A 531810-nucleotide genomic window follows, 5' to 3' on the forward strand; every position below is an offset into this window, starting at 1 on the left:
TTCTTTAAAATAAATAAACTAACAAGACATTGTTTGATATAAATGTTGTTTCCATATAGGCTACACCGATATTGATAGCATATCTCAGGTAAACAGATAAGCTGGTTTGGTACAGTCAATTCAGAAGGTAGGGCTGTTTTTAAGCTGCAAGAGAGCCCAGCAAGTGGTGATGTAATGTGTTCTCAGACAGTGATGTCATTGACTGAGACACAGACAAAATTTAAAGTGACAAGGGCGTTTTAAAAAATAACAGTGCAATTCTGCATTAGGCCTGGTCAGAGAAGAGTTAACCAGAGGGAGTAGGAATCTAGAAGACCAGTGTTGAAGGAAAGAAATCACTATTGACGAAACAAGAGCAAAAACATGCATTACTCCCACGTATGTCATTAATGTTCCTAATTTTATAATAATAGTTTCAGTGCAACCCATGGTAATGGCAAATATATGTTTATTAATTAAGACATTTGAGATACAAATCACAAGCACAATTAATGTTAAACAGTAAGAATAATAATACGTGATTTGTGAATAATAAACCCCCATCCATGATACGTGTGTATTTGCTCAGTGTTAGATATGTAAACTGGGTGGAATGACTCTGTAACCTCAGACATTTAACATGTAGATTAGTTCATAGCTCGTACTGTAGCTTAAATTATATTCATACTACAAACGATCAAAATGTATACACATAGTATATACAGATTTTAGGGTGAATTCCATGTTTTCTTTTGGTAGTAGTATATCCTGATCATAGATTTATTTTCTGATCAATTCTTCCAGGATATAACATAAAAAATAACTTGAGATGTTTAACTGTTTTTATTGGTAACCATCAATAGCTCTCCCTGAAACGTGATCCTGTTGCATCATTCTCCCATTCTGACAACAGTCCCATTCCCCCAATTTCTCTCTTCTCTTCTCCTCAATACACAATTTCCCGCTATCACTTTTATACTCCCCCCCATCTTGCTCACGACTCTAGTCTCTCTTGTACTACATCTGTTTTGTCATCCTCAATTTTTGTGGTCTCTCTATAAACTTGTCCGCCGTACTGTTACTCTCCCTCTTCCAAACGAGGCTCTTCGACCCACGCTTTCACCCTCATATAGGCCTAAAGATTTGATTTTGGATAGGCTACCTCTTTTTTTGGACCACCTCTCCACCTAAACTGATATTACCCACATTCAACTCTGAAGATCCCTCCTGTTCTACCTCCATATCTACTGTCTCAACTCTTCCACAATTTCCTTCTCCTGTTTTTGCCCTTCAACATGTATCCATAGAGGGAGCCTGTTCTGATTCACGATTATCCGACGATTCGGGATTAGGTTTCCTTGATTCCTTACTTTTCTTGATTTTCCCTTGACTCTCTTGATTGGGTTCCTCAGTTGCTTTGGACAAGGCGTCATTGTCCGGTATCTCTTCATAGATGCATAGGTCATGTACTGGTTTGGTTGATGCACATGATGTTTGATTACCAGATAGTGTTAGTTGTGCGTTCAGGTCCATAGATGTTGAGTCTTGCTGCTCATTGGTTGTAGCGATGTCTCCACTATCGTCTGTGGCTGTACCATGACTTGTGGAGGATTCTGAATGGTGGCAACCTTCAATTTGTTGATATGTTGGTCTTACCACACTATAGGTCACTTCATCTGCTCTTGAAATCACACTGGTTGCCCATCCATCTTCTCTCCCTGATTGGATACTGATTGCCCATCAGTCATTGTAATGTCTGTGTCTGATAGATTGATGTCACTTGTGATTCTATAGAAGAGGGCATGATTTTCCAACATTTTCTCTGAACTTTCACTGACAGAAAATGTGTCGCCATTGGAATCAGTTCCTGCATCATGAGCTATTGGATCATTGTCCACATTCACGGTTTCCTCATGGCACAACGACTCTATTCCGTGGTCTCGTAAAGGTATGAACACTCGCCACTGATTGGTTAAGAGGACCCATTCTGCTCTCCGATTGGTGGACAGAGAACTGCTTTCCCCATGATTGGTTGAGAGTTCTTCTTGGTCCTCCTCGTGTTCTTCCTCCCTGCACCTACTCCTGAATCGCTGGCCTCCATCGGTCTGGTATACAGTCATCGAGGATTGGAAGAAGTAGACAGTTTCTTTTCTTTTTTATGTTCCATGATACCCTTTTTCTTTCACTCTGACCTTCGTGTTGTGTTTTGTTCCTAATATGACCTTCATGGCCTTTCATATGTCCCTGTCCCTCATCTGCATAAAGTAGTGTCTCTCCAGGGGTGGGAGGTTCTCCTGTACCTACGTAGAACTACTATGGCACCAGCCTCCGCATACATCCTCATAAGGTCCAGAAACTGAAAAGTACAGAAAGTTCTGGAATTGGTGTGATTTTTTTGAATGTAGTAAAGTGTAGACTGTATATTAACGAGATTAATGTAGCAGAAAGGACAAACTTTCAGCATACATTTAAAAAAATAACTAATTGAGTGTTTGTACCTAAGCATTATGGCTAAATGAGTCCTTGACATCTCCCTGCTTTTTCTGGCTTTGACATAGGTTTGTGTAGAAGGGGTGTTGTGGAGCTCCTGTTTCTCCCTCCTGGTCAGTGGATGGCCGGTCGCCATGGTACTCTCTCTGACTGCACTGAGAAAGAGCGCGAGCGAGAGCACGAGACATAGGGAGGAAGAGCAGAAAGAGGAGGTGGAAGAAAAGCCCTGAGATTAAAGCTAGATTTGTAGATTCATGCAAACGCATAGGAAAAACACATGACAAGAACATATAGCAACACAGAGACAGGTTTATGGACATGGGAGTAAGAGTAATTGATTTCCCTTCTAAGTGTCTCTCTACATAGTGAAACATATTGAGCTGTCACAGGAGAGATTTATCATGACCCAACTTTCTGAATGAAACACACACACACACACACACAGGATGACTCTCTCCCTGATCCTCTCCACACATCTCAGTTTAGCCTCTCTGCTCAGGGGTGATGCAAAGGTCAGGGTCCGGGGCAGAGGTTAAGAGGGTCGCATGTCCCTCAACCTGTAACATTGTCTGTGTTTTCTGAGGCATTCATAAGTTGTATTATTTTGGAATCAATGGATGTATATCACTAATTGAAAGTCAGTTCAATAGAAGGACATCTACCAGATTGTGACTTTGAGATATGTGGCATGCTTAATTGTACTAGAGTAAAAAGCCAGGTAAAACTGTGATAAGACCTAACGTGTAACAGTTGATTGGCAATCAGTAGCTAATTAGCTTGTAAAAGCCTTTAATAGAATATGACACGTTTTATAACTGATTTAAGAGATGAGACGAAATGACCTGTACTGAACAACAAGTCCACATCAACATCTCATCTTCTGTTCCTCCTTATGACCTCCTCCCAACACTCTTCTTGTAGAGTCATGACTCCCATCCTCCTGTCTTACCCTGGGAACAGAGGCCACACACCCATTTTCCACCCCGGCCCAGTCACACGCCTGATGGGGCTTCAGGGCCTCCGCAGCAGTCTCTGCCTTTGTCCAGGGGTTGTCTCTGGAGGACTTGGTGGTGACATTGTGGCTCTGCTGCGCCCTAGTTGCATTGAGCCCAATGGACTTTTGTTCCTGCCTCTCTGAAGCTATCTCCTGTAGAGCCTTAGCCAACCGTTGGGCTGGTGGCTGCTCCTGGCTCATCTCCCTTATCTCTGCCTGGGACCAGTTGGAATTTTGATCAGGCGTCTCGAATAAATGCCTGGTCTCGAATAACAAAGCACCCACCCCCTGGTGGTTTCTGGAGTATTTTCTTGCTCTTCTCTGTCAATCTGTGTTTCATCCCTGAAAGAATCTGCTCAGGCAGCGGAGTGGCCAGCTCATGAAGAGGCTCCTCCACAGAAACGGGTCGGGCAATCAGAAAGGGGGCCTGAAGAAAAAAGTGAGATTTCCCCTGAATGACTCATTCACGTGAAAAGGCTTGCAAATACAGGTAACTGTCAAAATAAAGGAAACAAATGAGTAAATGATGGCTAAAAAGTATAATGAAAGCATGCGCTTCACACAGGTGTGGTTACTGAGTTAATTAAGCAATTAACATCCCATCATGCTGAGGGTCATGAATAAAAATGCCCATTTGTCCATTATTGTGGCTACCTTGGCTCAGTGACTTTGAAAGAGAGGCCTCAAAAGAGGATAGGGGGGTTAAAGTTGTATGTATGTACAGTTGAAGTCAGAAGTTTACATACACCTTAGCCAGTTTTTCAAAATCCTGACATTTAATCCTAGTAACAATTCCCTGTTTTAGGTCAGTTAGGATCACCACTTTATTTTAAGAATGTGACATGTCTGACTAATAATAGAGAATGATTTATTTCGCTTTTATTTCTTTCATCACATTCCCAGTGGATCAGAAGTGTACACACACTCAATTAGTATTTGGTAGCATTGCCTTTAAATTGTTTAACTTGGGTCGAACATTTCGGGTAGCCTTGCACAAGCTTCCCACAATAAGTTGAGTGAATTTTGGCCCATTCCCACTGACAGAGCTGGTGTAACTGAGTCAGGTTTGTAGGCCTCCTTGCTCACACACGCTTTTTCAGTTCTGCCCACAAATTTTCCATAGGATTGAGGTCAGTGCTTTGTGATGGCCACTCCAATACCTTGACTTTGTTGTTCTTAAGCCATTTTGCCACAACTTTGGAAGCATGCTTGGGGTCATTGTCTGTTTTTTAAGACCCATTTGCGACACCAAGGAACGTGAAGCTCTCAACCTGTTCCACTACAGACCCATCAATGAGAATGGGGGAGTGCTCGGTCCTGCTTTTCCTTTGTCTTGACCACGTTAAGGGAGAGGTTGTTGTCCTGGCACCACACGGCCAGGACTCTGACCTCCTCCCTAAAGGCTGTCTCATCGTTGTCGAGGATCAGGCCTATCACTGTTGTGTCATCTGCAAACTTGATGATGTTGTTGGAGTCGTGCCTGGTCATGCAGTCATGAGTGAGCATAGTGGGTTTAGAGGGGAAGTACAGGAAGGGACTGAGCACGCACCCCTGAGGGGCTTTCGTGTTGAGGATCATCGGGGCGGATGTGTTGTTCCCTACCCATTACTACCTGGGGGCAGCCCATTAAGAAGTCAGGGATCCAGTTGCACTTCATGGCTACATACGTGAGTGGTACGGGTCGGTAGTCATTTAGGCAGGTTACCTTAGTGTTCTTCCGCACAGGGACTATGGTGGTCTGCTTGAAACATGTTGGTATTACAGACACAGACAGGGAGAGGTTGAAACTATACTTGTACAACTAACTTTTTTAGACTTTTAGACTCAGACTCTGTTTGAAAATGTCAGTGAAGACACTTGCCAGTTGGTCAGCGCATGCTTGGAGTACAAGTCATGGTAATCCATCTGGCCCTGCGGCCTTATGAATGTTGACCTGTTTAAAGGTCTTACTCACATTGGCTACGGAGAGCGTGATCATAGAGTCATCCGAAACAGCTGGTGCTCTCATGCGTGTTTCAGTGTTACTTGCATCAAAGCGAGCATAGAAGTACTTTATCTCGTCTGATAGTTTCGTGTCATTGGGCAGCTCGTGGTTGAGCTTTCCTTTGTAGTCTGTAATAGTTTGCAAGCCCTTCCACATCCGACTAAGATCGGAGCTGGTGTAGTACGATTCAATCTTAGTCCTGTATTGACGCTTTGCCTGTTTGATGAATCGTCGGATGGTATTTTTTTCTAAGCATCCGGGTTAGAGTCCCGCTTCTTGAAAGCGGCAGCTCTACTCTTTAGATCAGTGTGGATGTTGCCTGTAATCTGTGGCTTCTGGTTGGTGTATGTACGTGCGGTCATTGTGGGGACGACGTCATCGATGCACTCATTGATGAAGCCAGTGATTGATGTGGTGTACTCCTCAATGCCATCGGAAGAATCCCGAACATATTCCAGTCTGTGCTGCAAAACAGTAGCTTAGCATCTGCTTCACTTATGGGAGATTCTGGAGTGGCACCTGAGAGACCGTGTTTTCCACCACCATCAGCAACACAACAACATGGAATTTCTCATGGAAGAATGATGTCACATCCCTCCAATAGAGTTCCAGACACTTGTAGAACCTATGCCAAGGTGCATTGAAGCTGTTCTGGCGGCTCGTGGTGGCCCAACACCCTATCAAGACCCTTTATGTTGGTGTTTCCTTTATTTTGGCTCTTACCTGTACGTAGTTTGCATATGCAGTATGTGTATACCAATACAATGTTGGATCATATATTAATATATACATGCATCGTATTGGAAATCCATTACACACTCATTCTCCCGAGTGGCGCAGCGGGCTAAGGCACTGCATCTCAGTGCAAGAGGCACCACTACAGTCCCTGGTTTGAATCTAGGCTTAATCACATCCGGCCGTGATTGGGAGTCCCATAGGGCGGCGCACAATTGGCCCCTGCGTCTTCCAGGTTTGGCTGGGGTAGGCCGTCATTGTAAATAAGAATTTGTTCTTAACTGACTTGCCTAGTTAAATTAAAAAAATGTAACCAACCTCTTCTTTGGGATCTGATCTTTGACCCTGGGTTTGGGTCGTGAGACCCAGGAATGGGCGGTTTCCTCCGGCTGGCTAGTTTTTCACTCTACTCCTCTTCACTCATCCTCTCCTCTTCACTCATCCTCTCCTCTTCACTCATCCTCTCCTCTTCACTCATCCTCTCCTTGAGGAAAGTTGATGCTTTAGTACAACGTGTATGACTCCAAAGCACAGAATGAATGGAAGTCATGGATGTTGTGTGTGAAAAAAGGGAATGGTAGCAGGAAAGCTTGAGAATGCCAAAGTAGTAATAGTGACAATAGAAAATCTATGATATTGTGTGTGTGTGTGTGTGTGTGTGTGTGTGTGTGTGTTTGGTTTTACTATCCTTGTGGGGACCATAAGTCCTCACAATGATGGTAAAACCAGGAACATTCGGATAAGTGGGGACATTTCGCTCGTCCCCACAAGGAAAAAGGCTATTTTAGGCTTAGGGGTTAGGTTACACTTAGAGATACATACAGTATTTCCCCAGGATTATTCAGACCCACAAAGAATTAAAAAACAAATCCAATTTTGATAAACTACCACATCTATTAGGTGACATACCACACACAGTGTGCCATCACAGCAGCAAGATTTGTGACTGGTTCTCACAAGAAAAGGGCAACCAGTGAAGAACAAACACCATTGTAAGTACAACCCATATTTATGTTTATTTATTTTTCCTTTTGCAATTTAACTATTTGCAAATTGTTACAACACTGTACATAGCCATGGTATGACATTTGAAATGTCTATTCCTTTGAAACTTTTGTTGTAGTTTGTTGTGAACATTAAAGTTTACTGTTCATATTTTATTGCGTATTTCACTTTAATTTATTGCCTATTTCACTTGATTTGGCGATGTAAACATATGTTTCCAATGCCAGTAAAGCCCTTTGAATTGAATTGAATTGAGAGAAAGAGAGAGAGGGGTTTGGGTGTAACTACACCGAGAATCATAGAGCCATGTGTCTCTGTTTCCCTCTGTTGACTGTCAGAGATATTGCAACTTGACCTAATTGCAAGGAATCAGATGAGAATCAAAACATTTGAATTTGGCTTTGATTGAAAGAAAACATAATTTTAAAAAATCTGTCAGTTATTTTTATTCCATCTAGTGATTTACATTTTAACAAGGTGCAGATTGTGGAGACTGTACCTTTTTTGTGGGATCTGATGTGGACCATCTAGAACTAGACTGAGATTCTGAGGATGACAGAGATAGAGGGAAAATAAGTGTATAAGAAAGAGCAATTGATAACATGAACACCTGACAAGGACAATATGGTACAGTGTAACACCATCAGAAGAGACGTTTGCTATAGTTATACCATACCGGTATTTGCTCAACTCTGGAAATCGATGATGCCAGTGACACTGTCAGTGATTTATTTAGAATTCAAGGCACAATTAATCAGCATGTCTACCACAGTTTTCTGCAGTGATACACCATGCCATCTGGTTTGCATGTTATCATGGAGAAATTACAAGATTATGTTAATAATACTGTTATTGCATCAAATGGTTGTTTTATGCAACACAATAAAATGGGTTATTCGAACTCCTCTGTGTCTGTGTGAACTGAGAGGAGCTTCTGAGATTTAACTCTAGCAACGGATTTATGATGGTCTTGTCTTCTCTCGCATCCATAGAATGAGTTGGTGTTTGTAGCAGGTAGCAGGGTGGAGATCGCTGGGTGGGTGGAGATCGCTCTGGTATGGATAATGATGAGAGGAATTTTGTGTTGGGGGCCTTACCCTGGTTTCTATACAATGAGAACAGCCTTTACAGCAGATACTGTCTGCTGTGAATTATTAGTATATTTTTACAAATCCTAACCTTGTGACCCATTCCATACATCTGTTTGTCGTGAACATTCAGGAGAATGTACTTTGCTATTCAATGCTGTGGCTCAAATCCGTTCGTTGGGCTCTCAATTAATCATCTAGGTGTGGTTCGTCGACCAGCTTCATTATTGCAATAATTAATCGATGTTATTAATACATTTTGAATAATTGATTGATTGGAGATTGGATTGACCTTGTCTCTCCTCATTATTGATTAGAATTTCCACAACAGCTTAGTGGGAGTATAATTTATTTTTCAACAGTACAATGAGCCAACACACCTGCAGGCTGTTTAAGGGCTATTTGACCAATAAGGAAAGTGATGGTGCTTCACCAGATGACCTTGCCTCCGCAATCACCTGACCTCAACTCAATTGAGATGGTTTGGGATGAGTTAGACAGCAGACTGAAGGAAAAGCAGCCAGGAAGTGCACAGCATATGTGGAAACTGCTTCAAGACTGTTGGAAAAGCATTCCAGGTGAAGCTGGTTGAGATAATGCCACGAGTGTGCAAAGCTGTCATCATGGCAAAGGGTAGCTACTTTGAAGAATCTAAAATCTAAAATATATTTTGATTTGTTTATCACTTTTTTGGTTACTCCATGATTCCATGATATGTGTTATTTCATAGTTTTGATGTCCTCACTATTATTCTACAATGTAGAAAATAGTAAAAATAAAGAAAAGTCCTTGAATGAGTACCTGTGACCAATCTTTTGACTGGTAATGTACGTTTCTGAAATTCTTACCTTTCAGGAAAGGGGTCATAATTGCTCCTGTTCCACCCCTGCTAGGAACACATCTTACGTGAAACTGACCATTATCGGTATTGGAAACATTTTATGAGTTGCAGTTACCTAAATTCAATTCAAGAACATTGTTTAAAATAAATGTTGTGAGGGCACAAGATAATCTGTGAAGTGTGATAAAACTGAGGAGTCTATACTTGTGGAATCCCGAAATTACAGACGTGCTTGAGGTGTGAGCGAAACACAGATAGCTCACTCTCCATTCTCTCTCATACTGGCTCCACAATCTCTCCATTTCCTGTACCGAAAAGTAAACAAACATGTTTCAATAGGGGTTAAGAATTTAAGTTTAGGTTCATAATATGGTCTTCCTGATATGGATCTCAAAGTGATTTTTAATTTATCATACAATCATAAACAATTTGTAAAAAAAAAAGTAGCAGAGCCCTTAGCATTGTTACAACGTTCCTTCTATTACACTACAGAATGTATCCTTCTTGACAGAGCAAAATGATCCTATGTTATGCACCAATGAGACGTCACAAATCCTTGCTCGGATAGTGACCAGTTCTTCCTGGAGCAAAGCCTTCTGGGTGAGTGCTTCTTCCTGTCCATTGATTCCTTGTCTCCTCCATTCATCCAATTGCAGCCTGGTCATCTTTAAGGCACACTGTACACTGTCCTATAAGACAGGGAGAGATGGGAAGGGTGAAACAGTTTTAACAATACACTGTATACCATTGTAAGATGGAAAAGGATTGGAAAAAATGTTTTAATTATAGAAGATTCCAAAGGCAGACGTTTGCAGTGCTACAAAGGGAACATTTCACCAGATTAAGCCATTGACTGTACAGTAAATAAAGTGAAGGAAAAGTTTGTGTGAGGTGTTGAGTGAATAACACTATACACGATTGTTGTCTAGTAGAAAAATGACAACAATGTGAAGGCTATTGAAAGGAAACTGTAAGCTGAAGGTACTGACCTTATCCACCTGCAGCTGGGCCAGCTCGAGAGAAAGAGACTGGAGAAGTTTGTCACAGCTACACAGTCTAGTCAGCACAGCCTAACAGAATACAACAACTCAGTTACACAATCAAAAACAGTTAAATTAATGAAACAAATCAAATATAAAACAGTGAAACAAGAAGAAGGATATATTGGATAAGAAGGATAATAAGAAGACACAAATACAATATCTTATATCTCCGTCACTCTCAAGAGGTGAAGTCTCTCTCAAGAGGTAAAGTCTCTCTCAAGAGGTAAAGTCTCTCTCTTTGAACAGCTCAGACGTGGCAGGCTGTAAGCAGAGAGTTCATGACAAACTCATGATCTCACCACTCTGATTTCCATACTGATTTTGATCAACTTCCTTCTATAACTCCAATTAAATTCCAAATCGCACATGATATCACGCATGAGTTATCACATATCATTACGCGCACCTGGCATTCATCATTACGCAAACCTGTGCTTCATCATTAAGCACACCTGGACTCCATTACCTGGACTCACTAATTTCCTTCGTCTTTATCTGGCACTCCCTTCGGTTCTTTCTCCAGGTAGTATTGTTATTCTTGTCTTGGTGCTACTCCTACGTTGCATCATTCTGTCATTTGTTATATTAAACTTACCACCTGCACCTGCTTCTTGACACCCTGCATCTACGTTACAGAATACTGTCTCACGAAATGGAAGCAGCAGGAAGTCAACGAGCAGGGATAACTACTTCATCAACACCACAACCAGCTGGCACAACTGGGGACGGCTATAGAAGAGGTTCTTCACGCAGTGTTCAACGTCTCAAACATACCCGAGAGGCGTTGCCTTCAACTAGCGGAGGATCCTCTACCACCAGTCGACCCAGCCCATTCAGCAACCTGCCCAGGTCAGCGATGACCAAACAAGTTGTAATGTTTCCAACCTAAGTGTATGTAAACTTCAACTGTGTATGTGTGTGTATATATATATATATATATATATTACTGTGCAAAGGTTTTAGGCATTTGTGAAAAATGCTGTAAAGTAAAAATGCTTTCAAAATAGATATGTTAATAGATTATATTTATCAATTTATTCAATGCAGTGAGTGAACAGAAGAAATCTAAATCAAATCCATATTTGGTGTGACCACCCTTTGCCTTCAAAATAGCATCAATTCTTCTAGCTACACTTGCACAAAGTCAGGCATTTACTGTAGTCGGGTGTATGATTAACAGGTGCTAATGATCCTCAATTCCATATGTAAGTTGAAACACAATCATTAACTGAAACAGATATGTAGGAGGAATAAAACTGCGTGAGGAACAGCCAAACTCATTTAACAAGGTGAGATTGCTGAAGACAGTTTACTGTCAAAAGTTATACACCCTGGCAATACTGAGCACAGCAACGAGACACAAGGTACCTCAGGTCTCTCTCGGGCAGAAATGTCAAGGCAGACGGGTTTCCAGATGTGCTGTCAAAGCTTTTTTGAAGAAACACAAAAAAGCAGGCAACATTGAGGACCGTAGACGCAGTGGTCGGCCAAGGAAACTTACTTCAGCAGATGAGACACATCATGCTTACTTCCCTTTGCAATCGGAAGATGTCCAGCAGTGCCATCAGCTCCGAATTGGCAGAAAACAGTGGGACCCTGGTACACCCATCTACTGTCCAAAGAAGATTGGTCAGAAGTGGCCTTCATGGAAGACTTGCGGCCAAAAAGCCATACCTCCGACGTGGAAACAAGGCCAAGCAACTCAACTCTGCACAAAAACACAGGAACTGGGGTGCAGAAAAATGACAGCAGGTGCTCTGGACTGAGGAGTCCAATATTTGGCTGTAGCTGAAGGCAGTTTGTTCGCCGAAGGGCTGGAGAGCAGTACACGAATGATTGTGTGCAGGCAACAGTGAAGCATGGTGGAGGTTCCTTGCAAGTTTGGAGCTGCATTTCTGCAAATGGAGTTGGGTATTTGGTCAGAATTAATGGTCTCCTCAATGATGAGAAGTACAGGCAGATACTTATCCATCACGCAATACCATCAGGGGGGCATCTGATTGGCCCCAAATGTATGCCTCAGCATGACAACAACCCCAAACATACAGCGAAAATCTTCAGCGTAAAAGAAGAACAAGGAGTCCTGAAAGTGATGGTATGGCCCCCACAGTGCCCTGATCACAACATCATCAAGTCTGTCTGGGATGAAGAGAGAGAAGCACCTGAGGCTGCATAAATCCACAGAAGAACTGTGGTTAGTTCTCCAAGATGTTTGGGCCAACTTACCTGCCGAGTTCCTTTAAACTGTGTGCAGGTGTACCTATAATAATTTATGCTGTTTTGAAGGCAAAGGGTGGTCACAACAAATAAAGATTTTTTTGTAGATTTTTCTTCTCACTTTGCATTTTGTTAATTGATAAATATGTTAACATGTCTATTTTTGAAAGTGTTCTTACTTCACAGCATTTTTTACACCTGCCTAAAATTTTTGCGTGTGTGTGTATATTATATTTAGTAACTTTTTCCACATTGTTGTTGCAGCTTGAATTCTAAATGCATAAAACATATTTTTTTATCTTATCAATCTACACACAATACCCCCTAATGACATAATGAAAGACATTTAGACATTTTTACAAATTTATTGAAAATGAAAAGCATATCTAATTATACATTCAGTAAATTTTCACATCCCTGAGTCAATCCATGTTAGAATCACCTTTGGCAGCAATTACAGCTGTGAGTCTTTCTGGGTACGTCTGTAAGAGCTTTACACACCTGGATTGTACAATATTTGCATTATTCTTAAAAAAATTATTTAAGCTCTGTCAAGTTGGTTGTTGATCATTGCTAGACAGCAATAGATTTTCAATCCGATTTAAGTCAAAACTGTAACTAGACCACTCAGCAACATTCAATGTCATCTTGGTAAGAAACTGAAGTGTATCTTTGGCCTTGTGTTTTAGGTTGTTGTCCAGCTTAAACGTGAATTTGTTTCCCAGTGTCTGTTGGAATGCAGACTGAACCATGTTTTCTTGGATTTTGCCTGTTCTCCGTCTTGCGCTCCCGAGGGATTATGATGGAGCGGCGGCTGGGTGTTAGGGGTTCTAGCTCCAACTTGAACTGTACCTGGCGACTGTGAGGCCCAATCCCTCGGGAGCGGAGAGGGTGAGTGTCCTCGTTTCCTGCCCGACGGGTCGTGCACTTGAGTGGGCAAACGCGGTCTGGAATGGCCGGCGAAGAAGCACTACCCAGAATTCATCCGCCGCTCTCGTGCCGTGTTTGATCCCCCTCCAGAGAGCCAAGCGGCGGGTGAGCGACTGTTCCATCTTAGGCAGGAGAAGAGTGCACAGGATTACGCGTTGGCGTTCCGGATCTTGGCCGTTGGGGCTGGGTGGAACGACAGGGCCCTGATAGACCACTACCGGTGTAGTCTCCGGGAGGACGTCCGCAGGAAGCTAGCGTGTCGGGACTCCGCTCTCTCCCTTTGTGAACTCATAGACATATCTATCCAGCTGGACAATCTAGTGGCTGCTCGGGGGCGTTCGGAGAGGGTCCTGTTCGTTCCACCACCTAGCACTCCCGCTCCCATTCCTATGGAGTTAGGGGGTGCTGTGCCGAGGGGTACCGGAGGAGGAGGCTTCCCCTGCACCAGTTGTGTTCGGAAAGAACACACGGCCGATCGGGGGGTGGGGGGGGGGCGTCCGGGAGTCAAGAGGGCAGGCGGAACACTTCTCGGTCACCCCAGGTGAGTCAGCACCAAACTCACCCAGAACCCCCTGTTGGTCACAAGTTTGTCTTGATTTTGTTTCTTGATTTTTTTCCCTCTTTCCAGCATCGCGGGCTCGCCATCAAACTGGGTGTTTCGCTAGTGCCGACAGATTCTCCCTTCCCCGTGCACTCTCTAGATAGCCGGCCATTAGGGTCAGGGTTGGTCAGTGAGGCCACGGTTCCACTGGACATGGTACTGTCAGTAATCTGTGAGCTGCTCTGACAGCTGGTGCTTAAAGCTAGTGAGGGAGATAAGTGTTTCCAGTTTCAGAGATTTTTGTAGTTCGTTCCAGTCATTGGCAGCAGAGAACTGGAAGGAAAGGCGGCCAATGGAAGAATTGATTTGTGGTGGTGACCAAAGAGATATACCTGCTGGAGCGCGTGCTACAGGTGGGTGCTGCTATGGTGACCAGCGAGCTGAGATAAGGGGGGACTTTACCTAGCAGGGTCTTGTAGATGACCTGGGGCCAGTGGGTTTAACGACGAGTATGAGGCGAGGGCCAGCCAACGAGAGAGTACAGGTCGCAGTGGTGGGTAGTATATGGGGCTTTGGTGACATAACGGATGGCACTGTGATAGACTGCATCCAATTTATTGAGCAGGGTATTGGAGGCTATTTTGTAAATGACATCGCCAAAGTCGAGGATTGGTAGGATGTTCAGTTTTACAAGGGTATGTTTGGCAGCATGAGTGAAGGATGATTTGTTGCAAAATAGAAAGCCAATTCTAGATTTAACTTTGGATTGGAGATGTTTGATGTGCATCTGGAAGGAGAGTTTACAGTCTAACCAGACACCTAGGTATTTGTAGTTGTCCACATATTCTAAGTCAGAGCCATCCAGAGTAGTGATGTTGGACAGTGCAGGCAGCGATCGGTTGAAGCATGTTTTACTTGTATTCAAGAGCAATTGGAGGCCATGGAAGGAGAGTTGTATGGCATTGAAGCTCGCCTGGAGTGTTGTTAACACAGTGTCCAAAGAAGGGCTAGAAGTATGCAGAATGGTGTCATCTGCGTAGAGTTGGATTAGAGACTCACCAGCAGCAAGAGCGACATCATTGATGTATACAGAGAAGAGAGTCGGTCCAAGAATTGAACCCTGTGGCACCCGCTAAGAGACTGCCTGAGGCCCGGACAACAGACCCTCCGATTTGACACACTGAACTCCATTAGAGACATAGTTGGTGAAATAGGCGAGGCAATCATTTGAGAAAACAAGGCTATCAAGTATACCGATGAGGATGTGGTGATTGACAGAGTCGAAAGCCTCAGGTCAATGAATACAGCTGCACAGTATTGTTTCTTATCGATGGCGGTTAAGATATCGTTTAGGACCTTGAGCGTGGCTGAGGTGCACCCATGACCAGCTCTGAAACCAGATCGCATAGCGGAGAAGGTATGGTGCGATTCAAAATGGTCGGTAATCTGTTTGTTGACTTGGCTTTCGAAGACCTTAGAAAGGCAGGGTAGGATAGATATACAGTGGGGAGAACAAGTATTTGATACACTGACAATTTTGCAGGTTTTCTTACTTACAAAGCATGTAGAGGTCTGTCATTTTTATCATAGGTACATTTCAACTGTGAGAGACGGAATCTAAAACAAAATCCAGAAAATCACATTAAGTAATTAATTTGCATTTTATTGCATGACATAAGTATTTGATCACCTACGAACCAGTAAGAATTCCGGCTCTAACAGACCTGTTCGTCAAGACTGAGAAATGTCTGTTCTGCCTTCTTTTCAGCCTGGTGAAGCAAAACTATGATGTGCGGGACCGGGAGCTGTTGGCTGTCGTCAAGGCTCTGAAGGAGTGGAGACATTGGCTTGAGGGGGCAAGACACCCTTTTTTCATCTGGACTGACCACCGCAATCTGGAGTACATCCGTGCGGTGAGGAGTGTCGTGGGAATTTCCTGTACTACAAAGTGAAAGGAGAGTTTGCAAACCACACACAAGTCAGAGTTATACTTTAAACTTCATCTTTTTAAATATGAGCTTCACCATAGCCCTGTGACTCTCGGATCAATTCAGTGTCTATAAATGAATTCTCAGAGTGTCAACATAATGGCAACTGAGATCTTTTATAGCAAAGATCCACCCCTCCCAACTCACAATGATGAACCACAGGTCTTAGGAAAACTGCACAAATGAAGACTTTTACTTGAGAGAGGAGTATCCCATAGCCAGATGGCATTAGCTATAAATTGATCATGAGGAAGGTGAGGGATCAGCCCAGAACTACACGGCAGGACTTGGTCAATGACCTGAAGAGAGCCTGGACCACAGTCTCAAAGAAAACCATTAGTAATACACTACGCCGTCATGGATTAAAATCCTGCAGCGCACGCAAGGTCCCCCTGCTCAAGCCAGCGCGTGTCCAGGCCCGTCTGAAGTTTGCCAATGACAATCTGGATGATCCAGAGGAGGAATGGGAGAAGGTCATGTGGTCTGATGGGACAAAAATATAGCTTTTTGGTCTAAACTCCACTCGCCATGTTTGGTGGAAGAACAAGGATGAGTACAACCCCAAGAACACCATCCCAACCGTGAAGCATGGAGGTGGAAACATCATTTTTTGGGGATGCTTTTCTGCAAAGGGGACAGGACGACTGCACCGTATTGAGGGGAGAATGGATGGGGCCATCTATCGTGAGATCTTGGCCAACAACCTCCTTCCCTCAGTAAGAGCATTGAAGATGGGTCGTGGCTGCGTCTTCTAGCATGACAACGACCCGAAACACACAGCCAGGGCAACTAAGGAGTGGCTCTGTAAGAAGCATCTCAAGGTCCTGGAGTGGCCTAGCCAGTCTCCAGACCTGAACCCAATAGAAAATCTTTGGAGGGAGCTGAAAGTCCGTATTGCCCAGCAACAGCCCCGAAACCTGAATGATCTGGAGAAGGTCTGTATGGAGGAGTGGGCCAAAATCCCTGCTGCAGTGTGTGCAAACCTGGTCAAGAACTACAGGAAACGTATGATCTCTGTAATTGCAAAAAAAGGTTTCTGTACCAAATATTAAGTTCTGCTTTTCTGATGTCTTGCAATAAAATGCAAATTAATTACTTAAAAATCATACAATGTGATTTTTCTGGATTTTTGTTTTAGATTCCGTCTCTCACAGTTGAAGTGTACCAATGATAAAAAAATTACATACCTCTACATGCTTTGCAAGTAGGAAAACCTGCAAAATCGTCAGTGTATCAAATACTTGTTCTCCCCACTGTATCTAAACATATTTCAAAGAGAATAACAACACATTCTATTGAAACTATTCTTTCAAATTGGCTTATACTCCCCATCACACTGTAAACTCCATCGTAGAGCCAAGGATCAAGAAGTTAGACATATACCCCTCGGGAATAGAACTGAACAAACAACAGTACAATACACTCCTTCACATATCACTCAGGGTGTATGAACTTCAATTCAAAACCTCAAATAACTGAATCCCCCCCCATCCTCCTGAATCCTCCCCCATCCTCCCGAATCCTCCCGAATCCTCCCCCATCCTCCTGAATCCTCCCCCATCCTCCTGAATCCTCCCCCATCCTCCCCCGTCCTCCCCCGTCCTCCCGAATCCTCCCCCATCCTCCCCCGTCCTCCCGAATCCTCCCCCATCCTCCCGAATCCTCCCCAATCCTCCCGAATCCTCCCCCATCCTCCCGAATCCTCCCCCATCCTCCTGAATCCTCCCCCATCCTCCTGAATCCTCCCCCATCCTCCCGAATCCTCCCGAATCCTCCCCCATCCTCCTGCATCCTCCCGAATCCTCCCCCATCCTCCTGAATCCTCCCCCATCCTCCCGAATCCTCCCCCATCCTCCTGAATCCTCCCCCATCCTCCTGAATCCTCCCCCATCCTCCTGAATCCTCCCCCATCCTCCCGAATCCTCCCCCATCCTCCTGAATCCTCCCCCATCCTCCTGAATCCTCCCCCTTCCTCCCCCATCCTCCTGAATCCTCCCCCATCCTCCCCCATCCTCCTGAATCCTCCCCCATCCTCCCCCATCCTCCTGAATCCTCCCCCATCCTCCGCCATCTCTCAGTATGAGAGGAATGTATAAAACAAAACTACTACTGGTACAAAAGATAAAACAACATTTCAAATAACCTAATCAAATAAAAATCACAACTCTGAAAAATTATTTTACCCATATGGTCATAGGAAAATAGAATTAAAGCAGCATACCCTTAGTTAAATGCAATGCCCTCTCCTTCTTCACATTGGTCCAAATTACAAATATGGCTAAGAACTATAAACTCAAACTTATTTATCAATTACACAAATTATCTTGAAATCAGTATTACAAATGACCATAAATTCATTATCCAAATGGCTTTCCAATGAGGGTGATCAAGCCACAATGGAAAGTCATGATATAGGTCATACAAAACCCTTCAAATAAGTATTTTTTTACTATGTTAGACACATTTTTTAAACTCCAACAAATAGTCGCAACAAATGTTTTGTGTGATGGGTGGAAACCTTAATGGAAAAACTCACAACTTACATACTTTAGATAACTTCCATCTGTCCCGGAAGAAAGAATCAAACACATCAGATAATACAATGTTGAATTAAATCAAATCAACACCTAAAATAAACAGTAAACAAATAAACAAACCCATAACCTCTAATCAGCTACCTGTTTTTTTTAACAAATCTAAAATCTTTCAAAAGTTGGCGCTGTCTCATCAGCGTAAAAATCAAAGCTAACTTTTTTCCACTCATATCCACAATGTTTTCATTCCCCAAAGGTCAAAACTGTTCAGCTCGTACATTAATGATGTTCCTGTCTTTACAGGGTCTGAAGTTCCAATGTATGCAGATGATAGTGATAAATGTATGCAAATAACAAACAGCAAACTTCACAAGAACACACTACTATCATGGTTCAGATGACAAACTTGCTCAGAGACTCATGTTTGCATCTCAATAAAAAAAGTCTGAATGTTTCTCACAAAGAAAACAACTGATGCACCTGAGACAGATGTCTATGTATCAAGTGAAAAGCTCCAGGTGGTATCTGATTTTAAGTACCACGGCATCATACTTGATTCCAACCTCTCTTTTAAAAAGCAAATAAAAAAGGTAACTCAAATAACCAAATTCAACCTAGCTAATTTCCCAAAACATATGCAATTGTTTTGACTATAGAGGTAACCTAACTATAATCCAAATCTATGATACTCCCCCACTTAACATACTACCTTACTAGTTTGGCCCAAGCTTGCTCTTCAACATGAATACCCATTCAGTCTTATGCAAACCGGCTCTCAAAGTACTTGTTAGGAAACCCAATAGCTATAGAAAGCATAAGCTCCTGAGTTGGAAAAAAACGTATGCAATACACTGACGCCTATCTTGTATTCATTGATTCTAAATGTCCAGGCTTCCCCCTCTATTCAGTACTTTTATTGAACAGAAAACCCAAACCTTATTGCAACAGATCCACAAGCTCTGCCATAAGAACTGACTGTATAGTTCCATTAAGGAAAAGTACCTTTAGTCAATCTGCTTTCAGTGTGAGAGTTAACCATGTCTGGAATACCCTGCCATTAGACACACACAACTGTGATTAATGATGCACTGTCCCTGTAAAAATAAAAACTACTATCAACTAGACTCCGTAACATCATCCTTTTCAATAGAAAGTGCAAACATAAAGGCACAACATTAAGTTATTAACAGTCAGGTCATAACAATAGAAAAAGCATGACATTTTATTTTTAATTCAGTTGTCATCTTCCTTTTCTAATTACATTTTATTATTTAAGAAAATATATATATTTTAATTAACAGAGGGCAAGATAACAGTCCCTTGCTTACAGAGAAAGCCTGTCCGGTGGCTTGCACAGCCGACCCACCCGTGAGTAAGTATTGGCTCTGACAGGGGTAGGATTAGGGGCACGAGCTGGAGAGCTTGGTGGGGTAGAAGCCTCACCTTCAGTTGGCCCATGTCTCAATTCTGCGCCCCTTACCCTTAGGCCTGGACTGTGATCCAGCTCATGTAGGTGAGTGTATGGCGTGTTCTGGTTTGTCTGCACTGCTACGCGCAGATCCACCCGATTGCGACGATAGAGGGAGCCACCAACATCCACCAGGTAAGAACGTGGTGTAACTCTCTGCAGGCATGTGCCCAATCTCCAAAGTTCTGTGTGGTCTCCCGGCAGCGGTTTCATCCTTATCGTTTCACCCACCTCCAGCTCTGGTAGGTCTCGAGCAGTCCGGTCATAGAAGCACTTAGCGAGCTGCTTTCTGTGATGCAGTTTGTCCGTGACGCCAACCATGACGCAGGGCTCAAGTAGCTTGTTAGCTACGGGGATGGTAGTCTTGAGACGTCTGGACAGAAGGCGTTGTGCTGGGCTGCTGTCCATGTTTTCGGTGGGTGTGTTCCTCCACCGTAAGATCGCTTTCCATGGGTCATTGCTGTCGCGCATGGCCCTGCTTAACAGGTTTTTTGCAATCTTGACAGCTGATTCTGCCTTGCCATTTGCTTTTGGGTGTCTTGGAGAGGAGGTCACGTGGTCAAACTCCCATTCTGAGGCGAAACGCTTGAACTGGGCAGTGAATTGTGGGCCATTGTCCGTGATTACCTTGTCAGGCTGACCTTGCCTTGCAAACTGCGCCTTGCAGCGCTTTATGACCGTCTCTGCAGACAAGTCAGGGAGCAGTTCAATTTCCCAAAAGTCAGAGTAGTGATCAACGATGAGAAGATGGACTTATTCAGCCACAGACAAAAGGTCTATGCTGACGATTTGCCAGGCCCTTGTGGGCAGTTCGTGTGACATCATGGTTTCCTTTTGCTGTTCATGAGCGTACTCGTTGCATGTGGTACAGTTGCTGACAAAGTCTTTAATTTCTGCTTGCATGTTTGGCCAGTATAATGTTTCACGAGCCTGGCGGTAGCATCCGTCACCTCCAACGTGAGTGTGTGCGGGTAAGTATCTCTGGACGTAGTGATTTGGGAATAATGACCTTCTGACCTCTGAACAAGACGCCATTTTGCACGCTGATCTCATCTCGAAAGGTCCAGTATTCTCTCACTCTTTCAGGTATGGACAACCTGCGAGAGCCATGGACTTCAGTGACTGTAGGTGTTCGTCCTTGTCAGTGTGTTGCCTTATCTGGGCTAGGCGGTGATCTGTGACGTTTAAGTAGTCTGCCTGATTGATCTGTTGAACATCTTGTTGTTCCTGCTGTAGCGAACAGATGGCCTGCCGCTGATAGACAGTGCCTCTGCCTGTACATTGTGTTGTTGCCCTGCTCAGTGTGTCGCTGATGTACATCTCTGGTCCTGGCTTGTAAATGACCTTCAGGCTGTAGTTTTGCAGAGTCAGGAGCATGCTTTGAAGCCTCTTGGGCGTGTTGAGAGGTTTACTGAATATGGCAATGAGTGGTTTGTGGTCAGTTTCAGCGGTGACCAGCTCTCGCCCATATAAGTAGTGTTGGAATCGCTGGCAGGAGAAGACGATGCTGAGGCACTCTTTCTCAATTTGTGCATAGTTTTGTTTGGTGGGGGTGAGCGCTCTCGAGGCAAACGCAACGGGCTGGCCTTCCTACATAAGGCAGCATCCAAGTCCCCTTTGGCTGGAGTCGCTCTGGATTGTGACAGGCTTCATGACATCGTAGTAGCGCAACACTGGCATGGATGAAGCCAGAGTTTATCTCCTGCACTGCGGCCTCGTGCTTGGGTAGCCAGTGCCATGGTGTGTCTTTGTCCAGCAACCGGCGCAGAGGCTCACAGACTGCAGATAGGTGTGGTATGAACTTTGCAAGATAGTTTGCAAAGCCGATGAGACGTTGTACTCCTTTTGCATCAGACGGGTTTGGCATGTTGAGGATCGCTCTGACCTTGTCTGGGTCCGGCTTCAGGCCTTTTGCATCAGACGGGTTTGGCATGTCGAGGATCACTAGGACCTTGTCTGGGTCCGGCTTCAGGCCTTTTGCCGAGAGAATGTGGCCATGGAAATGGATGTCTTTCACCTTGAACTGCAGCTTCTTCAGGCCAAGGCGAAGCTTAACTGATCGGCAGCGCTCCATCAGTGCCAGGAGCTTCACATCGAGGCCGAATTCTGCTTCTTCGTCTGTGTCACCACAGCCTACGATCAAGACATCATCGGCGATGGGTTCAATGCCCTTGAGCCCAGCCAGTAACTCTGCTTGCGTTGGTATATATTGCATCGTCATATCTGCTGAGTAGTTGTTCTTTGGACAGGGGTCCATGCTGGACATGATCCACAATGTGCAGGTCATTTGGTACAGTGAACTGCATCAGTCCCAGGCGTTCACATGTAGAGCCTGAGAGGAGAGGATTTTGACTGGTTTTTACAATCTCAAACTCCAGCTTGTGTTTGCGTCTCCAAATAACACATTCGGTCTCAAAGGTGCCCATAGAGCTCATTAGCTCTCCTGAGTACAGCTTGAGTCTAGAATCGCTGGGCAATAGATGTGTGTCAGGTGCCAGATTGATTTTGTCTTTGTAGTTCATTACGTTGCATGTAGCACCGGAATCCAGTTGACATTGTTGTTACTTGTTGTGTAATCGTAGTGTCACAAACCATTTCTTCCGTCTTGAGTGTACAGCCCCAATGGATTCATGCATGTAAATGTCACTTTCACTGTTCAGCTCTGAACATTGCGTGACATCATCAACACAGTGAATCTTGTGAAACAAAACATTTTCAGATCTTAAGGGCAGTTTTATTTCAAATGTTGTACCCAGACGGAGATAATCCAATAAGCGTTTTATAGTTCCATCGTTAGGGTATAACCAAAAGTGGACACACTAATCAGTTTCTAGAGCTCAATTTTCCAGATTATGTAGACTAGTTTAATAGTGCGTAAAACCTCATCTTTATCAAATTATACATTAAAGATACCAACTCAAAACCTACGTACGTCTACGAATGGGTGGTTTAAATTGTATCTAATTATATTCTCAGCATTACTTTATCAAATTTCTAGTAATTGATTATACACACATAATATTATTATTATATATATTATAATAATATCAAATATTCACAGAATCCACATAAAACGTAAGAAATCTTAGGTACTCACACAGAACTTTAAGGATCCCCACACAGGATTGGTCAGATGTTCACACAGAACATCAGATCATAATTAAAATGTTACCCACACAGTCAACCTACCCCGCTCACACAGAACGCTCCTACAAATATTACCTTGTGATCCCATAACAAAATACTAACACAGAGTAACCCAGGGCATACCTGGCTAGCACATTTAAAATAATTGGAATTCACCACCTCTGAGAGTCACTTAGACAGTCACACAGACACTTTCAGAATGAGGTCCTTCTTCCAATTGTTTCACACAGAACACAGTCACCGTGAAAAAAAACATAATTTCATATACTGTATGGTAAATTCATACATAAACATTTGTGGTCATTCATAAAGGGATTTATATACTCATTTCTAAACATTTACAAGCATTTCCATGGGCTTATTCACAAAAAATGTAATAACATTTTACTCTGAATATCCGCAAGCCCAGCCAGTATGACAGGGGCAAGTTCACCTGCACGGCCATCAACACTCTACTCGTACAAGGTATGGGGGGAGGACATTGTGGAGTGCACTCTGCTCGAACAAGGTATGGATGGAGAGGCACGGAGGGGAAGGGAGGTGGAGAGAGAGGGGGTGGATGGAGGAAAGGACTGAGGGAGAGAAGAGATGGAGATATGAGGTATGAAAAGAGGGGGAGGGTGAGGGGGTGGAGAGATATAAGGTGTAGTGCAAGCTAGAGGTAGGAAGTATGGAAATGGGAGGGTGGAGGTAAGGATAGGGGTGGTGTGTGTAGGGCATGAGAAAGGGATGGAGAGAGAAGAGATGGAATGAAAACTGGAGAGAACAGGGAGGGAGGGGGTGGAGGGAAGGATGGAGAGAAGGATGGATGAAAGAAGAGCGGTGGAGTGCAAGCTGGAGATGAAGTCTGGAGAGAGGGAGGGATGGAGATGTGTTAGGATGCAAGGATGGAGAGAGTGAAACAGGGAGAGGAGAAATTGTAGCAACACAAGGTAAAAATACGCATATATTGCATTTGTACAATCGTATAATGATTGTCATTGTAATGGAAAAAACAGCTTGGGTTTAAAAATAATACTTTCATTATGATTGATTAAATTTATTAGTTTTAATAAAGCATTATGTTGTACACTATCTCAAGTATACTGACCATGCAGTATGAACAGCACCTGAATGTTCCATGTTCTTCTCTTCCCTAAGCTCTAAAGGAGGAAAAGGAGGACAAGGAGGAAGGAGATCAGAATTGAGATGCAGAGTTTTTTTTCCTTTTAACCATGTTTTCTATTTTGTGGAATCAGAGTAGTACATTGCAAATTGCCAAAATTATGTGGACAACTGCTCATCGAACGTTCCAAAATCGTTCCAAAATCACATATGGAGTTGGTCCCCCCTTTGCTGCTATAGCAGCCTCCACTTTTCTGGGAAGGCTTTCCACTAAATGCTGCGGGGACTTGATTCAATTCAGCCACAAGAGCATTAGTGAGGTCAGGCACTGATGTTGGGCGATTAAGACTGGCTCACAGACAGCAGTCCAATTCATCACAAAGGTGTTCGATGGGGTTGAGGTCAGGGCTCTGTGCAGGCCAGTCATGTTCTTCCACACCGATCTTGACAAACCATTTCTGTATGGACCTCATGGCATTGTCATGCTGAAACAGCATAGGGCCTTCCCCAGACTCTTGCCACAAAGTAGGAAGCACAGAAATATCTAGAATGTCATTGAATGCTGTAGCGTTAAGATTTCCTTTCACTAGAACCAAGGAAAAAACAGCCCCAGACCATTATTCCTCCTCCACCAAACGTTACAGTTGGCACTATGCATTGGGGCAGGTAGCATTTTCCCAGCATCCACCAAACCCAGATTCGTCCATTGGACTGCCAGAGTGATTCATCACTCCAGAGAACGCATTTCCACTGCTCCAGAGTCCAATGGCGGTGAGCTTTCCACCACTCCAGCCGACGCTTGGCATTACGCATGGTGATCTTAGGCTTGTGTGCGGCTGCTCGGCCATGGAAAACCCATTTCATGAAGCTGCAGACGTACAGTTCTTGTGCTGACGTTGCTTCCAGAGGCAGTTTGGAACTCGCTAGTGAGTGTAATTGTAATTCATAACACATCATCTTTGCCGCAATATAATAGAATTACCTGTAGGCCTACTATGCTACTCGTACTTAAACCATGAACAGGAAAAACCAAAGAGTGCAAGATGCTAAACTTAATTTCATGCCACAATATAATAATATAATAACCTGTTTCCCTATAAACAATGACTTTACTTACTTTTGATATTAGCCTAATACAGTTAAAAACGTATTTTGTGAAGGTTTGGTGTGGTATGGCTATTATTAGTTTAAGCTACTGCAGGCCTATGAAGAGAGTGTGCTCCAGTGGGCTCTGACAGTTGCAGTTAAGGTGAGGAATAATGTTTTAGACCTACTAGAGTTACTGCTTCAATCTAGCAATATAATGCTTATCTTTATAAAAAAATATATTCTGATAGAAAATTATGAATTAGCCTCCTTCTGTACGCTTATATCTGTATAGCAGTAGTAGCCTATCTGACAAGTATAAACAAATTCATGTCAATGTCGGGACTGTTTGGGTCTGTTTTCGGGCCCAACTTTTTGGAACCGTGAAGAACTCGTGCCTGTGTGAACATGTTATGTGTGTATGTGTTGGAATGTCAGTGTAAGTATGTGTGAGTGTGTGGGCAGAGTCCAGTGTGTGTGGATAGTCAAAAATAGTTGGTAAAAAAAGGGTCAATGCAGATAGTCTGGTTAGCAGCAGGGGTTCAAACTGTAAAACCTAGTTCCTACATTTGAATAGAAAATATATTTTATCAAACAAAACTATGCTAAAGTGTATTTATGGGACCCTCAGGATGACAAATCAGAGCAAGATTGGCTTGTGCCATCAAACCCCTGCAACTTATCCAGAATGCCGCAGCCCCCCTGGTGTTCAACCTTCCTAAATTCTCCAATGTCACCCCACTCCTCGGCACACTCCACTGGCTTCCAGTAGAAGCTTGCATCACCTTCAAGACCCTGGTGCTTACCCACAGACCAGCAAGGGGAACTGCACCTCCTTACCTTCAGGCCATGCTGAAACCCTACATCTCAACCCGAGAACTCCGTTCCGCCACCTCTGGTCTTACGGGAGGGCAACTCCCGCTCAGCCCAGTCAAAGCTCTCCCTCTGTCCTGGAACCCAAATGGTGGAAGTCAGGACAGTGGAGTACCTGCAATCTTCTGAAAACGATATAAAAACTTGTGCGTGATCTGTGTCTCAATCCACCACATCCGCCTATTTCGGCCTTCCGCATCTGTGGTGGAAGGTGGCTGAGCAGCAGCTGTGTTTGTCAGACCATAAAACATCCCGGAAATTGGTCTTCTCGCCAAAACGTTTGTAGCGCTCGAACCGTTTGAGCTGCAAACTATTATGACCACTCAATGGAAAGGGGACTCTCATGAACACGATAATGTTCCCTGTGTTTCACCACCACAAGTGTCACGGGACTTGTCTGAAGGTAACTCATACTGTAACTGTTTTCTTCCTGGGAAGGAGAGGAGGACCAAAATGCAGCGTGGTTATTGTTAAGCATCTTTAATAAAGACGAAAACGTAAACACTATACAAATACAAAATAAGAAAACGTGGCAAAACCTAAACAGTCCTAACTGGTGCAGAGAACACAGAGACAGGAAACAATCACCCACAAGATACCTAAAGAATATGGCTGCCTAAATATGGTTCCCGATCAGAGACAACGATAAACACCTGCCTCTGATTGAGAACCACTCCAGGCAACCATAGACTTATCTAGAACACTCAACTGAACACAACCCCATAGACTACAAAACCCCTAGACAAAACAAGACACATAAATCACCCATGTCACACCCTGGCCTAACCAACATAATAAAGAAAACACAGAATACTAAGGCCGGGGCGTGACACATACAAAGAAATGGGTATGGAGGTAATTTTGTGTCCCCCAAAATATTGTGTTAAATATGTGTCACAAATATATATACAGTGCCTTGCGAAAGTATTCGGCCCCCTTGAACTTTGCGACCTTTTGCCACATTTCAGGCTTCAAACATAAAGATATAAAACTGTATTTTTTTGTGAAGAATCAACAACAAGTGGGACACAATCATGAAGTGGAACGACATTTATTGGATAGGAAAACTTATTCAACACTCGGAGAGCCCTCCCATCCCTGGAGTACAGGTTTCTTCCCTGGTGGATCAGCACCGCTATGCTGGTCAACAGTGCCACCAATAGGAAAGCCACTGCCACTACAAGCGCCACAATGACACGTTGCAAAAGTCACGAGAGATGCGATGAAGTTTAGTAATCAGATTTAAGATTTCAGTCTTAAAGAGAGTCCTGTTTCAATGAGTAGTGGTAGTTTCAGAGTAAACATTGTGATAACTTTAACTTATCTGTGGTAATATTTTGGATTATTCTGTTGTAAAGAATGACAGAACAATGAGCTCCTCCGCCAAAGTAACAAAGCAAAACCTTTGAACCGTGAGGAAGATATGGACTACCTCGCTTACCTGTGTTGGACCGTGACGGTGTGAGCCCACACTCAGTCCGTTGAGATTAAATCTTTAAGTCTAAAAATGTGCCAGTTTCAAGGACAAACTTATTATTGTATTCAATGCTTTTTGTTATGTGTTTACAGAACATACTATATGTGATTAGGATATAAGGGTCTATTGTGAAAAGGTGAGGGAGACATTTTTCGGGTAACACTTTACTCCACAGATTCAGCATCATGACACATTATGGAACGGTCATAACCATGTCATAACACTGTCATGACACAAATATTTAGAGTGTTGTGACATTTTTCTCTTATTTTATGTCTGGTTATGACATCTACAGTTGAAGTCGGAAGTTTACATGCACTTAGGTTTGGGTCATTAAAAGTTGTTTTTCAACCACTCCACAAATTTCTTCTTCACAAACTATAGTTTTGGCAAGTTGGTTAGGACATCTACTTTGTACATGACAAGTAATATTTCCAACAATTGTTTACAGACAGATTATTTCACTTATAATTCACTGTATCACAATTCCAGTGGGTCAGTAGTTTACATACACTAAGTTGACTGTTCCTTTAAACAGATTGGAGAATTCCAGAAAATGGCTTTAGAAGCTACTGATAGGCTAATTGACATCATTTGAGTCAATTGGAGGTGTACCTGTGGATGTATTTCAAGGCCTACCTTCAAACTCAGTGCCCCTTTGCTTGACATCATGGGAACATCAAAGGAAATCAGCCAAGACCTCAGAAAAAAGATTGTAGACCTCCATAAGTCTGGTTCATCCTTGGGAGCAATTTCCAAATGCCTGAAGATACCACGTTCATCTGTACAAACTATAGTACGCAAGTATAAACACCATGGGACCACGCAGCCGTCATACTGCTCAGGAAGGAGACGCGTTCTGTCTCCTAGAGATGAACGTACTTTGGTGAAAAAAGTTCATATCAATCCCAGAACAACAGAAAAGGACAGTGTGAAGCTGATGTAGGAAACAGGTACAAAAGTATCTATGGCCACAGTAAAACGAGTCCTATATCGACATAAGCTGAAGGGCCGCTCAGCAAGGAAGAAGCCACTGCTCTAAAACAGACATAAAAAAAGCCAGATTACGGTTTGCAACTGCACATGGGGACAAAGATCGTACTTTTTGGAGAAATATCCTCTGGTCTGATGAAACAAAATAAAACTGTTCGGCCATAATGACCATCGTTATGTTTGGAGGAAAAAGGGGGATGCTTGCAAGCCAAAGAACACCATCTCAACCGTGAAGCACGGGGGTGGCAGCATCATGTTGTGGGGGTGCTTTTCAGCAGGAGGGACTGGTGCTCTTCACAGAATAGATGGTATCACGAGGGAAGAAAATGATGTGGATATATTGAAGCAGTCAGGAAGTTAAAGCTTGGTCGCAAATGTTCTCCAAATGGACAATGACCCCAAGCATACTTCCAAAGTTTAAAGACAACAAAGTCAAGGTATTGGAGTGGCCATCACAAAGCCCTGACCTCAATCCTATAGAAATCAAAAAAGTGTGTGCGAGCAAGGAGGCCTACAAACCTGACTCAGTTACACCAGCTCTGTCAGGAGGAATCGGACAAAATTCACCCAACTTATTGTGGGAAGCTTGTGGAAGGCTACCCAAAACATTTGACCCAAGTGAAACAATTTAAAGGCAATGCTACCAAACATTAATTGAGTGTATATAAACTTCTGACCTACTGGGAATGTGATGAAAGAAATAAAAGCTGAAATAAATCATTCTCTCTACTATTATTCTGACATTTCACATTCTTAAAATAAAGTGGTGATCCTAACTGACCTAAGACAGGGAATTCTTACTAGGATTAAATGTCAGGAATTGTGAAAAACTGAGTTTAAATGTATTTGGCTAAGGTGTATGTAAACTTCCGACTTCAACTGTACATAAGAGTGTAAGAACCCACAAAATCTACCACACAAGGCAAAACATTACATTACACCATAGCCTTTTTGTAAACAGTTTGTTTAAGTTGTTTTCTTGTTTTACCATAATGAATTATCATTGTAATTGCACACAAATTGATGGCAGATATGCACCTATCCCAATGCTCTGTTGCTGGTGACTGGGATGAATGCAGGAGCAGATTTCAAGAGCAGGACAAGACACCCTTGACTGATATAAGTGCATGTATGTGATAGGCCTATCTGGCTTATATCATTATGGTCATAATGATTCTTCAGGATCATAAAGTGTATTCTCTACAAGTTATTTGAAATATGATGAAAAAAAACATGACTGTAAAGAATTCATAACAACAAAGGATTTAAGAAACACATTTTCAAACAAAAGGGAACTTCTTGGCAGGAAAAAAACAAATTAGAATAAATGTGGGGTTTGACACTCTTATGTAGGTGTCGTAACCAGCCATAAAATAACTAAATATATATATCATTGCAGGTATATATGGGTCATGACAGTGTTATGACAGTGTTATGACCATATTATGACAGGTTATGACAAGTTATGTCAGCTGTTATGACATTATGACAGTTGTGACTAGGGTTACGGTGACCATATTACTGCCACACCGGCGGTCACCAGTCATGATGGCAGTCAAATTGTGACCGTTTTAGTCATGGTAATTAGGCTTCTCCATTCTCTGATGTTGCTGATGGTCATTAGTAGCCTACCAAACTTGCTAACTGCCTGGTACTCCGCACTCTGTTGTCCCTCTAATCACTCTGACATCAATGTAAATGTAATCAAAAATCTAATCAAACACTTAATGAGAGCGCGAATGGACAACGCTCTTTTTGTGGTTACTTGTCATGCCAGCCAGGTAGGCTATACTCCCGTCTTAAAGAGAAGCAATGCGCTTAATATTAGGAAGGTTGAGAAATAAATATAGTAGGCCTAGCCTATAGAAAGCTGATAGATGCCATCAATTGCATAGCCTGTAGAAATGTTGCGCAACATGAGCTCATGCTATTTAAAAAATAAAACAACTTGGTGGCCCAGTTTCGAGACTGTTGCATGATAATGGTCCATTTCTCTCATTAATTATTTACTATATGTAAAGACATGATTAAATCAAGAATAGTGTGATGGTGACAATATTAGCCTATCACTTGTGAATTATATATTATCACTTGTGAATGATTCATGCAAAAAGCGCATGAATTTTTTGGGGTACTTTTTCTAATCATAGTCCCACACAATATATAGCCTAGCCCATAGGTCTAGTATTACAACTAAAGTGGCCAAGTAACTTCTTAAAATTAAGCACATTAAAATCGCTTTACAACGTGTGTACAGACTAACTGGGATACATTCGCAGCACGTGAGTTTCAAGTTTGGGAAAGATCATTTTTACCATAAAAATGCACCTTTATAATAAATGCATTACATGCACAAAATCACATTAATTTGTCGTCACTTTTGAGAATATCCCACAGCCATATGGCATAACCAGATCACATAATAATAATGCAGAGTATGCTATTCTGTTTTTCTGAAATAGACCATATTTTCTTCATATCTTGTTTCTTTAGACCTGTCTAAAATATATACTGGATTTATTGTGATGGTGTAGGCTATATTACATGCATTTATTATACTTTTTAAAATGTAGATGTTCCAAAAGGTCTGCATCAGTGGCTTTTAGGCTGTGCGTGGAACTAGGAGATGCTAAATGTGTTTACGTTAATTAAAAAGGTCAATTACCGTGAGACCGGCAGTTATTTGACAATCACTAACTGACAAAATGTCATGACTGCCACAGCCCTAGTTATGACCATGTCGTAACATTTTATTACAGTGGGTGTCAAGTAAATTGATACCCATTTTTCTATGCTCCCATGCTGGAGGTTGTCTCCCTGTTGGTACTAAACCAGGCTTTTTATTTTCTTTGTCAACGACTGCTCTCCTTTTTGTTCACCTGGAATTTCCCTTTACAGATACAGGCATGTGTTATGCAGATTTCTGTAATACTTGTTTCACATATCACCTACCATTTAGTTGTAATTTAAATCAAGAAGAAAATCTAAAATAACCTGTCCAGTTTATCGCACTAAAACATTAGCCTTGTACATACTGTATAATTTCTAGAGGTATTGCAACTAATACTACATTACCCACCATCCTCTTGGTAGAACTCAAAGAGCTGACAGACAGTGTAAGGAGGAAGGAGACTGTTGTACATGTCTAGGGCAGCCTGGAGCGTGATGAGGTTGGATTCATACTAGAGAGAGAGACATACACATCAGGTCACATAGAATTAATTGGTGTCGTATAAATTGCATAATCACATCGCATAACCACTGTGTGTGGTGTGCTTGTGAATGTGTAAATATGAATACGGAGACATGCCAGTAGAGGTCTGATTGCATAATATGAAGTGTGTGCATTTTGTGCGCACGTGCGTGTGCGTTCACAAACCGCTGAATACATGAACTTGCGCCTGCTCCATTGCCTTGGAGAAATTCCTCAGGATGGCATTCAAACAGAACCCCTAAATATTAAACAAACATTGGATCAACATTATAAAAACAATCACGGTGACACACAAGCAAACAGTTGGCATAATCCAACCTAACATTCAGACCAACTCACAATGCCCAGCATATTCCACTACTCAACTCCTCAGCCCACAGCCACAACCTTAAAGCAACATTACTTCAACTCTTTTACAGCCCATAGCACCTCTGGCAACATTTGAACTACAACCTCTCACCTCCCGAGGGTCTTGTCCTTTCTCTTGTGTGTGACAACACTCAACACGACCTCAAATGAGGCTATTTCCTGTATGGTGTTGAGTACTTCCTGTGTGGCACAGCCCGGAGTGGTTAGGTTGTGATTTCTCTAACGGGTACAATGACCATTAGCATCATTCTGTTTGAAGCGTAATCTTCCATAACACGAGTCACAACCAAGCCAATACCCATGTAATTACTGTGACTGCGTCACAAATAGCACCATATTCCCTTTGTGGTACGCAAATTTTGCCCGGGGCCCATAGGAGTCATGGTCAAAAGTAGTATACTATATAAAAGGTAATAGGGTGCTACTTGGGATGCATCATGTATTTCATGGTTTGTGTAAGTCTTTCCATTTATAGCCATCTCTAAAAATAAGAGATGTTGGAAGTACACTTTGTACTATTGCGAACGCGTATTACTGTAATTATGGCCAAGTCTACCTCTTATATAATCATGAATATTTCTCAATTCAATGTGCTATTGTGGTATTAAGCCCAAAGACGCAGATGATCACATGGCAGTGTTTCACCTAGATTGCCTATTCCCAGATGGGGAACACAGGTCCAAAAAGCAATATCCAGACTTTCTGGAACCAAAGTTGTCAAGAAACACCAATAAAATACGAACTATTTTAGACACAGGGCAAAAGAGGAGGGGAGGGACACCAGTGTTATGAAGTAACACAGACAACATGCAGGAAATCTGAGTTTACCGGGTAATAACCAAGTATATGTATGTAATGTATGCATTCGTCTCAAATGACACCCTATTCCCTATTTAGTGCACTACTTTTGACCAGACCACATTCTTGTAAGATTTTTTTATTTAAATCTAGTCAGTCAAATGTATTACTGTGACTGACGGATTCTTAAAAGCAATTAATATATTCTGTCACATTAGCGTTTTGCCTCCATAAACAGTTAATTATTAAAATCATATGTCTTGTCAAATAAGTGCACTGTACCAAGGTGTCTTTTACCCAGTGCTTAGTCAAGAGCAAAAATTACTGAGTGGAAGGATTTCATTGCTCTTCCTTTCATCTACACTGATGCAGAATACTTGACAAGTGTTGATTACTGTCAGTATGTAGCGATAGATTCAAGGTCCAATATGTAGCTTTGTGTGTGACCTGACCAAATTCACACAGAAATATGAGTTGTAGATATGTCATTATCATTGAAAGCAAGTCTGATTAGCAGTAGATCCGCTCTGTGTGTGCTAATTCTATGCTTCCAGTCCTGAAGTTTTGCTTTTGCTCTTTTTACTTTCAGTTTTGCACACCAGCTTAAAACAGCTGACAATGCAATATTTTTGGTTATTGAAAACATATTTCACAGCAGTTTAGATTGTACAATGATTCTCTATTTACTATATATTGCTTGATGTCACGTCAACTGAAATCAGGCGAACATGATCGAATTTTAGCAATCAGGTAATGGCGGAGCTATTCCGACATATTACACCTTTACACCCTATTAGGCTTTCAGCTGCTCAATTCCTTCAGATCCCATCGAATGACACAAGGAGAGGAAACCACTTATGAATATTGAGATGTACCAAGGGGTGACACAATTTTTCATTTACTCCATGTTCCCACCAGAGGGTAGTAAAACGTATCAATGGATGCCTTGCCAGATTACTCCTTAATAGGAATCATGATGGGACTCAGTTTAATTAAAACCTTTTCATTTGAATTCAATCCTGTGGTTAATTAACAGCTCTGAGAAGGTGAGAGAAAGCGTTGAGCAGCTTTTTGGAAGACAGAGAAAACTGACTGAGAATATCGCTGAGGACTTGATGTCACACCAAAATAACTAACAAGGTCTTTGTGACAATGAAACATTAATTCAGTCTTTGGATAACAAACACGAGTAGCAAGTGAGTCAAACTGTATTTATGGGACAAGATGAGTAGGGAGAGACAGGGTTGGGAGGAAAAGGGTTTCATGGCATATTGCTCAAAGCATTTCTATCACATGATATGACTTGAAATGACGGGACAACAAAAACAAACATTAAAACAATGACAAAAACAGCAAGTTGTCAACAAACTCATAAAAGTCTTTGAGGTGTGCTTGGTATATCTTGGAGTTTTCCATTTTGGGACTATTCTATTTGATTCAATTGGATCGGGCAACTCAATCAAGCTCAAGCTGTATTTGAAATGTGTTGACATACTGCTATGAATTTGACCCAAGTCTGAACATGCTATGTCATGTCTACTATGAAGCAGCTTGTCAAATCCAAGACACAAATACAAGTCTGAACATGCTATGTCATGTCTACTATGAAGCAGCTTGTCAAATCCAAGACACAAATACAAGTCTGAACATGCTATGTCATGTCTACTATGAAGCAGCTTGTCAAATCCAAGACACAAATACAAGTCTGAACATGCTATGTCATGTCTACTATGAAGCAGCTTGTCAAATCCAAGACACAAATACAAGTCTGAACATGCTATGTCATGTCTACTATGAAGCAGCTTGTCAAATCCAAGACACAAATACAAGTCTGAACATGCTATGTCATGTCTACTATGAAGCAGCTTGTCAAATCCAAGACACAAATACAAGTCTGAACATGCTATGTCATGTCTATGTCCTATGTCAAACGTGTCTAGTAAAATTAATGTAAACTCAGTTTACAGCTTTGCTTTATTAGCGGCCCTTTGTTTTGTTTTTATCGCCGTTTCCATCCCACTGCCAAATGGTAAGGGAAATGGATGTGGAAGACCCCTGCTCACAGTCACATCTCAAATGGCCTATTGGTAAGGGAAATGGATGTGGAAGATCCCTGCTCACAGTCACATCTCTAATGGCCTATTGGTAAGGGAAATGGATGTGGAAGATCCCTGCTCACAGTCACATCTCAAATGGCCTATTGGTAAGGGAAATGGATGTGAAAGATCCCTGCTCACAGTCACATCTCAAATGGCCTATTGGTAAGGGAAATGGATGTGGAAGATCCCTGCTCACAGTCACATCTCAAATGGCCTATTGGTAAGGGAAATGGATGTGAAAGATCCCTGCTCACAGTCACATCTCAAATGGCCTATTGGTAAGGGAAATGGATGTGAAAGATCCCTGCTCACAGTCACATCTCAAATGGCCTATTGGTAAGGGAAATGGATGTGGAAGATCCCTGCTCACAGTCACATCTCAAATGGCCTATTGGTAAGGGAAATGGATGTGAAAGATCCCTGCTCACAGTCACATCTCAAATGGCCTATTGGTAAGGGAAATGGATGTGAAAGATCCCTGCTCACAGTCACATCTCAAATGGAAGTAATGATATTGAGTCCCACATCAAGCGCCACACAAAACCAATATAACTAGTGTTTTCCTTCAAATATGTTTGATTGATCTTACCTGGAGTGCCAGGCCAGATGGGCTGGGTTTGCACTTTTGGGACTCTTTCATTGGTTACAATGCAACCAGGCTAGTTCAAACGCAGTTGACTGAGTAGACATGTTTTTTTATGCCAGCCAGCTGCCTGCCCGCCTCCTGCCTACCTTATCCTTGGCTCTGGTGACAGTTGAACTGGAATGGGCTGCCATGGTAACTAGGGCATGAGGGGAGGGGGGTGTCTTTTTGGGGGGGAACAGCTCAGCCAGGTTAGCCTGGGCATTCATCAGGGTGGAGTAGTAGTCTGTGCTCCGCATGTACAACTGTGTGGAGGGGATGAAGTGAGGCTTGGTTACGTCCCACTGTCCATACTAGCATACCACAGAGAATGCATGTCCAAAAAATGTATTCACTGTAAGTGGCATGCCAGTGTGCATAATGGAACAAAGCTTCTCTCTATTAAGAATTCATATGCTCTACTTAAAAGCCAGTATAGGAATATGCTAACAACATAGGCTTAACAAGTATCAAACTGTTTGAAGCATTTTAACAGTTGAATAGGGCAAACAATTAAATTTAAGGTTATACTGTGGTGTATGCCTGAAAACATGTGATGATATCAAGAGAGAGATATAATATTTTTGGTAAAGGGGAAAGAAAGAGAGAGAATAGAGAGAGAGCAATGTCTCTCGTGACATCTGTATTTGCTTTTTCCTTTTCTATGTGAAGTGATAGGACACTATAAATCACTTTGACAACATTGGCTTTTCCTGTGATGCCGATAAAGCTTGTTAGAATTCGAATGTAACATGACAGGGGAGAGGAAAGGTACAGCATGAACTGAAACTTGAGCGCGACAAACATTATTAGCGACAGCCAATTACGAAAGTTGTTATTTTGGTGATAATTGCATGTTACTTAATGGATGGCGGGATGGATGGAAAGAGATGGGGAAGAGAGAGGGAGACAGTGACGAGAGAGAGAGCGAGAGAGAGAAAGAGATAAAGGGAAATAATGGAGTAAAGAGAAAGTGGGGGAGAGAGAAAGCAACAAGAAGAGGGAAATCAGATCTTTGTTGTAATGCCAATATGATGCACACAGAGCCAAACAACATGTATGCAGTCTAATGCACAGTGGGCCCTCAGGCATAAAGCCCAGATGCAACATCATATTATGAGGTTGGGGTGATGACATCATCAAAATTAGTCACTCTTATTAGCCTAGACCATAATCAAGTGATAATGCCCTAGAAGCTGGTGTTTAGAGAATACAGTGCCTTCAGAAAATATTCATACCCCTTGACTTATTACACATTTTGTTGTGTTACAGCCTGAATAACAAAATGGATGACAGATTTTTATTCTAACCTACAGGTAGCCTAGTGGTTAGCGCGTTGGGCCAGTAACCGAAACTTCGCTGGGTCGATTCGCTGAGCTGACAAAGTAAAAATCTATTGTTCTGCCCCTGAACAAGGCAGTTAACCCACTTGAAAATGAAATACAGAAATAGCTTATTTACATAAGTCAATACATTTTAGAATCACCTTTGGCAGCGATTACAGCTGTGAGTCTTTCTCGGTAAGTCTCTACAACATATAGTCCCAACACAAATCTAGGCTTGCTACCCAAGCCAGCTGGTCGTTCCTTCCATCGGTTCGCTTGCCAGAGACACAACCCAGTCCCTTTGTTCTAAATCTATGGATGCGACCCAGTCGTTAATTTCAGATGTTCCATTAACATGACGGCTGGCAACGTTCTTATCGAGCCAACTTCCGCTAAGACATTAAACAGTGCAGACAGAATAATGGCAAAGTAGCTGCATTTGTTTAAGCTGTTTTCTAGTGATTTTTTAGGGCTACATCCATAACAATGAGGTAATGATGCATGATTTAGACTGGCATAGAACATTTGCTCCCTAGCCAGGACACTGTTCAGAGGAGCTAGCCAACTACACAGCTAACACAGTCACTTAAAACTGAAGCTGGAATGACAGAAAACTAGCTGCATTTTATATGTTTTTCTATTTATTTCTATACAGTGCCTTCAGAAAGTATTCCCTTGACCTATTCCACTTTGTTGTGTTACAGCCTGAATTCAAAATGGATTAAATATTTTAAAAGATATTCACCCATCTACACACAATACACCTGATGACAAAGTGAAAATATGTTTCTTGAAATTTTAGCTAATTTAAGTGTAATGCAGGAAGAAAAAAAAAATATATATATATATACACACCATTATCTAACTATCAAGTCAGTTATGAACCTATTTTTATTTTCAATGACAGCCTAGGAACAGTGGGTGCCTTGTTCAGAAATACATATTTTTACCTTGTCAGCTCAGGGATTCGATCTTGCAACCTCTCGGATACTAGTCCAATGCTCTAACCACTAGGATACTTGAATATCTCATTTACATAGGTATTCACACACCTGAGTAAATACCTTTGGCGGCGATTACAGCTGTAAGTATTTTTGGGTAGGTCTAAGAGCTTTGCGTGCCTGGATTGTAGAACATTTACCCATTATTCTTTATAAAATTCTTCAAGCTCTGTCAAGTTGATTGTTTATCATTGCTAGACAGACATTTCATTTCTTGTCATAGATTTTCAAGCCGTTTAAAGTCAAAACTGTAACTAGGCAACTCAAGAACATTCAATGTTGTCTTGGTAAGCATCTCCAGTGTAGATTTGGCATTGTGTTTTAGGTTACTGTCCTGCTGAAAGGCAAATTTGTCTCCCGGTGACTGTTGGAAAGCAGACTGGTTCCCGGTTTTCCTGTCGAAAAAACTGTTTTGCCTGTGCTTATTGCTGCATTCAGTTAATTTTGTATCCCGACTCCCTAGTCCTTGCCGATGACAAGCATACCCATAACATGTTGCAGCCCCACCATGCTTGAAAATATGAAGAGTGGTACTCAGTGATGTGTTGTGTTGTGTTGGACTTGCCCGAAACATAACGCTTTGTATTCAGGACATAAAGTACATTTCTTTGCCACATTTTTTGAAGTCTTACTTTAGTGCCTGATCTGTACAGGCTTCCTTTTTTTCACTCTGTCATTTAGGATAGTATTTTGGATTAACTACATTGTTTTTGACCTATCCTCAGTTTCCTCATATCACAACCATTAACCTAGCCTAGAAGTGTCTCTTATGACTGAAAAGAGCTTCTGGACATCAGAACAGCGATTACTCACCTTGAACTGGATGAAGAATTTCTCTTTAATGAGTCGGACGAGAGGGATTTACTCCAGACACCCGACAAGGCCCTCATCCCCGTCATTCGCAGGAGAAAGAGCCGGGGATATCGTGGAAGGAGATCGGGATGCCTTGCAAGAATCCGGCGACAAGTGGCTAATCTGCCTTTGCCATCGATAATATTGGCCAATACACAATCGCTGGATAAAAAAAGTGGACGAACTACAAGCATGTATATCCTACCAACGGCAAATTAAAAACTGTAATATCTTATGTTTCACAGAGTCGTGGCTGAATGACTACATAAATAACATAAAGCTGGTGGGTTATACACTGTATAGGCAGAATAAAACAGCAGCCTCTGGTAAGACAAGGGGTGGCGGTCTATGTATATTTGTAAACAACAGCTGGTGCACAATATCTAAGGAAGTCTCGAGGTTTTGATCGCCTGATGTTGGGTATCTCATTATAAGCTGAACACCACACTACCTACCAAGAGAGTTTTCATCTATATTCTTCGGGGCTGTCTATTTACCACCACAAACCAATGCTGGCACTAAGACCGCACTCAATGAACTGTATACGGCCATAAGCAAGCAGGAAAACACTCATTCAGAGGCTGCGCTCCTTGTGGCCGGGGACTTTAATGCGGGGAAACTTAAATCCATTTGACCTAATTTCTACCAGCATGTTACATGTGCACCCAGAGGGGAAAAACACTCTAGACCACCTTTACTCCACACACAGAGACGCATACAAAGCTCTCCCTCACCCTCCCTTTGGCAAATCAGACCATAATTCTAACCTCCTGATTCCTGCTTACAAGCAAAAACTAAAGCAGGAAGCACAAATGATAGGTCTATAAAAAAGTGGTCAGATGAAGCTGATGCTAAGCTACAGGACTTTTTTGTGAGCACAGACTGGAATATGTTTTGGGATTCTTCCGATTGCATTGAGGATTGCACATCAGTCCCTGGCTTCATCAATAAGTGCATTGATGATGTCGTCCCCACAGTGACTGTGCGTACATATCCCAACCAGAAGCCATGGATTACAGGCAACATCCGCACTGAGCTAAAGGGTAGAGCTGCCGTTTTCAAGCAGCGGGACTAACCAGGAAGCATATAACAAATCCTGCTATGCCGTCCAATGAACAATCATACAGGCAAAGCATCAATACTGGACTAAGATTGAATCATACTACACCAGCTCCGACGCTTGTCCAATGTGGCAGGGCTTGCAAACTACTGCAGACCTAAAAGGGAAGCACAGCCACAAGCTTCCCAGTGACACGAGCATACCAGACGAGCTAAACTACTTCTATGCAAGTAACACTGAAACATGCAGGAGAGCATCAGCTGTTCCGGAAGACTGTGTGATCATGCTCTCTGTAGCCGATGTCACTCAGACCTTTAAACAGGTCAACATTCACAAGGCAACAGGGCCAGATGAATTACCAGGACGTGTACTCTGAGCATGCGCTGACCAACTGGCAAGTGTCTTCACTGACATTTTCAATTAACCTCTCCCTGTCTAAGTCTGTAATAACAACATGTTTCAATCAGACCACCATAGACCCTGTGCCCAAGAACACTATGGTAACCTGCCTAAATTACTACCGACCCGTAGCACTCACGTCTGTAGCCATGAAGTGCTTTGAAAGGATGGTCATGGCTCACATCAACACCATTATCCCAGAAACCCTAGACCCACTCCAATTTGCATACCGCCCCAATAGATCCACAGATGATGCAGTCTCTATTGCACTCCACACTGCCCTTTCACACCTGGACAAAAGGAACACCTATGTGAGAATGCTATTCATTGACTCCAGCTCAGCGTTCAACACCAAGCTCCAATAATATGCCCTCCAAGCTCATCAATAAGCTAAGGACCCTTGGACAAAACACCTCCCTCTGCAACTGGATAGTGGACTTCCTGACGGGCCACGCCCAGGTGGTAAGGGAAGGCAATAACACATCCATCATGCAAATCTTCAACACGGGGGCATGCTCAGTCACCTCCTATACCCCCTGTTCACTTATGACTGCACAGCCAGGCACGACTCCAACACCATTATTAAGTTTACTGATGACACAACAGTGGTAGGACAGATCACCGACAAGACAGCCTATACGAAGGTGGTCAGAAAACTGGCCATATGGTGCCAGGACAACATCCTCTCTCTCAACATGATCAAGACAAAGGAGATGATTGTGGACTACAGGAAAATGAGGACCGAGCACGCCCCCATTTTCATTCTTAACCTATTCCCCCTCTGGAGACTGAAAAGATTTGGCATGGGTCCTCAGATCCTCAAAAGTTTCTACAGTTGCACCATCGAGAGCATCCTGACTGGTTGCATCACTGCCTGGTATGGCAACTGCTCGGCCTCTGACCGCAAGGCACTACAGAGGGTAGTGCGTACGGCCCAGGACATCACTGGGACCAAGCTTCCTGCCATCCGGGACCTCTATACCAGGCGGTGTCAGAGGAAGGCCCTAAAAAGTGTCAAAGACTCCAGCCACCCTAGTCACAGACTGGTCTCTCTGCTTCCCCATGGTAAGCGGTACCGAAGCGCCAAATCTAGGTCTAAGAGGTTTCTAAACAGCTTCTACCCCAAGCCATAAGACTCCTGAACATCTAATCAAATGGCGACACAGACTATTGCATTGCCCCCTCCCCCCTTTTTATGCTGGTGCTACTCTCTGTTAATTATCTATGCACAGTCACTTTGATAACTCTACCTATATGTACATATTACCTCAATTTCCTTGACTAATCTGTGCCCCAGGTCATTGACACTGTACCAGTGCACCCTGTATATAGCCTCGCTATTGTTATTTTACTGCTGCTCTTTAATGATTTGTTACTTTTATTTATTTATTTTTGCATTTCTTTCTTAAAACTGTATTGTTGGTTAAGGGCTTGTAAGTAAGCATTTCACTGTAAGGTTACTACCTTCATACCTGTTGTATTCGGCGCATGTGACAAATAAAACATTTGATTTGATTTTCATGACAATGCTTGCAGCCACTTGTGTGCCTGGGTGCTAGCTAGCTACCAACCAGAACTTTAAGCTAGGCAAGATAAACAACCCCAAAAAAACAGACTATATACAGCTTCAAGTTGGGAGTGGAGTTACAAACAGACTGTACTAAACAAGTAAAATGTCTTACCTGTGATGAAATGACACTGCGTCCCCATATTTCCCACTCTCCCACACGAATAGACTGAAGCCACAAGGCTCTTCTCACAGGCTCTATTTCCCTACTTGGGAGCATTGCAACCCGTAGGTCGGGATTTTGGACCTGGCTACATGTACATTGAACAACACAGCAGATTTTTGGCATGTTTTGTTATTTCTTTATAACAAAAAAATCAACAATGAATTGCCTTTTTTTTCAATGTGGGTCAATAGGAAGGAATGTAGATTTTTTTTCAATTTGTGGGAGAATTATTTCATGAACACCGACTGGGACTATCGACACCGGCTGGAGCACATTTTTTTTTTGAATAACGAAGCATTAAGGCACGTGAGGCTGTGCTGTATCATGAATAGTCACAGGTCAATGGCGAGTCAACTGATTTACCTGTGACTGTATTCATGATACAGCACTGCCTCGCGTGCCTTACGGCTTTTATAAAACTGTTACCAACATATTAAAATAACAATGAATTACATATTTTCATTAAAACGTTTTAATTTATAGTCAATTTATAGAATTTTATTCTACCACTGGAAGATACAGTCCGAGAAAAATCTGGTTGTTAGTTATTTTGGGTTATGTTGCTACAGACACGACCCAGTCATTAATTATTTTTGCATAGTTGCTATGTGGTCAGTAGTTGTCTGGTCAGCAGTTGTGTGGTTGTGGTCAGTAATTGTGGTCAGTAGTTGTGGTCAGTAGTTGGGTTGTTGTAAGTGGTTGTGGTCAGTAGTTGTCTGGTCAGTAGTTGTGGTCAGTAGTTATGTGCTTGTGGTCAGTAATTGTGGTCAGTAGTTGTGTGGTTGTGATCAGTAGGTGTGTTGTCATAAGTGCTTGTGGTCAGTTGTGTGGTTGTGGTCAGGAGTTATGTGGCTGTGGTCAGTGGTTGTGGTCACTCTCTACACCCTCGTCATAATTATTGCCTATGCTGCTGTAACAGTTTAACAATAGTCCGTCCCCTCGCCGGGCTCGAACCAGGTACCCTCTGCACACATCAACAACTGACACCCACGAAGCATCGTTACCCATCGCTCCACAAAAGCCACGGCCCTTGCAGAGCAAGGGGAACCACTACTTCAAGGTCTCAGAGCAAGTGACGTCACCGATTGAACCGCTATTAGCGCACACCCCGCTAACTAGCTAGCCATTTCACATCGGTTACACTGCCAATGCGCTCCTCTGCATCTGTGAGTAGCCATAGCAACCACTCTGTTTGAGCTGTTCAATGATGAAACAAAGTGCTGTTAGCTGACTTCAGCTAGCTACTTTTTGTAACTCTAAACTCTGATAAACAGCTGTAACTTTTTATTGGCAGGAGGTATTCCTAATCCGCTCTATCCAATCAGAGGGCTACAACCTGCACTTCTCTTTAGAGACAGGCAAATTGGCGAGTTGAGTTATTTAGAGCACAGACCATGAGCCTGAGAAAGAAGACAAAGCTGGTGAACATTAGTAATCTTCTCTGTATCATTCCAAGTCATCCAGATTGGGAAGCATTCAAAATCTTATAGTTAGCTGTTCAGTCTCAAACAGCTGGACAAACCATGAAAATTTGTTGAGATATGAAGATGTTGACTCCTGCCGATGCTGCCACCCCCGGGATGTATTCTTCGGCTTGCAAGCCCCCCCCATTTTTCCTCCAAATATAACGATGGTCAATATGGACAAACAGTTCTATTTTTTCTGTCATCAGACCAGAGGACATTTCTCCATAAAGTACAATCTTTGTCCTCATGTGCAGCTGCAAACCGTAGTCTGGCTTTTTGTATGCTGGTTTTGGAGCCGTGGCTTCCTCCTTGCTGAGCGGCCTTTTAGGTTATGTCGATATAGGACTTGTTTTACTGTTGATAAAGTTACGTTTGTACCTGTTTCCTCCAGCATCTTCACAAGGTCCTTTGCTGTTGTTCTGGTATTGATTTGCACTTTTTGCACCAAAGTACGTTCATCTCCAGGAGACAGAACGCGTCTCCTTCCTGAGCGGTATGACAGCTGCGTGGTCCCATGGTGTTTATACTTGCTTACTATGGTTTGTACAGATGAAGGTGGTACCTTCAGGCATTTGGAAATTGCTCCCAAGGATGAACCAGACTTGTGGAGGTCTACAACTTTGGCTGATTTCTTGGTCTTGGCTGATTTCTTATGATTTTCCCCATAATGTCAAACGAAGAGGCAGAGTTTGATGGGAGGCCTTGAAATACATCCACAGGTACACCTCCAATTGACTCAAATGATGTCAATTAGCCTATCAGAAGCTTCTAAAGCCATGACATAATTGTCTGGAATTTTCCAAGCTGTTTAAAGGCACAGTCAACAAGCACCACATGGTAAAAAAAGTACTTTCTCTCCTATGTAATACGTACACGTTTAGGCTGCAGTAACACACCCCTTCGCTGTTGTAGTCTTCACTGTGGATGTCAGTTGTGCTTCTTTAGAAACCTGCCCAAGTCAAACTGCTATGTCAGTTTACATCAGCTAGGTCAAGTAAGAAGTTATACAAAGAAGATTTTTTGGATATTTCTGTGATAATATTGCTTGTTTTTGTTGTGGTACAGGTAACATTTCATGACAGACTCCTTCAAATGGGTCAACAATATTCTGGGTCTACAGTGTAACTGAAGAAAATGTGTGTGCATGCTTAATTAAGTTTATAGTTGTTACAGGAACATTCATAATAAAAAGATATGCACTGGGATATGTTTTTGGAAATATCATTGTCATTGCATACTCAGAGGATTCTATACATCAGTTAACTGCCCAAAGACTTGCATCCACATTTCCTCTACGTGAGGGTCAATGGGAAACGACTTGATGGGGGAATCGATCGCCTTGGCAAATTACACAAGTCATATGTCTTATGCAATTAATCAACAAAAGCCTAGTTTTTACCTGGTGCTAACCAGTGGTGGGAAAAAAATTGTCATACTTCAGTAAAAGATAGAAAATGACTCAAGTAAAGGTGAAAGTAACCCAGTAAAATACTACCCGAGTAAAAGTCAAAAAGTTTTTAATTTTAAATATACTTAAGTATCAAAAGTAAAAGTATAAATCATTTCAAATTCCTCATATTAAGCAGACCAGACGGCAGAATTTTCTTTTTTAAATTTATTGACGGATAGCCAGAGGCACACATTCCAAAAATCAGATATCACATAAAACCCGTTAATAATGTGTTCAGTGAGTCTGCCAGATCAGAGGCAGTAGGGATGACCAGGGATGTTCTCTTGATAAGTATGTGAATTTGACAATTTTCCTGTCATGCTAAGCATTCAAAATGTAATGAGTACTTTTGGGTGTCAGAGAAATGTATGGAGTAAAAAGTACATTATTTTCTTTAGGAATGTAATGAAGTAAACGTAAAAAGTTGTAAAAATACAGTATAAATAGTAAAGTAAAGTACAGACACCCAAAATCTTTACCCCACTGGTTCCGACATGCATTCTTTGTCCTAAACTTATACACATTCTGATTTTGTGCACAATGTAGCCGTTGCATCAACACATGGTATTAAAATGTGTCTCTTATCCATCCACTGTGTCCTCATTCTGACCACATATCCTGGCCCCTCCACAGGTGGTCAGGAAGATCTAATCACAATCAGAAAACAATGTGGGCACAATCAGAATGTGGAAAAGATCAGGACAAAGGGCACATGTTAGAACCCAGTATAAACAGGCTACAATGGGGTTAATTTAAGCTTAATTAATTGGGTTAATACATGGCTCCTACATCAAGCAAAAAATACAAAATGATTATGGGTTATCAACATTATCTTATTTACTTATTTTCCCCTCAAGCATAAATCAAGTCGTAAATCTATCAGATTTCAAAATTAACCCAAAAGAGTAAAGCAGAACTGAAAATAATTGCGGTGACAATACATTTCAGAATGTGGGATTCAGTCGATGAGAAACAAGAAGAAATGTAAAGGTATCCCAAAGTTCAGGGATCCCCACATATTTTCTGTCCTTTCTTTCACTTCTGCAACAGTGGGGTTGCCTTTTAGAGGTTAACTGGAAATATTGATAGAGACAATGAAAAAATACTGCCAAATTCAGTCTACTTTCTCACACAGTATTATCAGACCTCAGGATAAGACCCAGATGCAGACAGTTCGAAGTAACAAAATGTATTATAATAGCAGAGTGCAGGAAAACGACAGGGCAGGCAGAGGTCAGTAATCCAGAGCAGAGTCCGAACGGTACAGGACGGCAGGCAGGCTTAGGGTCAGCAGAGGTCAGTCATCCAGGGCAGTGTCACAAGGTACAGCAGCCAGGCTCAGGGTCAGGGCAGGCAAAATGGTCAAAAGCAGGAAAACTAGAAAACAGGAACTAGAAAGAAAAACGCTGTACGGGAAAAACGCTGGTAGGCATGACGAGACAAGACGAACTGGCAACAGACAAACATAAAACACAGGTATAAATACACAGGGGATAATGGGGCAGATGGGGTTTTACCTGGAAGGGGGTGGAGACAAGCACAAAGACAGGTGAAACCGATTAGGGTGTGACAAAAATGCTATTTGGCAATTCCAAATATAGCAAAAATGTAATGGTGATTCTAATTCTACAAGTTTAATAGTTGTTAATGAACTAATAATAGTTCATTTGTTTTGAACCCTTATGTCATTAAATGATGACCTGTCATGTAACAAATTATAATATGTATAAAACATACAGTATGTAGTGTAAATGTTCCTTTCCCTGTTTATGTAATAAGACTCAGACTTATTGCTTACAGCTGGTTTAAGACATCTATGAGAAAAGGGCCCATTGCAGTACATCTCATCTGTGAAGCTATACACAGATATGACTTGACATTTAGTGCATGTTGCACTAAAGGATGTGCTGCTTTCATAACCCACCTACCTGACCCCCTCTCTTCCGCCTCTCTTCCCCTCTCCCGTGTGATGCCTACTCCCAATTCACACTGGCCGCTCAAAATCCCAATCACTGTCAATCTCTCGCTCTCCCTTGACATACATGGACCAATAAATCAAATCAAATTGTATTGGTCACATACACATGGTCAGCAGATGTTAATGCAAGTGTAGCGAAATGCTTGTGCTTCTAGTTCCGACAATGCAGTAATATCTAACAGTAATCTAACAAATTCACAATGACTACCTTATACACACACAATGTACGGGGATGGAATAAGAATATGTACATATAAATATATGGATGTGCAATGGCCATGCGGCATAGGCTAGATGCAATAGAAGGTATAAAATACAGTATATACATATGAGATGAGTAATGTAGGATATGTAAACATTATTAAAGTGCCATTATTTAAAGTGACTAGTGATACCTTTATTAAGTGGCCAGAGATGTGAGTCTATATGTTGGCAGCAGCCACTCAATGTTAGTGGTGGCTGTTTAACAGTCTGATGACCTTGAGATAGAAGCTGTTTATCAGTCTCTTGGTCCCAGCTTTGATGCACCTGTACTGACCTCGCCTTCTGGATGACAGCGGGGTGAACAGGCAGTGGTTTGGGTGGTTGTTGTCCTTGATGATCTTTATGGCCTTCCTGTGACATCGGGTGGTGTAGGTGTCCTGGAGGGCAGGTAGTTTGCCACCGGTGATCCGTTGTGCAGACCTCACTACCCTCTGGAGAGCCTTGCGATTGAGGGAGGTGCAGTTGCTCCCAAGAGAATTGTCTTCGATTATAGTCACAGCCCCCCCCCCCCCCCCCCCCCCCCGCCACACACACACGTAAACTGGAAACCATATATCCTCAGGCTACATTTATTGTACCCCCACCCCCCCACCCAATATACCCAGGCAGTTCTCGTTAGTTCAGTATTTGATCTGTAAACATGTATGTGCACCAAAGAAAGGATAGCTCCCTTTATGTAGCAGCCATACCGCGCAGTGAGAATCATTACTCACGTAGCTAATTTCTGGGGCTAGCAAGCTAGCTAGGCTTGATACGGGGGTAAAAGCTCACTGGTAGCCTATCACTTCTCATCTGGTGCCTCACTTAGCTGCCCCCCCCCCCCCCCCACCACCACACACACACACACACACACACACACACACACGTAGCTAATTTGTCCAGCAGCCAGTGGGTCTGTCTAGCAAGCTGTCGATAGCATGAATCTGTAACAACAAATCTGTATAAACAGGGGCTAATACGACCATTACATCTCAAGCATGCTAACTAACTCACTTGCACAGCCATCATACATATCAAAAGCACATCACAGGAAGCCCCCGATATCTAACAGCTACCGTAAACATATACCATATGCATCAGGAAATGTACATAGTCAACTCGTACACATTGTAAATATGAAAAAAAGATGACAGTATTTCAAAACGTGACTTACCTCTTGCATAGAGTTATCAGACTAGGGGGAATGTACATTCCCGATCTCCCTGTAATAGAGTGCTGTGTTGAAGCCACCGCTCCTCCATCTTGGCACTCCCCCACTATTGTCAAAAATATTTTGGAACATATAGAAATTCATTTATTAATGTCTACTTTTGTTTTTGCCACATGTATTATATTACAGACACCTTAATGCATTATTTTATATTCTATTATGTGAGCTAATCAAAAAATCTAAATGAAAAAATATGTTTAAAAAATCCTTAAAGTATACATTTTTGAGATGAGTAAAGTTACTGTCCCCACTACAACTTTAAAATACTTAAATACACGTACTTTTGCCCTTGAAACATTAAATTGAAACACTATAGAATTGCATTCATTCCTCTGCCGGACTACTCCTACTGGGGAGATATGTGACATCCTATTTTCTCTCTTCATGTTGGCAAGTATTGAGTGTATAAATCTGCACATTCAAGATATGAAGCTATACTGATTACAGATTTGCTTCTTTTGGCTGAGGTCCATATCTGGATCTTCATATGCTTTTTGATACGCTGACAACAAGGATGATTTCTGATGCATTTCTGAGTTTTCAGCATATGAAATCCATATTTTTCTTTCATGCACAAATCATTTTTGGTTTCCCTATATGTTACATGGTATGGCCGGATAATGACTCATTAGATATCCTGAGATAGGCCTATGTGGACATCTTATTTTCTCTATATAATGACAAATACTGACAGTAGGCCTACCTAGTATATTTTCTCAGCACGTACAATGCATATGCTCTTGACTGATGTCCATATTAGGATCTTGATATGCGTTTTGGACAATTTCTGATGCTCATTTGAGTTTTGAGAACATGCTCAATAATTAGGCAAATATTAAATCCATATAATTATTTCAGAGTTAGTTCTCATTTTTGTATGAAGGTGTGTGCAAACCGCAAGCTGAAAGCACTGTAACCAGTAGCCAGTAGCGTTACATTACTGTAACCTGCTGTGTTCTGCTGTGTTCCAACAGTTCTCTTTTTATTTGGGAGACACAAATTAATGTTTAAAAGGTGTGTGCTCAAACTGACAACTGGAGAAACAAAGAAGTGAGAAGCTGTTCAGAAAATACCTCAAAGAAGTTAGTAGCAAATTTGAGATGTTTTATTTATCTTAGTAACTTTATTTATTAATTATTTTACCAGGTAAGTTGACTGAGAACATGTTCTCATTTACAGCAACAACCTGGGGAATAGTTACAGGGGAGAGGAGGGGGATGAATGAGCCAATTGTTAATTGGGGATTATTAGGTGACCGTGATGGTTTGAGGGCCAGATTGGGAATTTAGCCAGGACACCAGGGTTAACACCCCTACTCTTATGATAAGTGCCATGGGATCTTTAATCACCTCAGAGAGTCAGGACACCAGTTTAACATCCCATCTGAAAGACAGCACCCTACACAGGGCAGTGTCCCCAGTCACTGCCCTGTGGAATTGGGATATTTAGACCAGAGGAAAGAGTACCTCCTACTGGCCCTCCAACACCACTTCCAGCAGCATCTGGTCTCCCATCCAGGAACTGACCAGGACCTACCTTGCTTAGCTTCAGAAGCAAGCCAGCAGCGGTATGCAGGGTGGTATGCTGCTGGCCTAGTAACTAGAATCAAGAATGTTAGCTAATTTGTCCAGCAGACAGTAGGGTTAGCTAGCTTGGGTAAAAGTTAACTGGTTGCATACAGTAGCTAGCTAATAAATAATGAAATTGCTTTCCCTTAAGGGAAACATTTTTTCCCCTCTATCAAGCCTCAAGGTGAAAGCTAACGTTTTTAAACATTTAGCCATATTTTGTATGACTGGTAAGATAAGATAGCTAGCTTGATTGTTCCAGTTAGTTTCCTCATCATAAATATAGGTAGATTATAATTATGTGATTTTACAATGTTTTCTTGCAAAATCAACACAATTTAGATTCATGATTTTTGCAGTGACGGTTTGGAGTGGATCACAGACCAACACTACCACCACGTTGGGTCTGGACTGTGAGGGACCTCCGGTGACATTCCAATCTGCACCCATCGCATATTACAAACAGGGCAGGCAGGTTTTTATTTGATTATTATTATTTTATTTAACTAGGCCAGTCAGTTAAAAACAAATTGTTATTTACAATGATGGCCTACCCCGGCCAAACCCTCCCCTAAACCGGACGATGTTGGGCCAATTGTGCGCCCCTCTATGGGACTCCAGATCACGGCTGGTTGTGATACAGCCCGGGATCTAACCCGGGTCTGTAGTGATGCGATACCGTGCCTTAGACCTCTGCGCCTCTCGGTCCTGGGCTGAGGGTGAGGGTGTGCAACATTTATTTTCCGTTGACCTACGTTTGCAACTGTACAGAAAACATGTGATTGGAGCTCTGGATTTGCAATGCTGCATTTTTTTTTACAGAAATAGCAGAGATGTGCTTTGGAAATAGCAATTTGTTTGCCTTTCAGTGCCTTGTATAGCATACTACTGCATATGGTGCAAATGTATGATCAGATACAGTGCCTTCAGAAAGTATTCATACCACTTGACTTATTTCACATTTTGTTGGGTTACTGCCTGAATTCAACATGGATTCAATCAACAAAAAAATTCACCTTTCTACAATACTCCATAATGACAAAGTGAAAACATGTTTTTAGAAATGTTTCTGCACATTTTTAAAAATGAAATTCAGCAACATCTCATTCACGAAAGTATTCACTCCCCTGAGTCAATACTTTGTAGAAGCACTTTTAGCAGCGAGTCTTTCTGGTTAAGTCTATAAGTGCTAAAAGTCAAGGGGTGTGAATACTTTCTGAAGGCTCTGTATGTCACCTTCATGTGAAGAAACACGATGATTTTCGGCACTTGAACAGGTAAAATACATATCATGTAAGGATATCTATTGAAATGATGCATCTGTATATTTACAGATACTAAAATGATCATGTAATGACTACAGATGTGATACTTAGATAGCTCAGCATGTTGACACATACCCCTTATGGAGCATCAGGTGTGTGTCTGGACCGTATCTTACCCCAGATATCTCCCTGGACTCACACGGTAGCGCAGAGATTTCTGAGGTCCAGATTGGATGCATGTAGAAACTGTCCCATTACAGAGAATATCCTAGCCCCAAAATTACATGGCCTGCAGTGTTTTCCCTGGCTTAGCAAAGTGGTAGTATATGTTAGCATCAAAGTGCCCTTGTGGGTCAGTAAAAATAGGGTAATAATAAGTGAGCTGACTTTTAGTGTAATAATAATAATTCCATTATATTTATACAGAATAGGAGTGTGTATAGGAGTACACACACACACACACACACACACACACACACACACACACACACACACACACACACACACACACACACACACACAACTACTTGTTAGCTGGTACATCGGTAAACTGTTAAAAAGTTAATCAATCTGTGGAAATGGGTCAGAGAATCCACTTGATACAAGTGCATTCACACACACAGGAGAACAGGGGATAATGTGCCCCTTATACAAGTTGACTGGGATTTGAGTTCCACCACCTACAAATGGGAGCATATAGGCCACAGGGAGCTAAAAAAACAAACATTTATCATGTATTCAAATGTTAAACAAGTCTGGGTCAGTTCGTCCATCTATAAACTCTTCTACACGCACACACAAAACTGGCCCGTGAGCGATATTTTTTATGATTATTTTTTTAAGTTTTGGGGGATTTGAGTTTTGATCACAAAATATTAAATCACCAGGAATTCACCAAAAATAATTACACTGGAAATCTGTTCACAAGTATTCCCCCCCCCCCCCCCAAATATGATCGTGTCTCAATGTAATCAAGGTATAAAATTGTTATTTTCAAATAAGTTGTGTTCAATTTGCAGTGTACAAATTATTATAATTATGATCTGCCCCGGCCATCTTCTCCGGAACAAATTGGCCCGCCGCTGAATCTAGTGGCCTACCCCTGCTGTGCACACAATAATACACTGACTAACACGTCTGAACTGCATTTAAGTGGTGGTAAAAAAAATGTTTTTTTTAGCAACGTGTCTGTTGTGTCTGTTGAAATAATTGCCATGATTTCACAATGGTTGTCATGGGAACTGAGAAGTTGGTGCATTTTGACAATCTGTGCAGGGAGACTGAGACACTAAAAAGGGGAGATGAGAGTTGGAGGAATACACAAATCCATCCGACGAGTGAATGTTACCAAATAGTGCAGGGTATTTCAACACAATAAGGCTCCGATGGGAATGAACGGTTGTGAGAAAGAGTGTAAGAGAAAATGCTGAGGATAAAAGAGAGAGAGAGACCACTAAAAAAGACAGAGCGAGAGAGAAAGAGCAAGCTATTTTAGGCCGCGGTTGTCATGGAAACAGCAATCTCAGGACTGCAAATGGAGACATCTAGAACACATGGATCGACAAACAAATGGAGACATCTAGAACACATGGATCGACAAACAAATGGAGACATCTAGAACACATGGATCGACAAACAAATGGAGACATCTAGAACACATGGATCGACAAACAAATGGAGACATCTAGAACACATGGATCGACAAACAAATGGAGACATCTAGAACACATGGATCGACAAACAAATGGCATGCGTAAAAGCGCATGCAAATTCCCTGGCGTGTGTGACTACTCTCCATCTTGGTCGGGTTAATCCTCATAACACAGTCTCTTTCAGTCAGAGTGAATATGAAAGGGGGACAAACGCTGTGAGTCAGGGGCTAAGTAACAGCCAGTAGTGTCCATTCAGTCAGTCAGTGAGTCAGCCACTCAGTCTGTCTTTTAATTAACCAGTCCCTTTAGCCACTTCCTTCCCCCTCTTTTTCTCTCTTTCCCTCTATCTTTCTTTACCCCTTTCTTTCCTCTCCCCCTTGCTCAATCTCTCTCTCTCTTGCTCTCTCTCACTCCCCCCTCTATCGCTCTTGCTCTCTCTCCCTTTCTCTGAAGGACAGAGGTATTCCCACATTTCTCAGTTGCTATAGCAACACTGCAGTGAGAAAAAGAAAGGGAGGACAGAGCAGGGAGAAGGAGAGAGGGGGAGGAGGAAGGGGGAGGGGTAGACAGAAACAGGGCCTAAGATGAGGGGATGTGTGAACAATGTTAATGATAGCCGCTCCCGACCGGGGCGATGGCAAATCTCCCTTCGTCGAGCCGCCCAGAGCCCAGACTTATGTCACTCCCATTAACATAATTGTCGCTGGGTATCTTAGCTTGCTTGGTGTCGATATCTCTCTGTCTCTACAGGACACAGTCAAGGACTATAGCCTTCTGCTCATTCTTTTGACTGTCTTCTTATGATCACCTTCCATTAATGTAATAACAACGGCACTTAATCTCAGACATGTACAAGTAGTTTAACTACCAAAATAAAGGAAACACCAACATAAAGTTTTTCAAATAGGACGTTTGGCCACCATCAGCCAGAACAGCTTCAATGCAACTTGGTATAGATTCTACAAGTGTCTGGAACTCTATTGGAGGGATGCAACACCATTCTTCCACAAGGATTTCAATCATTTGGGGTTTTGTTGATGGTAATAGAAAACTCTGTCTTGGGAGCTGCTCCAGAATCCATAAGTGTTCAATTTGGTTGAGATCTGGTGAATGAGACAGCCATGGCATATGGTTTACATCGTTTTCATGCTCATCAAACCATTCAGTGACCGCTCACACCCTGTGGATGGGGGGCATAGCCATGGTAGCCAAAATAATGTCCAAAATAATTGCCTGCCCAGCATTTGTATACATAACCCTAAGCATGATGGGATGCTAATTGCTTAATTAACTCAGGAACCACACCTGTGTGGAAGAACCTGCTTGCAATATACACTGAACAAAAATATAAAAGAAACATGCAAGAATTTCAAAGATTTTACTGAGTTGCAGTTCATATAAGGAAATCAGTCAATTGAAATAAAGTTGTTAGGCCCTAATCGATGGATTTCACATGACTGGGAATACAGATATGCATCAGTTGGTCACATATACCTTAAAGAAAAGGTAGGGGCGTGGATCAGAAAAACAGTCAGCATTTGGGTGACCACCATTTGCCTCATGCAGCGTGACACATCTCCTTCACATAATGTTGATCAGGCTGTTGATTGTGTCCTGTGGAATGGCTGTGCAAAATTGCTGGATACTGGCGAGAACTGGAACACGCTGTCATACACGTTGATCCAGAGCATCCCAAACATGCTCAGTGAGTGACATGTCTGGTGAGTATGCAGGCCATGGAAGAACTGGGACATTTTCAACTTCCAGGAATTGTGTACAGATCCTTGCGACATGAAGTCTTGCATTATCATGCTGAAACATAAGGTGATGACGGTGGATGAATGGCACGACAATGGGCCTTAGGATCTCGTCACAGTATCTCTTTGCTTTTAAATTGCCATCGATAAAATGCAATTGTGTTTGTTGTCTGTAACTTATGCCTGCCCGTACCATAACCCTATCATCACCATGGGGCACTCCTTTCACAACGTTGACATCAGCAAACCGCTCACCCACACGATGCCACGTACACTGTTTTCCATCTGCACAGTACAGTTAAAACCAGGATTCATCCGTGAAGAGCACACTTCTCGAGCGGGCCAGTGGCCATGAAAGGTGTTCATATTCCCACTGAAGTCGGTTACGACGCCAAACTGCAGTCAAGTCAAGACCCTGGTGAGGACGATGAGCACGCAGATTAGCTTCCATGAAACGGTTTCTGACCATTTTTGCAGAAATTCTTCAGTTGTACAACACCACAGTTTCATCAGCTGTCCAGGTGGCTGGTCTCAGACGATCCCGGAGGTGAAGAAGCCGGATGCGGAGGTCTTGGGCTGGCGTGGTTAGTCGTCGGGCCGGTTGGATGTACTGGTAGAGATATTAACATACTATTCTCTGGCAACATCTCTGGTGGACATTCCTGCAGTTAGCATGCCAATTGCACACTCCCCTATATCTGTGGCATTATGTTGTGTGACAAAACAGCACATTTTAGAGTGGCCTTTTATTGTCCCCAGCACAAGGTGAACCTGTGTAATGGTCATGCTGTTTAATCACTTCTTGACATGCCACACCTGTCAGGTGGATGGATTATCTTGTCAAATTTGAAATTTTACATTAACAATGATCTAAACAAATTTGAGAGGAATAAGCTTTTTGTGCATCTGAAACATTTCTGGTATCTTTTATTTCAGCTCATGAAACATGGAACCAACGCTTTACATTGCGTTCATATTTTTTTCAGTATACTTTGTATACCTCATTTACCAAGTGTTTCCATTATTTTGGAAGTTACCTGTATATACAGTATGTGTATACAGTGCCTTCGGAAAGTATTCAGACCCCTTGACTTACAGCCTTATTCTAAAATGTATTGAATTAATTGTATTTCCTCAATCTACACACAATCCCCCATAATGACAAAGCAAAAACAGGTTTTTATACATTTTTGCTATTTTATTTTAAAAATCCACTGACATATCACTTTTACATACAGTACCCGTCAAAAGTTTGGACACACCTACGCATTCAAGGGTTTTTCTTAATTTTTTACTATTTCTATATTGTAGAATAATAGTAATAATATATATATATAATAATCAAAACCATGAAATAACACACATGGAATCATGTGGTAACCAGAAAATTGTTAAATCAAAATATATTTGAGATTTTAGATTCTTCGAAGTTGCCACGCTTTGCCTTGATGACAGCTTTGCACACTCTTGGCATTCTCTCAACCAGCTTCATGAGGTAGTCACCTGGAATGCATTTCAATTAACAGGTGTGCCTTGTTAAAAGTTCATTTGTGGAATTTCTTTCCTTCTTAATGCGTTTGAGCTAATCATTTGTGTTGTGACAAGGTAGAGGTGGTATACAGACGATAGCATTTGTGGTCGAATTGCTGCAAACAAACCACTACTAAACGACACTAACAATAAGAAGATACTTGCTTGGGCCAAGATACACGAGCAATGGACATTAGACCGGTGGAAATCTGTCCTTTGTTCTGATCCAAAGTCCAAATTTGCGATTTTTGGTTCCAACCGTCTTGTCTTTGTGAGACGCAGAGTAGGTGAACGGATGATCTCCGCATGTGTGGTTCCCAAGCATGGAGGAGGAGGTGTGCTGGTGTGGGGATGCTTTGTTGGTGACACTGTCTGTGATTTATTTAGAATTTATTAAGGCACACTTAGCTAGCATGGCTACCAAAGCATTCTGCAGCGATACGCCATCCCTTCTGGTTTGGGCTTAGTGGAACTATCATTTGTTTTTCAACAGGACAATGACCCAACACACCTCCAGGCTGTGTAAGGGCTATTTTACCAAGAAGGGGAGTGATGGTGTGGTACATCAGATGACCTGGTCTCCACATTCACCTGGCTTCAACCCAGTTGAGATGGTTTGGGATGAGTTGGACCGCAGAGTGAAGGAATAGCAGCCAACAAGTGCTCAGCATATATGGGAACTCTTTCAAGACTGTTGGAAAAGCATTCCAGTTGAAGCTCGTTGAGAGAATGCCAAGATTGTGCAAAGCTGTCATCAAGGCAAAGGGTGGCTACTTTGAAGAATCTAAAAATCTATTTTGATTTGTTTAACACTTTTTTGGTTTCTACATGATTCCATATGTGTTATTTCATAGTTATGATGAATTCACTATTATTCTACAATGTAGAAAATAGTCAAAATAAAGAAAAACCCTTGAATCAGTATTTGTATCCAAATATTTGACTGGCACTGTAGGTGTATGTAATACCAATTTGTTTTATCATGTCAACTCATTAAGAAAACCAGACATGTGCCACTAAAGGCCATGAGGAATATAAAGGGAAAATAATCTGGATGTCCTTGTTGCCAATATTAATCTGATAGACAAGTGCACAAAATCCAATTAGATATGTGTCACTATTGACATCAATGCATGTCCCATGCATACCACAAAGATGAGGACTGTTCTATTGTTGGTGACTGTGTCTCATATACATTCTGCATGTCAACTGTATCTTTGTCCTCTCTTCTCAATCAATAACTCATCTCTTGACGTCAATACTGTTATCCCCATGGGACAAAAAATGTCCTTCTTTAGGACAAATGGAGTATAAGGAAGCAGGTAGAGAGAAAGAAAGATAGATAAAGGGGTGAGAGAGCGAGAGAGGTGGAGAGGGAGAGAAACTTGTTCTACCTTCATATCTCATCATGTTGCGCATAATATATCTGACATAGCAAGAATTGCTACATCTCTGTTTTGCTTTCTTTTCTTTTTTCTTTTTCTTTTTTGCTTCTTCAAACTTCAACAAAATCTTTTCTCTTTCTTATCATAGTCAAAGAAGAGGACCTGTCCAAAAACAAATGTAATAAAAATTGCAACAGTAATACAAAGGAATCAAAATATTAAGCTACACACCACAGAGAGGCAGCAGACACAGAAACAATGATGTGCATTATGACCGCCCCATATTCCCATATTCTTATATCAAATAAGTCAAATACAAAAACCTTTTGGTCCCAGACTTGGCACTCTGGTACCACTTGCTGTTTTGTAGCAAAGAGAACAGTCTATGACTTGGGTGGCTGGAGTCATTGACAAGTTGTAGAGCTTTCCTCTGACACCGCCTGGTATAGAGGTCCTGGTTGCTAGGGAGCTTAGTCCCAGTGATCTACTGGGCCTTATGTACAACCCTCTAGCGCCTTGCGGTCGGATACCAAGCAGTTGCCATACCAAATGGTGAGGCAGCCAGGCAAGATACCCTCAATGTTGCAGCTGTAGAACTTTCTGAGGATCTGAGGGCCCATGCCAAATCTTCTCAGCCTCCTGAGGGGGAAGAGGTGTTGTTGTGCCTTCTTCACAACTGTGTTGTTGTGTTTGGACAATGATAGGTCCAAACAGTACGATCCCCGTACTGGCCATGAGATACATTTTTGAGATACATTTTTTGGGCTCTCAAGTGGCGCAGTGGTCTAAGGCATTGCATCTTAGCGTCACTCAGGTGTCACTACAGACACTCTGGTTCGAATCAAGGCTTTATCACACTTGCCGTTATTGGGAGTCCCATTGGGCGGCGCACAATTGGCCCATCGTCTCCCGGGTTTGGACAGTGTAGTTTGTCCTTAACTTACTTGCCTACTAGTTAAATAAAGGTTAAATAATGATGTGGAAACCGAGGTACTTGAAGCTCTTGACCCGCTACAGCCCCATCAATTTGGAATGGGGAGTGCTCGGCCCTCCATGGGGAGTGCTCGGCCCTCCTTTGTCTTGTTGAGGGAGAAAGTGTTGTCCTGGCACCACACTGCCAGGGCTCTGATCTCCTCCCTATCGGCTGCCTCATCGTCGTCGGTGATCAGGCCTACCACAGCCATGTCGTCAGCAAATGTAATGTTGGAGTTGTGAGCAGCCAGACTGTCGTAGATGAACAGGGAGTGCAGGAGGGGACTAAGCTCACACCCCAGAGGGGCCCCCATGTTGAGGGTCAGTGTGGCAGATGTGTTGTTGGTTACCCTCATCACCTGGGGGATGCCCATCAGGAAGTCAAGGATCCAGTTGCAGATGGAGGTGTTTAATCCCAGGATCCTTAGTTTAGTTATGAGCTTGGAGGACAATGAGAGGAGTGGGACAAAATCCCTCCTGAGATGTGTGCAAACCTAGTGGCCAACTACAAGAAACGTCTGACCTCTGTGATTGCCAACAAGGGTTTTGCCACCAAGTACTAAGTCATGTTTTGCAGTGGGGTCAAATACTTATTTCCCTCATTAAAATGCAAATAAATGTATAACATTTTTGACATGCGTTTTTCTGGATTTTTTTGTTGTTATTCTGTCTCTCACTGTTCAAATAAACCTACCATTAAAATAATAGACTGATAATTTCTTTGTCAGTGTGCAAACACAGTGCCTGACCAGTACGTCGCTTGCCATGTTAAGCACGGGGAGTTGGCTCAGGTCTATAACACGACTCCGCCAATCTCCCCGTGTGCCCCCCCCACAAACCATTTTTGGTGGCTCCCTCTCGGGCTTCCTTGCTAGCCGTGTTCACTCGTAACGATGGGCCCCTTTACCAGCTGCCTGAAGCCTCTAACAAAGTTAACTACCCTCACTGAAAGGAGGGAAAAAGGGCTACCTAAGTATGATTCCCAATCAGAGACAACGATAGAGAGCTGTCCCTGATTGAGAACCATACCCTGCCAAATACCCGGCCGAAACATAGAAAACAAAAGATAGAATGCCCTGACCAAACCAAATAAGGAAATAAAATGGCTCTCTAAGGTCAGGGCGTGACACGGGTTCTGGCACGTGTCACTTCGCATTGATACCATGTGCAGTAAACAGTAGCTATCGCTGTGTAGGCTAGCCTACACTGTGTAGGCTACTCACCACTAGCTAAAACTCTCTAGCCAACTTGGCTAGCAAAAACAAGTAAAATGAGACAGTGTAAAGAAGAGGATGTTGGAGAATTTACGAAGTTATTTGATATCATTGATTTCACTATGAAGGGCCCCCAGTCCCCCTCTATATCAATCACTGATTGCATTGATCCGTTTCAATACATTCAGAGACAATGATCAGCACTACAACACTGTTGGTATTCAACACTTTCAGAAATCACAAAACATGCTTCTCCACTTCAACTCCCATTCTCTCCCATCATCCCCTGATACATCATCAGTCCAGTAAAAAATAAATAATGTTCTTTCAATGAATGCTTATATGTGCCTCGCAAGTAATAGGCTACAACAACTGACCTATTGCCAGTGTTATCAGATGTGACCTACCGGCTCGATTCGGTCTTATGTAGCAAAATTTGAAATTGTGTTTTTTTTTACATTGGATAAAAGTAGAGTTGATCCTCAAATGTTTTGATAAACCTACTGGAGACCTCTTCTTTGTCTACACCCATTCAGCATCGTTCACACCCTCTTAAGCCTTGGCACCACCCATCTCTTTAAGGATTCACATCTGAGACCACGTACTAAACAACCAAAGATTTCAAGACTAAAGGCTGGTTTATACTATGGGTGTGTTCGGAAATTCAATCTGGAATGCCAGAGTGCGCTCTGGGTGTTCGTAAACACTCAGAGTGTTGTCAGATTGTCCGTTAGTAAATTCAGAGTGTTTTTCTCTCTGAGCATTCAGAGTGCACACTGGACGCTCTGGCCGAGGAGTAAGGTTGATTCGAGCGTTCTGACCTAACAACAGCAGTCAAGCATCCAAGCTAACTGGCTAACTTGCTAGCTACTTCCAGGCACAAATGAGAGAACAGCTCAATCTGACCTTTTTACTCATCCTAGCAGAGCTGGTTAGGCTGTTTTTATGTTATCCAGAATGTTGGTGACTGTAACTGTGCTGCTGGCAAAAATGTAATTCTGCTTTTTTGCCAACATTTATTGACACCGGCCATATTCAAAGGGCATTGAGCGTTTGTAAATTCATCAGTTATTCTGCGCTCTGGCACACTCAGACTAGAGTGCTCTGAAATCGGAGTTCATAGCCAGAGTGAATTTACCAGCTAGGTCTATTGACAGTTGTCGCAGTGACATCATAAGCATTCTATTGAAATAGTTACTTGCATAGTGGAGTCTTTATGTTAGACATGTAGCTAGCTAGCTAGCTAAACAATGAACCATAATCCCAACTAACATTACTACCCTGCATGAATCTGCATGTAACTAACCAACCAAGTTCAATGTTAGCTAACTAGCTAACATTAGGCTATAACTAGCAATGCCAATGGTTCTGAGAAAAAAATGATATTACTACACAGATCATACACGTAACATTAGCTAGCGAGCCAGCCAGCTAACATTAGCTAGCTAGCTAACAGTACGTTTTAACTTGAAATTAAAACAACTTTCTGACAAAATTAGAAAGCATAATATCCGAAAACGATGGCCATCCGTCTGGATAACCTACTTTGGGAGCGTCGGTACCCTCATCGCTTCTCTCCCTCAGTGACCACTCTGTATCAGAGCCTGAACCCATGGAGGTAGGGGTCACATGACTCCTGGCGGCGGAGCAACGCAGACGGAAAAAGCAGGAGGGCACCAGCTTCAACAGTGTCCGGTTCGTCCTAACTCAGGATCCATGAGAAAAGAGGGACAGTCACGTAATCTTCCACCACCTGGGGCAGGTGTGAGTATCACTTTCTTCCAACCCCTTTTTAGTGTCAATCACACAAGCTGACTGTCCATTATTTACTGTTTCTACAGCGCTAGTGGATTCCGGTGCCGCAGAGAACTTTATTGACAAGACCTTTGCCTCCTCTCTGAACATCACCTCATTTCTCGGTTCAAGCCCTTGATAATCGGCTACTAGGACCCGGGACCATCACACACATCACCGCACAACTCACCCTCACCGTGGAGTCCATCCATCAGGAGAACATTCCATTCTTCATCCTTTAAATCAAATCAAATTTCAAATCAAACCGAATTGTATTAGTCACATGCACCGAATACAACAGGTGTAGTAGACCTTACAGTGAAATGGTTACTTACGAGCCCTGAACAAACAATGCTGGCAAGCTCCAGCAGGGAAACTCCTTCCCCTTTCTGTGCCTCAGCGTCCCTGGTCTCATCTATACATTGACTTTGTCACTGATCTCCGCTCTGACATTTTCACCACCATTTGTGGTTGTGGATAAATTCTCCAAATCCTGTTGTTTTATCCCTCTCTGTCACGTATACTCCCTCTCTGGTGCTCAAGGTCACCAGGCTGCTCATTATTACGCACACCTGTCACCATCATTACACGCACCAGCGACTCATCCGATTCACCTGGACTTCATCTCCTGCCTGAATACCTTCCCTATATATGTCACTCCCATTGGTTCTTTCCCTAGGCATTATTGTTTATGTTCCAGTGTTCATGTCTGTACGCTACCCGTGATTTGTCTTTTGATCTATGTTTATTTATTTATTAAATACACTCCCTGCACTTGCTTCCCGATTCCCAGCTTTCACATTACAGAATAACGCCTCACCAAAGGGAAGCATCATGGAGTGTTATTTTTTTTTTGCTTGTGTAGGTGACGATGGTTCCGGTTGTCGCTACCGGAGCAACTGGGGATGCCTCAGCTGGTTCGTCAGGCTTCCATGCCTCAGCCAGGTTTACAAGCAAGTCAGGTTTACAAGACCCAGTTGGCCCGTCAAGCATCTGCAACCGAATCTACCGAGGATACCTCAGCTAGCTCGACAGGCTACCATGTCTCAGCTGGCTCGACAGGTTTACAAGACTCGGTAGGCTCGGCAGGCTCCCATGCCTCAGCCAGTTTATTAGGCTCCCAATGCTTTAGCCGGCTTGTCAGGTTCCTATGCTTCAGCTGGCTCGTCAGGTTCCCGCGCTTCAGCCGGCTCGTCAGGTTCCCGCGCCACAGCCGGTTCGTCAGGGTCCCGTGCCTCGTGGCTGGAGCCATGCGTCAGGGAGGGTGTACTGTCACGTATACTCCCTCCCCCGCGCTCGAGGTCACCACACCTGTCACCATCGTTATGCGCACCAACGCCTCATCAGACTCATGTGGACTCCATCACCTGCCTATTACTTTCCCTATATACAGTGAGGGAAAAATGTATTTGATCCCCTGCAGATTTTGTACGTTTGCCTACTGACATAGAAGTAATCATTCTATAATTTTAATGTTAGGTTTATTTGAACAGTGAGAGACAGAATAACAACAAAAAATCCAGAAAAAATAATGTAAAAAATGTTATAAATTGATTTGCATTTTAATGAGGGAAATAAGTATTTGACCCCTCTGCAAAACATGACTTAGTACTTGGTGGCAAAACCCTTGTTGGCAATCACAGAGGTCAGACGTTTCTTGTAGTTGGCCACCAGGTTTGCACACATCTCAGGAGGGATTTTGTCCCACTCCTCTTTGCAGATCATCTTCAAGTCATTAAGGTTTCGAGGCTGACGTTTGGCAACTCGAACCTTCATCTCCCTCCACAGATGTTCTACGGGATTGAGGTCTGGAGACTGGCTAGGCCACTCCAGGACCTTAATGTGCTTCTTCTTGGGTCATTCCTTTGTTGCCTTGGCAGTGTGTTTTGGGTCATTGTCATGCTGGAATACCCATCTACGACCCATTTTCAATGCACTGGCTGAGGGAAGGAGGTTCTCACCCAAGATTTGACGGTACATGGCCCCCGTCCATCGTCGCTTTGAAGTTGTCCTGTCCCCTTGGCAGAAAAACACCCCCAAAGCATAATGTTTCCACCTCCATGTTTGACGGTGAGGATGGTGTTCTTGGGGTCATAGGCAGCATTCCTCCTCCTCCAAACACGGCGAGTTAAGTTGATGCCAAAGAGCTCCATTTTGGTCTCATCTTACCACAACACTTTCACGCAGTTGTCCTCTGAATCATTCAGATGTTCATTGGCAAACTTCAGACGGGCATGTACAGTGGGGAGAACAAGTATTTGATACACTGCCGATTTTGCAGGTTTTCCTACTTACAAAGCATGTAGAGGTCTATAATTTTTATCATAGGTACACTTCAACTGTGAGAGACTGTAGACAAAAATCCAGAAAATCACATTGTATGATTTTTAAGTAATTAATTTGCATTTTATTGCATGACATAAGTATTTGATACATCAGAAAAGCAGATCTTAATATTTGGTACAGAAAACTTTGTTTGCAATTACAGAGATTCCTGTAGTTCTTGACCAGGTTTGCACTGCAGCAGGGATTTTGGCCCACTCCTCCATACAGACCTTCTCCAGATCCTTCAGGTTTCGGGGCTGTCGCTGGACAATACGGACTTTCAGCTCCCTCCAAAGATTTTCTATTGGGTTCAGGTCTGGAGACTGGCTAGGCCACTCCAGGACCTTGAGATGCTTCTTACGGAGCCACTCCTTAGTTGCCCTGGCTGTGTGTTTCGGGTCGTTATCATGCTGGAAGACCCAGCCACGACCCATCTTCAATGCTCCTACTGAGGGAAGGAGGTTGTTGGCCAAGATCTAGCGATACATGGCACCATCCATCCTCCCCTCAATACAGTGCAGTCGCCCTGTCCCCTTTGCAGAAAAGCATCCCCAAAGAATGATGTTTCCACCTCCATGCTTCACGGTTGGGATGGTGTTCTTGGGGTTGTACTCATCCTTCTTCTTCCTCCAAACACGGCGAGTGGTGTTTAGACCAAAAAGCTCTATTTTTGTCTCATCAGACCTAATGACCTTCTCCCATTCCTCCTCTGGATCATCCAGATGGTCATTGGTAAACTTCAGACAGGCCTGGACATGCGCTGGCTTGAGCAAGGGGACCTTGCGTGCGCAGCAAGATTTTAATCCATGACGGCGTAGTGTGTTACTAATGGTTTCCTGTGAGACTGTGGTCCCAGCTCTCTTCAGATCATTGACCAGGTCGTGCCGTGTAGTTCTGGGCTGATCCCTCACCTTCCTCATGATCATTGACGCCCCACGAGGTGAGATCATGCATGGAGCCCCAGACCGAGGATGATTGACCGTCATCTTGAACTTCTTCCATTTTCTAATAATTGCACCACCAGTTGTTGCCTTCTCACCAATCTGCTTGCATATTGTCCATCCCAGCCTTGTGCAGGTCTACAATTTTATCCCTGATGTCCTTACACAGCTCTCTGGTCTTGGCCATTGTGGAGAGGTTGGATTCTGTTTAATTGAGTGTGTGGACAGGTGCCTTTTATATGGGTAACGAGTTCAAACAGGTGCAGTTAATACAGGTAATGAGTGGAGAACAGGAGGGCTGTTGTAGGTGTTCAAATACTTATGTCATGCAATAACATGCAAATGATTTACTTAAAAATCATACAATGTGATTTTCTGGATTTTTGTTTTAGATTCCGTCTCTCACAGTTGAAGTGTACCTATGATAAAAAACTACAGACCTCTACATGCTTTGTAAGGAGGAAAACCTGCAAAATCGGCAGTGTATCAAATACTTGTTCTCCCTACTGTATATGTGTATTTTTGACCAGGGGGACCTTGCGGGCGCTGCAGGATTTCAGTCCTTCACGGTGTAGTGCGTTACCAATTGTTTTCTTGGTGACTATGGTCCCAGCTGCATTGAGATCATTGACAAGATCCTCCCGTGTAGTTCTGGGCTGATTCCTCACCGTTCTCATGATCATTGCAACTCCACGAGGTGAGATCTTGCATGGAGCCCCAGGTCGAGGGAGATTGACAGTTATTTTGTGTTTCTTCCATGGTCTTGTAGCCCATTCCAGCCTTGTGTAGGTCTACAATCTTGTCCCTGACAACCTTGGAGACCTCTTTGGTCTTGGCCATGGTGAAAAGTTTGGAATCTGATTGATTGCTTCTATGGACAGGTGTCTTTTATACAGGTAACTAACTGAGATAAGGAGCACTCCCTTTAAGACTGTGCTCCTAATCTCAGCTCTTTACCTGTATAAAATAAATCTGGGAGCCAGAAATCTTTCTAATTGAGAGGGGGTCAAGTACATATTTCCCCAATTAAAATGCAAATCAATTTATAACATTGTTGACATGCGTTTTTCTGGATTTTTGTTGTTGTTATTCTGTCTCTCACTGTTCAAATAAACATACCACTAAAATTATAGACGGATCATTTCTTTGTCAGTGGGCAAAGGTACAAAATCAGCAGGGGATCAAATACTTTATTACCCCACTGTATGTCACTCCCTTTGGTTCTTTTCCCAGCGGTGGGGAGGGGCACCTGCGCCTCATTATGGGTTAGGGTTAGGGTCACCTGGACTCCAACACTTCACTGGTTCCATCCCTTAGGTTCATTCCCCTGTCTGTATTGGTCATGTTTCATGTCCAGACGCTACTCTTGTTTTGTATCATTCCATGTTCATTCCATTATTAAACTCACCACTTACACCTGCTTCTTGACTCCCAGTGTCTCCGTTACAGATACCATGTGCAGTAAACAGCAGCTATCGCTGTGTAGGTTAGGCTACACTGTGTAGGCTACTCACCGTTAGCTAGCTAAAACTCAATAGTCAACTTGGCTAGCAAAAACAAGTAAAATGGCCAAACAAAGCTCACTTTTTTTTTAAATTCAAGAGACCATGTATAGAAGAGGATGTTGGAGAATTTACCCAGTTATTTGATATCAGTTATTTCACCATGAAGGGCCTCCAGTCCCCCTTTATAGCAATCACTGATTGCATTGATCTAATGGTGTGCCTTAAATACAGTTTCAGCACATTCAGAGACACTGATCAGCACTACAACACTGTTTTTACTAAACACTTTCAGAAATCATGAAACCCGCTTCTCCGCTTTAACTCTCATTCTCTCCCTCCGTCCCTTGAGACATCATCAGTCAAGTGAAAAAATAAATAATTTATTTCAATTTGTTACGATGTGCCTCGCTAATAATAGACTGCAACAACTGACCTATTGCCAGTGTTATCATGTAGCCGAGCTTGAGACTCAAGCTTTTAAATATAAGGGACTCAAAGTTATTTGTAAGGGGTAGGCCTACATGGAGAAAATCTATCTTATTATTTTGGAAACTGGGCAAGTGCATGACAAAATATTTATTACCATTCAATATTTATATCCTATAATTTTGGGATTTACAATTGTTTTGAAATAGAACTTTGCCCTGTGCTTCTCCACCCATGCACTTTAGATTGTCTTTATAAGTTATTGATCATTTAATTGATATCACACAAAACATTGATCTACCGTGTCCCAGGAGATAATTTCACTTGGCATTTTGATTCATAAAGTGATCCTGACTAAGAAACGATAGGGGATCACTGTTCTAGTCTATATAGGCTATGGCTGCCTATTGTGATTATTTGTCACGCAAACTCCCGTTCCCTCTCTCTGGCAGTATTGGTTTTGTTCACATTCAGTAGCTTCTCCTGTTTTGTTTATCTGCTTATTCTCATTATTAAACTCACCTTCTGCACCTGCTTCCTGACTCCTAGCGTATACGTAAAATTATTACTGTTATATCAGGGCATTATGTTGTAGTCTTAGTCTATTCATTATAGATTTATGGTTTATTATGTGTAGGTCTATGTGAGTTGTATGTTCAATGCAAGTCATGGATTTGCACAGAACCACAAGACTATTTGTTCTGTACTGCAAAAGCACATGTTAAATGGTTTGTTGTGTGTGATTGATTACAGTAGGGTACAGGGTCGGCTATGATTGTATGATAATGATTTGAGTGACCACATTTTGTCCCACCTACATTTTTTCTGGCCCTACCATCAACGGATTTCTGCCTACGACACTGGTTCGCACAAACTTGTCACTTAGGCCTACTTCTACATTACCAAGATTGTGAAACTGATGTTTACTTGCAAAAGCATTCAAATGAAATATAGCTTGTGTTACCAGGTTCAAAAGTGAACACTCCACTCAATGAGTAAGCTCCAAACATGGACCTTTAGACCACTTTTCATTTTACAATCCTTCACCATTTCCCCTTAATCCTCATCCACGATCTTGCTACTATCCTACCGTGGCCCTAAGTAGTCACTGTATCATCCAGCAACCAGAGGTCCTACTGTAGTGTACCATATGCTGTAGTGGTGCATTCTGTAGTATATTCCAAGATGAATCCAACCACACATATCAACATTGTGCATTAACTTACCTTAGCATACCAACATACATTATCTACTACTTAAACCATGTTCATCTGCTAGACTAGGATATTGGAGACGATGGAGGAATCGCTAAAGGGCAAGGGATCCCTTTTTAACCTCAAACATCTTTTAACGGGCTGGTGAGGTATTTATGGAGGCCCTTTGCTTGTTAGAGGTTCTGTATTGGTAACAACTTACACAGTCAGAATGCATTATGAATGAGACCCGAATGCACTGATGCATTCTGAATGTGTGAGCTATTTTAGTGTGTTCATGATGCATCGCAAGGAAAATATATTTTGGTTGACCCATTGCTGGAAAGACAAACAGAGTTAAACCAAAAAGCATTTTTTAGTTGTTTTACATTTTCTGTTACGGTAAGATGAGAGTAAAATAACATTAGAAATGGAGAGACTGGAGACATAAACATTTGTTTTACAGCTTTATAATGTAACGGTTATAGCCTTGTCTATGTCCTCAAAGAATAGAGATCACAATTTTCAAATAATGTATGCATGGCATATACACTGATGGCACATACACTTTTTCCCTCAAGGTGTCGAAAGTTCTCACAGGGATGCTGGCTCATGTTGACTCCAATTCTTCCCACAGTTCTGTCAAGTTGGCTAGATGTCCTTTGGGTGGTGGGTGGACCATTCACATGGGAAACTGTTGATCATGAAAAACCCAGCAGCATTGCAGTTATTGACACACTCAAACCGGTGCGCCTGGCACCTAAAACCATATCCAGTTCAAAGGCACTTACATCTTTTGTCTTGCCCGTTCACCCTCTGAATGGCACACATACACAATCCATGCCTCAATTGTCTCACGGCTTCAAAATAATTATTTAACCTGTCTCCTCCTCTTCATCAACACTGTTTGAAGTGGATTCAACAAATGACATAAGTATACGATCATAGCTTCCACCTGGATTCACCTGGTCAGTCTGTCATGGAAAGAGCAGGTGTTCCTAATGTTTTGTACACCCAATGTACAGTTGAAGATGGAAGATTACATACATCACCACTTTATTTTAAGAATGTGAAATGTCAGAATAATAGCAGAGAGAATAATTTATTTCAGCTTTTATTTATTTCATCACATTCCCAGTGGGTCAGAAGTTTACATACACTCAATTAGTATTTGGTAGCATTGCCTTTAAATTGTTTAACTTGGGTCAAACATTTTGGGTAGCCTTCCACAAGCATCCCAATATAAGTTGGGTGAATTTAACAGAGCTGGTGTAACTGAGTCAGGTTTGTAGGCCTCCTTGCTCGCACATCAAATCAAATCAAATTTATTTATATAGCCCTTCGTACATCAGCTGATATCTCAAAGTGCTGTACAGAAACCCAGCCTAAAACCCCAAACAGCAAGCAATGCAGGTGTAGAAGCACGGTGGCTAGGAAAAACTCCCTAGAAAGGCCAAAACCTAGGAAGAAACCTAGAGAGGAACCAGGCTATGTGGGGTGGCCAGTCCTCTTCTGGCTGTGCCGGGTGGAGATTATAACAAAACATGGTCAAGATGTTCAAATGTTCATAAATGACCAGCATGGTCGAATAATAATAAGGCAGAATAGTTGAAACTGGAGCAGCAGCACAGTCAGGTGGACTGGGGACAGCAAGGAGTCATCATGTCAGGTATTCCTGGGGCATGGTCCTATGGCTCAGGTCCTCCGAGAGAGAGAAAGAAAGAGAGAATTAGAGAGAGCATATGTGGGATGGCCAGTCCTCTTCTGGCTGTGCCAGGTGGAGATTATAACAGAACATGGCCAAGATGTTCAAATGTTCATAAATGACCAGCATGGTCGAATAATAATAAGGCAGAACAGTTGAAACTGGAGCAGCAGCACAGCCAGGTGGACTGGGGACAGCAAGGAGTCATCATGTCAGGTAGTCCTGGGGCATGGTCCTAGGGCTCAGGTCCTCCGAGAGAGAGAAAGAGAGAAGGAGAGAATTAGAGAACGCACACTTAGATTCACACAGGACACCGAATAGGACAGGAGAAGTACTCCAGATATAACAAACTGACCCTAGCCCCCCGACACATAAACTACTGCAGCATAAATACTGGAGGCTGAGACAGGAGGGGTCAGGAGACACTGTGGCCCCATCCGAGGACACCCCCGGACAGGGCCAAACAGGAAGGATATAACCCCACCCACTTTGCCAAAGCACAGCCCCCACAACACTAGAGGGATATCTTCAACCACCAACTTACCATCCTGAGACAAGGCTGAGTATAGCCCACAAAGACCTCCGCCACGGCACAACCCATGGGGGGGGGGGGGGGCGCCAACCCAGACAGGATGACCACATCATGACCACATCACATCACAATTATTTTTCTGAGATCTTGGCTGATTTCTTATGATTTTCCCATGATGTCAAGCAAAGAGGCACTGAGTTTGAAGGTAGGCCTTGAAATACATCCACAGGTACACCTCCAATTGACTCAAAAGAAGTCAATTAGCCTATTAGAAGCTTCTAAAGCAATGACATAATTGTCTGGAATTTCCAAGCCTTTTAAAGGCACAGTCAACTTAGTGTATGTAAACTTCTGACCCACTGGAATTGTGATACAATGAATTAATTGTAAGTGAAATAATCTGTCTGTAAACAATTGTTGGAAAAATGACTTGTGTCATGCACAAAGTAGATGTCCTGACCGACTTGTCAAAACTATAGTTTGTTAACAAGACATTTGTGGAGTGGTTGAAAAACTAGTTTTAATTACTCCAGCCTAAGTGTATGTAAACTTCGGACTTCGGAATATGTTATTGGAATATGCACACATGTTATTGGAATATGCACACATGTTACTGGAATATGCACACATGTTATTGGAATATGCACACACGTTATTGGAATATGCACACATGTTATTGGAATATGCACACATGTTATTGGAATATGCAAACATGTTATTGGAATATGCACACATGTTATTGGGATATGCACACGTTATTGCGATATGCACACTTTATTGGAATATGCACACATGTTATTGGAATATGCACACATGTTATTGGGATATGCACACGTTATTGCGATATGCACACGTTATTGGAATATGCACACATGTTATTGGAATATGCACACGTTATTGGAATATGCACAAAATTCCTCCTGGTAACAAAACAGGCAAAGGTTTCCATTTGAATTCAAACACATGCATTTCTTAACAATAATTGTCCATATTTTATTCCACAACATTTGTTTCAGGTTGGTACATGAACAGACTGAATCATCATAAAAAGAGTTGGCACAGGCTCCAGATAAATTGTACCAACCTACTCCCTCATCTCGAACCCACTACCCCATTTCTGCATTAAACGATACAAAACATCCATCAAAATTAAAACAATAGGCATTTTCCTCCGTGTTTTATTTTTTGGGCAAGTCTAAAGCCAAATATGCAGTTATTCGAGGTGACATAGCTTGCTAGGTTGAGTGCTGTCTCCTCCTGAGTGAGACATCAGATGAGGTGAGGAAACGGTCCTCAGGGAGGAGTGTTAGTGAAGTGGAAGTGAGGATATGGCTTAAGAGTATGACTAAAAGAGAAACAGGATAACAGCTTCCATAGTACCTTGAGCTAGAATACACTGTCAAGAATATTAATCGAGATCAAAATCACATTTTGTTGTAAATGGATTATTTACATCTGTAGATTATATAATGTATGTACATTTCCACATACCATACATTGTGTTAGAGACAGAGACTGCATTCGGTCCTCATCTCAGAGTTGAATGTTTCTGGCACTTTGTAGAATGGTGCGAAGAAGAATTCAGGCTGTTCTGGAGGCAAAGGGGGGTCCGATCCGATACTAGATGAGTGTACCTAGTAAACTGTCCAGTGAGTGTAAAAAAATCACTATCTCAAAATAATTGTATTTAATACAATATAACCCTAATACGCACACTAACTCTCACACACAGATCATGTCACTCAATTCCCTAACAGGCCACATAATTCACAGCCAGGATCTAGCCGTTGATGCTACATCCACACTTGAATATAGCTACCATAAACTGCTCTTGTATGCATGTACTGTAGGCATGTGCTACCTCCCTACAGCAAAAAAACAACATTTCCATGGTTTCAGAGCAGAGGCGCTACTGTATCTGCTTACACACTGTGACACCGCGTCTCCACAGCACCATGGTGGAGTTCATTTAATGTCAGTCTCCCAACAGATGCTGCAGTATATGTATAGTCTTTTTGTGGGCCATGGTAGTGAGAAGGACATCCCTTGAGAATCAGTGCTGTGAGGCTATTGAATTTGAAGGGAACAATAGCATGGAAAAATAAAAAGAGGGCAAGAGAGCAGGCTCAGGAAGAGGATAGATCCATGTTTTGGATCCAGATGAAGGGGACAGCGATGGGGAGGGTAGTTGCACCCATCCACAAAAACAATTTGTCCCCCTTTCAGTTCAATTAGTCACGTCACAATTAGAGGATGAGAAAATTAGTCTCCAGTACATATGGTTGTGCCTTGCTGTGAGCGATGAGAATGGTGTTTTCTCAAGACCACCTTGTGCTGCAGAGAGAAAATGTTGCAGTTTTATTGTACGATTGCTACAAATCTACACATTTAGTCTGTGTTATAAGATCACACTCTAATCACATTTGCGTTCCATTTCACTTGAACCTTTAGTCTGGATGCGTGTTGAATGTGTTCTCCTCCGCCGCATACGACACATTACGCTGCTCTCTTCACGGCCTCTTAAGAATATTACAATTTGTGCTACTTCAAATCTGCCTGTTCTTAGAAGCAGATATACGGCATGAGAGATGTTATGTATGTGGTTTTTCTTTCGCTAACTCACATTTCTTACGCTAATGCTAAGAATTATAGATCATAAAGTGTGTTCGAAAATTGGCAACACACTCACAGGTTATGAATTACCCTACTTGAATTTTCACCTCAAGGTGTTTTGGGTGCAATTGCTTTCAAGACTCGTATTAGCTCGAGGTTATCTACCTCAACTTATTAATAAACACCATCCTTACTGGCAGCTCACCGCTAACTACCAATCTCTCTCTTCAGATCCCCTGTCTGTACTGCATTTTTGATGCTTGTTCCAACAGGAATTTATTTAAACAGGAATGTAAAGGAAGTGTCCAGGGACCAATAGGGATCTCAGGATGCAGGGTGACAACCACATACAAACATGCCCCAGAGAATCGAATAGGGTCCCAAATGTACAGTAGTCTTTGTTAAGTCTTTGTTAAGCATCACAAATCATAAAATGATCAAAATGGAAAATGGATCACCAATGTATTCATTATTTGGCTATAAACATATCTTTATATTGGTTGGAATCCATTTGCAATAAACATTATGAAACTGGGACAAATAAGTGGATCATACATTACAGTGCAGTAGGCGTATACCAGCGGTTATGGGAAGTTAGATTTACCTTTGTATGACGAACCAGATGCAGATAATTGTTCTCAACCATGACTCTGTGGCCAATTGGGTGCAAAACATAGACAGTTACTCCATTCTGACCATACTGAGACCATACAATAAACCATGTGGTGTGTTCTAAAGATTGCCGTTGTAAATATTATGAAGACAGTATGTCAGGCCACCTCAAGTATTATTAACGTGGTGCTTACTGTACACGTCAGCATGCTAGTAACATCACAAAAACAAAGAGTACTTACTCACAGCGGTGTAAGTAGTTTTATAACATCTGATATAATCACGGGGGGCTGCAGTGGCCCGCAGGTCTCCCCTGTTTTAATGTATGATTAATGCAATTCTTCACATTTAGCCATGGGGCAGAGAGAAAATGTTGCAGTTTTAATGTACGATTGCTACAAATCTACACATTTAGCCATGGGGCAGAGAGAAAATGTTGCAGTTTTAATGTACGATTGCTGTAATTCTTCAAATTTTTTCATGGGGCAGAGAGAAAATGTTGCAGTTTTAATGTACGATTGCTACAAATCTTCACATTCAGCCATGGTGCAGATAGAAAATGTTGCAGTTTTAATGTACGATTGCTGTAATTCTTCAAATTTTTTCATAGGGCAGAGAGAACATTTTGTAGTTTTAATCTACGATTGCTACAAATCTACACATTTTGCCACGGGGCAGAGAGAAAATGTTGCAGTTTTAATGTACGATTGCTACAAATCTTCACATTCAGCCATGGTGCAGATAGAAAATGTTGCAGTTTTAATGTACGATTGCTGTAATTCTTCAAATTTTTTCATGGGGCAGAGAGAAAATGTTGCAGTTTTAATGTACGATTGCTACAAATCTACACATTTTGCCATAGGGCAGAGAGGAAATGTTGCAGTTTTAATGTACGATTGCTACAAATCTACACATTTTGCCATAGGGCAGAGAGAACATTTAGTAGTTTTAATCTACGATTGCTACAAATCTACACATTTTGCCATAGGGCAGAGAGGAAATGTTGCAGATTTAATGTACGATTGCTACAAATCTACACATTTTGCCACAGGGCAGAGAGAACATTTTGTAGTTTTAATCTACGATTGCTACAAATCTTCACATTTTGCCATAGGGCAGAGAGGAAATGTTGCAGTTTTAATGTACGATTGCTACAAATCTTCACATTTTGCCACAGGGCAGAGAGAACATTTTGCAGTTTTAATGTATGATTGAGACAAATCTACACATTTAGCCATGGTGCAGAGAGAAAATGTTGCAGATTTAATGTACGTTTGCTACAAATCTACACATTTTGCCATGGGGCAGAGAGAAACTGTTGCGGTTTTAATGTACGATTGCTACAAATCTACACATTTTGCCATGGGGCAGAGAGAAAATGTTGTAGTTTTAATCTACGATTGCTACAAATCTACACATTTTGCCATAGGGCAGAGAGAACATTTTGTAGTTTTAATCTACGATTGCTACAAATCTACACATTTTGCCATAGGGCAGAGAGGAAATGTTGCAGTTTTAATCTACGATTGCTACAAATCTACACATTTTGCCATAGGGCAGAGAGGAAATGTTGCAGTTTTAATGTACGATTGCTACAAATCTTCACATTTTGCCACGGGGCAGAGAGAAAATGTTGCAGTTTTAATGTACGATTGCTGTAATTCTTCAAATTTTTTCATGGGGCAGCGAGAAAATGTTGCAGTTTTAATGTACGATTGCTACAAATATACACATTTAGCCATGGGGCAGAGAGAACATTTTGCAGTTTTAATGTACGATTGCTACAAATCTACACATTTTGCCACGGGGCAGAGAGAACATTTTGCAGTTTTAATGTATGATTGATACAAATCTACACATTTTGCCATGGTGCAGAGAGAAAATGTTGCAGATTTAATGTACGTTTGCTACAAATCTACACATTTCTGCCATGGGGCAGAGAGAAAATGTTGCAGTTTTAATGTACGATTGCTACAAATCTACACATTTTGCCATGGGGCAGAGAGAAAATGTTGTAGTTTTAATCTACGATTGCTACAAATCTACACATTTTGCCATAGGGCAGAGAGGAAATGTTGCAGATTTAATGTACGATTGCTACAAATCTACACATTTTGCCACGGGGCAGAGAGAAAATGTTGCAGTTTTAATGTACGATTGCTACAAATCTACACATTTTGCCACAGGGCAGAGAGAACATTTTGCAGTTTTAATGTATGATTGAGACAAATCTACACATTTAGCCATGGTGCAGAGAGAACATGTTGCGGTTTTAATGTACGATTGCTGCATTTCTTCACATTTAGCCATGGGGCAGAGAGAAAATGTTGCAGTTTTAATGTACGATTGCTACAAATCTACACATTTTGCCACGGGGCAGAGAGAAAATGTTGCAGTTTTAATGTACGATTGCTACAAATCTACACATTTTGTCATAGGGCAGAGAGAACATTTTGTAGTTTTAATCTACGATTGCTACAAATCTACACATTTTGCCATTGGGCAGAGAGGAAATGTTGCAGTTTTAATGTACGATTGCTACAAATCTACACATTTTGCCACAGGGCAGAGAGAACATTTTGCAGTTTTAATGTATGATTGATACAAATCTACACATTTAGCCATGGTGCAGAGAGAAAATGTTGCAGATTTAATGTACGATTGCTGCAATTCTTCACATTTTGCCATTGGGCAGAGAGAAAATGTTGCAGATTTAATGTACGATTGCTACAAATCTAAACATTTAGCCATGGGGCAGAGAGAAAATGTTGCAGATTTAATGTACGATTGCTACAAATCTACACATTTAGCCATGGGGCAGAGAGAAAATGTTGTAGTTTTAATGTACGATTGCTACAAATCTACACATTTTGCCACAGGGCAGAGAGAACATTTAGTAGTTTTAATCTACGATTGCTACATATCTACACATTTTGCCATAGGGCAGAGAGGAAATGTTGCAGTTTTAATGTACGATTGCTACAAATCTACACATTTTGCCACAGGGCAGAGAGAACATTTAGTAGTTTTAATCTACGATTGCTACAAATCTACACATTTTGCCATAGGGCAGAGAGGAAATGTTGCAGTTTTAATGTACGATTGCTACAAATCTACACATTTTGCCACAGGGCAGAGAGAACATTTAGTAGTTTTAATCTACGATTGCTACAAATCTACACATTTTGCCATAGGGCAGAGAGGAAATGTTGCAGTTTTAATGTACGATTGCTACAAATCTACACATTCAGCCATGGTGCAGATAGAAAATGTTGCAGTTTTAATGTACGATTGCTGTAATTCTTCAAATTTTTTCATGGGGCAGTGAGAAAATGTTGCAGTTTTAATGTACGATTGCTACAAATCTACACATTTTGCCACGGGGCAGAGAGAAAATGTTGCAGTTTTAATGTACGATTGCTACAAATCTACACATTTTGCCACAGGGCAGAGAGAACATTTTGCAGTTTTAATGTATGATTGAGACAAATCTACACATTTAGCCATGGTGCAGAGAGAAAATGTTGCAGATTTAATGTACGTTTGCTACAAATCTACACATTTTGCCATGGGGCAGAGAGAAAATGTTGCGGTTTTAATGTACGATTGCTACAAATCTACACATTTTGCCATGGGGCAGAGAGAAAATGTTGTAGTTTTAATCTACGATTGCTACAAATCTACACATTTTGCCATAGGGCAGAGAGGAAATGTTGCAGTTTTAATGTACGATTGCTACAAATCTACACATTTTGCCATAGGGCAGAGAGAACATTTTGTAGTTTTAATCTACGATTGCTACAAATCTACACATTTTGCCATAGGGCAGAGAGAACATTTTGTAGTTTTAATCTACGATTGCTACAAATCTACACATTTTGCCATAGGGCAGAGAGGAAATGTTGCAGTTTTAATGTACGATTGCTACAAATCTACACATTTTGCCATAGGGCAGAGAGAACATTTTGTAGTTTTAATCTACGATTGCTACAAATCTTCACATTTTGCCATAGGGCAGAGAGAACATTTAGTAGTTTTAATCTACGATTGCTACAAATCTACACATTCAGCCATGGTGCAGATAGAAAATGTTGCAGTTTTAATGTACGATTGCTGTAATTCTTCAAATTTTTTCATGGGGCAGCGAGAAAATGTTGCAGTTTTAATGTACGATTGCTACAAATCTACACATTTTGCCACAGGGCAGAGAGAACATTTTGCAGTTTTAATGTATGATTGAGACAAATCTACACATTTAGCCATGGTGCAGAGAGAAAATGTTGCAGATTTAATGTACGTTTGCTACAAATCTACACATTTTGCCATGGGGCAGAGAGAAAATGTTGCGGTTTTAATGTACGATTGCTACAAATCTACACATTTTGCCATGGGGCAGAGAGAAAATGTTGCAGTTTTAATGTACGATTGCTACAAATCTACACATTTTGCCATAGGGCAGAGAGGAAATGTTGCAGTTTTAATGTACGATTGCTACAAATCTACACATTTTGCCATAGGGCAGAGAGAACATTTTGTAGTTTTAATCTACGATTGCTACAAATCTACACATTTTGCCATAGGGCAGAGAGGAAATGTTGCAGTTTTAATCTACGATTGCTACAAATCTACACATTTTGCCACAGGGCAGAGAGGAAATGTTGCAGTTTTAATCTACGATTGCTACAAATCTACACATTCAGCCATGGTGCAGATAGAAAATGTTGCAGTTTTAATGTACGATTGCTGTAATTCTTCAAATTTTTTCATGGGGCAGCTTGAAAATGTTGCAGTTTTAATGTACGATTGCTACAAATCTACACATTTTGCCATGGGGCAGAGAGAAAATGTTGCAGTTTTAATGTACGATTGCTACAAATCTACACATTTAGCCATGGGGCAGAGAGAAAATGTTGCAGATTTAATGTACGATTGCTACAAATCTACACATTCAGCCATGGTGCAGATAGAAAATGTTGCAGTTTTAATGTACGATTGCTGTAATTCTTCAAATTTTTTCATGGGGCAGCGAGAAAATGTTGCAGTTTTAATGTACGATTGCTACAAATCTACACATTTTGCCACGGGGCAGAGAGAAAATGTTGTAGTTTTAATGTACGATTGCTACAAATCTACACATTTTGCCATGGGGCAGAGAGAACATTTTGCAGTTTTAATGTATGATTGATACAAATATACACATTTAGCCATGTTGCAGAGAGAAAATGTTGCAGATTTAATGTATGATTGCTGCAATTCTTCAAATTTTGCCATTGGGCAGAGAGAAAATGTTGCAGATTTAATGTACGATTGCTACAAATCTACACATTTTGCCATGGGGCAGAGAGAAAATGTTGCAGTTTTAATGTACGATTGCTACAAATCTACACATTTTGTCATAGGGCAGAGAGAACATTTTGTAGTTTTAATCTACGATTGCTACAAATCTACACATTTTGCCATTGGGCAGAGAGGAAATGTTGCAGTTTTAATCTACGATTGCTACAAATCTACACATTTTGCCATGGGGCAGAGAGGAAATGTTGCAGTTTTAATGTACGATTGCTACAAATCTACACATTTTGCCACAGGGCAGAGAGAACATTTTGCAGTTTTAATGTATGATTGATACAAATCTACACATTTAGCCATGGTGCAGAGAGAAAATGTTGCAGATTTAATGTACGATTGCTGCAATTCTTCACATTTTGCCATTGGGCAGAGAGAAAATGTTGCAGATTTAATGTACGATTGCTACAAATCTAAACATTTAGCCATGGGGCAGAGAGAAAATGTTGCAGATTTAATGTACGATTGCTACAAATCTACACATTTAGCCATAGGGCAGAGAGAAAATGTTGCAGATTTAATGTACGATTGCTACAAATCTACACATTTAGCCATGGGGCAGAGAGAAAATGTTGCAGATTTAATGTACGATTGCTACAAATCTACACATTTTGCCACAGGGCAGAGAGAACATTTAGTAGTTTTAATCTACGATTGCTACAAATCTACACATTTTGCCATAGGGCAGAGAGGAAATGTTGCAGTTTTAATCTACGATTGCTACAAATCTACACATTTTGCCATAGGGCAGAGAGGAAATGTTGCAGTTTTAATGTACGATTGCTACAAATCTTCACATTTTGCCATGGGACAGAGAGAAAATGTTGCAGATTTAATGTACGATTGCTACAAATCTACACATTCAGCCATGGTGCAGATAGAAAATGTTGCAGTTTTAATGTACGATTGCTGTAATTCTTCAAATTTTTTCATGGGGCAGCGAGAAAATGTTGCAGTTTTAATGTACGATTGCTACAAATCTACACATTTTGCCATGGGGCAGAGAGAACATTTTGCAGTTTTAATGTATGATTGAGACAAATCTACACATTTAGCCATGGTGCAGAGAGAAAATGTTGCAGATTTAATGTACGTTTGCTACAAATCTACACATTTTGCCATGGGGCAGAGAGAAAATGTTGTAGTTTTAATCTACGATTGCTACAAATCTACACATTTTGCCATAGGGCAGAGAGGAAATGTTGCAGTTTTAATCTACGATTGCTACAAATCTACACATTTTGCCACAGGGCAGAGAGGAAATGTTGCAGTTTTAACCTTTCTGATCTCCCCATCCCGGATCCGGGTTCGTGAATACAGACTCAAGCTCATTACCATAACGCAACGTTAACTATTCATGAAAATCGCAAATGAAATGAAATAAATATGCTAGCTCTCAAGCTTAGCCTTTTGTTAACAACACTGTCATCTCAGATTTTCAAAATATGCTTCTCAACCATTGCAAAACAAGCATTTGTGTAACAGTATTGATGGCTAACGTAGCATTTAGCATTAACATTCAGCTGGCAACATTTACACAAAAAAACAGAAAAGCATTCAAAAAAATCATTTACCTTTGAAGAACTTCAGATGTTTTCAATGAGGAGACTCTCAGATAGCAAATGTTCAGTTTTTCCTGAAAGATTATTTGTTTAGGACAAATCGCTCCGTTTTCTGCGTCACGTTTAGCTATGAAAAAAACCCTGTATCCAGGATTGTGTAAATCTATCAGCAAGCTCATTAGCATAACACAACGTTAACTATTTATGAAAATCGCAAATGAAATGAAATAAATATGCCATCTCTCAAGCTTAGCCTTTTGTAAACAACACTGTCATCTCAGATTTTCAAAATATGCTTCTCAACCATAGGAAAACAATAATTTGTGTAAAAGTAGCTAGCTAGAGTTAGCATTTCGCGTTAGCATTTAGCGTTAGCATTAGCGTTAGCATCCAGCACGCAACATTAACAAAAACATAAAAGCCTTCAAATAAAATCATTTACCTTTGAAGAACTTCTGATGTTTTCAATGAGGATACTCTCAGTTAGATAGCAGATGCTCAGTTTTTCCAAAAAGATTCCTTGTGTATTAGAAATAGCTCCGTTTTATACATCACATTTGGCCACCAAAAAAAATCCATAAATTCAGTCCTCAAAACGCAAACTTTTTTCCAAATTAACTCCATAATATCGACTGAAAACATGGCAAACGTTGTTTAGAATCAATCATCAAGGTGTTTTTCACATATCTCTTCATTGATACATCGTTCTTGGACACATGCTTTCTCCCCTGAATCAAATGGTAAAGTGGAAGCAGCTGGCAATTGCGCACCGAATTCGACGCAGGACACCAGGCGGACACTTGGGAAATGTAGTCTCTTATGGTCAATCTTCCAATGATATGCCTACAAATACGTCACAATGCTGCTAAGACCTTGGGCGAACGACAGAAAGTGTAGGCTCATTCGTTGCGCAATCACAGCCATATAAGGAGAGAATGGAAAACAGAGCTTCAGAAATTCTGCTAATTCCTGGGTGATGCATCATCTTGGTTTCGCCTGTAGAATGAGTTCTGGGGCACTTACAGACAAAATCTTTGCAGATTCTGAAACTTCAGAGTGTTTTCTTTCCAAAACTGTCAAGAATATGCATAGTCGAGCATCTTTTCGTGACAAAATATCGCGCTTAAAACGGGAACGTTTTTTATCCAAAAATGAAATAGCGCCCCTAGAGCTCTAACAGGTTAATCTACGATTGCTACAAATCTACACATTCAGCCATGGTGCAGATAGAAAATGTTGCAGTTTTAATGTACGATTGCTGTAATTCTTCAAATTTTTTCATGGGGCAGCTTGAAAATGTTGCAGTTTTAATGTACGATTGCTACAAATCTACACATTTTGCCATGGGGCAGAGAGAAAATGTTGCAGTTTTAATGTACGATTGCTGTAATTCTTCAAATTTTTTCATGGGGCAGAGAGAAAATGTTGCAGTTTTAATGTACGATTGCTACAAATCTACACATTTTGCCATAGGGCAGAGAGGAAATGTTGCAGTTTTAATGTACGATTGCTACAAATCTACACATTTTGCCATAGGGCAGAGAGAACATTTTGTAGTTTTAATCTACGATTGCTACAAATCTACACATTTTGCCATAGGGCAGAGAGGAAATGTTGCAGTTTTAATCTACGATTGCTACAAATCTACACATTTTGCCATAGGGCAGAGAGGAAATGTTGCAGTTTTAATGTACGATTGCTACAAATCTTCACATTTTGCCACGGGGCAGAGAGAAAATGTTGCAGTTTTAATGTACGATTGCTGTAATTCTTCAAATTTTTTCATGGGGCAGCGAGAAAATGTTGCAGTTTTAATGTACGATTGCTACAAATCTACACATTTTGCCACAGGGCAGAGAGAACATTTTGCAGTTTTAATGTATGATTGAGACAAATCTACACATTTAGCCATGGTGCAGAGAGAAAATGTTGCAGATTTAATGTACGTTTGCTACAAATCTACACATTTCTGCCATGGGGCAGAGAGAAAATGTTGCAGTTTTAATGTACGATTGCTACAAATCTACACATTTTGCCATGGGGCAGAGAGAAAATGTTGTAGTTTTAATCTACGATTGCTACAAATCTACACATTTTGCCATAGGGCAGAGAGGAAATGTTGCAGATTTAATGTACGATTGCTACAAATCTACACATTTTGCCACGGGGCAGAGAGAAAATGTTGCAGTTTTAATGTACGATTGCTACAAATCTACACATTTTGCCACAGGGCAGAGAGAACATTTTGCAGTTTTAATGTATGATTGAGACAAATCTACACATTTAGCCATGGTGCAGAGAGAACATGTTGCGGTTTTAATGTACGATTGCTGCATTTCTTCACATTTAGCCATGGGGCAGAGAGAAAATGTTGCAGTTTTAATGTACGATTGCTACAAATCTACACATTTTGCCACGGGGCAGAGAGAAAATGTTGCAGTTTTAATGTACGATTGCTACAAATCTTCACATTCAGCCATGGTGCAGATAGAAAATGTTGCAGTTTTAATGTACGATTGCTGTAATTCTTCAAATTTTTTCATGGGGCAGAGAGAAAATGTTGCAGTTTTAATGTACGATTGCTACAAATCTACACATTTTGCCATAGGGCAGAGAGGAAATGTTGCAGTTTTAATGTACGATTGCTACAAATCTACACATTTTGCCATAGGGCAGAGAGAACATTTTGTAGTTTTAATCTACGATTGCTACAAATCTACACATTTTGCCATAGGGCAGAGAGGAAATGTTGCAGATTTAATGTACGATTGCTACAAATCTACACATTTTGCCATAGGGCAGAGAGAACATTTTGTAGTTTTAATCTACGATTGCTACAAATCTTCACATTTTGCCATAGGGCAGAGAGAAAATGTTGCAGTTTTAATGTACGATTGCTACAAATCTTCACATTTTGCCATAGGGCAGAGAGAAAATGTTGCAGATTTAATGTACGATTGCTACAAATCTACACATTCAGCCATGGTGCAGATAGAAAATGTTGCAGTTTTAATGTACGATTGCTGTAATTCTTCAAATTTTTTCATGGGGCAGCGAGAAAATGTTGCAGTTTTAATGTACGATTGCTACAAATCTACACATTTTGCCATAGGGCAGAGAGAACATTTTGTAGTTTTAATCTACGATTGCTACAAATCTACACATTTTGCCATAGGGCAGAGAGGAAATGTTGCAGATTTAATGTACGATTGCTACAAATCTACACATTTTGCCATAGGGCAGAGAGAACATTTTGTAGTTTTAATCTACGATTGCTACAAATCTTCACATTTTGCCATAGGGCAGAGAGAAAATGTTGCAGTTTTAATGTACGATTGCTACAAATCTTCACATTTTGCCATAGGGCAGAGAGAAAATGTTGCAGATTTAATGTACGATTGCTACAAATCTACACATTCAGCCATGGTGCAGATAGAAAATGTTGCAGTTTTAATGTACGATTGCTGTAATTCTTCAAATTTTTTCATGGGGCAGCGAGAAAATGTTGCAGTTTTAATGTACGATTGCTACAAATCTACACATTTTGCCACAGGGCAGAGAGAACATTTTGCAGTTTTAATGTATGATTGAGACAAATCTACACATTTAGCCATGGTGCAGAGAGAAAATGTTGCAGATTTAATGTACGTTTGCTACAAATCTACACATTTTGCCATGGGGCAGAGAGAAAATGTTGCGGTTTTAATGTACGATTGCTACAAATCTACACATTTTGCCATGGGGCAGAGAGAAAATGTTGTAGTTTTAATCTACGATTGCTACAAATCTACACATTTTGCCATAGGGCAGAGAGAACATTTTGTAGTTTTAATCTACGATTGCTACAAATCTACACATTTTGCCATAGGGCAGAGAGGAAATGTTGCAGTTTTAATCTACGATTGCTACAAATCTACACATTTTGCCATAGGGCAGAGAGGAAATGTTGCAGTTTTAATGTACGATTGCTACAAATCTTCACATTTTGCCATGGGGCAGAGAGAAAATGTTGCAGTTTTAATGTACGATTGCTGTAATTCTTCAAATTTTTTCATGGGGCAGCGAGAAAATGTTGCAGTTTTAATGTACGATTGCTACAAATCTACACATTTTGCCACGGGGCAGAGAGAACATTTTGCAGTTTTAATGTATGATTGATACAAATCTACACATTTTGCCATGGGGCAGAGAGAAAATGTTGCAGTTTTAATGTACGATTGCTACAAATCTACACATTTTGCCACAGGGCAGAGAGAACATTTTGCAGTTTTAATGTATGATTGAGACAAATCTACACATTTAGCCATGGTGCAGAGAGAAAATGTTGCAGATTTAATGTACGTTTGCTACAAATCTACACATTTCTGCCATGGGGCAGAGAGAAAATGTTGCAGTTTTAATGTACGATTGCTACAAATCTACACATTTTGCCATGGGGCAGAGAGAAAATGTTGTAGTTTTAATCTACGATTGCTACAAATCTACACATTTTGCCATAGGGCAGAGAGGAAATGTTGCAGATTTAATGTACGATTGCTACAAATCTACACATTTTGCCACGGGGCAGAGAGAAAATGTTGCAGTTTTAATGTACGATTGCTACAAATCTACACATTTTGCCACAGGGCAGAGAGAACATTTTGCAGTTTTAATGTATGATTGAGACAAATCTACACATTTAGCCATGGTGCAGAGAGAACATGTTGCGGTTTTAATGTACGATTGCTGCATTTCTTCACATTTAGCCATGGGGCAGAGAGAAAATGTTGCAGTTTTAATGTACGATTGCTACAAATCTACACATTTTGCCACGGGGCAGAGAGAACATTTTGTAGTTTTAATCTACGATTGCTACAAATCTACACATTTTGCCATTGGGCAGAGAGGAAATGTTGCAGTTTTAATGTACGATTGCTACAAATCTACACATTTTGCCACAGGGCAGAGAGAACATTTTGCAGTTTTAATGTATGATTGATACAAATCTACACATTTAGCCATGGTGCAGAGAGAAAATGTTGCAGATTTAATGTACGATTGCTGCAATTCTTCACATTTTGCCATTGGGCAGAGAGAAAATGTTGCAGATTTAATGTACGATTGCTACAAATCTAAACATTTAGCCATGGGGCAGAGAGAAAATGTTGCAGATTTAATGTACGATTGCTACAAATCTACACATTTAGCCATGGGGCAGAGAGAAAATGTTGTAGTTTTAATGTACGATTGCTACAAATCTACACATTTTGCCACAGGGCAGAGAGAACATTTAGTAGTTTTAATCTACGATTGCTACATATCTACACATTTTGCCATAGGGCAGAGAGGAAATGTTGCAGTTTTAATGTACGATTGCTACAAATCTACACATTTTGCCACAGGGCAGAGAGAACATTTAGTAGTTTTAATCTACGATTGCTACAAATCTACACATTTTGCCATAGGGCAGAGAGGAAATGTTGCAGTTTTAATGTACGATTGCTACAAATCTTCACATTTTGCCATGGGACAGAGAGAAAATGTTGCAGATTTAATGTACGATTGCTACAAATCTACACATTCAGCCATGGTGCAGATAGAAAATGTTGCAGTTTTAATGTACGATTGCTGTAATTCTTCAAATTTTTTCATGGGGCAGCGAGAAAATGTTGCAGTTAAAATGTACGATTGCTACAAATCTACACATTTTGCCACGGGGCAGAGAGAAAATGTTGCAGTTTTAATGTACGATTGCTACAAATCTACACATTTTGCCACAGGGCAGAGAGAACATTTTGCAGTTTTAATGTATGATTGAGACAAATCTACACATTTAGCCATGGTGCAGAGAGAAAATGTTGCAGATTTAATGTACGTTTGCTACAAATCTACACATTTTGCCATGGGGCAGAGAGAAAATGTTGCGGTTTTAATGTACGATTGCTACAAATCTACACATTTTGCCATGGGGCAGAGAGAAAATGTTGTAGTTTTAATCTACGATTGCTACAAATCTACACATTTTGCCATAGGGCAGAGAGGAAATGTTGCAGTTTTAATGTACGATTGCTACAAATCTACACATTTTGCCATAGGGCAGAGAGAACATTTTGTAGTTTTAATCTACGATTGCTACAAATCTACACATTTTGCCATAGGGCAGAGAGAACATTTTGTAGTTTTAATCTACGATTGCTACAAATCTACACATTTTGCCATAGGGCAGAGAGGAAATGTTGCAGTTTTAATGTACGATTGCTACAAATCTACACATTTTGCCATAGGGCAGAGAGAACATTTTGTAGTTTTAATCTACGATTGCTACAAATCTTCACATTTTGCCATAGGGCAGAGAGAACATTTAGTAGTTTTAATCTACGATTGCTACAAATCTACACATTCAGCCATGGTGCAGATAGAAAATGTTGCAGTTTTAATGTACGATTGCTGTAATTCTTCAAATTTTTTCATGGGGCAGCGAGAAAATGTTGCAGTTTTAATGTACGATTGCTACAAATCTACACATTTTGCCACAGGGCAGAGAGAACATTTTGCAGTTTTAATGTATGATTGAGACAAATCTACACATTTAGCCATGGTGCAGAGAGAAAATGTTGCAGATTTAATGTACGTTTGCTACAAATCTACACATTTTGCCATGGGGCAGAGAGAAAATGTTGCGGTTTTAATGTACGATTGCTACAAATCTACACATTTTGCCATAGGGCAGAGAGGAAATGTTGCAGTTTTAATGTACGATTGCTACAAATCTACACATTTTGCCATAGGGCAGAGAGGAAATGTTGCAGTTTTAATGTACGATTGCTACAAATCTACACATTTTGCCATAGGGCAGAGAGAACATTTTGTAGTTTTAATCTACGATTGCTACAAATCTACACATTTTGCCATAGGGCAGAGAGGAAATGTTGCAGTTTTAATCTACGATTGCTACAAATCTACACATTTTGCCACAGGGCAGAGAGGAAATGTTGCAGATTTAATGTACGATTGCTACAAATCTACACATTCAGCCATGGTGCAGATAGAAAATGTTGCAGTTTTAATGTACGATTGCTGTAATTCTTCAAATTTTTTCATGGGGCAGAGAGAAAATGTTGCAGTTTTAATGTACGATTGCTACAAATCTACACATTTTGCCACGGGGCAGAGAGAAAATGTTGCAGATTTAATGTACGATTGCTACAAATCTACACATTCAGCCATGGTGCAGATAGAAAATGTTGCAGTTTTAATGTACGATTGCTGTAATTCTTCAAATTTTTTCATGGGGCAGATAGAAAATGTTGCAGTTTTAATGTACGATTGCTACAAATCTACACATTTTGCCACGGGGCAGAGAGAAAATGTTGCAGTTTTAATGTACGATTGCTACAAATCTACACATTTTGCCATGGGGCAGAGAGAACATTTTGCAGTTTTAATGTATGATTGATACAAATATACACATTTAGCCATGTTGCAGAGAGAAAATGTTGCAGATTTAATGTATGATTGCTGCAATTCTTCAAATTTTGCCATTGGGCAGAGAGAAAATGTTGCAGTTTTAATGTACGATTGCTACAAATCTACACATTTTGTCATAGGGCAGAGAGAACATTTTGTAGTTTTAATCTACGATTGCTACAAATCTACACATTTTGCCATTGGGCAGAGAGGAAATGTTGCAGTTTTAATGTACGATTGCTACAAATCTACACATTTTGCCACAGGGCAGAGAGAACATTTTGCAGTTTTAATGTATGATTGATACAAATCTACACATTTAGCCATGGTGCAGAGAGAAAATGTTGCAGATTTAATGTACGATTGCTGCAATTCTTCACATTTTGCCATTGGGCAGAGAGAAAATGTTGCAGATTTAATGTACGATTGCTACAAATCTAAACATTTAGCCATGGGGCAGAGAGAAAATGTTGCAGATTTAATGTACGATTGCTACAAATCTACACATTTAGCCATAGGGCAGAGAGAAAATGTTGCAGATTTAATGTACGATTGCTACAAATCTACACATTTAGCCATGGGGCAGAGAGAAAATGTTGCAGATTTAATGTACGATTGCTACAAATCTACACATTTAGCCATGGGGCAGAGAGAACATTTAGTAGTTTTAATCTACGATTGCTACAAATCTACACATTTTGCCATAGGGCAGAGAGGAAATGTTGCAGTTTTAATCTACGATTGCTACAAATCTACACATTTTGCCATAGGGCAGAGAGGAAATGTTGCAGTTTTAATGTACGATTGCTACAAATCTTCACATTTTGCCATGGGACAGAGAGAAAATGTTGCAGATTTAATGTACGATTGCTACAAATCTACACATTCAGCCATGGTGCAGATAGAAAATGTTGCAGTTTTAATGTACGATTGCTGTAATTCTTCAAATTTTTTCATGGGGCAGCGAGAAAATGTTGCAGTTTTAATGTACGATTGCTACAAATCTACACATTTTGCCACGGGGCAGAGAGAAAATGTTGCAGTTTTAATGTACGATTGCTACAAATCTACACATTTTGCCACAGGGCAGAGAGAACATTTTGCAGTTTTAATGTATGATTGAGACAAATCTACACATTTAGCCATGGTGCAGAGAGAAAATGTTGCAGATTTAATGTACGTTTGCTACAAATCTACACATTTTGCCATGGGGCAGAGAGAAAATGTTGCGGTTTTAATGTACGATTGCTACAAATCTACACATTTTGCCATGGGGCAGAGAGGAAATGTTGCAGTTTTAATGTACGATTGCTACAAATCTACACATTTTGCCATAGGGCAGAGAGAACATTTTGTAGTTTTAATCTACGATTGCTACAAATCTACACATTTTGCCATAGGGCAGATAGAAAATGTTGCAGTTTTAATGTACGATTGCTGTAATTCTTCAAATTTTTTCATGGGGCAGCTTGAAAATGTTGCAGTTTTAATGTACGATTGCTACAAATCTACACATTTTGCCATGGGGCAGAGAGGAAATGTTGCAGTTTTAATGTACGATTGCTACAAATCTACACATTTTGCCATGGGGCAGAGAGAAAATGTTGCAGATTTAATGTACGATTGCTACAAATCTACACATTCAGCCATGGTGCAGATAGAAAATGTTGCAGTTTTAATGTACGATTGCTGTAATTCTTCAAATTTTTTCATGGGGCAGCGAGAAAATGTTGCAGTTTTAATGTACGATTGCTACAAATCTTCACATTTTGCCATAGGGCAGAGAGAAAATGTTGCAGATTTAATGTACGTTTGCTACAAATCTACACATTTCTGCCATGGGGCAGAGAGAAAATGTTGCAGTTTTAATGTACGATTGCTACAAATCTACACATTTTGCCATAGGGCAGAGAGAAAATGTTGTAGTTTTAATCTACGATTGCTACAAATCTACACATTTTGCCATAGGGCAGAGAGGAAATGTTGCAGATTTAATGTACGATTGCTACAAATCTACACATTTTGCCATGGGACAGAGAGAAAATGTTGCGGTTTTAATGTACGATTGCTGCATTTCTTCACATTTAGCCATGGGGCAGAGAGAAAATGTTGCGGTTTTAATGTACGATTGCTGCATTTCTTTACATTTTGCCATGGGGCATAGAGAAAATGTTGCAGTTTTAATGTACGATTGCTGCAATTCTACACATTTTTCCATGGGGCAGAGAGAAGATTTAGTAATTTTATAACACATTTAATGCAATTCTACACAGATTATCTTAATATGATATCTGATTGAGAGTGACTAACAAAACCAATGGGGTAAATCAACTATTAATACTACAAGCTGTTCGCTAGACTAACTTACCAATATCTTTTTTTTCCTGACATGGCTAATTGAGTGACAGCCAGTGACTGACATAACAAGTGAATAACTGCTGATGCACAACCAAATTGCGAAATTGCTAAATGATATTATACTATTCTAACTCGCAACAGTAAATGGAGACATCGACTAACATTTTTTTTTTTATTGATCCGTGGGCCTACATAAGGGACCTTCAGTTGCCCATCCTTGCATTAGGCCGCACACTAGTAGTCCAAATGGCATAAAGCAGGGATCATTCAGCCATGGGACAATTTTTTTCTTAAGCGGATGGGGCCGGAACATAATTATAAATAATTGTTAAACTGCAAATTGACCGCAAGAAGCCCAAACAGATATAACATTTGACTAAAACATACTCATTTCAAACCTTGCGTGGAAATACTTTGTAACAGATTTCCAACAAAAAAAATGTAATGAATTGACTCTGACACAACTTCCATTGATGTGACTCTAACCTAACATGGGCACCGTGCGAGTGGTCAATGAAGTACTAACTCCCTTCTCTTCATAAGAGGTCGGAAAACTAAAAATGACAAAACACACAGAAGAAGTGATATTGTTCAGAATTCATTTCATTTTTGTGTTATAAAATCCACGCCGTAACTTAATGTATTATCATGTCATTAGAATATTACCTGGCTTAACTGATAAACTCAAGTGTTTTGGAGTATGTGGTTCTCAAGATGGGAAAACAACAAAACTAAATTGGAACTGTGTGTGTTGAACAGTTCTTAATGAGAAATATTCTTCACAGCTGGCAGAAAGTTAAGCCAAACTGGCATAGACAGCAACGTATAGTACCTCTCAGTCATTGTAAGACAATCATAGAAGTGTAAATACCATATGTATTGATGTGGCCAAAGTTGAATAGAAAAGTAGTACAATGTTTCAAACCTCCTACTACACCATTTTGTATCCCTGGGTTTATGATTTATAAGTGACATCAGATGACAGTACATTGATAATGACCATATCAATAATATTACACTTTAGATACAACCAACACTTGCGGAATTCTTTTAAACAAATGAACCCAAAAATGATGCTTTTATTATTTTGCATTTAAAGAAATCTATATGTTTGCTATAGCTTAACTTCATTTCTTTCACTTCATTAAAAAGCTTTCCAAACAACAACATAGTTCAGTTTCTCGTTCTGTTTATCAAATGGAATCTTGTACCAAAAGGTCAGTTTGTGGTTTACAATACAGTATTCCATCACTGTGGGGGTTTGACAATGACAGACTCAGTATTCCATCTGTTGCAAGAGGCCATCATCATCTTCTTTTGTAAAGCAGAGTAAAGATGACATAGTTGTTAAAGTTCACGTGTTCTTTACTGGTGTTGTTACTCGGGCATGGTTTAGTAGTTCCTGTTGTGCATTTCTTCCGTCATATTCCATTTGGGTAGACATTTACTACACCATTCATTTCAGGGTGTAACAGGGTCCTTATAATAATAATGATAATAACAACAACAACAATACAACATGTATAAATAATAATCTAGCTTAATAATAGACACAGTTTCTCCAATGGTATGAAAGTGACATGTCTACAATAGCGACGTTGATCATCAAACATTGGGCCAAATATTATAATAATTCCAAGATCTTGTTCTGTGGTTTACTCTCATGTAGCACACTCAGAGGTATTTAATATGCTCTCTGAAACCTGACAGGGCAGTTACCAAATGCACATCACCAGTGCAGCCATATGTTGGAGTTTTTTTAGACTTCATTTATATTCTAGTAGCGTCTCAGTAGGGAAACAGTTGAACCCTACTCGCAAAAAGTGTCTGCCGGACCACATTAGTAAAATACTATATCATTATTCTACTTTACGCTTTTTCAGGAGAAGTACCATAATTACTGAAACTGGGTGTAAAACGTAAAGGAAAAACTCCCTCATAGTTCCTTGGTTGGGCAACCTATAAACTGACCCGTTGTTGACTACAGTTTTGCATGTTGTTTTCATATACTAATCCTGATCAAACTAAATGAAAGCCCTATGTAAATGTCTAATTCAACAGATATAATCATATGTTCTACCAGAATTGACCATATTTTTGACCACCATTCAATTGACCACCATTCATGTTATCATTATTTCCCCAAAAACATGCACCTTTGTTTCTCATTACGGGAGTAACCAGAAGAACCAACCATCCCCACTCACTCAAGGCACCAGCTCTGAAAATGTATGCAGCTCTGCGAGGAGAGAGGGGTGCAGCAAAAGGAAATGTTGAGTGGATAACAAATCACACAGAGCAGCATGTTGGTGCAAGATCACCTCCATATACAAAAATACTACTTGCTGTGTGTAGTATTACAGTTACACATACATCTAATCTCAACAATCGCTCTTCCACTTGAATATGGTCGGCGTGTTCAGTTTGCTCTCAATTGCAACAACCATTTTCAGATTTTCTTGAGATTAAGAAGTGAAGCGGAAGCTTTTTCAGGAGACAAACTGGATTCTGTGCCACTTTAAGCGTCCTTTTAATGCCAATGTAACTCTCTCATTAGAATGACTAAAAGCCTGTCACAAGATATTTCAGAACAGACATCATACTAGGATTACCAAGATGACTAATGGGTGAATCGTATACCATATAGGTTCAACCTATATTTAAAAAATGTAGCCTACTGTATCACTCTTTATAACTATTGTTTGTTTTCAATTGGTTTCCACTGACCTCCATGACCTCGATATATGATTTCTTTATTTATGTGAATGATACATGGCTAGACAATTGTTCAACATTATATCAAACTAGGCAAAAAATAATTGAAGACAGTTTAAATGCACAAAGCTTTAAACGGTATCAACACATGAAAGGTACACTGTAAAAAGGTGGTTTGTTCAACTGTTTGTCCAACAACCAAATACTATTATCATTCATTCCTGTTACACTAAACCAAATATGGTGGTTGAACCCACCGACTGAATGCAATGGCAAAGACAGGCATTTTAATCACCCTGTTGACGGCATTATGTAGCATCAAAATGGTCACCATGAGAAAGGAGTTCATTACAAATTCCCCACTTCTAGCAAATATCTTGCCACTGATCTGTTGTTTTACACTTTGTCAACATTTCCATTGCCCATACAATTCTTTGCATGATATTAGCTCACTGTTTAGTTATTTCACCTGCATTTGCTGATGGCACATGCAGGCACCTGAAGCTCTCATTTGAGTAATCAAGTAGCCTGCTGGAATATATGGAATATACTCTCAAGACAAACCAGAACAGAAGTGTCCAGTTATCACAGACAAAAGCTTGTCTAACAGAACACTGGGGGACCTCTCCTACGATTTTACAATATTCATGGAAGCCAAATTCATAGCATCACAATGAGTGTTGCAATTGAGCCCTTCTGTTTTGGATGAGTAGCCAAACTCAAAACATATGTAGTGTATAAGTCAACCTTCACAATCACCACCCCTGATAATACACATTACAGCTCATACATCCTCCAAAATATCTCTGCATTGGAATCTGCAATGTTACATACTCAAATGAAAATATACTTATAGAATTTGTGAATTTTCACAGTAATTTGTACTGTACTGTACCCTTTGTCTTACCATTTATGCCTACCTACGGCCTCAAGGGAGACTATTGAGTTCATACCAGAGTGTCTTTCACAAGTGTTTTCTGTAAAAGAGAAATGACTAGAAATGTCTAGTCCTGTTATGTCTCATAACTCAAACTTCAATGTGGTACGTGCTGTGCATGTCTTGACAGACTGGCCAACAATGACTTAGGGAATTGAGCCACAGTACTTTCTTCTATGTGAATACAACTCATAGAAACTGCAAGAAACATTTGCTTTGGCACAGATTTACATTGTAGCGATGTTCGATATTTAACTCCATTGCCGTGACCGTTACTACAAACACAAGTGGCCCATTGTGGTAATCCTTGGCTCAGTACACTTTAGCTGACCAGCCTATGCGTTTGTGTATTGCGGTGTCAGTCTATCCTCTCTCTTGGTGTAATGTCAATGCACTGTAGTGTCTAATCATTCAGTGCGTAAACCAGCCATCAATCCCCTCTCTGTCGTTCCCTTGCACTCTCTCTCTTTCCTCACTCTTTCTTCTCAAATTTGAGTCTCTTGAACGTTTTCCTTTGAGTTTCCCTTGAACAGAAGAGGTTCCATTTGTGGGTTCTGGTTCTGGCCCATGAAACCCTTGATCGATCCATGTAATCCCATGGGGGGCATGGGGAGGGACATTGGCAGAGGTGGGGAAACAGAAAGAGGGTTGGTGTTGGTGCCATTTCCAGACATGGTCTGGAAAGTGGCGGAGGGGATTGGAACCTGTGTACAGGAGATTGGGATATCCTGGCCTTGCTGGTTAAGTGGAGACATATTGTTCTTGTTGCTTAGAGTACCGACTCCTGCCCCTGTCCCAATGCTCAGACCCATCACATTGTTGTTGAAATGATTGGCCTTGTAGTAATGGTTAAGATGCTCTGATCGCCCAATGTTGGGAAGGTTGACTATTTCCGGGTGATGCATCCTCAATGTTCCGTCTCCTCCGCACCCAGATTGCATGGTCGATCCCCCTGAGATGCCGCTCCCGGCCCCGGCACCAATCTCGTCTTCCACGTTGATGATCTCAATAGCGCGGGTGGGGCCATGGTGCTTGTGCAGCTGGTGCTGCTTCCTCAGCTTGTAGAAGACCACAAGCATCACGGCTGCCATGAAGGTGATGGCCACAAAGCAGCCAATAATGATCTTGGTGGTCTTCATCACGTCGTCCAGGCCAGTAATGTTTGTGACATCCATTATCGACACTGTGACTGTATTTTCAGTGTTTCTGGTGGCACGCGGGGAGAAAGAGTGGAGAGAAGAGCGAGATGGAGATATGGTGAATCCAGCCCTGCCTTTACCCAGTACCCCTCCTGAAAAAGTGGGACCCAGGTAATCTGGTGGTACGTAGGTTTCGTTGATGTACTGCCTCCCAGCATCCTCACCATTGTTTGTTTCCACGGTTTCAACAGTGACGGTGGTGAAGAAGCTGTAGGGGTTGCTGGAGTCGGATGAGGACACGTTGAGCACTGCAGTCGCCGTGGTGTTGCCTGCGGAGTTGGTCACCATGCACGTGTATTGGCCCGTGTCCTGCACAGTAACGTTGGTGAAATTCAGGGTTCCGTCGTGAAGGACTGAGATCCTGACGCGATACGATCCATGGGTCATGAGGGTGCCATTTGGGGTGAGCCAGTTGACAGATGTCATGGAGGTGCCAGTGCGACACTTCAGCTCCGCGGCCATACCCTCTGTGACATTGAGGTCGGTGGGTGGCTCTACGATGACGGGAGCGTAGCATGTGAAGTGGCTCTGGTCCAGCTCACCGATGTAGCGGCCCTTCAGGACTGGGGGCGCGTGGCAACGGGCACAGCATGTGGTGTTACTGGGCACTGTCTCCTTGAGCCACCAACTGAGCCACAGGACATCGCAGTTGCACACCCAGGGGTTGTGGTTGAGGTGCACCCGCTCCAACTGGTGCAGCGGGGTGAAGAGGTCGTGGGGCAGTGAATGCAGAGAGTTGTGGGACAGATTGAGCTCCTCCAGGTTCTTCAGGTCGTCGAAGGCATTGCGCTCAATGACCGTCACCTTGGAGTGCATGAGCCACAGCTTGCGCAGTGACACCAGGCCCTGGAAGGAGCCCGGCCTGACGATCCCCAGCTGGTTTCCTGACAGCTCCAGCTCCTCAAGTCTGACCAAGGGTGTGAGGTTGGGGATGTCCTTCAGGCCGCACATGCCCAGGTTCAGGAAGCGCAAGTTGACCAGGCCCTCAAAGGCGGCCTCAGAGATGTAGTCCAGCTTTCTGAGTTCGCCCAGGTCGAGCCGGCGCAGGGAGGGAACGCGGTGAAAGGCGTACGCTGGCAGTGTCTCGATAGGGTTGTTCCGTAGCCAGAGCTCCCGCAGCTTGCTGAGGTACTCAAAGGCCTGCGATGGTACCAGCGTGAGGCGATTGTCAAAGAGCTCAAGGGTGTTGAGGTTTGGCAGGCCATTGAACGCGCCCACCTCAATCTGTCGGATGTGATTCTTGGAGAGCTGCAGTATTTCCAAATGCCGCAGGTGCTTGAACGTGTCTGACTTTATCACCTGTTGAGAGATATAAAAACATGCTGGTACATTGTAGCCATATGAAACCTCTCTGCAGTAAAGCACACTCTGTTCATATGCGTACATGTATGAATTGTGGGTAAATGTAATGAGAGAAAGGTATATTTACCTGAATCGTGTTCTCTTGTAAGTTGAGGTATCTTGTGTTCACAGATATACTGTCCGGTACGTCCTCTAAACTCTTCCTTGTACAGATGACACGGCTTGCCTGATTGGAACAGCTACAGGGGTTGGGACATGGGGGTACTGCCTCTGTTAGCTGAGGTCCATGGTGGTGAAGCCACAGCAAAAGCTGGACGAACCAGAGGAGGGGGGAGGGGGTGGAGGGGCTGGTCATCATGACAACATGCATGGCAAATTGGTCATGACCCACCCTGAGTTCTAATATGTTGATAAATCACCTCTGATACAAGACAATTAAGCGGTTCTCTTGATGTTCATTTTACCAGTACATTCTATTCTTCTCTTTCAAGTCGTTTTAAAAACCATGAAGAACTGTTAGATATTAAATGGTCTCTTGATTTACGTTTTATATTTCCTCACTTGACTTTGTTCATGTCAGTTTAAATATAGAATGCCGTCTATTTTTCAGCATATTTTTTTTAAAGAATTAATAATTGTCCCCTGACAATTATTCCAATAAAAAAGGAGATGTTTGGTGAATCGGCTCTTGAAAGGGGTGTCTCTAGATGCTCCTAACTGTAGGAGGGAGAGAGAGCGAGAAAGAAAGAAAGAAAGAAAGAAAGAAAGAAAGAAAGGGGATCAGACAACTGAACAAGGCACAAGTACTGACACATTAGTTCTGTAACTGTAGAAGCACTGTGAAATATTTAATTATGTGGAATGCAATTACAAGATTGATGGTCAATAGATAAAATGCATGGAAAGTATGTAAACTTTCAGGTTTACACTAGAGCATTGGTTCTCCCAAATTAGGCTCTAGAGCCTACTAGTGTGTCACCTACTATTTAATTCATAGGTTGAGGTAAAAATGTTGGTCGATGCTTGATACTTGTTCAAAAGGTGGATCACAAAATTCTAAAAAGCTCACTTGAAAGCTAAGGTGTGTCACAATTCAAAGCACCACAGGCCTAGAGCAAAATAAATATTGGTCATGAAATAAATGTAGCATATGATTCATTACTCAATGACGAGAGTAAAAGAAACATCTTTGGTATTTATGAGCACAATCATACACACGGTAATGTGCGTGGAGAAAAGGTATTTGCAGAGATAAATAGACTTGATCACATACCAACATCACTTTAAAAGACAATAACAAGCAAGTACTGTACTGTCAGTTTGAAATTATATTTAATGAAGTATAACCCGTTTTTAAAATCAATGTTACATAACTACTGCTACATGAGGGAACCAGCTAAAAGTTTCCCCACATCCAATACATGGTGACCTAGCCCTATTGTTCTGAAAGACAGATATTAATTGAATCACAATTGGTTGTACTGATTACTAAGAACTGGGGGGTCTGCTTTGTGATACTGAGGGGCAGGGGCGCAACTACGGTTTTAGATGTGGGGGGGACATAATATACTGTGCATCCTGTTTCCATTGATCATCTTTGAGATGTTTCTACAATTTGTTTGGAGTCCACCTGTGGAAAATTCAACTGATTGGACATGACTTGGAAATGGAACGCACTTGTCTATATAAGGTCCCACAGTTGGTAGTGCATGCCAGAGCAAAAACCAAGCCATGGGGTCAAAGGAATTGTCCGTAGAGCTCAGATACAGGATTGTGCCGAAGCACAGATCTGGGGAAGGGCACCAAAACATTTCATCAGCATTGAAGGTCCCCAAGAACACTGTGTCCTCCTTGAATAAGTTTATATAAGTTTATATTCAGAAAGTATTCAGACCCCTTGATTTTTTCCACATTTTGTTACATTTTGTCATTATTCCTATTGAAAGTGTGTGTTTGTAAATCCAAACTGAATGGTTATTGTTAAATACTTGGGTAGTCTCAACCGATGTTGCACAATTAATGAGGGCTTCCTGTAACTGACTGAGGGGAAGGTGTAAGCTAACTTTTATGCAAAATGTTACTACTACTTTGAGTGAGATGTATTCATTTTTGTCGTTACAGCCTTATTCTAAAATTGATTAAATTGTTTTCCCCCCCCCATCAATCCCACACAATACCTCATAATGACAAATCGAAAAAAAAAAATTTAAACAGTTTTTGCAAATTTATTAAAATAAAGAAATGAAATATCACATTTACATAAGTATTCAGACCCTTTACTCAGTACTTTGTTTAAGCACATTTGGCAGTGATTACAGCCTCGAGTCTTAATGTGTATGACGTTACATGCTTGGCACACCTGTACTTGGTCTCTCCAGGGTTCAAGTCCGGGCTCTAGCTGGGCAACTCAAGGACATTCAGAGACTTGTCCCGAAGCCACTCCTGCATTGTCTTGGCTATGTACTTAGGGTCATTGTCCTGTTGGAAGGTGAACCTTCACCCCAGTATGAGGTTCTGAGAACTCTATAGCAAGTTTTCATCAAGGATCTCTCTGTACTTTTCTCCGTTCATCTTTCCCTCAATCTTGACCAGTCTCCCAGTCCCTGTCACTGAAAAACATCCCAACAGGATGCTAACACCATCATGCTTCACCGTAGGGATGTTGCAAGGTTTCCTCCAGACGTGACCCTTGGCATTCAGGCCAAATAATTCAATCTTTCATCAGGTTTCATCAGACCAGAGAATTTTGTTTCACATGGTCTGAGAGTCTTTAGGTGCCTTTTTGGCAAACTCCAAGCGGGCTTTGATGTGCCTTTTACTGAGGAGTAGCTTCCGTCTGGCCATGCTACTGTAAAGGCCTGATTGGTGGAGTGCTGCAGAGATGGTTGTCCTTCTGGAAGTTTCTCCCATCTCCACATAGGAACTCTAGAGCTCTGTCTGAGTGACCATCGGATTCTTGGTCACCTCCCTGACCAACTTCTTCCATTTAAGAATGATGGAGGCCACTCTGTTTTTGAGATGTTTCTACAATTTGTTTAGAGTCCACCTGTGGTAAATTCAACTGATTGGACATGATTTGGAAAGGCACGCACCTGTCTATATAAGGTCCCAGAGTTGACAGTGCATGCCAGAGCAGAAACCAAGCCATGAGGTCGAAGGAATTGTCAGTAGAGCTCAGATGCAGGATTGTGTCGAGGCACAGATTTGGGGAAGGGCACCAAATGTTGCAGAAATGTTTTGGTACCCTTCCCCAGATCTGTGCCATCGACACAATCCTGTCTCGGACTTCTACAGACAATTCCTTCGACCTCATGGCTTGGTTTTTATTCTGACATGCACTATCAATTGTGGGACCTTATATAGACAGGTGTGTGCCTTTCCAAATCACGTCCAATCAAGTGAATGTACCACAGGTGGACTCCATTGAAAACATCTCAAGGATGAATGGAAACAGGATGCATCTGAGCTCAATTTCAAGTCTCACAGCAAAGGGTCTGAATATTTATGTAAATAAGGTATTTCTGTTTGAAACATTTCTAAAAACCTGTTTTCGCTTTTCATTATGGGGTATTGTGTCTCGATTGATGAGGAATTTATTTGATTTGATCCATTTTAGAATAAGGCTGTAACGTAACAAAATTTGGAAAAAGTCAAAGGGTCTGAAAACGTTCCTGTACTGTACATAAATCTATATTTGTTTATCCAGTAGAATAAACACTCCTCACAGCCTACCTGACCGCTCGGAGGCATCCATCCGCATGGTCCAAAACCACAACGTTGCCTCGTTTTGTATCACATTCCAACTATAAAACTCGGGGGGGGGGCATGTCCCCTTTGTCCCCAGTGAACGTTGCTGAGGTGTACTGCCACACCAAAGTGAACCCAGTTATCTGCACCTCTCCTGACTGGTCTGCATCTACACCTCTCCTGACTGGTCTGCATCTACACCTCTCCTGACTGGTCTGCATCTACACCTCTCCTGACTGGTCTGCATCTACACCTCTCCTGACTGGTCTGCATCTACACCTCTCCTGACTGGTCTGCATCTACACCTCTCCTGACTGGTCTGCATCTACACCTCTCCTGACTGGTCTGCATCTACACCTCTCCTGACTGGTCTGCATCTGCACCTCTCCTGACTGGTCTGCATCTACACCTCTCCTGACTGGTCTGCATCTACACCTCTCCTGACTGGTCTGCATCTACACCTCTCCTGACTGGTCTGCATCTACACCTCTCCTGACTGGTCTGCATCTACACCTCTCCTGACTGGTCTGCATCTACACCTCTCCTGACTGGTCTGCATCTGCACCTCTCCTGACTGGTCTGCATCTACACCTCTCCTGACTGGTCTGCATCTACACCTCTCCTGACTGGTCTGCATCTACACCTCTCCTGACTGGTCTGCATCTACACCTCTCCTGACTGGTCTGCATCTACACCTCTCCTGACTGGTCTGCATCTACACCTCTCCTGACTGGTCTGCATCTACACCTCTCCTGACTGGTCTGCATCTACACCTCTCCTGACTGGTCTGCATCTACCCCTCTCCTGACTGGTCTGCATCTACACCTCTACTGACTGGTCTGCATCTGCACCTCTCCTGACTGGTCTGCATCTACACCTCTCCTGACTGGTCTGCATCTACACCTCTCCTGACTGGTCTGCATCTACACCTCTCCTGACTGGTCTGCATCTACACCTCTCCTGACTGGTCTGCATCTGCACCTCTCCTGACTGGTCTGCATCCTCCAATAGGCCTATAGGGTTGGACTGGGGTGCAAGATCCTGAATTAAACTTGAGGGACCCCCTAGTATTGCTTCTACACTCCCCTCATATGTATTTAGGAATTTGTAATTTGGCTCTATACTCTAGCATTTTGGATTTGAGATCAAATGTTTAATATGAGGCAACAATAAGGAATGCCACCCTTTATTTGAGGGTATTCTCATGCACATGATCTGTTTTACCATTTAGAAAGGAAAGCACTTCATGTAACTAGTCTAGTATTTGGTCCATATTCCTTGCACACAATGTAACTACATCAAGCTTGTGACTCTAAAAACTGGTTGGGAGCATTTGAAATTTGATTAGGTTGTGTTTTGCCCGATAGTAACTGAACGGTGAGTGATGACTGGAGTAATGTTATTTCTAAGTGAGTAGATTAGATGTTTCTGAACACTTCTAGATTAATCCTGATAATGCCATGATTAAGAAAAATCATGAATGAATCATGAATAATGATAAGCGAGATGCTGTTCAGAGGCTACAACAAAAGACGCTTATCTCTCACCATTACCAATAACAGGGAGTTTAACATTTTTGGGGGGAGGTATGATCTTTGTGCCTCATTCGTGATTATCCATAATAATATAAAATGGCACATTATTAACCATTCAGTTCCTATTAGGCAAAACATAATTCAAAACAGAAATAAACAGCAAATGCATCCAACAAGTTTGTAGAGTCACAAGCTTAATGTAGTCATTGCGTGCAAGGAATTTTGGACCAAATACTAAACAGTTGACTACTAATACACTATAAGTCAATGTCCAAATACTTATAACTTCTTCAAATGGGGGGACTAGATACATAAATCGCTTTCATTTCGAAACAGCAAAACAGATATGTATTAAAATACCCTAAGATTATAAAGGTGACATTCTGTACCGTCGGCTAATATGAAACATTCTATCTCAAATCTAAAATGCTGGAGTAAAGAGCCAAATGAAACATTTACCCTCATTATCCAAATACATATGGAGGGGAGTGTAATATCATTTCAATAGTCCATTACACAGTGAACAGGTTTTTCTGTTAAGCAACTCAGCCCTGCACCTCTAGTGTGATACCATCAGGCTACTCAGGATGTACACATACTGCATTTTTTTTAATGTAGACACAAACAAGTAATTTATAGGTTATTGATGTGTACCATTTAACTATATGATTTCTACCTGGTCATTTCTGCCACATAGAATACAGTGCTTCCACAATTTTTATTTAACCTTTACTTTCTAACGTAGGAAAGTCAGTTAATTAAGAACAAATTCTTATTTATAATGATGGCCTTCCCCGGCCAAACCCTAACCCGGACGACGCTGGGACAATTGTGCGCCGGAATTTGGGTAGTAAAATAGCTAACATGGTCATCTTAGCATATATACAAACATGGGAACCCCATTCCATCCTCCTCCACACAAACTACCCTGTCCCTTTAAGACCGACAAAGATGGAGACCTTCAATAAAATAATGTATGTAGGTCAAGGCCCTGCTGTTCAAACAAAAGTTACTTTAGCTCAACTTATTGATATATCCATTCATATCATACTTCTCTGGTGAATAGTCAGATTTGAACCCAGGTTTATAGTTAGCCCAAAACATCCTCTCTCCTACGCAATGCCATGAATTCATGTGGTCCTAGAAACCTGGTTGCTATGGCACCGGACTCACACACCATCTTGTGTTTTACTGCCCAGTGCACTATCCTATTCCACTCTAGCACTGTGCAGTTAGCAGTTTGCTAGCAGATGTACTTCAGTCGTTTTCAACAAATCAGTGTCTCTCTTTTTGCTCAATTAACACGTAAGCCACAAGCTTTTAGGGTTCCGTAGGCTACTACATGGTCGAGTGACTGCATGTCAACAGTCCACACACTTGCTCAGTAGTCATAGTATATTTCCTACTCTGACAAAGGGGTCATTAAGAAAGTGCTTTACAAGTGTTCAAAGAATTCACCCAAAACAATCTGAAGTACTGGGCTGGTGGATTACAGCTCAGTAATAGTAATAATTATTGAGTAGCCTCAGTGAGTCCAATATATCTTTAGACCAAACGTAACATATATACAGAGGAAAGAAAGAAACCGTCAATTGCACATACACCAACATGTCACAGTATCTGGTTCAGTGATGATCCCTCAAAACATATGCATTGCACACGAAGGCCGAACCTTGCCTTTCACAATAACAGGAAACAAACTCTTCATGAATCATAATCTGCATACAGTATAGGCAGCAGATTAGGTAAACATCAATCGCTTTTCAAATATTTCTTGTCTTAGCAGCCATTAAGAATATGCTAATTACAGAAATGTTCTTTATCCACCCTCACACCAGCCAGTGGCGACCTGTCATTCAGGGCAGGTGGGGCAGAGGCCCACCTGTTTTGAGCACTACATTTCTAGAAAATAAAAAATAAAACGTTCTGGGGGCTTGCCTGTTTTGCATGTTATTTAGGCATTAATACATGTCACATATCAGTTTGCAAACAATGTAAAACAAATAAAATACCAGTCAAAAGTTTGGACACACCTACTCATTCCAGGATTTCTTTAGTTTGACTATTTTGTACATTGTAGAATAATAGTGAAGACATCACAACTATGAAATAACACATATGGAATCATGTAGTAAGCAAAAAAAGTGTTAAACAAATCAAAATATATTTTATATTTGAGATTATTCAAAGTAGCCAACCTTTGCCTTGATGACAGCTTTGCAACTTCTGGCATGCTCTCAACCAGCTTCATGAGGTAGTCACCGGGAATGCATTTCAATTAACAGGTGTGCCTTGTTAAAAGTTAATTTGTGGAATTTCTTTCCTTCTTAATGTGTATGAGCCAGGAAGGAGTGGTAAACAGAAGATAGCCCTATTTGGTAAAAGACCAAGTCCATATTATGGCATGAACAGCTCAAATAAGCAAAGAGACACAACTGTCCATATTTACTTTAAGACATGAAGGTCAGTCAACGTGGAAAATGTCAAGAACTTTGAAGGTTTCTTCAAGTGCAGTCACAAAAACCATAAAGCGCTATAATGAAACTGGCTCTGATGAGGATCGCCACAGGAAAGGAAGACCCAGAGTTACCTCTGTTGCAGATGATAAGTTCATTAGAGTTACCAGCCTCAGAAATTGCAGGCCAAATAAATCCGTTACAGAGTTCAAGTAACAGACACATCTCAACATCAACTGTCCAGAGGAGACTCCGTAAATCAGGCCTTTGTGGATGATTTGCTTCAAAGAAGCCACTTCTAAAGGACACCAATAATAAGAAGAGACTTGCTTGGGCCAAGAAACACGAGCAATGGACATTAGACTGGGGAATTCTGTCCTTTAGTCTGTTTTGAATTTTTTGTCCAAATTCCAAATTTGTGTCCAAATTTGAGATTTTTGCTTCCAACTGCAGTGTCCTAGTGAGACGCAGAGTAGGGGAACGGATGATCTCCGCATGTGTGGTACCCACTGTGACGCATAGAGGAGGAGATGTGATGGTGTGGGGGGTGCTTTGCTCGTGAAACTGTCTGTGATTTATTTAGAATTCAAGGCACACAGCATTCTGCAGCGATTCGCCATCCCATCTGGTTTGCACTTAGTTGGACTATCATTTGCTTTTCAACAATACAATGACCTAACACACCTCCAGGCTGTTTAAGGGCTATTTGACTAAGAAGGAGAGTTATTGAAAGATGCATCAGATGAACTGGCCTCCACAATCACTCAACCTCAACCCAATTGAGATGGTTTGGATGATTTGGACTGCAGAGTGAAGGAATAGCAGCCAACAAGTGCTCAGCATATGTTGGAATTCCTTCCAAGACTGTTGGAAAAGCATTCCAGGTGAAGCTGGTTGAGAGAATGCCAAGAGTATGCAATGCTGTCATCAAGGCAAAGGGTGGCTGCAAAGGGTGGCTGCTATGAAGAATCTAAAATATATTTTGATTTGTTTAACACTTTTTTGGTTACTACATAATTCCATGTGTTATTTCATAGTTATGACGTCTTCACTATTATTCTACAATGTAGGAAATAGTAAAAATAAAGAAAAACTCTTGAATGAGTAGGTGTGCCCAAACGTCTGACTGGTACTGTATATCAATGAGTTAATAAAGCTGCATACAAGCATGGTCTCTTTTTTTGTTTTCTTGGGTAATGCAGCTCCAAAATGCAGGTGTTTCAGCCTAGCTCAGTGCTTTCTATGGTGATGGGGCAAGCCAGCAGAAAATACGGAGCGTGGCGCCGTGATTGGCTCAGTGTTCCGTCACTCATAGGGACACTACGTCACCGCCAAGTTTAAGGGTGGACCTTGAAAATTATAGCCCCTAGAGTGCTGCCATAGAGTTACATTAGAAGTGCCCATCCAAGAAGGCTCAAGGTCATTGGCCACAGATAAAATGACGTCAAATCACGTTATATCTACAGTAGCTTTGATTGGACTGATCATGTCAACATTATACTTAAAAAATCTTACCTAGCGGTCATCATCATGAATCAAGTCAACAATCTACTGGCAAATCCTTTTTAATCCTTGTCATATGAAGAGAAATAATGATTATAAATTATAGATACAACGAATTGATGCTCGTTGCCCTTTGGACATAAACATTACTCAACAAGTTGGAAATCGCAAATTCAACAATAAGTGGTTTGGAAGGAATCAGTGGCTAACTGCAAGCATTGCAAAGCAATCATTAGCCTGCTATTCAGTGGAGTGGCTGTGTGGTCCCAAGTCTAAGATTAAGGGTCTCTTTTCCTAGTTGAAAATAATAAACATTCAACATCGACCATGCTGTCAATGAAGCATGATATGTGCTGCACTCAAAACAACTGTTATCTCGGAAGTGCAAAATCTGACTTTAGTGAGTTCAAGACAATTGGGAAGTTGGGAAAAATGAGCTACGACTGGGAAAATACGTTTTGAACTTTCATTGAACTCAGAACTTGGGACTCTTTCTAGAGCTACGACCTGAAGAGCACTGACATCATCATGATTCAACCTTTTTTTCCCAAGTTTCCAGTTGTCTTGAAAGCACCATAAATCCAGAGAATGACAGACTTTGATGACAAAGTTTTATGACAACATTTACCCACGAAGGACCGCCGCACATCCTTCCTGTTCAAGTGAGCACAGCACTACAAGGTGAGTCCAAAAATGTATTGTATGCTGCTTCATAAATTATGTAATATGCCAGGGAGATATGTATACTGTAGCTAATAAAGTAATACTAAGTGTATGTTGTGTACTAAGCTGTTAGTAGCCCATGTGTCTCCCCCTCATAATTTGGTCTATTTTCAGCCCCTTAATTTCGTCTACTGTTCTGACTTGGTGGTGCACATGTAGCCTATAACCTGTTTTTGAGAAATGTAATCATCAAATATTGCAAGAGCTTTCATTATCTGCTTATATGCCCACTTTATTTATCCTACAGTTCTGACTTGGTGTACAGGGAGAACACTGTAAAAACAGCCCATTTTCTGAATTCTGTCACCGTACATTTCAAAAGTGCTGATCAAATCAGACTATGTCGGTCTCGCTCATTAATGTCTTAATTCAAATTGCCTCTTATCCGCTTGTCGTCACCCTTATGCCATAGTTTGTACATCTCAATTGTCAGTAGAAAATATCAGCTATGTTTTTTTAAAGGTAGTAAATGAGGCTGAATAAACTGTTTCGCTGCCAGACAAGGCTCCGCTGATAGCCAGGTGTAGCAGTGGTATAGTGTAATTAATGTATTGTTAATGTATTGTTTAGTGTTGTGTTGTGTAGTGGCTTAGGTGGCATGCATCCCACATGTTTTTTTCCCCCTACCAAGATTTACATGCGAAAATCGCCACTGAAACCAGCACACACACACACACACCAAAGTACAGTTTCAATCCATGATCCTCCACTATAATTGCAACATTGAGACAAATTATTATTGTGTCAAGGTGCATAACATAGCCTCCAGGTCTTTGCAACAGACAGTAGAATTGGAGAAGGGGAATATATTCAATGTGTGTGGTGTTCGCTCACAATCTAAGTGGGGCCTACACTACAGGATGATACCTCTGAGACAATGGGCTCGTCCATAATTGTGAAAATGTCCCATTTTATCGTGCCGATCTTGTTCAGGAAATTTCCATTTTCATTATATAAGAACTGTATGTTGGGCTTTACAAGACGACAGAGAGACAAACCACTGTAAAACAAGTTAATTAGCCAGACCCATGGCTTGATAGGGGAAAGATTGCTCTTCACTAAGGGCTCGATTCAATCCGTATTGCGGAAAAGCCGTGGTATAGAGTGATTTAAATGTAAAGGTATTTTCTGATTGAGCCGATATATGCAGTGTTTACCATGAATGCAGTCTCTGTGACAAAGGGGGAACATTGCCTTAAATGTTTACTGCTCTATCTTCAGCGGTATGGACTGAATCGAGCCCTAAGACTCATTCCAAGGCCATCAAAACATCTAACAGAACACACATTGTTGTCCATAGATGTATCCCTTTTTTTGAGGACACTTTCATACACTCTGTGCATTGTCGATGGTACAATGGTGCAATTCTATAGTGCATATTCTCTTATTAGGGTCACTTGGTTACATATCAGTGGAGGCTCCTCCTCAGAGGAAGGGGATGACCATCCTCCTCAGTGAATTTCATAACAATACACATTTTAAGCATTTTAAAAGTTATCCTTTTTAGATAAAACTATACTAAATACAATCATGTCACCAAATAATTGATCAAAACACACGATTTTGTAAAGAAGGTCTACAGTAGCCTCAACAGCACACTGTTGGGTAGCACCATGGTGTAGCTGGAGGACAGCTCAGGGTACATTGACTTCAATACACAAACTAGGAGGCTCATGGTTCTCAACCCCTTCCATAGACTTACACAGTAATTATGGCAACTTCCAGAGGATGTACTCCAACCTTTCAGAGCTCTCACAGTATGAACTGACATGTTGTCCACCCAATCAAACACCCAATCAAATGATAGCTAGCACTGCAGTGCATAACATGTGGTGAGTAGTTGACTCAAAGAGAGAGAAAGACAGTAGTTGAATAGTTTTGAACAAATTAATTTCTTCCAAACTTAAGGAGAAAGAGTGTCATTTTTTTCCACTTTCAGTTTCACTTACTTAGCTAGCAAATGCAGCTATCTAGTTTAGCCTACTGAAACACCCTGCTCAAACAAAGGGATGCTATGTTAGCTAGCTAGCTATGACTTTCCAACAAAACACATGGAACTCTTCCAAGTTAAGGTATACTTTTGGTTTGACTAATGTATTGCCACCGGGGCCCACCAGTGTAACTGCTTACTGTCTGTACACTGTAACATTACTGCATGATTGTAGCGTGTTTACTAACACATTAGTTATATTAGCTATGATGACTATGACGTCACTTTAGCTAATATGGTGACAACGATGTAGGCTGTATGTAGCGGTTTGGCTTGGAAGGGTTTTTTCACCGGGTCACATACAGCTGATGTGTTGTGCATTGAACTCCACATGGGGGTGAGGAGGAGATCGCATAGATGCGAGAAGGAATACAACGTGGCTGCAATGAAAGTGAACTGTGTTTACTCGTGATCAGAGGTGTATTCATTCCGCCGATTCTGCTGAAAAAACATTCTCTACATGTTGGCACCCATGTACTACTACACACAATCAGTCGTGGGAGAAGAAAGCATTCAATCGTGAAGAAACAAATGATCCGCAACCTGTTGACCAAATGTACAATACAAACACATGATTATTGTGTAATCACTATATTCTACCAATGCTTTATTCTTTGGATCTGGTCACATGTTGAGGTGATTATTGTGGGGTGACACTTTACACAAATAGCCTTTGGTTATAATTTACTTCAAAAGCCTGCAACTATTATGTGAAATATTATGCAGTTATAATGCATTGTATAATGTAGACTTTTATAATAGTCTTATATTAATCATGACTAAATAACAGCCATTTTGAGTCAGTTGAAATGTTGATACATAACAGAGACATAGGCCTAATATAGCCTGTTATACAGCTTATTATGAGACAGTTTAAAGGTTAATAGCCTATATGGGTATAACAAGTTATAAAGCATTACACAAGCAGTCTTTAAGTGTTAGCATTTGTGGCTTTGAATATTCTTAGGCTAAAGGCTACCTGAGCATTAAGAGAGATCCTGTATACCAGGCTCAATTAGGCCTAATATTTACAGCTGGTCTGAGATTAACACAAAGGCACACAGGTGCAGCAGGCTAACATCATCTCCTGTAACTATGACAACACTAAATGGATTCGGAGTTGTTGAAGGTGGGAATCCGGTCAGGATGAGACTATTTAAACAATAGTTGAAATCAGTGTTTTATGGGGGAAATTATGTTACGGTTAAAATGGTGGTTTATACTTCATTTGCAGGGGATTTTTTTTAATCTTAATTTGATCATTTTACAGCATCAAATGGAGAGTCTAAATCATTGGAATAAAAGTCGAATTAGATCATTCCCATATCATTCAAATGAAAAATGGTTGTAATCTATCCTCAGTGTATGACCAAAGCACAATAAACCCTGGTGACTATAAATGATCATATAATTCCAATAATGCAGCTAGCCTCGCGCTGGAACGCAATTGAAATTAGAATAGGCCTAATTCTGCATTACAAAATGGCTTGCATCGACTCTCCTTGACTAAACTAAACAAATGCAACAAAAATAATGTTATTTAACATTAGGCAGGTATGTTACAAAATAATCTGATGTATGATTCCAGCACCTTTTCTATTTGAAATTATCTTAAGAATGGCTTACAACACATTAGCTTTGATTTCCAACATTTTCAATTGTAACCCGATGGTTTCCCCCGATATTCATTTATACTAAGCAATTTGAGCAAATAAAAAGGTAATGTCTCCACCTGATATACGCAGAATCATACCAAAATAACAAATAGGTTGACTACGACGGCCATTTCACCTTCGTCCAATAGACTCATACCTTTCTGTTTCAATTTCTGGGGTGTGAGGTCGACGTTCTCTCTCCTTTCGTTCCCTCTCTTCTCGTCAGTTCCCCAACCCCTTAACTATCCCTCTTTTTCTCTTCTCTAAATTGATTAGCTCTCTTCCACGGATGTTAGCTCGGCTCTCTTGTATTCCGCAGCACCAACGCAACGAAGGGACTTCATACACCGATAGCACGTTCAACAGAAGCAGAACCCACAAACTACACGAACAGGGTGCAGAAACGTATACATTAACATAGTTAAATCGTTAGTCAGTTCAAATAAGAACGAAATCCGTAATGGATGCATCCAATCATCTTCTCATCCTTGGAGACGCGCGCAGGCAGCAAACGAGACGGCGCCCGTTTGGCATAGTATTTTCGCACTCCAGCATAAGCGACAGTTTACGCACATTCCGTTGGTCTGCAGCTGAATGCCACGAAGTCAGCGTAGACCTCAACATGGACCACAGAAGACCATCCAACCATTGATTATGAACGGCCATGATCAAGAAACTCATTGTAAATAACAATTTGTTCTTAACTGACTTGCTTAGTTAAATGAAGGTTAATATATATATATATTCCAAGACAAATGGCTGTGATGCACTAATGTCATTATGGTCTGCAATGCCGGGTGAGTAGGCTATACTCAGGTCCAGTGGATTTGAGGGAACCTAGATACATCTATGGCCGGCCACGAACTGTAGTCACAGAGTGTAAAGTGTTTGATGTGACTAAGCACTCTATTGATCGATTCACTGATTGATTCTGCACATTTCAGGAAAAGTTGCACCGGATTTCTCTGCAGTGTGGTGGTCTTCAGATCAGGATATTGCTGGTTCACAATTGCATCTCACAGTTAGTGAGCATATTGCCACTGGGCCTTTTGGCAAAGAATGCTATTTCACTACCCCCTGGACATTTTCAGTTGTACTATTGTGGCATAAACCTTACATATCAGACCAATCAACATTGGTTTAATGCAGTATGAAAGTTTCCTAGACATACAACACTTTGTCTTTTCAATTAGGGTTTTAAAGTTTGGTACTTTATCTAAGGTTGTGGCATCATGGCATACGGCTTATTATGACAGATGGACAACAAATCGATAAAAAAAACATGGACCATCTGAAAAGACATAACAGCAAATGGTTTTATGGGGACATAGCAGCCTTGGACAGCAATTATGTATATCGGGATGCCATGTGTGGCATGTGGTCCCATTAGTCTGTTCTTTGTCCTGTCTTTCTCATACTTTGGCTCCTAATCTAAAAGTAATGGAGTTACTTAGTGACACTACTCCACCTTGTGTATACTTTGCTCCTTGACTGTTGTTATGGCCCTTCACATCACTCAACTTTAGCGACCCGTTGTAAAATGCACTGGATCCTGTCACTCTGTTTCCATGCATACCATTAAGATTTGTGTTGAATTATAAAACACAATACTATAGCTATTCTCAGCAATAAACTGCATGTGGAATTTGCTCTCAATCAATGTTCAAGCTGCACCCACATTAACCCATGTTAAGTTCAAATGTCGTAGCTTATACAACCACACCCCCAGCACCACTTCCCCTCACCTCAATCCCCCATCTATCTCCACAGTACAGGCTGTGGAGGTGAATATTCAAATGAAGAACCCCTCAGATATGTACCTCTCTCTCTCTCATTCGTTCACCCTCTCCCTCACTTTTCGACTCCTCCCCTTCCTCTCCCTGAATGCCGTAGTGAGCATAGTTCACAATTGATAGCTTTCGCTAAGAGCCGCACAGCAATGCGGTCTCTGTGCCTTTTGCCTCTCTCGTCCTCTCTCCCACCCCCTCTCTCCATCTCTCTCTCTCCCCCTCTACCTCTCTCTCTCTATTAAATTTCCAGTCACACAGTGGTGCAGAGGATATTCCTCCTTTTCATTCTTTCTCCCTCTTCCCGTGCTCCCTTGCATTCCCCCAAGCTCCCTTGCATTCCCCCATGCTTCTTTTGAAATCTTAGTCCTCTCCCTCTCTGGCTCTCTTTCAATCCCTTCTCGCTCTCCTCTTCCTCCGTACATCTTTTTCCCCTTACAATCCTAGCGCCATTTAAAATGATTCAACACACACCACCAAAGCCCAGCCCACCCCACTCCCTGCCTACCCTCTTGCCCCCCTCTCGCTACACTCTATCCTCACTGTGTCATTGCTTGTGTGGCAGTGTGTGTGTCTGAGTTTGTTTGTTTGCGCATTTGCGCGTGTGTGAGTGTGTGTGCATGTTGAATGAACAAACACTCATCGCTGTATTGCTTGTGTCATCAGTGCAGAGAGGCTCTCTGACAGAAATACAGTTGAGGAGACTAATTCTGCTATTGAGAGAGAGGTGTGTATGAGCGCCATCTCCAATACAGCCAAACACATGAACTCTTAATGGTGTGTTAGGATCCACATGGTAGAGAGATAGAAAGATAGAGGGGGATGGAGATTTGGCAGTGACATGCCATTGCAAGACACATGTAGCATGCTGATAGCTCTGGAAAGGTGCAGCTAGGACTGTGGAGACGCACAGGAAGGTGCTGGAACATAATCATCATTTCCATGACACTTTGGATCAAGGATGTTGGATAGCTGTCTATGCCCTGTCTTTTCAGATATAGCCACACTAGTTGCATGCAATCCTATTGTAGTGAACATTAGTTTACATGCATTGTTTGACAATGTGAGTAATTTAATATACTTTGAGATTCTACTAAACAAAATAGCAGTCTGCTTGATAAGCATCTGATGTGAGCTTGCTAATGAAATGACATTTTGGTACTTTAGACTTCTGTATCTGTTCTATTTATAGAACTGTGACTGAAAAGACAGAACACTGTTCAACGTCATCTGTAATAGAGAAAGAAAGATACTGAGATAATTTAGTGCTATTCATGGTGACAACACTGTGTGCTGTGTAAGGGAGGGAGAGAGAGAGAGCAAGAGGAGAGATCCTAGTGTCACAGTATCTTAGCAACTGCCTCCATCTCCTTGGAGACAAGACCTGACATTATTTCCCGTTTGTGAAAAATCACTTTGGTTTGTACACTATGTGTTTTTGTTTGTGTGTGTGTGTGTGTGTGTGTGTGTGTGTGTGTGTGTGTGTGTGTGTGTCTGTGTGTGTGTGTGTGTGTGTGTGTGTGTGTGTGTGTGCGTGTGTGTGTGTGTGTGTGTACGCAAACACTCATGTTTTTGTGCAGATATGGGCATGTTGTGATTGCGAGCAGTATGTGCAGTGATGGGGTGGTGATGCATTCCAATGCAATATGGGTATATTAAAGAATTACTTTCAGAAAAGAGTTTAAAAAGAGTCTGTTAAAACAATATATTATGACAAATGTTACCAAAAATGCCTAACCTGAAAGTAATATTATGAATTATTTCTATCTAGTTAATTAACATAAAAAAACATATTTATTACAGGGAAAAATAAACAGAAAATGTTTCTGTACAGTTTATTATTTTTCCCAATCAACAAAAAATACTAAGAGATAAAATATTATTTTCTAATTTGGGTTCAACTTTATAAAAGCTGTCAATAATAAACATTATTAAAACTTGTATAAAATATCAATAAATATGTATTTCATAACTTTATAAAAAATTATTAGCGTTTATAAGCAATTACAAGTTTTCAAGTTTTTTTGTCACATGTACAATGGAATGCCTTTCTTGCTCTTTCCCAACAGTGCAGTATAAGTAGAACAAAAACATGAGAAATAGAAGCAACAGCCCCTTCAGAAAATATTCACACCCCTGAATTTAAAATGGATTACATTGAGATTTTGTGTCACTGGCCTACACACAATACCCCATAATGTCAAAGTGGAATTGTTTTTTTCAACATTTTTACAAATGAATAAAATGTTATTTAAAAAAAATTTAACCTTTATTTAACTAGGCAAGTCCGTTAAGAACAAATTCTTATTTACAATGACGACCTACACCAGCCTAACATGGACGACGCTGGTCCAATTGTGCACCACCCTATGGGACTCCCAATCACGGCCAGTTGTGATACAGCCTGGATTCGAACTAGGGTGTCTGTAGTGACCGAATGCTGAAATGTCTTGAGTCAATAATTCTTAAGCCTAGTCATCCCGCTAGCTATGACAACTTCCTGTGAAACTGGAGGGCGCGCAATTCAAATAAATAATCATAAAGATGATTCATTTTAAACATTTAGGTACATACAAGTGTCTTATATCGGTTGAAAGCTTAAATTCTTGTTCATCTAACTGCACTGTCCAATGTACAGTAGCTATTACAGCGAAAGTATTCCATGCGATTGTTTGAGGACGGTGCCCCACATCAAAATATTTTTCCACAGGCACAGGTTTCATAAATTCACAAATAGCAATTAAATATTCACTTACATTTTGAAAATCTTCCTCTGATATGTCATCTAAAGGGTCCCAGCTACAACATGTAGTGTCGTTTTGTTAGATAAAATCCTTCTTTATATCCCAAAAGGTCAGTTTAGTTGGCGCCATCGATTTGAATAATCCACTCATTCAACATGCAGAGAAAGTCAAAATACGTTTCTATTTACTCCTCAGATACCCTAAAATGTAGTCAAACTATAATATTTATTACGGAAAGAAGTATGTTCAATAGGAAACACGGACTAGTAGGTGCATTCTGTCTTCATTGCGTGAGCAAACACGAATTTCCAAGACTGTGTCCCTGTACTAAAACGGATATTTCTTCTTCGTTTTGAAGTTATGAGCCTGAAACCTTGAACATAGACTACTGACACCCCGTGTAAGCCATAGGAATGGCATTCAGGGAGCTAAGTTTCAGTATGCCCTAATACATTCTATTGTAAGAGCATGGTCTCTCTCCAAAAAAAACTCTGGTTGGTTTTTCTTTGCATTTTCTCCTACCATATCTATTGTGTTATATTCTCCTACATGATTTTAACATTTCTACAAACTTCAAAGTGTTTTCTTTCCAATGGTACCCATTATATGCATTTCCTGGCTTCAGGGCCTGAGCAACAGGCAGATTACTTTGGGCACGTCATTAAGGTAGAAATTTAGAAAAAAGGGACCTAGCCCTAAGAAGTCAATAAGTATTCAACCTCTTTGTTATGGCAAGCCTAAATACGTTTAACGTAACGTAATACTACCAAAATGTGGCAAAGCAATTCACTTTTTGTCCTGAATACAAAGTGTTGTATTGGATTTGCAATAAAAACATAACACATTACCGTGTACCACTCTCCATATTTCCAAGCACAGGGTTTATGGATATGCTTGTAACTGTTAATTAAGGACTGGGGAGTTTTTCAGGGAAAAAAAAGAAACAGAATGGAGCTAAAGTCACAGACAAAAACCTGGTTCAGTCTGCTTTCCACCAGACACTGGGAGATTAATTCACCTTTCATCAGGACAATAACATAAAACACAAGGCCAAATCGACACTGGATATGCTTACCAAGAAGACAGTGAATGTTCCTGAGTGGCCAAGCTACAGGTTTGACTTAAATCTGCTTGATATATATGGCACCAGCAGCAAATGATTGTCTAGCAGTGATTAACAACCAATTTGACAGAACTTGAAGAATTTTGAAGACAATAATGGTGCACACTCCATGTGTGGAAAGCTCTTAGAGACTTACCCAGAAAGACTCACAGCTGCAATCGTTGCTAAAGGAGCTTCTACAAAGTATTGACTTAGGGGTGTGAATACTTACATAAATTAGATATTTCTGTACTTAGTTTTCAATACATTTGCAAACATTTCTAAAAACATGTTTTCACTTTGTCATTATGTATACCAGGTATTGTGTGTAGTTGGATGAGAAAATAAATAAATACAATCCATTTTGAATTCAGGATGTAACACAAACAAATGTGTAATAAGTCTATGGATATGAACACATTCTGAAGGCACTGTATATACAGGGTCAGTTTCAGGGTCAGTTCCATTACCATATTTACAATGTGCAGGGATACTGGAGTGGTAGGGTTAGATACCGTATAGGGGTATATGATAAAAAAGAGTATATGATGATTGTATGTGAGTGTCTGTATGTGTGTGTGTGTAGAGTCAGTATGGATGTGTGTGAGTGTTATGGGTGTATGAGAAAATGTTAGTGTGTGTGTTGTGTGTGTCTTGGAGTATCAGTGTGAGTGTGTGTGTAGAATGGGCATAGTGTGTGTGGGTGTGTGTGTGGGTGTGTGTGTGCATAAAGACAGTGCAACAAAAATAGAAGGGTCAATGCAGATAGTCCATGTAGCCATTTTGTTTTGAGCTATTTAGCAGTCTTATGGCTTGGGGATAGAAGCTGTTCAGGAGCCTGTTGGTGACAGACTTGATGCTCTGGTACCTATTTTTTCATGACTGTTTGTGTGTTGACCATCTGAAGTCCTTAGTGATTTGGATATCGAGGAACTTAAAGCTCTGGACCCGCTCCAATGCAGCCCCATCGACGTGTAGTCCAGGATCAGCTCCTTGGTTTTACTGATATTGAGGGAAAGGTTGGTCACTGACCGCCAGGTCACTGACTGTCATCGTCACCGGCGATCAGGCCTACCACCGTCATGTTGTCAGCAAAATTGATGATGGTGTTGGTGTCATGCGTGGATACGCTGTCATGGGTGAACAGGTAGTACAGGAAGGGACTAAGCACAAATCCCTGTGGGGCCCCCGTGGTGAAGGTCAGCCTGGCAGAAGTAATGTTTCCTACGCTCACCGGCGGTCAGCCCGTCAGGAAATCGAGGATCCAGTTGCAGAGGAAGGTGTTCAGTCCCAGGATCCCAAGCTTGGTGATGAGATTGGACAGGACTATGCTGTTGAACACTGAACTGTAGTCAATGAACAGCATTCTCACATGCTGTAGGTATTCCTCTTATCTAGGTGGGTGAGGTCAGTCTGGAGTGCAATTGAGATTGCATCGTCTATGGATCTGTTGGGGTGATATGCAAATTAGAATTGGTCTAGGGTGTCTGGGATGATGGAGTTAATGCGTGCCATAACCTGCCTCACTTCATGATTACAGAAATGAGTGCTACAGGGCGATAGACATTGTGGCATGAAGCCTTAGAGTTATTGGGAACAGGAATGATGGTGGTCAGCTTGAAACATGTGGGGATTACGTGACCTGGAATACCGTCCGGCCCGTGGCCTTAAGAGTGTTGACCTGATTAAAAACCTTACTCACGACGGCCTTGGAGAGCGAAATCACCCAGTCCCCTGGTTTGGTGGGGGCCTCGTGCACGCTCTGTGTTATTTTTGTCGAAGCGTGCATAAAATGCATTGAGTTCGTATGGTAGAGAGGCATCGTAGGGTAGATCACGGCTGGGTCTTCCTTTAGTTTACCTTTATTTTACTAGGCAAGTCAGTTAAGAACCAATTCTTATTTTCAATGACGGCCTAGGAACAGTGGGTTAACTGCCTGTTCAGGGGCAGATTTGTACCTTGTCAGCTTGGGGATTCAAACTTGCAACCTTTCGATTACTAGTCCAACACTCTAACCACTAGGCTACCCTGCCGCCCCTGCCACGTATATCGGGCATCGGAGCCTGTGTTATAGGATTCCACCTTATTCCTATATTGTCGTAGTTGTCCCGACTTCCGCCAATGTTGGTCCCTCTCCTTGTTCAGGCGACATTCGGCGGTCGACGTCACAGGCTTTCTAGTCGTTACCGATCCATGTTTAATTTTCGTTTGGTTTTGTCTTCATTATACACACCTGATTTCGATTACATTCATTATGTTCCTTATTTAACCCCCTGGCTTCCCTCTCTGTTTTGTGCGTTATTGTTTGTCATGTGGGTTCGTGTTCTTGTGCTTTGGATTTTTGTGTTTTCCGTGTTGGAATATTACTCTTCATTTCAGAGTAAACTGTCGGACTATACTCATCTCTGTGTCCTGCGCCTGACTCTACCTTTCTCCATTCACCAACACCCTCACAGTAGCGGGATTTCTTGTACATGTTTGCGTACTTCTGATAATTTAAAATGCACATTAAAAGTATTCAGACCCCTTGACTTTTCCACATTTTGTTAGGTCTTATTCTAAAATTCAATAATATTACGAATAAAAAACATAAATAACTTATTTACATAAGTTTTCCGATCATTTGCTATGAGACTCGAAATTGAGCTGACGTGCATCCTGTTTCCATTGATCATCCTTGAGATGTTTCTACTACTTGATTGGAGTCCACCTGTGGTAAATCCAATTTATTGGACATGATTTGGAAAGGCACACACCTGTCTATATAAGGTCCCACAGTTCACAGCGCATGTTAGAGCAAAAACCAAGCCATGAGGTCGAAGGAATTGTCCGTAGAGCTCCGAGACAGGATTGTGTTGTGGTACAGATCTGGGGAAGGGTACCAAAACATTTATGTAGCATTGAAGGTCCCCAAGAACACATGGAAGAAGTTTGCATTCACCAATTCTCTTCCTAGAGCTGGCCGCCAGGCCAAACTGAGCAATCAGGGGAGAAGTGCCTTGGTCAGGGAGGTGACCCAGAACGCGATGGTGACAGAGCTCCATAGTTCCTCTGGGGAGATGGGAGAACTTTCCAGAAGGACAACCATCTCTGCAGCACTCCACCAATCAGGCCTTTATGGTAGTGTGTCCAGACGGAAGCCACTCTTCAGTAAAAGGCACGTGACAGCCCAGTTTGGCAAAAGGCACCTAAAGACTCTCAGATCATGAGAAACAAGATTCTCTGGTCTGATGAATCAGACTGGTGCAAAGGTTCACCTTCCAGCAAGACAACGACCCTAAGCACACTGCCAAGACAACGCAGGAGTGTCTTAGGGACAAGTCTCTGAATGTCCTTCAGTAGCCCAGACAGAGATGTGTAGCGACACTCCCCATCCAACCTGACAGAGCTTGAGTGGATTTGCAGAGAAGAATGGGAGAAACTTCCCAAATACAGGTGTGCCAAGCTTGTAGCATCATACCCAAGAAGACGCAAGGCTGTAATCGCTGCCAAAGGTGCTTCAACAAAGTACTGAGTAAAGGGTACTGAGTAAAGGGTCTGAATACTTATGTAAATGTGATATTCCAGTTTTTTATTTTTAATACATTTGCAAAAAATTCTAAAATTAGCTCTGTCATTATGGGGTATTGTTCGTAGATTGATAAGAGGGGAAAAAACAATTTCATCCATTTTAGAATAAGGCTGTAAAGTTAACAAAATGTGGAAACAGTCAAGGGGTCTGGGAACTTTCAGAATGCACCGCACGTATTTTTGACATGGAATTAAGCATAATGATTCTGGCTCTAGATTGCAGGAAAAGCCATTTCAGGTGTTTGAAAAATACAAAATTCTGTCCTAGCCCCCGTCTGGACCGTCCCCCCGGCCATGTTCACGTACTTTGTGCCCCCTCAGATTTTGGGGGTGCATGACGCCCCTGCAGTCTTGTATTTTTATGCCTTATTTCCAAATAGGATGCATATTTCTATTCCGCACATGCTTCCTTCTTTTCACTCTCATGTTTGTTAGTTTTGTGGAGTAAGTACAATGTTGTGTATCTATCTATGTTCAGTTCTCTCTTATCACAGCAATTCAACTCTGTAACTGTTTTAATTGGCCTCGTGGCCTCATGGTGAAATGCCTGAACGGTTTCCATTCTGAGGGGTTTCTTGTATCTTTGTAGTGACTAATAACTTTAACTGAAAAGATATTCAGTGTCTGCTTTTTCGAGGCATTGGAAAACCTTGAAATGTACTACTCAACTGAGGGACCTTACAGATAATTGTATGTGTAGGGTACAGAGATGTGGTAGTCATTAAAAAAACCATGCAACTTATTATGTGACTTGTTAAGCAATATTGTACTCCTAAATGTGTTTAGCGTTTGCCAAAACAAACCGTTGAATACTTATTGATTCAAGACATTTCAGCTTTTCATTTGTTATTCATTTCTATGAAGATCAGTGACATCTCAATAGAATCCATTTAAATTCAGGTGGTAACACAACAAAATGTGGAAAAAGTGACAGGGGTTGAATATATTCTGAAGGCACTGTGTGTAAGAGTTACATGTATTAGTTCAGAGTCACTCTATTGTAGAGATTTTTATTCTTTTTTCTTCTTTTTGTTTCACTATGCCCGTCAACTTAGTTTTGTTCGATAGTACTTCATCCCATTGATCAAAGAGCACATCATGGATTAACGATAACCAAAGAAGCTCTCCTCTCCTGTCTCTCGATCTTTAACGGCTTTTAGTAACAGACAGGTGAATAATATACAGTAAATATATGTATTTTTTTGTATATCTCTGTCATCCATAAAATGCATAGTGTAGCTTTTTATTTGATTTTAAACAAGCACACAGTGATTGTCATCTTCTTGTTGACTGGAAGCGGGCAGAGTAGTCTAACCATATTTCTCCTGACCAGGAGCATTGCAGTACCTAAGTGCTGTTGGACACTCCTATACTGGCGATTTACTGCACTTTTAGAAGGTCACTCATTCAAAACATCTAAATGTTCCCAGACAGATATTCGTTTTATAAGATTCATTTAAGTGTAAGTGAAGCTCAGTATTGTTGTAGTTTTCTCCTTTGTTCACTAGATGACAGCAAAGAACACTGGTTGTTCAGGGGAGTAAAAGTAGCAGACACTCTTAATGTGTAAACCATCAACTGTATACAGTACATTAACTGTTAAGAGTGAAAAAAATATATACTAAATTAGCACAAGATCATTATAAATAATATGAACAAAGTCAAAAGTGTCATGTTTTTTTTTTCAAATAAATGGTATTTATGGTCCCAGATTTTTGGTATCTGAGAAGCATAGATATCTGTGGTAGCAAACTTGGTAAACTTCATTATAAATGTAATGAATAAGCCATGTCAAATCCTTAGTAAAATACAGTGCATCCGGAAAGCATTCAGACCCCTTGACCTTTTCCACATTTTGTTACTTCACAGCCTAATTCTAAAATAGATCAATTGTTTTTCACTGATCAATCTACACACAATTTTTTTTTATTTTTTTATTTAACCTTTATTTAACTAGACAAGTCAGTTAAGTGCAAATTCTTATTTACAATGACGGCCTACAATACCTCATAATGACAAAGCGAAAACACTACATGCTTGGCACACCTGTATTTGGGGAGTTTCTCCCATTCTTCTCTGCAGATCCTCTCAAGCTCTGTCAGGTTGGATGGGGAGTGTAACTGAACAGCTATTTTCAGGTCTCTCCAGAGATGTTCGATCGGGTTCAGGTCCTAGCTCTAGCTGTGCCACTCAAGGACATTCAGAGACTTTTCCTGAAGCCTGCGTTGTCTTGGCTGTGTGCATAGGATTGTCGCCCCAGTCTGAGGTCCTGAGCGCTCTGGAACAGGTTTTCATCAAGGATCGCCCTGTACTTTTATCCATCCATCTTTCCCCTCAATCCTGGCTAGTCTCCCAGTCCCTGCCACTGAAAAACATCCTGACATTATGATGCTGCCACCACCATGCTTCACCGTGGGGATGGTGCCAGGTTTCCTCCAGATGTGACGCTTGGCATTCAGGCCAAAGACGTCAATCTTGGTTTCATCAGACCAGAGAATCTTGTTTCTCATGGTCAGAGTCCTTTAGGTGCCTTTAGGCAAACTCCAAGTAGGCTGTCATGTGCCTTTTACTAAGGAGTGGCTTCTGTCTGGCCATAAAGGAGTGGCTTCTGTCTGGCCATACTCTACCATAAAGGCCTGATTGGTGGTGTGCTGCAGAGATGGTTGTCCTTCTGGAAGGTTCTCCCATCTCCACAGAGGAACTATGGAGCTCTGTCAGAGCGACCATCGGGTTCTTGGTCACTTCCCTGACCAAGGCCCTTCTCCCCTGATTGCTCAGTTTGGCCGGTAGGCTAGCTCTAGGAAGAGTCTTGGTGGTTCCAAAACTTCTTCCATTTAAGAATGATGGAGGCCACTGTGTTCTTGGGGACCTTCAATGCTGCAGAAAGGTTTTTGTGCCCGTCCCCAAATCTGTGCCTCGACACAATCCTGTCTCTGTGCTCTATGGACAATTCCTTCGACCTCATGGCTTGTTTTTTGTTCTGACATACACTGTCAACTGTGGGACCTTATATAGACAGGTGTGTGCCTTTCAAAATCATGTACAATCAATTGAATTTACCACAGATGGACTCCAAGTTGTAGATACATCAAGGATGATCAACGGAAACAGGACGCACGTCAGCTCAATTTCAAGTCTCATAGCAAAGGGTCTGAATACTTATGTGAATAAGATATTTATTTTACATATTTTTTGCAAACATTTCTAAAAACCTGTTTTCGCTTTATTATGGTGTATTGTGTGTAGACTGATGAGGGGAAAAAATAATTTCATCCATTTTATAAACAGGCTTTAATGTAACAAAATTGAAAAAAGTCCTAGGGGGTCTGAATACTTTCCGAATGCACTGTATGTCGCTTTGGATAAAAGTGTCTACTAAATGTCATATTATTGTTATTTGTATTACATTATTAATAAAGTAATTCTGCAAAAAAAGTGGCAAAAAACTAACTTTTTGTCCTGAATACAAAGTCTTTATGTTTGGGGCAAATCCAACACAACACACCACTGAGTACCACTCCTCCTATTTCCAAGCATGGTGGCGGCTGCATCATGTTATACAGTACAGTGGTTCCTCAAGTAAAAGTTTTGAGATTATGCCGCGGGACTTAGAGGTATTTGTGGTTTGGTACGTTATCCTGCGTCACTGCTTCATTGCTCCAGACCACCGATAGGCGGAGTTAGAGAACTGATTATGCTTTTGGAAGCTGTAAAAAGAAATCATTTATATTCCATGATATTCTTAAGATATCTGTGTTGACTGAATATAAGCAGCAAGTGATGTTTGCTAAATAATCAAGTTGATGGCGCAGTCATACAGCCTCGGCACCTACATAGAGCTGAGTGACTCAGTCATATAGCCTCAGCACCTACATAAAGCTGAGTGACTCAGTCATATAGCAGCACCTACATTAAGCTGAGTGACTCAGTCATATAGCCTCAGCACCTACATAAAGCTGAGTGACTCAGTCATATAGCAGCACCTACATTAAGCTGAGTGACTCAGTCATACAGCCTCGGCACCTACATAAAGCTGAGTGACTCAGTCATATAGCCTCAGCACCTACATAAAGCTGAGTGACTCAGTCATATAGCAGCACCTACATTAAGCTGAGTGACTCAGTCATATAGCCTCGGCACCTACATAGAGCTGAGTGACTCAGTCATATAGCCTCAGCACCTACATAAAGCTGAGTGACTCAGTCATATAGCAGCACCTACATAAAGCTGAGTGACTCAGTCGTATAGCCTCGGCATCTACATAAAGCTGAGTGACTCAGTCATATAGCCCCGGCACCTACATAAAGCTGAGTGACTCAGTCATATAGCGTCGGCACCTACATAAAGCTGAGTGACTCAGTCATATAGCCTCAGCACCTACATAAAGCTGAGTGACTCAGTCATATAGCCTCGGCACCTACATACATAAAGCTGAGTGACTCAGTCATATAGCCCCGGCACCTACATAAAGCTGAGTGACTCAGTCATATAGCGTCGGCACCTACATAAAGCTGAGTGACTCAGTCATATAGCCTCGGCACCTACATAAAGCTGAGTGACTCAGTACCTACATTAAGCTGAGTGACTCAGTCTTATAGCCTCGGCACCTACATAAACCTGAGTATATAGCCTCAGTACCTACATTAAGCTGAGTGACTCAGTCATATAGCATCGGCACCTACATAAAGCTGAGTGACTCAGTCATATAGCCTCGGCACCTACATAAAGCTGAGTGACTCAGTCATACAGCCTCGGCACCTACATAAAGCTGAGTGACTCAGTCGTATAGCCTCGGCATCTACATAAAGCTGAGTGACTCAGTCATATAGCCTCCACACCTACATAAAGCTGAGTGACTCAGTCATATAGCCTCAGCACCTACATAAAGCTGAGTGACTCAGTCATATAGCCTCAGCACCTACATAAAGCTGAGTGACTCAGTCACATAGCCTCGGCACCTACATAAAGCTGAGTGACTCAGTCGTATAGCCTCGGCACCTACATAAAGCTGAGTGACTCAGTCATTCATGGCTTTGGATCTAAATAAATAAGTACCAACATTCTTTCTGATAGTCTAGAAGTGAAAAATAGAAAACAGAAGTGATTATAAAAAGTCACGACTCTACAACTGATCGCTAGTTTTGGTCTCAAATAAGCAGTCTGTGAAGAGCGTTTAACTAAAATAAGCAAAAAATAAATTTAAACACCAGGAATATATAAACCTAGACCTATGAACACTTAAAAACGAGAGTCAGGGTTATTGCTTTGTGTATATTATGGGTTATCCTGACCTGGATGCCATGTATTATAGTCCCGAAGAGGAAAACTATTACCGTCTCTTGCCCGTGTCATTTTCATAATGCATCCCTTTAGAGAGATCATTTAATAAACAGCGACCTGTTTTATTAATTATATGAACAAAAAATATTATGTTTTATTTGGAACAGCAAGCCAGACAACATCAAAATGACCTATTGTCTCACCCCATGTTCAAGAATTGCCTTTCACCCCGTTATTCAGATGACAACCACTCACTTTCAGTTATTTGAAAAATATATCATCTCCAAAATATCGTTTTTGAACATGAGATTGTGAACTCTGCAAACAGTGTTTCCAATCCAAGAATGAGAATGGTAAATGACTATAATTAATACATTCATTCAATACACTGGAATAGAAAATAATCCATCCATCCACCCATTAAGGTCTATTAGCAGGACAATAGACTCTTGCCAAGAAGGAGGGTAGGGGGAGAATCGTATCGTCAGTTTCTCAAGACAAAATGTATCGATGGCCTTCACCAGTTCATATTTGCTTGTACTGTAGACTTGGCAGAGTTACAGATTACTGTTTTCAGTTGGTGCCAAACAAGTTTGATCATGTTTAAATCAGGAGACCTACATGTAGATATACTGTAGGCCTACCGTAGGTGTTGTAGGTCTTTTCTTTATTTATTTTATTTAACCTTTATTTTACTACATAAAGGTCTACTTACTCTGCTGGCATTCTGACCCAGTTTATGCCCTCATTTGCAATGCAAACCCAGGCGGCAAATTTGGCTTCTTCATCAGCATCTTTATGCTTTCATTAATAAAATAATGATAAAAAATACTCTTTCAAATTGCAGATGATTATTTCGTTAAGGATCCATAACGAATTACTATGGGAGTAAATATCACTAAATGACAGAAATATTGGAACAAAGTAGGCTTTGATCCATGCCTGGGCCTGCAGGACGCAAGGTTCTTTGTTTGTCAGACGAATCATTGGGTCGAAACTACAGAACACTACAAAACAAGTGAACACACGGTTAATGTTCTGAAAAATAATATATATATTGGTCATATTGGTCATGGCTCCCAAGTAGCGCAGCGGTCTAAAGCACTGCATCTCAGTGCAAGAGGCAACACTGTACAGTCCCTGGTTCAAATCCAAGCTGTATCACATACGGCTGTGATTGGGAGTCCCATAGGGTGGTGCACAATTGGCACAGCATCATCTGGATTTTTCCAGGGTTGGCCATCATTGTAAATAGGAATTTCTTCTTAACTGACTTGAGTAGTTAAATAGAAGTAAAATGAAATTCAAATATATATATATATAAATAATGTGTCCACTCATGTTTCTTCAACTATCTTCTGACTGTGATTAGAGCGATGTTGTGCTGTGATGCCAGCAGATTTGCCAGGCTGCATTTGCCGATTGCCCATCATCTTCAACAATCAGTGAGTTGATGGCTTGAAAAGTCTAGCTGGAAATTGAATACAATGTAGAAAGGATGACCAGCATGGTCAAATAATAAACTCTGCGTTTATTTTCAGCAAACTTAACGTGTAAATATTTGTATGAACATGACAAGATTCAACAGATATAAACTGAACAAGTTCCACAGACATGTGACTAACAGAAATGGAAAAATGTGTCCCTGTACAAAGGGGGGGTCAAAATCAAAAGTAACCACCAGCTGCATTAAGTACTGCAGTGCATCTCCTCCTCATGGACTGCACCAGATTTGCCAGTTCTTGCTGTGAGATGTTACCCCACTCTTCCACCAAGGCACCTGCAACTTCCTGGACATTTCTGGGGGGAGTGGCCCAAGCCCTCACCTTCCGATCTAACAGGTCCCAGACGTGCTCAATGGGATTGAGATCCGGCCTCTTCGCTGGCCATGGCAGAACACTGTACATTCCTGTCTTGCAGGAAATCACGCACAGAATGAGCAGTATGGCTGGCGACATTGTCATGCTGGAGGGTCATGTCAGGATCAGCCTGCAGGAAGGGTACCACATGAGGGAGGAGGATGTCTTCCCTGCACAGCGTTGAGATTGCCTGCAATGACAACAAGCTCAGTCCGATGATGCTGTGACACACTGCCCCAGACCATGATGGACCCTCCACCTCCAAATCGATCCCGCTCCAAAGTACAGGCCTCGGTGTAAAGCTCATTCCTTCAACGATAAATGCGAATCCGACCATCACCCCTGGTGAGACAAAACCGCAACTCATCAGTGAAGAGCACTTTTTGCCAGTCCTGTCTGTTCCAGTGACGGTGGGTTTGTGCTGGTGAACCGGGTCTTCCAACTTCCGTCTCCAATATCAAGGTGCACATGTTGGAGATTACATGGCCATGAAGGCTAGATCATTTTTCAAGCTGTTCAAAAATTTGTAGATGACCGACAGAGTCAAATAATATAAACAGTGGTTATAGAGGGTGCAACAGGTCAGCACCTTAGGAGTAAATGCCAGTTGGCTTTTCATAGCATTCAGAGGTCAAGACAGCAAGTGTGCGTGCGTGTGCAAGAGAGCGAGAGAGAAAGGATCGAAGCACACACAGTAAGAATGTCAGTTTAATATGCAGTGCATATCACCTACTATTTCCCTTCTCAGAGTTTTAAGAATTGTGTGTATTCAATTATTTGTGACATTGTGGCATTTAAAGCATTTTGAAGATAGAAGCAATAGGATTTGAAGCAATAGCCTATCCGTGTGTGGTCAACTATTTCAGCACCGTTTTGCACTGCTCTGAGACAAGCATGGGGACGGGACTGGTCTTGATAAATCAATGAGATGTTTATTTTCACTGAATCTCCTTTTGGGTATTGGTTATGCTACAATTAGGGTGTGAAAATGTTAGGATTATTTTGTTCTTAGTACTGTAACCTACTCCCGACTGGTCATGTTGTATCATATTGTGTCATATTTTCCTAACGGAAACCCTGAGGGTTTAATTTTTAAATTTTTCTTGGAATAGAAACACCATAATATTAATCAAATTAATTAAGCTTAATTTCTTAAAATCAATCCCATATATGTTCTCGCTTAAATTCTCTTGTACAGCCAATATTTAAAAAAGTAAAATGCTTCTCAAAGGTGCCCTCTGGTGGTCAAACTAGCACTAACTAGCATTAATAGCAACAAGGGCTGACACTTAAATAACGTGTCATAGAACTCTGCGGCAGCCCACAAGGTGTGCAGCAGTATGGTGCAGCTTTTACAGGAAGAACCACGGTAGGTATACTTCTCATCGATAAGGACTGGCAAGTATTTCAAGGTAAAATAAATGGAATAGAGCTAAGCACATGCAAAATCCTAGAGGACAACCTGGTTCAGTCTGCTTTCCAACAGACAGTTGATGACAAATTCACCTTTCAACAGGACAATAACCTAAAGCACAAGGACAAATATACACTGGAGTTGCTTATCAAGACGACATGAAATGTTCCTGGATAGGTACAGTTTAGAGATAAATTGGCTCGAAACTCTATGGCAAGACTTGAAAATGGCTGTCTATGATCAACAACCAACTTGACAGAGTTTTAAAAAGAATAATGGGAAAACATTGTACAATCCAGGTGTGCAAAGCTCTTAGAGACTTACCCAAAAAGACTCACAGCTGTAATCGCTGCCAAAGGTGATTCTAAGATTCTTCTAAGTATTGACCCAGGGTGTTGAATACAGATCTAAATCAAGATAATTAGTGAAACATTTTTCATATACCTCTGTAAAATGTTAGAATTTTTCTTCCACTTTTTGTACACAAAATTCTGACAATTAATACATTTTAATCCCACTTTGCAGTAGTACTATGAAATTCTCTAGTTGACGGTTCAGGTAATTTCCAAAATGTCTCCAGTTGAGTGTCTTTTTTCTTCAGTTGCTTCTCTCACTCTTGTCGGTGTTGGTCCCTCTCTTCTAGTTTTTGGTCTTTCTCTTCTAGTTGTTTTTTCTTCACTCCTACACTCTTCGAAAAAAGGGTACCAAACGGGTTCTTTGCGTAAGGATAGAGTTCTACCAATAACCTTTTTTATCTGAAGAACCTTTTTTGGAAGACAAGGGTTCTTTGTAGAGCAAAGGGTTCGCCTAGAACCTTTAAAATCCTAAGAATGATTTTTACAAGAAAGGGTACTTTGATGATTATTTGGGAGTCAAGAATGATTCTTTGGAAGGCAAGAAGGGTCCTACCTGGAATCCTTTTGAATCTGAAAAAGTTTTTATTTATTTTTTAAAGCTGCAATATATATTTTTTGGGGCGACCTGACCAAATTCACATAAAAATGTCTGTTAATTAAATATATGTTATTCTCATTGAAAGCATGTCTAAGAAAAGGTAGATTTGTTCTATGTGCACTATTTCTATGCTTTCCGTTGTTAAGTTTCGTTTTTGCGTCTTCAAACAGCTGAAAATACAATATTTTTGGTTATGGAAAATATATTTCACAGCGGTTTAGATGGTACAATGATTCTCTACAATATACTTGCTTGTTTTGTCACATAAACAGAAATTAAGCAAACTATTAGATTTTTAGCAACCAGGAAATGGCAGAGAGATTTCTGCATAGTGCATCTTTAATTAGCACCTGAGCATTGGCGTTACTGCAGCGCCAGCTGCACCACAAGAGACTCTGGGTTTGCGCCCAGGCTCTGTCGTAACCGGCCGCGACCGTGAGGTCCGTGGGGCGACGCACAATTGGCCTAGCGTCGTCTGGGTTAGGGAGGGTTTGGCCGGTAGGGATATCCTTGTCTCATCGCACACAAGCGACTCATGTGGCGGGCCGGGCACAGTGCGTGCTAACCAAGGTTGCCAGGTGCACGGTGTTTCCTCCGACACATTGGTGCGGCTGGCTTCCAGGTTGGATGCGCATTGTGTTAAGAAGCAGTGCAGCTTGGTTGGGTTGTGTATCGGAGGACGCATGACTTTCAACTTTCGTCTCTCCCGAGCCCGTACGGGAGTTGTAGCGATGAGACAAGATAGTAGCTACTTAAAAAAAACAATTGGATACCACGAAATTGGGGAGAAAAAGTTTTTTTTTTTTTTTTAAAAGAACAACTTTAATATCAGGAGTTTGAATAATTTGATACATTTAAAAAGATAGATGAGATGAGAATGAGAATGTTATAAACGGTACCTATTTAGGAATATTTGTGCATGTGTATATTGTATTCACTTCATGTCACGGGTCACTACTTTACAAGAGAGCCATTTGAACGTAAACTTTTTATTTTTTATCGAAATGCATTTTTGGGCAGAAATACCTTCTTAATATGTGAACTTTCATGTGCCTTAATAACAAAAAGTTGTGTGCCATCTTTAAATACAAAATAAAATTGTTAAAATTACGAGCAACCTTCCCGCTTGCCATCATTGGCTGAGATAATGAGTGGGCTGGACATGCCGAGAGATGAGTTTGGATTGGTCTGCCATATAGCACGCTCCTGTCTATTTGATCAGGACATTATGTGTAGGTAATCCTGTCTAACGCAGCTTTTTTATTTAAGTGTTGCTCTCCACTTTCTGGAGGACCGAGTTTTGAAATCAGTGGAATTTGAGTATGTTAGCTGAGGAGATGGGAGAAAACACCTGTCTCCAGATTACATCTTCAAACAAAGGGCAACCGTGGCATCCGGGACAGGAGATGCATCCATTGATGATGTACACGGGTAAGGTAGCTTAGCTAGCTACATTTTCATATATTATACATTTCTACTTGTGCTTTCTAGCTAACATTACATGTATGATCTTATTATTAGTATCTCAAAAGCATTTGCTTGGCTAGTTATAGCCTAATGTTAGCTAGCTAACATTGAACCTGGTTGGTTAGCTACTTGCAGATTCATGCAGGGTAGTAGCATCATGAGTTGGGATTATGGTTCATTGTTTATCTAGCTAGCTACATGTCTTAACAAAATAATCCACTATGGAAATATCCATTTCAAAAGATTGTCACTGCAACAACTGTTGATGGACATAACATTAGCTGGTAAATTCGATCTGGCTATCTACTCCGATTTCAGACCACAGGTAAGATAGTTTAGCTCGCTACATTTTGATATATTACATGTTTGTAATTTAATTTAAAGTTAAAGTGTACTGTTAGATAGCTAACATTAGCTGGCTGGCTCGCTAGCTAACGTTACGTGTATGATCTTCATGTCTTAACAAAAGAAGACTATGCAAATAACTATTGTGGGTGCATCTGAGTGTGCCAGAGCGCAGAATAACTGATCAATTTACGAACGCGTCGGCAAAAAAGTGTAATTAAATTGTTGCCAGCAGCAGTTACAGTCACCAACATTCTGGATAACATGACAGAAGCCTAACCAGCTCTGTTATTAAGGTACTCTGCAAGTAATCGAGACAAGAATGGGCAAAGCAGACCAGAAAACGTCCTGTAAAATTCAATTGGAAAACCGTCCGGACCCGGTGATTTATCACTTTTCATTGCGGACAATGCTGTTGCAATCTCCTCAGGTGTAAATCCTTCTTGTCAACAGTCATGGGAGTCTGATTCAATTGAAGGCATATTTAAACCATTAAAGAATGAATCAATCAGCAAAGGGTCTTGAGGAGAATCAGAGGTAGAGTAAAATTGTATGAATTGATCATTGATCTCTTTACGTATAACTGTGGTGGCACCAGACAGGGTCCTTATTTGTGGGATTAAACGTGAGGCCTCAGATTTACGGATCTGATGTGCAAGGAGTTTACTGGCCTTGTCGCCTTGTTCATACACTCTGTATCGAACTCATAAGAGTAACTGTTCAGCTTGCCTGGTAGAAAGCTCATCAAATTCAGATTGGAGTAGTTGGTCCTCTTTATGTAGATCAGAGGAAGGATCTGTAGCATACTTCTCATCCAATGTGGCTATGGCTTCGCTGAGGTCCCAAAGTCGCTGAGAGCGAGCTTTGTTTTGGTTGGCTGTATAAGAAATAATTTGGCCACGTAGGTATGCTTTGAGAGACTCCCATATGGTAGAGCAGGACATACCTGGCGTTGAATTCATTTCTGGGAATAAGGTGATTTCAGAAGAAATGAAATTGACAAACTCCTTATCTGAGAGTAAAATGGGGTTAAGACGCCATTCATAACACTTTGGAGGTCGCTGGGGAAACTCTAGTTCAAGCACTAATGGTGTATGGTCAGAAATAACAATACTCTCATAAGTACACCGCCGAAGGTTAGGCAGAAGTTTTTTGTCCAAAAAGAAGTAATCAATGCGGGAGTATGTTTGATGAACGTGAGAATAAAAGGAATAATGTCTATCTGTAGGGTGTAGGAAACGCCAGGCCTCAAACATAGCATATTTCAGAAGAAAATATGAAATAAGTAGGGCAGATATAGATGTGCCTGTAGTTCTTTGTGAGGACTTGTCGAGAACTGGTGACATTGAACAGTTGAAATCCCCCCTTAAAATGAACAAATGGGAATTTAAATTGGGTATAGCAGATAAAAAGGAATAAATTAATCTTGTGTCATCCCAATTGGGAGCATAAACACAGAGAGGTGGAAAACAGTTTACTGGTTACTATGACGTATCGTCCCTTAGGATCAGCAATAACCTCAGAAGCTACAAAGGGAGTAGATTTATCAACCAAAATGGCAGCACCTCTTGATTTACTATGAAAGTTAAACTGGAACACTTGACCAACCCAGTCCTTACGCATCCTAAAATGCTGACCAGTCCTCAAGTGAGTGTCCTGTAGAAATGCTAACCCCCTTGATGTTCCATGAAATGTACTTGATCGGAATTATTTCAGCCACCCTGAGCACTCCTGTTATAAAACCCTGTCATTAGAGCATAGAGTGGAAAAGCAATGAATTCCCAAAAACCCCAGAATAACTTGTCTCAGAGTAATAATGTACAGTGTAAGATACTTGGAAAAAGTACAGGAAGAAAACAGAAAAGACAGAATAACATTAGAACTGAACAATTTAACCTCCTTCCTCCCCCCAACCACCTCTCCCCACCCCAGACAGTACCTCCCAAACGAGTTACAAGCATAAATAGAACATGTTCTCTTCGCACAGTATGTCTGTGAGAGTGCTGTGTTAAACCCAAATCCACAGTCCCTCTCTTTAAAGTCGCGTTTTATGTTAGTGGATCAAGCAGCAAAAAGAGAGAGAAAAAATAAAAGTGAATCCTTGTGCAATCGAAATTACAAGAGCACCACATGTAGATGTATATAATTATATTCCCAGTCTTATAACAGGCATTGAGAGAGAAAATAAATCAAATGTATCAAGGCTCTCAACCAAAAACCTAATTTGAAGTAAGCAAATCGTAGTAAGACAATCAAAAAATACAAAATAAAAAATATTTTATTTTATAATTGTCTAGTTTGACGATAAGACAACTTACAGCCAAGACCAAAAAACTGTGTGTGTGCAACGTTGAAAGTTTGCTGGGCATAAATGACATTCTAAACCTTTCAAATTGAAGTGAAGACCCCCCAAAACGTGTAGCCTCGGAAACATTTACTGTTTACTGGGTCAATGCAAACGGATGCAGTAAACAAATAACCAAAAATATTTTGAGTCACTGAGACACTATGTAAACAAACTGAATAGGTGAATGAGACAGCCTGGAAACAAAGGAGTAAAACCTTAATACAATGACATTAAAATGACTGAATGCTTGTAAGGCAAGCACACTAGATGATCAAAACAGTAGATCACATCATCAAATAAGCCTGAATGGGTTCGCCAACTCCCCAACTATACAAGAATAGTATGTTATAACTAAACATAATTGTACGACAGGTGGGCTATTTACTTACTATCCACAGTTCTCAAGCAACAGTTGCTGATCTATGGGCAAGTTCAAGACGTCTTGATGTGACATTGAATGTGAGCCATAGCCTCAGCTGAAGAATCAAATGTGTAGTCTTTACCATCATGAGAAAGCCATAAATGGGCCGGGGAATCGCAGTCAGTACTTCACATCTGGATGGTCCCTTAGTAGTCTTTTGGCCTGCCCGAAAGCAGTGCGCTGCCTGGAAACAGTGGGGGAGTAGTCCTGTTAGACAGAGAAGCTCTGTCCTTGTAAGCTCAGAGTGGTATTGCGGGCTCTTCTCATGGAAAAAGTGCACTTGAAGAATTATGTCACGTGGCCTCTCACCATCCCAGGGCTCTCCTGCACCTTTTTCAGATCCGCAGCCAGGCGTTTCAAGTCAGCCTCCAGGGAGGTAGTTAAGTCGGAGGCATTGGTAGCAGAGGTCTCCAGTGCTGCAATCGTTGTAGTGTGCAACTCTGTTGTTGTTTTGAGTGATGTGATTGATGGCACTGCAGGATGGTTAGATCTGCTTTTAAGGTATCAGAAACCTCCTGTATTTGGGCCTCAATCATAGCAACTACCTCCATGAGCGTAATAGTTTGATGGCCTCGAGAATGTTAATTTCAGCGCCGCCAGGCCAAGCTATACCCCCGGGTAAAGTGTGAGTCCCCGGGCCCTCAGACTCAGGAGAGGACGGTGATAAAACTGGGTCTTGTAGGCCGACATGCTGACATTCGAAAGCAAAGTAGTCTTGGTTTTAATGGAAAGGGATCACCAAACTAATATTTGAAAATAAATACGGTTCTGCTGCAAAACTCACATAAACTTTAAGAATACTGCTGGAGCAAACGGAAAATACGTCAGTCGCTCATAGGGCGCCTCCAACCCCCCCTTGGGATTTGTTGTCACAGTTTTATCCAGTGTTACAGCACTGTGGCTTCCCCCGTCTGCACTCACCTCTCCCAAGGTTCTGTTCACATGGTCCCCATCTGCTGTCCAGGCATTTCGAGACCTCAAGCACCACTTCACCTAAGCTCCCATATTGGTTCATCCTGACCAGTCCCGTCAGTTCATGGTGGAGGTCGATGCTTCGGATGTCAGAGTGGGATCTGGCTGTCCTGTCCCAGAATTCTGCCCTGGACCTCAAGCTACATCCCTGTGCCTTCTCTCAACGCCACAGAGAGGAATTACCATGTGGGAAATCGTTGTGAAGTTGGCGTCGGAGGAGTGGAGACACTGGTTGGAGGGGGTGGAAAATCAGTTAATTGTGTGGATGGATCACAAGAACCTGGAATATCTCCACACCGCCAAGCGTCTCAATTCCAGGCAAGCTACGTGGGCCCTGCTTCTCAGCCTGTTTAACTTCTCCCTCTCCTACCAGCTGGGATCCAAAAATATGAACCCAGATGCACTGTCACACCGCTATAACACCACGGCTACACCCTCGGACCCCGAGACCACTTCTTGCTTGGCGACGGCACGGGGAATAGTGAAGCAGGTCCGTGAGGCGCAACGTTCCCAGCCGAACCCCGGGTGGGCCCCAGATAACCGGATGTTTGTTCCTGATGGCCTGGAGGAGAGGTGCTGTGTCCCTGCTATGGACATCCTGAATCCAGGCCTCATTGCTGACTAACGAAGCCAGCACCCAGGTCAACCAGCGGTTTTTCCCATGCTCCTGTCGGTCTCTAGTTCCTGTTTTTCTAGCTTTCCCAGTTTTCTAAGTCCTGCGGGGTACGCTCGCAACTTTTAAAGGAGGAACCACGGTAGCTGGCAATTAGCTTAGCATTAGCTCATCATAATCATGACAGCCTTCAAAAAAAAGTATTTTACACACATCATATGTGTTCATTACAATCTATGCAAGAATCGGAATGCATGATTTTTTGTCACCAGTTCTAAAACGTGAATAAAACAGTAAATACATTATGCTCCATACATACATACATACGGTATGCTACAGTAGAAACAACAACACGATATACAGAAACTATAATGATAACGTAATAAGGCATTTACTTTGATAGGAATGCACACGTCCAAAGTTATTATTAGTAAGGAAAACAACAATGAAGGCAATGTGGGCGCAAGCCGTAAAATGTGCCAGGGGGGGAAAAGTTTGTGCAAGTTCTGAAGTTCTGCTTTTATGGGCTACTTCTATGGGAATTAATGAGGAGATGGAGCACACCTCAATTGAAATTGTTGTTCAAAATAACATTTGTTAGAAAATAAAACTTGTTAGAAAATAATTTGAAATTGATAAGTTGAAACATAGTCTATAGATAATTAGCAGGCAGTGTGCCTTGATTTGAGGACAGCATAGATGAACTGTCCTGTTTCTTAACAACCACATCTGGGAACAGTGAATGCATTTTGACATCACGTGCATAAAAAACTCACGCTGGGGTTAGATATATTTGGAACTCACATGTGAAAAGGTTAAAATTGTCTCTGAACAGTTGTTATGTTTTGTATCTTCTCTCTTTATCTGTCTCTATCTAATACTTGTCATTCACTGAATTGTCAAAGCAGGTTACTATTTCTACATTTTGTGTCAGGCCGCTACTAAATCTTATTGAAAAAGGTTATCTACATTTTGAAGTAGTCTCTGAATAGTTGTTTGCATTTTTACATTGTTACAAAAGTAAGAATCGTTGTCAATCAAATAGCCTACTAGGTGTGGGTTTTGAAATAATTTCAGAATACAGTCCTCTGGTCACATTTTGGAAATGTTTTAAACTTGGTACATTTTGAGCGAGTAATTTAGTCAAATGTGCTACAATTTAAATACTCCAGGGTTTTTGTTATGTTGAGTGTTAATCGTTTTTTTTTTTAGTGAGTGTCTTTACACAATGGATGACAAGATGAGTGTTATTCCTATTGACATGAATGTGGTGTCATTAAAGAAGAGGTTGTGCTCTTCGAAACTAAGTTTAAAAATTCCCAGTAATCTACAGCAGCATTCTAGAATTAGAGAGTCTAAAAGGGTTAACACACCATGACTTATGACCATCATGACTCGATTACCCAAATTGCCATTCCAAACCAGACAGTCTTTGTTAGTGTGCCAGAAGGAGCAATTGTCCACATAGATGATCTAGCTTTGTACCACCTCTCCGAGGACAGACTAGACACTGAGATCAAAATTCCTGATTCCTTCGCAAAATGCACTCATGTATTTTAACAACAAACTTGTATGCCATCTGTAAATATGAATACAATTGTTAAATAATGAGCCTAGTTGGTTTAGCCACAGAAAAATACAGGTACCTTCCCGCTAGCAATGATTGGCTGAGATTATGAATGGGCTGGACAGGCCGATAGTGGAGTTCAGATTGGTCTGCCATGTAGCATTTGACTGTCTATAACATGAGCTGCTAAGTATGTGTGGATAATCCTGTCTACCACAACTTTTTTTGAAAGATATCATGAAGAACTGAAAAAGTTTTGCAATTGCTCTCAACATTGCTGCCCGGAGGTGAATAGCACTATCAACAAAGCTCAGTGGGAAAACATTGTGATGGTCTACTTTCTGGAGGGTGATTGTGCCATGCTGACTCTGAAAATGAATCAGACAATGAGGAAATCCCTGCTTTAAATAAAACATTTTAATTGAACCAGACAATGTGGAGTCTTCTGATAGCAATGATGTGGAAGAAACTATGTTGTTGTCACGGAAGAAGTTTACCGAGTTTTGAAATCAGTGTAATGCCCGATGGAAGCAGAGAGATGACTGCCAAATGTGGAGAGAGTCCAAAAAGAGAACACATAAATAAGGCTGTTGTATAAAACACCTGTCTCTGTATTACATCTTCCAACTAAGGGCATCCATGACAGAGGAAGAAGCCTTCATACATGTACACAGGTAACATTTCCAGATATTACACGTTACACATTTTTTTTAATTGCAAAACGTACTGTTAGCTAGCTAACGTTAAGTGTATGATCTGTGTAGGGATTCTAGAAAGAGGCCCGAGATCCTGAGTTGGAATTCCTCAATTTTTTTTCTTTGAGTTCCCAGTTGTTTTGAACGCGGCATTAGTGTTGGGATTAGGGTTTATTGTTTAGCTAGCTAGCTAGCTACATGTCTAAACAAAAGACTCCACTATGTAAGTTACCATTTAACTGTACTGTTTACACCTTCTGTATCCTGTGCATTTGACCAATAAGCATAGATTTTATTTGATACAGTGTGTGTTTACCAGCAATGGTAAAGTGAAGCAAAACATGACCTGCACCAAAGTCAGATTAGGATATGAGCCAAGGACTAGATAGTTTATTTTTACTATAATTATTTGCTACTACTTTCCCCACTTTTACTCTTGAAATCTTTGGTTGTTCACACTGTGAATCCTTGAAGAGATGGGTGGGGCTAAGGCTTAAGAGGTTGTGAACAATGCTGAATGGGTGTAGACTAAGAAGAGCTCTCCAGTAGGTGTACCAAAACATTCACATGCCATTTTCTCAAATGTGGGGTTGCAAGTTTATCAACTTTCAAAGCAGAATTACTTTCTCATTGTTCCTAAACTGCAGTGTATGTTATACCATTTTACAACCCATACTCTCTACTTATATCCAATGTAAAGTCCCAATGTCAAATTTTGCGTCATAAAACCGAATCCAGATGATGTGTCACAAATAAATAAATAAATGAATAAAATAATATTACTGGTGCAATGTTTTGAAAAATACACATTAAAGCAGTGTCCTGAGGGCATATTAAGTTCAAGTATAAGTAGAGAAATGTGTTGAACAAAACACAAAAAAAACAGTGTCCTGGGGACATGACTTCAAGTATCAGTAGTGCAGAGAATCTTTTTTTGCACCATGTTTTACATATGATAATATTTTTTAAATGTATTACAAGAACATGGTGTCTCAGACACACAGCACCATATTCAGGGACATTCAGCCTGTTTCACTCCACAAAACAGTTCCTCTCCGCATTCCCGCAGAAAGGGAGCTGGCAGGACAGTAGAGCAACATCTTCATACAGTTGAAGTCGGTAGTTTACATACACTTAGGTTGGAGTCATTAAAACTCATTTTTCAACCACTCCACAAACACTCTTGTTAACAAACTATAGTTTTGGCAATTCGATTAGGATAACTACTTTGTGCATGACACAAGTCATTTTTCCAATAATTGTTTACAGGCAGATTATTTCACTTATAATTCACTGTATCGCAATTCCAGTGGGTCAGAAGTTTACATACACTAAGTTGACTGTGCCTTTAAACAGCTTGGAGAATTCCAGAAAATGATGTCATGGCTTTAGAAGTTTCTGATAGGCCAATTGACATAATTTGAGTCAATTGGAGGTGTACCTGTGGATGTATTTCAAGGCCTACCTTCAAACTCAGTGCCTCTTTGCTTGACATCATGGGAAAATCAAAAGAAATCAGCCAAGACCTCAGAAACAAAAAAATGGTAGACCTCCACAAGTCTGGTTCTTCCTTGGGAGCAATTTGCAAATGCCTGAAGGTACCACGTTCATCTGTACAAACAATAGTACACAAGTATAAACACCATGGGACCACGCAGCTGTCAAACCGCTCAGGAAGGAGACGCATTCTGTCTCCTAGAGATGAACGTACTTTGGTGCGAAAAGTGCAAATCAATCCCAGAACAACAGCAAATGACCCTGTGAAGATGCTGGAGGAAACAGGTACAAACGTATCTATATCAACAGTTAAACAAGTCCTATATCAACATAACCTGAATGGCCACTCAGCAAGGAAGAAGTCACTGCTCCAAAACCACCATAAAAAAGCCAGACTACGGTTTGCAATTGCACATGGGGACAAAGATCGTACTTTTTGGAGAAATATCCTCTGGTCTGATGAAACACAAATAGGACTGTTTGGCCATAATGACCATCGTTATGTTTGGAGGAAAAAGGGGGCGGCTTGAAGCCGAAGAACACCATCCCAACCGTGAAGCACGGGGGTGGCAGCATCATGTTGTGGGGGTGCTTTGCTGCAGGAGGGACTGGTGCACTTCACAAAATAGATGGCATCACGAGGGGAAAAAATTATGTGGATATATTGAAGAAAAATCTCAAGACATCAGTCAGGAAGTTAAAGCTTGGTCGCAAAAGGGTCTTCCAAATGGACAATGACCCCAAGCATACTTCCAAAATTGGTGCAAAATGGCTTAAGAACAACAAGGTCAAGAGATCGGAGTGGCCATCACAAGCCCTGACCTCAATTCCATAGAAAATATTTGGGCAGAACTGAAAAAGTGTGTGCGAGCAAGGAGGCCTACAAACCTGACTCAGTTACACCAGCTCTGTCAGGAGGAATGGGCCAAAATTCACCCAACTTACTCTGGGAAGCTTGTGGAAGGCTACCCGAAACGTTTGACCCAAGTTAAACAATTTGAAGGCAATGCTACCAAGTACTAATAGAATGTATATACATTTCTGACCCTCGGGGAATGTGATGAAAGAAATAAAAGCTGAAATAAATAATTATTTCTACTATTATTCTGACATTTCACATTCTTAAAATAAAGTGGTGATCATAACTGACCTAGGACAGGGAACTTTTACTAGGATTAAATGTCAGGAATTGTGAAAAACTGAGTTTAAATGTAATTTGCCTAAGGCATATGTAAACCTCTAACTTCAACTGTACGTGGTGTCCCAACTTTCAGCCGTCGGATGCCTTCTTCCCCTTTGAGACATCCATACTGGCAAAGTAGTATTAGAAATTATGGCAACCTCCACCAAAGCAGGGGTGGATGAAGTGGGCCTGGTGGTTGAGGGCCGAAGGAGGGGACTGGGGTTGATGATGAGGACTTAGAGGTCAAGAGCCGAGGGATGAAGGAGAAGGAAGTGGACCTGGTCGAGATTTGAGGGGTGAAGACATCAAGACCAGAGGGACGAGGACTGGAGGGTCCTGAAGTGGCTTCTGCCCCCAAGTCAGCCTCAACGAGCCTCTCCCTGAATTTGAACTGGGTGAAGGTTATTAGCCCTTTTGCTCTGTCTTTTTATTATTATAATATTTATTTTCCCCCCAATTTCATGGTATCAAATTGGTAGGTACAGGCTTGTCTCGTCGTGGCAACTCCTATACGGACTCGGGAGAGGCGAAGGTCGAGGGCCATGAATCCTCCGAAACACCACCCAACCAAGCCGCACTGCTTCTTGACACAATGCCCGCTTAACCCAGAAGCCAGCCAAATCAATGTGTCAGGTGAAACACAGTACACCTGGCGCCCGTGTCAGCATGAATGCTCCCGCCACAGGAGTCGCTAGAGTGCGATGGGACAAGGACATCCCTGCCAACCAAACCCTCCCATTGTGCGTCACCCCATGGGTCTCCCGGTTGCATCCGGCTGCGACAGAGCCTGGACCTCTAGTGGCACAGCTAGCACTGCGTTGTAGTGCTTTAGATCACTGTGCCACTCGGGAGCTTTTGTTCTATCTTGATGCTAGTTCAGGATGAAGGTATTGACGACCGCGATGTTTACTAAGTGGTAAAAGTGGGAGCATGTTGTAGTACCCAATGAGCAGCTCTTCTTCTGGACCCATGCTCCGAACCCATGTCCTTGACCCTCCGTTGGACGTGGTCCTCAGCGAAGGCCTGGTTGGTGATGTCCAGCATCACCACCTGCCTGGTGATCATCCAATTGATGAAGAGACGGTCCCCTGGCCGGATCTAGCGAATAGTGCCCCTTGCCGTCCTACTAGGCAGGTTGTTTGCTGTGAGCCTTACAGCCTTACAGTGCTGCAGTCCCAGATCGTATTCGCCAGCAAGGTCCTGAACAGAGTGACTAGTGTAGAAGCTGTACACATGCAACTTAAACCCAGTGCATCACCAAAAACAAAGCTGAGGCCATTGCCCGATAGTGTGGAGGCCTTCCCCTCATACACAAAGAATTCCAGGTATATGCACTGCAGGAATCAGCCAGGAGAAACAGCTTGTAGCGCCACTGGGTCAGGTTGTCTTTGATATACTGTTTCAAGCTGGTCCTGGCCTTGGATGCCACCATCAATGCAGATCTTCTGTGATGGCTGATAGTAAGCAGTGATTTTTATTTATTTTTTTACCTTAAAGAAGAAATTCTTATTTTCAATGACAGCCTAGGAGCAGTGGGTTAACTGCCTTGTTCAGGGGCAGAACGACAGATTTGTACCTTGTCAGCTCGGGGATTCAAACTTGCAACCTTTCGGTTACTAGCCCAACGCTCTAACCACTAGGCTACCCTGCCAACCCAAATGAGCTGGTGAAGGAGGGTTTTGATCTTGAAGATCCAGTCGTAGTCAGGGGTACCTTTCTTCTGATCCTTCTCTACGTCTTGCTGTGGCTTACTCATGTGTAGGCTCCACAGGATGTTTAGGAACCTGTATGAGGGCAAGATGGAGGGAGGGAACTGGAGGCAGTGAAACCGAGAGTGTTCTAAAACAGTCAGTATCTGGATAATATGTGTGAAATGATTGATAATGTATATGATAGAAAAGTATATTTTATGGGTGATTTAAATATTGACTGGCTATCATTAAGCTGCCCACTCAAGAAAAAACTTCAAACTGTAACCAGTGCCTGCAACCTGGTTCAGGATGTCAGTCAAACTACCATTACAAACAGCACAGGAATTAAATCATCAACATGTATTGATCACAACTTTACTAACGCTGCAGAAATGTGCTTTAAAGCAGTATCCACATCCGTGTAGTGATCACAAAATAACAGCCATATCTATTGGTCGGCAGGTAGCCTAGTGGTTAGAGCGTTGGCCTAGAAACCGAAAGGTTTTAAGATTGAATCCCCAAGCCAACAAGGTTCAAATCTGTCATTCTGCCCCTGGCAGTTAACCCACTGTTCCTAGGCCGTCATTGAAAATAAGAATTTGTTCTTAACTGACTTGCCTAGTTAAATAAAGGTACAAAAATCTAAGAATATGTGCAAAGAATATGTGCTGATCTGTCGTGAGGAGCAACCAAATGCTGCACTTCACACATTTAGGAAATTGCTTTTTCCCGTTACTAATAAATACGCACCCATTAAGAAAATGACTGTAAAAACTGTTAAATCCCCTTGGATTGATGAGGAATTGAACAATTGTATGGTTGAGAGGGATGAGGCAGCCCAATTGATTGGTAAACGTACTGCAAATTTGATATTATGTGACTAAACTAAATAAAAATAACCTATACTATTGTCGGGGTAGGTTCCTTGTCATTCATTGGCTTATTGGTGAAATCAGCAATCAGACAATAACTTCTTTAACTTCTTGGTGACAGTATTGAGTAGCTTGGATGAATAAGGTGCCCAGAGTAAACTGCCTGCTACTCAGCCATAAAAGCTAGAATATGCATACAGTAGATTAGTAGATAGTATAGTAGATTTGGATAGAAAACACTGAAGTTTCTAAAAAAAACTGTTTGAATGATGTCTGAGTATAACAGAACTCATATGGCAAGCAAAAACCTGAGAAAAAAATCCAACCAGGAAGTGGGAAATCGGAGGTTGGTATTTTTTAAAACTCATTTCCTATTGAAGATACAGTGGGATATTGGTCATGTTGCACTTCCTAAGGCTTCCACTAGATGTCAACAGTCTTTAAAACATGTTTGAGGCTTCTACTGTAAAGGAGAGGCTCATACGGGCTCTTTGAGTCAGTGGTCTGGCAGAGTGCCACGGGCTCTTGACGCACGGTCATGAGAAAGTTAGCTCGCGTTCCATTGCTTTTCTACAGACAAAATAATTATCCGGTTGGGACATTATTGAAGATTTATGTTAAAAACATCCTAAAGATTGATTCTATACATTGTTTGACAAGTTTCTACGGACTGTAATGGAACTTTTTGACATTTCGTCTGATCCTAGTGAACGCGCTTCGTGACTTTGGATTTGTTTACAAAAAGCGCTAACAAAAGTAGCTATTTGACATATATGATGGACATTATTGAACAAATCAAACATTTATTGTGGAACTGGGATTCCTGGCAGTGCATTCTGATGATCATCATCAAAGGTAAGTGAATATTTATAATGCTATTTCTGACTAATGTTGACTGCACAACATGGCAGATATTTATTTGGCTGGTTTGGGCTCTGAGCGCCGTACTCAGATTATTGCATGGGGTGCTTTTTCCGTAAAGTTTTTAAAAAATCTGACACAGCGGTTGCATTAAGGAGACGTTTATCTAAAGTTCCATGTGTAATAGTTGTATATTTTATCAATGTTTATTATGAGAATTTCTATGAATTGATGTGGCTCTCTGCAATATCACTGCATGTTTTGGAACTACTGAACATAACACGCCAATGTAAAATTAGATTTTTGGATATAAATATGCACTTTATTGAACAAAACATACATGTATTGTGTAACATGAAGTCCTATGAGTGTCATCTGATGAAGATCATCAAAGGTTAGTGATTCATTTTATCTATATTTCTGCTTTTTGTGACTCCTCTCTTTTGCTGGAAAAATGGCTGTGTTTTTCTGTGACTTGGTGGTGACCTAACAATCGTTTGTGGTGTTTTCGCTGTAAAGCCTTTTTGAAATCAGACACTGTGGCTGGATTAATGAGACTTTTATCTTTAGAATGGTGTAAAATACTTGTATGCTTGAGGAATTTCAATTATGAGATTTATGTTTTGAATTTGGCGCCCTGCATTTTCATTGGCTGTTGACGGGGTGGGACGCTACCGTCCCGAATATCCCAGAGGGGTTTTAAGTAAAATCAATCAAACCTTTACTAATGCAATTGCAGGCAGAAGTTGACAACGGAAACAGCTCATATGTTTCAGAGTAAGTTCTGCAAAATAAAACAGGTCAAGGTTGCTTTAATATACTTGCAGTCGACCCCTAGTGCTGTAACTGCCTACGTCAAAACCTTCTACTCATGAATCGAAGCCAATGAATATACAGTTATAGAAACTTGCAGTAATTTTCCATTCAGGTGTGCCTTACAGTGGTGTGTCTGACTTGTCTCTCATCTATTTACTCCCCTGCAGGGGTCTGTATCTATTTTAGTCTTGAGGCGCTTTCTCACAGACACCCTGTTTTGACTGCAATGGTTCACACATCTGCTCAGACCGTTTCTTATAAGAGGAAGAGACTAGAAAAGAACTGTGGAACAGTATTAAAACTGATAATGCATATATTGCTAATCTATGGTCCTGGACCCTATACATGTAGTGGGGGAGGGTCTTATAGCCCCTCCCCTTCTATTAATACAACATAAACATAATCAATTATTGTAATACATCAATCATTTGGTGCAGCCCCTATCATGACCCCCATCATTCCCCTCTTTGAGACTATTTAGTCTCACAGTTTAAATCATAATATTCTCCTCTGAAATCAAACAGATTTGGCAAATTCCCAGAATCCACTTGATCAAAGGGATGGCCTGTGAAGGGGGAGAAACAACTTCTGAGGTTCCTGGAATGCTGGTGGGGTGAGTCTGTCCATATTCCCATTCCTCCCGAGTCCTGGGAAGAACCTTACGAGTTGGATAGACAATGGGATTAAGAGAAACCTGATACAAATCAGCATGATTTGTATCAGCTTCTACCAACACCATCACTCCAGCATGTTCAAGAGCAGTTCATAATTTTCTTACAAATAAACAGTAGCCAAAATCACAAAACCTCCTACAAGTATAGGAGTAAACAACGAAAACAAAATTAAAATAACTTTCCCCATTATATTTCCAAATTTAGCATTAAACCAGTTATCAATTGTGTCAAATACAGATTTTGAGAGAGTTTTACTAAGATCAGCAATCTTATCAATTATCACAGTTATATTCTCAGAGGAGTCAGGGAGGAGCATAATACAATTGTCAGGATCAACAATACCTAGTACGTTACAGTGTCCTCCTTCCTTCGCCAAAAGATAATCTAAAGCCAACTCATGGCGGCCGACGACTGCTTTCAGATTTTGGACATCTAATGAGAGTTGGCTAAATCTTCGGATCGTTAAATTCATATGGGCTTGTAAAGAGTAGGTTAAATTGTTTACCCACTTTCCCAGGACAGCCACACCCCAGGAGGGTATGACTGACATACCAAAAATCTCACCTGGGTGTAGGACATGACCATAGGCTTCCTGATTGTCTGGGATGAGTCGTTTGGCGAGCCAGTTCCCCAAAGTTGGTTTGACCGGTCTCATTGAAAAGATCGGTGACCGGAATTCTTAACATGTACATTTCTGTTCTCCCCAAATAACAACCCCCTGGGTCGAAGACGCATAATCAACCTCTTTGTCAATCACTTCTCAAACAACCTATAGACTAGAAGTGTCAGTGGGAGTAGGATAGACACGTGTTGGCTGTATCTTGGACAGAAACACTTCACTGCCTTCTCACTTCATCACATCACACGGAGTTGCTTATTGACAAGGAAATGTAATTCAGTGAGTGGGTTGGGATTCATTGGACACTGCACAACAAAACAGAGGTCTTGTGCATTATGTAGGTTAAGCGTGGCTACCCATCCTGTGTATAAGTTAGCAACGTTTTTTAACATGCTCCACCATTTGTGGTTGGGGGTTGCAGCAGAGCTATGAGTAATCCATATGATAGGGTTCAAACAGGTAGTGACACAGTAGACAACATTGATGTACTCAAGATGTAGAAAGATGACAACTTGGTGTACAGTAAGTGGGAAAACCAGACTGTCCTGGCTGGTACTCTAAATACCTAAATTGACACATGGTAACAATCCCAGACGGCTCCAGATACAGTATCAGCAAACCTAATACTACGCATTTAACAAACTCCCGCAAGTCACGGGTTAGTCAGAAATTAGAATAGATGGGCCATGCCAGGCCAGTTGACTTGTCACTAAGGCCTATATGGGATGAAAGAAAAAAGAGACGTTGCATGTGCTGAACCTAACTGGGAATGCACTGAACATTGTTAGGAGCTATCCTTGGTCCTAATCCTGATATACTACTGCAGCTTCTTCAGGTGCTGAAGTTGTTTTCCGTCATTCATATTGCGTCAGCTAAAAAGCCACTCGAGCAGGTCTGCACTCGGGAAGAGGGATAAAGAAAAGAACAATGAAGAAGGACAAAGAAAAAGGAAGCATTTACAGAAAATGATTTGTAGTCCAAAGCTTCCATTTCCATTTTATAAAAAGGTCCTATTGTACCTGATGCAAGGCTTCTTCAGCATGTTGACGTGAGCTGCCGTGGCCCACGTCCCGGTGGTATAAGGATTGACCCTAGCACAGAACTGCAGATGTACGGAAACAAAATACTCTGATAAGACTTTCATTTTCTCAAAAGATCATTTGATCTTAGTTTCCCTCTGTCACTTCATTAAGAGTAACATTTGATATATAGTATGTGTGTGCTGCATCATATACTGCTACACGGTTATGCACAATATCCTGTTGGCAGCAGATGTACATTTTAAGCTTGATCAATGACCTAGACTAGAGGAAGAGGCCTGAGGAGAAATAGGAAGATAGAAGGCTTCCGGGATACATAGGACCAAATAAACCTTCACCCAAACTACAAATTCACCAGCATCCAAGCAGCCTCCTTCCAATCTCATGCCTTTCTCACCAGTGTGTGAAACGCATCTTGGTACAAGTGCGTAGGCGCTAATCAAGAGCCTCTCCCAGCACTAGCATTCTTTATTCCCCACCACATTAACGTTTCAGGAGTTATGTTCATCGAGTGTCTTAAAATGGCGGAAATAGCAGCAGTATCAAGGACTAAAGTCGGCCCTAGGAGACACCTGCAGAAGATTGATCAATACAATTAGATTGCCTGCCTAGAATTGACGGGACAATAACCCAGGAAAAGCAAAGCCCTACAGTAGACCTTAGACACACTAAACATATGTTCCGAAGAGAGCATGTGGTTGTTCAGGTGTTACATCAAGAAAAGAGTTGACAACTCTTCCTCTTAAGTACCGTTATTAGGGTTCACTTAGATCTGACAACTGGCAACAGATTATGGATTCAGCATTAGAGGAACTTGGCTACTGTTGGGCACTGATCATTGACTTGGCAACAGTACCGTGGCTACTTTGAAGAATATTAAAATGTAAAACGTATTTTCATTTGTGTAACACTTTCTTTGTCACTTCATGATTACATGCGTGTTATTTCATAGCTTTGACGTCTTAACTATTCTAAAATGTAGAAAATAGTGAAAATAAAGAAAAACCCTTGAATGAGTAGGTGTGTCCAAACTTTTGACTGGTACTGTATATCAGGTCACACAACTGACAGCGCATGTGAGAGCAAAAAACAAGCCCTGAGGTTGAAGGAATTTTCCGTAGTGCTCCGAGACAGGATTGTGTCAAGGCACAGATCTGGAGAAGGGTACCAATCAATGTCTGCAGCATTGAAGGTCCCCAAGAAAACATTCTTAAATGGAAGAAGTTTGGAACCACCAAGACACTTCCTAGAGCTGGCTGCCCGGCCAAACTGAGCAATCGGGGGAAAAGAGCGTCTGTCAGGGAGGTGACCAAGAACCCGATGGTCACTCTGATTAAGCTCCAGAGGAAGGACAACCATCTCTGCAGCACTCCATCAATCAGGCCTTTATGGTAGAGTGGCCAGACGGAATCCACTCCTCTGTAGAAGGCACATGACAGCCCACTTGGAGTTTGCCAAAAGCCACCTAGATGAGTCTCAGACCATGAGAAACAATATTCTTTGGTCTCATGAAACCAAGATTGAACTCTTTGGCCTGAATGCCAAGCATCACGTCTGGAGGAAACCTTGCACCATCCCTACAGTGAAGCATGGGTGGAGGCAGCATCATGCTGTGGGATGTTTTTCAGCGATGAAGATGGAGAGCAAAGTACAGCGAGATCCTTGATGAAAACCTGCTCCAGAGTGCTCAGGACCTCAGACTGGGGTGAAGGTTCCCCTTTCAACAGCACGCAGCCAAGACAACGCAGGAGTGTCTTCGGGACAAGTCTCTGAATGTCCTTGAGTGGCCCAGCCAAAGCCCGGACTTGAACCCGATTGAACATTTCTGGAGAGACATAAAAATAGCTGTGCAGCAACGCTCCCAATCCAACTTGACAAGTGTTTGAGACGATCTGCAGAAAATGGGAGAAACCCCCCAAAAACAGGTGTGCCAAGCTTGTAGCATCATACCCAAGAAGACTTGAGGCTGTAATCACTGCCAAATGTGCTTTAACAAAGTACTGAGTAAAGGGTCTGAATACTTATGTCAATGTTATGTTTCTGTTTTTGCTTCGTCATTATGGGGTATTGTGTGTAGATTGATGAGTGGAAAAAACAATCCCTTTTTATAATAAGGCTGTAACGTAACAAAATGTGGAAAGAATTCAAGGGGTCTGAATACTTTCCAAATGCACTGTATTATTATTAGTGTATTGACATATACAATTCATCAACGTGTACCCATGAATATTCAATATTACAGAGCCATATTAACAAACTAGCCACGTCAATATATATTTTACATGGGGACCAACATCTTGGACTATATCAATAATGCCTTTGCGTCTCAGGTCTCTTTGAAATCGCAATACAACAACTATGAACCCCCTCCATAATGTTAAAATGTGTGCTATGACTCATTGGGTTTTCATTCACTAATGTGCTTTCACGTTGAAGTGGGTATTCTATTTGTAACATACTGTAATGGGAAAAAGATACATCTTCCAATAGTTGAAATCAGAGATTCAATTTAATATAATCTATCACATGACATATCATATATTTTAACAGTTATTCCTTGGAAAGGGAGATTTTGAACAAGGCAACAGAAGGCAGTGTGGTTGCAGAAGTGCTGATTGAAAGGTAAGGATCGATAAAGGGCATCCCTGTATCATCCCTAAAAAGATCACCATTTACTGTATCATGTCACAAAAACATCTGGGAGATTATAGCTAGACCCAGTATTTAGATAACAGGCTAATAAAGTATTCCACTGACACAAATATTGAATATCGTCTTTGGACCAGTAAGAAATAGTATTTTTCAATGAATTCATCAAATAAACAAATTGGGGATACAGTCACTAAAACCATCTGTACCTACTCTCATATTGTGAAAAGAATCTACAATGGAATGGTTCAAAAATAAACATATCCAGGTGTTAGAATGGCCAAGTCAAAGTCCAGACCTGAATCCAATCGACAATCTGTGGAAAGAACTGAACTGCTGTTCACAAATCCTCTCCATCCAACCTCACTGAGCTCGAGCTGTTTTGCAAGGAGGAATAGGAAAAAGGAGGAATGGGAAAAAAAGTATCTCGATGTGCAAAACTGATAGAGACATACCCCAAGCGACTTACAGCTGTAATCGCAGCAAAAGGTGGCGCTAATTGGGGATACAGTCACTAAAACCATCTGTACCTACTCTCAACCGATGACAAAGTAATATTCACAATAATACCAATTGATTTCTTAGATGTAGTTATTAGACGTTTGGCTGCAGAGGTCTATGGGGTAGATTGTCCCCTAAAAATAGTTTTGAATCAAACATGAGACAAATGAATACAATACAGAAATCATTCATGTGCAAGTGAGTTGATTTACTTTAAGAAGGTGAATGAGCAATAATTAACATTCATTAAAAAAAACTATTCTTATACTCTGAAGAAAATGTGAAAACAAAGCATTAAAGGAAGCTTAATCATGCTCTCTGATGCTGGGAAAATATACAGTTAGAAATATATACACAGCTAAAAGTAGCAGTATTACTTACTCAGTGTGGACATTAGCAAGAGTTGCTTGCATAATTTAGTGCACGCATAAGCAATTGCATGCAAAGACTACTGCTATACATGTCATCATGGTGATACATTTTCTGAATCTACATCAGTGGGTTCAACGAAGAAACCTGCTTGGTAGAGCATAAGCCAAAATATGCACAGGGACAAGCTGTGATGTCACAGAGAAAAACAGAAGAGGATAGGATAGATCCAAACACACCATTTTTGGTGCTCCTATAAAGACGTCCCCATGTATTGTCTTTATTCATGTCTTTGATGTGTAGCTTTTCACATCAAAGACACACAGGAATGTTTAGAGATGTTTGGCAGTCTGAATGTGGTCCCCCGTAAGGCCTTGACCACCCACAGTGACAGTGGTCACCAGTCGGAGATGAGGTGAGAGGGGTTGTTAGGACAATCTGGGGGCTATGTCGTCACGCTATGCTGTCACTACTCTTCCAAAATCAGTACAACCAGAGGGAGAGCGGAGAATCACACAGTCCCAACCTTCCAAAATCACTGGGCGATGTCACTTAATTTATTGTATACAGTGCCTTGCGAAAGTATTCGGCCCCCTTGAACTTTGCGACCTTTTGCCACATTTCAGTGTGGAACGGAACGACATTTATTGGACATTTCAAACTTTTTTAACAAATCAAAAACTGAAAAATTGGGCATGCAAAATTATTCAGCCCCTTTACTTTCAGTGGAGCAAACTCTATCCAGAAGTTCAGTGAGGATCTCTGAATGATCCAATGTTGACCTAAATGACTAATGATGATAAATACAATCCACCTGTGTGTAATTAAGTCTCCATATAAATGCACCTGCACTGTGATAGTCTCAGAGGTCCGTTAAAAGCGCAGAGAGCATCATGAAGAACAAGGAACACACCAGGCAGGTCCGAGATACTGTTGTGAAGAAGTTTAAAGCCGGATTTGGATACAAAAAGATTTCCCAAGCTTTAAACATCCCAAGGAGCACTGTGCAAGCGATAATATTGAAATGGAAGGAGTATCACACCACTGCAAATCTACCAAGACCTGGCCGTCCCTCTAAACTTTCAGCTCATACAAGGAGAAGACTGATCAGAGATGCAGCCAAGAGGCCCATGATCACTCTGGATGAACTGCAGAGATCTACAGCTGAGGTGGGAGACTCTGTCCATAGGACAACAATCAGTCGTATATTGCACAAATCTGGCCTTTATGGAAGAGTGGCAAGAAGAAAGCCATTTCTTAAAGATATCCATAAAAAGTGTCGTTTAAAGTTTGCCACAAGCCACCTGGGAGACACACCAAACATGTGGAAGAAGGTGCTCTGGTCAGATTAAACCAAAATTGAACTTTTTGGCAACAATGCAAAACGTTATGTTTGGCGTAAAAGCAACACAGCTGAATACACCATCCCCACTGTCAAACATGGTGGTGGCAGCATCATGGTTTGGGCCTGCTTTTCTTCAGCAGGGACAGGGAAGATGGTTAAAATTGATGGAGCCAAATACAGGACCATTCTGGAAGAAAACCTGATGGAGTCTGCAAAAGACCTGAGACTGGGACGGAGATTTGTCTTCCAACAAGACAATGATCCAAAACATAAAGCAAAATCTACAATGGAATGGTTCAAAAATAAACATATCCAGGTGTTAGAATGGCCAAGTCAAAGTCCAGACCTGAATCCAATCGAGAATCTGTGGAAAGAACTGAAAACTGCTGTTCAAATGCTCTCCATCCAACCTCACTGAGCTCGAGCTGTTTTGCAAGGAGGAATGGGAAAAAAATTTCAGTCTCTCGATGTGCAAAACTGATAGACATACCCCAAGCGACTTACAGCTGTAATTGCAGCAAAAGGTGGCGCTACAAAGTATTAACTTAAGGGGGCTGAATAATTTTGCACGCCCAATTTCAGTTTTTGATTTGTTAAAAAAAGTTTGGAATATCCAATAAATGTCTTTCCACTTCATGATTGTCCCACTTGTTGTTGATTCTTCACAAAAAATAGTTTTATATTTTTTATTAATTTATTTTACCTTTATTTAACCAGGTAGGCAATTTGAGAACAAGTTCTCATTTACAATTGCAACCTGGCCAAGATAAAGCAAAGCAGTTCGACACATACAACAACACAGAGTTACACATGGAGTAAAACAAACATACAGTCAATAATACAGTATAAACAAGTCTATATACAATGTGAGCAAATGAGGTGAGAAGGGAGGTAAAGGCAAAAAAGGCCATGGTGGCAAGGTAAATACAATATAGCAAGTAAAACACTGGAATGGTAGTTTTGCAATGGAAGAATGTGCAAAGTAGAAATACAAATAATGGGGTGCAAAGGAGCAAAATAATTAAATAAATTAAATACAGTTGGGAAAGAGGTAGTTGTTTGGGCTAAATTATAGGTGGGCTATGTACAGGTGCAGTAATCTGTGAGCTGCTCTGACAGTTGGTGCTTAAAGCTAGTGAGGGAGTGTGTGTTTCCAGTTTCAGAGATTTTTGTAGTTCGTTCCAGTCATTGGCAGCAGAGAACTGGAAAGAGGCGGCCAAAGAAAGAATTGGTTTTGGGGGTGACTAGAGAGATATACCTGCTGGAGCGTGTGCTACAGGTGGGAGATGCTATGGTGACCAGCGAGCTGAGATTAGGGGGGACTTTACCTAGCAGGGTCTTGTATAGGTAATGACATCCGGATTAGACATGATTTCCAATGAAATCCTATGTTAATCTATTTGTAATCTAATACACACAGCTAAACTGATTTACGTGGAATCAAAACCTGAAGTCATACCTCGCTTTGGGCGGATCTGCTCTGGTCTAAAGAGCTCAGGTGTTTCAAAGGCAAATATGGAGTCACTCTCGAATGACCTCAAGGTCGTCATCGTCATCACAAAAGGAGCGGTGAAAGCCATCTGAGTACATTTCAGTAAGGACAATCTGCACACACATGGATCATTAACAGGGATCTTATTCAATTCTACAAATACGTGGGCCTCTCGTAACTATGTGAATAAATGTTGTTTGTTTTCTTTATTTTGCACACATGGCAGCTAAAACTGAATTGTGTATACAAAAGCACATCAAACTACAACATATACAAAACAGCAACATTTTAACACAGTACGGAAGTTAGGGAATGGAAAAATGCATGATGGATCAAGGATAGAAGCAGTTATGATGGCACTGAAAGTTACGGAATGGAAAGATGCACGATGGATCAAGGATAGAAGCAGTTATGATGGCACTGAAAGGAACTTCAGGCATAGATGGTCACAGAGAAGGGAGCCGGTCAGAGTCAGACAGTCAGGTCAGAGGCCTCAGCAGCGCACCTCGCTGTCCCCAACGTCTGTGCTCCGAACTTTAACATGAGGTGTGTGTGGATGACGCATATTAAATTCATACACATTGAAAAGTAAAAGGTTATTTATTACACAGTAACTCAGGATCTGTACACAGTAGTGGACCATATAAAATAGGATGAGCAAACAATATCACATGATCTGAGCCTCCCATGACACTGGAGGACACCTCAAACACAAACAGGGAATTGTTTAAAACTGAGACAATCGATTTCTCTGTAATGACAAGGGCCTTTAGTCCCATTATTGGCTGAACTTGCTTCAAAAACAAACACACATCCTACTTCAATAATGCATGAACATGACTACAACTTCAATTGCTCAAGTTTGGAATTGAATAGTTTTGACATTTTATGTTTCAGTCTGAATAGGGGTGAAGGTTGCTTTTTTAGAAGGGTAGGCATTTTCATTCATTGCAGACTTGTTTCCGATCAGTTCATCTGTATACAAAACGTATAAACAGTTCGAGGATATTGGACTTGGTACCTGTTCAGAGGGTATGTTGGTCTCCTGGGCCACAGCATTTCTCAGTCTGGACACAGTGCTGGAGAGAGGCACCGCCACACCCACTGTCATACAGTGGGAACACTTCCCCTGGTACACTACCGTCACATACAGGGGCCTGGGAGGGACACACAGAACAATTGAGTGGTCTTCCTCAGGCTTTGAGGAACAACCATCTCATCCTGCATCTACATTTTTTTTGCGGTTTGTCTGTGGCATCCTTCTGTCTATCACTGCCATGTTTGACACTCTTGTAAGTTGAGGTGAAATACAGCAGAACAAGATCTGGTCTTTCTCCAATTTGTATTGGGGTATACCGCTCTCTGTGTATAAGACATGGCCTTACCAAGATATTAGATATCTTCTTACCGAGTGTGTGGTACAGGGATGGGCAGTGAGATGCAGAGGAAAGGGTCAAAGGTGTTGCTCCGTTTCTGGCAGTGAGGGCAAGTCAGCGAGGATCTGTTTGTGTGGAGACAAGTCACTTTTAACTTCAAACCGCATTTGACAACCGCATTGTCTCAGTGGAAAAGCTATATCAACAACAAGTCCAAGGTTAGTTGTCAAATTAGCATTAGAAAATTGTCTAGCTCACATGCAGTGTACTGTACGGGTCTATCTATAGTAACTGTATTCAGTAAGAGTGCAGTGGGGTGTCAATCAGAAGATCATTTTGGAGAGTCACCTGTATTGAGCCTGAAATAGCTCTTGTACGAAGGAGCCAGCAACTGGTAATCTCTATCTCTCTGGTAGAGATAAATACCTAAGAGGCCACATTAATGCCCAAACAGAGCAACTGGGGTGTAAACAATACAACAAAGTAAACACAATCAGGTAATTGACAGTTAAGGGAGATACAACAACATAAATGCAGTAAAGGGCGATACAGCCCAGACAACACAGCTGTCTGTCCAGAACAGACAGGTACCAATTCACAGTCCACACTCTTGGTAAAAAAAAAAAGTGGTCATCTAAAACCTAAAATGGGTCTTTGGCTGTCCCCATAGGAGAACCCTTGAAGAATCCTTTTTGGTTCCAGGTAGAACCCTTTTGGTTCCAAGTATAAGCCTTTTGGGTTCCACGAAGGACCCTTTTCACAGAGGGTTCTACCTGGAACAAAAATAGTTATCCTATGGTGACAGACGAAGAATCCTTTTGGAACCCTTTTTTCGAAGAGTAGAAGTTTCATAACCAAAACAGTCAGGACATGAAGTGCAATTGGCAGCAATGCTACCAGACATGGCAATAGGCTATATCTAATATCATTCAACTGTCTGAGATCAAATCCCCAGCTTGTAACTGATGGAATGAACAAAAGCGTACCCCAAAAAAGTTTAGTTACCTTCCTGGGTGGTCTGCTGCTGGGCAGGACCATGTTGTTGAGGTCCTCGTGAACTCTGTCCAGCAGCCATAGGAGGAACTCCTGTGCATTGTGCTGGGCGTTGCCCCGGAACTGCAGGGCCCTCTTCGACACGACATTCTGGAGCACAGATATTATATGGTAAGAGTTAGGGTTATAAGTTAATATCAGACATAAAAAAAAATAGTCTTCAAATGGATACATTTATTTAATTTTTTGATTTAACTAGGCAAGTCAGTTAAGAACAAATTCTTATTTACAATGGCGGCCTACCAAAAGGCCTCCTGCGGGGACGTGGGCTGGTATTAAAAATAAAAAGCACAATATAAATCTAGGACAAAACACATCACAACAAGAGAAACACCACAACACTACATAAAGAGAGACCTAAGACATCAACATAGCAAGGCAGCAACACAACATGGTAGAAGCACAAAACAAGATAAAAACATTATTGGGCACAGATAACAGCACAAAGGGCAAGAAGGTAGAGACAACAATACATCACACAAAGCAGCCACAACTCTCAGTAAGAGTGTCCATGATTGAATCTTTGAATGAAGAGATTGAAATAAGACTGTCCAGTTTGAGTGTTTGTTGTAGCTCGTTCCAGTCGCTGGCTGCAGTGAACTGAAAAGACGAGCGACCCAGGGGTGTGTGCTTTGGGGCCTTTAACAGAATGTGACTGGCAGAACGGGTGTTGTATGTGGAGGATGAGGGCTGCAGTAGATATCTCAGATGGGGAGGAGTGAGCATCAACCAGTGAGTCTTGCGATGGGTATACAGAGATGACCAGTTCAGAGAGGAGTATAGAGTGCAGTGATGTGTCCTATAAGTAGCATTGGTGGCAAATCTGATGGCCGAATGGTAAAGAACATCTAGCCGCTCGAGAGCACCCTTACCTGTTGATCTATAAATGATGTCTCCGTAATCTAGCATGGGTAGGATGGTCATCTGAATCAGGGTTAGTTTGGCAGCTGGGGTGAAAGAGGAGCGATTACAATAGAGGAAACCACTAGATTTAACTTTAGCCTGCAGCTTTGATATGTGCTGAGAGAAGTACAGTGCACTGTCGAGTCATACTCCCAAGTACTTGTATGAGGTGACTACCTCAAGCACTAAACCCTCAGAGGTAGTAATAAACACATGTGGGGGGGGAGGGGCATTCTTCTTACCAAACTACATTACCTTTGTTTTGGAGGTGTTCAGAACAAGGTTATGGGTAGAGAAAGCTTGTTGGACAGTAAGAAATCTTTGTTGTAGAGCATTTAACACAAAATCAGGGGAGGGGCCAGCTTAGTATAAAACTATCATCTGCATATAAATCAATGAGATAGCTTCCTATTGCCTGAGCTATGTTGTTGATATAAATTGAGAAGAGCGTGGGGCCTAGGATCGAGCTTTGGTGTACTCCCTTGGTGGCAGGCAGTGGCGGAGATAGCAGATGTTCAGATACACTGCACTCTTTGATATAAATAGTTAGCAAACCAGGCCAAAGACCCCTCAGACACCAATACTCCTTATCCGGCCCACAAGAATGGAATGATCTACCGTATCAAAAGCTTTGGCCATGTCAATAAAAATAGCTGTACAATATTGCTTAAAATCTAAAGGCAATGGTGACATCATTGAGGACCTTTAAGGTTGCAGTGACATCCATAACCTGAGAGGAAACCATATAGCATACCCGAGAGAATACTTTAGACATTAAGAAAGCCAGTCAGTTGATTATTGACAAGTTATTCCAACACTTTTGATAAACTGGGCAAAATATAAATAGGCCAATAACAGTTAAGATCAGCTTGATCTCCCCTTTAAATAAATGATGCACCGTGGCTGACTTCCAAGGAATGGGAACCTCCCCAGAGAGGATAGACAGGTTAAAAAGGTCAGAGATAGGCTTGGTGATGATAGGGGCAGCAACCTTAAGGAAGAAAGGATCTGAACCAACTGACCCAGAAGTATCTTTAAGAAATGGCTTTCTTGCCACTCTTCCATAAAGGCCAGATTTGTGCAATATACGACTGATTGTTGTCCTATGGACAGAGTCTCCCACCTCAGCTGTAGATCTCTGCAGTTCATCCAGAGTGATCATGGGCCTCTTGGCTGCATCTCTGATCAGTCTTCTCCTTGTATGAGCTGAAAGTTTAGAGGGACGGCCAGGTCTTGGTAGATTTGCAGTGGTCTGAAACTCCTTCCATTTCAATATTATCGCTTGCACAGTGCTCCTTGGGATGTTTAAAGCTTGGGAAATCTTTTTGTATCCAAATCCGGCTTTAAACTTCTTCACAACAGTATCTCGGACCTGCCTGGTGTGTTCCTTGTTCTTCATGATGCTCTCTGCGCTTTTAACGGACCTCTGAGACTATCACAGTGCAGGTGCATTTATACGGAGACTTGATTACACACAGGTGGATTGTATTTATCATCATTAGTCATTTAGGTCAACATTGGATCATTCAGAGATCCTCACTGAACTTCTGGAGAGAGTTTGCTGTGTGCACTTAAAGGCTTAAAAGGTACACTGGGAATAAAACTGCATATAGTACTTGATTTATTGTGCAAAATAAGTAAGACACTGTGAGTGAAATTGTTTTATCTCCCAAAAAACGTAATTAAGTACAGCACCAGTCAAAAGGTTTGGACACACTTACTCACTCCAGGGTTTTTCTTTATTTGTACTATTTTCTACATTGTAGAATAATAGTGAAGACAAACTATGAAATAACAAATACAGAATTATGTAGTAACCAGAACATTGTAAACAAATCAAAATATATTTTATATTTGATTCTTCAAAGTAGCCACCCTATGCCTTGATGACAGCTTTGCACACTCTTGGAATTCTCTCAACCAGCTTCATGAGGGAGTCACCTGGAATGCATTTCAGTTAACAGGCGTGCCTTGTTAAAAGTTCATTTGTGATTTTCTTTCCTTCTTAATGAGTTTGAGCTAATCAGTTGTGTTGTGACAAGGTAGGGGTGGTATACAGAAGATAGCCCTATTTGGTAAATGACCGAGCCCATATTACGGCAAGAACAGCTCAAATAAGCAAAGAGAAATGACAGACCATCATTACTTTAAGACATGAAGGTCAGTCAATGCGAAACATTTCATGAACTTTGAAAGTTTCTTCAAGTGCAGTCACAAAAACAATCAAACGCTATGATGAAATTGGCTCTCATGTGGACCGCCAAAGGAAAGGAAGACGCAGAGTTACCTCTGCTGCAGAGGATAAGTTCATTAGAGTTACCAGCCTCAGATTGCAGCCCAAATATATTCTTCACAGAGTTCAAGTAACAGACATCTCAACATCCACTGTTCAGAGGAGACTGCGTGAATCAGGCCTTCATGCTTGGGCCAAGAAACACGAGCAAATGGACATTAGACCGGTGGAATTCTGTCCTTTGGTCTGATGAATCCAAATTTGAGATTTTTACTTCCCAACGCTGTGTCTTTGTGAGACGCCGAGTAGGTGAACGGATGTTCTCTGCATGTGTGGTTCCCACAGTAAAGCATGAAGGAGGAGGCGTGATGGTGTGGAGTTGCTTTGCTGGTGACACTGTTGATGATTTGTTTCGAATTCAAGGCACACTTAACCAGCATGGCTACCACAGCATTTTGCAGTGATAGGCCATCCCATCTGGTTTGCGCTTAGTGGGACTATCAATTATTTTTCAACAGGACAACGAGCCAACACAGCTCCAAGCTGTGTAACGGCTATTTGACCATGAAGGGGAGTGATGGAATGCTGCATCAGATGACCTGGCCTCCACAATCACCCGGCCTTAACCCAATTGAGATGGTTTGGGATGAGTTGGACTGCAGAGTGAAGGAAAAGCAGCCAACAAGTGCTCAACATATATGGGAACACCTTCAAGACGGTTGGAAAAGCATTCCAGTTTAAGCTGGTTGAGAGAATGCCAAGAGGATGCCAAGAGTGTGCAAATGTCCTTGAATGAGTAGGTGTGTCCAAACACTGGGCAAAACTCAATGAGCCTCAGAGTCAGATTGCACTGCTTAGCCCAATGTGCCATGGCAGTTCACAACGCAAACAGGCAGAGGACTTGATGATACTTGATACAGTTCAATTTGTATTATTATTTTGTTTTAGGCCTTCCCCAACCCATAGCCCTAAACTTAACCCCTCGGAATGAATACCTAACCTTAACCTTTTGAATTGTTTCTGTTTTCACCCTGTAACCACACGGAATTAACACCTCTAACCATGCAGAATGACTGTGTCAAAAATCTACGTTCATCCATAATAAGGCAAATTCTGAAGTGAACCTGAGATCAGGTTGGTAGGTGTACCCCAACAACAGTTTTTTTTTAAGTGTTTTTTCTCCAATTTATGCTTTGGCAACAAATATAAGTATAGGATGATTCAACAACGTGATTTGGGTACATAGTATGTGAGCGGAGATGAAGCGGAGAATGCCGAATTTGACTGGAGCGTGGAGCGAGATTCCCAAAGGCTGGAGTGTCGGCCTTCTTGTCCGCTCCAATATAACTCCAGTAGTGTTCCAGTAGAGCTCACTTCACGAGCTCAGGGCATGCTCGGGCCAGCATGCATTCATAGTCCACTTGTGTGCTGCTATAGCCCCTTGCTCTAGCTACTGTGAGGGAGTTTGCAAAATATCTTCACAGGTGCTAAATCAAGGTGACTTACAAAGATGAGGCACAAGAGAGGGAGTGTGGTGAATCAAGTGTGGAGAGGATGTCCTCCGCTGCTGGATGGCTCACCATCGCTGGAGTCTGAAGCAAGAAGAGCCCAACTCATGTTCCTAAAAATGTCATTTTTCCTTTAATTTGGATTTAATTCTAAGTAAGTCACAGTCTATATGCGCAATTTATAGACTATAATGATTTCATACAACAAAATGTTGTTTAAATGCTGAGAGCTTTATGTCCCCTACCAGCCTATTGTGTTGTACTCACAAATGCTTCACAATGTATTTCTTTGTAGGCTATAGCCTTGAAATAATTTAAATACTATAGCCTAAAAAAATCATTTTCGTTAGGCTCCCTTGTCTGTCTGTTTTTTATGCTGTTTAATTTGACATAGCCTATTTGAAACAATGTTTGCTTCTTACATTCGCCTTTTCATGTTTATTCAAATACTTTTCATTAAAATCTTCCACATGGTTTGGTTTTAATACTTAAAAAACAATTGGTAGGTCCAGGTAGTCACAACAATAGATGTTAATTGTGATTTTAATGAATGGAGCGAACAAGGAGCGCCGGAGAGGTGCGCAAGCACTGCTCCGTGAGCGATGAACAGCTCACATGCTCTGTTTGGGTACGAGTTAACATAATGAACTTTTAAAAGTGACATTTTCACTGAACAATTCATTTAAAACTGCAACATTTTCTCTTAGACTCATTGCAAAATGTGTAGAGTAACAGGCCATTTCATTTAAAACTGCACAATTTCCTCATCTTCATGGCAAAACATGAAAAATAACATGAGATGAGCTATAAAACAGCACATTTTTCTCTCTGCCCCGTAGCAAAATATGTAGAATTGCAGGAAATGTGCTTTAAAAACTGCAACAACAAAAAAATCTGACTCATATCAAAATGTATAGAACAGTATTTTAAACGGCACATCTTTCTCTGTCCCATGGCAAAATGTGTTGAAATGCAGGAAGTTAGCCATTTCCACCGAACACACAAAAAATTCTCATCCCTCATCCTTCCACTTATTTCTATTTTGCACTGTTTATCAAAAGTGTTGGAAACATTTGTCAATAATCAACTGACTGGCTTTCTCGATGTCTATAGTATTCTCTCAGGTATGCAATCTGGTTTCTGCTCAGGTTATGGATATGTCACTGCAACCTTAAAGGTCCTCAATGATGTCACCATTGCCCTTGATTCTAAGCAATATTGTGCAGCTATTTTTATTGACTTGGCCAAAGCTTTTGATACAGTAGACCATTCCATTCTTGTGGGCCGGATAAGGAGTATTGGTGTTTCTGAGGGGTTTTTGGCCTGGTTTGCTAACTATTTATATCAAAGAGTGCAGTGTATCAGAACATCTGCTATCTCCGCCACTGCCTGTCACCAAGGGTGTACCCCAAGGCTCGATCCCAGGCCCCACGCTGTTCCCAATTTACATCAACAACATAGCTCAGGCAGTAGGAAACCCTCTCATCGATTTATATGCAGATGATACAGTCTTATACTCAGCTGGCCCCTCCCCGGATTTTGTGTTAAACACTCTACAACAAAGCTTTCTCTACCCTAATCTTGTTCTGAACACCTCCAAAACAAAGGTCATGTGGTTTGGTAAGAAGAATGCCCCTCTCCCCACCAGTGTGATTACTACCTCTGAGGTTGAGAGCTTGAGGTAGTCACCTCATACCAGTACTTGGGAGTATGCCTTGACGGTACACTGTCCTTCTCTCAGCACATATCAAAGCTGCAGGCTAAAGTTAAATCTACACTTGATTCCCTCTATCATAATCACTCCTCTTTCACCCCAGCTGCCAAACTAACCTTGATTCAGATGACCATCCTACCCATGCTAGATTCCGGAGACATAATTTATAGATCGGCAGGTAAGGGTGCTCTCGAGCGGCTAGATGTTCTTTACCATTCGGCCATCAGATTTGCCACCAATGCTCCTTATAGGACACATCACTGCACTCTATACTCTTCTGTAAACTGGTCATCTCTGTATACCCGTCGCAAGACCCACTGGTTGATGTTTATTTATAAAACTCTCTTAGGCCTCACTCCACCCCATCTGAGATATCTATTGCAGCCCTCATCTTCTACATACAACACCCGTTCTGCCAGTCACATTCTGTAAAAGGTCCCAAACATCCCTGGGTCGCTCGTCTTTTCAGTTAGCTGCAGCTAGTGACTGGAACGAGCTACAACAAAACACTCAAACTGGACAGTTTTATCTCAATCTTTTTATTCAAAGATTCAAATCATGGACAATCTTACTGACAGTTGTGGCTGCTTTGTGTGATGTATTGTTGTCTCTACCTTCTTGCCCTTTGTGCAGTTGTCTGTGCCCAATGTTTTTACCATGTTTTGTGCTGCTACCATGTTGTGCTGCTGCCATGTTGTGTTGCTACCACGTTGTTGTCATGTTGTTGTCTTAGGTCGTTCTGTTGTTGTGTTGTGTTGTCTCTCGTCGTGATGTGTTTTGTCCTGTATTTTTGAAAATGTATTTTCAATTTTAATCCCAGCCCCCGTCCCCGCAGGAGGCCTTTTGCCTTTTGGTAGTTTGTCATTGTAAATCATTCTTAATTGACTTGCCTAGTTAAATAAAATAAAATCAATAACATTTTCAAAATACCCTGTGGAACCACGTCTATTGTCTACATCACAAGTTCGCCCTTGCTTCAAATACTGCCTGAGACACCTTTGCTATGTACCTCCGTACTCAATAAAAGGTGTATACTCAAATGTATACTGAACAAAAATATAAACGCAACATGTAAAGTGTTGGTCCCATGTTTCATGAGCTGAAATAAAAGATCCCATACATTTTCCATACGCACAAAAAGCTTATTTCTATAAAAATGTTGTGCACAAATTTGTTTACATCCCGGGTTAGTGAGCATTTACTCATTTGCCAAGATAATCCATCCACCTGACAGGTGTGACATATCAAGAAGCTGATAAAACAGCATTAACACAAGTGCACCTTGTCCTGGGGATAATAAAAGGCCACTCTAAATGTGCAGTTTTGTCACACAATGCCAAAGTTTTGAGGGAGCGTACAATTGCCATGCTGACTGCAGCAATGTCCACTGGAGCTGTTGCCAGACAATTTAATTTTAATTTCTCTACCATAAACTGCCTCCAAAGTAATTTTTGAGAATTTGGTGGAACATCCAACCAGCCTCACAACCGCAGACCACGTGTAAGCCCAGGACCTCCACATCCGGCTTCTTTCACCTGCGGGATCGTGTGAGACCAGCCCCCTGGACAGCTGATAAAACTGTGGGTTTGCACAACCTAAGAATTTCTGCATAAACTGTCAGGAAACCATCTTAGGGAAGCTCATCTACGTTCTCGTCGTCCTCACCAGGGTCTTGACCTGTCTGCAGTTTGACGTCGTACCCGACTTCAGTGGGAAAATGCTCACCTTCGATAGCCACTGGCACACTGGAGAAGTGTGCTCTTCACGAATGAATCCCGGATTCAACTGTACGGTACAGTTGAATGACGTTGTGTGGGCGAGCGGTTTGCTGATGTCAATGTTGTGAACAAAGTGCCCCATGGTGGCAGTGGGGTTATGGTCTGGGCAGACATAAGCTATGGACAAAGGACACAATTGCATTTTATCGATGGCAATTTGAATGCACAGAGATACCGTGACGAGATCCTGAGGCCCATTGTCATGCCATTCATCTGCAACCATCACCTTATGTTTCCGCATGATAATGCATGGCCCCGTCTCGCATGGATCTGTAAACAATTCCTGGAAGCTGAAAATGTCCCTGTTATTCCATGGCCTGCATACTCACTAGACTTGTCACACATTGAGCATGTTTGGGATGCTCTGGATTGACGTGTACTATAGCGTGTTCCAGTTTCCATCAATATCCATCAACTTCACACAGCCATTGTAGAGGAGTGAGACAACATTCCACAGTCTAATATCAACAGTCTGATAAACTCTATGCAAAGGAGATGTGTTGCGCTGCATGAGGCAAACGGTGGTCAGACCATATACGGTTTTCTGATCCATGCCCCTACCTTTTTTTTAAGGTCTCTGTGACCAGCTTATGCATATCTGTACTCCCAGTCATGTGAAATCCATAGATGAGGGCCTAATTGATTTATTTAAATTGATTGATTTCCTTAGATGAACTGTAACTTAGATGAACTGTAACTTAGATGAACTGTAACTTAGATGAACTGTAACTTAGACGATTCGTATTGCATGATATTTCAAGTCCCCTCAAAAAGATATTTAGTCAGTCTTTGGAAGCGAATATTAGTTCCTCTTAAAACCCTCTAGAGTCTAAGTCTAAGGGGAAGTAGGGAGGGGTTCTAAGCTAACATGTGGAATTATTTTAAGATGGTCATGCCAAGGATAACTGAGATATTTCATTTAGAATTTTTGGACCACTTTAGGTATAAAAAAAAATATATATATATATATATATATATATATATATATATATATATATATATATATATATATATATATATATATATATATATATATATATATATATATGACATTGAATTTGGTCTTACTGCTATTAGCCCATAGAAATGCACTGAATAACAGATTCATACATGGTAAAACTGATGAAAAAAATAAAACAACCTTTGTTTTGAAGTTTCTGTCCAATATCAGAGATATAAGAATGATCAGGAAAAAACATTTACCCATATTGGACCCCTTTTTTTGGCACTAAACTACTTCACCTCAATAACTGGTTTTAACTGGTACCGGCTGTCATGTTCACTCCCTCTCCAATGCTCGACGTCGCCAGTTGTCTCATCATTATGCACACATGCCACCCTCGTTACGCGCACCTGCGCCTCATGACACTCACCTGGACTCCATCACCTTCCTGATTACCTCCTGAAATCTGTCACTCCCCTTGGTTCTTTCCTCAGACGTTATTGACTCGGTTTCTGTTTCATGTCTGTACGCTTTGTGTTTCTTGTGTTGTACTATGTTCTAGTTAATATTAAATTTGCACTCCCTGTACTTGCTTCCCGAATCCCAGCATATACATAATACGGGCTTATTCAGGCGAGGCTTGTGAGCAAAACAACCAACATGTATATGTTTGTGAGAGATTCACCTTTCCATAGTAGTTTGTAGGCCAAACCCTTCGGACGCTACAGCTATTTTTGTGAGAAGACCGATTTTTGTGATGTCTCATTGTCTGACAAACACCGCTGTAGCTCTGCCACTTTTCACCCCAGATGCGGAAGGGCGATATCGGCGGATGCGGTGGATTGAAACGCAACCCATACAAAACCAGATACACTAACAGTGCATTAAGAAAGTATTTAGAACCCTTGGCTTTTTCCAGATTTTGTTACATTTTACAGCCTTATTCTAAAATTGATCAAATTATTTTTATCCTCAATCTGCACACAATTCCCCATAATGACAAAGCGAAACAGGTTTATAAATATTTGCAAATGCATTAAAACATTTTTTTTTAAACTTTATTTACATAAGTATTCAGACCCTTTGCTATGAGACTCTAAATTGAACTCATGTATATCCTGTTTCCATTGATAATCCTTTAGATTTTCTTTGGACAAAGTTGAAAAATGGCACACACTGGTCTATATAAAGGTCCCACAGTTGACAGTGCATATCAGAGCAAAAACCAAGCCATGAGGTCGAAGGAATTGTCCGTAAAGCTCCGAGACAGCATTGTGTCGAGACACAGATCTGGGGAAGGGTACCAAAACATTTATGCAGCATTGAAGGTCCCCGAGAACAGTGGCCTCAATCATTCTTAAATGAAAGAATTTTGGAACCACCAAGACTCTTCCTAGAGCTGGCCGCCCAGACAAACCGAGCAAAAAAGCTGGCACCATCCCAAGTTGAAGCATGTTGGTAGCAGCATCATGCTGTGGGGAGGTTTTTCAGTGGCAGGGACCGAGAGACTAGTCAGGATCGGCGGAAAGATGAACAGAGCAAAGTACAAAGATCTTTAATGAAAACCTGCTCCAGAGTGCTCAGGACCTCAGACTGGGACAAAGGTTCACCTTCCAACAGAACAACAACCCTAAGCACACAGCCAAGACAACGCAGGAGTGGCTTTGGGACAAGTCTCTGGATGTCCCTGAGTGGCCCAGCCAGAGCTGAACCTGATCAAACATCTCTGGAGAGACCTGAAAATATCTGTGCAGCAACGCTCCCCATCCAACCTGACAGAGTTTGAGAGGATCTGCAGAGAAGAATGGGAGAAACTCCTCAATTACAGATGTTCCAAGTGTAGCGTGGTTCGTTCTGCATTGTGTAATTTAATGAGGACACTGGCACAACTGGAGGTCTCCTTGTTGGATTTTTACTTTCCCTGCACACGAAGAGACAACACACAATATGTTAGCCATTGGTGCAGTCACAGCTCTCAGGCACCTCGCTAGCTGAAGGTCAGGCAAGAGAGAACAATAGGAGGGTACAGAAATACACACAACCCACGATGGACCAGACCAAAATATACACAACTTTTACAATCTTGTATTTACAATATAGATATGACAAAGTGTTTGTACACCAAAATAACATTAGCTAAGCAGCTGTAAACAAAAAATAACATTAGCTATGCAGCTGTAATTAAATTTAAAAAACACACTGAATTATTATTAACATCCCCTCTTGACCTGGCCTATTTGAACTGGTCCTTGTGTGCAACTTGGTGCATAATCTAGGGGAACAACATCACACTGTTACACAAGCTGGTAGCGTCGAGACTCGAGGCCGTTATCGCTGCCAAAGGTGATTCAACAAAGTCCTGAGTAAAGGGTCTTGTCAATATAAAAGACCATCTTTGATGGAAATACCCATTGGCAGTTCAAAGGTGCTAAAAACAACTTCTCACATGACATGTCTCTCAAACATTCTGAACACCTGTTTTATACTGTGGCTTAAGCAATTAACTGATCAGGTAGACCTGTGAAGTGACCTGCGATGCAAAACTGGCAAAAAATTGGCAAGATAAAATATTATGGAGTTATGGAGATAAAATGTCAATCAATCAATCAATACAAAACATATAAAAATGCTTGCTTTTCATAAATAGCTTGCATATTTTAAAAGAGTCCAATGTCTCTAGTGAAGGAGCCTCTCCTTCACAGATATGACCATGCCCCCACACTCCAGAGTAAATCAAGATTGAATTAGACAGTTTATTCTCTGGCTGGCAACCAAGGGAGAAAAATTGACAGAAATAGAAACAGTGTCAGGAATAAGCGATGTGCTGCTGGATGGGCCTGTTCAATTCAATTCCTCTCCAAATGTTTACTTTGAACCAGTAAAGCAGGACATGTAGTTAGTTATAAGACTGAAACATTTATTTGATGAATCAAGAGAATGCTACATTAGGCTTTAATTAAACATTGACATGACACAATTACACTTTTTAAAATGTTTTAATTAATGGAGTTATATAGATATCTGCAAACATAATCATAACTTTGATACAGGCTTACATGTATCTATTGATCACTCATGTATTAACAATTAATCATATTTTGGGTGGATTTTTCCTCTTTCATTCATCTTGTTGGTTAGGCCCTGTGGCTCTGATGGGACATGCATCTACTTGACTCCTGAGCGGTTGGATACACTATGTCAGGACTGCCCTGAATGTGTGCTCTCAATTAGAGCATTCAGATAGCCAGTAGAAGGAAATAGTGTGTATATCTCTTGAACTGCACAGCACTCAAGGCCAAGCAGTAAATCAGGATTGGCCAACCATGTGCAACCATTTTTTCACCCGCCCTGCTCTAACACCTAGCCTACCTGCTCTAACACACCTACTTGCAGCTGCCATTATGTTTCTAATGTCACTTCGAATGCATCAATAGTAGACCTACAGTAGTTTTGTTGGCACATTCAATCCCCACAGACACCCAATAGGGCTGGCGCGAGTTTCTGCAACAAAGTAAGACCATGAAACAGACACATCAGTTGCTGTTTTGCGGTTATATTGTAATGGTTGGCAGGTGCATATTAGTCACGTGGCTGCATTGCAACAACCCATGCATGACAACTCTTTGATTGACTTTCCAGTGTGAGCTCTTTGCAGAGTTTATAATCCTGTCGGAGTTCATAATCCTGTCGGAGTTCATTCTTAATCCCATTTCTATCAACAGGAAACGACCAAAAACAAATGCAAACGATTCATAGTTGGCCGCGCATTTATCCACATACCTTGAATTCTTGACTGTGTTGTGGGGTGTACTCGAACGTCCACAGAGCACGGACGAGACCAGACAGTTGCTCTGTGACTTCAGACTCCTGCTGGTGTCCCTTTCTTTGTATACAAACTCCGTTTGCTGAATTCGGTTTATTCGATTCAGTCGATTTGTCATTGGTGCTATGACAGCCGTCCTCTCCACGGTATTGTTCCAATGCAAGATATTCAGCAAAGAGTTCCGTGTTGCTCAGACATTGCAAGATAGCGTTCATGAAACAGGTGTTGCCATGGTTCTTGAGTCCGGAAACTCCGGGGACCTTGTCCCCAAATAGGAACCCGCTACATTCACTGCCGTCGGAGGGAACAGAGCCGCATGTAGTAGCCTGGATGAAACTTGCATCGTTCTTCTCTTCATCTCCATGCTCCTCGTTGCTGAAATGGGACAGAGTAGACAGAGTCCTGAGAACTATGTTCATAAAGCTCCCCACAGAGCCCCTTCGGAAGAGCTTCTTGCTGAAGGATTTCTTCTCTTTAGTGTTAGCTTTCGACATGGTTGAATGGCTGGTGTTTCTCAATATTTAAATCATATTAGAAAGAGAGAGCATCTGGACAACAATTGGATCAATCTGTCGATTCCATTGACAAAAGCCAAACAGTGATAATTTGTGTTCCTCACTGATGATGACAGGCTATAAAACATTATTTGAGGAAAAAGTGGCGCATTTGGGGGTCTTATCACCAGTAGCCTATAGCCAAAAACAAAAAGACCCGTGACATCTCACTTAAAACACTGCGTCGGTTTGCATACATATTATCCATGGGAAGATGCTATCATGCCTAATGCCACTTTAAATAAAGGTAGCCTAGAGAAGGTCTCCATGCACGAGTTAATTTTCATAATCTCGTAGGCTATCAATTTTGTGTCATGTCATGCAGGTGTAACATTTTGGATGCCCAGAATGATGCGCGTCATTAGAGCATCAGCGGGTCATGATCCTCGACATCAACAGCAATAAATCAACCCATAATTTGGGACCACAGTGTACCGAGCGGTGCTCCTCGTGTTTGATTAAATAAACCGCAGCTCCACCCATATAGCCTTGTCCTATTCTCGCATCTTCAGATAAAAAAATTGCTGATGTTTGCAGACCCCTAGATGTCCAATAAATCGCCCGTACCATGGAAGCGTTTACAGAAGCGCTCTCAAACTGAGAAGCCCCCAGAAAGAAGCCCGAAGGGAAGTATAGTCCGCTGCTCCCTCCAGTCAGGTTAATACTATCCATCGTATATACGCCGTAAAATTAACACATCCTGTGATGTCTTATTTTTCTCCTAATTCATCGCAAGGCCGCTTCTCCTGTCTTCATCATGTGGAGTCATCGATAATGCAGGCAGAGCGGTGGCGACCAATGTCACTGCCAAACACTGATCCATGTTGGAGGAGAGGAGAGCATGTGACGCTGGCGAATTCTACTCACTGGGTGAGACACCCGGCTCTCCTGCTGTAGGCCAGAATGTTCCGCTAAAAATCAGACAGGAGAAAGGGGATATCTAGTGAGTTGTGCACAAAAATGAACAAAAATCTTATTTCGCTCAAATTTTGTGCACAAATGTGTTTACATCCCCGTTAGTGAGCATTTCTCCTTTGCCAAGATAACCTATCCACCTGACAGGTGTGGCATATCAAGAAGCTGACTAAACAGCATGATCATCACACAGGTGCACCTTGTGCTGGGTAAAATAAAAGGCCACTCTAAAATGTGCAGTTCTGTCACACAACACAATGCCACAGATGTCTCACGTGTTGAGGGAGAGTGCAATTGGCATGCTGACTGCAGGAATGTTCACCAGAGCTGTTGCCAGAGAATTGTATGTTTATTTCTTGACCACAAGCCGAGGCTTAGAGAATTTGGCAGTACATCCAACGGGCCTCACAACCACAGACCACGTAACCATGCCAGCCCAGGACCTCCACATCTGGATTTTTCACCTGCAGGATCATCCGAAAATAGCCACCCGGATAGCTGATGAAACTGGGTTTGCACAACTGAAGAATTTCTGCTGTCAGAAGCTCATCTGTGTGCACGTCATCCTCACCAGGGTCTTGACTGCATTTTGGCGTCGTAACTGACTTCTGTGGGCAAATGCTCACCTTCGATGGCCGCTGGCACCCTGGAGAAGTGTGCTCTTCACAGACAAATCCCAGTTTCAACTGTACCGGGCAGATGGCGTCGTGTGGGCGAGCGGTTTTCTATTGTCAGCGTTGTGAACAGAGTGTCCCATGGTAGCGGTGGGGTTATGGTACGGGCAGCCATAAGCTACAGACAATGAGCACGATTGCGTTTTGATGGCAATTTTAACGCACAAAGATACCGTGATGAGATCCTGAGGCCCATTGTCGTGCCATTCATACACCGCCATCACCTCATGTTTCAGCATGATAATGCACGGCCCCATGTCACAAGGACTGCACACACTTCCTGGAAGCTGAAAATGTCCCAGTTCTTCCATGGCCTGCATATTCACCAGCAATGTCACCCAATGAGCCAGTTTGGGATGCTCTGTATCAAGATGTACAACAGTGTGTTCCAGTTCCCGCCAATATTCAGCAACTTCGCACAGCCATTGAGGAGGAGTGGGACAACATTCCACAGGCCACAATCAACAGCCTGACCAACTCTATGCGAAGGAGATGTCGGCTGCATGAGGCAAATGGTGGTCACACCAGATACTATTAGTAGCTGCATTTCAACGGCAACCAGTAGCTTCAAGTCAGGACGACCAACTTTAGCAGTTTGCATGAAAAGAGCAGAAACATGAAAACCGAATTCAAATGAGTTTATCAAGAGAAGAAGCCCTGGTAAATTCATTCATCCAGTTTGGCATGTCCACGAGACTGCGCTGAGCCAGTCTTCAGAAAATTCAACCAAACTCTTGATCCCAAATGTAAAACTCCTGGCTATGCTAGAGTACAATAGTTGACTGCTTTGCAAATGGATAAAGCAACCCAGAAAGTTAAGGAGATTCTGAGAGGCATGGAAAATAACCCTGTTTGTTTACGGATGGATTGACTGCTTCATTTATGGAGATATCCGCTTGGTTCTATCACCCCCTCCATGCGTTGCTCAAACTCCATCCGATTAAGCGTCCACACACCATAGAGGTAATTGACCACACATTGGACGCATGGGATATACCATGGAAACAATCCTACTCTTCGTAACTGGCAACAGGGCGAACATTGTCAAGACTATCAACCTATTACAGAACAGGGATGAGAATACCTATGTGATCAACAACTACGAGAACTGGCCATTGCTTTGATCTGCGTGGAAGAAATGTCTGAATCTGAGTCGAACACCGACAATGAACTTTTCAGATTCATGTCACATTAAGATGAATTTATAACTTAAACCGAACCAAATCTATTACCTGACCCATCACCTTATGTATTACTCCCGTGCATAAGACTACTTTCTGTCCCTAACACAAACGAAAACAGAAACTAAATAATATAAAAACGAAATAGAAATGATTTTACAAAACTCAAACTTGAAAACTAGCTGAAAATAAATGTCAAAATAAAATCTAAAAACAAATAGAAATAAAAACGAGTAGAAAAATCACAAAACTATAATAACCTTGCATAGGCCTAATTTAAACGTTTCTTACAGAAGAAACATGAAAAGCATATGCTTAACCATGGTAGCAATTGAAAGGGAACAGTTTGTAGAGAATGGAAACAGTATTAGTCAAAGTTTACCTGACAAGACTGAAACCAAACATTACACTTGATGTTATGTGCATTTTACATTTACTGTACTTTCCGCCACATTAGTTGATAATTAGTTGATAACGAAATCTGAAAATAGTCTGGATGCATTCTGTAACGTAATACTATTCCTGGAAAATTTGGTGTAGGTACAACTTAAGACAACAACAACAAAAAAATAGACAACAATTGCAAGGGATTGAGTGAGAGGACTAAGCAATTTCAATACACTTTTATGAAGAAAAAAAAATGTTCATTATAAATCACAATCTGGGTCAGCTGGTTATGATTTGAAAGCTTGTTCTATTGCCAACATGACTAGCAGTTATAAAATACGACATTACAGTGTTAGGCTTTCACAAGGCAATTCAGTGAAACAGATCGTAATTTTGGTGCACGTAGAAAGGAGTCATGAGTGCATTCAGGTGCCTGTGCCACGGCAGACTTTCTCACAACCTAGGGTATGACACCACATAATCTTGTAACTGTACATCAAACATAGTGATCATAAACGTTGACACTGTATATGACCTGAGTTTTATGAATTGGAAATGTGAAGTAGAGGTTTGTACTCATGGTTGTTTGGCTTGCTTTTAAGACTTTAGCACCGCGCGCAACAAGAGGTTTTGCACATTTGTTGTTGCCTGAGTGAGGGAAATGCTGTAAATTAATAAGACTCGGTGTATTTTGAAAGATGATTGTGGAGCGATTTCAGTGTCAACATCAATTGTATTGACCCTGGGTTTATAAGTGCGGATATCGACTCTCTCGCTTGAGCACGCTTTTGCGGCACAGTCGATAGTGCGCTGGACTTCGGGCTAGAAGGTGGGATCGGACCTTGCATCCACGACAGTGCGTGTGGTTGGCCGGTGAGCGCGTTCCTATAAGAGTCGCAAGCTATCGCGAGGACGCGCTCTTTGAATGGAGGGATAGTGTAACGACCATTGATTTATAACCGCGGATATCAACACCTCCGCTTTGAGCATGCTTTTGCGGCACAGTCGATAGCGCCCTAGACATCGGAATGGAAGGTCGAGGGTTCGTGACTGTTTCATTACAGTATTTTATCATTTTGAATGTAATATTTTTCAAAAATTGAACTGAATGAATGTTGCATTCACTTTTAATAAAACAATTTCAATTTACTTGAATATTCAAATTCAATATTTATATATTCCGTTTCAATAGTCATAGGTATTGCATTTATCCTGTGGGATCAAAGTTAACATCACTTCAAGTTAATCAAAGTTTCATATATTAATTTCTCAGATGTATTCAGATTCAGTTCTCTAAATTCCAGATTAAAAACCAGAGACAACATCCTGGTACTGTTAGCTTTCAGGAATGGCCAAAACGATTCAACTGCTAGAGCCAAATGCATGGGAAGAAAATATATTCAACATGCACATTGGTTTGAGAAACCGGCAGAAGTTTCAGTTTACCACAGTGAGCATTCTCTTCTATCTGTTCTCTTCAACCTTTCCTGGCTGGCAAAGAACCAGGATGTTATCTCTGGTTTTGAATCTGAATTTAGAGAATTGAATTTGAAAACTGAATCTGTCTGAGAAGTTTAATATATTAAACTTTGATTAACTTGAAGTGATAGTTTGTAAACGTTGATACATAGACAGATGCAATATCTACTATATTGAAACTGAATATATAAAATCAAAAAATCACCTTACAGTGAAATGCTTACTTACAAGCCCTTAACCAAAAATGTAGTTTTAAGAAAATACCCCCCGAAAAAAAGTAAGAGATAAGAATAACAAACAATTAAAGAGCAGCAGTAAATAACAATGTGGAGGCTATATGCAGGGGGTACCGGTACAGAGTCAATATGCAGGGGGTACCGGTACAGAGTCAATGTCAATGTGGAGGCTATATACAGGGGGTACCGGTACAGAGTCAATGTCAATGTGGAGGCTATATGCAGGGGGTACCGGTACAGAGTCAATATGCAGGGGGTACCGGTACAGAGTCAATGTCAATGTGGAGGCTATATACAGGGGGTACCGGTACAGAGTCAATATGCAGGGGGTACCGGTACAGAGTCAATGTCAATGTGGAGGCTATATACAGGGGGTACCGGTACAGAGTCAATGTCAATGTGGAGGCTATATGCAGGGGGTACCGGTACAGAGTCAATGTCAATGTGGAGGCTATATACAGGGGGTACCGGTACAGAGTCAATATGCAGGGGGTACCAGTACAGAGTCAATATCAATGTGGAGGCTATATACAGGGGGTACCGGTACAGAGTCAATATGCAGGGGGTACCGGTACAGAGTCAATGTCAATGTGGAGGCTATATGCAGGGGGTACCGGTACAGAGTCAATGTCAATGTGGAGGCTATATGCAGGGGGTACCGGTACAGAGTCAATGTCAATGTGGAGGCTATATGCAGGGGGTACCGGTACAGAGTCAATGTCAATGTGGAGGCTATATGCAGGGGGTACCGGTACAGAGTAAATGTCAATGTGGAGGCTATATGCAGGGGGTACCGGTACAGAGTCAATGTCAATGTGGAGGCTATATGCAGGGGGTACCGGTACAGAGTCAATGTCAATGTGGAGGCTATATGCAGGGGGTACCGGTACAGAGTCAATGTCAATGTGGAGGCTATATGCAGGGGGTACCGGTACAGAGTCAATGTCAATGTGGAGGCTATATGCAGGGGGTACCGGTACAGAGTCAATGTCAATGTGGAGGCTATATGCAGGGGGTACCGGTACAGAGTCAATGTCAATGTGGAGGCTATATGCAGGGGGTACCGGTACAGAGTCAATGTAAATGTGGAGGCTATATGCAGGGGGTACCGGTACAGAGTCAATGTCAATGTGGAGGCTATATGCAGGGGGTACCGGTACAGAGTCAATGTCAATGTGGAGGCTATATGCAGGGGGTACCGGTACAGAGTCAATGTCAATGTGGAGGCTATATGCAGGGGGTACCGGTACAGAGTCAATGTCAATGTGGAGGCTATATGCAGGGGGTACCGGTACAGAGTCAATGTCAATGTGGAGGCTATATACAGGGGGTACCGGTACAGAGTCAATGTCATTGTGGAGGCTATATGCAGGTGGTACCGGTACAGAGTCAATGTCAATGTGGAGGCTATATGCAGGGGGTACCGGTACAGAGTCAATGTAAATGTGGAGGCTATGTGCAGGGGGTACCGGTACAGAGTCAATGTCAATGTGGAGGCTATATGCAGGGGGTACCGGTACAGAGTCAATGTCAATGTGGAGGCTATATGCAGGGGGTACCGGTACAGAGTCAATGTCAATGTGGAGGCTATATGCAGGGGGTACCGGTACAGAGTCAATGTCAATGTGGAGGCTATATGCAGGGGGTACCGGTACAGAGTCAATGTCAATGTGGAGGCTATATACAGGGGGTACCGGTACAGAGTCAATGTCAATGTGGAGGCTATATGCAGGGGGTACCGGTACAGAGTCAATGTAAATGTGGAGGCTATATGCAGGGGGTACCGGTACAGAGTCAATGTCAATGTGGAGGCTATGTGCAGGGGGTACCGGTACAGAGTCAATGTCAATGTGGAGGCTATATGCAGGGGGTACCGGTACAGAGTCAATGTCAATGTGGAGGCTATATGCAGGGGGTACCGGTACAGAGTCAATGTCAATGTGGAGGCTATATGCAGGGGGTACCGGTACAGAGTCAATGTCAATGTGTGGGGACACCAGTGTCAAGGTAATTGAGGTAATATGTACTTGTAGGTAGAGTTAAAGTGAATACACATAGATAATAACAGAGAGTAGCAGCAGCATTCCGGAGGGGGGGGGGGGGGGCAATGCAAATAGTCTGGGTAGCCGTTTGATTAGCTGTTCAGGAGTCTTATGGCTTGGGGGTAGAAGCTATTTAGGAGCCTTTTGGACCTAGACTTGGTGCTCCGGTACCACTTGCCATGCAGTAGCAGAGAGAATAGTCTATGACTAGAGTGGCTGGAGTCTTTGACAATGTTTAGGGCCTTCCTCTGACACCGCCTGGTAGAGAGGTCCTGGATGGCTGGAAGCTTGCCCCCGGTGATGTACTGGGCCGTACGCGCTACCCTCTGTAGTGCCTTGCGGTCGGAGGACGAGTAGTTGCCATACCAGGCAGTGATGCAACCCGTCAAGATGCTCTCGATGGTGCAGCTGTAAAACCTTTTGAGGATGTGAGGACCCATGCCAAATATTTTCAGTCTCCTGAGGGGGAGTAGGTTTTGTCGTGCCCTCTTCACGGCTGCCATGGTGTGCTTAGACCATGTTAGTTTGTTGGTGATGTGGACACCAAGGGACTTGAAGCTCTCAACCTGATCCACTACAGCCCCGTCGATGAGAATGGGGGCGTGCTCAGCCCTCCTGTTCCTGTAGTCCACAATCATATCCTTTGTCTTGATCACATTGAGGGAGAGGTTGTTGTCCTTGCACCACACGGTCAGGTCTCTGACCTCCTCCCTAGAGGCCGTCTCATCGTTGTTGTTGATCAGGCCTACCACCGTTGTCGTCAGCAAACTTAATGATGGTGTTGGGAGTCGTGCTTGGCCATGCAGTCGTGGATGAACAGGGAGTACAGGAGGTGACTAAGCACGCACCCGAGGGATCAGCGTGGCAGATGGAGGTGTTTAGTCCCAGGGTCCTTAGCTTAGTGATGAGCTTTGTGGGCACTATGGTGTTGAATGCTGAGCTTCAGTCAAAGAACAGCATTCTCGCATAGGTGTTCCTTTTGTCTATGTGGGAAAGGGCAGTGTGGAGTGAGATTGAGATCTTCGGATCTGTTGGGGTGGTATGCGAATTGGAGCGAGTATAGCGTTTCCGGGATGATGTTATTGCTGTGAGCCATGACCATCCTTTCAAAGCACTTCGTAGCTACCGACGTAAGTGCTATGGGGCGGTAGTCATTTAAGCAGGTTATCTTCGCTTTCTTGAGCACAGGGACTATGGTTGTCTCCTTGAAACATGTTGGTATTACAGACTCGGTCAGGGAGAAGTTGAAAATGTCAGTGAATACACTTGCCAGTTGGTCTGCGCATGCTCCGAGTCCACGTCCCGGTAATCCGTCTGGCCCCGCGGCCTTGTGAATGTCACATTGGCTACGCAGTGCGAGATCACACAGTCGTCCAGAACAGCTGGTGCTCTCATCCATGTTTCAGTGTTGATTGCCTCAAAGCGACATATGATGACTGGTGACTGTCACTCAGTAAAATCTTTGAAATTGTTGCATGTTGCATTTATATTTTTGTTCAGTACACTTTGTACCTCTTATTATTTGCTCAAGTGTTTCCTTCACATTGGAATGGACAGAGGTATTGCTCGAGTCGAAAAAAAATTGAATATAATGTTGCGGATAAAGTTCGGAATAACAGTTTCATGTGTACAACATCTACCAACCTGCATCACTAAACAGCTTTGCCGTTTCGAAAAGGATATTTTGGGGTATTTTTTGTTGTTGTTGCCTTTGTTCATGTTTTTTCAGGGCTACACAAGTTAAATCACAAAAGAGGTGTTTGAACCTTTCTACAACATTACATTTACATCACACAGAGATTTGGTTCTAAAAATAAAATGTCTCCTTTAAAATCAGACATTTCATTTGAATCTTCAATTAACTTCATTATCAAAGAGTTGAAGACAGAGGCCAGATGTTTATTCAATTAGTGGACAGATTCCAGTACATTACAAATAAGCAAAACCATTTCTACCCTGATTTCCAGAAATGAGCCATAATAAATATAAAAAAAGACGACATAAAGAGTACGATGCCAAAGCAGTTTAAATATTTGATAACCAGACGTTGCTTATAGCCATTTCATGATGGGAATATCCCTAAATGGAGACTTCAGGTTTCTGCCACACCAGGGGTCAAGACTCCAGTTATCATATCTACAGAAAGGGAAACAGATTGTTTATGTGATTGTTACATTACATAAATCCATATTTATACATCATATGTTTGTCATTTGATTGTTTTTCATCTACAATTCTTTGACACAAGTTTTTTTAGTCAGGTGTAAACACAAGATACGTCTGAAACAATGTATTTGTGTTAGGGTGAGAGAACTCTGGGCCCGATATTTCTAATGTTTGACTTATGGGACAAGGACAGTGCACATTAAATCAACATTTCAGTGTTCATATAAATGTCAATGTGCCAGAGTTAGCAAAAGAGCTCATTTTTATCCATAGTCCATTACCTGTTTAGAGTGCGACCGTGGTCAGTGGTCCAGCCCCCTCAGGGCAGCGATGGTGGACACCAGTCTACGGGGTAGCAGTTTGGCTGTCAGTCTGTACTCCTCTGGCTTGGCCCTCAGCAGGGTCACTATCTGCTGCAGGGTCCTGGAGGGCTGTAAGCCCAAAGCATCCATCACGTTGCTCAGATAGTCTGTGGGGAGTTAGAAGACCAACACTTTTACAGACACACTGAAAACACAGTATGGACATACTAGTGCCTTCAGAAAGTATTAATAGAAACTCTAGTGTAGATTTGGCCTTGTGTTTTAGGTGTCCTGTTGAAAGGTGCATTCATCACCGAGTGTCTGGTGGAAAACAAACTGAACCAGGTTCTCTTCTAGGATTTTGCCTGTGCTTAGTGCCATTCCCTATCTTTTTTATACTGAAAAACTCCAGAGTCCTTAACGATTACAAGCCATACCCATAACATGATGCAACCACCACTATGCTTGAAAATATGTTGAGTGGTACACAGTAATGTGTTTTATTGGGTTTGCCCCAAACACTTTGTATTCAGGACAAAAAGTTAGATTTTCCAAAAATGTTTAAGTTTCACTTTAATGTCTTGTTGCAAACAGGATGCATGTTTTTGAATATTTGTATTATGTACAGGCTTATTTTCACTCTGTCAATTAGATTAGTATTTTGGAGTAACTACAAAGTTGTTGATCCATCCTCAGTTTCCTCTCATCACAGCCATTAAACTAACTATTCTAAAGTCAGCATTGGCCTCATGGTGAAATCCCTGAGCGGTTTTCTTCCTCACCAGCAACTGAGTTAGGAAGCATGCCTGTATCTTTGTAGTGACTGAGTGTATTGCTACACACTCCAAAGTGTAATTAATAACTTCACCATGCTCAAAGGGATATTCAATGTCTGTTTTTTGTTGTTGTTGTACCCATCTACCATTAGGGGCCCTTCTTTGTGAAGCATTGGAAAACCTCCCTGGTCTTTGGGGTTGAATCTGTGTTTGAAATTCTCTGCATGACTGAGGAACCTTACATACCTTGTGTGGGGTACAGAAAAAATTATGTTAATCTTTACGATCGCACAAAAATGAGTCCATGCAACTTACCTGACTTGTTAAAAAGATCGGACCCTTTTTTTCAATTTTCACCTAAAATGACATGCCCAAATCTAACTGCCTGTAGCTCAGGACCTGAGGCAAAGGATATGCATATTCTTGATACAATTTGAAAGAAAACACTTTCAAATTTGTGGATATGTGAAATTAATGTACATTAAGTAAAAGATAGTAATCTAGTTGCAATTTATATTTTGGCCACCAGATGTCAGCAGTGTATGTGCAAAGTTTTAGACTGCATTTATGTTCAAAATGTATAAAAACTGCCCAAATGTGTCTAATTGGTTTATTAATACATTTTAAAATTCATAACTGTGCACTTTCCTCAAACAACAGCATGGTATTCCTTCACTGCAATAGCTATTGTAAATTGGACAGCGCAGTTAGATTAACAATAATTTAAACTTTCTGAGAATATCAGATATGTCTATGTCCTGGGAAATGTTCTTGTTACTTACAACCTCACACACCGATCTTAAGCACATTTTTAGTCTTGAACTTATTTAGGGCACATTTTTACTCCTGAATTTATTTAGGTTTGCCATAAAAGGGGTTGAATTCTTATTGATTCAAGACATTTCAGATTGTAATTTAATTAATTAATTTGTAAAATAGTCCCAAAACATAATTCCACTGACATTACGGGGCATTGTGTGTAGGCCAGTGACAAACACAATCTCAATTTAATCTATTTTAAAATTCAGGCTGTAACAACAAACTGTGGAAAAAATAAAGGTGTGACCACTTTGAAGGCACTATATTATTACCTATTAATTACTACTATATATATATTTACCAATTCATCTCTTGTGGAGACGTAACATAAATGGTATTGTAGCATCTGTCAACAGATGATTGTGGGATGTGATGACAACGAGGAACGGTTTGCAGATTTTTTTTCCCGGCGCTCGCATCTTTCGAATTTCTGAAAGGGAGGGGGAACATCCTATAGACTTGAAGGGGGGTGGAGACTTCACAAGTCACATTTGTACCTTTCTCTAACATCTCCCCCTGAACTTAATCGAGCATATGATGCAATTACGCAACATTTTAGTTGTGAGTTTCCGAGATTACAAATAGATGTAGAGTGTACCAGCAAAGCTTAATGACGCTTTGGCAAGTAGGACTTTGGAATACTTGACGATGCTCTATTACTAGCAACATCAATGTAGTTACAAATAACTACACACTTACAACCAATGTGTGTATAAGTATGTATTGCTTCTTGGTTTACGTTAAATCGTCTGCAAATGTTATGAGTCTGTAGATAAAAACCCATAGTAGATTTAGATTTGTTCTAAACAACCAACTCCAGATGATCAAACGGCACACAAGAAGCAATGACTTATAAACATGTTTCATGTCCAACATAGTTCCCTAGGTCTAGATCTATCAAGCACATTTTGTAGGTAAGTGATGGTGGTCAGGTACCAATGTCAGTGGCCAGCTGTTTGGTAGAGTGGGCCGTGAGCTCTGGGATGAGCAGGATAGCATCACAGTACGTCTGCATCGTCGCCCTGGCGATAGAGCCCAGCCAGTAGTCTGCCGTGTTGTCCAGCTCCGGAAGGTCATCACCTCAAATAAAATGTTATTTGTCACGAGTCGAATACAACAGGTTTACAGTGAAATGCTTACTGGAGGATCAAGTTTTGAAATCAGTGGAATTTGAGTATGATAGCTAAAGAGATTGAGAAAACACCAGTCTCCGGATTACATATTCAAACTAAGGGCAACCGTGGTATGGCATTCCTGACAGGGAGACACATCCATCATGATTGATGATGTATACAGGTAAGATAGAAACGTATAGCTGTAGCTAGCTATTTTGACAGAAAGTGGTTTTTATTTCAAGCTAAAATGTACTGTTAGCTAGCTAGTGTTGGCTGGCTGGCTCCCTAGCTGACGTTATTATTCGTATCCCAGAGCCATTTACTTTTCTAGTTAGAGCCTAATGTTAGCTTGCTAACATTGAACATGGTTGGTTAGCTTCCAGCAGTGTGGCATCGTTGGCACTGTGTTCATTGTTGTTTCAATAGCTAACGTTAGCTGGCTGGCTCATTATGTGATGTGTACAGCACCCGTTGAATATGGCCGGTGTCAGTAAACGTCTGCAAAAAAGCAGAATTAAATTGTTGCCAGCGGAGCTGGTTAGGCTCTTTTCATATGTTATCCATAGGTAAACAAATAATCGTCCAGAGCGTCAAGTGTGCGCTCTGAACGCTCCGAGAGTGAAACGAGATGGGTGGTGCTAAAGCTTAAGAGTGTGTGAACGATGCTGAATGGGTGTAGACAAAGAAGAGCTCTTCACTAGATACCAAAACATTCAAAAAGGCCATTTTCTCAAAAGTGAGTTTACAAGTTGATCAACTTTCAAAGAAGAGTTACTTTCCTGATTTCAAGGTTTTACTGCTAACCTACAAAGCATTACATGGGCTTGCTCCTACCTATCTCTCTGATTTGGTCCTGCCGTACATACCTACACCTATGCTACGGTCACAAGACGCAGGCCTCCTAATTGTCCCTAGAATTTCTAAGCAAACAGCTGGAGGCAGGGCTTTCTCCTATAGAGCTCAATTTTTATGGAATGGTCTGCTACCCATGTGAGAGGCGCAAACTCGGTCTCAACCTTTAAGTCTTTACTGTAGACTCATCTCTTCAGTGGGTCATATGATTGAGTGTAGTCTGGCCCAGGACTGGGAAGGTGAACGGAAAGGCTCTGGAGCAACGAACCGCCCTTGCTGTCTCTGCCTGGCCGGTTCCCCTCTTTCCACTGGGATTCTCTGCCTCTAACCCTATTACAGGGGCTGAGTCACTGGCTTACTGGTGCTCTTTCATGCCGTCCCTAGGAGGGGTGCGTCACTTGAGTGGGTTGAGTCACTGATGTGATCTTCCTGTCTGGCTTGGTGCCCCCCCTTGGGTTGTGCCGTGGAAGAGATCTTCGTGGGCTATACTTGGCCTTGTCTCGGGATGGTAAGTTGGTGGTTGAAGATATCTCTCTAGTGGTGTGGGGGCTTTGCTTTGGCAAAGTGGGTGGGGTTATATCCTTCCTGTTTGGCCCTGTCTGGGGGTATCATCGGATGGGGCCACAGTCTCCTGACCCCTCCTGTCTCAGCCTCCAGTATTTATGCTGCAGTAGTTTATGTGTCGGGGGGCTAGGGTCAGTTTGTTATATCTGGAGTATTTCTCCGGTCCTGTCCGGTGTCCTGTGTGAATTTAAATATGCTCTCTCTAATTCTCTCTTTCTTTCTCTCTCTCGGAAGACCTGAGCACTAGGACCATGCCTCAGGACTACCTGGCATGATGACTCCTTGCTGTCCCCAGTCCACCTGGCCGTGCTGCTGCTCCAGTTTCAACTGTTCTGCCTGTGATTATTATTATATGAACATTTGAACATCTTGGCCATGTTCTGTTATAATCTCCACCCAGCACAGCCAGAAGAGGATAGGCCACCCCACATAGCCTGGTTCCTCTCTAGGTTTCTTCCTAGGTTTCGTCCTTTCTAGGGAGTTTTCCCTAGCCACCGTGCTTCTACACCTGCATTGCTTACTGTTTGGGGTTTTAGGCTGGGTTTCTGTACAGCACTTTGAGATATCAGCTGATGTACGAAGGGCTATATAAATACATTTGATTTGACTTTCCTATTGTTCCTCAAATGCAGTGTATGATATGCCATTTTGTAGCTCTGAGTTTCTACTTTTATCCAATGTAAAAAAACATTTCAAAGACAGATGAGGGAGAGACAGAAAGAGCGGGGGAGAGAAGAGGAGAGACAGTCACCTTGCTCAGGAGGGAAGGGCAGTTTGCCTGCATGCAGAGCCAATTCCAGTGCCGGGTCCTCTTGCGTCACAAAGGGCTCCAAGTGGAGCGGCAGAGACATGATGTACTGTCCTATCTGTCAGGGAGAAACACAGGCAGTTAGCCACCTTAACACACTCATGTCTGCTAGCCTGAACATTCATGGTACTATAGTAACACTAACTGAACATTTCCAATAGAAAACCCCACTATTGTTTTCTAAAGACAGGCTATGTATTACATAATATTGTCGTGGCATGACGATCATTAATCTAATTACTTATTTATTGTATCAACTAACTATGTTTAATTGTTACTCGATTAAATTAATCATGTGACAATTAACTCATGAGGAATTTGGGGCACTACGGGAAAAGTTGTTTAATGAGTTACTATCTCCCGACTTAAACTAAAAATGTATAGATATCTTTTACATCAATAACAGGTCACTTATTAATCATTATTACATCAGTCTCATTCTGAACAGCGCATAATCCTTGGATCCGCAAGAACCCTAGCCCTTCTGAATATCCAGTACTACACATTAATTTAATCATTTATTTACTAACTAAACAAATAACAACAGAATACACATACACACTAACATGAGATAAAAGTCGCTAGTGGACTGACAAGATACGACGGCTTGTTACACATATGGAGAGGGAGGGGTACAACACTTGGATACATTTGGAAGCTACACTCACGGAAATATTAATACTTAGCACCCTAACCACCGCTCCTTCGGATTAGAAATGCAATATATATTTACACATAGCTGTCCCTGATCGTCATCTACCCACTGAAACCAATCGATCCGTCAATGGGTAGTGGCTATATGTAAGTCTACGGTGGTCCACCAGAGGTCACAATGTCCATCTTTGTAGAGCTTCTCTGGTAGTGGAGTGGATGTTAGACAGACACTAAAGATGTACCAATGGTCTGTGGGGATTCTCCTTCCCAACGTATGTCTTTAGTCAAAGTTCTTGGAGCCCTTTTACACAGCTGCAGACTGTGAATGTTTATAGTCTCCTAGGTGATCTTCTCTTCTAGTGTTGAAGTTGAGAGCTCCAGATTCTCACCATTTCATCTTGTAGACTAACGTCTCACGTCTTTTGGTATCAATGGTTGATTATTCAGGGTAGAGCGCCCAACCACTTTACACGCCAGTAGTAACCCTACAATGTACGGGTTCTCACCATTTTCAGCCGTGTAGCCACCGCTCCACACGGTCTGGTCTTGTAGTTTTAACCATTAGTAACGTTCAGCTCACGCTGTCTGTCAGGCTGGTCTCCTAGTGGTCTCAAGGTTGATTATTCAGGTTCAGGCTCCTGACCACTTTACACATCAGCAGCAACCCGGCATGTTTTGGTCTGATATGTTCATTCTTAGTGAGTCCTTTTAAATCACTCTGGTCGGAAAGGCGGTTCCATCACACTGACATGCTCTTCTGACCTCATTAGGGGCGTGGCTTAGTGTGCAACAGACATGAAAACCATTATCTCACTAGAAGTTTAAAATCACATGTCTATCTTTTCAAAAAATAGTTTTATCGTTCTTCATTTTGTATTAACATCCTATTGGATGGAAACTTTACAGCTAGAATGTGTTTACTTCCCAATTACAGTATTTCCGTTATATAGTTTTTAATGACATCATAAAAGGAGAAGCAACATGACAGGACTATTCTTTAAATCCCCACAGAACATTCTTAATATTCATATCTTATGAATATTGTTCCAAAGTACATTCTCTTGGAGAAAAAAGGTTTTGGTGGCAAAAGTCTCTGGAACAAAGATTTTTGCCTTCCCATACTAGAGAGCCAGAGGGCGAGTTTGTGCCAACTATTTATGACTGGCTATTAAGTCATAAAACTGGCCCAACTCCCCCCTCTACTATCCTGTGGGAGAGGGAGGGGGTCTAGCTATCTGTCAGCCATGTGCAAGGCTGATCTGGCACCTGTGATCCTCATCAAGGCTAGAGAGTCATGACAATACATATAAAACATACTATTTTACTCTTTGATTTGAATTAGCCTGTAGATGTTGAGCTCATAGCAGGAAAGACTTACATTGGTGATGTACTCCTGTGGGGACAAGCTGAAGGTAGGCAGGTCTTCAGCATAGCTCTCTCCAAAACCTCCTGCATCTCGGCTCTGATAACAGCCATGGTACAATATGGAACATACAGTGGCAAGAAAAAGTATGTGAACCCTGGATTTCTGCACAAATTTTATCTGATCTTCATCTAAGTCACGACAATAGACAAACAGTGTGCTTAAACTAATAACACACAAATGATTGTATTTTTGTCTATATTGAATACATCATTTAAACATTCACAGTTTAGGTTGGGAAATTGGGAAAATTATGGGCATTAGTATGTTGTGCTTATGTTAGGTCCTGATGTGGCTATGCCAAATGGCTGTCGGATATACTAGTTTATTTAGCAGACAAGATTTGCTTATAATTCCGTGGCATTATGTTATAGTATGAAGAATACAAATGAACAAAGCTGAGTAAAATATTTTTTTAAATTCTTCAAACGATTGGAGGGAGTACATATGTCTCTACTCGGTGTTGAGCGGTTAAAAAGAAACGGGTACATGCTTATTTAGAGTTAATGTAACTAGTTGTTCTACAAACATTGGACTATATGTTTTTGAGATTTAATACATTGTAAGGCTGCATGATGAGACTAATGAGGATTTGAAAAAAATTGCATGAAAAGGCATGAGCTCTGCTTAGTTTTTTTTTCGCAGGCTGTACACACTTTATCAGTCTCTCATTCACAATTTGACAAGCACTTGATAAAGCCTCGAATTTCACTGCGGCATCACCTTTGTGGCTATAATGCACCCTAAAAAAATCCATGCCTTTTGTGGCCCGGAGTTCTGCGTTGTGCCCTTCTCTCTGAGTGTGCTGCGCAATCTGAATCGTCTCAGCTCTCTGTCACTGATCGGGTCTTTCTCGCAAGTGAAGACAGACACATCCGTGATGCAACTGCGCGTGTCCATATCCAATTCCGAGGTGCATATTGAAGATATTCATCTACAAGTCTTTGCTAGGTAATGCTCCGCCTTATCTCAGCTCACTGGTCACCATGACAACACCCACCCGTAGCACGCGCTCCAGCAGGTATATCTCACTGGTCATCCCCAAAGCCAACACCTCATTTGGCCGCCTTCCCTTCCAGTTCTCTACTGCCAATGACTGGAACGAATTGCAAAAATCACTGAAGTTGGAGACTTCTAACTCCCTCACTAACTTTAAGCATCAGCTATCTGAGCAGCTTACCAATCGCTGCAGCTGTACATAGCCCATCTGTAAATAGCCCATCCAAGTACCTACTTATCCCCATATTGTTTTTAATTTACTTTTTTTGCTATTTTGCACACCCGTATTTCTTCTTTCACATCATCATCTGCACATCTGTCACTTCAGTGTTAATTTGCTAAATTGTAATTACTTCACTACTATGGCCTATTTATTGCCTTAACTCCTTAATCCATTTGCACACACTGTATATAGATTTTCTATTATGTTATTGACTGTACTTTTGTTCATCCCATGTGTAACTCTGTGTTGATTTTTGTTGCACTGCTTTATCTTGGCCAGGTCGCAGTTGTAAATGAGAACTTGTTCTCAACTGGCCTACCTGGTTAAATAAAAGGTGAAATAATAAATATTGGAAGAACTGCCCACATTTACTTCATCAGCCAACAAGATGAGTAGGCCTAACGAACAGCAAAAGCACTGGCCTATGGCAATCCACTATCCTCCATAGTACAAAAGTCGACCTATTCTATTCTGTGCAAGAATTAAATATTCCATCCAAACAGTCTGAGACAGTTTAGGGATGCGATAGATCCCAAATTAATACAACCACTAGCATAAAAAAAAAACGTTTTATGCAATGTGGCTGACACAACAGATCAGAATGTTTATCTTAAAATGTTGATTAGGCTATTTCTTCACATTAAAAGTGCATCAGTGCACACATGGTAGTTAGTAGGTTATAAGCGCCAATGTTCCATTAGTGGAAAACACCATTATCAAAAGTGACCGCAAATGCAATTATGTTATGCATGTAATGCTTTTATTATAAAACATGCATTTATATGGTGAAAGTTATCTTCCCCAAACTGGTAATTTCACGTGCTGCTTATATATGCCAGTTACATGCAGACCAGACCGCTCATGCGCACGTTGATTTTGTCCACCCATACCAGACGTGATCAGGACACGCAGGTTGAAATATCAAAACGAACTCTGAACCAACTATATCACAGGTCGAAAAGCATTAAACATGTATGGCAATTTAGCTAGCTAGCTTTCTGTTGCGAGCTAATTTGTCCTGGGATACAAACATTGGGTTGTTATTTTACCTGAAATGCACAAGGTCCTCTCTGTGTACATTTACTTTGCAACGCACGCGTCGTGAGAAGTGTGGTCAGCATGTTCGGCTCTACACCCCTTGTAAAGCGGATTAATGTGCTTCATTTTAAGAAGTTATTTGGCCACTTTAGTTGTGATACAAACCTTATTAAAACATATAGGCCTATGGGCTAGGCAACACCAGGTGTGCGACTATGATTCGAACAAGTTGCAAAAAAAAGGCATTGTTTATTATGCATCATTCACAAGTGATAGGCTAATATTGTCACCCATTAGACTTTACATATACTACTAAATAATATATGTGTGAAATTCGTTTTGATTTAGAATGGACCATTATCATGCACCTGTATCGAAACAGAGGCAACAGGAAACAAATACATGTCATCTATGCACTTGAATAGTGAATGGAGAACACTTTTTCCCGTGGTTTATTTTCATGCCAGCCAGATAGGCTATTCTCCTGTTGTAAACATATATTTTTTGCCATCCCTCTCTCTCCTTGTTAGATATTAACCAGTTAGAGCTCTAGGGGCGCTATTTCATTTTTGGATAAAAAACGTTCCCGTTTTAAGCGCGATATTTTGTCACGAAAAGATGCTCGACTATGCATATTCTTGACAGTTTTGGAAAGAAAACACTCTGAAGTTTCAGAATCTGCAAAGATTTTGTCTGTAAGTGCCCCAGAACTCATTCTACAGGCGAAACCAAGATGATGCATCACCCAGGAATTAGCAGAATTTCTGAAGCTCTGTTTTCCATTCTCTCCTTATATGGCTGTGATTGCGCAACGAATGAGCCTACACTTTCTGTCGTTCGCCCAAGGTCTTAGCAGCATTGTGACGTATTTGTAGGCATATCATTGGAAGATTGGCCATAAGAGACTACATTTTCCAGAGGTCCGCCCGGTGTCCTTTGTCTAAATTTGTGCGTAATCTTCAGGTGCAGGCATTTTCTCCTGGGATTCAGGAGAGAAACCATGTTTCCAAGAACGATGTATCAATGAAGAGATATGTGAAAAACACCTTGAGGATTGATTCTAAACAACGTCTGCCATGTTTTCAGTCGATATTATGGAGTTAATTTGGAAAAAAGTTTGCGTTTTGAGGACTGAATTTATGGATTTTTTTTGGTAGCCAAATGTGATGTATAAAACGGAGCTATTTCTAATACACAAGGAATCTTTTTGGAAAAACTGAGCATCTGCTATCTAACTGAGAGTATCCTCATTGAAAACATCAGAAGTTCTTCAAAGGTAAATGATTTTATTTGAAGGCTTTTATGTTTTTGTTAATGTTGCGTGCTGGATGCTAACGCTAATGCTAACGCTAAATGCTAACGCGAAATGCTAACTCTAGCTAGCTACTTTTACACAAATGATTGTATTCCTATGGTTGAGAAGCATATTTTGAAAATCTGAGATGACAGTGTTGTTTACAAAAGGCTAAGCTTGAGAGATGGCATATTTATTTCATTTCATTTGCGATTTTCATAAATAGTTAACGTTGTGTTATGCTAATGAGCTTGCTGATAGATTTACACAATCCTGGATACAGGGGTTTTTTCATAGCTAAATGTGACGCAGAAAACGGAGCGATTTGTCCTAAACAAATAATCTTTCAGGAAAAACTGAACATTTGCTATCTGAGAGTCTCCTCAATGAAAACATCTGAAGTTCTTCAAAGGTAAATGATTTTTTTGAATGCTTTTCTGTTTTTTTGTGTAAATGTTGCCAGCTGAATGCTAATGCTAAATGCTACGTTAGCCATCAATACTGTTACACAAATGATTGTTTTGCAATGGTTGAGAAGCATATTTTGAAAATCTGAGATGACAGTGTTGTTAACAAAAGGCTAAGCTTGAGAGCTAGCATATTTATTTCATTTGATTTGCGATTTTCATGAATAGTTAACGTTGCGTTATGGTAATGAGCTTGAGTCTGTATTCACGAACCCGGATCCGGGATGGGGAGATCAGAAAGGTTAAAACACATTTATGGCTTGGTAGCAAATGTCATGGCCATTGAGCTAGTTCTCATAGTAGCAGTAAACAGGACAAAGTGATTTGAGCGATGGAGAGATGTGAAAGGAAGTTAAGGCCTCGCACCATCCAATCGTAGCAGTAGAAACAAGTTACAACCCGCCATTTGTTGACATAGTTGAACTAGCCAATTGAGTTGTTTAAAACGTAGTCCCGGCAGCGGAGTTGTTTAGACAGCTGAAAAAAATATATTTTCCAGATCACGGAAAATAAATACTAGTTTCATAAGCATCTGTGATCACAAATCATGCCGTTACGTTGGGCCCATTTGCATTGGATAGATGTTATTATATATCGTCAAACTAACAGCAGTGCATATATCATGTCCTTCCCTACAGGCGTGACATGCTGGAGTGATCAGTAGGCCAATATAAGCCCCAAGTGGAAGGCAAACACATCGTCTGTCATCTGTAGCACCATAGACTTCACTGATCAGCCAAAACAAGCTCAATAACTCAATGCATGCACACACTCCTATTGAATATGCATTCACCTGTATTGTGAATAGTCCTATGCAATCTTAATTTACCTAGTTGATAAAGAGATGTACCATTCAAATACAATTACTACCATTATATTGTTATGTAGTTAGATTGGTAAAAACAGTCACATTTATAGTTTGATAAAAAAATATATATCTCATGGAAATTTGTCCAACATTTTTTCAAATGTAATGATATTGAATATCAGCCATCGGCCTCCTTGACCCCAAAAGATTGGCATCGGCCCTAAAGAAATTCCACTGGTCATTCTTTAATAAACACACACTACAACACACACACACACACACTCTCACCTCCATTGTGGAGACCAGGCAGAGTTGATGTTTGATCTGCAGGAAGACCGAGTCGAAAGCCAGCTGATTGGCCTGCTGGTTGAGACGGGTCAGAGCCACTCGGGGCTCAGCCAGAAGACTGGAGTTACCTGACCCCTTCTCCTACAACGCAATGGCAACTTGAACATGCCAGACCTCACAACAGACCTAACTCCCTAAAAATATACTCACACTTAATTGCATTACAAGGCTTTAATGAAGCAAAAATGACAATGACAAAATGACAAGTCATTAATCTCAATACTATATTTTCTCCCTGATTGTACCCATTCTAAAAAACTAAACGCAGACACAAATTAAAGTTAACAGTGCCAAGTCATCTCCATTTTCCGTCAGCATCACCATCCATACCTTGAGGGAGTAGAGGACCTCCATCAGGCTGTTGTATTCTGCCATGTTGCCCCGCTGCAGGTAGTTGTACTCCTGCCAGGGGTTCCTGCCACTGGTCTTCCTCTCCGTGGAGCTGGCCTCCTGGATGCCCGCCAGGCTCAGAGGGCTGTATGACTCAGACAGGTACTTCCCTGCCGTGGCCAGGATCCTATAGGATCATAATGTAAGGTGTGTTGAGACCCATCTACTATATAATGCACTTTAGTAAACCTATAAGGATGGATATCAGTCAGGGAGTCAGGTAGCTACGGAGTGGGGCTGGGGGTTGACTTGGAATTCAGCTATTGTGATCTTGTTATGTTGGTCTTACTTGTTTGACAGCTGCTGCTCATAGGCACCACATTGTCTCAGCAACTCCCCACAGGTGGCAATGATTCTGCAATGCAGAGGAAACAGGAGGAATCAAAAAAAGTTCAATACAGTTCATGCACAACTATATCCTTTTCATACTACTGAGCCAAGCCCAGCCGAGCTGTACTGCACTGGCCTGGTTACGCATTAACCATGGTTGTTGGAACCGTTCTGAAATTATAAATATCAGAGCCAGCAGAGCTTGGTTTCGGTTTGCACAAAACCCACCTGACAGAGTTCTGGAAGGCGGTCCAATCCTCTTGGAACACAGCAGCACTGGGCGTATCCTCCAACCTGCACTTCTTTCTGATTGACTGCAGAGTGGTGGAGAAGTCTGACACATACCTGTGGAAAATATGGCCAAGACACATACGTGAGGGCAATGGGCAAAAGTTAACAGGAATATTAACATTTACGGTATAGTATATACAGTGGGGTCCGAAAATATTAACACCGTTGATAAAGACGAGCAATAATGACTGAATAAAACTAATAATATAAATTAGTTATTCTATGCAAAAAAAAATTGGGGGAAAATTATATTATTTTATACCAATACAACTGATCACCTTTACTCCACACACAGAAATGCATACAATACGCTCCCTCACCCTCCCTTTGACCATAACTCTACCCTCCTGATTCCTGCTGACAAGCAACAACTCAAAACAGGAAGTACCAGTGTAAGGGAAATGTGTGCTTTTCTTAAACTAATTTCTGTGTTCTAGTCATGTGCTGTCCTATAAAACAATTGCTGTGTTCATGCAAGTGGTTGACTGAACAAATCCTCTTATCAGTAGCTGCAATTTGGCAGTATGCCCAGACCTTGCTTTGAGAACAAACTAAATATATCTCAGTTGCAAGGTCTCAGCTTAGAGAGAAGCCTTGTGAGGTGTTGGTCTGTCACGTTATGAAACAGTATTGGTCGGTCACATGAATGAAACAAAAACAGTAATGATGAATGAATCATGCTAAATCTCGCAAATATAACCTGTCTGTGTATAGTTGTATATAAGACAACTGCTGGGTCTGCCCAGGGTGAGCTCCTGATTAACATGTGTACTATGGTGCATTGAGTTGGTTGGAACCTCTCCAGCTCGCTGACAATAAACAATGATTCATTTAAGATTGACCGAGTGTCCCTGTGTAAGAATTTCCACGACAATTTGGCATCAACGAACAGCATGATTGATTCTGCCTGGGGGAGCTTTCCAGTGGGGGTCTGCGAGGAAAACCGGTGGTGCATTTTCTGAAGTGTGAGGGAAATTCCTGTCTGACCAAAACCTTGACGAGGACCTGCCCCGACCAGACCCTTACAGTGAGCTACCCAGGAGGAGACACATCATCCATGAACAATTGAGTGACATCAACTGATTTCAGTAAGTCAATTTAAATGAATCTGTATAAAAATATATATTTTTAATAAAAACACCAGCGCGCTGACAATAAACAATGATTCATTAAGATTGACTTTGAGTGTCCGTGTGTAAAAATGTCCACGACACGCTCAATAAGGAAGTGGTCTAATGAAGCGGATGCTAAACTACCGGACTGTTTCGTTAGCACATACTGGAACATGTTCCGGGATTAACCCGATAACATACACTACATGGCCATGCAATCTCCATAGTCAAACAATTTCAGTAGAATATTCTTACTGAAGAGTTCCGTGACTTTCAACGTGGCACCGCCATAGGATGCCACCTTTCCAACAAGTCAGTTTGTCAAATGTTTGCCCTGCTAGAGCTGCCACGCTCAACTGTAAGTGTTGTTATTGAGAAGTGGCAACAACGGCTCAGCCACAAAAGCTAACAGAACGTGAACGCCGAGTGCTGAAGCGCGTAACTCATAAAAAAAATGGTCTGTCCTCAGTTGTAACACTCACTGCCGAGTTCCAAACTGCCTCTGAAAGCAATGTCCGCACAATAACTGTTTGTCGGTAGCTTCATGAAATGGGTTTCCAGGGCCAAGCCTAAGACCACCATGCGCTAGGAGTGGTGTAAAGCTCACCGCCATTGGACTCTGACAATCCAACGGACAAATCTGGGCTTGGCGAATGCCAAGAGAACACTACTTGCCCAAATGCATAGTGCCAACTGCAAAGTTTGGTGGAAGAGGAATAATGGTCTGGGGTTGTTTTTCATGGTTAGAGCTAGGCCCCTTAGTTCCAAGGAAGGGAAATCTTAATGCTACAGCATACAATGACATACTAGACAATTATGTGCTTCCAACTTCGTGGCAACGGTTTGGGGAATGCCATTTCCTGTTTCAGCATGACAATACCCCTGTGCACAAAGCGAGGTCCATTCAGAAAGGGTTTGTCGAGATCGGTGTGGAAGAACTTGACTGGCCTGCACAGAGCCCTGACCTCAACCCCATCGAACGCCAACTGCGAGCCAGGCCTAATCGCCCAACATCAGTGCCCGACCTCGCTAATGCTCGTGGTTGAATGGAAGAAAGCCCTTGCAGCAATGTTCCTTCATCTGGCGGAAAGCTGCCCAGTGATGTGAGCCTACCACACGAGCCAAATTACTTCTATGCATGCTTCAAGGCAAGTAACACTGAAGCATGTGTGAGAGCACCAGCTATTATGGATGACTATGATAACTCTCTCCGTTACCAATCTAAGTAAGACCTTTAATCAGGTTAACATTCTAAAGGCTGCAGACAAGACAGATTACCAGGACACGTACTCAGAGCATACGCTGACCAGCTGGCAAGTATCTTCACTGACATTTTCATAGTTTAGTTTGTTAGTGATGTGGACACCAAGGAACTTGAATCTCTCGACCTGTTCCACTACAGCCCCGTTGATGTTAATGGGGGCCCGTTCGGTCCTCCTTTTCCTGTAGTCCACAATCATCTCCTTTGTCTTGCTCATGTTGAGAGAGAGGATGTTGTCCTGACACCACACTGCCAGGTCTCTGACCTCCTCCCTGTAGGCTGTCTTATCATTGTCAGTTTTCAGGCCTACCACTGCTGTGTCATCAGCAAACAATGATGTGTTGGAGTCGTGCTTGGCCACGCAGTCGTGGGTGAACAGGGAGTACAGGAAGGGACAAAGCACACACCCGAGGGGCCCCGGTGTTGAGGATCAGCGTGGCAGATGTGTTGTTGCCTACCCTTACCACCTGGGGGCAGCCCATCAGGAAGTCCAGGATCCAGTTGCAGGGGAAGTTGTTTAGTCCCTGGGTCCTTAGCTTAGTGATGAGCTTTGTGAGGACTATGGTGTTGAACACTGAGCTGTAGTCAATAACCAGCATTCTCACATAGGTGTTCCTTTTGTCCAGGTGGGAAAGGGCAGTGTGGAGTGTGATTGCGTCATCTGTGGATCTATTGGGGCGTTATGCAACTTGGAGTGGGTCTAGGGTTTCCGAGATAATGGTGTTGATGTGAGCCATGGCCTGCCTTCCAAAGAACTTCATGGCTACCGACGTGAGTGCTACGGGGCGGTAATAATTCTAGGCAGGTTACCTTTGCATTCTTGGGCACAGGGACTAAGGTGGTCTGCTTGAAACATGTTGGGTATTACAGATTTGATCAAGGAGAGGTGCTTTTTTTTTTTTAGCTCTCCTACCTGTGCCATTGAGGAACTATAGCAAGCACACTTGTAGGTATTTTGTTTTAACACAACCCTGCATCCCTGCCATCACACACTTACTGTTGTTCTTTACGCAATCCAGAAACGGTCCATTATAAATCACAATCTGGGTCAGGTGGGCATGATTTGAAAGCTTATTATACTGCCAACATAACTAGCTAAGTTATAAAATACAATCTTACAGTGTTAGGCTTTGACAAGGCAATTCATACAGCGCTGTGCTGTGCAGAGCATGTCTGTCGTCATGTGTAGCATGCAACTGTACAGCCACTGCTTTATAATTTAGACATTTATCAGTGCCCAAATCTGCCATTTTCAACTCATGTGCATGAGTGTAAAGGGTAAAACAAAATATATTTCACTGAGCAATTGTATTAGTATGAAATCATTTCTGAATTTGTTAAAGCATACAACAAAAGCTCAGTAATTAAATTATGTTGGTTATACAGTCATTATTACTCATCTTTATCAAGGTGTCAATAACTCGGACTGTAAGTGTTTGTACTTTGTAGCTGTGTAATTACTTGGTGAAGAGGGCTTTGAGGAGGCCACACACGGCCAGGCCGTCGGTCAGTTTGACACAGCGGTCCACAGCAACACTGGCCAGGCCAAACAGCTTCCCCACTGAGTGACTCAGCTCCTCCACACAGTCTATCACTTCCCCATGCTCCTGATAGAGGGAGGGTGATAAGGAGAGGGAGGAGAGAAAGTGTAATGAAGAGAGAAGGAAAGAGGTACACAGTCAAACGGTCACATGGTCCTTTCCACCTGCCTACCCAGGTATGACACTAAAATATGAAATTACCTTTGTATCAGGGTTGGGGTGTGTGTGTGTGTGTTTGTGTGTATAGGTTTGGGCGGTATCCAGATTTTCATACCACCCTTGTGCCATACCGGCGTATATGGTATTACCAGCACTATACACAAAAAAATCCTAATGAACATTATCAGAATGCAAACAAAATACTAACAAGTACATGCATCACCGCCTGGTATGGCAACTGCTCTGCATCCGACAGTAAGGCGCTACAGAGGGAATGGTCCATCACTGGACTGAGCCTCCTGCCATCCAGGACCTCTATACACTAGGTGGTGTCAGAGGAAGGCCCCAACTCATACACTGTTGTCTCTGCTGCACGGTAAGCTGTACTGGAGCACCAAGTCGAGGACCAAAAGGCTCCTTAACAGCTTCTACCCCCATATATATATATATATATATAATAATAATTACTTTTGTTTATTTTGTAAATATTTTCTTCACTCTATTTTCTTAAAAAAACTGCGTTGTTGGTTAAGGGCTTGAAAGTAAGCATTTCACGGTAAGGTCTATACCGGTTGTGACAAATAATATTTGATTTGAAATTCCCATTGCGGTTGCTAGCTAAATGCTAACGAGCGAAAGTGAACTAATTCGTTGCAAGGACAGACAACCCAGCTCATAAAGTAATACCTCAAAAGTCTAAAAACCTATTAAACACCAGGGCTCTTGATCCAGGAGGGGATTCTCTGCTGAGATAACTAGCAAGTTAGCAAAGAATACACAACTGGAGAGTATTAAGCACATCTAACTTATTAATATAAGATACTGTATCTAGCTGGGAAACATTTAGTAGTGTGTAAACTTGATCACCTCCACCATGCTGCACAGTAACTCTCGTTGTGCACTAGCTGTAAAAAACACATTTGTTTTGGGAAATTACCAGCAAAATTATGTTACAGGTGAAATGAAGAACACAATCTTCTTTATCTTGTAACCTAATGCACAAGTTGACTGCAGGTATTTACTTAGTCTAAATAAAACATTTAATGTAATAAAAAAAACAGTTGGGGGCGGCAGGGTAGCCTAGTGGTTAGAGTGTTGGACTAGTAACCGGAAGGTTGCGAGTTCAAACCCCCGAGCTGACAAGGTACAAATCTGTCGTTCTGCCCCTGAACAGGCAGTTAACCCACTGTTCCCAGGCCGTCATTGAAAATAAGAATTTGTTCTTAACTGACTTGCCTGGTTAAATAAAGGTAAAATAAAAATAAATAAAAAGTTAAGAAAATACGTTTCTGGGTATTTCAAAACACCACGGCATACGGTAGATACAGTGTACCGCCCAACCCTATGTTCCTATGTACAGTAAGGTCCCAACTTATTGGCACCCTTGATAAATACTGCATAAAACCTAGGTGGGACCAAGTCACCATTTTTTTGAGTCACAAGCATGTTTCTGGAAATCAGCTCTCCCTGTTCGCTAGCTCACCCGACCTGTGCTGATTGGCAGCTTGCTCGTCCAATCAGAGGGCCGAGTGTGCGTTTCACTGTCCACTGTTTATTTTTTTGCAAGTGCGATGCCTAAAATACGGTAGTGGATCTTTGATGTTGCGGGGCTATTATGCATCCACTGGACCTGGGGCCCTTATTAAGGTCAACGGCATCATGAACTTGACCCAGTACCAGGACATTTTAGATAAAAACCTGGTTGCCTCTGCCAGGAGGCTGAAACTTGGCCGCAAGATAATAACCTCAAGCACAAAATACACGAAGAAATGTTTAATTAACCACAAAATAAACAGTTCGCAATGGCCATCTCAATCTCCGGACTTGAACCCTATTAAAAAAAACCTGTGGTTTGAATTGAAGAGGGCAGTCCATAAGCGCAGACGAAGGATATCAAGGATCTGGATAGATTCTGTATGGGGGAAATGGTCAAGGTTCCCTCCCAATGTGTTCTCCAATCTCATAAAACATTTTACAAAAAGGCTCAGGGCCAAGGTGAGGTATTGAAAACAAGGGGGCCAATAATTTGATCCCCATCTTTGAGGGGAAAAAAATATTACTTGTTAAACAAAATATATTTTTTCAATTGTATCAGTATAAAATACAAAATGTTCAAATTGTTTTAAGCATAAAATAAATCTCATTAATTGTATTATTTATTTTATAGGTCTTTTTTGCTCATCTTTATCAAGGGTGCCAATCATTTTGGACCTGACTGTACGTGTGTCTCTCACCAGGGGCATGGCGCTGATCTGGATGAGGAGGTGGGACTTCTCCAGGTCTCCATACTGCAGCTGGTAGGGTTTGTAGGGGTCATACAGGGAACTGACCAGCTCATTCACCTTCAGCAAGTTGTTCTCACCTGAGAGGTACAACCACAACGTAAGTCTACAGTACCTTGAGGTCTGAACAGTGAGCACTGAACTTTACCCCCCCAAATCGCTCCTTTAACATCAATCCTAAGGAAAAGTTAGAATTTCGTGGATGGAGCTAAAGTCAGGATTTATCCTTATACATCACTACAATTCATTAGTCATTATACACATGTAATGAGCAGATCTTGCAAATACTTGAGCTGCATTTACTTTAGTTTCCCTACTATAATTATCTTACCTATGAAATAGTCCCAAAAGTGCAAATGTCAAGCCAAATCAAGGGCACCTTAAATACTTTCAGGTATTTGACATGTATTTAACCCAGGTCTTATATCAATAAAATATTAACATCTATATCATCACTCTCACTGTTGACAACTGATTAAGGATGAAAATAAGCTGACTAGCTAAATCCAGCACTATTTCACACCTCAGCATTGACTACACAGGAGTGGTAGCAGGTGAACAGACCCAGGTGTGGCAGCATAGCCTGCTCCAGGCTCCTGCCGAAGGTGGCAGCGGTGTGGTGGAGCTCCAGCAAGGTGTCCATCCTCTGCTCCTGCGGGGTGAGCTCCATGGCCGTGCTCAGACACACAGGGATGGAGGGCACCAGGGCCCCCAGGGTCTGGATCAGCAGCACCGTCACCACCTCGTACGGGTTCTGAAATACCTGGTGGGGGAGAGGGCAGATGATGGTCAGGGACATGGGGTTAGGCTGTAGAATGCAAAATATACATGGAAGATAGTGTATCCTTGAAGCTCTGCAGACATGTTCTTTAAAGCAAAAGGCAAATGTGTGTTATTGTACAGCCTACCAGCGGAAATTATGCTATGAAAATAGTGTGTAATTTATGGTATGAGTGTGTGAGGATACCTAGGGTGTATGTTGCTGTACTTAGGGCGAGGATACTTAGCTGTGTTTTACAGTGAGATGAAGTGTGTGAAAGAGGCCTAGTTGTGCACGTTACGGTATGAGCCAGCGTGTGTGTGAAAGATGCCTAGTTGTGCGCGTTACGGTATGTGTGAGCATGTGTGTGTGAGTATACCTGGCTGCTCCACTGTAGCTGTGAGTGCCAGGTGGAGAGCAGGGTGTCGTAGAGTTCAGCCAGCTGCTGGTTCAGACTCCGCTCACTCTGAGACAGATCCTGCCACACACTCACCAGCTGACCCTGGAAACAAACACACACTCCTACAGATAAACCCTGTAAGACCCTAGCAATTACAGTCCCTCCAGGATTACGCAATCGTATAATTCATGCAAAAACCAACCAAACCATGCAAAATATGAAAGAGCTCGTAGTTTTGACCAATCACGCACTTTTACTGCATAAAAAGGGCCAATCAAAAGAGATGGCAATTTCGACCACTGTTAGCGCAGAAAACAGCCCAATCAAAACCCCTCCTCACACTTTTTTCCCTGCCAGTGTGTGAATCTGATAGCTGATAACTGACAGATTATGACTGACAGGCAGAACAATGAACAGGATTCCATTTAATTTATCAACAAAAGTCACAGCTAAAGTGGGGGCAAATTGTTTTGCACTCCACGCAACGTTGTGTTGGAACACAAGAGAAAGTCATGCAAAGTGAAAACTACGTCCGAACGGCCACCACAGCAGCGGCAGATCACCATGACTGAAGCCAAAACAAGAGACATTTCTGACAGTGATGTGCAGCTTGCGATTTATTCATTATTTTTGAATGACCCGTTTTACTGACTGGAGAATAATTATTGGTTTTGTTTGTACTGCTGGCCGCAGCGAAGGATGGATTGATGGATACGCTCCTCCGGCTCAGCGGCTCCAGAACTGTCTATCATGTGTTCACGCAAGAAAATAGACCATGCTGCAGGCAGAGACTATTCAGTTTAAAATACTAGAACTGAGCACATACGACTTATTCATTGATTTATATGAAATGAACATGATCAAAACAAAAATCTGTCAAGCCGCCGTAAAAGTAAGCATTTTTGGCCGCAGATATCACAACAACAACATTGAGAAGTCTTGGAGGGACTGATTAAATGAATCAGTGATAAATGCAATACATACCTTATGACACTTGTAGTAGTAGGCAAGGAGCTGTGGCATTCTGTCTATCTCTGTGAAGACATTCACAAACAGCTTGGCTTGGTCTACAGGAAAGAAAAGCATGAAGAGGAGAAATAGGAGTTTAGAAATAATATAAATACTGGATTCAAGTTAAGGCAAACACTTAATTTCAACAGTATTCAGTCAACAGTTTAATCAGCAATTACTTAGGAGACCAATGTACAGTGCCTTGCGAAAGTATTCGGCCCCCTTGAATTTTGCGACCTTTTGCCACATTTCAGGCTTCAAACATAAAGATATACAACTGTATTTTTTTGTGAAGAATCAACAACAAGTGGGACATAATCATGAAGTGGAACAACATTTATTGGATATTTCAAACTTTTTTAACAAATCAAAAACTGAAAAATTGGGCGTGCAAAATTATTCAGCCCCTTTACTTTCAGTGCAGCAAACTCTCTCGAGAAGTTCAGTGAGGATCTCTGAAAGATCCAATGTTGACCTAAATGACTAATGATGATAAATACAATCCACCTGTGTGTAATCAAGTCTCCGTATAAATGCACCTGCACTGTGATAGTCTCAGAGGTCCGTTAAAAACGCAGAGAGCATCATGAAGAACAAAGAACACACCAGGCAGGTCCGAGATACTGTTGTGAAGAAGTTTAAAGCCGGATTTGGATACAAAACGATTTCCCAAGCTTTAAACATCCCAAGGAGCACTGTGCAAGCGATAATATTGAAATGGAAGGAGTATCAGACCACTGCAAATCTACCAAGACCTGGCAGTCCCTCTAAACTTTCAGCTCATACAAGGAGAAGACTGATCAGAGATGCAGCCAAGAGGCCCATGATCACTCTGGATGAACTGCAGAGATCTACAGCTGAGGTGGGAGACTGTCCATAGGACAACAATCAGTCGTATATTGCACAAATCTGGCCTTTATGGAAGAGGGGCAAGAAGAAAGCCATTTCTTAAAGATATCCATAAAAAGTGTTGTTTAAAGTTTGCCACAAGCCACCTGGGATACACACCAAACATGTGGAAGAAGGTGCTCTGGTCAGATGAAACCAAAATTGAACTTTTTGGCAACAATGCAAAACATTATGTTTGGCGTAAAAGCAACACAGCTCATCACACTGAACACACCATCCCCACTGTCAAACATGGTGGTGGCAGCATCATGGTTTGGGCCTGCTTTTCTTCAGCAGGGACAGGGAAGATGGTTAAAATTGATGGGAAGATGGATGGAGCCAAATACAGGACCATTCTGGAAGAAAACCTGATGGAGTCTGCAAAAGACCTGAGACTGGGACTGAGATTTGTCTTCCAACAAGACAATGATCCAAAACATAAAGCAAAATCTACAATGGAATGGTTAAAACATAAACATATCCAGGTGTTAGAATGGCCAAGTCAAAGTCCAGACCTGAATCCAATCGAGACTCTGTGGAAAGAACTGAAAACTGCTGTTCACAAATGCTCTCCATCCAACCTCACTGAGCTCGAGCTGTTTTGCAAGGAGGAATGGGAAAAAAATCAGTCTCTCGATGTGCAAAACTGATAGAGACATACCCCAAGCGACTTACAGCTGTAATCGCAGCAAAAGGTGGCGCTACAAAGTATTAACTTAAGGGGGCTGAATAATTTTGCACACCCAATTTTTCAGTTTTGGATTTGTTAAAAAAGTTTTAAATATCCAATAAATGTTGTTCCACTTCATGATTGTGTCCCACATGTTGTTGATTCTTCACAAAAAAATACAGTTTTATATCTTTATGTTTGAAGCCTGAAATGTGGCAAAAGGTCGCAAAGTTCAAGAGGGCCGAATACTTTCGCAAGGCACTGTATATGAAAACCACCATAGACCTTGGCATGGTCTGAACCGGATGTCTAAACTAATGTGGATTCAATATTCAAACTCTCAATCCCATCCTTTAGAAACAGTATCTTACCTACAGACATGGAATTGAAGGTGGCTACTATCTGGGGGCTGGCCAGGGCCTCCAGCCTGTTCTTCAGAGCCTCCAGGTAGACACATTTCTCAGAGTAGTCTGGCGTATCCACCAGCATGGCTAGGCTGTTCTGCATGGCGGTGAGCTTAGAGGAGATCACTGTCAAATCCTGGAGAACGAGGGAGCGCTGGAGGTTTAGGTTCAAACAAAATGGAGGTTTGGTTGAATCAAAATGACTAAGCACACGTACAAGACCACACAAAGTCTACAAAACATTAAGAACACCTTCCTAATAGTGTCGTTCCCCCCTCCCTCCGATTCAGAACAGCCTCAATTCGTCGGGGCATGTACTCTACAAGGTGTGGAAAGCGTTCCATAGGGATGCTGGCCCATGTTGACTCCAATGCTTCACACAGTTGTGTCAAGTTGGCTGGATGTACTTTGGGTGGTGGACCATTCTTGATACACACGGGAAACTGTTGAGCGTGAAGAACCCAGCAGCATTGCAGTTCGAGACACAAACCGGTGCGTCTGGCACTACTTCCCCCGTTCAAAGGCACTTACATATTTTGTCTTGCTCATTCACCATGTGACAGCTCACATACACAAGCCACGTCTCAATTGCCTCAAGGCTTAAAAATCCTTATTTAACCCATATCCTCTGCTTCATCTACACAGATTGAAGTGGATTTAATGAGTGACATCAATAAGGGATCATAGCTTTTACCTGGATTCACCTGGTCAGTCTATGTCATGGAAAGAGCAGATGTCCCTCACACACACACTACACTGACACAAAACCCAGTTCCATTCACATACGCACGCACATAACACACACAACAACACAAACACACATGCATACCGACACAATTCCACACCCACTATTCGGTGCATTGCGACAAATACCATTTGATTTGATTTGAAATTAAAATCAGTAGACCCTATGGCTTCCCATAAATGTGGGCTCTCTACCCTGACTCTATACCTCAAACATAAATATGTAGTTCTGCCTTTTGAGGAGTTGGAATTTTGGGATCTCTCAATACTATTAAAGAACACCAAAAAGGCAGGATGTGTAGTGCTCTTTGTAGAACAAGAATAATATTGTCATAAATAAAATGTGCCCAATAAAATAATTTGGAATCCTAAATGTATAAAATCTGTACAAAGAGTGAATCGCCAGCATTCTATATCACAGGATAGGAGCGCAAACGTTTTAGAGGTAGATTAACGCCACCTGTGTCTTGAAGGTCTCCTCAATGTCTGCACTGAGCGTGCTCCATTTGTCTGCTTCCTGTAGTGCATCGGCAGCCAGGTGCATGCGAGACTTGACCTGATCAAGCTCCACCAAGACCTGCAGCACCGAATCAAGAACAGGTAAACATACAATTCATATTTGGCACATTGTGAGCTTGTTATACTATTTGGATAGTATGATATCCTGTCCAGGTGCTAGATCGTAGAGTAGTATGCGCCTGTGTATGTGGCCATGAGCGGACTGTGCTGCATCTGTGTTATGGGTCTTTGCTTAGTACAAGTCACTTCACTCAGTCTGTCTGTCTATGTGTAATATACAGTGGGAAGAAAAAGTATGTGAACCCTTTAGAATTACTTGGATTTCTGCATAAATTGGTCGTAACATTTTCTCTGGTCACGACAATAGACAAACACAGTCTGCTTAAACTAATAACATAAACAATTATAATTTTGCATGTCTTTATTGAACACACCGTGTAAACATTCACAGTGCAGGGTGGGAAAAAGTATGTGAACCCTTGGATTTAATAACTGGTTGACCCTCCTTTGGCAGCAATAAACTCAACCAAATGTTTTCTGTAGTTGCAGATCAGACCTGCACAACGGTCAGGAGGAATTTTGGACCATTCCTCTTTACAAAACTGTTTCAGTTCCACAATATTCTAGGATGTCTGGTGTGAACTGCTCTTGAGGTCATGCCACATCATCTCAAACCGGGATGAGGTCAGGACTGACTGGGCCACTCCAGAAGGCGTATTTTCTTCTGTTGAAGCCATTCTGTTGTTGAGTTACTTCTGTCATTTGGGTCATTGTCCTGTTGCATCAGCCAAATGATGTTGTAATTCAATTGGCAGACAGCCTTACATTCTCCCGCAAAATATCTTGATAAACTTGGGAATGAATTTTCCCGTCGACGATAGCAAGCTGTCCAGGCCCTGAGGCAGCAAAGCATCCCTAAACCATGATGCTCCCTCCACCATAGTTTACAGTGGGATTTTATTTTATACCTTTATTTAACTAGGCAATTCACTTAAGAACAAATTCTTATTTTCAATGACGGCCTGGGAACAGTGGGTTAACTGCCTTGTTCAGGGGCAGAACGACAGATTGTCAGCTCGAGGATTCGATCTTGCAACCATCCGGTTACTAGTCCAACACTCTAACCACTAGGCTACCGGGATGAAGTTGATGTTGGTGTGCTGTGCCTTTTTTTCCCTCCACACAGAGTTGCGTTGTGTGTTCCTTCCAAACTCCACAACTTTAGGTTCATCTGTCCACAGAATATTTTGCCAGTAGCGCTGTGGAACCTCCAGGTGCTCCTTTGTTTGGACAACAGTGGCTTCTTCCATGGTGTCCTCCCATGAACACCATTCTTGTTCAGTGTTTTAAGTATTGCAGATTCGAGATGTTAGCATCTTCCAGAGATTTCTGTAAGTCTTTAGCTGACATTCTAGGATTCTTCTTAACGAGCCCGTACGGGAGTTGTAGCAATGAGACAAGATAGTAGCTACTACAACAATTGGATACCACGAAATTGGGGAGAAAAAGGGGTAAAATTCAAAAAATAAAAATAAAAAAATTTAAAAAAAATGAAGATCAGATCAAATTTCACTCCAGGCAATTCCAAAGGGTTCACATATTTTTTCTTGCCACTGTAAATAACCTCTGTACCTGCATGGACTGTACAGTGTCCTGCTCAAACTTCCTAATGTCCTCCTTGACCAGGACCATCTGCTCCTTCAGGAACGACGCCTCCTGCTTCAGAGCCTCCACATCCCGCAGCACTCTGGGCATGTTCTGCAGGGCCTGGTTACTGCTATCTGAAATAGAATTCAAAAACTGAATTAATATGGTGCCACGGACTGGGCCCTTGTCAACTGTTTCTGTTGTGTCCGTAAATAGTCAGAGAAGCTGGCGACATGGCATTGGTACCACAACACAACTGCCAGTGCCAACTCAGATGGAAGAGGTAGATCTGCTCTGACTGAGATACAGGAATTACATTTAATTCATTAGGAATATGTATCCTAGGACTCTTGGTTCTTCCAGTTCAGTTAATTGAACCTGGACTACTTTACTTCCTTTGTGGAAAAGGCAGTAATATTATAACACGAAACACAAGAAATAGAGTATGTCTAGGCAGGGCCAACACGTTTTGGTTATATCTAGTATGTCATCAAAATAAATCAATCAGTTTTTACCTGATGAAGTACAATACCATTGGAAATGAATGTTGAAAGTTCCATTTCAATTCCTACAGCTTAAGTTGAAAATGATGTCGCTGCTTCCTGTTGACAAGACACCGTCATAGTTTTAAAATGTCCAAATCAATATGTAAAAACAGTTTGTGATATTGAAAACCTAAAAATAAAATGTACTATCTAGACATACACAACCGGTCAAAAGTCCTGTTCAAAAGAAGGCATCCCGGAGTCGCCTCTTCACTGTTGACGTTGAGACTGGTGTTTTGCAGGTATTTAATGAAGCTTGAAAATAAAATGAGAGCCGCACACTCTAGGAGCTCAGATGCAAACATTTAATTACCAACGTTTCGACAGGCAAGCTGTCTTCATCAGGGTATAATCACAAACACTGTGGGATGACTCGTTTATATAGTGTCAAAAGACACAGGTGTCTGTAATCATGGCCAAGAGTGGCCTGATATCATTGGTTAATTATCAAATATTAAAATGTCATACAAAGTACAGCATACAAACAACACATGGATAGCATACGATCATATATTAATTTGACTACACAAGCTTACAAACAATTACAATGGCAAAGTCACAATAATCACAAGAATGGCTTCAGATCAAAGTCTACGTTGAGACCGAAGGGAGCAAGGGTCTTTAAGTTAAAGATCCAGGCAGCCTCATTTTAAAAATAAATTATCAAGGTCACCCCCTCTCCTAGGGAGGGTGACATGTTCGATGCCAATATAACGCAGAGACGAAATCGAGTGACCTCCAAGAAGTGGGCCGCAACTGGATAAGTAAAGTTTTTACACCTAATGGTGCTACGGTGCTCTGAGATACGTACTTTTAATTCACGCTTTGTTTTACCTACATCATTTTTACCACAAGGACAAGTTATAAGATAAATAACTGCCTTAGTGGAGCACGTAATAACACCTTTTATTGGGATCGATTTCCCTGTTTGTGGGTGTTTGAAGGATCTACATTTATAAGTGCCATTGCATTGAGCACAGCCATTACACTTCCATCCACTAGGGGCGCAAATAGACGTTGTGCAGGGATATCTTGGGGTGGTAAATCAGTGTACCAATTGGTCTCTGAGATTTCTGCCCCGCGAGAATACGACCAAGGGAAGGTCCGAAAACACATTACCGAGACGATCATCGGATTTTAGGATGTGCCAATGTTTGTGAACAATTCCCTTAATTTGTTCAGAGCACTTTAAATAGCGGGTAGTTAGAACACAAGAATGCGTCTTTTTACGAGACTGACCTTGAAAAAGGTCATGTCTCGTTTTGTTTTGAATTTTCTCAATGGCAATATTAATCTGATCACTCTTGTAGCCCCTCTCCTTGAACTTTCTTTGCGTCTCAGCCATATTTCTGTTGAAATCTGACTGTTTTTTGCAAATTCTTTTGATTCGACAGAATTGGCTGTAGGGCAAACTATTTTTCAAGGGAAGCGGGTGACAACTATCAGCCCTCAACAAACTGTTACGATCAGTAGGCTTCCTGTAAAGATCAGTGTATAGAACATTATCTTCACACAAGATCAGAAGATCAAGAAAACTGATTTGACGTGTATCAGATTGCATACTAAATCTCAGATGCTCAGAACAGGAGTTAAGAAAAGCATGGAACGCCTGGAGCTGTTTTGCATCACCCCTCCATAGAACACAAATATCATCAATATACCGTTTCCACATAATGATGTGAGGCAAGAAAACATTTTTGAGAGGTTTGAAAATAGACTGTTTCTCCATGTAACCCACATACAAATTAGCATAGTTAGGAGCCATGGGGGATCCCATAGCAGTACCCTTCGTCTGAATAAAGAAATCATTTAGAAACATGAAGTAGTTCTGTGTGAGTACTATTTCAGCCAATGTTATAATGCAGCACTGGATGGTAGTTCATTAGGGTCACGTTGCAGAAGAAAATGTTCCACAGCTTCAATACCGCCCTCGTGTGGAATATTAGTGTATAACGACTCAACATCAAAAGTAACTAACAAGGTATTCTCAGGGAGAGGATCAAGAGATTCAATGATAGAGATCATACTGCTGGTGTCCTTTACAAAGGAGGGGAGCTGTTCTGGGATCATACTGCTGGTGTCCTTTACAAAGGAGGGGAGCTGTTCTGCGAGTGGTCTAATAAAAAAGTCAACAAAAGTAGATAGAGGGGCTGTTACTGCATCAAAGCCCGCTACAATAGGGTTGTGTAATTTCGGCAAAGTGTAGAAAGTGGCAATTTTAAGGTGTTGACTAGCCAAAAAATGATGTTCTTTTTGGTTATCTGACCAGAACTTAAATACCCATCTAGGAAAGATAGTAGCTTCAATGCCATACAACCCTCCTTCCGTGGCCTCCAACTGCTCTTAAACGCTAGTAAAACCAAATGCATGCTTTTCAACCGTTCGCTGCCTGCACCCGCACGCCCGACTAGCATCACCACCCTGGATGGTTCCGACCTAGAATATGTGGACATCTAGAAGTACCTAGGTGTCTGGCTAGACTGTAAACTCTCCTTCCAGACTCATATCAAACATCTCCAATCTAAAATCAAATCTAGAGTCGGCTTTCTATTCCGCAACAAAGCCTCCTTCACCCACGCCGCCAAACTTACCCTAGTAAAACTGACTATCCTACCGATCCTCGACTTCGGCGATGTCATCTACAAAATAGTGGATGCAGTTTATCACAGTGCCATCCGTTTTGTTACTAAAGCACCTTATACCACCCACCACTGCGACCTGTATGCTCTAGTCGGCTGGCCCTCGCTACATATTCGTCGCCAGACCCACTGGCTCCAGGTCATCTACAAGTCCATGCTAGGTAAAGCTCTGCCTTATGTCAGTTCACTGGTCACGATGGCAACACCCACCCGTAGCACGCGCTCCAGCAGGTGTCTCACACTGATCATCCCTAAAGCAAACACCTCATTTGGCCACCTTTCGTTCCAGTTCTCTGCTGCCTGTGACTGGAACGAATTGCAAAAATCGCTGAAGTTGGAGACTTATCTCCCTCACCAATTTCAAACATCTGCTATCTGAGCAGCTAACCGATCGCTGCAGCTGTACATAGTCTATCGGTAAATAGCCCACCCAATTTTACCTACCTCATCCCCATACTGTTTTTATTTATTTACTTTACTTTTGCACACCAATATCTCTACATGTACATGACCATCTGATCATTAATCACTCCAGTGTTAATCTGCAAAATTGTAATTATTCGCCTACCTCCTCATGCCTTTTGCACACAATGTATATAGACTTTTTTTTCTACTGTGTTATTGACTTGTTAATTGTTTACTCCATGTGTAACTCTGTTGTCTGTTCACACTGCTATGCTTTATCTTGGCCAGGTCGCAGTTGCAAATGAGAACTTGTTCTCAACTAGCCTACCTGGTTAAATAAAGGTGAAATAAATTTTAAAAATCTGAAATTGGGAAGCGGGGTTACTTCTGACTATTGAATGAAGCTGCCAGTTGAGGACTTGTTGTGAGGCGTCGGTTTCTCAAACTAGACATTAATGTACTTGTCCTCTTGTTCAGCTGTGCACCGGGGCCTCCCACTCCTCTTTCTATTCTGGTTAGGGCCAGTTTGCGCTGTTCTCTCAAGGGAGTAGTACACAGCGTTGTACGAGATCTTCAGTTTCCTGACCATTTCTCACATGGAATAGCCTTCATTTCTCAGAACAAGAACAGACCGACGAGGTTCAGAAGGAAGTTCTTTGTGTCTGGCCATTTTGAGACAGTAATCGGACCCACAAATGCTGATGCTCCAGATACTCAACTAGTCTAAAGGCGGCCAGTTTTATTGCTTCTTTAATCAGAACAAGTTTTCAGCTGTGCTAACATAATTGCAAATGGGTTTTCTAATGATCAATTAGCCTTTTAAAATTATAAACTTGAATTAGCTAACACAACGTGCCATTGGAATACAGGAGTGATGGTTGCTGATAATTGGTCTCTGTAGATATTCCATTTTTAAAAATCTGCTGTTTCCAACTACAATAGTTATTTACAACATTAACAATGTCTACACTGTATTTATGATCAATTGATGTTATTTTAAATGGACAAACATTTCTAAGCGACCCCAAACTTTTGAACGGTAGTGTACATGCGCAACAACAATTCATATTACTTTAATGGCAGCGCCTTTAACTGATCATGCACAAATGGCAATAAATCACACAATCGGTTGGGGGGACTGTTGAAACTACCACAACTCAAAAAACACATAGCAAGTGGAGATATTTTTACATCACTTGTTAGAGGACAACCTGCAGGACAGTCAGCTCCATTTTGGAATGTGAGAAAAACAAACCAGTCATTGATTGTCACATTGAAATCAATTGTGCGAGAGGGGGAGATCAGAGTGCACGTCCTGTTAAAACGAACACAGCTCAAAAACCACATGGAATCTGGGAGCAATGTAATGTAATGTAATGTAATGTAATGTAATGCACCACTGATTAGAGAACAATTTGTAGAAGACATGTTGAAGTGTTGCATTTTGATTTAAGTGGGTTGCTAACATAACGTAAGTGTAACGCAACACTTTTAGTGTTATATCACGCTGAAATCAATAGAACAGGGAGGTAAACGATTGAACAGTGCTACACCCAAAAGGCCACATGGAAGAACCTCTACATGGTTGGTTAGATGAATGGCAGATGTTGATTTCAGAAGGCTGCCACCATGGAAAAGGTAAGAAACCACTTTCAGTAAGTTATCCTCAACGAATCACGACCCGCCATAAGATATCAACAGTGACAACAGCTGGCTGCTATTTAAGTCATAGTTGACTGTCAAATCAGTTTATTGGTGTGGCCAGTGACTTTTTACAGAGAGACCATCCTGAATTATCCATGCCATTTCAGAAAGAAAATTATACCTGCGTTCTAAGTCCTGCGACCCGAGCGCGTATGACAAAAATCAAGAGTACAAAAGATATTGATCGGTTTTAAGCAACCGATTGTGTAATTTTGTTGACTTTTAAAACATCACCAATTTGAGGTAAAAACTACGTACAATTCTCCCCAATTTGATGTGGTGAAAACATCTGCTTGTGATGTTACCGAGTTACAGTTCATATAAGGAAATCAGTCAATTGAAATAAAATGAATTAGGCCCTAATCTATGGATGACTGGGAATACAGATACCTTAAAAAAAGGTAGGGGCGTGGATCAGAAAACCAGTCAGTATCAGGTGTGACCACCATTTGCCTCATGCAGCGCTACATATCTCCGTTGCATAGAGTTGATCAGGCTGTTGATTGTGGCCTGTGGAATGTTGTCCCACTCCTCTTCATTGGCTGTGTGAAGTTGCTGGATATTGGCGGGAACTGGAACACGCTGTTGTACACGTTGATCCAGTTCATCCCAAACAGGCTCAATGGGTGACAAGTCTGGTGAGTATGCAGGCCATGGAAGAACTGGGACATTATCAGCTTCCAGGAATTGTGTACAGATCCTTGTGACATGGGGCCGTGCATTATCATGCTGAAACATGAGGTGATGGCAGCAGATGAATGGCACAACAACGGGCCTCAGGATCGCGTCACGGTATCTCTGTGCATTCAAATTGCCATTGATAAAATGCAATCGTGCTCGTTGTTTGTAGCTTATGCCTGCCCATACCATAACCCAGGGATGTAAACAAATGTGTGCACAACATTTGAGAGAAATAAGATTTACATGTAGCTTTATTAATTTTGTTCAGTATACACAGGGCCGGTCCTGGCCGACATAGGAGAGACAAAAATTGCCGCCCCGGGCAAATTTAGAATGTCAGACCAAAAACGAATGTCCATGGATGTGGAAATTAAGACTGGTCCGGACTACATCAAACAACCAAAAAGGTGTCAGTACGTGCTTACTAAGATACAGCCTACAGTGTCAGACAAAATTACATTTTAGGAATGCCCATCTATGTGGTAGGCCTACCGTTTGTAAAACACCCCAAAAAAGGCAGGTCCAGACAGGACCAAAAAAAACACGTCAGCCCGTGCTTACTGAGATGTAGCCTACCATGTCTGCCTGCAATATAATTTTTTGAATGCCCATCCATGTGGTAGGCTCACTGTTTGTAAAGCAGGCCGTTGCATTGGCTTTATTAGTCCTGATTCCTGTGACTAATCAATGTGGCTTTTTAAGATCTGAATATCTGCTACCCAACTTTATCAGGAGTTATCCTGAGCCTATTTGCAATGTGTTTACACAGTGTGAAATGCAGAAGTATTCTCTTATTCGCTATGATCAGCTGGTAAAAAAAAATGATTGATACAAACTTGAAACTACTGATCATGACAATTAACCCACGGGATGAATCTCCTGGACAGCAGTTGTGAGTAGCCTGATTGTACATATTGTCCATTTTACTTGTTTATTAACATGTCAGCACATTTTTGATTTGACTGGACACCATTTAGGTTAGGCTATTCAATCTGATTAACCAACATGATGTAAAAAGTTTCCATCTCATTACATTCTATACAGTAAAGGCCACATACTCTTTCTACCACATGCTATATCAGCTACATGATTTATGTTAGATGTCTGTTTCCCTGCCTTTGGGCTCTAGTTATCACATGGCGGTATCAGCACTCACCAAAAATGTGCAAATGCCACTGGTTGAGAGAAATTGTCCTTGTTTTTGGGCACAATTTTGAGAGGTTGCATGTGTTGTTGGAGGTTCGCCTTGTTCAGTTTCTCTGCAGCCCTCATCAATCTGCTGCCATAGATGGCCGCCTAATCCTGCCTAATGAGCGGTCCAACCCAGAGTATATGTCCCGTCACGGTGTGAAACACTCTTTAACGAAAATGCATCGTTAACCTGCTACGAAAATCACTTCCGGTCGTAGCTGTATCGAAGTGGCATGAAAGGAGTATGTCCCATGTCACAGTTAACCCATAGGTTAAAGTTAGTTAAACAAATCTTTGGTTACCCTCGATTGCATTGTTGACTTCCTGGATGAACACCTGCAGTTTCATGACCAGCGTTGCCGCGTGCGCATCTGCCTTCCCAGGCGCATCCTTCTGCATCTTGAAGGCCCCGTTCACCCAGTCCTTCACATCGAAATCATCGTCCAGAAATTTGGAGAAGTCCATTTTGCTGTCCGAAAAACTTCAGATAGCTGGTGAATGCAGGTCAAGAGAACCCAACGCTCTGTGTGTGGATTAAAACAAATTGGACACTGACAGCTTCGATAACTACCAATAACATTAACTATATGGCTCATATATTTATCAAATACTAGCTACATGTATATTACAAGTAACACTCACCCTTTCACTTCTGAATCTGACATGCACATAGACTTCAAATGCAGGTTAACTTTAGCCAAGTCCGGGTGATGAAGATCTGCTTATTTTCATTTGAAACAATCTAATATCTCCCCATTACAGGTTTAGAAACGAATAGAAAATAAACAGCCCATGAGAATGAAATGACCATAATAACTAAATAGAGTTCGAGCAAAGCAACTGCCTCCTCCAGAGTTAATTTGAATGGACTAAAACATCCCAAAAAATAAATCCGAGTTTCAGTTTCGAACAGTAAATTCCGGTTTGAGCTCACTCGATGACCTTCCCCTAGAAGCAAATTAGGATAAATGGTTCCTATATCGCGTCCCCATTGCAATTATCTCTGCTCGACAATGTATCAAGATTATTTAAAATATTTTATTAAATATTAATTCAAAGCATCCATGAGGTTAACCTTCACCATCAATTATAACATGCGTAGATAAACAAAAAAAATAATGAGGATCGAATTTATTTGTGTTACACTCGAAGTCCCGTAAAAACCTTCGTGGTGGCCTTTTTTGAAGAGGTTAAAAAAGGCAGCCGCCATCCAACTAGACTGGAGTATAATTCCCTTATACTTTGCTCGATAAAAGGAAAATAAATGAACAAATACCCTACCATTTTACCCTAAATTCGTTAAAAACACACCACCCTACTCTAATATTTAAACCTGTCTTGTCCTACTTCAGGCCAAAAGCCTGAAAGGACGGGACACCATCACTCAAGACACCCTGTAACTCTTCTGATGTCAAATCTTGTACACCCAAATACTTATCTGCAGCTGCCACCACAACCTCTATTTTCTGCAACTTACGTTCCATCCTTGCAGATAACCATTGCAATGAATGGTAAAAGTCCAATATGACTGAAGCACATATCACTCGTTGGCCTATCCCTCTGTGCTGATACAGATCTACCACTCACACAAATCCTCTCAGGATCCCTCCACCGTGGCTGCCGTTTTTCGGGCTCTTAACCAATTGTGCTATTTAGTGTGTTTTTTCGCATTGTTTGTAATACATTTTTTACATAATGTTGATTCTACCGTCTCTTATGACCGAAAAGAGCTTCCCCGTCATTCACATTAAGAAAATAAGGAAATACAGGGGGCGGAGATCAGGGTGCCTTGTGAGAATTTGTTGGCGATTGGGTAACCTGCCTCTACCATCCGTTTTATTAGCCAACGTGCAATCACTGGACAATAAACTGGATGAGCTTTGTTCGAGACTATCCTGCAAACGGGACATAAAAAACAGTATTATTATGTTTCACCGAGTCTTGGCTGAACGACGACACTGATAATCTACAGTTAGCTGGGTTTACTGTGCATCGGCAGGATAGATCAGCTAAATCTGGTAAAACGAGGATTGGGGGTGTGTGTCTGTTTGCCAATAACAGCTGTTGCGCGATGTCTAAAATTAAGGTAGTCACGAGGTATTGCTCGTCCGAAGTAGAGTTCCTCATGATACGCTGTGGACCACACTATCTACCAAGTCCAAATATATCTATATTTTTTTGTGGAAGTCTATTTACTATCACAAACCGACACTGGCACCAAGACTGCGCTCAACCATAAGCAAACAAGAAAATGCTCATCCAGAAGTGGCGCTCCTAGAGGTCGGGGACTTTAATGCAGGCAAACTTAAATCCGTTTTACGTCATTTCTACCAGCATGTTAAATGTGCAACTTGAGACCACCTTTAATCCACACACAGAGATGCATACAAAGCTCTCCCTCACCATCCATTTGGCAAATCTGACAATAATTCTGTCCTCCTGATTTCTGCTTACAAGCAAAAATTAAAGCAGGAAGTACCAGTTACTCACTCAATACGGAAGTGGACAGACGGCACGGATCCCACGCTACAGGACTGTTTTGCTAGAACAGACTGGAATATGTTCCGGGATTAATCCAATGGCATTGAGGAGTATACCACCTCAGTCACCGGCTTCATCAATAAGTGCATCGGCGACGTTGTCTCCACAGAGACCATACGTACATATCCCAACCAGAAGCCAAGGATTACAGGCAACATCCGCATCGAGCTAAAGGCTGGAGCTGCAGCTTTCACGGAGCAGGACACTAATCAGTACTCATAAGAAATCTATGCCCTCAGATGAACCATCAAACAGGCAAAGCGTCAATACAGGAAGTTCTAAGGTTGAATCCTACTACACCGGGTCTGATGCTTGTCGGATGTGGCAGGGCTTGCAAACTATTATGGACTACAAAGGGAATCCCAGCCGCGAGCTGCTCGGTGACGTGAGCCTACCAGACGGGCTAAATGCCTTTTATGCTTGTTTCAAGACAAGCAGCACTGAAACATGAATGAGAGCTCCAGCTGTTCTGGACGACTGTGTGATCATGCGCTCCGTAGCCGATGGGAGCAAGACCATTAAACAGGTAAATAATCTCAAGGCTGCGGGGCCAGACGGATGACCAGGACGTAACTGGCTGAGGTAGGCTATGTGGCTTAACAGCATCTTTCACAAGAAAAACACATTGGTCTAATAGAAGAGTCTCGGGACAACCTGCTCCTGTAACGATGAAACAAACAGAAAATACTGTCAACATGAGACCTAAAATAGCCATGGATACGCACTTATAATAATAATCATCACAATAATGTTATTAGCCTATATGACTATTTCTTAAATACTAAGTTACTTACTTAATGGGAAAAGTTGTATTCCCCCTGGACACGATCTTGTGGATGGGTGAGCACGGTGGCGGTTCTAGCTTGTATGGCTCCCTGGGCGAACCCCACCTTCAGCGACCAGCCACCCCAAAAAAAGCACCATTCTGACATTTGGAACAACACAAATAAATAATCAATCATAACATTTAAAACTATATAAACATATACAAAAATAAGACTCATAAATATCAAAAAGAAGTAACAAAGACAAAGAAACAAATTGTAGTATACAAATAAAAAAGAGAATTTAATTATTACACTATTACCCGATTGCAAACAAAAAACACAAATAAATTGTATAAATCCTATACCACACAAATAGAATAACACACTTATAAAGAGGAGAACCTGATTATTACACTATTGCACTTCAAACAAGAAACACACAAACTAAAGTGCACAACCGCTCTGCCTACCTCAGACATCTGAGTGGGAGACCATCCCAAACAGTAGCCTGCCTAGCTCAAACTAGAATCAGGGTGCCCACTCCGACAAGGTTAATTGACCCACAGTCCCACGCGGTGACATGATAACATTGACGCAACGTGTAAATGAGCGATAGAAAACCGATCGTGCAAATGTCACCATTTGGAATATTTTTTAGATTTTTTTTTAATGGTTTGTCAGTTTTTTTGATTTTGTATGTTTATGTAAATATATATATTTTTTTATGTTTATGTAAATAATTTATTTATTTTATGTAATTTAAAAAAAAAATTGTTTGTTAAAAAATATATATGTTTATGTAAAATTTTGTATTTTTTATGTTCATGTAAATATTATTTTTTGTTTAAGTAAAAAAATATATATGTTTATGTAAATATTATAATTGTTTATGTTTATGTAATTATTTATATTTTTTCATGTTTATGTAAAAAAAAAAAACGTAAATTTTTTTTTGTAATTATATATTTTTTTTATGTAATTATCTTATTTTTTTATGTTTATGATGTTATTATTTTTATGTTTGCAAAAAAAATAAAAAAAATAATGTTTATGTAATTACTATTATTTTTTGTGTGGGCGCCTCATGTCGCCCCCGGCAAGATGCCGCACTGGTCGGCTGCCCATGCCCATATGCCTAAATCCGCCACTGGGTGAGAGGGATGGGATTTTGATGCACAGGCAGTCCTCGACTGACTTATGTGGAAGCCGGTTCCTGTTGTGAGTCTTCATTGCGTTCACAGAGGAGGACTCGCAGGTGTAAGTCGATCCAAACACTGTTAGCACATTGATTTTGCTCTGGAATTCATTCAGCTCAGTTTGAATTGCTGCCTCATCCAGCGAGGGTATCGTTTTCTTAGCAAGGGAGGAGAATTCCTCACCTGGGCGGACTGTGAAAGGATCACATACAAACACAATTATATCCTTGGGCATGCTGTAGTCTTCAAATCTGGTGTCCCTCAGCTGCTTGATGAAATCTTCAATCACCTCGGTGACAATGCTGCGGCCTGGTACCTCAGCCTGTCATTTTTTCAGTGTGCTGAAGTGCAGTAGCCTTCCAGAGGACAAGTACAAATCGAACAACTCAAGCTTCCTAGTAAAGCTTTTTCCACCATGTCCAAGACTGTTTTCCCTCTTCCTTGTAACTGCAGATTTAACTGCAGATTTGAGCCCTTCCAGAACAACCCTATGCACTCTTTAAATACCTCCGCGTCTGTGAAGGGCATGCTGTGTTTGGTTAGAACCCAGGACGCTTTTAGGGAGGTGACTTTCTGTTGTTGGGTCAGGCCTCGAAGGAGGATTCTGCTGCTGTGTTTGTAGCTTGTAGATAATGCTTCAATTTTCCCTGCGTCGGGCCTCGGAGGCCAGCATCCCGGAGTCGCCTCTTCACTGTTGACGTTGAGACTGGTGTTTTGCGGGTACTATTTAATGAATCTGCCAGTTGAGGACTTGTGAGGCGTCTGTTTCTCAAACTAGACACACTAATGTACTTGTCCTCTTGCTCAGTTGTGCACCGGGGCCTCCCACTCCTCTTTCTATTCTGGTTAGAGCCAGTTTGCGCTGTTCTCTGAAGGGAGTAGTACACAGCGTTGTACAAGATCTTCAGTTTCTTGGTAATTTCTGGTAATTTTAGAAGAAAGTTATTTGTGTCTGGCCATTTTGAGCCTGCAATCGAACCCACAAATGCTGATGCTCCAGATACTCAACTAGTCTGAGATTGCTTCTTTAATCAGGACAACAGTTTTAATCTGTGCTAACATAATTGCAAAAGGGTTTTCTAATGATAAATTAGCCTTTTAAAAATCTGCAGTTTCCAGCTACAATAGTCATTTAAAACATTAACAGTGTCTACACTGTATTTCTGATTAATTTTATGTTTTAATGTACAAAAAAATTGCTTTTCTTTCCAAAACAAGAACATTTCTAAGTGACACAAACTTTGAACGGTAGTGTATATTAAATTTTTTTAAATTCAATTTATTTAGTAAATATTTTTGTTACTCTATTTTCTTAACTGCATTGTTGTTTAAGGGCTTGTAGTAAGCATTTCATTGAAAGGTTGTATTTGGCGCATGTGACAAATACAATTTGATTTGTCCCGTCTTCCTCAACTTTCTTCACTGCCTCCGCATAGAACACCCTCTGCTCTACTCTAACCCTGGTAACCTCAACCTGCTTCTCTCATACTGGACATTTCTGACCCCTAAATGCTACATGTTCCTTTGTCTCATACCCTTCTGCACACTTCTGCACACCTAGGAACCTCCCTCCTACACACTGCTGCCACAAGCCCATAAGCTTTACACCTGTAACAACGCAATGTATTCGGCACATAAGCTCGTGTAGGATAACTGAAATATCCTAACATCACTTTATTGGGCAGAGACTCAACATCAAAACTCAAGTGAACAGACTGACCACCTCGGGTAACCTTCAGCGATTCCACAGCACTTAACTTCTTTTTCACCCACCCCAAAACCACAAATGGAACAGCCAAAAAGCACGTGTCCAATTTCACCAAAAATGTCACTCCTACCGTCACAGACTCATCTTTATCCTGACCATTGGTGCAAGCATCGGGCTCCGAGGACTTCACCACACCTGCCATCTCCGATAATTCGTCCTCACTCGCTTCCATTTCTCCTCCAGATCTCGATCCGAGGTACTCTGCTTACACTTTTTACTATTCTTCTTTAGTTTTTTCCACCCTTTTTACCCGACTCAAGCTTACCCTCGTCCTCCTCCGCCCTCTTCGACCTCTCTTTTCCCCTCCATTCCTCCTCCATATTCCATGTATATGTCTCCTTCTGAGAATGTTTTACTTCTCCTAACAATGTACATCTCGTTCTTGTCCTCTCAAGGGCCACCATTTTACGTCCTCCCGTTCTCCTCATGGGATGGTCATCCTCAACAATGTGGGACTGTCTCCACTGGGTGGCACTATATAGGTCCTTCATGGTGGCCAACTTGCAAAACATCTCAAGTATGGGTTGCCCAATATGGCGACCGCAGTATGGGTGAGTGGGTTTGTCAAATGAAGCAAATCAGCTAATTAGGATTTGAGGATTTTGCGTGGCTGATTGGGCTGCACCATGACGAGTAGATAAACCGACGACCAGTGCACCCTACTGGGTATCATGGTTGTGTCGCCGGCGGTAGCTACGTGGCAATTATTTTCTCTCACATGATTTTATTTCATGTAGAATAGCAGCCTACACAAGAAATAACTAATATTGATAACCATCTAGATGTCACCTTGACACATACATGTTGTCTACTGCTCAATGGGGAGGGCATTTCTACACGCCCACTCCTTTCCACTTGCCTACTACTTTCCTTTCTACACACCCACTCCTTTCCTTTTGACACACCTACTACTATCCTTTTGACACACCCACTTGCCCTTAGTCTGGTCGCCATAGTGGGATGCAGCTAACCCCTATTTCACAAATAGCGATATAGAATTCTACAAACAAGGTGACAGTAAACATGTGGTCCCCAACGAATGATGCAATTGGGCCAATTATTCAAATGTATGTTGCGTGGATTAATGAGAGAGAGAAAAACAACCAAGTATTTTTTCCCCTCACTGGAAATCTAAACTTAATAGCTCACAATGGACAGGAAGTCAGAACGGACTCCACTGCTTCATAGGGAGATGCAGTTACGTTTTACTATAGCACCCCCTTTGGGCCAATCAGTATAATTTTGTAAATATCTCATCTCCATGGCAAGATGTATCATTGACCCAAGTTTCATAAAAAATAGGGCAAGTGGTGTCTGAGATATTGCGCGCGACACACATACTTACGGAAACACAATCATAGTCCCCCTCCCCCCATTTCATCTTGGGAGAAAATAAATGTGATTATTCCTCTTTTTTTTATATAAAGAAAAATAAACGCATGCCAACGTTATTAATTGTCAACTGTATCAGTATGGAATGTATGGAGGATGAAAAAAAGGGAAAAGAGGAATCGCATGTTGATGGCTCCGACGCAAGACGCGTTTGGACTACAAATCATTCGATTACAAGTAGAAAACTAGCGGCGCAACAAACAGAGAAGCCTCTCTCCCAGACAAGCTAAAAAATCAACGCTGATCCCCCTACGAAGGCCCTCGCTGCTGTAGAGGACTCTGAGCTCTCATTCTCTGTGGCCGACGGGAGTAGGACCTTCAAGGGTGTGAACACTCGCTTGAAGGGGACTCGGTCCAGACTGCATCCCCGGCCGCATCCTCAGAGCAGACCAGCTGGCTGCAGTGTTCACAAATATATTCAACCTCTCCCTGTTCTAGTCTTTGGTCCCCACATGCTTCAAGTTGTCCACCATTGTCCTTGTACCCAAGTAAACTAAGGTAACCTGCCTATCGTCCTATAGCACTCAAATCTGGTATCATTCAGTGTTTAATAGTCACATGTACAGGGTTGCATGTGTGATTGCAGGGTATAGTGAAAAGTGTAGGCTTCGCGCTCCAACATGCAGGACTAAGTGAAATACAAAAATTAAAATGGTGTAGCTCTGGGTCCCTGATGATCTTCTTGGCCTTCCTGCGACACCTGGTGTCCTGTAGGGCAGGCAGTGTGCACCCAATGGTGCGTTCGGCTGCACATATCACCATCTGAAGAGCCTTGCGGTCAGCGGTGGTGGAGTTGCCATACCAGGCTGTGATGCAGTATCCTCTCGATGGTGCTCCTGTAGAACATTGCGAGGGCCCTTGGGGACGGGCCAAATTTCTCCAGGATCCTGAGGTTGAAGAGTCGCTGTTGTGCATTCTTCACTACGGTGTCTGTGTAGTTAGACCATTTCAGCTTCTCTGAGATGTGTAAGCCGAGGAATTTGAAGTTATTGACCATCTCCACGGCGGCCCCATTGATGAGGATGAGGGCGTGTCCAGCCTGGTTCCTCCTGAAGTCCACAATCGGCTCCTTTGTTTTGATAACGTTGAGGGAGAGGTTGTTTACCTGGCACCATGCCGTCAGAGTGCCAACCTCCTCCCTGTAGGCTGTCTCGTCATTGTTGGTGATCAGGCCTACTACTGTTGTGTCGTCAGCGAAATTGATGGAGTTGGAACTGTGAGAGGCCACGCAGTCGTAGGTATACAGGGACTACAGGAGGGGACTGAGGACGCACCCTTGTGGGGCCCCCGTGTTGAAGATCAGTTTCGAGGAGGTAATGTTGCCTACCTTCACCACATGGGGGCAGCCCATCAGGAAGTCCAGGACCCAGGGAGGAGTTTAGACCCAGGGCTGTGAGCATTATAATGAGCTTATAGGGCACTATGGTATTGAAGTCCGAGCTGTAGTCGATGAACAACTTCCTCACACATGCATTCCTTTTGTCCAGGTGGGTAAGGCCAGTGTGCAGTGCAATGGTGATTGCGTCATCCATGGATCTGTCAGGGCGGTAGGCGAATTGGAGAGGGTCAAGTGTGTCATGGAGGGAGGAGGTGATATGGTCTTTGACTAACCTCTTGAAGCACTTCATGATGATGGAAGTGAGTGCTATTGGTCAGTATTCAGTTCAGTTACTCTCCCTTTCATGTGCACAGGGATGATAGTAGACATCTTGAAGCTGGTGGGTTTAGAGGGCTGAGCTAGGGAGAGATTGAAAATGTCAGAGAACACAACAGCCAGCTGGTCTGCACATGCTCTGAGGGCACGGCTAGAGATGCCGTCTTAACACGTTTGAATGACTTACATACGTCCTCAGTGGAGACTGAGTGTGTAGCCCATGTTGTCATCGGGGGCTCTAATCGGCAGCTCAGGGTCATTGTGTTGTCTCCTCAGCAGCTCAGGGTCATTGTGCTCGAATCGTGAGAAAAAGGTGTTTAGCTAGTCCAGTAAGGTGACGTTGGTGACCGTGAGTTGGCTGGCTTTCTTTTTGTAATTTGTGATTGTTAGGCGCCACTGCCACATACGCCTTGTGTCCGACCCGCTGAATTGCTCTTCCACTGTGTCTCTATACTTGTGTTTCGCCATCTCGATCGATCTGCGTAAGTCATATTTCTTTTTAAAGTCAAATGCCTCTCAAAGATGCCCTCTGGTGGTCAAACTAGCATTAATAGCAACAATGGCTGACACTTAAATAACGTGCCATAGAATTCTGTGCCAGCCTGCAAGGTGTGCTGCAGTATGACAAAACTTTTACAGGAAGAACCACTGTAGGTTTGTGAACCTTTGAGAACAGGCAGACCCCAGTGTAGGCAACAATAACTCTGCCACGCTGGCCATCAACACGAGGGCCCCCCCCCCCGGAGTGCGTGCTCAGCCCCTCCGCTACTCCCTGTATACCCACAACTGCGTGGCCACACATGACTACAACTCCATAATTAAGTTTGCAGGCGGCACTACAGTGGTGGGCCTGATCATTGACGGCGACGAGACACCCAGAACATACGTTGCCCTTTGTGGTGGAGGTGGACGCCCCAGAAGTGGCCGTGGGGGCTGTCTTGTCATAACATCAAGGTAATCCACAAAAAGTACTACTCTACTCTAATAAACTGTCTCCTGTATGAAGGAACTATGACTTCGGCGACCGGGAGCTCCTGGCGTTGAAGTTGGCATAAGAGGAGTGGAGAGACTGGCCACGGATCTGTTTCTCATCCTCACCGACCATCAGAAACTTGAATACATTCGGACAGCTACGCGGCTGAACCAGAGCCAAGCAAGGTGGGCCCTTTTCTTTACAAGATTCAACTTCACCCTGTCTTTACCACCCAGGTTCAAAGAACATCATAACCAATCCTGTGTCCACAATTCGGGAGAGGTTCCTGTCCTGAGTGCGCCCATCATACTGCCCTCCCGAATCGTTGTTCCCAGGCTTTGGGAGATAAGATTTGGACATCCGGCAGGCTCTGGCGACCCACGCCTGCTACCTGTCCTCCGGAGTGCACCTATGTTCCCAAAGAGGTAAGGGATCGGCTATTGACATATCCCCTTGCTGCTGGACACACAGGTATCACCTGCACCACTCAATCCATCTCTGTTAAGTACTGGTGGCCCACTTTGGTGCAGGACATCGCCCGCTACATCAATTCCTGCTCTGTTTGTGCACAAATCAAATCTCCCCGGCATGCTCCAGCAGGTAAACACCTTCCCTTCCCAGTGCCTCAGAGGACTTGGTCCTATCTGCCCATAGATTTTGTTACTATTACCTGTGCTAATTTTGTTAGCATTCTGGTACTAGACATCCAATAGGCTTTTTTGTAATACAGTATACAATATAAATCTGGATAAACCCCAATCCTACCATCTATTTTTTACTTGACTCTCTTCATTGTTATTATTGATTATTGTACTGCATTGGTGAGGGAGCTAGGACATACGGGTAAGAATTTTGTTATTATTGATTATTGTACTGCATTGGTGAGGGAGCTAGCACATACAGGTAAGAATTTTGCTGGATCTTTTATACCTGCTGTAAACTGTGAATGTGACGAATACATTTCATGTTATTTATTTTTAATGTGCCGATAGTCTACACACCATTTCAAAATATTCACCTTTGTGAATGGGCCGGAGCTTATAGGTCCTTATAGGAAACTTGTTTCTCATGAGATGTCATGACTGTCGCTCAAACGGGACCGGATATGCTTGTTCAATGTTTGATGAGGGACTAAAAGTCTAATTTTCGGAAAATGTAATGGTCTGAGCGTATTGGTCCATTTGGGAAACTTGTTGCTCGTGAGGAGAAGCATACAGTTGAAGTTTACATTCACATTAGCCAAATACATTTAAACTCAGTTAACAATTCCTGACATTTAATTGTAGTAAAAATTCCTTGTCTTAGGTCAGTTAGGATCAAAACTTTATTTTAAGAATGTGCAATGTCAGAATAATAGTAGAGAGAATGATTTATTTCAGCTTATATTTATTTAATCACATTCCCAGTGAGTCAGAAGTTCACATGCACTCAATTAGTATTTGGTAGCATTGCCTTTAAATTGTTTAACTTGGGTCAAACATTTTGGGTAGCCTTCCACAAGCTTCCCACAATAAGTTGGGGGAATTTTGGCCCATTCCTCCTGACAGAGCTGGTGTAACTGAGTTAGGTTTGTGGGCCTCCTTGCTCACACACGCTTTTTCAGTTCTGCCCACAAAGTTTCTATGAGGTTGAGGTCAGGGCTTTGTGATGGCCACTCCAATACCTTGACTTTGTTGTCCGTAAGCCATTTTGTCACAACTTAGGAAGTATAATTGGGGTCATTGTCCATTTGGAAGACCGTTTTGCGACCAAGCTTTAACTTCCTGACTGAAGTCTTGAGATGTTGCTTCAATATATCCACATAATTTTCCTTGCCTCATGATGCCATCTATTTTGTGAAGTGCACCAGTCCGTCCTGCAGCAAAGCACACCCACAACATGATGCTGCCACCCCCGTGCTTCACGGTTGGGATGGTGTTCTTCAGCTTGCAAGCCTCCCCCTTTTTCCTCCAAACATAACACTGGTCATTATGGCCAAACAGTTATATTTTTGTATTATCAGACCAGAGGACATTACTCCAAAAAGTACAATCTTTGTACCCATGTGCAATTGCAAACCGTGGTCTGACTTTTTTATGGCGTTGTTTGAGCAGTGGCTTCTTCTTTGCTGAGCGACCTTTCAGGTTACTGTGGATATAGTTAATTTTGTACCTGTTTCCTCCAGCATCTTGATTTGTATGTTCATCTCTAAAAATCAGAACGCGTCTCCTTTCTATGCGGTATGATTGATTTTGTATATGTACAAAATGGCATCAAATAAAATTATATTTTTCACATGCTGTTACGGCTTCTATGAATGGTGGGTGGAGTCAAGCGCAGAGCGTACGTGGATCTTTATTCCAATGACAGCGAAAAACGGACATGCAAAACACAAGAGCGCATGAAACAACCCGTCCAAACAAACAGGACTAAACTGTACCTCATCTTCTTGTAGGGGACCAGCTACCACCGGCCTGAGGAGAGACACATTTTTTTTATTTTTTATTTATTTTACCTTTATTTAACTAGGCAAGTCAGTTAAGAACAAATTCTTATTTACAATGACGGCCTAGGAACAGTGGGTTAACTGCCTGTTCAGGGGCAGAACGACAGATTTGTACCTTGTCAGCTCGGGGGTTTGAACTTGCAACCTTCCGGTTACTAGTCCAACGCTCTAACCACTAGGCTACCCTGCCGCCCCACATGAAACGAGGGGTTAATGCAATAGTAAGAGGGAAGTTGCAATCTATAACACACCTCGTTTATCCTCCTCAGGACTTTGAATGGCCCCACACACTGCGGCCCCAGCTTCCGGCAGGGCAGGCGGAGGGGCAGGTTTCGGGTCTTGAGCCAGACCCTGTCCCCTGGTGTGAACACAGGGGCCTCACTGCAGTGGTGGTCAGCGCTCTTTTTCTGCCGTTCACTGGCCTGTCTGAGAGAATCCTGGACTGCCCGCCAGGTCTCTCTAGAGCGCTGTACCCACTCCTCCACTGCAGGAGCTTCGGCCTGAATCTGATGCCACGGAGCCAGGACCGGCTGGTAGCCCAGTACGCATTTGAATGGCGACATGTTCGTGGATGAGTGACGAAGGGAGTTCTGGGCCAACTCTGCCCACGGGACGTACCTCGCCCATTCTCCTGGCCGGACCTGGCAATACGACCTCAGAAACCTACCCACTTCCTGGTTTACTCTCTCCACCTGCCCATTACTCTCGGGGTGATAACCAGAGGTAAGGCTGACCGAGACCCCCAGACGCTCCATAAACGCCCTCCAAACCCGGGACGTGAACTGGGGACCTCGATCAGATACGATATCCTCTGGAACCCCATAGTGCCGGAAGACGTGGGTAAATAGAGCCTCTGCAGTCTGTAGAAACCAGGCAATGGGAGGAGACGGCAAGACTTAGAGAACCGATCCACAACAACCAGAGCGGTAGTGTTCCCCTGAGAAGGGGGGAGATCAGTAAGAAAATCTACCGAGAGATGAGACCATGGCCGTTGTGGAACCGGGAAGGGTTGTAACTTCCCTCTAGGCAGATGCCTAGGAGCCTTACTCTGAGCGCATACCGAACAGGAAGAAACATAGAGCTTCACATCCTTAGCTAAGGTGGGCCACCAGTATTTCCCCCTAAGACCCCGCACTGTCCTATCAATCCCCGGATGACCCAAAGAAGGTAGTGTGTGAGCCCACCGAATCAATTGATCACGGACACCAAGCGGCACGTACCTAAGACCGGTCAGACACTGTGAAGGTGCAGGTTCAACCCTCAACGCCCGCTCGATGTCCGCATCCACCTCCCATACCACCGGGGCCACCAGCCGGGAGGCTGGAAGGATGGGAGTAGGATTGATGGACCGGTCCTCGGTGTCATAGAGACGGGACAGCGCGTCGGCCTTAGTGTTAAGGGAACTTGGTCTATAAGAGATCGTAAATCTAAATCGTGTAATGAACATGGCCCACCTAGCCTGACGCGGATTCAGTTGCCTCGCTGCTCGAATATACTCCAGATTGCGGTGGTCAGTCCAGATGAGGAAAGGGTGTTTAGCCTCCTCTAGCCAGTGTCTCCACACCTTCAGGGCTTTTACCATAGCTAGTAACTCCTGGTCCCCCACATCATAGTTCCGCTCCGCCGGACGCAGCTTCTTTGAAAAGAAAGTGCAGGAACGGAGCTTCGGTGGCGTGCCCGAGCGCTGTGACATCACGGCTCCAACCCCAGCCTCGGACGCATCCACCTCCACTATGAACGCTAACGAAGGGTCCGGATGCGCCAACACGGGAGCCTCAGTAAACAGCGCCTTCACCGTAGACGCACTGGCCCCACCTTCAGCAGTGAGGTAATGGGCACCGCCACTTGGCCAAAACCCCGGATAAACCTCCGGTAGTAATTGGCAAACCCTAAAAACCGCTGCACCTCCTTTCCCGTGGTCGGAGTCGGCCAATTACGCACGGCGTTAACGCGGTCACACTCCATCACCACCCCGAGGTGGAAATGCGATAACCCAGGAAGGAAACGGCTTGTTTGGAGAACGCATTCTTCAACCCATACGGCATGACGACGTACTCATAGTGGCCTGATGTGGTACTAAACGCTGTTTTCCACTCGTCTCCTCCCCGAATACGCACCAGATTATACACGCTCCTGAGATCCAGTTTTGTGAAGAAACGCGCTCCGTGGAATGATTCCACCGCTGTAGCGATGAGAGGTAGCGGATAACTAAATCCCACTGTGATCGAATTGAGACCTCAATAATCAATGCACGGACACAGTCCTCCCTCATTTTTCCTCACAAAAAAGAAACTCGAGGAGATGGGTGACATGGAGGGCCGAATGTACCCCTGTCTCAGAGCTTCCGTGACATATGTCCACGTCTCCTCCTGTGACAATGGGTACAGGTGACTCCAGGGAAGTGCAGCGTTCTCCTGGAGGTTTATCACACAATCCCACCGTCGATGGGGTGGTAATGTGGTCGCCTTTTTCTTCCTAAAAGTGATAGCCAAATCGGCATATTCTGGGGGAATGCGCACGGTGGAAACCTGGTCTGGACTCTCCACCGTCGTGGCACCGATGGAAACTCCTATACAGCTACCTGAACACTCGTCCTGAACACCACCCCTGAAGAGCCCCCTGTCTGTGGGGGAGCTGGGGTAGACGTCGGTAGACCACTCCTCTCCCATCGCTCCATCATCTGGTCCATCGCTGAACCGATCCGATGGAGGACAGCTGTATGATGATGGACACGCTCCTCCATAGTTGGGAGAGGGGTAGTCGCTGCTTCTGCTGACTCCATTCTTTATTGTTGCGGGCTTCTGTTACGGCTTCTATTTTTTTTTTTACCTTTATTTCACTAGGCAAGTCAGCCTAGTGCCCTTAAATAGCCTACAAACAAAACTAAACTCAAAACAGGTGCAACCAATAAGACCAAACTAACAGAAACAAAAGGAAAGGGAATCGATGGCAGCTAGTAGGCCGGCGACCGCCGAGCGCCGCCCGAACAGGAAGAGGCACCATCTTCAGCGGGATTCGTGAGAAAGGCTTTGTAAACAACAGGTGTAGACTAACAGTGACATGCTTACTGACAGGCCAAATAATGCAGAGAGAATAATAGGAAAGTAATAACAAGTAATAAATACACAAGTAACGATAACTTGGCTATGTACACTGGGCACTAGTGGGCAATAGTACTGAGTCGATGTGCAGGGTTATGAGGTAATTGAGGTAGGTATGTAAATATAGGTTTGGATAAAGTGACTAGGCAACAGGATAGATAATAAGCAGTAGCAGCAGTGTATGCGATGAGTCAGGAGTTAGTGCAAAAGGGGGTCAATGCAGACAGTCTGAGTAGCTATTTGGCTATTTGGTCAACTATTTTGCAGTCTTATGGCTTAGGGGAAGAAGCTGTTCTGTGACCTGTTGGTTTCAGACTTACATCGGTACTGCTTGCTGTGCGGTAGCAGGGAGAACAGTCTATGACGTGGGTGGCTGGAGTCTTCAACTATTTAGGGCCATCCTCTGACACCGCCTGGTATAGAGATCCTGGATGGCAGGGAGCTCGGTTCCAGAGATGTACTGGGCTGTACGCACTACCCTTCGTAGCGCCATGCGGTTGGATGCCAAGCAGTTGCCATACCAAGCAGTGATGCATCCAGTCAAGATGATCTCAATCAGTGATGTAAAGTACTTAAGTAGTACTTTAAAGTATTTTTACTTAAGTAGTTTTTTACTTCACTACATTCCTAAAGAAAATTATGTACTTTTTATATATATATTATATATTTATATATTTTCCCTGACACCCAAATGTACTTGTTACATTTTGAATGTTTAGCAAGACAGGAAAATGGTCAATTTCACACACTTATAAAGAGAACACGTATCATATCTCTGGCTAGTCAATTTTTCAAACAAGAAAAGTCTGCTTTGCTTATTAAAAGGAATTAGATTTTTTTTTAACATTTACTTTCATTGGTGAAACAGTATCCAATTCTTATACATGAGTAAAAGATACCTTGATAGAAAATGACAGGCACCTCACTGCGGTGGCGGTCGTCGTGTTCCTTGTGCCGGCGCGCTGGAGACAAGTGTGTGCAGCATTCCAGGTCTCCTGCCAAAACCACTCGTCCACGGGACCTCTGTCTGGCTCGGATACCAAGGTGCCAGGGCCGGCTGAAAAAAAAAACCCTGCTGGAGGCTTTCCTGTACGTAGTTCTCCATGGCCTCTGTCTCCGCATAGGAGAGGGGATAGACGTGTCTTCTGGGGAGAGTTGCGTCAGACATCAGGTCAACGGGGTGCGTGGCGGGTGTCTATAATCAAAAAGGTGATCAGTTCTAAATGAGTGTCATGGGTCAGCAGAGAAACGGGAAAAGTGATGTACGAGCCATGTCCCTATTGGACGATTATCCAGGGCTCGAACCGGAATGGGTGACTGCAGGGGAACCAAAGGAATGTGTAATGCAGTGCACTAGTGTCACGTTCTGACCTCTATTTCCTTTGTGTTGTATTTATTTAGTATGGTCAGGGCGTGAGTTGGGTGGGCAGTCTATGTTTGTTTTTCTATGTTGTGGGGCAGTTCTATGTTTTCGGCCTAGTATGGTTCTCAATCAGAGGCAGGTGTCATTAGTTGTCTCTGATTGAGAATCATACTTAGGTAGCCTGGGTTTCACTGTGTGTTTGTGGGTGATTGTTCCTGTCTTTGTGTTTGCACCAGATCGGGCTGTTTTGAGTTCTCACGTTTCTTGTTTTTGTTAGTTTGTTCATGTATAGTGTCTTCATTAAAATACAATGAACAACCACCACGCTGCGTTTTGGTCCGCCTCTACTTCACAACAAGAGAACCGTTACAACTAGCCACTATCTAAAAGATTCCCGGCAGCTCCGGAATCAATCGGGGGTGAGGGGATCTAGGGTATTCAGGGAATTGAATGGTTAAACACACTGGTTGAATTGACAGAAAAGGAGGGGATATCTTGCATCCTGCCTGGGTTGGAGCAGGGGAAATCCCTAGCTTGTTACCTCCTCGCCTATTAGTGGATAGAGGGTCATTTCTCCCCGACCTGCCCTTTTCTCCACAATAGGAGTTAAGGCCCAGATTCCTCCTTATCCTACGCTCTGCCTCGGGCAAACGTGCAGAGGCCACCTCCATCGGCTCTAGCCACAGAGCAGATGTAGCCATGGGCTCCGGATTCCGTGCAGGTCTTCATCGGGACAGCAGGAGGTTGTCCAACCGGATCGCCATGCTGATGAGCTGGTCGAGTGACAGGTTGTCATCACAGCAGGCTAACTCCATCTGTACCTCCTCCCGCAGTCCACTACGGAACACGGTGACCAGCCGACTCGTTCCATCCGTTGGAGGCTGCAATGGTCCGGAACTCCAGGGTGAACTCCAAAGCGGTCTTAGATCCCTGGCGTAGTCAGAGTAGGCGCTCACCCCCCTCTCGACCCTCCACAGGATGATCAAACACAGAGCGGAAGAAGGTGAAGCCCTCGTAGGAATCAACCTTGGGTCCACCCGTTTCCCAGACCACGGCCCAGTCCAGGGCCCATTCGTTCAGTGCAGAGATGACGGTGGCAACCCTGTCTCTCCAAAAGACAGCCTCGGCGTAGCGAGCGAGGTACAGGTCGCATTGCAGAAGGAATCCCTTGCATCTTGCTGGAGTACCGTCAAAGCGCTCTGGGAGAGACATGGGCGTTCCGCGGAAACTGGAGGAGAATGTGCAGTCCCTCAAAACGCAGGATGGTTGCCAGCACGCTGTCCACAGTGCTGCCAAGTCTGGGAAGACAATCCTCTTGATGATGGACTGTCTCTACGATGGTTACCAGCTCGGCCTTTTCTGCTGTCGCCATTAGATGGGTTGATTATTCTGTCACGCTGTATAATGATAGGAGACAGGCATACGTAATAAAACCCACTATGTCATGAAAATGACTGGGATGAAGCCCCCCAAAAACCTGTCTATACACTACCATTCAAAAGTTTGGGGTCACTTAGAAATGTCCTTGTTTTTTGTCCATTAAAATTACATACATTTGATCAGAAATGCAGTATAGACATTGTTAATGATTATCGTAGCTGGAAACGGCTGATTTTCTATGGAATATCTACATAAGCATACAGAGGCCCATTATCAGCAACCATCACTCCTGTGTTCCAATGGCACATTGCATTAGCTAATCCAAGTTTATCATTTTAAAAAGGCAAATTAATCATTGTGAAATCATTTTGCAATTATGTTAGCACAGATGAAAACTGTTGTTCTGATTAAAGAAGCAATAAAATGCCTTCTGTAGACTAGTTGAGTATCTGGAGCATCAGCATTTGTGGTTTCGATTGCAGGCTCAAAATGGCCAGAAACAAAGCACTTTCTACTGAAATTCGTCAGTCTATTCTTGTTCTTAGAAATGAAGGCTATTCCATGCGAGAAATTGCCAAGAAACTGAAGATCTCGTACAACGCTGTGTACTACTCCCTTCAGAGAACAGCGCAAACTGGCCCTAACCAGAATAGAAAGAGGCGTGGGAGGCCCCTGTGCACAACTGAGCAAGAGAACAAGTACATTAGAGTGTCTAGTTTGAGAAACAGACGCCTCACAAGTCCTTCATTAAATAGTACCAGCAAAACACCAGTCTCAATGTCAACAGTGAAGAGGTGACTCCGGGATGCTGGCCTTTTAGGCAGAGTTCCTCTGTCCAATGTCTGTTATTTTGCCCAGCTTAAGCTTTTCTTTTTATTGGCCTGTCTGAGAGACGGCTTTTCATTTTAACTCTGCCTAGAAAGCCAGCATCCCGCAGTCGCCTCTTCAGTGTATTCATATTCCCATGAGCATAGCTTCTCTCCCTCTCCTTACATGCCCCTCCCTTTTCATTGTGTACCAAGCCATCCACTAGGGACTTTTCATTGCATTATGTTAGTAATAAACGTATAATCTATCCTGTGTGTGTTTGTAATTGTGTGATTATTTAGTTGGTAAATAAATAATTAAGCCAATATGTGTATAGCTGAATCATTTAGACTAGTGTTCATGCAGATTTGAAGTCAACAACGTTCAGAATGAGACTGAGGTGGTAATAATAATAATAGTTAATGGATGACTAATATGATAACGATATATTCTGTTATATTCTTCAATTAATTTGGGAAACTAACTCACTGAACAAACTTTTTCCGGGGTGCCCCAAGACTGCTAATGAGTTACTTGTTACATGATTAATTTAATCCCGTAATAATTTAACAGTTAATTGATATGATAAAATAAGTCCTCACATTAATGGTAGTCACGTCACGACACCCTCACACAAGAAAGAAAGAAAACCCACTTCTCCATGCACCACTGCATAGGGCCGATGGAAAGACGGCAGTCCATTCACTCGGACATAATAAGCCAGTAGGTCCCAATCATAATACAAAAACAACCATTAGGCTAAGCACTTCCCAATCTAAATGTACAACCATTACTTTTTAATGCAAAAAACGTTTCACGTTTAGCACAAATATAACCGGTGATCGAAAGTTTAAATGCAAAACTGTTTCACACACACATTATTTTGAAAGAGATGGCTAATAGCATGCGAGCTGCAATAAAAAAAAAAAACACTGTTCCACTCACCAGATGATGATCATTTGATATCTAACTTCTTCTTGAAAGTTATTCTTGAAAAGGGCGAAGCTAACAAATTAGCAACAACATCCTCTTCGATAACACCCGCTGAAAACTAGCCTACAACAAAAGCTAGTTAGCTAGCTAGACTGTGGGATATCTAGTGCTTGCTATTGCATAGTGACGTGTTGGACTTCAACCTGTTGACCCTTTACAAGTCATTGTGATTGATTAATGCCACGGTCACTCCAAAATGTTGCCCTAATAAGGTTGAATGGCAGATGCCTTCTATCAAGCTTCTGATGGCCTGGCCAATGGCTGATTTAGCTAGCTACATTTATCTCCCCAAAGACCACCAAAGAAAATATTTCTCTTCTCTTATTGCTTTTATAAAATGTTTACCAACATGTTTAAAAAAATATTGACGACATGTTTTCATTCACTTTATTTTAATGAGTAAATTTGTTTTATTTCATCCTTCCACTAGACGGTATAGTCCGGACAAAAGCCAGCTGTTTGCGCTAAGATTCTGAAGTTGCTAACCAAACAGGCTGGTCATTAATTATATTCTTATGTTTTGACCCAGTCGTTCATTCTATTCATGCAATGTTGCTATGCTTAAACAAATCATTAGCATGTAGCTAGCTAGCAGAGGTTCAGTGACGATGAGAGACAAGAACTTCAATAAATAATGATTTAATAGAGATAGCCCCCTTTTTTTCAATTTTCGCCTAATATGACATACACAACTCTAACTGCCTGTAGCTCAGGCCCTGAAGCAAGGATATGCATGTTATTGGTACCATTTAAAAGGAAACACTTTGAAGCTTGTGGACATGTGAATTGGCTGTAGGAGAATATAACAATAGATCTGGTAGAAGAAAATACAAAGAAACAAAACTACCTCCCCGCACCACCATCTTTGAAATGCAACAGAAAGGTCCTAAATCTAAATCTAGCCATCACTCTGTTTGTAATTCCGATGGTGTCCACAAGATGACAGCAGTGTATTTGAAAAGTTACAGACGGATAACCTTAACTACGAGCAAACTACATGGTATTTAGTGTGAAGTCACCCAGGTACATTTGGGCAAATCGTGAAGGAGACATTAACATTACATTTTTCTGCAAGAATATCATCAAATCTGTATACTTGGACTTTGATTTAGCTTTTATAGTATTAGTAGCCATATTATAAGTTCAACATTTGCAAAACACCCAGTTTTCATATCTCTCCTTATGCTTATAATATTTGTCCAAAAGGAAAAGGCATGCTGCCGCACAAGGTTAGTAGCTACATTTTGCAACGGATACGGGGTTTCCCGATTCTCCCGTAAAGCCCAGCTCATTGGCTATCTAGCTAGCTTTGTTCGACCCCGATTGTAACTTTGTCAAATAAGCACCAGTCAATCAAGTGAAGACCCCCCGCGTCATCGGTGTGCCATGAAGGCGTCGCTCTTTGACCAAATTTGGCATCCTATAGGATATACTACACTCCTAATGATATAGTGACATCTGGTTACGTTCTAGGATCTCTGAGGAATACATACGGACGTAATTTGACTGGTTGAAACAACGTTTAGGGTTAGATTTTCACAGATTCCCTTCTTTGCAAATTGAACGAGTGGAAATAGAAAATTGATTGTGCATGCTATATAGACCTTTTTAGGATACGAAAAATTATTTTATCTAACAAAAACGACATTTCATGTAATTTCTGGGACTCTTTGTATGATAAATCAGAGCAAGATTTCAGAATGTAAGTACAACCCTTGCCGGATGACGGAACCAATGTAACAGTATAGCTTCCGTCCCTCTCCTTGTCCCAACCTGGGCTTGAACCAGGGACCCTCTGCACACATCAACAGTCAGCCTCGGCCCTTGCAGAGCAAGGGGAAGCACTACTTCAAGCTCTCAAAGCGAGTGACGTCACCAATTGAAACGCTATTAGCGCGCACCACCGCTAACTAGCAAGCCATTTCACATCGGTTACACTAGCTCTTAAAAAATAGCATGCCATTTTTTTGCAGTAATAGCTTCTGTAAATTGGACAGTGCAGTTATATTAACAATAATTTAAGCTTTCAGCCAATATAACACACTTACAGATGAAGTGAGAAGTTTACATACACCTTAGCCAAATAGATTTAAACTCAGTTTCACAATTCCTGACATTCAATCTTAGTAAAAATGCAATGTCTTAAGTCAGGCAGGGTCACCACTTTATTTTAAGAATGTAACATGTCAAAATAATAGTGAGAAATGATTTATTTCAGATTTTATTTCCTTCATCACATTCCCAGTGGGTCAAACGTTTTGGGTAACCTTCCACAAGCTTCCCACAATAAGTTGGGTGAATTTTGGCCCATTCCTCCTGACAGAGCTGGTGTAACTGAGTCAGGTTTGTAGGCCTCTTTGCTCACACACACTGTTTCAGTTCTGCCCACAAATGTTCTATAAGATTGAGGTCAGGGCTTTGTGATGGCTATTTCAATACCATTAAGGACCTGTTGTCCTTAAGCCAGTTTGCCACAACTTTGGAAGTATGCTTGGGGTCATTGTCCATTTGGAAGACCCATTTGCGACCAAGCTTTAACTTTAACTTTTGATGTCTTGAGATGTTGCTTCAATACATCCACATAATTTTCCTGCCTCATGATGCCATCTATTTTGTGAAGTGCACCAGTCCCTCCTGCAGCAAAGCACCCCCACAACATGATGCAGCAACCCCGTGCTTCGCGGTTGGGATGGTGTCCTTCGGCTTGCAAGCCTCCCCCTTTTTCTCCAAATATAAATGACATCATTATGGCCATACAGTTCTATTTTTGTATCATCAGACCAGAGGACATAAATCCAAAAAGTACGATCTTTGTCCCCATGTGCAGTTGCAAACCGTAGTCTGGCTTTTTTCTATGGCGTTTTTGAGCAGTGGCTTCTTCCTTGCTGAGTGACCTTTAAGGTTAGGTCGATATAGGACTCGTTTTACTGTGGATATAGATACTTTTGTACCCGTTTCCTCCAGCATCTTCACAAGGTCCTTTGCTGTTGTTCTGGGATTGATTTGCACTTCTGGCACCAAAGTACGTTAATCTCTAGGAGACAGAACACGTCTCCTTCCTGAGTGGTATGACGGCTGCATGGTCCTATGGTGTTTATACTTGCGTACTATTGTTTGTACAGATGAACGTGGTACCGTCAGCCATTTGAAAATTGCTTGTGTCATGCACAAAGTAGATGTCCTAACCGACTTGCCAAAACTATAGTTTGTTAACAAAGAGTTTGTGGAGTGGTTGAAAAACGAGTTTTAATGACTCCAACCTAAGTGCATGTAAACTTCTGTATATTCTGTATTCCACTCTATTTTAGTCAATGCCACTCCGACATTGCTCATCCTAGCATTTATATATTTCTTCATTCTATTATTTTAGATTTGTGTGTATTGTTGTGAATTGTTAGATACTACTACACTGTTGGAGTGAGGAACACAAGCATTTCGCTACACTCGCAATTACATCTGCTAAATATGTGTATGTGACCAATAAAATTTGATTTGGTACAGTTCTACTACTCACACCACTCCTCTCAGGATCCCTCCCCCTTGACCCATCTACTTTCTTCACTGCCTCAGCATACAACACCCTCTGCTCTACTCTAACCCTGGTAACCTCAAACTGCCTCTCTCTCACTGGACATTTCTGATCCCCAGCCCCATGGGCACTTTTACAATTAACACATACCGCTTCTTTCCCCAATACTAAACATAACTTTGTCTCATGCCCTCCTGTATACTTCTCACACCTAGGAATATCCCTCCTACACACTGCTGATACATGCCCATAAGCTTGACATCTGTAACAACGTAATGTATTTGGTACAAAAGCTTGTCCCGAAAAATAGATATATCTTAACATCACTTTTTTTAGGCATGGACTCAACATCAAATCTCAAATGAACTCACAACGACTCTGCTGTTTCTCCACTCACATCACCCTGTCTGTGTCGCACCAAACGACAAGCATCACAAACACAGGGAATCTTCCCCTTCATTTTATCCACTTTCACATGTACCGCTAACCCAGTAATCACTCCTTTCAATTGCGCCCTTTTCTTGAGAGCAAAACAATTCACATCTCGTTCTCAGTCGTTTGACGCAGAGCGCCTGCTCCTTCTGACCAACAGAAACACAAACCATTATCACAAGACCACTTCCTTCAACGTTTCCACAGCACTTAACTCTGTTTTTACCCACCCTGAAATCACAAATGGATCAGCGGAAAGTCCAAGGGTCTTCTACTGTCACAGACTCATCTTTGTCCTAACCCTCTGTGCAAGCCTCGGGCTCTGAGAATTTCACACCTACCACCTCCGATACATCGCCCTCATTCACATTGATTTCTCCTCCTGTCTTTAATCTGGTGTAGAGCTCACTCTGCTTAAACTTTCTACCATTCTTCTTCATCAAACCATCTCCCTTTTTTCCTCCATTTTGAACCAATTCAAGCTCACCCTCTTCCAACCTCTTTCTCTTAGACCTCCTCTCCCTCTCTTTTCCCTCCGTTCCTCCTCCGTAATCCAAGTATACGTCTGCTTACGATAATACTGCACTTCTTCTTACATACATCTCATCCTTGCCCTGTCAAGGTACACCATTCCCTGCTCGCTCCCACCCAAACACTGTTTGCCTCCAGCTGCTGTCGCAGTTGGCTACAAAAAACAAAGATATAAAATAATCACAAATGTTTTAGGTGAAAAAGTACACATTTCCTGACTCATAGCCGATTAGTACTTTTGACAAAAGCCCATTCGGCCGTACACTTTCAATAAAACAACGAATTTGTCCACACTTTGCGGATTTCTGAATCCTGAATCATCAAAGGAGCAGCACGAGGCCTGCATCTAGCAACTTCACATGACCCATTTTTGCAGGTGTTTCAACACACCACTACAGGGAGAGAGAGGGAGAAAGGGCAAACTCCACTGAACTTGTTTTATTGTATGGAACCACTTGGAAGTTTATGGATTTTGGGTAAACTTCTCCTTTAATAGATCCTAGGCAAATCTTAGAGCTCTAGAGGGTTACAGTCATGAAATTGCCTCTTTCTTTAAGTATCAAATATCTAAATACGCACATCCTCTGTGCAAGTTAATTAGCAACAAACCCTATGATTGCATCATGAGAGATCCGCACGGCTCAGAAACAATCGCTAGCCCCTAACCACACAATTGTATAGAGCTGAAGGGATAAGATAAATAAACGATTATGGCTGTAGCTCCTCCTTGCCATGTATTTAATTATCATTGTGAGTGTCAAATTTGGCAGGTAGAAGGGCCTATGGAACGCTAGCTAAGGAAAAGGTAGACTACTAAATTACCTGTGATTACATCACGGATGAAGGGGCTTTGCCGTGGCGTGGTTGGGGTTCGCTCTCACGGCCTGCCTGCCTGCTTATAAAAAGATGTAGAGGGGGTGGGTGGAGAAAGGAGGGGTGGGAGTACTCTGCACGATCTCTCTCTGGCTCACACACTCATAGTTACTCCCATGCTGGCCCTGGCTCTTTGAGCCAGCGCTTGCTGGGAGCGAGAGTGGGGATTCTCGGCTCCTCGACCACACAATCACTCACGCTCCACTGTTGCATTTCACATCTTACTGTAAATGACCCTTGGCATGGTATCCCAGTGCCAAATGCAGAAATCAATTTGAATGATTTCATAACGGCATTGTACAGTTCAGCCACTCAATGGGGAATTTAGTCACTGAATGCCTAGAGAGATTTCAAAGGGAAACCCTGCAGCGGAGCACACCAAAATAGACTACAATAGGGGATTACCTTAAAAAAGAATGGACATAATCTAAAGATAAAGCATTTACTTTGGATGGGTTAAATCAGAAATATATCGAATTGTTTATTTGTAATTTAAATCCAATTTGATGTGCTGCAGTAAATCATTATTAGAGGTACTTGTGAGCGCCTCCCCTACATATAGTAGTTGATGGGGTTTGGCCAGTCAGGTGATATTTTCCGCTTCACCATTTTGTGCTGCTGCTCCGCGGTGTATTTAACAGAAGATTCGTGACTTGTCCAAATACATCTCTAGTTAGCTACATAGGTTTCCCAGTTTACATTTAAAGAGCGTGTGGCCGTCGATAGGTGTAGTCGGTAAGCCATTAAGGGGAACCGCAATATCCGTTTGGTATTCTTTTAAACCGAGAATGTCGTCCGAAAGCCCCGAATACTCTCCGTTCTTCGCAGTGATGGGAGCCTCTGCAGCTATGGTTTTCAGCGGTAATTATCACACAACTCAATTACTATCTTTACCATGGCTACATTTAAATTGGTATGTGTCCATTCAAACCGCATCTCTAATGCCTGAAACCAGCACAGAAACGGCTAGCGTGACAGCGAACGAGCTAGCTAACCCAGCTAATTAGCTACGTAGCAAGCTAACCCAGTTGACTAGCTGCATAGCTAACTTAGCGTATACGCACTTGAGTCATGTATCTGCGTAGTGAATGTAAGTTAGCTTTTATCGAAACTCGTTCTCATAACTACCCAGTTCAGTAACAATACTTCCTTGCTATCTAATACATATCCTAGTTAGCCAGGTAAAGCTAACGTTAGTCGGACAGGTAACCAAGGGATGGAGTTGGACGAGAGTCCATGAATTGTCATTGGCGTATGTCACGTTAGTAGGCTGGACAATAGGAGTCTAAATTCACCCAAGGCTGGAAATGTCAGAAGGTTGTCTGAGCTGGAACACTAGCCCAATCCCATAGCAAGTTACCTCCGCAGAGCATGTTAACTGGAGTGAGTTCAATTTAGCCTTAATGGCACCCAAAGATGTATCCCTTTATTTTACCACTACAATCTGTTCTTAGGAGGAAAAATAACAACTCGTGTAGAAAGTTAACATCCCCACATCAATGGTGCCAAGTGTGCTTATGTCTGCATAAAGAGGAAACATTTGCTGTTTCTGATCTAGCGATCGACAAAAGCAGAGTACGCTGCCCAACCTTATGTAATTAGAAAGCGAGGATATTATCCTGATTAAAATGGTGTCCGACTTGACAAAATCTAAATATACACATTGCGAGATATTTGGCGAAATGTACCAGCATGCCTCTCCATAGGAAAACAGTGGGTGGGGGGTGAGGGGGGCTCAGCGTTACAAGGGCAAAAGGTATTTTGGGGCTAGCAATTGATGAGAGTATGCTGCCCAGCCATACATAAATTAGAAAGAGAAGATTGAAATTGATTCAAAGATATACAAATTGCGAGATATTTGGCTAAATAGATATACCTATATTTCCCTATAGTAAACCTCATGATAGATCTCACCCCTATAGATGACCTCAGTTCCAGAAGTCGTTTTTTGTTATAATTTTACCTACCAGCAACGTGGGCAGGTGTCATTTCCAACAATAACAAAGCAGGCATTGTAAGGTAGAACAAACTGGGACTAGGTGAAAAATGCCATAAGACAACAATAACTAGCTAATCAAGTTGCCCAGTATTTTGTTAAACTGTGTCTTTACCAGTAACCACACCTCCAAAATAATGTTTGATAAATATGTGCGTTGAGAAGTCATTTCTCAATTATTTGTGTCGGTTTATGGTTTGCGACATACCACAATTCAATCAGCTTGTTTAAAGCTGCACTAGGGTCAAACAACATTCCTTTGACACCCAAGGAGCTGGCAAGAGATATGGCCCTGAAACTACTTCAGCATAAGCCACAGCAGCCATTTTGGGTTGGCAGTGTCAGCCAATCAGCTATTTTGTTGCTCAACGCAACGTGGGCTGTTGCTACTGCTAGCTAGCATGAAGACAAACTGCAGTTTACTTTTTCAATGTCTTTCAATGTTCTTGGTGTATCAGTTTGGGATACACGCCTTAATTGAGGTATGTTTTCTGAGCCATATCCACGGTGTCTTAATATACACAGGAATGCTGTCTGACTTTAGTGCAGCTGTTAGCAAGCGGGTTGGATCTGCTGGCTACACCAGCTTTGTGCATAGTGCTACTAGTTGTACAACTGAATGCCTTCAACTGGAATGTCTTCCGCATTTAACCCAGAGAGGTGCGGGGGCTGCGTTAATAGACATGCACGGCGCCCGGGGAACAGTGGGTTAACTGCCTTGCTCAGGGGCAGTACGACAGATTTTTACCTTGTCAGCTCGGCGATTCGATCTCATTTGGGTCCCAGGCTGAAAAAGTTTAATAACCCCTGTTCTAGACGATTCTGTGCTTCCGACTTTGTGGCAACAGTTTGGAGAACTGTTTCCGCATGATAATGCCCCTGTGCACGAGGTGTGAGACAAACCATTTCGGTGTGGAAGAACTTGACTGGCCTGTACAGAGCCCTGACCTCAACCCCATCAAACACCTTTGGGATGAATTAGAACGCAGACAGCGAGCCAGGCCTAATCACCCAACATCAGTGGCTGACCTGACTAATGCTCTTGTGGCTGAATCGAAGCAAGTCTCTGCAGCAATGTTTCAGCATCTAGTGGAAAGCCTTCCCAGAAGAGTGGCGGCTGTTATAGCAGCAATGGGGGGGGACCAACTCCATTTTAATACTCATGACTTTGAAATGAGATGTTCCACAGGCAGGTGTCTACCTGCTTTTGGATATGTAGTGTAAATCAGATTGAGCCCAAACTGTACCATGTAGTAGGGAGTTGTAGTTTCCAACAACCAATATTCTACATAATTATGTTTTCTGAGCTAAACTAACTACAATGACCAGCATCCATTGCGCACCTACTTGTCCAGACTGAGACGAGAGACAGTAGAACGTGATCGGGAGAGAGCGAGCAGTTTCTTTGATTTATTTTCAGGTAGCGATACCTCAAAGATTGATAGTTGGTGTTCAGCAGTCATAAAAGTATACCTTACTTTGAAGAACTACTAAAATAGTGTTTGTCAGACCGCATAGGCAGCAGCTCTGCGATGAGCTGATGACTTGGACTGAAATAATAGTTGTCAAATAAGCCTAAAACAAATGTAATATACACAACTGAAATGTTTTATCGAGGTAATGTGGTGGTTAAGTGATGAGCAGTCGCTAACAACCGTAGGACTTGGAATTGTTTTCTGTGTTACAGCATTCAAACAACATTATTTAAAAAATAAATTTAAGATTGCAATAATGTATTTAAATAATCAAACCCGAAACAACCTCAAAAAGCACCAATCGCTCAGCACTAGGATTAAATGTCAGGAATGAAAAACTGAGTTTAAATGTATTTGACTAAGGTGTATGTAAACTTCCGACTTCAACTGTGTAAGTGATTGGTCTTTCCCAGGTTCTACAATTTAAAAGCCAGCGATCTCAGCACCAGCGCTACACAGCTGATTAAATTTATCAAAGCTTCATGATGAGTTGGTTAACTGATCATGAAGCTTTGATTAATTGAATCTGCAGTGTAGGCCTAGGGCAAAAACCAAAACATACACCCATGGAGTTCGGAAACCCTAATATAGAGGGCTTGACCTACTGGGGATATTGAATCGTGCAGCTACTGCTAGGAGCAGGAGGGTGTGTGACACTATTTTCTCCTTTTCTGTGCTGTGTGGTGGCGGCATGCCGCCTGTCTATTGTAGTTAATTCAACTCTGTAATGACTTGTGGTGGAAGGGTGTTTGTTCCCAGTTGTCCGTTTGCGTTAAGTATTCCCAATTTTACTCCTCTTCAAAACTGTTGCTGGGGTTGTGATCCTCTCACCTAGAGGTTCCTGTCAGGTGAAATTATTGCAAGTAATATGAGAACTATTGATTGCACTAAAATGCATTCATCATTTATACCCAATGTGTAGTTACTGTATGTAGGAAACACACTAGCAAGAGGCTAACCTAGCATGAGCCCTATATGTGTTTAGTGCTGACCCAGAGCTCCTATGGGTAGCGATAGCACAGGCCAGCGTGGGTAGCCCCTGTGGTTGGCAGTGGGAGTGATCTGGAGGGGGGCCACCAGGGACACCGGTGATTTCAGGCCCAGCAGCATTAAGTTTCCTTACAGGAAACGTGAGCCTGCCATCATGCGACGTCACTACAACACCACCACTACCATGATTGAGAAACAAACTGGTAATTTACACATTATCTACTGATTTGTGTATGCATTTGTAAACCATTGCCTATATTGTGCTTCATGATAATTTAAAAGGTAATAATTGTAGACTGGAGTTGATTTCTTTGAGAATGTGGTTAAGCACACCCACTGAAACGTATGTGAACTGTGCATTATACAGCAGCCTGTGAAGACAGTCTCACACTAATTTCATATTACTGCAGTTCCTAGTTAATTATAGTCTTTCATGTCTTGACTCGAAGTGGGAGGTATCAACTCTTGCAAGGTGGAGGCACCGTAATGGAATCACAAATGTTGGTTAGTCTCACTTGTAGTAGAGGCATCATGAATAGCCTTGGAACTAGGGCAGTCCCCGACAACAAATAAAATACACATCTTGGTCGACCGGGAGTAGTCTCTTCTTTCGACCAATCGTCTACATTTTACAATGTGTTTAAATAAAATAAACGATATGTAGGCTACTTAGCTTGTCTGATGCTTTAAGCACTGATTAAATAATTAATACTCACATTTTTGACCGATATCGTCCTTGCCAAAATAATACAGATAAACATTTTTTACTGCCCTTTTTAAGCGTTCTAGTACAGTTAAATAGTTAGACCGCTGCGTCCATGTGTGTTAAGGCACTGCATCTCAGTGCAAGAGGCGTCACCACAGTCCAGGCTGTGTCACGTCCGGCCGTGATTGGGAGTCCCATAGGGCGGTGCACAATTGGGCCAGCGTCGTCCGGGCCATCATTGTAAATAAGAATTTGTTCTTAACTGACTTGCCTAGTTAAATAAAGGTTACACACACCACACTGACAGTTTTGTTGACGTTTACGTATGTCCCCATTACCAGTAAAACAATCTTTTTTTTTTCACGTACTTGCTGTTTTGTTCAGTCGTTTCATTCTCAACCAGGATTTATATGGTTTGGTTCTTTTTGTCAAAAAAGATACACGTCAAATAACACAACAATGTTTCAGTAGTTAACTATATAGCTAGCTAGGTGTCATCTAAAATAACCCTACTTTATAAAACAGTTCTTATTTGATTAATGGTTGGACCCATCTATGTGAAGCAAGCCACAATAGTTAGCTTTCAAAATAAAAGTAATTATATTTGTATTCATTTGCATCACTGTCAATGACATACTTTTATTTTGAAGGCAAACCGCAAATTCTACTTGTGCCTAATCCTAACCCGGTCGGGTCGAGCATCACTAGCCAGATGAAGCTAGCTGAAGTTCAATTTCAATAGGTGAACAACAAGTGGCAACCTAGCTAATACCTACTCACAAGGTTTCTTAAATCATTGCTAAGAATAATGAAAATTACTGCAGTTTCAACTGGTCATTGTTTTCAGGCTGGTTGTGTTGGTGCTAGCTACCCCAGTTGTTGCGGTCGAACAAATGAGTGCTTTATTACCAATGCTGTATTGTAAACGCATCGTTCGTGGCCAGCGTTTGCTTGTTTGCAGATTTTTTTTGTACAGCTTTGACAGTGCTACTGCATCTGACCCAAACGGCGTTCCATAGTATGTATGTGGTGAAGCTAATAGCAGTGACGCTATTACTGTGTGACTGAAATCTGAAAAATAGCTCACTTGGTAGTGTGTACCAGTGCTCAACCAGTTGGCGAAAGCCAACATTACCCACGACAGAGACCGGTTGATTGTCAAGGGCAAAGAATTCCATTAGCTTGGCTTTAATGGATTTCGCCTTTGATTTGTCTCACTGAAAATGTCTTGTCTGTAGCAACTGTATTGTCATTCTCAATGGATGTAAAAACAGACTTTGTTTACTTGCTGTTTTGAGGTGAAGAAAATGTTTATTTGAGAAGCTCAACAATGGTGAAGACAATCAGAAATATTATCAGATCCCCCAAATGTATAGGCCTACATTTGCAAGCAGGCCAGGTGGCCTTGATCTACTTCTATGCATAATCAGGTGCGTGTCCTTACTCAACATTGATTGACATGAGCGCCCCAAACAATAGACTTGTAAATGGAATGAAATAAGTTAAAATGTGTTCCTCACAAGCGTAGCCTAGGTTGTGCGGCCAGCAAACAACTTGTCTACTCCGACAATGAGAACAGTAAAAGACTGAAATAATATATTGAATGCATTAACAAATGACCCTAACCAAACTAACGTTGTAGATTAGAATAGTAAATGTACTATTGGTGATACTTGTGTGCCATCCCTGCGGCTTACGCAATGGATTAGTCCACTGAGACAGGTGTGAGTCAGACGGGTGTCTCGTGTGCCAAGCAATATATGTATGAGACCAAACAGTCGACTAAATGGGGTCAGCCCTACTTGGAATACTACCATGGGTTTTAATTTAGCTTTAAAGCACAATCGATGACCTAATCATTTGATAACAGGTTAGATTTCATTGGGCGCGGTGGCGATGGCTGCTCCGAGTTGGTGGTCATCAGTTGAGCCTGCGTCGTATCGACAGGGTAGTGGCCTGTTATGTCTGCAGCCTCATCTGCGTCAGGCCCCTGCTCTTAATTGGTAGTCGGTCCAGGCGCTGACTGGCAACAACGCAGAGGAGGAATAAATACACTGAGTAATGATAGACAACTATTTCTATTGAGCGGTAATTCCCCATTGACCTCTTATCTGTTGTGTATTATCTTAACCAAGCTACTGTAAGAATACTTTATGTTCCAGTGTGGAGTTCAATAGAGATTGCATCATCTCTGGATCTGTTGGGGCAGTATGTGAATTGGAATGGGTTTCTGGGATGATGGTGGTGTGAGCCAAGACTACCCTTTTCAAAGCATTTCATGGCTACAGATGTGAGTGCTATGGGGCAATAGTCATTTAGACGGGTTACGTTGGCGTTCTTGGTCACAGGGACTATGCTCAACATTAGTCAAAAATAGCATTCTAAATATTCACTTTGCTCTTCATCAGAATGCACTCCCAGGAATCGCAGTTCCACAATAAATGCTTGTTTTGTTCGATAATGTTCATTTCTGTCCAATAGCTTCTTTTGTTAGGGCGTTTGGTAAACACATCCAAAAGCGCCATCTGGTCCAGTCGGACGAAACATTCAAAAAGTTATATTACAGGTCGCAGAAACTTGTCAAACTAAGTATAGAATCAATCTTTAGGATGTTTTTATCATAAATGTTCAATAATGTTCCAACTGGAGAATTCCATTGGAGAATTCCATTGCCTGTAGAAAAGTATATGGAACGAGAGTTACCTCATGTGAAAGCGCGTGACTGAGAACGAGGCTGCAGGCAGACCCCTTAGTTAAACCGCTCCTATCCGGCCCCCTTTCACTCGAAGCCTGAAACGATGTTCTAAAGACGGTTGACATCTAGTGGAAGCCTTAGGAAGTGCAGCAACCCATATCCCACTGTGTATTCAATAGGGGTGAGTTCAAAAACTACAAACCTCAGATGTCCCACTTCGTGTTTGGATTTTTTTTCTACGGTTTTTGCCTGCCATATGAGTTCTGTTATACTCACATACATCATTCAAACAGTTTTAGAAACTTCAGTGTTTTCTATCCAATTTCTATCTAATAATAATATGCATATATTAGTATCTGGGACTGAGTAGGAGGCAGTTCACTCTGGGCACGCTAGTCATCCAAAAGTGAAAATGCTGCCCCCTATCCCAAAGAAGTTAAGAATAAATTCTTATTTACAATGACTGCCTACACCGGCCAAACACGGACGGCGCTGGGCCAATTGTGCGCCGTCCTATGGGACTCAATCACGGCCGGTTGTGATACCAGGGTGTCTGTAGTGATTCCTCAAGCACTGAGATGCAGTGCCTTAGACCGCTGCGCAAATCGGGCCATATACTGTGTATATACAGTGGATTTGGAAAGTATTCAGACCCCACTCCTGCGTTGTCTTGGCTGTGTGCTTAGGGTTGTTGTCCTGTTGGAAGGTGAACCTTCACCCCAGTCTTCACCTGCTCCCAGAGCGCTCAGGATCTTTCATCAAGGATCTCTCTGTACTTTGCGCTGTTCATCTTTCCCTTGATCCTGACTAGTCTCCCAGCATCGCTGCTGCTGAAAAATATCCGCACAGCATGATGCTGCCACCCATGCTTCACCGTAGGGATGGCGCTAGGTTTCATCCAAACGTGACGCTTGGCATTCAGGCCAAAGAGTTCAATCTTGGTTTCATCAGATCAATCTTGTTTCTCATGGTCAGTCCTTTTAGGTGCCTTTTGGCAAACTCCAAGCGGGCTGTCGTGCCTTTTTTTATTTTTACTGAGTTGCCTCCGTCTGGCCACTCTACAATAAATGCCTGATTTGGTGGAGTGGAAGGTTCTCCCATCTCCACAGAGCAACTTTGGCGCTCTGTCAGTGACCATCGAGTTCTTGGTCACCTCTCTGACCAAGTCTTCTCTTCCCCGATTGCTTAGTTTGGCCAGGCGGACAGCTCTAGGAAGAGTGTTGGTGGTTCCAAACTTCTTCCATTTTAAGATTGATGGAAGAAACTGTTCTTGGGGACCTTCAATGCTGCAGAAATGTTTTGTTACCCTTCCCCATATCTGTGCCTCCACACAATCCTGTCTCGGAGCTCTACTGACAATTTGAGTTCATGGCTTGGTTTTTGCTCTGACTTGAACTGTCAACAGTGAGATCTGTAATATAGACAGGTGTGTGTACCTTTCCAGATCATGTCCAATCAATTGAATTTACCACAGGTGGACTCCAAGTTGTAGAAACATCTCATGAATGATCAACGGAAACAGGATGCACCTGAACTCCATTTCGAGTCTCATAGCAAAGGGTCTGAATACTTATGTAAGTAAGGTGTGTTTTTTTTGTTTGTTTTTTTTTTTCTCCCATTTTCAGAAATGTCAACCTGTGTTCACTTTGTCATTATGGGGTATTGTGTGTTGATTGAGGAAAGCGATTCATTCAGACTTAGAATATTGTTGTAACATAACAAAATGTGGAAAAAGTCCAGGGGTCTGAATACTTTCTGACTATTTCCTAATACACTATATGGTTGGTCTTGGTTTATGAATGAGAGTGCATGAGGGCAGCTTTTTGGTGAGGGTCATTCATTGTTTCAACATGGAAGTAATTGCATGAACAAAATACTACCTTGGGTCAGAGTGGAAGCTGCAAGCTATCACTTTAGGGGTTGTGGCATGATAATAGCTGTTCACAATACTTATCTGGAGATTTAAAAAAAAAAAATGTATACGAAGTAGTGTTAGGCTCCTGAGGTGCTGCTGTAGCTAGGGCTGTTGCGGTCATGAAATTTCATTAGCTGGTGATGGTCAAGCAAATAACTGCCGGTCTCACGGTAGTTGAAAGTTACTTAATATACACATTTAGCATCTCCTGGCTTTCACGCATAGCCTACAAGCCACAGATGCAGACATTTTGAAACATATTTGTAAAAGTCTAGTAAATGCATGTAATATAGCCTACATGTCACAATAAATCCATTATTTTAAATGGGTCTAAAGAAACATGATATGAATAAAATGTAGAATGCTGCTATTTTCTTCTAAGACAGTCGCAGTTGCCCTGAAATGGCTGTGGCTACACTAGTAGACAAGATTTGCTTAGAATTCTGTGGCAATATTTTATAGTATGAAGAATACAATTAAACATAGCTGAGTAAAATGGAAAGGATATGTTCTCCGAATTATTTGAGGGAGTGCGTCTTTTCTGTGGTGAGCGGTTAACAAAGAAATAGGTACTCCTATATGCTTCTTTATTTGTAACTTTAGTTGTGATACAAACATTGGGCTGTGTTTTTGGTTTTTAATTCATTCTAAGTCTGCATGAAAGGCATGAGCTCTGCTTTGTTTCTTGTGCAGGCTGTACACACTTCATCAGTCTCTCATTCACAATTTTACAAGCACTTGATAATGTGTTGAGTTTCCCAGTGGCATTCCCTTTGTTTGGCCATAATGCCCCCTAAAAACATCCATGCCTTTTTTGGGGGGTGGTGTCCATTGTGCCGTTGGGCTGAATATAACAATTAAAATTCCTTTCTCCCAACTGCAACCTCGCACTCAAAAGGTTCCCGAGAAGGCATGCGTTTCTTGCCTTACTGCACACATGCTGGGCATCATTCACAAGTGATAGGCTAATATTGTCACCATCACACTCTTGATTAAATCTTGTCTTTACATATACTAAATAATATGTGTGAAATTTGTTTTGATTTAGAATGAACTATCATGCACCTGTCGGGGCAGGGGAAGAACATGTATTTTCTATGCACTTTTTTATGCCAGCGAGGTAGGGGAAATGTGTTTTAATATTAGGAAAGTTGAGAGAAATATAGTACGCCTAGCCTATAGGAGCTGATGCGCTCCTATTTTTAATAGAGGCCATCACTCTGTTTTTTTCACAATTGCATAGCCTATAGAAATGTTGCTCAACATGAGCTCATGGGCTCTCATGTAGTGTTTGATTTAGATTTTGGATTACGTTGACGTCAGAGCGATTGGAGGGACAGTGCTGAGTACCAGTTAGCAAGTTTGTTGGCTTCTAATGACCATCCGCAGCATCAGAGCCTGGAGAAGCCTAATTACCGTGACTAAACGGTCACGTGGAATTTGACTGCCATCATGACTTGTGACCGCTGGTGTTGCGGTAGTACGGTCACAGTAACGGCCCTAGCTGTAACATCAACCCTTCTGTGGATAGACTTCCCTACCATGAGGGATTGAGAAAGTGCTAGGCTATTACACAAGTCTTCAGTAAATGCATCAGGTCTAAATAGGGATATATTCCAACTTCATATTCATCTCCTCACCAATCAACATATGTGAACATAGAAACGTGCTATGTTTTGTAGTAAAAAAGAGGAATTTAAGTGTTTACAATGACATTAGTAGACTGTTAGGCAATGCCTACTCATAATTGGTTAAAATTGCACTCTGATGTCATTGGAAACACCTATTTCACATGTGTTGAATATGAAGTAAAGTTTTTTTTAATGCCTCTAATTTGATATTACTTTGTCTTAAAAATAGACTAATACGTGACACTGCCTCACTTAAAATGTGTGAATCTGTTCAATGGCCTGACAAGGTTGGAGCAGAATAACTTAACCTTGCATAGATGGCATCAGTCTTGTGACAAGTCTGTGTAGGGGTCTGGCGGGTGGCTGACTGCAATGTGCATATTTTAAGGATTTGCCAGTCACTTCCTCTAGTCTAGAGCCACCATTACACAAAGCTCCAGAGACACTGCCTTGTTTCAGGCTGCCTTGACAGTACATGGAGCTCTCTGGATACCTGTATGAAATTTCTTGAGGCTACATGCCACGGGATTTGTCCTGAAGCATGTTCAAGGGCTGACATAACTAAAATGTTCTTCTTGACTTTACTGTTACCAAGTAGTCAGTTGGACTGCTTTTGTTGTTTGGTTGGATGCAACATAGCTAGATTGGTAGGAATCCCTACTTTAAGAGATGGATGGTTTTATTGATTCAAATTGTATTAGCCACCCACTGAAAGAACATATTTGCATTCTTCCATGTGAAGTATCTGTAAACTCTTGAAGAACCATGTTGAAATATGCTATTCTTTCACTCTGTAGCTGCTGTGCCAATGCTAGGGCCCTATAAAATCTGCGTTGCAGACGGAATCCAGACAAAATGCAATTCTGTGATTCCATCTATATTAAAAAAACGTATTGAACTTAGTAGGAAATTCACTAAATGTATTGAATTTACAACATTCTTTAATTTGCCCAAAGAACGTGAACAAAAAGCATCAGTGATTCGTATTTTCCTTAAACTTTCTGAATAGGCAACAACAAAGGAATGCCCCTGTGTGCGTGATTGTCTACCTCTTTGTGTAGCCATTATCGATGATGCTAATGTAATGACAACCATATTCTGGTAAATGGAAAGCCTTTCCCAAAAACCACCTCAATTATATGTTAGCCACCTACAAAGTTGCCTATGCTAGAGGTCTTCACGGATCCACCTGTACCCGAGCCCCGATCAAGGACCCTAGCGGGGTCTGGAACCAGAATTCTAAATGTCATGGGTCTGGGTCAGATCTGATATGATTGTCTCGGGTATGTGTACTTTTAACTGACTTCATCAAAGCTGCAATAAGCTACACTCATTGAGCCTCTGTGTGTGGCATGTTGGGACATCTAATAAATTGATGGAATTGACAGTTAAAGGAGAAGGATAGGCTACAACTACCAAGAGCCAACAGGTAGGCTGATACATAATATTCTGAATGGAGTTATTTGTAACTGTAGGATGAGTGCATGCACTGCAACCTCAACTAACATTTGCTAGCTTAACTAGTGTCTCCTGGTTTGATGCAGTCAAGACTTACAATGTAATCATATTAGATAAATAACCTAGAAATGGCAGCTATTAGTTTACTATAGTGTGAGTCTGCTTAGTTAGTTGCTGTCTCTACCTCCCTCGTCACTTACCCACAAGCACGGCCCCTACCCCGTCTGCTAGAGCGACACCTTTCTCTCCCTCCTTTCGCGCCTTATCTGCTCCGGTTAATAAAGTAGCTTAAATGACATTTCTGCTGCTTCATCACTGTACGGACAGGGTCTAGATTCGATCATGTCGGTACGGGTCTGGTTTCCTCTGGTCCGTTCAGAATGGGTCTCTATATTTAAATGTATTTATGTCCATTTCGGATGGGGGTCCAACTTTTTGGACCTGTGAAGACTTCTAGTCTTTGCCTAACTTGCAAATAATCATGATATCAATCCAGTGGCCATTTTGTTTAGCTAAATCTGCAACCAGATGAGTGCTACTGAAATATCGCTATCCAGGCAACCATCTCTGGCTGGTGCACAATTTAATTAAAGGGCAACTACACCTGAAATTCTACATTTTGTAGATTTTCCACAGACCTCAAGTGGTCTCCTGGTGTGGTTTAAGCATTGTGGACATTTCTTTTTTCAATTTTCTTTTTTTCTTTTTTTAAGAGTAAGAACCTAGAAAAACAAAAGGGGGGAAAATGGGATCAAGCAAAAAAATAATCACAGACCCTGTCCTATTCATTCTGCACACACAAGGACTCACTCATAGAGAGAGCATAGTCTAAGATGAATCCAATGTTCCCTTTAGTACTCATGGAGGCTGAACATCGACATTCACAAAGGAGCATCATTGATCCACCACCCATTCCATATTCCCTGGGTGTTGTGGTCAGTCTGCAGTGCAAGAGACCTGTTTAGAGATTTAAAGGTCTAGGGAGTCAAACTCTAGTGTGTTGTAATATTTACACAGTAAATGCAAATCTCCACATGTAACACATCGAACTGGATAATTCACTCTTTTTGGGCATAATTTCTCCCAAAGTTCTCCTTGAAGTCATATTCACATACTATTGCTATATCCTGGAGCTTCTTAGCACTCCTTGCTGGGTAGAGGCAAACATAATATGTATCTTGTCCAGTAGCATTGTGCAAGAAGGACAAGGGAAGAGTGGCTCAGGCAGTAGCTGCAACTTAGGTTGCATATTAGACGCTCTGGTCAGTCGTAGCCACCTCAGGGCTTTCAGTTTAGTGTGATCTCACTGCGGGTGATGCATGGCTGACGTGGGAGAAATCTCGTCAGCCCATTCTGCCTGATTCACGACCACGGCGGCCTGTCACCCCCCCCCCCCCCCCGACCGAGCACATCCATTTCTAGAGGCCCATGAGAGTATTGATTTTTATCACAACACTGGTCTGCCTCTCCTGCAGACGTTGGCACTCTGACTACTCTGGCTGTCTGCATCCTGGTCTCTGTCGTTTTGAGCCTCCTGTCGGCGTGCTGACTGCATTCTGCTGGGCCTCTATTACATTAGTGCCCTGCTGCCGCTTGTTATGTAAAAATGTTCCCAGCTAATTTTCACGTTCTGATTGTTCTCGGTTCTGACTTCAGATGACGCTTGTGGGCATAGAGCAAAATGGACAATGCTTTTGTGAGTCAGCTTTTTAGACCTGGCTCCAAATAGTTTCTAATGTTTCAGGTGTTAGACCTTTTCGTGAGTAAAAAATATTATTGGCAATGTTATTGGGTCCGACTTCGGACTAGTCCACTGAATTTTGTGGGTGTTGTAGTGCAAAAAGGGAAACCCGTTCATGTTTGAGTCGCAGCTTTTTAGAACTGGGTCCAATACTTTCTAGCTCAAACGGTTTAGATGTCACATACGTTTTCAAACATAACGTCACAATTGATCAGAACGTGAAATTTTTTAAGCGGGGAATGTTTTTACATGACACTGGTTTAACGCTGTCATAGAAATGTAATCTATTTTATTGAGTGCTGCCAATGTGACATCAGATTGTTTCTGTGGCGACTGGTGCTGGTTTGTATCCTTTCTGAGCTGCTGCTTTGTTGTCTGCAGGGATGTGACATTCTGCTGGTCTGAAGTCAGCAGCTTCCTGTATGGAGAACCTAATGAGTCTATTCTTCAGGCAGTCAGGGAGGTGGAGTGATTTAGATTTCTGCAGCTCTTGCACAGGATGAAAGCCTTTTAAAAAAATACATTTTTAAAGCCATTGAATGGACAGGGTTAACCTCAGCTCTCTGTTCCCCGATGGTATCTATGGGTTGAGGTGGAGAGAATTTGCCCTGAACCGTAACTGTTAAATGGAGCGACTGGTTTGAGATCCGCAGTCAAGCTCATTTTCAGTGTGGGAGCACATGATGCTGGACATTTCCTCATACACAAGAATTTCCCAGCTGTAGCTACGTTGCCCTTGTACAGGGAACATAAACTATGGAGTTTTGTTACCTAATCGATTTCAGTTCCTCCATATTGCTCAACTCTGTATTCTACTCTATTTGTACATTTCTCTAATCACAGAATTAAATGGTACATAATTATATCATGGTATTGTTGCGTACTCCCGATTTGGCTTGAAGGGCATTCTAGAGCGTGCATTATTTCCCTGTAACTTACGGTATATTTGCACGGTAGAATTCAATGGCTATAGTACATTTTTTGTTTTGTTTGAGCTGCTTTTTAAAGCAAAAGTCTAATTGAAAACAGTGTTGGTATTGTTGAATTCGATTTTCATAATTGCAAGTTGGACTGATGGTTTGGTTAACTAAACTAGCAAGTCTGTTTTATGTTACCACGGTAACTACTGTAGCTATCTAGTAAACTTACTTTTGGACTTGTAGTGAAGCTAGTATGTGGACACCTGCTTTTTGAACATCTCGTTACAAAATCATGGGCATTAATATGGAGATGGTCCCCCTGCTGCTATAACAGCCTTCACTCTTCTGGGAAGGCTTCCTACTAGATGTTTGAACATTTCTGCGGGGACTTGTTTGCGTTCAGCTACAAGCATTAGTGAGGTTGGACACTCGGCGTTCCAATTCATCCCAAAGGTGTTCGATGGGGTTGAGGTCAGGGCTCTGTGCATGCCAGTCAAGTTCTTCCACACAGATCTCGACAAACCATTTTTTTAATGTATGCACGCATATTTTTAGCAGATGTTATTGTGGGTGTAGCGAAATGCTTGTGCTTCTAGTTCTGACAGTGCAGCAATATCTAACAATTTCTCACAACATATACTCTACACACAAATCCAAGTAAAGCAATGGAATTAAGAATATATAAATATGGATGAGTAGTATAGAATACAGTATAAACATGAGTTGAGTAATGCAAGATATGTAAACATTATTAAAATGTCCAATGACTTCAAGTCTGTGTATATAGGCTGCTTACTATCTGTGCTATAGATGGCTATTTAAGCCTGATGTACTTGAGATGGAAGCTATTTTTCAGTCTCTCGGTCCCAGCTTTGATGCACCTGTACTGACCTCGCCTTCTGGATAATAGCGGGGTGACCAGGCAGTAGCTTGGGTGGTTGTTGTCCTTGATGGTCTTTCTGACCTTCCTGTGACATTGGGTGCTGTAGGTGTCCTGGAGGGCATGTAGTTTTCCCCCAGTGATGCCTTGTGCCGACAGCATCACCCTCTGGAGAGCCCTGAGGTTGTGGGCCATGCAGTTGCCGTACCAGGTGGTGATACAGCCAGCCCGACAGGATGCTCTCAATTGTGCATCTGTAAAAGTTTTAGGTGACGACATTTCTTCAGCCACGTGACGTTGAAGAGGTGCTATTGCGCCTTCACCACACTGCCTGTGTGGGTGGACCGTTTCAGTGACGTGTACGCAGAGGAACTTAACTTTCTACCTTCTCCACTGCTGTCCCGTCAATGTGGATAGGGGGGTACTCCCTCTGCTGTTTCCCGAAGTCCACGATCACCGTTTTGTTGAGTGAGACTGACACCACACTCCGAGGGCCCTCACCACCTCCCTATAGGCTGTCTCATCGTTGTTGGTAAGCAAGCCTACTACTGTTGTCTGCAAACTTGATTGAGTTGGAGGCATGCTTGGCCACGCAGTCATGGGTGTACAAGGAGGGGGCGGAGCACTCGGAGCAAGGGCCTTGAGCTTAATGATGAGCTTGGAGGGTACTATGGTGTTGAATGCTGAGCTATAGTCAATGAACAGGATTCTTACATGGGTATTCCTCTTGTCCAGATGGGATGGTGAAGGTGATTGCATTGAATGTGAACCTATTGGGATGGTAAGCAAATTTAAGTTGGTCTAGGGTGACGGGTAAGGTGGAGGTGATTATGATCCTTGACTAGTCTCTCAAAGCACTTCGTTACAGAAGTGAGTACTATGGAGCAATAGTCATTTAGTTCAGTTACCTTTGCATTCTTGGGTAAAGGAACAATGGTGGCCATCTTCAAGCATGTGGGGACAGCAGACTGGGATAGGGAAAGATTGAATATGTCAGTAAACACACCAGCCAACTGGTCTGCGCATGCTCTGATGACGCGGCTAGGGATGTTGTCTGGGCCGGCAGCCTTGCGAGGGTTAACACGTTTTAAATGTTACTCACGTCGGCTATGGATAAGGAGAGCCCACAGTCCTTGGTAGCGGGCAGCGTCGGTGAAACTGTTATCCTCAAAGCAGAAGGTGTTTAGTTTGTCCGGAAGCAAGACGTCAGTGTCCGCAACATGGCTGGTTTTCCTGTAGTCTGATTGTCTGTAGACCCTGCCACACACGTCTCTTGTCTGAGCCGTTCAATTGCGACTCCACTTTCTCTATACTGATTTGATTGCCTTGCGGAGGGATTGGGTACACTGTTCGTATTCTGCCATATTCCCAGTTGCCTTGCCATTGTTAAATGGGGTGGTTCACGCTTTCAGTTTTGCGCGAATGCTGCCATCTATACACAGTTTCTGGTTAGGATAGGTTTTAATTGTCGCAGTGGGTACACCATCTCCTATACACGTTCTGAAAAAACTCAGTCACCGTCTATGTATTCGTCAATATTTATTTCGGAAGCTACCCAGAACATATCCCAGTTCGTGTGATCAAAACAATCTTGACGTGTGGATTCCGATTGGTCAGACCAGCATTGAATAGTCCTTAGCAAGGATACTCCCTGTTTGAGTTTCTGCCTATAGGAAGGGAGGAGCAAAATTGAGTCATGGTTTCATTTGCCTAAAGGATGGCGAGGGGGGGCCTTGTATGCATCCCGGAAGTTTGAGTAACAGTGATCAACTGTTTTTCCATCGCGAGCACTAGATTCAATATGCTGATAGAATTTAGGCAGCTTTTTCCTCAAATTTGCTTTGTTAACTTCTTATGAATCAGTGGGATGCGAGCGTCCGGTGAACAATTTTGCACGGACAATTTTTCAGTTTTTGATTTGTTAAAGTTTGAAATATCCAATAAATGTCATTCCACTTCATGATTGTGTCCCACTTGTTGTTGATTCTTCACAAAAAAATAGTTTTTATATCTTTATGTTTGAAGCCTGAAATGTGGCAAAAGGTCGCAAAGTTCAAGGGGGCCGAATACTTTCGCAAGGCACTGTATGTGTACTTCAGTGGATGTTGAAAACATTTGTTAATTTAACACATTTTTAGTGGCAAATGTGTTAAATTATAGCCATTGTATGAAGGGGATAATCAACTGTGGGCTCTGCGTTCTCTGGTAAATGTAACTCCTTGGAAGGTCAGTTCCACTCAGTTAGCATGTCGTGGAACACGCCTTCCACATCGCTCATTGTTTTCCATAGAACGCATAGCCCCTTGTTGATTATTCTGTGTTTAAATATTTACTATATCTCAATGGATCTAATTTTCTTCTCCCCCCCCCCCCCAGCCTTGGGAGCAGCCTATGGCACGGCTAAGAGTGGAACAGGAATTGCTGCCATGTCAGTGATGAGGCCAGAGCTCATCATGAAGTCCATCATTCCAGTGGTCATGGCGGGTATTATAGCCATCTACGGCCTGGTGGTAGCGGTGCTCATCGCCAACAACATCTCCGAGAAGGTCACCCTCTACAAGTCAGTCTGACATCTCCCTTTATTTCTACACATTGTCTCCATTTGCATTTCCCCTCGATTCCTAATACTTCTAACAGGCTCTGAGGCAACTGGTCCATCAATCCATTACGCCTGACATTAATATTAGATGAAATCTATATACCATAAAAATAAAAATTGTTGCCCAGTATTTTGTTAGTCGTTAATTGAAAACATGTCATCTTACTATTGTCATGTGTTCGTTCGGTAACATAGTAACCCTATCCACTGTATTGGTACTATGGTAATCCCCTGTCCCTCTGTCTCTGTTGTAGGAGTTTCCTTCATCTTGGTGCTGGGCTGAGTGTGGGCTTGAGCGGGTTGGCAGCTGGCTTTGCAATTGGTATTGTAGGTGATGCGGGGGTTCGGGGCACGGCGCAGCAGCCCCGGCTCTTCGTGGGCATGATCCTCATCTTAATCTTTGCCGAGGTCCTCGGGCTCTACGGTCTCATCGTGGCCCTCATCCTGTCCACGAAATAAACCAACAACCTCTCCACCAATCTGTCTTATGTTGCTGAAGGAGGAAAAAAATTAATGAATGACAAAATAAAAATAAATTATTGTATAATAAAAAATGGCTCCATAAATATGGTCTTCTCTCTACAATGTGTACAGTCGTCCCAATTTGATAGTCATATGCAATGTAGTGATTTGTCTGTCCTGTGTGTTGCAAAATGTATGAAGATTCCCCCCCCACTGGTTTACAGCCTCCATGCTTGCCAGGTTTCTTGCTGATTTCTGCCTCTGGTCTTAGAGCAGACCAAAGGGCCCCACTGGCTTACAGCCTCCTGCATTGATCTGGCTGTTTACATGATTTCTGCATTTAATGTCTGAGGATCTATTTGTAAAGGAACATATGTATGGACTTAACGTTGTTTTTTTTTTGTTTTATTTATAAATGTTTAAATGGGGCAAACCTCTTTAATTCCCCATGAATTCTATAGATTTAATGCACTGTGGGTTAACTGTGATGTGGTTGGAGTTCCTCTGGATGTATTATATGGGTTAAGATTGCCTTTAGTGTGTGGCTGGTGGAGTGGGCGTTGTGTAACTATTTTAATCGGGATGAAAACATTGCAGTGTTTCGAATGTGTTCATGTAGTACCGCTGTTTGATTGCATTAAAGGTTGTTGCCCAGTGTTGGGTCTCACAAGTGTAATTTTCAAAACATCTTCTCTCCAGCTTCTTCATCCCTGCTCGTCTGATTGTTCACCACACATCGCTTCCAGTAAACATGCCTGGAGTTAGATTTTGGTTGAAAATTCCTTGTACTTTGCCATACTTACTGTAATTCAAATGGGTAGCCAGGTGATGTTTTGGTGTAGGAATGTTTCACAGGTAGTATGCTTAAGATATGGGTTATTTTCAAGGTGATGTTGGTAGAAAAAAAAGGGTACCATTTAGCTCAATTCATTGTTTTAGAAATCTTCAATTTTTATTAAAAATAAACTTCATTTGAATTAATTACATCTCACATCGTGGTCACTTGCGTAAAACAATCCATTAAAGGATGTGGCGGTTTTATTGTACTTTAGTTATAAATCCTGCTTTAACGTTCAGCATCCAGAGAGTCATTCTTCATACAATGGCTAATGCCTCTGCCATCAAATATTCACCTCTAGAGAGGACACCAGAGCAACTGACAGCTGAGAACTTTAAAACAGCGGGTGGCCGTCCTCTTGCCTCTGACCAAGTTAGGTGGTCATTTTCAAATCATTTCCCAACGATTCTACATGTTGAAACACCACCGATCGACATAAATATTGGGTGTGAGTAACAAGGCTGCTGCAGAAGATATGGCTTACCGCTCAGGGAATTAGGTAAATTAGCAGCTTTTTTACTCAGTGATAGCTTTCAACTCGTATATGAAGCAGGTGATCATTGAGTGTTAATGATGAAATGGTCAATAATCTGCTTACTTTGACCTCTATCGCTTTGACTGAAATGTATCATCTCTTCCCCTGGGGCGGCAGGTAGCCTAGTGGTTAGAGTGTTGGACGAGTAACTGAAAGGTTGCAAGATTGAATTCCCGAGCTGACGAGGTAAAAATCCTTTGTTCTGAACAAGGCAGTTAACCCACTGTTCCTAGGCTGTCATTGAAAATAATAATTTATTCTTAACTGACTTGCCTAGTAAAATAAGATCTTACACTGCACTCCACTGCAATGAAGACCAACAATTTTATCAGTGCAGCTCTACTGTAAAATGCCTGCTAAATGATGACAAGGGCTGAAGTCGGTTGGATTAGAGCAAGGTTCTCAAACTGGTCACATGCAGGATGAATTTGGCCCACGGGTGATTTTCTAACCAAGGCCCTTCTCCCCCAGTTGCTCAGTTTGGCCGGGTGGCCAGCTCTAGGAAGAGTCTTGGTGGTTCCAAACTTCTTCCATTTAAGAATGATAGAAGCCACTGTGCTCTTGGGGACCTTCAATGATGCAGACATTTTTTTGTACCCATCCCCAGATCTGTGCCTTGCCACAATCCTGTCTCGGAGCTCTACGGACAATTCCTTCGACCTCATGGCTTGGTTTGTGTGGGACCTTATATAGACAGGTGTGTGCCTTTCCAAATCATGTCCAATCAATTGAGTTTACCACAGGTAGACTCCAATCTAGTGTAGAAATATCTCAAGGATGATCATTGGAAACAGGACGCACCTGAGCTCAATTTAGAGTCTTATAGCAAAGGGTCTGAATACTTATGTAAATAAGCAATAAAAAAAAAATACATTTTCAAAGATTTCTTAACACCTGTTTCCATTGATCATCCTTGAGATGTTTCTAGATGAGTCCACATGTGGTAAATTCAATTGATTGGACATGATTTGGAAAGGTGCATTGTATTATAACAAGTCAAATAAAGATTTGTGTAAACTGGAACTGTGACTTCTTTCCCCAATGATTTCTTTAGGCTGAAGTATGTTTTCAGTTATCATTTATTCTATACCAAGGCTAGATGAGGCCGAATGACAACACCACCACACACAACTGCAACACAAGTAATTCATATCATTAGTACATGACTGCTATCAATTCAAATATGGATTTCTTGGCTGAAAGAAGGTTTTATTAAACCTTCAAAAAGGGACACACCTTCACAATAAAGGAAGTTTATCAAATAAATTAAATGACGTTAAAAGCAGTAACAGCCTCCCCTTCATTTGCTTAACTCGGGGAATGGGATGGAGAAATGGTTTACAATAGGCAGGGTGGGGCTCAACAGGCAGTGTGCATCCATGAGGGCACCCTATTACCTAGAACTTTTCCCTAAATAATGTACTACTTTTGACCAGAGCTCTATGAGCCCTGGGTAAAATTAGTGCACTATGTATGGGGAATAGGGTGCAATTTGGGACACATTCCATCTGTTGATGAAGCCACCTGAACTCAATGGCTGCATACCAATTGTCAATCCCTCTCCTCATGGATATCCCTCTCCCCATGGATATATCCCTCTCCTCAAGAATATCCCTCTCCTCATGGATATCCCTCTCTTCGTGGATATCCCTCTCCTCATGGTTATCCCTCTCCTCGTGGATATCCCTCTCCTCATGGATATCCCTCTCTTCATGGATATCCCTCTCTTCATGGATATCCCTCTCCTCAAGAATATCCCTCTCCTCATGGATATCCCTCTCTTCATGGATATCCCTCTCCTCATGGATATCCCTCTCCTCATGGATATCCCTCTCTTCATGGATATCCCTCTCTTCATGGATATCCCTCTCCTCATGGATATCCCTCTCTTCATGGATATCCCTCTCTTCATGGATATCCCCCTCCTCATGGATATCCCTCTCTTCATGGATATCCCTCTCCTCATGGATATCCCTCTCCTCATGGATATCCAAGTATTGAATAGGTGTAAGAATTGGCTTGAGGTAAATCCCTAAGATGAGAAAAAAATGTGCAAGTCCACACTTTGGGAGAAGGACAATGTATATGCAGCCGATGTTAATAGTTACACACGATTGAGGGGCAAATAATTGACAAGTTGTTGCAGTAGTAGGTAAGACAATGGAGCCAGAGTACAGGTTTATTATGGATATTTCCAGAAAATTGCAGTAAACAGCGACACACTCAGGCAGGAAGCCAGGCACATCTTTTCAAAGAAAACACCATTTAATTATACCTCTATTTATATTTCTAATGTATTCCATACACAGGTGGTAACCAGATGGTCCCAATAATATAGGTAGGCTAGTAAACGATGTCCCCCTCTGCTATGTTCTATTGTGAACGGTCTGGGACTCATCGTTTGGGCCTACTACTCACAGATCTGAAGTAAAAGACGAAATTAGCTGCAATAGACTGGTCTCAAATAAACTTAAATCAAATTTTATTTGTCACATACACATGGTTAGCAGATGTTAATGCGAGTGTAGCGAAATGCTTGTGATTCTAGGTCCGACAATGCAGTAATTACCAATGAGTAATCTAACCTAACAATTCCACAACTGCTACCTTATACACACGTGTAAAGGGATAAAGAATATATACATAAAGATATATGAATGAGTGATGGTACAGAGCGGCATAGGCAAGATGCAGTGGATGGTATCGAGTACAGTATGTACATATGAGATGAGTAATGTAGGGTATGTAAACATAAAAGAGGCATAGTTTAAAGTGGCTAGTGACACATGTATTACATAAAGATGGCAAGATGCAGTAGATGGTATAGAGTACAGTATATACATATGAGATGAGTAATGTAGGGTATGTATACATTATATTAAGTGGAATTGTTTAAAGTTGCTAGTGATACATTTTTTACATCAATTTCCATCAATTTCCATTATTAAAGTGAGCTGGAGTTGAGTCAGTGTGCAGCAGCCACTCAATGTTGTCAGCAGCCACTCAATGTTAGTGATGGCTGTTTAACAGTCTGATGGCCTTGAAAGAGAAGCTGTTTTTCAGTCTCTCGGTCCCTGCTTTGATGCACCTGTACTGACCTTGCCTTCTGGATGATAGCGGGGTGAACAGGCAGTGGCTCGGGTGGTTGTTGTCCTTGATGATCTTTATGGTCTTTCTGTGACATCGGGTGGTGTAAGTGTCCTGGAGGGCAGGTAGTTTGCCCCCGGTGATGCGTTGTGCAGACCTCACTACCCTCTGGAGAGCCTTACGGTTGTGGGTGGAGCAGTTGCCGAACCAGGCGGTGATACAGCCCGACAGGATGCTCTCGATTGTGCATCTGTAGAAGTTTGTGAGTGCTTTTGGTGACAAGCCAAATTTCTTCAGCCTCCTGAGTTTGAAGAGGCGCTGCTGCGCCTTCTTCACAACGCTGTCTGTGTGGGTGGACCAATTCAGTTTGTCCGTGATGTGTACGCCGAGGAACTTAAAACTTACTACCCTCTCCACTATTGTCCCGTCGATGTGGATAGGGGGTTGCTCCCTCTGCTGTTTCCCGAAGTCCACGATCATCTCCTTTGTTTTGTTGACGTTGAGTGTGAGGTTATTTTCCTGACACCACACTCCGAGGGCCCTCACCTCCTTCCTGTAGGCCGTCTCGTTGTTGTTGGTAATCAAGCCTACCACTGTAGTGTCGTCCGCAAACTTGATGATTGAGTTGGAGGCGTGTATGGCCACGCAGCCGTGGGTGAACAGAGAGTACAGGAGAGGGCTCAGAATTCACCCTTGTGGGGCCCCAGTGTTGAGGATCAGCGGGGTGGAGATGTTGTTACCTACCCTCACCACCTGGGGGCGGCCCGTCAGGAAGTCCAGTACCCAGTTGCACAGGGCAGGGTCGAGCCTCAGGGTCTCGAGCTTGATGACGAGTTTGGAGGGTACTATGGTGTTAAATGCTGAGCTGTAGTCAATGAACAGCATTCTCACATAGGTATTCCTCTTGTCCAGATGGGTTAGGGCAGTGTGCAGTGTGGTTGTGATTGTGTCGTCTGTGGACCTATTGGGGCGGAAGCAAATTGGAGTGGGTCTAGGGTGTCAGGTAGGGTGGAGGTGATATGGTCCTAGACTAGTCTCTCAAAGCATTTCATGATGACGGAAGTGAGTGCTACGGGGTGGTAGTCGTTTAGCTCAGTTACCTTAGCTTTCTCGGGAACAGGAACAATGGTGGCCCTCTTGAAGCATATGGGAACAGCAGACTGGGATAAGGATTGATTGAATATGTCCATAAACACACCAGCCAGCTGGTCAGCGCATGCTCTGCGCAGCAAAAAAGAATCGTCCCTTTTTCAGGACCCTGTCTTTCAAATATAATTTGTAAAAATCCAAATAACTTCATAGATCTTCATAGTAAAGGGTTTAAACACTGTTCCCCATGCTTGTGCAATGACCCATAAACAATTAATGAACATGCACCTGTGAAACGGTCGTTAAGACACTAACAGCTTACAGACGGTAGGCAATTAAGGTCACAGTTATGAACACCTAGGACACTAAAGAGGCCTTTCTACTGACTCTGTAAAACACCAAAAGAAAGATTCCCAGGGTCCCTGCTCATCTGCGTGAACTTGACGTAGGCAGGACTGCAGATGTGGCCAGGGCAATAAATTGTAATGTCCGTACTGTGAGACGCCTAAGACAGCGCTACAGGGAGACAGGACGGACAGCTGATCGTCCTCGCAGTGGCAGACCACGTGTAACAACATCGGTACATCCGAACATCACACCTGCGGGACAGGTACGGGATGGCAACAACCACTGCCCGAGTTACACCAGGAACGCACAATCTCTCCATCAGTGCTCAGACTGTCCGCAATAGGCTGAGAGAGGCTGGACTGAGGGCTTGTAGGATCTCAATCCCATTGAGCACTTCTGGGACCTGTTGGATCGGAGGGTGAGGGCTAGGGCCATTCCCCCAGAAATGTCCGGAACTTGCAGGTGCCTTGGTGGAAGAGTGAGATTACATCTCACAGCAAGAACTAGCAAATCTGCTACAGTCCATGAGGAGGAGATGCACTGCAGTACTTAATGCAGCTGGTGGCCACACCAGATACTGACTGTTACTTTTGATTTTGACACCCCCTTGTTCAGGGACACATTATTCCACTTATGTTAGTCACATGTCTGTGGAACTAGTTCATGTTAATGTCTCAGTTGTTGAATCTTGTTATGTTCATACAAATATTTACACATGTTAAGTTTGCTGAAAATAAACCTATGTCACGCCCTGACCGTAGAGAGCCTTTTTTATGTCTCTTTTTGGTTTGGTCAGGGTGTGATTTGGGTGGGCATTCTATGTCCTTTATTTCTATGATTTGTGTTTCTATGTGTGGCCGGGTGTGGTTCTCAATCAGGGACAGCTGTCTATCGTTGTCTCTGATTGGGAATCATACTTAGGTAGCCCTTCTTCCCCTCCTTTCAGTGTGGGTAGTTAACTTTGTTTGTGGCACTTAGCCCTGTTAAGCTTCACGGTTGGTTTGTTATTTCTTGTTTTCTTGGCAACATTTTATTTAAATAAAAGAAAATGTACGCTTACCACGCTGCACCTTGGTCTACTTCCAACGACACCTGTGACAACGCAGTTGACAGTGAGAGGACGTTTCTTTTTATATTGAGTTCATGTTGTGTCAGAACAGTGACTGTTTTAGCAATGGAACCAAAATAATCTCTTTGCTCTCTCTCTCTTCACTTGTGTCAAACTCATTAAAACTGCAGACCTGGTAGCATAACAGTTCATGGTATATTAACAGCATACAACATATTCAATTAACTGACATTACACTTTTACCCACGGTTTGTCCAAACAGAATTACCCCAAGGTCACGCATCCAACAAGCCACACCTAGATCTTCTAATAGGCTGCCGCCACTACATTACCCCCTCCAAAGGGGTCAGTCGTCCCCAACAACCCCGAAATCCAACATAAAGTCCTGAAATATGCTAGGGGTCTTCGGTGATGAAATATCATTAAGTCTGGTTAAGAAGAATGTAACAATAGATGTGGAAATTGGCTTTTAAATTGTAGAACCTGGGAAAGACCAATCACTTATACAGTTGAAGTCGGAAGTTTACATACACCTTAGTCAAATACATTTAAACTCAGTTTTTCATTCCTGACATTTAATCCTAGTAAAAATCCCCTGTTTTAGGTCAGTTCGGATCACCACTTTATTTTAGGAATGTGACATTTTAGATTAATACTAGAGAGAATGATTTATTTCAGCTTTTATTTATTTCATCACATTCCCAGTGGGTCAGGAGTTTACATACACTCAATTAGTATTTGGTAGCATTGCCTTTAAATTGTTTATCTTGGGTCAAACGTTCCGGGTAGCCTTTCACAACCTTCCCACAATAAGTTGGGTGAATTTTGGCGCATTCCTCTTGACAGAGCTGGTGTAACTGAGTCAGGTTTCTAGGCCTCCTTGCTCGCACACGCTTTTTCAGTTCTGCCCACACATTTTCTATGGGATTGAGGTCAGGGCTTTGTGATGGCCACTTCAATACATTGCCATTTTGCCACAACTTTAGAAGTATGCTTAGTGTCATTGTCCATTTGGAAGACCCATTTGCGACCAAGCCTTAACTTTCTGACTGATGTCTTGAGATGTTGCTTCAATATATCCATATAATTTCCCTCCTCACGAAGCCATCTATTTTGTGAAGTGAACCAGTCCCTCCTGCAGCAAAGCACCCCCTCAACATGATGCTCATTCCCACCAGTCTGAGGTCCTGAGCACTCTGGAGCAGGTTTTCATCAAGGATCTCTCTCTACTTTGCGCCGTTCATCTTTCCCCCGATCCTGACTAGTCTCCCAGTCCCTGCCGCTGTAAAACTTCCCCACAGCATGATGTTGCCACCACTATGCTTCACCGTAGGGATGGTGCCAGGTTTCCTCCAGACGTGATGTTTGGCATTCTGGCCAAAGCGATCAATCTTGGTTTCATCAGACCAGAGAATCTTGTTTCTCATGGTCTTGAGTCCTTTAGGTGCCTTTTGGCAAACTCCAAGCGGGCTGTCATGTGCCTTTTACTGAGGAGTGGCTTCCGTCTGGCCACTTTACCACAGAGGCCTGATTGGTGGAGTGCTGCAGAGATGGTTGTCCTTCTGGGAGGAACTCTAGAGCTCTGTCGTGTTCTTGGTCACCTCCCTGACCAAGGCCCTTCTCCCCCAATTGCTCAGTTTGGCCAGGCGGCCAGCTGTAAGAAGAGTCTTGGTGATTCTTAACTTCTTCCATTTAAGAATGATGGAGGCCACTGTGTTCTTGGGGACCTTCAATGCTACAGACATTTCTTGATACCTTCTTCCCCAGATCTGTGCTTCGACAGTCCTGTCTCTGAGCTCTACGGACAATTCCTTCAACCTCATGGCTTTTTGCTCTGACATGCACTGTCAACTGTGGGACATTATATAGACAGGTGTGTGGCTTTCCAAATTTGTCATTATGGGGTATTGTGTGTAGATTGATGAGGACATTTTTTTATTTAATCCATTTTAGAATAAAGCTGTAACGTAACAAAATGTGGAAAAAGTAAAGGGGTCTGAATACTTTCCGAAGGCTCTGTATACAGCTAAAAACAACAATGCCATGTAAAAACAAGTTGACATTGAGGTTAAAGAAAGTGTGTTTTCTTAATTTACAAAATGTTTCTAACCGTTACTTTAGACAAAATCCATACGTAAATATTATTGTCATGTTTTTTGTAAGACAAATCTTAAAATTACAGAAAATCCTACAATTAACTCAATAAATTTAGTTTTATGTCATTTGCATGGTTGATCTCTTTTGTCAGGTCTCCATGAGGTGTGAGAGTTACCAGAGGACCCTGTGTATCCCCACTGTGCACATCCAATAATAAGCACCGAGCTCAGGTTTCTAGTAACAACATTTGAGGATTTAATATTTTGTGGTCGTCATCTTCAAAGTTGTTTCTGGGGGTCTCAAAAAAGCAAAATGAGCATGACACGAGCTGAATGAAATATAAAAGTCTTTAAAAATGAAACGCTTGGCTTACGCTCGGTGCTCCATTGACATTTCACAGAAATACGCTTGTTTTTGCGAGAAATCTTCATAAAAGAACAGGAATTTCGAATACATATGAAAAGTGTATCCTAAAATATAACAATACTCTATATTGTTCATGTCCTGCGGATTCAAGAAGAAAGATGTCGAGTTCAATGGGAAAATGAGTCTGCCAGTAGCCTTAATTCTTGCACAGAACCCAGCCTAGCTGGCGGGATGCAATTTTCCAGATTTTTGATCACTTTTTGTCTCTGGCCTCCTTTGATTTAGTCACCATAATTCTGGCCATCCTACGAGGGTAAAAACTCCAATAACTTTTTGTCTCTGGCCTCCTTTGATTTAGTCACCATAATTCTGGCCATCCTACGAGGGTAAAAACTCCAATAACTTTTTGTCTCTGGCCTCCTTTGATTTAGTCACCATAATTCTGGCCATCCTACGAGGGTAAAAACTCCAATAACTTTTTGTCTCTGGCCTCCTTTGATTTAGTCACCATAATTCTGGCCATCCTACGAGGGTAAAAACTCCAATAACTTTTTGTCTCTGGCCTCCTTTGATTTAGTCACCATAATTCTGGCCATCCTACGAGGGTAAAAACTCCAATAACTTTTTGTCTCTGGCCTCCTTTGATTTAGTCACCATAATTCTGGCCATCCTACGAGGGTAAAAACTCCAATAACTTTTTGTCTCTGGCCTTCTTTGATTTAGTCACCATAATTCTGGCCATCCTACGAGGGTAAAAACTCCAATAACTTTTTGTCTCTGGCCTTCTTTGATTTAGTCACCATAATTCTGGCCATCCTACGAGGGTAAAAACTCCAATAACTTTTTGTCTCTGGCCTCCTTTGATTTAGTCACCATAATTCTGGCCATCCTACGAGGGTAAAAACTCCAATAACTTTTTGTCTCTGGCCTCCTTTGATTTAGTCACCATAATTCTGGCCATCCTACGAGGGTAAAAACTCCAATAACTTTTTGTCTCTGGCCTTCTTTGATTTAGTCACCATAATTCTGGCCATCCTACGAGGGTAAAAACTCCAATAACTTTTTGTCTCTGGCCTCCTTTGATTTAGTCACCATAATTCTGGCCATCCTACGAGGGTAAAAACTCCAATAACTTTTTGTCTCTGGCCTCCTTTGATTTAGTCACCATAATTCTGGCCATCCTACGAGGGTAAAAACTCCAATAACTTTTTGTCTCTGGCCTCCTTTGATTTAGTCACCATAATTCTGGCCATCCTACGAGGGTAAAAACTCCAACAACTTTTTGTCTCTGGCCTCCTTTGATTTAGTCACCATAATTCTGGCCATCCTACGAGGGTAAAAACTCCAATAACTTTTTGTCTCTGGCCTCCTTTGATTTAGTCACCATAATTCTGGCCATCCTACGAGGGTAAAAACTCCAATAACTTTTTGTCTCTGGCCTTCTTTGATTTAGTCACCATAATTCTGGCCATCCTACGAGGGTAAAAACTCCAATAACTTTTTGTCTCTGGCCTCCTTTGATTTAGTCACCATAATTCTGGCCATCCTACGAGGGTAAAAACTCCAATTACTTTTTGTCTCTGGCCTTCTTTGATTTAGTCACCATAATTCTGGCCATCCTACGAGGGTAAAAACTCCAATAACTTTTTGTCTCTGGCCTCCTTTGATTTAGTCACCATAATTCTGGCCATCCTACGAGGGTAAAAACTCCAATCACTTTTGAACAGATTATGATAGACATGAGGTATATCATTGGTCAACATTTTGGGGGGGATTGGACACCTTATATACTATATCAACCTTACTACTTTTGGTGTGTAGGGCAGTTAGGTCACATATTTGTAATAATAGAGCACAGAAGACGAGGCATTGGTGAAGTTTTAAATCAAATCAAATAGATGATTTTATCACAAGAGTCTGGCTGACTCCGAGATGTTCATGAATTCCTCTCTGGGCTGGAGGAGGATAACTGGGAAGAGGGAACCACTGGCCTGAGTAAGGCACCCCTTCCCTTGGAGCACCTCTGCCACCAGAGGGACAAAGTCAACAGAGCATAACATACATCTGTGTTTCTTCATTTCATATGCAAATTGTAGATTTTTTTTAATTTTTTTATACCATGAACATGTGTAAACCGTCCCAATGTAATTCTGCTTTCACAACACCGGATCATCTTCCTGGTACTCTGCTACCGTTTTCTCAACTACCCCAAAAAACTCCAAAGCAGCTGCCGTTAAACCTTCATTTATAAACACACACAACAACTGTAGTTTAGACATTTCCGGTCGCATAGGCTACCATGATCTGATTCCAGATTTGAATAGCAGAGAAGTAGAGTAAGATTTCACATGTTCTAAGCTTCTGTCTAACTGGCTGGGAAAGTGGTCAAAGTAGCTAGCTGATTTGTATCAAAAGTTACACTGTTTACAGCGAATAGGATGTTGGAAGTCATGTCTCAATGGGCCCTTTAGAATGTTGAGGAAATGCCTCAAAATGGATGGAGGACAAAAAGTGTAATAGTTTAAAAAGTACAAATAGTACATTTAAAATGTGGATTGACCAGATTGTTGACTTTCTCCCTCTTGAAAAGCTCACTGATGACCTCTACAAGAGACAGCCCAAGTTTGATAGACTCTGGTCTCCACTATTCAACTATATTTCAAACTGGACAGAGTGAACGGGGTGACTAGGGAAATGTGCAGATACATGTTGTGTAAGGTACTGTAAAACCTGAAAACTAATTATTGGCTCGTCGTCTCAGCGAAGGCTAGAAATAGCTGATAAGAACCTTGATAGTGCTGCTGCAAGTTTTATATATGTTTTTTGTGTGTTTAAAAAAATATATTTGTGAGTATGTGTAGGATGTGTGTGTGTGTGTATGGGTGTGAATGTATGTATATGTGTACGTATGTATGTATGTATGTATGTATGTACATAAAACATATTTTGACTTGTTTTAACAAAGTTTAGCGGTAGCTTTTTGGATTCCTTTCTCTGCATATTGAATGAGTGGATTGCTCAAATCGATGGTGCCAACTAAACTGACTTTTTGGGATATAAAGGATTTTATCTCACGAAATGACACTACATGTCGTAGCTGGGACCCTTTGGATGACAAATCAGAGGAAGAGTTTCAAAAAGTAAGTGAATATTTAATCGCTATTTGTGAATTTATGAAACCTGTGCTGGTGGAAAAATATTTTGATGTGGGGCGCCAAACAATTGCATGCTTTTGCTGTAAAGCCTACTGTAAATCGGACAGTGCAGTTAGATTAACAAGAATTTAAGCTTTCAACCGATATAAGACACTTGTATGTACCTAAATGTTTAATATCCATAATTTGTATGATTATTTATTTGAATTGTATGCCCTCCAGTTTCAACGGAAGTTGTCTCGCTAGCGGGACGCCTAGCCTGAAGAAGTTTTCTAACTTTATTATTTAAAGGAAAGCAGTTACACGTAGTCAATTCAATTTGGTAATATAATTGGTCTGATTACTTTGGATTGTGGGTTAGTTGAATCACAAAAATGTCAACTACAGTTTTTGGTTGTGAAAACATTAATAAAAAAGACAGTACAAATTGAACTTCTGTCAGAAGATGGGAATAAAAGGCAGGATCAAGTGGACAGCACTCTTAGGAAGCAAAGCAACTCTGAATCATTCATGCTGAATGAATAAGGAAACAGAACTCATTAGGGTAATTTTTCGGGAAAATAAATATGATTGTGATGACAGCTCTTTAAAATTTTTTGTGGTAGTTGAGGTTCAAAAGGTTCAGAGCCCTTCCCTTTTTCCACATTTTGTTACGTTGCAGCCTTATTCTAAAATTGATTAATTTATTATTTTTCCTGATCAATCTACACACAATACCCCATAATGGCAAAGCGAAAAACGTTTTCTAGAAATGTTATCAAATGTATTAAATATAAGTATTCAAACAATAATTTCATTGGTCATCCTTGAGATGTTTCTACACTTGATTGGAGTCCACCTGTGGTAAATTAAATTGATTGAACATGATTTGGAAAAGCACACACCTGTCTATATAAGGTCATACAGTTGACAGTGCATATCAGAGCAAAAACCAAGCAATGAGGTCGAAGGAATTGTCCGTAGAGCTCCGAGACTGGATTGTGTCGAGGCACAGATCTGGGAAAGGGTAAAAAAACATTTCTGCAGCATTGAAGGTCCCCAACAACAGTGGTCTCCATCATTCTTAAATGGAAGAAGTTTGGAACCAGCAAGACTCTTCCTAGATCTGGGCTCCCAGCCAAACAGAGCAATTGGGGGAGAAGGGCTTTGTTCAAGGAGGTGACCAAGAACCCGATGGTCACTCTGACAGAGCTCTAGATTTCCTAAGTGGAGATGGGAAAAACTTCCAGAAGGACAACCATCTCTGCAGTACTCCACCAACCAGGCATTATGGTAAAGTTGCCAGACGGAAGCCACTCCTCATTAAAAGGTACGACAGACCACCTGGAGTTTGCCAAAAGGCACCTAAAGACTCTCAGACCATGAGAAACAGGATTCTCTGGTCTGATGAAACCAAGATTGAACTCTTTGGCCTGAATGCCAAGTGTCACGTCTGGAGGAAATCTGGCACCATCCTTATGGTGAAGTATGGTGGAGGCAGCATCATGCTGTGGGGATGTTTTTCAGAGGCAAGGACTGGGAGACTAGACAGGATTGAGGCAAAGATGAACTGAGCAAAGTACAGAGATTCTTGATGAAAACCTGCTCCAAAGCACTCAGGACCTCAGACTGGGGCGAAGGTTCTCCTTCCAACAGGACAACGGCCCTAAGCACACTGCCAAGACAACGCAGGAGTGGCTTCGGGACAAGTCTCAATGTCCTTGAGTGGCCCAGCCAGAGCCCAGACTTGAACACGATCGAACATCTCTGGAGAGACCTGAAAAAAAGCTGTGCAGTGACGCTCCCCTCCAACCTGACAGAGGTTGAGAGGATCTACAGTGAATGGGAGAACCTCCCCAAACACGTGGGCCAAACTTGTAGAGTCATACCCAAGAAGACTTGAGGCTGTAATCACTGCGAAAGGTGCTTCAACAGAGTGCTGAGTAAAGTGTCTGAATAATTATGTAAATATGGTAAGTTTTTTATTTGTAATACATTTGCAAAAATGTTCACTTTTTAAAATCAATTGTATATAAGGCTGTAACGTAACAAAATGTGGAAAAAGTCAAGGGGTTCAAAGTTAATATTGAAATATCTGGTCTGAATGCTTTGATAGACTATTTTATAAACATTATTTTGGATTATGGGGCAGTCAGATCACACATTTCATCAGAAAAAACTACACTCAGACTACTTTTATTCACTCTCCTACTAGTATACCACAGTATTTGTCAGTCAGATCACACATTTCATCAGAAAAAACTACACTCAGACTACACTTTTATTCACTCTCCTACTAGTATACCACAGTATTTGTCAGTCAGATCACACATTTCATCAGAAATACCTACACTCAGACTACTTGTATTCACTCTCCTACTAGTATACCACAGTATTTGGAACATGTAATAATAGAGTACAGAAGACAACGAGGAATGGTGAAGTTTTAAATACATTTCAAAAACAAATTGATCACAACAGTTTGGATGACAGCAGGATTTTCTTGTCCTCTCTGGGCTGGAGGGGGATCAGTGGAAGAGGGACCCACTGGCAGGAGGGGCACCCCTTCACTGCCCCCAGCGAGTTGAATTTGAATCTACTAGAAGTTACAAACATAGAAAATTGATCGAATTTGCTGGAAATGTTCATGAAATATGATTTTGTCTGATTTACGTAATCGGACAGGGACACAGAAGATTGTGTGTCCTTCAGACTTGTTAGGGAAGAAAAGTGTGTGTGTATCTGTACGTGTGTGTCAGACCAATGTTCAAATACTGTACATTTAGTGTTTCTCAAGCCAACCTGGAGTGTCAGATTGGTGGGGTTTGCAATTCTGGGACGATTCCATTGGTCCATTAGGCCAGGCAAGCTCAATCAAGCAAAGTTAAGTGTGTGTGTGGGTGTGTGGGTGTGTGGGGGGTAAATGGAGCCCCGAAGCCCTGGGCTAACGGACAAACGCAACACGCAACCAATGACAAGTTAGAAATACAGTAACTTCCTCTGTTAGTATCCATAGCTGATTGTCCCTCGCTCCCTTCACTGACCCATGCGCTCCTCTGCGTGCGAGAATCCATAGCTCAGTTTGGGCTGTTCAATGACGAGACATGAGAGAGCTGTTAGCTGACGTTAGAGCTAGCTACTTTTCGTCACTATAAACTGACAAACAGCTGTAACTTCTGATCAAAATGTCAGTTGTTAGTAAAAGTCAAGACTAAAACAGCTGTCATTTTTGCAGATAATTCTGTTCCGATTCCAGACTTGAATAGCAGAGAAGTAGACCAAGATGTCCTACCCTCTAACTTTTCATTGGTACCAGAGAAGTAGAGGAAGATTTCATATGCACACATTTTTTGTCTAAGTTGTTGGGAAAGTGGTCGAAATTTCAGTTATTTATAAAAAGTTTGACATATCCTCTATGACACAGTTAATAATACAGCTATTGTTTGAAAGGTAGAATATATTGTGGATTTAAAAAAGTGGCTGTTTTCATAGGCCACATTAATAACAACATTTATATCCAGAAATCAGTAGATAATATGTAACAAATCATGTGACAGGAAAGCTGAAACGCTGGACTTTGTCACTTAATCACTTGGAAAGATGATCTACCTTTGCAGACTATTTCACATACCGGTATCTCTTATCTTGCCATCAGTATATTAACAAGTTGATTTCAAATTGTATTGTTTGCTAGAGGTTACATTTACATAGCTATGCTTACCAAGCCAACTAGGCAAGTGTCCTGGATATGGTATGATAATAGTAAGACGGGCTAATAGTTAGATTTTGGGTCAATTGATTGCGAAAGGCATCTGACAGGTTTATTTATGTGACAGGGTTCAAGAAACTACTCCCCTCTTTTCACCCCATAGTCAGAGTAAGAACAGTAGGGTTGGTGGGGGCACATATGTAAGCAAAGCTAGCAAAAAAACTGAAATGATTGAACAATAAAACATGACAGAGACAAATGTCACTTGTTTAAAAAGTGTATTACTTTCACATGTACAGTTGAAGTTGGACGATTACATACACTTAGGTTGGAGTCATTAAAACTCGTTTTTCAACCACTCCACACATTTCTTGTTAACAAACTATAGTTTTGGCAAGTCGGTTAGGACATGTACTTTGTGCATGACAAGTAATTTTTCCAACAATTGTTTAGATTTTTTCACTTCATAATTCACTGTATCACAATTCCAGTGGGTCAGAAGTTTACATACACTAAGTTGACTGTGCCTTTAAACAGCTTGGAAAATTCCAAAAATGATGTCAATTAGCCTATCAGAAGCTTCTAAAGCCATGACATCATTTGAGTCAATGCAAACTCAATGCCTCTTTGCTTGACATCAAGGGAAAATGAAAGAAATCAGCCAAGACCTCCGAAAAAAAAAATGGTAGACCTCCACAAGTCTGGTTCATCCTTGGGAGCAATTTCCAAACGCCTGAAGGTACCACGTTCATCTGTACAAACTATAGTACGCAAGTATAAACACCATGGGAGCACGCAGCCGTCATACTGCTCAGGAAGGAGACACATTCTGTCTCCTAGAGATGAACGTACTTTGGTGTACGTACAGCAAAGGACCTTGTGAAGATGCTGGAGGAAACAGGTACAAAAGTATCTATATCCACAGTAAAACGAGTCCCATATCGACAAACTGAAAGTTTGCTCAGCAGAAGCCACTGCTCCAAAACCGCCCTAAAAAAGCCAGACTATGGTTTGCAACTGCACATGGATTAATGTCCTCTGTTCTGATGAAACAAAAATAGAACTGTTTGGCCATAATCACCATCGTTAGGTTTGGAGGAAAAAGGGGGAGGCTTACAAGCCGAAGAACACCATCCCAACCGTGAAGCACAGGAGTGGCAGCATCATGTTGTGGGGGTGCTTTGCTGCAGGAGGGACTGGTGCACTTCACAAAATAGATGGCTTCATGAGAAGGGGAAATTATGTGGATATATTGAAGCAAATGGGTCTTCCAAATGGACAATGACCCCAAGCATACTTCTAAAGTAGTGGCAAAATGGCTTAAGGACAACAAAGTCAAGGTATTGGAGTGGCCATCACAAAGCCCTGACCTCAATCCTATAGAAAATGTGTGGGCAGAACTGAAAAATTGTGTGTGAGCAAGGAGGCCTAGAAACCTAACTCAGTTACACCAGCTTTGTCAGGAGGAATGGGCCAAAATTTAAACAACTTATTGTGGGAAGCTTGTGAAAGGCTAAATGTTTGACCCAAGTTAAACAATTGAAAGGCAATGCTAACAAATACTAATTGAGTGTATATAAACTTCTGACCAACTGGGAATGTGATGAAAAAAATAAAAGCTGAAATAAATAATTCTCTACTATTATTCTGACATTTCACATTCTTAAAATAAAGTGGTGATCCTAACTGACCTAAGACAGGGAATTTTTACTCAGATGAAATGTCAGGAATTGTGAAATTGAGTTTAAATGTATTTGGCTAAGGTGTATGTAAACTTCAGACTTCAACTGTATAATCATCTGTAATTTTTCAATCAATACTTCACTGGGGGATTTTCTTCAATACAACACAGATATTCAATGATATACAGTTGAGTCTCTGCACAAGAACGTACATATTCTGCAATTTTTTGGATGATATTGTTTGTAGGACGGATAGAGAAATAGAAAGACAGATTAATACTGCATTACTTACACAGATAGCTTTACCACAGATTGTGCACCTAAATGATGAGGGACGTGGATATGGTCTTCATCTCACCTGATAAAACTTTCACACTAAAATAAAAGTCAAAGAACAATATTCACATACTTTACAAAGGGGCCTCTCTAATGTACTGCTGTGCTCAGAGCTAAGACATCTGTTGAGAATATGGCTGCACAACAGCCATACTTCAGCAGTTCTGATAGCTGGGTAGACTGCCTATGTTCGATATAGTGCATACAGGCCTTATAGGCCTGCTTACCACCATTTTGGCGGTTGGTTTGGTGCATAACCAGATTGCACAAATTAAGGAGTGGGTATAAAGTGAACACAGAAATGACGTTACTTGAGTGTGTAAAATGATGACATTTGATCATTCCAGACAACAGAGCTGCTTTTCGCCATCAAACCCCTCAATGAGAGTCAACAAAAATAGTAATACAATGTAATAAAACATCTGTAAAAAAAATAATCACAAATAAAAACACTTTCAGAGTATGATACTTGTTTTACATGAATAAATACAAATATTTCACATTTATGTAGAGTTCAATGGATAAATGAATTTATGTAGAGTTCAATGGATAAATGAATTTATGTAGAGTTCAATGGATAAATGAATTTATGTAGAGTTCAATGGATAAATGAATTTATGTAGAGTTCAATGGATAAATTAATTTATGTAGAGTTCAATGGATAAATGAATTTATGTAGAGTTCAATGGATAAATGAATTTATGTAGAGTTCAATGGATAAATGAATTTATGTAGAGTTCAATGGATAAATGAATTTATGTAGAGTTCAATGGATAAATGAATTTATGTAGAGTTCAATGGACTGGACGGAAAGGGGTTTGTTCTGATACTGCAGGTAGCTTCATCAGGCCCTTGGTGGGATGTGTGTATCTCGAACTGTGAGTGTGTGTGTCTATCTATCTATCTGAGGCCATGGTGTCCTTGAAGCCCCACACCTCCAGCAGGGCCACCTGGAAGCTCTCGGTGGAGCAGAGCGGTGGGTTGTCAAAGGTGGTGCAGCGGGCTGTGCGTCCGTGGTTTAGCTCACTGTCGATGTACAGCGCGTTGCCCTCGCCTCCCCCTGGCAGGAGACAGAACAGCAGTTAAGACAGGAAAATGATCTTATCTCGGTAAGTGAACTGAACAATCGGATTTATCAATTAAGGAAGAGAGACGCTGGGTGAGAAGAAGAAGAGAGGCACAGAGGGACAGGCAAGGGCCACAAGGATTTTCAGTTAGTTTAATTGTGGCACTGTCCTTATCAATGACTGATATAGACCTGAGAACATCTTACTCACTCTGGCTAGTTTGATCGATTAAGAACAAGAAGGACTCCACTCACCCACTATGATGGAGTCAAAGTTGCCCGCCATGAACATGGAGGTGTTCCTGGAGTTGAGATGGAAGTGTCGGGCTGAGAGGAAGGGCGACAGGCGATCAGATGGGTCAGCGGCTGGCCTCTCCATGGGAAGGCGGTTGCCGTCCGAGTTCTGCTTGTCGGGGGGAGCCTCGTCCTCGGCAGGGACCTCACTGCTCTGGGCCTTGATGGTGGAGGCTAGCTCCGGGTGACGGATCACCACCCACTCATACCTCTCCATCTCCGGCTTCAGCTACACCGACAAAAAACCGGGAGGGACGCTCACGTTTGTGGGTTGATGTTCATCATTAAAATATAATTACTTGAACAGGAATACTCTTTCAAGTCAATGTTGTGTGATGGGTGGAGTGACTGGTGGCCATATTCATTACATCTCTATGATCTTCATACTGGAGGGGTTACCTTGAATCTTTCAGACACAAGCTGGACACTGAATACTCTGTCAGAATTGGTGCTTTTTCATTCCCTTGATCCCTCCCCAGCCTCTCTCTCTCCATGTATGTCTGATAGAACTTGATCCTTATCTTATTGTATGTGGTGTCAGGTGAGGGCCTTATCAGGTGGCATTGTACTGTTAGGCTCCAGTTCCAGGACTTTCCATTGAGTGTGTGTGTGTGTGTGTGGCCACAGGCAAACCAACAGGGCACACAGCTGCGCATCATCCACACCACAACAGTTTAATAATTCACGCTCGGACTTGGAAATGAAGCTATTTCTAGCTCAGGTACACTCAGCAAAACCTCTCTAAAGATTACATAACATTTTGTTATATCACTCATTTTGGAACTGATATGTTTTTCTGTTCAGTGGGTGGAGGCCAGACTTGTGATAAGGAGACTAATTATTGTGACGGGCTGAAAAAAACTATTTGTAAGTCTTGCCCCCTGGTTCCCACTCTTAGTCACTTCTTTGACAATTCTGAGGATAAATTACACTGAACAAAAATATAAAACATAACATGTAAAGTTTCATGTTTCATGTTCCATACGCACAAAATGCTTCTCTCTCTCAAATGTTGTGCACAAATTTGTTTACATCCTTGTTTAGTGAGCATTTCTCCTTTCACAATATAATCCATCCACCTGACAGGTCCGGCATATCAAGAAGCTGATTAAACAGCATGATCATTACACAGGTGCACCCTGTGCTGGGGACCATAAAGAGGCCACTCTAAAATGTGCAGTTTCGTCACACAACACAATGCCACATATGTCTCGTTTTGAAGGAGCATGCAATTGGCATGTTGACTGCAGGAATGTCCACCAGAGCTGTTGCCAGAGAATGTAATGTTAATTTCTCTACCATAAATTGGCAGAAAATGTAATGTTAATTTCTCTACCATAAGCCGCCTCCAACGTTGTTTTAGAGAATTTGGCTGTACATCCAACTGGCCTCACAACCGCCGTCGTCTGGGCTAGCGGTTTTCTGATGTAAACTTTGTGAGCAGAGTGCCCCATGGTGGCAGTGGAGTTATGGTATGGGCAGACATAAGTTACTGACAATGAACACAATTGTATTTTATCGATTGCAATTTGAATGCACAAAAACACCATAAGTGATCCTGAGGCCCATTGTCAGGTCCATTTTCTTTAAGTTATCTGTGACCAACAGATGCATATCTGTATTCTCAGTCATTGGAAATCCATAGACTAGGGCCTAATGATTTGATTTCTTCATATGAACTGTAACTCAGTAAAATCAATGAAATTGTTGCGTTTATATTTTTGTTCAGTATATATGGGACGCACCCAAAATAATTCCCAAAACATGCTACACCTCAAAAATAATACATAAAAGCAAAGAATGGTGGGTTCACATAACCTAATTGGATGAGAAAATGAAAGTGAATAGGGAAATAGACAACTCACCCTGAAGATGAAACATTCTCCGGTCCCAAAGAAGCTGAGTTTGTTCCCGCCTCGCTTGCGCTCCTCCCAATCTGTAGAGAGGAAGGCTCCACATACCTGGATAGACAATGCAGGGTATGGTGACAGGGTGTATTACAGTAGCATCAATGGGAGAAGTGGGATAGAAAATAAAAAGGAATGTTGGAAGGCATAGGAGAATAGGAAAATAGGGATAGGACAGTTTGAGACAGGGTTGCACCCAAAAACGTGTTTTATTCAGTCACAAAATGGTCATTATTAGAAGTAGATAATACATACTGTACATGTATCCATATATCATTAAATTATAGGTCTTTACCATATCAATATGATTGAAAAACTGACTCAACTGTAGATTTAAAACACTTGATCCTCCATGCCATAATCCTGTGAGCTCGATAGTTACTTGTCTATTGCTGTGGATGTCATTATGTTGCTACATGAGGGGGTAAGGGCACACACAAGTTGTAAGTGTGTGTAAGGTCCCTACGTCAGATTCACAGGTCCGGATGAGTAGCAGAGTGGGCTCATAGCCTTCGACATGAGCGTAGAACCTGGGACAAAAGGAATGGACAACCACGATTACATATCACATCACTTACACAGTCTGGCCATGCATGCGTGCAAGTATCTCTATGAAAAACACACAAGCTACCCGTTATCAATCATGTTGTATCTTAAAGATGAGAAAGAAAAAAGGGGGACCTTTTCAACTGAAAATGCAACAAAATTACATTTAGCCTACAGCATGATACATTCCATAAGTGTTTTAAAGTCAGATTTAAATGAATTGTCAGATTTGTTTTAGAATGCAGTGACTCTTTGGTCAATTATTTCTATGTAGCATTACTCAGAAAGTTAAACCATTCCCTATTGAAAAACCAAATGTGTCAATCTGAGTCTGAAAGATCAGCATTTTTCACTAGCTAGTCTTTATAGCCACTAGTGATGTACTTTGGATAGCTCTGACCGACTATACAACGACAAGGATAAGGGCATTGCTGATTCATAACTGAACCTTGCCTAATAAATCAGACTTTGATACCAATTCTTGCTAAACAATCTGAAAACAAAAAAGCACTGCAAAATCATGGACATTTTCCTTACAAGACATTCAAATTACAATTGAACTTACTCTACTGGTTGCCTGTGCGGTTGGTCCTTCAGCTGCTCCTAATTTGAGTGAAACTATCCACAGGGAAATCTTGTTTACCCAAAGCGCCGGCACTGAAGATAACATTTCTATCAACTGGCACAAAGCCATGTGAACATCAGTTAGTATACAGTTAGCATCGCGACCATGTACCTCCTCCGTCTGTTTAATAATACGGTGTCTCAACTTTCAACCAGCTGAAGCACCAACACCACAGATAATCTGCAGAGTAAGTTCAAATATATTTAACAATGGCAGGAAAATTAAACCAATGCATGGATTGCTGTCATACCTTGTCCGTAGACCGCTTACTGGGTAAGGAAACCAATTTGTCATTTGGGTGAACTATCACTATAAAGTCCCAAAATGGATGTAGCCTACCAATTGCAGATTGCCCCTTTATTGTAAGGTAGCCAAGACTGTGGGGAAAGGTACAGAGTAAGATAAGTATGGTAAACTGGGCCCAATATAGGGTAAAGTAGGAAGTGAACCAATGGGTCGGTCTTGGCGACATTACAGCATAGCGACGATAATATTGCATATCTGCGGTGATATAGCCTATAGGTGATATGAAAATGTTGCTATAATCATGAAAATGTACCACGGCTTTATTAAAAAATAAATAAAGTAACCTTTTTAACTAGGCACGTCAGTTAAGAACAAATTCTTATTTAAAATGACGGCCTACACCGGCCAAACCCAGACAACGCTGGGCCAATTGTGAGCCGCTTTATTGGACTCCCAATCACGACCGGTTGTGATACAACCTGGATTCGGACCAGGGTGTCTGTAGTGACGCCTCTAGCACTGAGATGCAGTGCCTTAGACCGCTGTGCCACTCGGGAGCTTTAGCCTTGAAGTATGATGGTACTACCAGGGTACTGCAGTTGTACCAAAATATTACCATGGAATTGCACCATTTACAGTGGGGCAAAAAAGTATTTAGTCAGCCACCAATTGTGCAAGTTCTCCCACTTAAAAAGATGAGAGAGGCCTGTAATTTTCATCATAGGTACACTTCAACTATGACAGAAAAAAAATCCAGAAAATCACATTGTAGGATTTTTTATGAATTTATTTGCAAATTATGGTGGAAAATAAGTATTTGGTCAATAACAAAAGTTTATCTCAATACTTTGTTATATACCGTTTGTTGGCAATGACAGAGGTCAAACGTTTTCTGTAAGTCTTCACAAGGTTTTCACACTGTTGCTGGTATTTTGGCCCATTCCTCCATGCAGATCTCCTCTAGAGCAGTGATGTTTTGGGGCTGTTGCTGGGCAACACGGACTTTCAACTCCCTCCAAAGATTTTCTATGGGGTTGAGATCTGGAGACTGGCTAGGCCACTCCAGGACCTTGAAATTCTTCTTACGAAGCCACTCCTTCGTTGCCCGGGCGGTGTGTTTGGGATCATTGTCATGCTGAAAGACAAGCCATGTTTCATCTTCAATGCCCTAGGAGGTTTTCACTCAAAATCTCATGATACATGGCCCCATTCATTCTTTTATTTACACGGATCAGTCGTCCTGGTCCCTTTGCAGAAAAACAGCCCCAAAGCATGATGTTTCCACCCCCATGCTTCACAGTAGGTATGGTGTTCTTTGGATGCAACTCAGCATTCTTTGTCCTCCAAACACGACGAGTTGAGTTTTTACCAAAAAGTTATATTTTGGTTTCATCTGACCATATGACATTCTCCCAATCTTCTTCTGGATCATCCAAATGCTCTCTAGCAAACTTCAGACGGGCCTGGACATGTACTGGCTTAAGCAGGGGGACACGTCTGGCACTGCAGGATTTGAGTCCCTGGCGGCGTAGTGTGTTACTGATGGTAGGCTTTGTTACTTTGGTCCCAGCTCTCTGCAGGTCATTCACTAGGTCCCCCCTTGTGGTTCTGGAATTTTTGCTCATCGTTCTTGTGATCATTTTGACCCAACGGGGTGAGATCTTGCGTGGAGGCCCAGATCGAGGGAGATTATCAGTGGTCTTGTATGTCTTCCATTTCCTAATAATTTCTCCCACAGTTGATTTCTTCAAACCAAGCTGCTTACCTATTGCAGATTCAGTCTTCCCAGCCTGGTACAGGTCTACAATTTTGTTTCTGGTGTCCTTTGACAGCTCTTTGGTCTTGGCCATAGTGGAGTTTGGAGTGTGACTGTTTGAGGTTGTGGACAGGTGTCTTTTATACTGATAACAAGTTCAAACAGGTGCCATTAATACAGGTAACGAGTGAAAGACAGAGGAGCTTCTTAAAGAAGTTGTTACAGGTCTGTGAGAGCCAGAAATCTTGCTTGTTTGTAGGTGACCAAATACTTATTTCCACCATAATTTGCAAATAAATTCATTAAAAATCCTACAACATGATTTTCTGGATTTTTTTTCCATTTTGTCTGTCATAGTTGAAGTGTACCTATGATGAAAATTACAGGCCTCTCTCATCTTCTTAAGTGGGAGAACTTGCCCAATTGGTGGCTGACTAAATACTTTTTTGCCCCACTGTATACCACGGTATAGATCGGATACATGGAAATACCTTGGTTTTAACCTGCATTATACACCGACTGTACATAACATTAAGAACACCCCCAACCCCCCTTTGCCCTCAGAGTAGCCTAAATTTGTCGGGGCATGGACTCTACAAGGTGTTGAAAGTGTTCCACAGGGATGCTGGCCCATGTTGACTCCAATGCTTCCCACAGTGGATGGATGTCCTTTGGTTGGTGGATCATTCGTGATACACACAGGAAACTCTTGAGTGTGAAAAACGCAGCAGCGTTGCAGTACTTGACACAAAGCGGTACGTCTGGCACCTACTACCATACCCTGTTCAAAGGCACTTAAATCATATCTTGCCCATTCACCCTCTGAATAGCACACATACACAATCCAGGTCTCAACTGTCTCAAGGCTTTAAAATCCTTATTTAACCTGTCTCCTCCCCTTCATCTACACTGAAGTGCATTTATCAAGTGACATCAATAAGGGATCACAGATTTCACCTGGTCAGTCTGTCATGGAGAGAGCTGGTGGTCCTAATGTTTTGTACACTCAGTGTACATTCTACACAATTATGATAAATAGTACAAACAATTATCATATGGTACCATCTTTATTAATTGTGTTACCATGGTATAATGGCAGTATAATGCATTAAATAAATACACCCCCCCCCCCCCCCAAAAGGTCAAAAGGTGGTTGATCCTGCCAGTAGCATATGCTTGTCTCAAAGATTAAGCCATGCAAGTCTAAGTACACACGGCCAGGACAGTGAAACTGCGAAAGGCTCATTAAATCAGTGATCGATTTATTATATTGCTGCATTTATATACCAGTTATATACTCTTTCTGATAAAGAGGCATTCGTCTAATATTGTTGGGTTTCTAGTCATGAAGTCTATGCAGCCTTCTCACTTTTTATAGCTACTGTTTACCGGCCTCCTGGGCCATATACAGTGTTCCTCACTGAGTTCCCTGAATTCCTATCGGACCTTGTGTAGTCATGGCAGATAATATTCAGATTTTTGGTGGCTTTAATATTCACATGGAAAAGTCAACAGACCAACTCCAAGAGGCTATCGGAGCCGTCATCGACTCAGTGGGTTTTGTCCAACATGTCTCCGGACCTACTCACTGCCACAGTCATACTCTGGACCTAGTTTTGTCCCGTGGAATAAATATTGTGGATCTCAATGTTTTTCCTCATAATCCTGGACTATCGGACCACCATTTTATTTCATTTGCAATCGCAACAAATAATCTGCTCAGAACCCAACCAAGGATCATTAAAAGTCGTGCTATAAATTCTCAGACAAGCCAAAGATTGCTAGATGCTCTTCCAGACTACCTCCACGTACCCAAGGATGTCAGAGTACAACAATCGGTTAACCACCTAACCTTGCGTAATATCCTCGATGCAGTCGCACCGCTAAAAACAAAAAACATTTGTCATAAGAAACTAGCTCCCTGGTATACAGAAAATACCCGAGCCCTGAAGCAAGCTCCCAGAAAATTGGAACGGAAATGGCGCCACACCAAACTGGAAGTCTTCGACTAGCTTGGAAAGACAGTACCGTGCAGTATCGAAGAGCCCTCACTGCTGCTCGATCATCCTATTTTTCCAACTTAATTGAGGAAAATAAGAACAATCCTAAATGCATTTTTGATACTGTCACAAACTGTCACAAAACTTCTTTGACGAAAATATTTTGATCTATTTTGATATTTTGAGAAAGCAGATTACGGACTCCTCTTTAGATCTGCATATTTTTCCAAAGCTCAGTTGTCCTGAGTCTGCACAACACTGACAGGACCTAGGATAAAAGGAGACACTCAAGTTTTTTAATACTATACTAAACCTTCAAGCTGCATACTGGACCTTATTCCAACTAAACTACTGAAAGAGCTGCTTTCTGTGCTTGGCCCCCCTATGTTGAACATAATAAACGGCTCCCTATCCACCGGATGTGTACCAAACTCACTAAAAGTGGCAGTAATAAAGCCTCTCTTGAAAAAGCCAAACTTTGATCCAGAAAATATATAAAACTATAATCGGCCCAAATCTCCCATTCATCTCAAATATTTTAGAAAAAGCTGTTGCGCGGCAAACTCACTGCCTTCCCGAAGACAAAATGTATACGAAACGCTTCGTCTGGTTTTAGACCTCATCATAGTACTGAGACTGCACTCATGAAAGTGGTAAATTACATTTTAATGGCATCAGACCGAGGCTCTGCATCTGTCCTCATGCTCCTAGACCTTAGTGCTACTTTTGATACCATCGATCACCACATTCTTTTGGAGAGATTGGAAACCCAAATTAGTCTACACGGACAAGTTCTGGCCTGGTTTAGATCTTATCTGTTGGAAAGATATCAGTTTGTCTCTGTGAATGGTTTGTCCTCTGACAAATCAACTGTAAATTTCAGTGATCCTCAAGGTTCTGTTTTAGGATATCTGCCAACACACATACTAGCTGCTGGGCTAAGTCAGCACAAGACAACGACGCCTAATATACTCTATATAAGGGACAGGTAGGGGAGAGCTGTCACATAGCCTTAGAGGGTGAGTTTTGCGCTCCAACCCACAGGTCACAGGCTGTTGGTGACAGACTGAAAGTAAGCACAACTCAAAGTTTAGCTTATCCTACTGGAAGATGCAATCCAAAAAAACAGGAGCAGCGGAGCAGTCAACTTGCACGATATGGCCAAGTGAACTTTGTGAGAAGAAATAAGAAAGTGAGTGTTTTATATGAACCGCGGGCACGTCCTCCCACGCTGTCACGTCACCGATATGACTGTCATTCTTACCCGACCTGCATGGCGTGCGAGGGATATAATCCATACTTTCAACCGTACTGACAGTCTGAAAGGTATGAAGTTGAACTTGACTGTGAAAGATATGTCAAGATAAGACAATACCTTTTTACAAATTGTTTTTTAGTATGTTGGCTATTTAGAAAGGTAGAAGAGTAGTCAGCTGAATGAGAGAGAACCAACTAAAACTGTACCGAAGAGAGAAGCACCAGAAAAATGTATTATTTTAAACCTTATCGTCAAGGTGTCAGTCTCCATTCTTCTCACCATAACCTAGGTCCCAAGGTTTAATAGTAGGGCACACTACTAGACCATGTGTGTTGTGGTTTTTCACTATGAGCTAAAGGGGTTTAACCTTTTGACGAGTAAGTTCTAAATATTAATAATGGCCCTTACAGCGAGAGTTATTTTTGCACGCGGGACCAGAATGCTATGCTGCTGTTCTAGGATTTGATTGTTGCATTTTGCCACGATTCTCTACATCCCTCTTTGAATCAATACCGCAATGTCTGCTTCATAAAATGTTCTTCCTATAGTAGTAGCAGTATGTATAGTATTATTGATAATTGTATAATTATTATTATCATCTATATTACATCTATTATTATCTGAAAGAGGCTTTGGTATTAGCCTGTCTGAGCGGCTGTGCATGTGAGATAGGGCCGGAAACCTGAGGCGCTAAATCCGGTGTATTTGATACAATAGTGGCATACAAAAAGGTGAGAGCCGGGTATGAGCAAATATTACATATGTCGACCATGGCTAAGCCTGAGAACGGCTGGCATCCTAAACACTTTTTCTTCATTTAAAATGTATGTCATTTACCACCACTGCACATGTATGCTACAGAGGCCTGCTTCGTCACCAAGCGAGGAAGATTTCTCATCAAATGTGGTATTATGGCTTGGATAGGTTTTAGCCTGGTCGAGGCTGAGGAGAATGAGAACAGAGTGGTGGACAAAGTCATGTAAGCAACAAAGTGAGGTACTTTGTGCGTGCAATCAGCTATATTGTATGCAGACCGTGGCATGAGTGAAGCGAGGCTGTAGATACAGTTGAAATCGGAAGTTTACATACACCTTAGCCAAATACATTTAAAAACTCAGTTTTTCACAATTCCTGACATTTAATCATAGTAAACACTCCCTGTCTTAGGTCAGTTAGGTTCACCACTTTATTTTAAGAATGTGAAATATCAGAATAATAGTAGAGAGAGAATACTTTTTTTCAGCTTTTTCTTTCTATCATCACATTCCCAGTTGGTCAGAAGTTTACATACACTCGATTAATATTTGGTAGCATTGCCTTTAAATTGTTTAACTTGGGTAAATTTTTTTGGGTAGCCTTCCACAAGCTTCCCACAATAAGTTGGGTGAATTTTGGCCCACTCCTCCTGACAGAGCTGGTGGAACTGAGTAAGGTTTGTAGGCCTCCTTGCTTGCACACACTTTTTCAGTTCTGCCAACAAATGTTCTATAGGATAGAGGTCAGGGCTTTGTGATGTCCACTCCAATACATTGACTTTGTTGTCCTTAAGCCATTTTGCCACAACTTTGGAAGTATGCTTGGGGTCATTGTCCATTTGGAAGATCCATTTGCGACCAAGCTTGAACTTCATGACTGATGTCTTGAGATGTTGCTTCAATATATCCACATAATTGTCCCTCCTCATGATGCCATCTATTTTGTGAAGTGCACCAGTCCCTCCTGCAGCAAAGCACCCCCACAACATGATGCTGCCACCCCCGTGCTTCACTGTTGGGATGGTGTTCTTTGGCTTGCAAGCATCCCCCTTTTTCCTCCAAACATAACGATGGTCATTATGGCCAAACAGTTCCATTTTTGTTTCATCAGACCAGAGGACATTTCTCCATATGCTGTTGCTCTGGGATTGATTTGCACTTTTCGTACCAAAGTTTGTTAATCTCTAGGAGACAGAACGTGTTTCCTGCCTGAGCGGTATGACGGCTGCGTGGTCCCATGGTGTTTATAATTGCGTACTATTGTTTGTACAGATGAACGTGGTACCTTCAGGCGTTTGGAAATTGCTCCTAAGGATGAACCAGACTTGTGGAGGTCTACAATTTTTATTCTGAGGTCTTGGCTAATTTCTTTTGATTTTCCCATGATGTCAAGCAAAGATGCACTGAGTTTGAAGGTAGGCCTCCAATGGACTCAAATTATGTCAATTAACCTATCAGAAGCTTCTAAAGCCATGACATCATTTTCTGGAATTTTCCAAGCTGTTTAAAGGCACAGTCAATTTAGTGAATGTAAACTTCTGACCCACTGGGATTGTGATACAGTGAATGATAGGTGAAATAATCTGTCTGTAAACAATTGTTGGAAAAATTACTTGTGTCATGCACAAAGTAGATGTCCTAACCAACTTGAATACATTTGTGGAGTGGATGAAAAATTAGTTTTAATGACTCCAACCTAAGTGTATGTAAACTTCCGACTTCAACTGTATAATGGGTTATCATAAACTATGGAGCTAGACAGGATTATCTAGGTTTATGCCTTGGCGCCATCTACGGGCTACTAACTATACAATATATTCCTAGGAGAAGTCGATGTAATGTAACAACCCAAATCGTGCTCTTTAGTTTACAGTAGTCTACAGATTAGGTTAAAGGTTGTTGGCTAGGGCTATTGAAATAATCAAATCATATTTTCTCTAGCCAACAAACATTTGGTCAAATGATAAAACATAATTGTGAGAATGCATTACAAATCAAGGAATAACAAAAGTTGATTACAAACTTTTCTTTTTCTGTTTCATTTCAGAAATGGAGCCCAGGAGTCCATTTCCAGGGTTTTTTATTTTTAGTCAGCTTATAAACCCCACGAAAATGGTTTCAACCATTTCTGGCAAACCCTATCCACACTACGGCTAGGCAGTGGGCTTGTATTTAGCTGATGATCTGTGAGGTGAAAGGATTTGATTTGTTTTGTGATTGGTCAAAAACTGTAAACAACTCGTCAAGTCATGTGTAACATGCACATGCAGATTTGTTATAAGCTGAAAGGTGGCCAAACTAAGTTGATATTTTCCGGACAATGGGCGCAACCATCTTTGACTTGGTTTATTTGCGTCTTTTGCCATGATCAAAACAACTAGGAACTCTGAAAAATACAAAGTAAAATCATGACATCTTCAGGTCGGAAAGTCGGAGCTCTAGAAAGAGGCGCAGAGTTGGAATTCCGAGTCGAAGCAATCCCCTCCCCTCCCCGAGTTCCCGGTTGTTTTGAAATCACTGAAGTCGGAGATTTCCAAGGTCCAAGTTGTTTTGAATTCGGCATTATAGTTAATGGCATTCTGGGATTAGGGAGTTTTCGCTTGTCAAACAAACAAACACGGCTGCCATCATAAAGAATTTAGTTGTTGTTCTTTTCTAAACAACATTACATTAGTCCCTTGTGCTCACCAGAGATGTGGTACATTGTAAACAAGTCTTCTGTTTCGTTTTTTTTGTCAGCGCAACCTGTTATTTAGACTGGTTTATGGAATGAGTTTGGCTGTGGATGTGTTCCACGTGATGCTTGGATGATGAAGATGGCATTTATATTTTACAATAAACTGTCAAATTGAGGAATACAGTTTGAGACCTTCATTTTCCATCAGTACAAAAAAAGATTTAGATGCTGTTCAGACAACAATGTTGTTTAGTTGTGTCATATGTTCTGTTGCTACTGTTCCAACCACATATTTCAGATCATACGCTGCAGGGTCCACTCAACAATGATCACAAATATGTGATCGTTCTCATCAAAGGGTTAAGAGGGTTCCCTAGGCCTACGCTTTGCTATTGCAGAGCGAGTAGTCAATATTACATTATGTGAGTACCATACATGACTGACTATGTTTTTGGTCACTTTACCCAAATAATTGTGTGACACAAACCATCATGAACAACTAACATGCTTTCACATTTCACTATATGCTACTAGTAGAAAACCATAGTAGTTTTTTCACTGTACTACCATGGTGCATTTTTGTACCATGGTAGTACAATGAAAATATTATGTTTTTTTTGTTACTACCATGGCAGAAAAATACCTTGGTATTTGCACCCGTACCATGGTATTTTCTGCATTGGTAGTGACAAAAAAAAACATGATAGTGCTCGTATTTACCCCATTGTACTACCATGGTGCATTTTTGTCAGGTTAGCTTTTGTTTCAGTGCAAGCTGAATAGTCTGTATAGAAATGTAGGTCCATTATTTCTACAGTTTTCATTTGGTTTTAGTCATTTCAAAGTAGATTGAGACCTTTTCCCCCCTAGGAAAACACCTGTGCGCCACATCGGATCGTTACTTGACACCCTTGGTCTAGTGGTTAGCCTCGGCTGCAGGATAAAGTGGCTACAATGAGACTGGTAAAGTGGGCAGAAAGTACCTGTTGAGGCTGCAGCCATGGGTTGAGGTGGTGAAGAGGAGCTGCGGTTCGCATAGGGCGAAGCGCTCGGGGATCCACGACCAGATGTCCTTCATCTCCTTGGCGCTGACTACCTCCGAGGAGAAGGTGTCCGGGTTCAGAGCCAGCTGCACGGTCCGCCTATCACCATGGTAACCGGGCAGGAAGGAGAAGACTACTTTGTTAGTAACACATAAACTCCTGATTGAAGAGTCAAAGAAGTGTTTGTACAGTATGTAGGACCATGACGTTGTGGTAATGGAAGGTTCATATGGTATTTTCCTGGGCACATCATGGTTGTTGTTGTTGGAAATGTACAACTCTTGACCTAAAAAGGGCCACAGCGTGAGCTGGAAATGATCCAACAGCACCTAATTCAAACCTCTCAAAACAAGGTGATTGGACCAGCTAATCAGTCTGGGACTTTAATTAGGCCAAACTCAATTGAGTGTTGAGGAGAAGCAAAAGCCTGCAGAGTTAAGGTTTGACTATGGTACAGTGTATTATGTCCAAATCTTGTTTCCTGGTCACTTAGATTAGGATACATTACAGAGAATATGGCCAAGGTTCCTAATACAATTTATCACTAATGAGGGAGGTCAGCTCAAGTGTTAACAGGTAATGAGAGAGAGTGTAAAGAGAGAGAGGGAGGAGACACCTACCTCAGGCTAACAGAGCCAAGTTCACGGGAGAATGGAGGAGCATGAGCAGTAGACGACACATGGACACAAGAGTAAAGGCGCAAATGGAAGAAGACGGTGGAAGGCAAAAAAAATGGGACAGCAAAGGAAAAAAGAGAACAAAAAAGGTGCACAGAAACTATGAATAGAAAGGTGAGAAATGAATCAATGACAAAAAGCAAGCAAGAGCCACAACAGGAAAAAGAGCAAGCAAACTAAAAACAGAGAAACAATTGCCACCTCTCACTGGTGGCTAATGAGGTCATGCACAGTTTTGCAAGTGCATGCCTCTCATCCTGATTTGGTTTATGGCTTGTTGCCCTTAGAACCATGTCTAATGTTTATTTACGCTGCCATTAGCTAAGGCTCTACCATGGCATTAGCAGAAGCACTAGCATCCATTTCTTCTGACTTCCATTGATTTGAGTTGTAAACTGTTATTTTTTTTATATGTAAATCAGACCCAATAGAACTGATGCTGTCACTAGCCCTGCTCACTCACCTCTTCTGTTTGACAGTGATGCCCTTCTGCTGCAGCGATTTCTCGTTGGTGAGCTGCAGGAGAGTGATCTCTTTGCGACTGAACAAGCGGATAGAGAAGGCCTTCTCCAGCAGCTTGTCCGGGGTGATGTAGGAGCTGATGGTCTTGACGAAAGCCTGGATCTCTGCCTTGACCCCCGCAGAGTCCTGTTTTTGGCCCTCTGATTGCTGTGTTCCATCCCCAGCCTTCTGCTTGCGGTAGAACTTGAGCAGGGCCAGGGCAACACGGTACAACACCTTGTATCCTTCCACCAGGAAGACGTCTAGGACCCTTGCCACGTGGCTGAAAGGCAGGTCACCTAGCACCCAGCGCTGCCAGTCCGAGTACACCGCCACCACGTCCTGCGCTGTAGCAACTATGAGCTTGTGGGCTGCCGGGCAGTACTTGTTGGCCAGGTCGCCAAAGGTCATGAAGCTGGACTCATAGGCCAGGAAGGTCTGGTCTACAAAGCGTTGGCCCGGCTCATTGCAGGCCAGAAGACGGCTGACGTGCTCGAAGCACTGCGCCTCGTTGGCACTGAAGTGCAGCAGGAGGGCTGTCATTGCGGGCAGCGCCGGGCAGTGCGAGATGTCCGGGAACTGTCCCTCCAGACAGGAGATGACCCGGTGGACGGCGGTCACTGCGTCTGCCATGAGGCAGTAGTGCGGCACAGCGCTGCCGTCCACAAAGTCTGGCAGTGGGATGGAGGACAAGGCTTTTTTACCTGTGTCGTCGCCCATGAGGTCGCGGTAGACCTCGGCGTCGGGTGTCACGGTTCGACAGGGGATTGCCTTAATGAGTTGCTGGTAGACCTGGGCACGGAGCTTGTGGTTCTTGGACCAGTAACCCTGCCTGGCCAGCTTTTTGAGCTCCACGTGGTCCTTAACGTCCAATTTGGAGGTGCCACTGCTCTTGGCCATGTCCCCCATTTGGGTCCAGTCCACAAAGCAGCCATAGTCCTCCTCAGCCATGGCTGCATTAGCTTCTGGACTGCGGCTGAGGGGTCTGGTCTGGAATATAGCCTAGTCTAACTAGCCTTCTGTGCTCCTCACTAAAGATATGTCAAGGGTGAGTTTCTCAACCACCCATGATGTTCACTGTATGTGAGGGGTAGAGAGGAGGAAAGAAAGAGTTTCTGTAAAAATAACATATTGTTTTGCTTGACATTTATCTCACTGCTAAAGCACCTGCAACGACCAAGTGCCGAACTAGGCGAACTGCTCCTTTGAGTGTACCCATGTCTCTCCCCTCTGACATGACTGACTCTCAGTAACTCTATCCACTGCCTAAGACCATGAGTCAGACAGCTTATATGTTTGGTTGTCAGTGGTTGTATGCACAAAGGAGTGTTTAAAATCCGGTGCCAGTAAAGAGGAAAGGGGCAACTCAAAAGCAAAATGAAGGAGTGCAAGGCAGCATCCAGAAACAAGTTAGAAAACCCAGTTTAACAAGGCAAAGCCTGGCAAGGGCTACAAACCATCACAGGCTACAAACCAGAGACATTGTATGACCTTCAAAAATGTCCTTGCTTTTGCAAATGATTTGAACAGTTTCTATTGTAGGTTTGATGTGTGATTTTACATCACTGCAGAAAGTGGCCTTGGACAGTATAGACAGCATACCAGCTGTTGGTATACAGATCTCTGTGAATGACATCAAGCAATACGTTCAACGTGTCAACTCACAAAAACCTTATGGTCCAGACGGCGTCAGCAGCAAGGCACTTCAGGCATGCGCAGACCAGCTCACATTACCGTTCCAGAAGCTGTTCCAGCGGTCAATGAACACTGGGATAATTACAGACTTATGGAAGAAGTCGCTGATTGTCCCAATACCTAAAAAAAAAAACAGGCCAAAAGAAAATAAATTATTTACGCCCTGTAATCTGTACCTATGTTTTGAAAAAAGGATTCAAAAACGAAATTCTTTCTGGTCTCTCATCCCAATTAGACTCAAATCAATTCGCCTACCATGCCTCCAGGAGTGTCGATAAGTTACTGGTCATGCTGAACAATATCTACAAACATATAGAAAAGGCAAATAGCCTCGTGAAAATTGTATTCATTGACTTCAGTAACGCGTTTAACACCAGTCAACCCCACCTACTGGTGATAAGCTGGTGAATTTGGGTGTCAACTCTCTACTGATCAAGAGGATTAATAGGTTCCTTTTCTTCCAACAAGTGAAGTTAACTCCGCCATCTCTACATCTAGAACGGTGAATACGGGAGCCCCTCAAAGTTGCCTACTGTCACTGATATTGTACACAAACAATTGTCAAGCCTCTGACGCAAGCCACACTTTTTTATATGTAGATGACACCACTGTTGTGGGTTTCCTCCACCCAGACCAAGCCTCTCTTCAAGGTTTTGACAGAGAAACTGAAAAATTTGTCCAGTGGTGTCAACCCACGAAAATCATATGGTCCGGACGGCGTCAGCAGCAAAGCACTTCAGGCAAGCTGTTCCAGCTGTCACTGAACAGTGGGATAATTCCAGGTACTGATTGAAGAAATTCAATGACTGTGCCTTTGGAAAGATAAAGAAATTGCAACAGAATTTTTACGCAAACTGAACCATTTTAATGTTGACCGCCATATCTTAAAAATGTTCTATAAATCTTTTCAACGCTGATACTGATTATTGGAGGACCAAAAAAAGCAGATACAGATTAATCAACCAATTATATATATATATATATATATATATATATATATATATATATATATATATATATATATATATATATATATATATAAAATAATGACAATTACAACAATACTGAATGAACACTTATTTTAACTTAATATAATACATAAATAAAACAATTTAGTATCAAATAAATAATGAAACCTGTTCAATTTGGTTTAAATAATGCAAAAACAAAGTGTTAGAGAAGAAACTAAAAGTGCAATATGTGCCATGTAAAAAAAGCTAACATTTAAGTTCCTTGCTCAGAACATGAGAACATATGAAAGCTGGTGGTTCCTTTAAACATGAGTCTTCAATATTCCCAGGTAACAAGTTTTAGGTTGTAGTTATCATAGGACTATTTCTCTCTATACGATTTGTATTTGATATACCTTTAACTATTGGATGTTCTTATAGGCACTATAGTATTGCCAGCCTAATCTCGGGAGTTGATATGCATGAAGTCATAAACAGCGCTGTGCTTCAAGCACTGCGAAGAGCTGCTGGCAAACACAGGAAAGTGCTGTTTGAATGAATGCTTATGAGCCTGCTGCAGCCTTTGATATTTGATAGACTGCTCTATCAAATATCAAATCAGACTTAATTATAATAAACACACAGAAATACGAGCCTTAGGTCATTCATATGGTCAAATCCGGAAACTTTCATTTAGAAAACAAAGCGTTTATTCTTTCAGTGAAATACGGAACCGTTCCGTATTTTATCTTAGGGGTGGCATCCCTAAGTCTAAATATTATTGTTACATTGCACAACTTTCAATCCTATGTTATAATTATGTAAAATTCTGGCAAATTAATTACGGTCTTTGCTAGGAAGAAATGGTCCTCACACAGTTCGCAACGAGCCAGGCGGCCCAAACTGCTGCATATACCCTGACTCGGCTTGCACAGAACACAAGAGAAGTGACACAATTTCCCTAGTTAATATTGCCTGCTAACATTAATTTATTTTAACTAAATATGTAGGTTTAAAAATATATACTTGTGTATTGATTTTAAGAAAGGCATTGATGTTTATGGCTAGGTACATTGGTGCAACGATTATGTTTTTTTTCCGCGAATGCGATTTTGTTAAATCCTCACCCGTTTGGCGAGGTAGGCTATGATACGATGATAAATTAACAGGCACCACATTGATAATATGCAACACAGGACAAGCTAGATAAACTAGTAATATCATCAACCATGTCTAGTTAACTAGTGATTATGTTAAGATTGATTGTTTTTTATAAGATAAGGTTAATGCTAGCTAGCAACTTACTCACCCCCTTCACTCAAAATCCATAGATATGGGGACTCTTTTACTCCAACAGCCATTAGGCTGTATAATAGTCTGTTGGTCCCTCGAGGATACAGCATATTGAACTTTCACTTTAAAATGTGTAGCTACAGCACTTTGAATGAATTATTTTGTGCATTTTCTGTGTTTTCATGTTTTATATACCATCTTTTTAAGCACATGACCAAATGATAATAAAGTTGATCTGAATCTCTCTGAAGGTCTTGCTTACTGGCTATATAGGTTAAGTTTGCCCAGACCTAAGACATGGCTATTGACTCCGAGATGGAGTCTCGTGACATCTACACAGCCATGTCTCAAGGCAAGTGAACAATATAGACATAAAATATATATTTTATGCCAGATGATTAACACTGGCCAATGGCCACCCTTGACAGAAACGGATAAAATTGTTGAACTGAACAACACTAGCTATTGCTAATATGGGATCATATTGGCTCAGATGCAGATGAGCGAGCACCAGCTAAAAATAAATTGGCTATACATTTCAGCTATATTGTAGAAATGTATTTGCATGCATAGCCATTGCAATGTCTTGCAGAAGCAATGAAAACAGCCATATTTCAGCACACCTTTCTGTATGGGGAGTTTGTAGGGTCAGCCAGCAAGGGACTGATGATACCCATGACCTTAATGCGATCACGCCAGCTAGTTAACGTTATCTGGCGATTTAATGTGACAGGCGAGTGTGGAATTTACTGCAAGCTCAAGGTCCCGAAACCACACTTCTGCATAGCAACCTGGCTATGTGGCTGGGTAAGCGATTGCCAAGTACCTCAACTCCACGTTGAGGTACTTTGAAATCATAGTGTAGTTGAATGCGCTTATTTGGCCAGCTAGGACCTGCGGACGCCATGAAAGCTGGTAAATGGTAGCTGTCACCTTTGCAATGGGGACAGGTTTCTGTCATTCCCGGTTTTAGCCATTGCATTGGTCCGTTGTCTTGTCAGTGTTTTCACCAGGTCAAGACATAACATCAGCTAGCTATATCACGTCAAAGAATTAGCTACGACCATACATAGTTTTTGCTTTGCAAAACGCAAAGCTTTTCCTTCAGAGGCAGAGAGATAGTTAGCTGGCACCTAGCTAATTGACGAGGTTGAGACCAATTCTACTTCTCACTCTATCAAAATTGGTTGCTGTTGGGCGTTAAACTTGCATTGCGGGCTAACTAGCAAATAGTATCATGGTACATAAAGGCAAGATGACTGCTAATTTGTGTTAATAACCGCTAAAGAAACATCAAGACATGAAAAATGCCTGTCAAGATATGAAGTACTCCTACCTGGTTTGTTCGTATGTTGGAGCAGCGTTCATATTTGGCAGTTTCGGACATGCGCAGTATCCCTGCTCTTGTCACCGTCCCTGCGCATGAGTGTCACGATCCATCTGGCGGAGAGTGAGGAATGTAATGCAATGTTGTGTATGCCTTTTTTTATTTAGGCTTTGTTACATATATGAAAGTGCACTGATATCTGCTGTAAGTGGGGAGAAAGCTTTATATATATTTTTGTTTTGTTGTTGTAATAACTATATTATAATGTGGAAGGATAGTAAAACAACCATTAGCCTAAAATGTAAATCTGATTACCCAAAATTATAGTGCAAAAAATGTCATATGATTTTGAAAAACGAGATGCGCCACTGCCGTTCCAGGCACCTCCAGAGTTACTGTGAGGGAGCCATTTGGGAGTGGTGTAATAGAGGCAATATCATCTGATTCATCAAGCCTTGTTTACAGGCCTGGATGGCTGACAAAGTAGTTAAGTGCACTGGAAAAGGACAGGAAGCCACCCAGGCAACTTTAACAACACCATGCTTTGTCCTTCTACTCAAAGCACCCGCCCAAAAACCACAGCCTAGCACATGACAGTTATTACAGATAACTCAATTAGGCCGTCATTACCCCTCCAATATGATTCTGGCCTTTTTGCTTCGTGTTCCATTTCCTGTGCTATGTAGTTCATGTCTTCATTTGGTGTTCTTGCAGCAACAACAAGCTGACCCATAGGCCTATATGTGTGGGGAGACTTTAAAACAAATAGCCAAATGTCCATGCCATAGAAAGAGACTCCATCATGTTTTTTTTTCTGAGAACCTTAGTTATACTGTATCTTGTGAACGATTATAACCCATTCATATGACTCGCAGTGATGACATAGGGAGTACTGTTGTGGACAGTGTTGACATAGGGAGTACTGTTGTGGACAGTGTTGACATAGGGAGTACTGTTGTGGACAGTGTTGACATAGGGAGTACTGTTGTGGACAGTGTTGACATAGGGAGTACTGTTGTGGACAGTGTTGACATAGGGAGTACTGTTGTGGACAGTGTTGACATAGGGAGTACTGTTGTGGACAGTGATGACATAGGGAGTACTGTTGAGGACAGTGTTGACATAGGTAGTACTGTTGAGGACAGTGATGACATAGGGAGTACTGTTGTGGACAGTGTTGACATAGGGAGTACTGTTGTGGACAGTGTTGACATAGGGAGTACTGTTGTGGACAGTGTTGACATAGGGAGTACTGTTGAGGACAGTGATGACATAGGGAGTACTGTTGTGGACAGTGTTGACATAGGGAGTACTGTTGTGGACAGTGATGACATAGGGAGTACTGTTGTGGACAGTGTTGACATAGGGAGTACTGTTGTGGACAGTGTTGACATAGGGAGTACTGTTGTGGACAGTGTTGACATAGGGAGTACTGTTGTGGACAGTGTTGACATAGGGAGTACTGTTGTGGACAGTGTTGACATAGGGAGTACTGTTGTGGACAGTGTTGACATAGGGAGTACTGTTGAGGACAGTGATGACATAGGGAGTACTGTTGAGGACAGTGATGACATAGGGAGTACTGTTGAGGACAGTGATGACATAGGGAGGAGTGTTGTGGACAGTGATGACATAGGGAGGAGTGTTGTGGACAGTGTTGACATAGGGAGTACTGTTGTGGACAGTGATGACATAGGGAGTACTGTTGTGGACAGTGATGACATAGGGAGTACTGTTGTGGACAGTGATGACATAGGGAGTACTGTTGTGGACAGTGTTGACATAGGGAGTACTGTTGTGGACAGTGTTGACATAGGGAGTACTGTTGTGGACAGTGTTGACATAGGGAGTACTGTTGTGGACAGTGTTGACATAGGGAGTACTGTTGTGGACAGTGTTGACATAGGGAGTACTGTTGAGGACAGTGATGACATAGGGAGTACTGTTGAGGACAGTGATGACATAGGGAGTACTGTTGAGGACAGTGATGACATAGGGAGGAGTGTTGTGGACAGTGATGACATAGGGAGGAGTGTTGTGGACAGTGTTGACATAGGGAGTACTGTTGTGGACAGTGATGACATAGGGAGTACTGTTGTGGACAGTGATGACATAGGGAGTACTGTTGTGGACAGTGTTGACATAGGGAGTACTGTTGTGGACAGTGTTGACATAGGGAGGAGTACTGTTGTGGACAGTGATGACATAGGGAGTACTGTTGTGGACAGTGTTGACATAGGGAGGAGTGTTGTGGACAGTGTTGACATAGGGAGTACTGTTGTGGACAGTGTTGACATAGGGAGTACTGTTGTGGACAGTGATGACATAGGGAGTACTGTTGTGGACAGTGATGACATAGGGAGTACTGTTGTGGACAGTGTTGACATAGGGAGTACTGTTGTGGACAGTGTTGACATAGGGAGTACTGTTGTGGACAGTGTTGACATAGGGAGTACTGTTGTGGACAGTGTTGACATAGGGAGTACTGTTGTGGACAGTGTTGACATAGGGAGGAGTGTTGTGGACAGTGTTGACATAGGGAGTACTGTTGTGGACAGTGTTGACATAGGGAGTACTGTTGTGGACAGTGTTGACATAGGGAGTACTGTTGTGGACAGTGTTGACATAGGGAGTACTGTTGAGGACAGTGTTGACATAGGGAGTACTGTTGTGGACAGTGTTGACATAGGGAGTACTGTTGTGGACAGTGTTGACATAGGGAGTACTGTTGTGGACAGTGATGACATAGGGAGTACTGTTGTGGACAGTGATGACATAGGGAGTACTGTTGTGGACAGTGTTGACATAGGGAGTACTGTTGTGGACAGTGTTGACATAGGGAGTACTGTTGAGGACAGTGTTGACATAGGGAGTACTGTTGTGGACAGTGTTGACATAGGGAGTACTGTTGAGGACAGTGTTGACATAGGGAGTACTGTTGAGGACAGTGTTGACATAGGGAGTACTGTTGTGGACAGTGATGACATAGGGAGTACTGTTGTGGACAGTGATGACATAGGGAGTACTGTTGTGGACAGTGTTGACATAGGGAGTACTGTTGTGGACAGTGATGACATAGGGAGTACTGTTGTGGACAGTGATGACATAGGGAGTACTGTTGTGGACAGTGATGACATAGGGAGTACTGTTGAGGACAGTGTTGACATAGGGAGTACTGTTGTGGACAGTGATGACATAGGGAGTACTGTTGAGGACAGTGATGACATAGGGAGTACTGTTGTGGACAGTGATGACATAGGGAGTACTGTTGAGGACAGTGTTGACATAGGGAGTACTGTTGTGGACAGTGATGACATAGGGAGTACTGTTGTGGACAGTGTTGACATAGGGAGTACTGTTGTGGACAGTGTTGACATAGGGAGTACTGTTGTGGACAGTGTTGACATAGGGAGTACTGTTGAGGACAGTGATGACATAGGGAGTACTGTTGTGGACAGTGTTGACATAGGGAGTACTGTTGAGGACAGTGTTGACATAGGGAGTACTGTTGTGGACAGTGTTGACATAGGGAGGAGTACTGTTGTGGACAGTGATGACATAGGGAGTACTGTTGTGGACAGTGTTGACATAGGGAGTACTGTTGTGGACAGTGATGACATAGGGAGTACTGTTGTGGACAGTGTTGACATAGGGAGTACTGTTGTGGACAGTGTTGACATAGGGAGTACTGTTGTGGACAGTGATGACATAGGGAGTACTGTTGTGGACAGTGTTGACATAGGGAGGAGTACTGTTGTGGACAGTGATGACATAGGGAGTACTGTTGAGGACAGTGTTGACATAGGGAGGAGTACTGTTGAGGACAGTGATGACATAGGGAGTACTGTTGTGGACAGTGTTGACATAGGGAGGAGTGTTGTGGACAGTGTTGACATAGGGAGGAGTACTGTTGAGGACAGTGATGACATAGGGAGTACTGTTGTGGACAGTGTTGACATAGGGAGGAGTACTGTTGTGGACAGTGTTGACATAGGGAGGAGTACTGTTGTGGACAGTGATGACATAGGGAGGAGTACTGTTGTGGACAGTGTTGACATAGGGAGTACTGTTGTGGACAGTGTTGACATAGGGAGTACTGTTGTGGACAGTGTTGACATAGGGAGTACTGTTGAGGACAGTGTTGACATAGGGAGGAGTACTGTTGAGGACAGTGATGACATAGGGAGTACTGTTGTGGACAGTGTTGACATAGGGAGGAGTGTTGTGGACAGTGTTGACATAGGGAGGAGTACTGTTGAGGACAGTGATGACATAGGGAGTACTGTTGTGGACAGTGTTGACATAGGGAGGAGTACTGTTGTGGACAGTGTTGACATAGGGAGTACTGTTGTGGACAGTGTTGACATAGGGAGGAGTACTGTTGTGGACAGTGATGACATAGGGAGGAGTACTGTTGTGGACAGTGTTGACATAGGGAGTACTGTTGTGGACAGTGTTGACATAGGGAGTACTGTTGTGGACAGTGTTGACATAGGGAGTACTGTTGAGGACAGTGTTGACATAGGGAGGAGTACTGTTGTGGACAGTGTTGACATAGGGAGGAGTACTGTTGTGGACAGTGTTGACATAGGGAGGAGTACTGTTGTGGACAGTGATGACATAGGGAGGAGTACTGTTGTGGACAGTGTTGACATAGGGAGTACTGTTGTGGACAGTGTTGACATAGGGAGTACTGTTGTGGACAGTGTTGACATAGGGAGGAGTACTGTTGTGGACAGTGATGACATAGGGAGGAGTACTGTTGTGGACAGTGTTGACATAGGGAGTACTGTTGTGGACAGTGATGACATAAGGAGTACTGTTGTGGACAGTGTTGTCATAGGGAGGAGTACTGTTGTGGACAGTGTTGTCATAGGGAGGAGTACTGTTGTGGACAGTGTTGACATAGGGAGGAGTACTGTTGTGGACAGTGATGACATAGGGAGGAGTACTGTTGTGGACAGTGTTGACATAGGGAGGAGTACTGTTGTGGACAGTGATGACATAAGGAGTACTGTTGTGGACAGTGTTGACATAGGGAGGAGTGTTGTGGACAGTGATGACATAGGGAGGAGTACTGTTGTGGACAGTGTTGACATAGGGAGGAGTACTGTTGTGGACAGTGATGACATAAGGAGTACTGTTGTGGACAGTGTTGACATAGGGAGGAGTACTGTTGTGGACAGTGATGACATAGGGAGTACTGTTGAGGACAGTGATGACATAGGGAGTACTGTTGAGGACAGTGATGACATAGGGAGTACTGTTGTGGACAGTGTTGACATAGGGAGTACTGTTGTGGACAGTGATGACATAGGGAGTACTGTTGTGGACAGTGTTGTCATAGGGAGTACTGTTGAGGACAGTGATGACATAAGGAGTACTGTTGTGGACAGTGTTGACATAGGGAGGAGTGTTGTGGACAGTGATGACATAGGGAGGAGTACTGTTGTGGACAGTGTTGACATAGGGAGGAGTACTGTTGTGGACAGTGATGACATAAGGAGTACTGTTGTGGACAGTGTTGACATAGGGAGGAGTACTGTTGTGGACAGTGATGACATAGGGAGTACTGTTGTGGACAGTGTTGACATAGGGAGTACTGTTGTGGACAGTGATGACATAGGGAGTACTGTTGAGGACAGTGTTGACATAGGGAGTACTGTTGTGGACAGTGTTGACATAGGGAGTACTGTTGTGGACAGTGTTGACATAGGGAGTACTGTTGTGGACAGTGATGACATAGGGAGTACTGTTGTGGACAGTGATGACATAGGGAGTACTGTTGTGGACAGTGATGACATAGGGAGTACTGTTGTGGACAGTGATGACATAGGGAGTACTGTTGTGGACAGTGTTGACATAGGGAGTACTGTTGTGGACAGTGTTGACATAGGGAGTACTGTTGTGGACAGTGATGACATAGGGAGTACTGTTGTGGACAGTGTTGACATAGGGAGTACTGTTGTGGACAGTGTTGACATAGGGAGTACTGTTGTGGACAGTGTTGACATAGGGAGTACTGTTGAGGACAGTGTTGACATAGGGAGTACTGTTGAGGACAGTGATGACATAGGGAGTACTGTTGTGGACAGTGTTGACATAGGGAGTACTGTTGAGGACAGTGTTGACATAGGGAGTACTGTTGAGGACAGTGTTGACATAGGGAGTACTGTTGTGGACAGTGTTGACATAGGGAGTACTGTTGAGGACAGTGTTGACATAGGGAGTACTGTTGAGGACAGTGTTGACATAGGGAGTACTGTTGAGGACAGTGTTGACATAGGGAGTACTGTTGTGGACAGTGTTGACATAGGGAGTACTGTTGAGGACAGTGTTGACATAGGGAGTACTGTTGTGGACAGTGTTGACATAGGGAGTACTGTTGAGGACAGTGTTGTCTATCTGCTCTTTGTATAATGCTGCTTTTCTATTATTTCTCTACTTTCTTTCTCTCTACATTGTTGGGAAGGGCCCATAAGTAAGTATTTCACTGTTAGTCTACACCTGTTGTTTACTATCTGATGAATACAATTTGATTTGATGTGTGTTTGTCTGTCTTTTCAGGTCTACCCTGTCCTGTCTGTCTCAAAACCAGACCTACTATGGCCATGGATTTGTTCAATGAAGCCTTTGTTACATGTCAGCTGCTGGCATCGGTCCGACAGACATGACTGTAAGCGTGGACAGCATTCATATCATGTGAGGTACACTAATCCATAGGACGCTGATTATATGGCGCTCAGGGTACATTTAGTGCTGTATACAGTGCCTTGCAAAAGTATTCATCCCCCTGGGTGTTTTTCCTATTTTGTTGCGTTACAAAGTGTAATTTATTTTTATTTTATGTAATGGACATACACAAAATAGTCCAAATTGGTGAAGTGAAATTGAAATAATAACTTGTTTCAAAAAACTAAAAAAACTTTAAAAAATGGAAAACTGGCGCGTGCATATCTATTCACCCTCTTTGCTATGAAGCCCTTAAATAAGATCTGGTGCAACCAATTACCTTCAGAAGTCACATAATTAGTTAAATAAAGTCCACCTCTGTGTTTTCTAAGTGTCACATGATCTGTCACACGATCTCAGTATATAGACACCTGTTCTGAAAGGCCCCAGAGTCTACAAAACCACTAAGCAAGGGGCATCACCAAGCAAGCGGCACCATGACGACCAAAGAGCTCTCCAAACAGTTCCGGGACAAAGTTGCGGGGAAGTACAGATCAGGCTTGGGTTATTAAAAAATATCAGAAACTTTGAACATCCCACAGAGCACCGTTAAATCCATTATTAAAAAAGGTAATGAATATGGCACCACAACAAACCTTCCAAGAGAGGGCCACCAACCAAAACTCATGGACCAGGCAAGGAGGGCATTAATCAGAGAGGCAACAAAGAGCCCAACAAGAACCCTGAAGTGGAGATTGGAGTGTCTGTCCATAGGACCACTTTAATCAAATCAAAAATCAAATCAAATTTAAGCTGTACAGTCCACAGAGCTGGGCTTTATGGAAGAGTGTCCAGAAAAAAGCCATTGCTTAAAGAAAAAAATAAGCAAACACATTTGGTGTTTGCCAAAAGGTATGTGGGAGACTACCCAAATATGGAAGAAGGTACTCTGGTCAGAGCAGACTAATATTAAGCTTTTTGGCCATCAAGGAAAACGCTATGTCTGACGCAAACCCAACACCTCCCATCACCCTGAGAATACCATCGGCAGGGACTGGGAAACTGGTCAGAATTGAAGGAATGATGGATGGTGCTAAATACAGGGAAATTCTTGAGGGAAACCTGTTTTAGTCTTCCAGAGATTTGAGACTGGGACAGAGGTTCACCTTCCAGCAGGACAATGACCCTAAGAATACTGCTAAAGCAACACTTGAGTGGTTTAAGGGGAAACATTTAAATGTCTTGGAATGGCCTAGTCAAAGCCCAGACCATCTGTGGTATGACTTAAAGATTGTTGTACACCAGCTGAACCCATCCAACTTGAAGGAGCTAGAGCAGTTTTGCCTTGAAGAATGGGCAAAAATCCTAGTAGCTAGATGTGCCAAGCTTATAGAGACTTAACCCAAGAGACTTGCAGCTGTAATTGCTGCAAAAGGTGGCTCTACAAAGTATTGACTTTCAGGTGTGGGGGGTGAATAGTTATGCAAGTTTTTGTCTTATTTCTTGTTTGTTTCACAATAAAAAATATTTTGCATCAAAGTGCATCATGTTGTGTAAATTAAATTATACAAACCCCCAAAAATCCATTTTAATTCCAGGTTGTAAGGCAACAAAATTGAAAAAATACCAGGGGGTGTGAATACTTTCACAAGACACTGTACTAGCACAACAAACACTGAGCCTCAGCCTGTAGCATGCTCTAACCTCTGTGCTATTTGATTGGAAAGAGAATACCATAGGTTGGTGAGATATTTTAGTAGAGGCAGAGCTGTTCCTGGCCGTTCTGCCGCCCATACTAGAATCTTCACAGTAAGCAAAATTACGTTGAAAAGACGTCTAAAATATGTTTAAAAAAAATGACTAGTTTACTACTTTATTAGTCCTGATTCCTGATTTGACCGGGCAATGGCTGGTCTGGAGTTCATCTGAAATGTACCATTATATTTCAAACTACTGTCATGACTTTTCACAAACAATGTATGTACACAGATAAGAGACGATTACCTTCAAGTAGATCGTTTTGGTTTAATTCACCTCATCCTCTCTTGCTCTTGTGGGCAGCTACTTCCTGAGTTTGGATTGATGGAACAATTCAGCCAATAGTTAGGCAGCTGTGGTTTTGGTCAAGAGTTAAAGGTCCTGCCCCCAGAGCAGCTCAAATTGAATTTTTACGTGACAACAGTGACAGAATTCTGAGTGTGTGCAAATTCAAAATCTGTAAGTGTATTTTGGATTCACAGCAGAATATTCATAGTCATAAATATAATTGTAATAATTCTGAAAATAAATGCTTACAAATCTTATTGAATGTATTCAGATGTGAAGTTACAAGTTTGCGACAGCTGTTAAATCTTTCACACATCACGATACAAGCTTGCAAAATTAAATTACGCATTTGCAAATCGTACTTGCAACAACAAATCTCAATGTGCGACCACAAAATTCAAAATACAAACTCACGTAGTTCTGGCAAAATGTGTACATTTGCAGGAAATTAGCTTTTAAAACTGCAAAGAAATCTCCCTACCCCAAAATGTGTAAAACTGCAACAACAAAAAAGTTATGTAAAGCAAACGTATTTCTTTACCTTTTTGTTTATATTTTTTTTTCTGCAAACAGATCCCTTTGTACATTAATGTGAGGTAATGTGTAGCAGCTAATTGTATAGCTAATAAGCTATGTGTTTGTAGGTCGACTGAGGTGAATGAAGCTACAGCAACCAATGTGATAATGGCCGGGGTCATTTTTGCTTGTTTTTGCTGTTCTCCAAATATAATTCAGAGTTTTTAAATTGTATAGAAATACATTAGATGAGCTTCAACTTTCTTCAAATGTTTTGAATAAAAATTGTGTGTGTGAGTGTTATTTATTAGGATCTCCATTAGCTGACACCAATAGCAACACCTAGTCTTACTGGGGTCCAACACATAACTAAAAAGACATTACAGACAAAAGACAATTTACATACATTTAAAAACATTAACATGTAGTGTATGTATCAGTTCCACATACATGTCAGTACATACACACAACAAGTAGGTCACATTTCAGTACATACACACAACAAGTAGGTCACATTTCAGTAAATACACACAACAAGTAGGTCACATTTCAGTAAATACACACAACAAGTAAGTCACATGGGGGGAGAGGCATTGGGATGTGAGGTGTAGCTTTATTTATGTTTTTAAAACAGGTTTGCTGTTCACTTGCGCTATATGTGACAGAAGCCATGCACTCATGGCTCTGTATAATACTGTACGTTTTCTTGAATTTGTTCTGGACCTGAGGACTGTGAAAAGACCCCTGGTGGCATGCCTGGTGGGGTAAGTGTGTGTCAGTGCTGTGTGTAAGTTGACTATGCAAACCATTTGGAATTTCCAACACATTAATGTCTCTTATGAAACAAGAAGTGATGCAGTCAGTCTTTCCTCAACTCTTAGCCAAGAGAGACTGGCATGCATAGTATTCATATTAGCCCTCTGATTACATTGAAGAGCAAGATGTGCCGCGCTGTTCTGGGCCAGCTGCAGCTTAACTAGGTCTTTCTTTACAGCAGTTGACCATATGACTGGACAATAATCAAGATAAGATAAGATAAAACTAGAACCTGCAGAACTTGCTTTGTGGAGTGTGGTGTCAAAAAAGCAGAGCAGATCTCTTTATTACGGACAGACCTCTTCCCATCTTTACAACCATTGAATCTATATGTTTTGACCTTGACAGTTTACAATCTAGGGTAACACCAAGTAATTTAATCTCCTCAACTTGTTCAACAGCCACCCCATTCATTACCAGATTCAGCTGCGATTCTGAATTTAGGAAATTAATTAGTTTTAGAGATGTTCAGGACCAGTTTATTACTGGCCACCCATTCCAAAACAGAATGCACATCTTTGTTAAGGGTTTAAGTGACTTCCTTAGCTGTGGTTGCTGATGCGAATATGGTTGAATCATCAACATACAAATACAAAATAGAAAAGAGTACGGGGCCTAGAGAGCTGCCCGGTGGTACACCACACTTTACATGTTTGACATTAGAGAAGCTTCTATTAAAAAAAACTGAGTTCTATTAGATGGCTCTAAATCCACGATATGTCAGAGGTTGAAAAGCCATAACGCATACATTTTCTCAACAACATGGTCAATGATATCAAAGGCTGCACTGATATCTAACAGTACAGCTCCCACTATCTTCTTATTATACATTTCTTTCAGCCAATCATCAGTCAAATGATTTCCCTATTGAGTACACCTGGCTGTTCAAATGGCTTTATAACATTTTTAATACAACACTTAATAGGAGTCTACACAGAGTAACAAAACAAAAAGACTAAAGGATGGACTAAAGTTTGTTACCTTTATCAGTCTCATTAACTTTCCATAGGAAACACAAAGCCATATGTTGAGCCAGTTTACGCCTTGTCAAAATTGTGACTATGAATATGGAAGGAGGTCAACATTTTCCCATCAGTGACCTTAATTCATCCATCAAGTACAAGGGAGGCGTGAAAACCCTCAGACACTCGTCCCTCTGTGGAATGAGTTTGACACCTATGTTGTATAGGGTGTAGGTGTGTAGCCTGAAAGGAAATGCTTGTAAAAGGAAGTAGTTATAGTTTATTCAATATAGTTCTTTGGGTGTTTTTGCTAAATTGCCTATTAATTGTGCCATAACAAATAGTTTATTTACTTTCTCACTCTTTATTTATTTTCTCTAAACTCTTTTTACTCTATGTTGGGTGCATAAGTCATCGACAAATCAATTTGATCCAGCCGAGAACGCCATAGTTTCATACAAGGTATCACTATTGGGGCCACGTAATGTGTTTTGGCATACACTAGAGCATTGAATCCCAACCCTGGTCCTCGAGTACCCCTAACAGTACATATTTTTATTGTTGCCCTGGACAAACACACCTTATTCAGCTCATTGAGGGCTTGATGATTAGCTGACAAGTTGAATCAGGTGTGCTTGCCCAGGGCTACAATACAAACCGTGTACTGACCGAGGACCAGGGAAACACTGCACTAGAGCACAGTGTACAAAGAGTGAAGCACTACACATGATGATGTCTTACAGCAAAAGTTGTCCCTCTGACTAATATGAAAGGGCAGTGTTAGGGAGAGAATGTTGAAATCTGACCTCAATATGACTTTAGAACTGGAGGTGATGTCATCAAGTTTAGTCAAGAGCCAGCGTTGCCCGTTATGTCGTCTGTGTAAACATTCACGTATGTCTAGGATTGTGTGCGTTTCTGTCTATCTGTGTGTTTGTGAGCATGTGTTAGTCCTGCATGTGTATGTGTGTGTGCGCGTGTCAGTCCTGCATGTGTGTGTGTGTGTGTGTGTGTGTGGGCCCTTTCTGAATCCACAAAGCCACGTGAGGATATCGTAATCATGTGAAAATCTCCAGTTACCACTCCAACAATTTTTGAATGTCAGGAATTATGACTCATTGCCATCTCTATCTGTCCTAAAATAGGCATGTTGGACATTTCAGTTCCACCGCCAAATGATTATTCTTCGCACTAGGTGCATGTTTAAATGAATGACCATAATCCCTCTAGCCAATTAGAATAGATGTCATTACAAAACCTGTGTATGATGCAATCTGGTATTTTATCCTAGGACATGGTCTAATTGGCTATGCCTTTTACAATATGATGTGTGTACAGGTGATCCATACAGGGGTCTTCGTTTGGAATGTTTGCTGGATGACATTATGGAGTCATGTCTCAGAATTAAGTATATTTCTCACTGTGCCATATAACATAGACTGCATGGACTGTGAAAAAGGACATGAATATTATAATTCAAAGGATATGCACTACTTTACTGTGCAATACGATTTCCCCCTGACCATATGACATGACCAAAAAAACAGAGACTCAGGTCACATGGTAACGGAATACACTTTGACTCTACATATATAATATCAACATCTTGTACTGTCAATTATCCCCCAGGTAACCATGGTCACAGCGTGTGCAGACTGGCTCTATGTTTGGAGGTTCTGAGCTCTCAGGTGCAGTGGCTAACGAGGGAGTGAGACGCTCCCCAACCTGCTAAAGAGGCTCTCAGGCCTCTCTCTAACTAACAATAATACAATATGGTTGTTTAGAACACACATTTAGTATCAAAAGCAACTTACAGTACATGCAGGAATCAAACCCCAAACTTGGAACCACATTGGAACTACAAAAGTTTTAGAACACCTGCTCATTCAAGAGTTTCTTTATTTTTACTATTTTCTACATTGTAGAATAATAGTGAATACATCAAGTCGATGAAATAACACATGGAATCACATAGTAAGCAAAAAAGATTTAAACATTCTTCAAATAGCTTCCCTTTGCCTTGATGACAGCTTTGCACACTCTTGGCATTCTCTCAACCAACTTCATGAGGTAGTCACTTGGAATGCATTTCAATTAACAGGTGTGCCTTCTTAAAAGTGAATCTGTGGAATTTCTTTCCTTCCTTATGCGTTTGAGCCAATCAGTTGTGTTGTGACATGGTGGGGGGGGGGGGGGGGGTAGACAGAAGATAGCCCTATTTGGTAAAAGACCAAGTCCATATTATGGCAAGAACAGCTTAAATAAGCAAAGAGAAACGACAGTCCATCATTACTTTAAGACATGAAGGTCAGTCAATACGGAAAATTTCAAGAACTTTGAAAGTTTTCAAGTACGCAAAACAAAAACCATCAAGCGCTGTGATGAAACTGGCTCTCATGAGGACCGCCACAGGAATGGAAGACCCAGAGTTACCTCTGCTGCAGAGGATAAGTTCATTAGCGTTACCAGCCCCAGAAATTGCAGCCCAAATAAATGCAGTAACAGACACATCTCAACATCAACTGTTCAGAGGAGACTGTGTGAATCAGGCCTTCATGGTCGAATTGCTGCAAAGAAACCACTACTAAAGGACACCAATATGAAGAAGAGACCTGCCTGGGCCAAAAAACACAAACAGGACATCTGTCCTTTGGTCTGACGAGTCCAAATGACAGATTTTTGCTTCCAACTGCCGTGTCTTTTTGAGATGCGGTGTGGGTGAACGGATGATCTCTGCATGTGTATTTTCCACCATAAATCATGGAGGAGGAAGTGTTATGGTGTGGGGGTGCTTTGCTGGTAACACTGTCTGTGATTTATTTATAGTTCAAGGCACACTTAACCAGCATGGCTACCACAGCATTCTGCAACAATACGCCATCCCATCTGGTTTGCGCTTAGGAGGACTATAACTTGTTTTTCAATAGGACAATGACCCAACACACCTCCATGGTTGTGTAAGGGCTATTTTACCAAGAAGGAGAGTGATGGAATGCTGCATCAATGACCTGGCTTCCACAATCCCCCAACCTCAACCAAATTGAGATGTTTTGGGATGAGTCAGACCGCAGAGTGAAGGATAAGCAGCCACCAAGTGCTCAGCATGTGTGGGAACTCCTTCAATACTGTTGGAAAAGCTGTCATTAAGGCAAAGGCTTGCTATTTTAAGAATCTCAAATATAATATATATTGTAATTAGTTGAACACTTTTTTGGTTACTACATGATTCTATATGTGTTATTTCATAGTTTTGATGTCTTCACTATTATTCTACAATGTAGAAAATAGTACAAATAAAGTAAAACCTTTGAATGAGTAGGTGTTCTAAAGCTTTTGACTGGTAGTGTACATCATATAGCTACTGCATCATGTAGCTACAGAGGCCTATAGTTACAGTCAGATCCTGTGTTCTTCAGTTGGCGCTTGCAACACCAAGGGTTTTTTTTTTATTTTTTTATTTCACCTTTATTTAACCAGGTAGGCTAGTTGAGAACAAGTTCTCATTTGCAACTGCGACCTGGCCAAGATAAAGCATAGCAGTATGAGCAGACAACACAGAGTTACACATGGAGTAAACAATTAACAAGTCAATAACACAGTAGAAAACAAAGGGGGAGTCTATATACAATGTGTGCAAAAGGCATGAGGTAGGCGAATAATTACAATTTTGCAGATTAACACTGAAGTGATAAATGATCAGATGGACATGTACAGGTAGAGATATTGGTGTGCAAAAGAGCAGAAAAATAAATAAATAAAAACAGTATGGGATGAGGTAGGTGAAAATGGGTGGGCTATTTACCAATAGACTATGTACAGCTGCAGCGATCGGTTAGCTGCTCAGATAGCTGATGTTTGAAGTTGGTGAGGGAGATAAAAGTCTCCAACTTCAGCGATTTTTGCAATTCGTTCCAGTCACAGGCAGCAGAGTACTGGAACGAAAGGCGGCCAAATGAGGTGTTGGCTTTAGGGATGATCAGTGAGATACACCTGCTGGAGCGCGTGCTACGGGTGGGTGTTGCCATCGTGACCAGTGAGCTGAGATAAGGCGGAGCTTTACCTAGCATGGACTTGTAGATGACCTGGAGCCAGTGGGTCTGGCGACGAATATGTAGCGAGGGCCAGCCGACTAGAGCATACAAGTCGCAGTGGTGGGTGGTATAAGGTGCTTTAGTGACAAAACGGATGGCACTGTGATAGACTGCATCCAGTTTGCTGAGTAGAGTGTTGGAAGCCATTTTGTAGATGACATCGCCGAAGTCGAGGATCGGTAGGATAGTCAGTTTTACTAGGGTAAGCTTGGCGGCGTGAGTGAAGGAGGCTTTGTTGCGGAATAGAAAGCCGACTCTTGATTTGATTTTCGATTGGAGATGTTTGATATGAGTCTGGAAGGAGAGTTTGCAGTCTAGCCAGACACCTAGGTACTTATAGATGTCCACATATTCTAGGTCGGAACCATCCAGGGTGGTGATGCTAGGCGGGGATGCGGGTGCAGGCAGCGATCGGTTGAAAAGCATGCATTTGGTTTTACTAGCGTTTAAGAGCAGTCGGAGGCCACGGAAGGAGTGTTGTATGGCATTGAAGCTTGTTTGGAGGTTAGATAGCACAGTGTCCAATGACGGGCCGAAAGTATATAGAATGGTGTCGTCTGCGTAGAGGTGGATCAGGGAATCGCCCGCAGCAAGAGCAACATCATTGATGTATACAGAGAAAAGAGTCGGCCCGAGAATTGAACCCTGTGGCACCCCCATAGAGACTGCCAGAGGACCGGACAGCATGCCCTCCGATTTGACACACTGAACTCTGTCTGCAAAGTAATTGGTGAACCAGGCAAGGCAGTCATCCGAAAAACCGAGGCTACTGAGTCTGCCGATAAGAATATGGTGATTGACAGAGTCGAAAGCCTTGGCAAGGTCGATGAAGACGGCTGCACAGTACTGTCTTTTATCAATGGCGGTTATGATATCGTTTAGTACCTTGAGTGTGGCTGAGGTGCACCCGTGACCGGCTCGGAAACCAGATTGCACAGCGGAGAAGGTACAGTGGGATTCGAGATGGTCAGTGACCTGTTTGTTGACTTGGCTTTCGAAGACCTTAGATAGGCAGGGCAGGATGGATATAGGTCTGTAACAGTTTGGGTCCAGGGTGTCTCCCCCTTTGAAGAGGGGGATAACTGCGGCAGCTTTCCAATCCTTGGGGATCTCAGACGATATGAAGGAGAGGTTGAACAGGCTGGTAATAGGGGTTGCGACAATGGTGGCGGATAGTTTCAGAAATAGAGGGTCCAGATTGTCAAGCCCAGCTGATTTGTACGGGTCCAGGTTTTGCAGCTCTTTCAGAACATCTGCTATCTGGATTTGGGTAAAGGAGAACCTGGAGAGGCTTGGGCGAGGAGCAGCGGGGGGGGTGGGGCTGTTGGCCGAGGTTGAAGTAGCCAGGCGGAAGGCATGGCCAGCCGTTGAGAAATGCTCATTGAAGTTTTCGATAATCATGGATTTATCGGTGGTGACCGTGTTACCTAGCCTCAGTGCAGTGGGCAGCTGGGAGGAGGTGCTCTTGTTCTCCACTGACTTCACAGTGTCCCAGAACTTTTTGGAGTTGGAGCTACAGGATGCAAACTTCTGCCTGAAGAAGCTGGCCTTAGCTTTCCTGACTGACTGCGTGTATTGGTTCCGGACTTCCCTGAACAGTTGCATATCACGGGGACTATTCGATGCTATTGCAGTCCGCCACAGGATGTTTTTGTGCTGGTCGAGGGCAGTCAGGTCTGGGGTGAACCAAGGGCTGTATCTGTTCTTAGTTCTGCATTTTTTGAACGGAGCATGCTTATCTAAAATGGTGAGGAAGTTACTTTTAAAGAATGACCAGGCATCCTCAACTGACGGGATGAGGTCAATGTCCTTCCAGGATACCCGGGCCAGGTCGATTAGGAAGGCCTGCTCACAGAAGTGTTTTAGGGAGCGTTTGACAGTGATGAGGGGTGGTCGTTTGACTGCGGCTCCGTAGCGGATACAGGCAATGAGGCAGTGATCGCTGAGATCCTGGTTGAAGACAGCGGAGGTGTATTTGGAGGGCCAGTTGGTCAGGATGACGTCTATGAGGGTGCCCTTGTTTACAGAGTTAGGGTTGTACCTGGTGGGTTCCTTGATGATTTGTGTGAGATTGAGGGCATCTAGCTTAGATTGTAGGACTGCCGGGGTGTTAAGCATATCCCAGTTTAGGTCACCTAACAGAACAAACTCTGAAGCTAGATGGGGGGCGATCAATTCACAAATGGTGTCCAGGGCACAGCTGGGAGCTGAGGGAGGTCGGTAGCAGGCGGCAACAGTGAGAGACTTATTTCTGGAGAGAGTAATTTTCAAAATTAGTAGTTCGAACTGTTTGGGTATGGACCTGGAAAGTATGACATTACTTTGCAGGCTATCTCTGCAGTAGACTGCAACTCCTCCCCCTTTGGCAGTTCTATCTTGACGGAAGATGTTATAGTTGGGTATGGAAATCTCTGAATTTTTGGTGGCCTTCCTGAGCCAGGATTCAGACACAGCAAGGACATCAGGGTTAGCAGAGTGTGCTAGAGCAGTGAGTAAAACAAACTTAGGGAGGAGGCTTCTGATGTTGACATGCATGAAACCAAGGTTTTTTCGATCACAGAAGTCAACAAATGAGGGTGCCTGGGGACATGCAGGGCCTGGGTTTACCTCCACATCACCCGCGGAACAGAGAAGGAGTAGTATGAGAGTGCGGCTAAAGGCTATCAAAACTGGTCGCCTAGAGCGTTGGGGACAGAGAATAAGAGGAGCAGGTTTCTGGGCATGGTAGAATATATTCAGGGCATAATGCGCAGACAGGGGTATGGTGGGGTGCGGGTACAGCGGAGGTAAGCCCAGGCACTGGGTGATGATGAGAGAGGTTGTATCTCTGGACATGCTGGTTGTAATGGGTGAGGTCACCGCATGTGTGGGAGGTGGGACAAAGGAGTTATCAGGGGTATGAAGAGTGGAACTAGGGGCTCCATTGTGAACTAAAACAATGATAACTAACCTGAACAACAGTATACAAGGCATATTGACACTTGAGAGAGACATACAGCGAGGCATACAGTAATCACAGGTGTTGAGTTGGGAAAGCTAGCTAGACAGTAGGTGAGACAACACCATATACAGTTATACATATACAGTTGAAGTACAGTAGCCAAATACATTTAAACTCAGTTTTTCACAATTCCTGACATTTAATCCTAGTAAACATTCCCTCTCTTAGGTCAGTTAGGATCATCACTTTATTTTAAGAATGTGAAATGTCAGAATAATAGTAGAGAGAGTGATTTATTTCAGCTTTTATTTTTTCATCACATTTGGTCAGAAGTTTACATACACTCGATTAGTATTTGGTAGCATTGCCTTTAAATTGTTTAACTTGGGTCAAACGTTTTTGGTAGCCTTCCACAAGCTTCCCACAATAAGTTGGATGAATTTTGGCCCATTCCTCCTGACAGAGCTGGTGTAACTGAGTCAGGTTTGTAGGCCTCCTTGCTCGCACTCGCTTTTTCAGTTCTTCCCACAAATTTTCTATAGGATTGAGGTCAGGGCTTTGTGATGGCCACTTCAATACCTTGACGTTGTTGTCCTTAAGCTATTATGCTTGGGGTCATTGTCCATTTGGAAGACCCATTTGCAACCAAGCTTTAACTTCCTGACTGATGTCTTGAGATGTTGCTTCAATATATCCACATAATTTTCCTGGCTCATGATGCCATCTATTTTGTGAAGTGCACCAGTCCCTCATGCAGCTAAGCACCCCCACAACCGTGCTTCACGGTTGGGATGGTGTTCTTCGGCTTGCAAGCATCCCCCTTTTTCCTCCAACCATAACGATGGTCCTTATGGCCAAACAGTTCTATTTTTGTTTCATCAGACCAGAGGACATTTCTCCAAAAAGTACGATCTTTGTTCCCATGTGCAGTTGCAAACCGTAGTATGGCTTTTTTTATGGCGGTTTTGAGCCATTTTGAGCAATGGCTTCTTCCTTGCTGAGCGGCCTTTCAGGTTATTGTTACAGTTTTCTTCTGTCGAGAGAGAGGAGGACCAAAATGCAGCGTGGTTATCTTTATACAACTTTAATAAAGATGAAAATACGAACAATATACAAAACACAAGCACCGTGAAAAACGTGCTACAAACACAGAGACAGGAACAATCACCCACGAAACACTCAACGAATATGGCTGCCTAAATATGGTTCCCAATCAGAGACAACGATAAACACCTGCCTCTGATTGAGAACCACTCTAGGCAACCATAGACTTACCTAGACTACTTCACTAAACACAATCCCATAACCTACAAAAAAACCCTAGACAAAACACACCACAATAAATACCCATGTCACACCCTGGCCTGACCAAAATAATCAAGAAAACACAAAATACTAAGGCCAGGGCGTGACAGTTATGTCGATATAGGACTCGTTTTACTGTTGATATAGATACTTTTGTACCTGTTTCCTCCAGCATCTTCACAAGGTCCTTTGCTGTTGTTCTGGGATGGATTTGCACATTTCGCACCAAAGTACGTTCATCTCTAGGAGACAGAACGCGTCTCCTTCCTAAGCGGTATGACGGCTGCGTGGTCCCATGGTGTTTATACTGTACCTGCGTACTATTGTTTGTACAGATGAAAGTGGTACCTTCAGGCGTTTGGAAATTGCTCCCAAGGATGAACCAGACTTGTGGAGGTCTACAATTTTTTCTGAGGTCTTGGCTGATGTCAAGCAAAGAGGCATTGAGTTTGAAGATAGGCCTTGAAATACATCCACAGGTACAATTGACTCAAATTATGTCAATTAGCCTATCAGAAGCTTCTAAAGCCATAACATCATGTTCTGGAATTTTCCAAGCTGTTTAAAGGCACAGTCAACTTAGTGTATGTAAACTTCTGACCCACTGGGATTGTGATACAGTGAATGATAAGTGAAATAATCTGCCTGTGAACAATTGTTGGAACAATTACTTGTCATGCACAAAGTAGATGTCCTAACCGACTTGTCAAAACTATAGTTTGTTAACAAGAAATGTGTGGAGTGGTTGAAAAACGAGTTTTAATGACTCCAACCTAAGTGTATGTAACTTCCAACTGTATAAAATGTATGCACCTTTGACTAAGTTGTGTTTGTGTTATGTAATGTTATATAATGTTGAATAATATCATAGAACATCGTACTATAGTAACGTATAGTATATCATATGATATGATATTCGTTACACATTAGTAGATATGCAATGACTACATACTTTTGTTGGAGTTGGCACCTGATATGGCCATTAAGTCAATGCAGCCAGTCTCCCCATTATACCCCAATAAAAGCATTGGTCTACTCTAGTGTTTTAGTGACAGGCTGAAGCTGCTTTGATACTCTTACTCGAGGCCACAGTTCAGGGCTGTGTAATAGTTTAAGTTCAAGGGTTAATAACACAGTGAAGTTAACAACCTGGGATTCTAGAAGGGGTGACCATGGGCCAGTGAGAGTCAGGTGAGAAACTACAGGTGAATATGAGGGAGGGGATCCTTAAGGCTGATAAATGAGGGGTTAAAAGAGTCCCATAAAGCTACCTTTCCTGGCAGAGTGTTTGTGTGTGTGTGTGTGTGTGTGTGTGTGTGTGTGGCGCAGCCGCCAGGAGGAAAAGCTTTACGTCTCCCCTAACAACCCTCCAAAGAGGTGTCAGGTGGGAGTCAGGCTACAGGGAAGGGAGGGTGCGGGGAACAGAGGGAGGGAGAAAGAAAGCAAGAACGCTCACAACCCCTGAAGAATTTGATTAATACAATGCAGGCCACACAGACGACCCACCCCCCACACACACGCTTCTCATCACAAGCAGCTCATCCTCCCTCCCTCACCGGCCCGTCGACTCATACACGTGTTCTCAGATGCAGGGTTTTTTCCCACCTTCTCATTGCCATTTTTGGGCTTCGCACCTCGTCTGTGACTGAGAGTTCCTCTCTCCTGCCCGTTTTACAAGGCTGTTTTACACAGCTTGTGTGTTTTGGCACGGTCTGCATTGTAAAGGAGAATGTTTGGGGCGGGGGAGGCAAGTGGGTCAGGTGTGTGTGTGTTTGATTATCACCAGGGGGAAGTGCTTACAGGAAAGGGGCCTCTTTGGGCACACAATGGGGTTCCTCTCATGCTATAGAATGCTAGGAATAGAGTGCTCATTCAAGCTTATTTTGTAATATGCTTTTTTTAAACCTGGTATTTACTATACAAATCATATGGTGATAATGATCACATTATATCATTTATTACCCACTGAGCACTCTGAGCAGCACAGAAGACCATTGTGCCAAAATAATTGCCAAGGTTGTTAATAAAATAAAGTATAATTGTTTGAGCTGTCAGAGTTAATCAGTTAACTTCAAGTTTTTAATTTCAGTGCACTAATTTGTTTTTATCGTGATTAATCGCTTTGTCTGAAAGTGTTCAAAATATACTGAAAATATCCCAAATACATATACAGTGCATTCAGGAAATATTTAGACCCCTTCGCATTTTACACATTTTGTTACATTACAGCCTTATTCTAAAATGGATGGTGGTGACAGCATCATGCTGTGGTATGTTTTTAATAGGCAGGGACTGGGAGACTAGTCAGGATCAAGGGAAAGATGAACAGAGCAAAGTACAGAGAGATCCTTGATGAAAACCTGCTCCAGAGCGCTCAGGACCTCAGACTGGGGGCGAAGGTTCACCTTCCAACAGGACAACGACCCTAAGCACACAGCCAAGACAACACAGAGCTGGCTTTGAATGTCCTTGAGTGGCCCAGCCAAAGCCCGGACTTGAACCCGATCGACCATCTCTGGAGAGACCTGAAAATAGCTGTGCAGTGACGCTCACCATCCAACCTGACAGAGCTTGCGAGGATCTTCAGAGAAGAATGGGAGAAACTTCCCAAATACAGGTGTGCCAAGCTTGTAGCGTCATACCCAAGAAGACTCGAGGCTGTAATCACTGCCAAAAGTACTTCAAAAAACTATTGAGTAAAGGGTTTGAATACTTATGTAAATGTTATATTTCATACATTTTTTCATTAGATTTTTGCCAAAATTCTAAAAACCTGTTTTTGCTTGTCATTATGGGGTATTGTGTGTAGATTGAGGAGGGAAAAAAACGAAATAATACATTTTAAAAGAAGGCTGTAACGTAACAAAATGTGGAAAATGAAAATACATGTATTATTTTCATGGTTGATCTCTTTTGTCACGTCTACATGAGGTGTGTGAGTTACCAGAGGACCCTGTGACTCCCCACTGTGCTGAGGAACTTGAAGTGAGTCACAACGCGGTTGACAATTGAGCATGTAAAAACTTGATCTGTTTTTGTTATTGGGCCCATGTCACAAACCTACTTTACTCTCTCTCTCTTTCTCTCTGAAATACACAATCACTTTTCGTTTAATGTCCCCAGGTCCTGCAAGCTCGTTGGGACCCGCACCCCTGCTATGCCTTCTATGGCGTGGACGGTACCACCTGAGTGAGAGAGAACACTTCTGAACTGGTTTTGACCTTTTGCCTGTACACGACCATTCTCTTGCCCTTTTTTGGATGAATAAACATTGTAAGACTCCAACCATCTGCCTCCTGTGTCTGCATCTGAGTCTCGCCTTGTGCCTTGATACCACCATGGCACTAGCCACCATGCACCCACACAGAGAAGGTAGCTTGATAACATGTTAAATGTCACTTGTCCTAGGTATTATGACTATCAAAATCTGTCATGGCAAAACAATGTTTATGGACTTCACTGAACATTTGCTGACAGTTTTAGTAGCCTTTTGTCAAGACTTTTATAATGCCTGTCTCTAATTCTAACTTGTATGCATTACTTTCGTGCTACTATCATATTATTGTTCAATAGTTCCAATTTATTTCACACAGGCAGAGATACAGATGACTCTGAATCTGTTGTATGAGGTGTTTGGTGTAACCTCCTGCGGTCCAGGGTAGAGAGGCTGTCTGTTTGCTGGATGGACAGGACACAGGATGGGAGAGAGAACACCACTAAAGCCCTTTGCGGACTGTACGTCGGATTCAGTCTTTTACAATTATCACATCAAACTGTTCGATGTTACCAAATTAAAATCTTGATATCAACCTGGCCAGATTGTACGATTTGCTTAAATTGTGTCGTCACATTCTGCCATTGTTTGCGAGGCTACGTCAGCCGATGCAGGCTGTGTATTTGATCTGCGTTTATGCCAGCACCAGCAGCGCAAAACTCACTCTGTGTTTATGGAACGTTCATTTTGAATGCTGATTTTGAACATTTATCAAAATCCCATCAGGTAGCCTAATGTCAGATGTGTCAAGTACAAGATTATTAGGTAAATCATTATTCTTGCACAGCATGTAAACTTCTAGATCAAACTATTATATTAATCTATTATATTAATCGGACTATTCAGCATACTAAATGCCGGCCATGTTCCTATTGGTCATTCACCGGGAGAGGGCTCATAATGTAACAGATGTGAAACGGCTAGCTTAGTTAGCGGTGGTGCGCGCTAAATAGTGTTTCAATCGGTGACGTCACTTGCTCTGAGACCTTGAAGTAGTAGTTCCCCTTGCTCTGCAAGGGCCTCGGCTTTTGTGGAGCGATGGGTAACGATGCTTCGTGGGTGACTGTTGTCCCTGTGCAGAGGGTCCCTGGTTCACGCCCGGGGATGGTCTAAAGTTATACTGTTACAATAACACCAGCCACACTACAGAGTAAAGGCAAAATAATTGCCAGGATTTTGTCGGAGCCTAGTGGTACTTAATTGGCAGACCTAGACCCTGTTACACTGAATGAGACAAGATGTCCGACAATCGTTCACAACCTAAGAATTTGCCTACGATGTGGACATTTTGTCTGGGACGGCATAAGATGGCTAAAGTCGTACAGTATGCAAAGGCCTTAAGATGGACTCACTTTAGAAGATAGTGGGTCAACCACAGAGATCATATTAAGTTATGTGTAATTCTTTGGGGTCAACTTCAGTGGCAGTTGGTGCCGTTTAAAATGAGGGAGGACGATTATTGTTTTAATGAGCATGGCCTTATTTCTACTACAGCATATTGGATACCTGTTATTCATATTACATTCACCCAGCTCAATGTAACATTGATATGTTTAGGCTACTACATGATAGAACAATGTTCCTTATACCCATCATGAGGTTGCTATAACCTAGCCTATGAGTTAAAGTTTACAACGTAGGTGCACAGATCGAGAGAAACATTTTAGTAATCAAGGTGACAGACAGTAACACATTCAATACCGCATTGCACACTCTTGCCTGCATCTAGCTGATATAGGGTGTAATCATTAGTCCAACAGTTGCAAATGAGAGTCTCTATCGGACAAATTTCAGGAATGTTCATTCCGTTTGCTTCCGTTGAATAATTTTTTTTCAACAGAATCGGCGCAATGAATACACCCTTGATCACACACAAACACAGTTCATTTTCATAGCAGCCACATACAAACAGCATGATCTGCTCGTTGTATAATTCCTTCTCGCATCGACGCACTCTCCTCCTCTCACTTTTTCCCTTCACTTATAGACTTCAGTGCTCAACACATCAGCTGTATGTCACCAGGCGAAAACAATGTTCCAAGCCAAACTTTGATATCTTAACCAGTAACTGCTACACATAGCCTACATCGTTGTCACCATATTAGCCAACGTTATAGTCAACATAGCTACTAGAACTAACGCATCAAGCAGTTTGGCAGTTACTCCGTTGGGCCTGGGTGGCAAGAGATTAATAAAACCAAAAGCTTACCTTGACTTGGAAGAGTTCCAGTGCTGGATAGCTATAGCCAGCTAACTAACATAGCATCCCTCTCTGTTTGAGCTGGGAGTTTGAGTTGGCTAAACTACCTAGCTGCATTCACTATCTAAGTAAGTGAAAGTGATAAAAATGCAAAGAAATATAGCTAGCTCTCTCTCTCCTCCTTCATTTTTTAGGAAATTAATTTGTTCAAAACTGTTAAACTATTATTAAAATGTGGTGAGTAGCTGACTCAAAGAGAGAGAACTACTCCCCACATGTTATGCACTGCAGTGTTAGCTCGCTGTAGCTTATGCTTTCAGTACTAGATTCATTCTCTGATCCTTTGATTGGGTGGACAACTTATACTGAAAGAGCTCTGATAGGTTGGAGGACGTCCTCCAGGGTGAGAACCATGATCCCCATAGGTTTTGTTTTGAAGTCAATGTAGCCAAAGGATGGGATGGAAACTAGCTGTCCTCCAGCTACACCATGGTGCTAACCTACAGAGTGCTGTTGAGGCTACTGTAGACCTTTATTGCAAAACAGTGTGTTTTAATAAATTATTTGGTGATATATTTAGTATAGTTTATCTAAAAGGATAACTTTTTTAATGTTTTGCTATTATTATTATTTTTAATTCACTGAGGATGGTCCTCCCCTTACTCCTCTGAGGAGCCTCCACTGGAACATACTTTAAAGATATCCAACTTCTGCATACTTCGTCTATATTTATAATCCACCTCTTTCCTGCTGTGATATATTTTCATATGTCTTGAGTTACTATTCCTTAGGTTAGACACAGTGCACTGATATGTTGGTGGGATGATTTGTGAATGTGTAATACTGAAGTGTAAAACCTGTCTATAACCTCAAATAAGGATGTGGTTTAAAAGCTCTCTCTGTATGTGCCCCCGGGTGCTAGAAATATTTCTAATACCTTAATAGCCAACAACGTTGTGGCTTTGCGTATCCATTTCAATGTATTGAAGAATGATCTACACCATGAATACAATCATGAATAATCATCGTACTCCAAACCATGTGTTCCTCCTCTCTAGGTCTTTCTGTAACCAGGGGTCCTCTCTGAGGGTGCGGGCCAGAGGTTCGGGTCCACAGTGGGGCCACTGGGGGAGCTGGTGCAGTGGGCTGACCTCAGTGCCTCTCTCCACATCCTGAGCCACAATCTGATCTTCACCACCTCCCAGAACCACCTGCACATTCCATAAAAATAGAATTACTAACATGTGAATCCCCATTCAAAATCAATGTTTTGTGTCAGCGGCCATATTATGTGCACCCATAACCAGGAAGTCAAGCAGAAGTTCTGGATTCAATTTGTGCTTTACACACCTCTTTACACAAAGTTGCCAATGTTTTTTTTACTCAAAGTTTTATCATTTTTATCCTTGAAAGAAGTTATTTGATATCTTAAAGCTCTCACAACTCATTGTCATTTTGAGTTCTATCTCACTGTGACCGAGTGTTTGTTTGTGTTTGGTGGAGCAGTGTGATAGGTGCAGGAAGCAGTGTGATAGGTGCAGGAAGCTGCCCCATCCAGAGACCCCTGACCTTTCATCTCATCTATAAAGACTACCACAGCCCCCCCTCCCCATATCTAGGGAGACATGGAGCTAGCTTTCCAACACTACCAGTAACATCAATTTCTATTGGTTACTTTTGTTAACATGTTGCATTACATGGGCCTTACTCCATACTACTGTAACAATATATACCATTACCATGTAATTACCATTAAAGAAACTCATAAGTGCTGGATTCAAGTTAAATATAAATTCAACACAATGAAGAGAGAGACCTCTGCCATCTCTCTGAGATTGAAAGATGCATCATTCAACATGATGTTTATTTATTTCTCCGCCTGTCTCTCTCCAGATGCGGTTTCCGAAATACTTGACTCTTTTGGTACGGAACTGGCCTTCAACCTAGGGACATATGCCCGTAGCCACAGTTACGACACGCTATGGGAAAGCTGGGGTCTACAGACACTGCAGTACATTACCATGTTCCGTGAGTATACTGTGTGTGTGTGGGGTGGGGGGGGGCACTCTGTGGGAGTGTTATTAAACATGACAGTGCTGATGTATGTCCCACAAAGGAGAGTGAGAGGATTAAGAACAGGTTAGATGAGCCCCTTCCCAAAACCTTCTGAAACCCTTCCTAGTCATCTCTCCCACTCCGACGAGACGGAGACAAGCTGGAGTGTAACGAACGCTCTGGACCCATCCAACTGGCTGGAGTGTAACGAACGCTCTGGACCCATCCAACTGGCTGGAGTGTAACAAACGCTCTGGACCCATCCAACTGGCTGGAGTGTAACGAACGATCTGGACCCATCCAACTGGCTGGAGTGTAACGAACGCTCTGGACCCATCCAACTGGCTGGAGTGTAACGAACGCTCTGGACCCATCCAACTGGCTGGAGTGTAACGAACGATCTGGACCCATCCAACTGGCTGGAATGCTGGTGTTTATTTGTGCTGCTTATGTGGCAAGAGGGTTACCTGTGGCTACGGCAGCTCAGAGACAGGAAGAGATGGAGAGATGGAGGGAGAGATGGGATTAGAGGTGGTGTTGATAGTGCTTTGAAGAGTGAGAAAGGATCTGTTTAGTGTCAGGGTTTATGGGAAGGCATTGGCTCTAATGTGTGTGTGTGTGTGTGTGTGTGTGTGTGTGTGTGTGTGTGTGTGTGTGTGTGTGTGTGTGTGTGTGTGTGTGTGTGTGTGTGTGTGTGTGTGTGTGTGTGTGTGTGTGTGTGTGTGTTTAAGGCAATGGTTATATCCATCTATCTAACCCCCATCCCCCCCTATTGACACAATTTTCCATTTTGATCATGATTCATGTCAGTGTGTTGGTTTGAGCACACTAGGCTGGTTTTAAGCGTCTGGTGTGTGTGTGTGGAGGGGTGTTGGAGATGAGCTAGGACAAATTAGCCTGAGTCACCCAGAGAGGACATTCTTCACAGATTTGGAGAAAGAGAGTTAGGAGACAGGAAATAACTATTTGGCAGGGACTTTAAAACATCCGTAGACAGGACAGACGGACTGACACATGTGGACTAATACACACATGCGCGTGCACACACACACATTCGCAGAAACATTCTGGTATTTCTTAAATAAATATCCATCTCACACACCTCTCTCTCTATGTCTATGCTCCAGCAGCGCGCCGACACCGACCTCAGGGATGACCTGGAGGACGAGGCACAGGGCGATCCGGATAGAGACGCCGACGCCCCCTCGATGTCCAGAGGGGGAGGAGGAACCTCCCCCACCTCAGACTCCTGGAGTGGACCAGCCACCACCGGCCTGAGGAGAGACACATGGAATGAGGGGTTAATACGGTAATCTGGTTGAAGCTGTAACCTGTAGCAAACCTCGTTCAGTTTCCTCAGGACTTTGAATAGCCCCACAAACCGCGGGTCCAGCTTCCGGCAGGGCCACCCGTACTTCCCACGAACACAGAGCACTGTCCGACCGATGCCCACATGACCAGTGGAGGGTGACGTATGGGCCCAATAGATCAAACGGTTGCAGACAGCAGACTGAACGTACAGACGCCCAGCTGGACATTGAGGGGGAGTGCGCTCTGTACGTAACGCCCGCTCGATGTCCGCGTCCAGCTCCCACTCTACCGGCACAACCAGGCAAGAGGCCAGGAGTATGGGAGTGGATCCATGGGCCGCTCCTCTGTGTCATACATTCGGGACAGTGCTTCTGCCTTAGCATTCCGGGAACCTGGACTGTAGGACAGGATGAAGACAAAACGGGTAAAGAACATAGCCCACCTTGCCTGGTGAAGTGGAAATTCTGGGGCTGGTTGATTTTCAACTCATCGCCTATTCACATCCCAGTAAGATATGGATCCGTTCGCACTTCCTACGCCTTCCACCAGTCTCCTCGCCGCCCAGATGTACTCCAGATTGCGGTGGTTGGTCCAGATGAGAAAAGGGTGTTTAGCCCCCTCAAGCCAATGTCTCCATACCTTCAAGGCCTTGACGACAGCCAACAGCTCCCGGTCCCCCACGTCATTTTGGGGCGGCAGGGTAGCGTGCTGGACTAGTAACCGGAAGGTTGCAAGTGCAAACCCCCGAGCTGACAAGCTACAAATCTGTCGTTCTGCTCCTGAACAGGCAGTTAACCCACTGTTCCTAGGCTGTCATTGAAAATAAGAATTGGTTCTTAACTGACTTGCCTAATTAAATAAAGGTATAAAAAAAATTGTTTCGCTCCACCTTGCTGAGCTTTTTCGAAAATAATGCACAGGTGGCGTACCTGAGCGCTGAGAGAGCACGGCTCCTATCCCAGTCTCCTCCACTATGAACGCCAAATAGGGATGAGCCAGCACCGGAGCCGAGTTAAACAGAGCCCTCAGGTGACCACTGCAAATGCACCGGTCCCCCCTTCAGGAGTGAGGTAATGGGAGCCGCTACCTGACCAAACCCCCGGATAAACCTCCGGTAGTAATGGGCAAACCCTAGAAACCGCTGCATTTCCTTTACCGTGGTGGGAGTCGGCCAATTATGCATGGCTGAAATGCGGTCACTCTCCATCTCCACCCCTGATGTGGAAATGCGATACCCTAGGAAGGAGACGATCTGCTGAAAGAACAGGTATTTTTCGGCCTTGACGTACAGGTCATGCTCCAACAGTCGTCCAAGTACCTTGCGTACCAAGGACACATGGTCTGCGCATATCAGAATGTCATCGATATACACCACTACACCCTGCCCGTGCAGGTACCTGAAAATCTTGTCTACAAAGGATTGGAAAACTGATGGAGCATTCATCAACCCGTACGACATGACTAAATATTCATAATGCCCTGAGGTGGTACTAAATGCTGTCTCCCTCCCTCCTGAGATCCAGTTTCGTGAAGAAGCGCGCCCCATGCATTGACTCAATCGCCGTGGCGATAAGAGGTAGCGGGTAACTGTACCTCACCATGATTTGATTGAGACCTCTATAGTCAATGCACGGGCATAGACCTCCATCCTTCTTCTTCACAAAAAATTTACTTTAGGAGGCGGGTGAAGTGGAGGAACGAATGTACCCCTGATGCAGGGATTTGGAGACATATGTCTCCATAGCCACCGTCTCCGCTTGCAACAGGGGATACACGTGACTCCTGGGAAGTGCAGCGTCTGCCAGGAGATTTATCGCACAATCCCCCCGTCAATGAGGTGGTAATTGAGTCGCCTTTTTACAGAATGCGATAGCCAAATCAGCATATTCTGGGGGAATGCGCACGGTGGAGACCTAGTCTGGACTTTCCACCGTGCTAGCACCAACAGAATCCCCTACACACCTCCCTGAGCACTCTCGCGACCACCCCGTGAGAGCCCTCTGTTTCCAGGAAATAGTGGGGTTATGACGAGCCAACCAGGGAAGGCCTAGTACCACGGGAAACGCAGGACAGTCAATGAGGAAAAGACAGATTTTCGCCTCGTGACCCCCCTGCGTCACAAGGAGAATGGTTGACTATCCAGAGCATGAACTGGGAAAGATCTAACTAATAGTGGGGATCCCTAAACTAAGGGCTAACGCTCTGTCGATAAAATTCCCAGCTGTGCCTGAATCGACGAGCGCCTTATGCTGGGAATGCGGGGGAAAAATCAGGGAAACAAACCGATACAAACCGGTGGTCAACAGAGGACTCTGGATGAGTGTGGTGCGAACTCACCTGGGGTGACGCCAGAGTGCCCTGCCTGTTGCCTCGACTCCCAGAGGAACCGACACGGCACCGACCGGCAGTGTGCCCTCTGCGGCCACAGATGGTGCACGTGATGGCTCCTCCTCCAGTCTCCCTACGCGCAGCCCCTCCCAACTCCATGGGCACCGGAGCGAGGGTGCTGGAAGATGGCACCGACAGAGCCCCCTCTGGACATCCGAGGGTGACCAGCAGGTTATCCAACCGGATGGAGAAATCCACCAGTTGGTCAAAGGAGATGGTGGCATCGCTGTAGGCCAGCTTACGTCAGACGTCCTCATGCAGGCTGCACCGATAGTGGTCGATGAGGGCCCTGTAGTTCCAGCCTGCTCCAGCGGCCAAGGTCTAAAATTCCAGAGCAAATTCCTGGGCGCTCCTCGTCCCCTGCCTCAAATGGAAGAGCCGTTCCCCCGCCGCTCTACCTTTGGGCGGATGGTCAAAGACGGCCCGGAAGCGACGGGTGAACGCCTCGAAGTGGTCCAACGCCGCATTTCCTTCTCCCCACATGGCGTTTGCCCACTCCAGAGCTCTTCCTGAGAGGCATGAGACGAGGGCAGACACTCTCTTCCTTCCCGAGGGAGCTGGGTGCACAGTGGCTAGGTAGAGGTCCAGCTGTAACAGGAATCCCTGGCACTGTGCCGCCGTCCCATCATACTCCCTGGGAAGGGAGAGGCGCATCCCACTGGGACTGGCTCCAGACGGGACGGGTAGAAGTAACCCCGGTTGCGCTGGTCGAGGCACTGGGGAGACTTCCTGTCTCTCCCAGGGGTCCATAGTCTGGACAATGCGATCCATCATGGCACCAAGATGATGTAACATAGCGGAATGTTCCTGGCCGCGCTCCTCGACTCCTCTAACCTGTGTACCTGCTCCTGCAGACTCCATAGTATGTTGTGTCTCTTAAGGCTGTGTAAGGGAGGCGACTGTGTGCAGGAGAGCAGAGTAGAGTAAACAGGCGCACTTTTATTCCGGTCAAAAAAATAGGCACAAAATGACATCTTAAGTGCCCAAAAACATGGATGTAATAAAGTAACGACTTTTCAAGTACAGTGCCTTGCGAAAGTATTCGGCCCCCTTGAACTTTGCGACCTTTTGCCACATTTCAGGCTTCAAACATAAAGATATAAAACTGTATTTTTTTGTGAAGAATCAACAACAAGTGGGACACAATCATGAAGTGGAACGACATTTATTGGATATTTCAAACTTTTTTAACAAATCAAAAACTGAAAAATTGGGCGTGCAAAACATCCCAAGGAGCACTGTGCACTAAAGTGTCCAAATTCAAATAGGCTTTTCAGGGAAAGCACTACAAACAATTATGTTAGGTCTCCACCAAACCACAATAAGCACAGCCATTTTCCAGCAAAATATAGCATTGACAAAAAGATAAAGTTAATCACTAACCTTGAATTATCTTCATCAGATGACACACATAGGACTTCATGTTACACAATACAAGCATGTTGTTTGATAAAGTTCATATTTATATCAAAAGTATCTGAGTTTACATTTGCGCGTTAGATTCACTAGTTCCAAAAACATCAAGTGATTTTGCATAGCCACATCATTCAACAGAAATACTCATTATAAATGTAGATGATAATACAAGTTATAGACATGGAATTATAGATATACCTCTCCTTAATGCAACCGCTGTGTCAGATTTCCAAAAAACAAAAAACAGTAATCTGAGATGGCGCTCAAAAGTAAAAACACCACAGCCGCAAAGATGGCGTCAACATAAACAAGAACATGAGACATGATACATGATACTTACATGATAAATATTCCCTTACCTTTGATGATCTACATCAGAAAGCACTCCAGGAATCCCAGGAATCCCAGGTCCACAATAAATGTTTGTTTTGTTCGAAAATGTCCGTTATTTATGTCCAAATGGCTTATTTTGTTAGTGCGTTTGGTATACATTTCCAAACGCTAATTCTGGTCAGCGTTATATCGGACAAAAACTTCAAAAAGTGATATTACCGGTCGAAGAAACATTTTAAACTAAGTACAGAATCAATCATTAGGATGTTTTTAACATATAGCTTCAATAAAGTTCCAACCGGAGTATTCTTTCTTGTCTTCGTAAGCAATGGAACGCAAGTGACTACCATGAGGAAAAAGCGAGATCACAAAATGGCTGATATATTCTGATATATTCTGCTCTCATTCACTCCCACAACAACATAGAAGCCTCATTATAATTTATATTGATGATTGACATCTATAATGGAACCCCTAGGCAGTGCAACATCATTCATATCTCAAGGGGATTTCATTGGTGAATACATGCAAGCTCAGATTTCTGATGAATACATACAAGCTCAGATTTCTGATGAATACATACAAGCTCAGATTTCGACTACCTGCCTGTGGAGGTTGGAGACTGGGTCAAAATCCGGATCCACAAGAGAAAATAGAACCAGCCAAGATGGATGGGGCCATTCAAAGTAACCATGGCAACACCAACAGTGGTCAGAGTTCAGGAAACGTCCGGCTGGCACCACCTGTCCCACTGCCAGAAGGTGTTCAGCCCACTGGAGATGATGGAGCCAGACACAACCTGAAACAAGAGGCAGAAGAAAATATGAGTCGAGACCAAAGAATTAAAAAAGATGAAGGGCAAGACCAAAGCCCTGAAGAACCAACTGTTTCACATGATCAGCAAGGTTATTTGGTAAATAAACAAACCCTTAGGGGGTATAAGAGAGGGAAGACGACAGAATGTGGTCGTTGGTGGTTGACTGTGTTCGCTCTATCCACACTACTTGTTTGTGTGGGTGAAGCCGGCCCCGTCAACACTTGGGTAAAGTTTGTTCGAGACTTAGTTAGAAAAGTGTCCCCAAACGGGACTGCGGTGTTAATTTTGTCTAAACCCAAATCCATGATAGAGTTGTTTGGTTCAATGAGTAGACCAATGGCAAAGACAGATCAAGCCTGTGGAATGTTGATATTTTATGAGGAGGGCAAAAGACAAGCAGAGCCAGCGTAATTGTACCGTAGGACTCTTTTGTGGACATGAGCTAATTGATCAGGGTAATAAGGACGTATCGAAAGGGACTGGGGGATAAAAGATCTGGGGAGGGTGTTTGACAAATGGGATTCCAGAAGCTGTGGATAAAATAGGGACTGTAACTCGTGGGTTTTGGCCACAGCACAATCCCCGGGATGATGATAATTGGAAGAGAGTTAGGAAAAGGCGTAGTGAAAACCTGGGTACCACTGTGGCTGAACCAATTTTAGAGAATCTGAAAGAAGAACGTGTCTTTACGTATCTGTAACAGTGGCAGGAAGATGGGTGCCAAGAGTGTGGCACCAGGGCGTGTGGAGCGAGATGTAACTCATGCAAGAGTGGTTGGGTGTTGTGCATCCGGAGTGGACGAAGGACAAAGAGTGGGAGATGTGTGGATACCTCGTTTGGGTGCTCTGTGTTCTGTGCCTTTTCGGCATTAACAGCCATTATTGATACATCTACAGTATATCTTGTTTTTTTGCATATTGTATTAAACTGAAACATGTTTTTTGTATTTGCGTCTATGTTTAATAAAGCCTGATTGATTGATATGCATCATGTCTGGTAAGACTTGCCAAACTATTGCTGATGAGCTTTGTTATTATTTCATTGTCACAATTTATTGAATTTATGGGTCAATAATCAGAAGTGGAATCTCCAGATTTTCCTTCTTTTAACATAACTGAAAAAACTGTTTGATACATGGAACTAGGAAATAATGATTTGAGTGACGTGTGTTGTCATTTGTTTAAATAGGGGGGCTACTTTGTCCCAAAATGTTGAATATAATTCTATGGGAAAGTCATCCAGTCCTGGTGCTTTTCTCTGTGCGAATGTTATAACAGTATTTAATATTACTTCTTGGGTGATCTGTTTTTAGTGATTATTTCTTGTCTGCTGATCATTTATTCAGAGCTGTTGAATCTAAAAAGGCTATAGGATCTGTCCAACTGTTTAATTCTGATGTATATACATTTTCATAGAAGCTTTTAAACAGTGGTGGAAAAAGTACCCAATTTTCATTCATGAGTGAAAGTAAAGATAACTTAAATGAAAATGACTCAAGTTAAAGTGAACACGGTAAAATACAACTTCAATAAAAGTCTAAAAGTATTTGATTAAAAATGTAGTTACGTATCAAAAGTAAAAGTATAAATCATTGAACATTTCCGACATTAAGCAAACCAGACCACTTGATTTTTTGTTTTTTTAAATATACGGACAGCCAGGGACACAGTTCAACATTCAGACTTAATAGTAAAAGTTGTCAAGAATATAAATAAACAAAAAAGAAACGTCCTCTCACTGTCAACTGCGTTTATTTTCAGAAAACTTACTGTGTAAATATTTGTATGAACATAACAAGATTCAACAACTGAGACATAAACTGAACAAGTTCCACAGACATGTGACTAACAGAAATGGAAAAGTGTGTCCCTGAACAAAGGGGGGGTCAAAATCAAAAGAAACAGTCAGTATCTGGTGTGGCCTCCAGCTGCAGTGCATCTCCTCATGGACTGCACCAGATGTGCTTGTTCTTGCTGTGAGATGTTACCCCACTCTTCCACCAAGGCGCCTGCAAGTTCCCAGACATTTCTGGGGGGAATGGCCCTAGCCCTCACCCTCTGATCCAACAGGACCCAGGTCCAACAGGCTCAATGGGATTGAGATCCGGGCTCTCCGCTGGCCATGGCAGAACACTGACATTTCTGTCTTGCAGGAAATCATGCACAGAATGAGCAGTATGGCTGGTGGCATTGTCATCCTGGAGTGTCATGTCAGGATGAGCCTGCAGGAAGGGTACGCACAGCGTTGAGATAGCTTGTTGTCATTGCAGGCACAGTCAGATGATGCTGTGACACACCGCCCCAGACCGTGACGGACCTTCCACCTCCAAATCGATCCCGCTCCTGAGTACAGGCCTCGGTGTAACGATCATTCCTTTGACGTTAAACGCGAATTCGACCGTCACCCCTGGTGAGATAAAACCGTGACTCGTCATTGAAGAGCCCTTTTTGCCAGTCCTGTCTGGTCCAGCGATGGTGGGTTTGTGCCCATAGGCAACGTTATTGCCGGTGATGTCTGGTGAGGACCTGCCTTACAACAGGCCTACAAGCCCTCAGTCCAGTCTCTCTCAGCCTATTACGGACAGTCTGAGCACTGATGGGGGGATTGTGCGATCTGGGGGTAACTCGGGCAGTTGTTGCCATACAGTACCTGTTCCACAGGTGTGATGTTCGGATGTACCGATCCTGTGCAGGGGTTTTTACACGTGGTCTGCCACTGTGAGGACGATCAGCTGTCCGTCCTGTCTCCCTGTAGCGCTGTCTTAGGCGTCTCACAGTACGGACATTGCAATTTATTGCCCTGGCCACATCTGCCGTCCTCATGCCTCCTTGCAGCATGCCTAAGACACGTTTACGTAGATGAGTAGGGACCCTGGGCATCTTTCTTTTGTGTCCTAATTTTTCATAACTTTGACCTTAATTGCCTACTGTCTTTAAGGTGTTAGTGACTTAACGACCGGTCCACAGGTGCATGTTCATTAAATGTTAATGGTTCATTGAACAAGCATGGGAAACAGTGTTTAAACCCTTTACAATGAAGATCTGTGTAAGTTGTTTGGATTTTTATGAATTATCTTTGAAAGACAGGGTCCTGATAAAAGGACATTCCTTTTTTTTTGCTTGGTTTAGTAAAGTAAAATTATTAACTATTAGCTAACACAACATGCCATTGGAACACAGGAGTGATGGTTGCTCATAATGGGCCTCTGTACTCCTACGTAGATATTCCATTAAAAAATCAGCTGTTTCCAGCTACAATAGTCATTTACAACATTAACAATGTCTACACTGTATTTCCGATCAATTTTGATGTTATTTTAATGGGCAAAAAAAATGCTTTTCTTTCAAAAACGAGGACATTTCTAAGTGACTTTTGAATGGTAGTGTATATCGGGGATCGGCTTTTCTCTGTCTTCTATGTCTACATTTGTAACAGTAAAGGTTTAAAAAATGTTTTTTATGTATTTAATACATTTCGGGACCACTCGCTCTTCATTCTTCAAATATTGTCGCTAAGTGTATTTTCTATTGGTTTAATAAAACATGGAGAATGATCCAATAGGACTATAGCATACATTTTTTTTTATCGAGTAAATTAAGTGCATCATTTTTTTATTCTTGAATAGCTTTTGTTACATTGAGAAAAATAGGAATAGTCTTTTGCAGTTGGGAATAATAATCTGCGGTCCGCTAACCGCTAACCGTAAACTCTCCTTCCAGACCCACATCAAACATCTCCAATCCAAAGTTAAATCTAGAATTGGCTTCCTATTTCGCAACAAAGCATCCTTCACTCATGCTGCCAAACATACCCTTGTAAAACTGACCATCCTACCAATCCTCGACTTCGGCGATGTCTTACAAAATAGCCTCCAATACCCTACTCAACAAATTGGATGCAGTCTATCACAGTGCAATCCGTTTTGTCACCAAAGCCCCATATACTACCCACCATTGCGACCTGTACGCTCTCGTTGGCTGGCCCTCGCTTCATACTCGTCGCAAACCCACTGGCTCCATGTCATCTACAAGACCCTGCTAGGTAAAGTCCCCCCTTATCTCAGCTCGCTGGTCACCATAGCATCACCCACCTGTAGCACGCGCTCCAGCAGGTATATCTCTCTTGTCACCCCCAAAACCAATTATTTCTTTGGCCGCCTCTCTTCCAGTTCTCTGCTGCCAATGACTGGAACGAACTACAAAAATCTCTGAAACTGGAAACACTTACCTCCCTCACTAGCTTTAAGCACCAACTGTCAGAGCAGCTCACAGATTACTGCACCTGTACATAGCCCACCTATAATTTAGCCCAAACAACTACCTCTCTCCCTACTGTATTTATTTTATTTATTTATTTATTTTGCTCCTTTGCACCCCATTATTTTTATTTCTACTTTGCACATTCTTCCACTGCAAATCTACCATTCCAGTGTTTTACTTGCTATATTGTCTTTACTTTGCCTCCATGGCCTTTTTTTGCCTTTCCCTCCCTTATCTCACATCATTTGCTCACATAGTATATAGACTTGTTTATACTGTATTATTGACTGTATGTTTGTTTTACTCCATGTGTAACTCTGTGTTGTTGTATGTGTCGAACTGCTTTGCTTTATCTCGGCCAGGTAAATGAGAACTTGTTCTCAACTTGCCTACCTGGTTAAATAAAGGTGAAATAAAAAATAAAATAAACAAATGTCCAGGTGTCCCGTAAATCATTTGTAGAGATGAACATTTTCAGCCTCTGCAGGTTTCCTAAATCTGCCTTTTTTATTACTATGTCTCTCAATCTTATCGAATGTATAATTTAGGTCACTTAAAATAATAGTTATAAAAACACAAGATTTTCCTCTGGTGGGATATACAATAAAATCAATCTGTTTTTTTTCATTTCAACATGAGAAAATTGTCTTCTTGGTAAATGTGCTAGGATATTGTCACGGTGTGACTAGTGTGGGCATTCTATCTTATTTTTCAATTTTTTGTAATTCTTTGTTTTTGGCCTTGTCTCTGATTGGGAACCATACTTAGGTAGCTCTTGCCCACATGGGTTTTGTTTTGTGGGTAGTTGTTTTCTGTATTGTTAGGTTCCTTACAGAACTGTTAGTTTTCCTCTTTGTTATTTTTTGTTCTAGTGTTCTGATTTTAATAAAATATCATGAACACGTCTCACGCTGCGCTTTGGTCCAGTCATTCACAGGAAGAGGATCGTTACAGATAAGGGAAAATTGTGTATTCTTATTTGTCAGGAGACCTACACATTCTTTCCCAAAGACGTCTGGACATTTCAAGGAGAATATGACAACCTCATCCTACATCCAATGCTATAGTGTCATCGGTTTGGAACCAGATCATTGGAGGAAAATCAGACAAATGTATAAAAGAAACACATTCGACTTATAAAATCATGTGGCCATGTTGATTAATTCTCTCTCTCACACACACTTGCTCCCTCAATAGGAATAACTTAGAATGATAGTTAAAATTGTCATGCGGTGGGACTCCCACGGTGCACAGCTTAGATTCTGATGTTCTCTCAATCAGACTGTTTATGTTGGACACTCAGTCAGAAGTGTTTCCCACTTGTGGAAACCACCCAGTCAATTTCTGGCACAGACTACGAGAATAAGTCTTTCTTCTTTTCTCTCTCCTTTCCATTTTATCTGCTGTCTCCTACTCACTCACTGTTATCTCTCTCGCTGTATCCCATTTCCTCATTCCACTCTTTCTTTCCATTTTCCAGCATCCCTCTGTGTCACTACATCTCTTTCAATCGCTGATCCTGCACTGACACAGTTTTTCCCATAGGGGGCAGTGTGGTCTTGCTAACCAGACAATTCTACCCCTGAACCATCTTGCTCCCTCTAAACGTCCCTTTTTCAGGACCCGGTCTTACAAAGATAATTCGTAAAAATCCAAATAACTTCACAGATCTTCATTGTAAAGGCTTAAAACACTGTTCCTGTGCTTGTTCAATGAACCATAAACAATGAATGAACATGCACCTGTGGAATGGTCGTTAAGACACTAACAGCTTACATACGGTAGGCAATTAAGGTCACAGTTATGAAAACTTAGGACACTAAAGAGGCCTTTCTATTGACTCTGAAAAGCACCAAAAGAAAGATGCTCAGGGTCCCTACTCATCTGAGTGAACGTGCCTTAGGCATGCTGCAAGGAGGCATGAGGACTGCAGATGTGGCCAGGGCAATACATAGCAATGTCTGTACTGTGAGACGCCGATGACAGAGATACAGGGAGATCGTCCCCGCAGTGGCAGACCACGTGTAAAAACCCATGCACAGGATCGGTACAGCCGAACATCACATCTGTGGGACAGGTACTGTATGGCAACATCAACTGCCCAAGTTACATCAGGAACTCACAATCCCTCCATCAGTGCTCAGACTAGGCTGAGAGAGGCTGGACTGGGGCTTGTAGGCCTGTTGTAAGGCAGGTCCTCACCAGACATCAACGTCAACAATGTTGCCTATGGGCACAAACCCACCGTCGCTGGACCAGACAGGACTGGCAAGAAGTGCTCTTCAATGATGAGTCGCGGTTTTGTATCACCAGGGGTGATGGTCGGATTCACGTGTATCGTTGAAGGAATGAAGGATACATCAAGGCCTGTACTCTGGAGCGGGATCGATTTGGAGTTGGAGGGTCCGTCATGGTCTGGGGCGGTGTGTCACAGCATCATCGGACTGAGCTTGTTGGTCATTGCAGGCAATCCCAATGCTGTGCGTTACAGAGAAGACATCCTCCTCCCTCATGTGGTACCCTTCCTGCAGGCTCACCCTGACATGACTCTCCAGCATGACAATGCCACCAGTCATACTGTTCGATCTGTGTGTGATTTCCTGTAAGACAGGAATGTCAAATCAAAAATCAAATTTTATTTGTCACATACACATGGTTAGCAGATGTTAATGCGAGTGTAGCGAAATGCTTGTGCTTCTAGTTCCGACAATGCAGTAATAACAAGTAATCTAACTAACAATTCCAAAACTACTGTCTTGTACACAGTGTAAGGGGATAAAGAATATGTACATAAGGATATATGAATGAGTGATGGTACAGAGCAGCATAGGCAAGATACAGTAGATGGTATCGAGTACAGTATGTACAAATGAGATGAGTATGTAAACAAAGTGGCATAGCTTAAAGTGGCTAGTGATACATGTATTACATAAGGATACAGTCGATGATATAGAGTACAGTATATACGTATGCATATGAGATGAATAATGTAGGGTAAGTAACATTATATAAGGTAGCATTGTTTAAAGTGGCTAGTGATATATTTACATCATTTCCCATCAATTCCCATTATTAAAGTGGCTGGAGTTGAGTCAGTGTCAGTGTGTTGGCAGCAGCCACTCAGTGTTAGTGGTGGCTGTTTAACAGTCTGATGGCCTTGAGATAGAAGCTGTTTTTCAGTCTCTCGGTCCCAGCTTTGATGCACCTGTACTGACCTCGCCTTCTGGATGATAGCGGGGTGAACAGGCAGTGGCTCGGGTGGTTGATGTCCTTGATGATCTTTATGGCCTTCCTGTGACATCGGGTGGTGTAGGTGTCCTGGAGGGCAGGTAGTTTGCCCCCGGTGATGCGTTGTGCAGACCTCACTACCCTCTGGAGAGCCTTACGGTTGAGGGCGGTGCAGTTGCCATACCAGGCGGTGATACAGCCCGCCAGGATGCTCTCGATTGTGCATCTGTAGAAGTTTGTGAGTGCTTTTGGTGACAAGCCAAATTTCTTCAGCCTCCTGAGGTTGAAGAGGCGCTGCTGTGCCTTCTTCACGATGCTGTCTGTGTGAGTGGACCAATTCAGTTTGTCTGTGATGTGTATGCCGAGGAACTTAAAACTTGCTACCCTCTCCACTACTGTTCCATCGATGTGGATAGGGTCAGTGTTCTGCCATGGCCAGCGAAGAGCCCGGATCTCAAACCCATTGTGCACGTCTGGGACCTGTTGGATTGGAGGGTGAGGGCTAGGGCCATTCCCCCCAGAAATGTCTGGGAACTTGCAGGTGCCTTGGTGGAAAAGTGGGGTAACATCTCACAGCAAGAAAAGGCAAATCTGGTGCAGTCCATGAGGAGGAGTTACACTGCAATACTTAATGCAGCTGGTGGCCACATCAGAGACGGACTGTTACTTGATTTTGACCCCCCCTTTGTTCAGGGACACATTATTCAATTTCTGTTGGTCACATGTCTGTGGAACTTGTTCAGCTTATGTCTCAGTTGTTGAATCTTGTTATGTTCATACAAATATTTACACATGTTAAGTTTGCTGAAAATAAACGCAGTTGACAGTGAGAGGACCTTTCTTTTTTTGCTGAGTTTACAAGGCAAGGCATTGCAACAACAACAAAAATATGCTGCATTCCAGTAAAAATCTCTGCTCCACCTGCTTGGGCCATATGTGATGTTGCTTCCAGCTTAGAGATCCAAGCCTATTCCCCACATTCTGGAGAAAGAGGGGGTAGAGAAGAAATGCTTTACTACCTTCTTGACCCTACCTATCCCGTTAGCGGGATAATTGTCATCAACAACCGCTGAATTGCAGAGCGCCACATTCAAATAATATTACTAAAAATATTTATATTCATGAAATCACAAGTGCAATATAGCAAAACACAGCTTAGTTTTTTGTTAATCCACCTGTCGTGTCAGATTTTGAAATTATGCTTTACAGTGAAAGCAATCCAAGTGTTTGTGTAAGATTATCGATCGCTTGACAAAACATTAAGTACACTTAGCATCAGGTAGCTTGGTCACTAAAATCAGAAAAGCAATCAAATTAATTGCTTATCTTTGATGATCCTCTGATGTTTTCACTCACGAGGCTCCCAATTACACAATAAATGTTATTTTTGTTCCATAAAGATTATTTTTATATCCAAAATACCTCAGTTTGTTTGCCGCTTTACGTTCAGAAATCCACAGGTTCGAGCGGTCACGACAACGCAGACGAAAATTCCAAATAGTATCCGTGATGTCCACAGAAACATGTCAAACGTTTTTTTTATAATCAATCCTCAGGTTGTTTTTAAAATACATAATCGATAATATATCAACTGGCACGGTCTTTTTCAGTAGGAGAAGGAGAGAAGATGGCTGCCCAAGCTCTGTTGCACAAGCAAAACTCATGCAAACACCTGTTATCTTTCTCGCTCATTTTTCAAAATAAAAGCCTGAAACTATGTCTATGAACTATGAATAATTTTGCACGCCCAATTTTTCAGTTTTTGATTTGTTAAAAAAGTTTGAAATATCCAATAAATGTCGTTCCACTTCATGATTGTGTCCCACTTGTTGTTGATTCTTCACAAAAAAATACAGTTTTATATCTTTATGTTTGAAGCCTGAAATGTGGCAAAAGGTCGCAAAGTTCAAGGGGGCCGAATACTTTCGCAAGGCACTGTACCAACACAGTCATGGCGAAGTCATGACAATGCCACTTCCCCCTCAGGAGTTTGAAAAGAATGGGCATGGGCCCTCAGATCCTCAAAAAAGTTATACAGCTGCACCATTGAGAGTATCTGGACTGCCTGCATCACCGCTTGGTATGGCAACTGCCATGCAGGACCTCTATACCAGGTGATGTCAGAAGGCCCTAAAAAAGACTCCAGCCACCCAAGTCATATACTGTTCACTGTGCTACTGCATGGCAAGCGGTACCGATGCACCAAGTGTGGAACCAACAGGACCCTGAACAGCTTCTACCCTCAAGTTATGACTGTTAAATAGTTAACCAAATAGCTGCCCAGACTATCTGCATTGGCCCTTTTTGCACTAACTCTTCTGACTCCTCAAATATGCTGCTGCTACTGTTTATCATCTATCCGGTTGCCTAGTCACTTTATCCCTACCTCAATTACCTCGTATCCCTGCACATGGACTCTACAGGAACCCCGTGTATATAGCCTAGTTATCGTTACTCATTGTGTATTTATTCTATTTTTGTATATTTTTCTGTCTGCACGGTTGGGAATGGCCCGTAAGTAAGTGTTAAGTCAACACCTGTTATTTACAAAGCATGTGACAAATGAAACGTGATTTAATCATTAACCTTTTTGGGATAGGGGGCAGCATTTTCACTTTTGGATGAATAGCTTGCCCAGAGTGAACTGCCTCCTACTCTGTCCCATATGCTAATATATGCATATTATTATTAGTATTGGATAGAAAACACTCTGATGTTTCTAAAACTGTTTGTAGGATGTCTGTGAGTATAACAGAACTCATATGGCAGGCAAAAACCTGAGGAAAAATCTGTAGTTTTTCAAAGCTTGGCCTACCGAATACACATTGAGATATGGATAAAGTCACACTTCCTACGGCTTCCACTAGATGTCAACCGTCTTTAGAAACTTGAATGAGGATTCTACTATAAAGGAGGGGCTCATGAGACCTGTTTGAGTAATTGGTCTGGCATAGTGCCTTGGTCTCATGATGCGCGTTCCTGACAGAGTTACGTCTTGTTCCAGTGCTTTTTCTGAAGACAAAGGAATTCTCCGGTTGGAACATTATTGATGTTTTATGAAAAAAAACATCCTAAAGATTGATTCCATACATCGTTTGACATGTTTCTAAAGGACTGTAACGGAACTTTTCGAGTTTTTGTCTGGACGAAATGCTCGCGCTTCGTGAAGATGGATTACTGGGCTGAACACACAAACAACAAGTGGCTATTTGGACATAATGATGGATTTAATGGAACTTCATGGAACAAATCAGTCATTTATTGTCAAACTGGGATTCCTGGGAGTGCCTTCTGATGAAGATCAAAGGTAAGTGAATATTTATGGTGTTGTTTCTAACTTTGTTGACACCAAAATGACGGATATTCCTCTGGCTGTTTTGGGTTCTGAGTGCCGTTCTCAGATGATGCTTTTTCCGTAAAGTTCTTTTGAAATCTGACACAGCGGTTGCATTAAGGAGAAGTCTATCTTTAATTCTGTGAATAACAGTTGTATCTTTTATCAATGTTTATTGTGAGTATTTCTGCAAAATCACCAGATGTTTTGGAATCAAAACATTACTGCACGTAACGCACCAATGTAAACTGAGATTTTTGGATATAAATATGCACATTATCGAACAAAAAATACATGTATTGTGTAACATGATGTCCTATGAGTGTCATCTGATGAAGATCATCAAAGGTTAGTGATTAATTTAATCTATATTTCTGCCGCTGGAAAAATGGCTGTGTTTTTTTCCGAATTGGCTATGACCTAACATAATCATATGTTGTGCTTTCGCTGTAAAGCATTTTTGAAATCGGACACGATGGGTAGATTACCGTAATTTCCGTACTATAAGCCGCTACTTTTTTCCCACGCTTTGAACCTCGCGGTTTATACAATGACGTGGCTAATTTATGGATTTTTCACGCTTTCACAAGATTCATGCCGCCAAAAAACTGAGCACCGTCACATAGTGTGACGTAAATCGAGCGCGCTCAAACTTCCCATCATTCTGATTACGGTAGTCATTTTATCACCCTCATCATGGCAAAGACACGGAGAAATGCATATGATGCAGCTTTCAAGTTGAAGGCGATCGATCTGGCTGTTGGAAAAGGAAATAGAGCTGCTGACAGCGTGGAGAATTGTCAAAAAATCATCAACGGGTTTTGAAAGGCTGGACTGCTGCGTGTTGAAGAGGGCAGCGATCCAACATCAGATGAAGCAATTTTGAGGCTATTCAACTCCGACACCGAAGGAGATGACTTCAGTGGTTTCAGTGCACAGGAGGAGGAAGATAGTGACCAATGACTTTCTTGGTAGGCTACTTTCTAGGTAGGCTACTGACCAATGACTTTCTTGGTAGCCTACTGTTTACTGCTATTTTTGTATTTTTTGTTACAAGCCGTGTTTAGTTTAAAAGCCTATTTATTTTTGTTACAAGCCGTGTTTAGTTTAACCTCTCTGATCTCCCAAACCCGGATCCGGTATCGTGACTACAGCCTCAAGCTCATTACCATAACGCAACGTTAACTATTCATGAAAATCGCAAATGAAATGAAATAAATATGCCATCTCTCAAGCTTAGCCTTTTGTAAACAACACTGTCATCTCAGATTTTTCAAAATATGCTTCTCAACCATAGGAAAACAATAATTTGTGTAAAAGTAGCTAGCTAGCGTAGCATTTAGCGTTAGCATTAGCGTTAGCATCCAGCACGCAACATTTCAACAAAAACATAAAAGCCTTCAAATAAAATCATTTACCTTTGAAGAACTTCTGATGTTTTCAATGAGGATACTCTCAGTTAGATAGCAGATGCTCAGTTTTTCCAAAAAGATTCTTTGTGTATTAGAAATAGCTCCGTTTTATACATCACATTTGGCTACCAAAAAAACCCGAAAATTCAGTCCTCAAAACGCGAACTTTTTTCCAAATTAACTACATAATATCGACTGAAAACATGGCAAACGTTGTTTAGAATCAATCCTCAAGGTGTTTTTCACATATCTCTTCAATGATATATCGTTCATGGAAGCATGGTTTCTCCCCTCTATCAAATGGAAAAATACTTGCACCTGGCTTTGCGCACCAGTTTCGACGCAGGACACCAGGCGGACACTTGGAAAATGTAGTCTCTTATGGTCAATCTTCCAATGATATGCCTACAAATACGTCACAATGCTGCCGACATCTTGGGGAAACGGCAGAAGGTCTAAGCTTATTCCTGTCGCATTCACAGCCATATGAGGAGACATTAGAAAACAGAGCTTCAGAAATTCTGCTAATTTCCTGGTTGACGTATCATCTTGGTTTCGCCTGTAGAATGAGTTCTGGGGTACTTACAGACAAAATCTTTACAGATTCTGAAACTCCAGAGTGTTGTCTTACCAAAACTGTCAAGAATATGCATAGTCGAGCATCTTTTTGTGACAAGATATCGCGCTTAAAACGGGAACGTTTTTTATCCAAAAATGAAATAGCGCCCCTAGAGATGCAACAGGTTAAAGGCTGTGTAAAGTTCATTTGTTTCAATGTACCGGTAGGCACCTGCGGCTTATAGACATGTGCGGCTTATTTATGTACAAAATACATATATTTTTTTTAATTCAGTGGGTGTGGTTTATATTCAGGTGCCCTTAATAGTCCAGAAATTACGGTAACAAGATGTTTATCTTTCATTTGCTGTATTTGACTTGTTAATGTGTGAAAGTAACATATTTCTAAAAAATATTTTTGAATTTCGCACGCTGCCTTTCCAGAGGAATGTTGTCGAGGGGTTCCGCTAGTGGAACGCCTGCGCTAGAAAGGTTCAAATCGATCCAGGCACATTGAAGGTATTGAGCTTTGAATCTGCTTTCGTTTCGAATCATGCAAAGTAATGACCTGAGTGGAGACTGGATCCAGTTAAGCTGTCCCACTTCCTCTATGCTCTGGCTGTAATTAGAAGACTATGTAATGAAAGAGGTCTTTGAATGTGTTTGGGGTGCCATTTATGTTACAACTCCTAATCTTGACCTTTGGAAAGACCTTAGGTTCCATAATGGTAAGAAGTCTAAAATTATCCCATGGGATGGAGAAATTCTAATCTCTTTCTCTCTCTCTCTCAAACAGATCATTTGAATGCAATACTGTTTTGCATTCAACTTTTTCCCTAACCTAAGTATGCTGCATTGCCAACGAATTCTGAAACTTTGTCTACTCATAAAATAAATGAACAACAGTAGGCCTACTTGCAGTAATAGTCTACACCCTTCAATTCAAAAGTCTGTTCACTTGTTAAATTCTACTGTATATTATAAACCCTGTCATCTGCATAGAGCAAAAATGGTGAAATTATTATAGCCTATCTAATAGGCCCAATTAAATGAGAGATGTGTATGGTAATTTGTTTTATGGCTCATGGACTCATCATGGCCAGAAAAGGTGAGGAATTTGTTCTGCAATGGTTATGTAATACGTGTTATGCTAAATATTGCCTACTCAAGAAATTTGACATTACAGTATTCAGACGTAGCCTACAAACTTCAATGGAAAATGTAAAAGGCTAGCGCTAAACTGCGCTTTGGATCGGATCGCATGAAAGGTTTTAACATGTATTTTTCTCACATTTTCAAATGAGGCCTGAGTAGCTTAGTTTCACTGCCAAAAATAAAATAAAACCATCTAGTGTTCAGAGAAATAACAACAAAATCTACAGCTAGTCTAGTCAACTAATTAACATCCAATCACATGAACCTTTCTAGGGCAGGCGTTCCGCTAGCGGAACCCCTCGACAACATTCCGCTGAAAAGGCAGCGCGCACAATTCAATAATATTTTTCCGAAATATGTAACTTTCACACATTAACAAGTCCAATGCAGCAAATGAAATATAAACATCTTGCTAATCTACCCATGGTGTCTCATTTGATTATGTTAGGTCATAGCCAAGTCAAAAAAACACACAGCCATTTTTCCAGCCAAAGATAGGAGTCACAAAAAAGCAGAACTATAGATAAAATGAATCACTAACCTTTGATGATCTTCATCAGATGACACTCATAGGACATCATAATACACAATACATGTATGTTTTGTTCGATAATATGCATATTTATATCCAAAAATGTCAGTTTACATTGGTGCGTTAGGTGCAGTAACAAAACATCCGGTGATTTTGCAGAAATACTCATAATAAACATTGATAAAAAATACAACTGTTATTCACAGAATTAAAGATAGACTTCTCCTTAATGCAACCGCTGTGTCAGATTTCAAAAAAACTTTACAGAAAAAGCATAATCTGAGAACGGCGCTCAGAACCCAATCCAGCCAGAGAAATATCCGACATTTTGGAATCAACAGATGTTAGAAACAACACCATAAATATTCACTTACCTTTGATGATCTTCATCAGAAGGCACTCCCAGGAATCCCAGTTCGACAATAAATGATTGATTTGTTCCATAAAGGTCCAATAAGTCCATAATTTATGTCCAAATAGCCATTTGTTGTTAGCGTGTTCAGCCCAGTAATCCATCTTCATGAGGCGCAGAGCACTTCGTCCAGACAAAAACTCGAAAAGTTCCGTTACAGTCATTTAGAAACATGTCAAACGATGTATGGAATGAATCTTTAGGATGTTTTTAACATAAAACATCAATAATGTTCCAACCGGAGAATTCCTGTCTGAAGAAAAGCACTGGAATGAGAGGTTGCCAGACCACTGACTCAAACAGTTCTCATGAGCTCCTCCTTTATAGTAGATTCCTCATTCAAGTTTCTAAAGTTGGTTGACATCTAGTGGAAGCCGTAGGAAGTGCATCTTTATCCATATCCCACTGTGTATTCGGTAGGCCAAGCTTTGAAAAACTACAAACCTCAGATGTCCCACTTCCTGGTTGGATTTTTCTCAGGTTTTCGCCTGCCATATGAGTTCTGTTATACTCACAGACATCATTCAAACAGTTTTAGAAACTGAGTTTTTTCTATCCAATACTAATAATAATATGCATATATTAGCATCTGGGACAGAGTAGGAGGCAGTTCACTCTGGGCACGCTATTCATCCAAAAGTGAAAATGCTGCCCCCTATCCCAAAAAGAGTTAACCGTTACTCTCTTGTGGGAATTCCATTAATGGTCCATATGTAGCCAAACGTAGCTGCTGCTCATGTTGGTATCTGTACTGATGGTGGAGACATAGTGGTGTGGTAAAGCGCGTTCAAGCAGTTGCTCCCAACGCCACTTGGGTGCACTGCAGCATACACCGAGAGGCTCTTGCTGCCAAGGGAATGCCTGACAGCTTGAAAGACGTTTTGGACACTACAGTGAAAATGGTTAACTTTGTTAAAACAAGGCCCCTGAACTCTCATGTATTTTCTACAATATGCAATAAAATGGGCAGCGACCAAATAACGCTTTTACTGAACATCATTTTCACAGTAAACTGACTTGCCTAGTAAAATGAAATTAGACACTATTTTAAAGATACAATTCTCCTTAATCCAACCACAGTGTCTGATTTCAAAAAAGCTTTTCGGCGAAAGCAGAACATATCATTATGTTAGGTCAGCAACTAGTCACAGAAAGCATACAGCGATTTTCCAACCAAAGAGAGGAGTCACAAAAAGCAGAAATAGAGATTAAATTAATCACTAACCTTTGATATTCTTCATCAGATGACACTCCCGGGACAACATGTTACACAATACATGTATGTTTTGTTCGATCAAGTTCATATTTATATCCGAAAACCTGGCTTTGCCTCCAAAAAATACCTTGAATTTGCACAGAGCCACATACATGTATATCTACAGAAATACTCATAATAAACATTGATAAAAGATACAAGTGTTATTCACAGATTTAAAGATATACTTCTCCTTAATGCAACCGCTGTGTCAGATTTCAAAAAATCTTTACGGAAAAAGCAAACCATGCAATAATCTGATTACAGCGATCAGAGACCAAAACAACCCAAAAAGAGCCATTTTGGAGTCAACATAAGTCAGAAATAGCATTATAAATATTCACTTACGTTTGATGATCTTCATCAGAATGCACTCCCAGGAATCCCAGTTCCACAATAAATGTTTGATTTGTTCCATAAAGTCCATTATTTATGTCCAAATAACTCCTTTTGGTTCGGGCGTTCAGTACACAATCTAAACTCAAGATGCGCGGGTCCAGGCAAAAGTTCAGACGAAAAGTCATATTACAGTCCGTAGAAACATGTCAAAAGATGTATAGAATCAATCTTTAGGATGTTTTTAACATAAATCTTCAATAATGTTCAAACCGGAGAATTCCTTTGTCTTCAGAAAAGCAATGGAACGCGAGCTACCTCTCATGTGAATGCGCGTGACAAGCTCGTGGCACTCTGTCAGACCACTGACTCAAGAGCCCTTATGAGCCCCTCCTTTATAGTAGAAGTCTCAAACTAGTTTCTAAAGACTGTTGACATCTAGTGGAAGCCTTAGGAAGTGCAAAATTACCCCATAGACACTGTGTATTCGATAGGCCAAGAGTTCAAAAACTACAAACCTCAGATTCCCCACTTCCTGGTTGGATTTTTCTCAGGTTTTTGCCTGCCATATGAGTTCTGTTATACTCACGCACATCATTCAAACAGTTGTAGAAACTTCAGAGTGTTTTCTATCCAATAATAGGCATATATTAGCAACTGGGACTGAGTAACAGGCAGTTTACTCTGGGCACGCTTTTCATCCAAACGTGAAAATGCTGCCCCCTAGCCATAAGAAGTTTTAACCAACAATGCAGTTTTTCGAAAATACCAAAAAAAGTAAGAGATGAGAATAACAAACGATTAAAGAGCAGCAGTATATAACAATATCGGGGCTATATACAGGGGGTACTGGTACAGAGTCAATGTGCGGGCCCTGGTGTTGAGCTATTTGAGGTAATATGTACATGTAGGTAGAGTTATTAAAGTGGTTATGCATAGATGATAACAGAGAGTAGCAGCAGCGTTCAGGGGGGGGGGGAGTAAGCATTTGATTAGCTGTTTAGGAGTCTTATGGCTTGGGGGTAGAATCTATTTAAATCCTCTGGCGATGGTGGATCCATGATGGAGCTCACCAATAAAGCAACCAAAAAATCTCCTACGATCGCAAATATTGCCACAAAGTAAAATACATTGATACTGTATTGATACTACACCTTGACTTTGACATTGGCACGTTTCTGATGTGAAGGAATGTTTCTGACTGTGGGAGGGAGTAAGGAAGGGAAGGAGGGATGAGGTGAAAGAGGGAGACAGAAGAGAGGAATTGTGGGTGGCTGGTTACTGCTATGGCACTGAAAGGGGGGGGGGGGGTAATTCTTCCTACAACATTGGTCTCGCTTCACGGAGAAAGAAAATAGGCGCAGAGGGAGGGGGTTAAAAAATTACATTTCATGGCCTGAGTCAGACAGAGCATGAGGTAGGAATAGTTGGTCTGTATGTGTGTGTGTCTCTGTGAGTGAGTGTGTGTGCGCGCAAGTTTTGAAGGCTTCACAATGGCAGAGGTTGAGGGGGGGGGCTTATGGTATCAGAGTCTAAAAAATCTGCATGTGGAAAAAAGAGACCCCTCTTCAACTGTGTTGATTGTAGTCTATCAACATAATTAGCAACAAAGAAATGACAAAAAAATTGTATTTTCAAATCATGTTGCTGTTTGTTCTTTACCATGTCAATTTAAGAGGATCCTTAATGTTGCTCAGTGTCTTTACGGGCCACTAGGAATAAAGTACATTGATGCATTTATTTTCCCAATTGGTAAACAGTTGAAGTAGAGGTGGGGAAATAGCAGGTAAATGGTAGAAATGTATTAATCTGAAAACTGGTTAAAATCTCAATGATAGCATTACATGATCTTTCCTATGCCACAGAGAATGAAGACTATCAAACTAGGTGGTTAAAGCTAACTTCGATCAGACTATCATCACACATAATGTGATAAAGTAGAATTCCATAGAGAAATGTGGCCAGTTCTTACGATATATCATCAATTTGCATTTGTGGCGACTCCCCCTTTTAGTGCTCACCCGATTAGCACACACACCAAACTGCACGCTTTCTCTACCACACACACCCACCAAACTGCACGCTTTCTCTACCACACACACGCACCAAAATAATTTTAAGAGTATCTGGAGTGTGTTTGGTCTCCTCCATACTCAGACCTCTCTCATTGTTTCCTTTATTCACACTCATTACCATCCAACTTGTAGTCAACCACTCTCTTCTGCTCCCTCTCTCGCTGACCCGCCCTCTCTCTCTTTCTCTGCCCCACCCCCTCTCTCCTCCTCTTGCGTGTTTTGTCCTCAGCCAGTTGCTCTCCCTTCTCCTCGCCCTCTCACTTTCATTCCATCTTTTCTCCATGTCTCCCTCCTCTCTGTCGCTCTCTTTAGGACTCTTTTTTTGTCATCTGTGGCAGCCCCTCTTTCAAGAGAACTGTCAGCCTCTCTCAAAGGCCTTTGTGTTCTGCCTTTCTTTCCCTAATTTGGTTTGCCCAAAACCCTTTCCCATAGCATGGCTGTCTCGCCCCTTTCTCCCACCTACCCCTCTTCTCTCTCTCTTTTTCACTCTGCCCGTCTTCAATAAATTATTCCAGGGGGAACACTATGGAAACAAACCTACATTCGCAAAGTATTCAGACCCCTTGTCTTTTTCCACATTTTGTTATGTTGCAGCCTTATTTTAAAATTGATTAAATAAAACAATTCCCTCATCAATCTACATTGATGAGGTTTTAAGATTTGTTTGCAAATTCATAAAAAAAAAAAAACCAGAAACCTTATTTAAATAAGTATTCAGACACTTTGCTATGAGACTCGAAATTGAGCTCAGGTGAATCCTGCTTCCATTGATCATCCTTGAGATGTTCCTACAACTTGATTGGAGTCCACCTGTGGTAAATTCAATTGATTGGACATGATTTTGAAAGGGCACACACCAGTCTATATAAGGTCCCACAGTTGACAGTGCATGTCAGAGCAAAAACCAAGCCACAAGGTCAAATTAATTGTCTGTAGAGCTCCAAGACAGGATTGTGTTGAGGTACAGATCTGGGGAAGGGTTTCAAAAAATTTCTGTAGCATTGAAGGTCCCCAAGAGCACAATGGCCTCCATTATTCTTAAATGGAAGAAGGTTGGAACCACCAAGACTCTTCCTAGAGCTAGCCGCCCAGCCTAACTGAGACATCGGGGGAGAAGGGCCTTGGTCAGGGAGGTGACAATGAACCAGATGGTCACTCTGGCTCCAGAGCTAGTCTGAGGAGATTGGAGAACCTTCCAGAAGGACAAACATCTCTGCGAGAATTCCACTCCAGACCAGACGGAACCCACTCCTCAGTAAGGCACATGACAGCCCACTGGGAGTTCGCCAAAAGACACCTAAACAACTCTCAAACCAAGAGAAACAAGATTCTCCGGTCTGATGAAACCATGATTGAACTCTTTGCCTTAATGCCTAGCATCACGTCTGGAGGAAACCTGGAACCATCCCTATGGTAAGCGTGGTGGTGGCAGTGTCATGCTGTGGGGAATTCTTTCAGCTGCAGGGACTGGGAGGATCGAGGGAAAGATGAATGTAGAAAAGTACTTCGTATTGTTCGCTTGCTCCTCATCTCAGGTGGACATGTGGTTTCAATCAGACGTTCGCCAGACCCCTTCACTCGCTTTCTCTTCCTTCCTTCCTTCCTTCCTTCCTTCCTTCCTTCCTTCCTTCCTTCCTTCCTTCCTTCCTTCCTTCCTTCCTTCCTTCCTTCCTTCCTTCCTTCCTTCCTTCCTTCCTTCCTTCCTTACTTCCTTCCTTCCTTCCACCTCTATCCCCTTCTCATTATCCCCCTATACAGTACTACCCTTTACTCTCTTCCAATCAATCCTCCTATTTCTTCTCCCACTCCTTCCCCTTCTGTCTCTTTCCCAACACTCTCCTCGGCCCATCTTTCAGATGTCACCTCACTCTCCTCCCTCCGACTCTCTCCGCCTTCCTCATGGCTCACATTTAATGTTGCGAAAGAGAAGAAAGAAAGAGATATGTGGGAAGGAGAGGGAGAGAGAGAGAGAGAGAGCGGGAGATAATGGGCCAATGAAGAGGTGAGGAAAAGTGACTCTACCTCACTTTACCTCAGCTCTTCATGGGCCCATTATCTCCCCCCCCTCTCTCTCTCTCCCTTTCCTTCCCACATATCTCTTTCTTTCTTCTCTTTCGCAACATTAAATGTGACTCACCACCTGGATTCGGTATTGTGTAGCAACATGTGAAATGGTGTTTTCTACATTGGATAAAAGTAGAGACTCAGAGCTACAAAATGGTATATCACACTGCAGTTGAGGAACAATGGGAAAGTAATTCTGCCTTGAAAGTTGATCCATTTGTAAACTCACTTTTGAGAAAATCGCCTTTGAGTGTTTTGGTATCTAGTGAAGAGCACTTCTATATCTACACCCATTCAGCATCGTTCACACCATCTTAAGCATTAGCCCTACGTTCAAACGGTTCTCCTGTGAAGTCACAACTTGCGACATACGCCTAGTTTCCTGAATCGGGTCACAAATGTGTGTGCTGTCAATACAGCGTGTGTTGTCTTTTAGTACCATGCCCCACCATCCCACCACTTTGAGAAACACTTGGATTTTGGCCTAACCGGGTACAATATCTGCTGCCACACTCCCAGCCCTATTCCTGGTGAAGTGGAGCAATGTGCGGAAGAGGAGCTTTTCAGATTCTGGTTCCCAGCCCTAGTTCCGTGTCCCAGCTGTGAGGGGTTTGACGGTTGGCTGAGTTCAGTCCGCAATGACAACCTCTCCCCTTCACTGCTGGATGGAGGTACTGGGAATCAAAGGGGAGGACAGCCGATTTGGAGAGAACAGGGGACTAATTTTCTATCATTGATTTTCTGTCAGAGTCAAACCCGCCCACCCCCAAGGGGGGATGAAAGTGGTGTATAACTACTTTACCATTTTGCAGTATACTATAGAACTATACTACACATTGTAGCATCCCTCGATTATGTAGTGCTTACTTTAGAATTGTTTAGTATACTGTCGAATACTATAGTACACACTGTAATATCCCCTCGATCATGTGGTGCTTAAAATAAAATGTTGTAGTATACTATAGTACACACTGTAGTATCTCTTGATCATGTAGGGCCCAATTCTGACTTAGGAAATGTATGCCTTTCTTATGCAAGTGTAACAGTATAGACTTTACGTCGGTCCCCTCGCCCCAACCTGGGCGCGAACCAGGGACGCTCTGCACACGTCAACAGTCACCCTGGAAGCATCGTTACCCAGGGGAACCACTACTTCAAGGTCTCAGAGGAAGTGATGTCACCGATTGAAACGCCACTAGCGCGCACCACCGCTAACTCGCTAGCCATTTCACATCGGCTACACAAGCCTTTCCTATGCACATCTCAATATTCGGTATTCAGACTGACCTTATGATGGTGCATAATGAGCTTTGCAGGTGTGGTTCTGTTGCGTTTTCAGTACATTTATCTTACCTTTTAATTCGAATTCTGTCGACTGACAGAGAGAGAATGGGTTCAGAATATAGGCATCAATGTAAGAAAGCCATCTAAATATATGCATATTCGTCTCCATTTCAGCACCAACTGGCAGATTTAAAAGCACTCTGATCTTGTAGATTATTAAGGCACATTTTTGGGTTCAGAAAGCATACATCAATCTTTTTTGTTTTTTTGTTTGGAGAGCCCTTACACGCAAAATATCTTGATGAATCAAAAATACAGTGACTTGATTCCTTCTGAAAGTTGTCATATTCAAGTTCCATCCATGAAATGTTGTAAGGTGGAACCAAGTGCATAATAGGGATGGAACAATAGTCCTATAAATCTACCCAAAACCTCACTAATCATGGAACTGTATGACACCGGTCCAGTCATTGTGAACCGTGCGCCTGGCTTCAGGTTTAACCTGCTACGTGCGGTCTGTGTTTTATAATGATACAAATGCATGTCCCAAATTACTGCACTACGTTAGCCTAATATCATCCACTAATGCTAGTGACCCTCAGGAACAACTACACAGATGTGACAGACGAAAGAAAGGTAAACAGAATGATGCAAAATGGAAGCTACGAATGGAATAAAACGAACACCAAAGTGACAGTTATACATGTGTGGGTATTACTAATGGCGGCTCCTGATAGAAGATTTTTTTTTTTACATGATACAAATTGTAAAATGAAATGGAGAACATACATATATCAACTTGACGGGTTCAGCCAATAGCTTGGGTCTCCAAATTTCATCCACACAAAATATGATTTTCAGTTTGCACCCATATGACTGGGTTCACATTAATCTCCAGTGATCATCAGGTAAAATCATAAACAATTTCTATGTGTATTTACAATCCCTTTCTCCAAATGGATAACAAAAAAAGTTTTATTGTCACACACAGAATAGGTGCAGTGAAATGTGATGTTTTACAGGGTCAGCCATAGTAATACGACAACCCGGGAGCAAATTAGGTTTAAGTGCCTTGCTCAAGGGCACATCGACAGATTTTTCACCTTGTCGGCTCAGGTATTTGAAGTGACCTTTTGGTTACTGGCCCAATGCTCAAACCTCTAGGTAACCTGCCACCCTAATTATTAATTCACCTAGCTCTTATCAATTTATAGATTACATTGTTGGAGATTTCTGTTACTTCCATCGAAAAAAATTAAGTATATGTGTAATGATGAGTCAGAAGCAGGTGAAATGTTTTAATAAATCAACAAAACCAAGAACACGACACTAACATAAGGCAGTACGCCAAGACACAATAACTACCAACTGGTGAGTGAACCTGGGAGGGTGACATATAAAGGGGAGAAATGATGAAGGTAAAGGAGTCCAGGTGTGAATCATAATGATTCACAGGTGCACATAATGATGAGTGCCAGGTGTGTGTAATGATGGACCCCAGGACCGATGGTTAGTACTCTGGTGACATCGTACGCCGGAGGGGAGGAATACGGCGTGTCTGTAGACACACCCCCGCCACATTTCTTAGCTGTCCACCCCGAATGAATAGCAGGTGAATAGCATGCTATTCTCATGCTTAAGTTCAAAGTCAGGGAGAAAAGTGCATTAAAAGGGAATTACGTTCCATTTACACGTGCTTACACTACCATTCAAAAGTTTGGGGTCACTTAGAAATGTCCTTTTTGAAAGGAAAGCACATTTTTGGTCCATTAAAATGACATCAAATTGATCAGAAATACAGTGTAGACATTGTTAATGTCTACACAGACGCAAAGTTCCTCTGTCCAGTGTCTGTGTTCTTAATCTTTTATTGGCCAGTCTGAGATATGTATTTTCTTTGCAACTCTGCCTAGAAGGCCAGCATCCTGGAGTCGCCTCTTCACTGTTGACGTTGAGACTGGTGTTTTGCGGGTACTATTTAATGAAGCTGCCAGTTGAGGACTTGTGAGACATATTTTTCTCAAACTAGACACTAATGTACTTGTCCCCTTGCTCAGTTGGGCCTCCCACTCTTCTTTCTATTCTGGTTAGAGCCAGTTTGCACTGTTCTGTGAAGGGAGTACTACACAGCATTGTACGAGATCTTCAGTTTCTTGGAAATTTCTTGCATGGAATATGGAATATCGACAAATTGGTGCACGTTGTCCTAGCAAATTGAGGCTTTCTGAGGGTATAGTGTGGTAATATTGATCATATATGCACATTATATATGATATACAGTACATACCTCACATGTGTTCCGTAATAAGACTAAGCTATTAGCCCACTAAAATGTTTATCTGACTCCATAAAGATAATGAATATATACAAGTGGGTATTTGGCAATACTGACATTAACAAAGCATTATTCTAAGCATGATCAAAGAGAGAAAGAGAGAGAGAGAGAAAGAAACCATGGCTTGTAACATGGCCCATAGCTCATGGGAGTGGGAGAGAAAAATAAAAGTAAGTATCTCACCAGCCCAGGTCAGGAACATAAAAGAAAGAGACAATGAATCTAAGACTTTTTATGACATATGTCATAATCAAAGTTATTGACCAATAGAATTACTGTAATGTTAACCACCAATCAGATATCAAACCTACAGACCTGTAAAGACAACAGAGTGGAGAGATAATACTCAATATTAAGAAGGTGCACACTGTAGATAATAACAATTGCAGAATAAATTCCTCACTTTTTCTGGCTGTGAGTTTATATTCCTGTATAGCCATACACCCAATTACCATACGCATCTCTTTGCATCCGACACAGTGCACGGTTTACAACATACAGTAGAATTTAACAGGTTAAAAGGCCTTCACATTCAAGTGTGTAGGCTACCAATGTAAGTATGCCTTTTTTTTCAGAGTAGACAATGTTTTAGAATTCACGGGCAGCATATTTAGGTTAGGGAAAAAGAGAATGCAAAATATTATTGCATTCAAACGATCTGTTTACAGATCCACTCCAGACCTGACTGCCCTTGACCAGCACAAAAACATCCTGTGGCGTACTGCATTAACATCGAATAGCCCCCGTGATATGCAACTTTTCAGGGAAGTTAGGAACCAATATACACAGGCAGTTAGGAAAGCTAAGGTTAGCTTTTTCAAACAGAAATTTGCATCCTGTAGCACAAACTCAAAAATGTTCTGGGACACTCCAAAGTCCATGGAGAATAAGAGCACCTCCTCCCAGCTGCCCACTGCACTGAGGCTAGGAAACATTGTCACCACCAATAAATCCACTATAATTGAGAATTTCAATAAGCATTTTTCTGCGGCTGGCCATGCTTTCCACCTGGCTACCCCTACCCCTGGTCAACTGCCCTGCACCCCCCACAGCAACTCGCCCAAGCCTCCCCATTTCTCCTTCACCCAAATCCAGATAGATAATGTTCTGAAAGAGCTACAAAATCTGGACCCCTACAAATCAGCCGGGCTTGACAATCTGGACCATCTCTTTCTAAATGTATCTCTCGAAATTGTTGCAACCCCTATTACTAGCCTGTTTAACCTCTCCGTCGTATCGTCTGAGATTCCCAAAGATTGGAAAGCTTCCGCGATCATTCCCCTCTTCAAAGGGGGAGACACTCTAGACCCAAACTGCTACAAACCTATGCCTATCCTATCCTGCCTTTATAAGGTCTTCGAATGCCAAGTTAAACAACAGATTACCGACTGTTTCGAATCCCACTGTACCTTCTCCGCTATGCAATCTGGTTTCAGAGCTGGTCATGGTTGCACCTCAGCCACGCTCAAGGTCCTAAACGATATCATAACTGCCATTGATAAGAGACATTATTACTGTGCAGCCGTATTCATCGAACTGGCCAAGGCTTTCGACTCTGTCAATCACCATATTTTTATCGGCAGACTAAACAGCCTTGATTTCTCAAATGACTGCCTCGCCTGGTTCACCAACTACTTCTCTGATAGAGTTCAGTGTATCAAATCAGAGGGCCTGTTGTCTGGACCTCTGGCAGTCTCTATGGGTGTGCCACAGGGTTCAATTCTCAGGCCGACTCTCTTATCTGAATACATCAATGATGTCGCTCTTGCTGCTGGTGATTCTCTGATCCACCTCTACGCAGACGACACCATTCTGTATACTTCTGGCCCTTCTTTGGACACTGTGTTAACTAACCTCCAGATGAGCTTCAATGCCATACAATCCTCCTTCCGTTGCCTCCACCTGCTCTTACATGCAAGTAAAACTAAATGCATGCTCTTCAAACGATCGCAGCCCGCACCTGCCCACTACTCTGGACGGCGCTGACTTAGAATATGTGGACAACTACAAATACCTAGGTGTCTGGTTAGACTGTAAATTCTCCTTCCAGACTCACATTAAGCATCTGCAATCCAAAATTAAATCTAGAATCGGCTTCCTATTTCGCAACAAAGCATCCTTTACTCATTCTGCCAAACATACCCTCGTAAAACTGACCATCCTGCCGATCCCCGACTTTGGCGATGTCATTTACAAAATTGAATGCAGTCTATCACAGTGCCATCCGTGCTGCCAATGACTGGAATGAACTGCAAAAATCACTGGAGACAAGCTGGAGACTCATATCTCCCTCACTAGCTTTAAGCACCAGCTGTCAGAGCAGCTCACAGATCATTGCACCTGTACATAGCCCATCTGTAAATGGCCCATCCATCTACCTCATCCCCATACTGTATTTATTTATCTTGCTCCTTTGCACCCCAGTATCTCTACTTGCACATTTATCTTCTGCACAACAATCACTCCAGTGTTTAATTTGTATATTGTATTTCTTCACCACCATGGCCTGTTTTTTGCCTCACCCCCCTTATCCTACCTCATTTGCAAACACTATATATAAACTTTTTCTACTTTATTATTGACAGTATGTTTGTTTATTCCATGTGTAACTCTGTGTTGTTGTTTGTGTCTCACTGCTTTGCTTTATCTTGGCCAGGTCGCAGTTGTAAATGAGAACTTGTTCTCAACTAGCCTACCTGGTTAAATAAAGGTGAAATAAAAATAAAATAATAAAATCTCCCTTTAGATACTGTCTTGGCCCAACTCCAATACTTCCAAACTATACAGCAAATAGGGTGTTACTGTCGCCATAAAAGGTGAATGATCCAGGCAAAGTTCTAGGCTTCCAAGATGGCGTAGCAGTAGGACGTGTTGTCGTGTTCCTTGTATATATCGTTTGTTTTCGTTTCGTTTTCGTTTTTTTCTTCACATATCTTTAAAACTTTTTGCTGAACCTCAACTTCTTCTAAATACTCTCCTGCAACCCGCCTCACCCAACGTAGCTTTTTTCCTAAAGTATTTATATTTACTTCGGATCTGGAACCCCTCAACTGAAGCTAGCCAACTAGCCAACTAACTACCAGCTTCAGCAAAACATTGCTAGCGGTCTTCAGCTAACCGGCCAGCTAACCGGTCATCAGCTAACCTTTAGCTCGGAAAGCTCTCGCCAGTTCGAACAACGCGACTCTAACCAGAGCATAACGGACCTATCTTTTATTTTATTTTTCACCCCCGGATTCCCATCGCAAACGGAACATTTTGAACTCCTGGGCTACAATATCCAGACCCACGACCGGTCCATTGATGTCACCGCATGAAGAGGAATAAACAGACTCCCCCCATCGCGACGTCCCCAAAGGCTAACTCTCTAGCCCTTGCTATCTCCTTGCCTGCAAATTCGGCCTGCTAACTGCTAGCTTGTTTAGCCCGGTCCGCTAACTGCTACCGTGTTTAGCACCGTCTACTAACTGTTAGCTTGTTAGCACAGGCCTGCTAACCATCTGAATCGCCGCGTCCCAAACACTCACTGAACCCATATTTACTTTCTATCCCTTTTCGATTTTTAATTTGTTTATACCTTCCGGTAACCTGCCTCACCCAATGTGATACGGAACCGCTATTATCTTTACATTTTTAGAACACACTCAAGAACCTTCAGAAGCTAACCAGCTAACTGGCTACAAGCTATTTAGTCATTGTTAGTTTTCTAACCTGGATAACACTCGCCAGTCCAGCTTCCCTGCCCCATCCACCGCTGCCCCTTGGACACTGATCACTTGGCTACATAGCTGATGCAGGCTGGACTGTCCATTAATTCACGGTAATCCATTCTGCTTGTTTATGTTTTATCTGTCGGCCCCAGCCGCACTTAGGCTCTGTGTGTAGTTAATCCGACCCTCTCTGCCTAATCTATCGCCATTCTACCTGCTGTTGTTGTGCTAGCTGATTAGCTGTTGTTGTCTCACCTACTGTTTTAGCTAGCTCTCCCAATTCAACACCTGTGATTACTGTATGCCTTGCTGTATGTCTCTCTCAAATGTCAATATGCCTTGTATACTGTTGTGCAGGTTAGTTATCATTGTTTTAGTTTACAATGGAGCCCCTAGTTCCACTCTTTATACCCCTGATACCTCCTTTGTCCCACCCCCCACACATGCGGTGACCTCACCCATTACAACCAGCATGTCCAGAGATACAACCTCTCTCATCATCACCCAGTGCCTGGGCTTACCTCCGCTGTACCCGCACCCCACCATACCCCTGTTTGCGCATTATGCCCTGAATATATTCTACCATGCCCAGAAACCTGCTCCTCTTATTCTCTGTCCCCAACGCCCTAGGCGACCAGTTTTGATAGCCTTCAGCCGCACCCTCATACTACTCCTTCTCTGTTCCGCGGGTGATGTGGAGGTAAACCCAGGCCCTGCATGTCCCCAGGCACCCTCATTTGTTGACTTCTGTGATCGAAAAAGCCTTGGTTTCATGCATGTCAACATCAGAAGCCTCCTCCCTAAGTGTGTCTTACTCACTGCTCTAGCACACTCTGCTAACCCTGATGTCCTTGCCGTGTCTGAATCCTGGCTCAGGAAGGCCACCAAAAATTCTGAGATTTCCATACCCAACTATAACATCTTCCGTCAAGATAGAACTGCCAAAGGGGGAGGAGTTGCAGTCTACTGCAGAGATAGCCTGCAAAGTAATGTCATACTCTCCAGGTCCATACCCAAACAGTTCGAACTACTAATTTTGAAAATTACTCTCTCCAGAAATAAGTCTCTCACTGTTGCCGCCTGCTACCGACCCCCCTCAGCTCCCAGCTGTGCCCTGGACACCATTTGTGAATTGATCGCCCCCCATCTAGCTTCAGAGTTTGTTCTGTTAGGTGACCTAAACTGGGATATGCTTAACACCCCGGCAGTCCTACAATCTAAGCTAGATGCCCTCAATCTCACTCAAATCATCAAGGAACCCACCAGGTACAACCCTAACTCTGTAAACAAGGGCACCCTCATTGACGTCATCCTGACCAACTGGCCCTCCAAATACACCTCCGCTGTCTACAACCAGGATCTCAGCGATCACTGCCTCATTGCCTGTATCCGCTACGGAGCCGCAGTCAAACGACCACCCCTCATCACTGTCAAACGCTCCCTAAAACACTTCTGTGAGCAGGCCTTTCTAATCGACCTGGCCCGGGTATCCTGGAAGGACATTGACCTCATCCCGTCAGTTGAGGATGCCTGGTCTTTCTTTAAAAGTAACTTCCTCACCATTTTAGATAAGCATGCTCCGTTCAAAAAATGCAGAACTAAGAACAGATATAGCCCCTGGTTCACTCCAGACCTGACTGCCCTCGACCAGCACAAAAACATCCTGTGGCGGACTGCGCTAACATCGAATAGTCCCCGCGATATGCAACTGTTCAGGGAAGTCAGGAACCAATACACACAGTCAGTCAGGAAAGCTAAAGCCAACTTCTTCAGGCAGAAGTTTGCATCCTGTAGCTCCAACTCCAAAAAGTTCTGGGACACTGTGAAGTCCATGGAGAACAAGAGCACCTCCTCCCAGCTGCCCACTGCACTGAGACTAGGTAACATGGTCACCACCGATAAATCCATGATTATCGAAAACTTCAACAAGCATTTCTCAACGGCTGGCCATGCCTTCCGCCTGGCTACTCCAACCTCGGACAACAGCTCCCCCCCCCCCGCAGCTACTCGCCCAAGCCTCTCCAGGTTCTCCTTTACCCAAATCCAGATAGCAGATGTCCTGAAAGAGCTGCAAAACCTGGACCCGTACAAATCAGCTGGGCTGGACAATCTGGACCCTCTATTCCTGAAACTATCCGCCGCCATTGTCGCAACCCCTATTACCAGCCTGTTCAACCTCTCTTTCATATCGTCTGAGATCCCCAAGGATTGGAAAGCTGCCGCAGTCATCCCCCTCTTCAAAGGGGGCGACACCCTGGACCCAAACTGTTACAGACCTATATCCATCCTGCCCTGCCTATCTAAGGTCTTCGAAAGCCAAGTCAACAAACAGGTCACTGACCATCTTGAATCCCACCGTACCTTCTCCGCTGTGCAATCTGGTTTCCGAGCCGGTCACGGGTGTACCTCAGCCACGCTCAAGGTACTAAACGATATCATAACCGCCATCGATAAAAGACAGTACTGTGCAGCCGTCTTCATAGACCTTGCCAAGGCTTTCGACTCTGTCAATCACCGTATTCTTATCGGCAGACTCAGTAGCCTCGGTTTTTCGGATGACTGCCTTGCCTGGTTCACCAATTACTTTGCAGACAGAGTTCAGTGTGTCAAATCGGAGGGCATGCTGTCCGGTCCTCTGGCAGTCTCTATGGGGGTGCCACAGGGTTCAATTCTCGGGCCGACTCTTTTCTCTGTATATATCAATGATGTTTCTCATGCTGCGGGCGATTCCCTGATCCACCTCTACGCAGACGACACCATTCTATATACTTCCGGCCCGTCCTTGGACACTGTGCTATCTAACCTCCAAACGAGCTTCAATGCCATACAGCACTCCTTCCGTGGCCTCCAACTGCTCTTAAACGCTAGTAAAACCAAATGCATGCTTTTCAACCGTTCGCTGCCTGCACCCGCACGCCTGACCAGCATCACCACCCTGGATGGTTCCGACCTTGAATATGTGGACATCTATAAGTACCTAGGTGTCTGGCTAGACTCTAAACTCTCCTTCCAGACCCATATCAAACATCTCCAATCGAAAATCAAATCAAGAGTCGGCTTTCTATTCCGCAACAAAGCCTCCTTCACTCACGCCGCCAAACTTACCCTAGTAAAACTGACTATCTTACCGATCCTCGACTTCGGCGACGTCATCTACAAAATTGCTTCCAACACTCTACTCAGCAAACTGGATGCAGTTTATCACAGTGCCATCCGTTTTGTCACTAAAGCACCTTATACCACCCACCACTGCGACTTGTATGCTCTAGTCGGCTGGCCCTCGCTACATATTCGTCGCCAGACCCACTGGCTCCAGGTCATCTACAAGTCCATGCTAGGTAAAGCTCCGCCTTATCTCAGTTCACTGGTTACGATGGCAACACCCATCCGTAGCACGCGCTCCAGCAGGTGTATCTCACTGATCATCCCTAAAGCCAACACCTCATTTGGCCGCCTTTCGTTCCAGTTCTCTGCTGCCTGTGACTGGAACGAATTGCAAAAATCGCTGAAGTTGGAGACTTTTATCTCCCTCACCAACTTCAAACATCTGCTATCCGAGCAGCTAACCGATCGCTGCAGCTGTACATAGTCTATTGGTAAATAGCCCACCCATTTTCACCTACCTCATCCCCATACTGTTTTTATTTATTTATTTTTATTTTTCTGCTCTTTTGCACACCAATCTCTACCTGTACATAACCATCTGATCATTTATCACTCCAGTGTTAATCTGCATAATTGTAATTATTTGCCTACCTTCTCATGCCTTTTGCACACAATGTATATATAGACTCCCCTTTTTTCTACTGTGTTATTGACTTGTTAATTGTTTACTCCATGTGTAACTCTGTGTTGTCTGTTCACACTGCTATGCCTTATCTTGGCCAGGTCGCAGTTGCAAATGAGAACTTGTTCTCAACTAGCCTACCTGGTTAAATAAAGGTGAAATAAAAAAAAAATAAAAATAAAATAATGGTTGTTCACGTATGGACAGTTTTAAGACAGGTCAGATCTACAGTGCCTTCAGAAAGTATTTACTCTACGTTTTGCTGTGTTACAGCCTGAATTCAAAACTGATGAATTATGTTTGAAATGTTTGCACATTTATTGTAAATGAAATACAGAAATATCTAATTTACATAAGTATTCACACCCTTGAGTCAATACTCAAGAAGCACCTTTGGTGGGGATTACATCATCTTGGGTATGCACTGTATCTATCAGCTTTGCACACCTGGATTTTGGTATTTTCTCCCATTCTTTGCAGATGTTCTCAAGCTCTGTTAAAACACTATAAACTGTGAGTACGCATGGTCTTGTTGGAGGATAAGGACATTCTCACTTAAAGTTGTGTTTTTATAAATGGCAACTTTTGCGTGAAAATTGGCGCACGCATGTTTTGTGCATACAAAGGGTTTATAAATGAGGCCCAAGTATACTACAATCACGTCCGTAAAACACTATAGGGAATACTACAGTAAAGGCAGCAAACACATGAATATTATAGCACACTACAGTCATATTCGCAAAAACACTACATGTAAATACTAGTCAAGTCTGCAAAAACACAACAGTGAATACCATAGTATCCTACAGTAATGACCACAAAAACATGACGCTAATTACTACAGTAAAGTCAGCAAAAACACTACAGTGGATGCTGTAGTATACTACAGTCATATCTGCAAAAACACTATAGTGAATGATAGTCATGTCCACAAAAAAAGTACAATGAATATTATATTATACTAAAGTCATGTCCGCAAAAACACTACAGTGAATACTATAATACACTACAGTCTTGTCGGCAAAACCTCTACAATGAATACTACAATCATGTCCACATTGACATTACAGTGAATGTTATAGTATACAACAGTCAATCCCTGCATCCTAGCCATGAGTAATATTGCCGAAGGTGGCCCAGACTCGGCCACATGACCAAGTGCCCGACTCTCAGCCAGAATCAGCCCAGATCCATTGTGCTAGCTGGGTAGCTTCAGTGGGGGTGGTTGAAATAAGTTTCTTAGTAAAAAACAATATTTTGGTAGATTTTATAATAATTTATAACATTGGACTCATGAAAAATCTACCAAAATGTCAGCAGTCAAGTTTTCAAGATATAGGATTATCAAGAAGCATAGTGTCACTCGTTTTTTCCTTTTAAGGCAGAGTGGTGGTGGATGAAGACTTCTCCCTCTTAGCAATTGGCTTTTACCATGTCCTGTGTCTGTGTCAGGACACAATGATTTACAGTGTTTGCATCTGGAGTTAGAATTTGAAGTAGTTGATGTATTGGTGCATCTGCAGTGATACAACCAACATATGAAACACCATCAGTTCAGAGAGATACAATTTTGTGACGTGCAGACAGTCAATAATAGTGAAAACAAGTTAACACTTAATAAGGAAAATAAGATATTACATATTTGGAATCCTTGGAGAAATACAGAACAAAACTTCAATCAAAGCTCTATTTTAGCAGGTTTATTATTCATTTATGTCACACAGCCAGGAGTGGTGGGTGCGGAGTCAAGCGCAGAGAGCAGAGGATAATGGGAAAACCAAACTTTATTACGGTATCCAAAAGCAACGCCAAAAACAACAGGCGAAAACAAATATGTCCAACCCAAAACTGGGCACCAAACAGTCAGTGAACATAACATGCAACCAACCTAGACTAACAGAGAACAAGCCCGCACAAAAGCAGGCGGGCCTAACAGGCTTAAAAAGTCCTGAAACAAAAGAAACAAGAAACTGCGACGACCGCCGCCCGAACAGGCAGGGGAGCCACCTTCGGTGGAAGTCGTGACAGTACCCCCCCCCCCCCCCCTAGCAGCGCGCCGCCACCGGCCTCGAAGGTGACCCGGAGGGCAAGGCGCAGGGCGATCCGGATGGAGGCGGTGGAACTCCCTCAGTAGTGATGGATCCAAGATGTCCTCCACCGGTACACAGCACCTCTCCTCTGGACCATACCCCTCCCAGTCCACGAGGTACTGTAGGCCCCTCACCCGACGTCTAGAGTCCGAACGTACAGTGTACGCCGGGGACCTCTCGATGTCCAGAGGGGACGGAGGGACCTCTGGCTCCTCACCTTCCTGCAGGGGACCAGCTACCACCGGCCTGAGGAGAGACACATGAAACGAGGGATTAATACGATGGTAAGAAGGAAGCTGTAACCTATAACACAACTCGTTTAGGCCGCGAAGTGGTAGGCCACACAAGCTAACAGAACGTAACCAAGTGCTGAAGCTTGTATCAATCACTATCAAGTTCCAAACTGCCTCTGGAAGCAGCATAAGCACAATAACTGTTCGTCGGGAGCTTCATGAAATGGGTTTCCATGGCCTGAGCAGCCACACACAAGCCTAAGATCACCATGCGCAATGCCAAGTGTTGGCTGGAATGGTGTAAAACTCAACCCAATTGGGTTGGAGATGCGTTCTCTGGAGTGATGAGTCATGATTCACCAACTGGCAGCCCAGTCCAATCTGGGTGAGGCAGATGCCAGGATGCCAGGAGAACCCAGGAGTACCTGCCCCAATGCATAGTGCCAACTGTAAAGTTTGATGGAGCAAAAATGGTCTGGTGATGTATTTCATGGTTCGGGCTAGGCCCCTTTGTTTCAGTGAGGGGAAATCTTAACACTACAGCATACAATGACTTTCCAGATGATTCTGTGCTTCCAACATTGTAGCAACAGTTTGGGGATGGCGCTTTCCTGTTTCAGCATGACAATGCCCCCATGCACAAAGCGAGGTCCACACAGTAATGGTTTGTCGAGGTCGGTGTTACGCACGCCTCTATGAAGAGGGAACGCAACACCCTGCTACAACTAAACTCCCCGTGAAGTGAAAGAGGTATGGACCGTAGGTGTGAGCAAGGATGACACAGACAGAATGTGGTACCGTTTTACAAGGACTTTATTCCTTTACACGGTAATATGGGGAAAAGGGGCTGGACGGAACCAAAGCAAAGAAAGTAAATCTCAAAGCCCCCCCCTCTCCTATCTTACCTGCCTACCCACTACTTACCTAATTTAGCACCACCTGGTGCCCTAACCAAAATACAGGGGGTGGTCCGCCCAGGTCTTACCTAGTGTACCTAGACAATGAATATACTACGGGTATATGTATGCCCGCGGGCCTCTTGCCTAAGCACTCCCAAGGTGCCTTCCCCTTTCCCCCTGGGAACAAATGAAACAGAATATTACACAATTTTACAAACAAACTAAGAAACAGAGGACGTCAAATAGGCTCTACCTGAGCAACAAACTCAGAGAACATACCAACTCTCAGCAATGTACTCCCAGCAAAATCAACCTCTAGCAAAAACTCTCTATCACAAACAATCACTCTGCAATGACCTCAGAGCAAATCTCTAGCAAAATCTCTCAGCAATCCCTACCTCCAAAAATCACTCTAGCAAAATCTCTCTCAGCAATCCCTACCTCCAAAAATCTCTATGCAATCCCTACCTCCAAAATCTCTCTATGCAATCCCTACCTCCAAAATCTCTCTATGCAATCCCTACCTCCAAAATCTCTCTATGCAATCCCTACCTCCAAAATCTCTCTATGCAATCCCTACCTCCAAAATCTCTCTATGCAATCCCTACCTCCAAAATCTCTCTATGCAATCCCTACCTCCAAAATCTCTCTATGCAATCCCTACCTCCAAAATCTCTCTCTCCTGAACAGAACACTGGCTTTTATATAGCTTCAGATTGAATGTAACTGGAGACAGCTGTGTCTTGACGAGGGGGCGGGGTCAGCTCTCCAATTAGCCCTGGAGTCGACCAATCAGCTGCTTGAGGATTTCAGGAAGCCATTTCCTGAAATAAAACACATGCAAATACACAAACTACAACACATAAACTGGGGAACGTAACACGCCCACCACAAAAATTGCAAACCTAGTTTTGCAATAACAAAAGCCATCGCTTCCCCACTTAGTAAACCCGTGATAGAGCGTCAGCAACCACATTCGCCGAGCCCTTCACATAAGCGATCTGTACATTATATCCTTGTACAATCAGAGCCCACCGCATAAGGCGACGGTTCTGGTTGTACATTTGCTTCAAGAACACCAATGGATTATGGTCCGTGAAGACCATAACAGGCAAGGCACTGGAGCCCACATATACCTCAAAGAACTGTAATGCAAGCAATAAAGCCAGCGTCTCTTGTTCAATTGTAGAGTACCTTGACTGACACGAGTTTAACTTACGGGAGAAGAAACTGACGGGTCGATCCACTCCGTCTTCATCTTCCTGTAAGAGAACCGCACCCACCCCCACTATACTAGCATCTACCTCCAACTTAAAAGGTTTGTCAAAGTTGGGGGCGGCAAGCACTGGGGCACTACAAAGTAGCGCTTTAGCGGACTCAAAAGCGTAGTTACAGTCCTTGGACCACTTGAATGGTACCTTGGGACTAAGCAGAGATGAAAGGGGAGCTACTACCGTTGAGAAATTCTTACAGAAGGTACGATAGTACCCTACCATCCCCAGGAATCTGCGCAACTGGCGGCGAGTAGTGGGAGCAGGAAAAGCAACAATTGCTTCCACTTTGCCAGTTACTGGGCGCACTTGACCTCGTCCCACTTGTTTACCTAAGTAAGTCACTGTAGCCTTCCCAAACTCACACTTGGCCAAATTGAGGGTTAAAGAAGCATTCTCCAACCGCTGAAACACACTTTTCAAAGTGGAGAGATGATCAGACCAAGTAAACGAATGAATAACCACATCGTCAAGGTAAGCAGTACAATTTGGCAGATCTGCAAACACAATGTTAACTAGCCGCTGAAAAGTAGCAGGTGCATTACACATGCCAAAGGGCATCACAGTGTATTGTACAAAGTTATCTGGCGTAACAAAAGCCGATATGTCAGAAGCTCGAGAGGTCAGAGGCACCTGCCAATAACCTTTTAACAAATCTAACTTACTAACGTAAGCAGCAGAGCCAATTCTATCAATACAGTCATCTAAGCGAGGTAGAGGAAAAGAATCAGACTTTGTAACTGCATTTACGCGACGATAGTCCGTACATAAGCGGGATGTACCGTCAGGCTTAGGAACAAGAATACATGGGGAACTCCAGGAGCTGTTACTGGGTTTTGCCATGTCATTCTGTAATAAATAAGCTACCTCACTTTTCATTACCTCCCTTTTCTTAGCATTAACCCGGTACGGATGCTGACGTATAGGAACAGCGTTCCCCACATCCACGTCATGTTCCAAGATGGATGTGCGACTTGGAATGTCCTGAAACACACTGAGAAAACTGTTTATCAATAGGATAAGATCCTTAGTTTGATCATTATCCAAATGTTCCATTTGAGAGGGTAACTTCTTCAGCATCTCTGAATTACATAGGCGTTCACCTTGCTGTAACGTATGGCGTAACTCCAACCCGTCCTCCTTATCCTCATCTAGGTCCCAGCCAGGCTTCAGCACCTCCGCAGCCACACTGGAGACGGCGGGCTGGACCGGCTTACTTGAGGAGCTGTCGGGAGAATCGCGCACATAATACGTTTTCAGCATGTTAACATGACACACACGGGAAGAACGCCTTCGATCTGGTGTCTTTATCACATAATTGGTGTCATTGATTTTCTTTTCCACCAGATATGGTCCAGAAAAACATGCTGACAGAGATGAGCCAGGGATTGGCAACAAAACTAAAACTTGATCCCCTGGTACAAATGAACGGCCAACAACCTTTTTGTCATAATGCAACTTCATGCGTTTTTGAGACGAGGAGAGAGACTTTTGGGCTAACGCACATGCGGTGTGCAGTCTCTCCCGCATCTTACTGACATATTCCAACACATTTTTAGGGGCGCTACTGGGTGTAGGAGATAAGATATGCTCCTTCAAAACTTTAAGCGGACCCCGTGGGGTGTGTCCAAACACAAGGTCAGCAGGGCTGAACCCTAAGGACTCTTGTATCGTTTCCCTTATAGCAAATAGGACAAAGGGCACCCCCTCATCCCAATCAGTACTGGTATCCATACAATACTTGCGTAGCATTGCCTTCAGCGTCTGATGCCAGCGTTCTAGAGCCCCTTGACTTTCTGGATGATACGGACTAGAGACCTGATGGGAAATACACAATGTCTTTAACACATTTGAAAACAGTTTAGACATGAAGTTGGATCCCTGATCAGTTTGGATTACTTTAGGGAGTCCAAACGTAGAGAAGAACTTCACTAGTGCCTTCACCACAGTCTTAGCCGTTATAGTACGGAGAGGAATAGCCTCTGGGTATCGAGTAGCACTGCACATTATTGTTAGTAGGAACTGGTTACCTGACTTGGTTTTCGGCAATGGACCTACACAATCAATTATCACTCTTTCAAACGGTTCCCCCACCACAGGAATCGGGCAGAGTGGCGCTCGTGGAACTGTTTGATTCACTTTCCCAGTGAGTTGACATATGTGACATGTTTTACAAAATTGGACCACGTCAGACTTCAAACCTGGCCAGAAGAAATGACGAAGGACCCGGTTATAAGTCTTTGTGATCCCCAAGTGTCCAGACCACGCCTGGTCATGGGCGAGTGACAGCACCTGCTGTCGGAACGGTGTAGGAACAACCACTTGACACACTTCACTCCAGTCATTAATGGTGTCATGAGATGCCCATTTACGCATCAAAACTCCTGCTTCCATAAAGTAGGCGGTCTCTCTAGTTTCAGCTTCCTCAATGGAAATTACCGAAGCAAAACACTTGCGAAGACTGATGTCTTCTTTTTGACATTCAATCACCTTCTCAGGGGTGACAGACAAAAGAATGTCATGTAATTGGGGCACAATTTCGTTTTCCCCTGCCTTAGTTTTTACGGGTGTAAAAACTGCCGGCATTGCAGAAGGCATACTCGGGGCATTGTCTTCTACCTCAACATTCTCAAAAATGGAACTAGCCAAATCCACCACATCTCCTAGCTTGCGAGATTGTGCCCTCGTTAACACACAAGCAGGAAAAACATGTGGAAATGCTTGAACCAATTTCTCATCTGTAGTTCTGATTTCTGGATTGTCTACTACTTCTAACACAGGAATGACATTACCACCAGCAATATCATTCCCTAGTAGCAATGTGACTCCTGATACTGGCAGTGTAGATACTACACCAACACGGAAACGTCCTGATACCAAGTCTGACACTAAGTGGACCCAGTGTAAAGGTACAGGTACGGTTTTTGTCTCTATCCCCTGTAATATGACATGTGAGCCACAATACGTTTCAGGAGACCAGGGTAAAGCATCAGTAATGATTACTGACTGCGCAGCCCCGGTGTCTCGTAGGATTTGGATAGGCTTTTGATCAGCTTGTTCTCCTGTTAAGGAAACATAACCGGTAGAGATAAACGGAGCATAGACAGGATCCGGTTTCTCAAATGCTGAATCAACAACTCGATCCAATGGACGAGCCAGACTTGACTAAACCCAAACTGTTCATTTTTGGGGACGGTGACTGGGACTGTTTCGGTTTATTTTTCAAAACTGTGCAGTCCGCAATCACGTGACCCTTTCGGTGACAGTAAAAACATTCACGGATTTCATGAAAAGGCTTAGGGTTTTCAGAGGAATAGCGACCTGAACGAGGAACTGATGACGTAATCGTCCGGCCTTCAAAACGTGGTGCACCAAAGACAGTCTTGTGTGTCAAAGCGTACTCATCTGCCAACACTGCTGCTTGGGCCAATGTCACCACTTTCTGTTCATTTAAATGAACTACAATTCTATCTGGGAGGTTGCCTCTAAAGTCCTCCAACAGCATCAACTCCTTAATATCAGCAAAGGTGTTAGCTTTGCTGGCTGAACACCAGCGACTAAACAGACTCTTTGTCCCTAGCAAATTCAACAAATGTACGGTGAGAGAGTTTCTTGTGGTTCCTGAAGCGCTGTCTATAAGCTTCAGGCACCAACTCATAAGCCCGCAACACGGTAGTTTTAACTGTATCGTAGTGTAAACTGTCTTCCAGGGAGAGAGCAGCTACTACTTCCTGGGCTTTCCCAGACAATTTACATTGTAACAGGAGCGGCCAAACCTCGAGTGGCCAATGCAGCGCAGCGGCTACACGCTCATACGCAGAGAAATAAAATTCCACTTCCGACTCTCGGAATGGAGGGACTAAAGCTATGTTTTTACTCACATCGAAGTGGGTTGGATGATGAGCAGCTTGTAGAGTCGCACTGGAGCGAGCGTCTAGCTCCAGTTGTCGGATCCTCACCTCCTTGTCAGCTTCTATTCTCCTAATTTCAAGTTCAAAATTCATCTGTCTCTCTTTATCTTTTTGCTCCATTTCTAACCGAGCCAGCCTCACCTTCAGCCTAGCAGTCCCATCTGAACAACCCGAAGCAGAAGATAAAGGATCGAATCGGGGCAATGTAAAAGGGGTACGAGGAACCCCTTCCTCCGCCTTGTCCTCCGACTTGGCATCGGAAGGTCTACCCGTCTCCTCTCCTTGCAATGAGAGAATCCGTTCTCTCACTAAACCCTCCCTGACTAGCACCAAAAGCTCAGCCTTTAGGGCTTTCTCAGGGACAACAAATCCATAATGGTCAGCTATAGCTTTAAGGTCTACTTTACGAAACCTACCCAAACAATCAATAGAGGGAGCTTCAAAAAACTTGGAGATGGCTGAGGCAGCCATCTTATACAATGCAGTCTACTGAACACACTAACTAAACGAGTCATCCAAACTCACAACCTACCATCACACCTCAATCACTAACCACAGAGAGCTCAGAGCAGCAGGGTCCGGTGGGTTTAATGGAAAGATCCCGGATGAGCCCCCATTATGTTACGCACGCCTCTATGAAGAGGGAACGCAACACCCTGCTACAACTAAACTCCCCGTGAAGTGAAAGAGGTATGGACCATAGGTGTGAGCAAGGATGACACAGACAGAATGTGGTACCGTTTTACAAGGACTTTATTCCTTTACACGGTAATATGGGGAAAAGGGGCTGGACGGAACCAAAGCAAAGAAAGTAAATCTCAAAGCCCCCCCCTCTCCTATCTTACCTGCCTACCCACTACTTACCTAATTTAGCACCACCTGGTGCCCTAACCAAAATACAGGGGGTGGTCCACCCAGGTCTTACCTAGTGTACCTAGACAATGAATATACTACGGGTATATGTATGCCCGCGGGCCTCTTGCCTAAGCACTCCCAAGGTGCCTTCCCCTTTCCCCCTGGGAACAAATGAAACAGAATATTACACAATTTTACAAACAAACTAAGAAACAGAGGACGTCAAATAGGCTCTACCTGAGCAACAAACTCAGAGAACATACCAACTCTCAGCAATGTACTCCCAGCAAAATCAACCTCTAGCAAAAACTCTATCACAAACAATCACTCTGCAATGACCTCAGAGCAAATCTCTAGCAAAATCTCTCTCAGCAATCCCTACCTCCAAAAATCTCTCTATGCAATCCCTACCTCCAAAAATCACTCTAGCAAAATCTCTCTCAGCAATCCCTACCTCCAAAATCTCTCTATGCAATCCCTACCTCCAAAATCTCTCTATGCAATCCCTACCTCCAAAATCTCTCTATGCAATCCCTACCTCCAAAATCTCTCTATGCAATCCCTACCTCCAAAATCTCTCTATGCAATCCCTACCTCCAAAATCTCTCCTGAACAGAACACTGGCTTTTATATAGCTTCAGATTGAATGTAACTGGAGACAGCTGTGTCTTGACGAGGGGGCGGGGTCAGCTCTCCAATTAGCCCTGGAGTCGACCAATCAACTGCTTGAGGATTTCAGGAAGCCATTTCCTGAAATAAAACACATGCAAATACACAAACTACAACACATAAACTGGGGAACGTAACAGTCGGTGTGGAAGATGTTGAATGGCCTGCACAGAGTCCTGACCTCAACTCCATCAAACACCTTTGGGATTAATTAGTATGCCAACTGCGAGCAGGCCTAATTGCCCAACCTCGGTGCCCGACCTCAATAATGCTCTTGTGGCTGAATGGAAGCAAGCAGCAATGTTCCAACATCTAGTGGAAAGCCTTCCCAGAAGAGTGGAGGCTGTTATAGCAGCAAAAGAGGGACCAACTCCATATTAATGCCCTTGATTTTGGAATGAGATGTTCGACAAGCAGGGGTCCACATACTGTTGGTCATGGACTGTTGGTCCTGTGGTGAGCATACACAAAGATTTTTACAAGTGACTGGGATTTCCATTGTGGTCCACCCACTGTCTGCCGAGTTCTTTTTCTTTGACATTGTGATGACCCACCCACTGTCTGCCAAGTTCTTTTTCTTTGACATTGTGATGACCCACCCACTGTCTGCCGAGTTCTTTTTCTTTGACATTGTGATGACCCACCCACTGTCTGCCGAGTTCTTTTTCTTTGACATTGTGATGACCCACCCACTGTCTGCCGAGTTCTTTTTCTTTGCTCTTGTTTTCCTTATTAGGATGTTGGTGGGTGAAGTGGGGAGGGTCGTCAGCGAAATGGGACACAACTGGGCTTGGGTGTGTCCTCATTCATTGAGGAGACTCTCTCCACGCAGACACACTGTTGGATTCTGGTTGTGGCCTTTTTGTGTCTGGTTTGTATGCTTTGGATGCTTTGGCACCTTTCAACAGCTCTCATTATCACACCTCTGCATACAACCACACACCTACACTACACACACCATTGTTACTTGTTTATAGTTTCCTTTAGTTAATAAATATATTTTTGTTATTCTTTTATCTCCACGTTGTCTCCCTTTTTGTTAAGGCTACGCGCCAGTTCGTGAAAATTGAAATGCATTTACAATTGCATAGATACAGACACATTACAGAAATAGAGACAAAATAATTCTCAACCTCCAGATGAGTTTGAGGGGGGAGTTTAAGTACAATTCTTACAACCTTATTTGGCTGGCAGCGTAGATGTTTGGGGCAGCTGTTGAACCATGATGTGAAAACGTGACAGGAAACATTATAATTTACTACACATTTGAGACATCCACATGAGTTCAGCCAGTGCCGTCAAATGAGGGATGCTGAACAAATAAGACATTTACGCTCAAACAGCATAAAACAAATTACAAAAACACTATTCCTTGTTTCGATGTGTAGCAAAATGTTATTGGTTTCTTGGGAAAAAAATGTCAGTCTCTCGATGTGCAAAACTCCAGAAAGTATTCACACCCCTTTACTTTTTTGTTGTTGTGTTACAGCCTTAATTTAAAACTGACAAAATGTAGATTTTTTTTCTCACTGACCTACACACAATCCCCCATAATGTGGAAATATATGTAAAATAAATGTAAAAATTAAAAGCTGAGTGAATAATTATTCAACCACTTTGCAATGGCTTAAATAAGTTCAGGAGTAAAAATGTTCTTATCTGTCACACCCTGACCATAGTTTGCTTTGTATGTTCTATGTTTTGTTTGGTCAGGGTGTGATCTGAGTGGGCATTCTATGTTGGATGTCTTGTTTGTCTGTTTCTATGTTTGGGCCTGATATGGTTCTCAATCAGAGGCAGGTGTTAGGCATTGTCTCTGATTGGGAGCCATATTTAGGTAGCCTGTTTTGTGTTGGGTTTTGTGGGTGATTGTTCCCGTCTTTGTGTTTGTTACATATATTGTTGTAGTTTCATCTTGATTAAAGATGTATCAAAATAACCACGCTGCATTTTGGTCCGCCTCTCCTTCAACAGAAGAAAGCCGTGACAGAATCACCCCCCAACCAGGGACCAAGCGGCGTGGTAAAAGACAGCAAAGACAGCAGCAGCAACAGCGGCCAGCTTCACAAAAACTCTTGGACATGGAAGGAGATATTGAATGGAGAGGGACCCTGGGCACAGGCTGGGGAATATCGCCGCCCCAAAGCAGAGCTGGAGGCAGCGAAAGCTGAGCTGCGGCGATATGAGGAGGCAGCACGGCAGCGCGACAGGTACGAGAGGCAGCCCCAAAAATGTTTTTGGGGGGGCACACAAGGTGTGGGGCTAAGCCAGGTAGCAGACCTGAGCTCACTCCTCGTGCTTATTATAAGCAGCGCGTTACTGGTCAGGCACCGTGTTAAGCGCACAGTGTCGTCAGTAGGTGCCCATATCCCGGTGCGCTATAGGGCAGCCCCCCGAGAGTGTCATGCGAGTGTGGGCATCGAGCCAGGGCGTATGGTGCCTGCTCAGTGTGTCTGGTCGCCGGTATGCAGTTTTGGTCCAGGGTATCCTGCGCCGGCTCTGCGTACTGTGTCTCCGGGGTGCTGGGAGGGTGCAGTGCATCCTATGCCTGCGCTCCGCTCGTGCAGGGCAAATGTGGGAGTGGAGCCTAAGGGAGAGGTGCACGTAGTAGGCACTAGATCTCCAGTGCTTACCCACAGCCCGGTTTAACCTGTGCCTGCACTCTGGAGGGTCCGGGCTAGAGTAGTGATCCAGCCTGGGGGAGTGGTGCCAAGGCTGCGCACCAGAGCTCCAGTGCTCCCCCACAGCCCGGTCCTTCAGGTGCCTCCTCCTAACACCAAGCCTCCTGGAGGACTCCCCAGCTTGGTGGGTCCTGTGGCAGCCCCACGCACCAGGCTGTCTCTCTGTCGCAGCGCCGGCGCTGCCGGAGTCTCCAGTCTCCCGCCTGTCCGGTGCTGCCAGAACTTCCGCCCCTCTGTCCCGGGCTGCCCCTCTGTCCCGGGCTGCCCCTCTGTCCCGGGCTGCCCCGCTCTCCAGTGGGGTCATTTAGAAGGGTCGCCGTGGTTAGGAAGCCACGGAGGCGGACAATGAGGCGGACTAAGACTATGGTGAAGTGGGGTCCACGTCCAGCACCAGAGCCGCCACCGCGGACAGACGCCCACCCAGACCCTCCCCTATAGGTTAAGGTTTTGCGGCAGGATTCCGCACCTTGGGGTACCTTGGGGGTACTGTCACGTTCTGACCTTTAATTTCTGTTTTTGTCATTATTTAGTATGGTCAGGGCGTGAGTTGGGGTGGGCAGTCTGTTGTTTTTCTATGATTTTGGGATTTCTATGTTTCGGCCTATTATGGTTCTCAATCAGAGGCAGGTGTCATTAGTTGTCTCTGATTGAGAATCATACTTAGGTAGCCTGGGTTGCACTGTTTGTTTGTGGGTGATTGTCTATGTTGATTGCTTGTGTTCAGCACAGTTCTCATTAGCTTCACGGTCGTTATTTTGTTTATTGTTTTTGTATAGTGTGTTTCAGTGTTTTCTTTATTAAAATTCATCATGAACACATACCACGCCGCATTTTGGTCCTCCGATCCTTCTCGCCTCTCCTCTTCAGATGAAGAGGAGGACGACCGTGAAATTATCAAGTAACATAATAAGTTGCATGGACTTACTCTGTGTGCAATGATAGTCTCTGTACCCCACACATATAATTGTCTATCGATCTGCAAGGTCCCTCAGTTGAGCAGTGAATCGCAAAGAAGGACACTGTCACGACTGTAACTCCTCTCCCTGTTCGGAGGGCGCTCTGCGGTCGGCGTCGCAGGTTTACTAGCCTCCACCGATCCCTTTTTCCTTTTCTGTTTGTTTTTGTCTGTGATTCTTTTCACACCTGGTTTCATTTGCGTTTATTTCTGTGTGTATACAGGGTACCTGTTGCCTGCCTTAGTTCGTGCGGGATTAGACTTGTGTGTATTGCGCTCGATTGTATTTGATGTTGTGTGTTTGCACAGAGTTTCTGAGTATCGAGAGCGTAGTTTGGGGATTTTTGTCTGTGCCATTTTTGTATTGGGGGACTATATGATTAAACACCCTTCTCAGACGTCCCTGCTCTCCTGCGCCTGACTCCTACACCTCTCACCGAGACGCACGTTATCACAGACACCTGTTGGTAGATAAAAAAAAAAATAATAATTTTAAAAAAAGCAGACATTGAATATCACTTTGAGCATGTTTAAGTTATTAATTCCACTTTGGATGTATTAATAAACCGAGTCACTACAAAGATACAGGTGTCCTTCCTAACTTAGTTGCTGGAGAGGTACGGAACTGCTCAGAGCGGCAGGTAGCCTGGTGGTTAGAGCATTGCACTGGTAACCGGAAGGTTGCAAGATCAAAAAATAAGAAAATATGAATTTGCTAACTGACTAGCCTAGTTAAAGAGAGTTTTTAAAATATCACCATCAGGCCAATGGTGACTTTTAAGCAGTTATAGAGTTTAATGGCTGTGATAAGAGAACTGAGGATGGATCAACAACATTGTAGTTACTCCACAATACTAACTTAATTGACAGAGTGAAAAGAAGGAAGCCTGTACAGAATAAACATTTTCCAAAACATGCATCCTGTTTGCAAAAGGCACTAAAATAATACTGCAAAAAAATGTGGCGAAGCAATTCACTTTTTGTCCTGAATACAAAGTATTATTTTTGAGGCAAATCCAAAACAACATATTTCCATATTTTGAAGCATAGTGGTGGCAACATCATGTTATGGGTATGCATGTAATCGTTATGTACGGGGGAGTTTTTCCGGATAAAAAATAAACGGAATGGAGCTTATCACAGGCAAAATCCTAGAGGAAAACCTGTCTCAGTCTGCTTTCCAACAGACAGTGGGAAATTAATTTGACTTTCAGAAGGACAATAACCCAAATCTACACTTGAGTTGCTTACCAAGAAAACAGTGAATGTTCCTGAGTGGCCGAGTTAATGCTTTGACTAAATATGCTTGAATATATATGGCAAGGCTTGAAAATGGTTGTCTAGCAATGATTAACAAGCAATTTGACAGAGATGGAAGAATTTTTTTAAAGAATAATGGGCAAATATTGTACAATCCAGGTGTGCAACGCTCTTTAAGACTTACCCAGAAAGACTCATAGATGTAATAACTGCCAAGGGGATTTTAATATGTGTTGACTCAGAGGTGTGAATACTTACACTACCGTTCAAACGTTTGGGATCACTTAGAAATGTCCTTGTTTTTTGTCCATTAAAATAACATCAAATTGATCATAAATACAGTGTAGACATTGTTAATGTTGTAAGTGACTATTGAAGCTGGAAACGTCAGATTTTTTATGGAATATCTCCATAGGCAGTACAGAGGCCCATTATCAGCAACCATCACTCCTGTGTTCCAATGGCATGTTGTGTCAGCTAATCCAAGTTTATCATTTTAAAAGTCTAATCTTTCATTAGAAAACCCTTTTGCAATTATGTTAGCACAGCTGAAAACTGTTGTTCTGATTAAATAAGTGCAGTTTTATTGCTTTTTTAGACTAGTTGAGTATCTGAAGCATCAGCATTTGTGGGTTCGATTACAGTCTCAAAATGGCCAGAAACAAAGACTTTCTTCTGAAACTCGTCAGTCTATTCTTGTTCTGAGAAATTAATGCTATTTCATTCGAGAAATTGCAAAGAAACTAAATATCTAGTACAACGCTGTGTACTACTCCCTTCACAGAACAGCGCAAAATGGCTCTAACCAGAATAGAAAGAGTGAGAGGCCCCGGTGCACAACTGAGAAAGAGGACAAGTACATTAGAGTGTCTAGTTTGAGAAACAGACGCCTCACAAGTCCTCACCTGGCAGCTTTATTTAATAGTACCCGTAAATCACCAGTCTCAACGCCAGTGAAGAGGCGTCTCCGGGATGCCAAATCAAATAGCATTTTTGTCCTGAAAGGGAACTTCTTGTGTGGTTCATACAACATGGTACAGGCAATAGAGGACAGGACATATATTACAAAACAAAACTTCATAAGTGCAGAACGTAATAATACTGACTTTTTCAACAACATCCCCCTAACGTCTTTTCAAGTGTGTGTAGTGATTTTCTATTCATACGAAGATGGTAGATTCCCATTCCCCAGTTTTGTGATATTATCCTACAAACATACCATTTAATTGGCATGGATTATGATTTTGCACATTGTAACAAACATGGAGCAAATACTGTAAATGAGATTTAAATTAAGCTTGAGGAATTTTTTGGCAGGGTGGAAGTTTTATTCTCCTGAAGACAAATCCAAAGTAATGTCCATAAAACCCTGTCACGGTGTTAGATTTACAACCAGACATTTCAAATTGATAACAATCATGAAGATTGATGTGTGTTTGAAGAGTGGAATGTTAGCTTGGCATATTGTTGTCAATGGGTCAGTGGAATATTGATTCATATTCCCCAGATAACTCTCGGCAAAAGGAAAGACAACATTTTTCTCACATGAGGTATTGAGGAGAGACCACCACATGTTTCCAGGTGTCTCGTTTTGGAGAGAGCCCGGCCCGAGAGCTCTTTGAAAACACTTCCCGTCCTTGTCATTATTTTTCAATCTGCATCTATTTATAGCGTAAGAATGTGGTACTTACAAAAGCCAGGATGGGTAGTAACTTACACATTGGGGTTTTTGAGGCTTGTAAAAATGGGCGTTCATCCCGTTTGGTCCATGGTACTGTACCACCTGTGTGTGCTGGTTTTTGATCCAGTCTGACTTAGTTCAGTATATTATTCAGTTGCTGGAATTATTGTGGTGCCAGATGGATTGTGAAGTTTTCGCATGGTGCGAGCCATGTCAGAGGTGTGGGATCGATTCCCACATCAGACATATACTATGTGAGTGTTAATAATGCATTGATTTATTTTGTATAGAAGGGCCCAATGATGGTGTTATAACTAGAGGTTCATTTAGGACTTGAACTTGGTCCTGAACTTGGTTCCTTGGTTTGTTTTCCATGCAGAACCCTCTGTGGAAAGGGATCTACATGGAACCCAAAACGGTTCTACCTGGAACCAACAAGGGTTTTTGAAAGGGTTTTCCTATGGGGACAGCCGAAGAACCATTTTAGGTTCTAGGTAGCACCTTTTTTCCCCCAGTGTGTATTATAGGACAGCTGATAGCAGGTGGTGGAACCCATAGGGTTAATCCCATGCTTCATTGGGTTGGGTGTGACCTTGTTGGACAGAGCCAGAACCTTTTATGTTGGGCTTTCTGTCTCTTTTTTCACGACCACTCACTTTCTATCCCTCGTTCCCTCTCTGCCTCTCTCTGTTGGCCTCTTCTCTCTCTCTGTGACTTGGGGAGCTCCCAATAGGCACATTGTGTGTGACTGTGGTGCTACAGGCTATGGTAAAGCATTCCAAGAGCAATTACATGGCTGTGTGCGTGTGTGTATGTACAGTGCCTTGCGAAAGTATTCGGCACCCTCGAACTTTGCGACTTTTTGCCACATTTCAGGCTTCAAACATAAAGATATAAAACTGTATTTTTTTGTGAAGAATCAACAACAAGTGGGACACAATCATGAAGTGGAACGACATTTTTTGGATTTTCAAACTTTTTGTATGTATGTGTGAAAATGTGAATATATCTCTGTGTGTGTGGGTTATTGTAAATTAATGGTGTATGACTGATTGTGTGTATACTTCAATCTGGTCAAAAGCATTTTACCATCTGGCAGTGATACTTTACCCAGCAGCTACAACGTTGCCATTGGAGATATATAAGGTCATCCCTCGCCAGCAGCAGCTGTGTCCTGACGGCCCATAAACAGAATTCCTGCCTGATTTTACAGTTATTTCCTTCTCCCGTCTCCCCTCAACAGAATGTGGATAAGAAGGTTGGGTGGTAGGAGATTTGGGATCTGGGATGGGAAGTGGAATGCACCTGGGTTCCCCAAAATCCATTATGATTGGCTGGCACTTATCTGGACAGCACCACCAAAATAAGAAAAACCCTAGCCATGCAGAACTTCCTATTATGGATGCCGTACACCAGTCATTCTATCAGGATCAGTCCATTACGGAAATCCAGTAATACCCAATACTCAATGTATATCATCAAAAACTATTTATTTGTTTTTGAGGGGAAATCGGAAGTCCCTGTGCATGCTATAAAGACTGCTCGTATAATGGGGTAATCCCTAGATAATTGCAGGTGGGGTGTTGGGTACAGAGATTAGAGGTCTTCACAGGTCAAAATGGATCCATGGCTTCCCCCCCCCCGTTCCGAACGGACCCGAGGACAGTCAATCCCGTTCACAGTGGACAGCAGACCCAAACAGACCCATGCTGGTTTGGATCCAAGAGATCCGTTCAGATCCAAGAGAAAGAAACCTTCAACTGGGCGCCGCCAGCACCATCAAAAAACAAGCAATTTTGGCCAAATTATCCACAGTTACTTGTTCTAAAAAATTGGCTATAACAAATTACCCTAAATATATTTGTTGTGTTTAGAAAATATTCAAAACTAGTCCATTGGTTTTTACTTTCCTAAAACAATAGTTGTCTACCTCACGGTTCAACGGTCGGTGAAATTAGCAATAAATGCATCAGGGCATTGCATGCATATAGGCCTAAAGGCCCTAGACGTCCACTATATGATATTCATATTTAAAAAATAAATATTAAAGGAGACAAGCTTAGGTCTAGCACTAGATAGGCCGAGAGAAAGATAGAGATATGCCTGCGAAATATGGATTTATTTATAATTGTCAGATAGGCTACTACTGCTATACAGATATAGGCATACAGGAGGGTAATTCGTTCATTTTTTTATCAGAATATATTTGATAAAGATATACATTATGCTGTTAGATTAAAGGAGCCACTCTGGTAGGCCTAAAACATTCTTCCTTACCTGAAATTCAACTGTCGGAGTCAGTTGAAGTGCCGGTGTGCACTGCCTTCAGAGGCCTGCTGTAGCTAAGCCTAATAATAGCCATAACTAATAGCCATAAATAGCCATTATTACATTGCGGCATTAAACCTCATGTTGTCTTAAGGGTAAAAAATGACCCAGCACTACGTTTAACAGCCGAGAAAACCCCCTAAATGATATTTTTTCAACTTGAAATTTGTTGACTTTTCCCAGAGTGAGCCCAACATTAGTCCATGAAAGCTGTATACTCCAAGGGAACAAAGATTGTCTAGGGTCGTTTTTGACCCAGCAGTTACAAAATAATTTACACACCACAAAAACCACAGAGACACAGGAACACACACACACAATGAGGAATTTAGATTATGTGTGCTACTGATTGAACCCAGCCAGCAGCTCCTAAAGAGGAAGATCACCATGGTTGGCACAGTTAGAAAAAACAAGCCTGAGCTCCCCCTGCACACCTCGCAACAAGGGGGAGAGAGGCCTTTTCATCAAAGTTTCCTTCACCCCCACCACCACTCTAGTTTCTTACCTCCCAAAGAGAAACAAGAACGTGGTCCTACTGAGCACACTGCACAAAACGGCTGAATTCAGTGATCGTGAGGACAGGAAGCCAGCTATCATCCTGGACTACAACCACAACAAAGGAGACGTGGACAACCTGGACAAGGTGATTGGAACTTACAGCTGCAGGTGGATACCTGTGCGCTGGCCCCTGGTCATCATCCATAACATCATTGATGTGTCCTCATACAATGACTTTGTGATATGGAACAAGATCAACCCTACCTGGCTGCCTGATAAGTAGAACAAGTGGAGGGTGTTCCTGGTGCAGCTGGGAAAGGCACTTGTAACCCCACACATTCAAAGAAGGGAGCGCCTCTCCCACACAGCAGCCTCTGCAGCGCTTGTGAAAGCTGTTCTGGGGGCTGAATCTGATTAAATGCAGTCTTTCTGCATTGTGAAGAGGTTGTGATGAATGACAGGTTGTTTCTTCATGCAAAATATATTTGGTGTTTAAAATTCAATTAAGCTACTTTATTTTAGGGGTTTAGTGAAGGCGGTCATTTTTTACCAATAGTGTCCACTACAATTGTCCACAAGGACATTCCCCTTGTCGGCTTCTTTTTGCTATACTCTTTCTACATTAACTTTAATTTTACTTCAATGAAAAATGACTCAATTTTCGCTCTCAACAGTAGCCTAGGTCAAGGCTCATTTTACACACTGTCTCTCCTCAGCAGCAGGAGCATGTGAGCAGCCAGAACCAGTTTCAGCTGGGTATAAGATTTATGTTTTATTGATTTGAAATTGGTTGACATAAATAACAAGCTCGCACAGTTCTCATCACACTAAATTAACAGAGGACAGGTCCAATCAGGTCCAGTCGGCAAATACATTCTAATTGCACATACCCGAGACCCCTGGCGATTATATCAGATGCGACTCAGATCTGAGACAAAAGTCATAATTAAGGAGCAGGACCTGCTCAGGTCCCGGGTCGGATCTTGGAATTTCGGGTCTATTGAAACCATGAAGACCTCTAATGCAGTGAGGGGGAGGCCCCATCGCACCTCCTCAAAGGACACATGGTAAAATACTAATAGGCGAGAGCAGTGATGTAGTGGTAAAACAAATGCAACACCACTAAGCAAGGGGCACCACCAAGCAGGTGGCACTATGAAGACAAAGGAGCTCTCCAAACAGGTCAGGGACAAAGTTGTGGAGAAGGCTTGGGTTATAAAAAAATATCCGAAACTTTGAACATCCCATGGAGCACCATTCTTTCCATTATTAAAAAAAATGGAAAGAATATGACACCACATCAAACCTGCCAATAGAGGGCCAACCACCAAATCTCACGGACCAGGCAAGGAGGGCATTAATCAGATAACCCTGAAGGAGCTGCAAAGCCCCACAGTGGAGAATGGAGTGTCTGTCCATAGGACCACTTTAAGCCTTACACTCCACAGAGCTGGGCTTTATGAAAGAGTGGCCAGAAAAAAGCCATTGCTTAAAGAAAAAATAAGCAAACAAATTTGGTGGTCGCCAAAAGGCATGTGGGAGACTCCCCAAACATATGTAGGAGGTACTCTGGTCAGATGAGACAAAAAACAAGCTTTTTGGCCATCAAGGAAAATGTCTGGGGCAAACCCAACACATCTCATCACCCCAAGAACATCATCCCCACAGTGAAGCATGGTGGTGAAGCATAATGCTGTGGGAATGTTTTTCATTGGCAGGGACTGGGAAACTGACGAGAAGTGAAGGAATGATGGATGCAACTAATTACAGGGAAATTCTTGAGGGAAAACTGTTTCAGTCTTCCAGAGATTTGAGACTGGGATGGAGGTTCACCTTCCAGGAGGAAAATAACCCTAAGCATACTGCTAAAGCAACACTCAAGTAGTTTAAGGGGAAACATGTAAATGTCCTAGTCAAAGCCCAGACCTCAATCCAATTGAGAATATGTGGTGCCACTTAAATATTGCTGTGCACCAGTGGAACCCATCCAACTTAAAGGAGCTTGAGCAGTTTTGCCTTAAAGAATAGGCAAAAATCCCAGTGGCTGTATGTGCCAAGCTTATAGACACATACCCGAAGAGACTTGCAGCTGTAATTGCTGCAAAAGGCGGCTCTACAAATACTTGACTTTAGGGGGGATGAATAGTTATGCACGCTCAAGTTTTCTGTTTTTTTGTTTTATTTCTTGTTTGTATCAAAATAAAAAAGATTTTGCATATTCAAAGTGGTAGGAATGTTGTGTAAATCACATGATACAACCCCCCCAAAAATGTATTTTAATTCCAGGTTTTAAGGCAACAAAATTGGAAAAATGCCAAGGGGGTGAATACTTTCAAAGCCACTGTATATGTATCTGTGGATTCTAGATTAGCCCTCTTCTGAAGGAAGCTGATTAATGCGATAGTAATTAAATTGTAACCAAATAAACTCATGAAGAATGAGGAAACCATAGCATAGCAGGGTGTTATATGGACACGCGGGGTGTACACCCACAAAGCTCTGATTGGCCAGTTAGGCCTGTTTGAATAAGGCTTCAACCAGTGTCCCAAAGTGAGATGTCGACTGAAAGAGAACCGAATGCTACATCAGTTCCACATTGGAGGGAAAGTATATTCTGATAGATTGGAGAGTACTTTTTTGTTCAAAGCAAAAAGTACTGGAGGCCAAGTGAAACTGAACTTAATTCACTGGAGTGCCGCTTTCGCCTAGATATGGTGAAAAAGAGAGCCTTATTGGGAAATTAGGAAATTTGCCTGGAGTTCTCAGGTAGGAGTAGTTAAAGAAAACTGGGAGAGCTCCCACTTCCCACTAAACACACACATTACCACTGACTGACACAGGCAGTGTCCCAAATAGCATTTGTATATACTGTATATACACCGAACAAAAATATAAACGCAACATGTAACAATTTCAAAGACTTTATTGAGTTATAGTTCACAAAAAAAATCAGGATTTGACATGACTGGGAATGCATATATGCATATTTTGGTCTCAGATACCTTTCAAAAAAGGTAGGGGCATGGATCAGAAAACCAGTTAGTATTTGTTGTGACCACCATTTGCCTCATGCAGCGTGACACATCTCCTTCGCATAGAGTTGATCAGGCTGTTGATTGTGGCCTGTAGAATGTTGTCCCACTCCTCTTCAATGGCTGTGCGAAGTTGCTGCATATTTGCAGGAACTGGAACATGCTGTCGTACCCGTTGATCCAGAGCATCCCAAACATGCTCAATTTGTGACATGTCTGGTGAGTATGCAGGCCAGAAGAACTGGAAAATGTTCAGCTTCCAGGAATTGTGTACAGATCCTTGCGATATATGGCAGTGCATTATCACAATGGGCCTCAGAAGCTCATGACGGTATCTCATTATGCTATCTCTGTGCCATAGATCAAATGCCTGCACATAACATAGGGCACTCTGTTCACAACATTGACATCCGGAAACCGCTCACCCACACGATGCCATACACGCTGTCTGCCATCTGCCCGCTACAGCTGAAACCAGGATTCATCCGTGAAGAGCACACCTCTCCAGCATGCCCGTGGCCATCGAAGGCGAGTATTTTGCCACTGACGTCAGTTACGACGCAGAACTGCAGTCAGGTCAAGACCCTGGAGAAGACGATGGGCACGCAAATTAGTTTTCCTGTGTCACGACCTTAGTTCCTTTTTTATGTCTCTGTTTTAGTTTGGTCAGGGCGTGAGTTGGGGTGGGCATTCTATGTTTTTGTTCTATGTTTTGTATTTCTGCTTTTGGCCTGGTATGGTTCCCAATCAGAGGCAGCTGTCAATCGTTGTCTCTGATTGAGAACCATACTTAGGTAGCCTGTGTTCCCACTATGATTGGTGGGTAGTTGTTTTCTGTTGTGTGTCTGCACCAGCCAGAACTGTTTCGGTCGCTCACTTTGTTATTTTTGTCATTGCTGTGTTCATTAAATAAATATGGACACATACCACGCTGCACCTTGGTCCTCTCCTTCCAACAGCCGTTACATCCTGAGACAGTTTCTCACAGTTTGTGCAAATGTTCTTTGTTTGTACAAACCCATCAGATATCTGGGTAGTTGGTCTCAGATGATCCCGCAGGTGAAGAGGCCGGATGTGGATGCTGTGGGCTGGTGTGGTGACACGTGGTCTGCGGTTGTGAGGCCGGTACAGCCTACAGCCTTCTCTAAAACTACATTGGAGGCAGCTTATGGTAGAGAAATTAACATTCAGTTCTCTGGCAACAGCTCTGTTGGACATGGCTGCAGTCAGTATGCCTATTGCATGCTCCCTCTAAACTTGAGACATCTGTGGCATTGTGTTGTGTGAGGAGGAAGGGGTGGGGAGATGGAGGTTCTGGGATATAGAACATGAAGTGTGCAGTGTCATTGCAAAATGGGCCAAAAATATCAAAAGGAAAGAAAATGATGGATACCTCAATAGCCTCTGTACTAAACTGTGCATAGCTCAACAAGTCATTGACATACCACTCTTCAGTCTTCTTGTTTAATAAAGTAATGAATATAATGTTATAATGTTACTGTGGCCAAGTCACTAAGATTTATTTAGAGCAGATTGCACAAACGGAGATTCATTTTGATCTGTTACTAGTGAGAATGTGTGTTTGTGTGACAGTGTCTAGACTTGACAGTTTTTGTATTTTGATCATGTAATTCTGAACACGTTATTCATCTGCACCTACATTTAAATGTGTTGACTGTGTCCACATTTTGACCGGAAGGATTCCCTTTTTCCGAGCTATATTCCATTTTTTAAATTTTACCTTTAACCTAGGCAAGTCAGTTAAGAACACATTCTCATTTACAATAACAGCCTACCAGGGAACAGTGGGTTAACTACCTTGTTCAGAACGACGCATTGTTACCTTGTCAGCTTGGGGATTCAATCCAGCAACCTTTCGGTTACTGACCACTAGGCTACCTGCCGCCCCAAATGCCTTTATGCATTCTGCAAACAGTGTAACAGGCTAAGTCTGATGATAACACAACAACTTGATGGCAGTAGCCAACTACTATAGTGTAGCTAACTAGCCAGCTAACCTCTGTAACTAGCCAGTAAGCTAGTTAGCAAAGCTAAAGGGATTGCAAACAGTTTAGCATAACCCTAACAAATGTTTTTCTAAATAAGCTAGCTGGCTAGCATTTATGAAGTCACCAAACACTTTCTTCACACACTAGGAAAGTATTTCAATGTGAAAAAAGAATGAAAAAATGAAATGAAAAAAGGTGCCTCTCGCTCCCTTGTGGGCGGAGTGCTGTGGGCAGAATGCTGATGATGTTACCTACTGTATGCACTTATACTTAAACTTTTGATTGCATCCAGACTGAAGAGAAATCTGCACACAATACGTTCCTGACCCCCACCTGAAGTAGATGAAGCCAGATCTGAACACAATCTGACCACAATGCGACTTTTATGCGTCTAAACCCGTCTTTTCAATCGGATCTTTGTATTTGGATAGCAGAAGTAACATGTGTGTCTTTCAAGTTTCAAGTTTTATTGTCATGTGCACAAGTACAGTGAAATGCTTTTCTTGAAAGCTCTTTCCCATCAATGCAGTAATCAATATAAGTAGTTATATAAAAAAAGTAGTTAAAAAAAAACACACACAATGAAATAGAAATAAGAAGAACATGATAAAGTATATAAGCCACATACAGGGTTAGTTCCAGGGTCAGTGCCAATACCATTATTTACAATGTCAAATCAAACTTTATTTGTCACATGCGCCGAATACAACACACATAGACCTTAACGTGAAGTACTTACATACAGGCCCTTAACCAACAATGCCTTTCAAGAAATAGTTGAGAAAATGTTTACCAAATAAACTACAGTAAAAAATTATAAAAAGTAACACAACAAAATAACAATAAAGAGACTATATACAGGGTGTACCGGTACCGAGTCAATATGTGAGGGTACAGGTTAGTCGAGGTAATTAGTCTGGGAGGCCATTTGATTAATTGTTCAGCAGTCTTATGGCATGGGAGAAGAGGCTGTTAAGGAGCCTTTTGGTCCTAGACTTGGCGCTCCTGTATCGCTTGCCATGCAGTAGCAGAGAAAACAGTCTATGACTTGGGTGACTGGAGTCCTTGACTTTTTGGGCTTTCCTCTGACACCGCCTAGTATATAGGTCCTGGATGGCAGGAAGCATGGCCCCAGTGATGTACTGGGCCGTACGCACTACCCTCTGTAGCGCATTATGGTCAGATGCCGAGCAGTTGCCATACCAGGCGGTGATGCAACTGGTCAGGAGGCTCTCGATGGTGCAGTTATAGAACTTTGAGGATCTGGGGACCATTGACAAATCTTTTCAGTCTCCTGAGGGGGAAAAAGGTGTTGTTGTGCCCTCTTCACAACTGTCTTGGTGTGTTTGGACCATGATAGTTTGTTGGTGATGTGGACACCAAGGAACTTGAAACTGCTGACCCGCTCCACTACAGCCCTGTCGATGTTAATAGGGCTTTTTTGGCCTACATTTTCCTGTAGTCCACGATCAGCTCCTTTGTCTTGCTCACATTGAGGGAGAGGTTGTTGTCCTGCCACCACACGGCCAGGTCTCTGACCTTCTCCCTATAGGTGTCTCATTGTTGTTGGTGATCAGGCCTACCACTGTTGTGTCATCGGGAAACTTAATGATGGTGTTAGAGTCATGTTTGGCCACACATTCGTGGGTGAACAGAGAGTACAGGAGGGGACTAAGCACACACCCCTGAAGGGCCCCAGTGTTGAGGATCAGCGTGGCAGACGTGTTGTTGACTACCCTTACCACCTGGGGGTGGCTCATCAGGAAGTCTAGGATCCAGATGCAGAGGGGGGTGTTTGGTCCTAGGGTCCTTAGCTAAGTGATGAGCTTTGTGGGCACTAGGGTGTTGACGCTGAGCTGTAGTCAATGAACAGCGTACTCAAATAGGTGTTCCTTTTGGCCAGGTGGGAAAGAGCAGTGTGGAGTGCGATTGAGATTGTGTCATCTGTGGATCTGCGGTGGTATGCGAATTGGAGTGGATCTAGGTTATCCGGGATGATGCTGTGCTATGGGGCGGTAGTCATTTAGGCAGGTTACCTTCACCTCCTTGGGCACAGGGACTATGGTGGTCTGCTTGAAACATGTAGGTATTACAGACTGTCAGGGAGAGGTTGGAAATGTCAGCGAAGACACTTGCCAGTTGGTCTGCATATGCTTTGAGTACGCGTCCTGGTAATCCGTCTGGCCCCGCTGCTTTGTGAATGTTGACCTGTTTAAAGGTCTTCACTTTAATGCAGGCAAATTTAAAAGTGGCTTTAGTGGAGCAGGTTGAGAGCTTCAAGTTACTTGGTGTCCACATCACCAACAAACTATCATGGTACAAACATACCAAAGCAGTTGTGAAGAGGGCACGACAAAGCCTATTCCCCTTCAGGAATCTGAAAAGATTTGGCATGGGTCCTCAGATCCAGCAGCACCATTGAGAGCATCCAGACAGGTTGCATCACTGTCTGATATGGCAACTATTCAGCCTCCAACCGCAAGGCCCTACAGAGAGTAGTGTGTACGGCCCAGTACATCACTGGGGCCAAGCCTCCTGCCATCCAGGACCTCTGTACTGGGTGGTGTCAGAGGAAGGCCCTAAAAATTGTCAAAGACTCCAGCCACCCTAGTCATAGACTGTTCTCTCTCAGACACCGTCTCAGACACCGTTGTATCTCCCCGATACCAACGGTGTCTGAGCAACCCATCAAGAGCCTGGGTAGATGGTACAACGAAAGCCTCCGGGATAAAGATCAAGTGCAGCAAGTAAGGCAGGACATCGCCGACGGTCTTGAGAACATCAACAAGACCCTACTGCCTGGGAGGCTCAAGCTTTGGTGCCTACAGTTTGGACTTCTCCCCCGGGTAATGTGGCCACTCACCGTCTATGAGGTCCCAATAACAACAGTGGAGAAGATGGAGCGAACCATTACCTCATACGTGAAGAAATGGCTGGGTGTCCCACGATGCTTGAGTAACATTGGCCTCTATGGCAAAGGGGTCCTTGAACTACCTCTTACAAGTCTAACGGAGGAGTACAAGTGCTCTAAAGTAAGACTTCAGATGACATTGAAGGACTCTAAAGACCAGACCATTAGCAAGGCTGCACCTCCACTACAAACTGGACGGAAATGGACATCATCCAAGGCTGTGCAGCAAGCAACATCAGCCCTGAGACACCAAGACATTGTGGGGAATATCCAGCATGGAAGAGGAGGCTTTGGCCTGGCAGCAAGCAAACCAACGTTCCATAAGGCAACAACATCTGAACGCAGGAAGCTGGTGGTCAAGGAGGTGCGCAGACAGGAGGAGACTGCAAGAAGTGCAAAGGCTGTCTCTCTTGCTAAACAAGGTCAATGGACGCGGTGGGAAGGCCTGGAGAGGAGAAAGATCAACTGGAGTGAGCTTTGGCAAATGGAGGCAAGCAACATCAGCTTCATCATAAGAGCTGTTTATGATGTGCTTCCATCACCAAAAAATCTACATCAATGGTATGGCGAGGACTCGACCTGCCCCCTCTGCCCAGCTCCAGCGACTCTCAGGCATATAATGACAGGTTGCAAGACCAGCCTCTCACAAGGCCGTTACACCTGGAGGCACAATCAGGTCCTCAAGAGCCTGGCTGCAGCACTTGAGACCAAGAGGAGTGCAACCAATTCATTACCTCCAAAAACAAGCAATCCTGTCAAAACAACAACATTCATCCGGGAGGGACAGAAAAGGCCCAAGTATCCTCCTACAAAGCCAGAAACTGGACACCTAGCCATGGCCCGGGACTGGAAGATGCTTGTCGATATTGGCCAGCAACTAATTTTTCCACCTGAGATTGCTTCTACCAAACTTAGGCCAGACATGGTACTCTGGTCCCCTTCACGAAAGGCTGTGTACATCATAGAGCTCACAGTCCCGTGGGAAAACTCTGTTGAAGAGGCCTACGAGCGTAAGAAACTGCGTTACACAGAGTTGGCAGCAGACGCAACTCAGCGTGGCTGGAATGCAAAAGTCTGGCCAGTTGAAGTGGGATGCAGAGGATTCGTGGCTTCTTCCACCATCAGGTTGCTGAAAGAACTTGGAATCCATGGACAGGCTCTGCGGCAGACCGTCAGAGCAGTTTCTCAAGCAGCTGAAAGAGGCAGCCAGTGGATCTGGATTAAACGGAAGGACCCTTGCTGGGCTATAACTTCATGACCCCCCACCCCCACCTGAGAACCCAATTCAGATCCCTCCAACTTGAGGAGGGCATATGAGGTATGCGGTCAGCTGTCGGACTGGCTCAGGGAAGAGGACGCCCCTGCCTTGCATAGTCCCGTGGGACATCTTAATTGGGCATGGGACACAAGCTAAGGCTTGATCACCCTTTAGCTGGCCACCTTTGATGAGAGTGTTTAGTGATTAAAGGCCGAAACACCCACTGATTCGAAGGCACACTACTGAGGATGTGTCCCAAAATTGACATCTTAACCCAGTCTAAGAAATAAACCTCCCATGCCACTCTGTCAACATCACGGCAAATCTCATGCGAGTGCATTCCATCTATTGGCACAATGGACAGTTTTTTAACATCTCGTCCCGTGTTTTATGATTCTGATCATCTGGACCAGTCCAGTGACTGCTGTGAAAGGACAGCTGACAACATAGGAAAGTCTGTGTGACAGCTTGGAGAGACAGCTGACCGGAGGGAATAGACCCCACTGGGGCTGTCATGGGCTAGCTACCCATGTTGGCAGTCTCCGACGCCGTTTCAGTATGTTGGAGACACCCGCTAAGTGCTACTGAAAGTCAACAAAGGAACATACCCCTAGAGCCTGCGAGAGCTGGGGCGCAAGATGGCTCAATGACTGATCACATGGTTACGGACCCAGGAACGGAAACGACTACGAGTAGGAACACAGCACATGAGACAACCATAACAGCAGCAGGACTCACACTTCAGGCGTGCAGCTGTGGTTGGGAGAGAGTAACATCGGCAAGGGGGTTAAGGATCCATCAATGGAGGAAAAGGTGCTTGGGAGAGCAGAGACAGGGACCTCGCATTGACCAGTACTTCTTACGAAGCAGCCAGTCAAATCAGTCGAATGAAGCACAGCGACGGGACGCAAACCAAAGTTCGCAAAGCATCAGCACCCCTGTAACCGAGGAGGATAACACAAGCACAGAAATGCCGGTGGATGAACTCACCCAACCACAGAGACCTCTAAAACAGGAAAAGATCAAAGGGCACAGACCGAGTGTGAAGTGGCCCAAAGCTGTTGAAAAGAGAGAGTGGGAAACAATCAACAACGACCTGACAAAAATCTTGGAACAACAGGTAGGAACAGCAGAGAAAAAGCTTGAAAGGATGGGAGACATTATCTACCACTACGGAGAAGAGCGCTTTGGAGTAAACGAAAGGAGAAGTGGCAAGACACCACCCGCACCAGCCAAATCTAGGAGGCAGCAGGAGATCGAGATACTTGTCAGAGAGAGAAGGCAGCTGAGGAAGCAGTGGAAGAAGGCCTCTGATGCAGAGAGAGAAGGTCTCATGCTACTCCAAGCAGACATTAAATGTCGGCTGGCAACCTTGCGAAGAGCGGAAAACTTAAGGAAACTTCGTAGGAAGAAGGAACACTCAAGAACACAGTTCTATAAAAACCCCTTTAAGTTTGTCAAAGATCTCTTCGCAAAGGAAAAGTGCGGAATCCTAAAAACTCCAAAGCCTGAACTGGAAGAACATCTGGAAAAGGTCCACCAGGACATGAAAAGGCATGAGCAGATAATCATCCCACATGACATCCCACCTATTCAACCACCAGAATTTAATCTGGACACTGACCCTCCAAAATGGAGGGAAGTAGAGAACGTTGTCCGAAGAGCAAGAGCGGCCTCGGCTCCTGGGCCTAATGGAGTACCATACAAGCTTTACAAGAATGCCCCGGATGTTCTACGCTTTCTTTGGAGGCTCATGAGGATAGTGTGGCAGAAGGAAATAATACCAAAGGCATGGCGAAGGGCTGGTGGTGTGCTAATCCCGAAAGAGAAGGATGCGACAGACATCAGTCAATTCCGACCAATCTCCCTTCTAAACGTCGAAGGGAAGATCTTTTTCAGTATAATAGCACAGAGGCTGTCCACTTATCTGGAAAGGAACAAGTACATTGATACATCTGTACAGAAAGCAGGCATTCCTGGTTTCTCTGGTTGCCTGGAACATACTAGTATGATTTGGCACCAGATCCAAACAGCTAAGAAGGACAAGAGAGACCTCTATGTCATCTTCCTCGACCTGGCCAATGCCTTTGGCTCAGTTCCCCATGAACTCCTCTGGGAATCCTTCAACTTTTTCCACGTACCAGAACCCATCACTACACTGGTAAAGGCCTATTTCCAAGACCTGCAATTGTGTTTCACAACACCTGACTTCACAACAACATGGCAGCGCTTGGAAGTAGGCATAATGGCAGGCTGTACAATTTCTCCTCTGGCCTTCACTATGGCCATGGAAGTCATCATCAGGGCATCGAGATGGGTGGTCGGCGGTGAGAGAACTAAGGAGGGGCTCCGTCTCCCACCTATCCGAGCATACATGGATGACATGACTACACTGACCACCACTGCAGCATGCACCAGGCGGCTACTTGCAAAACTGCAGGATAACATCAAGTGGGCCCGGATGAAAATCAAGCCAAGCAAATCTCGAAGCATTTCCATAGTCAAGGGACAGCTTAAAGATGTGAGGTTCTGCATTGGAGATGACCCGATACCAACGGTGTCTGAGCAACCCATCAAGAGCCTGGGTAGATGGTACAACGAAAGCCTCCGGGATAAAGATCAAGTGCAGCAAGTAAGGCAGGACATCGCCGACGGTCTTGAGAACATCAACAAGACCCTACTGCCTGGGAGGCTCAAGCTTTGGTGCCTACAGTTTGGACTTCTCCCCCGGGTAATGTGGCCACTCACCGTCTATGAGGTCCCAATAACAACAGTGGAGAAGATGGAGCGAACCATTACCTCATACGTGAAGAAATATCTGGGTGTCCCACGATGCTTGAGTAACATCGGCCTCTATGGCAAAGGGGTCCTTGAACTACCTCTTACAAGTCTAACGGAGGAGTACAAGTGCTCTAAAGTAAGACTTCAGATGACATTGAAGGACTCTAAAGACCAGACCATTAGCAAGGCTGCACCTCCCCTACAAACTGGACGGAAATGGACATCATCCAAGGCTGTGCAGCAAGCAACATCAGCCCTGAGACACCAAGACATTGTGGGGAATATCCAGCATGGAAGAGGAGGCTTTGGCCTGGCAGCAAGCAAACCAACGTTCCATAAGGCAACAACATCTGAACGCAGGAAGCTGGTGGTCAAGGAGGTGCGCAGACAGGAGGAGACTGCAAGAAGTGCAAAGGCTGTCTCTCTTGCTAAACAAGGTCAATGGACGCGGTGGGAAGGCCTGTAGAGGAGAAAGATCAACTGGAGTGAGCTTTGGCAAATGGAGGCAAGCAACATCAGCTTCATCATAAGAGCTGTTTATGATGTGCTTCCATCACCAAAAAATCTACATCAATGGTATGGCGAGGACTCGACCTGCCCCCTCTGCCCAGCTCCAGCGACTCTCAGGCATATAATGACAGGTTGCAAGACCAGCCTCTCACAAGGCCGTTACACCTGGAGGCACAATCAGGTCCTCAAGAGCCTGGCTGCAGCACTTGAGACCAAGAGGAGTGCAACCAATTCATTACCTCCAAAAACAAGCAATCCTGTCAAAACAACAACATTCATCCGGGAGGGACAGAAAAGGCCCAAGTATCCTCCTACAAAGCCAGAAACTGGACACCTAGCCATGGCCCGGGACTGGAAGATGCTTGTCGATATTGGCCAGCAACTAATTTTTCCACCTGAGATTGCTTCTACCAAACTTAGGCCAGACATGGTACTCTGGTCCCCTTCACGAAAGGCTGTGTACATCATAGAGCTCACAGTCCCGTGGGAAAACTCTGTTGAAGAGGCCTACGAGCGTAAGAAACTGCGTTACACAGAGTTGGCAGCAGACGCAACTCAGCGTGGCTGGAATGCAAAAGTCTGGCCAGTTGAAGTGGGATGCAGAGGATTCGTGGCTTCTTCCACCATCAGGTTGCTGAAAGAACTTGGAATCCATGGACAGGCTCTGCGGCAGACCGTCAGAGCAGTTTCTCAAGCAGCTGAAAGAGGCAGCCAGTGGATCTGGATTAAACGGAAGGACCCTTGCTGGGCTATAACTTCATGACCCCCCACCCCCACCTGAGAACCCAATTCAGATCCCTCCAACTTGAGGAGGGCATATGAGGTATGCGGTCAGCTGTCGGACTGGCTCAGGGAAGAGGACGCCCCTGCCTTGCATAGTCCCGTGGGACATCTTAATTGGGCATGGGACACAAGCTAAGGCTTGATCACCCTTTAGCTGGCCACCTTTGATGAGAGTGTTTAGTGATTAAAGGCCGAAACACCCACTGATTCGAAGGCACACTACTGAGGATGTGTCCCAAAATTGACATCTTAACCCAGTCTAAGAAATAAACCTCCCATGCCACTCTGTCAACATCACGGCAAATCTCATGCGAGTGCATTCCATCTATTGGCACAATGGACAGTTTTTTAACATCTCGTCCCGTGTTTTATGATTCTGATCATCTGGACCAGTCCAGTGACTGCTGTGAAAGGACAGCTGACAACATAGGAAAGTCTGTGTGACAGCTTGGAGAGACAGCTGACCGGAGGGAATAGACCCCACTGGGGCTGTCATGGGCTAGCTACCCATGTTGGCAGTCTCCGACGCCGTTTCAGTATGTTGGAGACACCCGCTAAGTGCTACTGAAAGTCAACAAAGGAACATACCCCTAGAGCCTGCGAGAGCTGGGGCGCAAGATGGCTCAATGACTGATCACATGGTTACGGACCCAGGAACGGAAACGACTACGAGTAGGAACACAGCACATGAGACAACCATAACAGCAGCAGGACTCACACTTCAGGCGTGCAGCTGTGGTTGGGAGAGTGTAACATCGGCAAGGGGGTTAAGGATCCATCAAGGGAGGAAAAGGTGCTTGGGAGAGCAGAGACAGGGACCTCGCATTGACCAGTACTTCTTACGAAGCAGCCAGTCAAATCAGTCGAATGAAGCACAGCGACGGGACGCAAACCAAAGTTCGCAAAGCATCAGCACCCCTGTAACCGAGGAGGATAACACAAGCACAGAAATGCCGGTGGATGAACTCACCCAACCACAGAGACCTCTAAAACAGGAAAAGATCAAAGGGCACAGACCGAGTGTGAAGTGGCCCAAAGCTGTTGAAAAGAGAGAGTGGGAAACAATCAACAACGACCTGACAAAAATCTTGGAACAACAGGTAGGAACAGCAGAGAAAAAGCTTGAAAGGATGGGAGACATTATCTACCACTACGGAGAAGAGCGCTTTGGAGTAAACGAAAGGAGAAGTGGCAAGACACCACCCGCACCAGCCAAATCTAGGAGGCAGCAGGAGATCGAGATACTTGTCAGAGAGAGAAGGCAGCTGAGGAAGCAGTGGAAGAAGGCCTCTGATGCAGAGAGAGAAGGTCTCATGCTACTCCAAGCAGACATTAAATGTCGGCTGGCAACCTTGCGAAGAGCGGAAAACTTAAGGAAACTTCGTAGGAAGAAGGAACACTCAAGAACACAGTTCTATAAAAACCCCTTTAAGTTTGTCAAAGATCTCTTCGCAAAGGAAAAGTGCGGAATCCTAAAAACTCCAAAGCCTGAACTGGAAGAACATCTGGAAAAGGTCCACCAGGACATGAAAAGGCATGAGCAGATAATCATCCCACATGACATCCCACCTATTCAACCACCAGAATTTAATCTGGACACTGACCCTCCAAAATGGAGGGAAGTAGAGAACGTTGTCCGAAGAGCAAGAGCGGCCTCGGCTCCTGGGCCTAATGGAGTACCATACAAGCTTTACAAGAATGCCCCGGATGTTCTACGCTTTCTTTGGAGGCTCATGAGGATAGTGTGGCAGAAGGAAATAATACCAAAGGCATGGCGAAAGGCTGGTGGTGTGCTAATCCCGAAAGAGAAGGATGCGACAGACATCAGTCAATTCCGACCAATCTCCCTTCTAAACGTCGAAGGGAAGATCTTTTTCAGTATAATAGCACAGAGGCTGTCCACTTATCTGGAAAGGAACAAGTACATTGATACATCTGTACAGAAAGCAGGCATTCCTGGTTTCTCTGGTTGCCTGGAACATACTAGTATGATTTGGCACCAGATCCAAACAGCTAAGAAGGACAAGAGAGACCTCTATGTCATCTTCCTCGACCTGGCCAATGCCTTTGGCTCAGTTCCCCATGAACTCCTCTGGGAATCCTTCAACTTTTTCCACGTACCAGAACCCATCACTACACTGGTAAAGGCCTATTTCCAAGACCTGCAATTGTGTTTCACAACACCTGACTTCACAACAACATGGCAGCGCTTGGAAGTAGGCATAATGGCAGGCTGTACAATTTCTCCTCTGGCCTTCACTATGGCCATGGAAGTCATCATCAGGGCATCGAGATGGGTGGTCGGCGGTGAGAGAACTAAGGAGGGGCTCCGTCTCCCACCTATCCGAGCATACATGGATGACATGACTACACTGACCACCACTGCAGCATGCACCAGGCGGCTACTTGCAAAACTGCAGGATAACATCAAGTGGGCCCGGATGAAAATCAAGCCAAGCAAATCTCGAAGCATTTCCATAGTCAAGGGACAGCTTAAAGATGTGAGGTTCTGCATTGGAGATGACCCGATACCAACGGTGTCTGAGCAACCCATCAAGAGCCTGGGTAGATGGTACAACGAAAGCCTCCGGGATAAAGATCAAGTGCAGCAAGTAAGGCAGGACATCGCCGACGGTCTTGAGAACATCAACAAGACCCTACTGCCTGGGAGGCTCAAGCTTTGGTGCCTACAGTTTGGACTTCTCCCCCGGGTAATGTGGCCACGCACCGTCTATGAGGTCCCAATAACAACAGTGGAGAAGATGGAGCGAACCATTACCTCATACGTGAAGAAATGGCTGGGTGTCCCACGATGCTTGAGTAACATCGGCCTCTATGGCAAAGGGGTCCTTGAACTACCTCTTACAAGTCTAACGGAGGAGTACAAGTGCTCTAAAGTAAGACTTCAGATGACATTGAAGGACTCTAAAGACCAGACCATTAGCAAGGCTGCACCTCCCCTACAAACTGGACGGAAATGGACATCATCCAAGGCTGTGCAGCAAGCAACATCAGCCCTGAGACACCAAGACATTGTGGGGAATATCCAGCATGGAAGAGGAGGCTTCCAAGGCTTCCAAGGCAACAACATCTGAACGCAGGAAGCTGGTGGTCAAGGAGGTGCGCAGACAGGAGGAGACTGCAAGAAGTGCAAAGGCTGTCTCTCTTGCTAAACAAGGTCAATGGACGCGGTGGGAAGGCCTGGAGAGGAGAAAGATCAACTGGAGTGAGCTTTGGCAAATGGAGGCAAGCAACATCAGCTTCATCATAAGAGCTGTTTATGATGTGCTTCCATCACCAAAAAATCTACATCAATGGTATGGCGAGGACTCGACCTGCCCCCTCTGCCCAGCTCCAGCGACTCTCAGGCATATAATGACAGGTTGCAAGACCAGCCTCTCACAAGGCCGTTACACCTGGAGGCACAATCAGGTCCTCAAGAGCCTGGCTGCAGCACTTGAGACCAAGAGGAGTGCAACCAATTCATTACCTCCAAAAACAAGCAATCCTGTCAAAACAACAACATTCATCCGGGAGGGACAGAAAAGGCCCAAGTATCCTCCTACAAAGCCAGAAACTGGACACCTAGCCATGGCCCGGGACTGGAAGATGCTTGTCGATATTGGCCAGCAACTAATTTTTCCACCTGAGATTGCTTCTACCAAACTTAGGCCAGACATGGTACTCTGGTCCCCTTCACGAAAGGCTGTGTACATCATAGAGCTCACAGTCCCGTGGGAAAACTCTGTTGAAGAGGCCTACGAGCGTAAGAAACTGCGTTACACAGAGTTGGCAGCAGACGCAACTCAGCGTGGCTGGAATGCAAAAGTCTGGCCAGTTGAAGTGGGATGCAGAGGATTCGTGGCTTCTTCCACCATCAGGTTGCTGAAAGAACTTGGAATCCATGGACAGGCTCTGCGGCAGACCGTCAGAGCAGTTTCTCAAGCAGCTGAAAGAGGCAGCCAGTGGATCTGGATTAAACGGAAGGACCCTTGCTGGGCTATAACTTCATGACCCCCCACCCCCACCTGAGAACCCAATTCAGATCCCTCCAACTTGAGGAGGGCATATGAGGTATGCGGTCAGCTGTCGGACTGGCTCAGGGAAGAGGACGCCCCTGCCTTGCATAGTCCCGTGGGACATCTTAATTGGGCATGGGACACAAGCTAAGGCTTGATCACCCTTTAGCTGGCCACCTTTGATGAGAGTGTTTAGTGATTAAAGGCCGAAACACCCACTGATTCGAAGGCACACTACTGAGGATGTGTCCCAAAATTGACATCTTAACCCAGTCTAAGAAATAAACCTCCCATGCCACTCTGTCAACATCACGGCAAATCTCATGCGAGTGCATTCCATCTATTGGCACAATGGACAGTTTTTTAACATCTCGTCCCGTGTTTTATGATTCTGCTACTGCATGGCAAGCACGAGCACCAAGTCTAGGTCCAAAAGGCTCCTAACAGCTTTTACCCCGAAGCCATAAGACTCCTGAATAGCTACTCAAATGGCTACCCAAACTATTTGCATTGCCCATCCACCCCTTCTTTTACGCTGCTGCTACTCTCTGTTTATTATTTACGCATAGTCACTTTAATAACTCTACCTACATGTACATTTTACCTCTATTACCTCAACTAACCCGGTGCCCCGCACATTGACTCTATACCGGTACCCCCTGTATATAGCATTACTACTGTTATTTTACTGCTGCTCTTTAATTATTTGTGTTACTTTTATTTTTTATTTTTTTATTTTTTACTTAACACGTATTTTTCTTACAACTGTTAACTGTTGGTTAAGGGTTTGTAAGTAAGCATTTAACTGTAAGGTCTACTACACCTGTTGTATTCGGCACGTGACAAATAAAGTGTGCTTATGTTATCCAGAGCGTTGGTGACTGCCACTGTGCTATCAGATTGTCCGCTGGTAAATTCTGAGCGTTTCGCGTTCAGATCGCACATTGGAAACTCTGGCCGATGAGTTTACTGACACCGTTCGTAAATTCATCAGTTATTCTGTGCTCTCTGGCTTGGTCGCAAATGGGTCTTCCAAATGGACAATGACCCCAAGAATACTTCCAAAGTTGTGGAAAATAGCTTATGGACAACAACGTCAAGGTATTGGAGTGGCCATCGCAAAGCTCTGTTCTCATCCTATAGAAGATTTGTGGGCAGAACTGAAGAAGTGTGTGAGAGCAAAGAGGCCTAGAAACCTGACTCAGTTACACCAGCTCTGTCAGGAGGAATGGACCAAAATTCACCCAACGTATTGTGGGAAGCTTGTGGAAGGCTAACAGAAATGTTTGACCCAAGTTAAACAATTTAAAAGCAATGCTACAAAATACTAATTGAGAGTATGTCAACTTCGGACCCACTGGGAAAGTGATGAAAGAAATAAAACCTGAAATAAATCATTCACTCTGCTATTATTCTGACATTTCACATTCTTAAAATAAAGTGGTGCCCCTAACTGACCTAAGACAGGGAATTTTTACTGGGATTAAATGTCAGGAATTGTGAAAAACTGAGTTTAAATGTATTTGGCTAAGGTGTATGTAAACTTCCGACTTCAACTGTAGCACACCCGACTACCTCATTCCCATATTATTACTTACCCTTTTGCACCCCAGTATCTCTACTTGCACATCATCATCTGCACATCTATCACTCCCGTATTAATGCTAAATTGATTTTTACTAGGATTAAATGTCAGGAATTGTGAAAACTGAATTTAAATTTAAATGTAATACATTTAGATGTATGTAACCTTCTGACTTCAACTGTAGTTACATATTGAACTTTCATCCTCTCAGGCCAGAGACAAAATGTATGAATTTATGGTTGGATCAGAATCGCTGTTATAATCATTGGCCAGTATGGAGAATTAAATAAAAACTCCAAATCCCTATCTCCATCCATGGCTATTTTTGGAAAGGGACAATTTTAGCTAGCTAGCTAGCCACTGGAGGAAACAACACAACGAGATGCAACAATATAATTCTCTCAATGACCTTTGGCTTCTGATGTGATGTGATTGGTGTAAAGCCAAATCCAAATGGGCTTCTCTTGACACTTTTTTTTGGTGCGCCAGGACCATTAACTGTTGAGCTCACTCAGTTTAACTCTGTGCTGATAGGCTATTATTGTATAAAAAGAAATTGTCAAGGGAGGCCAAAATCTCACTGCCTTCCCTTGCATTCAATGATACGGGCGGCAACAATATCATACTCTTTTTGACCAGACAGCATCAGATAGATGGGCTACACATACAGAGTCAGAGGGGGCTCCGTTTCACTCGCTTGAATGCTTTCTCAGTTGAGATACATTCAGCCTCTTGCAAATGGAAGGAAAATTATGAAACACACAGAGAGAGGAAAAGGTCCCGCCATGTCGAACGAACTGTATATTGTTGGCATTTATACAGTTTTCCAGAAACGTCTTGATTCCCTCATAGCCGTGGTGATTTTTTAAATGATGTATGACATTACTCGCATTAAAACTGTGGATGGAAATGCAGAACATGGAACTTTTTTGCAGTCGAATTGACCTACTCTGTCACCTAAAGTTTTAGATACATTCCCCTGCCCCCCCAAGTCAAACAAAATCACTCCAAGCAAATCACTTTCAATCCCTATCTCACTATCCATCTCTCTTTTTCTCTCTCTCCCTTTGTCTTCTTCCAAGTCTCTCTTACTCTCTCTCTCTGGAGTCCTAGGCCCCATCAAATGTCTGTCCTTTATAGGGAGAGGTTACCTCTCAGGTATAAAATGGTGTGTGCACGCTCTTGTAACTTTCCATCTTTTTGGGTCTGTCGGCAGAGAACCAGATGACCCTGTAATTTAACTTCCGCCACATGCTTTAAAGATATGAGGCGAGAAAAATGTAAGAATGCATGCAGTACGTCAAGAAGAGAAGTAAAAATAGTCTGCCAACGTAGGCATGTGATTATATCATCTATAATTTCTTGTTTTCGGGGCATTAGCAATACACATCAATAATGGCAAGTATACACAAACAAGGATCAAAGGAACAGATGAGGAGAAACTGAGAAATGGTTGGAATCCAAATTTTTTGGGCTCCTGAGATGTCTCACTGATTTGCGTTATTGGTGAAGGGATGTAATGTAGTAATAAAATAACCAGTCATTAAAAAGCCCCCATGCATTTTTTGTAATTTTCTTTTTAAATCATCACTGTATGTCTAATAAATCAATGTCTATGTTTATTTAATTAAAATAACTCCAAAATATATTTTTATAATTTATTTCCCTGAGCTACTTTTTGAAAAGCTCAGTCTGTTGTTGTTGGCGTTAGGAAACAAATCGAAAGATATTTACATACACAGCCCAGATTGGCTGATAGGATGGTCGAGAGCACATCCCTTTACCCAGTTGAACAGTCATTGGTCTATTATAATCAGATCACATTGTTATGTCGTAACGTGGGCCAAAAGTTACATCAGCTCTTACATAAAAAAGGGTATTATCGTCATTTTCACAATTTCAGTGATATTTCGACCTCATAGTGAGGAAATACCGTAGAAACAACAGGAAAATCATGTTTTTAACTGGACTGCCCTTATAAAAGACAGGAATACGGTTTGAGGAAAGGGGTTTTTGTATACTTTTTGCTCGATAAAAATGACTGCTTACTATTAATGTAGTCTAGTGGGCCTACACTGAATGTTAGATACCTCCACCTAATATTGTTACTGTTCATTCTTTGACAACTGCTAATTTACACTGCAAGAATAATCCAAATTTGACACAAAAACATGTTTTAAAACATGAAAAGAAAAGCTGCTAGGTTAACATAGTAGTTGAAACACTACATTCACTGGCAGAGGACCCTCTGCTAAGAGTGAATTTGGCACTGCCCTCAGTTCAGCAGATCTGTTTTCACATCGCAATGATCACTACAACCGTTGCATTTTTAAGAGGTTAAGTAGTTGTGACCTTGAAAAAAAGGGGGTAAACAATAATTTCCCCATCTATTTCACTCTCTCTCTCTCTCTCTCTCTCTCTCTCTCTCTCTCTCTCTCTCTTCTCTCTCTCTCTCTCTCTCTCTCTCTCTTCTCTCTCTCTCTCTCTCTCTCTCTCTCTCTCTCTCTCTCTCTCTCTCTCTCTCTCTTTCTCTCTCTCTCTTTCTCTCTCTCTCTCTCTCTCTCTCTCTCTCTCATTCTCTCTCTCTCTCTCTCTCTCTCTCTCTCTCTCTCTCGCTCTCATTTATATTTTTGTATATATTTTTTCTTCTAAACCCTGGTTTTTGAGAAGCGGTCACATTCCACAGGGATTACAAAGCTCGTCTCACCTGGTTGTTATTACACCTGCCCTTTTTTCACACACACACACACACACACACACACACACACACACACACACACACACACACACACACACACACACACACACACACACACACACACACACACACTCCCCCTCTCCCCACCTCTTTCTTGAAACAATAAACATAACTTCTCCATGACACCCTGGCACACACACATTCCTAAAGCCTGAGCCAGGCCAGGAGGGCTGGGGGAGATTGGGAGATTGACCTCTTAGAGTAACCATCATTTGTTGAGGTCTTTCGTCAATATGGCGGGTTGATTGAGGTTGAATGGCAAAGTTAAGTGTTTCTTCATGTTCTTATGGTATTCATGTTTTTATGGTATATGGGTGCATGTAGGAGTGATTTTGGTTACCTATAAGACCACTTCATCTCTGTGAGAAATGACTTGCTTGTGTCAATAGGCTATCTAAACATCTGGAATGGGGTATGAGGGTCTCAGGGTTGGTAGGGATAACATTGTCAGATTCAGAGGGCAAGGCTAAGGGAATGTAAGGACGATTTAACTAGCTGGGAATTTGTGGTGTAAGAAGAGGTTACAGGGATGCAAACTCGCGGCTGTACAGAAATGCTGCCCCAATATGTTACCATGAAGCAGGTGTCCTTCTAACCTCAAGTTAAGTGTCCTTATTAAGAACCTTAAGGTACCAGCCCATAACACTGCTGACATTCTAGAGTAGCACATGCATTCAATCTCAAGCCATCAAATACTCCATAATCTGAAAAATAAACCCTGGTGAGCTCTCTTTCTTTCTCTCTCTCTCTCTCTCTCTCTCTCTCTCTCTCTCTCTCAATTCAATTAAATTGACATGGCAAGTTCATTATTACTTACATTGTCAAAGTATACATATCGAAAAATAAAAATATATATTTATTTATGATATATATATTTATATATAAATAAATGGTGGGACCAACAGCAATAATAATAGTAGTAATGGACATGGGATTACCTTTAACAACAACTACAACAACAATATTAATGAGAACAACAATACATTAAAGCAATGGTAGTGGACCAGTGTCAACATGACTGAGAAGACACATGATATTATCTTAGGTCTGAGTATTTGTCACGGTGTAATAGGAAATCCAGCTCTGTCTCTACCTCTCCCCTGGAGCAGAGTGAGCACAGCCTGTCCTCTCTGGGCAGCCAGGTTTGTCTGTGACGACCGGTCTCTATAGCCAGACTGTGCTCACTGAGTCTGTACCTAGTCAATGTTTTCCTCAGTTTTCTATCAGTCACAGTGGTCAGATAGTCTGCCCCCCGTACTGTCTGTTTAGAGCCAAATAGCATTGAAGTTTACTGTGGTGTCTTTCCAATAGGTGACACATTTTTCTTTTTGTTTTGTGATGATTTGGTTGGGCCAGATTTTCTGAGTCCTGTCCTGAGGCTCTATGGGGTTGGTTTGGGTTGGTGAACTGAGCCTCAGAACCAGCTGGCTGAGGGGACTCTTCTCTTTTTTCATCTCTTGACATTGCAGAGCTGTGTGATGGAATGTTTTGGGGTCACTTGTTTTTAGGTGGTTGTAAAATTTGATGGCTCTTTTTTTGGCCCAATTCTGCTCTACATGCGTTATTAGGAGTTTTTCTTTGCACTTGCAATACAGTCTTGCAAAACTCTGCATGCAGTATTTTGATTGGACGTTTGTCCCATTTGGTAAATTCATTATTAGAGATTGGACCCCATACTTCACTGCCATATAGAGCAATTGGTTCTATAACTGATTAGAACCAATTATATAAAAGTTATAAAAGTTTCGATTTTGATGTTCCTTTTAAATGCATAGAATGCACTTCTTGCTTTGTCTCTCAGCTCATTCACAGCCATGTGAAAGCTACCTGTGTTGCTGATATTTTGTCCTAGATATGTGTAGTTTTTGGTGTGTTCTAATAGAACTGTGTCCAAATAGAATTTATATTTGTCATCCTTATTTCCAGACCTTTTTTTGGAATATCATTATATTTGTATTTTTTTTAGGTTTAACGGTCAGAGCCCAGGCCTGACAGAACCTGTGGAGATTTTTTTTAATTTTTTTTTATTCGACCTTTATTTAACCAGGTAGGCTAGTTAAGAACAAGTTCTCATTTGCAACTGCGACCTGGCCAAGATAAAGCGTAGCAATTCGACACATACAACAACACAGAGTTACACATGGAATAAACAAAACATACAGTCAATAATACAGTAGAACAAAAGAAAACAAAAAGTATATATACAGTGTGTGCAAATGAGGTAAGTTAAGGAAATAAATAGGCCATGGTGGCGAAGTAATTACAATATAGCAATTAAACACTTGAATGGTAGATCGGCAGAAGATGAATGTGCAGGTTGAGATACTGGGGTGCAAAGGAGCAAAGTAAAAAAAAAAAAAAATGCCATCCATCAAACACATTTGGTGTGTCATCATAGTGGTCAACCACGCTGAGGTAGGGCTGGGCGATATGAAAATATACATTGTGTGACGATAGAATAACGTCTATCGTTTCATATTATGCTCTATCGTTTATTTTGTTGTGTTGCAAATCACTCTTCACGACAATATTTTTTGTTAATTGGATGACGCTTTGCGTCCACACGTGACGTGTGGAAGGAAATTTGAAATCACAAACAAACATGGAGGAGAGTGAACGTGACACAGAGACACGGAGCTCGTACCTAAAAGAGGGGCTATTTCGGTCGCATGGACGTGGTTTTGGGTATGAGAAGTCTGACACGGACCAGAAAACCGTCCTCTGCAAAGACATGGCTCCAATTTACACAGTCGAGAAACGGTGGTTTCGTGAGTTGGTGCGAACACTCAACCCAAGGTACCAAACGCAAATTGAAATGTGACACGTATTAAAACTTCTTATGGCTGGGGGCAGTATGGAGTAGCTTGGATGAATAAGGTGCCCAGAGGTGCCCAGAGTAAACTGCCTGATCCTCAGTCCCAGTTGCAAATATATGCATATTATTAGTATATTTGGATAGAAAACACTCTGAAGTTTCTAAAACTGTTGATGTCTGTGAGTATAACAGAACTCATATGGCAGGCAAAAACCTGAGAAAAAAATCCAACCAGGGAGTGGGAAACTTGATGTTGGTAGATTTTCAACTCAGCCCCTATTGAGGACACAGTGGGATATTGGTCATGTTGCACTTCCTAAGGCTTCCAATAGATGTCAACCGTCTTTAGAAACTTGTTTGAGGCTTCTACTGTCAAGGGGGGCTGAATGAGAGGGGAATGAGTCAGAGGTCTGCCAGCAGCCACGAGCTGGTCACGTGCATTCACATGAGAGGTAGCTCCCGTTCCATTGCTTTTCTGAAGACAAAGGAATTCTCCGGTTGGAACATTATTGAAGATTTATGTTCAAAACATCCTAAAGATTGATTCTATACTTCGTTTGACATGTTTCTACGGACTGTAACGGAACATTTTGACTTTTCGTCTCCTCCTAGTGAACGCGCTTCGTGAGTTTTGATTTGTTTACCAAACGCGCTAACAAAAGGAGCTATTTGGACATAAATTATGGACATTATCGAACAAATCAAACATTTATGGACATTATCGAACAAATCAAACATTTATTGTGGAATTGGGATTCCTGGGAGTGCATTCTGATGAAGATCATCAAAGGTAAGTGAATATTTATAATGTTATTTCTGACTTCTGTTGACTGCACAATATGGCGGATATCTTTTTGGCTTGTTGGGTCTCTGAGCGCCGTACTCAGATTATTGCATGGTTTGCTTTTTCAGTAAAGCTTTTTTGAAATCTGACACAACGGTTGCATTAAGGAGAAGTTTATCTATGTTTCCATGTATAACACTTGCATTTTCATCAACATTTATGAGTATTACTGTAAATTGATGTGGCTCTCTGCAAAATCACCAGATGTTTTTGGAACTACTGAACATAACGTGCCAATGTATACCGAGATTTTTAAAAATAAATATGAACTTTATCGAACAGAACAAACATGTATTGTGTAACATGAAGTTCTAGGAGTGTCATCTGATGAAGATCATCAAAGGTTAGTGATCTCTCTATTTCTGATTTTTGTGACTACACCTTTTGGCTGGAAAAATGGCTGTGTTTTTCTGTGACTTGGCTCTGAACTAACATAATCGTTTGTGGTGCTTTCACTGTAAAGCCTATTTGAAATCGGACACTGTGGTGGGTGGGATTAACAACAAGATTACCTTTAAAATTGTATAAGATACTTGTATGTTTGAGGAATTTTAATTATGATATTTCTGTTGTTTTGAATTTGGCGCCCTGCACTTTCACTGGCTGTTGTCATATCGATCCCGTTAACGGGATGTCAGCCTTAAGAAGTTTTAATGCCAAAATAACATGCAAAACAGGCAAGCCCCCAAAAATATATATATATATTTTAGGCCTATACTTATTTTGTTTGCAACTATAGTTTAAGTGTTTTCTTTTTACATTTCCGATTTTATACATTAATATTTTGTTACTTAATTGACAATTTGCACAAAGGTTCTAAATAAAATGAGAAATAATCAAATACGAGTAAGTACATTTTTATATACACTGCTCAAAAAAATAAAGGGAACACTAAAATAACACATCCTAGATCTGAATGAATGAAATATTCTTATTAAATACTTTTTTATTTACATAGTTGAATGTGCTGACAACAAAATCACACAAAAATTATCAATGGAAATCAAATTTATCAACCCATGGAGGTCTGGATTTGGAGTCACACTCAAAATTAAAGTGGAAAACCACACTACAGGCTGATCCAACTTTGATGTAATGTCCTTAAAACAAGTCAAAATGAGGCTCAGTATGTGTGGCCTCCACGTGCCTGTATGACCTCCCTACAATGCCTGGGCATGCTCCTGATGATGTGGCGGATGGTCTCCTGAGGGATCTCCTCCCAGACCTGGACTAAAGCATCCGCCAACTCCTGGACAGTCTGTAGTGCAATGTGGCGTTGGTGGATGGAGCGAGACATGATGTCCCAGATGTGCTCAATTGGATTCAGGTCTGGGGGAACGGGCGGGCCAGTCAATAGCATCAATGCCTTCCTCTTGCAGGAACTGCTGACACACTCCAGTCACATGAGGTCTAGCATTGTCTTGCATTAGGAGGAACCCAGGGCCAACCGCACCAGCATATGGTCTCACAAGGGGTCTGAGGATCTCATCTCGGTACCTAATGGCAGTCAGGCTACCTCTGGCGAGCACATCGAGGGCTGTGCGGCCCCCCAAAGAAATGCCACCCCACACCATGACTGACCCACCACCAAACTGGTCATGCTGGAGGATGTTGCAGGCAGCAGAACGTTCTCCACGGCGTCTCCAGACTCTTGTCACATGTGCTCAGTGTGAACCTGCTTTCATCTGTGAAGAGCACAGGGCACCAGTGGTGAATTTGCTAATCTTGGTGTTCTCTGGTAAAATGCCAAACGTCCTGCACGGTGTTGGGCTGTAAGCACAACCCCCACCTGTGGACGTCGGGCCCTCATACCACCCTCATGGAGTCTGTTTCTGACCGTTTGAGCAGACACATACACATTTGTGGCCTGCTGGAGGTCATTTTGCAGGGCTCTGGCAGTGCTCCTCCTGCTCCTCCTTGCACAAAGGCGGAGGTAGCGGTCCTGCTGCTGGGTTGTTGCCCTCCTACGGCCTCCGCCATGACTCCTGATGTACTGGCCTGTCTCCTGGTAGCGCCTCCATGCTCTGGACACTACGCTGACAGACACAGCAAACCTTCTTGCCACAGCTCGCATTGATGTTCCATCCTGGATGAGCTGCACTACCTGAGCCACTTGTGTGGGTTGTAGACTCCGTCTCATGCTACCACTAGAGTGAAAGCACCGCCAGCGTTCAAAAGTGACCAAAACAGCAGCCAGGAAGCATAGGAACTGAGAAGTGGTCTGTGGTCACCACCTGCAGAACCACTCCTTTATAGGGGGTGTCTTGCTAATTGCCTATAATTTCCACCTGTTGTCTATTCCATTTGCACAACAGCATGTGAAATTTATTGTCAATCAGTGTTGCTTCCTAAGTGGACACTTTGATTTCACAGAAATGTGATTGACTTGGAGTTACATTGTGTTGTTTAAGTGTTCCCTTCATTTTTTGAGCAGTGTATATATATATAGTATTCATACATATCCTCTCTATTGTATATATATTGTTTTGGTTTACTATTTAATAGTAAAGACATCAAAACTATGAAATAACACATATGGAATCATGTAGTAACCAAAAAAAGTGCTAAAAACAATCTAAATATATTTCATATTCTAGATTCTTCAAAGTAGCCACCCTTTGCCTTGATGACAGCTTTGCACCCTCTTGGCATTCACTCAACCAGCTAGTCACCTGGAATGTTTTTCCAACAGTCTTGGAGGCGGTTGGAACCAAAAATCTCAAATTTGGACTCCAGACCAAAGGACAGATTTCCACCTGTATAATGTCCATTGCTCAAGTTTTTTAGGCCCAAGCAAGTCTCATCTTCTTATTGGTGTCCTTCAATAGAGGTCTATTTTCAGCAATTCGACCATGAAGGCCTGATTCACGCAGTCTTCTCTGAACATGTCTCTGTTACTTGAACTCTGTGAAGCATTTATTTGGGCTGCAATTTCTGAGGCTGGTAACTCTAATGAACTTATCCTCTGCAGCAAAGGTAACTCTGGGTCTTCCTTTCCTGTGGCGGTCTTCATGAGAGCCAGTTTCATCATAGTGCTTGATGGTTTTGCAACTGCACTTGAAGAAACTTTCAAAGTTCTTAATATTTTATGTATAGACTGACCACGTCTTAAATTAATGAAGGACTGTCATTTCTCTTTGCTTATTTGAGCTGTTCTTGACATAATATTGACTTGGTCTTTTACAAAATAGGGCTATCTTCTGTATACCACCCCTAACTTGTCACAACACAACTGATTGGTTTAAACGCATTAAGAAGGAAATAAATTCAACCAATTAACAAGGCACACCTGTCTAGATTGAGAAACAGACGCCTCACAAGTCCTCAACTGGCAGCTTCATTAAATAGTACCCACAAAACACCAATCTCAACAGTGAAGAGACAACTCTGGGATGCTGGCCTTCTAGGCAGAGTTCCTCTGTCCAGTGTCTGTGTTCTTTTGCCCATCTTAATATTTTATTTATATTGGCCAGTCTGCGATATGGCTTTTTCTTTGCAACTCTGCCTAGAAGGCCAGCATCCCGGGGTTGCCTCCTAACTGTTGATGTTGAGACTGGTGTTTTGCGGGTACTATTTAATGAAGCTGCCAGTTGAGGACTTGTGAGGCGTCTGTTTCTCAAACTAAACACAAATGTACTTGTCCTCTTGCTGAGTTGTGCACCGGGGCCTCACACTCCTCTTTCTATTCTGGTTGGCCAGGTTTGCGCTGTTCTGTGAAGGAAGTAGTACACAACGTTGTACAAGATCTTCAGTTTCTTGGCAATTTCTCGCATGGAATAGCCTTCATATTTCAGAACAAGAATAGACTGATGAGTTTTAGAAGAAAGTCTTTGTTTCTGGCCATTTTTAGCCTGTAATCGAACCCACAAATGCTGATGCTCCAGATACTCAACTAGTGTAAAGAAGGACAGTTTTATTGCTTCTTTAAATCAGCACAACAGTTTTCAGCTGTGCTAACATAATTGCAAAAGGGTTTTCTAATGATCAATTAGCCTTTTAAAATTATAAACTTGGATTAGCTAACACAACGTGCCATTGGAGCACAGGAGTGATGGTTGCTGATAATGGGCCTCTGTACGCATATGTAGATATTCCATAAAAATCTGCTGTTTCCAGCTACAATATTCATTTACAACATTAACAATGTCTACATTGTATTTCTGATCAATTTGATGTTATTTTAATGGACAAAAAAATTGCTTTTCTTTCAAAAACAAGGACAGCTCTAAGTGACCTCAAATGTTGAACGGTAGCGCACATACACAGACATCATTACATTGATAATTATTTATTTAATTGCACCTTTACTTAACCAGGTAGGCTAGTTGAGAACAAGTTCTCATTTACAACTGCGACCTGGCCAAGATAAAGCAAAGCAGTTCGACAGGTACAACAACACAGTTACACATGGAGTAAAACAAACATACAGTCAATAATACAGTAGAACAAGTATACATACAGTGTGTGTAAATGAGGTAGGATAAGGGAGTTAAGGCAATAAATAGGCCATGGTGGCGAAGTAATTACAATATAGCAATTAAACACTGGAGTGATAGATCTGCAGAAGATGAATGGGCAAATAGAGATACTGGGGTGCAAAGGAGCAAGATAAATAAATAAATACAGTATGGGGATGAGGTAGGTAGATAGATGGGCTGTTTACATATGGGCTATGTACAGGTGCAGTAATCTGTGAGCTGCTCTGACAGCTGGTGCTTAAAGCTAGTGAGGGAGATGTGAGTCTCCAGCTTCAGAGATTTTTGCAATTCGTTCCAGTCATGGGCAGCAGAGAACTGGAAGGAAAGATGACCAAAGGAGGAATTGGCTTTGGGGGTAGCACTCACTCCTGCTGGAGCAAGTGCTACGAGTGGGTGCTGCTATGGTGACCAGTGAGCTGAGATAAGGCGGGGCTTTACCTAGCAGAGACTTGAAGATAACCTGTAGCCAGTGGGTTTAGCGACGAGTATGAAGCGAGGGCCAACCAGCGAGAGCTTACAGGTCGCAATGGTGGGTAGTGTATGGGCCTTTGGTAACAAAAACGGATGGCACTGTGATAGACTGCATCCAGTTTGTTGAGTAGAGTGTTGGAGGCTATTTTACCAAAGTTGAGGATCGGTAGGATGGTCAGTTTTACAAGGGTATGTTTTGCAGCATGAGTGAAGGATGCTTTGTTGCGAAATAGGAAGCCAATTCTTGATTTAATTTTGGATTGGAGATGCTTAATGTGAGTCTGGAAGGAGAGTTTTCAGTCTAACCAGACACCCATATATTTGTAGTTGTCCACGTATTCTAAGTCAGAGCCGTCCAGAGTAGTGATGCTGGACGGGCGAGCAGGTGCGGGCAGTGATCGATTGAATAGCATGCATTTAGTTTTACTTGCGTTTAAGAGCAGTTGGAGGCCACAGAAGGAGAGTTGTATGGCATTGAAGCTTGCCTGGAGGTCCAAGGAGGGGCCAGAAGTATACAGAATGGTGTCATCTGCGTAGAGGTGGATCAGAGAATCACCAGCAGCAAGAGCAACATCATTGATGTATACAGAAAAGAGAGTCGGCCTGAGAATTGAACCCTGTGGCACACCCATAGAGACTGTCAGAGTTCCGGACAACAGGCCCTCCGATTTGACACACTGAACTCTATCAGAGAAGTAGTTGGTAAACCAGGCGAAGCAACCATTTGAGAAACCAAGGCTGTCGAATCTGCCAATAAGAATGTTTTGATTGACAGAGCCTTGGCAGAGCCTTGGCTAGGTCGATGAATACGGCTGCACAGTAATGTCTCTTATCAATGGCGGTTATGATGCTGTTAAGAACCTTGAGCGTGGCTGTGGTGCACCCATGACCAGCTCTGAAACCAGATTGCATAGCGGAGAAGGTATGGTGGGATTCGAAATGGTCAGTAATCTGCATGTTAACTTGGCTTTCGAAGACCTTAGAAAGACAGGGTAGGATAGATATAGGTCTGTAGCAGTTTGGGTCTAGAGTGTCACCACCTTTGAAGAGGGGGATGACCGCGGCAGCTTTCCAATCTTTGGGAATCTCAGACGATACGAAAGAGAGGTTGAACAGGCTAGTAATAGGGGTTGCAACAATTTCGGCAGATCATTTTAGAAAGAGATGGTTCAGGTTGTCTAGCCCAGCTGATTTGTAGGCCTCCAGATTTTGCAGCTCTTTCAGAACATCAGCTATCTGGATTTGGGTAAAGGAGAAATGGTGGGTGCTTTGGCGGGTTGCTGTGGAGGGTGCCGGGCCATTGACCGGGGTAGGGGTAGCCATGTGGAAAGCATGGCCAGCCGTAGATCGGTGGTAACAGTGTTTCCTAGCCTCAGAGCAGTGGGCAGCTGGGAGGAGGTGCTCTTATTCTCCATGGACTTTACAGTGTCCCAGAACTTTTTTGAGTTAGTACTACAGGTTGCAAATATCTGTTTGAAAAAGCTTGCCTTAGCTTTTCTAACTGCCTGTGTATATTTGTTCCTATCTTCCATGAAAGGTTGCATGGGGGCTATTCGATGCTAATGCAGAACGCCACAGGATGTTTTTGTGCTGGTCAAGGACAGACAGGTCTGGAGTGAACCAAGGACTATATCTATTCCTAGTTCTACATTTTGTGAGAGGGGCATGCTTATTTAAGATGGTGAGGAAGGCACTTTAAAAGAATAGCCAGGCATCATCTACTGACGGGATGAGTTCAATGTCATTCCAGGATACCCCGGCCAGGTCGATTAGAAAGGCCTGTTCACAGAAGTGTTTCAGGGAGCGTTAGCCAGTGATGAGGGGTGGTCGTTTGGTCGCAGACCCATTACGGATGCAGGCAATGAGGCAGTGATTGCTGAGATCTTGATTGAAAACAGCAGAGGTGTATTTGGAGGGCGAGTGAGAGGATGATATCTATGAGGGTGCCCGTGTTTACTGATTTGGGGTTGTATCTGGTGGGTTCATTGATCATTTGTGTGAGATTGAGGGCATCAAGCTTAGATTATAGGGTGGCCGGGTTGTTAAGCATGTCCCAGTTCAGGTCACCTAGATGATCTAGGTGCTGCTGTAACCCCTCTTTAGTGGGAGACAGCAGCACCAGGTCATCTGCGTACAGCAGACGCTTGATTTCAGTGTTGTGTAGGGTCATACCAGGTGCTGCCGATTCTTCTAATGTTTTTGCCAATTCATTAATGTAGATGTTAAATAGTGTTGGACTTATTGGGCAGCCCTGTTTCACTCCCCGTCCCCGAGAGAAGAAGTCTGTTTGCTTGTTGCCAATTTTAACCACATTTGTTTTTTGTGTACATTGATTTAATGAAATCATATGTTTTCCAACCAATACCACTTTCTATTAGTTTATAAAAAATACCTTTGTGCCAAATTGAAAAAAAATTAAATCAAATGCTTTCTTGAAATCTACAAAAGACGAGTAGATTTTGCCTTTGTTTAGGTTTACTTGTTTATCAATTAGAGTGTGGAGGGTGTAAATGTGGTCTGTTGTACGATAATTTTTTTGAAATCCAATCTGGCTTCTGCTCAGGACGTTGTGTTCGTCAAGAAAATTATGTAGTCTGCTATTTATAAAACTGCAGAGAATTTTCCCCAAGTTGCTGTTAACGCAAATTCCTCTGTAATTATTTGGGTCAAATTTGTCTCCATTTTTATAGATTGGTGTGATCAATCCCTGGTTCCAAATATCGGGGAAAATACCTGCAGTGAGGATAATGTTGAAGAGTTTGAGTATAGCCAATTTGAATTTGTGGTCTATATATTTGATAATTTAATTTAAAATACCATCAGCACCACATGCCTTTTTGGGTTGGAGAGTGCATAGTTTTTCCAATAATTCTTCTTCTGTAATTGGGGTATCCACAGGATTCTGATAGTATTTGACTGCTGATTCAAGGATTTGTAATTTTTCTTGTATATCTTTTTGTTCTGGGCTCTTTGTTATATTGCTGTAGAGGTTTGCAAAGTGATTTCTCCACATATCCCCATTTTGGATAGCCAATTCCTCATGATGAGGTTTGTTTAAAATGTATTCCAATTCTCCCAGAATGTCACATTTAACAAATGTGTTGTCAGGCCGAGTGGTCTCAAGTGCTTGATGAAGTGTGTTGAGGTGTTGGTTCAAATCCCACCATTGAGGTTGCCCTTGGAAAAGCTATTCTTCAATAACTAAATCTTATCAGTCGCTCTAGGATTGTGGAGGGATTCTATATTCATGTGGGACCATGCAAGAGAGGAAATATGTTTTGTGAAGAGGTTGGTGTTTTTATCCACACATGTAGTTCACTGCCTTCACCACTAAGATACCAAGTCCTGTGCTCTCGCGGTGGCAGTAGGCCATCTTACCAGTGTTTGTGAAAGTCAAAATATTCCAATGCCATAATAAAGAACAGTATTGTATTGGTTACATGATGAGGATGGGATTCAAACCCTCACATGCAGAGCACAGTGGATTAGCAGTCCATCGCCTTAACCACTCGGCCATCTCATCCTGTAGTATATACGTGGCAAATGACCTTAAAAAACTGTAGTTGCTGTATGTAAACCCTTGATTGAAATCAATGAAAGTTAGGCAGAGCAATGGATGTGCCATGTGTCGATCCCAACGAGAGAACAGTATTGTATTGGTTACATGATGAGGATGGGATTCAAACCCTCACATGCAGAGCACAGTGGATTAGCAGTCCATCGCCTTAACCACTCGGCCACCTCATCCTGTAATATACACGTGGCAAATGACCTTAAAAAACTGTAGTAGCTGTATGTAAACCCTTGAATGAAATCCATGAAAGTTAGGTAGAGCAATGGCAGGGCCATATGTCGATCCCATCGAGACATTTAACAAATGTGTTGTCAGGCCGAGTGGTCTCAAGTGCTTGATGAAGTGTGTTGAGGTGTTGGTTCAAATCCCACCATTGAGGTTGCCCTTGGAAAAGCTATTCTTCAATACCTGAATCTTATCAGTCGCTCTAGGATTGTGGAGGGATTCTATATTCATGTGGGGCCATGCAAGAGAGGAAATATATTTTGTGAAGAGGTTGGTGTTTTTATCCACACATGTAGTTCATCGCCTTCACCACTAAGATACCAAGTCCTGTGCTCTCGCAGTGGCAGTAGGCCATCTTAACAGTGTTTGTGAAAGTCAAAATCTTCCAATGCCATAACAAAGCACAGAATTGCACAGGTTACACGATGAAAATGGAATTCTAAACCATGCATGCAGTGCACAATGGATTAGCAGTCCATCATCTTAACCACTCGCCCACCTCATCCTGTAATATATACGTGGCAAATGACCTTAAAAAACTGTAGTTGCTGTATGTAAACCCTAGAATGAAATCCATGAAAGTTAGGCAGAGCAATGGCAGGGCCATATGTCGATCCCATCGAGACATTTAACAAATGCGTTGTAAGGCCGAGTGGTCTCAAGTGTTTGATGAAGTGTGTTGAGGTGTTGGTTCAAATCCCACCATTGAGGTTGCCCATGGAATAGCTATTATTCAGTACCTAAATCTTATCAGTCACTCTAGGATTGTGGAGGGATTCTATATTCATGTGGGGCCATGCAAGAGAGGAAATATGTTTTGTGAAGAGGTTGGTGTTTTTATCCACACATGTAGTTCATCGCCTTCACCACTAAGATACCAAGTACTGTGCTCTCGTGGTGGCAGTAGGCCATCTTACCAGTGTTTGTGAAAGTCAAAATCTTCCAATGCAATAATAAAGCACAGAATTGTACTGGTTAAATGATGAGGATGGGATTCGAACCCATGCATGCATAGCACAATGGATTAGCAGTCCATCGCCTTAACCACTCGGCCACCTCATCCTGTAATATATATGTGGCAAATGACCTTAAAAAACTGTTGTTGCTGTATGTAAACCCTAGAATGAAATCCATGAAAGTTAGGCAGAGCAATGGCAGGGCCATATGTTGATCCCATCGAGACATTTAACAAATGTGTTGTCAGGCCGAGTGGTCTCAAGTGCTTGATGAAGTGTGTTGAGGTGTTGGTTCAAATCCCACCATTTGAGGTTGCCCATGGAAAAGCTATTCTTCAATACCTAAATCTTATCAGTCGCTCTAGCATTGTGGAGAGGTTCTATATTCATGTGGGGCCATGCAAGAGAGGAAATATATTTTGTGAAGAGGTTGGTGTTTTTATCCACACATGTAGTTCATCGCCTTCACCACTAAGAAACCAAGTCCTGTGCTCTCGCGGTGGCAGTAGGCCATCTTACCAGTGTTTGTGAAAGTCAAAATCTTCCAATGCCATAATAAAGCACAGAATTGTACTGGTTAAACGATGAGGATGGGATTCAAACCCATGCATGCAAAGCACAATGGATTAGCAGTCCATCGCCTTAACCACTCGGCCACCTCATCCTGTAATATATATGTGGCAAATACCCTTAAAAAACTGTAGTTGCTGTATGTAAACCCTAGAATGAAATCCATGAAAGTTAGGCAGAGCAATGACAGGGCCATATGTCGATCCCATTGAGACATTTAACAAATGTGTTGTCAGACCGAGTGGTCTCAAGTGCTTGATGAAGTGTGTTGAGGTGTTGGTTCAAATTCCACCATTGAGGTTGCCCTTGGAAAAGCTTTCTTCAATACCTAAATCTTATCAGTCGCTCTCTGGATTGTGGAGCGATTCTATATTCATGTGGGGCCATGGAGGTGAGGAAATATGTTTTGTGAAGAGGTTGGTGTTTTTATCCACACATGTAGTTCATTGCCTTCACAACTAAGATAGCAAGTCCTGTGCTCTCGCGTTGGCAGTAGGCCATCTTACCAGTGTTTGTGAAAGTCAAAATCTTCCAATGCCATAATAAAGCACAGAATTGTACTGGTTAAACGATGAGGATGGGATTCGAACCCATGCATGCAGAGCACAATGGATTAGCAGTCCATCGCCTTAACCACTCGGCCACCTCATCCTGTAATATACACGTGGCAAATTACCTTAAAAAACTGTAGTTGCTGTATGTAAACCCTTGAATGAAATCCATGAAAGTTAGGCAGAGCAATGGCAGGGCTATATGTTGATCCCATCGAGACATTTAACAAATGTGTTGTCAGGCCGAGTGGTCTCAAGTGCTTGATGAAGTGTGTTGAGGTGTTGGTTCAAATCCCACCATTGAGGTTGCCCTTGGAAAAGCTATTCTTCAAAAACTAAATCTTATCAGTCGCTATAGGATTGTGGAGGGATTCTATATTCATGTGGGGCCATGCAAGAGAGGAATTATGTTTTGTGAAGAGGTTGGTGTTTTTATCCACACATGTAGTTCATCGCCTTCACCACTAAGATACCAAGTCCTGTGGTCTCGCGGTGGCAGTAGGCCATCTTAAGAGTGTTTGTGAAAGTCAAAATCTTCCAATGCCATAATAAAGCACATAATTGTACTGGTTAAACAATGAGGATGGGATTCGAAACCATGCATGCAGTGCACAATGGATTAGCAGTCCATCGCCTTAACCACTCGGCCACCTCATCCTGTAATATACACGTGGAAAATGACCTTAAAAAACTGTAGTAGCTGTATGTAAACCCTTGAATGAAATCCATGAAAGTTAGGTAGAGCAATGGCAGGGCCATATGTCGATCCCATCGAGACATTTAACAAATGTGTTGTCAGGCCGAGTGGTCTCAAGTGCTTGATGAAGTGTGTTGAGGTGTTGGTTCAAATCCCACCATTGAGGTTGCCCTTGGAAAAGCTATTCTTCAATACCTGAATCTTATCAGTCGCTCTAGGATTGTGGAGGAATTCTATATTCATGTGGGGCCATGCAAGAGAGGAAATATATTTTGTGAAGAGGTTGGTGTTTTTATCCACACATGTAGTTCATCGCCTTCACCACTAAGATACCAAGTCCTGTGCTCTCGCGGTGGCAGTAGGCCATCTTACCAGTGTTTGTGAAAGTCAAAATCTTCCAATGCCATAACAAAGCACAGAATTGCACAGGTTACACAATGAAAATGGAATTCTAAACCATGCATGCAGTGCACAATGGATTAGCAGTCCATCATCTTAACCACTCGCCCACCTCATCCTGTAATATATACGTGGCAAATGACCTTAAAAAACTGTAGTTGCTGTATGTAAACCCTAGAATGAAATCCATGAAAGTTAGGCAGAGCCATATGTCGATCCCATCGAGACATTTAACAAATGTGTTGTCAGGCCGAGTGGTCTCAAGTGCTTGATGAAGTGTGTTGAGGTGTTGGTTCAAATCCCACCATTGAGGTTGCCCATGGAATAGCTATTCTTCAATACCTAAATCTTATCAGTCACTCTAGGATTGTGGAGGGATTCTATATTCATGTGGGGCCATGCAAGAGAGGAAATATGTTTTGTGAAGAGGTTGGTGTTTTTATCCACACATGTAGTTCATCGCCTTCACCACTAAGATACCAAGTCCTGTGCTCTCGCGGTGGCAGTAGGCCATCTTACCAGTGTTTGTGAAAGTCAAAATCTTCCAATGCAATAATAAAGCACAGAATTGTACTGGTTAATTGATGAGGATGGGATTCGAACAAATGCACGCAGAGCACAATGGATTAGCAGTACATGACCTAAACCACTCGGCCACCTCATCCTGTAATATATCCGTGGCAAATGACCTTAAAAAACTGTTGTTGCTGTATGTAAACCCTAGAATGAAATCCATGAAAGTTAGGCAGAGCAATGGCAGGGCCATATGTTGATCCCATCGAGACATTTAACAAATGTGTTGTCAGGCCGAGTGGTCTCAAGTGCTTGATGAAGTGTGTTGAGGTGTTGGTTCAAATCCCACCATTGAGGTTGCCCATGGAAAAGCTATTCTTCAATACCTAAATCTTATCAGTCGCTCTAGGATTGTGGAGGGGTTCTATATTCATGTGGGGCCATGCAAGAGAGGAAATATATTTTGTGAAGAGGTTGGTGTTTTTATCCACACATGTAGTTCATCGCCTTCACTACTAAGATACCAAGTCCTGTGCTCTCGCGGTGGCAGTAGGCCATCTTACCAGTGTTTGTGAAAGTCAAAATCTTCCAATGCCATAATAAAGCACAGAATTGTTCTGGTTAAACGATGAGGATGGGATTCGAACCCATGCATGCAAAGCACAATGGATTTGCAGTCCATCGCCTTAAACACTCGTCCCTCTCATCCTGTAATATATACGTGGCAAATGACCTTAAAAAACTGTAGTTGCTGTATGTAAACCCTAGAATGAAATCCATGAAAGTTAGGCAGAGCAATGGCAGGGCCATATGTCGATCCCATCGAGACATTTAACAAATGTTTTGTCAGGCCGAGTGGTCTCAAGTGCTTGATGAAGTGTGTTGAGGTGTTGGTTCAAATTCCACCATTGAGGTTGCCCTTGGAAAAGCTATTCTTCAATACCTAAATCTTATCAGTCGCTCTAGGATTGTGGAGGGATTCTATATTCATGTGGGGCCATGCAAGAGAGGAAATATGTTTTGTGAAGAGGTTGGTGTTTTTATCCACACATGTAGTTCATCGCCTTCACCACTAAGATACCAAGTCCTGTGCTCTCGCGGTGGCAGTAGGCCATCTTACCAGTGTTTGTGAAAGTCAAAATCTTCCAATGCCATAATAAAGCACAGAATTGTACTGGTTAAACGATGAGGATGGGATTCGAACCCATGCATGCATAGCACAATGGATTAGCAGTCCATCGCCTTAACCACTCGGCCACCTCATCCTGTAATATATATGTGGCAAATGACCTTAAAAAACTGTAGTTGCTGTTGAATGAAATCCATGAAAGTTAGGCAGAGCAATGGCAGGGCCATATGTCGATCCCATCGAGACATTTAACAAATGTGTTGTCAGACCGAGTGGTCTCAAGTGCTTGATGAAGTGTGTTGAGGTGTTAGTTCAAATCCCACCATTGAGGTTGCCCTTGGAAAAGCTATTCTTCAATACTTATCAGTCGCTCTAGGATTGTGGAGGGATTCTATATTCATGTGGGGCCATGCAAGAGAGGAAATATGTTTTGTGAAGAGGTTGGTGTTTTTATCCACACATGTAGTTCATCGCCTTCACCACTAAGATACCAAGTCCTGTGCTCTCGCGGTGGCAGTAGGCCATTTTACCACTGTTTGTGAAAGTCAAAATCTTCCAATGCCATAATAAAGCACATAATTGTACTGGTTGAACGATGAGGATGGGATTCGAACCCATGCATGCAGAGCACAATGGATTTGCAGTCCATCGCCTTAAACACTCGTCCCTCTCATCCTGTAATATATACGTGGCAAATGACCTTAAAAAACTGTAGTTGCTGTATGTAAACCCTAGAATGAAATCCATGAAAGTTAGGCAGAGCAATGGCAGGGCCATATGTCGATCCCATCGAGACATTTAACAAATGTTTTGTCAGGCCGAGTGGTCTCAAGTGCTTGATGAAGTGTGTTGAGGTGTCGGATCAAATTTTACCATTGAGGTTGCCCTTGGAAAAGCTATTCTTCAATACCTAAATCTTATCAGTCGCTCTAGGATTGTGGAGGGATTCTATATTCATGTGGGGCCATGCAAGAGAGGAAATATGTTTTGTGAAGAGGTTGGTGTTTTTATCTACACATGTAGTTCATCGCCTTCACCACTAAGATACCAAGTCCTGTGCTCTCGCGGTGGCAGTAGGCCATCTTACCACTGTTTGTGAAAGTCAAAATCTTCCAATGCCATAATTAAGCACATAATTGTACTGGTTGAACGATGAGGATGGGATTCGAACCCATGCATAAATAGCACAATGGATTAGCAGTCCATCACCTTAACCACTCGGCCACCTTCCTGTAATATATATGTGGCAAATGACCTTAAAAAACTGTAGTTGCTGTATGTAAACCCTAGAATGAAATCCATGAAAGTTAGGCAGAGCAATGGCAGGGCCATATGTCGATCCCATCGAGACATTTAACAAATGTGTTGTCAGGCCGAGTGGTCTCAAGTGCTTGATGAAGTGTGTTGAGGTGTTAGTTCAAATCCCACCATTGAGGTTGCCCTTGGAAAAGCTATTCTTCAATACCTAAATCTTATCAGTCGCTCTAGGATTGTGGAGGGATTCTATATTCATGTGGGGCTATGCAAGAGAGGAAATATGTTTTGTGAAGAGGTTGGTGTTTTTATCCACACATGTAGTTCATCGCCTTCACCACTAAGATACCAAGTCCTGTGCTCTCGCGGTGGCAGTAGGCCATCTTACCACTGTTTGTGAAAGTCAAAATCTTCCAATGCCATAATAAAGCACATAATTGTACTGGTTGAACGATGAGGATGGGATTCGAACCCATGCATGCATAGCACAATGGATTTGCAGTCCATCGCCTTAAACACTCGTCCCTCTCATCCTATAATATATACGTGGCAAATGACCTTAAAAAACTGTAGTTGCTGTATGTAAACCCTAGAATGAAATCCATGAAAGTTAGGCAGAGCAATGGCAGGGCCATATGTCGATCCCATCGAGACATTTAACAAATGTTTTGTCAGGCCGAGTGGTCTCAAGTGCTTGATGAAGTGTGTTGAGGTGTCGGATCAAATTTTACCATTGAGGTTGCCCTTGGAAAAGCTATTCTTCAATACCTAAATCTTCTCAGTCGCTCTAGGATTGTGGAGGGATTCTATATTCATGTGGGGCCATGGAGGAGAGGAAATATGTTTTGTGAAGAGGTTGGTGTTTTTATCCACACATGCAGTTCATTGCCTTCACCACTAAGATACCAAGTCCTGTGCTCTCACGTTGGCAGTAGGCCATCTTACAAGTGTTTGTGAAAGTCAAAATCTTCCAATGCCATAATAAAGCACAGAATTGTACTGGTTAAACGATGAGGATGGGATTCGAACCCATGCATGCATAGCACAATGGATTAGCAGTCCATCGCCTTAAACACTCGGCCACCTCATCCTGTGATATATATGTGGCAAATGACCTTAAAAAACTGTAGTTGCTGTATGTAAACCCTTGAATGAAATCCATGAAAGTTAGGCAGAGCAATGGCAGGGCCATATGTCGATCCCATCGAGACATTTAACAAATGTGTTGTCAGACCGAGTGGTCTCAAGTGCTTGATGAAGTGTGTTGAGGTGTCGGATCAAATTTTACCATTGAGGTTGCCCTTGGAAAAGCTATTCTTCAATACCTAAATCTTATCAGTCGCTCTAGGATTGTGGAGGGATTCTATATTCATGTGGGGCCATGGAGGAGAGGAAATATGTTTTGTGAAGAGGTTGGTGTTTTTATCCACACATGCAGTTCATTGCCTTCACCACTAAGATACCAAGTCCTGTGCTCTCACGTTGGCAGTAGGCCATCTTACAAGTGTTTGTGAAAGTCAAAATCTTCCAATGCCATAATAAAGCACAGAATTGTACTGGTTAAACGATGAGGATGGGATTCGAACCCATGCATGCATAGCACAATGGATTAGCAGTCCATCGCCTTAACCACTCGGCCACCTCATCCTGTAATATATATGTGGCAAATGACCTTAAAAAACTGTAGTTGCTGTATGTAAACCCTTGAATGAAATCCATGAAAGTTAGGCAGAGCAATGGCAGGGCCATATGTCGATCCCATCGAGACATTTAACAAATGTTTTGTCAGGCCGAGTGGTCTCAAGTGCTTGATGAAGTGTGTTGAGGTGTCGGATCAAATTTTACCATTGAGGTTGCCCTTGGAAAAGCTATTCTTCAATACCTAAATCTTATCAGTCGCTCTAGGATTGTGGAGGGATTCTATATTCATGTGGGGCCATGGAGGAGAGGAAATATGTTTTGTGAAGAGGTTGGTGTTTTTATCCACACATGCAGTTCATTGCCTTCACCACTAAGATACCAAGTCCTGTGCTCTCACGTTGGCAGTAGGCCATCTTACAAGTGTTTGTGAAAGTCAAAATCTTCCAATGCCATAATAAAGCACAGAATTGTACTGGTTAAACGATGAGGATGGGATTCGAACCCATGCATGCATAGCACAATGGATTAGCAGTCCATCGCCTTAACCACTCGGCCACCTCATCCTGTAATATATATGTGGCAAATGACCTTAAAAAACTGTAGTTGCTGAATGTAAACCCTTGAATGAAATCCATGAAAGTTAGGCAGAGCAATGGCAGGGCCATATGTCGATCCCATCGAGACATTTAACAAATGTGTTGTCAGACCGAGTGGTCTCAAGTGCTTGATGAAGTGTGTTGAGGTGTTAGTTCAAATCCCACCATTGAGGTTGCCCTTGGAAAAGCTATTCTTCAATACCTAAATCTTATCAGTCGCTCTAGGATTGTGGAGGGATTCTATATTCATGTGGGGCTATGCAAGAGAGGAAATATGTTTTGTGAAGAGGTTGGTGTTTTTATCCACACATGCAGTTCATTGCCTTCACCACTAAGATAGCAAGTCCTGTGCTCTCACGGTGGCAGTAGGCCATCTTACCAGTGTTTGTGAAAGTCAAAATCTTCCAATGCCATAATAAAGCACAGAATTGTACTGGTTAAACGATGAGGATGGGATTCGAACCCATGCATGCATAGCACAATGGATTAGCAGTCCATCGCCTTAACCACTCGGCCACCTCATCCTGTAATATATATGTGGCAAATGACCTTAAAAAACTGTAGTTGCTGTATGTAAACCCTTGAATGAAATCCATGAAAGTTAGGCAGAGCAATGGCAGGGCCATATGTCGATCCCATCGAGACATTTAACAAATGTGTTGTCAGACCGAGTGGTCTCAAGTGCTTGATGAAGTGTGTTGAGGTGTTAGTTCAAATCCCACCATTGAGGTTGCCCTTGGAAAAGCTATTCTTCAATACCTAAATATTATCAGTCGCTCTAGGATTGTGGAGGGATTCTATATTCATGTGGGGCTATGCAAGAGAGGAAATATGTTTAGTGAAGAGGTTGGTGTTTTTATCCACACATGCAGTTCATTGCCTTCACCACTAAGATACCAAGTCCTGTGCTCTCACGTTGGCAGTAGGCCATCTTACAAGTGTTTGTGAAAGTCAAAATCTTCCAATGCCATAATAAAGCACAGAATTGTACTGGTTAAACGATGAGGATGGGATTCGAACCCATGCATGCATAGCACAATGGATTAGCAGTCCATCGCCTTAACCACTCGGCCACCTCATCCTGTAATATATATGTGGCAAATGAACTTAAAAAACTGTAGTTGCTGTATGTAAACCCTTGAATGAAATCCATGAAAGTAAGGCAGAGCGAAGGTAAGACCATATGTCGATCCCATCGAGATATTTAACAAATGTGTTGTCAGGCCGAGTGGTCTCAAGTGCTTGATGAAGTGTGTTGAGGTGTTGGTTCAAATCCCACCGTTGAGGTTAACCTTGGAAAAGCTATTCTTCAGTACCTACATCTTATCAGTCTCTCTAGGATTGTGGAGGGATTCTATATTCATGTGGGGCCATGGAGGAGAGGAAATATGTTTTGTGAAGAGGTTGGTGTTTTTATCCACACATGCAGTTCATTGCCTTCACCACTAAGATACCAAGTCCTGTGCTCTCACGTTGGCAGTAGGCCATCTTACAAGTGTTTGTGAAAGTCAAAATCTTCCAATGCCATAATAAAGCACAGACGATGAGTTAGACGATGAGGATGGGATTCGAACCCATGCATGCATAGCACAATGGATTAGCAGTCCATCGCCTTAACCACTCGGCCACCTCATCCTGTAATATACATGTGGCAAATGAACTTAAAAAACTGTAGTTGCTGTATGTAACCCCTTGAATGAAATCCATGAAAGTAAGGCAGAGCGAAGGTAAGACCATATGTCGATCCCATCGAGACATATTACAAATGTGTTGTCAGGCCGGGTGGTCTCAAGTGCTTGATGAAGTGTGTTGAGGTGTTGGTTCAAATTTTACCATTGAGGTTGCCCTTGGAAAATCTATTCTTCAATACCTAAATCTTATCAGTCGCTCTAGGATTGTGAAGCGATTCTATATTCATTTGGGGCCATGGAGGTGAGGAAATATGTTTTGTGAAGAGGTTGGTGTTTTTATCCACACATGTAGTTCATTGCCTTCACCACTAAGATAGTAAATCCTGTGCTCTAGCGTTGGCAGTAGGCCATTTTACCGGTGTTTGTGAAAGTCAAAATCTTCCAATGCCATAATAAAGCACAGAATTGTACTGGTTAAACGATGAGGATGGGATTCCAACCCATGCATGCATAGCACAATGGATTAGCAGTCCATCGCCTTAACCACTCGGCCACCTCATCCTGTAATATATATGTGGCAAATGACCTTAAAAAACTGTAGTTGCTGTATGTAAACCCTAGAATGAAATCCATGAAAGTTAGGCAGAGCAATGACAGGGTCATATGTCGATTCCATTGAGACATTTAACAAATGTGTTGTCAGACCGAGTGGTCTCAAGTGCTTGATGAAGTGTGTTGAGGTGTTGGTTCAAATCCCACCATTGAGGTTGCCCTTGGAAAAGCTTTCTTCAATACCTAAATCTTATCAGTCGCTCTAGGATTGTGAAGCGATTCTATATTCATTTGGGGCCATGGAGGTGAGGAAATATGTTTTGTGAAGAGGTTGGTGTTTTTATCCACACATGCAGTTCATTGCCTTCACCACTAAGATACCAAGTCCTGTGCTCTCACGTTGGCAGTAGGCCATCTTACCAGTGTTTGTGAAAGTCAAAATCTTCCAATGCCATAATAAAGCACAGAATTGTACTGGTTAAACGATGAGAATGGGATTCGAACCCATGCATGCATAGCACAATGGATTAGCAGTCCATCGCCTTAACCACTCGGCCACCTCATCCTGTAATATATATGTGGCAAATGACCTTAAAAAACTGTAGTTGCTGTATGTAAACCCTTGAATGAAATCCATGAAAGTTAGGCAGAGCAATGGCAGGGCCATATGTCGATCCCATCGAGACATTTAACAAATGTGTTGTCAGACCGAGTGGTCTCAAGTGCTTGATGAAGTGTGTTGAGGTGTTAGTTCAAATCCCACCATTGAGGTTGCCCTTGGAAAAGCTATTCTTCAATACCTAAATCTTATCAGTCGCTCTAGGATTGTGGAGGGATTCTATATTCATGTGGGGCTATGCAAGAGAGGAAATATGTTTTGTGAAGAGGTTGGTGTTTTTATCCACACATTTAGTTCATTGCCTTCACCACTAAGATACCAAGTCCTGTGCTCTCGCGGTGGCAGTAGGCCATCTTACCAGTGTTTGTGAAAGTCAAAATCTTCCAATGCCATAATAAAACACGGAATTGTACTGGTTAAATGATGAGGATGGGATTCAAAACCATGTATGCAGAGCACAATTGATTAGCAGTCCTTCGCCTTAACCACTCGGCCACCTCATCCTGTAATATATATGTGGCAAATGACCTTAAAAAACTGTAGTTGCTGAATGTAAACCCTTCAATTAAATCCATGAAAGTTAGGAAGAGCAATGGCAGGGCCATATGTTGATCCCATCGAGACATTTAACAAATCTGTTGTCAGGCCGAGTGGTCTCAAGTGCTTGATGAAGTGTGTTGAGGTGTCGGATCAAATCTTACCATTGAGGTTGCCCTTGGAAAATCTATTCTTCAATACCTAAATCTTATCAGTCGCTCTAGGATTGTGGAGGGATTCTATATTCATGTGGGGCCATGGAGGAGAGGAATTATGTTTTGTGAAGAGGTTGGTGTTTTTATCCACACATGCAGTTCATTGCCTTCACCACTAAGATACCAAATCCTGTGCTCTCGCGGTGGCAGTAGGCCATCTTACCAGTGTTTGTGAAAGTCAAAATCTTCCAATGACATAACAAAGCACAGAACTGTACTGGATAAACGATGAGATTCAAACCCATGCATGCAGAGCACAATGGATTAGCAGTCCATCGCCTTAACCACTCGGCCACCTCATCCTGTAATATACACGTGGCAAATTACCTTAAAAAACTGTAGTTGCTGTATGTAACCCCTTGAATGAAATCCATGAAAGTTAGGCAGAGCGAAGGTAAGACCATATGTCGATCCCATCGAGACATATTACAAATGTGTTGTCAGGCCGGGTGGTCTCAAGTGCTTGATGAAGTGTGTTGAGGTGTTGGTTCAAATTTTACCATTGAGGTTGCCCTTGGAAAATCTATTCTTCAATACCTAAATCTTATCAGTCTCTCTAGGATTGTGATTCTATATTCATGTGGGGCCATGCAAGAGAGGAAATATGTTTTGTGAAGAGGTTGGTGTTTTTATCCACACATGTAGTTCATTGTCTTCACCACTAAGATAGCAAATCCTGTGCTCTCGCGTTGGCAGTAGGCCATTTTATCAGTGTTTGTGAAAGTCAGAATCTTCCAATGCCGTAATTGTTCTGGTTAACCGACAAGGATGGGATTCGAACCCATGCGTGCAGAGCACAATGGATTAGCAGTCCATCGCCTTAACCACTCGGCCACCTCATCCTGTAATATATATGTGGCAAATGACCTTAAAAAACTGTAGTTGCTGTATGTAAACCCTAGAATGAAATCCATGAAAGTTAGGCAGAGCAATGGCAGGGCCATATGTCGATCCCATCGAGACATTTAACAAATGTGTTGTCAGGCCGAGTGGTCTCAAGTGCTTGATGAAGTGTGTTGAGGTGTTAGTTCAAATCCCACCATTGAGGTTGCCCTTGGAAAAGCTATTCTTCAATACCTAAATCTTATCAGTCGCTCTAGGATTGTGGAGGGATTCTATATTCATGTGGGGCCATGGAGGAGAGGAAATATGTTTTGGAAAGAGGTTGGTGTTTTTATCCACACATGTAGTTCATTGCCTTCACCACTAAGATAGCAAGTCCTGTGCTCTCACGGTGGCAGTAGGCCATCTTACCAGTGTTTGTGAAAGTCTAAATCTTCCAATGCCATAATAAAGCACAGAATTGTACTGGTTAAACGATGAGGATGGGATTCGAACCCATGCATGCATAGCACAATGGATTAGCAGTCCATCGCCTTAACCACTCGGCCACCTCATCCTGTAATATATATGTGGCAAATGACCTTAAAAAACTGTAGTTGCTGTATGTAAACCCTAGAATGAAATCCATGAAAGTTAGGCAGAGCAATGACAGGGTCATATGTCGATCCCATCGAGACATTTAACAAATGTGTTGTCAGACCGAGTGGTCTCAAGTGCTTGATGAAGTGTGTTGAGGTGTTGGTTCAAATTTTACCATTGAGGTTGCCCTTGGAAAATCTATTCTTCAATACCTAAATCTTATCAGTCTCTCTAGGATTGTGGAGGGATTCTATATTCATGTGGGGCCATGCAAGAGAGGAAATATGTTTTGTGAAGAGGTTGGTGTTTTTATCCACACATGTAGTTCATTGTCTTCACCACTAAGATAGCAAATCCTGTGCTCTCGCGTTGGCAGTAGGCCATTTTACCAGTGTTTGTGAAAGTCAGAATCTTCCAATGCCGTAATTGTTCTGGTTAACCGACAAGGATGGGATTCGAACCCATGCGTGCAGAGCACAATGGATTAGCAGTCCATCGCCTTAACCACTCGGCCACCTCATCCTGTAATATATATGTGGCAAATGACCTTAAAAAACTGTAGTTGCTGTATGTAAACCCTAGAATGAAATCCATGAAAGTTAGGCAGAGCAATGGCAGGGCCATATGTCGATCCCATCGAGACATTTAACAAATGTTTTGTCAGGCCGAGTGGTCTCAAGTGCTTGATGAAGTGTGTTGAGGTGTCGGATCAAATTTTACCATTGAGGTTGCCCTTGGAAAAGCTATTCTTCAATACCTAAATCTTATCAGTCGCTCTAGGATTGTGGAGGGATTCTATATTCATGTGGGGCCATGGAGGAGAGGAAATATGTTTTGTGAAGAGGTTGGTGTTTTTATCCACACATGCAGTTCATTGCCTTCACCACTAAGATAGCAAGTCCTGTGCTCTCACGTTGGTAGTAGGCCATCTTACAAGTGTTTGTGAAAGTCAAAATCTTCCAATGCCATAATAAAGCACAGAATTGTACTGGTTGAACGATGAGGATGGGATTCGAACCCATGCATGCATAGCACAATGGATTAGCAGTCCATCGCCTTAACCACTCGGCCACCTCATCCTGTAATATATATGTGGCAAATGAACTTAAAAAACTGTAGTTGCTGTATGTAAACCCTAGAATGAAATCCATGAAAGTTAGGCAGAGCAATGGCAGGGCCATATGTCGATCCCATCGAGACATTTAACAAATGTGTTGTCAGACCGAGTGGTCTCAAGTGCTTGATGAAGTGTGTTGAGGTGTTAGTTCAAATCCCACCATTGAGGTTGCCCTTGGAAAAAATATTCTTCAATACCTAAATCTTATCAGTCGCTCTAGGATTGTGGAGGGATTCTATATTCATGTGGGGCTATGCAAGAGAGGAAATATGTTTTGTGAAGAGGTTGGTGTTTTTATCCACACATTTAGTTCATTGCCTTCACCACTAAGATACCAAGTCCCGTGCTCTCGCGGTGGCAGTAGGCCATCTTACCAGTGTTTGTGAAAGTCAAAATCTTCCAATGCCATAATAAAGCACAGAATTGTACTGGTTAAACGATGAGGATGGGATTCGAACCCATGCATGCATAGCACAATGGATTAGCAGTCCATCGCCTTAACCACTCGGCCACCTCATCCTGTAATATATATGTGGCAAATGACCTTAAAAAACTGTAGTTGCTGTATGTAAACCCTTGAATGAAATCCATGAAAGTTAGGCAGAGCAATGGCAGGGCCATATGTCGATCCCATCGAGACATTTAACAAATGTTTTGTCAGACCGAGTGGTCTCAAGTGCTTGATGAAGTGTGTTGAGGTGTCGGATCAAATCTTACCATTGAGGTTGCCCTTGGAAAAGCTATTCTTCAATTCCTAAATCTTATCAGTCGCTGTAGGATTGTGGAGGGATTCTATATTCATGTGGGGCCATGGAGGAGAGGAAATATGTTTTGTGAAGAGGTTGGTGTTTTATCCACACATGCAGTTCATTGCCTTCACCACTAAGATACCAAGTCCTGTGCTCTCACGTTGGCAGTAGGCCATCTTACAAGTGTTTGTGAAAGTCAAAATCTTCCAATGCCATAATAAAGCACAGAATAGTACTCGTTAGACGATGAGGATGGGATTCGAACCCATGCATGCATAGCACAATGGATTAGCAGTCCATCGCCTTAACCACTCGGCCACCTCATCCTGTAATATATATGTGGCAAATGACCTTAAAAAACTGTAGTTGCTGTATGTAAACCCTTGAATGAAATCCATGAAAGTTAGGCAGAGCAATGGCAGGGCCATATGTCGATCCCATCGAGACATTTAACAAATGTGTTGTCAGACCGAGTGGTCTCAAGTGCTTGATGAAGTGTGTTGAGGTGTCGGATCAAATCTTACCATTGAGGTTGCCCTTGGAAAAGCTATTCTTCAATACCTAAATCTTATCAGTCGCTCTAGGATTGTGGAGGGATTCTATATTCATGTGGGGCCATGGAGGAGAGGAAATATGTTTTGTGAAGAGGTTGGTGTTTTTATCCACACATGCAGTTCATTGCCTTCACCACTAAGATACCAAGTCCTGTGCTCTCACGTTGGCAGTAGGCCATCTTACAAGTGTTTGTGAAAGTCAAAATATTCCAATGCCATAATAAAGCACAGAATTGTACTGGTTAAACGATGAGGATGGGATTCGAACCCATGCATGCATAGCACAATGGATTAGCAGTCCATCGCCTTAACCACTCGGCCACCTCATCCTATAATATACATGTGGCAAATTACCTTAAAAAACTGTAGTTGCTGTATGTAAACCCTAGAATGAAATCCATGAAAGTTAGGCAGAGCAATGGCAGGGCCATATGTCGATCCCATCGAGACATTTAACAAATGTTTTGTCAGGCCGAGTGGTCTCAAGTGCTTGATGAAGTGTGTTGAGGTGTCGGATCAAATTTTACCATTGAGGTTGCCCTTGGAAAAGCTATTCTTCAATACCTAAATCTTATCAGTCGCTCTAGGATTGTGGAGGGATTCTATATTCATGTGGGGCCATGGAGGAGAGGAAATATGTTTTGTGAAGAGGTTGGTGTTTTTATCCACACATGCAGTTCATTGCCTTCACCACTAAGATACCAAGTCCTGTGCTCTCACGTTGGCAGTAGGCCATCTTACAAGTGTTTGTGAAAGTCAAAATCTTCCAATGCCATAATAAAGCACAGAATTGTACTGGTTAAACGATGAGGATGGGATTCGAACCCATGCATGCATAGCACAATGGATTAGCAGTCCATCGCCTTAACCACTCGGCCACCTCATCCTGTAATATATATGTGGCAAATTACCTTAAAAAACTGTAGTTGCTGTATGTAAACCCTAGAATGAAATCCATGAAAGTTAGGCAGAGCAATGGCAGGGCAATATGTCGATCCCATCGAGACTTTAACAAATGTGTTGAGGTGTTGGTTCAAATCCCACCGTTGAGGTTAACCTTGGAAAAGATATTCTTCAGTACCTACATCTTATCAGTCTCTCTAGGATTGTGGAGGGATTCTATATTCATGTGGGGCCATGCAAGAGAGGAAATATGTTTTGTGAAGAGGTTGGTGTTTTTATCCACACATGTAGTTCATTGCCTTCACCACTAAGATAGCAAGTCCTGTGCTCTCACGGTGGCAGTAGGCCATCTTACCAGTGTTTGTGAAAGTACAAATCTTCCAATGCCATAATAAAGCACAGAATTGTACTGGCTAAACAATGAGGATGGGATTCGAACCCATGCATGCATAGCACAATGGATTAGCAGTCCATCGCCTTAACCACTCAGCCACCTCATCCTATAATATATATGTGGCAAATGACCTTAAAAAACTGTAGTTGCTGTATGTAAACCCTTGAATGAAATCCATGAAAGTTAGGCAGAGCAATGGCAGGGCCATATGTCGATCCCATCGAGACATTTAACAAATGTGTTGTCAGACCGAGTGGTCTCAAGTGCTTGATGAAGTGTGTTGAGGTGTTAGTTCAAATCCCACCATTGAGGTTGCCCTTGGAAAAGCTATTCTTCAATACCTAAATCTTATCAGTCGCTCTAGGATTGTGGAGGGATTCTATATTCATGTGGGGCCATGCAAGAGAGGAAATATGTTTTGTGAAGAGGTTGGTGTTTTTATCCACACATGTAGTTCATCGCCTTCACCACTAAGATACCAAGTCCTGTGCTCTCGCGGTGGCAGTAGGCCATCTTACCACTGTTTGTGAAAGTCAAAATCTTCCAATGCCATAATAAAGCACATAATTGTACTGGTTGAACGATGAGGATGGGATTCGAACCCATGCATGCAGAGCACAATGGATTTGCAGTCCATCGCCTTAAACACTCGTCCCTCTCATCCTGTAATATATACGTGGCAAATGACCTTAAAAAACTGTAGTTGCTGTATGTAAACCCTAGAATGAAATCCATGAAAGTTAGGCAGAGCAATGGCAGGGCCATATGTCGATCCCATCGAGACATTTAACAAATGTGTTGTCAGACCGAGTGGTCTCAAGTGCTTGATGAAGTGTGTTGAGGTGTTAGTTCAAATCCCACCATTGAGGTTGCCCTTGGAAAAAATATTCTTCAATACCTAAATCTTATCAGTCGCTCTAGGATTGTGGAGGGATTCTATATTCATGTGGGGCTATGCAAGAGAGGAAATATGTTTTGTGAAGAGGTTGGTGTTTTTATCCACACATTTAGTTCATTGCCTTCACCACTAAGATACCAAGTCCCGTGCTCTCGCGGTGGCAGTAGGCCATCTTACCAGTGTTTGTGAAAGTCAAAATCTTCCAATGCCATAATAAAGCACAGAATTGTACTGGTTAAACGATGAGGATGGGATTCGAACCCATGCATGCATAGCACAATGGATTAGCAGTCCATCACCTTAACCACTCGGCCACCTCATCCTGTAATATATATGTGGCAAATGACCTTAAAAAACTGTAGTTGCTGTATGTAAACCCTTGAATGAAATCCATGAAAGTTAGGCAGAGCAATGGCAGGGCCATATGTCGATCCCATCGAGACATTTAACAAATGTGTTGTCAGACCGAGTGGTCTCAAGTGCTTGATGAAGTGTGTTGAGGTGTCGGATCAAATCTTACCATTGAGGTTGCCCTTGGAAAAGCTATTCTTCAATACCTAAATCTTATCAGTCGCTCTAGGATTGTGGAGGGATTCTATATTCATGTGGGGCCATGGAGGAGAGGAAATATGTTTTGTGAAGAGGTTGGTGTTTTTATCCACACATGCAGTTCATTGCCTTCACCACTAAGATACCAAGTCCTGTGCTCTCACGTTGGCAGTAGGCCATCTTACAAGTGTTTGTGAAAGTCAAAATATTCCAATGCCATAATAAAGCACAGAATTGTACTGGTTAGACGATGGGATTCGAACCCATGCATGCATAGCACAATGGATTAGCAGTCCATCGCCTTAACCACTCGGCCACCTCATCCTGTAATATATATGTGGCAAATGAACTTAAAAAACTGTAGTTGCTGTATGTAAACCCTTGAATGAAATCCATGAAAGTAAGGCAGAGCGAAGGTAAGACCATATGTCGATCCCATCGAGACATTTAACAAATGTGTTGTCAGGCCGAGTGGTCTCAAGTGCTTGATGAAGTGTGTTGAGGTGTTGGTTCAAATCCCACCGTTGAGGTTAACCTTGGAAAAGCTATTCTTCAGTACCTACATCTTATCAGTCTCTCTAGGATTGTGGAGGGATTCTATATTCATGTGGGGCCATGCAAGAGAGGAAATATGTTTTGTGAAGAGGTTGGTGTTTTTATCCACACATGTAGTTCATTGCCTTCACCACTAAGATAGCAAGTCCTGTGCTCTCACGGTGGCAGTAGGCCATCTTACCAGTGTTTGTGAAAGTCAAAATCTTCCAATGACATAATAAAGCACAGAATTGTACTGGTTAAACGATGAGGATGGGATTCGAACCCATGCATGCATAGCACAATGGATTAGCAGTCCATCGCCTTAACCACTCGGCCACCTCATCCTATAATATACATGTGGCAAATTACCTTAAAAAACTGTAGTTGCTGTATGTAAACCCTAGAATGAAATCCATGAAAGTTAGGCAGAGCAATGGCAGGGCCATATGTCGATCCCATCGAGACATTTAACAAATGTTTTGTCAGGCCGAGTGGTCTCAAGTGCTTGATGAAGTGTGTTGAGGTGTCGGATCAAATTTTACCATTGAGGTTGCCCTTGGAAAAGCTATTCTTCAATACCTAAATCTTATCAGTCGCTCTAGGATTGTGGAGGGATTCTATATTCATGTGGGGCCATGGAGGAGAGGAAATATGTTTTGTGAAGAGGTTGGTGTTTTTATCCACACATGCAGTTCATTGCCTTCACCACTAAGATACCAAGTCCTGTGCTCTCACGTTGGCAGTAGGCCATCTTACAAGTGTTTGTGAAAGTCAAAATCTTCCAATGCCATAATAAAGCACAGAATTGTACTGGTTAAACGATGAGGATGGGATTCGAACCCATGCATGCATAGCACAATGGATTAGCAGTCCATCGCCTTAACCACTCGGCCACCTCATCCTGTAATATATATGTGGCAAATGACCTTAAAAAACTGTAGTTGCTGTATGTAAACCCTTGAATGAAATCCATGAAAGTTAGGCAGAGCAATGGCAGGGCCATATGTCGATCCCATCGAGACATTTAACAAATGTGTTGTCAGACCGAGTGGTCTCAAGTGCTTGATGAAGTGTGTTGAGGTGTCGGATCAAATCTTACCATTGAGGTTGCCCTTGGAAAAGCTATTCTTCAATACCTAAATCTTATCAGTCGCTCTAGGATTGTGGAGGGATTCTATATTCATGTGGGGCCATGGAGGAGAGGAAATATGTTTTGTGAAGAGGTTGGTGTTTTTATCCACACATGCAGTTCATTGCCTTCACCACTAAGATACCAAGTCCTGTGCTCTCACGTTGGCAGTAGGCCATCTTACCAGTTTTTGTGAAAGTCAAAATCTTCCAATGCCATAATAAAGCACAGAATTGTTCTGGTTAAACGATGAGGATGGGACTCGAACCCATGCATGCATAGCACAATGGATTAGCAGTCCATCGCCTTAACCACTCGGCCACCTCATCCTGTAATATATATGTGGCAAATGACCTTAAAAAACTGTAGTTGCTGTATGTAAACCCTTGAATGAAATCCATGAAAGTTAGGCAGAGCAATGGCAGGGCCATATGTCGATCCCATCGAGACATTTAACAAATGTGTTGTCAGACCGAGTGGTCTCAAGTGCTTGATGAAGTGTGTTGAGGTGTCGGATCAAATCTTACCATTGAGGTTGCCCTTGGAAAAGCTATTCTTCAATACCTAAATCTTATCAGTCGCTCTAGGATTGTGGAGGGATTCTATATTCATGTGGGGCCATGGAGGAGAGGAAATATGTTTTGTGAAGAGGTTGGTGTTTTTATCCACACATGCAGTTCATTGCCTTCACCACTAAGATACCAAGTCCTGTGCTCTCGCGGTGGCAGTAGGCCATCTTACCAGTTTTTGTGAAAGTCAAAATCTTCCAATGCCATAATAAAGCACAGAATTGTTCTGGTTAAACGATGAGGATGGGACTCGAACCCATGCATGCATAGCACAATGGATTAGCAGTCCATCGCCTTAACCACTCGGCCACCTCATCCTGTAATATATATGTGGCAAACGACCTTAAAAAACTGTAGTTGCTGAATGTAAACCCTTGAATTAAATCCATGAAAGTTAGGAAGAGCAATTGCAGGGCCATGTGTCGATCCCATCGAGACATTTAACAAATCTGTTGTCAGGCCGAGTGGTCTCAAGTGCTTGATGAAGTGTGTTGAGGTGTCGGATCAAATTTTACCATTGAGGTTGCCCTTGGAAAAGCTATTCTTCAATACCTAAATCTTATCAGTCGCTCTAGGATTGTGGAGGGATTCTATATTCATGTGGGGCCATGGAGGAGAGGAAATATGTTTTGTGAAGAGGTTGGTGTTTTTATCCACACATGCAGTTCATTGCCTTCACCACTAAGATACCAAGTCCTGTGCTCTCACGTTGGCAGTAGGCCATCTTACAAGTGTTTGTGAAAGTCAAAATCTTCCAATGCCATAATAAAGCACAGAATTGTACTGGTTAAACGATGAGGATGGGATTCGAACCCATGCATGCATAGCACAATGGATTAGCAGTCCATCGCCTTAACCACTCGGCCACCTCATCCTGTAATATATATGTGGCAAATTACCTTAAAAAACTGTAGTTGCTGTATGTAAACCCTAGAATGAAATCCATGAAAGTTAGGCAGAGCAATGGCAGGGCAATATGTCGATCCCATCGAGACATTTAACAAATGTTTTGTCAGGCCGAGTGGTCTCAAGTGCTTGATGAAGTGTGTTGAGGTGTCGGATCAAATTTTACCATTGAGGTTGCCCTTGGAAAAGCTATTCTTCAATACCTAAATCTTATCAGTCGCTCTAGGATTGTGGAGGGATTCTATATTCATGTGGGGCCATGGAGGAGAGGAAATATGTTTTGTGAAGAGGTTGGTGTTTTTATCCACACATGCAGTTCATTGCCTTCACCACTAAGATACCAAGTCCTGTGCTCTCACGTTGGCAGTAGGCCATCTTACAAGTGTTTGTGAAAGTCAAAATCTTCCAATGCCATAATAAAGCACAGAATTGTACTGGTTAAACAATGAGGATGGGATTCGAACCCATGCATGCATAGCACAATGGATTAGCAGTCCATCGCCTTAACCACTCGGCCACCTCATCCTGTAATATATATGTGGCAAATGACCTTAAAAAACTGTAGTTGCTGTATGTAAACCCTTGAATGAAATCCATGAAAGTTAGGCAGAGCAATGGCAGGGCCATATGTCGATCCCATCGAGACATTTAACAAATGTGTTGTCAGACCGAGTGGTCTCAAGTGCTTGATGAAGTGTGTTGAGGTGTCGGATCAAATCTTACCATTGAGGTTGCCCTTGGAAAAGCTATTCTTCAGTACCTACATCTTATCAGTCTCTCTAGGATTGTGGAGGGATTCTATATTCATGTGGGGCCATGCAAGAGAGGAAATATGTTTTGTGAAGAGGTTGGTGTTTTTATCCACACATGTAGTTCATTGCCTTCACCACTAAGATAGCAAGTCCTGTGCTCTCACGGTGGCAGTAGGCCATCTTACCAGTGTTTGTGAAAGTCAAAATCTTCCAATGCCATAATAAAGCACAGAATTGTACTGGTTAAACGATGAGGATGGGATTCGAACCCATGCATGCATAGCACAATGGATTAGCAGTCCATCGCCTTAACCACTCGGCCACCTCATCCTATAATATACATGTGGCAAATTACCTTAAAAAACTGTAGTTGCTGTATGTAAACCCTAGAATGAAATCCATGAAAGTTAGGCAGAGCAATGGCAGGGCCATATGTCGATCCCATCGAGACATTTAACAAATGTTTTGTCAGGCCGAGTGGTCTCAAGTGCTTGATGAAGTGTGTTGAGGTGTCGGATCAAATTTTACCATTGAGGTTGCCCTTGGAAAAGCTATTCTTCAATACCTAAATCTTATCAGTCGCTCTAGGATTGTGGAGGGATTCTATATTCATGTGGGGCCATGGAGGAGAGGAAATATGTTTTGTGAAGAGGTTGGTGTTTTTATCCACACATGCAGTTCATTGCCTTCACCACTAAGATACCAAGTCCTGTGCTCTCGCGGTGGCAGTAGGCCATCTTACCACTGTTTGTGAAAGTCAAAATCTTCCAATGCCATAATAAAGCACATAATTGTACTGGTTGAACGATGAGGATGGGATTCGAACCCATGCATGCAGAGCACAATGGATTTGCAGTCCATCGCCTTAAACACTCGTCCCTCTCATCCTGTAATATATACGTGGCAAATGACCTTAAAAAACTGTAGTTGCTGTATGTAAACCCTAGAATGAAATCCATGAAAGTTAGGCAGAGCAATGGCAGGGCAATATGTCGATCCCATCGAGACATTTAACAAATGTTTTGTCAGGCCGAGTGGTCTCAAGTGCTTGATGAAGTGTGTTGAGGTGTCGGATCAAATTTTACCATTGAGGTTGCCCTTGGAAAAGCTATTCTTCAATACCTAAATCTTATCAGTCGCTCTAGGATTGTGGAGGGATTCTATATTCATGTGGGGCCATGGAGGAGAGGAAATATGTTTTGTGAAGAGGTTGGTGTTTTTATCCACACATGCAGTTCATTGCCTTCACCACTAAGATACCAAGTCCTGTGCTCTCGCGGTGGCAGTAGGCCATCTTACCAGTTTTTGTGAAAGTCAAAATCTTCCAATGCCATAATAAAGCACAGAATTGTTCTGGTTAAACGATGAGGATGGGACTCGAACCCATGCATGCATAGCACAATGGATTAGCAGTCCATCGCCTTAACCACTCGGCCACCTCATCCTGTAATACATATGTGGCAAACGACCTTAAAAAACTGTAGTTGCTGAATGTAAACCCTTGAATTAAATCCATGAAAGTTAGGAAGAGCAATTGCAGGGCCATGTGTCGATCCCATCGAGACATTTAACAAATCTGTTGTCAGGCCGAGTGGTCTCAAGTGCTTGATGAAGTGTGTTGAGGTGTTAGTTCAAATCCCACCATTGAGGTTGCCCTTGGAAAAGCTATTCTTCAATACCTAAATCTTATCAGTCGCTCTAGGATTGTGGAGGGATTCTATATTCATGTGGGGCCATGCAAGAGAGGAAATATGTTTTGTGAAGAGGTTGGTGTTTTTATCCACACATGCAGTTCATTGCCTTCACCACTAAGATACCAAGTCCTGTGCTCTCACGTTGGCAGTAGGCCATCTTACAAGTGTTTGTGAAAGTCAAAATCTTCCAATGCCATAATAAAGCACAGAATTGTACTGGTTAAACGATGAGGATGGGATTCGAACCCATGCATGCATAGCACAATGGATTAGCAGTCCATCGCCTTAACCACTCGGCCACCTCATCCTGTAATATATATGTGGCAAATGACCTTAAAAAACTGTATTTGCTGTATGTAAACCCTTGAATGAAATCCATGAAAGTTAGGCAGAGCAATGGCAGGGCCATATGTCGATCCCATCGAGACATTTAACAAATGTGTTGTCAGACCGAGTGGTCTCAAGTGCTTGATGAAGTGTGTTGAGGTGTTAGTTCAAATCCCACCATTGAGGTTGCCCTTGTAAAAAATATTCTTCAATACCTAAATCTTATCAGTCGCTCTAGGATTGTGGAGGGATTCTATATTCATGTGGGGCCATGCAAGAGAGGAAATATGTTTTGTGAAGAGGTTGGTGTTTTTATCCACACATTTAGTTCATTGCCTTCACCACTAAGATACCAAATCCTGTGCTCTCGCGGTGGCAGTAGGCCATCTTACCAGTGTTTGTGAAAGTCAAAATCTTCCAATTACATAACAAAGCACAGAAATGTACTGGATAAACGATGAGATTCAAACCCATGCATGCAGAGCACAATGGATTAGCAGTCCATCGCCTTAACCACTCGGCCACCTCATCCTGTAATATACACGTGGCAAATTACCTTAAAAAACTGTAGTTGCTGTATGTAACCCCTTGAATGAAATCCATGAAAGTAAGGCAGAGCGAAGGTAAGACCATATGTCGATCCCATCGAGACATGTTACAAATGTGTTGCCAGGCCGAGTGGTCTCAAGTGCTTGATGAAGTGTGTTGAGGTGTTGGTTCAAATCCCACCATTGAGGTTGCCCTTGGAAAAGTTTTCTTCAATACCTAAATCTTATCAGTCGCTCTAGGATTGTGAAGCTATTCTATATTCATTTGGGGCCATGGAGGAGAGGAAATATGTTTTGTGAAGAGGTTGGTGTTTTTATCCACACATGCAGTTCATTGCCTTCACCACTAAGATACCAAGTCCTGTGCTCTCACGTTGGCAGTAGGCCATCTTACCAGTGTTTGTGAAAGTCAAAATCTTCCAATGCCATAATAAAGCACAGAATTGTACTGGTTAAACGATGAGGATGGAGTTCGAACCCATGCATGCATAGCACAATGGATTAGCAGTCCATCGCCTTAACCACTCGGCCACCTCATCCTGTAATATATATGTGGCAAATGACCTTAAAAAACTGTATTTGCTGTATGTAAACCCTAGAATGAAATCCGTGAAAGTTAGGCAGAGCAATGGCAGGGCCATATGTCGATCCCATCGAGACATTTAACAAATGTGTTGTCAGACCGAGTGGTCTCAAGTGCTTGATGAAGTGTGTTGAGGTGTTGGTTCAAATCCCACCGTTGAGGTTAACCTTGGAAAAGCTATTCTTCAGTACCTACATCTTATCAGTCTCTCTAGGATTGTGGAGGGATTCTATATTCATGTGGAGCCATGCAAGAGAGGAAATATGTTTTGTGAAGAGGTTGGTGTTTTTATCCACACATTTAGTTCATTGCCTTCACCACTAAGATACCAAATCCTGTGCTCTCGCGGTGGCAGTAGGCCATCTTACCAGTGTTTGTGAAAGTCAAAATCTTCCAATGACATAACAAAGCACAGAATTGTACTGGATAAACGATGAGATTCAAACCCATGCATGCAGAGCACAATGGATTAGCAGTCCATCGCCTTAACCACTCGGCCACCTCATCCTGTAATATACACGTGGCAAATTACCTTAAAAAACTGTAGTTGCTGTATGTAACCCCTTGAATGAAATCCATGAAAGTAAGGCAGAGCGAAGGTAAGACCATATGTCGATCCCATCGAGACATGTTACAAATGTGTTGCCAGGCCGAGTGGTCTCAAGTGCTTGATGAAGTGTGTTGAGGTGTTGGTTCAAATCCCACCATTGAGGTTGCCCTTGGAAAAGCTTTCTTCAATACCTAAATCTTATCAGTCGCTCTAGGATTGTGAAGCGATTCTATATTCATTTGGGGCCATGGAGGAGAGGAAATATGTTTTGTGAAGAGGTTGGTGTTTTTATCCACACATGCAGTTCATTGCCTTCACCACTAAGATACCAAGTCCTGTGCTCTCACGTTGGCAGTAGGCCATCTTACCAGTGTTTGTGAAAGTCAAAATCTTCCAATGCCATAATAAAGCACAGAATTGTACTGGTTAAACGATGAGGATGGAGTTCGAACCCATGCATGCATAGCACAATGGATTAGCAGTCCATCGCCTTAACCACTTGGCCACCTCATCCTATAATATATATGTGGCAAATGACCTTAAAAAACTGTAGTTGCTGTATGTAAACCCTAGAATGAAATCCATGAAAGTTAGGCAGAGCAATGACAGGGTCATATGTCGATCCCATCGAGACATTTAACAAATGTGTTGTCAGACCGAGTGGTCTCAAGTGCTTGATGAAGTGTGTTGAGGTGTTGGTTCAAATCCCACCATTGAGGTTGCCCTTGGAAAAGCTTTCTTCAATACCTAAATCTTATCAGTCGCTCTAGGATTGTGAAGCGATTCTATATTCATTTGGGGCCATGGAGGTGAGGAAATATGTTTTGTGAAGAGGTTGGTGTTTTTATCCACACATGCAGTTCATTGCCTTCACCACTAAGATACCAAGTCCTGTGCTCTCACGTTGGCAGTAGGCCATCTTACCAGTGTTTGTGAAAGTCAAAATCTTCCAATGCCATAATAAAGCACAGAATTGTACTGGTTAAACGATGAGGATGGAGTTCGAACCCATGCATGCATAGCACAATGGATTAGCAGTCCATCGCCTTAACCACTCGGCCACCTCATCCTATAATATATATGTGGCAAATGACCTTAAAAAACTGTAGTTGCTGTATGTAAACCCTAGAATGAAATCCATGAAAGTTAGGCAGAGCAATGACAGGGTCATATGTCGATCCCATCGAGACATTTAACAAATGTGTTGTCAGACCGAGTGGTCTCAAGTGCTTGATGAAGTGTGTTGAGGTGTTGGTTCAAATCCCACCATTGAGGTTGCCCTTGGAAAAGCTTTCTTCAATACCTAAATCTTATCAGTCGCTCTAGGATTGTGGAGGGATTCTATATTCATGTGGGGCCATGCAAGAGAGGAAATATGTTTTGTGAAGAGGTTGGTGTTTTTATCCACACATGTAGTTCATCGCCTTCACCACTAAGATACCAAGTCCTGTGCTCTCGCGGTGGCAGTAGGCCATCTTACCACTGTTTGTGAAAGTCAAAATCTTCCAATGCCATAATAAAGCACATAATTGTACTGGTTGAACGATGAGGATGGGATTCGAACCCATGCATGCAGAGCACAATGGATTTGCAGTCCATCGCCTTAAACACTCGTCCCTCTCATCCTGTAATATATACGTGGCAAATGACCTTAAAAAACTGTAGTTGCTGTATGTAAACCCTAGAATGAAATCCGTGAAAGTTAGGCAGAGCAATGGCAGGGCCATATGTCGATCCCATCGAGACATTTAACAAATGTGTTGTCAGACCGAGTGGTCTCAAGTGCTTGATGAAGTGTGTTGAGGTGTTGGTTCAAATCCCACCGTTGAGGTTAACCTTGGAAAAGCTATTCTTCAGTACCTACATCTTATCAGTCTCTCTAGGATTGTGGAGGGATTCTATATTCTTGTGGAGCCATGCAAGAGAGGAAATATGTTTTGTGAAGAGGTTGGTGTTTTTATCCACACATTTAGTTCATTGCCTTCACCACTAAGATACCAAATCCTGTGCTCTCGCGGTGGCAGTAGGCCATCTTACCAGTGTTTGTGAAAGTCAAAATCTTCCAATGACATAACAAAGCACAGAATTGTACTGGATAAACGATGAGATTCAAACCCATGCATGCAGAGCACAATGGATTAGCAGTCCATCGCCTTAACCACTCGGCCACCTCATCCTGTAATATACACGTGGCAAATTACCTTAAAAAACTGTAGTTGCTGTATGTAACCCCTTGAATGAAATCCATGAAAGTAAGGCAGAGCGAAGGTAAGACCATATGTCGATCCCATCGAGACATGTTACAAATGTGTTGCCAGGCCGAGTGGTCTCAAGTGCTTGATGAAGTGTGTTGAGGTGTTGGTTCAAATCCCACCATTGAGGTTGCCCTTGGAAAAGTTTTCTTCAATACCTAAATCTTATCAGTCGCTCTAGGATTGTGAAGCGATTCTATATTCATTTGGGGCCATGGAGGAGAGGAAATATGTTTTGTGAAGAGGTTGGTGTTTTTATCCACACATGCAGTTCATTGCCTTCACCACTAAGATACCAAGTCCTGTGCTCTCACGTTGGCAGTAGGCCATCTTACCAGTGTTTGTGAAAGTCAAAATCTTCCAATGCCATAATAAAGCACAGAATTGTACTGGTTAAACGATGAGGATGGAGTTCGAACCCATGCATGCATAGCACAATGGATTAGCAGTCCATCGCCTTAACCACTCGGCCACCTCATCCTGTAATATATATGTGGCAAATGACCTTAAAAAACTGTATTTGCTGTATGTAAACCCTTGAATGAAATCCATGAAAGTTAGGCAGAGCAATGGCAGGGCCATATGTCGATCCCATCGAGACATTTAACAAATGTGTTGTCAGACCGAGTGGTCTCAAGTGCTTGATGAAGTGTGTTGAGGTGTTAGTTCAAATCCCACTATTGAGGTTGCCCTTGGAAAAAATATTCTTCAATACCTAAATCTTATCAGTCGCTCTAGGATTGTGGAGGGATTCTATATTCATGTGGGGCCATGCAAGAGAGGAAATATGTTTTGTGAAGAGGTTGGTGTTTTTATCCACACATGTAGTTCATCGCCTTCACCACTAAGATACCAAGTCCTGTGCTCTCGCGGTGGCAGTAGGCCATCTTACCACTGTTTGTGAAAGTCAAAATCTTCCAATGCCATAATAAAGCACATAATTGTACTGGTTGAACGATGAGGATGGGATTCGAACCCATGCATGCAGAGCACAATGGATTTGCAGTCCATCGCCTTAAACACTCGTCCCTCTCATCCTGTAATATATACGTGGCAAATGACCTTAAAAAACTGTAGTTGCTGTATGTAAACCCTAGAATGAAATCCGTGAAAGTTAGGCAGAGCAATGGCAGGGCCATATGTCGATCCCATCGAGACATTTAACAAATGTGTTGTCAGACCGAGTGGTCTCAAGTGCTTGATGAAGTGTGTTGAGGTGTTGGTTCAAATCCCACCGTTGAGGTTAACCTTGGAAAAGCTATTCTTCAGTACCTACATCTTATCAGTCTCTCTAGGATTGTGGAGGGATTCTATATTCATGTGGAGCCATGCAAGAGAGGAAATATGTTTTGTGAAGAGGTTGGTGTTTTTATCCACACATTTAGTTCATTGCCTTCACCACTAAGATACCAAATCCTGTGCTCTCGCGGTGGCAGTAGGCCATCTTACCAGTGTTTGTGAAAGTCAAAATCTTCCAATGACATAACAAAGCACAGAATTGTACTGGATAAACGATGAGATTCAAACCCATGCATGCAGAGCACAATGGATTAGCAGTCCATCGCCTTAACCACTCGGCCACCTCATCCTGTAATATACACGTGGCAAATTACCTTAAAAAACTGTAGTTGCTGTATGTAACCCCTTGAATGAAATCCATGAAAGTAAGGCAGAGCGAAGGTAAGACCATATGTCGATCCCATCGAGACATGTTACAAATGTGTTGCCAGGCCGAGTGGTCTCAAGTGCTTGATGAAGTGTGTTGAGGTGTTGGTTCAAATCCCACCATTGAGGTTGCCCTTGGAAAAGCTTTCTTCAATACCTAAATCTTATCAGTCGCTCTAGGATTGTGAAGCGATTCTATATTCATTTGGGGCCATGGAGGAGAGGAAATATGTTTTGTGAAGAGGTTGGTGTTTTTATCCACACATGCAGTTCATTGCCTTCACCACTAAGATACCAAGTCCTGTGCTCTCACGTTGGCAGTAGGCCATCTTACCAGTGTTTGTGAAAGTCAAAATCTTCCAATGCCATAATAAAGCACAGAATTGTACTGGTTAAACGATGAGGATGGAGTTCGAACCCATGCATGCATAGCACAATGGATTAGCAGTCCATCGCCTTAACCACTTGGCCACCTCATCCTATAATATATATGTGGCAAATGACCTTAAAAAACTGTAGTTGCTGTATGTAAACCCTAGAATGAAATCCATGAAAGTTAGGCAGAGCAATGACAGGGTCATATGTCGATCCCATCGAGACATTTAACAAATGTGTTGTCAGACCGAGTGGTCTCAAGTGCTTGATGAAGTGTGTTGAGGTGTTGGTTCAAATCCCACCATTGAGGTTGCCCTTGGAAAAGCTTTCTTCAATACCTAAATCTTATCAGTCGCTCTAGGATTGTGAAGCGATTCTATATTCATTTGGGGCCATGGAGGTGAGGAAATATGTTTTGTGAAGAGGTTGGTGTTTTTATCCACACATGCAGTTCATTGCCTTCACCACTAAGATACCAAGTCCTGTGCTCTCACGTTGGCAGTAGGCCATCTTACCAGTGTTTGTGAAAGTCAAAATCTTCCAATGCCATAATAAAGCACAGAATTGTACTGGTTAAACGATGAGGATGGAGTTCGAACCCATGCATGCATAGCACAATGGATTAGCAGTCCATCGCCTTAACCACTCGGCCACCTCATCCTATAATATATATGTGGCAAATGACCTTAAAAAACTGTAGTTGCTGTATGTAAACCCTAGAATGAAATCCATGAAAGTTAGGCAGAGCAATGACAGGGTCATATGTCGATCCCATCGAGACATTTAACAAATGTGTTGTCAGACCGAGTGGTCTCAAGTGCTTGATGAAGTGTGTTGAGGTGTTGGTTCAAATCCCACCATTGAGGTTGCCCTTGGAAAAGCTTTCTTCAATACCTAAATCTTATCAGTCGCTCTAGGATTGTGGAGGGATTCTATATTCATGTGGGGCCATGCAAGAGAGGAAATATGTTTTGTGAAGAGGTTGGTGTTTTTATCCACACATGTAGTTCATCGCCTTCACCACTAAGATACCAAGTCCTGTGCTCTCGCGGTGGCAGTAGGCCATCTTACCACTGTTTGTGAAAGTCAAAATCTTCCAATGCCATAATAAAGTACATAATTGTACTGGTTGAACGATGAGGATGGGATTCGAACCCATGCATGCAGAGCACAATGGATTTGCAGTCCATCGCCTTAAACACTCGTCCCTCTCATCCTGTAATATATACGTGGCAAATGACCTTAAAAAACTGTAGTTGCTGTATGTAAACCCTAGAATGAAATCCGTGAAAGTTAGGCAGAGCAATGGCAGGGCCATATGTCGATCCCATCGAGACATTTAACAAATGTGTTGTCAGACCGAGTGGTCTCAAGTGCTTGATGAAGTGTGTTGAGGTGTTGGTTCCAATCCCACCGTTGAGGTTAACCTTGGAAAAGCTATTCTTCAGTACCTACATCTTATCAGTCTCTCTAGGATTGTGGAGGGATTCTATATTCATGTGGAGCCATGCAAGAGAGGAAATATGTTTTGTGAAGAGGTTGGTGTTTTTATCCACACATTTAGTTCATTGCCTTCACCACTAAGATACCAAATCCTGTGCTCTCGCGGTGGCAGTAGGCCATCTTACCAGTGTTTGTGAAAGTCAAAATCTTCCAATGACATAACAAAGCACAGAATCGTACTGGATAAACGATGAGATTCAAACCCATGCATGCAGAGCACAATGGATTAGCAGTCCATCGCCTTAACCACTCGGCCACCTCATCCTGTAATATACACGTGGCAAATTACCTTAAAAAACTGTAGTTGCTGTATGTAACCCCTTGAATGAAATCCATGAAAGTAAGGCAGAGCGAAGGTAAGACCATATGTCGATCCCATCGAGACATGTTACAAATGTGTTGCCAGGCCGAGTGGTCTCAAGTGCTTGATGAAGTGTGTTGAGGTGTTGGTTCAAATCCCACCATTGAGGTTGCCCTTGGAAAAGCTTTCTTCAATACCTAAATCTTATCAGTCGCTCTAGGATTGTGAAGCGATTCTATATTCATTTGGGGCCATGGAGGTGAGGAAATATGTTTTGTGAAGAGGTTGGTGTTTTTATCCACACATGCAGTTCATTGCCTTCACCACTAAGATACCAAGTCCTGTGCTCTCACGTTGGCAGTAGGCCATCTTACCAGTGTTTGTGAAAGTCAAAATCTTCCAATGCCATAATAAAGCACAGAATTGTACTGGTTAAACGATGAGGATGGAGTTCGAACCCATGCATGCATAGCACAATGGATTAGCAGTCCATCGCCTTAACCACTTGGCCACCTCATCCTATAATATATATGTGGCAAATGACCTTAAAAAACTGTAGTTGCTGTATGTAAACCCTAGAATGAAATCCATGAAAGTTAGGCAGAGCAATGACAGGGTCATATGTCGATCCCATCGAGACATTTAACAAATGTGTTGTCAGACCGAGTGGTCTCAAGTGCTTGATGAAGTGTGTTGAGGTGTTGGTTCAAATCCCACCATTGAGGTTGCCCTTGGAAAAGCTTTCTTCAATACCTAAATCTTATCAGTCGCTCTAGGATTGTGAAGCGATTCTATATTCATTTGGGGCCATGGAGGTGAGGAAATATGTTTTGTGAAGAGGTTGGTGTTTTTATCCACACATGTAGTTCATTGCCTTCACCACTAAGATAGTAAATCCTGTGCTCTAGCGTTGGCAGTAGGCCATTTTACCGGTGTTTGTGAAAGTCAAAATCTTCCAATGCCATAATAAAGCACAGAATTGTACTGGTTAAACGATGAGGATGGGATTCGAACCCATGCATGCATAGCACAATGGATTAGCAGTCCATCGCCTTAACCACTCGGCCACCTCATCCTGTAATATATATGTGGCAAACGACCTTAAAAAACTGTAGTTCCTGAATGTAAAACCTTGAATTAAATCCATGAAAGTTAGGAAGAGCAATGGCAGGGCCATGTGTCGATCCCATCGAGACATTTAACAAATCTGTTGTCAGGCCGAGTGGTCTCAAGTGCTTGATGAAGTGTGTTGAGGTGTCGGATCAAATCTTACCATTGAGGTTGCCCTTGGAAAAGCTATTCTTCAATACCTAAATCTTATCAGTCGCTCTAGGATTGTGGAGGGATTCTATATTCATGTGGGGCTATGCAAGAGAGGAAATATGTTTTGTGAAGAGGTTGGTGTTTTTATCCACACATTTAGTTCATTGCCTTCACCACTAAGATACCAAGTCCTGTGCTCTCGCGGTGGCAGTAGGCCATCTTACCAGTGTTTGTGAAAGTCAAAATCTTCCAATGCCATAATAAAACACGGAATTGTACTGGTTAAATGATGAGGATGGGATTCAAAACCATGTATGCAGAGCACAATTGATTAGCAGTCCTTCGCCTTAACCACTCGGCCACCTCATCCTGTAATATATATGTGGCAAATGACCTTAAAAAACTGTAGTTGCTGAATGTAAACCCTTTAATTAAATCCATGAAAGTTAGGAAGAGCAATGGCAGGGCCATATGTTGATCCCATCGAGACATTTAACAAATCTGTTGTCAGGCCGAGTGGTCTCAAGTGCTTGATGAAGTGTGTTGAGGTGTCGGATCAAATCTTACCATTGAGGTTGCCCTTGGAAAATCTATTCTTCAATACCTAAATCTTATCAGTCGCTCTAGGATTGTGGAGGGATTCTATATTCATGTGGGGCCATGGAGGAGAGGAAATATGTTTTGTGAAGAGGTTGGTGTTTTTATCCACACATTTAGTTCATTGCCTTCACCACTAAGATACCAAATCCTGTGCTCTCGCGGTGGCAGTAGGCCATCTTACCAGTGTTTGTGAAAGTCAAAATCTTCCAATGACATAACAAAGCACAGAATTGTACTGGATAAACGATGAGATTCAAACCCATGCATACAGAGCACAATGGATTAGCAGTCCATCGCCTTAACCACTCGGCCACCTCATCCTGTAATATACACGTGGCAAATTACCTTAAAAAACTGTAGTTGCTGTATGTAACCCCTTGAATGAAATCCATGAAAGTAAGGCAGAGCGAAGGTAAGACCATATGTCGATCTCATCGAGACATGTTACAAATGTGTTGCCAGGCCGAGTGGTCTCAAGTGCTTGATGAAGTGTGTTGAGGTGTTGGTTCAAATCCCACCATTGAGGTTGCCCTTGGAAAAGCTTTCTTCAATACCTAAATCTTATCAGTCGCTCTAGGATTGTGAAGCGATTCTATATTCATTTGGGGCCATGGAGGTGAGGAAATATGTTTTGTGAAGAGGTTGGTGTTTTTATCCACACATGCAGTTCATTGCCTTCACCACTAAGATACCAAGTCCTGTGCTCTCACGTTGGCAGTAGGCCATCTTACCAGTGTTTGTGAAAGTCAAAATCTTCCAATGCCATAATAAAGCACAGAATTGTACTGGTTAAACGATGAGGATGGAGTTCGAACCCATGCATGCATAGCACAATGGATTAGCAGTCCATCGCCTTAACCACTTGGCCACCTCATCCTATAATATATATGTGGCAAATGACCTTAAAAAACTGTAGTTGCTGTATGTAAACCCTAGAATGAAATCCATGAAAGTTAGGCAGAGCAATGACAGGGTCATATGTCGATCCCATCGAGACATTTAACAAATGTGTTGTCAGACCGAGTGGTCTCAAGTGCTTGATGAAGTGTGTTGAGGTGTTGGTTCAAATCCCACCATTGAGGTTGCCCTTGGAAAAGCTTTCTTCAATACCTAAATCTTATCAGTCGCTCTAGGATTGTGAAGCGATTCTATATTCATTTGGGGCCATGGAGGTGAGGAAATATGTTTTGTGAAGAGGTTGGTGTTTTTATCCACACATGTAGTTCATTGCCTTCACCACTAAGATAGTAAATCCTGTGCTCTAGCGTTGGCAGTAGGCCATTTTACCGGTGTTTGTGAAAGTCAAAATCTTCCAATGCCATAATAAAGCACAGAATTGTACTGGTTAAACAATGAGGATGGGATTCGAACCCATGCATGCATAGCACAATGGATTAGCAGTCCATCGCCTTAACCACTCGGCCACCTCATCCTGTAATATATATGTGGCAAATGACCTTAAAAAACTGTAGTTGCTGTATGTAAACCCTTGAATGAAATCCATGAAAGTTAGGCAGAGCAATGGCAGGGCCATATGTCGATCCCATCGAGACATTTAACAAATGTGTTGTCAGGCCGAGTGTTCTCAAGTGCTTGATGAAGTGTGTTGAGATGTTGGTTCAAATCCCACCATTGAGGTTGCCCATGGAAAAGCTATTCTTCAATAACTAAATCTTATCAGTCGCTCTAGGACTGTGGAGGGATTCTATATTCATGTGGGGCCATGCAAGAGATGAATTATGTTTTGTGAAGAGGTTGGTGTTTTTATCCACACATGTAGTTCATCGCCTTCACCACTAAGATACCAAGTCCTGTGCTCTCGCGGTGGCAGTAGGCCATCTTACCAGGGTTTGTGAAAGTCAAAATCTTCCAATGGGATTCGAACCCATGCATGCAGAGCACAATGGATTAGCAGTCCATCGCCTTAACCACTCGCCACCTCATCCTGTAATATACACGTGGCAAATTACCTTAAAAAACTGTAGTTGCTGTATGTAAACCCTTGAATTAAATCCATGAAAGTTAGGCAGAGCAATGGCAGGGCTATATGTTGATCCCATCGAGACATTTAACAAATGTGTTGTCAGGCCGAGTGGTCTCAAGTGCTTGATGAAGTGTGTTGAGGTGTTGGTTCAAATCCCACCATTGAGGTTGCCCTTGGAAAAGCTATTCTTCAAAAACTAAATCTTATCAGTCGGTATAGGATTGTGGAGGGATTCTATATTCATGTGGGGCCATGCAAGAGAAGAATTATGTTTTGTGAAGAGGTTGGTGTTTTTATCCACACATGTAGTTCATCGCCTTCACCACTAAGATACCAAGTCCTGTGGTCTCGCGTTGGCAGTAGGCCATCTTACCAGTGTTTGTGAAAGTCAAAATCTTCCAATGCCATAATAAAGCACAGAATTGTACTGGTTAAACGATGAGGATGGGATTCGAACCCATGCATGCATAGCACAATGGATTAGCAGTCCATCGCCTTAACCACTCGGCCACCTCATCCTGTAATATATATGTGGCAAATGACCTTAAAAAACTGTAGTTGCTGTATGTAAACCCTAGAATGAAATCCATGAAAGTTAGGCAGAGCAATGACAGGGTCATATGTCGATCCCATCGAGACATTTAACAAATGTGTTGTCAGACCGAGTGGTCTCAAGTGCTTGATGAAGTGTGTTGAGGTGTTGGTTCAAATCCCACCATTGAGGTTGCCCTTGGAAAAGCTTTCTTCAATACCTAAATCTTATCAGTCGCTCTAGGATTGTGAAGGGATTCTATATTCATTGCAGTTCATTGCCTTCACCACTAAGATACCAAGTCCTGTGCTCTCACGTTGGCAGTAGGCCATCTTACAAGTGTTTGTGAAAGTCAAAATCTTCCAATGCCATAATAAAGCACAGAATTGTACTGGTTAAACGATGAGAATGAGATTCGGACCCATGCATGCATAGCACAATGGATTAGCAGTCCATCGCCTTAACCACTCGGCCACCTCATCCTGTAATATATATGTGGCAAATGACCTTAAAAAACTGTATTTGCTGTATGTAAACCCTTGAATGAAATCCATGAAAGTTAGGCAGAGCAATGGCAGGGCCATATGTCGATCCCATCGAGACATTTAACAAATGTGTTGTCAGACCGAGTGGTCTCAAGTGCTTGATGAAGTGTGTTGAGGTGTTAGTTCAAATCCCACCATTGAGGTTGCCCTTGGAAAAGCTATTCTTCAATACCTAAATCTTATCAGTCGCTCTAGGATTGTGGAGGGATTCTATATTCATGTGGGGCTATGCAAGAGAGGAAATATGTTTTGTGAAGAGGTTGGTGTTTTTATCCACACATGCAGTTCATTGCCTTCACCACTAAGATACCAAGTCCTGTGCTCTCACGTTGGCAGTAGGCCATCTTACAAGTGTTTGTGAAAGTCAAAATCTTCCAATGCCATAATAAAGCACAGAATTGTACTGGTTAAACGATGAGGATGGAGTTCGAACCCATGCATGCATAGCACAATGGATTAGCAGTCCATCGCCTTAACCACTTGGCCACCTCATCCTATAATATATATGTGGCAAATGACCTTAAAAAACTGTAGTTGCTGTATGTAAACCCTAGAATGAAATCCATGAAAGTTAGGCAGAGCAATGACAGGGTCATATGTCGATCCCATCGAGACATTTAACAAATGTGTTGTCAGACCGAGTGGTCTCAAGTGCTTGATGAAGTGTGTTGAGGTGTTGGTTCAAATCCCACCATTGAGGTTGCCCTTGGAAAAGCTTTCTTCAATACCTAAATCTTATCAGTCGCTCTAGGATTGTGAAGCGATTCTATATTCATTTGGGGCCATGGAGGTGAGGAAATATGTTTTGTGAAGAGGTTGGTGTTTTTATCCACACATGTAGTTCATTGCCTTCACCACTAAGATAGTAAATCCTGTGCTCTAGCGTTGGCAGTAGGCCATTTTACCGGTGTTTGTGAAAGTCAAAATCTTCCAATGCCATAATAAAGCACAGACTTGTACTGGTTAAACGATGAGGATGGGATTCGAACCCATGCATGCATAGCACAATGGATTAGCAGTCCATCGCCTTAACCACTCGGCCACCTCATCCTGTAATATATATGTGGCAAATGACCTTAAAAAACTGTAGTTGCTGTATGTAAACCCTTGAATGAAATCCATGAAAGTTAGGCAGAGCAATGGCAGGGCCATATGTCGATCCCATCGAGACATTTAACAAATGTGTTGTCAGGCCGAGTGTTCTCAAGTGCTTGATGAAGTGTGTTGAGATGTTGGTTCAAATCCCACCATTGAGGTTGCCCATGGAAAAGCTATTCTTCAATAACTAAATCTTATCAGTTGCTCTAGGACTGTGGAGGGATTCTATATTCATGTGGGGCCATGCAAGAGATGAATTATGTTTTGTGAAGAGGTTGGTGTTTTTATCCACACATGTAGTTCATCGCCTTCACCACTAAGATACCAAGTCCTGTGCTCTCGCGGTGGCAGTAGGCCATCTTACCAGGGTTTGTGAAAGTCAAAATCTTCCAATGGGATTCGAACCCATGCATGCAGAGCACAATGGATTAGCAGTCCATCGCCTTAACCACTCGCCACCTCATCCTGTAATATACACGTGGCAAATTACCTTAAAAAACTGTAGTTGCTGTATGTAAACCCTTGAATTAAATCCATGAAAGTTAGGCAGAGCAATGGCAGGGCTATATGTTGATCCCATCGAGACATTTAACAAATGTGTTGTCAGGCCGAGTGGTCTCAAGTGCTTGATGAAGTGTGTTGAGGTGTTGGTTCAAATCCCACCATTGAGGTTGCCCTTGGAAAAGCTATTCTTCAAAAACTAAATCTTATCAGTCGGTATAGGATTGTGGAGGGATTCTATATTCATGTGGGGACATGCAAGAGAAGAATTATGTTTTGTGAAGAGGTTGGTGTTTTTATCCACACATGTAGTTCATCGCCTTCACCACTAAGATACCAAGTCCTGTGGTCTCGCGTTGGCAGTAGGCCATCTTACCAGTGTTTGTGAAAGTCAAAATCTTCCAATGCCATAATAAAGCACAGAATTGTACTGGTTAAACGATGAGGATGGGATTCGAACCCATGCATGCATAGCACAATGGATTAGCAGTCCATCGCCTTAACCACTCGGCCACCTCATCCTGTAATATATATGTGGCAAATGACCTTAAAAAACTGTAGTTGCTGTATGTAAACCCTAGAATGAAATCCATGAAAGTTAGGCAGAGCAATGACAGGGTCATATGTCGATCCCATCGAGACATTTAACAAATGTGTTGTCAGACCGAGTGGTCTCAAGTGCTTGATGAAGTGTGTTGAGGTGTTGGTTCAAATCCCACCATTGAGGTTGCCCTTGGAAAAGCTTTCTTCAATACCTAAATCTTATCAGTCGCTCTAGGATTGTGAAGCGATTCTATATTCATTTGGGGCCATGGAGGTGAGGAAATATGTTTTGTGAAGAGGTTGGTGTTTTTATCCACACATGTAGTTCATTGCCTTCACCACTAAGATAGTAAATCCTGTGCTCTAGCGTTGGCAGTAGGCCATTTTACCGGTGTTTGTGAAAGTCAAAATCTTCCAATGCCATAATAAAGCACAGACTTGTACTGGTTAAACGATGAGGATGGGATTCGAACCCATGCATGCATAGCACAATGGATTAGCAGTCCATCGCCTTAACCACTCGGCCACCTCATCCTGTAATATATATGTGGCAAATGACCTTAAAAAACTGTAGTTGCTGTATGTAAACCCTTGAATGAAATCCATGAAAGTTAGGCAGAGCAATGGCAGGGCCATATGTCGATCCCATCGAGACATTTAACAAATGTGTTGTCAGGCCGAGTGTTCTCAAGTGCTTGATGAAGTGTGTTGAGATGTTGGTTCAAATCCCACCATTGAGGTTGCCCATGGAAAAGCTATTCTTCAATAACTAAATCTTATCAGTTGCTCTAGGACTGTGGAGGGATTCTATATTCATGTGGGGCCATGCAAGAGATGAATTATGTTTTGTGAAGAGGTTGGTGTTTTTATCCACACATGTAGTTCATCGCCTTCACCACTAAGATACCAAGTCCTGTGCTCTCGCGGTGGCAGTAGGCCATCTTACCAGGGTTTGTGAAAGTCAAAATCTTCCAATGGGATTCGAACCCATGCATGCAGAGCACAATGGATTAGCAGTCCATCGCCTTAACCACTCGCCACCTCATCCTGTAATATACACGTGGCAAATTACCTTAAAAAACTGTAGTTGCTGTATGTAAACCCTTGAATTAAATCCATGAAAGTTAGGCAGAGCAATGGCAGGGCTATATGTTGATCCCATCGAGACATTTAACAAATGTGTTGTCAGGCCGAGTGGTCTCAAGTGCTTGATGAAGTGTGTTGAGGTGTTGGTTCAAATCCCACCATTGAGGTTGCCCTTGGAAAAGCTATTCTTCAAAAACTAAATCTTATCAGTCGGTATAGGATTGTGGAGGGATTCTATATTCATGTGGGGACATGCAAGAGAAGAATTATGTTTTGTGAAGAGGTTGGTGTTTTTATCCACACATGTAGTTCATCGCCTTCACCACTAAGATACCAAGTCCTGTGGTCTCGCGTTGGCAGTAGGCCATCTTACCAGTGTTTGTGAAAGTCAAAATCTTCCAATGCCATAATAAAGCACAGAATTGTACTGGTTAAACGATGAGGATGGGATTCGAACCCATGCATGCATAGCACAATGGATTAGCAGTCCATCGCCTTAACCACTCGGCCACCTCATCCTGTAATATATATGTGGCAAATGACCTTAAAAAACTGTAGTTGCTGTATGTAAACCCTAGAATGAAATCCATGAAAGTTAGGCAGAGCAATGACAGGGTCATATGTCGATCCCATCGAGACATTTAACAAATGTGTTGTCAGACCGAGTGGTCTCAAGTGCTTGATGAAGTGTGTTGAGGTGTTGGTTCAAATCCCACCATTGAGGTTGCCCTTGGAAAAGCTTTCTTCAATACCTAAATCTTATCAGTCGCTCTAGGATTGTGAAGGGATTCTATATTCATTGCAGTTCATTGCCTTCACCACTAAGATACCAAGTCCTGTGCTCTCACGTTGGCAGTAGGCCATCTTACAAGTGTTTGTGAAAGTCAAAATCTTCCAATGCCATAATAAAGCACAGAATTGTACTGGTTAAACGATGAGAATGGGATTCGAACCCATGCATGCATAGCACAATGGATTAGCAGTCCATCGCCTTAACCACTCGGCCACCTCATCCTGTAATATATATGTGGCAAATGACCTTAAAAAACTGTATTTGCTGTATGTAAACCCTTGAATGAAATCCATGAAAGTTAGGCAGAGCAATGGCAGGGCCATATGTCGATCCCATCGAGACATTTAACAAATGTGTTGTCAGACCGAGTGGTCTCAAGTGCTTGATGAAGTGTGTTGAGGTGTTAGTTCAAATCCCACCATTGAGGTTGCCCTTGGAAAAGCTATTCTTCAATACCTAAATCTTATCAGTCGCTCTAGGATTGTGGAGGGATTCTATATTCATGTGGGGCTATGCAAGAGAGGAAATATGTTTTGTGAAGAGGTTGGTGTTTTTATCCACACATGCAGTTCATTGCCTTCACCACTAAGATACCAAGTCCTGTGCTCTCACGTTGGCAGTAGGCCATCTTACAAGTGTTTGTGAAAGTCAAAATCTTCCAATGCCATAATAAAGCACAGAATTGTACTGGTTAAACGATGAGGATGGGATTCGAACCCATGCATGCATAGCACAATGGATTAGCAGTCCATCGCCTTAACCACTCGGCCACCTCATCCTGTAATATATATGTGGCAAATGACCTTAAAAAACTGTAGTTGCTGTATGTAAACCCTAGAATGAAATCCATGAAAGTTAGGCAGAGCAATGGCAGGGCCATATGTCGATCCCATCGAGACATTTAACAAATGTGTTGTCAGACCGAGTGGTCTCAAGTGCTTGATGAATTGTGTTGAGGTGTTGGTTCAAATCCCACCGTTGAGGTTAACCTTGGAAAAGCTATTCTTCAGTACCTACATCTTATCAGTCTCTCTAGGATTGTGGAGGGATTCTATATTCATGTGGGGCCATGCAAGAGAGGAAATATGTTTTGTGAAGAGGTTGGTGTTTTTATCCACACATGTAGTTCATTGCCTTCACCACTAAGATAGCAAATCCTGTGCTCTCGCGTTGGCAGTAGGCCATTTTACCAGTGTTTGTGAAAGTCAAAATCTTCCAATGCCATAATTGTTCTGGTTAATCGACAAGGATGGGATTCAAACCCATGCGTGCAGAGCACAATGGATTAGCAGTCCATCGCCTTAACCACTCGGCCACCTCATCCTGTAATATATATGTGGCAAATGACCTTAAAAAACTGTAGTTGCTGTATGTAAACCCTAGAATGAAATCCATGAAAGTTAGGCAGAGCAATGGCAGGGCCATATGTCGATCCCATCGAGACATTTAACAAATGTGTTGTCAGACCGAGTGGTCTCAAGTGCTTGATGAAGTGTGTTGAGGTGTTAGTTCAAATCCCACCATTGAGGTTGCCCTTGGAAAAGCTATTCTTCAATACCTAAATCTTATCAGTCGCTCTAGGATTGTGGAGGGATTCTATATTCATGTGGGGCTATGCAAGAGAGGAAATATGTTTTGTGAAGAGGTTGGTGTTTTTATCCACACATGCAGTTCATTGCCTTCACCACTAAGATACCAAGTCCTGTGCTCTCACGTTGGCAGTAGGCCATCTTAAAAGTGTTTGTGAAAGTCAAAATCTTCCAATGCCATAATAAAGCACAGAATTGTACTGGTTAAACGATGAGGATGGGATTCGAACCCATGCATGCATAGCACAATGGATTAGCAGTCCATCGCCTTAACCACTCGGCCACCTCATCCTGTAATATATATGTGGCAAATGACCTTAAAAAACTGTAGTTGCTGTATGTAAACCCTAGAATGAAATCCATGAAAGTTAGGCAGAGCAATGGCAGGGCCATATGTCGATCCCATCGAGACATTTAACAAATGTGTTGTCAGACCGAGTGGTCTCAAGTGCTTGATGAAGTGTGTTGAGGTGTTGGTTCAAATCCCACCGTTGAGGTTAACCTTGGAAAAGCTATTCTTCAGTACCTACATCTTATCAGTCTCTCTAGGATTGTGGAGGGATTCTATATTCATGTGGGGCCATGCAAGAGAGGAAATATGTTTTGTGAAGAGGTTGGTGTTTTTATCCACACATGTAGTTCATTGCCTTCACCACTAAGATAGCAAATCCTGTGCTCTCGCGTTGGCAGTAGGCCATTTTACCAGTGTTTGTGAAAGTCAAAATCTTCCAATGCCATAATTGTTCTGGTTAATCGACAAGGATGGGATTCAAACCCATGCGTGCAGAGCACAATGGATTAGCAGTCCATCGCCTTAACCACTCGGCCACCTCATCCTGTAATATATATGTGGCAAATGACCTTAAAAAACTGTAGTTGCTGTATGTAAACCCTAGAATGAAATCCATGAAAGTTAGGCAGAGCAATGGCAGGGCCATATGTCGATCCCATCGAGACATTTAACAAATGTGTTGTCAGACCGAGTGGTCTCAAGTGCTTGATGAATTGTGTTGAGGTGTTGGTTCAAATCCCACCGTTGAGGTTAACCTTGGAAAAGCTATTCTTCAGTACCTACATCTTATCAGTCTCTCTAGGATTGTGGAGGGATTCTATATTCATGTGGGGCCATGCAAGAGAGGAAATATGTTTTGTGAAGAGGTTGGTGTTTTTATCCACACATGTAGTTCATTGCCTTCACCACTAAGATAGCAAATCCTGTGCTCTCGCGTTGGCAGTAGGCCATTTTACCAGTGTTTGTGAAAGTCAAAATCTTCCAATGCCATAATTGTTCTGGTTAATCGACAAGGATGGGATTCAAACCCATGCGTGCAGAGCACAATGGATTAGCAGTCCATCGCCTTAACCACTCGGCCACCTCATCCTGTAATATATATGTGGCAAATGACCTTAAAAAACTGTAGTTGCTGTATGTAAACCCTAGAATGAAATCCATGAAAGTTAGGCAGAGCAATGGCAGGGCCATATGTCGATCCCATCGAGACATTTAACAAATGTGTTGTCAGACCGAGTGGTCTCAAGTGCTTGATGAATTGTGTTGAGGTGTTGGTTCAAATCCCACCGTTGAGGTTAACCTTGGAAAAGCTATTCTTCAGTACCTACATCTTATCAGTCTCTCTAGGATTGTGGAGGGATTCTATATTCATGTGGGGCCATGCAAGAGAGGAAATATGTTTTGTGAAGAGGTTGGTGTTTTTATCCACACATGTAGTTCATTGCCTTCACCACTAAGATAGCAAATCCTGTGCTCTCGCGTTGGCAGTAGGCCATTTTACCAGTGTTTGTGAAAGTCAAAATCTTCCAATGCCATAATTGTTCTGGTTAATCGACAAGGATGGGATTCAAACCCATGCGTGCAGAGCACAATGGATTAGCAGTCCATCGCCTTAACCACTCGGCCACCTCATCCTGTAATATATATGTGGCAAATGACCTTAAAAAACTGTAGTTGCTGTATGTAAACCCTAGAATGAAATCCATGAAAGTTAGGCAGAGCAATGGCAGGGCCATATGTCGATCCCATCGAGACATTTAACAAATGTGTTGTCAGACCGAGTGGTCTCAAGTGCTTGATGAAGTGTGTTGAGGTGTTAGTTCAAATCCCACCATTGAGGTTGCCCTTGGAAAAGCTATTCTTCAATACCTAAATCTTATCAGTCGCTCTAGGATTGTGGAGGGATTCTATATTCATGTGGGGCTATGCAAGAGAGGAAATATGTTTTGTGAAGAGGTTGGTGTTTTTATCCACACATGCAGTTCATTGCCTTCACCACTAAGATACCAAGTCCTGTGCTCTCACGTTGGCAGTAGGCCATCTTAAAAGTGTTTGTGAAAGTCAAAATCTTCCAATGCCATAATAAAGCACAGAATTGTACTGGTTAAACGATGAGGATGGGATTCGAACCCATGCATGCATAGCACAATGGATTAGCAGTCCATCGCCTTAACCACTCGGCCACCTCATCCTGTAATATATATGTGGCAAATGACCTTAAAAAACTGTAGTTGCTGTATGTAAACCCTAGAATGAAATCCATGAAAGTTAGGCAGAGCAATGGCAGGGCCATATGTCGATCCCATCGAGACATTTAACAAATGTGTTGTCAGACCGAGTGGTCTCAAGTGCTTGATGAAGTGTGTTGAGGTGTTGGTTCAAATCCCACCGTTGAGGTTAACCTTGGAAAAGCTATTCTTCAGTACCTACATCTTATCAGTCTCTCTAGGATTGTGGAGGGATTCTATATTCATGTGGGGCCATGCAAGAGAGGAAATATGTTTTGTGAAGAGGTTGGTGTTTTTATCCACACATGTAGTTCATTGCCTTCACCACTAAGATAGCAAATCCTGTGCTCTCGCGTTGGCAGTAGGCCATTTTACCAGTGTTTGTGAAAGTCAAAATCTTCCAATGCCATAATTGTTCTGGTTAATCGACAAGGATGGGATTCAAACCCATGCGTGCAGAGCACAATGGATTAGCAGTCCATCGCCTTAACCACTCGGCCACCTCATCCTGTAATATATATGTGGCAAATGACCTTAAAAAACTGTAGTTGCTGTATGTAAACCCTAGAATGAAATCCATGAAAGTTAGGCAGAGCAATGGCAGGGCCATATGTCGATCCCATCGAGACATTTAACAAATGTGTTGTCAGACCGAGTGGTCTCAAGTGCTTGATGAAGTGTGTTGAGGTGTTAGTTCAAATCCCACCATTCAGGTTGCCCTTGGAAAAGCTATTCTTCAATACCTAAATCTTATCAGTCGCTCTAGGATTGTGGAGGGATTCTATATTCATGTGGAGCCATGCAAGAGATGAATTATGTTTTGTGAAGAGGTTGGTGTTTTTATCCACACATGTAGTTCATCGCCTTCACCACTAAGATACCAAGTCCTGTGCTCTCGCGGTGGCAGTAGGCCATCTTACCAGGGTTTGTGAAAGTCAAAATCTTCCAATGGGATTCGAACCCATGCATGCAGAGCACAATGGATTAGCAGTCCATCGCCTTAACCACTCGCCACCTCATCCTGTAATATACACGTGGCAAATTACCTTAAAAAACTGTAGTTGCTGTATGTAAACCCTTGAATTAAATCCATGAAAGTTAGGCAGAGCAATGGCAGGGCTATATGTTGATCCCATCGAGACATTTAACAAATGTGTTGTCAGGCCGAGTGGTCTCAAGTGCTTGATGAAGTGTGTTGAGGTGTTGGTTCAAATCCCACCATTGAGGTTGCCCTTGGAAAAGCTATTCTTCAAAAACTAAATCTTATCAGTCGCTATAGGATTGTGGAGGGATTCTATATTCATGTGGGGCCATGCAAGAGAAGAATTATGTTTTGTGAAGAGGTTGGTGTTTTTATCCACACATATAGTTCTTTGCCTTCACCACTAAGATAGCAAGTCCTGTGCTCTCACGGTGGCAGTAGGCCATCTTACCAGTGTTTGTGAAAGTCAAAATCTTCCAATGCCATAATAAAGCACAGAATTGTACTGGTTAAACGATGAGGATGGGATTCGAACCCATGCATGCATAGCACAATGGATTAGCAGTCCATCGCCTTAACCACTCGGCCACCTCATCCTATAATATACATGTGGCAAATTACCTTAAAAAACTGTAGTTGCTGTATGTAAACCCTAGAATGAAATCCATGAAAGTTAGGCAGAGGCCATATGTCGATCCCATCGAGACATTTAACAAATGTTTTGTCAGGCCGAGTGGTCTCAAGTGCTTGATGAAGTGTGTTGAGGTGTCGGATCAAATTTTACCATTGAGGTTGCCCTTGGAAAAGCTATTCTTCAATACCTAAATCTTATCAGTCGCTCTAGGATTGTGGAGGGATTCTATATTCATGTGGGGCCATGGAGGAGAGGAAATATGTTTTGTGAAGAGGTTGGTGTTTTTATCCACACATGTAGTTCATTGCCTTCACCACTAAGATAGCAAGTCCTGTGCTCTCACAGTAGGCCATTTTACCAGTGTTTGTGAAAGTCAAAATCTTCCAATGCCATAATTGTTCTGGTTAAACGACAAGGATGGGATTCGAACTCCATGCGTGCAGAGCACAATGGATTAGCAGTCCATCGCCTTAACCACTCGGCCACCTCATCCTATAATATATATGTGGCAAATGACCTTAAAAAACTGTAGTTGCTGTATGTAAACCCTAGAATGAAATCCATGAAAGTTAGGCAGAGCAATGACAGGGTCATATGTCGATCCCATCGAGACATTTAACAAATGTGTTGTCAGACCGAGTGGTCTCAAGTGCTTGATGAAGTGTGTTGAGGTGTTGGTTCAAATCCCACCATTGAGGTTGCCCTTGGAAAAGCTTTCTTCAATACCTAAATCTTATCAGTCGCTCTAGGATTGTGAAGCGATTCTATATTCATGTGGGGCCATGGAGGTGAGGAAATATGTTTTGTGAAGAGGTTGGTGTTTTTATCCACACATGTAGTTCATTGCCTTCACCACTAAGATACCAAGTCCTGTGCTCTCGCGGTGGCAGTAGGCCATCTTACCAGTTTTTGTGAAATTCAAAATATTCCAATGCCATAATAAAGCACAGAATTGTTCTGGTTAAACGATGAGGATGGGACTCGAACCCATGCATGCATAGCACAATGGATTAGCAGTCCATCGCCTTAACCACTCGGCCACCTCATCCTGTAATATATATGTGGCAAACGACCTTAAAAAACTGTAGTTGCTGAATGTAAACCCTTGAATTAAATCCATGAAAGTTAGGAAGAGCAATGGCAGGGCCATGTGTCGATCCCATCGAGACATTTAACAAATCTGTTGTCAGGCCGAGTGGTCTCAAGTGCTTGATGAAGTGTGTTGAGGTGTTAGTTCAAATCCCACCATTGAGGTTGCCCTTGGAAAAGCTATTCTTCAATACCTAAATCTTATCAGTCGCTCTAGGATTGTGGAGGGATTCTATATTCATGTGGGGCCATGCAAGAGAGGAAATATGTTTTGTGAAGAGGTTGGTGTTTTTATCCACACATGTAGTTCATCGCCTTCACCACTAAGATACCAAGTCCTGTGCTCTCGCGGTGGCAGTAGGCCATCTTACCACTGTTTGTGAAAGTCAAAATCTTCCAATGCCATAATAAAGCACATAATTGTACTGGTTGAACGATGAGGATGGGATTCGAACCCATGCATGCAGAGCACAATGGATTTGCAGTCCATCGCCTTAAACACTCGTCCCTCTCATCCTGTAATATATATGTGGCAAATGACCTTAAAAAACTGTAGTTGCTGTATGTAAACCCTTGAATGAAATCCATGAAAGTTAGGCAGAGCAATGGCAGGGCCATATGTCGATCCCATCGAGACATTTAACAAATGTGTTGTCAGACCGAGTGGTCTCAAGTGCTTGATGAAGTGTGTTGAGGTGTTAGTTCAAATCCCACCATTGAGGTTGCCCTTGGAAAAGCTATTCTTCAATACCTAAATCTTATCAGTCGCTCTAGGATTGTGGAGGGATTCTATATTCATGTGGGGCCATTCTAGAGAGGAAATATGTTTTGTGAAGAGGTTGGTGTTTTTATCCACACATGTAGTTCATCGCCTTCACCACTAAGATACCAAGTCCTGTGCTCTCGCGGTGGCAGTAGGCCATCTTACCACTGTTTGTGAAAGTCAAAATCTTCCAATGCCATAATAAAGCACATAATTGTACTGGTTGAACGATGAGGATGGGATTCGAACCCATGCATGCAGAGCACAATGGATTTGCAGTCCATCGCCTTAAACACTCGTCCCTCTCATCCTGTAATATATACGTGGCAAATGACCTTAAAAAACTGTAGTTGCTGTATGTAAACCCTAGAATGAAATCCATGAAAGTTAGGCAGAGCAATGGCAGGGCCATATGTCGATCCCATCGAGACATTTAACAAATGTGTTGTCAGACCGAGTGGTCTCAAGTGCTTGATGAAGTGTGTTGAGGTGTTGGTTCAAATCCCACCGTTGAGGTTAACCTTGGAAAAGCTATTCTTCAGTACCTACATCTTATCAGTCTCTCTAGGATTGTGGACGGATTCTATATTCATGTGGGGCCATGCAAGAGAGGAAAAATGTTTTGTGAAGAGGTTGGTGTTTTTATCCACACATTTAGTTCATTGCCTTCACCACTAAGATACCAAATCCTGTGCTCTCGCGGTGGCAGTAGGCCATCTTACCAGTGTTTGTGAAAGTCAAAATCTTCCAATGACATAACAAAGCACAGAATTGTACTGGATAAACGATGAGATTCAAACCCATGCATGCAGAGCACAATGGATTAGCAGTCCATCGCCTTAACCACTCGGCCACCTCATCCTGTAATATATATGTGGCAAATGACCTTAAAAAACTGTAGTTGCTGAATGTAAACCCTTTAATTAAATCCATGAAAGTTAGGAAGAGCAATGGCAGGGCCATATGTTGATCCCATCGAGACATTTAACAAATCTGTTGTCAGGCCGAGTGGTCTCAAGTGCTTGATGAAGTGTGTTGAGGTGTTGGATCAAATCTTACCATTGAGGTTGCCCTTGGAAAATCTATTCTTCAATACCTAAATCTTATCAGTCGCTCTAGGATTGTGGAGGGATTCTATATTCATGTGGGGCCATGGAGGAGAGGAAATATGTTTTGTGAAGAGGTTGGTGTTTTTATCCACACATGCAGTTCATTGCCTTCACCACTAAGATACCAAGTCCTGTGCTCTCACGTTGGCAGTAGGCCATCTTACAAGTGTTTGTGAAAGTCAAAATCTTCCAATGCCATAATAAAGCACAGAATTGTACTGGTTAAACGATGAGGATGGAGTTCGAACCCATGCATGCATAGCACAATGGATTAGCAGTCCATCGCCTTAACCACTCGGCCACCTCATCCTATAATATATATGTGGCAAATGACCTTAAAAAACTGTAGTTGCTGTATGTAAACCCTAGAATGAAATCTATGAAAGTTAGGCAGAGCAATGACAGGGTCATATGTCGATCCCATCGAGACATTTAACAAATGTGTTGTCAGACCGAGTGGTCTCAAGTGCTTGATGAAGTGTGTTGAGGTGTTGGTTCAAATCCCACCATTGAGGTTGCCCTTGGAAAAGCTTTCTTCAATACCTAAATCTTATCAGTCGCTCTAGGATTGTGAAGCGATTCTATATTCATTTGGGGCCATGGAGGTGAGGAAATATGTTTTGTGAAGAGGTTGGTGTTTTTATCCACACATTTAGTTCATTGCCTTCACCACTAAGATACCAAGTCCTGTGCTCTCGCGGTGGCAGTAGGCCATCTTACCAGTGTTTGTGAAAGTCAAAATCTTCCAATGCCATAATAAAACACGGAATTGTACTGGTTAAATGATGAGGATGGGATTCAAAACCATGTATGCAGAGCACAATTGATTAGCAGTCCTTCGCCTTAACCACTCGGCCACCTCATCCTGTAATATATATGTGGCAAATGACCTTAAAAAACTGTAGTTGCTGAATGTAAACCCTTTAATTAAATCCATGAAAGTTAGGAAGAGCAATGGCAGGGCCATATGTTGATCCCATCGAGACATTTAACAAATCTGTTGTCAGGCCGAGTGGTCTCAAGTGCTTGATGAAGTGTGTTGAGGTGTTGGATCAAATCTTACCATTGAGGTTGCCCTTGGAAAATCTATTCTTCAATACCTAAATCTTATCAGTCGCTCTAGGATTGTGGAGGGATTCTATATTCATGTGGGGCCATGGAGGAGAGGAAATATGTTTTGTGAAGAGGTTGGTGTTTTTATCCACACATGCAGTTCATTGCCTTCACCACTAAGATACCAAGTCCTGTGCTCTCACGTTGGCAGTAGGCCATCTTACAAGTGTTTGTGAAAGTCAAAATCTTCCAATGACATAACAAAGCACAGAACTGTACTGGATAAACGATGAGATTCAAACCCATGCATGCAGAGCACAATGGATTAGCAGTCCATCGCCTTAACCACTCGGCCACCTCATCCTGTAATATACACGTGGCAAATTACCTTAAAAAACTGTAGTTGCTGTATGTAACCCCTTGAATGAAATCCATGAAAGTAAGGCAGAGCGAAGGTAAGACCATATGTCGATCCCATCGCGACATATTACAAATGTGTTGTCAGGCCGGGTGGTCTCAAGTGCTTGATGAAGTGTGTTGAGGTGTTGGTTCAAATTTTACCATTGAGGTTGCCCTTGGAAAATCTATTCTTCAATACCTAAATCTTATCAGTCGCTCTAGGATTGTGAAGCGATTCTATATTCATTTGGGGCCATGGAGGTGAGGAAATATGTTTTGTGAAGAGGTTGGTGTTTTTATCCACACATGTAGTTCATTGCCTTCACCACTAAGATAGTAAATCCTGTGCTCTAGCGTTGGCAGTAGGCCATTTTACCGGTGTTTGTGAAAGTCAAAATCTTCCAATGCCATAATAAAGCACAGAATTGTACTGGTTAAACGATGAGGATGGGATTCGAACCCATGCATGCATAGCACAATGGATTAGCAGTCCATCGCCTTAACCACTCGGCCACCTCATCCTGTAATATATATGTGGCAAATGACCTTAAAAAACTGTAGTTGCTGTATGTAAACCCTTGAATGAAATCCATGAAAGTTAGGCAGAGCAATGGCAGGGCCATATGTCGATCCCATCGAGACATTTAACAAATGTGTTGTCAGACCGAGTGGTCTCAAGTGCTTGATGAAGTGTGTTGAGGTGTTAGTTCAAATCCCACCATTGAGGTTGCCCTTGGAAAAGCTATTCTTCAATACCTAAATCTTATCAGTCGCTCTAGGATTGTGGAGGGATTCTATATTCATGTGGGGCCATGGAGGAGAGGAAATATGTTTTGTGAAGAGGTTGGTGTTTTTATCCACACATGCAGTTCATTGCCTTCACCACTAAGATACCAAGTCCTGTGCTCTCACGTTGGCAGTAGGCCATCTTACAAGTGTTTGTGAAAGTCAAAATCTTCCAATGCCATAATAAAGCACAGAATTGTACTGGTTAAACGATGAGGATGGGATTCGAACCCATGCATGCATAGCACAATGGATTAGCAGTCCATCGCCTTAGCCACTCGGCCACCTCATCCTGTAATATATATGTGGCAAATGACCTTAAAAAACTGTATTTGCTTTATGTAAACCCTTGAATGAAATCCATGAAAGTTAGGCAGAGCAATGGCAGGGCCATATGTCGATCCCATCGAGACATTTAACAAATGTGTTGTCAGACCGAGTGGTCTCAAGTGCTTGATGAAGTGTGTTGAGGTGTTAGTTCAAATCCCACCATTGAGGTTGCCCTTGGAAAAGCTATTCTTCAATACCTAAATCTTATCAGTCGCTCTAGGATTGTGGAGGGATTCTATATTCATGTGGGGCCATTCAAGAGAGGAAATATGTTTTGTGAAGAGGTTGGTGTTTTTATCCACACATGTAGTTCATCGCCTTCACCACTAAGATACCAAGTCCTGTGCTCTCGCGGTGGCAGTAGGCCATCTTACCACTGTTTGTGAAAGTCAAAATCTTCCAATGCCATAATAAAGCACAGAATTGTACTGGATAAACGATGAGATTCAAACCCATGCATGCAGAGCACAATGGATTAGCAGTCCATCGCCTTAACCACTCGGCCACCTCATCCTGTAATATACACGTGGCAAATTACCTTAAAAAACTGTAGTTGCTGTATGTAACCCCTTGAATGAAATCCATGAAAGTAAGGCAGAGCGAAGGTAAGACCATATGTCGATCCCATCGAGACATGTTACAAATGTGTTGTCAGGCCGAGTGGTCTCAAGTGCTTGATGAAGTGTGTTGAGGTGTTGGTTCAAATCCCACCATTGAGGTTGCCCTTGGAAAAGCTTTCTTCAATACCTAAATCTTATCAGTCGCTCTAGGATTGTGAAGCGATTCTATATTCATTTGGGGCCATGGAGGTGAGGAAATATGTTTTGTGAAGAGGTTGGTGTTTTTATCCACACATGCAGTTCATTGCCTTCACCACTAAGATACCAAGTCCTGTGCTCTCACGTTGGCAGTAGGCCATCTTACCAGTGTTTGTGAAAGTCAAAATCTTCCAATGCCATAATAAAGCACAGAATTGTACTGGTTAAACGATGAGGATGGAGTTCGAACCCATGCATGCATAGCACAATGGATTAGCAGTTCATCGCCTTAACCACTCGGCCACCTCATCCTGTAATATACACGTGGCAAATTACCTTAAAAAACTGTAGTTGCTGTATGTAACCCCTTGAATGAAATCCATGAAAGTAAGGCAGAGCGAAGGTAAGACCATATGTCGATCCCATCGAGACATGTTACAAATGTGTTGCCAGGCCGAGTGGTCTCAAGTGCTTGATGAAGTGTGTTGAGGTGTTGGTTCAAATCCCACCATTGAGGTTGCCCTTGGAAAAGCTTTCTTCAATACCTAAATCTTATCAGTCGCTCTAGGATTGTGAAGCGATTCTATATTCATTTGGGGCCATGGAGGTGAGGAAATATGTTTTGTGAAGAGGTTGGTGTTTTTATCCACACATGCAGTTCATTGCCTTCACCACTAAGATACCAAGTCCTGTGCTCTCACGTTGGCAGTAGGCCATCTTACCAGTGTTTGTGAAAGTCAAAATCTTCCAATGCCATAATAAAGCACAGAATTGTACTGGTTAAACGATGAGGATGGAGTTCGAACCCATGCCTGCATAGCACAATGGATTAGCAGTCCAGCGCCTTAACCACTCGGCCACCTCATCCTGTAATATATATGTGGCAAATGACCTTAAAAAACTGTAGTTGCTGTATGTAAACCCTAGAATGAAATCCATGAAAGTTAGGCAGAGCAATGACAGGGTCATATGTCGATTCCATTGAGACATTTAACAAATGTGTTGTCAGACCGAGTGGTCTCAAGTGCTTGATGAAGTGTGTTGAGGTGTTGGTTCAAATCCCACCATTGAGGTTGCCCTTGGAAAAGCTTTCTTCAATACCTAAATCTTATCAGTCGCTCTAGGATTGTGAAGCGATTCTATATTCATTTGGGGCCATGGAGGTGAGGAAATATGTTTTGTGAAGAGGTTGGTGTTTTTATCCACACATGCAGTTCATTGCCTTCACCACTAAGATACCAAGTCCTGTGCTCTCACGTTGGCAGTAGGCCATCTTACCAGTGTTTGTGAAAGTCAAAATCTTCCAATGCCATAATATAGCACAGAATTGTACTGGTTAAACGATGAGGATGGAGTTCGAACCCATGCATGCATAGCACAATGGATTAGCAGTCCATCGCCTTAACCACTTGGCCACCTCATCCTATAATATATATGTGGCAAATGACCTTAAAAAACTGTAGTTGCTGTATGTAAACCCTAGAATGAAATCCATGAAAGTTAGGCAGAGCAATGACAGGGTCATATGTCGATCCCATCGAGACATTTAACAAATGTGTTGTCAGACCGAGTGGTCTCAAGTGCTTGATGAAGTGTGTTGAGGTGTTGGTTCAAATCCCACCATTGAGGTTGCCCTTGGAAAAGCTTTCTTCAATACCTAAATCTTATCAGTCGCTCTAGGATTGTGAAGCGATTCTATATTCATTTGGGGCCATGGAGGTGAGGAAATATGTTTTGTGAAGAGGTTGGTGTTTTTATCCACACATTTAGTTCATTGCCTTCACCACTAAGATACCAAGTCCTGTGCTCTCGCGGTGGCAGTAGGCCATCTTACCAGTGTTTGTGAAAGTCAAAATCTTCCAATGCCATAATAAAACACGGAATTGTACTGGTTAAATGATGAGGATGGGATTCAAAACCATGTATGCAGAGCACAATTGATTAGCAGTCCTTCGCCTTAACCACTCGGCCACCTCATCCTGTAATATATATGTGGCAAATGACCTTAAAAAACTGTAGTTGCTGAATGTAAACCCTTTAATTAAATCCATGAAAGTTAGGAAGAGCAATGGCAGGGCCATATGTTGATCCCATCGAGACATTTAACAAATCTGTTGTCAGGCCGAGTGGTCTCAAGTGCTTGATGAAGTGTGTTGAGGTGTCGGATCAAATCTTACCATTGAGGTTGCCCTTGGAAAATCTATTCTTCAATACCTAAATCTTATCAGTCGCTCTAGGATTGTGGAGGGATTCTATATTCATGTGGGGCCATGGAGGAGAGGAAATATGTTTTGTGAAGAGGTTGGTGTTTTTATCCACACATGTAGTTCATTGCCTTCACCACTAAGATAGCAAGTCCTGTGCTCTCACGGTGGCAGTAGGCCATCTTACCAGTGTTTGTGAAAGTCAAAATCTTCCAATGCCATAATAAAGCACAGAATTGTACTGGTTAAACGATGAGGATGGGATTCGAACCCATGCATGCATAGCACAATGGATTAGCAGTCCATCGCCTTAACCACTCGGCCACCTCATCCTGAAATATATATGTGGCAAATGACCTTAAAAAACTGTAGTTGCTGTATGTAAACCCTAGAATGAAATCCATGAAAGTTAGGCAGAGCAATGACAGGGCCATATGTCGATCCCATCGAGACATTTAACAAATGTGTTGTCAGACCGAGTGGTCTCAAGTGCTTGATGAAGTGTGTTGAGGTGTTAGTTCAAATCCCACCATTGAGGTTGCCCTTGGAAAAGCTTTTCTTCAATACCTAAATCTTATCAGTCTCTCTAGGATTGTGGAGGAATTCTATATTCATGTGGGGCCATGCAAGAGAGGAAATATGTTTTGTGAAGAGGTTGGTGTTTTTATCCACACATGTAGTTCATCGCCTTCACCACTAAGATACCAAGTCCTGTGCTCCCGCGGTGGCAGTAGGCCATCTTACAGTACAGTTTGTGAAAGTCAAAATCTTCCAATGCCATAATAAAGCACATAATTGTACTGGTTAAACGATGAGGATGGGATTCAAACCCATGCATGCAGAGCACAATGGATTAGCAGTCCATCGCCTTAACCACTCGGCCACCTCATCCTGTAATATATATGTGGCAAATGACCTTAACCTCTAGCGTCAAGCAAACCCGTATCCGGGAGCGTAATCATAGCCTCAAGCTCATTACCATAACGCAACGTTAACTATTCATGAAAATCGCAAATGAAATGAAATAAATATATTGGCTCACAAGCTTAGCCTTTTGTTAACAACACTGTCATCTCAGATTTTCAAAATATGCTTTTCAACAATAGCTACACAAGCATTTGTGTATGAGTATTGATAGCCTAGCATAGCATTAAGCCTATCATTCAGCAGGCAACATTTTCACAAAAACAAGAAAAGCATTCAAATAAAATAATTTACCTTTGAAGAACTTTGGATGTTTTCAATGACGAGACTCTCAGTTAGATAGCAAATGTTAATTTTTTCCAAAAATATTATTTGTGTAGGAGAAATCGCTCCGTTTTGTTCATCACTTTTGGCTAAGAAAAAAAAAATAATAATCTGAAAATGCAGTCTCTACAACGCCAAACTTTTTACCAAATTAACTCCATAATATCGACAGAAACATGGCAAACGTTGTTTAGAATCAATCCTCAAGGTGTTTTTCACATATCTATTCGATGATAAATCATTGGTGGCAGTTGGGTTTCTCCTCGGAAGCAAACGGAAAAATACACGCAGCTGGAGATTACGCAATAATTGCGACGGAGGACACCAAGCGAGCACCTGGTAGATCTAGTGTAAAATGGTCAATCTTCCAATGATATGCCTACAAATACGTCACAATGCTGTCGACACTATGGGGAAATGACAGAAAGTCTAAGCTCATTCGTGGCCCATTCACAGCCATATAAGGTGTCATTGGAACACAGCGCCTTCAAAATCTGGGGCACTTCCTGTTTGAAATTTCATCTTGGTTTCACCTGTAGCATCAGTTCTGTGGCACTCACAGACAATATCTTTGCAGTTTTGGAAATGTCAGAGTGTTTTCTTTCAAAAACTGTCAATTATATGCATAGTCAAGCATCTTTTTGTGACAAAATATTGCGCTTAAAATGGGAACGTTTTTTTATCCAATAATGAAATACCGTCCCCAGAGTTCCAATTAAAAAACTGTAGTTGCTGTATGTAAACCCTTGAATGAAAACCATGAAAGTTAGGCAGAGCAATGGCAGGGCCATATGTCGATCCCATCGAGACATTTAACAAATGTGTTGTCAGGCCGAGTGGTCTCAAGTGCTTGATTAAATAAAGTTTTGTTTGGTTTGTTTGGTTGAGATGGAGATGTGAATCTAACATATCAATTATTAATTTGTAGACAAACTGGAATTAAAGCCAAACTAAGTCAGTGGCACAAAAGATACATCACCTTCAAATGTTGATATTTTGCATTAACAACCAAACACAAATCGATATTTTGTAGTACAGTAAATAGCCCAAACTTAAGCCTATTTTCCAAAGTTAAGCCTATAACTTATTAGTATTTATTCCAATTTAAAATGAGGAATACACCGTTGGCCACATTTTTAGGAAACTCTGACTATAAATGTCTTATGTAATCATAGAAAGGGTGCATGTTCAACAGATCATTCAAAGGGCACAGGTCTGTGGAGATCTTCACAATTGCAATAAAAATCTGCACAGAATATCGAACAGCATTGATCAGTTGCACTATGTACTTTTAATGATCTCAACTGCAATCCAGGTCATTCGGTTGTGCTATTTGATGAAACACAGTGAAGTGTAGGAAAATAAATTAAGTGTAGGAAAATAAATTAAGGTTGTAATCTCAAACAAATATTACCCACATTTCCACTTTGAAATGATGTGGTGTGACCAGTGTGTGACATGTAAATCAGCTAGGCTGCAACTAGCATTAGCTTAAATGTAGCATCCGTGTGAAGAAAGATGGAATCAATGCACTATACTTTCCATGTTCGGCCGCTACATGACATTTTATTGTTAATCAGCAATGCTACAACTAGCATTAAATGTAGCATGTGTGCAGAGCCCGAATGCTTGGACGCAATGGTGTAAATTACTTAAGCAAAAAAAAAAAAGTACTATTTAAGTCATTTTTGGGGGTATATGTACTTTACTTTACTATTTATATTTTTGACAACTTTTACTTTTCATTCACTACAGTCCTTTTAAGAAAATATTGTACTTTTAACTTCATACATTTTCCCTGACACCCAAAAGTATTTGTTGCATTTTGAATGCTTAGTACAACAGGAAAATGGTCCAATTCACACACTTATCAAGAGAACATCCCTGCTCCTCCCTACTGCCTCCGATCTAGCGGACTCACTAAACACAAATGTTTGTAAATTGTCTGGTCCGTCAAAAAAAAGAAAAAATACATAAGGAATTTTAAATGATTTATTATTTTACTTTCGATACTTATGTATATTTTAGCAATTCCATTTACTTTTGAAATGTAATTATATTTATTTTATTTTTAGACTTTTACTCAAATATTTTACTGGGTGACTTTCACTTGAGTCATTTTCTATTAAGGTGTCTTTACTTTTACTCAAGTATGACAATTGGGTACTTTTTCCACCACTGCTTGGATGCTGCAGTGTGAAAGAAAGACTAGTATTTACATCGCTAGCACTTGCGAGCAATCGCCAGCTCCCTTCCTGTGAGCGCTATACATCCTCCCTGGTTCAGCCTAGTGGTTAGAGTATTGGACTAGTAATGGAGAAGTTGCAAGATCAAATCTCTGAGCTGACAAAGTAAACATCTGTCATTCTGCCCCTGAACAATGCAGTTAACCCACTGTTCCTAGGCTGTCATTGAAAAAAATAATTTGTTCCTAACTGACTTGCCTAGTTCAATAAAGGTAAAACAAAAAAAGATATTGGCTGGCAAGTGTGCCTCTTTGCTCCACTCTGAAGTGGGTTTATTTGGTTTGATACGTTGGTGCACTGCTTGTATTTTCACAGGTTTCCGTGTTGTTGAACCTCGAGCCTGGCTCCTGCTTTCCCTGGCACACACAAGGCCCACAGTTGTCCAGGACTTCCTCTGGTGAAAGGGGGCTTTCTGGTCCGTTAGGAAACTTTCCCTTTAAAAATGTCATCTCGCTCTCTTCGGGCCTCCAGTCTGGTCCTCCATTATTTGAATACATTATAGCATTTATAAATCAAGAACTGAATGTGTTTATTGTCACTGCGAGAAATATTTGATGTCTTCCTCCGTACTTCTGTTTAGACTTAGCTTTGATTGACATACAGTACTTTCTCAGGGTCAGGGTTCGAACGATTAAGTCCATAACGTGCCATAGAAAATCCCCTATGCTCTTACTACCTGGACATGCGAACTGGCTGTTTTTAACACTACATCAGCATTTTTGGATATCACAGTCCCATGTCCAATGTTGGCTCAGTGGCTGGATAAACTGACAGGCCTGGAGCACAAGGCCCCAAGCCAAGTCATGTATGCTGTTCAGCCTCAGGTTGTTTGGGTTGGTGTGGGTTCACTAAGAAGAGTCTTACTACTGGAATGGAGCTCTGACTGAATGCAGTGGTCTTCCTATGGTGGTGAAGGAAGGTGGGAGGAAGTTGCCCCTAGCCATTGATCTAAGGACAGTTTTGTAATTTTCCATCCCTAGTGGTTTAGGTTAGGGTAAGCCGATCCTAGGTATGTGCCTAAAGGTATCTTCCACATCTTCTAGCCAAAGTGGGGTTTGAGGGGGAAGTTTGTACTGTGTTCCAAGAGAGGCTATACTGAGTGGAGCGTCGGCAGTACCGTAGGAATCCTCCAAGAAGATGGAACAACTCCCCTATTTATCTGTGTGGGTTCTGTCAATACGGTGCCCCCGTATTTCCTCCATCTCACCTGCCTGTCGCATGGACAAAAGCTCATCATCCTGATCCTCCCTTGTGGTGCGTACTGTACAGGAGAGCCTCCTGGTCTTCGGCTCTTAAAAGGGAGGGACTGGGAGTTGCTCCTGTCTGTGTGGTCATCCATGATCCAGGACTGCTTCCAGAATCCCAGACAGACACACAACTGGTATGGTCTGAGAAGAGCGTCAGATGAGATATCAGTCTGGTCTCAAGCTCTGAACAAGGAACCTGAAACGGCACAAGTCTCAGTCTCAGTCTCAGTCTCAGTCTCTCTCTCTCTCTCTCTCTCTCTCTCTCTCTCTCTCTCTCTCTCTCTCTCTCTCTCTCTCTCTCTCTCTCTCTCTCTCTCTCTCTCTCTCTCTCTCTCTCTCTCTCTCTCTCTCTCTCTCTCTCTCTCTCTCTCTCTCTCTCTCTCTCTCTCTCTCTCTCTCTCTCTCTCTCTCTCTCTCTCTCTCTCTCTCTCTCTCTCTCTCTCTCTCTCTCTCTCTCTCTCTCTCTCTCTCTCTCTCTCTCTCTCTGGTAATTAAGGTAGATATGTACATATAGGTAAGACTTCTCGACCTTCTTTTCTTTTCCCCTTTGCCCTTCTCCCTCTCTCACCCCCCCACACACACACTCTCTCTCTCTCGCTCTCTTTCTTTCTTACTCTCTCTACAGATAAGTGAGCATCCCTCACCTTTCACATGACATCACATGGTAGCAATCAGAGGGGGCATTGGCAGACAAATTAGCCTGGTTAATATGGACCGGAGATCAGCACAGGGGTGGGAGAGCTGTCGCTAAACGCCAACAGATGGGAGCATAGCATATGAGAGCATAGAATAGTACAGCACATCACATCCTATGGAGCCAAAGGGTAAGGACAGAAGAAGAGAAGTACTTTAATCTAAACCAAGGTTTTTGCTATTGGGGTTCTTAACTCTTCTTGAACTGCTGTTGGTGAAGAAAATATTTACCAAATAAACTAAATAAAAAAATATGTGAAGTGACTATGAATACATAATAAACAGCAAGTAGCAGCAGTGTAAAAACAAAGGGGGTGGGGGTGTTAATAGTCCGGTGACCAATTGATTAATTTTTCAGCAGTCTTATGGCTTGGGGGTAGAAGCAATTAAGGAGCCTTTTGGACCTAGACTTGGCGCTCCTGGAATTATATATCATATTTCTAATTATTTAGAGGAAGAGTGCATTTGAAAAAAAAGGAAGAAGGACTAAGAATATAAAATCAGAAGAAGAAAATACATCAGAAAACAACTTTTATCCTTATAACTCAATTGGATAGCTAACAAGCTAACAATTGTTTACATGTTTCAAGGGATTTGCTAAGAGAGTTTCTAGCAACTGGCTACCTGCTGTTAGATAAAAAACCTAGTTAACAAATAATTAAAAACAACAATAAAAAATGATAAAGGAGAGGGCAAAAGAGAGGAAAGCAAAACCTAAACCTAAAACTAAACCTAAACGTACACAAGCAAGAGGAAACAATTCAGACAGCCCCTACCAACATGTCCGAGCTAGACCCAGACCCGCTCAACGGTGCCAGAACCAATCCAGCTCAGCCCAGCAGTACTAGTACCAGCTCAGCCCAGTAGTGCCAGAACCAACCCAGCTCAGCCCAGCCCAGCAGTACCAGTACCAAACCAGCTCAGCCCATTAGTGCCAGAACCAACCCAGCTCAGCCCAGTGGTGCCAGAAACAGCTCAGCCCAACACATCCATTCACAGCACTGGACTGTACTCTAAGATAAGACAAATAGTGACCAACAGGAGGGTAGCACAGCCCAGTCCATACCTCAGCCTCACTACTGCCCACATATGCAGAGGCAGCCTCCGGTAAGTGACATATAGACCCTTCAGTCGTCGGAAAGGTGCGTCAAATCGAATCACATTTTATTGGTCACATGCGCCTAATACAACAGGTATAGACTTTACAGTGAAATACTGTAAGCCCATTGTCGTGACTTGCCTTTAACATTAATCTGAATACTGTTATTTATTTAATTACCTAAATATGTTTCATTATTACCTGACTAAATTAATCATGTAACAATTAACTCATTAGGAACTGGGGCACCACGAGAGCGGTTCTTTAACTTCTTATAGCTGGGTGGCAGTATTGATTAGCTTGGATGAATAAGTTGCCCAAACTAAACAGCCTGCTCCTCAGTCTCAGTTGCTAATATATGCATATTATTATTATTGGATAGAAAACACTCTAAAGTTTCCAAAACTGTCAAAATATTGTCTGTGAGTATAACAGAACTGATATTGCAGGCGAAAACCCTGAGGAAAATCAAACCAGGAAGTGGCTTCTATTTTCTGAACATAACACGCCAAACAAACGGAGGTATTTTGGATATAAAAATAATCTTTATGGAACAAAAGGAACATTTATTGTGTAACTGGGAGTCTCGTGAGTGAAAACATCCGAAGATCAAAGGTAAACTATTAATTTGATTGCTTTTCTGATGTTCCTGACCAAGCAACTTTGATGCTAGGTGTTCATAATGTTTTGTCTAGTGATCGATAAACTCACACAAATGCTTGGATTGCTTTCGCTGTAAAGCATATTTTCAAAATCTGACACGACATGTGGATTAACAAAAGGCTAAGCTGGGTTTTGCTATGTTTCACTTGGGATTTCATGAATATAAATGTTTTTAGTAATATTATTTGAATGTGGCGCTATGCAATTCAGTGGTTGTTGATGACAATTATCCCGTTAACTGGATGGCAGCCATAAGAAGTTAAAGAGTAGCCTTCTCCTGAATTAAACTCTAAAAGGTCTTTACCTATCACATTTATAAGCCATTCAACTCATTAATCATAACCTCGTATCATATCACCACTCTGAACAATCGTAACCTCCTGCATCTGCAAAAACCTGAGCCTTACTTATTATTCAGTACAACACAAATTGGTCTAATATTTTATTTACTAGCCAATTAAATGTTAACACAGGATAAACATACAGAATTAATAAGTTAAAAACAGGTCCCTAGCGGACTGACAACAACATGGCTTTTTGTTACAAAATACGTGGAGAGGATGAGAGAAAGAGGGACAGAAACACTTAACATTGGTACATTTAGAAACTACTCTCACTTATAGTACCTCTGTACCTTACGCACGAACTGCCGCCGGCTTAGAGTAAGAAATCATGAATGTATTTATGTAAAATGCCTTGGTTCGCCGTGCATCTCCCTCGGAACCAGGCCGCCTTGGAAATGGGGATGTGCCTTGTAAGGCTCTGATTGTCCAAAAATGGTTCCAACCATTCTTCTACTGTTGTTCTTCTCTTCGGGTTGTCTGCTATCCAGTGACTTGTTGTGTAGTCATGAACGGAACTAATTCTCCTTCCATTCGCTCTGGAAGATGCTTCTTTGAAGATAGGCTAGCCAGCCGTGTCGATGGTTCCCAGTGGGTTGATGAGAGTAGCATAATATGGTGATTTTGAACAGAGTAGGAGAATGGTCCTACTTAAATTCCCTTTCGAAGATACTTAACTTAGGACAGCTACTCAGCCGTACCAGTAATTGTCTGGGAGGTGAGTTTACCTCGTGTTGATTCAGAGGTCAGACCACTTTAAACGTAAAGATGCAGCTCTACATCTCCCTGGTCTGATATGTTAATTCTTGACCAATAATTTTATGCAGTTTCATCAAAAGGGCGATTCCGTCAGGCCAAAAAGCTCTATTTTTGTCTCGTCAGACCACATGACCTTCTCCCATTCCTCCTCTGGATCATCCAGATGGTCATTGGCAAACTTCAGACGGGCCTGGACATGCGCTGGCTTGAGCAGGGGGACCTTGCGTGCACTGCAGGATTTTAATCAATGACGGCGTAGTGTGTTACTAATGGTTTTCTTTGAGACTGTGGTCCCAGCTCTCTTCAGGTCATTGACCAGGTCCTGCCGTGTAGTTCTGGGCTGATCCCTCACCTTCCTCATGATCATTGACGCCCCACGAGGTGACATCTTGCATGGAGCCCCAGACCGAGGGTGATTAACCGTCATCTTGAACTTCTTCCATTTTCTAATAATTGTGCCAACAGTTGTTGCCTTCTCACCAAGCTGCTTGCCTGTTGTCCTGTAGCCCATCCCAGCCTTGTGCAGGTCTACAATTTTAGCCCAGATGTCCTTATACAGCTCTCTGGTCTTGGCCATTGTGGAGAGGTTGGAGTCGGTTTGATTGAATGTGTGGACAGGTGTCTTTTATACAGGTAATGAGTTCAAACAGGTGCAAGTAATACAGGTAATGAGTGGAGAACAGGGGGGCTTCTTAAAGAAAAACTAACAGGTCTGTGAGAGACAGAATTCTTACTGGTTGGTAGGTGATCGAATAATTATGTCATGCAATAAAATGCAAATGAATTACTTAAAAATCATACAATGTGATTTTCCAGATTTTCGTTTTAGATTCTGTCTCTCACAGTTGAAGTGTACCTATGATAACAATTACAAACCTCTACATGCTTTGTAAGTAGGAAAATCTGCAATATCGGCAGTGTATCAAATACTTGTTCTCCCCACTGAATATGGATGGACACTCAATCTTCATGGTACATTTTAATGGTAAGTTTACAAACATATATTACGTGGAGTGGGTTTGAATACTTTCCGGGTGCATTGTATCTACAGTACATGTAATTTCAGAATATGAAACTCATTTATCTTTTCGCTTATAGAATTCATGTTTTCTGATAGGGTCCAATACATTAGCTTATGCCTATTCTAGGAGTGTGCATAGCTTTAGCAGTTGACAGTGGAGGGTATGGCCTTCGTTTCCTATGAAAGTAAAGAGCTTCTGGACATCAGAACAGCTATCACTAACCTCGATTTGGATGAGAATGTCTATTTTAATGACCTGGAGGCGAAAGACATATTGTTTACTCCCCTCATCTGGTTGTGTAGGTTTTACTTGAAATGGATCCCCACATGATGAAGCTGGTTGAGAGACTGCTAAGAGTGTGCGAAGCTGTCATCATGGCAAAGGGTGGCTACTTCGAAGAGTTTCAAATGTAAAATATATTTTGATTTGTTTAACAGTTTTTGGATACTACATGATTCCATGTGTTATTTCATAGTTTTGATGTCTTAACTATTATTCTACAATGTAGAAAATAGTAATAATAAAGAAAAACCCTTGAATGAGTAGGTGTGTCCAAACTTTTGTCAGGTACTATATACAGTTGAAGTTGGAAGTTTATATGCAACTTAGCCAAATACATTTAAACTCAGTTTTTCACGATTCCTGACATTTCATCCTAGTAGAAATCCCTGTCTTAGGTCAGTTAGGATCACCACTTTATTTTAAGAATGTGAAATGTCAGAATAATAGTAGAGAGAATGATTTATTTCAGCTTGTATTTCTTTTATGACATTGCCAGTGGGTCAGACGTTTCAATACACTCAATGAGAATTTGGTAGCATTGCCTTTAAATTGTTTAACTTTGGTCGAATGTTTCGGCTAGCCTTCCACAAGCTTCCCACAATAAGTTGGGAGAATTTTGGCCCATTCCTCCTGACAGAGTTGGTGTAACTGAGTCAGGTTTGTAGGCCTCCTTGCTCGCGTGCAGTTTTTCAGTTCCTGCCCACAAATGTTCTATTGGATCGAGGTCAGGACTTTGCGATGGCCACTCCAATACCTTGACTTTGTTGTCCTTAAGCCATTTTGCCACAACTTTGGAAGTATGCTTGGGGTCATTGTCCATTTGGAAGACCCATTTGGGACCAAGCTTTAACTTCCTGACTGATGTCTTGAGATGTTGCTTTAATATATCCACATAACTTTCCACCCTCACAATGCCATCTATTTTGTGAAGTGCACCAGTCCCTCCTGCAGCAAAGAACCCCCACAACATGAACCCTGGCATGCCCATGCTTCAAGGTTGGGATGGTGTTCCTCGGCTTGCAAGCCTCCCCGGCTTTTGGAGCAGTGGCTTCTTCCATGATGAGCGGCCTTTCAGGTTATGTCGATATAGGACTCGTTTTACTGTGGATATCGATACTTTTGTATCTGTTTCGTCCAGCATCATCACAAGGTCCTTCGCTGTTGTTCTGGGATTGATTTGCACTTTTCGCACCAAAGTACATTCATCTCTAGGAGACAGAACGTGTCTCCTACCTGAGCTGGTTGATGGCTGCGTAGTCCCATGGTGTTTATATATTTGCATACTATTGTTTGTGCAGATGAATGTGGTACCCTCAGGCATTTGGAAATTGCTCCCAAGGATGAAGCAGACTTGTGGAGGTCTACCATTTTTTGTTTCTGAGGTCTTGGCTGATTTCTTTTGATTTTCCCATGATGTCAAGCAAAGATGCACTGAGTTTGAAGGTAGGCCTTGAAATACATCCACAGGTGCACCTCCAATTGACTCAAATGATTTCAATTAGCCTATCAGAATCTTCTAAAGCCATTACATAATTTTCTGGAATTTCCAAGCTGTTTAAATGGCACAGTTAACTAAGTGTATGTAATCTTCTGACCCACTGGAATTGTTATACAGTGAATTAATCTGTGAAATAAATAATCTGTCTGTAAACAATTGTTGGAAAAATTCCTTGTTTCATGGACAAGGTACATGTCCTAAACGACTTGCCAAAAGTATAGTTTGTTTACAAGAAATGTGTGGAGTGGTTGAAAAACGAGTTCTAATGACTCCAACCTAAGTGTATGTAAACTCGCGACTTACAGTGCCTTGCCTTGCGAAAGTATTCGGCCCCCTTGAACTTTGCAACCTTTTGCCACATTTCAGGCTTCAAACATAAAGATATAAAACTGTATTTTTTTTGTGAAGAATCAACAACAAGTGGGACACAATCATGAAGTGGAACGACATTTATTGGATATTTCAAACTTTTTTAACAAATCAAAAACTGAAAAATTGGGCGTGCAAAATTATTCAGCCCCCTTAAGGTAATACTTTGTAACGCCACCTTTTGCTGCGATTACAGCTGTAAGTCGCTTGGGGTATGTCTCTATCAGTTTTGCACATCGAGAGACTGACATTTTTTCCCATTCCTCCTTGCAAAACAGCTCGAGCTCAGTGAGGTTGGATGGAGAGCATTTGTGAACAGCAGTTTTCAGTTCTTTCCACAGATTCTCGATTGGATTCAGGTCTGGACTTTGACTTGGCCATTCTAACACCTGGATATGTTTATTTTTGAACCATTCCATTGTAGATTTTGCTTTATGTTTTGGATCCTTGTCTTGTTGGAAGACAAATCTCCGTCCCAGTCTCAGGTCTTTTGCAGACTCCATCAGGTTTTCTTCCAGAATGGTCCTGTATTTGGCTCCATCCATCTTCATATCAATTTTAACCAGCTTCCCTGTCCCTGCTGAAGAAAAGCAGGCCCAAACCATGATGCTGCCACCACCATGTTTGACAGTGGGGATGGTGTGTTCAGGGTGATGAGCTGTGTTGCTTTTACGCCAAACATAACGTTTTGCATTGTTGCCAAAAAGTTCAATTTTGGTTTCATCTGACCAGAGCACCTTCTTCCACATGTTTGGTGTGTCTCCCAGGTGGCTTGTGGCAAACTTTAAACAACACTTTTTATGGATATCTTTAAGAAATGGCTTTCTTCTTGCCACTCTTCCATAAAGGCCAGATTTGTGCAATATACGACTGATTGTTGTCCTATGGACAGAGTCTCCCACCTCAGCTGTAGATCTCTGCAGTTCATCCAGAGTGATCATGGGCCTCTTGGCTGCATCTCTGATCAGTCTTCTCCTTGTATGAGCTGAAAGTTTAGAGGGACGGCCAGGTCTTGGTAGATTTGCAGTGGTCTGATACTCCTTCCATTTCAATATTTCCGCTTGCACAGTGCTCCTTGGGATGTTTAAAGCTTGGGAAATCGTTTTGTATCCAAATCCGGCTTTAAACTTCTTCACAACAGTATCTCGGACCTGCCTGGTGTGTTCCTTGTTCTTCATGATGCTCTCTGCGCTTTTAACGGACCTCTGAGACTATCACAGTGCAGGTACATTTATGCGGAGACTTGATTACACACAGGTGGATTGTATTTGTCATCATTAGTCATTTAGGTCAACATTGGATCATTCAGAGATCCTCACTGAACTTCTGGAGAGAGTTTGCTGCACTGAAAGTAAAGGGGCTGAATAGTTTTGCACGCCCAATTTTTCAGTTTTTGACTTGTTAAAAAAGTTTGAAATATCCAATAAATGTCGTTCCACTTCATGATTGTGTCCCACTTGTTGTTGATTCTTCACAAAAAAATACAGTTTTATATCTTTATGTTTGAAGCCTGAAATATGGCAAAAGTTCGCAAAGTTCAAGGGGGCCGAATACTTTCGCAAGGCACTGTATATATGTAAAAATCTGGCATATCTTAATTTATTTCCACAATTACCGAATAATATGCGTAATAATGTCGTCACTTCATACGAAGGATTTTTACCTACAACCAGGAACGGCATTAAAAAAATGACATTGTGATTCATTCATCCTGTACTGTCCCTAACATCATTACCCCATAGCAACAGATGTGGGACATATACACACACTCTCCTCACCCTTCCTCCACATACAACCAAAAGCTCAGATTTTCAACAGTTGTTACATCGATGAGCCCAATTCAAGAGAAGACTTGATCTGCGAATACATATACAGTTGTAGCTGTTTTAGAAGGCATGAAACATTTTGCAAGAACGGGGAGATTTGGCTAACCAATGTAAAGTCCTATCTGATGGAGCCCAGATACAGTCCTTTCCCCTGAAACACACACACGCTGGTCCCCTGTTGTGACCATTTCCAAAGCATCTCTAAGCCATCAGACCTCATGATTATTTTGTACCGCCAGGGCCACAATAATTTACCCCCTCTCTGATTGTCCGCTTGTGATCCCCTCCCCATGGGGTACTGCAGCTAGTGTTGCCAGCACTGTCCCTACCTGGGTGGGGGTACTTCACCGGAATTCCCATCAGCTAGGTACAAGGTTGTCAAGGTTCTCATTAGTAGCTTTGACAAATTCCTTGTAAATTATGCAAAACCACCCGAGGGCTTTGGCTTGGTTGGACCAACCCTGACAGGCACGCTCAGACTCTTGAGGGGCCGATGCTACTTTAGTGGGTCTCTGATCTAAATCTCTCTCTGTCACAACTCCTGCTCGCAGACACATGTGGGCTCTGGCATTTGCAACCATTTTCCTTTTTCACTCATTTAACTCACCATCTTTCATCACAACCACACTCCCCCCCACATATGCACCAGCACATACCCACCTACACCCACCGTTGTCCTCTGTTTGCTGTGTTTTTATCTCTACCATGTTGATTCCTACCTAATTTCCGGCTTTTGTGTTCTAGTTCCTTATATTTGAAGATATTATTTTAATAATTGTACTTTCTTAAAATTCTGTATTTTATCTATTTATAAATACTGTAAATAGAACGTTGAATGCTAATTATTTTACCACATTCCATATCATGAATGATAGTGTATTTGTAGTTTATTTCTTTATCAATTGTTTTATTTGATTGTTTTTCTGTTTTTTATTACAATCCTCGCCATGGATAGTATTGGGAGTTCCATTATTCCACTCCTCTATGGGAACTTTATACTGTATTATTTAGAATAGCCATGGATAGTATTGGGAGTTCCATTATTCCACTCCTCTATGGGAGCGTTATACTGTACTATTTAGAATAGCCATGGATAGTATTGGGAGTTCCATTATTCCACTCCTCTATGGGAGCGTTATACTGTACTATTTAGAATAGCCATGGATAGTATTGGGAGTTCCACTATTCCACTCCTCTATGGGAACTTTAAATTGTATTATTTAGAATAGCCATGGATAGTATTGGGAGTTCCACTATTCCACTCCTCTATGGGAACTTTATACTGTATTATTTAGAATAGCCATGGATAGTATTGGGAGTTCCATTATTCCACTCCTCTATGGGAGCGTTATACTGTATTATTTAGAATAGCCATGGTTAGTATTGGGAGTTCCATTATTCCACTCCTCTATGGGAGCGTTATACTGTACTATTTAGAATAGCCATGGATAGTATTGGGAGTTCCATTATTCCACTCCTCTATGGGAACTTTATACTGTATTATTTAGAATAGCCATGGATACTATTGGGAGTTCCATTATTCCACTCCTCTATGGGAACTTTATACTGTATTATTTAGAATAGCCATGGATAGTATTGGGAGTTCCATTATTCCACTCCTCTATGGGAACTTTATACTGTACTATTTAGAATAGCCATGGAGTGATCTTGGTGTCTCGGAACAGTTGGTTATCAATGTCCAGATTATCTACTGCGAGAGCTACACGTTTCCCTTTTAGTCTATTCTCTTTGAATTTCCTTCGGGAACTGTTCATTCATGCCTATTTTCGTACCAGCGAGTCTTTTGCCCAGGCTTTTAACCATTTTTTTTATCTTTAAAGAATGCATCCATTCTTTTTGGTTTTCCTCTGTATAAAATTGTTCGAAGTGCCAAGTCACTTTTAACCCTTGACACCTGCTCTGACGTTCAGCTTTACTGCGGAAAAAGTCAGGGATCAGTTACTTCTCTTATTCTCGTTCGATCTCTCTCTTCTGGTCCAAACCACCTTATGTTTAGGAGAGTGTGAGTGAGTGGAGTGTTTGGCTTCGTTTGTTCCACTCTCTATCCAGAGTGTGAGTGATTGAAGTCTGCCTCGTTTAGTTTGTGCCTCTAATTATCCAAAGGCTGATAAAAGCAAAACCAGTTTCACTATCTGATCCGGACTCAAGTCTTTACCCAAAACTAAAGTAAAACAATGGCTGTGTGTGGTCGAGTAGATGGTAATTTCAGCAGTGTTTTGACAGGGACAGTGTCATTGTGCTGCTTTGAGACAACCATTGGAGCTCGTTTTGATAAATCAACGTCTGATTTTTTTTCATTGAATCTCTGTTTGGATATTTGGTTACAATGAGGCTGGGAAATGAAACTAAATTGACGGCAGTGCTCATGTTAGTCTAGCAAATAAAAGCAATGCAGCTCTTCTCTACACAGACAATTAGGCCTATATAGGCTAACTGATGAGCTTCCTTGACGTTTTCCTGAAATTTCCAAAACATTTCTGATGAGTTTCAATCACTTAGCTTACCGATGCAGATACACACACTTTTCCCATAAGCTTTTCAATACATTTGACAGAACATAGAAACTGTTCTACAACGGTTAAAAAAGGGAATGTAGGTCTACACCGTTTCTATAACAGTATAACAGTATAGCTGAAACCACTTGGCTAAACAGCGAAAATAAGTGATTAGATAGAAACACTTGTTCATTGACTTAGTGAATTTATTCTACAGGCTACATGCTGAAAGATTATTCTAAATATTATTGTAACAATAGGCCTACCTACGCAATAACCTCCTACGGTGTTACTGAGTGTTGATTATCTGGCCTTAGGGAGAGCACAGCGCAGAGCCGCTGGAAAATGTGTGGTGAGAGCATTTGCACCAGTACTTTTCAATCTGGTGTGGTGCCGCCAGACCTCTTTCAAAGCAGGAGCACGTTTACCAGATATATCAATTAGTTCAGGTCATAGAAAAATCTATAAAAACGTTTTGCAACGGGTAAAAAAGCAGATGTTTCTTATTGGACAAGTTGACATAGTACCTGCTTGCTGCGATAGGTGGATTCACTTATTGGTCACTGTGGTGTCCTAACCACAGCCTACAGAGCCTCATCAACCAAGCCGGTCATCTACTATAGTTGGGTTGCACCAGCACTTCCTTGTTTGACTCTGCATTCGGTTTCTTTCTTTGCTGAAGCTCTTCTCCTTTCTGCCCTTTTGCCTGCTTCATGATAGAGCCAACACATGTTAATGGAAAACAAGGTGGGTTAATAAAAGCAGCCTAGTCGTCCTCTAAAATGATATAGAATGATCCAATCTATAGCCAACAAAACTACTAACGTTATCTTTAGTAGCCTTGTTAGACAGCTAGCTAGCGAACATTAGCTAGCTAGGATGATGCAATCATGCAGCCAGCACATAACGTTAATAATTTAGTCTCACTGAATAAATGTTTGACACAGGATAAAGAGGATGAAATGATATGCTGCTGCAACCCAACGCCAAGGGATATTAAAGTTCCTGAAAAGGTTAGTCAGACAGTTTGTAGTCCAGTAATGTTGGCATGTTATTTTATTTCCACTGCTGGTGATTATTCACACACACACACATGCATCCACACACAGCTCACACACATAAACCACACACACACACACACACACACACACACACACACACACACACACACATCTAATGCTACAGGCTTTAAAGAGGAAAACCCATCCCCATTTTCAACAGAACCCAATCAAACACAAAGCTGAGGACCGGACTAGGATGGAGCCAGCCACTCGTACACAATGCTCTTATCAAAGCCCTCGCAGGACCACACCAGTATTAAATAACTCACATTTCTCCTCACATTCAGTCACTCAATAAATAGCCCAATAAGATTTGTTTCTACAATTGTCACGACTTCTACCGAAGGTAACTCCTCTCCCTGTTCGGAGGGCGCTCTGCGGTCGGCGTCGCAGGTTTACTAGCCTCCACCGATCCCTTTTTCCTTTTCTGTTTGTTTTGTCTGGGATTCTTTCCACACCTGGTTTCATTTGCGTTTATTTCTGTGTGTATATAGGGTACCTGTTGCCTGCCTTAGTTTGTGCGGGATTAGACTTGTGTGTATTGCGCTCGATTGTCCTTGATATTTGCATGAGTTACTGAGAATTTTCGTCTGTGCCCTTTTTGTATTGGTGGACTATGTGAATAAACACGCTTCTCAGACGTCCCTGCTCTCCTGCGCCTGACTCCTACACCTGTCACGTTCTGACCATAGTTCTGTGTTTTCCTTGTTTTAGTGTTGGTCAGGACGTGAGCTGGGTGGGCATTCTATGTTGTGTGTCTAGTTTGTCCGTTTCTATGTATGGCCTGATATGGTTTTCAACCAGAGGCAGGTGTTAATCATTGTCTCTGATTGGGAACCATATTTAGGTAGCTTGTTTTGTGTTGGGGTTTGTGGGTGGTTGTTTCCTGTCTTTGTGTTCTCTGCACCAGATAGGACTGTTTCGGGTTTTGTTGTTATGTTGTATTTGTGTAGTTGTTCACGTTATCGTCTTTTACTAAACATGTTGAACACGAACGACACTGCATTTTGGTCCTTCAAAGGAAGAAAACCGTTACAACACCGAAACGCACGTTATCACAACAATAAATGAACTCAGCAAAGGAACACAGACTCAAGCTATGTACTGAGTCACCTTCATGCGCCAAACATTATTCAGTTGTGTAGGAAAAATGGATTTAGAGTATTGCCGTTATTAGTATGGCACGTAAGCCTGTAAGGACAGGGTTGTTTCACCTGTGAGGGATGACAGGGTTGAAGGGGTGCCTCTGAGATAAAAATGCGTAGAATGTTTTTCAAGGTTTATAAAATGGAAAGATGGAAATATTGACAGATATGTGAACAGAGGTGCGGTCATCGTCACGCATGTTGTCAGTTCAGAGAGAACCAGGGTGTCTTCAATGGACAACAGCTGTTTTTACTCAGGAAAGAAGGAAGAGATGAGAGAGAGAGAGAGAGAGAGAGAGAGAGAGAGAGAGAGGAGACACTGAATATTTATGACTTTGGTCCATACAAGCTTCTCACCACATTTCTGTGGTTTCCAGGGGGCTAATATTAGGTGACCAGCAACAATAATTGAAGACATACATGCATGTGCTTTCAGAAAGTATTCACACCTCTTGACTTTTTCCCCATTTTGTGTTATAGCCAGAATTTAAAACGTGTCTCTGGCCTACACACAATAGCTCATAATGTCAAATTTGACAAATTCATTAAAAATCAAAAGCTGAAATGTCTTGAGTCAATAAGTATTCAACCCCTTTGTTATGGTAAGCATAAATGCATTCAGGAGAAAAAATGTGCTTAACAAGTCCTAATAAGTTGCATGGATTAATAGCAATAACAATATTTAACATGATTACCATGATTTTTGAATGGCTACCTCATCTCTGTACCTCACACATACAATTATCTATAAGATCCCTCAGTCGAGCAGTGAATTTAAACACCGATTCAACCACAAAGACCAGGGAGGTTTTCCAATTGCTCGAAAGAAGGGCACCTATTGGTAGATGGGTAAAATTAAAAAGCAGACAGTGAATACCCCTTTGAGCATTATGAAGTTATTAATTACACTTTAGATGGTGTATCAATACACCCAGTCACTACAAAGATACATGTGTCCTTCCTAACTCAGTGGCTGGAGAGGAAGGAAACTGTACAGGGATTTCACCATGAGGCCAATAGTGACTTTAACGCTAGAGTCGATGGCTGTGCCCCCGTAGAAATTGAATTAGCATAATAAAAAAGGAGTGCGTTTTATTTACAAACATAGATCACAAAGCTCCTTACATTGTAAGCAACCAATTAACATGACATCATAAACAGAGAGCAAAATAAAAGAAGAAGCAAGATCCTGAAAATAAATATCATGTTTTTCTATCACCTCCATAACTCTGTAACCCTGTAACCTACCCCCACGCAGGGCTGAGCCCCCCAAATCACAATGACTCCCACATTCTTACCATTACATAAAATTGAGGGGAAGACTATAGCCATATGTTCAATCATCTTGTTGGAGCGTTTGCCAAGGTAAGCCAGGTGAAATGGTACGGCCCTGATGTCAACACATACTGTTGCTTTCGAGGGCAGCGGTTTGGACCCCGGGAGCTATTGGGGGTTTTAGCCTTCGACCAATCAGAGGCTGTGAGTATCCCAAAGGTCCGGCCTCAAGAAGCCATGCCAGAGCTGAGCGATGAGGAAAGATTGACATGGCTGCAGTCCTTAATGATATTAGTAATGCATTTAGGAGAACCCATTATTCAACGCGTGTGCACTAGTACTAAACAATTAATAAACCATGGACTATTACCATTTCTATTAAGGGATGCTTCTGGATAATGTCTAAATATAAAACTGTTTCTGTTAAAAAAAAGGGGGAGGGGACTGTCTTTAGCAGCCAAGTTAGTTTCTATCAATCAATGTATTTTGGGTACTGTATTTTATTGTAAAAAAAATTGGGTACTGTTTTTGATAAACACCCCAGTCTCCCCATGAGAGTGACAGCAGAGCTCCCTGGCCCTTGCCTTCAGCCCCTGTTTTCAATCAGTCTGTCTAGCCCGCCGGTAGACAGAGAGGCCAACCAGGGCCCGATGGCGCGTGTCTGAGATGTCACGTCAGGCAAGTACTTCCTGTATGGCGGGGCAAGGTTTCAGCACGTCATTTGTCACCCCTATGGGAGGCAGCGAAGGGCTGGGCCCGAGTCCAAGTCTAGCCAAGTCTGCCAACCCCTGGGAAAGCGGCAAGAGAGGGGAGAGGGGTCCTCGTACCCTAGAAGAAGAGGTCCAGTCCAACCGTTCATTCTGCGAGTAATAGGGGCTGGAGGCTGATAGGCCAGGCCAGGCCAGAGGGTAAGGTGGGATTGACACGTCTGTCACAGATGGAGATGTGCTGCAGTGTGCCAGACCGTCACAGCCTCGTGACGTCACAGCCTCTTCGTCTCAGATCTGGCCATATTTCTGGTTGAGGGAGAGAGAGAGTGATGATAAATTACTGCTTTCTTGTAATTAACCGAAATGATGGAGGTGGCTTGTTTGGTTAGAGGGTGGAGAGAGGAGAGGAGGCTGGGGGAGGAGGGGAGAGAAGGAAGGGCGAGGATTGGGGAGTTTCCTGCCATGGCCCAGGTGAGGTGTAGCTGGGCCGGTCTGGACTGAGATGGAGGTGGGGGGTGGGGAGGGGGTGCTGCCACTGTTTATTTTCAAAGCTTCAGCTCTAGCTGTGCATTGGATGGGGAGCCACCCAGCCTCTCCCGACTACATCCCTCCCTAGTCTTGCCTTTTTCTGTAGTCCGACCCTTCTTTCTACATTTTGAGTAAAAACAAAAGAGCAGGATGCAGGCGCAGACTCTCACCCTCATGGTCAGCCCCGTGCAGCACCCAAAATCAGAAAGGAATTAGTAATCAGTATAAGAGCACATGCACCACACACGGGAATGCATACACACACAGACTGTTGGGTCCCGGCCGAAATTACAGCAATTGCGTTTACCTTGGCTACACAAACAAAGACAGACAATGTAAATATTGAATTAACTAATAATTTATTTGTCATTTACTATTTAAAGTCAGTGGTCATTGCATCAGAGGAAAATGTATAAGGAAGACTTCATAATGACACAAGTGAAGAAAGGGGGGTGCATGGGGCGGAAGGCAACACCCCAAGGCAGATGGACAATGTCTGTGTGAGTAGTGCACCATACGTTAACTCTGTGGCCAGAACGTCATGAGGAGGAAAGGGGAGGCAGCATTTCACTGAATGACCATGTGCAAGATTTCACATATTTCATAAGTAGTCTTATGGTTCGAGCCCTGAATGCTGAATGGCTGACAGCCGTGGTATACCAGACCGTATACCACGGGTATGACATAACATTTCTTTGTACTGCTGTAATTACGTTGGTAACCAGTTCATAATAGCAATAAGGCACCGTGGGAGCTTTGTGGTATATGGCCAATATACCACGGGTAAGGTCTGTATCCAGGCACTCCGCGTTGTGTCGTGCTAAGAATAGCCCTTAGCCGTGGTATATTGGCCATATACCACACCCCCTAATGCCTTATTGCTTAAATAACACCTGGTGGCAGTAGGTCTACTGTTGTGGTCACAATCATTTTGGGCTTGGATATGTACCTAAATGTTGTATGTATAATCATTTAGTTTGTCTCTCTGGCTTGTTAGGTCAGGAATTGGCTGAGCAAAGACAATGACAGAAACAGTATGGGCAGTTCAGTACGTATTTACATATTATACTCAATGGGCAAATGCTCTCCTACAACCTCTTTAACCTTAACTCACTTTTCCTCACTTTCCATGTGTGTGTATATCTCTTTGTTTTAAAAAGGTACTAACGAAGGTATTAACGAACACATTCATTCACAAACACACTTTTCTCTCGCTCTCCCTTCAAGCTCTCACACACACCCTCGCTCTCTTTCACTCTCACACACACACCTACCTGTGGACATTATAAATATTGCTAAAGGAAAACAAAGACAAAACCAAAACAAACAGCTTGGTAGTGGACCCCGGTTCCACTACCAAGCTGTTGGGCTTGTTAACGTAAAACAACGGGGTGACTCACCCTATGAAGACTGCAAAATGGCTTTCACGAGGGGCACGTTTCAATTTCTATACATCGGCAGGGTTTAATGAAGATTGTTACAGTATCTCTAGTCCAATATTCAGTGTGGCACAGATCAAAGAGGAAGAAAATGGAAACTGAGTGTAGTTATATTTGCCATGCTGGATATGATTTATAGCCTGGTCCCAGATCTGTTTGTGGGGTCTTGCCAACTCCTATGGCAAATTACCATAGGAGTTGGCAAGACAGCACAAACAGATCAGGGACCAGGCTATATGATGAAGTGTTGAAGTTCATACTTGAGCAGCTAGGCACTGTAGACAGTGCAGTATAACCCTGTGAGGAAGCAGGTTAGTTACGGGTGGAGTCTGAGAGGGGTTCTGGACATCCATCAAACCTGCCAACGCTATCCCCATATATCAGGCCATATATCAGGCCATGAAATAGTGGCTACTGTAGCAACACCTGTTAGACAGCTTGTCATGGACGGAAATACATGAATAATCAGATGATTTGGTTCTGCATTTTTGTGAAACTCCATCTCTGGGAATTCCTTTACTTCTACTTGGAAATGTCAGTGGTTCTGTCTGACCTCGTTACTGTTCTAAGAAATACAGTGACATATTACACCAACATTTACAGAAAACAACCTAGTTCACTTTGGTTATGGATAGGTTTTCAGAGCACTGTGCTACACAAATGTTGAACTAACATCGTAGGACGCAAACATTGATACATACACTACATGACCAATAGAATGTGGACACCTGCTTGTCAAACATCTCATTACAAAATCATGGGCATTAATGAAGTTGGTTCCCCTTTGCTGCTTTAACAGCCTCCACTCTTCTGGGAAGGCTTTCCACTAGATGTTGGAACATTGCTGTGGGGACTTGCTTCCATTCAGCTAAAGAGCATTAGTGAGGTCCCTGATGTTGGGCGATTAGGCCTTGCTCGCAGTCAATGGTCCAATTCATCCCAAAGGTGTTTGATGGGGTTGAGGTCAGGACTCTGTGCAGGCCCGGTCAAGTTCTTCCACACCCATCTTGACAAACCATTTCTGTATGGGCATCGCTTCGTGCACGGGGCATTGTCATGCTGAAATAGGAAAAGGCCTTCCCCAAATTGTTGTCACAAAGTTAGAAGCACAGAATCGTCTAAAATGTCATTGTAGCGTTAAGATTTCCCTTCACTGGAACTAAGGGGCCTAGCCCGAACCATGAAAAACAGACCATTATTCCTACTCCACCAAACTTTATCGTTGGCACTACGCATTGGGACAGATAGCATTCTCCTGGCATCCACCATACCCAGATTCGTCCGTCGAACTGCATTTTAGTGAAGCGCAATTCATCGCTCCAGAGAACGTTTTTCCACTGCTCCAGAGTCCAATGGCGGCTAGCTTTACACCACTCCAGCAGACACTTGGCATTCTGCTTGGTGATCTTAGGCTTGTGTGCAGCTGCTCGCCATGGAAACCCATTTCATGAAGCTTCCGAAGAGCAGCTCTTGTGCTGACGTTGCTTTTGGAACTCGGTGTTGCAACCCAGGACAGACAAGTTTTACGCGTTACATGCTTCCGCACTCGGCTGTCCCGTTCGGTGAGCATGTGTGGCCTACCACTTTCGGCTGAGCCATTGTTGCTCCTAGACGTTTCCACTTCACAATAACATCACTTACAGTTGACCGAGGCAGCTCTAGTAGGGCAGAAATTTGATTAACTGACTTGTTGGAAAGGTGGTATCCTATCATGGTGCCACGTTGACAGTCACTGAGCTCTTCATTAATGTCAATGGAGATTGCATGGCTGTGTGCTCAATTTTATACAGTTGTCAGCACTGGATGTGGCTGAAATAGCCAAATCCACTAATTTGAAGGAGTGTCCACATACTTTTGTATATATAGTGTATGAAGGAGGACCCACAACCAACCCATAGAACTTAGTCTAGACAGACACAATGTGTAAACAAATTCTAAATCCATTCAGTTTTTTTTGGACTGACAATATTTAGTAAACATTCTTCGCTGCAAAAACATGATCTCAGAAGAAAGTACAATCATTCCATGTGTCTGTATGTAGTTTTTAACAGTTGGCATCGTCTCATTTATAGACACTGAGTGTACAAAACATTGGGAACATATTTTTGATATTGAGTTGCACCCCCTTTTGCTCTCAAAACAGCCTCAATTCGTCGGGGCATGGACTCTATTCGTGGAAAGCGTTCCACAAGGATGCTCGCCCATATTGACTCCAATGATTCCCACAGTTGTATGAAGTTGGCTGAATGTCCTTTGAGTGGTGGACCGTTCTTGATACACACAGAAAACTGTTGAGCATGAAAAGACCGTTCTTGGTACACACAGAAAACTGTTGAGAAAAAGACCGTTCTTGGTACACACAGAAAACGGTTGAGAAAAAGACCGTTCTTGGTACACACAGAAAACTGTTGAGAAAAAGACCGTTCTTGGTACACACAGAAAACTGTTGAGAAAAAGACCGTTCTTGGTACACACAGAAAACTGTTGAGAAAAAGACCGTTCTTGGTACACACAGAAAACTGTTGAGAAAAAGACCGTTCTTGGTACACACAGAAAACTGTTGAGCGTGAAAAGACCGTTCTTGATACACACAGAAAACTGTTGAGCGTGAAAAGACCGTTCTTGGTACACACAGAAAACTGTTGAACATGAAAAGACCGTTCTTGATACACACAGAAAACTGTTGAGCGTGAAAAGACCGTTCTTGATACACACAGAAAACTGTTGAGCGTGAAAAGACCGTTCTTGGTACACACAGAAAACTGTTGAGCATGAAAAGACCGTTCTTGGTACACACAGAAAACTGTTGAGAAAAAGACCGTTCTTGGTACACACAGAAAACTGTTGAGAAAAAGACCGTTCTTGGTACACACAGAAAACTGTTGAGAAAAAGACCGTTCTTGGTACACACAGAAAACTGTTGAGAAAAAGACCGTTCTTGGTACACACAGAAAACTGTTGAGAAAAAGACTGTTCTTGGTACACACAGAAAACTGTTGAGCGTGAAAAGACCGTTCTTGATACACACAGAAAACTGTTGAGCGTGAAAAGACCGTTCTTGGTACACACAGAAAACTGTTGAACATGAAAAGACCGTTCTTGATACACACAGAAAACTGTTGAGCGTGAAAAGACCGTTCTTGATACACACAGAAAACTGTTGAGCGTGAAAAGACCGTTCTTGGTACACACAGAAAACTGTTGAGCATGAAAAGACCGTTCTTGGTACACACAGAAAACTGTTGAGCATGAAAAGACCGTTCTTGGTACACACAGAAAACTGTTGAGCATGAAAAGACCGTTCTTGGTACACACAGAAAACTGTTGAGCATGAAAAGACCGTTCTTGGTACACACAGAAAACTGTTGAGCATGAAAAGACCGTTCTTGGTACACACAGAAAACTGTTGAGCATGAAAAGACCGTTCTTGGTACACACAGAAAACTGTTGAGCATGAAAAGACCGTTCTTGGTACACACAGAAAACTGTTGAGCATGAAAAGACCGTTCTTGGTACACACAGAAAACTGTTGAGCATGAAAAGACCGTTCTTGGTACACACAGAAAACTGTTGAGCATGAAAAGACCGTTCTTGGTACACACAGAAAACTGTTGAGCATGAAAAGACCGTTCTTGGTACACACAGAAAACTGTTGAGCATGAAAAGACCGTTCTTGGTACACACAGAAAACTGTTGAGCATGAAAAGACCGTTCTTGGTACACACAGAAAACTGTTGAGCATGAAAAGACCGTTCTTGGTACACACAGAAAACTGTTGAGCATGAAAAGACCGTTCTTGGTACACACAGAAAACTGTTGAGCATGAAAAGACCGTTCTTGGTACACACAGAAAACTGTTGAGCATGAAAAGACCGTTCTTGGTACACACAGAAAACTGTTGAGCATGAAAAGACCGTTCTTGGTACACACAGAAAACTGTTGAGCATGAAAAGACCGTTCTTGGTACACACAGAAAACTGTTGAGCATGAAAAGACCGTTCTTGGTACACACAGAAAACTGTTGAGCATGAAAAGACCGTTCTTGGTACACACAGAAAACTGTTGAGCATGAAAAGACCGTTCTTGGTACACACAGAAAACTGTTGAGCATGAAAAGACCGTTCTTGGTACACACAGAAAACTGTTGAGCATGAAAAGACCGTTCTTGGTACACACAGAAAACTGTTGAGCATGAAAAGACCGTTCTTGGTACACACAGAAAACTGTTGAGCATGAAAAGACCGTTCTTGGTACACACAGAAAACTGTTGAGCATGAAAAGACCGTTCTTGGTACACACAGAAAACTGTTGAGCATGAAAAGACCGTTCTTGGTACACACAGAAAACTGTTGAGCATGAAAAGACCGTTCTTGGTACACACAGAAAACTGTTGAGCATGAAAAGACCGTTCTTGGTACACACAGAAAACTGTTGAGCATGAAAAGACCGTTCTTGGTACACACAGAAAACTGTTGAGCATGAAAAGACCGTTCTTGGTACACACAGAAAACTGTTGAGCATGAAAAGACCGTTCTTGGTACACACAGAAAACTGTTGAGCATGAAAAGACCGTTCTTGGTACACACAGAAAACTGTTGAGCATGAAAAGACCGTTCTTGGTACACACAGAAAACTGTTGAGCATGAAAAGACCGTTCTTGGTACACACAGAAAACTGTTGAGCATGAAAAGACCGTTCTTGGTACACACAGAAAACTGTTGAGCATGAAAAGACCGTTCTTGGTACACACAGAAAACTGTTGAGCATGAAAAGACCGTTCTTGGTAAAGAAAACAGGTCCTATTACCATTACCCGTTCAAAGGCACTGAAATATTTTGTCTTCACTCTCAATGGCACACAATCCGTCTCAATTATCTCAGGGCCTCAAAATCCTTCTTTATCCTTTCTACACTGATTGAAGTGTATTGAACAAATGACATCAATAAGGGAGCATAGCTTTCACCTGCATGGAAAGAGCCTGCATGTTTGTACACTCAGTGTGGAAAACTCTAAATGAAAACAGGACCTACACCACTTAATAAGGACTGCAGCTGACTTCTGTCACTTATCTAAGAGACAGAAACACACGTTACGGAACAGAAAGGAACAGAGGCCTGACAAGGAGAGAGGGAGAGACACTTCTGAGGGGCTTGAAAATGTGACAAACCAAACATAGCACTGCGGCCCACCAACCACTAGCATTACATTACTGCTCGCTAGAATGACCCCTTAACAATGTCTTTACGTTGTACGCTCTTTTTAAATCAATGAAGTAAGGTCAAAGACAAACATCAGCATTAAGAGCAAACAGACGTTCCTTTGTGGTTTCGTTTCTGGCCTGATTTTCTCATTTTCTTGATTAAATGTAGGAACAGCCCGATGCATTATTGGCAACAGAAGAGAGCGGTCAGGTGTCGGCAAGATGACGAAGGGTGTTTCCTCTGGATTGTGATGTTAACATTTGTTAATTCCTTGCTCTGCTTATTGTAACTTTTTTCTTTGCATCGGACAGACCAGCAAAACCACAAACATGCAAATGTACAACAAACTTGTAGCTTAGAAGTTTCCGGACTCTACAGTTGAAAAGGGAGAGCTAAACCTTTTTCTGTTCTTCGTGAAATGGCACTCTTTGTTTTGAGCTCTTCTCTTGGCAAGCGATCACTAGTCCGTCATTGAACACATCGTCAAAAGTGGTAGAAAAAGAGAAAGACAGAAATAATAAACATATTGGTCACACAATGACATGTGACCTTTTTATCAACAAACACAGGAAGACATTATGCATAATATCCTCCAGAAGTTTGGGGAATTGGCTGTTGTTCTGTTCTGAAGTGGGCTACTTTCCACTCTGCTGGAGTCTCTCTCTCTCTCTCTCTAAAAAAAAATAATATATATATTTAGTCAGATAATGATGCATGGTTCAATTTCCTGCTCATGGTGTGAGGGCTTGCGGGGGGGGGGGGGGGGTGCATGGGTTCTGGGACTTCACTTAGATAGTGAGACAGTGTGTCGGTAGGAGTATAGGAATCTGAGAACAGAATTATGTGAATATAGAATAAAGGAGAAACATTATTAGAGTTTAGAGTTGGTCAGTCTCTAAGCAGTGTCACTGTTTGTCTATGACTGGATCTGTAGAACCAGTGAGTGAGTGGTGGGGTCATTGTCAACAGCGGTAGCGTGTAGACTAGAGTCTAGCAGGTGCCTCTGTCTGAAGTTATGTATATACTGCAATGGCGGTGGTGGTGAAAGTGAGGTTTGGAGGTGGAGAAGGGCCCCTGTGGGGACAGCCCTTGTTGTGGTGACGATCCTCTGTGGACGTGGATGCAGTCGTTGTGGGGTCTGGTCCAGAGATGCTACTGCAGGGAGTTGATGTCTACATATCTTACAAATGGAATAAGGGTACAAGGCAAAATGGCCTCTCTAGGCTAGTAATCTCAGTTGCGTAGAACAAGGTGGGGGTTTAGAGACAGTGAAACAGTGGTGGAGTAGGCAGACGAGCTGAGGTTGTGCAGTTTTTATTTTCATTGGTTGCAGCCTGCATGAGGGACTTTGCTACAACACAAAAAAATCAGTCTCTCTCTCTCCGATTATCCGAGCTTCATAAATACTCCTGGTACAAGAACGGAAATGTGAACTCTGATAGTTTCAAAACACTAAAACATGGTGACAGGAGGGGGGACTAAAGCAGTCTGAAGGGGGGGTGGGGGGGTTGTGAGTGGGGGCAAGAGTGGACATTTTTGCTGTCGTTGTCATTTCGTACCCTTTTTAATGGTCCCTTTTTAAGGCAGACCAATAGATAAGAGTCCCATGATTAAAGCACAAAATAAAAATTAAGTAGTTATATAATATACACAAAGTGGTCCTTAAACAGGCAAAATACATGCAGTCTCTGTAATGTGCAGTGTCCCCGCTTTGGGGTTCAGGGTTTTTAGGGAGTCGGGGGTGGGGTCGTGTTTGTGAACTAGCTGAGAGCTAGGAAGGGGTCATGGGGGGGTAGGAGTATGGGTGGGGGGTGGTGTTGGATGGGATGTGCTGCTCTCTCTCAAATCATGCTTTGCTGCACTTGCCGTTCTTCTCTTTGCGCTGGAATTTCCGTAGGCGCCGTGTCCAAATGTCTCTCCATTGGATGACCAGGCTGTTCTTATTGGCCAGGAGCCCTATTCGCTCTGCTCCTGCAGTGGCCCCTATGGCCCCTGGTCCAGCTCTGGGACCCCCAGGCACAGAACCCCCGGGCCCGGTTTCGCTAGTGCCCATAACCAGGAAGCGCTTGCTCATCTGGATTTTTGGACACTTGCAAGCCAGGTCCTTCATGTGAATCCACAGGACGTTGTCGCCCCGTTTGAGTGGCTCGCCACGGCTCTTGTAGACAGACACCACGCTGACAGAGAACTTGGCCCAGTCGCCCACCGTCTCCATGTCCAGCACGTTGACTTGCACCACTGACGAGACACACAGACAAACCAACCATTACAACTGATGCAGGTACAGTACTAACAAAAATGAAAAACTAATTGAAAATACTTTTCAAAAGCCAGTAATAACATATAGCTACTAAAAATCATGTTTTGGAGTGCTGGGTTGATAATTCACTGTTATAAGTCACAGATCCAATATGGGTACTTTCTTTTTTCACCATATTCACCAATCATGTTTGATAAATAAATAGGCTGTATTCGTCTGTTCAATCACTCACCATAGTCTTTCTTGCAGTATTTCTTCATGTTGATCTTCAGATTCCCTTTCACTGGTTTGCAATATGACTCACAATCTGCTGATAAAAGAAAGAGTACCTTTTACACACACAAATAGGCAGTCTCACGTCTCGAAGTCCGGTCTCACGTCTAGAAGTCCGGTCTCACGTCTCGAAGTCCGGTCTCACGTCTCGAAGTCCGGTCTCACGTCTAGAAGTCCGGTCTCACGTCTAGAAGTCCGGTCTCACGTCTAGAAGTCCGGTCTCACGTCTAGAAGTCCGGTCTCACGTCTCGAAGTCCGGTCTCACGTCTAGAAGTTCAGTCTCACGTCTCGAAGTCCAGTCTCAAGTCTAGAAGTCCAGTCTCACGTCTCGAAGTCCAGTCTCACGTCTCGAAGTCCGGTCTCACGTCTCGAAGTCCGGTCTCACGTCTCGAAGTCCGGTCTCACGTCTCGAAGTCCGGTCTCACGTCTCGAAGTCCGGTCTCACGTCTCGAAGTCCGGTCTCACGTCTCGAAGTCCAGTCTCACGTCTAGAAGTCCAGTCTCACGTCTCGAAGTCCGGTCTCACGTTTCGAAGTCCGGTCTCACGTCTCGAAGTCCGGTCTCACGTCTAGAAGTCCGGTCTCACGTCTCGAAGTCCGGTCTCACGTCTAGAAGTTCAGTCTCACGTCTCGAAGTCCAGTCTCAAGTCTAGAAGTCCAGTCTCACGTCTCGAAGTCCGGTCTCACGTCTCGAAGTCCGGTCTCACGTCTCGAAGTCCGGTCTCACGTCTCGAAGTCCGGTCTCACGTCTCGAAGTCCGGTCTCACGTCTCGAAGTCCGGTCTCACGTCTCGAAGTCCAGTCTCACGTCTCGAAGTCCAGTCTCACGTCTAGAAGTCCAGTCTCACGTCTAGAAGTCCAGTCTCACGTCTGGAAGTCCAGTCTCACGTCTGGAAGTCCAGTCTCACGTCTGGAAGTCCAGTCTCACGTCTGGAAGTCCAGTCTCACGTCTGGAAGTCCAGTCTCACATCTGGAAGTCCAGTCTCACATCTGGAAGTCTAACTTGCTGGGGATAGTTACACACTTACACACAAAACAGGACATTGAGAGATATAGGGACTATTACGCACATAACCAGACAATAGTTACACACTGGAGATGATAAAAAAGTGAAGATGGTGACATGGTTACATTTTCAGAACTCTTACACACTTAAGACTGTTTCACATTAGAAGTTGGAATACACATTAGGAATCATTACAAGCAGCAGGCTTTTGCACACTGAAAACACACACCAAGAGTGTTTTCAATTAAATGCACATATCACACACACGTAGCACACACACATACACACCAAGAGGCACAAACATACACACGCACCCACACACAGGCCCGCAAACACACACACACACACACAGGCAATCACACAAACGGCCGCATGCGCACACGCACACACACACCACATGTGCCGGGTTTCTGAGACAGGCGCCTGGATAGAGGAAATGTTAGGTTTGGTCGGGTTAGTTGGAGTAAAATACGACCTTAGACAAATCACATGTAAGCCCCTGCAATAACCGGTGGGGGAGTCGCGGCCAGTGAAATATTGCAGAGGGGGGGAAAGTGTTCCGTTTGACATGTCTTCCTGCCTTTCTGGGGCCCAGAGAATAGACAGCGTGCATGGAAGTGGTCATGGTTGGATGGCTGGGAGACCACGACCAGAAAGAAACCACAAAGCTGACCGCCGTACGGAGGAAGAAGCTGCCCTGTGGTCGATGTGTTTCTCTTGACCATGTTTAGTGGGTGTGGCATCATAGGTGTGTAAACTAGAGAGGTTGAACAACTTTTGCAGTTGATCGACTCCATACATACTGCAGTACGGATTTGATTAAATTGAACCCATAGAGATCTATATAGGACATTAGAAAACACATGACTATTAAAATGGCCTATTGGCTTTGATGTCACTGCAGTGGGAGTTGTGACAAAAGGACATAGGGTCAAGCATGTTCATTAAACCACCCCTACAGTACTAGTTCTGCCTACAGTTTGCGATTATAAAAGGATGGTGTACTTTAATATATGGTTTGGTTTAAAAGGTCACAGAGGGACACAGAGTTGCTGACCTGACTTCTAGTGAGCAAGCCAGGGAGCTTGGTGTCTGATCTCATTTTATTCAGGCTTTTGAAAGGGACACACGGAAAAGTCCAGAAGACACCAGGTTGCATTTACAGCTAGCGTAAAAATCGCAAAGACACTGAGCCCGGGTATCTGTGAACTCCCTGGTCTCCCTCTCTAGCTGCCTTCAAAGTGAAAACATTCAGAAGTTGTGAAGGGAAGCGGTCTCGCCCTCCAAAACCAAACTAAATAAAAGTGATTGCTTGCAGGGATGTGGCCCAAGAAACGGTTTCTGGGTAAGTCGCATACGCTCGTTTTGCTGAGGGTTTGGAGAGAGCCGGAACAGACTAGGGCAGGAGGAGGAGGGGGAGGAGGACGAGAGAGGAGGCCGAGGAGCCAGTAAAAATGTCAGGGAGTCTTGGCCCATATATCAGAGTGATGGACCTTTTATTAGTGACAAGCAGAGAGAGAGAGGCCAGAGCAGCTGCCTAGTGCCTATACCTCTCACTCACAGCAGCTTTCAATAAACCACAGTTAAACAAACCTGGGTAAATGTGTGTGTGAGTATGTGAAAGAGAGAGAGGATTTGGTATGAGTGCGTGGGTGCGTGAATTGTGGAAGGGGCGCATTGAATGAATTGATGAAGTAGGCCACACTGAATCTGTCATGGGGAGAGCTGAATAAATCTGTTGAATGTCGAACTATAGGAGTGGAGAGAAAACACACTTAGTGATGTGGGAGAGCAGTTCATAAACGAACAAGAAAATCCTCATCCAGAAACGACGCTCCTAGTGGCCAGGGACTTTAATGCAGGCACATTTAAATCCATTTTATCTCATTTATTATTATAATTATTTTTTACTTTTACCCCTTTTTCTTTCCAATTTTGTGGTATCCAATTCCAGTCTTGTCTCATTGCTGCAACTCCCATACGGACTCAGAAGAGGCAAAGGTCGAGAGCCGCGCAAACTACAAAACAAAACCCAACCAAGCAGCACTGCTTCGTGACACAATGCCCACTTAACCCGGAAGCCAGCCGCACCAATGTGTCAGTGGAAACACCATGCACCTGGCAACCATGTCAGTGTGCACTGCGCCCGGCCTGCCACAGGAGTCGCTAGTGCGAGATGGGATAAGGACATCCCTGCTGGCCAAACCCTCCCCTATACCGGATGATGCTCGGCCAATTGTGCACCGCCCCATGGGTTTCCCGGTCGTGGCCGGCTGTGACAGAGCCTGGACTCAAACCCAGATTCTCGACTGGCACTGCTAGCACTGCGATGCAGTGCCTACGACCACTGCGCCTTAGGCCACTGCGCCACTCAGGAACCCGGTTTTACCTCATTTCTACCAGCATGTTACATGTGCAACCAGAGGGGGAAAACTCTAGACCGCCTTTACTCCATTACAGGCAGCATCTGCACCGAACTAAAGGTTAGAGCTTCCGCTTTTAAGGAGGGGGACACTAATCCGGATGCTTATAAGAAATCCCGCTATGCCCTCAGACGAATCATCAAACAGGCAAAGCGTCCATACAGGACTCAGATTGAAGCCTACTACACTGGCTCTGAAGCTTGTCGGCCACGAGCTGCCCAGTAACAAGAGCCGACCAGACAAGCTAAATGCCTTTTATGCTTGCTTTGAGGCAAGCAACACTAAAGCATGCATGAGAGCACTAGCTGTTCAAGACGACTGTGTGATCACGTAGACAATGTGAGCAAGACCTTTAAACAGGTCAACATTCACAAAGCTGCGAGGCCAAAGAGATGACCAGGTCGTGTACTCAAAGCATGCGTGGACCAACTGGCAAGTGTCTTCAATTACATTTTAAACCTCTCCCTGTAAGTCAGTAATATTTAAACAGACCAAAAAATGTCCTGTTCCCAAGATAGCGAAGGTAACATGCCTAAATGATTAACGCCCCGTAGCACTCACGTATGTAGCCATGAAGTGCTTTCAATGGCTGGTCATGGCTCACATCAACACTATCATGCCAGAAACCCTATGGCACGTTGTCCAATGGCACGTTGTGTTAGCTAATCCAAATATATAATTTTAAGGCTAACTGATAATTAGAAAACCCTTTTGAAAACTGAAAACTGTTATGCTGTTAAAAGAAGCAATAAAAACAGGCCTTCTTTAGAATATCTGGAGTTGAGAATCTGGAGTGTCAGCATTTGTGGGTTCGATTACAGGCTCAAAATGCGCAGAAACAAATAACTTATTTCTGAAACTCGTCAGTCTATTCTTGTTCTGAGAAATGAAGGCTATTCCATGCGAGAAATTGCCAATAAATTGAAGATCTCGTGCAATGCTGTGTACTACTCCCTTCACAGAAAAACGCAAACTGGCTCTAACCAGAATAGAAAGAGGAGTGGGAGGCCCCTGTGCACAACTGAGCAAGAGGACAAGTACATTAGAGTGTCTAGTTTGAGAAACAGACGCCTCACAAGTCCTCAACTGGCAGCTTCATTAAATAGTACCAGCAAAATACCAGTCTCAACGTCAACAGTGAAGAGACGACTCCGGGATGCTGGCCTTCTAGGCAGAGTTGCAAAGAAAAAGCCATATCTCAATAAAAAGAATAGATTAAGATGGGAAAAAGAACACAGACACTGGACAGAGGAACTCTGCCTAGAAGGCCAGCATCCCGGAGGTGCCTCTTCACTGTTGACATTGAGACTGGTGTTTATATATATCGTTGAGGTCGGAAGTTTACATACACCTTAGCCAAATACATTTAGGCAATGCTACCAAATACTAATTGAGTGTATGCAAACCTCTTACCCACTGGGAATGTGATGAAGAAATAAAAGCTGAAATAAATCACTCTCTACTATTATTATGACATTTCACATTCTTAAAATAAAGTGGTGGTCATAACTGGCTTAAGACAGGGAATTTTTACTAGGATTAAATGTCAGGAATTGTGAAACACTGAGTTTAAATGTATTTGGCTAAGGTGTATGTAAACTTCCAACTTCAACTGTATATGCACATCTGTGTGTGCGTTCCTGCATGTGTGTGCATGGTACCCTGGTACAGTGGCCAGCTGTGCAGCCCATGATGTCAGTGGTAAAACTCTGGCTCAGGGCCAGTGTGTCTTTTCCCATGAAGAGTCACTTACTGATGGGCATTCACCTGGAAAACCCCCCATGAATTGCCCATTGACCCAGAAGAGCCACGGCTGAAAACACACAATCACATGCATTGGCGGCTCTGGTTACTCTTGTTCCCCTGTCCCTATTCACAGCGCGGTGACAGGGAAAAATTGCAACTACCACCCCCTTGAACATACACAAACACGCGCACACACACACACACACACGAAAGCGAGACATTTTCAGGTTTTGGGTTTCTGAGGGCCTTATGAAGGAGGAGAGGTATGTTCGTCTATGGTGGGCTGGGCGGGATGAGAGAGAGGGATGGATGGGACATTTGCCTGTATGTTGCCCATTTGTGCAGAGATGAATTGACGATAAACAATCTTTCTTGTTTGTTTGTCACAGTGGAAAAACACTTTCCCAGGGAAGCAAAAACACAGTGTATTGTGTGTATTGTGTGTGTGTGAGGGTTACAAGCCCAAGCAATGTGGTGAAAATTCCACCTAGCCTATCAGAGGGCAAGGTGGAACTGCTAAGCCTATTGGTGGGCTAGCTGTGGTCTGGCAGTTGGGCTGATGAGATGACACCACAACTGTCACGGCCGAGCTAGACATTGAAGTTATTTTAAGTTCCCTCCTATTGCAATTCCTTCAAGTTGAGACCAAGTCTGTCTTTGGCTCACTGTAGTGTTTTTTGGGGGGGACTAAAACACTACAGTGAATACTACAGTAAAGTGTGAAAAAACACTACAGTGAATATTATAGTATTTATACCATAGTATACGATAGTATTTGTTCATGTGGGTTGTGAGAACTTCCAGGCCTTGCAGCACATATCTTCTGCCCTGGGGCTTGCAAAGTGGACCGTATCTCAACCCAACTGTGAAGGCTGAGGAGGGGTTGATGTAGCGGTGGGAGGTATATCTGTGGTCGCTGCAGCGTTATGTCGTTAAAGCCGGTGATGAATCACAGGGCTGTGATTCCACGAGGCAAAAGCGTTAAAAAACGAGAGGGGGGATAAATGACCCAAACTGTAGGTCGCCAACACTCACACACCCCCCCCCCCCCTTTAAGACAATGGAACATCTCACTTGGATTAAGAGCAGTCACGGAACATCAAAATAGAAACAGTTAGAAAGGGATGCCAGAAATCTTAAAAAGGGTGTTTATTTTCTCCTACACAGGTGTCAGGTGTGAAATGAGCCTTGGGGAGTAACTGACCTGCCGGTTCCTCTGTGCTGCTGCTGACCATGGCTGTAGGGTTCACCACTGGGATCTCTGAAACACATACACAGAACAACAGAGTTTTAACAAGAGCTTTATGGAAAAAATGCATGTCCATATAGTTGATGTAGACAGACATTGCTTTGGCCATATGCCTACTGTTTGCATATGTGGTCAAGCAGATTCGGTATTCCTGAATTCAATCACAGTTATTTGACATAGGAGGAAGACAGGAAGGAGGGTGTAGGTTGAAAATATCTACGTAAATACACAGTGATAAAGATATTGGCACACGCACACACACTTTGTGGAAATATACTTTGAATCGAATTCTCTTCCTCTGAGAACTGTAGCACCAAACAAACATATTGTGCAAGATATCAATGTATTAAAAAAATGGAAATATCAGACAGATGGCAAAGGAGGGAGCCACCTATAGCAGTAACATCTTTAGACAGATGCAAACTCCCTCAATACGCCTGATTAGCTCAACCAAAACCCTTCGCCGGTCTCGACCACAGTCAAAACAATCCCATCCCTATGGAATTCCCTCCAAAACAAGGTTCATTCTTCTATACAAATGCTAATACTACGCACAAAAAATGCTAATGCTAACAACAAATCCACTGCCTCAATGATAACAACAGGCTAATTGGACGCTGGCTTAGCATTGTTAGTGTGCACCCAGAGGGACTTGCCTTTCGACTGGGGAGTTAGAGGGAGGAGGACCGGGTTGGAGTCAAACAAACAGACGGGGGAAATTATGGACACCCCCACAAAGCAAAACAAATAGGGCATTGAGCTTTGGATTGCTTGGTAAAGGCAGGGAGGAGAGGAGAGCAGCTGGTCAGAGGCACGGCAAGCTGTGGGCGTGTCCTCTGAGGGTGAAGAGTTGAGGCGTAGATATTCAGAGGAAAAAAGGATATTGAGATGAGGGGCAGTGGTATCATACTAATTGGGCAGTCCTGGTCTCTGTGTCTTATTGTGTTAGGGGGAAGAAGGGCTTGACTGGGGACGGATGGATAGTGACAACAAAATGGAGGGCGTTTTGGGAAGAGATGCCTTCGTACATGCACGAGCTGACAGACACACACTGAGGCCAATAAACACACTCTCCTCATTGGGTGTCTTCAGTGGCCCTGGAAAGTGTATGGTTGGTTAGTTGGCCGTGAGCGCCATTGTTTTCTCCTTTTTGCCCTCCACCATCTGCTCTGTAACACCAATGTAAAACCAACAACACAGCACCATGTGGCACGACGTGGTACGGCATAGCTTGGCATGGCACAGCGTGGTACAGCATGGTCTGTTGTGGCTTGTTCAGGGTTAGACAAGCCTGGTGTGTGTGTGTGTGTGTGTGTGTGTGTGTGTGTCTGGGTCATTGTGCCAAACCACATGGCAGAGCACGATGGCAAGCTACCCTCTATTCCTCCAGCCCGCAGGTGGTGGACCAGTGGTCCGATTCATACATACAAACACACACACACTCACTCACAGAGCACGCACACACAACACACAAACACACACATGACTGTACTAAAGCCTGAACGGTAAACAAGTGCTGGGGTCTCAGAGTAGCACTGATCTACACCAGAACAGACCAGACCACCATGATGTGTGACTGATGCCAGATTGGAACCTTTCTATCCCTACCTTGCTTTCACCAGGGCATGTTAACTGAGAACACATTCTCTTCTACAACCCGGCCAAAGAGTGAGCAAATATTTCTGGGGTTATTGTCTAATTAATACTTTCTTTTAACAATTGCTGTGAAAGGCATCGAAAACTCTGACTTTCTCTTTCAAACACAGGCAATGGTGTCATCTGGCTATAGAAATGAGACCGGGAATGAAACAGGTGTACCTGCCATATTACATGTGTGGCTCTAAACATGGGTATCGTACACGGTTCACGGTTTCTCCAGTATCGTACATGGGTATGGTTTCTCCAGTATCGTACATGGTTCACGGTTTCTCCAGTATCGTACATGGTTCATGGTTTCTCTAGTATCGTACATGGGTATGGTTTCTCCAGTATCGTACATGGTTCACGGTTTCTCCAGTATCGTACATGGTTCACGGTTTCTCCAGTATCGTACATTCTCCAGTATCGTACATGGGTATGGTTTCTCCAGTATCGTACATGGTTCACGGTTTCTCCAGTATCGTACATGGTTCATGGTTTCTCCAGTATCGTACATGGTTCACGGTTTCTCCAGTATCGTACATGGGTATGGTTTCTCCAGTATCGTACATGGTTCATGGTTTCTCCAGTATCGTACACGGTTCACGGTTTCTCCAGTATCGTAGATGGGTATGGTTTGTCCAGTATCGTAGATGGTTCATGGTTTCTCCAGTATCATACATGGTTCATGGTTTCTCCAGTATCGTACATGGGTATGGTTTCTCTAGTATCGTACATGGGTATGGTTTCTCTAGTATCGTACATGGGTATGGTTTCTCTAGTATCGTACATGGGTATGGTTTCTCTAGTATCGTACATGGGTATGGTTTCTCTAGTATCGTACATGGGTATGGTTTCTCCAGTATCGTACATGGGTATGGTTTCTCCAGTATCGTACATGGTTCACGGTTTCTCCAGTATCGTACATGGGTATGGTTTCTCCAGTATCGTACATGGGTATGGTTTCTCCAGTATCGTACATGGTTCACGGTTTCTCCAGTATCGTAGATGGTTCACGGTTTCTCCAGTATCGTACATGGGTATGGTTTCTCTAGTATCGTACATGGGTATGGTTTCTCCAGTATCGTACATGGTTCATGGTTTCTCTAGTATCGTACATGGGTATGGTTTCTCCAGTATCGTACATGGTTCATGGTTTCTCCAGTATCGTACATGGGTATGGTTTCTCCAGTATCGTACATGGGTATGGTTTCTCCAGTATCGTACATGGGTATGGTTTCTCCAGTATCGTACATGGGTATGGTTTCTCCAGTATCGTACATGGGTATGGTTTCTCTAGTATCGTACATGGGTATGGTTTCTCTAGTATCGTACATGGGTATGGTTTCTCTAGTATCGTACATGGGTATGGTTTCTCTAGTATCGTACATGGGTATGGTTTCTCTAGTATCGTACATGGGTATGGTTTCTCTAGTATCGTACATGGGTATGGTTTCTCCAGTATCGTACATGGGTATGGTTTCTCTAGTATCGTACATGGGTATGGTTTCTCTAGTATCGTACATGGGTATGGTTTCTCTAGTATCGTACATGGGTATGGTTTCTCCAGTATCGTACATGGGTATGGTTTCTCCAGTATCGTACATGGTTCACGGTTTCTCTAGTATCGTACATGGGTATGGTTTCTCCAGTATCGTACATGGGTATGGTTTCTCCAGTATCGTACATGGGTATGGTTTCTCCAGTATCGTACATGGGTACGGTTTCTCCAGTATCGTACATTCTCCAGTATCGTACATGGTTCACGGTTTCTCCAGTATCGTACATGGTTCACGGTTTCTCCAGTATCGTACACGGTTCACGGTTTCTCCAGTATCGTACACGGTTCACGGTTTCTCCAGTATCGTACATTCTCCAGTATCGTACATGGGTATGGTTTCTCCAGTATCGTACACGTTTCACGGTTTCTCCAGTATCGTACACGGATCACGGTTTCTCCAGTATCGTACACGGATCACGGTTTCTCCAGTATCGTACACGGTTCACGGTTTCTCAGTATCGTACGCGGTTCACGGTTTCTCCAGTATCGTACGCGGTTCACGGTTACTCCAGTATCGTACGCGGTTCACGGTTTCTCCAGTATCGTACACGGTTCACGGTTTCTCCAGTATCGTACACGGTTCACGGTTTCTCCAGTATCGTACATGGGTATGGTTTCTCCAGTATCGTACATGGGTATGGTTTCTCCAGTATCGTACATGGTTCACGGTTTCTCCAGTATCGTAGATGGTTCATGGTTTCTCCAGTATCGTACATGGGTATGGTTTCTCCAGTATCGTACATGGGTATAGTTTCTCCAGTATCGTACATGGGTATGGTTTCTCCAGTATCGTACATGGGTATGGTTTCTCCAGTATCGTACATGGGTATGGTTTCTCCAGTATCGTACATGGGTATGGTTTCTCCAGTATCGTACATGGTTCACGGTTTCTCCAGTATCGTAGATGGTTCATGGTTTCTCCAGTATCGTACATGGGTATGGTTTCTCTAGTATCGTACATGGGTATGGTTTCTCCAGTATCGTACATGGGTATGGTTTCTCTAGTATCGTACATGGGTATGGTTTCTCTAGTATCGTACATGGGTATGGTTTCTCCAGTATCATACATGGTTCATGGTTTCTCCAGTATCGTACATGGTTCACGGTTTCTCCAGTATCGTACATGGGTCACAGTTTCTCCAGTATCGTACATGGGTATGGTTTCTCCAGTATCGTACACGGTTCACGGTTTCTCCAGTATCGTACATGGTTCATGGTTTCTCCAGTATCGTACATGGTTCACGGTTTCTCCAGTATCGTACATGGTTCATGGTTTTTCCAGTATCGTACATTCTCCAGTATCGTACATGGGTATTGTTTCCCCATTATGTTACACACACAGAGCCACTCACAACAATCATGCACACCATGATGGATGTTTTTGAAAGATGGTTCATCAATACATGACGCTTCCCTCATGAGAATGTGTTCCTGCTTTGGGGCCTCCCCTGTGTCATAAAGTCATTGACATGCACTTAACAGAAGCACATATTTACTTCAGTCATCAGTGGAAGTACTGTTTTTGCAATCAGTGGCCCTGTGTGTTTGTGGCTGTGAGTATATGCAAGCAGTTTGTTTGAGTGTGACTTGTGAGTGTGACCCATAATTGTGAAACCTACGTGTCTGCTTGTGTGTGTATGTATGTGTGAGCTACGAGAGCTATAAGTGAATATGTGACCTGCGAGTGTGCGTGAGGGTGACCTGCAAGCTATGAGTGTGTGTGTATGTGATCTACTCACTGATGCAGGGGGCCACGGGCGAGCGGCTCTGCTGGTAGCCCTTGGCACAGCGGTTGCAGGCAATGCCCGTCACGCCGTCCTTACAGGGGCACTGGCCCGTCGTCTGGTTACATGTCTTCCCTGCCGCACCCACCGGGTGGCAGTCACAGGCTGGAGAGAGGGAGGGAGGTGAGAGGGAGAGAGAAGACAAGATGTGGCATTTTGAGAAACAATCAATGGTTTGTCACACAGATGTTAAGTGTCACTTTCAAGGTTTATTTGTGACTCGACTCAAACACGATGGCATTTTGAACCCTTTCATGAATAGGCTCCGTATTACAACACATCCTAGTTAATCATCATCTGCCATAGTATTCCACAGTATTCCAGATGCAACGGGACTGGGTGTTCCTCTAGTCTATTTCCTCTATCCTCCAGACTGTAGGTCTGAGATTACTCCTGCTCACTTGGGCTACACTGCCACTGTCGCCTCCAGGTTTTGGGACCTGGCAATACCCTGCAAAGGTGTGTTTGTGCGCATGCATACGTGTGTGTTTGTGCTCATGCATACATGTGTGTTTGTGCGTGCAAGTGCATACATGTATTTATGTGTGTTTGCATATGTTTGTGTGGACAGGGAAGAAAAGCCTCCATTTGTCTAGTCTCTCAAGTGCTACGCTGGTGCCTGTGTGTGTGTGACACACTCTGACACACACACCCACTCTGCCGTTTCATCGCTTCCCGAAAATCCGCCCGCCGCCCGCCGCCCGCCGAGTGCCAACAGAAATACGCCAGCCAGAAAGAGTCCCAGTCCCTCTGTCCTTCATGGTATGCTCTGGCTGTCCAAACGCACATTGAGCAATAGAGGGCTTTTTATGTCTAAAAAGCTGCAGAATACAAGACTCGGCTTGTCGGTCAACTCTTCTCTTCCAAGAGCTCTTTACAAGGTGACAGAGAGGAGACAGAGACGAAGAGAGAGAGAGAAGCAGAACAGGGGAGAGGGACAAATACAGAGAAAGTGGAAAGAGTGTGAGAGAGAGAAAGAGAAAAATGGTGTGTTAAAATTGAGAGCGAGAGATAGAAAGAGAGAGGAGAGAAAGTAGAACAAAGAGAGAGACACAGAGTGGAAGAACAGTGAAAGGGAGAGGGTGAGAGATAACATGGTCCAAACTTTGCCTCTGGTGTGCTCATCATCATCAACAATACTAAATCTCCCTCACCTCACCTTGGCTCAACCCAGCTCAACAGTTAAAACAGAAATGTGAATGTGTTCTTTAAGAAACCACACACACACGCACACATACTATCAGAAGATAAACCTCTCCATCCACACACACTAAGTATCACCATTACACTTTACACTGGTCCAATTCGACAGACGTGACCCATCCTGACACATAAAAACACAAACTGTAATATCCCAGTAACATTCTGCTTTAAAGGGTGTGATTAAATGATTTGACTTGGCTTGAAACTGCAGTTCCTCTATCCAGAGTCAATAAAAAAACATGCTTTCAAAAAAAACAAACCTTAAATAATGAAATGGTACATTTTATCTTGTCGATCAGTTCTGGCATCGAGAATAGCTTTTGGCCAAAAAACCTTGAAAAAAATAGGGGAGGACGCCTCTTTTCCCCTACTTAATTAGAAAACACATTCGCTGAGTTGCAAAATGGCCAAAGCAAACTGCCTTACTTAAAGGGATACTTTGGGATTTTGGCATCGAGGTCCTTTATCTACTTCCCCAGAGTCAGAACTAGTGGATACTATTTTTATGTCTGGGCGTGAAGTTTGAAGGAAGTTGCTAACTAGCATTAGCTAGCATGCTACCAACTAACTTCTACCATACTGGACACAGAGACATAAAAATGGTATCCACAAGTTCATCACACTCTGGGGAAGTAGTTCACGGGCATCATTGCAACAATCCCGAAGTATCCCTGCAACTGTAATGTGATAGCTGGTAATTGTCCTCTCGCTTTCATAAAAACAACAAGAAATGGCAAAAGAAGCATTTGGGGAAAACCCAGTAACCAAATAGTCTCTGATAGGGCCTGCCAAGGAATGGCAGCTGCTAACAGGAGTTTTCAGGGCCTTGCATTGTTGTTCCCCTTAGTATGAATCGGTTTATTTAAAAAAAAAAAAATGTTGTGGACTTATCAGCTGTTTCATTAACACGTCTAAAGGGGCACCAATCCCAGGGATGCCCAAAATTCCCAAAAAGAGATGGAGGCCCCGTCCACGCTGCACCTAGGCACAGGAACAAGTTCGGAGCGTTTGGCAGTAGAGAAGTCACATGGCAGACATGGAACAAAACAGGAACTAAGTCGTACCAGAAGTACCTTGAGTCCGGACCCACATTTGACTTTCAACCTCCCTGTGCGTCACCCCACTCAATACAGACTAACACTGTACTACAAACCCTGCCAAACCACAGCCAATCAAAGCCTTCCGTGAGTTTGGAGCCGGGTCAGGTGGTGGGGATTTTGCACGGAATGTGAGCTGTCAGATTTACGAAGCAAATGAACAGATGCTTTTTGACACTCCAGCCTAACGGAACAGCCACATGTGTGTCTGAAGAACCCCCCCACCCGAACACACCCTCCCTCATTACCAGCTCACGTGGTACTGACTCCCTCAGTTCGTTTTGTTTCGTCAAACCAGCATTTGTTCCCCTGCTCCGGTCTGTTCTTGCATCTGTTTTTTAGTCCTTCCCAGTTTTGAGGTCCTGTCTGCCCTGACCCTGAGCCTGCCGTTCTATACCTTTCCCCACCTCTCTGGATTACTGACCTCTGTCTGCCCTGACCCTGAGCCTGCCGTTCTATACCTTTCCCCAGCTCTCTGGATTACTGACCTCTGCCTGCCCTGACCCTGAGCCTGCCGTTCTATACCTTTCCCCACCTCTCTGGATTACTGACCTCTGTCTGCCCTGACCCTGAGCCTGCCTTTCTATACCTTTCCCCACCTCTCTGGATTACTGACCTCTGTCTGCCCTGACCCTGAGCCTGCCGTTCTATACCTTTCCCCACCTCTCTGGATTACTGACCTCTGTCTGCCCTGACCCTGAGCCTGCCGTTCTATACCTTTCCCCACCTCTCTGGATTACTGACCTCTGTCTGCCCTGACCCTGAGCCTGCCGTTCTATACCTTTCCCCACCTCTCTGGATTACTGACCTCTGTCTGCCCTGACCCTGAGCCTGCCGTTCTATACCTTTCCCCACCTCTCTGGATTACTGACCTCTGTCTGCCCTGACCCTGAGCCTGCCGTTCTATACCTTTCCCCACCTCTCTGGATTACTGACCTCTGCCTGCCCTGACCCTGAGCCTGCCGTTCTATACCTTTCTCCACCTCTCTGGATTACTGACCTCTGCCTGCCTTTGACCTGTCGTTTGCCTGCCCTTGTATTAGAAATGCACTTTTGTTTCTTTCGACACGGTCTGTATCTGGGTCATACCTGAAACCTGATAGGCATGGGCATTTTTGTATTGGAATGACTCATCTTGGATTTCCTAATTCCCTTTCTATAAAGTTATTCTATAAAAATGATTTAGCTCCACTTCAGAAGCTACTTGGAGGTGTCAATACATTCAGTATTGAGTCTATTTGTGGCATTCTGTTGGAAAGTGCTGCTGACCCACTCAACGGTCTGAATTTTAAATCCATTCATTCTAGTCAACATAGATGCCAACATTACAACATGTTAGGAGGCACATAACGGGCTGACATTGAAGACCTCATAGGTAAGACTGGTTACAGTCGCACCGGTGATGGCCTGCAAGTTTCTTTAATTTGCTGGCTGTTTTTATACACGTAGCAGCATAAAGCCGTGGATTGAGAGTGGCAGCGGCCGCTGCCCCGGCGTGCAGGAGCTGAGAACCCCACGGAGAGGCACTGCGGTTGGGGGGTGGAGGGGGGTTGGGACCCGTGTGTGTGTTACCTAAGCACCAGGGTGTAACTGGGAGCAGATGGGAGAGACGCTGCCACTTGACCCTCCATCAGAGTCTGGCCTGTCCATTAAACTGGCAATCCTTAAAGAGTGTGTGTTGGACACTCACTCAAGCACGTGGACACACATTAGCACACACTCACACACATACACACACACACTGCAGGTCCGACATGGACACTCGTCCACAAAGGAGGTCTGATTGGAAGCAGGCAGACATTCCGCCCCCCCAACCCTCAAGACCTACCCGCCCATTCCTCACTTCCTTTAAACATAGGGGTGGCAGGTAGCCTAGTAGTTAGTGTGTTGGGCCAGTAACCGAAAGGTTGCTAGATTGAAACCTCCAGCTTTCAAGGTAAAAATATGTTGTTCTGCTCCTGAACAGGACAGTTAACCCACTGTTCCTGGGCTGTTATTGTAAATACGAATTTGTTCTTAACTGACTTGCCTAGTTAAATAAAATAAAATATTTATTTTAAAACACCTGTATTTTATTGCCGTTCCTCCACCTCAGACACACTGATCATATTTGAACCCCTGACCATTATCCTGGCCCTGTCACATGTGGACAAATATAATGAACACTGCGGCAGAGAAAAAGCTAGAACGAATCAGAGGATCAGAGAGAAGTAGAGAATAGATGAGAAGAGAGCTTGGTCCTCGCGAGAGGGAGAGAAAGTGAGAGGGGGGGGAGAAATGGAAAGAGACAGGTCCTAAAAGGGTCTGGGATTGGTCTGATCAATCATGGTACCAGCCGCCCAGGTTGAGGGTCGTTTCCACAGGAACTTTAATTTCCGTCACATCTGGCCTTCCGAGGGGAGGGAGATAAAGTTTTTACCGCTGAGCGGGTCTGACCTGCTGCGCACTGCTCCGCTTTGAGAAAAACACATCGCCTCCAGGGCCCGAGCACTGCAGCACTCCCAGGCACGGGTTGCGTGTGTGTGTGTGTGTGTGTGTGTGTGTGTGATGTGTCTTGCATTGGCAACAAGGACATACGTTTCGTTACAGTCATAGCTACCTATAATTATACTGTATGTTACTTGTAATTTGTAAAGGCCAAAAAACAATTGCTAAAGTCAATTACTGTCTCACAGTGCATGTTGTGCTATGGTCAATTGCTCTGTGAGTGGACAAATGGCATGGGTGTGCCCCCCCCCCAAAAAAATCACTGCTGTACTGTACAGTACAATGTAAATGTATTTAATATTGATATAATATGGACAATAGTAATGTGCCATCACACCATTGGGAACTCCTTTTCGTTTATAGTTACTTGGGTCATGCCCTCAGGTTTGGGTCAGCCCGGAGTGGAAAACTGACCAGGAGCCAATGAGGGGAGATTCCCACCATGGAATCTCCAACAAAAGACCTTCACAGCTAAGAGTGTTGCTAGTTCTCACCATCCGCGTTGTTTTGAGTTCTCTGTAAGTAATCCCTTAACTTCTGACTATAATGTACAGAATCAAGAAAAAATGCCAGCTCCCTCTTCTATTGATTTTCACATTTCCCCAAGCAACAAGGGCAGGAAACTGCTGTTGTTCTTGAAATGATAAAAAGCTCTCAGTGTATAAATTTGCCAGAAATATATTCACTGCAAATTCTAAACATTCCACAATTCAAACACCCCTTTTTCCACGAGAAATAACTCAATCGGCTGCTGATTTAATATGGCTTGTGGTCCAGTGTAATATTTTTTATGTGGGTTTTCAGGAGAACAGCTTCTGTGACAGATTCAAATTATTTACTTAATTAAGGAGGCTTGGTATTAATTTGTTTTTACCCTAGGAGGGTGGAAAGAGCCAAAAGAGTTGGAAGTGAGGTTGCCAGCCTACTTCTTAGAATAGTTTTACTAATCCTGTTATAACTGTGATACATCAGTTGATGTAAATAAATACCCATTTTGAATAAAACATGTAAATGAATCTCCTGAATCGACTGAATTGAAAAGGACTATTCCGCTATAAACACTGTTCTGAATGGAGTATTCTCCATACCTTTGCAGGCGCGGCGGTGTGTGATGGGCTTGGCCATATCCCGGTAGAAGCCTTCCTTGCAGTAGTGGCAGTGGCGTCCAGCCGTGTTGTGGCGACAGTTCATGCACACGCCTCCACTCTTCCTCCCTGACAGCTTGTACAGCTCCATGTTGAAGCGGCAGCGCCGGGCGTGCAGGTTGCAGTTACACGCTACGAGAGGGAGGAATGAGGGAAGGGGAAAAGAGAGGCAAAAAGAAAGTTTAGATGTCTTGTATGTTCAGTGAGAATAGCTTTACTTCTTCATATATCAAAACATGTCCAAGGTACTTAAAAAACAGTAATAGTTGAAAAGCATTTGGTGAACTGGCATCGCCACAGGTTGAAATCAAAGTACAACAATCAGCATTATGGGTATAGTCTGGGTAGACGCCATAAATCACACTATTTCAAAGCACATTTTCAAAACACTCATTCAGATATATGATTGTAGCTTGCTCAGTAGATGTAGGCCTCTTGTAAGGCAGCGTCGCCTATGGGCACAAACCCACCGTCACTGGACCAGACAGGACTGGCAAAAAGTGCTCTTCACTGACGAGTCGCGGTTTTGTCTCATCAGGGGTGATGGTCGGATTCACATTTATCATTGAAGGAATGAGCGTTACACCGAGGCCTGTACTTTGGAGCGGGATCGATTTGGAGGTGGAGGGTCCGTCATGGTCTGGGGCGGTGTTTCACAGCATCATCGGACTGTGCTTGTTGTCATTGCAGGAAATTTCAATGCTGTGCGTTACAGGGAAGACATCATCCTCCCTCATGTGGTACCCTTCCTGCAGGCTCATCCTGACATGACCCTCCAGCATGACAATGCCACCAGCCATACTGTTTGTTCTGTGTGTGATTTCCTGCAAGACAGGAATGTCAGTGTTCTGCCATGGCCAGCGAAGAGCCCGGATCTCAATCCCATTGAGCACGTCTGGGACCTGTTGGATCAGAGGGTGAGGGCTAGGGCCATTCCCCCCAGAAATGCCCGGGAACTTGCAGGTGCCTGTACACTCCAGCAGCACTACTCCGGTACGCTCCAGCAGCACTACACCGGTACGCTCCAGCAGCACTACTCCGGTACGCTCCAGCAGCACTACTCCGGTACGCTCCAGCAGCACTACTCCGGTACGCTCCAGCAGCACTATTCCGGTACGCTCCAGCAGCACTACTCCGGTACGCTCCAGCAGCACTACTCCGGTACGCTCCAGCAGCACTACACCGGTACGCTCCAGCAGCACTACTCCGGTACGCTCCAGCAGCACTACACCGGTACACTCCAGCAGCACTACTCCGGTACGCTCCAGCAGCACTACACCGGTACGCTCCAGCAGCACTACTCCGGTACACTCCAGCAGCACTACTCCGGTACGCTCCAGCAGCACTACAGCAGCACTACTCCGGTACGCTCCAGCAGCACTACTCCGGTACGCTCCAGCAGCACTACTCCGGTACGCTCCAGCAGCACTACTCCGGTACACTCCAGCAGCACTACTCCGGTACGCTCCAGCAGCACTACTCCGGTACGCTCCAGCAGCACTACTCCGGTACGCTCCAGCAGCACTACTCCGGTACTCTCCAGCAGCACTACTCCGGTACGCTCCAGCAGCACTACAGCAGCACTACTCCGGTACGCTCCAGCAGCACTACTCCGGTACGCTCCAGCAGCACTACTCCGGTACGCTCCAGCAGCACTACTCCGGTACACTCCAGCAGCACTACTCCGGTACGCTCCAGCAGCACTACTCCGGTACGCTCCAGCAGCACTACTCCGGTACGCTCCAGCAGCACTACTCCGGTACTCTCCAGCAGCACTACTCCGGTACGCTCCAGCAGCACTACTCCGGTACGCTCCAGCAGCACTACTCCGGTACGCTCCAGCAGCACTACTCCGGTACGCTCCAGCAGCACTACACCGGTACGCTCCAGCAGCACTACTCCGGTACGCTCCAGCAGCACTATTCCGGTACGCTCCAGCAGCACTACTCCGGTACGCTCCAGCAGCACTACTCCGGTACGCTCCAGCAGCACTACACCGGTACACTCCAGCAGCACTACACCGGTACACTCCAGCAGCACTACACCGGTACACTCCAGCAGCACTACTCCGGTACCCTACAGCAGCACTACTCCGGTACGCTCCAGCAGCACTACACCGGTACACTCCAGCAGCACTACACCGGTACACTCCAGCAGCACTACACCGGTACACTCCAGCAGCACTACTCCGGTACCCTACAGCAGCACTACACTGCTGCACCAAAGAAGCTAATTGTAATTGCACCTATCCTACTCTTTTGCCTGGCGCGTAACTGTTAAGAAAATCTGGGTATCTTTGTTCAAGAAAACATTTCTGTTTGGTCTCAGAGAACCTGAAACAGTTAGCAAATATGTAAGATGAGCAACGAATGAGCCTAGAGAGCCTCACAAGTTTGACCAAATTACTTTATTTCTTTCAGTCTAATATGTAGGATGAGTAACGAATGAGCCTAGAGAGCCTCACAAGTTTGACCAAATTACTTTATTTCTTTCAGTCTAATATGTAGGATGAGTAACGAATGAGCCTAGAGAGCTGCACAAGTCTGACCAAATTTCTTTATTTCTTTCAGTCTAATATGTAGGATGAGCAACGAATGAGCCTAGAGAGCCTCATAAATCTGACAAAATTACTTTATTTCTTTCAGTCTAATATGGCTATTTACTTATGCCTACTTCTGTAGCTCTTTGTCAGAAGCACACTTTTTGTAAGAAGATCTAGTTAGTCGTAATTGTCCTCTCCAAGTTTAGCTGGAATTTAACCTGAAACGGTTTGAGAAATGCCACCTCTCGTCTTGGGCGGAGCAGAATATCATGTCATTAACGTCACCAGTACCACATCTTTATGATATACATCTTGTCTTAATCTCAAAGTGACTCCAAGAGACAGGCTGGAATGTCTGACTCAAATATGGGACAATTCAACAATTTTTTCTAAATGACTGTTGTTTGAATTTGTTGATCAAATGCGGAACAAAGGGCCATAATGCGGGACTGTCCAGCACAATCTGGGACATTTGGTAACTCTAGTCTGCACTGAATGAGAGCATGGTGCCATGAAGTGTTGCCAATCACAGTGTGTGGTAGAGAGATAGACTGACTGTGACAGATTTCTTTGTTCTAGCCAAGAACAGTGTTATAACCACATCCAGGACAGAGATTGCCACCACGTCAAGTTTGGCTTTAATTTGATAAGAAAATTACCTTTGATGGGACCATGAGATACTTGAACGAAAAATCTCAAGGCCATATCAATAATATTGGGAATTTTAAACCAGCCGATAGTGGAATTCTGTTTCTCAAATGCTACTTCCCTCGGAAGAGGAATGCCTGGCACAGGGAGATGGGAACGAAGACCTTCTCCACCCAGTTTTCCAGGGTCGCAGGCCCCAGGAACAGAGCACATTCTCAGACGCCTTCCCTCAATTCCATCTGCCAGTTATTATGCAGCCAATTTCCATGGAATTCTACATTTAATGAAATACTAGTTGGATTTGAATCCCCCTTGGACATGTCCTGTTTCTGAAGCTACGCTGCTGCTGGCTCTTTAGTGGTGTGTTCTGTGAGGCTGGTGGCATGGGGTCTGGGTTTGACCCTTGACCTCAAGCCATTTTAACAGAAGGTTTTGGACCATAGACATGACATCATTGGTCTGGACACATGGATGGATGTTATTGAGAATGAAGAACTGGGACGGGTGACACCCACAGTAGGTTTAATAAAAACCCTTACCATCATTAAAAAAAAAAAAATTGAAAAATACAGGTAGTCTGAAAATGTCCATTGAATATATCTATTGTTCCCTGGACAGCAGAAAGATGGCAGTATAGCGCAGCTGTTGAACAGAAAGGCCGAAATAGAATGTTTGGCGAAATAGAACTGCTCAGCTACAGTCGAACGAGACATATCAGTTTGCTATTAGCTAATTTAGCAGTCTGGTCGACATGGATCAATTTACTATAAAAAATTGTAAATCTATTAACAATGAAAATGAGGGGGATGAGCTGGAGAACAATGTGACATCTATGAACGAACAACCACCGGAGAGCCAGGAAAATCCGGAAGATGGCGGCTGGGAAATGCAGCTAGCTAACGTGGCTAATGTGGCTCCAGTGGCTAAGAGAAGGATACGGTTGATTCAAGAAGAACACCGAAAATTCCAAGAGAAATGGACAGACAAGTATTTTTTTGTAATGCATGATGGGACTAGTTCACTGTGTCTTATTTGACAGAAGGCAGTCGATTGTTTTAAACAAGAAAATGTAGAGTGACATTTCCATTCACACCAGGCCCACTTTGACAAAACATATCCACCATGAAGCAACCTCAGAAACAACACAATAACGCAACTCAAAAGGACAGCTCAAAGGACAACAACAAATGGTGGACAGGTCTAGCACCATGGCAGAGAAAACGACAGAGATCGCTTGGATACTCGCGAGAAACAAAACTTCACAGACGAGGAGATTGTCAAAGAATGTTTTAGGCCTCTGCCCGAAATATTATATACCGATTTCACAAACAAGGAAGCTATTAAGGGACTGCAACTCTCAGACTTGACCATAACGAGATGAATAGACGACATCAGCGAGGCCATCGGTAAGCAACTGATATATCCGTGACGCCGTGTTTTAGTATTGCGCTTGGCGAAAACATTGATGTCAGCGACATTGCCCAATTATGTGTTTGGGTCCGCTTCCCTCAAAGCAAAAAAAAATGTTCAGAGAGAAACATTTCTGTTTACTGCCCCTTCAGGGACAAACACGAGGAGAGGATATCTTGATAGTCCTTGTTACATTTTCTGCTGATAATAATATTGACTGGTCAAATCTGGCATCTGTATCCACTGACGGCAACTCAAACATGCGAGGGAAGGAGAAGGGACTCATAGGCCTGGTGAGAAAGAGAAGATATTCCCGAATGTGTTACGTTTCATTGTATCATTCGTCAGGAAGCACTTGTGGCTATACTCACAGACTGACTTACAGAATGTGATTCAGCAAGTTGTGCGCGTGGTGAACATTATTATTGCGAGGGCACTGGAGTTGCTGGAGGAATACCAGACAGAATACAGCAAGATTTGAAAAGATTTCTCTCTCTCCTCCCTCAAATCCGTGCATTTGTTGCAAACAAGGGGAGAGAGGAGCCAGAGCTGGATGATCCACAGTGGATATTAAGGTTTTTCTAAAACTCCGGGCAAAATGCTGCGTGTAGTCACAGCGTTTCAAAATAAAATCACTACACAGTTTTCATACCTGACAAACAGTTTGTTAATTTCCCAAAACTCAGAGCAGACGCCAGATCCAACCCAGACATACAGCAATATTTTAGCTATGATGCATTTGTGCATGTGTTGGAAGAGTTGAAGTTGGAGTTCGAGTCAAGATTCAATGATATGATGGAGTACAAGGAGATTTTCATCTTCATTGAGAACCCCTTTCATGTGCAAGTGTCATCTCTGACCCCAGTCATCACAGCCCTCTGTCCTGACCGTGCTGAAATAGAGTGTGATATAGTGGAGCTGCGGGAAAATGACACATTGCAAAGTGAACTAAGATCAGGTGTTACCCATTTCTGGAGCCTTGTGTCATACACAGAGTATCCACTTCTGAAGCAATGTGTGCAAAAGTTGACATTTTTTGTCAGCACTTATTAATGTGAAGCTACATTTTCAACAATGAACATTGTGAAACAAAAACAGATAAACAGACTTACTAAACACCTGGATTGACTCACAAGCAACAACAGACTATACATTTAGAATGAATTCAGTCAAGGAGCAGAAGGGACATTTTTGCTCATCCAACTACTGAAGTAACCCTTAATATGGGTCTTATATATGTGATGTAGCCTATTTGATGTGTGTAATATATATATATATATATATATAATAATTTGGATCAACAGATTGTCTAAACTGCCATTGTGAATAGGAGTAAACTGGACAATAAAAAAGTCCAGTTCTAGAGCTCTAGAGTTCCAATGTAAGAGGAAATCTCAAATGCTGGATTAGACCTGTTGAGAAAGGGAGAGCGTGTTTATGTGTTGTGAATCAGTTGCTTGCACTACAGCTGGACCTGATACTTTAAACAAGACGTTCCCATTATTCCTCTCTCTCTCTTTAAAAAAAGCTTGGGAAGAGGGAAAGGGAGAGAAATGAGAAAGAAGAGGAATCTAGAGAGAGGTGGGGGGGGGGTGTTAACTTCACCTCAGTGCTCGAGGATTTGCTGCGGCACTTGGAATGTTTATGGGTTTGTTTTGAAGTGCTTTGTGCTACAAGGACACACACAACACACGCACACACATATGCACATGCACACGCACACCAGACAAACTCACTCTAATTCGGCTCAGCAGGGATAACTGAACACCGGAGAGGGCCATTTTTCAATTCTTTAACACATCAAAGAACCACCGGAGGTCGGGGCTCCAAATACCATATGAACACGTCAAAAGCATTATACACTGCTCAAAAAAATAAAGGGAACACTAAAATAACACATCCTAGATCTGAAGGAATGAAATATTCTTATGAAATACTTTTTTCTTTACATAGTTGAATGTGCTGACAACAAAATCACACAAAAAATATCAATGGAAATCAAATTTATCAACCCATGGAGGTCTGGATTTGGAGTCACACTCAAAATTAAAAGTGGAAAACCACACTACAGGCTGATCCAACTTTGATGTAATGTCCTTAAAACAAGTCAAAATGAGGCTCAGTAGTGTGTGTGGCCTCCACGTGCCTGTATGACCTCCCTACAATGCCTGGGCATGCTCCTGATGAGGTGGCAGATGGTCTCCTGAGGGTCTCCTCCCAGACCTGGACTAAAACATCCGCCAACTCCTGGACAGTCTGTGGTGCAACGTGGCGTTGGTGGATGGAGCGAGACATGATGTCCCTGATGTGCTCAATTGGATTCAGGTCTGGGGAACGGCCCAGTCCATAGCATCAATGCCTTCCTCTTGCAGGAACTGCTGACACACTCCAGCCACATGAGGTCTAGCATTGTCTTGCATTAGGAGGAACCCAGGGCCAACCGCACCAGCATATGGTCTCTCAAGGGGTCTGAGGATCTCATCTCGGTACCTAATGGCAGTCAGGCTACTTCTGGCGAGCACATGGAGGGTTGTGCGGCCCCCCAAAGAAATGCCACCCCACACCATGACTGACCCACCGCCAAACTGGTTATGCTGGAGGATGTTGCAGGCAGCAGAACGTTCTCCACGGCGTCTCCAGACTGTCACGTCTTTCACATGTGCTCAGTGTGAACCTGCTTTCATCTGTGAAGAGCACAGGGCACCAGTGGCGAATTTACCAATCTTGCTGTTCTCTGGCAAATGCCAAATGTCCTGTACGGTGTTAGGCTGTAAGCACAACCCCCACCTGTGGACGTCGGGCCCTCATACCACCCTCATGGAGTCTGTTTCTGACTGTTTGAGCAGACACCTGCACATTTGTGGCCTGCTGGAGGTCATTTTGCAGGGCTCTGGCAGTGCTCCTCCTGCTCCTCCTTGCACAAAGGCGGAGGTAGCGGTTCTGCTGCTGGGTTGTTGCCTTCCGACGGCCTCCTCCATGTCTCCTGATGTACTGGCCTGTCTCCTGGTAGCGCCTCCATACTCTGGACACTACGCTGACAGACACAGCAAACCTTCTTGCCACAGCTCGCATTGATGTGCCATCCTGGATGAGCTGCACTACCTGAGCCACTTGTGTGGGTTATAGACTCCGTCTCATGCTACCACTAGAGTGAAAGCACCGCCAGCATTCAAAAGTGACCAAAACATCAGCCAGGAAGCATAGGAACTGAGAAGTGGTCTGTGGTTAACACCTGCAGAACCACTCCTTTATTGGGGGTGTCTTGCTAATTGCCTATAATTTCCACCTGTTGTCTATTCCATTTGCACAACAGCATGTGAAATTTATTGTCAATCAGTGCTGCTTCCTAAGTGGACAGTTTGATTTAACAGAAGTGTGATTGACTTGGAGTTACATTGTGTTGTTTAAGTGTTCCCTTTATATTTTTGAGCAGTGTATTTCAATATACAGGAAATTTGCTGAAAAAACTGTGACATTTTCTCTCAGGCAAAATGTGTAGAATAGCAGGAAATAGCTCACGGAAACTTTATTTTATAGTTGACCCAAAACAGTTTTTTGAATTACTTGATCTTAAAATGTACAGTACCAGTCAAAAGTTTGGACACACCTACTCGTTCAAGGGTTCTACATTGTAGAATAATAATGAAGACAACAAAACTATGAAATAACACATATAGAATCATGTAGTATCCCAAAAAGTGTTCAAAATGTATTTTAGATTTTAGATTCTTCGAAGTATCCCCCCTTTTCCTTGAGCAAGCATTGCACACACTTGGCATTCTCTCAACCGGCTTCACCAGGAAGGCTTTTCCAACAGTTATGAAGGAGTTCCCACATATACTGAGCACTCGTTTGCTGTTTTTCTTCACTCTGCGGTCCAACTCATCCCAAACCACCTCAATTGGGTTGAGGTCATGTGATTGTGGAGGCCAGGTCATCTGATGCAACAATCCATCACTCTCCTCCTTTGTCAAATAACCCTTACACAGCCTGGAGGTGTGTTGGGTCATTGTCCTGTTGAAAAACAAATGATAGCGCAAACCAGATGGGATGGCGTATCGCTGCAGAATTCTGTGGTAGCCATGCTGGTAAAGTGTGCCTTGAATTCTAAATAAATCACTGACAGTGTCACCAGAAAAGCACCCCCAACACCATCACACCTCCTCCTCCATGCTTCACGGTGGGAACAACACATGCAGAGATCATCCGTTCACTTACACTGCGTCTCACAAAGACACGGCGGTTGGAACCAAAAATATCAAATTTGGACTCATCAGACCAAAGGACACTGGTCTAATGTCAATTGCTCGTGTTTTTTGGCCCAAGCAAGTCTCTTCTTCTTATTGGTGTTCTTTAGTAGCTTGTTTTGCCGCTGCAGCAATTCAACCATGAAAGCCTGATTCACGTAGTCTCCTCTGAATAGTTGATGTTGAGATGTGTTTGGTACTTACAGTGCCTTGCGAAAGTATTCGGCCCCCTTGAACTTTGAGACCTTTTGCCACATTTCAGGCTTCAAACATAAAGATATAAAACTGTATTTTTTTTGTGAAGAATCAACAACAAGTGGGACACAACCATGAAGTGGAACGACATTTATTGGATATTTCAAACTTTTTTAACAAATCAAAAACTGAAAAATTGGCCGTGCAAAATTATTCAGCCCCCTTAAGTTAATACTTTGTAGTTCCCCAGTTTCTGTGTTGTTGTACTTACTTTTGGACTTTATTGTTCCCATGGGGAAATTTTGTTGCAGTGTCATGTTTACATTTAAAGTGGCATTTAAATACAAAACAAGATTGACAATACAACTTTCATAACAGTTACACACCAATAAAAATAATAATAGTAAGAAATAAAACTTTTTTTTAAAAGAAGAAAAGACTAGCCTGCTGGCCTTACGGGGTCAATGGGAACATTCACCCGAGCTATTTAGGAGGGATATCACACCTGGCACAAATGATTGTCTCGTTCTATTTTTCCTGCTGAGGGGTGCTCTATACCTGCTCCCAGAGGGGAGTAATTCAAAGTCCAGGTACAGGGGGTGGCTTGGGTCTTAAATTATTTTGTGAGCCTTACGGAGGTCCCTGACCTTAAAGATCTCATCCAGGCCTGTCTGTTTGACTCCAAGTACCTTGCTTGCTGTGGTAATAATCCTTCTCAGCATGTTTCTCTGGCTGACAGTGGCATTACCAAAACAACAAACAATACAAAAAGTTAAAATACTGTCAATGAAAGATTTGTAAAACAGAGTCAATATAATACAGTCTACATTAAAAGATCCCAGCTTTTTGAGAAAGTACAGTCTCTGTTGGCTCTTTTTGTAGATCAGGTCTGTACATTTACTCCACTGAAGCTTATTGTCCAAAAGGACACCCAGATATGTATATTCCTCTACAATTTCTATATTCTGACCTCTGATAGATGTTGCAGAGGTAGGTGTTGTATGCTTCCTGAAGTCTATGCACATCTCTTTGGTCTTAATGGTATTGAGGACCAAGTGTGATTCCTCACACCACTCTACAAAGTAATCTAGGACCGGGCCATGATGTTCCTCGTCATCATGCAACAGGCTGATCAAGGCAGTTTCATCAGCGAATTTAACGAGGTGTCTGTCAGTATGGGAACTAGTACAACTATTAGTGTACAAGATGTACAGAAGTGGGGACAAAACACATCCCTGAGGAGAGCCTGTGTTGGTAATGCGTATATCCGACACATGGGGACCCATTTTGACTCACTGTGAGCGATGGCTCAGGAAGTCCAACAGCCACAAAACCAGCCCCCTAAGGGGAAGTCCCGAATGAGTCTCTGTGCCATAATGTAAGGCTGGATTGTGTTGAAGGCAGAAGAAAAGTCAACAAACAGAACCCTGATATGGGATTTAGCCCCCTCTAGATGTCTATAGACCATGCTAAGTAGGGTAAGAATGGCATCATCAACTCCTCTGCTGGGCTGATAGGCAAACTGAAATGGGTTGAGGAGCTTCTGGGTGACACTGAGAATATAACTTTTCACAATTTTCTCAAGGCATTTCATTACTAAGGATTTCAAGGCGACAGGGTGGTAGTCATTCAGCACAGAGGGATTAGATGCTTTAGGAATTGGTATAATTATTGAGTTTTTCCACAATACTGGCACGTGTTGCTGGTCGAGTGAGGATTGGAAAATGTCTGTAAAAACACCAGCCAATTGTTCAGCACAGTGCTTTAACACATGTTCACTTATTTTGCCTGGGCTTTTGTATGTGTTACACCCCTGAACAACTTTAAAACATCAGACTGTTGAACAACATCTCTCTCAAACATTTGTATGATGCTTCCATTTGTTTTACCTCCGACACGAAGTTGTCTGATTCAAATCTTGAGAAGAAAACGTTCAGTTCATTAGCCATGTTCTGGCCCTCATATCCCCCAAGGTCAGCACTGGTTTTTCCCCTGCCTATATGGGGGGCACTAGCCATGGATTTAATCCTTTGCCAGGCCATCCTTGCATTTCCTGAGGAGAGGGTCCTCTCCACCCTTTGCTTGTATGCCTACTTGTCCACCAGTATCTGTATTTTGATCTCTCTTAAAGCCTGTCTATCACCCCCAGCATAAACTGCCTTCTTCCTATCAAGTAGTGATTTTAGATGTTTTGATACCCAAGGCTTGTTGTTAGGGAAGATTTTACAGGTCTTAGTAGGCACAACTGACTCAACATAGAAGTTTACATAGTCTGAAATAACCTCTGTGAGTTCATCCATATCAGAGCTGCTGTCCTCAAATACCTCCCACATTGTACAGTCAAACCACCCCTGGGGACAAGTGATACTGTTATCATTCCAGATCTGGACAGTTTTAACTGTGGGTTTCTCCCTCTCCAGGAGGCGACAGTAGGTTGGCCGGAGGTAGACCACATTGTGGTCTGATGTCCCCAGAGGAGGTCTGGTGGTGGCAGAGAACGCATTTGGTATTGTCCCATTGCAAGAGTCCTATTTTTCCTAGTAAGACATTTCACATACTGATGGTTCGCAAGACTTTGCGCAATGTACAGTTGTTAAAATCCCCTAAAATAAATTTGGGTGCGTCAGGGATTCCAGTTTCTGTGACACATTATAAATAATCTCTGATGTTATATTTGTTATATTAGCTTTCAGTTGAATGTACACAACAGTAACAAACAATTGGGGGAACTCACGGGGCAGATAGTAAGGTCGCAGTGACACAGACAGCAGTTCAATGTCGGGGGTACAGAGTCTCTCGCTTACCAGGATCGATTTACACCACTGGTCCCTGACAAGCAGGCAGACGCCCACGCCGTGAAGTTTCCCTGTGACTGTCGGATCACGGTCTGCTCTGACCAGAGTAAAGTCGGCCGGCTCCACTTCTCTGTCCAGGACTCTGACATCCAGCCAAGTCTCAGTAAATGCCAGCAAACAGGCCTCCCGATATATGTGTTGGAAGCGCAGATTCGGTGACAACTCATCCGCTTTACCCCTCAGTGACTCGCATTAATCAGCAAGGTTATGGGTTTGTATGTGTGTATGTGTGTATTTCAGGAAATGGCTTCCTGAAGTCCAAAGCAGCTGATTGGAGTTCTGATCCCGCCCTCTCGTTAGGGGATACAGCTGTCGGCAATTATCGACTCCTTCATAGCTTTAAAATCCAATGTTCCTTTGTAGGAAGAGAGCTTCTTGGATGTCCTGTGTTGGTTGTTGCTCAGAGACAGGTTTTTGTTAAGTATTTTGTAGCTGCTATTTCTGAGGTATGTGTGTGCGCGCGCCAACAGGACGCAATATTTTTGAAATTGTTCACTTTGAATTATTCTGTTTTTGTTCCCAGGGGGCACCTTGGGAGTGCTTAGGCAAGAGGCCTGCGGGCACCCATAGTATTTACTATGTCTATGCACACTAGGTAAGACCTTTTGCAGACCATCCCCTGTATTTTGGTTAACGCACCAGGTGGTGCTAAGATGGGTAAGAGAGGGGGCTCTTTAACGTACTATTTTGCGTACTATTGTTTGTACAGATGAACGTGGTACCTTCAGGCATTTGGAAATTGCTCCCAAGGATGAAGCAGACTTGTGGAGGTCTTGGCTGATTTCTTTTGATTTTCCCATGATGTCCAGCAAAGAGGCACTGAGTCTGAAGGTAGGCCTTGAAATGCATCCACAGGTACACCTCCAATCCACCAGGTACACCTCGCTTCTAAAGCCATGACATAATTTTCTGGAATTTTCCAAGCAGTTTAAAGGCACAGTCAACTTAGTGTATGTTAACTTCTGACCCACTAGAATTCTATTACAGTGAATTATAAGTGAAATCATCTGTCTGTAAACAATTGTTGGAAAAATGACTTGTGTCATGCACAAAGTAGATGTCCTAACCGACTTGCCAAAACTATAGTTTGTTTACAAGAAATTTGTGGAGTGGTTGAAAAATGACTTTTAATGACTCCAACCTAAGTGTATGTAAACTTCCAACTTCAACTGTATATGCTTTTAAATAGCACTCCTGGTTTGAACAGGAATACCGGGTTGCCATTTCTTGCAATTTTTTTAGTAGGAAAAATTGGTAGATTCTCTAAAATATTAAACCCACGCAAGCACAGTGCTTATTCTGAAATATTAGCGTGCAAAGTAGCGTGCATTGTACTCCCCCGGTCTGCTAGTAGTACTCTGGTGTCCAATAAATTAGATGATATGTTTGCTGAAGAATGAAGAAATAGCATGAAGAACAGAGAAGAGAGAGCGAGAGAAAAATGAAGTCAAAAAGTGATTGAATAGATAAAGTACAACCCAGAAAAGAAAGGCGCAGAGGGAGCAAGATGAGAGAACATGTATTTTTCTTTTGAGATCTTCATCCCCCTCGCTCTAGGGAGAACAGCTGCCTCTGTCATTTTCTCACAGTGGGTCCTAATTGGTTCCACTCATTCCAAATGCTTTATATCAGTCTGTCATTATTTCAGTCTGATTACCATATCAAACCCCACATATCACTATTTTTTTCTCCAACCGCACTTAGCAGTCTTGTAAACACACCTTTATAGCCTTGTTAATGTGCAAAGTACACAAACTACAGATTAGTGCGTTTTAGAGAACATCCTTAGCTGTACGCAAAAATAGGTAAGGAGGAACTGTGGCATGTTTTCTTAATGGCAGACGTTCATTGACAAATGTTGCGCTCGCTCGCTGGAGCTGAACTAACAGGTGTCTAAACAAACTGTTTCAGCTTATGAATGAGTTTGTCAAGCGTCCTATGACAAATTGCCTCGTAAAATAGTGCTATCCAAATAAAACTCAATTGCATCGAGTGTGCAACGTCTCAACTCCAGCCCAATATGTTAGGGATAAATCTAACCTCATTTGTCCTTCGCCCGGCCCGAGCCAAGCCGGTGTGCCCAGCCATGGATGCTTGTACAAACCCAAATCCCATTGCTAAAATTGGTCCTTGAAAATAGGAGTCCCCTCCCCTCCTTGCTATGTGGGAACCTGCCATCCTCTGTGTGTGTGTGTGTGTGTGTGTGTGTGTGTGTGTGCGCAACCATTTACTTATATGTGTATATTATATTTACCCCACATGCAACCAGACAATGCAATTGTATTTATTTTACTTAACTAGTCATTTAAAGAACAAATGTTTATTTACATTGACGGCCTAACCCGGCCAAACCCTAACCCAGACGTCACTGGGCCAATTGTGCGCCGCCCTATGGGATTCACAATCACAGCCAGTTGGGATACAGCCTTACAGTGACTTAGACCACTGCGCCACTCAGGAGCCCCAATTAGCCTATTAAAATGTTTATCTTACACCATAAATAGCAATACGCAACAGAATATATATAATTGAGTTACAGTAACAAGAAATGTCTGAGAATGGAATTCTAATACAAGTCTATTTAATTACTTGGTCAAATGAATGGATTCACATGCAAGGCATAAAGCTGAAGTTACGTAGCATTAACAAGCATTACAAGGCATTATCATAAGCATGATCACAGAGGGCTATAGAGAGAAAAAGTAACCTGTGCAGTGGCCCATAGCTCATGGGAGAGAGAGAATGAAAGAAAGAGTGAGTATCTCACCAGCGCAGATCGGGAACAAAAAAGAGAGAACAATAAATCTAAGACCCTTTTATAACAGTTGTTTGGATTGAAAATCGGATTTGTTGACCAATGGTATTACTGTAAAGTTAACCTCCAATCAGATATCTGACCTCCAGACCTGTAAAGACAACAGAACCTATACTTGTTAGAAGTGTGACATTGGGGGATGGCAAGATAACACAGAGAATGCTTGAGAGTCACATTGGGGGCTGCCCTACACCTTCATGTCCGTGTGTGCCAGGATGCAGGCAGGTCCATAATCCCCTGTCCGGGGTATGGCCACAGCCCCTGCCTGTGTATGGGCTCTGTTCCGCCTGGCCTGGTCCAGCCACCTGCTCCAGAGCTCTGGAGGAGCCAGGTTACTTATCTTCTCATTAGGGCCAGGTCCAGTATACACACACACACACACACACACACATACGGAAACACAAATGCACACACACACAGACCAAAACTAATGGCCACACACTGAAGACCACAGCTAAACACCAGAAAGCAGAGAGACATAAGACCATATCAGACAACCACAATGACCAGAAACTAAAGATGGAAGACTAGATTATGTGAGTGTAGACTAAGGCTAGACACCGGACACTACTAGGGCCTAAAGCCCTGGGGAAACAACAGACCCCTTAAAGGATTCTCAACAGCCCCATATCTATCATTTATCTAAGAGAGACACTTCTGGCCCAGTAGCACAAGGAGGGGTGGGAGGCGCACACACGCACGCACACACACACACACACACCTGGCACGTCTCAGAGTCTCCCTTC

The 531810-nt window shown here is 42.6% G+C and overlaps 5 protein-coding genes, 2 long non-coding RNA genes, 37 other non-coding genes and 1 pseudogene across 61 annotated transcripts in view; 2 read left to right on the forward strand and 43 right to left on the reverse strand.

The window, feature by feature from the left end:
• Positions 1-1269: 1269 nt before the first annotated feature.
• LOC149973605 (uncharacterized) lies at positions 1270-3664 on the reverse strand (annotated as a pseudogene).
• Positions 3665-91106: 87442 nt separating this feature from the next.
• LOC110498796 (leucine-rich repeat-containing protein 4B) lies at positions 91107-114673 on the reverse strand. 2 transcript variants are annotated; one of them, XM_090211994.1, is made up of 3 exons: positions 114364-114673; positions 96339-96928; positions 91107-96208 (listed from the first exon to the last, which is right to left on the reverse strand). In XM_090211994.1, exons 2-3 carry the CDS (start codon positions 96579-96581, stop codon positions 94196-94198), a joined length of 2256 nt encoding a protein of 751 aa, XP_090068120.1. In that variant the 5' UTR covers positions 96582-96928; positions 114364-114673; the 3' UTR covers positions 91107-94195. The 2 variants fall into 2 exon arrangements, with proteins under 2 accessions (XP_090068120.1, XP_021431097.1); XM_021575422.3 differs by lacking the exon at positions 114364-114673 and adding an exon at positions 109978-110612.
• A 62570-nt stretch (positions 114674-177243) lies between these two features.
• Positions 177244-212607, reverse strand: LOC110498797 (conserved oligomeric Golgi complex subunit 7). 15 transcript variants are annotated; one of them, XM_090212002.1, is made up of 20 exons: positions 212238-212521; positions 211898-212118; positions 204946-205032; positions 204416-204564; positions 202725-202841; positions 201488-201656; positions 199532-199614; positions 198527-198649; positions 197952-198150; positions 197340-197467; positions 194867-195012; positions 190970-191086; positions 190701-190766; positions 190352-190538; positions 189962-190102; positions 184800-184883; positions 182711-182825; positions 180365-180508; positions 177813-178000; positions 177244-177501 (listed from the first exon to the last, which is right to left on the reverse strand). In XM_090212002.1, exons 4-19 carry the CDS (start codon positions 204536-204538, stop codon positions 177834-177836), a joined length of 2109 nt encoding a protein of 702 aa, XP_090068128.1. In that variant the 5' UTR covers positions 204539-204564; positions 204946-205032; positions 211898-212118; positions 212238-212521; the 3' UTR covers positions 177244-177501; positions 177813-177833. The 15 variants fall into 15 exon arrangements, with proteins under 15 accessions (XP_090068128.1, XP_090068127.1, XP_036811479.2 ...); XM_090212001.1 differs by having other exon boundaries at positions 201488-201674; positions 211898-212116; positions 212238-212471; XM_036955584.2 differs by lacking the exon at positions 204946-205032 and having other exon boundaries at positions 212238-212607.
• On the forward strand, positions 188043-487222 carry LOC149973606 (uncharacterized). Its single transcript, XR_016489270.1, has 3 exons — positions 188043-188380; positions 188749-188810; positions 487207-487222. It is a non-coding gene; the product is annotated as an uncharacterized LOC149973606 (long non-coding RNA).
• LOC118942001 (uncharacterized) lies at positions 213769-215702 on the reverse strand. Its single transcript, XR_016489269.1, has 2 exons — positions 214931-215702; positions 213769-214796 (listed from the first exon to the last, which is right to left on the reverse strand). It is a non-coding gene; the product is annotated as an uncharacterized LOC118942001 (long non-coding RNA).
• On the forward strand, positions 237516-257827 carry LOC110498798 (V-type proton ATPase 16 kDa proteolipid subunit c). Its single transcript, XM_021575424.3, has 3 exons — positions 237516-238241; positions 256164-256347; positions 256641-257827. Exons 1-3 carry the CDS (start codon positions 238169-238171, stop codon positions 256843-256845), a joined length of 462 nt encoding a protein of 153 aa, XP_021431099.1. The 5' UTR covers positions 237516-238168; the 3' UTR covers positions 256846-257827.
• On the reverse strand, positions 273382-295834 carry LOC110498799 (TBC1 domain family member 24). 2 transcript variants are annotated; one of them, XM_021575427.3, is made up of 8 exons: positions 295764-295834; positions 292155-292304; positions 290452-291566; positions 289252-289410; positions 278872-278935; positions 278364-278459; positions 276460-276727; positions 273382-276198 (listed from the first exon to the last, which is right to left on the reverse strand). In XM_021575427.3, exons 3-8 carry the CDS (start codon positions 291438-291440, stop codon positions 276035-276037), a joined length of 1740 nt encoding a protein of 579 aa, XP_021431102.3. In that variant the 5' UTR covers positions 291441-291566; positions 292155-292304; positions 295764-295834; the 3' UTR covers positions 273382-276034. The 2 variants fall into 2 exon arrangements, 1 of the variants encoding a protein (XP_021431102.3); XR_016489268.1 differs by lacking the exon at positions 278872-278935.
• Positions 414998-415079, reverse strand: trnas-gcu (transfer RNA serine (anticodon GCU)). The gene has a single exon. It is a non-coding gene; the product is annotated as a tRNA-Ser (tRNA).
• Positions 416113-416194, reverse strand: trnas-gcu (transfer RNA serine (anticodon GCU)). The gene has a single exon. It is a non-coding gene; the product is annotated as a tRNA-Ser (tRNA).
• Positions 418887-418968, reverse strand: trnas-gcu (transfer RNA serine (anticodon GCU)). Its single transcript has one exon. It is a non-coding gene; the product is annotated as a tRNA-Ser (tRNA).
• trnas-gcu (transfer RNA serine (anticodon GCU)) lies at positions 421652-421733 on the reverse strand. Its single transcript has one exon. It is a non-coding gene; the product is annotated as a tRNA-Ser (tRNA).
• Positions 422209-422290, reverse strand: trnas-gcu (transfer RNA serine (anticodon GCU)). The gene has a single exon. It is a non-coding gene; the product is annotated as a tRNA-Ser (tRNA).
• Positions 422766-422847, reverse strand: trnas-gcu (transfer RNA serine (anticodon GCU)). The gene has a single exon. It is a non-coding gene; the product is annotated as a tRNA-Ser (tRNA).
• Positions 423323-423404, reverse strand: trnas-gcu (transfer RNA serine (anticodon GCU)). The gene has a single exon. It is a non-coding gene; the product is annotated as a tRNA-Ser (tRNA).
• On the reverse strand, positions 423877-423958 carry trnas-gcu (transfer RNA serine (anticodon GCU)). Its single transcript has one exon. It is a non-coding gene; the product is annotated as a tRNA-Ser (tRNA).
• Positions 426638-426719, reverse strand: trnas-gcu (transfer RNA serine (anticodon GCU)). Its single transcript has one exon. It is a non-coding gene; the product is annotated as a tRNA-Ser (tRNA).
• Positions 427195-427276, reverse strand: trnas-gcu (transfer RNA serine (anticodon GCU)). The gene has a single exon. It is a non-coding gene; the product is annotated as a tRNA-Ser (tRNA).
• Positions 427740-427821, reverse strand: trnas-gcu (transfer RNA serine (anticodon GCU)). Its single transcript has one exon. It is a non-coding gene; the product is annotated as a tRNA-Ser (tRNA).
• Positions 428297-428378, reverse strand: trnas-gcu (transfer RNA serine (anticodon GCU)). The gene has a single exon. It is a non-coding gene; the product is annotated as a tRNA-Ser (tRNA).
• On the reverse strand, positions 428854-428935 carry trnas-gcu (transfer RNA serine (anticodon GCU)). The gene has a single exon. It is a non-coding gene; the product is annotated as a tRNA-Ser (tRNA).
• trnas-gcu (transfer RNA serine (anticodon GCU)) lies at positions 429410-429491 on the reverse strand. Its single transcript has one exon. It is a non-coding gene; the product is annotated as a tRNA-Ser (tRNA).
• Positions 429967-430048, reverse strand: trnas-gcu (transfer RNA serine (anticodon GCU)). Its single transcript has one exon. It is a non-coding gene; the product is annotated as a tRNA-Ser (tRNA).
• Positions 430524-430605, reverse strand: trnas-gcu (transfer RNA serine (anticodon GCU)). The gene has a single exon. It is a non-coding gene; the product is annotated as a tRNA-Ser (tRNA).
• trnas-gcu (transfer RNA serine (anticodon GCU)) lies at positions 433263-433344 on the reverse strand. Its single transcript has one exon. It is a non-coding gene; the product is annotated as a tRNA-Ser (tRNA).
• On the reverse strand, positions 433820-433901 carry trnas-gcu (transfer RNA serine (anticodon GCU)). The gene has a single exon. It is a non-coding gene; the product is annotated as a tRNA-Ser (tRNA).
• trnas-gcu (transfer RNA serine (anticodon GCU)) lies at positions 434377-434458 on the reverse strand. Its single transcript has one exon. It is a non-coding gene; the product is annotated as a tRNA-Ser (tRNA).
• On the reverse strand, positions 434934-435015 carry trnas-gcu (transfer RNA serine (anticodon GCU)). The gene has a single exon. It is a non-coding gene; the product is annotated as a tRNA-Ser (tRNA).
• trnas-gcu (transfer RNA serine (anticodon GCU)) lies at positions 435491-435572 on the reverse strand. The gene has a single exon. It is a non-coding gene; the product is annotated as a tRNA-Ser (tRNA).
• Positions 436605-436686, reverse strand: trnas-gcu (transfer RNA serine (anticodon GCU)). The gene has a single exon. It is a non-coding gene; the product is annotated as a tRNA-Ser (tRNA).
• trnas-gcu (transfer RNA serine (anticodon GCU)) lies at positions 437719-437800 on the reverse strand. The gene has a single exon. It is a non-coding gene; the product is annotated as a tRNA-Ser (tRNA).
• trnas-gcu (transfer RNA serine (anticodon GCU)) lies at positions 438276-438357 on the reverse strand. The gene has a single exon. It is a non-coding gene; the product is annotated as a tRNA-Ser (tRNA).
• trnas-gcu (transfer RNA serine (anticodon GCU)) lies at positions 447148-447229 on the reverse strand. The gene has a single exon. It is a non-coding gene; the product is annotated as a tRNA-Ser (tRNA).
• Positions 450438-450519, reverse strand: trnas-gcu (transfer RNA serine (anticodon GCU)). The gene has a single exon. It is a non-coding gene; the product is annotated as a tRNA-Ser (tRNA).
• Positions 452047-452128, reverse strand: trnas-gcu (transfer RNA serine (anticodon GCU)). Its single transcript has one exon. It is a non-coding gene; the product is annotated as a tRNA-Ser (tRNA).
• trnas-gcu (transfer RNA serine (anticodon GCU)) lies at positions 453117-453198 on the reverse strand. The gene has a single exon. It is a non-coding gene; the product is annotated as a tRNA-Ser (tRNA).
• trnas-gcu (transfer RNA serine (anticodon GCU)) lies at positions 453673-453754 on the reverse strand. The gene has a single exon. It is a non-coding gene; the product is annotated as a tRNA-Ser (tRNA).
• trnas-gcu (transfer RNA serine (anticodon GCU)) lies at positions 454743-454824 on the reverse strand. Its single transcript has one exon. It is a non-coding gene; the product is annotated as a tRNA-Ser (tRNA).
• On the reverse strand, positions 455796-455877 carry trnas-gcu (transfer RNA serine (anticodon GCU)). Its single transcript has one exon. It is a non-coding gene; the product is annotated as a tRNA-Ser (tRNA).
• Positions 456898-456979, reverse strand: trnas-gcu (transfer RNA serine (anticodon GCU)). Its single transcript has one exon. It is a non-coding gene; the product is annotated as a tRNA-Ser (tRNA).
• On the reverse strand, positions 459090-459171 carry trnas-gcu (transfer RNA serine (anticodon GCU)). Its single transcript has one exon. It is a non-coding gene; the product is annotated as a tRNA-Ser (tRNA).
• Positions 460705-460786, reverse strand: trnas-gcu (transfer RNA serine (anticodon GCU)). The gene has a single exon. It is a non-coding gene; the product is annotated as a tRNA-Ser (tRNA).
• Positions 461791-461872, reverse strand: trnas-gcu (transfer RNA serine (anticodon GCU)). The gene has a single exon. It is a non-coding gene; the product is annotated as a tRNA-Ser (tRNA).
• Positions 465677-465758, reverse strand: trnas-gcu (transfer RNA serine (anticodon GCU)). Its single transcript has one exon. It is a non-coding gene; the product is annotated as a tRNA-Ser (tRNA).
• On the reverse strand, positions 469566-469647 carry trnas-gcu (transfer RNA serine (anticodon GCU)). The gene has a single exon. It is a non-coding gene; the product is annotated as a tRNA-Ser (tRNA).
• Positions 487223-497021: 9799 nt separating the features above from the next.
• LOC110498800 (netrin-3) overlaps positions 497022-531810 on the reverse strand; it is a 96701-nt gene continuing 61912 nt past the window's right edge. The window contains exons 3-7 of one of the 2 annotated variants that reach the window (XM_021575429.3): positions 516296-516484; positions 510376-510525; positions 505393-505449; positions 498976-499050; positions 497022-498721 (exon numbers count right to left, since the gene is read on the reverse strand). In XM_021575429.3, the coding sequence (XP_021431104.3) occupies positions 498330-498721; positions 498976-499050; positions 505393-505449; positions 510376-510525; positions 516296-516484 (863 nt within the window). In that variant the 3' untranslated portion in view covers positions 497022-498329. Of the gene's footprint in view, positions 498722-498975; positions 499054-505392; positions 505450-510375; positions 510526-516295; positions 516485-531810 lie in introns of both variants that reach the window. The other variant, XM_021575428.3, reaches the window with a different exon arrangement.

This window comes from Oncorhynchus mykiss, chromosome 20, assembly GCF_057628025.1.
Source record: "Oncorhynchus mykiss isolate SJ-2025 chromosome 20, ASM5762802v1, whole genome shotgun sequence".
NCBI lineage: Eukaryota > Metazoa > Chordata > Actinopteri > Salmoniformes > Salmonidae > Oncorhynchus > Oncorhynchus mykiss.

Bases quoted from the DNA above. Each gene is read 5' to 3' on its own strand.
- LOC110498796 (XM_090211994.1), bottom strand. From the start codon at position 96,581: ATGCATGTTGTCATGATGACCAGCCCCTCCACCCCCTCCCCCCTCCTC. The intron at 96,209-96,338 runs GTAAATATACCT...ATCTCTCAACAG, and splicing joins TACAAGAGAACACGATTCAG to GTGATAAAGTCAGACACGTT.
- LOC110498797 (XM_090211995.1), bottom strand. From the start codon at position 212,060: ATGGACTTCTCCAAATTTCTGGACGATGATTTCGATGTGAAGGACTGG. The intron at 204,565-211,897 runs GTAACCAAAGAT...ATTCTATTTCAG, and splicing joins AGTCAACAATGCAATCGAGG to ATAGCAGTAACCAGGCCCTG. The intron at 198,151-198,526 runs GTATACTCACAC...CTCCCCCACCAG, and splicing joins AGCTACAGTGGAGCAGCCAG to GTATTTCAGAACCCGTACGA.
- LOC110498798 (XM_021575424.3), top strand. From the start codon at position 238,169: ATGTCGTCCGAAAGCCCCGAATACTCTCCGTTCTTCGCAGTGATGGGA. The intron at 238,242-256,163 runs GTAATTATCACA...CCCCCCCCCCAG, and splicing joins TGCAGCTATGGTTTTCAGCG to CCTTGGGAGCAGCCTATGGC. The intron at 256,348-256,640 runs GTCAGTCTGACA...TCTCTGTTGTAG, and splicing joins GAGAAGGTCACCCTCTACAA to GAGTTTCCTTCATCTTGGTG.
- LOC110498799 (XM_021575427.3), bottom strand. From the start codon at position 291,440: ATGGCTGAGGAGGACTATGGCTGCTTTGTGGACTGGACCCAAATGGGG. The intron at 278,460-278,871 runs GTAGGGACCTTA...TTGTCTATCCAG, and splicing joins TCCGGACCTGTGAATCTGAC to GTATGTGGAGCCTTCCTCTC. The intron at 276,199-276,459 runs GTGAGTGGAGTC...GTCTCCTGCCAG, and splicing joins CTTTGACTCCATCATAGTGG to GGGGAGGCGAGGGCAACGCG.